The 576,716-nt window shown below is 40.7% G+C and overlaps 6 protein-coding genes, 1 long non-coding RNA gene and 2 pseudogenes across 14 annotated transcripts; 4 read left to right on the forward strand and 5 right to left on the reverse strand.

Moving 5' to 3' along the window:
- Positions 1-1,572: 1,572 nt before the first annotated feature.
- On the reverse strand, positions 1,573-37,153 carry EOGT (EGF domain specific O-linked N-acetylglucosamine transferase). Of its 2 annotated transcripts, XR_014297329.1 has the most exons (18): positions 37,074-37,153; positions 35,381-35,436; positions 33,276-33,499; positions 31,768-31,868; positions 31,055-31,163; positions 28,917-29,011; positions 28,454-28,558; positions 24,354-24,460; positions 21,395-21,498; positions 15,818-15,910; positions 15,398-15,469; positions 15,169-15,255; positions 14,584-14,652; positions 11,962-12,023; positions 9,552-9,671; positions 4,644-4,746; positions 3,839-4,058; positions 1,573-1,623 (listed from the first exon to the last, which is right to left on the reverse strand). XR_014297329.1 is itself a non-coding variant. In XM_082664005.1 (17 exons), the coding sequence occupies exons 3-17, from the start codon at positions 33,483-33,485 to the stop codon at positions 3,912-3,914; spliced, it is 1,584 nt and encodes a 527-aa protein (XP_082520131.1). In that variant the 5' UTR covers positions 33,486-33,499; positions 35,381-35,436; positions 37,074-37,153; the 3' UTR covers positions 1,921-3,911. The 2 variants fall into 2 exon arrangements, 1 of the variants encoding a protein (XP_082520131.1); XM_082664005.1 differs by lacking the exon at positions 1,573-1,623 and having other exon boundaries at positions 1,921-4,058.
- Positions 37,154-41,855: 4,702 nt separating this feature from the next.
- On the reverse strand, positions 41,856-71,920 carry TMF1 (TATA element modulatory factor 1). 2 transcript variants are annotated; one of them, XM_082663868.1, is made up of 17 exons: positions 71,566-71,920; positions 67,892-69,096; positions 66,055-66,158; positions 65,270-65,396; positions 62,901-63,006; positions 58,549-58,691; positions 58,007-58,173; positions 57,553-57,709; positions 54,074-54,166; positions 53,201-53,357; positions 49,346-49,538; positions 48,339-48,408; positions 48,012-48,104; positions 47,047-47,148; positions 46,610-46,762; positions 45,346-45,471; positions 41,856-44,649 (listed from the first exon to the last, which is right to left on the reverse strand). In XM_082663868.1, the coding sequence occupies exons 1-17, from the start codon at positions 71,705-71,707 to the stop codon at positions 44,506-44,508; spliced, it is 3,282 nt and encodes a 1,093-aa protein (XP_082519994.1). In that variant the 5' UTR covers positions 71,708-71,920; the 3' UTR covers positions 41,856-44,505. The 2 variants fall into 2 exon arrangements, 1 of the variants encoding a protein (XP_082519994.1); XR_014297318.1 differs by lacking the exon at positions 41,856-44,649 and adding an exon at positions 46,120-46,221 and having other exon boundaries at positions 45,431-45,471.
- Positions 71,921-73,744: 1,824 nt separating this feature from the next.
- On the reverse strand, positions 73,745-97,894 carry UBA3 (ubiquitin like modifier activating enzyme 3). Of its 2 annotated transcripts, XM_082662770.1 has the most exons (18): positions 97,826-97,894; positions 97,598-97,639; positions 95,611-95,731; positions 93,956-94,036; positions 89,926-90,008; positions 87,146-87,226; positions 82,840-82,883; positions 82,423-82,487; positions 81,958-82,113; positions 80,625-80,727; positions 80,375-80,488; positions 76,992-77,045; positions 76,420-76,456; positions 76,253-76,334; positions 75,198-75,298; positions 75,019-75,082; positions 74,876-74,930; positions 73,745-74,541 (listed from the first exon to the last, which is right to left on the reverse strand). In XM_082662770.1, the coding sequence occupies exons 1-18, from the start codon at positions 97,843-97,845 to the stop codon at positions 74,453-74,455; spliced, it is 1,392 nt and encodes a 463-aa protein (XP_082518896.1). In that variant the 5' UTR covers positions 97,846-97,894; the 3' UTR covers positions 73,745-74,452. The 2 variants fall into 2 exon arrangements, with proteins under 2 accessions (XP_082518896.1, XP_082518897.1); XM_082662771.1 differs by lacking the exon at positions 97,598-97,639 and having other exon boundaries at positions 97,826-97,865.
- Positions 97,895-102,734: 4,840 nt separating this feature from the next.
- On the forward strand, positions 102,735-127,246 carry ARL6IP5 (ARF like GTPase 6 interacting protein 5). Its single transcript, XM_082663471.1, has 3 exons — positions 102,735-102,965; positions 121,519-121,736; positions 123,718-127,246. The coding sequence occupies exons 1-3, from the start codon at positions 102,790-102,792 to the stop codon at positions 123,888-123,890; spliced, it is 567 nt and encodes a 188-aa protein (XP_082519597.1). The 5' UTR covers positions 102,735-102,789; the 3' UTR covers positions 123,891-127,246.
- Positions 127,247-127,382: 136 nt separating this feature from the next.
- On the reverse strand, positions 127,383-140,318 carry LMOD3 (leiomodin 3). The gene is made up of 4 exons (XM_082663470.1): positions 140,172-140,318; positions 139,389-139,706; positions 135,547-136,986; positions 127,383-127,753 (listed from the first exon to the last, which is right to left on the reverse strand). Exons 2-4 carry the CDS (start codon positions 139,680-139,682, stop codon positions 127,727-127,729), a joined length of 1,761 nt encoding a protein of 586 aa, XP_082519596.1. The 5' UTR covers positions 139,683-139,706; positions 140,172-140,318; the 3' UTR covers positions 127,383-127,726.
- Positions 140,319-188,260: 47,942 nt separating this feature from the next.
- Positions 188,261-422,374, reverse strand: FRMD4B (FERM domain containing 4B). 3 transcript variants are annotated; one of them, XM_082664658.1, is made up of 24 exons: positions 422,254-422,374; positions 317,045-317,110; positions 314,570-314,664; positions 300,467-300,559; positions 286,971-287,055; positions 258,243-258,299; positions 257,419-257,441; positions 233,921-234,004; positions 232,312-232,377; positions 229,583-229,640; positions 228,051-228,137; positions 213,051-213,127; positions 211,378-211,516; positions 210,757-210,898; positions 209,490-209,623; positions 209,274-209,393; positions 207,883-208,111; positions 205,337-205,393; positions 203,554-203,701; positions 199,642-199,761; positions 197,654-198,465; positions 193,617-193,749; positions 191,122-191,210; positions 188,261-190,058 (listed from the first exon to the last, which is right to left on the reverse strand). In XM_082664658.1, the coding sequence occupies exons 2-24, from the start codon at positions 317,108-317,110 to the stop codon at positions 189,943-189,945; spliced, it is 3,030 nt and encodes a 1,009-aa protein (XP_082520784.1). In that variant the 5' UTR covers positions 422,254-422,374; the 3' UTR covers positions 188,261-189,942. The 3 variants fall into 3 exon arrangements, with proteins under 3 accessions (XP_082520784.1, XP_082520786.1, XP_082520785.1); XM_082664660.1 differs by lacking the exon at positions 422,254-422,374 and adding an exon at positions 343,483-343,542; XM_082664659.1 differs by lacking the exons at positions 191,122-191,210; positions 422,254-422,374 and adding an exon at positions 343,483-343,542.
- LOC309828177 (large ribosomal subunit protein eL32-like) lies at positions 237,965-238,425 on the forward strand (annotated as a pseudogene). Its single transcript has one exon. The product of its transcript is annotated as a large ribosomal subunit protein eL32-like (transcript).
- LOC309828178 lies at positions 264,701-293,207 on the forward strand. Its single transcript, XR_014297297.1, has 3 exons — positions 264,701-264,730; positions 266,119-266,220; positions 293,189-293,207. It is a non-coding gene; the product is annotated as an uncharacterized lncRNA (long non-coding RNA).
- On the forward strand, positions 372,425-445,702 carry LOC309828289 (cytochrome c-like; annotated as a pseudogene). The gene is made up of 2 exons: positions 372,425-372,682; positions 445,398-445,702. The product of its transcript is annotated as a cytochrome c-like (transcript).
- The last annotated feature ends 131,014 nt before the right edge of the window (positions 445,703-576,716 follow it).

Raw genomic sequence — 576,716 nt, forward strand, 5'->3', positions numbered from 1 at the left:
TACATTTTTTAAAAGATTGGGGGTGGGGACCAACGAATAGTAATATGGGACAGAGAACTCATATGGCCCACAAAGCCCAGTCTCGCCTTCTACCATATGAAGTACACGGGATCATCCATAAGGAGTCTTTAAAACAAATAAAATCTGAGGGCTTCCCTGGTGGCGCAGTGGTTGAGAGTCCGCCTGCCGATGCAGGGGACGCAGGTTTGTGCTCCGGTCCGGGAAGATCCCACATGCCGCGGAGCGGCTGGGCCCGTGAGCCATGGCCGCTGAGCCTGCGCGTCCGGAGCCTGTGCTCCACAACGGGAGAGGCCACAGCAGTGAGAGGCCCGCATACCGCAAAAAAAAAAAAAAAATCTGAATCGAATAAAGCCTTAGAAGCCTGCTGGCAAGCAGTAGAAGGACGAGTGGAACAAGCTGAAGGGCATCACCCTGGCCCCGTTGTGGATGCTTCAGTGGGTCTCGGAAGTCCCCCCATCGCAGTCTCCCGATTGCTGGGAATGTTGGCTACTAATGGATTACGGCCGAACTGCCCTCAGCTGAAGAGACCTGCCCTGCCTAAGGAGCCTGCGCATCGCCCCCCTGAGGCCTCTCCTGCTACTGCATTGCAGCGCCATTCCTCCCTCCACCCAAGACTGGGCCCCTTCCTCACAGGTGTTAATCATGAGCCTCTTCCCCAATGACCCACCTGTGTATGAATCTCCATCCCAGAGTCTATTTCCCAGGGAACACGACCTAAGACATCCCTCCACAGTCTATTCCCAGCATAACAGCTAGAGTTAGCCTCTTCAAAGCCTCTTCAAAGTAAGTCGGGTCATTCCTCCTGTTTGAGATCCTTTCAATGACTCCCAACTCATAAGCATCAAAGGACAAGCGCCTTGCCATCTGCACCCCAAGCCCATTGCCTCTTTGACCTCATCTCCTACTCCTCTGCCCCTCGATCACTCCAGCTACACTGGCTTCCTTGCTGTTCCTCAAACACACCAGGCATCCTCCTGCCTCAAGACCTTGGCACGCACCATCCAGTCTTCCTGGGATGCTCTTTGCTCTGCTGTCTACTTTCCTCCTCCTTTAGCTGCTTTAAATCTTGACTCAAAGGTGACCTCAGCGAGGATTTCCTTATCCTCTACCTAAGTGTGCCCAACTCCACCCCACCCCAGAGCGCCACATCCCTCGTCCCCATTTTAGTTTTGTCCATACCATGTATCAACATCCAGCACACAATATATTTCCCTTACGTAGGTTAATATCTGTCTCCTCCACCGGAACGCAAGGTCCATGAAGGCAAGGACTTTTTTCTGTTCTGCTCACTGCTGTATCCCCAGAACCTAGAGTAGAGATGGTACCCAGTAGTTGCTCCATCAATAGTAAATAATTGAGTGAATAAATGGAGAACTATGGACATGGAATCAGAAGACCTGTGATCTTTAGAGAAGTCCTTTAAACAGCATCTGACTCTTTTCACGTTAAACATGGGAACAATTCTGGGACTTCCCTGGTGGTCCAGTGGTTAAGACTCCACGCTCCCAATGCAGGGGGCGCAGGTTCAATCCCTGTTCAGGGAACTAGATCCAGCCATGAAGATCCCGCGTGCTGCAACTAAGACCTGGAGCAGCCAGATAACTAAATAAACAAACAAATAAATAAATAGAAATGGGAACAATTCTTATGTCATTTTAAAAAGATTATGCAATATAACATTTGTGAAAGCATCATATGATAAACTGCTAAATAATTGTAAGGTACAATTTTTCCTTAAGCTGAATTCTTCATCAGTGAGCTACTCAATTTGTACAATCTAGAGCTGCCAGATTGCCGAAAAAAAATGTAAGCTTCTGACATTCAGACACAGAAAACCCTGAAAATAGTCCGGTATTCAAATAAATCGTAAAACGATTTATTCCAAGGCCATACCCCACATGTACAAACAATGACGTGCACCTCTTCAAAGACGTCATAAAAAGAGCAGTCTTTACATTTTACGTTTTATAACAATTTGAAGACCTTCCTTTGCTCCCATCAAAAAAGTCTGATAAAACTCAGTTCCATAAAGTATCTAATGTATTTTCTTGTTTCTGTAAAACATATTGTCTCTTTAAATGTGAAATATGCAAATGTAACATTTTATTATGAAATTGTTCTCAACGTCTGAAATTCTTGATCATCTACAGAATCGCATTGCCACATAGTTTTTTAAATGACGTAAGAAGATAAACTGTTGAAACCTTTTTTGAGGCCATTTTTTCAGATGTTTACACCTCTCTGACTAGAAGTGCAATGTGGTCTTGACAGCTCCTTTTATGTGAGCAATCTCAGTGGTTACTCAGTATACTGGACAAAGGACGGCAGCAACACCACTCATTTCAAAATTCATATGTTGTAAGTCTTTTAAAACAATGTTAAGATCTCAAATCAAAGCTATTGCTACAGTGATTCACTAATTCCTTGACAGATATTTTAATAAATATTCCTCAGCTCTAGAAAACTGTTCGTAATCCTTTAAAGCAGGAGTCAGCAAACATGTTCTGTAAAGGTCCAGATAATAAATATTTTAGATTTCTCAGGTCACTTCTCTGCTGCATATTCTTTTTTTTTTTTTACAACTCTAAAATATTTTTTTTAAATGCTTAGCTCTGCTGTACTCTGTTAATCCCCTACTTAAAAAAATAGAAGTTGCTAGTCTCTAAATTAGACTGCTCAAGTGTTAATAAAATGTAAACTCCACATTTTACAGTAAAATAAATCCATGGTTTCTGACCACTAAATTGAAAGTTCATAGACAATAGGAAATGAAGCCCATTCAAAGAGTGGGACTGCATTTCAGATACGCTGTTTAATCAGTAGCACTTTCTTATGGCTTCTTATTCATTTTGAATTGGATAATTCATGCATGTCTTTACCTTTTGTGTGTGTGTGTCTTTACTTTTTTCATAGGGAAAAAAATCTCCCCTTGTGACTAATTTAAAGTTTGCAAAATCAAAGACTGGAATACTTCCATGCTAAAAGAGGTAGACGCATACACATAGGTCTATGCACTTACAAGCACGTGTGCAACAAAACCACTATTTGATTTATAAATGCTCTCCACGGCTAAGAAGGAACCAGTGGAAACCAGCTAGAAGGTACACAGAACAGTCCTAAAGGACGTCCTCATTTGTTTTTATCATATGTGGTTGTTACATGTGAGGAAAACATGATTAGTTCAAAATATCAACTAATGCAACAGCATGGTTAATTCAGGTTCTTGATGAAGATAACCTGGCGTTGACTAAAAAGATACAACAGAGAATTCAGCAGGAGTTAGTTTAGACTCTGATACAGTTAAACAGATCTGTTTATAATACTGTTTAATCTATAACACGGGCCTATAGCTTGGTACTGAGAACCACAACTCTGTGTGTGTGTGTGTGTGTGTGTGTGTGTGTGTGTGTGTGTGTGTTTGCATGTTTTCCTTTCCTACTACAAACTGTGCTGTGAACAAATCATGGCAAATAAATGAGTTGTGAATTTGCTCAAATATATCATTAACAAGTTGGAAGCCTCTTGAATGACGAGCTCATGGTATTCTATAAAAACATTTACAAATTCTAAAGCTAAGAAAGTTGCAAACTTTGGTATCCCTAAGAAAAAAGCTCAGTTACGGCAGTGAGCCCAGGCCCAGTTTCTGAACTAGAAAAAGTAAAGTTTTCAGTGCAAAAAGAGTATCTTGATAAATAGCAATGACACAACAATCACATGAAACGGTTAAAGACTACAAAACACATAAGTAATACCCTGAAGGCATGTTTTGGTATTAAAAAAAGGTACTTTGGGGCTAGGAGAAAACAGGCTGTTTTACCTATTTAACTGTGAGGTGAGTCTGGGCGGAGGACCGTCTAAACCCTCCCTTTTGGCAAACAGACCCCACACATTTACAGCTCATCATGTTTTTTCTTAAATGGCCACTTCGGGTGCTGCAATACGTGGTCTGCAGCCTGAAGGACAAGGTACATAAATTCTTCTACATCAAAAGAGTAGTTGGTAAACTTCGGATGTTCCCCCAGGGTTGGGTGGTGGCCCTGCACAAACGAAGCAAAAGACAAATTGGTAAGGTGTCGAGGATGTGGTTTTCTGAACAAGAAGAAAGTTATTTTACTTTGGCCGAAGGAACTATTTCAGTTTATGCTCTACATCAGAGGTAGGCAAATTTTTTCAGTAAGAGGCCAGATAACATATATTTTCAGCTCCATGGACCACAAAGTCTCCACCGCAACTATTCAACCCTGCCAATGAAGTGCTCAAGCAGCCATAGACAGACAACACATAAACAGAGGAGCAGGACCATGTCCCGATAAAACTTTATTTATAAAAACAACTGGAGGGCCAGATTTAGCCCACTGGTCTGTAGTTTCCTGATCCCGTCTCTAAATAATTTAATAGATCTCTCTAGGCCCAAATTTCATGAAGTTCTCTTTTCCACATAAAGAGAGAGAGTAATTAATTTCTCCTTTCCCCCAATTTGCAAATATAAAGCACAACAACTCACGATTCCAGAGAAGAACCATTTTATCTTTGGATTGAAGTTCAAAGATAGTTTGTCACATTAACTAGACACTTTAAGCCAATTAAAAAGAAAACAGGATGAGTTTTGTCCTGAACTTTACCTTATCTTGAGGAAAGACTTTGCTCTGCCTTCTCCAAGTGATGTAGTGGATGCCTCTCAGCCTGGCCAGGTCCAAGTAACAGCGTTCATCTCCACAGTTGTATCTAAGGACACAAAGGCATCCACACATGGGGCTTTTGCCTGGGATTGCTGGCCAATTTGCAATTCTCTGGGGAAAAAATTCACCTCCCAAATATGTGCTTACAAAAGGTTTTATAAACGGTAAACAAGAGTGAGAGAGATTCGTGTTCATAGCAGCAGTGTTCACAATAGCCGAAAGGTGCAAACGATCTGAATGTCTACCAACTGATGAATGGATAAACAAAATGTGGTATATCCATACAAGGAATAATTATTGACAATAAAAAGGAATGAGTATTGATCCATGCTACAACATGGATGAACCTTGAAAACATGATGCTAAGTGAAAGAAGCCAGTCAGAAAAGCCCACATATGGTATGATTCCACTTATATGAAATGTCCATAATAGACAAATCTATAGAGACAGAAAGTAGATTCGTGGTTTCCAGGGGCTGGAAGGAGGATGGAATGAGAGTAACTGCTGACAAGTACTGAGTTTATTTGGGGGGATAATGAAAATTTTATAAAATTATGGTGGTGACAGCAATCAGAGAAGAAAAAGAAATAAAAGGAATCCAAATCGGAAAAGAAGTAAATCTGTCACTGTTTGCAGATGACATGATACTATACATAGAGAATCCTAAAGATGCTACCAGAAAACTACTAGAGCTAATCAATGAATTTGGTAAAGTAGCAGGATCCAAAATTAATGCACAGAAATCTCTTGCATTCCCATACACTAATGATGAAAAATCTGAAAGTGAAATTAAGAAAAGACTCCCATTTACTATTGCAACAAAAAGAATAAAATATCTAGGAATAAACCTACCTAAGGAGACAAAAGACCTATATGCAGAAAATTATAAGACAATGATGAAAGAAATTAAAGATGATACAAATAGATGGAGAGATATACCATGTTCTTGGATTGGAAGACTCAACAATGTGAAAATGACTCTACTACCCAAAGCAATCTACAGATGCAGTGCAATCCCTATCAAACTACCAATGGCATTTTTCACAGAACCGGAACAAAAAATTTCACAATTTGTATGGAAACACAAAAGACCACGAAGAGCCAAAGCGATCTTGAGAATGAAAAATGGAGCTGGAGGAATCAGGCTCCCTGACTTCAGACTATACTACAAAGCTACGGTAATCAAGACAGTATGGTACTGGCACAAAAACAGAAATATAGATCAATGGAACAGGATAGAAAGCCCAGAGATAAACCCACACACATATGGTCACCTTATCTTTGATAAAGGAGGCAAGAATATACAATGGAGAAAAGACAGCCTCTTCAATAAGTGGTGCTGGGAAAACTGGACAGTTACATGTAAAAGTATGAGATTAGAACACTCCCTAACACCATATACAAAAATAATCTCAAAATAGATTAAAGACCCAAATGTAAGGCCAGAAACTATCAAACTCTTAGAGGAAAACATAGGCAGAACACTCTATGACATAAATCACAGCAAGATCCTTTTTGACCCACCTCCTAGAGAAATGGAAATAAAAACAAAAATAAACACATGGGACCTAATGAAACTTCAAATCTTTTGCACAGCAAAGGAAATCATAAACAAGACCAAAAGATAACCCTCAGAATGGGAGAAAATATTTGCAAATGAAGCAACTGACAAAGGATTAATCTCCAAAATTTACAAGCAGCTCATGCAGCTCAATAACAAAAAAACAAACAACCCAATCCAAAAATGGGCAGAAGACCTAAATAGACATTTCTCCAGAGAAGATATACAGATTGCCAACAAACACATGAAAAAATGCTCAACATCATTAATCATTAGAGAAATGCAAATCAAAACTACGAGAAAATTTTTTTTTAAATAAAAAAATTTAAAAAAAACTACAATGAGATATCATCTCACACCAGTCAGAATGGCCATCATCAAAAAATCTACAAACAATAAATGCTGGAGAGGGTGTGGAGAAAAGGGAACACTCTTGCACTGCCGGTGGGAATGTAAATTGATACAGCCACTATGGAGAACAGTATGGAGTTTCCTTAAAAAAACAAATAGAATTACCATACAACCCAGCAATCCCACTACTGGGCATATACCCTGAGAAAACCATAATTCAAAAAGAGTCATGTACCAAAATGTTCATTGCAGCTCTATTTACAATAGCCAGGAGATGGAAGCAACCTAAGTGTCCATCAACAGATGAATGGATAAAGAAGATGTGACACATATATACAATGGAATATTACTCAGCCATAAAAAGAAACGAAATTGAGTTATTTGTAGTGAGGTGGATGGACCTAGAGTCTGTCATACAGAGTGAAGTAAGTCAGAAAGAGAAAAACAAATACCGTATGCTAACACATATATATGGAATCTAAGAAAAAAAAAAAAGGTCATGAAGAACCTAGGGGTAAGACAGGAATAAAGAAACAGACCTACTGGAGAATGGACTTGAGGATATGGGGAGGGGGAAGGGTAAGCTGTGACAAAGTGAGAGAGTGGCATGGACATATAGACACTTCCAAATGTAAAACAGATAGCTAGTGGGAAGCAGCCACATAGCACAGGGAGATCAGCTTGGTGCTTTGTGACCACCTAGAGGGGTGGGATAGGGAGGGTGGGAGGGAGGGAGACGCAAGAGGGAAGAGATATGGGAACATATTTATATGTATAACTGATTCACTTTGTTATAAAGCAGAAACTAACACACCATTGTAAAGCAATTATACTCCAATAAAGATGTTAAAAAAAAAAGTTATGGTGGTGGTTGCACAACTCTGTCAATATATTAAAACCATTGAATTATACGATTTAAATGAGTGAATTGTATGGCGTGTAAATTATGTCCCAATAAAACTGTTTATAGAAACACACACACACAAAAGAGTGGGAGAGATTATTTTAAAAATATTCCCATAACTAAATTATCTTAACTTTCCAAAAGCAGAATAGGATTAAAGAATGGAGGGGACCTTTATCAATAGGACTGTGAACTAGATATTAACTCCTAATACCCCCATCTTTGTACATATGAACGTGGCTTTGGGGTAGGTAACATATCCTCCAAAGCAGAAATTGATCCCAGGTCTGTTGACCTCCAAGGCCTGAGATTTCTCAATGACATTTCTTTCCTTCCCTCCCTTCCTCTCTGGAAGAAATGAAGAACTGAAATAGAATCTACAATTATCTGGCTATTTCTCTAACATATATATTTTTTTAAATGTTTTTCAGGGTGTTGGAAGTTCATGACAACTTTTTTCTAATTAGTCTCTCATTTAAATGCCAAGTCAAGGGCTTCCCTGGTGGCGCAGTTGTTGAGAGTCCGCCTGACGATGCAGGGGACGTGGGTTCATGCCCCAGTCCGGGAGGATCCCACGTGCCACGGAGCGGCTGGGCCCGTGAGCCGTGGCCGCTGAGCCTGCGCGTCCGGAGCCTATGCTCCGCAATGGGAGAGGCCACAGCAGTGAGAGGTCCACGTACCGCAAATAAAAAAAAAAGAAAAAAAGAAATGCCAAGTCATTTTTAAAATGCAACCATAAAATAAAAATATTTAGATGCAAGGAGGGGAAATCAGGTAACAGTAATCACTATTGGTATCCAGAGTAGAATTATTAAAGGAGAGAAGTCCATGTCTCCATAACCAACCACCGAGTTAAAGGAACACTCTGGGAAGATTACTTTCCCCTTGAGGCCTCAGTCTCCCTGTGTATGGAATCAGTGAGCACTAGGCAAAGTGGTGGGCTTGTGTTTGGAGCTGTGCTCTTCACCCAGGCATACAGGTACTCAAACTCTCTCTTTTTCTTAATTGTGGTAGAAAACTCATGACATAAAATTTACCATCTTAACCATTTATAAGTGTACAGTTCAGGGGTAAGTATACCTTATTGTTATGTGACCAATCTCCAGAATGCTTTCATTTTGCAAAAGTGAAACTCTGTCCCCATTAAACACTAAGTCCCCGTTCACCTCTCCCCCCAGTTCCTGGCAACCTCTTCTACTTTCTGTCTCTATGGATCTGACTACTCTATGTACCTCATATAAGTGAAATCATACGGTATTTGTGCTTTTGAGAGTAACTTATTTCACTTACCATAATGTCCTCAAGGTTCGTCCCTGTCATATAGCATGAGACAGGATTTCTTTATTTTTTTAAGCTGAATAATATTCTATTGGATGTGTGTGTATCACATTTTGTTTATCCATTCAACAGTCAATGGACAACTGAGTTGCCTCCACCTCTTGGCTAATGGAAAAACGCAGCTATGAACATGGGTGGGCAACACACAGGTTCTCTTTTTTTTTTGCGGTACGCGGGCTTCTCACTGTTGTGGCCTCTCCCGTTGCGGAGCACAGGCTCCAGACGCGCAGGCCCAGTGGCCACGGCTCACGGGCCCAGCCGCTCTGCGGCATGTGGGATCTTCCCGGACCGGGGCACAAACCCGTGTCCCCTGCATCGGCAGGCGGACTTTCAACCACTGCGCCACCAGGGAAGCCCCAGGTTCTCTTTTAACACAATAATTACACTGATTGCAGGGAGACGCTTTCAGTTTGACAGGAACACAGAAATGCACTCAGAGGAAGGAAACCATAGATTCACATCTCCCGAATCCTGCTGAGATGGGGAAGGAAAGAGATATTTGCTTGCTAAGGGCAATGGCAGGCTGCAGACTTCACATGTTTAGTTTTAGGTCTTTTTTTCTTTTTAGATGCCTACATGATGTGACTTCTTTGTAATGATTAAATATGAAGCCTTTTGATGCTCTGAATGAAAGCCTCAGCTGGCAGAAAAAGCATTATCAGCTGCCTCAATGTAAAAGTGTCCCCAAACACTTACAGTTCAAACACAGCAGCCCAGTCTGGAAGGAAAAGTAAATGGGTAAGACCAGCTCCATGCATTCCAATAAATATGTCCGTGTTATGCGTGATCCTTAGCTGATCTAAAAACCCAAGTTCCCTGTGAACACAAAGAACAACAAAAGAAAAAAGGGGAGGAGAGGGAAAGTATTAAGTTGCGTAAGCTCATGATTCATGGTAACAGCGTTTATACAATATCTTTCCCAATTTAAAGCACCTTCTGCCATATTTTTTTGCCAATTACAAATCTACTCCAGAAATTAACAACTTAATTACTTAATAACATTTTCTCTAAGTTAAGCTCCCTTTTTTTTAAACTTACATTTTCTTATTTTAGAAGAAAACTTTTATACCTGTCTTAAATGGAAAACCAGTAACTCATGACATGAAGAAAACTGTAAAAATAGATATAATGAAACTAAAAAGCATTATTCCAATCTAGGTAGATAACATTGCAAGGCAGAGCTCTGAGCCTGAGGCTTGCTCCCTCTTTATGAAAAATGAAATTAGCAAGCATTAAAGTGATGTTATGATATATTCGTACCAAACTGAAAACTATTTCCTTAAAATCATATAGGAATTTTTACAAAATAAAATAAATTCCTCCTTGTGTGATTTGAGTCATTCGATTACCATCTGGGTACTCCTAAGATTGTCTTGGATGCCGTGACGGCATTTTCCTGTCTTTGTGGATTTATGAGGGATAAATCCACAATTGTATGCACCTTGGGACTGTAAAAGTAGTCTTGGAATTCAAGACACTAAAAGATGTGCAAACTCTGAACCGAAAGTCAGTGAGGCTGGGAAGAATTGCTGGACAGAGGCTAACACTCTGAATAAACATAATGGAATCTGATCTCCCGGTCCCACCCACTCCAAGTGAAGAAAAATAAATAGGTCCGCTCGCATCTAAGAAGGGAAAGCAAATTTCCTCTTAATCAGCTTCACCTCTTTAAAGAGCTTCCTCTCCCAGCAGAACAGAAACCCCACACTCCGCACAAGGGAAGGGAGACAAAGCCACCAAGTGTGTCTCACACGAGGTACATGTGCCTCAGTTTCCCCAGGGATGCCAACCGATACCGAGGCAAGGAGGGGCATTTGTCCGGGGGAATATATCCGTGGAGTTATTATTTCTGGAAAAGGCCCAAAGGTCAGGACTCACAAACCTCGATGCCGTTAGGTTACTACTGTGTCCCTCAGATTGGCAAGGTCTGAATTTACTGTCACTCTTCCTTCATCGGGGAAACCCCTACGTATTCTTCAAAGCCAGTCAGTGACAGAGCCTCAGAGGTGCCCCCCCGCCCAGTTCTTTCATCCTGACCCCGGGCCCTCTTCTACCTCCACATTTTTCCTCAGGTGGCAATGAGGGGAGTCACCGTGGCGAAGTGTCACCCGTCCAATAGGAATAGCTTCGCCAACCTCACAAGACTCTCAGAAGAGGGAGATGAGACAGAGCTAGGGAAGCATAAGAGTAAGTCTCAATAAATGACAGCTGTTCTTGCAACTGCTGTTTATTCATATTCAGTGTCTGAGGTCCTCAAGACAAGAGCCATGCTTCCTTCATAACTGAATTCCTACTGCGAGGCCCATGGTAGGTACCTGATAAAGATGTGTGGTATAAATGAACAAATGTATAATGAATGAGGTGCAAAACTCCCACACTTACCAATAAGTTTAAACCTAGCTGTGTCAGGCACCCTATGCTGGTATATGTATACTTTTTTTTTTACATAGAAAAAAACTGTTTGGACAACAAGACTATGATTGTGGGTGGGCCAAGGAGGGAGAGAAAAGTTTTCACTTTCCTTTGGAACCTTTCTGACCTTTTCTACCAAGAACATGTATTATCTTTACAGTATTATTGTTTTCATGTCAACACGGGTTACCTAGACAGTAAATGATAGGCAGGTTCTGTCTTTCCAAGCTGTTTACTTGTATCAGAATTTTAAAAGAAATGTAATATTTGAAAAGATTTTTAGAAGCCTCATATTATTTGATGAACCTCAAATTATTCCCTTAATTATTCCCATATTGTAGGTCAGAAGTTGAAACCCAGCAGCTAGCAGGCAAGTGAAGTCTACAACATTTTTTTAAAATTCGGAATTAGTTGCCGACTTTTAGAAATTCAGAAATTTCAAATGAAAATCAGGATTCATCACTTCTCTTTAAAAAAGGGATGGTGCGGCAGCATCAGGCCCCTCACAGCTGAAGAGCTTCCGCCCCCTACGCCTGGGGTCCTCACCTGCCCATTTCATTCACCGATGGCGTCCGCTTGTCCCTTCCAGGTCTACATGCGCCAACAACTCCCATTTACAAAGTCCTTCCTCTCACCCATTAACTCATCAAAGTCAAAGACGACAGTGTCTGCCCAAGAGTGGGTTATTACTTACTTATACTTATAATCGACAATCTGGACCTCAAATGTAGATACCGTTTTCAGTGCATTTACAAGCTGGGAAAATAAGAGAAACCTTTAGAATTTCTTTTCCTTCCTTCTCTTCTGTTTTACTTACCTTGGAGTCCCCAAATTTTTATTTTTCATATAAAGTATTTTTCAAGCATTAAATATCCTTCAGGTCTATTGTGTTTAACCCTTAACTGAGTTCAAGTGCAGGCTCCACGCCTGCATTTTAGGGAGGATACGCTACCTCCCTAAAATTGCACTGCTCCGAGTTGCTATGAGGCTGCGGGGTGACAATTCGTAAGAGCAAAGGGCTTGACATAGACGCACATGAAGTGTTAGCTATTGTTATTGCAATAGTTAGTCCCTCAACTTTCAACATATATTCGTTGGGTACCTACTTTGTTCCAGAATTTTCTTCCTACCCATTATCTCATTTCAGACAAACCCCTAGTGCTTTGGAACCTCACCCACCGAAAATACTATATTCCGGGCAGAAAAACATTTTCAACATCTCTACGCAGGAAAACAACTATACTTTTAGCGAAGAGAAACTAAGCATGATTAATCGATCATCGAATGCATCGTCATGGTTCTCTATGTCCCTCACAATTCTAATCTTGAAGTAGGGCAGGATTGCAGGAACCATCATTTAATGAGAGCATCTGGGTTTTGCTATCTTTTCACGAGTCAAGGAAAAGAGAAAGGTGCTTTCTTCTCTGCCTGGGAGCTGCCTCTCCAAGAGATGCCAATCCTGGGAGAAAAGCAGCCAGTTGGGCGCTCTTTGGCTTGGTATTGGAGCTGAGTTACCAAATCCCACCTTCGGGCAAGAGCATCCGGGCGATCTGCGGAGCTGGATCTGAAAACGTCGATGGCTGCAGTGCAGCACCCACTGATGCTACCCTTCCACTGGATTTCTTTCCAGCAGCTGATTGCCCCTTCCCGATGGACTGGGAGGCAAGGTGGGTCGGTCTCCTCCAAGGTCAAATTGTGTTAGGGCAGTGGAACGCTCTGCTGAAGAAGCAGGCTCAGACCCTGACGAACCTGGCTCACCGCTCATTACTCTGCTCATTAGCTGGGTGACCTCGGGCATGTTTCTAAACCTATAAGCCTCAGTGTCCTTGCCCAGAATAGAGAATAATAATAAAATACCTATATTTTCTGTTTGCTGGGAAAGTTACCGTACAGGTATGGGGAGCACATAGCAATATACTTGGTACATAATTGCAGCCAATACCCGTTACCTCTATCAATACGTACTATTGATCTGCCTGCTAATGAGGCTTCTCACCTGTCTACCCCAACACTGCATTACGTGACATTTTTATTTCCAGGTGTTGAAAACACACATACGTACACTGTTCATTTCTTCCATGCACACAGCTCACAATCAATGCCTCGTTACACCATATGTTCATGTCCTCCATAATCCATGTGCATCTCAAGAAGAGATGCTAACTACATAATTTGGATGAGGCACCCAAATTAATCTGTGTGAAACATTTTCCCCATCAAAACCTGCCCCCAATTTCCCTCCCATCTCAAGCCCACTGAACTGCTTAAGCCAAAAGCCCAGGAGTTCACGCTTGATTCTCACTACCTCTCCTGGCCGTACCTGTGGCTATAACTGTACATTCCCACAACAAGTATCATAGGCTTTATCTCCAAGATACATCCTGAAACCACTTATTTTGTCATCCCTACTGTGTCACCCGCTTCATCTAAACTCTTATCGGGGCAACGGCTCTTAATCAATCTCCCCACTCCTACTCTTGCAGCCAGAGTCGTTTACAAATAAGTAAGTCAGTTTCATCTCTCTCTCTGTGTCTTCATTTTCTATTTGCTGCTGTGACAAATTACTACAAACTTATCATCTTAAAACAACACAATTTATCCTCTTATGGTTCTGTAGGATAGAAGTCCTACACAATGAGATAGAAACCTCACTGGGATGAAATCAAGGCGTAGGCAGAGCTGCACCCCTTCTGGAGTCTCTAGGGGAGAATCCTTGCCTTTTCCAGCTTCTAGAGGCCATCCACATTCGAGCAAACCTTACTATTGCAAGGACATCGTCCAGTCATGCTGTTGCAGGGAGGCTTCCATGGTGATCTCCTTAAGATTAAGTATAATTTATGAATTGATGTTGTTGAAAATGAGTCAGGGAGGCTAAGAGGTGAACAATTTCTAAGACACCCATGAAAAGGATGGAGACTTTTCCAACTTAATCTGCTGCTGGATGCCACAGTCCTGCCACAGTCCATCAGCCATCTCCCCAAAGATACTCTCCCATTGTTTTGCTGCTAGTTTGCCCAGAGACAAAAAATTTGGCAATCCATGGCCGCAAAGGCAGGACTCAGGCAGTTTTGTCTCTGTTTCCACACTGAGGTGGTGTGATGAATGTCTACAGTAAGGCAAAGCTCATTCAGCAATGGATGGTTTGATGACTTGCAGTAGAAATCCAATAAATAAACTGGGCACAGCCATCAGACTTTTCTAAAAGCTAATAATTTCAAATCAAAGCATTTAGTATGATGTGAAAAAAATAAAGCACATCAGTCATAGGAAGTGAAATTCAATATGACGCTATTAAAAATGCATCCCAAAAACTAACCTCATTTTGGTTGAGTATTTTCCGGTATTCTGTGCTCCGTGCGAGAATGGTGACTCGAATTTTTCCATCCTGTGGAAAAGGCAAAATAATGCTGTGTATGCCTGGACAGATAAATGAACAAATGAACTTAAAATGTGATTTTCACCGAGAGATGAAACTCAATAAGGACACCTTTATGAAACTTTTTTTTTTTTTAGCCTGATTTCTTCACAATTCTCTCAGGGGATAAAAATGCATCCACTTTAGCCACAGAAGGCGAAACCCGTCCATCATACTACTTCTTTTTGGTTGGGTGGGTGGATTTGGGGGCAGAGTTTATGTGGGCTGGGTAGGGGTTTGAGGAAGGATGGAGAGATACAGGGAAAAGAAAAGGAAAAGAAAAAGAGAAAAAAACACATTCTTCCACTATCTTTAGTTTATCGAAATTTTCTCGGTTGTTGACATCTGATTTCAAATCACTCCAGGTCAGAAAACAACCCAGAAAACACTGTCTGCTGATGATCTCCTTTTTCTGCAAAGCTGGTATTGATTTTTATTCGGGGTGAAAAGTCAAGACCACCTCAGAACCCATAATGTAGTCATTACCTTGGGACCCTCTTGTGTGATGTTCAGTCTGTGTAGTACATGCTGAGAAAATGCCCGGAATAATCCGGTATTTTGACAGCCAGAGATCTAAAATAAAAAAATATTTCCTATTACAATGAATAATATCTGCATTACTATTTAAGATGTTCTCAAGTTATATGTGTTATCTTAAAATCCATCAAGAATAAATTCTCTGAACAGGAATGTTAACCACAGATGACATGCTTACCAGAGGGGTATTATAGAACAGCCCGTACCTCATCCGGGGGAGTAAGGAAAAAACAGCTTCTTTAAAACATACCTAAGAATGAAGATATTTTAAAAGGTAAGAGAACACAGTTTGCACCCTTCACACCAAAACAGCACAAATAATTACAGAAAATAATTTAATTAATCTCTGTTTTGCATCAAAATATTTTGCATAGCCAATTGTTTCACTCAAGTGAAATTCATATTCCTGAAAAAGCTATGAACAAAAGGTTTTAAAAGCTACATGGTTAATAACCATGATGATTCTAGTTATTACAAAAGAAACTGAGTTAGAAATCAATGGTAATAGCTCGTAGAAACTCAGATTAAATATTTATTTGATGAGTGGGTCATCTGTAATGACAGTTATTTACAGGCATTTCAGTAAAGTTTCCAGTACCCTTTTGGAATCATAAGTTTTCAAATGTATAACATCATAATCAGTAAATGCTTTCCATGTATCGGAGAACAGGTCACCATATCCGTAGGAGCTCTGAAAATGGAAACAAAATAAGTTAGGGAATTTGGCTAAACTTGGCTTTTCAAAAATGTGAGAAAATAGCTGAATTAGCTTCTTAGTATTAAGAACCAGCAATCCGAAATAAGCTCATAAAACCCATAGAAAAAAAATGGATTTTCATCTTGGGCCTGAGCAAGTCCCTAATCTGATGTAATATCATCAGAAATAATCACCACAATTATAATCTTAGCTTTCCATCCTAGCCCTTTTTATTCTCATGTCCTTAAAATTGCAGTCATTGTGGGGGGTTTTCCCCCGTGAATTTTCTATCCAAATCACAGACACACACAACACATATGTACACCACCTTTTGTACACACTGTGATATGCTCAAGGAGCAAAACCCATCAGAGCAGACAGAATGCACTTTTGGAAAGAAATCTGAGAGCAAGAAAATGCCTTGAAAGTTTTAACATTAAAAACATAATGGGGGCTTCCCTGGTGGCGCAGTGGTTGAGAATCTGCCTGCCAATGCAGGGGACACGGGTTCGAGCCCTGGTCTGGGAAGATCCCACATGCTGCGGAGCAACTAGGCCCGTGAGCCACAACTACTGAGCCTGCGCGTCCGGAGCCTGTGCTCCGCAACAAGAGAGGCCACGATACTGAGAGGCGCGCGCACCGTGATGAAGAGTGGCCCCCGCTTGCCGCAACTAGAGAAAGCCCTCGCACAGAAACGAAGACCCAACACAGGCAGAAATAAATAAATGAATTAATTAATAGATAAAAAACAAAAAAAACTGATTAGACCCTTTGTAAGTTTATTAAAAAAGAAACATAATGAATGTAACTCTAGGAAATGATGTCCCTATTGATTAATGAATAACATAATTCCCCATTGACATTAATGAGTAGTAATAATAATAATATACTTTTAAAATTTATTTATTTATTGGCTGCGTTGGGTTTTCGTTGCTGCACATGGGCTTTCTCTAGTTGCGGCGAGCAGGGGCTACTCTTCGTTGTGGTGCACGGGCTTCTCATTGCGGTGGCTTCTCTTGTTGCCAATCACGGGCTCTAGGCACACGGGCTTCAGTAGTTGTGGCACATGGGCTCAGTAGTTGTGGCTCACGGGCTCTAGAGCGTAGGCTCAGTAGTTGTGGCACAGAGGCTTTGTAGTTCCACGGCATGTGGGATCTTCCCAGACCAGGGCTCGAACCCATGTCCCCTGAATTGGCAGGCGGATTCTTAACCACTGTGCCACCAGGGAAGTCCCAATAATAATAACATTAATAGTATCCTGCATACTTCCTACATCTCAGGCACTATTCTAAGAACTTGACGTTATTAACACATTAAACCACCCCACTAACTTAATGAGCGAGGGAATACCATTGTCCCCATTTCACAGATGAGGAAACTGAGACAAAGTTTAAGTAATTTGCCTCAACTGTAGAACTGCTGCGTTTACAGGGCTGGGATTAAATCCAGTCTCTTTGGTTCCAGACTCCATTCTTGTAACCCCTATATGGCACTTGCCTTTCGATGAGAACCAGTTTTTTCTGGCACATTTACCAAATGCATTTCATTTTTGAAAAGTAGAAATTAATTACGTGCTCCATCAGCTGAAGGACGGAGGTCCATTTATTTCGAAATGGTAGAACTTAGATGGAAAAATTCCGCCGAAAGAAGAAAGAAATACGTATTGTAGGGTTACATTCAAGGTCTACAGTTGGTTATACATGGCGTTCATTATGTCCATGTCTTTTTATCTTTACAGCATTCTTTTTTTTCAGATTTTGAAAATTTTATGTTGCACATATTAGAGTTATTTCAAAGTTACTGAGAACTGTTAGATGTGGTGATAAAAAATAAAAATTCTTTCCTTCAATGTTTCTCCAGTGCTGTTCTAATAAAGGCCCTTCTCAACACCATCAAAAATTGAATATCCCAGTTTTGGTTCAATAATAAATAAAAGACAATTAAAAGAAGTGATTCTAGACAGTTTCCTGAGAAAAAAATACTTGGGATAAAATAAGATACCTTTGAAAGGAAAATTTAATAATAAAATAAAGTAATCCTGACTGGTCCCTTTTCAGAGAAATCATGTAGTATTCAGTAATAACCACCTCTAGAAGCTTCTTCTCTAGAAGTCCCTGAAATTCAAATTATCTGCCACAGGCGAAGGAGGGGTTTTCCAGTCTTATGATGAAGAATATCTGGATATTCTTAAAGATGACATAAAATTTCCTGTTGTGTATATCTCAAACTTGAACAACCTATGACTTAGAAATTCCAGTTATAGGAATCTGCCCTGCAGAAATGCTAGGATGACTATGTAAAAACATATGTATATGAAAAGGATGTTCAGGACAGCATTTCCGTAAAGAGCAAAGAACTGGAAACAAATTAAATGTGATCAGGGTGGGGACAGAGGTAAATACACACATTAAGGCTTCCACCAGACATCCATGACGTCCAGTAAGTGGAAGAGCATGCAACCACTAAAGAAATGATAATCCTGCATGTGCTGACTTGGAAAGATGCCCGCCGTATAATATTAAGTTAGCAACATAAGAGAACACATTTTATTTTCTATAAGGATATAAACATATCCTTATACAAATTTTACATAATATATATATCCTTATATAAATCCTTACCTAAATGTTGTAAAAGGATATATTTACACTTATTAAAATAAAGTCTCCCAAGGGACTCTCACACACGTTAACCGCAGTTACCTTCAAGGGAAATGGAATTGGAGAAGACAACGGAGAATTTTTTTTTAACTTAACATACTTCTGTGTTGTTTGAACTCATTATAACCTGGTCTTACTTGCATAATTTAAAAATGGCAATAATAAAGCTATACTACTGTTTCTTGTGTGCAACCCTGCTGTGCCCAGAAATGCGTCTGCAGGAGTGTCCCTCATTGCATATGGCTCGAGGGTGGAGGCCCTGCCCAATCCCGCCGAGGAAGCCACGTGCCTGAAGGGCAGCCAGACTGCTCAGCTTTCTGTGGACGAGAGGAGGAGGCCTCAGAGGCTTCCTTGTGGGACAGTTCGTAAAATGTCACTAGGGTCTGACCTGCGGCCACTGCCACCTCCCTGTTCTTCCCCTGGGCGCACAGCTCGTCCGAGGCCTTCAGGACTGGCTCTACGGCAACACCGTCCACCGCAGGAGGTTTGAAGCTCCGTCAGCCTCGGGGAGGCAGGGTTGCTTCCTTCAGTGCCTCACCAGCCAAAGAGAACCGGTCGGCGGCCACACAACACCTCACCACCATCCCCATCCAACCTACAGGATTCTGTGGGCCTCAGTTCTGGAACAAACTGGCCTTCGCCTGTCCTGAGACCCTGACTGAGCAACTAGCAAAGGCCTCTCTGACCAAGAAAACAGGTTTAAAATGGACGCACAGAGAGGGGCAGAGGAAGGAGGTCACACCAGGCAGGCCAACCTGCTCGGCTAAAAGCATCCTGCATGTCCAGGGCAGTCGAGGTCAGGCTGCACTAACATCACACACAGTAAACTGAGCAACCAGGGAGCCCCGTGGTGGCCATGCGGTCTCTTCACTCCACCCCAGCAGGCACCAAGAAGGGGGAGTCTGTAGAAGCTGGCTCGGTTTAACTCAATCCACTAGAGGAAGCCACAGAAAAGCATGCAACAAGATACAAGGAAGCTTCTGGAAAACTTTCCATCAACTTAACAAGTTCTGCAGGGAAGGACAGGGAGGCGATAAAGCACTGTGGTTGCAGGGCACAGGTCTGGGGGCAGACTGCCTGGACGGGCACCCTTGTCTCAACCCCTGGCTGACTGTCATCCTAGAGACACGGCCTGCCACTCAGCGCCTCAGCTTCTTCATCTGTAAAATAAAGGAACAAAAACCCTAGTCCACGGAGGGTTGTGCGCCTTAAATGAGAGCTGCCCACAGCTGGTAACATGGCCTGGAAGCCACAATCTTACGCAAAAGGAGGAAAGGAAAGGAACTCCTGATCCCTTTGCTCCCTGAAACGTTGCCAAGCAATGGAACTGAGGTGGCAGCAAAACTGGAACACAAGAGGGAAACGCAAATCCGTACAAAGAAGGAGACTAAAAGGGAGCGTTAGCATGCCAGGAATATCAGAACCCGTTCCCATCAATCAGACATGAAGTCAAACTACTACCCGCCTAGGGAGCCATGGTCATGAAAACCTCTCCACACAGCTCCGCTACCAGCCTCCTATCAGCAAAACAAGCATTAGCAAAATCAGTTGCCCTTCTGTACAAGAACTTGACGTTCAGTTAATGCTCTAGCTCTGCTCTCTGGAAACAAGACAGTATGTCTCCCCTATGCTCTAGGTAGCACTGTTTATAATTCTAAAAGACACCCGATGGTTCCACTGCATGTGGACTGGGAAAGAGTACAAGGACTCCTGTAACTGGTTGTGTCTCTCAGGATCCTGGGGGCTTGGCCAACGCAGTTGTTCCAGAAGATATTGGCCCCCATGGGATCTATACCTGCCCCAGGTGGATCCCGTCTCCTTGCATCTGAACTGTGCTATGTGGGCTGCTAGGACTCCCCGGAAGCAACGCCTGATGCTGCCCTGCCAGCAAGCCATGGTTCCCATGCACTAGCCTTCCAAACAGACTCAGGACAAGAAGGGGGCCTATAAGCGCCCTGGGTGTTGGAATGTCTGGCTGACCCTGAGATGAGTTCTCCGTGGGTGTTCTCACTGCCCAGGTTAGGCAGCCTTTTTCGTGTACACTATACACCACGTGTTCTCCTGCCCACTGTCGCTGTCATGGTTCACATTCAGAGCCCATGTGCTGTGGACCAGGCATTGTGACTGTTCGCACACGGTATGCTTCATCCTCAAAATGACACTGTAATAATCCCATTTCACAGGTGAGAGCACTGGGGCAACTCCCCGAGGTTACCTGGGACGGTGGAGGGGCCAGCTATGGGGAAAAGCAGGGGAAAGGCAGGCAAAGAAAGAGAGGAAGGAAGAAAAGACTGCACTAAAAACAAATAAGCCCACAGCAGGTGGGATTCAACATGTGTATTTATGTGCAGATACACATGGCACAACCTGGCATAAAGCAGGAACGAACAAGGAAGCTGCAATTAGGCAAAACGGATGGTAATTACAAGAGGCCAAACTGTAAACAGAGGCAAGCTCTCCTCTCACGGGTCATGTGGGGAGTCACGGAGGTTAAGTGAATGACAGTCTTTTATGCCCATCTCAGAGGAAACTTGAGCTCCACCTGCCCAAAGGGGAAAGAAATCTTCTACAACCTCATTCTAAAATTCCAGGAATAAAGGTATATGCATACACCTGAATCTGCCCATATATTATACTTCCACGTAAATTCAGCCACACAGAGGCGTTCACACACAACTGCACACGCATGGATGGATGTCTGTACATGAGTATATGTAAATGTGTGTGTCTTAGAAAATTCCACTACACAGGATCAGAGTCACGCAGGTGTTAAGCAAGGCAAAGACAGCGCTGAAGCAGGGAGCCTGTTTTTACTTACTGTGTCCCACATCACAACGTGCGCATCTGTGCTGAAGGAATTATTAATGTGCTGAGTAATATAAAGATTGATGAAATCACAGAAGTGGTGATACATGTTAACACCTAGGATTGGAAAAAAGAAATCCATGTTAATTAACCCCAAAGAACAAATGGTTACACAATTCTACCCCATCTACTTACAGTATGATAGACTTGTAGCTGAAACGGGTGGGGGGGAAATTAAGACTTTTTCCAAACCTAAAATGATCAGTACACAGGTAGTTCTCAGCTGAAATATTGACTGTGTTCAAAAATTCACGTTCAAATTGGAAATTAGGAATAAAGTTTCCCATATACACTAAGAAACAAACGATCATTACGTTCCCAGAAAAAATAACAGAAGCCTATTTAACTCAATATGGGGAAGAACTATAGAACCGTGAAGACTAATCACTATGTTTATGATCATTTATTGTTTTTAAATCAATTGACACCTGGTCATCATGGAAGTATTGACAATGATGGCACTATTAGCATTTTGGTATTTTTCATTCCTGTCTCTTTTTCTCCTATTTAATCACTACTTATATTGCTTCTTGGGAAAACATTAACCAACTATCATTGAAAAGAGCTGAATGTCTCATGTCCTAATTAAAAGAGCATAAACTCTGGAGTCAGAAGAACTGAGTCGAATTATGAGCAAGTACTCAGGCAAGTTTGTAAATTCCAAAGCTTGAGCTTTCCTACCAGAAATAGGAAATCAATATACTTAGGTGCCAGCTTTTAGGTAACGTACCTAAAGTACCCAGCCCAGCGCCTGGCACAAAGTGAAAACTTAGTGAAGACCAGCTGGATCCTGCTGGGTCAGAGGAAAGGGGAGGGCAGTGATGCTATTTTTAAGTTCCTAAGTCCAGCATTCATAAGAAACTGAACATTTTCTCAATCTCTCTCTCTCTCTCTTTCTCAGTCTCTCTCTCTCTCTCTCTCTGTCTTCTGCCCTCTCTCTCTCCCCTTTCTCTTTCTCTCTCCACTTAGGTATGGAGGACCCAGTATTCAACCTGGAAATGTACAAATCTAAATGGGATAAAATTCCAAGAACTAACATTTAAAATATGCACTTTAAGGAAGGGAAAATGTTGATTAAAAGAAAAAGTGACTCTCAAAAGCAAAAGTCATGAAATATTCTGACTTCATTCCTAGAGCGAATAATAACGTTGTGTGCCAGAAAATAAGAGTAAAAAGGACTCCATTTATGAAAGTCAGGCCATTATGCTACACACCTTTAACGTATAAAGTGCTGGACGTCAATTATATCTCAACAAAGACAAGAAAAAGGAAAATAACACTCCATTCTTTGTAGACTGGTATCTTAGATGAATGTTTAGAGGGACTTTTCTCTTTCACCCAGAAAAATCTCGCCAAAGAGCATATTTTCAAATAAATAAGAAAAAGAAAGTTCTACGGCAACCCATCCCCTTTTCCCAGGTTAGCACACAGCACACGTTAGCTGTCCCATGAATCGTTCAGCAAGTTTATAACATTTATTGAGGGATGCTGAATGCACAAGATAGCACTTGGTACCAGGAGGATTTATAAAAGAGGGAGAAAACACAGGCTCTGTCCTCAAGAAATGGGCCCCAAATGAGTCTTGTTCTGCGGAATACTCATTCTCTCAAGGTAAGAGTTAATATGAAAAGGAACGCTGCATGACAGCATAAGGTAGAAGAAAAAGGCAGAGTTATGAATATAGGAAAGAAATGACACATGTCTACCCTGGCCTATTGTTCCTACTTTACATCCTTTATTGCATAAGTAGCTACATAAATTTAACTGTTCGCACATGTTCAACCCGCTTTCAGGCAGATCAGTGTTTTCTTTGCCCCACTTGAATCTGCATATTTTAAACATGAGTCAGGATCTTGAACACAGCAGTTTTACCTGCTCTCATTTCCGAAGCCTAAACTTGTCTGATTTCTGAACCTCATAGCTTGTAATATATCACTTAGGACTTCAGAAGGCAGAGCACATTCAAAATATGATCAATAAATTAGAGGAATTCTGAAATATTTGTGACAGGCGGCTCTCTATATTTCACCTTGAGCCCAGCCTCTCGTGAATTTGGATGTGCTGTGGCATAGAAACCTCCATCTCTTGTAATGAGAGAGATAACGGAGTACGATTTGTGTTGCTCCCCTCGAGGGCAATGAGTTCACAAAGCATAAGCTGTGCTTGCATGTGGAGAATTAGAAGCTATAACCTTAAGGAGGAAAATAATTTTAACTTTCTGTTTCAAGAATATATGGCAGGGCTTCCCTGGAGGTGCAGTGGTTGAGAGTCTGCCTGCCGATGCAGGGGACACGGGTTCGTGCCCCGGTCCGGGAAGATCCCACATGCCGCGGAGCGGTTGGGCCCGTGAGCCATGGTCGCTGAGCCTGCGCATCTGGAGCCTGTGCTCCGCAACGGGAGAGGCCACAACAGTGAGAGGCCCGCGTACCGCAAAAAAAAAAAAAAAAAGAATATATGGCAGAGCTAACTTCCAAAAGAATTTTAAGTTAACTTTAGTCATGGAGATGGTACCAGAAAGTTTGCCAGAAGAGGTCATGGGCCTTCCTTTCCCACCTGCACTATATACATGGCTTTTAATTTTTAAAGAGTTCTACTGAAGCACCAGCTAAATCAAGTGATTAAAGAAACCACATGAGGTAAATGTTACAAAAGGGGTACCCAGTCTTTCTCCTCTCATCTTTTGATTTTGATTGAGTCATTCCATATCAATGTGAAAGTTTCTTCTAGCATGCCAAAAATATAAAACAGTGGGAAGTTCAAATTAGTTCACTTCTTCACAAGAAGAAAGCAAAAAGCTAATCTATTGTTTAATGTCACATTGCTTGCCCCCGAATTATAGGAATATATATATCAAAAAAAGGAACAAAACCACATTAACCAATAAATAAATAACAGACAAATTAACTTCTCACCTGCATCTAATTTCATGAAGTAGGTTGGTTTCTCAATAACAATGTCACACTTAGCATCTTCTACTGGTCTGAAGTTGAGCTGAGTATAGCTTTGTAGCTCAGCAAACCTGGAATTAAGAATCAAGAGATACTTTCAAAGGGATCCTCCTGGACTTCCTACTGAAACCTTGTAAGTAAGGACCTTTTCATTAAGCAGATTTTATTTCTAGAAAACACTCTTATAAAGACATGTGGAACTTCTCAAACTTACTAACATTTATGCAACTTGATATCAATCTTAATGTTGAGACTAAAAGCAAAAACGATTTTAAATTTCAGCCTAATGTGCAAGACCAACTGGGAACTTTGCTGACAAAGAAAAAATTTACACAGAGTTGACGAAAAAACTCTACCAGTAAAGTGGGAAGATTTTAAAAGGTTTCTTGCAGTCTGATGAGGCTCAGAAGTAACACTGACCCAGAGAACCTTCTTGGATTCTGAGAAACATGGCATTCCTAGAATTACCAAGTGCCTAGAAAAAACAGCAGACAGCTCTGCTTCCCAGAGGAAAGGAAAGTCTGTTTCTCGGAAAACAACTTTGGAAGCCACTTGATACAATTTTCTTTCATACAAAAGAAGACAATCACAAGTTAAACTAAAGATTGCTGTAACTCTTCATCTTTGAGACCATGTCTGAGGTAAGACAAATATCAAATAGAGCCTTTTAAAACACACATAATGCTGAAATATTTATTGTAGTGGCTTCAAAATCAGGTCCACAAATTCTGTGATACTTCTTCCTTCAGGAGGTAGAGATGAATATCCTCCCCTGGAGGGTGAGTTGGACTTAGTGATTCACTTCTTTTTTTTTTTTTAATTTATTTATTTTTGGCTGCACTGGGTCTTTGTTGCTGCTGCTCACGGGCTTTCTCTAGTTGTGGTGAGTGGGGGCTACTCTCTGTTGCGGTGCACAGGCTTCTCATTGTGGTGGCTTCTCTTGTTGCAGAGCACAGGCTCTAGGCGCGCGGGCTTCAGTAGTCGTGGCTTGTGGGCTCAGTAGTTGTGGCTCGCAAACTCTACAGCGCAGGCTCAGTAGTTGCGGCGCATGGGCTTAGTTGCTCGGCGGCATGTGGCATCTTCCCAGACCAGGGCTTGAACCCATGTCCCCTGTATTGGCAGGCGGATTCTTAACCACTGCGCCATCAGGGCAGCCCTAGTGATTCACTTCTAATGAGCAGAATATGGCAGAAGTGATGGTGGTCACTTCCTAGATTAGGATATACAAAGATCGAGGCCTCCATCTTGGGACATGCTTGTGCTCTCTCTCTCTCTCTCTTTTTCCCTCTCGCTCTCTCTCTTTCTCAGACAACATGCTCTTGGGGAAGCTGGCTGCCATGCTGTCAGTAGCCCTACGGAGAGGCGCATATGGTAAAGAAATGACACCTCTGGCCAACAGCCAGACAAGAAAACCCACAGATGACATGCAAGCTTAGGAAGCAGATTCTGCAGGCCCAGCTGAGCCTAGAGAGGGCCACAGCCCTGGTCAACAGCTTGACTGCAGCCTCCTCGGAGACCCTGGCCAGAGCCACCCAGCTAAGCTGCCTCCAAATCCTGGCTATCAGAAACTTCATGAGATAATAAATGTTTATCGTTTTAAGCTGCTAAATGTCTGAGTAATTTATTATACAGCAATAACTAATACAAATACACCCTAGGGAACTATCATGATATCAAAAGGTAGCGGGAAGCAAATATCAAACGTTTATTTTGGATCTCAGATATCAAAGTGTGCTAGGAATCAAAATGCCCACGAGAAAACAGGAACTCCTACTGCAAAAGTCTGTTAAGTAAGATCCTGCTTTGCAGAGAGTAAAATGATAGACTGTTATCCTGAATGGTTTACTTAGCATGAATGTTTTTGTTTTGTTTTGTTTTGTTTTTGTTTTGTTTTGTTTTTTGCGGTACGCAGGCCTCTCACTGTTGTGGCCTCTCCGTTGCGGAGCACAGGCTCCGGACGCACAGGCTCAGCAGCCATGGCTCACGGGCCCAGCCGCTCCGCGGCATGTGGGATCTTCCCGGACCGGGGCACGAACCCGGGTCCCCTGCATCGGCAGGTGGACTCCCAACCACTGCGCCACCAGGGAAGTCCTAGCATGAATGTTTGACCTCAAAAATGAACTCTCTTTGACATAAATCATAGCAATATTTTTTTTGATCTGTTTCCTAAAGCAAAGGAAATAAAAGCAAAAATAAACAAATAGGACCTAACTAAACTTTTTTTTTTTTTGGCCACTCCAAGTGGTGCGGCATGTGGGAACTTAGTTCCCTGACCAGGAATCAAACCTGTGTCCCCTGCAGTGGAAGCATGGAGTCTTAACAACTGGACTACCAGGGAAGTTCCAGGACCTAAGTAAACTTAAAAGTAGTTGTAAGCAAAGGAAACAGTTGACGAAATGAAAAGACAACCTACAGAATGGGAGACTATATTTGCAAATGATATGACAGATAAGAGGTTAATATCCAAAATATGTAAAGAGCTCATACAATTCAACATCAAAAAAACAAACAACTCCATTAAAAGATGGGCAAAAGAACTGAGTAGACATTTTTCCAAAGAAGACATGCAGAGAGCCAACAGGCACATGAAAAGATGCTCAACATCGCTAATCATTAGGGAAATGCAAATCAAAACCACACCTGTCAGAATAGCTATCACCAAAAAAACACAAATAACAAATGTTGGCAAGGATGTGGAGCAAAGGGAACCCTCATACACCGTTGTCGGGAAAGTAAACTGGTGCAGCAGTTACCAATGGGGAGAGGGAATTGCGGAGGGGCAAGACAGGGGTAGGGGATTAAGAGGTTCAAACAATTAGGTATAAAATAAACAAGCTACAAGGATATATTGTACAACAGAGGGAATACAGCCTAAGAGGTTCAAACAATTAGGTATAAAATAAATAAGCTACAAGGATATATTGTACAACAGAGGGAATACAGCCAATATTTTATAGTACCTATGAATGGAGTATAACCTTTAAAAACTGCGAATCCCTATGTTACATATCTGAAACTTATATAATATTGTACATCAACAATATCTCAATAAAAAGAAAAAAATGAACATTATATGAGTGTCCTGTGTGACTGTAAAGGGGAGCATGACAATTTCTAGGATGACAGAACAGTTCTGTAGAATGATTGTAATAGTGGTTACATGTACCTAAGCATATGATATAAATTTTATAGAGCTATACATCCCCCTAAAAAATAAAGAATGCATGTAACCATTGATGAAACCCAAATGTGTTTAGTTAATAATATTGTACCAATGTCAATTTCCTGGTTTGCATCATTGTGCTATGGTTATGTAAGATGTTATCATTAGAGGAAGCTGGGGTAAGGTTACAATGGAAACTCCTTGTACTATTTTTAAATTTCTTGTACCATCTTTAAACTATTTTTAAATGTCTACAAATCTCAAGTTATCTTAAAATAAAAAGCTTTTAAAGTACCCTAACTCTTTAATATCTAAAGATGGTAAATTTCTTGACAGAACTAGTTTAGTATTCAAAATGTTTTAAATCAAAATGTGTTCTCCAATCTTTACATAAAGTTCAAAAAGCTTCTCAAAGGTGCTTAAAGTCAGGGTAGTGTTTACCTTTGGAAAGGAGGATGGAGGTTGTGTCTGGAAGGGAGTCGGGGTGGATGATGGTCTATTTTTGACCCAGGTAAGAGTTACTCAAGTGGGTTCACTTTTTCATAATCCAAATTGTATATTTCTCTATATGCTTGGTATGTACTTCAATAAATGTATATTTTTTAAAAATGTTCCCCAAAACACATGCAGAAATTATGAGTTAAAAAAATTCAGTTTTGAACTTTTTTCTTTCATTAGCAAATAGTAAGTACTACATCATACTTCCGAATATTTTATAAATATATATTTAATTCGGATACAACTGATGATTCACTCTGTAGCCACCACTCCCCAGAAGCTCAGGCCAAATTATCTACAAATAGAGTAACATTTTCCATGTGAGAATCCCTACCAAAATCTGCAAGTACCAATAATAAAGACAAATATTTCAGAAACATATTTTCCAAAAAAAAAATCTTACCAAGACTGCAAAGGGCTTTTGCGCTGGCCTTGAGACATCAACATACGAATGTCAAGTTTACAGTGTCCTCCAATTTCCCCGCTCTGGAAAAAATCTTCCTTAAATCTGGTGTACAACAAAAAATTAAGTTGAGCTTGGAAAATTTTTTCATGACTCTGACACGTGGGTTGTAACTAAAGTGGTTTGCCAATTTCCAAAATCAGTTTTTCATTAGAAGTTAACTCTTTATAATAGAATATTTCAAACATACAAAAAAGTAGCAAAACAGTATAAGGAATCTAATGTACCCATCACCCAGTTTCATAATGATCAACTCATTATGACCAATGTGGGTCATTCATCCCCTCCCCCATTCCCCAACCTCATCACCATATTATTAGGAAGCAAATCCAAGGCTTGCAAATCCTGAAACTGCAAATATTTCAGGATTTCCCTTAGATCTTAACATCTCCCACTGAAGTACCTGTCGTGGTTTCTCTTGATGTTTCTTAAATCAAGGTAGAGATTGGTCGCTCTGCAGTACTGAAGGTAACGGGAACACACTAGACTTGAGTCATTCTGAAATAAGGTTGAGAAACAAGAAAAAAATAACTGCGATTATTAACAATTCCAGGACAGACCGGACTTGTCTGACATCATGCTGACAGCATGTTGCCTTCAGGTTCCAACCACACAATGTGATGAAAAGTGCTTCCCGATGACCACTTCTGTTTTCCCCGGCAGACACTGGCCAAGCATACTTTTACCAATTTGCACACTTTTAGGTTACTACGACGCACCCTTAAATGTTCTATCACCTTCAAACTTTAGAGAGTCAGCAGCTGTATTTGTGGTTCATTTCACCCTCCTGGAAAAAAAATAATGCACTCAGAACCCTCACTAACCCCACAGCTATGTCAAAAAGCATCTTCCAAAGACCAGCCAAAGGAAACAAGGAAGAATGCACCCGTCAGAGTCATTAAAATGCAAGGCAGGAAGGGCAGTTCGCCAATTTGAATCAGAGGTACTTTCTGCAAACCTTAAAACCTTGAGAGTCTCTGTCTCCACGGCAGCGTGAGAGCCATGTTTTCTAACTCACTGAGGTAAAGGAGTTTTTGTTTGTTTTTACAATTTTATTTATTTTTATTTTGGGCTGCATTGGGTCTTCGTTCCTGCGCAGGCTTTCTCTCGTTGTGGTGAGCAGGGGCTACTCTTCGTTGCAGTGCGCAGGCTTCTCATTGCGGTGGCCTCTTCCATTAAGGAGCGCGGGCTCTAGGTGCACAGACTTCAGTAGTTGTGGCTCGCGGGCTCTACAGCGCAGGTTCAGTAGTTGTGGTGCACGGGCTTAGTTGCTCCGTGGCAATGTGGGATCTTCCCGGACCAGGGTTTGAACCCGTGTCCCCTGCATTGGCAGGCGGATTCTTAACCACTGTGCCACCAGGGAAGTCCCTGAATGGTGTTTTGGAATCTGGAGTTGCTAAGGAGTCATACCCATAGCACAAAACCTAACAAGGCAGATCTTGGTGAGGAAAGCATTCTGCAAACCGCCTTGGAAGAGGTGTGTGAGGTGGAGGTGGGGCCCTTCCCTGCCCTTTCCACATGAACAGCTAAACTCCAAACAAAGTGTAAAACGTCATCTGTTAAAGACACCCCTCAGCAGTGCAGGTTAATGCCTTGCCTCCATCTTCCGGTTCAGCCACCTTGCTAGAATCGCTTGAAGTTCTTTCACGTGACACCCTCCAAAAGCACTATACAGCATCTATTCAGTTTTGAAAGCAGTTGGAAGCCATGTCCTCCTTTCAAACATATCAGATAGTCATAGTTTGAGGCAATTAAAATATTTCTGGGTTTAGAATTATTCCCCCCAACATATACTAAAGAAGATAGGTTGATAAATTACATCTTTATAAATGCCCTTGCAAGTAGTTTGGGACACGTGATACACCCTCACCATGCTGTGTTTGTTAGCACTTTGCAGCTTGCAAAACGCTTTTCTGTATGTTTGCTGGCTTGATTCTCACAAACACTATAGCAGATAGGCAGGGCAGGTATTACCGATGCCACTGGACCAGAGAGGGAGGGATTCCTTTCATAGTGCCATCTATCTTGTCTTTATATTATGATCTAACCACTATGAGTGTAGGGGATTAAGAGATACAAATTATTACGTATAAAATAAGCTATAAGGATATCTTGTACAACACAGGGAATATAGCCAATATTTTATAATAACTAAAAATGGAATATAACTTTTAAAAGTGTGACTGTGTGGGCTTCCCTGGTGGCACAGTGGTTGAGAGTCCACCTGCTGATGCAGGGGACAGGGGTTCGTGCCCAGGTCCGGGAAGATCCCACGTGCCGCGGAGCGGCTGGGCCCGTGAGCCATGGCCGCTAGCCTGCGCGTCCGGAGCCTGTGCTCTGCAACGGGAGAGGCCACAACAGTGAGAGGCCCGCATACAGCAAAAAAAAAAGAAAAAAAGTGTGAATGTGCATCACTATATTGTATATCTGTAACTTATATAATATTGTACATCAACTATGCTTCAATAAATAAATGAATAAATAAATACTACGGGTGTTTCTGAATAAACACACTCGTTTATGAAGGGGTTAAACACCCACCATTCCCTTCGGCTGGCAGAGCACGTGGAGTTCCTCCAGCCGCTCTCCGGAATACCCAAAGTCAGCTTGCTTCCAGAATATTTCCTGGGCTGATTCAAGAGTGTCCGTCCTGTTAGAAACAAAAAATTCTGTGATATTCATCTTTTTACTTTTTCTGGACCTTAAATTTTCTTTCTAAGTGTTAAATTGCTAGAAGTCAGTCATTATTTTTTTTAAGTAAACTATCATAATTTAAAAATCTATCCCTCACCACATGATGTAAGCAAAATAAGTTATTTATAGACTTACTCCCTTATAATAAAAATACAAAACGGAAAGGTATGAAGTTAGGATCATCTGGAACTGAAGACAATGAACTGTTAATTACTGTATTTTCTTTACCCCGTAAACCTTGCGTGTGTTGGAAATACTGATTATACTTAACTCTCTTCTCCAGAGCCAAGAGAAACCATCCATTTATCTTCTTAGCATATGCTGGGGGAAATTATTTTCTGTGATCCATACTGTTTTCTCTCTCTGGCAGAGGAAATGAGAGCTATTCCTGTCCCAGTGGGAGACAGTCAAGTTGAACTCATGACTGTGTAAGCAAATTAATATCTAAAGGAATTACTATCTAATACCAAAAGAGTCTAGCTGGGGATTGGAGCCTCAGCATACACTGCAGAGAAAGTAGACAAAGTACAGGGGAAGAGGTATTCCATCCAGAAACTTACCATCCCATATCCACGTAGGTGCAAACAGGGTAACTAAACCTGAACTCTGGTCTGCAGGATTTCTCATAACCCCAGCAGTACTTTAAATTTTCTAAGTGTTTCTGGAACATAAGAGGTATATGTTTAGACTTGTCTACCTTCTTCTGACATTTAGAGAGGACTCAGATTTTTTTCCATGAGGAAAACAAATTTTTATAGAACTTTCACCTTCATGTTTTATAATACTTATTCATGTAATAGAAATAAGTAAATTCTAAAAAAAGCAGTCTCAAGTTTCTTAACAACAATTATCCTTAATCACCAACCCCTCCCCCACCAGGCCTGTCCTCCCACCAAAAATCCGGGTTTTAGCTAGACTACCACAGATCATTTGAATTGCCGTTTTTTTAACTTAATTAATTTTTAAATGAAATATAGTTGATTTACAATGTTGTGTTAATTACTGCCATACAGCAAAGTGATTCAATTATACATATATATATATATATATATATATATACACACCCACATCCTTTTTTTTATTTATTCTTTTCCATCATGATTTACCATAGGATACTGAATATAGTTCTCTGCTCTACAGTAAGACCTTATGTATCCATTCTATATATAAAAGCTTACATCTGCTGACCCCAACCTCCCACTCCATCCCTCCCCTAACCTCCTCCCCTGAATTGGAGTTTCTTGAAGTAGCTTAATGAAATCAGTGAGGAAACTGATCCTAAAATCAGTCCCTAGAGAGTCACAAAAATTGGAATTTCTATCACCAGAAGAATCACAACTAAACCGAAGGGACCAGCAGCTTTACTCATCAATCGAGATCAGCAGAGATCCCGGAAGATGTCACAGCTCTGCAGCCCTTGCGGGATACAGCAGCTGCTGCCGGCCAGGAAGCTTAGGATGCTGTTCTGCGAGGCCCCAGGAGCAGTCCTGATCTGATTCCCAGCCCTGCCTCTCCGCATGCTTCCTGTGCCAGCACCATGGGAAAGGAAATGGCTCACAATGCCCTGCTTTGATCTCTGAGGCCTCTGAGATGTCTGAATGGGCTCCAATCTGAAACCTTTCCAACAACTAAAACAGAAGGAAGGCTGCAGTAATAGTCTTCATTACTTGGAGACAGAGGTGGAGGTGTTATTACCAAAATGAAGTGCTGAGAGATCCTCTGAAGTGCAGATTAAGGAGAGGTGTGAAAAATTCTCCAGTTACTTTTAACTAGATATTCTTTTCTGCATCAAATCTAATTCACTTCATTTACAGAGTATACAAATAGTACAGGCTGCCTATTTATTTCACTAGTGATTTAGATTTAAAATCTCACCTTTGTGAGTGGGACATAATTCTTAGCAACGTTGAGTCACTAAGAAGCATTAGATGAAATACAGACACTGACTGACCCACAGTTACAACCAAGAGACTGAAGTCTACTTTCAGGTTCAAGTTACAATGAGGAACTAGTGAACCAGCCTAAATTGCTTCCTTTTAAAAATATACAAGGAGAGAATAGTATTTACCTTATAAGGACAATGCGAGTCTTTCTTACAGACCATGGCAATATGCCTATTATTGTGCAAAAAGAAGGGAATATGCTCTTCTGGCAGGCGGAGGCTGGCATAGTTGAACAGAGGAGCACCCAGAATGCCATCAGCCTGGGGAGGAACCTCGTCTTGGCCGCTCAGGGGAACTTCATGAAGCAATGCTCCAAAGACAAGCAGCATGAACATAGCAACCTCCAAACCTAAAGGTCAAATTGACAACATCCTCATTAAGGCATATCCTTTCAAAGCCAAAGGCTCAAGGGCTAAGCACAATCACAGTGAACTTCGCTATTTCACTGAATAATGTTCCTTTACTCTACAAATATTGATTGTGCACTTGTTATTTGCCAGGCACTGTGTTGGGAGCTGGGTATACAGAGGTGAACAAAGCAGGAAGGACCCCTGCTCTCACGGAGCTTACAAGCTAGTGGAGTAGACATAAACAATCAAATAAATAACTTCAGATGATGACAAAGGCTGTGAATCAAATAAACCGAGGGCTGGCAAACTTTTTCTGGAAAGGGCCAGGTAGTAAATATTTTTGGCTTTGCAGGCCAGGCAGTGTTTGAGACAACTCCTCAACAGGGCCTTTATCAGGAAAGCAGCCATAGCTATGCTAGAGGAAAGGGGGGCTGTGCTCCAATAAAACTTTATTTGCAAAGATGGGAGGAGGACCTTGACAGGACCCTGTCTGAGTAAGTAAGGTAACGTGATACACAACACAGTACGCTGGTTAAGCATATAGACTTTGAAGCTAGTCCACTGAGGTTTGAGTGTGGCTGCAGCCTAAGCTGTTTGACCTTGAGCAAGTTATTTAATCTTTCTGTGCCTCAGCATTTCCATCTGTAAAATGGAAATCAGAATAACCCTTCCTCATAGGGCTGTTGTGAGTTAAATATTGGTAACGTGTCTAGATGTACCTGGCACGTTAAATGCTATGTTAAGTGTTTATTAAATAAATGTTTAAAGCTACATGGGATGGGGTGGGGGTTGCTAAGTAACGTTTGAGCTGAGACCTGCCAGATGAGAAGCAGTGAAAACATGCCAGGAAGAGAGAAGAAAGGAAGTACAATGGTTCCAAGCAAGTGTGTACCTGCTGAATAAAAACTAACAATCACTGCAGTATGTGAGAATATGCTACTTTTCTAAGTACCAGAATGCAGCAAGGAACGTACAGTTGAAAACTAAACTCCTCAGCCCTCGTGGAGCTTACATTCTAGGGGGTATAATAGCATCTATGGGGACTTCCCTGGTGGTCCAGTGGCTAAGACTCTGTGCTGCCAATGCAGGGGGCCCAGGTTCGATCCCTGGTCACGGAACTAGATCTCACATGCCGCGACTAAGACCCAGCACAGCCAAATAAATAAATAAACAAATATTAAAAAAAATAATAACATCTACGTTATTAACAACTAAGACTAAAACTAAGAAAACTCCAGGAGTGAGTTTTCTTAGTCTGCCTCAGGGCTGTGCCCTTAAACTCTCTCTGCCCGGCCTTAGTATTGTGAAAAGAGATGATGGTCACGGACCTTACTGCATTTCTAACTCACCCTAGAAGGATTAAATCTCTTAGACTAGATTTCACTTATATTTCACAGATAATAATCGTGCCATTTTGGGTTCACTTTAGTGGTTTCTTTGCTCTATTTTTTTTTAAGTGGTCTTCCCACCAGATGATAGAGCCCTGGTACACATGAGCAGCTCCCCAGCAGGGTCTGCTGTCACTGGAGCACACTGGAAAACCCAGCGTTCAAAATCAGTCTTCACTGACTATGGGCGATGAAGATGGAGCCTTTAGTAATAGACTGCTATGTTCAATCAGGCCTCAAGTCCCAAGGCCAAGTAATCGTAACTAAACAGTTGGGACACGAAGAAGAAATCCCTTTCCCCTCTGGAGTGGGAAATACAGTGGCTCTTTTAGGCAACCCTAAAAGGAGTATATTGTTATTTGTTATAAAGCTCACCTGAATTAATATTTTTAGTTGGGACTTCTATCCAATCGTGAGTTGATAGCAATTTCACAAAATTTAAAAATACATATTAATAGCAACAGTGACTCTAATTATAATGAAAATATTTACCTCTTTAATCCTGAGAACCACCAAGAAGCTGTTGTGATGTTTCAGATATCTAAAATCTGTCAGAAATGAAACATATTATCTTAAAAGGATGTTAAAATAGACTTTCACATCCAGATGATATTTTGAATTAAAGGAAATATTAAGAGAGAAGATAATTTAACAAGATATACCTGTAAGCAGAGGGACTGGCATGTAGTGAGACACGCCTTAAGCAGAAGGCCTGGCTCAGGTGCCCTTTCCTGGCCTTAACAAATACATACTGCTAAAAGGAAGGTTGCAGGTCATAACCCTCAAGACAGCAACTTAACAGAACAGATTCTAACAGCGAGCAGGAAGGAGATGACCCACTTTCTACAGGCACCAACTGGTACAGGCCAACAGGACACTCAGCAGATAAAACATTCCTCGGAGAAAACAATCTGCCTGGTTCTCACCAAAGTAATCCGACTCACCGAATCAAACTGCTCCCTAGGCTCTACTACAAATCTGAGCTTTCAGATTCAACAGGCAGAATGGCCAATCCTTTGCTCGTCCCTCCAGGAAATAGGTCACTGCTATGACCAAGTCTTGACCTTTGGTTATCCAAATCCATTGTCCTGGACTGAGCTCTAGCCATAACTAAATCCACTGATCCATGAAGGAGTAACGCTTAGGTCAAGGGAAAAATCTAAAGACTCAGATCAGAAACCTGGCTTTTGCGGAGAGCATGCACCCGCTTGCATGAACTAGGAGTGGCTGCTAGTGCTTGAAAGCACAACCTCGGGGCCTGGCAGAGCCCTTCTGGTGTTGAGTCCTCTTGCAAGAGCCCCTGAGGGATGGGAGGGCGCACTTCCCCAGCAGATAGAAGCTTTAGCAGCTGAGCTACTTTTTCCTTCAGCACAAAACAGCTGTTTCCACAGGCCTAAGAAGGGGAAAGGAAAAAGGGAGAAGCCTGAAAGATGATGAGACATGAAAGCCCGAGGCTGATAAGGAACACAACGGGTGAGAGGGGGTGATGTTCTGTGACAGAGCTTGCAAAAGTTTAAAGAAGGCAGTGGACGGGTGAAAAGTTAAACGCATCTGAGACCCACAAGGACTCCTAAAACTGCTCGCCCCGACAAATGCTAGAAGTTTTCCACGGCAGGAAGTTAGAAAGGGCCTGTCTGAGATGCCCAGGTGAGGTCCACCAGCTGTCTGCTAGAACGTCAGTGAAACCAGGGCGGGGGTGGTCAGCGGCAAGCGCCCTTCGGCGGCCTCGATGCTGCGCTGGGGTTTGGGGCGCAGAGATCCCCAGGGACCGCCCAACACCCAACACCGCACTCCCCACCCCCGGTCCCTGGCGCGCCTGGGAGGGGCCTGGAGAGCGGCTCCGCCCCGGCCTGGGAAACCCGGTCAAGGGGGCGCCGGCCGGGGAGCCGGCATTCTTCCCCGCGTCCGGAGGGCCCCCGGGGTCCCGTGCGCCGCTGCAGGCGCCATGAAGAGACCGAGCGCTCGGAGTCGGGAGGGTCAGGATCGCCTTCCCCACGTCCGCCTCTTCGGCCCGCGGGCAATGGGAAGGCGCAGGCGGACCCGTGGAGAGGCGCCAGCCCTCCGGGAAGCCACGCAGGGAGCGGGCAGAAGCGCCCACCGCGCGCCCGGCCCCAAGAGCCGCTCAGCCTGCCGCGGCACACAGGGGGACGGGTGAAGGCTCCGCGAACCCCGGGGCGAGTCCCACCTGGAGTCGGGCGAACCGGGGCTGCGGAGAAGGCAGCGGCGGCGGCGGCTGCTCCGGAGGAGGGAGTCGTCATAACCGGCGACTGCAGCTCACCGGAAACCTCGGGCGCCGGAGCCGGGCCAGGGGGCGCCCGGGAGCCGCCGGGACACCTAGGCCGGCCTGCGCGGGGAGGCGGACCCCCGCCGCGCCGGGGGCCGCCGGGGCAGAAGCCGGGCCACGCGGGCCGGGCGGGGGCTGGGAGCGCGGGTCCCGATGGCAGGTCCGCGGGGACCGGGCTCGAGGGGTACCGTCTGCGGTTCCCTGCGTTCTCCCGCCAGGGCCAGAGAGCCAGGCTGGACTGTCCTCCTTGGGAGGAAGGGATAAGGCCCTTAAAGGACCCTGGGACGGGTTGGGTAGAAAGCCTGACTCTCCTTCCCTTCTTCCTTCTCATTGTGTTGCACTGAGGCGGAGTTATACTGTTTTCTTAATTAGAGCCGAGGTTGCCGCTCTCACTTTCATACGTGGGGCCTGCCCGTAGTTGGCAGCACTTTCTGGTGGCCAACCGGAGGATGGGAGGATTCTTTTGGAGTCCTTGAATATTATATAATAATACTCTTGCCTCTCTTCGTAACTATCCGAAAACTCACCAAGGTCAAATGCCGCTTTGTGGAGTTGTATTTTTATCGTTTTATTATTTTATAATTATTTAAATTGCAATTGCTTAATTATTTTATCATGATTATTTGAACGCCCATCTCCCATACTTCTACTCTTGGCGCCCTCGGTTCTCATAGTATGCTGCGTAGTACAGAGCACAGTTAAGGTGAGCATTATTGATTCAACTTTAACTGATCAAAGTTGGTATCATCAAAATAAACTTACGCTCAGACACATAAAATCACCCGCATTAAGTACTATGATCATAAGAAAATACAACAGTTTGTTACCAAAGGCTTACATAATCTTCAAATAATTTTTTCAGATACTGTTATGAGAACAAGTTCCATTAGTAACTTGCTAAATGAGTAACATTATCTGGATGTTTTCTTTCAAATAACAGCAATGCAAAAACACACGGTACTTGATATGTGCCAAGGATTATTCTAAAGCACTGTACAGTATTAACTCGTTTACTCTTCATGTAAAAGACTCTGCCTCTAAAGGAAGTACTGTTCTATTATTTCATACTTTGCCACCCCTTACCAATAAGCAGAGCAACTTTAAAAAGTGCTTTCTCAGCTTACTTGCCACCAATCTATTTTGTCACATACAGGAAATATAGCTTTCCTCTTAGTTGGTTCAAAATGAATAAACAAGCTGGTCTGCCCATGAGTGATATGTGATAAAGATATAGAGAAAAATACATAGATTTTTTTAAAGAACGCATGAGAACAATATACGAGAAAGGCTTCTAAAAATATGTTAGTCTCATTGCAAGAGCAGACAAACCAATCCAACTGTTGGGAGGTGCACATGGTGCTATTTTAAATGGCTAAATATTAAGTTGTGGTCATTCTGGCTCAGGGGAGACAAAATGTGATGGGGCTTTAAGAACATGAGGTTGTGTTCTATCGCACTGTAACAGCCATTCTTAACATAGAATTTCCCTCCCAAAATATTAATGTTAAAATTTAGTTTTAAACAATAAACTCAAACGTCTATTAACAGGAGACTGATGAATAAACTATGGTATATTCACACAATGTAGAGCTATGCAGGCGTAAAAGAGGATTGAGAAATATCACTATACACTGCAGGATATATTATTGAGTGGAAAAAGCACAGAAGAAGAAGAATGTGCAATATGCTATCATTTATTGAGGAAAGGGAATATATATGTATATATTTATGTATATAAATTGTTATTTACAAATAGAATAACAGCATTAAAATGATTACCTATGGGGGAAGGAGGGAGTATAGGTAAAAGGGACAAAGAAGATAAGTTCTCTGAATATACATTATATACTTGTGACTTTAGAATCATGTAAATATGTTACATTATAAACTAAAACTAGGGACTTCCCTGATGGCGCAGCGGTTAAGAATCCGCCTGCCATCGCAGAGGACACGAGTTTGAGCCCTGCTCCGGGAAGATCCCACATGCCGCAGAGCAACTAAGCCCGTGCTCCACAAATACTGAGCCCTGCGCTCTAGAGCCCGGGAGCTTGGAGCCCGTGCTCCGCAACAAGAGAAGCCACCGCAATGAGAAGCCCCCGCACCGCAACGAAATGTAGCCCCCACCAGCCGCAACTAGAGAAAGCCCACGCGCAGCAACGAAGACCCAACGCAGCCAAAAATGAATAAATTAAAAAAAAAAAAACCCAAATCTGCCCTTCATCATCCGTTGAAAAGATTTAGAAACAACCAACCATGTAGCAAGAAGCACCCCTTGTGCCCAGACTGTGATCTCGTTACACACTTTCCCATTTAAGGAACATGGGCTCCATAGAAAAATGGATTAATTTGGGGTATACATAGAAAAATGATCTTAGATATGGGGCAGGAAATGTACTAGAAGAACCTGAAAGGTTTTACAGGAGGAAGCAATCAAAGGCTATGAGGGTCATACAAAAAGGACTCAGAAACCAGTTTGAGAAGGCTCCCTCTGGCCAAAGATAGAATAATTTAAAGCATCAACAGGGTAACTGTAATGGATTGAAGCACAAATATATTTAAATATTAAATTCAAAAAGATCCAACTAATCGATCAAATACACAAGCCAAAAACCTTGCTGTTCATTTTGGATGATAGAAAGGAACCAACTTTAATTGTGAGAACTGGTAAATAAAGGAAAAGAATGAAGCAGATTTATCCTGTCTTTCCTATATGAATTATGATGCAAGTAACCAAATAGTTGATGAGGTAAAGTTACTTTTTACAGAAACATTTCAGACTTAAATATAATAATCAAGTCCTATGTCTGAAATTTGCTTCAAAATAGTCAGTATGGGTTGAGAGGAACACACGTGAAGTATAAATGAGACAAAATGGGCCATAAATTGAATGCTGTTAAGAAGTAAACGTTAGTATATGGCTTTCATTATCTGCTCTCTCTTTTATAACTTTGAAATTTTGAATAATCATAATTTTTACATTGCACTACAAGTTTGCTAAATGGGTTGTAAGTTTGCCACTGACATATTGGCATTTTGGATAGCTCACAGTGTCAGCAAAATGCTGAACTATCAGCAGAATATAGCTTATTGGTTCTCTGATATATCCAACTTCTTAAACCATAAATCAAAGGTATTAAAATTTTAAGCAAGCAAATTTTGACTAAATTTTATCTTATGCTACAGTTGATCTATATGCTTATGGTTTTACAGAAGAGCGGTAAGAGAAACAGCATTGTATAGTTAATGGTTCAGAGCATGGACTCTGGAGCCAAACTGCACAAATTAGTCTCAACTTTGCCACTTCTTTGCCATATGACCTTGAGCAATTACTTAACCTTTCTTCATTTTAAAAATGGAGATGATAATGGTATCCACTTTAAAAAGCTTATTTGAAGATAAAGTGCAGGTATACAATCCCTTTTCCAAAATCCTTGGTACCGTGTATGTTCCTGATTATTTTTTAACAGAACAGGGTTATGCACACCATCTTACTGCCTAACACCCTCATTGTGTCCTGGATCAGCACCCCATACTCTCACACAAAATGCAGCAAAATGAATGAATACTCACACTAAGTGAGATAAAGCCCGTAATAGCCTCATGTCAGTGAAGGTCAGGCTTTACTACCAAAGCAGATTTGACAACAAGCTTATTAAAGAAACATTTGGTTTTCAGAGATTTCTAGATTTCAGAACAGTGGATGAGTGATTATGATCCCATATAAGTGAACTGCTTAACAATAGCAAAGTAAGCACTGTTTCCTATTATCACCTATGACCACAGATTTTTTTTTAATATGTTTTGTAAAAATTGTCATTTCAAAAGAGACAAATGGGCATGGCATTGTCTAAAACTGAAAGGAACACCTCTATCCACCATGCTCTGCCCATCACTACCTGTCAAAGAAGAGAGTTTAACGTTAAGCAAACAGAAAAACCTCCCATGAGCCCTTGCTTAGTATTATTTGAGGACTGAAAATGAAATTTACCTTACTTGGCAGTAGGTCAATATGGGGAATAAATTCTGGACAGCACTAAGAGTAAATTCTCTGTATCACAATTGTGGATTACTGAAGCATTGTGAGGTTTTGTTTGTTGTTTTTTTTTTTAAAGTATTTAAGTATTAAGAAGAAAGATACATTTAATTTTTACTCTATCTTGTTAAAGGGTCTTGATTTGCTAAAAGTTAAATGTGTATGTGTAAAGGCAATAGCTTGAAAGGACTTTAAAGGATCAAAGTTGCAGAGGTCAACAGTACAAGCAATATGAACTCAAGGTAACTTATGAATAGAGGATAACTTATTTTATCTGTTATTATTTGAATATAGAAATGTTTCATGACTTTTAGAAGAATATCTTGATACTGTTTAAGACTCTAAAAAGACACAAATCATCGTTACAGTAATTACACCAGTTAGTTACAAGAAGTAAATTCTTAGAATTATATTTTCCAAAAACACGTCTTCATTAGAAAAACTATATTTAATTCTAATAAAACACTTAGTAATATAACTCATAAAACTTTGGGCTTATCCTTATTTTCTTAAAATAAGAATTCCAAAGTTATATCTATCTTCATAAAAGAAAACTATCTTCACTCATTGGTACTGACCACTCTAAATTATGTTAAAAATGAAATACATTATTACTATTTTAAAATCTTTATTCAAATCAGATCCATGCTTATTATTTACATTATCTTTCATTTAGGATTAAAATATTATATCCATCTGTCGTTTAAATCATATCTTTAGCCCTTTACAAAATATGAAGTTAAAGTTGTAATAGTTTAAAACTGAATAGAATTGGGGACATTAGATTTTTAAATGAAAATGAAAAATTATACATTAGAACATACATGTATACATACTAGACAAAGAGTGGTAGAACAAGATAAGATATTTATAGTAATTTTCTATTTTTTCTTGTGGCTATTTTCTATATATTATAAATCACATCCTTTAACAAGCATTTAAATAAAACTTTCAATTAATAAATCAAATGCCAAATGAAGGATTACAAGAAAAAAATTTTCCTGAACTTTTCTTTTCACTTACTTAAACCACATGTTTTCCTAGGTTAGAAATTATCCATATTTAGAATATCTTAAATCAAAGTATAGATACATTTGATACATCCCCATATGTTAAACACTGTACAAGTGGAAGTTCTCAAAAAAGAGGTAAAGAAAAAGAAAGAAATGGTACTCTCAATTCAGCTTCCCAAGAGTTAGAAGGATGCCCACAGTCTGTGCTTAGTTGTCTATATATGAAACAACAATGTTCACACCCCTCTATTCTTTGTTTATATTCTTGACATTGTTATCATTTATATTACCTATTTTCTTTCAAGAATGGAAACATCTGACTGCAATCTATTTTCTTTATTAAAATATAAATATTTTCTAGAATATGGAAAGATAAGTTTTAATGACAAACAGCAAAATACAGCAACCAATATTCAATAGGTATTCTGCCACTTAGTGGAGTTTTTCAAGAAAGCAATTCAGTACACCTTCTCAACTTACAAATGTATTGAGAAATCTAAGTGTATAATAAAATAAGGTCTGTATGAACATCAGCTATTAATTTGTGGATAAAGAACAATATACGGTAATATACAGCCCAAGACTTAAATATTAAATAGCTGTTTATCTTAAATAAACTGAGAACACTTTAAAATTTTAACTTGATTTTATTAATGTTAATATGGATTAAGAAAAGAGAATGTATAATATTATAAAATTGAAAGGTAAAGGAATTTTATTTCAATTTTTTCTCCACAACTGAAGGGTTTTTGGGGTTTTTTCCTCACTAATGGATATATTAAAAGAACAATTTCATAATTCCTAAACTTCTAGTTTCAAACACTTGACAGAATTTGCAACTTAAGTTTCCTGTATTTTCTAATTCTGTACATTTCTTATTGCTATCAGTCTTGTCATTTTCTGTCAGCCCCTGGAGAAAAAAAAAAAGCTGACAGAAAGCTACTATACTGCTTTTTACCACTAAAATATAGAAAATTAATTTTATGAATTTGGCTCACATGGAAAGAATATTTATTAATGCTACAAATCAGAGATTCACTGACAGAAATACTGTCTTGAATGCAAAAAGAACAAAAATGAGGTCACTTGAATTGCCCTGAAAGGCATTCCAAAAGCTTCAACATGGCTTACCTGTAGCTAAAGTTCTAGTGTTTAAAATGTAACTAGAAGTTAAGTGAGTGTTCCTACTTTCAAGTAAAGGCAGCTAAATGACTTTCAGTAATAAAATGTATCAAAATATTTCACAAGTCTAAAACACAGCTGAGAGGAAGGCATAGTTATTTTTTCAGCTATTTCACACTATTTTTCAGTTTAAAGGTTCAAGAAAAAAATTAAATGATAAACCACAGAAAATTGCAAAATGCCAAATTTAACTCCTATAATTTCTCTATTTTGTTATGAATATCAAACATATACTTTTAATGTGCCAAAAATATGGCTTTACAAAATGTGAACAATTAATTTTTAAAAAGAAAATTATATTAGTAATTTAATTACTTTTGATTCATTTTATAGGGTAGTAAAACAATACGTCTTCAAAACTACTAAAATGTTAATGATACCATCACAAAATGACTGTAAGTAGATTTTTCCACTATTCAATTATGCCTAGATAACTTTGAATAGCTATAGCTTTCTCCAAATGGGTACTAAAATTTGTACAGACTTAATCATGAAATCTGAGTGAAATAAAATTTGAGACCACAAAACTTTTAAAGTTTAAATTATTTACCCTTTAAACTTCAGAAGGTGTTTTTTTTCCAAAAGAAAAATATTAGTTCAAGATTTAATAACTGCAGGTTTAATAATTTTTTTACTTGAATACAATGTCCATTTTCATAAATAGTAATTAGACATACTGAAGATTTAAGTGTGAAAGATTTCAAAGTGTTAATATGTCACTATCACTCTTTAAATGTTCTCAATATATACAAAAACATATAAATTATAGATACAATTAGTTATATATCTACAATATATAACACCATTCTCCTTCCCTAACCATAATGACATGAGGATAAAGTAATAAATCTCTGTGCTATTCAAGGCAAAGAAAAAAAAAGACTGTAAAAAATAAATCTTTAAAGAATAGTTTTAAAAATAAAGTTCAAATACTGCACAAAATAATTTAACTGGAAATATTACTATATACTATAAAACAATTTTTTTCAATTTTTGAATGCTACAGTAAATTCCACTTTCTAATTCTATAAAAGAATTTATTGGATATCTGTACTTAGATATTAAATGTTTACATTCAGTTCGATGGGAATGTAATTTTCAGAAGTTAACTGAGCCTTTGTCTTAAAAGCTCATCTATTTGAGTCTTATACATATTTTTTACATCTTCAAGATCTAATCGAAGTTCTTCTGCCTCTTCTGCTTTTTCTCCATACATCTGCAGAATAGTGTTGTATCTTTGATCCAAATCCTATAAAATATATTTGTTTACAATTTTTAAATAACTACAGAAAATCTTTAATATTATATTTATATTATCATAAATGAGCCACCAGTAAAGACATTACAATCTAAATAAAAGTATATAGTCATCTCTCATAAAAATTAAACTCATACCTCGGTCTGTTGGAATAAAAGAATAAAAAAAACAAAATAAGCCAGATGGCTATTAATCTTAACATATCTTTTCACTAAATCTACAATTCTCCCCATATATAGCTTAATCTGTCTTTTCTCCCAGTAATTTCAGCACGTTAGATGAAATTTCAGTCTCTATGGTTCACTGTGGTTTAAGTATTACCTGGCATTTACCCCACAAGAAAAGTCAAAAGAAAATCTATTCTCATATATGGCTTAAGAGCAACTTCCAATACCAAATATGCTAATTGTGAGGATACATATAACATCATTCAATAAAATACTACTCAGATCATGCAAAAGTTCAGGATTATTAATGAGCCTTGGCCAAATGAAATCTAGTTATTTTCCTGTGCTGAGACTAAACATGATTGTGAACATTACTCGGAATGTGTGATGTGACAAGCAAGATAAGATTCATTTTTAAAGTTCTTCACTCAAATATTAATACTCTTCAATTATCAAAGAAAACACTAACATATACATATGCATTTTATGTAAACTAAAAATAAGAGTGAAGAATACTTACTCTTAGCTGAGTTCGAAGTTTGGGTATCTCCTTCACTTTCTCTTCAAGTTCATCATTTTGATTTGTTAATTTAACTAGCTCTTCAGCCATTATGGAGCGAGTTTTTTCTAGATTGCCAATTTCTAGCTGAGAAACATTACCAGGAAGTGATTTAAATCAAAATATATCTTGTTTAATAATCCCACTAATATAAACATATTTAATGTGCTATTTTTTAAGAAATAGATATGTGAACATGTAACCATAAGCTAGCTCCTGGTAAAAGGAAATAGAGGCACAAAAACGGTTTCAACTTTCCTCAAAGGTATACCATTTATAGGGTTTACAATGAGAGATAAAGAACTGAAGAAAATTTAATCATCTGTTTGAAACATGCAACTCTACATTTTTCTCTAAGGAAATAGCATATATTTCAGTTATGCTAAATTACTACAAAAACCCAGAGAAATAAAAACAAACCGCCAACCATGTAGGTCATATTGGTAGAATCTATCATCAACTACCAAAGAAGTTCATTTGTGCCCTTAAGCATAACAGTGGGCTACACAAACATAACAGGTAATAAGATTATTCTGATCTATTTTCTTCCAATTCAAGGACATCTTCTTTAATATAGTAATATTTTCAACTAAAATCATATAATAAAATTAGAAGAGGAAAGTTCCACTTTCGAGTGTATCAAGTTTAACAATGAAAACAGGTAAAACGTTTTAACATTTGTCACAGCATTAAGTTTCTGAAAAGCAAGATAAGATGGGAGGATGCTCCACTCACCATGTTTCCTTTCATGTCTAGGATGTTATAGTTCTAATCTCTCTCATCACCTTTACTCTTTCCTCATAGGGGGAGCTGGAGCAACTTACCTAAGCGGAAAATCTGGGAAGAATAAAATGGCTATGCTCAGCTCAGCAACTTCCCTTTTTTCGTGTTTGGAAAAAGCTGCCTGCAAGGAGCTCTCATGCTCCTAGATGCCTCTCTGTCTTATCATGGCAGGCTGTCACACATGGGGTGGCCTACTCCAGCCAAGCATTTCCTGTGACAGTCTCCCAAATTCTGGCACTCAGAAGGCCCACTGAACTTTCATCCTTGGCTAATTTCTCCAACCAGCCTTTATCGTTAATATATATGATTTACTTGGGGCTTCACGTGTCACTATTTCATTTTATTTCTCAATTTGTTCAGAATGCAGGTGGAAATGAAGGGTGCTACTCATTGGGCCTCAAAATTTCATTTACTTCTACAGCACATTTAATTTTTCTAATACCTGTAAATGAGTAATTTCTCCTTCCCTTAGCTTTAGCTGAGACTGTAGATTTTCAATAATGCTTGATCCTGCTCCCATCCTTACAGCATCATAAAGATTGCTTCCATTTGCTGACACAGACATTGGTCCAAATGAGTGATCATGAAGCTCATCCTGTGTTAATTAAAGAAAGCATATATAGTTATTCAGTTACTACAGACTGTGCATAGGTGTCAAACAAAATGGTTTGGTCAATTCTTACTTTAAAATGTCTATGACTTTCTCAAAGGCAGAAAACCATCTCTATTTCCTCAGTGCAATTAGCACTCCCTTACAAATATGCAGATAAATTGCCTATAGAATAGCAAGATCACGGTGAGAGTCGAACTGCTATCTGTACATTCTCTTTATCATTATTCAGTCTAAGAACTAAACACGTGTAAGAAATAAAACATCACCTGAGACATAAAAGATGTTTGTAGCCCTGCCATATCAACTCCACTTATCGAACTTGAGCGTGACATTGTGGGAGTGCTAGAAACAGAAAATGGCTTCCGTTCCTTAAGGTGTAAAGAAAAAAAAATTCAGTTCAGATTAAAGAGTAAAATGATAAATAAAAAAGCAAGAAAGTTTTCTAGGATCAATGACAACAAAGATTCATTCTAATTTCCTCATAAAATGTTACAGATATCTTAAGTCTTATCAAAGGCACAATATTTAGTAATTTAAAGCGTAGACAAACTTGGTTAAATCATCTCATTTATATTATAACAACATAATTTGTTTTATTTTTAATGGAATGAGAATGTTTTTAATGGAACAATTATATGAACTAACTGCTTCATATTATATAACATACCACCAATTAAACCTATTCTTTAGAATAAGATTACCAATGAGATTTACAAACCATAAAGTTTCTGGCTTATCCACTTTATTTTTACTGTATTTTTTTAAACCAAATAAATTCAAAAGGTAATTTCAATCAATGCACATATAGGTAGTTTTAATGTATTATGCTTACTACCGAGTATACTCCAATCCTTTAAATACAGGAAACTCACTTCAGAAAAATTACCTTCATTAACCAGAAAGCAAGTGAACAAACCAGTTTCACTCCCAAGGTGCCTATGGGCCAAATGAGCGGCATCAGTGTCAGTGAGAGACCACAAAAATTCATTTTAAAAGGGGCAAGAGGTTCTGTCATTCAAATCCTAGAAATCACAGATATCTTTGCATAAACTCAAATTACTCTGGACCCACTCTGAGCAGAACACTGATTATACTACTAGAATTTATCACTCTATTGATTTTAGACATAAGAAATGGTATTTATAAAGTGTAGCTAAAATTACAAAACAAATAATGATTAATCACAACAGCTACTAACTGGTTACATCAAAAAGAAAACAAAATTTAATACCTTTTCTTTTATTGCTTCTTGAGTGAAAATTGCTTTCTTCCTTTCCTGTTCAACTTTCATTTTCTCCATTTCTAACTGACTATTCAACAGTGTCTAATGGAGAGAGAGATACAGTTAGATAATTTCTGTGATACTAAGTCATCATCATAAGTCAATCTCAAAGTTTAGGAACATAAGGTATACACTCCTATTGGTTTTACTACTAAAGATCAAGTTCCAAAAGCAGAAACATCACCCATTTTATCTTGTCATCTCATTAGTTCGCTACCATCCCCAACCATTCTCTAATGGAAGCCCTAAGAGGTGAGCGAACACTAATCGAAATACCTTTTCTTTCCTTGTCTCTTCAAGTGTTCTTACATATTCACCTTTTAGGTTTTCTAATTCAACCTGGTACCTATTAAGCCAAAGGGAATTAAAACAAAAAAGATGATAGTACAGACTATTAAAAACTCACTACTTTATTAACTCCAGTTATATACTTAGTAGTCATTTTTATTATCAGCTTTATTTTCCAACTGTATTTTCCAGATGACTTGGGTTTTACTCAAAAACTGAACTACTACTTCATGTTATCTTATTTATTGGTTCTCTGGATTAAGATTTCATTTAAAAAGAGACTTTTTTTCTAAAGAGAATTTTGAATACCACCATTCTACAATCTGTTCAGATTCTGAACAAATTAGGTTATTAGGGAGGTCTATGAAACAAATTATGAAACAAATAAGGTCTATGAAACAAATAAGGTCTATGAAACAAATAAGCTAACAAATTAGCTTATTAGGGAGGTCTATGAAAATGTCTGCAAAAGTTCATATATTTTACTTCATGAATCATTTTTAATTGACTACTTTTTTTTAAAGTAAAATTCCAAGGAAGAACTCAGGATAAAACCCCTAATCACAGCCTTAGTATAACTTCACATAGATGGATTTTATAGCTTATGGTTTCCAAAGAGCCCAGACATTTATTTAGAAAGATTGGAACAATGCTTAAACCCCTGTAATATAAAAACAACTCCAGTGAGTGGTCTTCAAACTATTTTGTGGTAACAGACTCCTTTAAAAAATCTAATTAAAGCAATGAATCTTTTCTCTGGAAAATGCAAATACATTCAGAACATGCCATCCAATTTCGAGAGCCTATGCAAGGTTTAATGAATCCCGGTCCTATCTTGGTATAATATCCTATTACTAATGACTCTGACTTTAAACACTAAAAATATGTATTTTCAGTTCTCAGTGCAATGAAGCTAAAATCCAACACCACATTTTTTTAAAGTGCTTTAAAATGTCATGAAACTACCAAGAATAGCACTCAAGAAACATGCTCACCTATTATTTTCATCCTCTAGTTTTCTTAGCCTATTTTTCTCTGATTCTAGCTGGGCCTGAAATCTACTATTTTCTTGTCTTAAGAGAGAATTCTGTGACTCCACGGAAGACATTTGAATTTTGTTGGCAAGAAGTTCTTCTGTGGCCGCACGTTCTCTCTCAACTGCTGCTGCCAACAAGGTCTGGGATTCACCTGATTGTAGGGTAAAAAAGAAAAATCACATATACATACATTCAAGAGGCCAAGATAACAAGTAGATTCTGACTTCAAACTTTTAATGATGCAAATAGCCACACTTAAAACTGTAAGTACTCATTGACTAAGGCAGGCCTGCCTAGAGAGACAAAAAAAGTCTTAATTTATATGTGTTTTATCACTTTTTTCACCAAAATATTTTAATTTGCAAGTGGAGTCATGTATCAACAGAGTAGTGAATCAACAAATAGTGCTGGGTCAATTGGATAGTCAAAGGAAAAAAAAAAAGAAGAACCTCAAACTAACCTTCACACAGCATATGAAAATTAACTCAAATGGATCATACACTTAATTATAAAATGAAATATAATGAGGGGAGGGGTAAAACAGGTGAAGGGGATTAACAGGTACAAACTACCAGGTATAAAATAGAAAAGTTACAAGGATGTAATGTACAGCACAGGGAATATGTCAATATTTTATCATAACTTTATATGAAGTATAATCTATAAAAATGTCAAATTACTGTTGTACACCTGGAAACTAATATAATATTTTAAGTCAACTATACTTCAACTGAAAAAAAAAAACAAACTATAAAACTTTTCGAAAAAAACAGAAGAAATGTTCAGGATCTAGGGATAGGCAAAGAGTTCTTAGGTTTGACACAAAGAGCATGAGCCATAACGAGAAAAACTGATAAACCGGACTTCTTCAAAATTTTAAACTTTTGTTCTATGTGAAAAAGATGAAAATACAAGCTACAGACTTGGAGGAAATAAATGCAAACCATGTTATCTAAGACTAGCATCTAGAATACATAAAGAAGTCTCAAAACTCACCAGTGAAAATACAAACATTCCAATTAGAAAATGGGCAAAAGACATAAACATTTCACCGAAGAGGACGTACAAATGGAAAATAAGCATATAAACTGACATTCACCATCTTTCGTGAGGAAAATGCAAATTAAAATCATAATAAGGCATCACTACACACCTGTCTGAATGACTAAAAGAAAAAATAGGGACAACACTGAAAGAAAATGCTGGCAAGGATGTAGAGAAACTGGATTATTCTCATAGATACAGTCACTTTGGAAAACAATTTGGCATTTTCTTAAAAAACTAAACATGCAACTACCCATAAAACCTGGCAAATGCACACTTGGGCATTTATCCAGAGAAATGAAAACTTAAGTTCACACTAAAACCTGTATATGAATGTTCACAGCAGCTTTATCCATACAAAGTCTAGATCCAGCCCAGACATCCTTCGTCAGGTACATGTTTAAACAAGATGTGCTACATACATGGAAAAACACTCAGCAGGGACTTCTCTGGTAGTCCAGTGGGTAAGACTCCATGCTCCCAATGCAGGGGGCACAGATTCGATTCCTAGTTGGGGAACTAGATCCCGCATGCATGCCGCAACTAAGCGTCTGCATGCCACAACTAAGTCCACATGCTGCAACTAAGAAGCCCTCATGCCGCGACTAAGACCCGGTGCAGCCAAAATAAATAAATAAATAATTTTTTTAAAAAAAGAAAAACACTCAGCAATAAAGACTAAATCATTGATACACATAAGAACTTGTATGAATCTCCAAGAAATTACACTAAGCAAAAAAAGCCAATCCCCAAAATGTCACATGTTATACAATTCTATTTACATAATTTTTTTTTTTTTTGGCAGTGCCATGCGGCATGTGGGATCTTAGTTCCCCAATCAGGGATCAAACCCATGCCCCCTGCAATGGAAACACGGAGTCTTAACCACTGGACTGCAAGGGAAGTTCCACATTTACATAACATTTTGAAATTCCAGAATTTTAGAAGTGGAGGATTAGTGGCTGCCAGGGATTGGAGACAGGGAGGGAGGGCCATGAGGGTGCTAAGTATGATTTTAAAGGGCAAAATGAGGGATCTTTGTGGTGTTAAAACTATTCAATATCTTGACTGTAGTGATGGATACATGAACCTACACAAGTGGTAAACTTGTATAAAACTTAATACACACATAGACACATATACATACATATACACAAATAAGTACCAGTAAAACTGGGGAAATCAGAATAAAATCAGAAGGTCGTTTCAAAGTTAATACCTTGATTGTGATATTCTACTATAGTTTTGCAAAGTGTTAACATATGGATATTGGGGAAAGCATGCAAGGGACCATTCTATATCATTTCTTATAACTGCATATGAATCTACAGTTAGCTCAATTGACAATTACAATTTAAAAAAAAGGACTAGTGGATAAAATTCTGAGATTTAACAAAGGCAAGAATTTTCATATTTTTTCCCCACCAAAGTAGACCTAATAATATCTCTACTTTACATTATAAATTCTGTTCTATACTGTATCTATGCTCTTATTTATAGCATTATATGGTACGTTTGTCCTGTGGCTCTGCCTACATTCCAGCACAATACCACATATCCCTGAGGCTGTGTAGGCTCCAGTTTAGAAGCCACAAAAATAATGGCTTCTTGCTTTCATTTTATTGCTAAATAAATATTTGTTTCAGAAGGTGTCATTTTCAGATATGTCATATTTCATAACAAATGGGTCTCAAAAAGTGGTCCAAGATAAATAATAGACCTAAAATTAATACCTAGAAATTAAACAATATATGAAGGTTCATCTGTTCAGTGATTTTTCTTTTTGAGCAGATAAATCTATTTCCAGACAAAATCTTACATGGAGCTACAAGGACCAAAAAAAAAAAAAGATAAAGGAGGCACTACTTTCATTAAAGCAGCCTGGAGGGAGCCCAGCAGCTTACTTATCAAGCTTCCCCCTCACCATGACAGCCAGCCCTAAGACATACACATACAAGGGATCTACTGAATAATGTTTGAAAGCGACTAATCTAGTTCACCCCTCATGATTTTCAGGGTGTAGTCCAGAGAAGGTAAGTGTCTTGCTCCAGACTGTCTGACTGGGTGATTCAAAACAAAACATAAAAACCCTGAGTCCAAGTCTCCTGACACCCATTCACGTCTGCTTTTATCACTACACCATGATGTCTCTCAAATTACAGTTAATTTTAGGCGTAGAATGGACACAGGAATTTTTCACCATTTGCTAGCTTCTGGGATATCTAATATGTACATATTCTGTACTTGAATAAGTATCTTAGAAGAATAATTTTCTTTTTATTAACAGCACAGAAGGGCAACCTAGAGCATTTCTGTAAAGAAGCAAAATATGGAACCTTAAGACTCCACAGCATCTGTCTACTAGAATTTGACCTTAATCTAACTTAGACCTATCTCTGCTCTTGGAATTCTACCACTGACTAGAATCATATCTGATCTCTACTTCCTACACTACTACAGACAAGCTAGAATGAGGTCAGACTTAGCAATGGACAAGAAAACAGTTGAGCACAACAGTTTGTAAAAATGAATGTAAGAATGACATGGAAGTATTTTAGACAGTACCAGACACATCGTGTAAGGAATGTTTTGAAAGAGTCAATTAAGGTATTAGAAAATAAATGTAAAAGAGGAGAAGAGGTAAAAATCTACAAGTTAGACACAAAATGAAATCATGAGATCAAGTGGATTTCAATTTCATACCATTACCCTAATTCTAAAACAAGATGGAAGGGCTTCTACATTGAGCTTAAGAACTAAAGCAGTTACCAAGTCTATCAGAAAGATTCTTCTCTAACTTCTCCCATGATGACGTCTGGGACCCTAGAGTTGCTTGCAAATTTTCTATCTGTCGAAGCAACGGTCTTGTTGTTGATGAAACACTTTGACTCAGTTCTTGGTTTCGATTCTCTGCTTCCTGGAGTCTCTGAATCATGACATTCTTAAGTCATTACTACTGACAGCAGTAAAAACACTAAAAATGCTAGCAAAGAAACTTTATGAGAGATTTCTGGGAAAAACTACTTCTCCAAGATAAAATGATTTTTTATTAAATTATTTTCTAACTATTCAATCCTTAAGTTACAGTTAAGTTGTGCAACAGAGTAACTAAATAAGTGCTTCTTTACAGAGCATTTCTAAGATAAAGACAGCCTTTGAATACCTTAAGATTATAAAGAGTACCATCCAAACCTCCCAGTAGTTGCCTCCTCATCCAAATATTTCTAAGTATTTATAAAAACAGAAGATCAACCTGAGGGGCATTTTCCCCCCCTTTTCCTGTACATGTTCATTGACTGAAATTAACAGAGCAGTAGCATAAAAACTAGGCATTGCTCATCTGCCCCACAGTAATCAGAGACTGATAATAATTAATAAATCGGCCACTACAAATGAAAAAACAACACTGAATATATTACATATCTATCATGATAAAATTATTTTCTAGAAAACAAAATTAGGGCTTTTCTTATACATTATTAAGGTGCCCACTCTGGTTTTATTCACATAAGCCACAAAAATACAGCAAATGATAAGTATGGGAGAAATCTTCTCAACTCTAAGAACATTACCCCACTGAGTCATTTTGTATTTCTCGAAAAACGCATCTCAGATTTGTGTTTAGGGAAACTCTGACAGTACCTGCTGGAGTTCACTGATCTCATGACGTAAATAATCCTCTTTTCTGGCAGCTGCTTGTTCTGCACGTTGCAGTGCCAGCCTAAGGTCCCCCACCTGTATCAGGAGAACCAACAACACTATCACAACCAATATCACAATATTATCTATAACTTTCTGCTAACTACATATTTTGTCTTGTGTTGACTTACTGTCCATGTATAATACTCTTCACTATCCAATGAGCTTTTACGTATGATTACCACATCCCATTCTTCAGGCAATCCCCGAGCCATATGTATTCAATATGTACTTAGGAAAGCTTGATAAGGCACACACACACACACACACACACACACACACACACAAAGCATGTAAGTATGTACAAGGCCCAGCCACTGCCATACAATATAGGAGGAAAGACAATGCATCCATAAACGTTCGCAGTGTAATGCAGAATGTGATAGGAGCTATATGAGCTATAAAAACTAGCTGCTATATTCATACACAGCTGCACAGGTTGTAAACTGCTACAGCCTTTTTGGAAAGCGTTATGGCAACATAATCATCAAACTTCTTACATTCTTTCATCTGATCGTCCTAGTCCTGAGAATTTATTCTATGGAAGCAGATCTGTAAACATACAAAGATGTTCTCTACACTGTGAGCTAGACTAACAAAAACAAACGAAACAAGAAATATCGTTAATATCTATTAGCAGTCATTTATTTTTGTAAATGTGGATACATTAATAAAATACCCAATAAAAATTAAAATGAACATAAAAAACATGTAGAAATGTACAACTTAATCTTAAATGAAAAAACTATAAAATTATATATATATATATCAATTATAAAAAATATGTACATGAAGATAAGGACAAGAAGTTAATACACAAAACTGGCAGGACTTGTAAAAGGTGATGATTTTTTGAATGGTAACCCCATATACTCTCTATCTCCCATTCCCCCAATTTTTGTTACTACGTTCGAGTACTTTTAATTTAAAATATTAATATTTTTATCTATCCCAGTGAGGGAGTGGCAGAAGCACAAGGACCATGGTGTAATTTACAACAGCAAAACATCGGAAACAACCCAAACATCCATTAATAGGAACTGACTGAATGGTATATTCACACAATGATATACTATAGAACTATAAAAAGGAATTTTTTAAAAAGCTCTATGCTCTACCATGGAATGATCACTAGGATGTTTTATTAGGTAAGTAAAGCAAGCTGTAAAACAGTATCAATAGTAAACTATATTTTATGTAGGAAGGATGAGAGAGATACAAACAAATGTGTGTATACGTGTAGGTGTGTATATATATGTGGGGGGTATATAAGTAAATGTAATTATGTATGTTTTCTTGCATTTACAAATAGAAACACTAATAAAATGGTTATTTACAGGCAAAGAAAGGGAATAGGGAGGGGCTAAGTTGGAAGTAAATGTTATCTTAATATATTTTGTTATACAGCTTTCACACTTTGGCATCATGTAAATGTTTTACATATCGCTGTGAAATTAAATCAAAAGTGCATTGAGGTCAATGAGGGAAGAATAGTCTTTTCAACAAGTAGTGCTGGAACAATTTGATATTCACATGTAAAAGGTCTAAATGTGAGAACTAAGACTATAAAAACTGTAGAAAGAAACACGTGAAAACCTGCATGATGTTGAATTAGGCAACAGTTTCTTAAATGTGATGCCCAAAGCACAAGCAACGAAAGAAAAAATAGGTAAGCTGGACTTCATCAAAATTTATTGAACTTTTGTGTATCAAAGGACACTATGAAGAAAGTGAAAGACAACCTACAGAATGGGAGAAAATATTTGCAAATCCTACTTTTGATAAGGGTCTAATATGCAGAATATATAAAGAACTCTTACAAATGAACAATAAAAAGGTAATATAAAAAATGGGCAAAGGATTTAAACATTTAAATAAATATCTCCAAAGGAGATACATAAATAGTCAATAAGCACATAAAAAGGTGCTCAACATCATTAATCATTAAGGGAATGTAAATCAATACCACACTCAGATACCATTTTACACCCCTAAAAGGGCTATAATAAAAAAAAAAAAGACAATGACAAATACTGGCAAGAATGTAGAGAAACTGAAACCCTCATACATGGTTGGTGGGAACATAAAATGGTTCAGCAGCTGTGGAAAAGTTTGATAGTTCCCGAAAAAGTTAAACAAAGGATTACCATACGACCCAAGGGTATATATCTAAGAGAATTTAAAATATGTGTTCACACAAAAATTTGTAAATTAATGTTTATAGCAGCATTATCCATAATAACCAAAAAGTGTAAAGACTTCTGGGTATATATCCAAAGGAAATGAAAACACTAATTTGAAAAGATACAGGCACCTCAATGTACATAGCAGCATTATTTACAATAGCCAAGATATGGAAGCAACCTAAGTGTCCATCAACAGATGAACAGAGATATACACATACATATACATATACATATATATATACATATATATATATATATATGGTGTGTGTGTGTATACGCACATAGTATGTGGTATATATATAGTGGAATATTACTCAGCCATAAAAAAGACTCAAATTTTTGCCATGTGCAACCACATGGATGATTAGTAACATAAGTCAGAACAACAAATACTGTATAATATCATTTATATATGGAATCTAAAAAATAAAACAAACTAGTAAATATAACAAAAAAGAAACAGACTCAGATTTAAAGAACTAGTGGTTATCAGAGGGAAGAGAGAAGTGGGGAGGAGAAAATTAGAAATAGGGGACTAAGAGGTACAAACTGCTATGTATAAAATAAATAAGCTACAAGGATATATTGTACAACACAGGGAATATAGCCAATATTTGATAATAACTAAAAATGGAGTATAACCTTTAAAAATTGTGAATTACTATGTTGTACACCTGAAATTTACATAATATTGTACATCAATCAACTACACCTCAATAAAAATAAATAAGTAAAATTTAAAAGTGTAAATAACCCAAATATCTATCAAATGATGATTTTATAAGACAAAGCCTGACAAATGTTGGTTTTCTTCCTTCATTTGAGGTCCATGGACTCCCACAGATGCTATGAATGAGCTCAGGAGTTAAACAGATTCTCCTGAAATTATATGCAATGTTTAGTATTTATCTGCATTCGTGCATTTCCCTGGTAAGAACATCCCTAGATTTCATAGTGTTCTCAAATAAGTCTGAAATTCCCCCCAAAACGTAAGCAATACTGGTATAATGTAAGCATCACTTTAACAACAGTTTAAAAAAACACACAATTGATTAAGCTTGGCACAATCCAGTACTCTTAGAAAATGAGCCCAACAGGATTTATAAGCCCAACAGGATTATAAAGAAAATGTAACACATGTGCCACTACATAAGGTTTGATTCAAATTAACAGATTCTTTATTTTGCAGAAGCACAAACAAAGATTTTAAAGACTAATTTTTCATCTAATGCTTACTTGAATCACTAATGTTTCTTGCTGCTGACGGGCTTCTTCTTGGGCCTTCTCCAGTGCTGCAGAAAGTTCTTCTTTAGCTCTCATTTCACGACTTAGAGCAGCTTCCTGGGCCTCACTATCCTTTGCAGCATTGGCTTTGTGGAGATCAGTAAGTTCTCTTAAAAAATTAAATAGATGATTTTTAAGTTAAAATAATATAGTTAATTACATGGCCATATTAATGAAGTTTCCAGGTGGATTTCCATGAGATCTACAGAATGAGGAAGAGTTCACCACACAATAAGCAGTGACTACAGTGAGGACTCTCTGTCGAATTTGCTTTAACCAGTCACAAGTTCATATATAGGTAAGTTTATAAACGTTACTAGTGATCAGATAATGGAAAAAGTGTTTCTTCAACATCCTGCTCTGATAACTGATTTTAAACGAGTTGCACATTTGTTCATTTTCTTACTTGTATGCACTATCAAGAGCAGCTTGAATACTTCGGTTCTTTTCTTCAAGTTCATTCATGTCTACTTGAAGTCGGCCAAGATCCTTCTCTTGGCGTTCTACCACAGAATTTAGTTTCTTAATATTTTCTCTATGTTGTTTCTCAACCTCTTCTTTGCCATCAAGGACCTATATTATAAAAACAAAGGTATTTTTCAATAAAAAAACACCACAGGAAATAACTGTATTCCACGAATCTCAAGTATTATAATAACGAAGAAGAATCTTCACATTCACTTCTTTTTTTTTTTTGGCCACGCCGCAGGGTATGTGATATCTTAGTTCCCTGACCGGGGACCAAACTGGCGCCCCCTGCAGTGGAAGCGTGGCAGCTTAACCACTGGATTGCCAGGGAAGTCCCAACATTCACTATTAAATTGCTTGGAAAATTCTTCCCAAACGATATACCTCAATAAATCATCCCAAATGTTTTATAAACCCTGGCCATATGTTCATATTGGAAGCAATAACAATATATATATGCAGAGAATGGTTAATATTCACCTGTTTTAAATGTTGTAACTCTTCTTCTAGGTCTTTAACTTTTTTGTTCAGCTTTGCAATAATATTTTCATTTTCTCTGTCTTTAGCTCTTAATTTCTTAATGATGTTAGAATTATGCAGCTGCTGTTTTGAAAGTTTTTCTCCTGGCAATGGCAAAAAGTATAAATTCAAATAATGATGATTCTCTAAGAATACGAATAGAATGTTTTAACTAACCAGTGACATAAAATGACAGAATATTTGAAACATCACAATGCTGTAACAGTCAATGTTAAACTGATTTGGACAGCATAAGCCATGAATGCTAAAATTACTAGGTAGAAGGATGGTGTGGGAACAGGATATTTACAGTCTTAAAGAATCACTCCCACATATTATAAATTACAAAGGGAAAAAAATGTGCTCTTACAATAGAGAAACCTGGTCACCATCTTAACCAAACATTCAGTTTTGATATCACTAATTGTGCTACAGCCTGACATTATGAGTCCACTGATGTGATGGAGTGGTAGGTGCACAATATCACCTATTATATTTCTTACTAGAAATCTGATCTGAATCTAATCATGAAGAAAGTGACAAATTCCTGAACATGGGGCATTCCATGGGACAACTGGACTCTACAAAATCTTTGATATCATGAAAAAGATATCCTAGATTGCTGGAAGACTAAAAGAACATAATGGCCAAATGCAATGAACAAACTTTGATTGGATTTTGGGGCAGAACAAATAACCAGGTATGAGAGTTATTTTTAGAGACAATTGAGATAAATGATGCAATACATGCTGGAATACACTTCTGAATTAATGCTGATTTTCTTAGGTGTGAATATGATGTTGTGCTCGTCAAGAAAAAAGTGTACTTGTCCTTGAGAGATGCAGACTGAAGAACTAAGGAGTAGACTACAGATTCAATGCAATTCCTATCAAAATTCCAACAGCATTTTTCACAAAAATAGAAACAACAACCCTAAAAGTCAAATGGAACTGCAAAAGACCTCAAATAGCTGAAGTAAACCTGAGCAAGAACAAAGCTGGAGGTATCATATTTCCTTATTTCAAAACATATTACTAAGCTATAGTAATCAACAGTATGGTACTGGCATAAAAACAAACATATAGGCCAATGGAACAAAATGGAGAGCCCAGAAATAATCCACGTATTTACAGACCAGTGATCTTCAACAAGGATGCCAAGAACACACAATGAGGAAAGGACAGTCTCATCAATAAACGGTATTGGGATATGCATATTCAGAAAAATGAAATGGTACCCCATCACACATCGTATACAAAAATCAACTCAAAATAGATTAAAGACTTAAATGTAAGATCTGAAACGGTAAAACTATTAGAAGAAAACATAAGGGAAAAGCTTTCTGACATAAGGCTTGGGAATTATTTTTTGGATATGATTCCAAAAGCATAGGCTACAAAAGCAAAAACAGACATATGAGATTGCATCAAACTAAAAAACTACTGCACAGCAAAGGAAACAACAAAGTGAAGAGACAGTATGAAGAATGGAAGAAAATATGTGCAAACTACACACTAATAAGGGATTCATAACCAAAATATGTAAGAAATCACAGAACTTGATAGCAAAAAAAACAATTAAGCCAATTTTGAAAATGGGCTAAAGACATGAATAGGCATTTCTCAAAAAAGGCATACAAATGGGCAACAGGTATACAAAAAGGTGCTCAACACCACTAACCATCAGGGAAATGCAAATCAACACTAAAATGAGATGTCACCTCACACCTATTGGGACAGCCATTATCAAAAAGACAAAAGATAAATACTGGAGAGGATGTGAAGAGAACCCTTGTGTACTAGTGGTGGCAATGTAAATTGGTACAGCCACTATGGATAACAGTATGAAGACTCCTCAAAAAATTAAAAATAGAACTATCATATGATCCACTGATCCCACTTCTGAATATATATATCCAAAAGTAATGAAATCAGTATCTCAAAGAGATATCTGCACCCCTGTTCACTGCAGCCTTATTTACAATAGCCCAGGTATGGAAACAATCTAAGTTGCCGTCGATGGATAAATGGATAAAGAAAATGCGATACAGATAGATAGATCTATATAGATAGATAGATAGATAGATAGATAGATAGATAGATAGGTTAAGATATAAATATAGATATAGATATAAATAAAATATTATTTAGCTTAAAAAAAAATCTTGCCATTTGTGAAAACATGGATGAACCTAGAGGATGAAATAAACCAGACACAAACATGGCATGATCTCATTTATGTGGAATATAAAATTGAATTTGTAGAAGCAGAGAACAGAATGGTGGTTACCAAGGGCCAGTGGGTGGCGGAAATGGGGAGATGTTGGTCAAGGAGTACAAAGTTTCAATTATGTAAGATGAATATGTTCTACAGATCTAATTTACAGCATAATGGCTAAAGTTAGTAACACTGTATGGTACACCTATAACTTGCTAAGAAGAGTAGATCTTAAAAGTGTTCTCATCACAGACACAAAGTGTGTGAAGTGACTGATACATTAATTAGCTTGATTGTGGTAATCATTTCATAATATATACATATATAAAAAATCACATTGTACTCCTTAAATACATACAACTTTTATTTCTCAATTATACCTCAATAAAGCTGGATAAAAAAAGAATTTAGGAGTGGAATGATATCTGTCACCTACTTTCAAGTGGTTTGGCAAAAGGGTAGTATATGCGTGTGCAGAGAGATACGGAGGAGGTGTGGCTAGATGTTAACAGTTGATGACTCTAGGTAATGAAGTAATCAGTTACTCACTGTAACGCACTCTCAGCTTTGAGACTTTCAGCTCTTCAGCTCTGAGTTAAAAAATACTTTTAGGGTATACAGAAGCAGTATGTGAATATACCCATAGATGAAATCATTCTATTTTCTCTATAAAGAAGTTCATTAAGCAAAAGAAAACATCAGCTCACTCTCTGATTAAATTAGTAAATTCCAATGAAGTGAAATTTGATATTAATATTCTTAATAATTTTTTTTTAATTATGAAACCATGTACTTAGCCGTCCCTTCAGTCTCTAATGTTGTAACACAAGACAGTATCTGACTGCAAGATGTCTTGAGATACAATTATGTGTTTCATGTATTTTAGTGCTAAGATTGCTTTATAATTATCTGTGTACCTATATTTCCCTCTCATTAAACTATAAGTTCCTAAAGGACAGGGAATGTGTCATATATATTACTATATCAAACACAATATCTGACATATTAACTGTTAAATATTAGCTGAATAAATGAAAAAGAAAAATTGGGTAAGACTAACTTTTTCAAATGAAGTGATTATTTCCAATTGTCCTCAAACACTTACTCTGGAAATTCACTTAAGTGCAGTGATTTAAGTACAGAAATGTTCATCCCACTACTATTTGTAATATTAACATTTTAGAAATAAATGTATAACCTCAGGAAGAGTAAAACAAATTATAATATATCCATATAATGGACTTTAACACAGCCATTAATAATGGTATCAAAACATCTAACAGCATAGGGAAATGTAAAAGAAAGAACACTGCAAATTAGATGTATGATCTTAATTATGTTTAAAAATGTAATAAAATGCATTAAAAAGGAACTAGAAGAAATTAATATTTCCTTATAAAACTGAATTATGATCTATTTTTTCTCGTTCTTCATATACTTCCTATAACTTCAAAATTTTCTGCAAGTAGCAAGCATTACTCTTATAACTAAAAAACTTTAAGAAAAAGAAAAATTTATTTAACCATCCTTTCCAAAACTACCTTCTTTCCTATGACATTACAGAAAAAAATTAATTCAATGTCCAACTGTAATGTTTTATCTCATGAAGAATCTTTAATTTTCATAACCCTGTTAATTATGAATCTTTTCATAGAGAAAGTACTTAATAACTAAAAAATTAAAACATGAATGTGAGAAAAAATTCACTATCAAATGCCAGAACAATAAAATGATAGCACATAGTACCCAAGCTAGAGATTCAGATACTATATAAACTCCAGAATTATAACTTTCAAATATCTTGGTTTAAATGAGGGCTCTAAAACCTGTTAGAAGCTTTCTTAAGGAAGCACAAAATTCTATTTCTCAAGGAGTTATTTTTTTACCTCCCTAGAAACAAAAAGCTACATACATTATACCTCTACCTCTCTACATCTTGCTCCCCATTCTTCCATGAATTGTTGCCTACCATTTCTGAGGTTTAAGTCCAAACCGTTCTTGCTTCCAATATTTTTTCATTAGGAAGCAGCAGCTAGTCACGTGGTATCTTCCTGTTCTCACAATATTTTTCATAACCAACTAAATATTTTACGTACCTTCTTCCATTAACCCACGGATCTGCTCATCTTTCTCTTTCAAAAGGTCTGCCGTTTCACTACTATTTAATCTAGTAGCAAGTTCTTCTTTTATACTTTTGATTTCCTAATTAAAAAAGAAAGAATATGAGTAACATAAAGCATTACTCTCATTCTGGGCATATTTTTCAATTTTTTTCCATATCCAAATACTCACATTCTCAATAAGAATCCATAAGTTTTGTACTGTTAACCTGAGTTTATATTACCTTGGTTAATTAAGAGTAAGTGAACAACTTTGAAAATGACATAAACCTGAATTCAGACATAAACAGGTTTTAATATGGAAATGGAAATGAGAAGAAGTTAACTTACAATACTCTTTTTGAGTATCTCTACACATATTTTCTACAGGTTAAGCATTATTTTTGAAACATTCAATTATATATCTCCATTTTTCACTGTATTCCTTTTCCTCATCTGAAACTCACTGCACTTACAAACATGTTGTGAACTGAGAGAAAAAACATAATTTCATAAGGTTCGATCTACTTTAATAAAGCAGAGATTCAGCAGAAACATGTTAAGATATTTTATCTTTTAAAACTACAATGGAGAAGTATGGTGATATGAAAAGTGTCCTATGATTTTAAACTTGGTTTTTATGATGCTCTGAAACTAAAAATAGCTAAAATAAACTAACATTTATTAGGTATTTAAACCATGCTTTGTATCCGTTATCATTTAATCCTTACAACAATCCTGGGAGGGAGGCACTTGTACTATTCAACTACACAAATAAGAAAATTAAGACTAAGAAACCTTGAGTAAACTCTGAAGGTCAGAGAGCTATAAAGTCGTAGAGTTGTAACTTAAACCCAGGTCTGTGAATCTTTAAAGCCCATGCTCTGAACTATCCACAACATTGAGGTCCATTTCCAACTGTCAAAATTTCATCCATCAAGGTCCAGTTAAGAATGTCATGTCTTCCATGAAATCTTCCTCAGTTCCTCTGATCAGAATTCATCCTCCATGATACCATTTCAAAGTGCTTATTCAACTGCCTACTACTATACATTTGTTGACATTATTTGCCTCCCAACAGTAGAAAAGCAAACTCTTCACTTAAGGTAATTAAATTCACCTTTGAATTTCCTATGGATCCTAAGCAGGGGGTTCATACATGGCAGTACACATAAAATGTGTTAAAACATAGGACCCAAGTTTTTTCCAGCTATAATTAATGGTTTAGATCTATTTTAGATCTATAATTCAAAGTGCACTACAGAAGACAAACATTACTTAAAATCTACTTTTTGTACTATATTCAGATGGAATAGAGCAAGAACACGAAGAGTTAAGTTGGTTAGATAGTCTCAGGTTATTATCAGTGTCTAAAATGATACTAATTAAAGTTGCTAATTAAAGCAACCAAGCAGATAGAAGTATATCATATTTCTTTTCTGTAAGAATATATAGAGAAAAATTATAAATATTAACATTGACATTCATCAAGAAGGGGGAAAACAACCTCAGAAGGGGAAATACTGAGAAATGCTATAATACTTGGGATACAAGCAATAATTACTAACCTTAATTGGTTACCAATATCTGAAACAGCCAACTGTTCCAAATTACAAGAATTAGAACAAATAGTTCTCAATCCGGAGCAATTTTGCTCCCAAGGGGACATCTGGCAATGTGTGGCAACATTTTCAATTATCACAACTGAGGGGGGATTAGGTTGGGGTTGAGGAGGGAAGGGTGATACTGGCATCTTGTAGGTAGGGGTCTGGGATGCTGGTAAATACCCGACAATGCACAGGACAGTCCTATACAATATAAAATTATCCAGCCCAAAATGGCAGTAGTGCTGAGGTTGAGAAATCCTACATTAGAATAAATCAACACTTTATTCTAATATTCAATGTCACTAATCATTAGGAATTTTTATTTTAAAATTACTTTGACTTGAAGGAGTATAGATATGTGTGTGTGTGTGTATATATATATATATATTTAAAGCAGAAGGGAAAAATAACAAATGAGAGTAATGGTAATTTTTAAAATGTATAGAATGCCATTTAGATTTAAGTGTTATTTATTTTTATTTTGATGGACTTATCATTTATAAAAATTACTCTAAAGATCCTTGCTATATATCTTGCAAGGACTTACACATAAATTATACAAATACTGGCTTAGATTTTTTTCAAAGTATCAAAAGTCTGTAATCCTAGAGGTGCGAAAAATCTAAAATTTAAGTGTTAATATACTACATGGTATCCTTTTTAATCTTACTTCTTTTTTCCCATACCAAAATAATAATGCATTCCTCAAAAAATATGTCTCTGTAGAGTTTATTTAATATTATTTTAAACTTCCATTACCTTTTTAGCAGCATCTCTCTCTTTGCAGGCTAGCTGAACTTTCTTTTCTGCTTCTGCAATTCTTTGAGTAAACTCATCTTTCAAGGAAGAAATGCTGCTGCTCTCTTCTTTCACTCTGATCATTTCACTAAATTTAAAATAATACTGAGACTGAAAATACTTGTTTATATATTCTAAAGTTAACAGATGAGTTCAGTTTGCAAAAAAAAAAAAAAAACTAACATTCTCTTCAACATACACTTTACTAAAATAGATTAATTTTAGGCCTGTTAACTTTTAAGAGAAAAATTACCTGCTTAATTTATTTTAAAACACTTCAAAGAAAACCCATTAGAAATTGAAAATGTCACCAATACATGATGTGTAAAAATTACAAAAAGGTAACTAAAACTTTTCACTGTTAAATCTTAATTGTGTCACATTTTACTAATCAGCTCCTTAAAGCAAACTAGTACTCAGTAATTTTTTAAACTATAATCTCAGTTTTCTCTAAATATACCTTTTAAATCTCTAATACTAATAGATTATTAATAACAAAAGGGAAGAGGTTTTTTTTTGTTTTTGTTTTGCAAAACACCTCTCTTCAGTGCCAGTGGTAAAAGAGTAAGATAATTTGAGGAGAAAAGTAATCTCTAAGGGTGGAATGGTAATACCATTCAATTCTCAATAATTATAAACAAGTTAAAATATAAAACATTTTAACTTAAAAAACATTCTTAAGTAATAACCAAGTGTATGGACCACTACAAAATGTGTAAAATTACTCACATTTGTAAAGTACTTACTCTTTCAGATTATCATAAGCTTCTTCTAGAAGTGCTTTTTCTTTACTAAGAGATAATAACTGAGCTTCCCTTTTATCCAGTTTCTCATTCAGAAATTCAACTGTCTGGATAAGAAGAATACACAAAAGTCCAACATTTAACTTTAAAAGACCATTTTTACATGCAGGTGAAAAAGTAAAGGCCGCCGAATCACTGTAATTAATAAAACAGCATTATCTCATAAAAAGAATTAAAAACAAAACTGGGAACACAGCAGACATAGAACAGCAAGAACTCACACAGAGTGGGTAGGAGGGTATAAATTAGTACTACAACCACCTAGTTGGTAGTTTGGTAAAACGCTTTGGAAAACAGTTAAGCAATATCTAGTTAAAGATCTACATACCCCTTCATGTAGAAAATTCTACTTTTAGGTGTACCTCAGAGGAGAAAACATTTACAGCAATTCGTTTGCAATAGCAAAAATGTGGGAAGAGTGTACATAACCACTAAAAAAGGAAGGGAGATGAGATGCAATCAAAAAGATCAAAGAGGGGCTTCAAAGCTTCTACTAATGTTCTCTATCTTACTGGGTACTGGATATACAAGTGTTTGTTTCTCCATATTATTCTTCAACCCAAACATGTAACATGCAACATTTTTAGCATGATACATTGCATTTAAAAAATGAAATTAACTTTAGAAAATCGATAGGCATATAATTTTTAAATCTCCAGAATATATTAGTATAAAGCTAAGCAAAAAGGAATGGTTAGACTATCTTATTCCTTAGGTTCTGCTGAAGCAGTGATACACTTGTGCATGAGGGGAGGAATGGTGCCTTTTGTACTAAAAAATAAATAAATAAAGTCTTACCTGATTTAGGTCTAGATTAACTTAGAAATCACTTACCTTCTAACAATGGTTCAAAAATATATTATTAATAATAAATAGTGTTGGTTTCTAGGAATTCAAACTGCTATTATAGCTAGAGCATGGCATTTTGTTTGTGAATAATATTAAACCTAGGTAACAGAATCTGGCACTTTTTTTACTTTAAATAATTCAATACATGACACTTAGAGGACATTTCTTCAAGATATCCTGTATCTCAGAAGAGTCTATTAAAGATGCCAGATCCAACTCAATTTCTACACCTAAAATTCATAGGGAAAACGAAAACTGTGATTTAATGTTAAAGAATTTACACCACTCTCCTTTTTTACATATTAGGTGAAAGCAATTTGTCATTCCTAAACAACACTTTTGATCCTTGGACATTTCCCTTTCTTATTCATTTAAGATAGCTATCAGTAGGAAATATCAAAAACAACATAAAAAACAAACAAGCAATTAATAACAACAGAAAAACATCAATGATCTGAGACCAAATTTTTCATTCAAGATTTGCTACAAATAATGTGAACATGCAAAATATTTTCGATATAAGAAAAATCATATAATATTTAGATTTGTTTGAGCATTATCTGCAAAGGAGGTGACGGTATCTGTTTACATAAGAAGACAGTCCCTTGCAAACTAATAAATTAATGAGTCCAGCAAAAGAGAATATTAAGGTGATAAGGACTCAACAGTAAAGGCCTAAGATGGAAACTTTTTTATGCTTGGTTATACTGAAATATCAACTTATGCTACCATACTTGTCTTCGAGAAATTTCAAATAATTTAGCATCAATAATTCTTCAAGTTTAAGATCCTTAACACCACACTTAAATGCAAAATGCCTGTCTTTTTTAATCAGTACAAACCATTAGGCATCACGGAATATTAAAAATAAACCAATGATTTAATCTCTGAAAAGCATATCAAAAAATCCCCTTCCACTTCCTATAGTTACCTTGAATACATCTTCCTTCTCAGAAAGTGCTTCTGGCTCACTTTCAGGAACTTCGGGCTGCTCAGCCACCTTGTCTAGGACACTATGTCCTTCATTTACTGGTGTAGAAGAAATCAAGATATCAGGCTGTTCACAGTTAACAGGAGTTGCACTTCGTCCACTTTCTTCCATTTCTGTTTCTTCAGTGGGCATAATTAATGTTTCATTTGCTTCTTCAGGTTTTCCTTCAACAGATTCAACTGTTTTAGCCTTTGGAGTTGAAGAATTAACTATAATAGGTACTAAAGCATACCCCTTGCCTGACAATTCATCATCTGAATTGATTTCGCTTACACTACGGCTATCTAATGACTGTACACTAAATGAGTCTATTCTTTCAAAAGCATCAGATGAGCAGCAACTCTCAGTGAGTTTTTGGAAATCATCTAAACGATTATATTCAGGACAAGCAGATGCTGAGAGAAGCTGAAAGGATGTCTGCATCAAGTGCAGACTTGATTTTGAATCTGTAGTCTCTTGTCTCGAGCTTGCTGAGCTCTCACTTATTACACTTTCATGATCTAAAACTTCAATATCACTAGTGGTAGAAGTACCTGATGAGAAGGTACTAACAGGAGGAGAAGGTGTATTGCTCTGTCTGTCTTCATGTTTTTGCTCCTTAGGTTCCAAAGCCATGTCCTTTGTTTCCGCTGTGAGAGGCTGTGTAGGCATATTAGATACATTTTCCCTAGTTGTTTTCACGTGAATTATACTTTCAGATACTTTCAAATGTACTGCTGACACCTTTGTATCAGATTCTTTATTAAGAGTTTCTTCATGCTTGCCCTCAGTTTTAGGAGACAGAGTACTGGCTGCCAGAGTTTCCCCCGATACAAATGGAGGAGAGTCTTCTACTTTCGACTCAGCGGCTTCAGTTGTTCTTGACTGTCCAGCGTGCAAGGACTCCTGTAAGGTGCTTTTCACTTCTTCTTCTGGTCTCTGTGATTTAGCTGGTGGTTTCGATACCACTGGACTCTTCTGAATGGTCTGGACATCGGTGGGAGAGAGAAAGGCACTGAAGAAATTTTCAGATTCATCTACCACAGTTCTCCGAACTGGCTTTGTAATTGCTTTAGGAGAGGCTACCGGTTGATTCTGAGGTTCAGTGTTGGATTTTAACCCCCAGGTTGAAGTATCCCATCCTCCACTGACAGGGGGACTTATTCCTTTGACAAAAAATATATATATATTAAAAAAGAAAAAAATATACCTATATATAAAGCATTTAAATTACAATCATTACTATAAGTCAATATAAATATGTTTTTTTAAAACCCTACAGAATACAACCCGTAATTTGGACATGTTGAAGTCCTTGCTTACTACGTAATTAATTAGTTCATCGTTTAACTTTGGGCCTTAAAAAGGAAAACTGATGTGCATCTGCCAGGAGGACCTAGGAGCAAAGCTGAAAGACTAGATTGAAGCTGGCCTACCAGAAGCAAGTATGTTATTCCCTCCTACAACAAATTAATAAAGAAATGGTATGTGTTAATAACCAATGCTAAGTCCAAGATACATATGATGCATCTCATAATAACGGGCAGTATCTTCACTTACAGGTCATGTGTAGTCATGGCAAATAGAATCTACCTTCTATACAATTAGTTCCATATTAATTTTATTCTTGTAATATCAATGATAAAACATAGTTATCAGCTAGACAGATGGCAACCCTCAAAAACTGAACCCAAAATACTGGTGACAAATGTCCTTTTTCAAAGATCAAAGTAAACTGATGGGAACAGTAACTTCTAAAGGGCAAATTCATTTTCATCCACTTAATGACAAGCCCATTCTCCAAGTCCCACTCTCCAAACCTACTCTGAGAAAGTTTTGTTCTCTCGCTAAATTCCAAATTATGTTAGCAATTATAGAAGGTCATATGAATTTCAAAAATGCACATTTTTTAAAAATTATTGCTTTTTGACAAAGATAGCAGTTTACACTAGGATTTTTTTTTTAAACACTAGAGAGAAAATAACCATCTTCTGAGCAAAAAAGGTAATTCTATCAGTCATACAAATAATATGTTACTGAAAAACCCGATGATAAACAAAAAATGGCATATTTGCTAAAATACTTAAAGCATTTCTTTAAAAAAATTTCTTCCATTTCTAAATTCAAAAGTGGCTGAGCAGAATCATCACAAACCCCAAACACTTAAAAGCTGGTGGGCAGAGCACAAGTACCTAAAAGCTCCTAAAAGCTAACAAGCCCAACACTAAATTCTATCCTTTAATATGACTTCGGAGATAACTAGGCAATTTTAGCTTGGGGATACAGTTTTACATCCATTTGTTCAGTATATCAGAACGGTGGAAAAAGGGAGAAAAACAAAATAAGACACAAAGGAACAAGCAAAATAAAATCTGCTCATTAATTATTGTCATGGCAACGAATGACAGAAGTCAAATTTGCCTGTTGGAGAAAGTTTTATATAAATCGCAGGGTTATGTGATATCCACTTAAATCACTCCATTATGAAGAGTGGTCATCTCTGAGTGACGGCGACGTAAAACATAGGTGATCAGTCAACATTTATGGCATTTCACTAAAACCTAAGTCTATTCTGGATAACTTATTTAAAAAAAAAAAAAAGAATTATAGAGCAGGATTCCAGCCCCGGATTTCATAAAAGGAGTATCCTTACATTTACAACTTATATTCTGTCTCTTTTACAGTTAAGACATTCAAAACGTGGGGTAGCCTGAAAAAAGGAAGTGGAGCTCCTTCCACCAAGATCCTATAACATCTTGGAAAAAGTAACAGGATGGTGACATAAACACATGAGCCAAAATATCTTAAAACGATGCACCTCAAATTTAGGTCCTGACTTCTCAAAGACGTAAAATGAGGAAAAGAAACCAGAAAGGAGTAGTCAGGAATAACTTATTCTTTCTCCCAGAGGTTCACAACCCCGAAGTCGGGCCAATCTGCACCCCACACACCAAAAAGGAGAAACTGTTGCTTAGACTTAGAGCTAAAAGCAGCTGAAGATCCCTGAAAAGTGAAGCCCAGGGACTCTTGAGAAAGAAAGACGAGACGATTGGAGGCTAGACCGCGACGCGACCCGAAATCGCGGGCCGCGCCCCCCCCCCCGACCCTCCCGCGGGCGGAGTGGCCCAGAGGAACGGGCCGCGCCGTCTCTGCACCACGGAGGGCAGCGCCAGAACTCGAGGAGCTGTTTCAGGAGAGACGGCCATACAGAGCCCAGGAGGCGCGCAGCACCCGCTAAGTGTTCGCGACTGTTCTTCCCGTCCCCGCGGACTGATTCCGATACTGGGCTCGGACAGCGTCCCGAGCGCGCAGCCGGCCCGGGTTCGAGGGCCTGTGATGCGGCCGACGTGCAGGGAGGGCGCGGGGCCACGACCACCGAATCAGGTCCCCGTCAGCTCCCACCTGGGGCCACGGGCAAGGAAGGACCCAGGGCTGGGTTCTCCCTCGGGACTAGAGCAAAGACCAACTGAGAGGCCAGGGCAGGGTTTGGGGCCGGGCTGGGGACCAGGACTTGATCATTAAGTCCGTCGCTCAGCGAGGCGGGAGCCCCCACTCCCCCACCCTCGCCGCTTCACCTGCCGGTCTCGGAAAAGAAGCCCGCGGGAGCGCAGTGATGCCGCCGCTCGCGCCCTTACCCGGCTCTCCGTACGGAATGGTCTCGGCCCAGGCGCTCGGCTCCTCTTCCTGGATGTCCAGGACCCTGTCGATGGACTTCTGGGCCTGAGACAGGGCCTGCTTGGCGAAGCTGGAGAGCTGGGAGGCGTTGAACCAGCTCATATCCCCTCCTCAGCCGCCAGCGGCGGCGGCGGCGGCGGCGCCGGCAGCACCGAACTGTAAGACCGAGGGACAAGTCGACTGCCGCGGACCCGGCGGAGGGTCCACGGAGAGCCTCGCCCCCTTCTCCACTCGGCGGGCCCTGTCAGCGGGGAGCCATGACCCCGCAGGTCTCCCCCGAGCCGGAGACGTTATCCTCAGCGCTTTCCTCACAGATGAGACGAAAGGCTCACACTGCGCAGGCGCTGGCTGCTTCCACGTACACAACCGGCAAGCCCCGGAGCCCAAAGTTCCGCCGGTAGACGGAAGAACCGAAGAACGTTGACGTCACTTCCTGGGGTCCAGGATTGCCCGTAGTTATGGAGGAACGCGGAACGGTTCCTATCGAAACTGATTCCAGACGTAGTGCGGCGATTGTCAGCCCTGGGAGGAATTCTGTGGCTATATCAGCAGGGGCTGATTCCTCCGGAAGGAATATGCGAGTGGTGAAATGAGTTCCTTCCTGGAAAATAGCTCTTGTATTAAGAGCTAGAGCCTTGCCAGCAATAATTGAACAGGGAAGTTTGGGTCTTGCGTTTCTCTTACTTAGGGTCTCCTCTGTTAATCAGTTCTGTGTCAACTTGGCCTTAGGAAGGAACTCTGGGTTTGGGTCTGTCTAAAACTACCGGGCATCGTATGAAAGGACCTGATCCAGCCCATCTGATGCAAGCAAGTAAAAAGCCGTCTTCCACAATAAGTAACGAGAAATCAGAACAAGGGCACAATCTCCCCTTTAAGATACAGGTCCACTGTTGGCCTCAGTCAAAACAAACCTGGGAAGCATTAAAACTATTACTCTTAATATGTACTGTGCATATTATTTAAAATACAACTTTTTTGCATGTGCTCTTCAAACAAATCAAATTGGTGGCCTTCCTAATCTAGTCAGCAGCTGTTTGGTTTGGCCCCCATAATATTAAAATTCTACCAACATTTAAAAGCCAGATTTCACAGAAAAATCCAGACATCCAGCTGATTTTGAAAAATATGTACACCAACATGCAACAGTCAGCTGCAGCAGTTGCCACTTTTGACTAATAATTTTCACTTCAATATGTCACAGATCCCACTATTCTAAATACACTCTTCATAATGTGGTTATTTACCTCACCTGTTTCCCCTACACTTAAGTATTTTACCACACTGCAAGGAACCATGCCATAAAGGAATTATTTTTAGTCAGATTTAAACTCTGCCCTTGAGAAGTTATGATCTACTGATGATTTTATCTAACTTCTGCAAAAATTTGCATATTGAAACGTTTACAATTTAATAATGTACACAGTAGTACTAAGTAACTCAGGTAATTTCAAACAGCTTAGCTAAGTAGCCTGAAGAGGAGGTCAGGTTAGGCTTGGAATCCCTCCCTGTTCCAAGACTTCTAATTGGACAGCTTGAGGTAAATGACCTAAACTTTCTAAAACTATTCAGCTCTCAGATGAAGATATTATCACCTTCTCACAAGGCTACTTTGAGAATTGTAGCACCTGTATATAGCACCTGTAAACTGAATCTGTAACTTTTAAGGAAAGCATATACATTTATGCCATATGATTTTATAACGAAAAATTATTTGTCAATATAGAGCTAGAAATAAAAATAAATGAAAATTTAACCCACTGACATGTAATCATAAAGCTTTTAAATAGAAAACTGCCATCCAAGTCAAAAACAGAGAACATGTACGACATGTTCCCACACTAAGATACTAAAACTCATTTTCAGTATTTATGCTTAATTTTGTTTTAAGCCTTAGTCCTTTAGGAGGGGGAAAAAAGCATTTTAAGAGGCGTTAATATAAAAATAGAGTCATTCCATTTCATTACCTTATTATGTTAGAGAAAATTAAATCAGTAGATACTTATTGTGGCTAAAATATTAATTCAAGTACCATAAAATTTTCCTATTAGTAAATCTGCTACATATTTAAAAATTATTTCTACCTTACTACAGAACTACTTACTATCCTTAATATACTTTAAAAAATTTCAGTGAGAAAAAGACAATATATGATTTTATTAATAAATAGTGTGAAAGCATCAGTGATAACTGTTTAAACATTAAACTCTTTTAACATCCATGTCTTGGCTTTAATGTTGGGCATACTGGCCTCTATGGCACTGCAAGTAAACACACGAAAATACTTCCCATTTCCATGCACAGGTATTCAGCTATAACACCATTTACAAATTATTACGGACAAGATAACTTTTGCAATAGTATTCATTTGGACAGCCACAATTAAGTGAATATTAGATCAAGCAAGAAGTAGGCTATGTTCAATATGCTCTAGACGTCAGGCTGTAGTATTTAATGTTATTTAAAACTTAATTTTCTTATTTTTTAAAAGGGACATATTTTGTATATGTGGGTGCTCAAATGAAAACTGAAGAATGCATTCTTTGACCATAACAAAATTCATATACAAGAGGGCGTTTGCCTCCTCCTCTAAAAGAAGCAATACATTTGCTCATAGTCTCTCTCTCCAGGCACCATTTTCCATATTACTAATGAAAATGCTGATAAGCACCAACCCCGAAATTCTGTCTTCAAGGGAAAGTTACAAAGTTAAAAAACAGTGGCTCATTATAAAAAAAAAAAATCAAATTCCAGCAACACTAATGCTAAAAATGACATCTATTAAATTTCTTAGCATCCAAGAAGTATAATATTTTCATGAGTTTTCTATTATGTGCAGATTTCCTTTCCTTAAGAAGTAAAATGAAGTTTGAACAGTACAGTCTGTGGTGTAGTGACATCAGCAACTGCCAGTTCTTGCCCATCAACGAGTCCCAATTCTAAAAGAAAAAATATACAATTAACCGAAGCAAAAAAACTCAACAAAATAGGTAATACACACATATACAAACTATAAAGAATCCTGGGCTAGATAAAGATCAAAATCCAGTTCTCTTTATTTAATCAAGGTAGTATTATATGTGATTTCCTAGAGATTTTTTAATATTCTACTAAAAGAGCAATAAACTCTATTAATGTTGCTAAAGATATAAGTAGGATGGTAGCACCATTTAAAAGCATTAAAAGTAAATCTAGAAGAGGCATTTATTACTTTTACTGGAAAAGAAAAAGAAGAAATTGATTAGTATTAGTAAATATACTCATTTAAAATACCTTTCAATGTCTTGGAGAGATTTGGCCTTGTTCGTTCTTCAATAGAGGTTACTGACTAGAAAACAATAATGTAAAGCACATTAAGTGAAATTAAACTTTTAATATAATTTTGTGGAAAAAAATAAAAACTGAACACTGCTCACCTGTAAGTAAAGTGTTCTATTTTTTCCCTCTAATGTGGCTGTGATAGCTGGAGATTTCATCTGCCTAAATTATAAGGAAAACAAAGTCAAAGATCACTTTTTAAAAAACAATCCTAGTTTTTAAAGCTTTAAAGTCACAAAAATTCTTCTACAACATAACAAAAGTCTTGAACACTTACAGAGAAGCACTATTGGTTAGATAATCCAAAACCTCCTGCAGTTTAGCTGATGGAGAAAACTGAATGTTTTGAGGAAGCTGGCTACAAGCTGGGCAGTTTTCCTAGATATAAAATAACACACAAATCACAGTGGCACATGTACCAATAACAGTCTCTTTATAATGAGGAAACGAAAATCAAGTTGTTTTAATAATCATGCATATTCCCTATGAACAAATTTTTATGTTTTAAAACCTGCTTTTCCTAAAGGGCCATTTTTCCTAAATTATTTTGCTATACAGTATTTATCTCAGGATACAGTATTACAAAAGATATATCAGTAAGTAGGGTTCTGGAAGTTAGAAAATACTTAGAAAGGGTGTGGGCAATTTCATTCACATTTCCAGCCAGTAATTAATATTTAAAAATCAGGGACTTCCCTGGTGGCACAGTGGTTAAGAACCCGCCTGCCAATGCAGGGGACATGGTTTTGAGCCCTCGTCCGGGAAGTCTCACATGTCACGGAGCGGAGCAACTAAGCCCGTGCGCCACAACTACTGAGCGTGCGCTCTAGAGCCCGTGAGCCACAACTACTGAGCCCACGCGCCACAACTACTGAAGCCCACGTGCCTAGAACCTGTGCTCTGCAACAAGAGAAGCCAGCGCAATGAGAGGCCCACACACCGCAACGAAGAGTACCTCCCGCTTGTGGCAACTAGAGAAGGCCCGCGCACAGCAGTGAAGACCCAACACAGCCAAAGATAAATAAATTTTTTAAAATAATAAATAAATAAATAAAAATAAAAATATGCATGATCAAAAAAGTTTTCACGGGCTTCCCTGGCGGCGCAGTGGTTGAGAGTCCGCCTGCCGATGCAGGGGACACGGGTTTGTGCCCCAGTCCGGGAAGATCCCACATGCTGTGAAGCGGCTATGCCCGTGAGCCATGGCCACTGAGCCTGCACGTCCGGAGCCTGTGCTCCGCAACAGGAGAGGCCACAACAGTGAGAGGCCCGCGTATCGCAAAAAAAAAAAAAAAAAAAAAAAAAAGTTTTCATTAGTATACTATTACTAACCTTTCTCTCTGCTTCAAATGTGTACGTGTACAGTCCATCTACATCATTGAATACCAAGTAATTATTAAGGGGAATATATGCACTGTAATGAAAAAATGTTCATTCTTATGTAATTGAGCCAGATCAAAACACAGATTTACAAATATATTAAAAATGAAATCCATTACCTTGTGGCTATTTTAAAAACCTCAGTGGCACACACAGCTACAGTGGAGAGAAAATAAAGGTGCTTTAACTCAATGAAAATTAGACATTTAAAATTAGAAGTTTTTAAAAAGTCAGTTATAAATCAGTACAGATAAATTTACAAGGTTATTGATTACAAAGTAGATAGAAAAATACATACATAAACACTCTTATTTGTAAAAACTGAGAAAGTAACATTTTATATTTGTTTTATATACTCCAAATGATAGAGTACCACCTCATGTTTTTCTCCCTCTTCTTCAGATTACTGTGCAGCCTGTTACACTGATTACAAAGAAATGGCACTAAAATGTCCCCTTATTACAGAGCACTTTATCTATGATATAATGTAAGAAAAATATATAAAGGGTCCAATAGCTTGTTTTGTGGTTTTGGGGGCAGCTTGATTATACCACCATCCACCCAAGAAGATAATCAAATTCCCAGAACACCAGTTTTCTGAGATCAAGTAGCTGAAGAAATATCAATTTAGGTATTGAATCAAAACCTGAAGGAAAGAAAACAAAATTAAGTAGTGGCCATTTTTCCTCACCTGCAATGACTGCATTTGTGGAAGCTACTGCAGGAATGATTCGTTTTACTACCCCTGAAAAAATATACTGATTAAAATGTGGTCATTTCTTTTAAAAAGTAGGTATCTTAAATTAGACAATATGATGATTTAATATCATTTTCCATAACTTGATTTTTCGGGCTTTCAGGTCAGAAAATAGACTTAAGCTTAACAATGAAACAACCTTCTTTCACATTCACATTATTTTCTGTCACGTTCAGAATCTTAAGCAAGTTACAGGAGGAAAGAATAGTAAATTCTTCACACTGTTTCATATAAAGATGAGACAATAATATATTAATAACTGCTAAAAATTAGAGTGTTTATTTTGTTCCAGGAGCAGTATGAAGATTAAATAAAATATTACGGAATTTTCATAACATCATGTTAGTCTTATCACTCTGATTTTTAAAATAAGGAAAATGAGGTTGAGAGAAATTAACAACATCCACAGCTATACACCTCATAAGTGATAGGGGTGGTATATGAACCCAGCTCTGCCCTAAAGTGCATAACTTTAACCGATACAATATACTATACTATACTCAGTAAGCTTTGAGTAAAATAAAGTAGGAGAATAACAGTTACCTAATTTTTCCTCATCTAATAGTTTTAGCTGTTCTATTCACAAAAATTTAAAACAAACAAAAACTGTGCCTAATCATTTTGTTTCACTCTACAATATGGACTACACAAAATATTAAACGTAGTTCTCTATTTCTACCCCACTTTTTTCATATCAGTATCCACAAATTAGGAATGAACGAAGTCCCACCTTAAACCATTTTTTTAAGTACAAAATAAACATTCTGTAACTATATTTGTACTGTTCATTTTAGAAAAGCAAAAATTCAGAGAAAAGTAGCCATATTATCTTAGAGTGTGAGACAGCCCTGAAAGATGTGTTCCCAAGACTTCAGGTGTAGGCAGGTTTTAAAAACTTCAAAAAAAGGGAAATATCTAAGAAGGCGCGAAAGGAAGGCAGTTAAGTTTCGAAAGCTGTTTTAAAAAGTTAATTCTGAAAGAAGAAATAGGGAGGAGCTAACCTCATGATTACTGGAAGCTCTCCAGTGAAACACATAGAGCAGGACATACTAGAAGGAGGAACAGGTAGTCACAAACAGGGAGGAGTTGAAGAGACGCTGTCCAATAAAAGCAATGTGAAAATGATAAAGATACGCCCCTGTCCCCCACCCCTTTTCAAAAAATCTGGACTTCACTTCCAATTTGGCTTCTGTACTCCCTGTCAAGGCCCTCCATCCTCAGGCTGAGAAGTACACGCCAAGCCTTGCTAAAAGGTATGGAAGGATAATTGAGACTACATATTGAAATGAGTTTATATAGTTCCTGATCAGGACAAAGAGAATTCATTTTTTAATTCAAACAATTAGCAAATAAATGTACACTATATGCCAGACACTGTTCTAGGTGTTGAACAGAGGAGCAGTAAAAAAAAAAATTATCTGCTCTTACAGTGATGGAGGAGTCCATTAGACTGGATGGTCAGGGAAGACCTCCTTGGGGAGGTGATAATGTGGGCTGAAATCTAAACCATGAGAAAGACCCAGCCATGCAATGACCTGGGGAAAGAGCAATTCTGTAGAGTAAACACCAAGGGCAAAGGTCCCCAGAACAGGGATGTATTAGAGTGTTAAGTATGAAATATTCTTCGCATAGAAAAACAAGGCTACCATTAGTTCTGAGCAATTATGAAAAGGTAAAATAGCGAATGGCTTACAAGTCATTTTCAGTTGAATGATCAGGAAATGGTGCAGTTCATACCTGAGGGATAAGCAGCCAACCCTAAGGGGAATCCAAGGAAGAGCATTCCAGGTGTTAGGATCAGGAGTATTAAAGCTCTAAGGTGGGATCAGGCTTGGGATCAAAGCAGGTCAGAGGAGGGGAACAAGGAGTGTATAAGAGCAACAAGGAGTGTATAAGAATGGAATTTTCAAATGACAAACCAGAACATTAGTAAACATAAGGAAATAATCACAGGAGAGAAATGGCATATTTTCACAAACACAAAGCTCTTTCTGGTGAACTTGATGATCTTGGACAAAATTCTAGGAAGGGTGAACTGAGAGTATCTACATTAGGAAACAGTGATCACTAAAACTGAGCATTATAATTGTTCATTGAGACAAGTCACAGGACTTAGTTACTGTGACTAGCTTTGCAACCCAAGGAAATGTGGAGGATAGGCTTCTGGAGAGCATCTGGAAAGGCCTTTCATGACATCCTTGTGAACAAGACAAAGAAACGTGAGGTACTCAAGAAGCTATGATCAACAGAAGGAGATAAATCTAAAAGGGCCTGACCAGAAGTATGATTCAGATGTCTGTTCTCAGCTAGTTTAGTCTTGTTAAAATTTTTAATTAATTATTTGGAAAAGAGATAAAGGATATGATTATCAAAACAACAAGTGATATGAAGCTAAAAATACACAAGTTGGAAGGCATAAAAGAATATACATATATAAAGAGAGAAAAGCCAGTTGAATTTAAGAATAAACTTATAAGGACCTATACTTGAGTATAAAAGAAAAAACTACCACCCCCCATAACTGCCAAATCTGTAATAGGGAGATGTGGCTTAGCAATTGTATATGTGGAGAAAACTTCCAGCTTTTAACAGGCAGTAACCTGAAAGAATCAAAAGTAGAGCAACAATGTAAACAACAACAAAAACTAAAAAAGTCTGCTCTCCTCTAAGATTGCATCAATGATCAGAAGTTTATCATACGACCCATCCTAGAGCACTGCATTCTCACCTGGATAGTTAAGAGAAGTATGGATGACTAAAATATGGTTAGAAAAAAACATGATGGGAACTTGAGTCATGAAACTTGTCAAAGGGTTAAAGGAACTAGGAAGGTTGATGGGAGTGATAATGATTTGGAGGGTTCAATACGTTAAGGGCTATTACTTAAAAGAGAATTAAATGTATATGTGGCATACTCTGGGACAATACTCAGACCACACTAGAGATGGAGATTTCTGCTCAATGTACAGAAGAACTGTCTTAACAACACTGTCCAAATGTGAAATAGACTGCCCCAGGAAGGGATAAATTGCTCTTCAGCAAAAGATGAAGTGAATAAATGGCTCGACCTGGACGACTTAGGGCCTCTTCCAACCCTAAGTAAATAAGATTCAATAATTTTATTAAATTCCTTCTAGTTAAGAAGTAGTATGGATTCTAGTAAACTCAGTTCCCTCCTACCAAATTTGGGGCACCTTTACTGAATCCCAAATGGATAGTACTATCTGAAATCACATCAATTATTTCCCCCAAGGCATCCCACCTCCTGAAAAAGGGATCATCCTAAGATCATAATATACGACCATTCACTAACTTACCTTGAGTGAGTCTATACGTAATACCCCTAATGTTATATTGTGATGCTCTCTCCAGGGATTTTTGGAAAATCCACTGAATATGATCAGGATCATCGCCGTCTAATGGAACCCCTTCTGTCAGAGGAGAAAAAAAGGAAGGGAAGACAGAAACATGTAAACATAAATCAACTTATTTTTAATATAATTATCCAAATAAATAATATAGACAAACATTTTATGTAATTCTAGATTATGAAATTAGGTTTATTACCTCCAAAAGGCTGCTCCTTAGGCCACTGCAATATCCTTACATATTCAATACAGTGTTCTGGTAGCCTGGGCATCGATGCAATGGTGCACATAGGAAAATTAACCTAAAACCACAGTTTGCCTTTTTTAGTGGATTTTAAACAAGAAATTACTTTAAAATGTAACTTCTAGTTATGATCTAGTTTGTAACACTTTCTTATAATTCATCCTAGCCATCCTAGCCTTACAGAAAGAAAACATTTTATATCATTAAGAATGCTTCTGAAACTAACACAGAGGATCTGAGTCACTTCACTTAAGTTGATCTGCCTAAAAAAATAGGTTTGCCCTATATTTACAAAGTATATAAATTTAAGCTTTGTTAGAACATGGGAAGGAAGGGCTGAATAAATTCTCAAATATGAGTACTCTATTATGTTTACCTAATACTCATATCTGAAGATATAAAATTAGCCAAAATAAAAATAAATTCACAGTTAAATCAATTCCAAGTAGATACTAATAAAGTTATTTATATTTATAAATCAAAATTCTAAATGCCTTTTAAAGTGGGTATGTAAATTAAAGAGCCCCATCTTTAGAAATATCATTCTTATCCCTGGTATCTTTATCTCCCTGAAACAATACAGGCAAAGACCAAAGAAAATAGATTACAGCTCTATCCCAACATATAACTTTGTAATTGATCTCTTGATCTCTACTCTCCAAATAAAAAAATAATACAAATGAGTTATGAGAACAGTATCAAAATGATGATATTCAGTCTATATTGTATCTTTCCTCAGAGCAAAATTTCATATTTTATCATCTTTCTTCTTAGCATGATTTTTAAAATATGGTTATCCCTAATTAAAAATCCTAGGGCTTCCCTGGTGGCACCGTGGACCCCTAATTAAAAATCTTAGGGCTTCCCTGGTGGCACAGTGGTTAAGAATCCACCTTCCAATGCAGAGGACACGGGTTCGAGCCCTGGTCTGGTAAGATCCCAAGTGCCGCAGAGCAACTAAGCCCGTGCGCCGCAACTACTGAGCCCGTGCTCTAGAGCCCACGAGCCACAACTACTGAGCCCACGTGCCACAACTACTGAAGCCTGCGCACCTAGAGCCCGTGCTCCTCAACAAGAGAAGCCACCACACTGAGAAGCCCGTGCACCGCACGAAGAGTAGCCCCCACTCAGGACAAGTAGAGAAAGCCCTCACGCAGCAACAAAGACCAAATGCAGCTAAAAATAAATAAATTTTTTAAAGAATCCTAAATATTGACTAGTCTTAATAATTCAATCCTTATTCTACCCCAAGATACTATAAAACAGATGTGGGTGCTTTTGTGATTACCTGTGGTGGGTACAGTTCCAGTGTGCATTCAACACAAGCAGTCATTCCAGGCAGAATCACCCGGGCATTTCCTTTAAAACCTTCTGTCCCCCCATCTATCAAAGGGACAATGGAGCTTGGATCTAATACACCATCTTCATAATTTAGAAGAGATATCTAGGAAAATTATTTGAAGGGCTTATAAGGAGAGGGGGATAAGAATTCAAAAAAAGGGAAATGCTATCTAGTAATTCTGTAAATCAATCACATTATTGAGTAATAATATAACAAACCAAGGGATTACATTAGTAGCAATTTACATCCTCACCTGAAAATTAATGACTGGCAATAAACAGTGAACTACACCTATTACTGAAAATTGAATAAACTCTGATTTTTCAAAAATATGACACAAAAGTCTCATTTTTAGTACGTTAAGAGCAGCAGGAAGAACTTCAGAGAACTGTAAAAACACTAAGTCTTTACCAGCATGCCATTTATCCATCTTCTGGCTATGACAGAATCCAGTCCACATACAATTATATGAAATTCTACGAGAAAAAAAATGCAAGTTAAGTTTTTTAAAATGCTGCTGCACGAAATAAGTCACAATTTCTAAGAAACAAACAAAAAACCATTTTTCATTATAAAACAAACACACACAGCTTCTACTCCTTGAGTAATCCTTACTCAAGAGAGCAGATAAAAATGCACCTAATGGTGCCAACTAAGAATTAAAACAGTGCCATTCTCTTTTCAGTCAACAACATTCCTGAAAAGCCAACACCAAGAAATGAAAGCAAATAAAGAAACAGGCTTCAAATAGCTAGCAATCTTCAAACAGACAGCAACTAAAAAATAATAAGAATTTAGTGAGAATTTAATTTCAAGTGGAAAACTTACGTCGATAGAAAGTGTCGTTAAAATCCTGAATCTTGTTGAAATGTCTGAACATAAGTAAAGGAACTTAAGCTGCTAAATTTTTAACTTGCAAAATGAATTCAACAATTCCATAAGGATCAAATTATAAATGTATATTTAAAACAAGACATAAGTCATCAGTGTTCAAAGCAGGGGAATTCAAGGAATCTGATAAAATGAACACAATCCCACCCCATGAAAAACCTTTTTTCTAAAAACTACTCTGCCGTAACCACATAGAGTAGTTTCTCTCATCTCCAAACCTCCATATCATTATAACTGTGTCTCTGTTACACTTTCTGCTCTGCTTCAGTTCTTATATAAAACCATAAGCCCTGGGAAAACAGAATGTGTACCTTCAACCACCAGCACCAAGCAGAGAGGCAATAAACATTTGTTTAGTGAAGGGAACAGGCACATTATAGTTCCCATTTAGAAAGGGGATTTTAGAAGTTAATTTACTGCACAAATTAACACATTGTACACCTTAAGTTTATACAGTGTTGTATGTCAGATATGGTCAATTAAAAAAAAAGTTACTGCAAAGCTAATTTTTAGAAAACATGTTTCCAATAGCTTTTTCAGGTGCTAATGATTTGTTATTGGTTTTTTTCCCTTGGAGAGGGGGAGAGATGAATTTTCTTCCTCATTTAACTCAGTTTTCCAAGACTCTCTTTTTACCCAACCCACACCATATCTGCAGGCTTCCCCAGCCTGGAGGGTGCCAAGGGAACCCCATTCAAAATTGGCTGTGGGTGTGAATCACAGTAGTTAACATCTGAACAGCATATATATGCTAAAAAAATTTTTTTAATTTTTCAAATGAAGCAAATTTGTTTAGTAACATATAAATTACACTCCCCTAAAACAAATCATGCATTACATATTTTAGAAAGCAAAATGGAGAAAAGAGGGACAATACATATGTTTGCCCTAGATTTTTTTATTCTGGCCTACAAATAAAGTTATAAAAAATACATTCGATTCTAGCCTTCACCCACTCAGACCTCTATTCCTTTTGAATGCCAGGCAAACAAGAGGCATAAGCTGCAGCTAGAACAGCTAGAAAAGGTCAAAAGAGAACCAGAGCAAACACTGGAAGAACAAAAATTGGAGACGCAGGAGCCAGACCAAGAAATCCCACCTCCTGGATTTCTACAAAATACCCAAAGTTTCCCAGATCTTAATAATGGGGGTAGACAAAGAGTGTGCACACTTTTTTTACCCCCCTCTTTCTCCCTATATGGACCTGAATTTGTGTTTTAAACTTTTTATTTTTGCAAAGATAGTACACAGGTGTCCCATATTTCTTTCACCTGGTTTCCCCCAACAGTTACATCGTATATAACTATAGTACAATATCAAAACCACAAATGTAACACAGGTACAACGTGTGTGTAAAGTTGTCATTTAAACACATGTAGATATGTGTAGCCACCACAATTAAGATAAACAACTATACCATCACCAAAAATATCTCCGTCCTGCTACCTCTTTATAGTCACACCTATCCCTTCCACCCACGCCTAATCCCTGGCAATCACTAATTTGTTCTCCATCTCCATAATTTTGTCATTTGAAGAAGGCTATAAAAATGCAAACACACAATATATGGTGTTTTAAGATTGGCATTTTTCATTCAGCATAATGCTCTTGATATCCAACCAAGTTGTATTTCATTAGTTAGTTCTTTTACTGCTCAGTATTATTGTACTGAGTACAATAATTGTGTATTGTATATACGGTATTAACTGTACCACAGTTTAACAATTCACCTACTGACAGATGTTTGGGTTGTTACCAGTTTTTGGCTACTGCAAATATAGCTGCTATGAACATCTGAGAACAAGTTTTTATGTAGACATAGTACTCATTTCTCTAGGGTAAATGCCCAGGAATGAAAGTGTTGAGTCGTATGTAAAGTACATATTCAAATTTTTAAGAAATAGCCAAACTATTTTCCAGACGGCTATACCATTTTATATTTCCCACCTGCAATGTACAAGTAATCCAGTTTTTCTGTATCTTTGCCAGCATTTATTATTATTTTTCATTTCAGCTACCCTAATAGGTGTGTAGTAATATCTCATTGTGATCATAATTTGGATTTCTTATAGCCAGTGATACTGAACATATTTCATGTGCTTTTTGTTATCTTTTTTAGCAAAATATCTCATATTTTTTGTCCATTTTCTATTTGCACTGTTTATTTTTTACTTTTGAGTTATGAAAGTTCTTTATACATTCTTGATGAGTCCTTCGTCAGATAACTACTTCCTAAGTATTTCCCAGTGTGTAGTTTATCTGTTCATCCTCTTAACAAGATCCTTCACAGAGTAAAAGTTCTTAATTTTGATGACGTTCAATTTACCACTTTTTTTCTTTTATGGATCATGTTTTAATGTGGTCTAAGGACTCTTCATCAAGCCCTACGTCCCAAAGATTTTTCTCCTACATTATCTTCCAAAGTTCTGCAGTTTTACATTTTATACTTAAATCTATGATCCATTTTGAGTTTATTTTTGTAATTTTGATGTTTGAGATTCATTTTTTTGCCACCAGAATTTAGCGAAGAGATTATCCTTCCTCCAGTGAATTGTTTTTGCACCTTTGTGGAGTATAAATCGGCCATATTAGCACATGGCTATTTCTGGTTTCTCTATTCTGTTCCGTTGATCTGTGCCAATCTCTCTGGCAATACTACACACTCTTGATTATTGTAGTTATATAATAACTCTTGAAATTGGCTAGTGATTCCTCCAACTTTATTCTTTCTCAGTATTATCTTAGGCGTTCCTTAGCCCTTCTCTATGAATTTTAGAATAATTCCATCTGGAGAAGCAAAAAAAATTGCAGGAATTTTGATAGAAATTATGTTAAACTTGCATACAAATCTGGGGAGAAGTGACATCTTTAGTATGCTGAAGCATCCAATTCCTGAACACAGAGTATCTTTCCATTATTTAGATCTCCTTTGATTTCTTTCATTAGCATTTTGCAGTATTCAGCATACAAGACCCATACTTATTTTGTTAAGTTTACACCTAAGTATTTCTCCTTTTTTTGAGTGGTTGTAGATGGCACTGTATTTTAAATTTCACTTTCCATGTGTTCACTGCTAGTACAGAGAAATACAATTGATTTTTGTATGTTGATTTTTGTATCCTGTGGTATTTCCAACATAACAAATCCCATTTCCTAAATTTCTATAAAATACTAAAAGTTCCGGGCTTCCCTGGTGGCGCAGTGGTTGAGAGTCCGCAGGCCGATGCAGGGAACACGGGTTCATGCCCCGCTCCGGGAAGATCCCACATGCCGCGGAGCGGCTGGGCCCGTGAGCCATGGCCGCTGAGCCTGCGCGTCCGGAGCCTGTGCTCCGCGACGGGAGAGGCCACAACTGTGAGAGGCCCGCGTACCGCAAAAAAAAAAATAATTAAAATAATAATTAAAAAAATACTAAAAGTTCCCTGGATCTAAAGGTATGGGGATCAACAAAGTGTGAACAGTCCTTTTTTAAAATATATTTCTTATAAAAATATATTTACTCTGACACACCTTCCATTTAACTAATAATATACTGACTCTTTACTTTGCCTGCTATGGTAAGGCGACACGAAGATTAATGGGGGGCTTCCCTGGTGATGCAGTGGTTAAGAATCCGCCTGCTGATGCAGGGGATACAGGTTCGAGCCCTGGTCCGGGAAGATCCCACGTGCTGCAGAGCAGCTGGGCCCATGTGCCACAACCGCCGAGCCTGTGCTCTACAGCGCGTGAGCCACAACTACTGAAGCCCACGAGCCTAGAGCCCGTGCTCTGCAATGGGAGAGGCCACCGCAATGAGAAGCCAGCGCACCACGGCGAGGAGTGGCCCCCCGCTCACAACTAGAGAAAGCCCACGCGCAGCAACGAAGACCCAATGCGGCCAAAAATAAATAATAAAATCAAATAAATAGTTATTTAAAAAAAAGATTAATGGGATCCAACCTACGAACTCAGAGTCTAGTAGAGGAGATATGCAACTGAAACTGAAATTAAGGGCAATAAGGCAAAATAAATGATGGCACTGGCTACATTTATAAAATTTATATAACCTTAAAAAGAAAAGATTGGTAGGACATTAAACTAAGTGTTACCAGCAGGTATCACAGTAATAAGCTTACTGCTGCTGCTTATTTTCCTTTTGCTTATCTATATTCTCTATGTTAAACATCTCCTGTATAATGATAATAATAATAATAAAAAGCTTCAAAAAGTTACGTATTAAGTAATTTATTTGTCAAAAGGATACGGAACTACATTGCAATTAGGAACTCTGTCATTTAGAAATTCTGCAGCAACTTCAGCCTTAGGTCTTCCAACATCTTTAGGCCTACAGGAAAAATTATATTTAAATTATCATTCACGATATAAATCTAGATTATCTATATAATCTACTTTCACACATAAAAATATCCACGGTGAGTTTATTTGGAGGCTATTTAGAGGAATATTTTTACCTAAGTATTTCTGATGAAAAATTAGTCATTCAACACTAAATGTCAACCCTTGTTGATATTCCAAATTAAGTATTTACAAGTACTGACAAGTCTAATTAAGTATTTAAGTAAAAATATAAACAGTGTTTTTTTTTTTTAAGGTAAAGCATAATAACAGCATGTTTCCTAGCCACTTCTCACTGTTGTGTTTCCCAATGCAAAAAATTATCCCAGATCCAGAGATTTCCAAGTATTTGCCCAAAACCCCAGAACTTCAAGGTGTTACTATGCAGGTCTTGGCTGAAATAAATTCGAGAGGTCCTAGGGATGCAAGAACGTTCACTTATCTTCCCATGTGTGCTGATTAAGTAGTAACTTTTGTGCCCCATAAGAAGCCATAACCATGTTTTTGAAGGAATAATTCGAAAGGCATTATCTAAAATTGCAAACGTTACCAATATTTTCAAGAAGGTAAAACTTAAAAGACCTCAAAAGGTCACTCCTAGATAATAACCACAGCTACAGACAGGAAAGGACAGGAATTCTCTCTTCTAACCTCAGTACAAATGGTATTTTCTTTCCTAATATTTCCACATTCTCCTCACAGAAACAAATCACTCCCTCATGTATACATAACAAGTTCTTCATTACTACTTTTTCACAACGTATTTTTGGTTATATACATAGGTCTATCATACTAGACTATGAACAACTGGAAGAAAGTTACCATATTCTTACCTCTTTGTACTCCTTCCTACTAAGCACAGAATAAACACTTTAAAAATAAATGAATATTAAAAAATCAATGTGCCTAATAAAATCATATTTTATTTAAAATTGGAATTAAAAAAAAAATGCTTTACCAGGTCAATTTTCTCCTAATACAGCAGTATGCTTTTTTGACTCAAAACTTCTGATAAGAGTTTTTTTTTTTCTGATGAGAGTTTTATTCTGACTTTGTCCTAACTTGCAATAGAAGAGGCTCTAGCATAAGTCAAGCACCTTGATTTCAGTACTGCATTCAACTACTCTGGACAGAGCTGTTTAGGTATGTAAAGATGATAAAATAGAGTTTCAAGAATCTTTTAGGTTGTGCATTGTATGTGCTTTCATAATAGATCCCAAATAAAAGAACTCCTAGATGGTTTCTGTGGGAGCTGCAACTTTATCATTCCAGAATTAGGGGATTAGATTGCTCCACCTAAAAACTGCACTTTGAGCAAAATGGCCTTTTATATACATCATCCTTGCAGGACACTGTGGCCTAATTACCTAACCTGGAAAACAAGTACCTACCCTGGGGTTTGCTCTGAGATTAAAAGAGGTACTATAGATAAAGAGCTTAGAAAGTACTTAATATATCCTAAGCACTCCACAAATGTTAACTGTCATTATGATCTTCAATTATTATTTCAGCCCAAAATTAAAGGGCATGGCCTATTATCAATAACCAATCAATTTGGTAGTGCCTTTTTTTTCCTTTTTCTTTTGAATTTTATTTTATTTATTTTTTTATACAGCAGGTTCTTATTAGGTATCCATTTTATACATATTAGTGTATATATGTCAATCCCAATCTCCCAATCAGTGGTGTCTTTTTTAGAGCAGTCATACACTAAAAATTTGTCAGACTGGAAAGGGCCCACAAACTTTTTCTATCAAGAGAAGAGAAATTTCGATGTTTAAAAAAATAAACAAATGAAAACCTTAAAAGTTAAATGTAGGGTTCACACAATTACAATACTTTATTAACCTGACTTAGTTTAACCCACCCTTCAATCTCTTTAAGATTTTCCACAAACTTAATTTTATCTTTTCTGCTAACCTAACCTCATCCTGCATACCTAGAACTATTTGAGTGCTTTCTGTCAGTACTCTATAAGCATCAGAGAGAGAGAAAAAAGTCCTTATCTCTCTGTATCTATAATTCTTTGATTAACAAATAGATACATTTATCTAAGCCATTCAAGCCCCTAAATGCTACATACTAAAATTTATTAATGAACTTTTCCTCATATCTGCATATAAGGCCTACTTCCAGTTTTTAAAGTCACTTCAAACAAGCTGCTCTTAGATTACCTTCTCTATGTCATGTATGCCTAAGGTAATTATCCCTCTTTGTTCCATTTCACTTGCTCCTGGGTTTCCTCTCCTTAACTCACCATTTTCTTTCACCTTCTATAAAAAGTTCAAACTCTGTCACAACTTCATTGCCCCAGAGTCACCACTCAAATCTTGGCTCGTAAGTCCCCACCACTATATCTCACGAGGGCCTAATACATAGTTATGGTTCTCTTATGAAATCAACAGAAAGAAAAGAGCTGCACTCATTGTCTTCAGGGCACAATCATCCCAAAATCACATACACCTTTTGTAGATTTCCTAAAAAACAACAAAAACATATATTTGCTTACAAAACTTCTTTCACCAGAATGCCCAAAATTTTGCTGCAAAATTTTACCTAAGATGGGAGAGTAGTTATTTTCTTAATAAAATTAGTGTTATCCTCTCAGTGGTTTTTAAAATTATTAAACTGCAGTGTACTCAAGTTCAAATGATTATCACAATTTTAAAATAAGATATTAAAACTTACCTAAATAAAAATTGCCTATTTAGATTGGAAACATCTATAGTGTCCATGTCTATAACATGAATCTGTCTAAAACCAGACAAGGCCTGTGGGAATAAAAAAAATCCAATTAAGCAGAAGTTTCCTCACATCTGAAATTTTAAAATTTCTTTTCAATGGTCTTAAATCTACAAATTCTCAATAATAAATTCTGCACAATCGTTTTCAACGGTTAAAGAGTCTTACAAGATATATAAAATTCAGGGTTCTTGTAAAAGGTCAAAAAAGTATAACTACTCAGTTTTAAACAGTCCATATCCAAAACAGAATAACTCAAAATTTCTATAGTTGTTTCATAATCCCATAAACACGTCTGTAAAGTTTGTTGCTTTCCTGCTGTTGCTGCTGCTAGATATTTTAATTTTACTAGTCTTACTACTTAACTGTATTGGCTATTCTTTTTCAGAATATTGTTAAAAGTAATTCCTACAAGCTTTATCTTAGTTTACATAAGCATGCCGCCATTCAGGACTATAAGATTATATTATAAACACACACACATATGTATATACACTGCACATGTAAAAGAAATATCTTAAAAGTAGAGTCAAGAGCAAGCAATCAAACAGCTAGAGAAAAGCAACGAACTCTTGTGTTTCAGTGATAATGCCACATATTTTAACAGTACAACCACTGTTCAAATTTACCAGCAGAAGCAAAAGATTAAAAAAAATAGATCTCAATAATCAATTATGCTTTTCTGGTCTTGGTCAGTTTACTTATGTAATCAAATTGAATCACTTGGCAATAATTTCCCCATTTTTCTGCCCCTCTTTATAGCAAGAAACTCTCAAAAGAGTTGTCCGTACTTTCTTTCTCAAAGTCCACTCTTGCACTTGCTGTAAACAAGCTTTCACTCCCATCACTCCACCGAAAACCACACTTGTCAGGTCATCAGTGACCTCCACGTTGCCACCTCCAACGACCAGCTCTCAGTCTCTCTGACATGACCCATCTCAAGTGTTTGCCAGGGTGTGGATCAATTCCCCTCCTGAAAACATGTTCTTCACCTGGTCACCCCACTCATGAGAATATGAACACTTTTTAAAAATTGGTTTCCCATTCACCACACTCATGAATTTTACTCCTAATTTACTGGCCAGAATTTGGAGTGCCCTTGCGCTTATTAGCTCTGGTGATTTCAGACAATCTTATAACATAAAGCATCATCTAACAGGTATCTCAAACTTTACAGTTTCCAGAACCAAAGCCAATCATTCTTGCTCACCAGAATCAGCAAATCTGTTTTTTGCCCAGCCCCCCTCACTTCAGTGAATGCCAACTCCATCTTTCCAGTTGCTCAGGGCAAAAACCTTATCATGTCATCCTTGACTCCTCTCCTTCTCTTATGTCCCACACCAATCCATCAGCAAATCCTGCTGACTCCATCTTCAAAACATATCCATAACCCGACCACCTCTCACCACCTGCAGTACTACCATCCTGTTCCAAGTCACTCTCACCTCTTGCCTAGATGACTGCACCTTCTAACCAGCCTCTCAGCTTCCTTCTCTGTTCTCAACACATCAGCCACAGTGAGCCAAGTTAAAGCCAGATCGAGTCAACTCATCTGCTTAAATCTCTCCAATGACTTCCTGACTCAGAGTAAAAGGCAAACTTCTTACAGCAGCACCTCAAGCCTTTTGGGATACTCCAAGCCCCTCCCATTATCTCTGATATCCTCCTAGAAAATGCCCCTCCTTCCTCACTTCTGCTTTAGCTATAATGACCTCCTTGCCCTCCTGGAACATAAACAGTTATGCTCCCACTTCACAGCTTTTGCACCTGATATTCCCTCTGCCTAGAATGTTCTTGCTCACCTTTTTGCTCAAGTAGCACCTTTTTGTGAACCCTTTCCCTTCCCGCCAGGCTATATATTGATATCTTCCATCCTTCCTTTCTCCATAGCATTTATTACCATCCGACATACTACATAGTTTACTTGTCTTTTCCCTTCCATTAAAACATAAGCCCCACAAATACAAACACCTGTCTTGTTTGATGCTGTAACTTTAGCATCTAAAACAGTACCTGGTATACAGAGAAAGAGGCTGAATAAATATTTGCTCAATCAATAATATTAATGTTATACCCTTTTTTTTAGAATGAGCCTTTGGGGGCTTACAATCAATTGAAAAAACATGTATGTATATCTCTTTTGTACTTATGTGTGAAACAAGCAAAGTAACAAGTGGTAAAACCGAAAACGCTTAGTTTTCTTCTTTTTTGGAGTAAGAGGTTATTACAATGCAGTAAATAACAAGGCCACTCCTAAAGTTGCTGGATGACTACTCCTCAGATCTAATCTCCAATTACTTTACATTTAAAATTGGTATCTATCACATTTGCAAATAACAGCTTTGGAAAAAGTTAACTATTTAGGGGATTTGTGCATACAATTTGTGCATACAAAACCACTGCCCATCCTCCATAAATCCTTTGGTTCTCATGCTGCAAGGGTATTTATGCCTGATACGGTACTGTCATTTTGGCACCCTATCACAGAGTATATCATACATGCTGCTGTTTGTGAGAGACTTGTCTTCCCAATGATATTTCAAATTAAGGACACAGATCGTGATGGCTTACAATGCCCACAGAACCCAGCATAGCCGACTACCATGAAGCGTATTAAGTTTTTGCAGTCTCACTAGGAGCGATGTTAGTGTTTCCTAGCAAAATTAATGTGGCTGTTTATATTTAAACTTTGCTCCCAAGGCTGACTTTTTAGGTCCTTCATCTGGCTGTTATCTGCTTCATTTTCCAAGAAGCCTACTCTAGCATTTCCACTTTCCCACATACTAACCATAAGGCTGGCATACAACAGCTGCACATCAATTCTTCCCTTATCCATTTTTGCTAAATAAACTGATAAAGTCTTATAAAGAGCTACTACTGTAGTTATCAGAAGTCAATGAAATGGAACTTCCCTGGTGACGCAGTGGTTAAGAATCCGCCTGCCAACGCAGGGGACAGGGGTTTAAGCTCTGGTCCGGGAAGATCCCACATGCCGCAGAGCAACTAAGCTGGTGTGCCACAACTACTGAGACTGCATTCTAGAGCACGCAAGCCACAACTACTGAGCCCACGCACCAAAACTACTGAATCCCGCATGCCTAGAGCCTGTGCTCTGCAACAAGAGAAGCCACTGCTATGAGAAGCCCGCACACCGCAACAAAGAGTAGCCCCCGCTCGCCGCAACTAGAGAAAGCCCGCGCACAGTAACGGAGACCCAATGCTGCCAAAAATAAAGAATAAATTAATTAATTTTTAAAAGTCAGTGAAACTAATTAAGTCACAAAGTATGTATTTCCAACCAGTATACAGAAACAGCTTCACTAAATAGTACCCTCTCTTAAGACAACAGTCATTTAAAACAGACTGACCAAAAAAAAGGCTTAGCTCCCCCAAATTTTATGGGTATACTACCATATGGTCTTAAAAAAGTTACTATATGATTAGATCATGTAATGACCTAATGGTTCAGTGAAACACCTAAGAACTGACGGCCTGGATTGGATTCCAGGTACATCACCATAATCCAGAAAAAACTTGTCATTTAACATCCCTGAACCTGTGTCTCCCCTCTATATAAAACGAGACAGTGTCCTATCCACCTAAGTGGGTTATTTTGAGGGACAAAAGAAATAATAAATTCTTTGAAATTACATGTTAAATATGAGTTACCAGTTTTGTTATTTACTTCACTGAATTAATGAGCTCTCTGCAAGAGGAAGCACAAAGATTTGTTGGATAAAAAGCAGAGAAGAAAAGAGAAGTAAGAATTTCTATCAACAACTTTATAGCCGAGGACTTCAGGGCTTAAAAAGTTAAGTTACGTGATTGTTTTAATTGCTATCTGGAATTTGACCTGCTAAACTTATCTAACAAAGGCTCAGGAGAAACGGTTAACAATCATAACAAAGAAATGACAGAAAAGGAAAAAGGTTTAATTATCATAAAGAAAAAACTTCATATTATATAGTTGTATTACCAGATTTTTCAGGAGCTCACATCCTAAGCCGCCAGCTCCAATGACTAGAACTTTACACGTATCTAACAAAAACTGGAGAGACTGTAAAGAACGAAAAGGCGTATTAAAATTTAGTTGATAAAAACCTTAAGTAGCATCAATAAAGCAACAAACCATAAAATAGCTTCTGAGGTTTCCATGAAAAATGCAACTGACGATAAAGAACAGCCTCTGTAGTTAGTAAATTATATTAAATTTATGAACAAGGTAGAACCAGAAATTCTATAACCCTAACGATTTCAGAGTTCCAACTTTAACGTTTTTAAACTGACTTTTATTGTATGAAATTAAAACGGTATTTCTAACAAGAAAAACTAAGCCTAGTTAAGAGTAGTCTTTTTTTTTTTTAACTTTGAAAGGGATGGAAAGCATCAAACTCATTTAACTGACTTCTTACAAATAGAAAAGTGTAAAAATTGTAAGAACTGAAGATCAAGCACTGCATAAGGTGTTTAGAGGTCTTTAAAAAACATAAGGCAAGGGTTTCCCTGGTGGCGCAGTGGTTGAGGGTCTGCCTGCAGATGCAGGGGACACGGTTTCCTGCCCCGGTCCGGGAAGATCCCACATGCCGCAGAGCGGCTGGGCCCGTGAGCCATGGCCGCTGAGCCTGCGCGTCCAGAGCCTGTGCTCCACAACAGGAGAGGCCACAACAGTGAGAGATCCGCGTACCGCAAAAAAAAAAAAAAAAAAAAGGCAAGAACAATAATAGCTGCTTTTGAATACAGTGGGTTAAACTTACAAAACATGAGATGACAGGAAGAAAAACAGACAAAGCTCTCAGAATATTGCCTATCAGCAGAAACAACCACTTAACAGAAGTATCTTAAGTTATTAGGCTAAAAAAAAATTTTTAGAAGCACAAGAAAATATGTTGGATTATCCAAAGAAATGGAAAATACTGTCAATTCTGTCCAAGATTCAAGGAAAGAAGAGTTATTCAGATAAGACACCGAGTCAAACCCAAGAGTCTGAACCTTAATTTTAGGAGCAGCACAATACTTCTATTTCAAAACATCTCTTCATCAATACAAAAGGACATAAAATTTTACTGTAAAATTTACTGTAAAGGAATATTTCCTACCTTGTAATAAAAAACAAGTTGTTTCTAACTAACATTTGCTTTAGGTCAGACACTACCAGTTCCAAATTCTATTCCTCTATTATACAGAAGTCACATATTTTTTATACTTTTTAACATGCAATTAATTATATTCAATTCTAAGCAAAGATGCTCATTTCAAATAAACTTCAAAATTTAAACAAGCACATCTATATTCCTGTGAAAATTAAATTTCTCATAGCAGGGCTAAAAAGGTGTGTCTCAAAATTAATTTTAAACTGGAATTTTAAGTGAAGTATAACTTAGAATTTTAAATGAGGTTATGAAGTCATTTTACTCTTGAAAATTTTCAACATGTTACATGAGAAATGTGAAAACAACTCAAATATTAGTCATTCAAATAAAATCAGTTGCAAATATTCCATTTAGTATTTCAAGATAACTTACACAATTTTATTAGTATTTTTATTATAAGAGTAAATTAAAAAGGAAGCATTTTATTGCTTTTGAAACATAAAACTATTAGAGGAGTTATTTAAAAATAAACGTTTCTCACTTCAGTGCTCGGTTCGAAATCAGGGTGTGTGAAGGGTCCAGATCGCTCGAGGAACTTCTTTACATGGTTCCAGCGACCTTCCCAGTCTCCAGTGTCCCCACACCCACCATCAACAGCCATTCTGCACAGAACACAGTAAATTCAGCTGCAAAGATCAGTATGAAAAAGCCACACCTACAACTATTATGGTTTCCCCAAATGAAAAGGTAACGACACCAGACCTGCTCAAATAAAAAGGGTAATATTCCATGTGGTTATGCTTATGCTTTTACTGTCTTTTCTTGCTATTATACAGTTTATTTAAAGGTAAGAACTGCACATGTTTGAGGAAATAAGTCAGTCGACATGTTTCTGGGTTCCTAAAACAACCTAAGATCAAACTTGGGATATTGGTCAATCAGTGAGAAATGGGCTTTCTAAACATTTGGAATTTACTAAAGATCACTGCAAACTGCCCAATCTGTTCTATGAACACACTTGGAACAGGAAATATAACCTACAAGGAAAAACAAAATCCATAAAAGCCCTCCACTTCCAGAATCCTAATGCTTGACATCTAACACAATTCATGTGTCCTTTCCAAGTCTGAAAGGTGAGACTTGAAGATTATTTTTCATGAGAGGAACTTTAAAACATTTTTCTCTGAGAGGTCCTAATTTTCAAAAAAGAAGCTCTTAGGACTATGAAGTGGTTTCTGTTGCCACTAAACACAAAGAATGTTTTAGGTTATAATTATGCCACAGATGGGCATTACCATCTAGAAATCTTTTAGAACATACAATTGAGTAACGAGGGACTCCTCTAACAAAATACATGTATTTTCTACTCATTGCAAGATCATGTTTCGTTGTGATTATTTTTAATTTTTCAAATTTCCTATAATCCCACAATTTCTACCTTCAAACATATTAGTATATCCAATTTTTACAAAAGGGACCGAGTATTGCCTAGCAATAAAGACCATAGGTTTTGATGTCACAGCTGGGTTTGGTTCCACAATTAATAGCATTGTGACCTTGAGCAGATTACTCAACAGTCATAAACCTCATCTGTAGCTTGTTTGTACCTACTTCTTAAGGTCAGAATGAGGATAAAGCGATAATCCACATAGACGCCTTAGTACAATACTTGGTATATAGTAAATATTCAAATTGTGGCTGTCATTTTAAAGTGGAGAGGAAATGAAAGGTGGAAAGAAATGTGAAATTAAACTTGTTCCAAGTCCTCTTGCAATTGAAATTCAACTTTCTGAGTAAGATACCTAAAGACTCTAAGGCCCTGCTACTGGGAATTGGCCCAGAAATTAATACTAACTCACCACGCCCACTGCAAGAGTACTTTCTTCCCCTCTCACATAAGGAGGAAGAAAAAATATGTGGTGTTGCCCAGGGTGGAAAACACTTCGTTTAAACCTGTCTCACCTGCACAAAACTAAGCATCTGATATGAAATAAGGTGTGTAATTAAAGGAGAAAATAAGCTCTTTGGAGTCAACACTCTCCTTTAAGAGCCAATGATTTTGCACAAATGATTGAAGTGCTTAGTACAATACCTGACATAAAGTTCTCATAAAAAGTTTGCAATTAATACTATTGTCTCAGTGTTTACGAAAGGCCCAAAACGGCCTAGTGTCCGTTTCATGTGTTTTAGTAAGATTCCCTTCTCACAAGGTCACTGCTCTGACAATTTGGGATGGAGGAAGACGGGGTCGCAAGGGTCCGTCCGCAAGACCTTTAAGTCAAGACCCCGGCGGGCCAGCGCGGGATCTGTGCGCGCTACTCGGGCCCGGCGCCCGCCCGAGACAGAGACCAGGAGGGCCCGCCGGGCCCCTGGGGCTGCGGGCGGGGCTCGGGGGATGAGGCGGCGCAGCCTGCGCTCCGGGTGCCCCCCTCCCAGCCCCCCGGGCCCGCTGCGGCTGGTCCCCTAGGCCTGGGGTGGGGGGAGGCGGGGGTCCCCGGAGAGGGCCCCGGCCTCCCGGCAGCACTAACTTCTCAGCCAGCAGCTCCTCTATTCTCCTTCTTTTCTTCTCCCTAAAAGAAAGAGAGAATAAAAGAAGGGTCAGCATCACGCTACACACTGGGCGCCGCGAGGGGATGAGGGGCGAGGGGACGGGGCGGAGGGTGGGGGGGACCCCGGGTGGAGGCGACGACCGCCCACCGCCGCGCTCTCTCACAACCCAGCCCGGCCCGGGGCGCCTGCAGAACCCGGGTACTTACGGTTCCTCGCCATCCGCCATATTGTTCTCCGCCTCTTCCCAGGAACCCCCACGGCGGGAGGAGCGAAGGGGCGGGGCGAGGCCGGGAGGGAGAAGGCGGGACCGGCAAAGGAGGCGGGGGCCGGAGACGGGGGCGGGGCCGGAGAAGGGGCGGGGACGACAAAGAGGGACGGGGAAGGCGGGGAGGAGGCGGGGCTAATGGGGCTGCCTGTGCCAGGCTCCCGTAGCTTCAAAGACTTCTTTGTAATTAAAATCTTGATTAAATACACTTAATTGGAGAAAACTAGTGTATAATGTTATGCTGTGTGAGAATACAGACGTAATACATTGTTTATACAATTTATGTATATGCAAAGCATCTCATCACCTAAAGATAAATGGTGATAGAATTTTGGAATACTTTCTTCCAGAGTCAGAGATAGATAGGTAGATATGTAGGTAGATAGATAGGTGTGTGTGTGTGTGTGTGTGTGTGTCTGTGTGTGTGTCTGTGTCTGTGCGTGTCTCTGTGTCTGTGTGTGTGTGTCTGTGTGTGTGTGTGTGTGTCTGTGTGTGTGTCTGTCCCCGTGCGCACATGCATGTGCTTGTTTGGATGGCTGGATACAGAAAAACAACCATGTTCAAAAATATTTGTGTGCGTACATATATATGTATATCCTTTCTTGGAGTGCGACAAGAATGAGATTTAGAGTCAGAAGAAACAGTTTAAATCCTTAACTCTCCACTGATTATGAGACCTTGGGCACTTCTGTCTTCATTTGTAAACTGGGGATGATAATGTTTACCTTGTAAGACTGGAATTAAATGAAATCCATAGTGTTTTCAAAATATAAACCCTGATCAGTCACATCAGCATCATTAGAGAACTTGTTACAAATGCAAATTTTCAGGCTCCACCCTCAACCTTCTACTAAGCTTTGGATGATTCTGTGCAAAACAAAGCTTCAGAATCACTGAAGTGGAATGAATGCATAAAGCCTGATAGGCACTCAGTAAATGTAGCTGCTATTAATAAATTATGATATTTAATCTCCTCTTTGTCCTTTATTATCCCCCAATCAGTTTTAAGTCAATAGCATTCATTGAGCTGAAAGTCAGTGCCAGGCAGTAAATGGAGGGATAGAGTTCACAGTCCACAGTACTTAACAGGAAACACCAGCCTCTCTCCAGGTCACATGTCTCAACATCAACTAAGAAACCTTTTTTTTTGCCTAGACTCCTCCGCAGATGGAAACAACTAAGGTTCTTTTTCAAAACAGGCTCATGTGTGCTGGGTCCCCAGCAATGCTACTTTTAGGAGACCTTTCCATTAGTGGCAGTGAGCATCACAACTCCCTCAAATGGTGAAAACCAAAGGGTGCCTTGGAGATCACGTAGTCCAAACCCACATACTTCGTGAGGAGGAAGCTGAGGCCCACCATGAACAGAAAGGGGCTGGCCCAGGAAGAGGTCTGCAAAGGCATCTGGCCCTGCTTGTGCCTTGGGACTAATGCCCTGACTCACTGTGGTGGTATTTTGATAGATGACACCAGGCACTCCCACAGGCTCAGAGAGACAGATAAGAAATAGCCACCTGTCCTTGCCACTAATGAAAGTAACATGCAAGCAAAACCTTGCAACAGACTTCATTTTAAATGGGCTATAGCACAAACTGTTAGATTATCCACTATGGTTTATATACAGACAGATAAATATCCTGGGTGGTCATATCTAGAAGCACAGATTTGGACAGAAGAGCCTCAGAAAGGCTTTATGTTGAAGCCAATCCCCCTGAATGAACAATGAACAGTGACAAAGAGCTGTGACTAAAAGCATTTCAAACAGAGCCTGAAATAAAGTAAGGATTCCACATGTGTTCATTTTTATTTTAAATAATTTTATGATAAAGGTCGAAATGTGTAGTGGAAAAAAAAGTCTCTCATGGTTAAACCAGAGAGAGAAGGATGGTTAATATCTTAGGAGACAGGAAGAAAGGGATCATGTTATATACAGCTATATCCAGATTTTTTTCATTTCTTTGTTTTTAAACCTCTTTGGAGGTTTAAACAAATAAATTAAAAAACACTGAACAAATGTTTACTGGATATCATTTGCCTATAATCAGTGAGTAATGCTATTATTACTAACACACACTTGACAACTTATGGTCATGTGGTCCTGAGCAATTGGAAGGTAAAAGTTCTTGGTCACAGCTCCTAATGAGGTCCTACTGGGGCTCCCACACTGGTCTGGACCAAGATGGTTTACTCAGCTTGCCCACAGCACAGCTTCTTGAAATTCTTAAGCCCCAAGGAATTCTTCACCACCCTCTGACTTCCTGTAACTAAGCACCAAGCCCTGGCACACCTCTATTTACTACTCCTCTCACTGTCTTGTATTTAAGTTTAGGTTTCTACTGCATTGCAAGATCCTTGAAGGCACAACAAGACTGCATTCTTTTCACCTTTTTCACCTGGAAAGGACTCAAAATATGTGTTGGCGTCCTAGTGATATTTTTCAACATTTTGTTTTGCTATCAAGTCTATCCGGATACAATCATAGCAATAAAATTGCAACTAGATAGAGAAAGGTCAGTGAATGTTCACTATAGCAGCGTAGAAAACAACTCAGGTTAAAGCAGTGTTAATACCATACAGATGAATCAAGTCCTGTATTATGATTATGATTAATAACAGTAACAGTAGTATCTAACAATGTGCAATTACTATACTCTAAACACTTCCCATCCAGTATTTTATTTATCTTCACCTGTATGACAGATGTTCCTATTACACCCACTTTACACATGAAGAAACTGAGGCTGGAGGAGATTAAGTAATTTCTCCAAAGTCATTCACCAGCAACCAGGGAGCTAGGACTCTAATTTTGCTCTCTCTGAGTTTAAACCTTCCTGTTTTTCCAGAATCAAGAAAATGTGAGAGCTCAGGAACATTTTCACATTTTAAACTTTATTTTAAAAGCGTCATCTAGTGGCCACGGACCACTACAGGGCGTGAGTGGCGGGTGACCAGAGCGGGCAAAGCTTCATCTGTATTTATAGCCGCTCCCCATCGCTCACACTATTGTCTGAGCTCCGCCTCCTGTCAGCATTATGGTGAGCTGTATAATTATTTCATTACATATTACAAGGTAATAATAATAGAAATAAAGTGCAAAATAAATGTCATGCGCTTGAATCATCCTGAAACCATCCCCCCACTCCATCGTGGAAAAACTGTCTTCCACAAAACCAGTCCTTGGTGCCAAAAGGGTTGGAGACCGCTGATCTAGGCTATATCTTAGTGATTGGATTCAATCACCAAACTTTCCTAAACACCAGTGGCAGGAGTAATTTCTTAGAGTCATTGAAATTTTCTTAACTGGCTTCTGAATCATCAAGGGAAATCAAATTGTCGTCTAGACTTTGCATTACGTATATTTTATGGCTTTCCAATTTTTTGAAAATTGGTAGTCTGAGGAAAGTGAATTCAGTTTTTAAAAACAGCACCACTTGAAGGTTTAAAGACTTCGTTATCTTACATGCTAGCATCTTAGAAATCTGCCTACCACACAATTAACCAAAATACTTTATTCTTATGCATCTTGATAAAAGGAGGTTTACTTTATCAACCAGCCCCTTAACTGAAAAAAAGATGACTCTTCAGAACCCCTAGAAGGAAATTGACAACTAACACATCTCTTGGCAGTTCTTTGGGCTGGGATACAAAGCTATCACGTAGATATTAAAATACTGTGCTCCCTTACAGATGTTCACAGATATTAGGATAAAACTAAGAAAGCAGGACTTCCCTGGTGGTGCAATGGTTAAGAATCCGCCTGCCATTGCAGGGGACACGGGTTCAATCCCTGGTCTGGGAGGATCCCACATGCCGCAGAGCAACTAAGCCTGTGCGCCACAACTACTGAGCCTGCGCTCTAGAGCCAGCTAGCCACAACTACTGAGCCCATGGGCCACAACTACTGAAGCCCGCCCAACTAGAACCCGTGCTCTGCAACGAGACAAGCCACCACAATGAGAAGCCCGTGCACCGCATGGAATAGTAGCCCCAACTTGCTGCAACTGGAGAAAGCCCGTGTGCAGCAATGAAGACGGAATGCAGCCAAAAAAGAAAGAAAGAAAGAAAAAAACTTAGCTTTTTCTGGAGTCGAATCCACGTTTCTGCCCAGAAAATACTGGGTGCAGAACAATTAGTTCACTGCAGACCATTGTTTAGTTTCAAACGTAAACAACATGCTCAGCTCAGGGCTGAAGTGACCAGAGTGCCCACTTCATCAGATCAGCACAGTAGTTGTATAATTTTGCCCCCACAGAACAGAGATAGAGAACAAAGAAGAAAAGTGAAAGAACAAACCAGCCCTTCCGTTCTACACGTCCTTCTTTCCCATTTTGCCAGTCTCATTTCACTCATAGTGACTCATGGTGAAACAGAGAAATATGTGAATTGCATTCGGATGTGCAAAGGTTAGTAACTACTTAATTTTCAAAACCAGCTCATCCTCCAGAAACACTATAGTTGCCTTCCACTCCATTTCACTTAGATTGTCTTCTGAACAGCTGCAAAAATTGTCCTTAAGGTCCAGACGACATTCGTAGATTAGACCCTCAAAAGGGGAATTTTAAAGCACGTTGTATTCGGACTGCCCGGGAAGGCATTGCCACTTCTCTTCAGACGGGGGATTTCCGCCGATTTCTTTCTGTTATTTCACCTCTGTTTTGCACTCTGCTCCTTGCTCTGTGGCGGGCCCCCAGTTTTCCTGTAACCAACCACTTAGAACCAATCAAGAAGTAAAGAAGAGAAGAAACGCCCGCCCGCTCCCAATTTCTTTTGTTTCTCTGCCCGCCAACCGCAGAGCCGACCGAGCCAGAGCCACTGTCATCTTTCACCCCGCTCAGCTGATCGGTTGCCGCCGCCGCCGCCGCCGCCAGATTCCAGAAGCAAAGAACAAGAAGCTGGGAAGCGAGACATGGACGTGAATATCGCTCCGCTCCGCGCCTGGGACGATTTCTTCCCAGGCTCTGACCGCTTCGCCCGGCCGGACTTCAGGGACATTTCCAAATGGAACAACCGCGTGGTGAGCAACCTGCTCTATTATCAGACCAACTACCTGGTGGTGGCTGCCATGATGATTTCCGTCGTGGGGTAAGTGGGGTCCCCCTCCCGGGTACTGATCGGGGTCAGCACCGAGTGGGATCTTGGTGCAAGATCCCGGGATGTGTAAACGCTCTCCAAGACCAGCTCCTGTCCTGACAAACTGCACGCGGCCAAACCAGTGGAAACTTGTTCGCAGGGCGAGGCCGCAGCAATCTGGGGGCCCTTTTTTTTTTTTTCCGCGCCTCGGGCTGAAGAGTGATGGGGGGTCCTGGGGTGAGGAAATGTTGCCAACCTCAGGCAAGAAAAAAATGACTTCTTTCCCGCGTACCCCAATTACGCTTTTGCTGGGGGTGATATTTGTAGCGCCCCAGTCTCTTAAAAATAAGGAGAAAGAGGAAAGTGGCGTAACCTTATGCTGGAGCTGGCTGGGGCGGACGCCGCCCTGGAAGGCTTGGGGCGCCAGGGTGTGGATCCGGACTCTGCCTTCTGGGGTGTTAGTGTAGAAGGGGCATCAGAGAGGCGACTCTCTTTATAGGTTTCTCTGCCTAATGCCTACCACATTGTACGGGAAAGCTGAGCTTGGGAGCAAAAGGGTGGGTGTAGCCTGGTGGCGCATCTCCCAGTGTGGGGTGAAGTCTGCCATGACTTTAGAAACGGTGTCCTTTTGCTCTTTTTTCTTCCAGTAGTTGCCAGGCATGGTCACTTTATCTTCACACCCGATCTTAAAATTGTGTCCTCTGTTATATGCGATTTCACACAACACCTGTTCTTCTAGAAACCACTTTTTCTGGTAGTTCACCCTTTAAGAAATGCTTCACTCACTTTTGCAAGATGGGGTGGTGATATTCTAGATCTTGCTGATCCCATGCACCTTTAAAGAAAAAAGCACCCTCAGACTTTATAAAGAAACCCACTTGCCATTAAAGAAGTGTCTGGCATTTCTATTTGAAAGCAAACACAGAGGGAAAGCAAGCTGGCCTGGGAGAAAGGAAAAATCTAAACTTGTAAAGGGTGGGAAAGGGCAAATAGGATGGTTTCTGTAGTTGGTTTGCCGTTCTTTGGCGTATTTATTGAGTCACTTCTCTGTGCCAAGCTTGGGCACACCAAGATCAATCACACATGAATCCTGACCAAAGGGCACGTGACAGTTGTTGAGAAGATGTAGGACCAAATACCCAGCACAGGGGGGGAGAGGGAGAGTTCACAGTTTCTGGGTGTGGTTCAGAATATCTGCCCCCATGCAGAAGTGAACTCTCATTTGTGTGACTGAATAGACAATTACACAGATCCTCATGATGTGTTGCTTAAGGAATTTCCAACTCAGAATGGCTTGGTGTGTGGACAGCATGGGCTCTGAACCGACTCGGAATTATACAGCAGCCAAGTTAAAATTAGTTGGAGTCAGACAGGCCTGGAGCAGCTGCCTTCTGAACCTTCCCCTAGCTTTATGCTTAAGGCTTATTTCTCCGAACAATAAAAAAATTTCTTTAAAACAAAATCTCTGGTAAATAGGATTGCCTCTGTTGTTTTGCTTTTTCTTTTCTCTTTCTTTGTAAAGGCATCTTACCTGGTCGTCTAGCTATGGGGTCTTTTTTTTTTTTGAGGTACACTCCCCCAAATCTAGATATAGGGCAAGATTTGACACAGACCAATCAAATGTATAGAAAAAAAAACAAAAACAAACAAAAAACCTTGCTTTTCAAAAAGATGTACTGCCCAGATCAGACACAAGCTCCAGCAGCATTGCTACCTTGATGGAATTCATTTTTCACTATGAATGCGCTGACTAAATATAGCTCCTTCATTGTGGTGTCTTAGCCTACTAACTCAGGCAGTTTGGGGTGTTGGCCCTTCCTATTTCCCTTTTCAAATAGGAGATGGGGATTGGCAGTCACATTTTTGAAAGTGAAAGTGAAAAGTAGCCATTTCATTTTTGTAAAATGTCTTTATTGGAGTATAATTGCTTTACAATGGTGTGTTACTTTCTGCTGTATAACAAAGTGAATCAGCTATACGTATACATATATCCCCATATCCCCTCCCTCTTGCGTCTCCCTCTCACCCTCCCTATCCCACCCGCCATTTCATCTTTTAATTAATCTTATCTTTAAAAACTTACAAAAGATACAGGCTAGTAAGTTGTTCTGAAAATTGTGTGCCAAGTGTGGGATTCCCTTTGTACCCCAGTAAAACCTGGTGTGACATCTTCAACTGTTTCCTATGCATCTACAAATGCACAGCCTGTAGTTCTTTCCAGATTGCACTTTTCTTCCTTTATAATTTAATAATAATAAAAGCTAACATTTATTGAGCGCTCTGTGTGCCAGGTACTTTGGTAAGTAATTTAGCAAATTCCCTCATACAACCCGATGTGATGAGACATTATTATTGCATTATTATTGTTGTTATTATTAGACCTGAGGCTCTGAAAGTTTAAACGACCTGCTCAAAGTCACAACCCCAGACTCTTAACTACTATGCCATCTTCCTATGAGTCATGAGGTTTGGAATTGTAGTATCTTAAAGCTGGAAGAAACTAAATGTCTTCAGGGTCAGGGAGGCTTAGTTGATGCCAGAACGTTTCTGATTCTAAACAGGACTCTCCTCTTTTGGTGATATCAGTAGATGGGAGGGTCAGAACAGAGCTGGAGGCTGTTTGACTGGATTCTCTACTGGCATCTGATGGTTTCTCATGATATCTTGGTAGAGTGTGTGTGAAAATGTGGCCTGGGTGTTTCCCGGGGAAAGGACTGTGTTGGAAGTGTCTTCTTCAATGGTACCATCCCCTGCTGGACAGAAGGGACCGCCAGGTCATTGTTGGAGGGCTCTAGCCTCAGGTCTAAAGACTTCTGGGAAGTGGATATTATCTAGCTCCAAAACACCCGGAAGGGCTGCCCAGACCAAGATGGAGATTAAGAGGGATTAGGATAGAGACAGATCAGGCCTGAGGGCCTGATCAGTCAGGGCCTGGTAATCCATGGTTAGAAGTTTGGTCTTCATCCTAAAAGCATGGTTTCCCAGGCATATGACTTCCACTCAGGAGATCTATTCTGCCTCTTAGATTAAGTCTAAGTCTCTTAGCTAATAGTCCTTGTGGGGGACAGTTGTCATACCTTCTGGCTCTTCACAGAGTAGAAAGTAGTGGTTAAGAATTTCAGCACCAGAGCCTGGTTAAGTAAATTTTGAATCCCAACTACCAGTCACTAGCCATGTGACCTTGGGTAGGTCCCTTGAACCACCCTTTGCCTCAGGTTCCTCATCTGTAAAATGAGACTAATGATAGTACCTGCATTGTAGGGCTTTTCTGAGGATTATCTGAGTTAATATAGGCAAGTTTCTTAGAACAGTGTCCAGCTCCTACTTTTTGCTTCACGAAATTTATTTTGGAGTTTTCATTATTATTTGCATCATTGTTGGTGTTATCATTGACTTAAGGAGAAACACAGATAGCATCTGTATCCCAGCAGCTCCATCCACCCAAACACCAGTCCCCAACTTACTCATCTCCTCCTGCTTCTCCTACAGGATTTTGCCCCTCACTCCCCACACGTGTGCACACATCTTGTCTGGTATTTACCCCACAGGCTTTTAATTTGTCTCTTCACTTGTCTTCACTCTGCACTGTTGAGTCCTTGAGGCCAGAGACTGCGGGTTTTTTAATTAATTAATTAGTTAATCAATCAATTTGACTGCACCAGCTCTTAGTTGCAGCACGCAGGATCTTCGTTGCGGTATGCCGACTTCTTAGTTGCGGCATGCATGCGGGATCTAGTTCCCTGACCAGGGATGGAACCCGGGCCTGCTGCATTGGGAGCGCAGAGTCTTACCACTGGACCACCAGGGAGTTCCCTGTGGGTTTTGTTTGTGATTATTTTTTTCTTTTTCTTGTTGTTGTGGTTAGCATTATTTTTATTCCCTGGATCCCCAAGGCCTACAATACAGCAGATGTTTAGCTGGCGAATGCAAAGAATAAATAAATGAACGTAAAGTTTCAACGCGATCACGGGGGCAACTTTTAACGGAATAAACTATTTTGAAGCACATAGCAGCATGCCAGCACATAACAGCAACATGCTCCTGGAGTGATTCTAACTGGGTCATTGCTGACAGTGCTTACTACGTATTGGTTAGGATTACTATGGTGTAAAAATTCAATTTTAAAAAGTTTAGAATTCAGAACCTTTGCTAATTCATATTGCCCTTGCAAATTTGGTGAAATACCCTTCTGTAGTGTTTCTCCACCTGGGTTCTGCTGACCTTGTGGATCGTAGAATTCTTTGTTGTAGGGGGCTGTCCTGTGTATTGTAGGATGTTTAGCACCATCTCTGCTCTCTACTATGTGAAGATTGATAAATCAGTTTTTACTTGTTTTATTAGTAAAACGTAATTTGGAAAAAAAAAAGTGCCCTCCCCTTCAGTTGTGACAATCGAGAAATTGTCACTTATTGTTTGTAGATTTTTTTGATGACGGCCATTCTGACCGGTGTGAGGTGATACCTCATTGTAGTTTTGATTTGCATTTCTCTAACGATTAGTTATGTTGAGCATCCTTTCATGTGTTTGTTGGCAATCTGTATATCTTCTTTGGAGAAATGTCTGTTTAGATCTTCTGCCCATTTTTGGATTGGGTTGTTTGTTTTTTGATATTGAGCTGCATGAGCTGCTTGTAAATTTTGGAGATTAATCCTTTGTCGGTTGCTTCATTTGCAAATATTTTCTCCCATCCTGAGGGTTGTCTTTTGGTCTTGTTTATGGTTTCCTTTGCTGTGCAAAAGCTTTTAAGTTTCATTACATCCCATTTATTTATTTTTGTTTGTATTTCCATTTCTCTAGGAAGTGGGTCAAAAAGGATCTTGCTATGATTTATGTCATAGAGTGTTCTGCCTATGTTTTCCTCTACGAGTTTCACAGTGTCTGTCCTTACATTTAGGTCTTTAATCCATTTTGAGTTTATTTTTGTGTATGGTGTTAGGGAGTGTTCTAATTTCATTCTTTACATGTAACTGTCCAGTTTTCCCAGCACCACTTATTGAAGAGGCAGTCTTTTCTCCATTGTATATTCTTGCCTCCTTTATCAAAAATAAGGTGACCATATGTGCGTGGGGTTATCTCTCGGCTTTCTATCCTGTTCCATTGATCTGTATTTCTGTTTTTGTGCCAGTACCATGCTGTCTTGATTCCTGAAGTCAGTATAGTCTGAAGTCTGGGAGCCTGATTCCTCCAGCTTTTCTTTCTCAAGATTGCTTTGGCTATTTGGGGTCTTTTGTGTTTCCATACAAATTGTGAAATTTTTTGTTCTAATTCTGTGAAAAATGCCATTGGTAGTTTGATAGGGATGGCCTTGAATCTGTAGATTGCTTTGGGTAGTATAGTCATTTTCATGATACTGATTCTTCCAATCTAAGAACATGGTAGATCTCTCCATCTGTTTGTATCATCTTTAATTCCTTTCATCAGTGTCTTATAGTTTTCTGCATACAGGTCTTTTGTCTCCTTAGGTAGGTTTATTCCTAGGTATTTTATTATTTTTGTTGCAATGGTAAATGGGAGTGTTTCCTTGATTTCTCATTCAGGTTTTTCATCTCTAGTGTATAGGAATGCAAGAGATTTTTGTGCATTCATTTTGTATCCTGCAACTTTACCAAATTCATTGACTAGCTCTAGTAGTTTTCTGGTAGCATCTTTAGGATTCTCTGTGTATAGTATCATGTCATCTGCAAACAGTGACAGCTTTACTTCTTCTTTTCCAATTTGGATTCCTTTTATTTCTTTTTCTTCTGTGGTTGCTGTGGCTACAACTCCCAAAACTATGTCGAATAATACTGGTGAGAGTGGACAACCTTGGAGCTCGTCTCTGGAGCTCCCATAGGTTTTGGGTCGTCGTGTTTTCATTGTCATTTGTTTCTAGATATTTTTGGATTTCCTCTTTGATTTCTTCAGTGATCTCTGGTTATTTAGTATTGTTTAGCCTCCATGTGTTTGTATTTTTTACAGATTTTTTCCTGTAAATGATATCTAGTCTCATAGCGCTGTGGTCGGAAAAGATACTTGATATGATTTCAATTTTCTTAAATTTACCAAGCCTTGATTTGTGACCCAAGATATGATCTATTCTGGAGAATGTTCCATGAACACTTGAGAAGAAAGTGTATTCTGTTGTTTGTGGATGGTATGTCCTATAAATATCAATTAAGTCCATCTTGTTTAATGTATCATTTAAAGCTTGTGTTTCCTTATTTATTTTCATTTTGGTTGATCTGTCCATTAGTGAAAGTGGGGTGTTAAAGTCACCTACTATGATTGTGTTACTGTTGATTTCCCCTTTTGTGGCTGTTAGCATTTGACTTATATATCGAGGTGCTCCTATACTGGGTGCATAAATATTTACAACTGTTATATCTTCTTCTTGGATTGATCCTGTGATCATTATGTAGTGTCCTTCTTGTCTCTTGTAATAGTCTTTATTTTAAAGTCTATTTTGTCTGGTATGAGAATTGCTACTCCAGCTTTCTTTTGATTTCCATTTGAGTGGAATATCTTTTTCCATCCCCTCACTTTCAGTGTGTATGTGTCCCGAGGTCTGAAGTGGGTCTATTGTAGACAGCATATATACGGGTCTTGTTTTTGTATCCATTCAGCCTATGTCTTTTGGTTGGAGCATTTAATCCATTTACATTTAAGGTAGTTATCAATATGTATGTTCCTATTACCATTTTCTTATTTGATTTGGGTTTGTTATTGTAGGTCTTTTCCTTCTCTTGTGTTTCCTGCCTAGAGGATTTCCTTTAGAATTTATTGTAAAGCTGCTTTGCTGGTGCTGAATTCTCTTAATTTTTGCTTGTCTATAAAGGTTTTAATTTATCCGTCAAATCTAAATGAGATCCTTGCTGGGTAGAGTAATCTTGGTGGTGGATTTTTCCCTTTCATCACTTTAAATATGTCCTGCCACTCCCTTCTGGCTTGCAGAGTTTCTGCTGAAAGATCAGCTGTTAACCTTATGGGGATTCCCTTGTATATTTGTTGTTTTTCCCTTGCTGCTTTTAATATTTTTTCTTTGTATTTAATTTTTGATAGTTTGATTAATATGTGTCTTGGCGTGTTTCTCCTTGGATTTATCCTGTATGGGACTCTCTGTCCTTCCTGGACTTGATTAACTATTTCCTTTCCCATATTAGGGAAGTTTTCAACTATAATCTCTTCAAATATTTTCTCAGTCCCTTTCTTTTTCTCTTCTTCTTCTGGGACCCCTATAATTTGAATGTTGGTGTGTTTAATGTTGTCCCAGAGGTCTTTGAGACTGTCCTCAATTCTTTTCATTCTTTTTTCTTTATTCTGCTCTGCAGTAGTTATTTCCACTATTTTATCTTCCAGGTCATTTATCCATTCTTCTGCCTCAGTTATTCTGCTATTGATTCCTTCTAGAGAATTTTTAATTTCATTTATTGTGTTGTTCATTGTTGTTTGTTTGCTCTTTAATTCTTCTAGGTCCTTGTTAAACGTTTCTTGTATTGTCTCCATTCTATTTCCAAGATTTTGGATCATCTTTACTATCATTACTCTGAATTCTTTTTCAGGTAGACTGCCTATTTTCTCTTCATTTATTTGGTCTGGTGGGGTTTTACCTTGCTCCTTCATCTGCTGTGTGTTTCTGTGTCTTCTCATTTTGCTTAACTTACCGTGTTTGGGCTCTCCTTTTCACGGGCTGCATGTTCGTAGTTCCCGTTGTTTTTGGTGTGTGCCTCCACTGGGTAATGTTGGTTCAGGGAGCTGTGTAGGCTTCCTGGTGGAGGGCACTGGTGCCTGTGTTCTGGTGGATGAGGCGGGATCTTGTCTTTCTGGTGGGCAGGACCACATCCAGTGGTGTGTTTTTGGGTGTCTGTGACCTTATTATGATTTTAGGCAGCTTCTCTGCTAATGGATGGGGTTGTGTTTCTGTCTTGCTAGTTGTTTGGCATAGGGTGTCCAGCACTGTAGTTTGCTGGACGGTGAGTGGAGCTCGGTCTTAGCGTTGAGATGGACATCTCTGGGAGAGCTTTCGCTGTTTGATATTATGTAGAGCCGGGAGGTCTCTGGTGGACCAATGTCCTGAACTTGGCTCTCCCACCTCACAGGCACAGGCCTGACACCTGGCTGGAGCATGAAGACCCTGTCAGCCACATGGCTCAGAAGAAAAGGGAGAAAAAAAAGGAAAGAAAGAAAAAAATTAACGTTATTAAAATAAAAAAATAAATTATTAAAAAAGTAATTAAGAAAAGAAAAAAGAAAGAAGAGAGCAACCAAACCAAAAAACAAATCCACCAATGAAAACAAGCGCTAAAAACTATTCAAAAACAAACAACAAAAAAACCAAAAACGGACAGACAGAACCCTAGGACAAATGGTAAAAACAAAGCTATACAGACAAAAATCACACAGAGAAGCACACATACACACACTCAAAAAATGAAAAAAAGAAAAAATATATATCTATAAATATTAAAAAAAAAAGGAAGAGAGCAACCAAATCAATAAACAAATCTACCAATGATAATAAATACTAAACTAAGATAAACATAAAACCAGAAACAAATTAGATGCAGAAAGCTAGCCCCAAGTCTACAGATGCTCCCAAAGTCCACCACCTCACTTTTGGGATGATACATTGTCTGTTCAGGTATTCCAGAGACGCAGGGTACATCAAGTTGATTGTGGAGATTTAATCCACTGCTCCTGATGCTGCTGGGAGAGATTTCCCTTTCTCTTCTTTGTTCGCACAGCTCCTGGGGTTCAGCTTTGGATCTGGACCTGCCTCTGCGTGTAGGTCACCTGAGGGTGTCTCTTCCCGCCCAGACAGGACAGGGTTAAAGGAGCAGCTGATTAGGGGGCTCTGACTCACTCAGGACGGGAGGAGGGAGGGGTACAGATGCGGGGCGAGCCTGCGGTGGCAGAGGCCAGCATGACGTTGCAGCAGCCTGAGGTGCGCCGTGCGTTCTCCCGGGGAAGTTGTCCCTGGATCGCGGGACCCTGGCAGTGGCAGGCTGCACAGGCTCCCCGGAAGGGAGGTGTGGAGAGTGACCTGGGCTTCCTCACAGGCTTCCTGGTGGCGGCAGTAGCAGCCTTCGCGTCTCATGCCCGTCTCTGGGGTCCACGCTGATAGCTGCTGCTCACGCCCATCTCTGGAGCTCCTATAAGCAGCGCTCTGAATCCCCTCTCCTCGAGCACCCCAAAACAATGGTCCCTTGCCTCTTAAGCAGGTCCAGGCTTTTTCCCAGACTCTCTCCCAGCTAGCTGTGGTGCACTAGCCCCTTCAGGCTGTGTTCCTCAGCCAACCCCAGTCCTCTCCCTGGGATCTGACCTCCGAAGCCCGAGCCTCAGCTCCGAACACCGCCCCCCACCGCCCCGGTGGGTGAGCAGACAAGCCTCTTGGGCTGGTGAGTGCCGGTCGGCACCAATCCTCTGTGTGGGAATCTCTTCGCTTTGCCCCCCGCACCCCTGTTGCTGTGCTCTCCTCCGTGGCTCCGAAGCTTCCCCCCTCCGCCACCCACAGTCTCCGCCCGTGAAGGGGCTTCCTAGTGTGTGGAAACCTTTCCTCCTGCACAGTTCCCTCCCACTGGTGCAGGTCCCATCCCTATTCTTTTGTCTCTGTCTTTTCTTTTTTCTTTTACCCTACCCAGGTACGTGGGGAGTTTCTTGCCTTTTGGGAGGTCTGAGGTCTTCTGCCAGCGTTCAATAGGTGTTCTGTAGGAGTTGTTCCACATGTAGATGTATTTCTAATGTATTTGTGGGGAGGAAGGTGATCTCTACGTCTTACTCCTCCACCGTCTTGAACGTCTCTCCTTAGCTAAAGTATTGATACTTTATCTCCATGTGGCCCATGTTGGTGCTACCACTGGGTGGAAACTAGAGTTACCACTTTTTGCTTTTAGTCGCTTAAGATGGTAAGGAGTTTCTTCTATCTGAAAAGAGTATTACTGTAATCTTTTCAAAATGAGTGTGGTCCCGGGACTTCCCTGGTGGTCCAGTAGTTAAGAATCCATCTTGCAAGGCGGGGGACGCCAGTTTCATCCCTGTTCGGGAGACTAAGATCCCACATGCCACAGGGCAACTAAGCCCACATGCCACAACTACTGACCCCACGTGCCACAGGAAAGATGCTGCGTGCAACAACTAAGACCTGACGCAGCCAAAAAATAAAAATAATTTTTTAAAAAAATGAGTGTGGTCCCATAATATGTTCTAGACTGGTAGCCATCAGCATCTGGCTTTAAGAAATGGGCAGACTGTTTGCCCCTTTTACTGCAAAAAGGAAGAAAAACCAAGTTTCTAGCTGGTAGAGGAAGAAAAGAAAGAGCCCTTGGGTGGATGGGTATGTATTAAAACCTTTGCAGATGAAATCAATTGCATAAACAGGCTGAAACCTAGTGGAAATGTTTCTGAGATTCCTCAGCCAATTCTACAATATTACTCTATTTGTGTTGTTTCATTTGTTCACTCCACAAAGAATATGAGGCACTTACCGATTTCTCAGGCACCGTGCTGGGAGATACAGTGGAGAATGAGACAGCTGTGGTTCCTGCCTTCACCATGTTTCTAGAGGCACCAAGAGGATGCTGAACACATAAGAATTAATTTTTATATAAGTGCACAGAAACATACACATATATAAACACATCATTTTCAACCTGACTTACCTGATCTCCCCTATACGTTATGATGCCAAATCGCAAAACTCTCCGGCGTCAGAAATGGGAGAGGCATTGAGTATATGGACGGGGAAAGGATTATTAAACGGAACCATCCTCACCTGCAGCACAGATGCCTTCTACTCAGTTGGACAAGTATTTGCTGAGCACCTGCTACTTGCCAGATACTGTTGGTGCTCTGAGGATACCAGCAGGAGTACAAGTCCACCCAGCCATCCCAAATCCTCCCAGAATTAATCTCTTCCTGCCCTTCCACGCACTTTTATTTGCACTTGAGGCACTGCACATGGCATGCTGGCACATGTTCTGGGGCGGGTCATGTGTTTCTTCTGAGTACAAAACTTTAAGAGGTCTGTCAACACTCAGTGAAATTTTAATCTCAAAATTCTTCCTCAAGTAAGAATTCTTCTGTTAAATCATCTTCTGACACTATGTATATAACCTTGTTCTTCTCAACACCTCCCCATACACACTTTATTTTTTAAAATATTTCCTGCGGTTGGTAGTTTCTATCCCCTTTCCCTATATAAGGATTTATAATGATTCTGGGTAAATGTTCAAGTAAATAGGCAGATTTGGGGCTTCTTTTTTACCCCTTTCTAAGAGGGCAAAAGCTCTCGATCAACTTACTAGGGGCAGAGAGCTCAGTACAGGAAATGCAGTTCTAAAAGATGAACTGGACCTATACCAAATTGAACAGCACCCTTGGAGATTTTTTATTTTCCTTTTGGACAAGTGAATCACTCAGCTTCAGAATACTTATAACATCCTCCCCTGGCTCTTGTAATGAGCTTGGCTTCTTGTTCCAGGGAACACTTCCGTGCCCGTGATCTTAAGAAAAAACCTGTAGGCTGCATCTCCGCTCTGCAAGCATTTACCATAAATAGATAGGATTTCCTGGCCTTTTCTCCCAGGGGGCATTCATGAAATGGAGACACCTGGAAGACAGAAAGCCCATCTGAAGTGGAAAACCGGGGCTCTGGCTTCTGCTTCTTCTAATCTGCTTTGTAGCCCATCAGTGAAGTCTTCGTCTGCAGGAAACAAAAAGGAATGCAGAAATTGGGGTTAGTGGGAGGTAAATAGACAGGAACTGCTTGTAGGAAGGGAGTTTATGTGTCACCAGGCTCATTAGCATTTGTCCAAACCCCTGTCCTCTCTCCACAGTGCTGTAAGAACTTGCCATGTGACAACCATTTAATCAACTCCACTAAAAGCATTCAGAAAGAACAGTTTGTAAACAAATATCTTTCCACTTGAGTTCTAAAGCATTATTGTGAGATTAACTGTGGGTTCCTAATTGTTGAAGGCAGTGATCAGTGTACCTGAGGGTTCATTATACCATTCTCTCTACCTTTAGAAATTTGCTGTAAAAAAAGTTTAAAAGGGATCTGTTGCAGTCTAATTAGTCCCTTGTATAGTGACTATTTGAAGCTCCATGGCTAGGGGAGGGGTGAGGCTCATGGCTTCTAACCCAGGTCCAAGCTGTTGTTAATAAAAAATAAAACCAGCAATGAGCTTGATAAATACGAAAGAAAACACGGAGGTTCATATGTCTTAGAATGGATACTTTTTACATGCCACCTGCTGCCAAGACAGCGGATCATTTGGATGTGTTTAGTTTGATGGGACCAGTACACACGGTGTGGTAAGTATTCAGTACACAGCGAGTATGCAATAAATACTATGAGCTGAGCTGATTCCGTTGGTTAGGAAAATCTCAAGGTTAGGTTACTTTAACCTTTCTGTGACAAAGGAGTCTGATCCCTGCCCCACCTTAACTGCCTGTGATCATTAGACCCAGGAGACACCGATCACGTTTACTCAAAACTGATTTGTACATTTACGTTTGTCCTTTATAGTCAGAGACAGTTCTTGCCAGGAAGGAAGCCGTGTTGGGATACCAAAATAACCACAGAAGAAGGTTGGGATTATCTGAGGAATCCAAGGGCAAGAGGGCCTATATAGACAGGTCTGCAGGTGGATGAATCTCTCTCTGTCCCACCCACTCTCCCTCCTGGCCCCCAGCCAGCACTAGTGACAGAACTTACAAAGATTCCTCCTTCCAGCGAGCCCAAGGGCCCTGCGATTTCATCTGATTATCTCCTATGTTTGCATAGGAGTTTTTCCTACTTTCGGTTTTTGTTTTGTTCCTTTCATCGCAACTCTGTGAAGGTACAAAGACGGGGACCATTTCTACAGTAATACTTAGTGTACAGTGAGAATAATCGCGATTTGTCCAAGATAAATCTCTTGTCACTTAATTCCTGGCCATAGAAAGTTGCTGAGCTTACTTTAAATAACATGAAAATGTGCTAGATTCTCACTTCCCCTTTTTCTTTCTTTCTACAAATATTTACTGAACTCCTGCTCTGTGCCAGCCACTGCGCCAAGTGCTGGGGAGAAAATGTCACGGTCCCTGCCCTCATAGCGCTTGGTCTCTAGTGGGAGACAGAGACATTCATCCAATATTCATTCAAGTAAATATCAAACTGCCACTGGGTTCAGAGCTATGAAGAAGAGGCAGACGGTGCCAGGATGTGGTCAGAGAGACTGAGAAAAAGCTGATTAAGCTGAGATTCGAAGAAGATAGGAGTGAATCAGGCAGAAAGAACGGCTTGTGCTCAGGCCTGTGATGGCCAGGGGCAGGGTAAGTTCTAGAGACAGATAAGAATGCCAGCAGATGGCTTGCAGAATCAGGAGGCGGCGGTATGAAAAAGCTGACAGGCAGAGATGGTGTACCCCTTAGCCATCCCTCATACTGATGATTCAGATTGTCCCTTCGTCCTGAGAGATGCAGCTTAAGCCAAATTGCAGACTTGGTGGGTGAAGTGTGACCTGAATTTCCGGCCACATTTACGCCCTCAGCTCAGCCCCATTGTCCCAGGTACAAACTACATACCCTGGCTGCAGAGGCAAGCAGGGGCCAGACACTGAGGGGCCTTGTAGAATGTGGAAAGAATCCTGTTTTTATCCTAAGAGTGATGAGAAGCAAGAAAATGGATGGGTGGATTCATACTGGCAGTGACCCCTCTGGTTGTTTAAGAACCTCAGAAAAACATCACCAATTTAGAGAAGTGCACTGTGAGTAAATTGTTCCCCGCTTTCTTGGTGAGTCAGGCTTCCTCAGGAACCAAACTGACAAAATAGCTTTTTTGGGTTAGAAAATTGGAACTCAGTGCAAAGCTGCTTCTGCTGCTCAGAAAATATTTCACCACCTCTTTGGCTCTTGCTGGCATCACGGCATGGCAGGCATTACCAAACGTGCACTTGAGTCGATCTGAAGATCTCTGTTCGGGTAAACTTTTATCACCAGCACTGCAATTGGTGGCCTTGGGACAAATTTATTAACTTATCTATTCCTTACCTTGCTTCTATGTAGAATGAGGTGTGTTTTCAAGATCCATCCTAGCTCTAAAATTCTACTGTTGGCCGAGATTTTTTTTTTTTTTTTTTAGCAACTTGTGCTGAAACTATAGCTATAGCTAGCTGAGTCATGTTGGCAAGTTTAGGACCTGTGTCCACAGCCACTCATAGCTGCCTTCCTTTAGAGAGAAATGAGAATGCTGAGGGATTTCCCAGAATGATCCTTAGTTGCTTACCCCAACTGGAAGGACAGGGTTCTAAAACGGTTGAGGGGAGAAATCTCTGAAGCTGGTTAACAACACAGAATGGGTTATATTATGAATTGCTGTCACAATTACATCAACTGGCACTGTTTTTCTCCCCCTGGATCCCTTTGACTATGTTCCTTCACTGCCCTGGGCCTCAGTTTATGCATCTGTTTAATGGGACTGGGGTGATTCCTCTTTGACGAGGCTGCTGGGATTCTAAACTTTTATACAACTGTCAGTGATTCCACCAGAATTTTTAACTATTACATTTATCTATCAACTTTTTAATTGGATAGGATACATATGTATGTAAGTATATATTTTTAACTCACAATAGAAAAAGTTATTGTTTTTGATTTGTAAAACTAGGTCCTATTTTCAACAAAGATAGAAAATCACGATCTCGCTCTCTTTTCTCTCCCTCCTCTCTCCCTCTCTCCTTTGCTTCCCTCTATCTTCCTTCCTCCCTTCCCCCCTCTCTCTCATTCACAGACTACCAAAAAATGAAATAGCACCCATCGAGCCCAATGGCAATTGTCCACATGAAAGCTGGGGTGGCACATTTATGGAAGTTTTGTCCTAAAGGTCCCTGGGCTTCATTGTGACTGATGTCACTAAGAACCCAACTGTTGAGTAAAACAGCTTTACTCATCTCAGTCGACAACTGGTTCCCAAACTCCTACACTCACTGGAAAATGAAATTAATCTCTGGAGGGTGGTCTATTTTGCTCCAAGTAGAGGGAGGTGCCAGGGCAGTGGGAGTAGTGTGCATTTTACCCTTTCTTAGAATGGAATTGCCCTTAAGCGGAGTAAGGAAGAAAATCATTTCTGCTCCAAGTAACTTTGTTCATTTTTTTCCAGCTTGGAACTTTGGTTTAATTACAGATCATGGCTGGGCACGTGGTAAGCTAAAACCACTTCTGTAGGACTCTGCTCTGTTCTTTTCCCTTGAACATGAGCAACAGGAACAGGTGAAAAGCAAATCTGGAATTGCTTGAGTCAGGCCTGGATTTTTCATTGTTCTTTGTCCTGGGCTTTATTTAGACATTCAGCCTAGGTATCTACCTCACTTGTCCCGAGAAAAATAGAAACAGTTTGGCATGCATTTTAGTATATGCTACACCTCGTGAATTGTTATTTTAACAGATATTCTAGGAAGAACTGCGCCGGAGACCTTTGACACTTTGCCACCAACCAGCCATCTCCTATTTGCAGCTTATGCAAAGGAGTTTCCTAAACTTGAACCCTCTGCTCTGCTTCTTTGAGTTGATGTTGATTTTGTCAACATCAAGGCTATGTAAAAGGGTTTGTCTCTTTCAGGCACCTTTCCCCCATTTCTTTTATTTTTAAATATCAATTTTTTTTTTATTTTCAAGTAATACATGGCTATTGAAAAAATATGAAAATAGAGATAAGCAAATGGGAATATATTACTAATGATCCTATTACCCAGTATAACTACTGGAGTCTTTTGGTATCATTTCTCTCAGAATCTTTTTGGTGCTAGAAATGAAATTTATTAATCTGTGAGAGTTTCTGAGCCTCTCTACCCAGTCTCCCTACCACTAGCTAAAGAGGATTTTGTTTTGGCCCTGTCCCAGTCTTCCCTTCCCCAGACCTATAAGGAAATTTTTGTCTTTCCCAAACCAATTCCAGGGTCAAAGCTGGAGACACGGTATAAGCCAGATAAAACTGTGAAAAAGAAAAGAAAAAAGAACAAAGAGACGAAGAGACCTAAATAATAAAAAACTGACGGAGGAGGACAGATAGACTAGCACGTGTGCTGGAAGGTGGGAAAGCTTGCAGGGCGGGTGGTGGATTGGTTACAAGAGGATCTAGAGAGTGGGCAGGACACCAAAGTTTGGATGGGAGAAGGAAGAGCTTGGCTGTGCGTATGAATTGAAATTGCATTAATGTAATTGGAGAGATGAGGCAAGGTAAGATTGGACTGTTGTAGTTGGCCTGTCCCAAGCCGGCGTTGTGGGGCTGAGGAGCAGTTACTTTTATATCTTTTTTTTTTTTTGAATTAACCATCCCATAGTCTTTTTTCTTTTTCTTTTCTTTTTTTTTAAAGATCAGGTTTTAGTTTTTATTTTATCTTTTTTTTTTAATTTATTTTTATTGGCTGTACTGGGTCTTAGCTGTGGCACGCAGGATCTTTTCGTTGCAGCGGGCGGGCTCCAGAGCATGTGGGCTCTGTAGCTTGCAGCGTGCAGGCTCTCTCGTTGAGGTGCGCGGGCTCAGTAGTTGCGGTACGCGGGCTTAGTTGCCCCACCGCATGTGGGATCTTAGTTCCCTGACCAGGGCTCGAACCCGTGTCCCCTGCATTGCAAGACGGATTCTTAACCACTGGACCACCAGGGAGGTCCCCTTTTACATCTTTATATTTCATTTTTTATATGTTCATTTTATTTCTGATTACAAAATAATTTACGAATTGCAAAAATTTCTACTTCTGAGTTATATAACATAGGCGCTAAATCCACCTACCAGAGAGAATTGTCACTTTTACGCAATCAATATATTATTGTCTTCCCACATTATTAAGTATACTTTGACTTTTTGAAAACAGTTGTATATGCCACCAGTTAGTAAATTGTTGGCCACATAGGTTGTTTCTAAAGGTTATAAATCATAAATACCACTTGTGTGAATACTGTTACAGTTCAGTCTTTGCATTTTTATTCTCTTCCTTAGACTATTCTAAAGAGGCGATTTTTGCCTTGAAGGGTATAAGTATTTGCAAGAGTTCTGAATGAAATAAGCAACTTATTATTGTAGGGGTTAATTTTAAATTACGTGCTACTACTTTTACCACTGTTTAACTCCGTGCATTTTGGTAGAAATTTTTTACTTTTTCAAAGGAGTTGGACACAACTTATGTCCCTGATTTCACCCATTAAGATATGCAATACTTTCACTCCTATTTGAAACTATTTAAAACAGGTTTTGTGTTTTAGGAGGCAGAATCAGAGCTAAAATTTAAAGGGATTTTTTTTAAAAAAGAATCTTAATTGTCCTAAATATGCATCCCAATATGAATATGACTCCTTCATCTGTTCTATTTCAGAGAAAGTAAGCTCTGGGCATCACCTTTCCTTATCCTGTCTTCCAAATCAGTGATGTTAATATTCAGAGCATGATGGTAACACACTGACCCTCCTTGTCCTTCCCAAGCAAAATGCTCATTAGCCTCTTAGAAGGGTAAAAAGTTAGCAATTCATCATACGTGCTGACCACAAATGTCTTGTTAAGGATTCTGTACACGTAGTGGGGTGGGAGGGTTGGGCTGAGTGGGGCTACAATGCCCAGTCATTCTCACTTATGAAATACTTGATCTAAATTTCCTCTTTATAATGTGTTTCCCCCATTATCAACAGTAGAGTAACCTTTGCTTCATGTAACAATGAAACTGGAGGTTCTATGCTTGGAAATCTCAGTTGATGACCCATCTCCTAATGATACTCTGGGCCTTTTAAAGAATTATAATGGCCTCTCCGTGCCAGGAGTCATAAACCCAAATGCCTCCATGGGCCAGGCAGCTTATGTGAGAGAGCAGTGCAGGGGAGCTGTTAGAAAAACAATATTAATGGCAGCTCACTGGGGGCCTCTGTGTCAGAGATGCCATAGATACTGGGGGTGGGGGGTGAGGGCTGAGGCTAAAGGGAGAGCATTTATTCTATCTAAGTGAGAAGGCACTCCAGCCAGTGGCTGACATGGGAAACTGGGCCCAGTTTTGTGAGATTTTCTTGTTTCCAGGAGAAGCAAGAAATCCCAAGATTTATGGATTTAAAAAAAAAAAAACACATTGGGATTCAAGTAAAAGTTTTAAAAATTATTGCACAGTCCAAACACAAGTGTGACTGCAGACCGGATCGGGCTCATGGAGCCCACTGTGTGACCTGTACTCCACATTCATCTAGCATGGCAGCTTCTAGGAGGATTTAAATAAGCCCTTGGAGCTCAGAAAATACAATCAACGTGTACTAGAGCCCAGGATGTATAAAAGCTAAAGACAGCCCGTCCAAAAGAGGGGCTCTAGTCTTTTAAAATGCTGGGCCTCTATTGAGACGGGCTATTTGATGGGAGTCACACTGCCTCAGTGGGAAATCTTTGCTCCACTATTTTCTAACCTCTGTGCCTAAGTTTCTTCCTTTGAGAAGTAAATTGATAGCGTCTACCTCATCAAGATATGATTAAATGAGACAACTTATATAAAAGGCTTAAGTAAGTACTTTGTTGTTACTCTTCCTCCTCTTCCTCCTTTTCTTCCTCCTGACCTGGGCTCCCTCTTTTTTCATATCCCAGGTTCCTGAGCCCCTTCAACATGATTCTTGGAGGCATCGTGGTGGTGCTGGTGTTCACGGGCTTTGTGTGGGCAGCCCACAATAAAGACATCCTCCGCCGGATGAAGAAGCAGTACCCTACAACGTTTGTCATGGTGGTCATGCTAGCCAGCTACTTCCTCATATCCATGTTTGGGGGAGTCATGGTGTTTGTGTTTGGCATCACTTTTCCTTTGCTGTGTAAGTGAACCTGGGCCTTCCTTTCCTTATATCATAAAGAAATGTAGGCGCGATCATTCAGTGGGAATAACCTAACCTGTTTCTGAGGTGTGTTGGCAGGTCTACAAAATTATCAGAATTTTCTGAAACAGCAGATCAAGGCCTAATAGTCCATTAATTGCACAAATACAGTAAACAAAACAAATACGGATCGCAAGTCATACAGCAGAAAAGTGGTATAGCCTGCACTGGAATCCAGATGTGTCTGATATCAGAGTCTGTTCTCAGGCGTTCAGTGCCAGGCATCCTGTGGTGACAGAGAAATTGATGTTTACTCTCTACTTACTCAGAAGCTCATACTTAGTGTTGAAAGTTTTGTAAGTTGGCCCAGAATATAGATACCAAGTACTCCAATTCTGGTGAAGAGAAATAGACATTTTCTAAAGTCTATATGTATTGTTTACCGAGATTCCCAAGCACTTGAAGCCTGAAATAGAGAACAGATAAAATTCCAGTCTCATCAAGAGAAATCTGATTAAAATTATAGTGTATTAAGTGACAGGAATATCCCTTTAACTTTTAATGGCATTTCACGTGTGCCGCTATACCATTAAATAAAATCAATTGCTTGTTTGAGGTTTGTTAGATTAAGCCCAGAATATTTATATGTGAATCTCATACCTTATTGGATAAAATAATTGAATCAGGAAATTCAGACTTTTTGAAATACTCTTCAGGTTTTCTTTATGTGCTACAGGCTTAGTACTTCAGTGATTCTGCTGAAATGCAGCTTGTAGAAACACAAGCCAGGGTAATGAAATGTATCAGAAGCCAAGAGTCAAGGGTCCAGGTTTCTATTCCTAGACCTGCTGGACACCAGCCATGGGATCTGGACCAGTTATCCTCTATGGGCTGTAGTTCACTCATCTATAACAGAAGGAAATTAGACAATATCAGTGATTCCCAAACTTTGATGATTGGGAGAATCATCCAGGATGATTTTTAAAAATATAAATTTGCCAGCTCCATCCCTTGGAGATTTTGATTCTTTGGGTCCACAGTGGTGCCCAAAGACCCTGTATTTTTAGAAAGTTTCTCAAATGTTTCTAATGGCCGCTCTAGATTAGGAGCCTCCAGAGAGAACACACATCAGTGCGTCTCAAAATGAAGGTCCGAAATCGCCTACGTCAGAAGCATCCACAATTAGAAGCATCCACAATGATTACTGAAATGTTACATTCTGGCATCCTACCTCAGTCTTAACAGGCTGAATTTTAGGTGATGAAGACTGGGAATTTGCCTACTTAACCGTCTGTCCAGGTGATCTGTATGTACACAGAAGTTTGAAAACTGCTGGTGCAGATCACCCAGTGTGTCTGTTTAAAATACAGACTCCCAGGACCGTCCCTTTAAGATTCTGGTTCAGAAGGTCTAGGGGAGAGGCCAGAGAATCTTTATAAACAAACTCAGGTAATACTTAATAGTCAGGCAAATCTGGGGAACACCAGGTTACATAAGGCCCATAAGACCCTTAGCTTTTTATCTAGACATCTATACCCAACACTATGGAAAACTGCCCCATAGCAGACATTTTCTAAGAGGACTTCACCTGCATGCCTCCTGCAGGGACAAAATACAGGTAATCCCTGAACTGAGCATGAGCTCTTTTCTGAAATGCTTGGTGTTCAGTTGCTTTTTAGTGAAGTTGGAATCGCATGGATTCACTTTGAATTTCAGGGCATTTAAGTAGCATCTGAAAGGTAATGATATCCATGTGTGAAGGGAAGAGAGTGGCAGCCAGATTATGGTCCTTGCTGCTGAACACAACATTTTCCTGCACACACAAAGAATACTTTATATAAAGTCCAAGGATCCATGTGGGGACTTGGATCAATGAGAGAACCAGACGGGACTGTAGCTAACAGAGAAAGTTTCTGCTACAAGTGTGAAGGGAAACAGAGAACCGTTGCTTTGATGCTAACCACGTTTCACTTCCCTGTAGTGATGTTTATCCACGCATCGCTGAGACTCCGGAACCTCAAGAACAAACTGGAGAATAAAATGGAGGGGATCGGTCTGAAGAGGACGCCCATGGGCATTGTCCTGGATGCCCTAGAACAGCAGGAAGAGAGCATCAGCAAGTTCACTGACTATATCAGTAAAGTGAAGGAGTAAATAGAGCTGACCTGCTGATAGGGTTGCCGCAGAAATCGGGTTGCAGTTTGTCCTTGTCCAGACCTACTTTCCGTTTGTGTTTTTGAAATACGAGGTGCACAAACCATCCAGCTATCCATGGCAGCACGCACGGAGAGGCCACCCTGTTCTCCTCTCTGCTGTTACGGAGAAAAGGCCTCAAACTCAAAGAAACCACCCTCCTATTATGTCTGAAGTTTCAAGTGTGTTTATGAAAGCTGATAGGAAATGGGTCGCACTTATTTCTTAAGGGGAATAAAAGAAAAGAATTACGGATTGTACTGCAACAGTATGGTTATCTTGTAGGAAAAAAGTAATTGTAAAGGATCAAGGCAATATGAGTAAATGAAAAGACTACTGAAGGAGAGGATGTCATGCATTAGCCTGTTTTAATCCCCCTCAGCATCCTTCAAAAATATTCCTTCCTTAGGATTATAATATGTGGAGTATAAGTAGTTTTTATTTTTCTTTAAAATCAAAGGTGATCTCGATCACTTTGCCTCCTGTTTGATGTGCAGTGGATAAACCAGTTGTTTCTATTTTGTTTATAAATATAAAGCTAGCTATTTAGGAGAATATTTTGTCAACCTTTTGTAAATTTTTGAAGTGCTAGTAATATGTTCTCACTAGAAGGCATTTGTTGCAAACTAAATATCCTCTTCTTTAAGGAGGTTACAGCTCTGTAACCTGTATTATTCTTGACGGTCTTGTTAAAAAACAAACAAAAAAATCAGAATAAAACTTGAGTTTCTATTGCACAGTTTTTGTTGTTATAATGACAAAAAGGTGTCCAAGATAATGTTTCCCTTTTTTCTTCACTGTTTAATTTTTAACTGGAACATTTAGAAAGAAGGAAATGAACGTGCATTTTACTAATTCCTTAGGGACGGAAAGAGGACAATAATAGCTGATCTTTTGAAATCTGAAAAGCATCTTTAGATGACCAAGCAAAAAGACCTTCAAAAATGGGAGTGATCAACAGCTTCTGCAGTTCATAAAAATATTAGATAGCACTTGGTACAATTATATGTTTTTATAGCTAGACATTAGAATTAAGATAGCATGAGTTTATATTTTCTATTACTTTCTTCCTTTCACTTCCCATGTATTCAGAAATAGATGATACAACATGTTTTCCTTGCCAATTGCGTGATTTCATAGATGAATAGAAAATATTTAGCTCTCCCTAGCATGGAATTAGGAAAACATTTGGAGCAGTACTTATTGAAGAGACCCTGTATGTCCTAGAATAAGAAGCAATGCATAAGCTGCTCCTGCTTTTTTCTTGCATTTAAATTTCTTAGCCGACCTGCAGCCCTTCTCTCTAGCAAAGCGATATCACCATGACTTCACATACATGGCCTAGAGTTTGTACCCATAGCCAAATATGAATAAAATTTATCAAAGATTTTTTTTTTGGGGGGGGTGAGACTTTATTTACTGTGCATCTGTGTTAAATGTCTGAGAAACTCAGTGACAGCCCTATAAACACGCAAATATTCTCTCTGCAGCAAAAAGACAGCTTGTGTTTCAAATACTGTTAATAAAACTGTAATACTTTATTAATTTCCAGCCAGAATAAAACCGAATGCTAATGGAATCCTTTTTTAAACCTGGCATGGGCTTATACATATTTTAGACCCATTTTCTACATGGTGAAATCTGTGGACTAAATGCAGTAAATTTGGAGAAAGTGACGTGTATGAAAAAAATATACTCATTACAATTACTAATGGTTGGTGGTCAGAATATAATAGAAAACTCTAACATGGAAATGCTATAAATTATTTCACTTTAAAAACAAGTTAAAATTTTCAGTTAAGATTTTTAAGGTGGGAGTGAGTGAATAGAAAAAAAAAGCATAATATGAATGGCTTCACCTGTTTCTTGACAAAACCTGTGTAATGAGGCAGTAAATTTGAATTTGGATCATCTTTCCTTTTTGCACATCTAAGAGTAACGTCCTCTTTCAGGACTATTCACACTTTTTGAAATTCCTGGCTTATTTATTAGTACTGTTGCTGTATAAGCAAACACATAAGAGCTTCCAGAGCTTCAACCACTGATACACATTAAGCTTAAAGCTGTTCAGAGTGCTTTGTCCCATCAGAGTTTAGCCTCTTAAATGCAGAATATGCTAGGTACTTTAAAAGTTTTATTTATCGCAGCGTTTTTTAAACCATCTGGCTTTGTATGCAAGGATGCTTTACAGAAATGGTAAAGTAAGAGAAAACAAAACTCTCAGCCTTGGGGCATTCTAAAATTAGTTACTTGATTGAAAACTATATCTATTTAAATTTGGATACTTTTGTACCCACTAAATTATCTTTAAAAAATGGAAACATCATATTTCTTTCCCATGGCTTGTCCTTCGAAATAATGTATTGTTTGTCCCCATTAAGTCCATGCTCTCCTAGCCTGTTTTGCCTGTGATGTACCACCTAGGATTATATAAAAAGAGAAAGAAGGCGAGTGCCAATTATTTGCTCAGGTGACGAAGACAGAAAAAGCGTGATTTCCTGATTTCTAAGGTTCATGCCACTTCAGTACAAAACTTCAGATTCTATGCACGCAGAGACTTGAATGGATAATTATGGGCTCTAGGAACTTGGAAAAAGAAAGGACACTGGGGATGGAGCTGTCTGGGAGATTTTTGTGGAGTCTCTCAGGATACTCCATAGAAGGGTCAATGGAAGCAAAAGCATGAGGATGTTTTATCAAGCATAGTATCTATACAACATTGTAAATCAACTATACTTCAATAAAATTAAAAAACAAAACAAAGGTGAAAGAATAGTATAAAGAATCTGTGGCAGATAAGACTGAATTACTAAATTGAAAAGAGGCAATGGAGGGCCTTGAATGATAGGATAAGGAATTCAAGGTTAATCCTAGAGCAAGTTTCCTTAGATTTTTGACAAGAACAAGATCAAGATCATTCACAGACTAAACTTAAAAATATATCTATGTGTGTATATATATATACATACTTAGCTAAAACCTAAAGCTTCTCAGTAAATATATTATTCATAATTTCTTTCTTTTGCTTTTTTTTTTTTTTAACAAAACTAGCATGCTGTCTCCCATTGTCTCTATATGTGTGGAAACAGGGAAGTTTTTATACATAAGCAGCATTTGTTTTCCCTGTTAGTTTTTCTGGAAACACTGTTTTCTCCATGTCCCATGGCTTAAGAGTTCTGCTCTTCACAGATACCCCTATCAGAAGTATATCCCAACACACAGGAAAATGGCCAAGAGAGAAACCTAGGCAGGGCTGGAAACCGGAAATCGCAACTGATTCTCCAGAGAAGAGGAGGCAATTAACATTTCTTCCATTTCAAAGCATCTGGAGGGCCTGGAGTTCAATTCACCCTTCACATTTCCACAGAGTGAAACATGTTCTGTTTGCTTTAAGCTACTGTGTGTTGAATTACAGCAGAGCAGACGGAAGGAGGAAAAAATGGGAATATAATAGTTAACACCGCTACAGTATTTATTGTTATGTACCAGAAGAAAGCAATAATAAAGCAAATGTTTACGAAAAAATTCACTTCTGCTAGAAGACTCAGTTTCACCTAAGTCACTCCAACTGATTGGAAGTAGAAAATCTTGCCCTGACTATTCATATTTTATCTCCTTCCCCCTGCCTTTTCAGCCCCTGTTTTGTCACGGGCCAAAGCCTTTTACAAAATACGCGTATCAGTTAGCAATGTTCCCAGTTCCACCACCTGGATCCAGAAGTGTGCTGCTGAAACAGTCTCCGAATTAATCCAAGAGTCATTATGTCAATTCCTTCTCCGAGATTATTCTGTTGCCTCTTATTCCAGCTCTTTTGGCAGCTGCACCTGTGATTTAAGCATTTGAAAAGAGGAGAAAAATTAATCCTAGATATGCAAGTGTTTTACAGCAAAAATGACAAAATGTACATGCCTCAAAGGGTGTAAAGCGGATTAGAAATTCTGGCCAGAGAGACCCCTTAGATCATGATAATAGCCACAATGGTAGCCACAGCCACCATGAAGTGGGCATTTACTGATGACGGGACAGCTCCAGGGGTTCTGAGCACGTGGTGAAGCTTATCACATACACAAGAGGGTGGGTGCTGGACTCCGCCTGTTTCAAATCCTGGAACTAGCACTTACTAGTTGCATGGTATTGGGCATCAATTTTCTCCGCTATAAAATGACAGTGTCTTGTTCACAAGGCTACCATAAGGATTAAGTAATACAAGTTAGTGATCAACATTAACACTTCTTTTGAAAGCATTGCCTCATTTCATCTTACAACCACCTTGGAAAGAGGGAACAGGCTCAGAGAGATTAAGCAATTTGCTTCAGGTCACAGGGCTAGGAAGTGGCAGAGCTGGATTTGAACCTAGATCTGCCTGATTTCAATGCCTTCCTGAGTATTGAAATACTCACCAAACAAATACCACCATAAGAATATAAAATGTATGTTCTTTTAAGAACTGGTCTTTCCTCTTTAAAGCACATTCCTGATGTGATACTCACCAAATATTACAACAGTACTTGGAGAATGCCCAAGGGCAAAAAAATTGCAAAAGAGTAGCATAAGTCTGACTGCAAATCAACTTTGAGCTTTGATTCACAGGAACAACTTAAAGATAAGGTAAGTTCTTAACCGGTTTCAAGTGCTGTTATATTTTAGGAGAATGACTCATCCATCATGGATGTGCCTTTCAGAGAACACTGACAGAGTCCAAAGGACACTCAGAGTTTGTATAATAATGACTTTAAAATGTCTCTCCTTCTATGGCCCGTGTCCACCTGCCAACGTGAGGAACCATTTTGGCCATCTACCATGGACCCTCTTAGCCAGTTCTCTGCCCACAACCTTTGCGTCAAAAGGTTTCCCAACATCCTGCCCATTGGAGAGAACTTGGGATGTGTTGCTGCTACCTGCACAGCCTTCAAACCAAAGGGTCCTCCATGTGCTCTGACTCTCTCCCTCCCTAGTGTCAGACTTTCAGGAGAGGAGGGGTGTGACTACAGATTGGTAAGGGCCATCCAAGGAGAACACCAACAGTGAACACCACCAATAAACAAAATATATAATGCCAGTTATTTAAAATAACTGCAGAGCTGTAACAAATAGTCAAAACTGTGTTCTTTGTATTATTGAATGGAAAAAATATTTTTATAGTATGTTATTCCTGATATATGTTTATATGCATAGAAGGGTTCCAAATTAATAAAAATACTTTGAAAAGTGAAACGTGGCAATGCCCAAACATAGTAAACCCAGAGACATATTAACTAATTTAAAATATGCCCAAACTGGCAGTTCAGATCACTGGAGAAAAGAATGGGTCACTAAATGATCAGTGGTTAGCTATTTGGCAAAGAAATAAAATAGCAGACTTCTTGCTTCCTACTTACTTCTAACATCTAACCCTTTAATTCATCTATAATATGGAATATTTTTAAAAAACCAAAAGTTCTAAAAGCAGCAAGAAAGATAGGCAAATATTTTAATAAGGTTCAAAAAAGCCATTTCTAAGCAGAACACAAAAGACAGAAACCATAAAGGAAAAGATAGCTAGATCTGATGTTACAAAAATAGAAAACTTCCAACAAACAAGAATCAATTCGCATTATTGTTAGGGGGCCTTGTTCCCCCTTCACCTGTTGCTTAAAATTAGTTTCTTTAAAAAGTGCGTGTGTATAGCGTTACACAGTGCACACACACACACATACATACACCCACAGAGACTGGGAGCAATTGGGAAGGATGGGAAGACCCATTTCAGCAGGGGTTGTTTAATTCAGCACACGGGACTGCAGTTCCTGCTCTGGACCAACACCTCAATGGGTGTCCAGGACATAGATGAGGAAGACCTACCTTGAGGAACTCAGAATCCACTAGGAGACCTACAGTGTGCCTGTAAGAGCTGTCAACTTAAGGCACTATGTGGAAGATGCTGAAAGCGAGGTACAAGTGAGGGGCAGTGGAAAGAGACAGGAAGGGTATTCCCCACTGATGTTTGGTTTCATTTCTTTTGTTGTAAGTGTTGAGTCGAGTCTGTTGGATATATTTTGAAAGACAGAGATAGAAAATAAGTAACTGAGCAAAGTGTTGTGGGGAGAGAGGAAAAGAAGGTCCTTCAGGGGAAAAATTCAGGAGGTATGGTTTGCCATAGATGTTACTGAAGCGTGGTTGTCCAAGTGTAGTCTCCAAGCGAGCAGCATCAGCATTGCCAAGGAACTTGTCAGAAATGCAAATTCTCAGGCCCCATCCAAGACCTACTGAATCAGAAACTCTAGAGATGGGCTCAGTAATCTGTATTCAGCCTTCCAGGTGCTTTTGATGCATGCTAAAATTTAGGAATCACTATCACAGACTTTAGAAAAGTTGTCCATCAAAAACTCTTTCTTCCACTAGGTATTAGGGAAGGGCAGTTCCTGGTCTGTATAATTCTAGTCCACTTTTGCTCTTTTGAGATGAGTTTGAAACGTTACATTGCTTTCTTCTGTGGAGACTCCCTCTGTCAAGAGTATAACACTTCTAAAGCTCTGATCTAGATTTGGCCTTGGCTCTTGGAGATTCTGGTAGGTTTGGGTTCTTGGGTTTTGGGGTATTTTTAAGGAAAAAAAAGGGACGGAAAAAAGGAAGGAACTGAAGGGAACTCTGAGGCTTCAGACTTGAATGTGTGAGAGAATGGAGACAGCATGGGAAATTGGGAACCAGAAACAACAACTAAATCTAGAAAGGAAAAGCTTGGTTTGGGGACAGATTGAATGAAGGTACTGAGAAAACCCTGAGTGATCTAAAGGGAAAGGGAAATTTGGGGATTGTCCTAGATTATGTGATAATCGAAACAAAGGGAGAAGCTAAGATGGGAAAAAGGAGAAAACTGCAAAAGGACAGAATCTAGAGATCCTACTTCAAAAGAAATAGGATATTTTATAAATGAGGCAAAGAAAAAAATGGCCAGAGATGAAGACTCAGGAGTCTATGTTCTTACATTTTTGTAATCGTAACAACTGCTAATGTGTCACGGAGTCTTTTGGCCAATTAAGGCTGCTCGGGAAATTATTATACTGAAATCTTTCTGAAGGAGACATTTAGTCATGTCTTTAGGCACCTAGGTGAAACCAGTCCAGACACACATAGGTGAGCCCAAAGTAAAATTAACTGAATGTTAAAAGTTACCGTGTTTGGCACCGAAACTTGCATATGATATAAACGCAGTTGACCTCAGTAAATTGAATAGTTGCTGCAGATGAGATTTTTATCTCAATGAAAAGTACAGATACTCATCTGGGATGGTAGGCAGTGAGCGGACCACCAAATTTTTAAAGAGGAAAGGAAATCATACATTTACCAGGGAGGGATAAGCCCATACAAGCCTAACGTCTTTGTTTTGGGCTGGCATCACATTGACTCAGAGTTATCAACTCAGAGGGAAATAAATGAGCGATTAGTAAATTCAGTTAGACAAGACAAAGGCTTTTAAAACATAGCTTAAAACAATAAGAACAACGTGACAAACCAAAAAATTCTACAGCAGTCAAATAAGTAATGTAAATGAGTGAAAAAGGCCAGATATTAGGCAGTAGGGCATGGTGGAGACTGAGGAAAAACTGGAGAGTCCATTACCTATCTCAAGGGAGAAGTCAACACAGATCCAGCTTATTTGTGCCATGCACATGCAGGCCCCGTGTGGCTGGATCTGATGTTTCAAATGCTCCCAGGTATCTGCATATTATCATGTGATATTTTATAACTCGTACAACAAGACCCAAGCCAAACAAAACAGGCCTGCAAATCGGGCTTACAGTCCACTAGTTTTCAATACCTGGCCCCCAGAATACATCTCTCTTAAACTGAATTAAATGGGAAGCTTTTTGGAAGAGGTAGCATTTGAGCCAAGCAAGTATACAGACTTCCCTTCATTCTCTGCTAGAAACTTCATTTCAGGGATCCCAAGCCAGAAGCATGAGATGGGGAGAGAATAACCACTAAAAGGAAAAAATACAAATTTAAAATATAAACTACCTCATGAGCTATGCTCTAGAAAACAGAAAAATAATATTTCCAAGTCCATGAGAGAAAAAATAATCATTTTTCCTTTAAAAATAAATAATTTCTATGTATGTTTATGGACATTCAATGTTTTAGTTAGGAGCATCAGTAAAAACAATTATAAGATTTCCAAATTGGGTTTTAACTTCATATGTGAAAATCCAGGGATTTAGAGAGCATCTCTATCCTCCAACACAAGTGGGGGGGGGAAAACCCATAACCTTTAGTTTCACCTCCTTCAAGTGAGTGTGGATGTGTCTCATTTGACCAGCCAAAAATAGCCCTTTCTGCTGGGATCTTGTGGTATCACCACTGATGGCATTTACAGCATTTTACTGAGTCTAAGATGCACATTTTTCGCTGTTTCCGTATCCCTGACATCAGAAAGCATCTTACAGTCAACGGTGTTTTACAATAGTCGGTTGCAGGTGGGAGCACAAACACAGTATAGGTTTTCATACCATCAGCACTTCCACTGGGCTCTGTGCCCTGCTGGAATTGCACACGTGCAAATGTACTGCCATTTAAACTATCCTTTAAAGAATGACAAAGCAAATATGACAAAATGTGTTGGGCTTGTAAGAATTCTACTATTTTGAACTTCCACATGTCTCAAATGATTTCAAATTAAAAGATAAAAAATGTCTTTTAAGAGAGATTACACTGTGAGTCGGCATTAAAGCAGACATTTATTATGTATGCAGCAAGGCGCAAAAACACAGCAGGAGGGAGCGAACTGATGTCAGTCAAGTGAATTTTTGTCAGTTGGACAATGCATTTTCACATTTTTCTTGCAGAGCATTTTAAAGGACCACGTTGATGAAGTTGCATGACATTTTGTATCTGAGATACATATCAAGGGATGTCTATTGCAAGCCAAGCCAGGCAAATGAAAGCAGAAGATGCCAGTCCCTTGCATAGATAAAAGACATTGCAAAGCAAAGGCTGATATGCAAGACCACCATTCACAAACCGTGTCAGAGTTCACTTTGCTGCATATTTTTCTTCCTTAGCGGACATTAAAAACAAACAAAACACAACTCAAAACTGATAGCACTTGGGACTTCCCTGGTGGCACAGTGGTTAAGAATCTGCTTGCCAGTACAGGGGACACGGGTTCGAGCTCTGGTCCGAGAAGATCCCACATGCCAGGGAGCAACTAAGCCCGTGAGCCACAACTACTGAGCCTGAGCTCTAGAGCCCACGAGCCACAACTACTGAAGCCCGCGCGCCTAGAGCCCTTGCTGTGCAACAAGAGAAACCACCGCAGTGAGAAGCCCGCGCACCACAACAAAGAGTAGCCCCCGCTCGCTGCAACTAGAGAAAGATGGCGCGCAGCAACGAAGACGCAATGCAGCCAGAGATAAATAAATAAATAATTTTTAAAAAAACCTGATAGCACTTTAGAATTTATTGAAAATGAAAAACGTACTACTTAGTAGGGTGTGGCATTTTGGTAATGATTATCATGCATTTACCTTAATGCCTTTTGCTCTAGAATCTAGACCCCAAGCTGAAGTGTTCTCACTCGACTAAAAGGCAGTGTCTTGACTGTAAAAATGATAAAACCAACACTGTAAGCTCCATGAAGTTAAGACTATACCTGTCCTATTCCCTGCTGATGGTGCCTGATACATGGCAGCGCTATACCAATATTTATTGCAATAATGGGTAAGCAGATGGATGAAATGCAGCCAACTCCGGGGAAAGCCGATTTGCTCAGCAGAACATTCCCTGAGAAGGCAGGGAGTGGGGTCAGATGATCATTTAAACTTCATTCTCTTGTCTACTCTGAATCCACGTGCCACCTTTAATGCAGATTTTAAAAAGATTTCTCTTGGGCTTCCCTGGTGGCGCAGTGGTTGAGAGTCCACCTGTCGATGCAGGGGACATGGGTTCGTGCCCCGGTCCGGGAATATCCCACATGCCACGGAGCAGCTGGGCCCATGAGCCATGGCCGCTGAGCCTGTGCATCTGGAGCCTGTGCTCCGCAACGGGAGAGGCCACAACAGTGAGAGGCCCGCGTACCGCAAAAAAAAAAAAAAAAAAAAAAAGATTCCTCTTAATGTCATTTTCTGATTGTCTAGCCACCAAGGCATCTTGGATTTGCCTTGACAACTGGTTACAGAGTGAGAGCACTAGCCTCTCTCAGAACAACACCCTGATCCATCCCCTACAGAGGTCTGGCTGCCTGGAGAAGAGCAGGTACAAAAAGTGTTGATGTTGTGCCCAAGGGCAGGCAAAGGCCTCTTGCCTGATCTCATGGGACCTCTAGTGCTGTCACCTTGCCCCCTGCCCCAAGAAGAATCAGAGACCCTCTAAATCACAGTTGAAAGTCATCTTTGATTCAGAAGAATAAAATGCTGTCAATTGTGCATTACTAGGAGATGGGAATAAGGAACATACATGTGTATATATAAGAACCAATTATATTGGGTTGTTTGGGTTTTTTTTTCTTTTTTTGTGGCCACACCACGCGGCTTGCAGCATCTTAGTTCCCGGACCACGGACTGAATCTGGGCCCTCGGCAGTGAAAGTGCTGCGTCCTAACCACTGGACCGCCAGGGAATTCCCTGTATTGTTTGAGAATATAAAACTCTTTAAAAGCAGAAAAAGGACAAGCTTACATGGAAACCTGTTTAAAACATCTTGACAAAAACTGACTCTCTATGATGAAATAATATATTGACTATTTTGTCAATGTAATATCTTGGCTAAATTACATACTAGATTTTAAAACAATAGTTAATTATCAACCACCTGTGGTCTTTGGACACGCACCTTTCAGCCTCCATAAATGCCGCCATAGTAATGACTATAAAAACATTTGTTTCTATAACTTAAGCTGCAAGGAATAGAACATTTTCGCCTATCAGCATGAGTAATAGTGAATCATAGTATAGTAAATATGAAAACTGAAATAATAGTAAAATATTTTAAAGCTCCATTTATTCATAGAGATATTAATCTGAAGTTTATTATTTTCCGCCCACCTAAAAAATAAAGAGTATAATTGCAATTGCAGGTAGTCTCCATTCATCTACTAAAAAAGAACTGTTTTTTCAAGCACTATGGAAGCACTCATCTACAAACATTGGCCTAATTAGGCCTCACTCTTATTTATTCCTGCAGCAGGTCCCTGGGGATCTCTGCTTGTGTCAGCTCTGTGTGGCTGGAGGGAATAAAAGCTTGACCCTGGACTCAGAACTGGATTTCAAAGTCAACTCTACCACTTCTGAGCTGTTTCTCCTAGACATGTTTTTTAACATCCCTAATCCTCAGTTTCCTTTTTATAAAACAGGGAGAACAATAATACGGGCCTTATAGGGTTGTTAAAGTGACTGTAAAAGTTAATTCATATAATGAATCTGGCCCATAGTAAGTGCTCAATAGATGTTAGCTATTAGTATCATCGTTACAGAAGTTATATAGATGTGTGTCTTTGAGGATAACCAATCATTTAGATCTACCAGTAATGCTGACGGATTTCCCTCAGTTAATGACAATCTCCTGGTGTCCAAATGAGCAGGGAAGAGAGTTGGGAGACATCTATCGTGGTGTGTGTTCACCATTTCTCCCACCTCCTACTTACAGGTTTAAGATAGGCGATGTTACTGTGACGAATGTCGTTCAGGAGCTGATCTCTGGGGGTGATTTCCACCAGCGGGGGTGGCCTATTTCTCGGCACTGGTTTGAGCGTTTTGATCACGTCTTTGAGGTTGGTTTTCTCGGCTGATTCTCTGGCTTCCGGCATCCGGGATTTGCGCTGGATCCTCTTTAGCTTTACCATGCGGAAGGTGTCAGTGTCCGGCCTGTACTTCGGAGCGTGCGACGGCTTTTTCGTCGTTTCATTTTGTCGACTGAAGGGGACTGCGTGGGAGCTGGGAGGTCGAGGAGGAAGAGGAAGAGGAGGCTGGAGGAACTCCTGCGTCCCAGAATCGGGCACTGGTCCCCGCAGCGTCTCCCACATCCCAGGTGGCAGCCCCAACCCGTTCTCCAACATGGCTATTAACTTCCTCTGCTCTTTGAGTTGCTGCTGTTTCTGTTCTTCTTGTCTTTTCTGCCTTTGTCTATCCTGATTCCTGGTGAGCAGGTTGGTTACCACCATTCTGGGACCTGGAAGCTCAAAATGGTAGCCCATCTTCAGGAGAGTGTCATTTGCCTTCAGAAGCCTGGCTATCTCCATTTCAGCATGGTGGCCCAACATATGCCTCTGATTGTGGAACCGAAGTTCGGTTAGTGTCTCATTAAACTGGAGACACCTCATGATGGCCACGATTCCCTTGCCTGTGATGAAATTGGACTCGACGTTAAGAGTGGTAATGCTCCTGTTTTCACGCAACATGTTGGCCAGGGCGAATGCTAGGTTCTCATCCGCACCCACGTTGGCTAAACTGAAGGTTTTGATGTGTTTGTTTTTCTTCATCGCGTTGACAAAGTCCAGCAACATTTCTTTGGGGATGTTTTCAATGTTGTTCAGGTTGAGTTCCTTCATGTCAGGGTCATTTTGTCTCACTCGCCTTAAGCTCCCATCTAGGTCCGTTTGGTTTCCGGAAGGCCTTGCGCTTACCTTCAAAAAACTGGTATCTAGAGCTAGCTTTTTGGGATCTAATTTTGATATTTTTTTCTCACTTTTTTCTTGGGCCTCTGGTCTGTCTTTCTGTTCTTCGGTTACTTTATCAGTTACCTGTTGGCTGTTGTTCTCACCATTTCTGATTTGCTCCTTTACCTCACCTTCCTCTTCTCTTTTTGTTTTCTCATCACTCTCTTCACTGTCTTCTTTTCCCTCATCTTCTTCATCTTCTGCATCATCTTCTTCATCTTCTGCATCATCTTCTTCATCATCTTCTGCATCATCTTCTTCATCTTCCACATCACCTTCGTTATCTTCACTATTTGTTTCTTGGACATTGTCACTGCCCTGTGATTCTGTTTTATGTGCAGTGATTTCATTATTAAGCTTTTCTTTTAAATACTGGGACACATTTTTATTACTTGTGTCTATTTCTTCATGCTGTTCTTGAGTTTTTCCCTAAAAGAGAAGTTTATGAGGGTTAGAACACATAGCAGGGTTTATGAGGGTTAGAATACATGTCATGAGGGTTTCTTCACATAGAAATATGAAGAGCAGCGCTAGTTACTGGAGAGAATAAGAAGATTTATTACTAAGTGAAAGAAGGAAGCAAATAAGCTGTAGGCATAGTATTCCATTTGTTTACGTATTTATGTGTATACATATATACACACAATATATATCAAAGTTAATAAATGTGTAGAAAAAACAGACTTGTAATGCTTACCAAGTAAGTACTTGTCTCTGAGGAAGAGAGGTAACCATTGAGATAACTGAGAAAACGAAGGATCGAGGGGATCTTCACTTTTTACGTTATATAATTCTAGACTAAGTTTTTTTAAAACCAAGTACACATATTAGTTTTTCAACTAAAATAAAGATAAATTTTTATAGGCACACACAGGCACGAACACAGTTTTTGGCTGTGTTTTTCTCATCCCCTGTGTTAAAATTAAGCCTAGTTAATTTTGTTTTCAGACCCTCTATTGTTTTTAAAGATGGGGTTCGGTTCCCGAAGCAGTTAAAAATTATTTGTTTTGAAAACCTTATGGATTTATCCATTCATTGAAATCTTTGTTTTGTATATAGCTGAATAGGCATCTTTGTATTCAATAGCTCTGTGTTACACAATAATTTCCTTATTGCCCTAACCAAAATTTACATAATATGTTTGCCAATCTAATGTAATGTGTACAACAAGTTTCCCTGAAAATAAGACACTGTGGGGAAAATGAGAGCAGTTTGATATTTGGAACATAACAAAACCCTTAAACTTTGATTTTTGTTTGCTCAGCTCTGGGAAAACTATCCTGGATACTCCAGGGACAGGCTTTATAGTCCAGTTCCTTTGGAAGGAAAGTGTCTAGGAGGCAAAGCCAGCTACAAAAGCGGACAGGATTAGTAGAGATTTAGAAACAACTGCTTAGTCTGGGAAGGAAAATGACAGTCATATCAATAATGTTTATTAAATGTTTGCACATCAATTAGCACATTTTCCCAAAATGTATGTGTACCTCATAGGTGTCATTTTGAAAGCTGATGTAGCAGTTTGACACACAGGCTCATCTGAGTAAGAACTTGATCTTGGGAGGACGAAATGGGTAAAGGGGATCAACTGTATGGTGACGGATGGAAACTAAATTTTTGGTGGTGAGCATACTGTAGGGTATATAGAAGTAGAAATATAATGTTGTACACATGAAACTTACATAGTGTTATCAATCAATGTTATCTCAATAAAAAATAAACCTGTAATTAAAAAAATAAGAACTTGATTTTACTGCTTATAACATTATAGGCTGGAATTGACAATTGACACCTTAACTCTGAAGCCTTCACCTTTGCATTTCTCATTTGTCTCAGCAGGGGGAGCCAACTATCAAGCTGTTTAAATTATACCAAAGGAAGAAAAAGTGTTAAAAGTACCCAATTTGTTTTTTCCTCTGAAATTGGTGTTCATATAGAACTGGCTTTTACTCTAGTTGTAAAACGTCTGCAAATTGTACCTTACACTCTAACCTGATCAAGCCAGCAACTCATTTTCTTGAGTGCAGTACATGTTTAAATTCCCCTGGCCATGAAATCAGTTTATAACTTTCCTAAAATTATAGCCAGCGTGATGGTAATGTGACAAGATATATCAATATTAGCAGGCATAACTACAAGAGACTTTACCTGTGGGGATCTCTGTCTTATTTTTGCCAAGTCATTTTTAAGTGAAACATTTAAAACAATGTGCTGATACACAAGTCCAGAGTGGACCACAATTCTACTTTTCATATAAGGAACATATTTAAAGAATGAACTATCTTTAAAACAGCTTAACATCATCAACTTCTAAATTCACCACTGATATCCAATGTACTGTGGTATTACTGGATTTTTTGGTTATTTGACTTGGTTTAATTGCAGAGCCTGTGGCTGGACTTCAGGGGGACTGTGACACCCTTGAGATTGTATGTGAAACATTGTATGTGTATGCATGTGATGGAAGGAGAGAACGGAGAGCCTTCTTCAGCTTCTTAAAGGGTTCTGTGAGCCAAAAAAAGCATAAAGGACAAATGCTTCTGGGTTATGAGTTAATTCATTAAGTATCATGCCTACAGAATATAGGCTTTCCTGCACAAGAAACCCCGTGGCAATTTTTTTAAAGAGATATTTACAAGAAATTACCACTTTTTCCTCCCAGTTATACCATGTAAGTGTTAAAGAAAGTTCCCATCTGGCGTAGGATGAAATATTCTGATTTATCTATAAGTGTCGACAAAACATAGAGTCTTGAGAAATGACAGTTACCACAGGGACACGTGCCAGCCCAGCCCAGGCAGCCATTTCTCTGTTGTATACAAATCCCCAGTTACCTTGGATGACACAAAGGTAACAGGAACACGTTCGTCTTCCAGCATGCGTCTGGATGCCTTTTGCCAATACATATAATCAACGAGAGATTTATGGTCGAAGTTCCCTGTTGGTGGCTTGTCAGTCTGATCCTTCTGAATCATTCCCACGGGAAGCCTGGGGTCAGGGGCCATCACCTCCATTTCCAACTGCAGTTCCTTAAGCTCTTCTGGGGACAAGTTGGCCAAGATTTCATCTTCATCAATCTCCCCATCAAAGAGTTCTTCTTGATCTGAATTCCTGCTGTGTTCCGACATGATTCTTTTCTATACTTTTCTATACTTTATTAGAAAAGGAGAAATAATCAGAGAAGATATAAAAAAAGAAAAAACTCTCAAGAAGTTCCCCCAGTTACCAAGCGTCCCAGTTCAATACCACCTTGAGAGATTTTTTTTCCCCCCAAGAACCCCAGTGGTGTTTGCTGAGCCTCTAGGAGTGACTGCCGCTAAGCTCAAGCCGTAACTATATTAAGCAGGGCTTGGCTGGAGAGGGTCAATTTATGGAATTACTATGCTCCTCTCTTTTCGGCAACTTGAGTCAGCTGTGCAAATCCATCTGACATTTCAGTACAGCTGCTTAGGTTTGCCAGCGAGTAACAGGTCTCCAGACTCCCTGTAGGAGTAAAATTAGTTCTCTTCCTATGTGCTCTCACATTGTCCTACACTAAGTCATGCAGCCCATACACACATACCCCAGTCCTGCAGGGGAGTCCACTTCTTTTTATTTAAATGATGAAAGCAACTTACAATATTTCAGGAGGAAAATCCAAACAGCGACCTCAGTTCTACTGAAGTGAAAAATTCATATGCAGGTGGAAATCAAGCTCTCAGGGCTTGATTCTTCACTACCATGAGACTCTGGAAGGAAATAAACCTGCACACAGCTGAGCAGAGGTCTGGCTATGTTACCCGCTGCGTAAACTGAACCTTTGCAAGATGTCCTTATTTGCATCTAGATCCTGTGATCTAACAGATGGGGACAACGAGCCCTTGAATTTCCACTATGAGTGAGGAGTTTAATGTTTTAAATAATTTGTTTTTCTTATTAAGTATCCATTAAGCCAGGATAAAAATTTAAAGGGATCTAAATTGAAATGTTAAAAAAAAAACCCAAACCATTAAAGTACTGGCAGAAATCATGAAAAGATTTTTTCATAACTTCAGAGGACGATATGGCAATATTTATCCAAATGACAAATGTACATTTTCTTTGACCAGCCATTCCACTTTTAGGAATGTATCCTACAGATACACTCCCACATGGGTGAAATAATACGTGCTCAAGATTATTCAATGTAGCAAACTACAAAACAGTGTATTGTATGTTCTTTGTGTGATAAAGGGTAAAAAGAATATATGTATATATACAGATTTTATCAACAGATCCTTGGAAAGATACACAAGAAACCAATAACAATGGATGCTACTGGAGAAAGAAATGGGTTGTCTGGGAGACAGGACTAGCAAAAAAGACTTTGTTACTGTATACCCTTTTATAATTGCCAGATTTTGAAACTTATGAACATAATGCTTATTCAAAAATATATATTTATTGTACAAAACTTAGGATAACACAGGGAAGCATAAAGAAATTTAAAATTTCCTCTTATTGCACCATTAAGAGCTACCGTCATTAACATTTTGGTTCATCACTCCAGTCAGTCCCTTCTTACAGTCATATGAGCTCAATAATCTTTTGTCATCTGTTTTCTGACTTACAAAATCATGGTTTTTTTCTAGGTTATAGTATATTCTACTTCTACATAATTTTTTTAAATTTTTTAATTTATTTATTTTTGGCTGCATTGGGTCTTCATTGCTGCACGCAGGCTTTTTCTAGTTGCGGCAAGCGGGGGCTACTCTTTATTGCGGTGCATGGGCTTCTCATTCCGGTGGCTTCTCTTGTTGCAGAGCACGGGCTTGAGGCACGCGAGCTTCAGTAGTTGTGGCACACAGGCTCAGTAGTTGTGGCTTGCTGGCTCTAGAGCACAAGCTCAGTAGTTGTGGAGCACAGCTTAGTTGCTGCACAGCATGTGGGATCTTCCCGGACCGGGGATCAAACCTGTATCCCCTGCATTGGCAGGCAGATTCTTATCCACTGCGCCACCAGGGAAGCCCTACTACTACATAATTTTTAATAACTCCCTGTTAAGATTCTTTATATGGAAGTACCATAATTTATGTAACCAATCTCCAATTATTGGATATTTGGACTGCTTTCAATGCTCACAAGCACTTCTTCAATAAATATCCCCTGTAGTTAAATATTAATACACATGCAAAGTTATTTCTTTAGGATAAATTGAATATATTCCAAGAAGTGAAATTGCTGGGTCAAAGAATATGAGGAAATTAAGGGCTTTTTATATGTATGGGTAAGTGATCCCCTCAATATTATTATTACCCATCCCTAATACATATATATTAAGTTATTTGCAAATTATATATATGTTACTATTCCAATATTACACATAATTTATAATTATATTTATACATAAATATAAAATACACATTGTCAACTTATTCTTCAATATATGTCAACTTATTCTTCAATATATGTCAACTTATTCTTCAATATAAATTTATAACATTTATAAATATAAATGAATTTAAATTTATATATACACCTATATAACAAAACATATGCAAAAAAATTAAATGTGAGAAGTTTTAAGTGGACGTGCTATTATTTTCTTCCTACCCTGGGGTTTTTTTTGAACACCCCAAGATTGAGAGACTTTTCATATATATGGCTAAACTATTCACCAGAAAGATATTATCAACTTACTTGAATGATCATTTTAAAATAAAGAACACAGATGCATAGTGACAGCTTACTATTGACCTCTCTCCTGTGAGGATTCCTTTCATCCTGGTCCTGTAACAGGGAAATAAAAGCCTGGCCTCAGCAGGCAGCGAGGTAGACCACTTTACACAACTGATTTGCAGACCATCATTTCAGAGACGGAGCTTGCAAACAGTGGTCTAAAGAGACTGTACCAAAAAGAGTTTTGTGTACAAGGAGGTTTGGAAATGTTATATTCTGCAGTTGTCTTTTAGAGATTTGTAAAACACATGAGCTTTTAGAGACTCTGAGAAATCATATGTGAAAGAAATCCATTTATTTAGCTCAATATTTCCCAAACTTATTTACTGAATTCATGGGTGTTTTCTTTTAAAAACCACTAATGGGCTTCCCTGGTGGTGCAGTGGTTGAGAGTTCGCCTGCCGATGCAGTGGACACGGGTTCGTGCCCCAGTCCGGGAAGATCCCACATGCCGCGGAGCAGCTGGGCCCGTGAGCCATGGCCGCTGAGCCTGCGCGTCCGGAGCCTGTGCTCTGCAACGGGAGAGGCCACAACAGTGAGAGGCCCGCATATCGCAAAAAAATCACTAATATCCTGTGTAATTACTTTCCAAAATTCATACTTTGGGAAATACTGATATAAATATAAAAGCAGGGGCTTCCCTGGTGGCGCAGTGGTTGAGAGTCCGCCTGCCGATGCAGGGGATGCGGGTTCGTGCCCCGGTCCTGGAAGATCCCACATGCCGCGGAGCGGCTGGGCCCGTGAGCCATGGCCGCTGAGCCTGCGCGTCCGGAGCCTGTGCTCCGCAACGGGAGAGGCCACAACAGTGAGAGGCCCGCGTACCACAAAAAAAAAGTAAAAATAAATAAATAAATAAATATAAAAGCAGAAGCTCTGGAATTAGTCTGCCAGATTCAAACCCCAGTTCCACTCCTTAGTAACTATGTGATACTGGGCAACTTAACCCAAATTGCTCATCATATAAAAGAGATCTGACAGTAATATTTATCATATTCAATTAATGAGGGAACTAAATGAGGATACAGATAGATACTGAACTAGATATAGATATGGAAATTAAGTAGGATGGTGCATGGCACAGAGTAAAACCCTCAATAGATGTTATATATTACTAGTCTCATATTTCATGGGTAACCACAGAAACATGTAAAGAAAAACAAAGGCAGTTGTAAAATGTAATACATTTAATAAACCACTTCCATGATAGAAACCATTATATTAACAGGAAAAAACAAAAGCGCTTTAAAAAATCTTGCTGTTCTTACAGAGAGCAACTCAGAGGCTTTTAGATGGAAATGTGTATAAATAGAAAACCCACCATTTGCATGTAAGTGTGAAGCTATCCTCAGAAAGTGATCGGAATTGTTGCTTGTAAGCTTTCAGATTCAAATTCTATTCTGGTGACCAAATGTTTTTGATGATCACACACATTTAGACATTTCTGTAAGGGGTGCCGCTTCAGCTAACTTCCATCTTGCTGAATGAGTTGGGAAAGTGGGTACATCTCTCCCAGCTGCTTCCACTATGCATTTCATCCATATGCTGACAGGGCAGGTTTTGCTGGTGTAATTAGCCTCATTTGACACACAGATGATTTAGTTGTGCTTTCTCTTAATGATGTTCCCCTGCCACCTCAGCAGCTTCTCACATCAGAATCCAGCTATGATGTCAAGAGAAAGTAACAAGCTGTAGGATAATCGACTGACTTTTTTACAGCCAGATAGGGCATCACAGATCAGAATCTCTTGCAGAGGTTTTTAAGTGCATGGATGCCCTGGGACCCCCAACCCCCAGAAACTACTAAATCAGAATTCTCAAGTTTGGATCCAGGAATCTGTATTTTTGGAAAACTCTCTAGGTGATTTTGATTTATAAATGAGTATGAGAATCACAGCACTATTGCAAGCCACTCATTTTACAGATCAGGCTCAGAGACCTTAGGAAACTGCATTTGATGACGTTCAGAACATGCTACCCCAAATATAGCACCTTGACATACTGAATATTTTAAGCTGAAGGAATTTGAGAACGAGCATGTGCAGGAAGGACTCTTTGACCTTCCTCTTCACCCCTGAAGCAGGTCATAAGACCCTCCTGTGATAGGAGCATCCTCACCTCTGAAAACAGAGGGACCAAGATGAATCCAAAGAAACAGGCCTTGCTCAGCTTCCCCTAGTTTACTGTCTTTGTTTATACCCTTCTGTCCTGTCACACTTCCCCATGACTTTCCACTTCTCTTCAAACCTAGTAATAAAAACACTTGAGCAGAAGCAAGAAGAACTACAATCCTGCAGCCTGTGGAACAAAAACCACATTCACAGAAAGATAGACAAGATGAAAAGGCAGACGGCTATGTACCAGATGAAGAAACAAGATAAAACCCCAGAAAAACAACTAAATGAAGTAGAGATAGGCAACCTTCCAGAAAAAGAATTCAGAATAATGATAGTGAAGATGATCCAGGACCTCAGAAAAAGAATGGAGGCAAAGATCGAGAAGATGCAAGAAATGTTTAACAAAAACCTAGAAGAATTAAAGAACCATCAAACAGAGATGAACAATACAATAACTGAAATGAAAACTACACTAGAAGGAATCAATAGCAGAATACCTGAGGCAGAAGAATGGATAAGTGACCTGGAAGACAGAATGGTGGAATTCACTGCTGCAGAAAAGAATAAAGAAAAAAGGATGAAAAGAAATGAGGACAGCCTAAGAGACCTCTGGGACAACATTAAACGCAACAACATTCGCATTATAGGGGTCCCAGAAGGAGAAGAGAGAGCGAAAGGATGCAATAAAATATTTGAAGAGATTATAGCTGGAAACTTCCCTAACATGGGAAAGGAAATAGCCACCCAAGTCCAGGAAGTGCAGAGAGTCCCATACAGGAGAAACCCAAGGAGAAACATGCCGAGACACATAGTAATCAAATTAGCAAAAACTAAAGACGAAGAAAAATTATTAAAAGCAGCAAGGGAAAAATGACAAATAACATACAAGGGAACTCACATAAGGTTAACAGCTGATTTCTCAGTAGAAACTCTACAAGCCAGAAGGGAGTGGCATGGTATACTTAAAGTGATGAAAGGGAAGAACGTACAACCAAGATTACTCTACCTGGCAAGGATCTCATTTAGATTCAATGGAGAAATCAAAACCTTTACGGAGAAGCAAAAGCTAAGAGAATTCAGCACCACCAAACCAGCTCTACAACAAATGCTAAAGGAACCTCTCTAAGTGGGAAACACAAGAGAAGGAAAGAACCTACAAAAACAAACCCAAAACAATTAAGAAAATGGTAATAGGAACATACATATCGATAATTACCTTAAATGTGAATGGATTAAATGCTCCAACCAAGACACAGGCTTGCTGAATGGATACAAAAACAAGACCCATATATATGCTGTCTACAAGAGACCCATTTCAGACCTAGGGACACATTCAGACTTAAAGTGAGGGGATGGAAAAAGATATTCCATGCAAATGGAAATCAAAAGAAAGCTGGAGTAGCAATACTCATATCAGATAAAATAGACTTTAAAATAAAGAATGCTACAAGAGACAAGGAAGGACACTACAGAATGATCAGGGGATCAATCCAAGAAGAAGATATAACAATTATAAATATATATGCACCCAACATAGGAGCACCTCAATACATAAGGCAACTGCTAACAGCTATAAAAGAGGAAATCGACAGTAACACAATAAGAGTGGGGGACTTTAACACCTCACTTACACCAATGGACAGATCATCCAAAATGAAAATAAATAAGGAAACAGAAGCTTTAAATGACACAATAGACCAGATAGCTTTAATTGATATTTATAGGACATTCCATCCAAAAACAGCAGATTACACTTTCTTCTCAAGTGCACATGGAACATTCTCCAGGATAGATCACATCTTGGGTCACAAATCAAGCCTCAGTAAATTTAAGAAAATTGAAATCATATCAAGCATCTTTTCTGACCACAGTACTATGAGATTAGAAATAAATTACAGGGAAAAAAACATAAAATACACAAACACATGGAGGCTAAACAATACATTACTAAATAACCAAGAGATCACTGAATAAATCAAAGAGGAAATCAAAAAATACCTAGACACAAATGACAATGAAAACACGATGATCCAAAACCTATGGGATGCAGCAAAAGCAGTTCTAAGAGGGAAGTTTATAGCAATACACGCCTACCTCAAGAAACAAGAAGAATCTCCAATAAACAATCTAACCTTACACCTGAAGGAACTAGAGAAAGAAGAAAACACAAAACCCAAAGTTAGCAGAAGAAATCATAAAATTCAGAGCAGAAATAAGTGAAACAGAAACAAACAAAACAATAGCAAAGATCAATAAAACTCAAAGCTGGTTCTTTGGGCTTCCCTGGTGGCACACTGGTTGAGAATCTGTCTGCTAATGCAGGGGACACGGGTTCGAGCCCTGGTCTGGGAAGATCCCACATGCCGTGGAGCAACTAGGCCCGTAAGCCACAACTACTGAGCCTGCACATCTGCCGCCTGTGCTCCGCAACGAGAGGCCGTGATAGTGAGAGGCCCACACACCACGATGAAGAGTGGCCCCACTTGCCACAACTAGAGAAAGCCCTCCCACAGAAATGAAGACCCAACACAGCCAAAAGTAAATAAATTAATTAATTAAATAAATAAATTGAAAAGTAACTGTAGCATTAATAAATAAATAAATAAATAAAAGCTGGTTCTTTGAGAAGATAAACAAAATTGACAAACCATTAGCCAGACTCATCAAGAGGAAGAGGACTCAAATCAATAAGATTAGAAATGAAAAAGGAGAAGTTACAACAGACACTGCAGAAATACAAAGCATCCTAAGAGACTACTACAAGCAACTCTATGCCAATAAAATGGACAACCTGGAAGACAAGGACAAATTCTTAGAAAGGTATAACCTTCCAAGACTGAACCAGGAAGAAATAGAAAATATGAACAGACCAATCACAAGCACTGAAATTGAAACTGTGATTAAACATCTTCCAACAAACAAAAGTCCAGGACCAGATGGCTTCACAGGTGAATTCTATGAAACATTTAGAGAAGAGCTAACACCTATCCTTCTCAAACTCTTCCAAAAAATAGCAGAGGAAGGAACACTCCCAAACTCATTCTAAGAGGCCACCAACGCCTTGATACCAAAACCAGACAAAGATACTACAAAAAAAGAAAATTACAGACCAATATCACTGATGAATATAGATGCAAAAATCCTCAAAAAAATACTAGCGAACAGAATCCAACAACACATTAAAAAGATCGTACACCATGATCAAGTGGGATTTATCCCAGGGATGCAAGGATTCTTCAATATACACAAATGAATCAATGTGATACACCATATTAACAAACTGAAGAATAAAAACCATATGATCACCTCAATAGATGCAGAAAAAGCTTTTGACAAAATTCAACACCAATTTTTGATAAAAACTCTCCAGAAAGTGGGCATAGAGGGAAACTACCTCAACGTAATAAAGGCCATATACGACAAACCCACAGCAAACATCATTCTCAATGGTTAAAAACTGAAAGCATTTCCTCTAAGATCAGGAACAAGACAAGGATGTCCACTCTTACCACTATTATTCAACATAGCTTTGGAAGTCCTAGCCATGGCAATCAGAGAAGAAAAAGAAATAAAAGGAATACAAATTGGAAAAGAAGAAGTAAAACTGTCACTGTTTGCAGATGACATGACACTATACATAGAGAATCCTAAAAATGCCATCAGACAACTACTAGAGCTGATCAGTGAATTTGGTAAAGTTGCAGGATACAAAATTAATGCACAGAAATCTCTTGCATTCCTATACACTAATATGAAAAATCTGAAAGAGAAATTAAGGAAACACTCCCATTTACCATTGCAACAAAAAGAATAAAATACCTAGGAATAAACCTACCTAGGGAGACAAAAGACCTGTATGCAGAAAACTATAAGACACTGATGAAAGAAATTAAAGATGATACCAACAGATGGAGAGATATACCATGTTCTTGGATTGGAAGAATCAGTAGTGTGAAAATGACTATACTACCCAAAGCCATCTACAGATTCAGTGCAATCCCTATCAAATTACCAATGGCATTTTTTACAGAACTTGAACAAATCATCTTAAAATTTGTATGGAGATACAAAAGACCCCAAATAGCCAAAGCAGTCTTGAGGGAAAAAAACGGAGCTGGAGGAATCAGACTCCCTGACTTCAGACTATACTACAAAGCTACAGTAATCAAGACAATATGATACTGGCACAATAACAGAAACATAGACCAATGCAACAAGATAGAAACCCCAGAGATAAACCCACGCACCTATGGTCAACTAATCTGGGACAAAGGAGGCAAGGATATACAATGGAGAAAAGACAGTCTCTTCAATAAGTGGTGCTGGGAATACTGGACAGTTACATGTAAAAGAATGAAATTAGAACACTCCCTAAGACCATACACAAAAATAAACTCAAAATGGATTAGAGACCTAAATATAATACTGGACACTATAAAACTCTTAGAGGAAAATATAGGAAGAAAACTCTCTGATATAAATCACAGCAAGATCTCTTTTGATCCACCTCCTAGAATAGTGGAAATAAAAACAAAAATAAACAAATGGGACCTAATGAAACTTCAAAGCTTTTGCACAGCAAAGGAAACCTTAAACAAGACAAAAAGACAACCCTCAGAATGGGAGAAAATATTTGCAAATGAATCAATGGACAAAGGATTAATCTCCAAAATATATAAACAGCTCACGCAGCTCAATATTAAAAAAACAAACAACCCAATCCAAAAATGGGCAGAAGACCTAAATAGATATTTCTCCAAAGAAGACATACAGATGGCCAAGAAGCACATGGAAAGCTGCTCAACATCACTAATTATTAGAGAAATGCAGATCAAAACTACAATGAGGTATCACCTCACACCAGTCAGAATGGGCATCATCAGAAAATCTACAAACAACAAATGCTGGAGAGGGTGTGGAGAAAAGGGAACCCTCTTGAACTGTTGGTGGGAATGTAGATTGGTACAGCCACTGTGGAGAACAGTATGGAGGTTCCTTAAAAAACTAAAAATAGAATTACTATATGATCCAGCAATCCCACTACTGGGCATATACCCAGAGAAAACCATAATTCAAAAAGACACATGCACCCCCAATGTTCACTGCAGTACTATTTACAATAGCCAGGTCATGGAAGCAACCTAAATGCCCATCGACAGATGAATGGATAAAGAAGATGTGATACATATATACAATGGAATATTACTCAGCCATAAAAACGAACAAACTTGGGTCATTTGTTGAGACGTGGATGGATCTAGAGACTGTCATACAGAGTGAAGTAAGTCAGAAAGAGAAAAACGAATATCGTATATTAACGCATATATGTGGAACCTAGAAAATGGTACAGATGAACCGGTTTGCAGGGCAGAAATGAGACACAGATGTAGAGAACAAACGTATGGACACCAAGGGGGGAAAGCGATGGGCGGGGGTGGTGGTGGTGTGATGAATTGGGCGATTGGGATTGACATGTATACACTGATGTGTATAAAATGGATGACTAATAAGAAACTGCTGTATATAAAAAAAAAAAGCTCAAGTTTACCATTTCTTGGGGTCTTCATTTCCTTATGAAGATGTCTGTGTCATGCAAAACTTAAGTAAATTTGTATGTGTTTCTCTTGTGAAACTGTCTTCTGTCAGTCCAATTTCCAGGGGCAGAGTTAGAGAATCTAGGAAGGTAGCAGGAAAAAGAAATTTTCCTCCCCTGCCCTGGGCAAGTCAACCTCTGGGCCTCATTACTTCATCTGTAAAAGTGGGACGGTAAATGTAAATACATACTTTACAGGATTTTTGGGAAAAAAAAAAAAAAAACCTAAATGACATAATCCATGTTAAATGCTGATTAAATATTAATCTTATATTTTCACAAAGAAATTGTGTGACTCTTTTCTGCCTGATACCTGGCAAATACTGTTCAAGACAAAAATAAATCGCTCTTCAATTTATTCTTTCCAAAACAGCATGTAAGATACATGTAGAAGAAATGTTTAAATCTTGATACATTTAGGAAAATCCTAATGGTAAGAAGAAGCACTTTTTTCTTGGATCTATTCATTTTTCCATCCTACCTTCATTCAGGAGAGGGAAGATAGTGGATAAGCCATCTCTTTCATCAGCCCCAACCACTAGCTATAAGTGGACACAACTTCTATAAATGGTTCCCAAATGTTACTAAATAAATCAGTTCTGTCCTGTTTGTGGCATGCTATTCTCTTATGCAATTCCATTTGGGTCACCACAACTCTGCTCACTGGCTGCAGATTGCCTGAAGATTTTGTGAGTGTGAAATAAATGCCTCTCTCTCTCCTCAAATTTCCCTGACCCACAGCTACATTGCGTCAGGATGGGCTCTTACATTTACAAGGCAAGTGCTTCCCTAGAGGCAAAACACCCAGCCTGCCTTGCTCTTGCCATACCCCAGAGTAGCGTGAATTACAAGTGGATATTTACTGTTTTGTTTTCATTGTTTTAACAAGCCATCTCAAAATTCTTAAATTAAATTGATTTGATTTTGGCTTAATTTCAAAGGTAAATTAATTCTATAACTTCTGAAGGTGTGAGGATGTTATTACACTATTACTAATACTGCTACTACTGGTACTACCATTACTGCTATTACCATTAGAACAACTACTACTATGGTTACTACTATTACTACTGCTGCTGCTACAACTACTAGTGCTGTTGTTACTATTATTACTATTAATATTGACAGTCTACTGCTATTACTGCTGCTATTAATTTTACAGCCACAGTGCTAACATATTTGAGTACTTAATGTCCCTAAGCATGCGTTAAGTGATATATGTATGATACGGCAGTTTCTTCTTAATCTTGGAGAGTCGGTACTTTTATTAACCTCCTCTGACAGATATTAAAACGAAACATAGGCATTTGAGTTAAGGACTGCCTCTAAATTTGGGGCTCTTAATCCACGTCCTCTATTAGCTTTCTATCATCCAGCAGAAATGGCTTCTCACATACCTACAAGACTGGCATCACATAGCACAGAAAGCAACTGCTCTGAGACCTGAGCCTCCCTGTTTCCACGATAAACTTTCCCACTTCCCTGCCTGCCTTTAAGTGTCTGCCAAATGCCAGTGATGGTGACTGACTCCCTTGCCAAAGCAAGCTCTGTATAAATAGCCTCTGTTTGTTCTTATTTGGGTGATCTTCATTTATTTCCACAATTTCAGTGCATTCTCCTCTGGCCATAGAGTATAACATAAGAAATAATAGTCATGGGCTTCTCTGGTGGCACAGCGGTTAAGAATCCGCCTGCCAACGCAGGGAACACGGGTTCGAGCCCTGGTCCGGGAAGATCCTACATGCTGCGGAGCAACTAAGCCCGTGCACCACAACTACTGAGCCTGCGCTCTAGAGCCCACAAGCCACAACTACTGAGCCCGCGTGCCACAACTACTGAAGCTCACGCTCGTAGAGCCCCGTGCTCTGCAACAAGAGAAGCCACCACAAAGGGAAGCCTGCACACTGCACTGAAGAGTAGCCCCGGCTCGCCACGACTAGAGAAAGCCCATGCGCAGCAACGAAGATGCAACGCAGCCAAAAAATAAATTAATTAATCAATTTAAACAAAAAAAAAGAAAGAAATAGTCATATCTAGGAAGGCATGAAGACAAGAAGCTCTAGATCCTGACCCAGAAAAGCTCAATAGGTAAAGATCAGTCCCGACCTAAATAAGCAGAACAGGCCAAAATAGTGTTTTTATTTTTATTTATTTATTTATTTTAAAAAGAAAGGACCTTGACTAGTCCAATCCCTTGGCTTTTTTTTTTTAAATAAATCTATTTATTTATTTACTTATTTATTTATTTTGGCTGCCTTGGGTCTTCGTTGCTGCACGTGGGCTTTCTCTAGTTGCGGCGAGCAGGGTCTACTCTTCAGTGTGGTGTGTGGGCTTCTCATTGCAGTGGCTTCTCTTGTTCCATAGCACGGGCTCTAGGCACCCTGTGGGCTTCAGTAGTTGTGGCACGTGGGCTCAGTAGTTGTGGCTCTGGGCTCTAGAGTGCAGGCTCAGTAGCTGTGGTGCACGGGCTTAGTTGCTTTGTGGCATGTGGGATCTTCCTGGACCGGGGCTCAAACCTGTGCCCCCTGAATTGGCAAGCAGATTCTTAACCACTGCGCCACCAGGGTAGCCCCCCAAAATAGTGTTTCTAGAAGGGAGTTCTCAGCCTGTAGTTGCCAAGCAGGAGGGAAGGTGGGGAAGGGATGGACTGGAGTTTGGGATTAACAAATGCAAACTATTATGTGAAGAATGGATAAACAGCAAAGTCCTACTGTATAGCACAAAGAACTATACTCAATATCCTGTGATAAACCATAACAGAAAAGAATATGAAAAAGAAAGTATATATATGTATAACTGAATCACTTTGCTGTACAGTAGAAATTAATACATTGTAAATCAACTATATTTCAATAAAATAAATTTTAAAGAGAAAAGAAAGAAAGCAACTGCTCTGCTTGTTGGTACAAATAAGAAATGATGAGGGCTTCCCTGGTGGTGCAGTGGTTGGGAGTCTGCCTGCTGATGCAGGGGACACGGGTTCGTGCCCCGGTTCGGGAAGATCCCACATGCCGCGGAGCGGCTGGGCCCGTGAGCCATGGCCGCTGAGCCTGCGCGTCCGGAGCCTGTGCTCCACAGCGGGAGAGGCCACAGCAGTGAGAGGCCCGCTTATCGCAAAAAAAAAAAAAAAAAAAGAAATGATGAAAATTGGCAGATTGCAAGGAATGTAATCATCAACAGCTGTGCTAATATCACCAAACAGCTACTGATAATGTTGAGACGCTGTAAGAAAGATTCTTGGATCTAATTGGTCTGGAGAATGCCAGGTTAAAGAAATGTAGAGGTATTTCTTAAACAGAAAGCTTTGAACATGCCAACGAGAATTGTGAATTTGTAAATCGAGAAAACAGTCTTCTGAACTGATAAGCACAAAAAGCTTTTTACCACAGAGCATGTGTTTCTCAGAACACATTTTGTGAAATGATGATCTAAGTGAGTCAAAGAAAGAAAATAATCTATTTTATGGGTTTACATGGGGAAAAGACTGGAAGGAAATACTCTAAAATGTTACAACTCCAAGGCTCCCCTGGCGGTGCAGTGGTTAACAATCCGCCTGCCAATGCATGGGACACGGGTTCAAGCCCTGGTCCAGGAAGATCCCATGTGCCGCGGAGCAACTAAGCCCGTGTTCCACAGCTACTGAGCCTGCGCTCCAGAGCCCGTGAGCCACAACTCCTGAAGCCCAGGCACCTAGAGTCCGTGCTCTGCAACAAGAGAAGCCACCACAATGAGAAGCCCACGCACCACAAGGAAGAGTAGTCCCCGCTCGCCGCAACTAGAGAAAGCCCGCATGCAGCAACAAAGACCCAACGCAGCCAAAAATAAATAATAATTAAAAACTTTTAAAGCAATCCATTTGTAGTTTTTTATGACATTTGTAAACACAGCAGGCAAGTCTTAAGTCTTTCTTTTTGGATACCTCATGGGTATGACATTTCCCTACTACTCTGATGAAAATCCACATTATCAAAGACAGAGATATCAAAACACTTAAAAACTGAAAGCAAGCCTAGTATATCTTGAGGGTTATCTGCAACATATTTTGTCATAAGGAGATTTCTTCAACTGAGCTGTGAATTCAACCCACAGCTTCATGAAAGAAAGAACGCTTGCACAACAATGTGAATATACTTAATGCCACTGAACTATACACTTAAAAATAGTTCATCTGGTAAATTTTATGTGATGCATTACCATAATAACAAAAAGCAAGGGTAATGAAATATATTTAGGTGCCATATTTTATTCTGAAAGGTCCTCACAACTTCAGATATTTAAAAGTGTGTTCACGGTATTGTTTATTACAGTGACCTAGAAACAACCTAAATGCCCAACAACGGGGGACTGATCAAACCAACCATACCCTATTTCTACCTCTACTACCACAAAACCTGTTTTAAAAAACTGATGAAGTTTTATATTTATTATTATGGAATGATATCTACAATTCATTAAGTGAAAAATGTGTTATTAAATGGCCTATTCTGTTAAAAAATTTTAAAACATTTAAATACATTATATTTATTTTGTTTGAGAGAATCTTTATCGATATGAAACAATCTTTGTTTTCTGCTTTAAACATTTCCAAACATTTGAATATTTTACAAATGCATATATGATTTTAATATCAGAAAAACCTGACATCATGTTTTAAGTGTGTCAATATTTAGATAATATCCTGTAGGGGTCATTTTACATCAATAAAATATAGGCCACTGTGTACTGGCAGTATCATGGAGAGGCTAGCATGGCCTTCTGTTTTATTATCTTGAAATGAAGACTTAAGAATGAAGACAATTTTTTTAAGTAGAACACAGTAAGTAAATGTGTCATGGGCCAAATCATGTGGGAGCGGGGGAAACATAACCAGCAAAATCAGTATTTCAACATTTGTTCCCTCCAGATTAACCCAGTTTATATATTTTGACAGACTTTAAAACAATCATACTTAAAATGTTCACAGAAATAAAGTAAAACTTCTGTTTCAGAAACAATTATAGATTATTATATACTAGGTGAATGTGAAAAATTAATTTAAAATCTTGGAAATAAACAATATAATTATTGAAATAAACCATGCGATGAATGGGATAAACTCCAGCTGAATGCAGGGTGCGTTTTCTTAACTGCAACATAGAACTGAGATGTTCAAAACGTGATGGCGGGGGCCAAAAGGATGAAAACTTAATCGTAGTATGGAGAATGTGTCTAAGGCTCCCACGTTTGTTTAACAGGAATTCTAAAATAAGAGAGTGGAGAGAATAGTGAAGAAGCAATATCTGAAGATAAATTAAGGCTAATTTTCCAGAACTGAAGAAAGACCTAGGTCCTCAGAGTGAAAGCACTGTCTGAATAGCAAGCAAAACAAATTCTAAAACATTTTCGGCCCTCGGCAATTTAAAAAATCCTGCTCCTGGCCATACTCAGACAACTTGCAATAAAACTGCAGAACTTCAAAAGGAATTACCAGAGAGAATAAGAAATTATCTACGAATAACAAAAATCAGAGTGACAACAGATACCTTATCCACAGTAATAGAGGCCCAAATTCAATTGAGCAATATAAAAACATGCATTGGCAACAGAAGTACCAAATTCAGGACAGTGACTCTCTCTGGGGAGAGAAGGAAGAGCGTGAAAGGAAAAGGTAGCCTAGGACCTCGGTTCTAACTACAATATTTGAAGCACTGTTGGTGGGAACGTAAAATGGTGCACCCCCCCCCAAAAAAAAGGTGCAGCCACTATGGAAAACAGGATGGCAGTTTTCCCCAACATTAAAAATAGAACTACCATATATATCCAAAAGAATCGAAAGCAGGGTCTCAAAGAGTTATTTCTCTTAAGAAAGAGACATATTCATCTCAGCATTATTCACAATAGCCAAGAGGTAGAAACAACCCAAATGTCCATCAACGGATGAATGGATAAGCAAGATGTGGTATATATACTCTATGCAACAATTTTTTTTTTTAGAGATTAACAAAAACTAAAATTTAATTATTTAAAAAGCTTATAAATTTGGCATACCACTCCCAAATCTGTTTAAGAATGTCAAAAGTGAGGGAAGACACAAACCAAAGGAGAAATAACTCTAGATACAAAATATCATAAATGCCAATAAACTTGAAAACTCAGATGAAGTGTAAAATTTCTGGGAAACCATCAAATACCAAAATTAGCCTGAGAAAAAAATAGAAAACTTGAATAAGCTAATAAACATTCAAAAAATTGAAATGGCAATTTCCCATATATACTAAAAAAGAGAGTCTAGATGATTTTAGAGGTAACATTTTACCAAATCTTTAAAGAAAAGATTAATATTATCTCATACAGGTTTTTGCAGAGCATAGAAAAAGAGGAAAACACTCCAACTCACTTATAAGACTAGAATAACCTTGATTGATACCACACTGGATAGGAGGTGTAAGTAAAGAAAATCACATGTATGAATAAGGCAAACATCCTATGTGAAATAGGATGAATCCGACATTGTATTAGAAAAAAAAATTTTTGTACAGGTAGGGTTTTCCTAAAAATACAAAGATAATTCAACATTAGAAAATCAACCAATGGAATTCATATTCGCGGACTTAAAGGAGAAAACCCACATGTTTATCTCAATAGCTATAGAAAATGTCATTGCTAATGTTTAATACCTACTTACAATAAAAAGTCTTAAAAAACTAAGAAAAGTGCTAAAGGCTACTTATCAAAACCTACAGAAAATATACTTAATGGGGGAAACTTCGGGAGTCTTACATCTAAGGCTAGGAACAAAAAAAAGAATGCCTGCTAAAGCTATTTCTACTCCTTATAGCAGTGGAAGTGCTGACAAATTTGATGATAAGAAAAAAGAGCCATTTGGACTCGCAGATGGGAAGTAAAGAGACAAATATATAATTTATGGCAGATTATATGGTTATTTACATTAAAAATTAAGCAAAGACAGCTATTAGAACTAAAAAGATTAAAACCCAAACAACATTATTTCTGTATACAAAATCCACGTTTCAAAACTCAGAAGTTTTCCTATACATGCAGTAGCCAATTAGAAAATAAGATAGCATGTCAAAGCAACCAAAACTGTAAGGAATCTAGGAATTGACTTAACAAAAGCTGCACACAACCTTTATGGAAAAAAATTCAAAGAACATTAAAAGAGACCTAAGTAACTGGAGAAATATATCATGTTGACAAAAGAGAAGATTTAACATTGTAAAGATGTTGATTCCCTCAAAAATTATCATAACTACAATGCAATTCCAGCAAGACTTAAATGGAATTGGAACTAATTCTAAATTTACATGGAAGAAGAAAAAGTCTACCAATAACTAAAACAGTTCTCAAAAGAAGAGCAGAGGACTTCCCTGGTGGCTCAGAGATTAAGAATCCGCCTGCCAATTCAGGGGAAGAGGGTTTGAGGCCTGGTCCGGGAAGATCCCACATGCTGTGGAGCAACTAAGCCCATGCGCCACAACTACTAAGGCTGTGTGCCGCAACTACTGAAGCTCACGCACCTAGAGCCCGTGCTCCGCAACAAGAGAAGCCACCACAATGAGAAGCCCACGCTGCAATGAAGAGTAGTCCCTGCTCGCAGCAACTAGAGAAAGCCCACGCACAGCAACAAAGACCCAACGCAGCCATAAACGAATGAATGAATGAATGAAGAGCAGAGAGAATAAATTCACACTACCTGATATTAAGACATACTGGAAAGCTATAATGTTTAAAGCAACTGTTAAAACATGTGATTCTATGGCAGGAACAAACAGGAATATAATGAGCACAGACACAGATCCATATGCCAATTATGCCCATGGGGAAGTGGATATATGATCAAGTTGGTATCATGAATCACTGGGGGAAGCTGCATTATTTAACTAATAGTATTGACGAAATCGACTCTCTTGAATGAACAAAAATAAAACTTGAATCATTCTTACACACAAAGAGACTCAGACCTAAGCACAAAAGGTACAACCAGAATATTACTAGGAGAAAATGTAGGAAAATAGTTTGTTAACAAGATGTAGAAAGCACAACCTGTGAGGTAAAATGTGATGGATCTATCTACATTAGATCTTTCCCCCCTCCCTTCCTCCCTCCCTCCCTCTCTCTCTCTCTCTCTCTCTCTCTCTCTCTCTCTTTCTCTCTCTCTCTCTCTCTTCTCTTTCTTTCTCTCTTTCTTTCCTTCCTTCCTTCCTTCCTCACCATGCAGCATGTGGGATCTTAGTTCCCCGACCAGGGATTGAACCTGTGCCCCCTGCATTGACAGCATGGAGTCCTAACCATTGGACCGCCACAGAAGTCTCAATGTAAAGATTTCTGTTCAACAAAAGACATAAGTAACAGATGGATGGCAATCTGGGAATCTATTTTTTGCTGTGTATATCATCAACTAAGGACCAATATTTAAAAATTTTAAAGAACTTCTGAAAATTAACCAGAAAACCCAATAGAAAAGTGAACAAAGGGGAATTCCTTGGCGGTCCAGCAGTTAGGACTCAGCACTCTCACCGCCGTGGCCCGGGTCCAATCCCTATTTGGCAAACCAAGATCCCGCAAGCTATGCAGAGGCACTTCACAAAATGAGAAACCAAAATGTCTCATAAGCATATTAAGATATTTTCAATCTTGTTAGTAATCAAATAATGCAAATTCAAACAATAGTAACATACTACTTCATGCCCCTCACATTTACCAAAATTAAAAAGCTGTATAAAACTGTCAAGGATGTAGGGAAACATGATCAGCTGACGGGCGTGTGAACTTGAGCCATTCTGGATAATATTTTGGAGGTATTCAATCGCAAACATACAAAAAATTATATACACAAAGTCCACCCCTCCCTCAGAAAAAAGAGAATAAAACCCCAGAACACCTTAATACATACAAGAATGTTTACGGTAGCGTTATCTACAAAGTGAATACTTAGAAACACAGAAGGCACTCAGCTTGATATTTAACTGAATTCGAGTTCAGAAAGGTGACAGACAAGAGTTTCCTGCCCTACATGGTAAATTTCTTTGAGGACAAGAACCATAGTTTATCTTTCTTTCCCTGTGCATATGGCTTGATAGGGGATATTCCATAGCTGTTTGTTAAATGGACTAGTAGTGAAATAGAAGTTTTTAAGGAGCTGCAAGAAAAATTTGGTAACATTACATCCACTGTCCTCGGTTAGTCACACAATTTATGGTTAGCAAACAGGGACTAGAAAACAAAGTCACATGCCATGGTCCAGTACTCTCTATTACATTATTTTCTCTCTTCAATTGTCTGGTATGACATTCCACGGAAAAAATAGGGCACATTTTCACTTTTTCTAAAGAAAATTCTTTGAAGAGTGGTAGAGCGTTATAACTCCTGTTTATTCTAGCTTAAAAAGCATTTGTCTAATGAAGTTAGAGAACCATTTTTCGAAGCTATGAACAAGAAATTTAGGTCAGAATTTTGTATTATCAAACTTCAGTCATTCATGTTTCACCTGCCCAATTTTTTCCATGTCCATGTATCATTATTTACTTCATGCTTTTTCTTAACTGTTTGCTTTAAAAAAAAAAAAAAAAGTTCTGTCCTAAGTAAAAATATTCATGAATCCGATTTGATGTTATGTTTTACAACATATAAGTTACAACCCTGAAAATAAAACTATGTACTATGTATAATTATTTGTATATGTTGTGCTCTTTATGAGTCTGGATTAGATGATTTCTGAGGTTGCTCCTGAACTAACATTCTGTCATTTTGTGTTAGTTTCTCTACTTCAGCAATTTAGTTGCTCACTAAAGAACACTGTATCAGTGCCACGAGGCACTTATCTTGTAACCATGAAGAAAGAAGTGCCATGAGGGAATTCCCTGGTGGTCCAGTGGTTAGAACTCGGCGCTTTTACTCCATGGCCTGGGTTCAATCCCTGGTTGGGGAACCAAGACTCCTCAAGAGCTGTGCAGCTTCCTTCCCGCCCCCCGCAAAAAGTGTCATGATATTCTGCTTCTTAAAAATCCAAAATAGACACATTAAAATTTCTAAATTCAGCACCGATGTTAGACAGGAATTTATAAAATATTTACAGGGTATAGAAGTGAGTGATGTGGTGGGTATATGGTATCAAAGGATTAAGTTATTTTAACACCGTTTGGAGAATACAGAGAAGGAAGCATTAAAGAAAACAAATTCACTCTCACCTTGCTAATTGGGAAAATTTTAATCTTTTGAGACTATCTGAAAATCCAAATGAGGTGAGGAAGAGCTGCACAGAGGAAGGTAAGCAGTCATAGAGCATAGTTTGGGCAATATGTTTTTAAAAAAACATAATGCTATAGCAGAGAAGTGGTAACCCTAAATAAAATGTGCAGGGTAGGCAAGAAAAGAGAAAAGGTTATGCTTCTGCAGTTGAATTCTCTTTTCAATGCAATATTATTCAGCCTTAACAAAGAAGAAAATCCTGACACATGCTAGAACATGGACGGACCTAGAAGACGTTATGCTAAATGAAATAAGCCAGTTCACAAAATGACAAAAACTGTGTGATTCCAGTTATGTAAGATATTTACAGTAGTTAAATTCATACAGTTAGAAAATAGAACAGTGGTTGCCAGGGGTTGGAAAGAGGGGCAGTGAGGAGTTGTATAAACGGGTATAGAGTTTCAGTTTTGTAAGATGAAGAAGTTCTGAAGATCTATTGCACAACAATGTTAATATAGTAATACTACTGAATTGTACACCGAAAATGGTTAGGATGATAAATTTTATGTTATATGCTTTTTTACCACAATTTAAAAAAATACTTGAAAAATTATTGAATAAAAATATTTCAAGCAAATAGATGATAAAGCTGAATGTGTCCACTAGTATTTATTATATAAGATCCTATTCATTTTTTTCTGAATTATTTCACAATATAAAAAGCCATTTTAAAAAAATAGTTGATAGTATTAAGTCCATCAACAAAAGAATGGGTAGACAAATTGTGGTACAGGAATACAGAAAAGACTACTCAATAAAAATGAGCTATTGGGCTTCCCTGGTGGCACAGTGGTTGAGAGTCCGCCTGCCGATGCAGGGGACACGGGTTCGTGCCCCGGTCTGGGAAGATCCCACATGCCGCGGAGCGGCTGGGCCCGTGAGCCATGGCCGCTGAGCCTGCGCGTCCGGAGCCTGTGCTCCGCCACGGGAGAGGCCACAACAGTGAGAGGCCCGCGTACCACAAAAAAAAAAAAAAAAAAAAAAATGAGCTATTGATGTACACAGTAACATGGTTGAATTTCAGGAGCATTTGGTTGAGTGAAAGAAGCCAGACACCAAAGAATACATGCAGTAAAATTCCATTTATATGAAGATCAAGAACAGGCAAAGCAAAACTATGGAGATAGAAATCAAAAGAGCAGTTGCTTATGGAGGGTGGGGATTGACTGGAAAGTTGGCACTAGGGAATTTTCTGGGGTGACGGCTATATCTTGACCGGGGTGTTGGTTACATAGGTGAATACATTTGTTTCAACTCATCTATTTGTGCCCCTAAGATCTAGGCATTTTACTCGGTGCACATTTTACCTCAAAGCAGAAATAAAATTTTAAACAAAAGGTGAAATTTAAAAAAAAAAATGTAGGCCATTCACAAGTGGAGACAAGAACCATGACACTGGTGGTACCACACACTTGAGGAGACAAGGCAAAGGGCACTTCAGCTGACTGAAATGCAAGGAGAAATTTAGATATCACAATTCTGTTACTCAAGAAGCATTCAGGACATTGGAGAAAAGGCCAGAGCTTCGAGAAACTGGAGAAGCATAACCTGAAACCATGTTCACTGTCTCAAGAAATTTATCAAATCTTACTAAGGTACAAACAAGCCTCTTCTTTGGTCCCTTTCCAAAGAAAGAGCTGGAAAATTTGGTCATTGGAAATAACTTAATGCCTTCTCTTTGTTTCAGATAACTTGATTTCAATTATGTACATATGTAGAAATGTATGTTTCTATGTTCATTATAGAAAAATGAATACATGTTCATTATAGAAAAAAATAGAAGCTATAGGTAAGCAGAAAGAAAAAAATCCAAATCACCAGTTAACATATAACTGCTCTTAACATGGGGTTTGTTTTCTTCCAGGCTCTTTTTTTCAAAAAATGCTGTACCTTTTTAAAAAATCGTTTCTAATCTTTTCAGTTGTGTAAGTGAGAGTCTGCACATATCACTGCAGAAACCTGTGGCTGTCTTTGTTAGGGAAGAGCCAACAGATACATAACGTAATTAATCATATTTGTCTCTCAACTCGTGATGTGATCTTAAAATGCTTTCTTCGGTTACTCTTTTTCTAAAGGTGGGTCTATTGTCGTCTAAGACAAAACCAATTTGTCTTTCAAATGTTACCATTTATGACTTGGAATGTGTTCTATAATATCAAGTTAGTAATATTTCTTCAGGAATGATTTCTTCGCACAAATATAAAAGCACCATTACTTATGCTTGTGCACGAAACATGACTACAGATGGCTGTAAAACATGATTTTTTAAAATGAATACACTAGAGTTTACCAATCTACGTGAGTTCCTTTTTGTAGTCTTTTTGGTAGGATGTGCACTTATATGGCAAATATTTCTGCCATCCATGAAAACATCTTTGCGATGTCTCTGAGAGCTGCCTTTAGCCTATGCAGGATTCTGTTAAATATTCTCAATTTGACTATTCTCCATTAGAATACAAGCGGTGTCAGATCAGAGACTTTGTCTTGTCTTGTTTGCTTTGTTATCCTCAGTGCCCAGAAGACATAAAGAGAGACTCAAAACTAATATGTTGGGACTTCCCTGGTGGCGCAGTGGTTAAGAATCCGGCTGCCAATGCAGGGGACACGGGTTCGAGCCCTGGTCCGGGAAGATCCCACATGCTGCAGAGCAACTAAGCCCGTGTGCCACAGCTACTGAGCCTGTGCTCTAGAGCCCACGTGCCACAACTACTGAACCCCGCGCGCCTAGAGCCCGTGCTCTGCAACAAGAGAAGCCACTGCAATGAGAAGCCCGCGCACCATAACAAAGAGCCCCGCTCACCGCAACTAGAGAAAGCCTGCATGAAGGAACGAAGACCCAACGCAGCCAAAAATAAATAAATAAAATAAATAATAAAATAAATAAAAAATAATAAAATAAATAAAATTTATTTTAAAAACACCTAATATGTTGAATGAATGGTAATAAATTTTCATGTATTGAGGGTCAATTGATTGCTGAAATAATTTACAGTGTTCAAGAAGACTATTCCTCTCCCTTCCACCTCCTTTCTTTCTAGTGTGGCTGGGGGTTAATGAGTGAAGGATGAGAGAGCAGGCTGACTACAGTGATTATGAAGAAGAGCTGGGCATGCTGCTGGACAGGATATGCCAGTAGTTTGTCCTCCAAATGGTAATGTTTTCAATTAACATATTTTTCCCCTTTCTTCACAGTGTAAAAAGGGAGGAGAGATGACATTCTAAGACACAAAAATATAAAAGATAACTATCAGTAAACCGATTGAAAGTTGACTTGGTTATTCCTTGGCAAATCTTTTGTTGTAAAGAATGCAATGTCTCCAGTATTGGAAAGCTTTATAAGGACAAGGGCTGTAGCGCCTGTTCTTTGTGTCTTCGCCTGGTTTGATGTACACAGTGGGTTGTCAAGTATTTGGGCTGAGCGAATGAATGAGCCACTTAAGGTGACTGGGGGGAAAAGGAGGGTATGTGGGGGACTTATCAAAAGCATCCAAAGTTCTTATCAAAAATAATCTGATAAACGTATGAGGACAACAGGAACATAAAGAAAGCCCAGGCTCAGGTGTCCCCACTTCTGCCCTGACATGTGGAACCAGGGCTTTGCATCGGTCTCTACTGTGCAACAGAGCTCACACTAGGGGATTTCACCTCCCACTCCATCAGGACACAGATATCACCACCTTGTAATTGTATGCAGCCTGGAGACTAACCAGAGTGTCAGCTTACACAGCGAGGCTGTCGGAGGTTGTGTGACAACCATTTAAAACAACTTGAACCCAAAATAACCAGTTGTAGTCCAGTATAGCCAACCATACTGTAGCTGGTATTTGAGTTGCAACTGAAAGTCACAATCAGTTCACCTTGTGAGCTTTTGATGTTCTAGATAAAACTGTGGAGTTAGAGGTGAAAAAATGCCACAGATCACCAGCAGCGAGTCAGAGTCATTGTTTCTCAAGTTTTTAAGGCACTGTGCCTTAAATGGATTCAACCCATTCAGAAGCGAGAAACCACGACAAAACTATTAGGGGAATTACAACTGGAAATTGATTTGTGGCCACCCTATCACCACCATTTTGTTTTTATTTTTTTAGTCACAGTGAGGTTGTCTCCCTAATCCTTTGACCAGCGTCATTCTTTACATACTTCACATATTTCTTGGGTCCTATTTTTAAATTAATGACGGTGTCATATGCTAAATGTTTCAAAACAAATTTCACACTACTTGGCTTCAAATTTTCCCCCCTGATATCACAAAGTGATTGATTTAAGCATTGCTCACTGTCTTTGGTTGCCAGACCTTCCCTGACTTTGCTCAGCAAACGTTTCCATGTAACACAAACTAGCATCACTTTAAAAAATACTTGTAGGTATGATGGGAGCTTCTAAAATTGAAAAAAAATTTATCTGTCTGCCCAACTGCAATCCACTGAAATGCAATCTGGGGATTATAGAGGGTCAGATGGTGCCTTTACAATAACAACCACTCAGCAACAGGGGGAATACAAGTGCAAGGCTCTGGGTAAGATGCAGGACTATGAGAACACGGTATTTGCATGTTTAACAGTCAGTGTAGGCACTAATTTGGGGGGAGAACTTAGTCTGCTGTGGTTTTTAATAAAATTATTTGGAGGATTTTTATATGTCACAGCACTTATAATTTCTTTTAACATGGTCGTCCCCATTTTTTCAAAATATTTGTTTCAAGAACAAAGAGAAATAACATTCCAAAGTTTCATGAAAATATAAAAACAAGGTATTCACTAGCACATTCTGATCTAAAGTAAATTTATTTCTTGCATTCATCCTAATAGATTTTCCATCTTTCTTGGCATCCGAACATATTTTAAAAGCTTAAACATTTCTTGAGAGCTCAAACATATATGCATACTATGTTGTCAGTCAGTTACTAAAATTAAAATACAATTTTAATTAGCGCAAAAGTAAATTCTTACTTTAGGCAAGATAAGTAAACAGCAAATTACCCAGTTGCTACCAAGGCATCTGAATACCTTGCCAAGGCCAAGTCAGGGCATGACCCAGCAGAAAATTACAACTACCACCACTGGCTGAGGTTCATATTACAGATCAGGAATGACAAATACATGGCACTTGTATCGGCACTCCCCTAAGTCATGTCCACGGCAGACATTACTAACCGCTGATGGCGTTCTCTAAGCCCAGGAGCAACCTCAGAATCTTTCACAGAGCCCCACACCAGGCAGCTACTATCCACCAAGTCAGTGTCTGAGATGAAACCTATATTCAGTCCCTAATTAAAACCATTTATCAAATGATATGGCTGAACAAGATGTTCCTCACTTGTGTCCCCCTTCAACAATAATTTGGTATCTATTCACAGACAAAAGTGTCTTTGTGGGAGCTTTGGGGTCGAAGTAGAAAATTGTAAAACCCCCTTTCAGTCAAAGACGGAGGAGAGATGTTGTGAGAAGGCAGGCTTAAACCCAGGTGGCGGATTCATGGACCACGGTCTTGGTTACAGACCCAGAAACAGCTCCATACCCCTGAGAACTTAGCTATGACCCCATGTGGCTTTTGTTCCATCATCAGCACCAAATGCCAAGGTTACCCAAGAGGAGTAATACACACTTGTATGTTGAGCAGTAGTCATACAGATCTCAGTACTGACTGGATCATGAACCAGCTCCAGCCCTTCTTGGCCATGGTCTGGGAGCTTGTGGAGTTAAGCCTGTCCAGCTCAGTTTGTAGATTCTGAAAGGGCCCTGAAATGGGGTTCCAACTTGCTCCAGCCACAGTCCACGAGCACGCCTGCTGGCCCAGGGGCCCAGCAGGAGACACTCTTATCTGTGCTACTAGCAGTCCTGAAAGACCCCTATATTCAGCTCCAGCCCCCTCACAGCTACACTCTGCAAGCAGTCAACATTGGTCACAAGAAATAAAGAAGGTCACTATATAGTGAAAAACAGGTTAATTTATCAAGAGGATATAACAATTATAAATATAAATGCACCAAACATTGGAGCAGCTAAATATTTAGAGCATATTTTAAGATACCCAAAGGGAGAAAGAGATGGCAATACGGTAATAGCAGGGACTTCAATACCACACTTCCAATACTTAATAGATCATCCAGAGAGAAAATTAATAAGGAAACAGCAGACCTGAAAAACACTATAGACCAACCGGGCCTAAAAGACACATAGAACATTCTGCTCAACAGCACCAGAATACACATTTTTCTCAAGTAAACATAGAACATTCTTCAGGAAAGATGATAATGTTGGGCCACAAAGTAATTCTTAACACATTTAAGAAGACTGAAATTTTATCAAACATCTTTTCCGACCACGTGGTATAAAATTAGAAATCAATAACAGGAGGAAAACTGAAAAATTCACAAATACCTGCAAATTAAACAACACACACCTGAACAACCAATGGGTTAAAGAAATCAAAAGGGAAATCAAAGTATCATGAGACAAATGAAAATGAAAACACAATATATTAAAATTTACGGAATGCAGCAAAAACAGTTCTAAGAGGGAAGTTGACTGCAACAAATACCTTTATTAAGAAAGAAGAAGAGGGGCTTCCCTGGTGGCGCAGTGGTTGAGAGTCCGCCTGCCGATGCAGGGGACACGGGTTCGTGCCCCGGTCCGCGAAGATCCCACATGCCGCAGAGTGGCTGGGCCCCGTGAGCCATGGCCGCTGAGCCTGCGCGTCCGGAGCCTGTGCTTCGCAACGGGAGAGGCTACGACAGTGAGAGGCCGGCGTACTGCAAAGAAAAAAAGAAGAAGAATCTCAAATAAACACCTAACTTTATACCTCAAGGAATTAGAAAAATAAGAACAAGCTAATCCCAAAGTTATCAGAGGGAAGGAAATAATAAAGATTAGAGCAGAAATCAATGAAATAAAGACTAGAAAGACAATATAAAAAAAATCAATGAAACTAAAGGTTGGTGTTTTGAGAAAGTAAAAAATTGACAAACCTTTAGCTAGACTCACTAAGAAAAAAGAAGACTCACACTAAATTATAAATGAAAGAGGAGACATTATAACTGATACCACAGAAATACAAGGAATCATAGAAACTACTATGAGTAATTATATACCAAAAAACTGCCTAACCTAGAAGAAATGGATACATTCCTAGAAACATACAACCTACTAAGAATGAGTCATGAAGAAATAGAAAATCTGAACACAAACTTACAGTTACCAAAGGGGAAGGAGGGGTGGGGGGAGAGATAAATTAGGAATTTGGGATTAACATACACACACTATTATATATGAAATAGATAACAACAAGTACATATTATATAGCACACAGAACTATTCTCAGTATCTTGTAATAATCTATGATGGAAAAGAATCTGAAAAGGAATATATATATACATATATCTTTATACACAAACACACACACACACCATGTATAACTGAATCACTTTGCTGTATACCTGAAACTAACACAACATTGTAAATCAACGATACGTCAATAAATAAATAAATAAAATTTCAAAAAAAGGTAAAGAAAATCTGAACAGACCAATAATGACTAACAAGTATGAAGTAGTAATCAAAAACCTCCTAACAAAGAAAAGTCCAGGATCACACGACTTCACTGGTGAATTCCATGAAACATTTAAAGAACTAATAACAATCCTTCTCAAACTCTTCAAAAAATTGAAGAGGAGGGAATCCTCCCCAACTCATTTTATGAAGCTTGCATTACCCTGTTACCAAAGGCAGATAAGGATAAGGATCCCTAATGAATATAGATGGAAAAATTCTCAACAAAATATTAGCAAACTGAATTTAACAGCACATTAAAAGAATCATACACCATGATCAAGTGGGGTTTACCCCTGGGATGCAAAGATGGTTCAGCATACACAAATCAATAAGTGTGATACACCCATTAATAGAATGAAGGATTAAAATCATATGATCCTCTCAGTCAATGCAGAAAAAGCATTTGACAAAATTCAACACACTTTCATGATAAAAGCTCTCGGCAAAGTGGAGATTATATATATATATATATATGTATATGTATATTGAACACACACAACTCAATAGCAAAAAAATCCCCCAAATAATCCAATAAAAAAATTGGCAGGCAATCTGAATACACATCTTCCCAAAGAAGACATATAAATGGCCAACACGTACTTTAAAAGATTCTCAGCATCACTAATCATCAGAGAAATGCAAATTAAAACCACAGTGAAATATCACCTCAGACCTCTTAGGACAGCTATTATCAAAAGGACACACAATAATTACTCTCTTTGTGAGGATTTGGAGAAAAGGGAACACTTGTGCACTGTTGGTGTGAATGTAAATTGGTACAGCCACGATGAAAAACAGTACAGAGGTTCCTCAAAAAAATTAAAAATAGAATTACTGTATGATCCAGCAATCTCACTTCTGGGCATATATTCAGAAGAATTTAAATCAGATCTCAAAGAGATCGGTCACGTTCATTTCAGCACATTCACCACAGCCAAGACATGGAAACAACCTAAGTGACCATTCACAGATGAATGAATAAAGAAAATGTGATCTATCTATCTATCTATATACACAAATACAATGGAATATTAATATTATTTGGCCATAAAAAAGAAGGAAATCCTGCCTTTTTTGACAACATAAACGGACCTTAAGGACATTATGCTAAGTGAAGTAAGTCAGATGGTGAAAGACAAATACTATATGATCTCACTTATATCTAGAATCTAAGGCCAAACTCATAGAAACAAATAGAATGGTGGTTCCAGGGACTTGGGGGTGTTGGTCAAAGGGTACCAACTTCCAGTGATAAGATGCATAAATTCTGGGGATTTAATGTACAGCATGATGACTATAGTTAACAATACTGTATTATATACTTGAAAGTTGGTAAGAGAGGAGCTCTGAAGTGTTCTCACAAAAAAATTATGTGAGGTGACAGATGTGTTAATCAAGCTTATTGTGCTAATCATTTCACAATATGTATGTGTATCAATCAACATGTTGTACACCTTAAACTTATGCAATGTTATATGTCAACTATAACTCAATAAACCTGAAGAAATTCTATTTAACAAGTAGTCAGGCTTTGTTCCTTGCAACTTTTGTTAGGGATTGGGGGTACTCTTCAGTTCTTTTCCCTTTTAAGGCTCTGATCCATGGAATATATATACAAGGATCAACTGCAGAAAGAAAGGCAAAATAGAAAATTGTTCGATGCTTGGTAAGAGCTCTGGACCTTGCCTAAGGCAAGGCTTTGGACCTGGCTCAGGTTCAAGGACAAAGGGAGACTCCCTCTTATTCTCTTTGCAGTATCTCAATCTTGGGACTTGCACACTTGGGACCTGTCTAGATTGGGGGTGGGGGAGGAGAGAGAGAGGGAGGGGCAGGGGTAAAGGTCTGTCAGAGACAAGTAAAGAATGAATAAGGGAGGTCAAGCTCTAAGAGGATTTCTGATTTGGCTTACCGACTTTACCATGTTTCCTTACAAACAATATTACAGTCCTCCCTCGGTATCCACAGGCAGTTGGTTCCAGGAGCCCCCGCATATATCAACATCTGAAGATGCTCAAGTAAGTCCCTTAAATAAAATGGAATAGTACAGTCGGTCCTCCCATTCCGCAGGTTTCCCTTCCACAGATTTAACTAACTGCACATGGAAATTCTGATCCACAGTTGATTGGATCCAGGTTGCCAAACCAGTGAAAGCAGAGAACCAACTGTGTATTTGTTGAAAAAGATCTGCATATAAGTGGACTCTTGCATTTCCAACGCCTGTTGCTCAAAGGTCAACTGTGGGCTTCCCTGGTAGCGCAGTGGTTAGGAACCAGCCTGCCAGTGCAGGGGACATGGGTTCGAGCCCTGGTCCGGGAATATCCCACATGCCACAGAGCAACTAAGCCCACGAGCCACAGCTACTGAGCCCGCGTGGCACAACTACTGAAGCCCGCTCGCTTAGAGCCCGTGCTGTGCAACAAGAGAAGTCACCGCAATGAGAAGCCCGCGCATCACAACGACGAGTAGCCCCCGCTCGCCGCAACGAGAGAAAGCCCGCGCTCAGCAACAAAGATCCAAAGAAGCCAAAGATAAATAAAATAAATAAATAAATTTATTTTAAAAAAAAGGTCAACTGTACATTTCCTGAGCACTTGCTATGACAGGCACCTGCTAAGTTTGACATCATCACCTCAGTTGATAATCCCAATACCCCTCAGAAGTTTATCTGTTAGAAATTGTGTGGGTGACACTGTACTCATCTGAGTACCCCTGGGAAATGGGTGGTACCCTCAAGCCAGAGGTGGGGTCAGAAATAGGGGAAACTGCCAGGAGATACAGTGGGCGGGCATGGACATGTTCTTCCACCTCTAGACCTGAAGGGTGGGAAGACCAAGGTCAGTGGGATCTCAAGAAGGAGCTGTAGCCATCAGGCAGGAGGTGTGGCCTTTCAGGGAGGAATGCAGTCACTGCCCCAAAGCTGCAGGGGTGGGGGAAGAGCTTGGGGAATAAATACTCCAACCTCTCTCTTTCCCTCTTTCTCTCCGATTTCCTGATAGTGCCTCCCATTGACTGAACCCCTTTGGAAGCTGGAGGTCACTGGTGCTTTGAGATAGTCCATTAATGTCAGCCTCCTCTGGGAACAGAGCACAGGGTAGAGCTAGGTCTGGAGAGGCAAACAGAATATGCAGCCCAGGCATGTGTCTAACAAATATATTTCTAGTAAATGGGACACATTTTTACAAAAAAATATCCATCCTTTATCTAAAATTAAAATTCAACTGAACATCCTATATTTTTATTTGCTAAATCTGACAATCCTACCCTGGGCACAATGTTGCCCAAACAAAATTGAGGATTTTCGTATCAAAGAAAGGTGGTATAAATAAATACTGCATACAGGATGAGCTGCAGCTGCCAGAGATGAGCATTACTGTTGTTCCTATTTTACAGATTCTGAAGCTAAGCCTTAGAGAAAGGGGGAAATAAGGCTAAATAGCTAATAAGTGCTACATCTGCATTAAATTCCATTTAGGCTGAACCCGGGGTCTTTCAGCTCTTATGCTATGGGCCCTCATGACTGAAGAAGCTTCAGAAAGCAAAACAGAGGTCAGGTTAAGGGCTTTTTAACACACAGCCACCTCACCAGTGAACTGTGGCCCAAAGGAGGTCAGATTGTCACCAAACAGATTAGTAACTCCTCCTTTTAGAGCGGAGGTTCTTTATTGGGGTGGGAGGCTGTCCCCTCGAGGGATATTCTGCAATGTTTAGAGACATTTTCAGTTGTCACAGCTGGGGAGAGCGTGCTCCTGGCATCTAGAGGGTAGAGGCTAGGGAGGCTGCCAACATCCTACATTGCACAACACAGTGCTCTACAACGGAAGTATCTGGCCCAAAAGGTCCACAGTGCAGAGGTTGGGAAATCCTGTCCTAGAGGAAAGAATAAGTAGAGAAATATAGAATGAATCCCCCCAGTACATAACTGCCATATACAAAGAGGGAGCTTGGACCAAGAGCCATGCATGAGATATCCCCTAGCACCTATGTCTTAGAGCACAACCGATCACATGCCATTTGCCTTCTTAGATTTGTACATTTAACTTTGCCTACAACACAGGAGTGAATGTGAATATGCCAGGAAATGTTCTATAGCCAGAGAGACCGGAACCCTACCAAGAGATTTTTAGAATTTACAGTTTGAGAACAGTTATGAGCACCATTATGAAACTATTTGTTTAAAGCAAATTGCAGTATGTACACAAGGAACTTAGCATCAATTAATTCTTTGTAAAGCCAAGCGTAAGTAGAAGTAAATATGCTATTTAAAATCCTATTTATAGAACCAAATTGAGATTCTATTTAGGTTATTTGGGATCAGCTGTCCTCTATATCAGGAGGGAATTTAGAAGATAAGAGTGGACACAAATTTGATCTTCCCAGATTGGCTCTGTTTTTGATTTAAGGACAGTCTGTGACAAAGAATGGTTACTGATGTGACGGTTCATAAATCAGTCACTTTAAATTGACATAAATCTCCCTTCTCACATATTATCTTCAAAGAAGGGATAACACTTGCTTTATTAATGTCACTAATTGATTGAAAGGAGAACCCTAGATTTGGGCCACTGTTCTACTTGTTAAAAATATATTGTTGATCAGAATCTAGGGACTTTGAGTTTGGAACTATTTTCTTTCTCCCGCAGGGTTTATCTGATTACCTTGCTAGTCTTATGGCATGGTAACTTCTGACAATACCCCAACATAGACACTGGGCTCAAGATGTCTATATCCCTTGAGATCCTTGGTAGATCTCCAGACCAAACCTTCTGCTCTGCTGAGACTGTGCCAGACCTACAGTGTATGTCAACCCAACAGCTTCTGAAGGGTAGATGGGACCTGCATTGCTAGTCTAGTATTATTTATGCATCAAATCTATGCATCACTATTTAATTATCAAGATGCTTGTGTTAACTGGAACCAGAATTTGAAACTTATTAAAGACATGAATTCCATGAGACTTTTCCAAATGGAACTCTAGCCAGAAGGTATTGGTTACTTAAGTAACCAAAGGGGATAGTTACAGTGAGGGCTCATTTCTAAAGTGGTCCAATGGCATTAATCCCAGGTAGAGGAACCAGAGTGCGTAGATCTTCTCCTGTGTTAGATACTGTACGTGGGTATTTCCTATCCACTTCTAACAACAACAAATCAGCCTCTTCATTCCCATCTGAGGGATGAGGAAAATGACCTTGGGCATGTGCCCTAATAAAGCATCAGGTTGTTTATCTATAAAATGGGAGTGAGTCCCCGGGTGGTCTAGTGGTTAGGATTTGGCGCTTTCACTGCCATGACCTGGGTTCAGTCCCTGAGATGAACTGAGATCCCACAGCTAAGCTCCCGTAAGCCACGCAGTGCAGTCAAAATTAGAACAAGCAAAACTGTAGCTTCTTCAGAGAACTTTAAAAAATAATAATAAAAATAAATAAAATGGGAGTAATGATAGTACTTGCTTCATGGGTATACTATGAGGATTAAGTGGGACAACACATGCAGAACCTAACTATATGACGAGATGATTAGGTCTTCTCATTATTTCTACTACGAAGACAACCATGTGAGAAAGTGACCCCACTATACCACTTGACATCCAAATAACACGAGCCACAATTTTTTCAGTTATTTACACGTGATCTCAGCGATGGCTCAGACGCGTCATACACATTGACCTTTTTCTTTCTTTCTTTCTTTTTCGGTCGCACCACCCTGCTTGCAGGATCTTAGTTCCCCGACCAGGATTGAATCCCCGATCCCTGCAGTGGAAGCCCGGCGTCCTAACCATTGGACCACCAGGAAATTCCCCACATTGACCTTTTTCGATCTCCCAAGTTTAACATGTTATTTAATTTCCAGAACCCATCCCCTTAACCCCCAAAAAAGGAGGAGGAGAAAAAAAATCTATAGACCCAGCATTTTATATATGCTGTTCCCTGGTCTGAAGGTATCCTTTCCTTCAGATTTGAAGAAAATCATGATTATTTTAGTCTGGTGTGCTTGGATTACAGCAAGATAAAGGATCCATTAGAGTCAGGATGGTGCTGTAGCTATAGTTCCTGGACAGGAACCCATTAATTGACTCTTACCCGGCAATGTTAACACCACAAACTGCTTGCTGCTGACTCTGCTCTTGGATGGCGACTATCCAATACTGCCCGATACTTGATGATTATGAAAAAAAAGTCTGTTTTTTTTTTATTTAACAAGATAACAGCAATCTCGTATATAAATGCACACACATACACACACAGAATCAGAGGTTACTTCCCTCAGGAAGCCTTCCTTGACTGCACCCTGCCCCCAGCTGGGTTGGTTGCCTACTCTCTCCATTCTCTGTGTCCCTGATCATATCACTTTGCAATAGATTCCAATGACCTATTAACTTGACTGACTCCCTGATTAGACTGTAAACTTCTAAGGGGTGGAGCCCATGTAGGAGACTGCAGTATAAATCATTATTTATTATTTATAAATAATTCTAGAGCATGTGAAAAACCAAGGAAATAAGAGTACATCCAGGGACTTCCCTGGTGTTAAGAATCCGCCTGCCAATGCACGGGACATGGGTTTGAGTCCTGGTCTGGGAAGAGCCCACATGTTGCAGAACAACTAAGCCTGTGCACCACAACTACTGAGCCTGAGCGACTAGAGCCTGTGCTCTGCAACAAGAGAAGCCACCACAATGAGAAGCCTGCACACTGCAATGAAGAGTAGCCCTGCTCACTGCAACTAGAGAAAACCCATGCACAGCAAGAAGACCCAATGCAGCCATAAATAAACAAATAAACAAACAAACAAATAAATAAATAAAATGAATACATCCAGAGTGTGTCTGCACACACTTGCATGGTGGCATTTCAGAGAATGAGGAGAGAATGGGGAAAGTTTTGAATGGCGTGGATGGTGGTCCCTGGAGATGAATTAAAGCAATAGGTGAACTAGAATATGGGGATCTTAAGTGTTCAGACCTGGCGATCTGGACAGTAGAGAACGATTTTCCCCACTTTTTTTTAAATTGTAGGAAAATGTATTACATAAAATTTGCCATTAAGTATACAGTTCAGTGGCAGTAATTACATTTACAATGCAGTGCAACCATCACCACTATTTCCAAAACTTTTCATCATAGAAACTCTGCAACCATTGAGCAGAAACTCTCCTTCTTCTCTTCACCCAGCCCCTGGAAACCTGGAATTTATGTTCTGCTTCTATGCCTATTCTGGACATCTCATATAAGTGGAATCATATAGTATTTGTCGTTTTTTGCCTGGCTTATTTCATTTAGCATAACGTTTTCAAGGTCCATCCACGTGGCAGCAGGAGGACTGTTACGCGGAGCAGTGGACTAGAGACAGCGGTATCTTGTAAAGATGGTGTTTGGAGGTGCGTATTAGTGAGGTGTGGACTTGTCTGTTATTGTGGAGAGGTTTAATATTTTCTAGCAGCTAGAAACCTAAACATTCACAGTGTGCCAACCAAATTTTGATCAATATATAAAACTTATATCTGTTAGGACTGAGGGCACACATGGTTGATGAAACTTGTCAGACAGTGGCACCTGTTACAGTGACACGGCCAAATGTGGGATAAAACTGCCGGGAGAAAGTGGAGGAGAAGTGAAGGTCAAGTTGGAAGGCAGGTGAAGTGTGTGGTGACTGTGAATGTTTTTAAAGACGAGCATCCTTTTGTGGCAGTACTGCTCATGTGGCAATGATTGCTGGCTTGTTTACTATCTCGTAGAGCCTTTAATGCCTTCTAGTGGCTGTCAGAAACACTCGAACTGTAGAGTGTGCGATGTATGCAAAAGATTTGAGAACCAACACACTTAGGGTCCTAACACGCTCACATTTAATTTGTGAACAGTCAACTCTACGTGCCAGAGAGAGACAGAGATAGGAGAATGGAAGAGACAGAAAAAGAAAGGAAAAAATAAGTTGTGCAGGTGATTCTGACTGCCATTTCATTCAATGAGCTTATGTCCCAGAGTGGATATAAGCTGGGAAATATGCATCTGTTTTCTCAGCTTCCAAAGTGTGATCTTTTTAAGCAGAAATGTGCATCTAGGGTTTAAAAATAAGTACCATGTGGTCGTGAAAGAGAAGCTACTTCCGCTGGGGCTCAAGTGAAGAAGACGTATTAATGTATTCCAAAATCAGCCAGGTTGCATTGGCTGAAAGATGATGTACATCTCTAACACATCTTCTGGCATCATTTTGACCAGACATAATTCTCACCTTATGGGCTGACTTTAGAAGCTAAATCCCTCCTCTGATTCTACAATCATCTTTGTGATAGGATACGGTGGAAAATCTATAGCATCCTGCAAGCTTTCTTAAATACAGTCGGCAGTGCTATTGAGATTCTGGGGTTGCAAGTAGCAGAAAGTACCTAGAGCTAGCTCAAGCTTGCAAAAAGATAAGGCATTAGCTGAGAGTATTTGATAAAAATCTGCATTTGTATCTGTAGGTTTGAAGAAACAAAGATCACAATGGATGACTTTCAAGAAGATAGTAGACTTTGCTCTTAATGTGTCTCAAGCAGTGATGTTCATCTTATTAAAAATGCAGCTGTATTCAGGAGGTCTGGGAGGGAGCCTGAGAGTGCGTATCATGTAATAAGCTCCCAGGCGTTATTGATGCTGCAGCTCCTCTGACAAACATGTGAGCGGAAAAGTTCAAATGCTGCAATTTTGACAGCATTCATTCTCTGAGGCTTTCACCTTCCAATTCCAAATTCCTCAGAGGGGATGTGATTGCTCTAGCCTGGGTCAGGCACCCTCTACCCCCCGCTGCATCCATCAACTATACCTAAGGGGTCAGGTCAGGAAATGGCAAAGTCACCCCCACCACTAGCATGCAATGAGTGCTTGCTCTAGGCCTGTCGCTGTCTATGCATTTTATAAATTTTATCTCCTTTAATCGAGAGGTCAGCCCTTTGAAGTGAGGGGAAAAAATGAAGGCTTAGAGAAACCAAGTGACTTTCTCAAGGTCACACGGCTAGTAGGCATCAGAGCCAGGCTTTGAACACACACTGCCTGGCTCTAGAGCGCCTGTGTTCTATCGACTTTAAGATTTGGCCATGGGGGCTGGAGTGCCTTGTGAATGTGGGGAGTAGTTCCAAGAGAAAGAAGAATCACTGTCACCTGGGCAGTTAACGCTCAGAAGATTCACTAGAGGGACTTCCCTGGTGGTCCAGTGGTTAAGACTCCGCGCTCCCAATGCAGGCGGCCCGGGGTTTGATCCCAGTCAGGGAACTAGATCCCGCATGCCGCAACTAAGACCTGGCGTTGCCAAATACATAAATAAATATATATTTAAAAAAAAATAAGATTCACTACATAGGCACTACATTAGTGTTTGTGAATCACTATAAAGAGACCAGTTAGGTTACCGAAGTCCTACAGTTTCTTCAGTAAATGATAAATCCAAGTTCAGAAAAAGAACACAGGTGTTATATCAGAGACCAAAGTACATATACAGCTGACCCTTGAACAAACATGGGTTTGAACTGCGTGCGTCCACTTACATGTGGATTCTTTTTCAATAGTAAATACTACAATACTACATGATCCATGGTTAGTTGAATTTTTGGATGCAAAACCATAGATACAGAGGAACTGCAGAAATGGAGGAACCACATATATAGAGGAAGACCGACTATAAGTTACATGAAGATTTTCAGCTGTGCGAAGCTTGGCGCCCCTCCCCGCCACGTTGTTCAAGGGTCAAATGTAGAACGAATAGCAGATAAAAGCCCAGTCAGAAGGAATGGTTTACTAAGTGTCCATGGACAGATGAATGGATAAAGAAGATGTGGCACACATATACAATGGACTATTAGCCCTAAAAAGGAATGAAATTGAGTTATTTGTAGCGAGGTGAACGGACCTAGAGTCTGTCATACAGTGAAGTCAGAAAAAGAAAAACAAATACCGTATGCTAACACATATATATGGAATCTAAAAAAAAATGGTTCTAGGCTTCCCTGGTGGTGCAGTGGTTCAGAGTCCACCTGCCGATGCGGGGGACACGAGTTCGTGCCCCGGTCTGGGAAGATCCCACATGCCGCGGCGCGGCTGGGCCCGTGAGCCATGGCCGCTGAGCCTGCGCGTCCGGAGCCTGTGCTCCGCAACGGGAGAGGCCACAACAGTGAGAGGCCCGCGTACCGACCCCGCCCCCCCAAAAAAAGTGGTTCTGAAGAACCTAGGCGCAGGAGAGGAATAAAGACGCAGACGTAGAGAATGGACTTGAGGACACGGGGAGGGGGAAGGGTAAGCTGGGACGAAGTGAGAGAGTGGCATGGACATATATACACAACCAAACGTAAAATAGATAGCTAGTGGGAAGCAGCCGCATAGCACAGGGAGATCAGCTCGGTGCTTTGTGACCACCTAGAGGGGTGGGATAGGGAGGGTGGGACACAAGAGGGAGGGGACATGGGGATATATGTATACATATAGCTGATTGACTTTGTTATACAGCAGAAACTAACACACCATTGAAAGCAATTATACTCTAATAAAGATGTTAAAAAAAAAAAGGGATGGTTTAGTTGTCGGCTCTGTTACTTAGTGTGAGCCGTGGACAAGAAACACAGGCATGCCCTGGAAAAACGTTAGAAATGCAGGTTCCCAAATCTCAAGCCCGACCTCCTGCATCAGAGCCTGCATGTTAGCAAGGTTCCCAGTGATGCGCAGGGTTTGGGTTCGTCAGTACTACCTGGAATTCCACAAGCAGCTCGGGACCATCGTAGGACTCTCTCTCGGCACACTTGCTTGCAGAAACTACCGTGACAAGTCTATCCCAGGGCCAGGGAGCTGACAAAAGGGCTCCCTCTCTGCAGGCAGGCAGGCAGACTGAGAAAGGGGGAAGAGGATTGCGTGAAGCGGAAGGAGCGGTGGAGAGGCCAGGTGCAGCTCATTGGTCCTCACGCCCCACGCTGCTTGTTAGTATCACCTGAGGACCCTTTAAAAATCAGTGATTGGGTTCACGCTCAGATATAATGATTTAGTTGGTCCATTGTAGGACTGGAGCATCACTACATCTTTGTTTAAAGTTTCCTGGGTGGATGTACCATACAGGGGTCTAGCTGAAGTCGCTGTACAGAAACCCAAGGAGTGGGGAGTGAGTGTACCTTCTCAACAATCACTTTACTTTCAGGTGTGAAATGAGGAGACATTAGCAGAACAGCATAGCCCTTGAATGTGCTTAAGCTGAGGAGCTGGTACAGATGCAGATTCTGACTCAGTAGATCCAGGCTGAACAATGTTCTGTTTTCTCACATGTCAATATCCTGATCTGATTACAGTATCTTCGATGTCATGATTCAGAGTAACTTTGAATCAGAATTAACCACGCCCCCAATCCTTCCCTCAAGCATCTCTGCTGAGTAGAGAGTTATTAATCAGGTAGAACCTGTTAACCTACAATTTTATGTTATTTGAACCTCAAAAATACATCTTTCGGATTCGGGTGATTTTTCTTCTTCATTTGGTATGCGTTATGCATTGAATTGAGCCTCCTAAAAAAACGCATGTTGGAGTCCAAACCCCCAATAAGTACCTCAGAATGCAACCTTCCTTGGAAATCGGGTCTTTACAGATGTAGTCAAGGTGAGGTGGGACCTAAAAAAGGGAAATTTGGACGCTGGGACATGCACACAGGGAGAATGTCACGTGAAGATGGAGGCAAGATCAGGGTGACGCTTCTATTGGTACAAGCAAAGGTATGCCCAAGATTGCCAGCAAACCTCCAGAAGCCAGTTGAGATACATGAAAGAGACTGTCCCTCACGTACCTCAGAGGAAAGCAGTCCTGCCCACACATGATCTCAGACTCCACAATTGGGAGCCAATACATTTCTGGTAAGTTCCATAGTTTGTGGTTCTTTGTTTATGGCAGCCCTGGCAAACTAATATAGTATGTAAATACTACACAATTCCACAACTACTTGCTGGACAAGGAATTGGTTTTACAGTCTAAATGGAACACATATTTAAATAAAATATGCCCCTCGATTTCTAAGAGCTCATAGACTAGTAGGGGAGGGGGGTAAGCATAAGTATCCCTGGGAGCGTACACGCACGTACAAACCAGTAACCTGGAAATTGGTGGGTTGTGTGAAGTGTTAGGTATTGCTCTGGGAAGGATCCATTTACCTGGGAGAGATCTAGAAAATTTTCACTGGGTAGGTAGGGTGTGAATTAGAAATTGAAATGGTTGTTCAAGTCATGCAATTTCCTAAAAATCCATTGGCATATTTTAACAATTCACTCTTACATAATTAAAAACCTAATTCCTCAAATACTACTTAAAGTTCAGGTTGGCCTTGAAATATTTTCCCCTTCTCCTTCTGCATGCAGCAACATTATAAGAAGAAATAATTTCTGACAATATATTCAGTTTACTGAGCTCCAAGGAGCTGAAATTTGCTAACGTTTTGGCTCCAGGTGGGCATGATTACCACTGTTTTTAAAGAACAAATTTCTTACGTTCTCAATCATTTTCATTGCACTGTGAATGGAAGCAAATCACTGGGGTTCAGCCTATTGTCCTGCCAAAGGAATAATTTATGTCGCCCAGAACTGGAGATCTCAAAATAACAAATAACATTTGTACGACACGCAACACAGAACATCTAAAGCATTTTCTTTATTTTATTTCAACTCAGGCTTGTAATTTCTTATCCCAGAGCATCTCATTAAAGGCTAAAAAAGGGCTTTGGTAGAGCCAGATGAAGCTCAAACCGTCCCTTTGCCTTTAAGCCTAAGAGTTTTAGTCAATTTCCTCTATTTTTTATTTTGTTTTTGGCCCTCATTACTCTATTACAGACATTTACTCTTCCTGGTCTGTGCTCAGGTACAGACATGGCAGGCTTAATCCAGCAGCTCTATTGCATTTTGAAATTCTGTATTAAAATGTCTGGTTGCCTTGGTGATGGGGCAGGGAGGAGGGTTGTCAGATAAAATAAAGGACGTGTATGAGACATACACATACTAAAATTTGTTTTTCTCAACTTCTAATTTCACTGGGCATCCTTTACTTTTATTCGGTAAATCTGGCGATTCTACACACAGGACCCTGGGGTAGAAAAATGTTAGCCTGCATCCCTTTGTGAAAGGGAACAGAGAAAGAGCAAGGCGTGAGCTTTACAATCGTTCCAATCTGGGGTAGATTTCTGGCCCTATATCAATACTTGGTTATGTGGCCCTGGGCAGTGTATCTGAGCAGTTCCTCTGGGTTTCCTTTCTCTCTTCTGTAAAATGGATATATTTAACACTTGCCTTCTCTGGTTTTTAGGATGACGTATGAGCACATAGCTAAGCTATGTTAGAGCCTGAGGCAAAAGGAATAATCAGTAATACTGATTATTATACTTATTTAAAATTTCGATATTTTGTTCATCATGGATTTTTTTTTTGCCTACGTTTTGATTATTTTTAAAAGACTTCATTAAAATGTTATTTATCTTGTCAACTGGGTTTTCTGGTGCCCCCTTACATTTTGCACCTGAGCAAGTACCTCACTCACTTCACTCTAATCCCATGGCACTCACTGAATGTTAAATATTATTGATATTTACTATTTTAATTTTATTAATAAAGTTTATAGTAATATTAAATATTATTAATAACAACTCTCTTGTATTCCACTTCTTTGCAGTGTCCCATTAGAAACAATAATGACAACAAACATTGATAAGGGCTAACTGTGCCCAGGCACCGTGCTAGCCTCCCTATGTTCATGGTTTTACTGAATCCTTAAAATTCTGTGAGATTGGTGCAATTATTATTTCTATTTTATAGAAAAATGATATTTTAAAAAACGTACACAGCTTCCCCAAGAAGACACAGCTAATAAATCAAATTGTTGGGCATTTGAAATTGAGTGTTTTTTTTTGAAGAGCCTCTGAAACTTGTTTGTACTTCCATGTTTGAATTCAGCATCCCGAGGTGGCGGATCAAAAACCTCCTGGCTGCAATAACCTAAGCAGAGCTTTAGGTGTCCTCATTGACCCATTTTGTAAGCACTTGTTTTCTAGGCCAGAGAAAACTGAGGAAAGGTTTTCTCAGGGGTGCCCTTCCAGAAGAGCTTCAACACATCCTGTGCATGTTTACAGACCAAACTGGGCTAACCTGGAAGGTTTCTGATCTGAAGAAAGGCTCTGGATTGAGCAGGGCCAACCTCTGCCAGCCCGGGAAGGGTGTAAGACCTATCTCCCTAGCATACCATCTCCAAAAGCTTCCTAAGCGTCTCTTATAGTCCCACCTGCCCTTGGACAGAGGCCTGGCAAGTAAGGTTGCCAGGTGCAGGTGTCCTGTATCTATGGGACAATGGTTTTGTTTGGTGTCTCTCACTGATTTTTTTCCAGGATGCCCCGAATGTCCTGTATCCAGCTTTTTTTTTGTTTTTTTCCCCAATAAATTACAAAAATTTAACATTAGAGCTATTTTACAAATTTAACTGGGCATCCTGCACTTTCATTTGCTAAATCTGGCCACCCTACTGTCTGGCTTGTTTGCATTCTCATGCATATGAAAAGGGCCAAGCCCAGGTGAAGCAGCCAGGGCACCCAATTTCAGAAGGCGATCAGTCTCAGTCTCTTGTAAGCGCACGCTGCCCGAGTCCTGGCCTTGCAGGAGAGCTCTGGTTGAAAGGTCAGGAAAACACCTTAATACGTTTGATTTCTCGGGTTAATATTGGTGCAGCCTCCCTCCATGGTGGACTCCAGAGGGGCACGAATTGATCACTTACAAAACTTCTCTTGAATGCATTTGTTAATTGCTATCCAGGTCTGGGTACTTGCTTGGTACGTGACTTGGTCAAACTACTCAACTTCCTCGAGCTTTTGTTTGGGATTAATAATTGCAAACTTGCTGTGAGGATTAAATAAGAAAAAGAAACATTCCAAAAGCCCACGACAGTACCTGAGACATATGATGAGTTGTTTCAATAATGTTGTCATTGCAGGGGCTAAACTAAAGCAGTGCAAATCCTCAGAACCCCAACTTTCTAGATCTCCTTTAATGCTCAACGTCACTTACCACCTTCTTAGGGAATAATTTATATTGTGAAGGATCTGCTGGGGATCACATGCTGTGCCCAGCTGTTTAAGTGCATTATTTTGTTCAGCATACAAAATACCCTGGTGTGATGTGTCCTAAAGAGGAAACTGAGGCCCAGGGAGGTTAGGAAACTTACCCTAGTTCATACAACCAGAGAGCCGTGGGGCTGGGATTGACTCCAAGCCTGGCGGCCTGTCTCCAGATCTGCCTGATTTTAAAGCCCACACATTTAACCACTGCTTTATGAAGATGGTGATGTCTGCCCAGACACACACTAGCAACTCCCAGAAAGGCTCCTTCCGTGGTAATTGAAGGGCTGCTGGGAATGTCCTTCTCAGTTTGGGGCTGCCAGTCTCCCTGATGAGATCTTTCTCACTCTGGCTTCCCAATCTTTGATCTCCTTATGCAACCATTTTCTCCTGAAATTGAGGAGAGGACAGCATAAAGAATGGTTTTCCAGGAAAAGTTCTGTGTTTGTGTTGGGAGAGAACAACGGTCGGGAGGCTACAAAGCTAGTCTAATTCATAGGACTTTCCAGGGCATCCCTCAAATGCTTTTGCTCTTTTCTGCCACCTTTTTGCAAAGGTAATTCCTGCCCAGTTTGCTATTAACTAGACCTTCATTAGGAATATCTTCACGCCACACCCTGATCAGAAGTCTCTGAATTGCACATCTTGAAAACTCACGAACTGCAGACTGTCCTGGACTGTTCTTTGCCCTGTTTATTTTAACCATGCCAATCTGATTTCCATCCCTCCCATTGGCCTTTCCTCTTTCTCCTCCCCAGGCTGACTCCTGTTTGCTCCTTCTCTTACCTTTTCATTTCCTTTGGTTTCCATTGAAGGGAGGTGCTTGGTGAGCAATTGCTGTTTATGATATCCTGGTAATGGATAGCATGAGATTTGGAGTCAGACAGACATAGGTTTGAATTTTAGCTTTACAGCTTACTTGCTGCATGGTCATGCCACCAAGGCCACAGTAACCATCCTGAGCCTCTTTATATCCTTTTTTTCTTTTTTTTGTGGGGGAGGGGGCAATGCCGCGAGGCTTGCGGGATTCTTAGTTCCCTGACCAGGGGTTGAACCCACGCCCTTGGCAGTGAAAGTGCGGAGTCCTAACCACTGGACTACCAGGGAACTCCTTTATATCCTTTTCTGGGATAAGACCACCTCTGTCACACAGTTGAAGGATTAAATGAAGTAATCTATGTTTAGCACTTAGCCCATTGTTGCAACTATAACGAGAGCTCAAAAATGACAGCTTTCTTTATTACTTATATTTCCTTAATTCTGGAATAATCTGTCCTCCTATTGTTTCAGTTTCTAAAACTGGCTAAGCTTCTCTTGGCTTTTAGGGCCACGGCAAATGCCATAATGCCATTCTCTAAGCCCTAGGAGAGCTGCTTTTCCTTCTTGCTTAACTGGATCTTTTCTTACCAATCCCTGAGTCAGCCTTCGGCATCACTGCCAGAAAGGTCCCACTGTGTCCCACAAACCTAAGGTATTATCCACGTCCCCTTTCTTCTCACCACTCTTGGCCCCCATAGGACTAATGATCATTTTAAGTTACTCCAATTGCTCACTTCTGTTTCTCCCTCATTGCACTGTAAGCTTCAGGAAGACATTGTATTTTCACTGCCTAGAGCAGCGACTGACACACAGTTGGTGTCTTAATAGTTGTTGGATATGTGGTTTTTCAAGTTACATAAATCTCTCCCCCACCCTCAGAAAACAATTATCTCCTTCACTTCCCCCTTCCTCCCTCCAAAATTGAGACATCTCTGCTTTAAATACCGGAAAGCAGCCCACACAAGCATCAAGCCCATAGGGGTTGTCATAACACCTTTTCCTAGATACGTCACCCGGGGCCTCTCAGTGGGGTATTTTGGGCAGGTTGGATAAAACAACTGTTTGTGGTGTTGGATCATCCCATGCCTTTGCAGTACGTTTAATGTCCCTGGTTTCTAAATGCCAGCAGTACTTCCAAATCATCAGGAGATTCCAAAACACAGCAACACATTTCCAAATGCCTCAGTTGGAAATCACAAAACTTCTAAGCCTTGGGCACTTCATGAATATTATAAGTATTCAAGAAAAGATCATTATCGGAAACTCATAAGTTAGGTCGACTCCCAACCCCTCCCAGGTCCCAGGATACGGTCCTTGTCAAGGCTGCTGCTATCCGAAAGCAAAAGGAAATGGCGAGAATGTGTTTGTACGTGTGTTAGTTAAGAACAGCACTCAGGTAAGTATCACCATCACAGAGCTCATGCATATTTCCTATTTTCTTTTGCAGGGAAGACAGACTCGCTCAATGAATCACACAAGGTAGAAGAGGATGGAAGTGTACTAATGACATTCTGGAAGCGGTCTCAGGTTCTAACAGAGTATTATTCTAAAGAGTAATACTCTTTAGAGATTACTCTAAAGAGAAATACTCTTTAGAGATTACTCTAAAGAGTAATCTCAGATTTACTCTTTCCAAAGAGAATCAAAGCGCTTAGGCCACAAGCACAGACATCTCATAGAGCTGAATCCTGACAGGCGTCCTCAGGGCATGGGTGGAATAGCATATAAACTTCATGTCATCATATTGCCCCGAGCAATCAGAAATGGGGAAGGGTCAATAGATATTTTCAGTACTCCTGATCAATATTTAGTTCATTATCATTATCTGTGATGGTAACAAGTCTGTTCGCTGGCATGGGACATTTCATTGACTAGAAAACAATTTAAGAAATGTACTTGGTCTACTGATGAGCTCATAGAGCAATAAATAATGGAACCTCGTGGGCAACCATGTAAGACTACGTGGTACCCTAAATAAGGGTTATCTTGACCTGTGTTTGGACTGAAGCCTGCTTCTCTGCCTTTCTGCCACAGGTAAATGAAAGAAAACCGGGCCTATTATCTTTAATAAGTTATGAACAAGGGAATCTGAGCTTAGCATATATCCACTCAATTTTCATTAACGTATTTTTTAAAAATCCTGTTTGCTCCCCTTACTGTGGAGACACTGTTCATGGAACAACAAGGTGGTAGCAGTTTATGAGTTGCAGTGTGACAAGTCAGGATCTATTTCCTGCTTTTCTCTCAATAGCTATAGGACTTGGCAAATTACTTGAGTTTTCTAATTCTCAGATTCTGTAAAATGGAGATATAATAGCACTATGTACCTCACTGGGCTGTTGTGAGGATGACATGAGCAAACATATTTTTGCAGAGGGACGTACCTTTCTTTTTCCTGCTCCATGTGGCACAAGGAAGAGGAGGCAGAGGAGTAGAAAAGACCTATGGAAATCCAGAGGAGGGCATAGGAATGGAGTTAGAAACATGGGGGATGAAGGGCCCAATAAACTTTGTGCCGAAAGGTGAGTTAAGTTTTGCATCATCTTCCGGACTCCATATATGTGTTAAAAGACTTTTCTCTCTGGAAATGGACTGCATTTTGTGAGATCATAGAGCACTATGATGACTTGCCTTATTTTTTAAAATTAATTAATTTTATTTTATTTATTCTTGGCTGCATTGGGTCTTCATTGCTGCGTGCCGGCTTTCTCCACCTGCGTGGAGCAGAGGCTACCCTTTGTTGCGGTGTGTGGGCTCCTCATTGCGGTGGCTTCTCTTGTTGTGGAGAGCGGGCTCTAGGTGCGCGGGCTTCCGTAGTTGTGGCGTGCGGGCTCAGTAGTTGTGGCTCGTGGGTTCTAGAGCACAGGCTCAGCAGTTGTGGCACATGGGCTTAGTTGCTCCTCGGCATGTAGGATCTTCCCGGACCAGGGCTCGAACCGGTGTCCCCCACATTGGTAGGCGGATTCTTAACCACTGCACCACCAGGGAAGCCTGACTTGCCTTATTAGTAAGTGTGGAGGTAGGACTTCCTTTGATAGAACTCCAGATCAGTGTTACTCAAGGGGTAATCTAGAAACTCTGTTACTAGAACTTGGGACAAGCTAAGAACAGAAATTTTAAGTCAGTGTTTAAAAACTTGGATTGAAACGTGACAGAGTAGTTTTATGTCTGATGAATCTAATAATAAATACGAATGTATACTTTTGTATCTCTTATTTCATCTCTCTAGTAATAGATATTCTCTAAATTTTTTTCCCTTAGTAATTCACTTTATTTCACTTTACAGAATATAGGCCCACAATGACTGAAATTTTTAAAAACAGGATTTTCTCCACTGACAGTTTAGAAAAAACATCAAAACTTTTCTACACTACCAAAGAAGGTCGTTATTCTAATTCTGAAAGCTCTTAAAGACTGGTGTTTGAAGCTTTGTTCCTAAGAACAGTCTTTAATAGTTCAAAACAATTCTGGAATCTTTAGTGCTTAACATTAAGCTTTTATGAATACAAGGAAGAATCTTGAATAATTTTCTCAAATATAGAAAAAAAATTAAACATCCAGGAAGGTGAGGCAATTTTTTCAATCCACCTTGTAAAACATACATCTTTATGAGGTAGATCAATATACACTGCATGGTCATGCCATGACAAAGGGTGAGGCCCAAGAGGTTTTGGTGAGAAAATAAGTTGTAAAACTGTACTTGTAATATGATGCTGTTTTTTAAAAAATTACTATAGGCATAGGAAAAAATCTGAACTGTTATACAATAAATTAACAATTTATCTGGTAATGTTAGGCTTATAGGGCACAACTATGTTTTTATGTTGTATATTTTCTTCATGTTTGAAATTAAAATGAGTATATGATATTTTGTAATACAAAATTAAAATGAGTATATGATATTTTGTAATAAAAACATCAATTTGACATGTTAAAAAATTTATCTCTGTCACTTTATAGTCATTAATAAGCATATCAATAATGTGGTTGAGAAATGTTTTCCAAAAAAGGTGAGGGGAAAATCATTTAGCAGCCCCACTGTGCTTCCATTTCTATACCTTCTTTTTCCATTTGGGAGCCAAGTTTTGTCTGTTTTTTTCAAGGTACACCTGCAATTCTGAGCATACCATTTCTTGAACAGGAAAAGGTTATTTCCACGTAAGGTACTTGCACAGAAATACTAATCTCCCTATATTTCACTTCCCACTCACCTCTCCCCGCTGTCTGGGATTAAAAGATGTCAGATGAAATATATCCTTGAATTTAAAAGACCTGTTTGCCAGTCTGAAAAACTAGAATGAATGACTTGTTACAAATAAACAACGTTAGTAAGATTAGGAAGCCTACATTGGTTATCCTCCATGAGGTAATAAACTACCGTATTTCACCAATTCTAAGACAATTTTATTCTAAGACACAGCGTTACGTTATGTCTCACTAAGAAAAAAAACCCGAAAACACTGCCAATTCAACTATAACACGTCAGCAATCAAAAGATGCATCCTGATTTCAGGGATGTAAGTATGAAAAAGTGGGCATCTTGGAATCAATAAAATATGGCAATACCATAACTAAAAATCTACAATCTTGTCCAACCTGGTTACTTGAAGTAGAGTACCTTCAGCTGGTTTGTATGAACCCTGGACATAAATGGAAGGAAGGATACATAAACATTTTCAGTAGCACACCTTTCATTTATTGACCTATGAAAAAAAATAATAGGTCTAAAAAAGTCAGAACAGTAAAAGAATATGCAAAAGGATATATCTGTTTCTAGAAGGCTATACAAATACGCAAAAAGGAATAAGTTATTTTTTTGCATGTCTTTTTGTTTTCCAAATTATTTTCCCCCAAACTTCATTTTCAATGATACAAATGACTAAGGACCAGTTTAACAAATCAACTTTATGTATATATTACATGCTTTGGAATATAGATAGAAAATGTTCCCCAAAAGTTGTTCAGAAACTTCTCTATTCACAATATGAACAAGAAAACTGTATAAAAGAGGGGGAAGGAGCACCTTTTATGGAATTCTGAAGCAGAGTAAAGATGAAAAAAGAAGATCCATTTAGAATATGGAAATATTTGTTAAAAAAAAAAACAACAAACTAACCCAAAACATCCAACGATATACCATAGCGAATTATTTCTTCCAAGGAAGTATGAGGTAGTTTTAGCCTCATAATTAAATTTACGGCAGCTTGGAAGGTTTTCGTTTTTGTTTTTAATGACTAATTTTGCTTTTGTCACTTGGTGACTTAGAACTACCTGGGGAATCCAGACAATATGCTTACTCTTCAAATGTTCACAATTTTAAGGCACGCAATTCATCTAAAATGATGTGGTGTTCGTGGTTTTTTTTCTTTATATTGTGTTGGGTTCTTGCTGTATCACCCTAAAATACTTTTTCAAACTCTTGGTTATAAAAACTTTCCATATCAAGTCTGCCATTGCAATGACAGCTGCGTTGGAGAGTTACCAGCCTGAACAATAGCTCATCATGCCATTGGAGTAGAAAGAAAAAAGGAACTCAATGATAGTGTACCTTAGAAAATTCTCCAAGCAGAGTTTGTCAGTTACGTGGTGGGCTGCTTCATTTTTCCCCAATCTGCTACCATGAAGTTATATTACAGGATGCTACAGCCATAAGTCTTTCCAGAACCCATTTTATGGTGCTTATGAAAACCATCACTCTTGATAATAGCCTAAAAACACTTACACTCATTCAGGAATTCATGAAACATCCAGCTTCTCTTCAAGTAATTTTCTAATACTGTCTAAATTGTTCATGTCCGGGTAGACATAGTATGTAATTCTTCACCAGCTCACGAATTCAAACTTTCCGATGGTGAGCAGTGACGAGCTTCTGGCTTCCCTTCTCTCATCATTCTGAATTGTGCTCTGAAATTTCCCCTGTCCTTCTTTCCGGTTGGAGACCCTGAACGCACTTTTCACAGTTTTGAGGTCTGCCTTCAACAACTTTTGTTCTCTTAAAAAGTGCTTGCTCTTGGTAAAGGCTGAGTCCTCCTTGGCAATGGTTCACATGTGGTCTTGACCTTGCTGTTAGGTTAGCACCTAGACTTGGAAAGGTGGGTTGTTGTTCAGGGGTTTTGTGTGGCTTAGTGTGTGATTCACTTCCGGGGTCACGGGAGTCCTCTCTTCCACCTTGGATGCCTTTAGGTTTCTATAGCCAACAGCCTTCTGGGAAGACGAACACATTTTGCAAGGCACACTAGTGTGAGAATGCAGTGCTCGGTCAAGAGGCTCAACTGCAGTTCAGACTAATGTTCCAGGCTTTGAGTCTTCGTGCCAAAAGAGCCTCTGCTCACTATTCTCCAGGCTGTCTTCCAGCAGGTTTCCCTCTGTATTGTCCAGTTGACCGGTCTCTGTGTATGGTCTATAAAAGGAAACCAGAAAATTTACAACTTGTTGTCATTTTTGTTCCCAGGGTACAAAGATTACTACACTCAAAGAAGTTAGTAGAAAACACCGTTAAGAAAAGTATCCAAAACTTGGAAATAAAGGCAAGGGATGGCTGTGTGTTTTTTCAAGGTCATACTGGAACATGGTCTAACAGGCCCATGCAAGGAGTATTTACTTCTCCTGAGAGATAGACTTTTGTCTAAGTTACATTTACCATGGATGAGGACCCAGACTGTGTTAAGTTACATGTTAACTTGGGGGTTTTTGTTTGGAAGAAATACAAACAACTTCTGTCTAGTAGAAAGATTACGGTCATAGTTTTATTGCCCTGTAGGATATTAACTGGTTTTGTATTGAATTGAGTAGTCTCATCTCAGTACTCTCCCTTTCAGTGTGTGGGATTCAGTCTCTTGAATTATCTGGGAACCAGCTTTAGCATTCTGTTAGTTCTCTCATGAATGAGTTAACTAAATCTTCGACATATGCTCATTTTAGGTTTGTGTGAGAGTTGTATTTTTGACTTTTGAAGTGTTTTTGACAGCTAGACGTTAAGCAGTCTTCAACTTAAGGGAAATATACTAGATGTTTTTCTTTGAAACAAAGGAATATACTTAAAGGGAGGCGAGGGTACCTTGGGACATATTTTACATCCTTAGGGTATATGGGTCAAGTGTAAACTGGAAACAGCATCACATAAAACAATCACAGGCCCATTTGGAAAGTACATCCAAAAGAAGGCATCGTGTTATACAGACCACTCCAATAAGCAAAACCTCATTCCTGTAATAGTAGGTTAGAATAGGTTAGATAGTTAGTAGCTTTCTTTTTATTTTAAACTCCAATGTCTTTTAGTACAGGTGAATAAAAAGTCCTCCGGAAAAGAGCTTTGGAAGTAAACACTACGCAAAACCAGATATTTAGTGTTTTTTTCTAATATAAAAACAAAAGCAGATTTCTGTAACTTCACACATCAGTCAGAACAAGCAAAGCTGCTGCTAGGCAAGAAGCGACACACCGATCCGAGGGACTGTACTTACTACAGCTGGCTACACTTAAAAGAGAATTGAAAACTGATCTCATTTCTGGAGACACAACCATTCTCCGAGACAGAAGCCCTTGGTTCTGCCTAGTAACAAGGAGTGTTCAATAAGGAAGAGGATAGGAAATGGAAAACAGGAAGTAAAAGAAAAAAAGTTATTTGAAAACACAGTTTGCAGCAGCAGAGCCAGGAATTTGACTATATTACATACGAGGTAGCAGAAGAGACTTCAACATTTCTAATTTTAGAAAGTTTATGCTGCTAACAGTTATACTACATCATACAAGGAAAAAAATTTTATTGGTATAAATTTGTAGCTTTCTGTAATATTAAGACCTGGACACTCCGAGGTAAGAATCTCTAAATAACATGCACTTCATTTTTAAAAACATACTGATCTACGGCTAAGCATTTCAAATCTTCAATTTAAGGGCAGATCTAAAGTTTTTTATCTTTATCTTGAAACCCAATTTTTCTCTTAGTTTAATAATTACATTTTCATAAAAAATAACACGCAGTTTTAGAACAAATTTCTAAAGCTTTATGGAGTATTGTTATACTTGCCTTATTAATAGGTCAAGTTAAATTGATCAGACTGTACATGATAAAAATAAAATCCGAAACGGACAAATGGGTAGAAATAAGCATTCCCATAATTCTCTGGGATAGGAGGGTACGTTGGCAAATCTTTCTAGTAAGCAGGAGCTTAAAAAATATGCTTTTCAATTTAATCCATTAAACCAACTTATTGGAATGTGTCCTAAGGAAATAATCTAGAATTCAGACAAATATTTTGCACAAAGTATTGTATTTTATTTACAATAAAAAAAGAAAGAAAATTTAAAAGCCATTTAAAATCAAACTATGGGGAACTGTTAATAAAGTACGGCATATTTATTGAGTGGAATATCATATTGGTTGCATAAAATAAGGTTTAAAGAGTTTTGTAAAAAAAAATGGGAACACATTTTCTACAGTGCGCTCATATTATGTGCACACGTACACATACACAATAGGGGTCTTTAAATAGTTTCTAATTTCCTGTATATCATGCCCCTTCTGACTCTGCTATCAAGCCATGTTGGCCTGGCTGTAATAGAGGGACAGACTTTGTAAAAACAGATTGTCTCTAAAAATGTTGAACACTTCCTGAGTCCTATGAAAGTGGTGTTAAGGATATGAGAACCGTCTTATGCCCTGAATGGTCTGTTTTATATCATTTCTAACTCAGTCAACAAAAACAAAAGTGAAAGTATACAAACAGGAAAATTATTTGCAAATGTATTATACAAAATGATTAGAACTGAATTGAAAAAGTTCAGCTCAAATTTTGGGCCAAAGTCTTCCTGCTCTTAACTCATTTGCAAGCATTATTTACAGAAGTCCAAGCTATCTGACGTCCTCTGAAGTATATTTTCATTAAAATTCTATTTTGAGCATGCCCTTTGTTGAGTTGAGACAATTGGCCTAATATTTCAAGCCAAGAAAAACTTTTGCTAAATATGGAAAAGAAAAACAAGCTTTTGGGGTTGAATTATCTCCAATTTGCTTAAAACATTCAGTGCTTTAGTAAGAAACTAACCTCAAATTCACCAGTATTCACCTTTAAAAGTTATTGTCTATGTAATAAGCCTCCTATGCCTGACGCAATCTGACTTAAAGAAAGCAAAATTAAATTTTCTTAAACAAAAACAAAAAGAAACAGAAAATGCTTTACTTCTTGGCACCAGGGGTACAGATTATATTCTGTGAGAAGGTGATGGAGAAAAATGACCGCTTCAAGTTTAACTCCTCCCATGTATGCAAAGAATTGAAAAACCAGAGTTTGCAATCTTTTTAATAGTCACATTTTAACAAAGTGACCTTGTCTATTTCCTCTAAATGTTTACAAAGAACTACTATGACAGACACACAGGACAGCTGGCTGCGTCTGTTGCTTCTTAATGAACATAGGGTTAGACACAAAAAGGCAGCAAATGTTTGAAATCAAGCCCACCAACTGTCTATGAGGAATCTTGGTATGAACAGCTTTTTCTGGGATAGAGATATTTTTCCTGCAAGGTTCCAGAAAAGTCTTAACTGGGTATATCAATAGTACAGTTTCAAGTATAGCAATTAAAAAGAACCCTTCAGACACAAAATTTAATGTACGGGACTCTAAGAAGACGGTCAGATTTGAATGAGCTAGATTGAGCACCAGTGAGCTTTTTCTTAAAGGGCCAGATATTTTTGGCTTCGTCGGCCATAAGATCTCTGTTGCAACTACTCCACTCTGCCCTCATAGTACAAAAACAGCCATAGGTAACATGTAAATGAATGAGCATGGCTGTTTTCCAATAAAAATTTATTTATAAACATAGGTGGCAGCCGGTTTTAGACTATAATTTGCCAACCCTTGAGCTAGATTACTTAGCGTTCATAAAATAAAACTGGATTCCTGAATTCTTTAGACCAGGAACAGGGTACTGAAAGTTTTACGCATGCCTTTCTCACCTGCCTGGAGAGGGCAAAGGATTATAGACGTTGCCATAGCAGCTGGTGTAGGAAGAATGTGCCGGGGTCTCGTATTCAGATAGCCCTATAGTTAGCTGGGTCCTCCAGTTCCCGGAAGCATTTGTAGAAGACACTAGAAAGAAAAATGAAAAAAGACAAATTTAGTGGGACTGTTCAAAGTGAGAATTGTTTAGGCCATTTAGATGTACATTAATCAGCTGTGTGCAGAGTAGAGCTTACAAGCCAATGTTGGGAACCAACAGAGTTCCTATTCCAATTTGGTTACTTACTGGCCGTGTGACATTGGGCAAATAGCTTATGCTCTGTAAGCCTTAGTTTCTTTGTCTGTAAAGTGGAGATAATAATATAAATATATTCTGTATAGGGATGATACCAGGATTAAATAACCTAATTTGTGCAAATATTTAGCACTGTGCCTAGCAATAAATGATAACATTATTGTTATAAATGTGAATAAAGTTAATTGAAAGACATACTATAAAAAAATAACCCAAAAGACAAGCCAGAAAAAAAAATCTCATATATTGAAAGAATCTTCCCAGTGTCCCAGTCAGGCTATGGTGGCTGGACAGCTTCATAGGCTCAATTGTAAAGGTAAGATGACAAGTTTGAGTTTTTGGAGACCTTTAGAGGAAAAGCATTCCATACGTTGCCTTGTTGAGACTTGCCCGTTCCCCAGCCAAAGGCAATATCGGGTCACTAGCAGCGTCAAGGCACATTTTTGCCTTTTAAAAAGAAGTTTTGGGGGTGGGGTAGGGAGGGAAACTAGTATAGGAAAGATTTCAGGAAGAAGAGATTTAGTTCTTCTGCGGGACTAATCTGTAACAAGACAAGGGTATACACAAAAAGGAATGAAATAATGCCATTTGCAGCAACATGGATGGACCTAGAGATTACCATACTAAGTGAAGTCAGTCAGACAGAGAAAGACAAATATCATATGATATCACTTCTATGTGGAATCTAAAAAGTGATACAAATGAACTTATTTACAAAACAGAAACAGACTCACAGACTTCGAAAACAAACCTGGTTACCAAGGGGAAAGGTGTGCGGAGGATAAATTAGGGATTTCGGAGTTAACAGATACACACTACTGTATATAAAATAGATAAACAACAAGGACCTACTGTACAGCACAGGGAACTCTACTCAATATTTTGTAATAACATCTATGGGAAAAGCATCTGAATATATAGATACACACATATACATGTAAAAGTAAATATATATAGGCATGTATAACTGAATCACTTTGCTTTATACCTGAAACTAACACAACATTGTAAATCAATTATACTTCAACTAAAAAAAATTTTTTTTTAATGGTTAAAAAAAAAATAGACATGGGCATCATTTGGGAGCAAAACCCAGTGAATGCCTCATCGCTGGGCGTTTGCTGTCCTGTCTCTAAAACCAGTCCTGCCCCATGCCTGGGCTGCATAACGCCAGGCCAGTCATCCACGACTCAAAAACCCCACACTGTTCCTGGAGCCTCTTCCAGCTCTTTCCATTTCCTGCTCCTGGAGGCCAACCTCTTCCTCTTCTCTCTCACACCCACAAAGCACATGTGACAGTGTGAGACAAACACATTTCAAAACTCATCTGTGGTCCTGCATGCCACAAGGCTTTGACTCAAAGATGTAACATTCCCACTTTAAGCTTCCAGGAAGGTTTCATAACTCAGAGGCGTGGTGGTTAGGATGTCTGAGCTGTGACCGAATTCCTACTCTGCCACTTAACTAGCTTGGGAGCTCGGGCAGGGTCATTTAAACGCTCTGAGTCAGAACTGCCTCAGCTGCAAGAGTAGAATAATAATAATACACATAACAACAGCACTCGTTATGTAGAACTGCTGCATACATTAAGTGGGAGAGTACACATAAAGCGCTGAGCAGGTCGGGTGGCACAGGGTTAAGTTGCCAATAAATGGTGACTGTCCTTACTAGTAAAACTGAATCACCCAGAGAGCCTTTAGGTGGCTGGAAGAGATTACAAAACCCCTGACTAACCGGCAAATAATCGGAAACTTATCTCTCTATGAGAATGATGCGTGCCTGTTATAAAACATTTCTGTAGCTATAAACTGTAGACAGGAATGAGGAAAATTCCAAAAGGGAATTCTGGGAGCACTGATTCCATCCGTCTTATTCCTTAAAATGTGATGCCTTTTGGCCTATGGGGCCAAATCCTGCTGGTATCAGCAAGGTTCACACTCTCACACTGGGTCCTGGAAGTGTTATCTCCCTTCTCACCTTTGCCCCAGTCCTGAGCCACCGGCCAGGAATGTTGAAGTTTCTGAGTTACACCTGCTTCTCCCTGGCCTCGCTGTTTAAAGAGGCATCACCCCAGTGCTGTGCCCTGATGACCATCCACATGCACCCCAGCCCTCTTCCTTTGGTTTCTGCACGTTTCTCATGCAACACCCAGAACTTGAGGGGGAAGAAAGGCATTCTCTAATCAGAGCCACAGATAAGAAATAACTACAGGAGGCTTTTCATATGTTAGATGTGGTAATAAATGGGAAGTCCAAAGCAGAAGTCCAAAGTCCTGGACAAATACGAGAACACTAGAACCCAAACAGAAATCTCCATGGAGATGCCTCTTGTCAACAACATTAGGAAACTTTTAAAGGAATACTTTTCACCGAAGATCACACAATGATTCAGGGATCCCTGAGCTATGTCTCACTAAGGTGTCGTGCTTGAAAGAGGGGGCAAGACTCATGACCTCGGTTTTTCACGTGGTTTGAGAATTCAACCATTTCTTAGAGTTTTAATGTTGCTTAATTTTCATATATTCCTCTGGCTGCTAAGTAGACTGTGAATTCATCCAGGCCAGGAACTGGCTTGAAACTGGATGCTCAGTATCTACGCCTGCTTGTTTGCTGAATAAATGAAACCCCGGGCAGACTCTCCATTTAGGCCCCCATTTCTCTCCTTAAAGTATGCCTAGCACAGCTGGAGGTACGCAGTAAATCCTCCAGGAACAGTAGTGGAGTTAGGGACCAAAGACAACACGTGAAGAGAACACCTCTAATCCAAATTATCTTTGAAAGTCCCTTAAATCAACCATAAAGTGGAATACATATGATTACTGAATTAAGACCTGCAAAGTACTTAGAACACTGCCAGGAACAGTGGTTAGTAAATGCCACCTCCTATCAGACTCATTAGAAGCCTTACACAGAGACCTGAGCATTTGGAATGAACAGCCTTTAGATAATCCAATTCCTAGTTGTGAACAGGGAAAGATGTATAATATTGAAGTATAGTTGATTTACAATGTTCTGTTAGTTTCAGGTGTACAGCACAGTGATTCAGTTTACGTATACATATATATATATAGGTATGTCTGTGTGTATGTGTATATATATATGTATATATATGTAAAATGTTCATTTTCAGATTCTTTTTTTTTTTTTTTTTTTTTTTGCGGTACGCAGGCCTCTCACTGCTGTGGCCTCTCCCGTTGCAGAGCACAGGCCCCGGACGCACAGGCTCAGCGGCCATGGCTCACGGGCCCAGCCGCTCCGCGGCATGTGGGATCCTCCCAGACCGGGGCACGAACCCGTGTCCCCTGCATCGGCAGGTGGACTCTCAACCACGGCGCCACCAGCGAAGCCCCATTTTCAGATTCTTTTCCCTTATAGGTTTATTACAAAATATTGAGTATAGTTCCCTGTGCTATACAGTAGGTCCTTGTTGGATATCTCTTTTATATATAGTAGTGTGTATCTGTTCATCCCAAAGCCCGGAACACTTTAAAGAGATGTGATTGTCAACGGAAGACCTAGAAAAGATAAAAATGTATGAAAGCCCCTAACCCAGGGCAGCACAGAGAGTAGGTGCTCAATAAATGTTTGTTGGACTTGAATCTGTGGCTCTACCCAATGGCTACCACTCTCCTGACCTTGGGTCCTGGTCTCGTGACCCTTGAGGGGAGTTGGTTTGGAGTAGGTGGGGAACATGAGGTAAATGAAATCTGGATATCAAGTGCCTCTGCAGTATTCTTACCTGAAGAGTAGGAAGACGCTCGGCTGCTTGGAGAACAGGGTACCTGTAGCCCGGCAAAGCCCAGGCTTCTCTGCGATCCCCTGTCCGAATCAAAGCTAGTCTGTGTGCTGTGGCCCTGCTCCTTTTGCCCAGAGGCCCGCTGGTACCAGCCACGCAGGTGCTCTGCCACTAAGGCCTTGTGGATGTTTTTGGTGATGTGCTCTGACTTGGCAGCAGCCTTCCTCGGCAGCCGGAGAGTTGCATACGGGTTATGGGGCACCTGGTCGACCTCGTCTTCATGAAACGACCTGCTGTAGTCCCTTGGGTGGTCATATCCATAGTGGGCGGAGGACCGGTAGGAAGGATTGACACTGTACTGTCCTTCAGTGTCGTTCTCGTAGACGTAGCCACCACTGTAATACAAATCACACTCTGCATATGGCGTGTACCCGGCAGTGTAGTAACTGGAAGAAGGCTGCTCCTGACTCTTTGAGTAGACGCCATTCTTCAGACTATCCTTTTGTGCTAGGTTGGGCATGCTTCCTGAATTTGAAGTGGAAACGTTCTGTTTCTTGGACCTTCTCCGACCCCTGGAGCGAGTGTCCAGAGTTTGGGTGGTGTAACAGGGTCCGGCCACGGGTGTCACGCAGTAATACTCTGTGCTCGACTGGCTGGTATAGGAAGACCCGTCATCCAGGATTTCTGTGCTGCTGCTTCTTTGGGATTTGGAGAGGGAGAGAAATGGCTTATCGTGGTCCATCTCAGAGAGCAGATGAGACTGGGACTCAAGGCTTCCACTCCGCTGGCGGCAGTGCTGAGATGAAGATTCGGGTCTGAAAGAGGAGGAAGCAAACTTGTAAAAGACAAACAGGGAAAGGAGGACCGAGGGAAGGGAAAAGGACACCACGTCGAACGATTTAATAGCTCCTGAACTGCACTAGGATTTTTAAGGTTTCCAAAGCTGAACACACAACAGAAACCACTGGGTTCACATGGTCAAAATGAGAAAAGAAATCAATTCTGTCAATTGGGCAATCCACATCCTTCCTTGACAATAGGGAAGATAAACTGATGCTGTATAACCTACATCAAAGCCTAAGAAAAATCCCACATGTCTTTGGAGGGTTCTTTCTTCCAACAGGATAGCAGGATACATAGACTAGGGCGAACACAGCATTTGTTGGGGAACAGAGTCTGGCTTTGACATTGGAGGCATCTGGGTTGAGTTACGGCCCCATCATTTCCCAGCCGTATGAATGTGGACAAGATATTTAACTAATCTCCCTCCCTCCTCTGTAAAATGAGGAAAAAAACAGTATCTAGTAACTCCAGTCAGACTTGTTGCGGGGACTAAATAATATAGTGCATATAAAATAGCACCGCCTTCGGTAAACACTTCAAAATGTTGCTACTGTCATTATCTTCATCCTCACCATTGAATAACAAATGGTAATGTCCAGCTGGAAAAATTAAGGCACAAAAAATCCAGTATCTACCCAAACCATGTACATTTTCAAGCACATTTTCTTGGCTCACATATTTGATCTGTTAAGTGCATAGAAAGTGTAGAGCCATAAAATAAAGTCCCACTGCAGAAAGTGATTAAAAACACAGTGAAGGGACTTCCCTGGTGGCGCAGTGGTTAAGAATCCGCCTGCCAATGCAGGGCACACGGGTTCGAGCCCTGGTCCGGGAAGATCCCACATGCCGTGGAGCAACTAAGCCCGTGCGCCACAACTACTGAGCCTGTGCTCTAGAGCCCGTGAGCCACAACTACTGAGCCCGCGCGCCTAGAGCCCGTGCTCCACAACAAGAGAAGCCACCGCAATGAGAAGCCCGCGCACCGTAACGAAGGGTAGCCCCTGCTCGCTGTAACTAGAGAAAAACCGCGCACAGCAATGAAGACCCAACATAGCCAAATTAAAAAACAAACAAACCACAGTGAAGTAAAACAAAACCTTAAAGCAAAAGTCAACAGAGAGAAAGCGACTGGAATGAAGCCCTCTTACTGCAAGTGGCTGCTGCTGTAAGCGTTCCGGGTGAGAACAGGTGTGGTGGGCACGCTTCGCCCTCCCTGGGGCCGCCTCTCCAGAGTTCTGTAAGGACTGCTGTGCGTCGACAGCATTTCTCTGTGACGGTAAAAAAAAAAAAAAAAAGAATTCAGGAAATGAGGAGCCGCCTAACATTTCTGGCAAGCTTGTTATAAGCTGATTAGAAACTTATTGGAGCGGGGAGGGATAAATTAGAAGCTTGGGATTAACAATACACATGACTATATATAAAATAGATCATCAACAAGGACCTACTGTCGAGCACAGGGAGCTCTACCCAATATTCTGTAATAACCTATAGGGGAAAAGCATCTGAAAAGCAAGAGATATATGTATATGTATAACTGAATCACTTTGCTGTACACCTGAAACTAATACAACATTGTAAATCAAATTTCTCCAATATAAAACAAAATAAAAAGAGCCTGCTGTATAAAAAGATAAATAACATTCCAAAAAAAATAATAAAATAGAATTAAAAATAAAATAGCTAACCAACAAGAACCTACTGTATAGCACAGGGAACTATACTCAATATTTTTTTTGCGGTATGTGGGCCTCTCACTGTTGTGGCCTCTCCCGTTGCAGAGCACAGGCTCCGGACGCGCAGGCTCAACGGGCATGGCTTACGGGCCCAGCCGCTCCGCGGCATGTGGGATCCTCCCGGACCGGGGCACGAACCTGTGTCCCCTCCAACGGCAGGCAGACTCTCAACCACTGCGCCACCAGGGAAGCCCTACACTCAATATTTTGTAATAACCTATAAGGCAACAGAATCTGAAAAAATTACATCTAGGTATAACTGAATCACTTTGCTGTACACGCGAAACTAACACAACATTGTAAATCAACTATACTTCAATTAAAAAAAAAAGGAAGGAAACTTACTGGAAACTGAAGGAATGGGAACATAAAGAGATAACTGGGAAAACTGTCTTTGTGGCTTAGTATCCTGGTGCATCACAGATGAGTCTTAGGGGAAGCACAAGTGATGTGATTCTGAGTCATAAATATGAAGGAAAAAACTAAAAGACTTTTAAAAAAGGGTGTATTGAATAAAATAGATTGGAAGCAACGAGAGCAGGAAATCCTTTCTCTGTAAAGAGCCTCACAGCAAATATTCTTGGCTTTGTGGGCCAGATGATCTCTGTCGCAATGACTCAACTCTGCCCTTGAAGTAAGAGACCAGTGTAGACAATATGTATGTGAATGGAGGTGACTGCGTGCCAATCAAATTTGACCGTGGACACGTAAATTAAAATTTCATACAGTTTTTATGTCACAAAATATTACTGCTTTTGATTTCTGTTCCAGTATTCAAAAATCTAAAACCATGCTTAGCTCATGGACCATACAAAAATACTCTGCAGCATGAATTTGGGTAGTGGACTGTCATTCACAGCATCCTTAAATCACTTTGTCCACTTTCCAGCACAGTGAGAACACAATTTGAAGCTAATTTTTTAATTAAAAATGACTTTGATTATACCTCACTTGTTACAAAAGCATGTCAAGTTCATTGCAAAAAAGTTTAAAAATACAGATAAACATTTAAATGTCCATAATCTGGTGCCTCAGATAAGTCAGAACACTAAACATTTTCAGATATTTTTACTAAGCATATATACTTATAAGCATTTATACTTTTATTGGGATTAACACACACACACTATTATATATAAAATAAATAACCAACAAGGACCTACTGTATAGCACAGGAAACTATACCCCATATTTTGTAATAACCTATAAGGGAAAAGAATCTGAAAAAGAATACACACACACACACACACACACACACACACACGTATGTATAACTGAATCACTTTCCTGTATGCCTGAAACTAACACATTGTAATACAACTATACTTCAATTTAAAAAAAGCATTTATACTTTTAACAACAAAAAATGAGATCTTACTGTATACTCTCTTTCAAAACCCACTTAAAAAAATTTCATTTAACATTTTATGTCACTTAATATTCACCTACACTGTTATTTTAATGAGTTTATAGTATTCCAGTGTAAAGACTGACCATAATTAAACAATCCACTAGTTGAGCATTTGGGCTGTTTTCATTTGTTACTAGTATAAACAATGCTAGTTTAAACAAAGCATCCTGTAGTTAATTCAAGGAGAAAAATTCCTAAAAGCGAAATTGCTGGATCAAAGAGCAAACCCATCTTAAGCTCTTGGGGATGAAGGCATAATAATTTTTAAGATAATGATTTTCCCAGTTATAACTCCTCTTGCTGAAATAGCTTTGTTTTCCCTAATATAATAAACACACTTGTCCAGTGTTATCTGATAGGACTTTCTTCAATTATGGAAATGTGCTATATCTGTGGTACCCAATATCAGCCATCAGCCACATGTGCCTATTAGGACTTGAAATGTGGCTGGTAGGACTGAGGAACCGAATTTTAAATTTTATTTACTTTTTTTTTTTTTTTTTTTTTTGGCGGTACGCGGGCCTCTCACTGTTGTGGCCTCTCCCGTTGCGGAGCACAGGCTCCGGATGCGCAGGCTCAGCAGCCATGGCTCACGGGCCCAGCCGCTCCGCGGCATGTGGGATCTTCCCGGAACGGGGCACGAACCCGTGTCCCCTGCATCGGCAGGCGGACTCTCAACCACTGCGCCACCAGGGAAGCCCTAAATTTTATTTACTTTTAATTAAATTGGACAGCACAGCTCTAGACACCTGGATCTCTTTTGTTTAAGGCAACAGTTTTTAGATGCTAATCTAAAAACTTGGGCCAATATGAGATGAAAGTTTTCACTGGTCTTTGACAAATTAGAAATATAACAAAATGTGGGTTTTCTTTTCATAAGAGAAAAATTATTTAATCTAAATAATCTTCCTTTATTTTGAGACTAATTTCCATCTTCCCTGAGATGCAATATAATATTGGCTAAAATCACATCACAGGCTTTGGAGTCAGGCTACCTAGGTTCAAATCCCAATTCTGACATTTACTAGTTGACAAACCCAACAAGTGATTCATGCTTTCTCGTCCTTGGTGTACTTATCTATAATTGGTAAGGATGGTAGTAATACAGTCAGGATTGTTGTGAGGATTAAATTTATTAATACATATTAAAACACTTCAAGCAGTGTCTGGCACATAGTAAGTGCTCAATAAATGTTAACTTCAAATTATTGTTATTATTATTATTACAACGATGACTGTATTTTGGATATGTAAAGGTCATTTTTTTTTTTTCATGAAATCGTAGTGCTGTTTGTTTGAACATTCTGATTAGGCAAAGTAAAAAGTTGGTAATCCTATCTTGAGCCCTATGTAGAAAGAAAAATAAATAAAACTAGTATTGATCCCTGCAGCCAAATTCTGGAAACCATTGATTGGTCTGTCATCTTTTAAAAAGTTATTGCCCTGTTGTTATTGCCCTGATAATATTTACTTGAGACACTTGAGAAGTTGTATTAATCTACTTTACAGACTAAAAATGTACTGAAGTCCCATTTTCCTTTGAAAGTTCAGAAGTCAGTTCTCTCACTTGGTTTGGAAGAGTGGTATTTAATGACAGTTTCCTGAAACGGTGGGTGATGAAACAGAACTTTGGACACTATACCCAAATTCAGATTATAATCAATGTTCCTATAATTTAATATAAATCAAGTAGACTTTAAAATCAAGGAAACACCAAATACTTTTCAAAAGATCTCTTTAAAAACACTTCCACTTGCTACCAACAATAAATAAGTGGGTTAGTTTGTATGCTTTGGTTTTACAAGATAACACTTTCTGAAAGAATAAAAAGGATAACGCAAAAATGGGTTGACTATTTTGGAGAAAAGATCTCATAGTGGCAAGGCATTCACCTCACTGATAATGTGACTTCTTACCTGGACTGTCTGGTATCCACAAACTGTTCATTCATGGACGACTTTCTGAAATGGATTCTCTCAATCCCGAGAGACTTGGGAGGAAGAATTCTTGGAGAATGAGGTACTGAACTTGATCGCTGCCCAGCAAGAGTACAGGTGTCACTGGCTATAATAAGTAAATTGAATGAAAGAATAAGTAGATAAATAAAAAAGTAAACAAATACCATGCCAAAACCTCCCAAAAAAGAAAGTGGAAGATTTGTCTGGTGAGCAAAGTGGTCTTCCAAAGATGATATTTTTAAAAGTACCTACGTTTCAGGAAATTAATTTTTATATTTTATACAATAGAAAAAAAATTACTGAATGTTCTTGTGGGGCCTGACCCAACTTATGCCAACTCAATAGGTGGCATGCTGAGCAAATAAATCTCTCAGGTGGAATGGGTGATACTATACTATACTTTTCTAGAATTATATTACAGAAAAACCTCAGTGTGTAAGGGGCCAAGAGGAAGCTGGTCTGTAAAGTGGGCCTGGATGAGTTTTGTTCAGCTTTACTTGTAAATTTGTCTTATTTATTTATTTTTTTATTTTTCGCTGTGTTCGGTCTTCATTGCCGCATTCAGGCTTTCTCTAGTTGCAGCGAGCTACTCTTCATTGCAGTGCACGAGCTTCTCATTGCAGTGGTTTCTCTTGTTGCAGAGCACAGTCTCTAGGTGCACCGGCTCAGTAGTTGTGGCACACAGGCTCAGTTGCTCCGTGGCATGTGGGATCTTCCCGGACCAGGGCTCGAACCCGTGTCCCCTGCATTAGCAGGCGGATTCTTAACCACTGAGACACCAAGGAAGCCCTGTTCAGCTTTACTTTTAATGTTCTTAGGCCTCCTCGGCTGACCAAAGGCTCATCCTATCATTAAAAGTGATGAATCTGATTTATGGTGAGTCACTAGGGAATTGTTGTGTCTCCCACTGGTATTTGTATTTCCAAAGAAGAATGGCAAACATGATCAAACCTCAGCTCAAAGGAAGAATTCTGAAATGGCAGACTTTCATGAACGATTCCATTTGGGGGAAGATAAAGCAGTAGGGGTTAGTGGTTCCCCCAAATTCTTTAAATCACATCAAATAGATAGCGAGCTCCTCTGCTTAAGCACAAGGAATGGATTACAAGGAAATACTCTATCACTTGAAATGAAATCCATTCCATCATGAAATATGTTGACCACAGGTCATTACAATAGATACAGTCTACCTCTAGGAAACCAACATAATGACAGGTAACCCAATTTCTAAAATGTGTGTTTCTTCCTAAGAAAAATAAACTCCAACTTAACTGGAATAAGTAGACAGTGATAAACTCTTCATTATTTCCTGGTAGTGTAGTGTACCCTACACAACACTAATTTCCTGGTTTTGGTATTGGACACTATCTATATAAAATGTCACCAGTAGACAAAGCTGGGTGAAGGACTCTGTATTACTTACACAACTTCTCTATAGTTACTTCAAACGTTAAAAAAAAAATCCTACAGAGCCTTACAAATCCTTATCAAGATACCTATTCACTCCAGTTATGGTACTCTGATTCCCTGAAGTCATGTGATTTGTACGGTACTGTATTTAATGCTGAGCTAACCTGTGTAGACGTTAATCCTAATCCCCCGTTCCCAGCCATTCTGCATAAATGTAAGTTAGCTATCTACTTTTCCCAGAAGAATAATAAACAGACTTTACTTAACTCAAAAATATTCTTAATATTTCAGAATATATAACATTTTAAACTGAAAAGGGGGAGCTACTTACAATCATCATAGGTGGTAGTGTCAGACAAGGAGCTACCTTCTGATGGGATTATGTCTTCTGTGAATAAAATAAACTGCCTTTAGTACAATGGTACATTTGCACACCCTTAATAGTTCAATAAAACCCTTTGCAATGGAGTGCATCTTATTTTTATTTAGATAAACACAACTAATTGCAGTGCATTAGGAAGTTAACTATTGTAAGAATGAACTCATTGACTACTGAAGGTATAAACATCTTATATACTGTACAAATATTACATTGGATTATTTATTAAAGTGGAACAGAGTTTGAGAACAGTCCTTTGAGAATCTACTATACTGTTAGGATCATTTATTTTTTTGAGCCCTCCCCTGAAGAGAAGGGCTTTTTCTTGATAGAGTGTGGTGGTCACTTGCGCTGCATAAGCTTCTCAATCAGACCAGGGTTTCTTAACAGTGGGTGGCACTACTGACATTTTGGACTGGATGATTCTTTGTTGCGGGGGGTGGGGTGGTGGTGGTGGAGGAGGGTGGGTGCTGCCCTTTGTACTGTAGGATCTCCAGCCTCCACCACTGGATGCCGGCACCACCCCACCCTCAGTTTTGACAATCAAACACGTCTGCAGACATTGCCAAATGCTCCCTGGGGCGTGAAACTGCCCCTGAGTGAGAACTACTGAAATAGACAGACCTGGGTTCACATCCTGGTTTTGTCACTTACTGGCTGTGAGACCCAGGGCAAATTACTTAATCTCTCCAAGCATCATTTGGCTCATCTCTACAATAAGGATAAGAATAGTACCTAGTGTTTAGTGCTTTGGTGAACATTAAATGACGTAATAGATGTAAAGCCCTTAGCCCAGCTCCTGGCACAGGACAAATGCTCAATAAATGTTAGCTATACTTACTACTTTGGTTCCCTAAACACAGCATGCTGGTGAAAGAACTCTGGTGGTTGAAAATGCCCATAATGATCTGATTACTACTGGTGCCCATCAAATGTTACAAAATGGGTTTAGCAAAAAGCGATATCTCAGATGTTGATGTACTCTGGCAAGTCATTCCATACTCAGCGTCAACGATGGGCAAAGTTACAGGCAAACACGACACCTCAGTGTAAGCTTCAAAGCCATTATGAAGTGAATCTCCACATCCAGTCTCAAATGTTAATCTCTATCAGAGCCAGGAGGACTGTCTCTTAATTGGACACACAGTAGAGCTTGAAGGCGAAATGCCAGTAGAGTCAGCTGTCAGGCAGGCTTTAAAAAAATCCACCCGATATATGCTCAACCATTGGCACCAGCGCTGCCCAAATGTCAGTTACTGAAAAGGATAACATTTGAATCTTCCACAGCTGGGGATGAACGGGCCACAACAAATGGCTATGGAAGTCAAGTGCACGGCTAATCATCCGTCTCTGTAGGTCCAGAGGTGGCCAGTGACTAGGCCAACTGGATTTCACATTCAGGGTCAAAGCCATCCTAAATTCCCCAGCTGTAGTTGACACACACTTGTGTGTTGATGTCTGTGCATTCACTTTCCTAAAAGCCGTATCTCTGCTTTGCAAATCATATGCTCTGAAGCTGAGTACACTTTAAACCTGATTACCATATTTTGTCAAATCTAAGATGTATCATTACTTGATGTCCCAGTAAAAAAAGAAAAAAGCACTGCCGATCATAACTGTAACACTCCATCTAGTATAAGAATTATAACAATTTCACAGATGTTTAAATGGGAAAAAAAAAAAAGTCTTGGAATCAAAGAAATAGAATCGTATTTCAACCAGTGATCAAGGCTAAAAGTCGTGCTAATAAATATGGAAGGCCAATTGGACTTGAAATCGACCTAAATGAGATGTTTTTCAGTTTACTTTTTTCCTGAATATTAAAGTTTTAGATATATAATGTTGAGAATTTTGAAAATATGGAAGATAATTAGGAAGAAAATTAAGTGACATGAAATTCTACAGCTATTAATATTCTGAACTCTTTCCCAATTAGTCTTTGTGTGTATATAATTATACAATGTCAGGACCATGTTATGGTTACAATTTTGTATTCTGCCTTCTGCCTTCCATAATATAACATGAACATATGCCCATATCTTTAAATAGCCTCCATAAATGATAATAACTGTAAGAGCTCTTTTCTATCCATATATGTTGGATAGGTCCTTAAGAAAATGTATGGTCTGCTGCATTAAAAACCTTTGAGAAACTACTAGGTAGGGCCCAGCTCTCTTAATATCCTGTGTTTTCAAATGTATTTCTTGCAGTGACATCAGGCCAGTTAAAGGTGAATCCGTCCTATTAGGAACCAACATTGCTATGAAAGCTGAAAATTAAAGCAATGCAATAGTATAGTATTACAATAGTAAGAAGGTCACTAAAAACCAAGTTAACGTACTTGTAAGACTGAAATTCCAAACCATTTTTATCCTAAGAAACTCATAATTAATCCTGTTCTTTCTTTTGTCTCTTACCAAAGGAACTGGTCTGGAAATGGTACATTCCATCAAGAGGATTGACTTATGTGACTCTAAAAAACCTTACTAATTACTAACCTGGTAAGATAACTGATGCTTTCTGGCTGGGTTTCTTTCCACATCTAATTCGGTATTCATTTATTGCATTTTCGATCTCCTGAAGCTTTTTCACTGCATCCGTGTAATCTTGCTTTCGTTTTTTCTTCACAGTTTTACAAAGATCTGGCTCGTTGGCAAGTTTCTTTGCAGCTTCAACCAGCTTTTGCTGTATTAGGAAATTGCTCTCCAGTTCTTGCAAAGCAGGGTCCTGCATTTACATGATGATACTGTTTTATTTTTATGGACACACACAGTCACTGTGATATGTACTAGATAATAACATTTCTCTTTCTCATGCGCTCTCAAATCAGATGCTCTCTGAGAACAAAATCCTAAGTTTTACTGCTTAGGTATTCTCAAACACTTTCCTAGAAAACAAGACCTCCCTCCTCCATTTACTTTAACTGAATAGTCCAACTCTCTGTCCTTTTCAAAGAAGGGAATGGCCTTCCATTCATTCAGTTGGTTGGATGAAGATCGTATTTTTCAAGAAGGGATACTTCACCCAAGATTCATAGCCAGAGAATGCTATATTCACATGCACAGCTTTAGAAACAGATAAATTGAGGTTTGATTCCTCTTTCTGGGTGATTCCTGGTTGCATGACCCTGGACATATTGCTTAATTTTTAATGCTTCGATTTTTTTTTCATTTTTAAAAGGGAGATAACACCCACCTTATGAAAGTATGGTGAAGATTAAAGGAAATAATGTATGTGCATTGCTTAGTCAGAGCTGGGTATACAGTGAACACTCAATAAATAGCAATGCTCACTTTATTATTAATGGAAACTGCTATCATTTTCTAAAGCCAAGATGGCTAAACTTCTGCAAGAAACACGAGTAGGGTCATAGTGTCTGATGTCATGCAGATGAGAAAGTACCCTCTATATTGGCTAACCAATATTTTAACTTTATTATACCCAAGTGCTATACATGTGTTATCTCACTGAATACTCCTTGCATCTCTCAGAGGGAAGAACAATCATTACCCCCATTTTATTGATGAGAAAACCCAAGAATTGAGACTTCACAGAGAGTCAACGATCTGCCAAAGGCTACTTGGTTTTAAGTGGGAGACTCTAGTGCTGGAAGTCTTAATTCTTATAATAATATTTCTCAATTTATAAACATTTAGAGTTCATTTAGTGCTCTTTCTGTCTGGCGGGGGTAAAGTCATGAGAGAGAACTCAATTTTAACTAGACTGTGCATGAAAGAAAGAATTCAACTTGGTCTCCATGATCACTTTTAACTGGTGAGATAAAAATGTACAGCAGTAACTCAAAAACCAAAGGAACAAGTCAGCCACACCGAACTGACAGCATTTCTGTCTCATTGTTGATAGACACGCTCAGAGCTGGTGTTCATACCTCTTCACTCGGCAGCAAGTTGTCATCTAATTTGAATGCGGTACCTACACGCCTTCTGACGTGAGGAGGTTTCTCACCTATGTTCAGTGGATACTCCTTTGGCATTTTGCCTGTGAGCTCCTGTAAAACAGGACAGAACCGAGAGGGAGATCACTGACCCTGGCTGGAACTGTCAAACACGATGTGAAGTGCTCCCCAAGAGCAGAAGACACTTACAGCCTCCCGCAAACAAATCTTCTTAAGCTCTTCAACTTTTTTCAGAAGTTTTTCTTGCAACAGCTTTTCTTTCTTCTTGAGTTCAAGGATTTTCTCTCTCTTTTGCTCCTCACTGACTTCTGAGTCTTGAGAACCTGGTGGGGATTGGGAGGGAGGGCAGAGAAGGTTTACGCACGGCATGTTTCCTTCCTTTTTTTTTTTTTTTTGCAGTACGCGGGCCTCTCACTGTTGTGGCCTCTCCCGTTGCAGAGCACAGGCTCCGGACGCGTAGGCTCAGCAGCCATGGCTCACGGGCCCAGCCGCTCCGCGGCATGTGGGATCTTCCCGGGCCGGGGCACGAACCCGTGTCCCCTGCATCGGCAGGCGGACTCTCAACCACTGTACCACCAGGGAAGCCTGTTTCCTTCCTTTTTAAAGGACAAGGGATTTTTAAGCCAAACCTGCTGTTTAATAATAGTTTATTTCTTTTCTCCTTGTTTCTGAACATAATAAAAGGAAACTGGAGAACATTTTCTCATGCTTCTGGGCATTAAACAGAGCCTGGTAATAAGATATGCCTTTTGCATTTTGGCTCAGTCATTTTAGAAGCAATGATAAAATGCTTAGTGTTTCAGACACACCCAAGGAAGAAATTCATTTTTCTGAGCAGGAGAGAAGGTAAGATGTTCCTTGAGATAGTTGTTTAGAATGTTCTTTTAGAATGTAAGCAAGGCAAAGGAATATACTATGCTTCAGGTTCACAAGCTGACAATGGGATTTAGATGAGAAATTATTTTTAGTGAAGTTATGTATACTTAGTGAGACTCTTGTCCAAAATTTCTACAGAGGAAGGGTTTAGGGGCAAAAATCACTTTGGGGGTGAGGTGGGTTTGAAGGCTGTAGTCATGGTTCACTTTATGTTAAATGGAGAATTAGATAACTGTTTGTATCAAAAACTACATATTGGGGAAAGAAAAAGCTTATGAACCTTTTGGGGAGAAAATATTCTTGCAAGCTACCCTGAGGCACTCACTACCTTAGTATCTATTGTTAATTATACAAACTGACTTTACTATTTAACTTGCTTCATACTCTTTTTTTTTTCTCTTCATACTCTTTTAAAAATTAATTTCAAAATTTATTCAAAACCGCAATATACTGTAGGTTCCATATGCTTATTTATTCCCAAAATCATGGGTTAAAAGATACATTTGAAAGTGGTTTACAACGAAAAATATGTGAAATAACATAAAGATCGCTTGCACGCTCTCTAATCCAAAAATATTACCTGAGGAGATTAAACTGCCGTTGCTTGCCATGATGAACTGACTTTTTGCCTCTAGTGTCACCATTTTGGAGACCCTTGGTGTTCCCGTCTCAGTCAAATCCATTGCAATATCGTCTAAACTCCTGGCTGAAGGAATTTTTGCCTAATATAACATTGAAATGGAATTCATTCAGTTAAACCTATTTCAAATTAATAAAGCAATTCAGTTACTATGGAATAAAAATGTCAACACGGAGGAGAATATAAAATTTTTATATACAAAAGTGATATTTTTCAGAACAAAAATATAAGATTTCAGTTTTGCAGTTAAAATGTTTAGTAACTAGGCATGATTCTTTCTCATGGTATAGTTCAATCATTAACATTAAAACATCCTGAGTGTACACACATACATGCATGCCACAAAGTTGGCAAATCTTACAGTTTTCAGATCAGGTTATACGTTGCCCGCTTCCTTAAATGTAAGAAAAATTAAAACAATTGGTAGTAAAGCTTAAAAAAACAAAACTCAAGGAACAAAAACCCACGTGCTTGCATCTTTTCTGAGAAAGCTTATCTTGAGAACACAAAGCCAATGAGGGACAGGACTCTGTCCTTATAGAAATGCTTCTAGTTACTTACTTTGCTTTGCTTCCGGTCCAAGTAAAACTGATGCTGACTAATCGCCATTACCCAGATGGACTTGATGAGAGAAGAGTTCGCATACCACGTTTGCACAAAGAGGCCACTTTGCCCAAAGGTCCTTCTGGATACTGAAATTCTGAAAGAGTAAGGAAAGCACTCAAACAATCTGTCTCGGGCCCAGCATAACATAAAATGTACCCAGTGGGTAATGTAACAAAGCTTCCCCTTAATTGTTTGGGCTCTGCCAAAACTCTTTTGCTCTCAGGGGCCAAGCTTCTGATTTTCTCCTTTTATGAGAAAACCAACCCCACCTGGGTAATAGCTCTCTGTCAAAGCAGCATATTAAACAACACATTCACACACTCAAAAGCAGATGACAAAATGGGAAGAGAATTTGAAAAAGAACAGATACATGTATATGTATAACTGAATCACTCTGCTGTACACCTGAAACTCATACAACATTGTTAATCAACTATGCTCCAATATAAAATTTAAAAATACATTAATTTAAAAAGGAAAATGATTACTAATATACCAACCGTATAATATTTTAGAAGAACCTAAGTCTAGTATGGTCACGTGCATAAATACACACATTCTGCATTCTGTATAGAAGCATGATATTGGAAATAGAAATTAAATATTTAAAAAAAACAGCAGATGAGAATTAGCCACATTAGAGGCTGTAATAAAAACATTTAGTTAAAGACCATAGGATGTGCGATCATCACAAGAAGGCGGGAATAAATGTGATAATATTTTAAAGACAAAGCAACCAGGATCTGCGGGATCAGCACCTTCCTTAAGGTAAGAGAGCATCTCAGGTCTAGGTAGAATTGTCTGGCTCTGGCACTGTCAGAGGATGAACATAATAATATGATGCATGTCCAGAACTGGTCCAGAGTACTGCTTATGCACCAGATAAAAAGAGGAGAGAGGGTCAGAGTCAGGAGAGAGCAAGAGAGAGAAAGATGGGGCGGAGGGGGAAGCAGACACTGAGTAGGGGTGGGGGTAGGAGAAGGGCACCAATGTGCTTTGTAGGAATTTGCCTTATCTCTTTGGGTCATCTTTTTGTCACAGCTGTTTCCTCCATCCCTCAGACCTCCAAATATCCATAAACTTATCTGAAAAGCAACCGCTGAGGGCTGATAAGGGATTCCTCCGAAGAACTTGGAGAGCCTACATCCTGACTTCAACTCACGTAGATAATTTAGCAACTTTTTATTTAAGTGACCAAGAATACCAAACTTGAAAATGAGGAAAGGATCCGAATAGACATTTCTCTAAAGTAGATGTACAAGCGGCCAATGAGCCCGTGAAAAGATGCTCAGCGTGCAAATTCAAAGCAGTATGAGCTTATCACTGCACACCACCGGGATGGCTATTCTCACACACACACACACACACACCCCTAAAAATAACAAGTGTTAGGGAGAATGCGGAGAAAATGAAACCACGCACATGGCTGGTGGGAATGTAAAAGGGTGTGTAGCCTCTTTGGAAAACAGTCTGGTAGTTCCTCAAAAGGTTAAAGAGTTACCATTTGATCAAGCGATTACAATCGTACATATATGCCCAAGAGAAATGACAACACGCGCACGTGAATTTGAGAGCAGCATATCTGGATGGTCACCAGGCTCATACAGGAAACAGTCTGTGATCCTCACCTCCGTGGATCGTGAACTTCAACAGCAAACTTTTTCTCACGGAAATATAAGTTCTCCAGCTGTTTCCACTGGAATAACTAAGAAATGAAGAAAACAGAAAAGCCACACAGCTTTGATTAAGGTTAACTTTTACTAAATCTAGAAATCAGCTTAATAATGAAAAAATCAAGGATTAAGACTAGAATTAAGATTAAGAATTAAGCACTAAGATTAGGCACGAATATGTAATGCAGTCTTTTTACAAACCAACTATAACCTGAAATCTTTTTCTGATGGTAATCTTCACCTCCTCAATCTTTCCTGAACAATAAAACCAAGCAACTGTGGGGAACATGCATACTATTTTTCCTCTGACTCAACTAAATAAAAGGGTAAGGAAATCGTCGATTCCAGTAAGCCCATATGCCTTCTGTTCAAAGACGTTGACTTCATATTTAAATGGAAAGAAATTCAAAGGGTTGTCTCAATAAGACCACAGATTAAATTCAAAAGAATGCGAAGTGAAAGTAAAATGGAACCCCAAGCAGGGGTGAGTCTCCGAGATACCAGTTTCCCGCCTACAAGAGTTCCTCTAAATGGGACAGAAAGCGAGCATTTGGAATTGGAGGCAGGGTAGGGTGGCACTGAACACTGACACTGACCTCTTGGTTTCTGAGCTAGAGCCTCCAGCTTTTGTAAATAGAACCCATTTCTACTGCTGACATTCTAATGCTACACTGGGTGTTATCTGCCAGTTGGTTGGGAGAAAGAGAACTTACTTACTGGCAGTGGGCATCTGAAATCTAATAAATAACTTGTGAAAAGCAGCTCATTCACAGAACTGAGTGTGCCCTGCTGCACTTTCTGGGTTCATTCCCAACCCCTCACGTTAACCTGAGCCCTTGCTTGTCCTTTTAACTTTGACGTCATAGTTGAATTTCTTTTCTCCATCCCAGTCTTGATGATGAGAGAAATACTAGCACAGTGATTTCATTCCATTATTAGACTTCGGCTGGATTTTAAAATTATGTCCAGACAATCTTCAAAAAGCATTTTAATCATCAAGATAGTAACTTCTCTGCAATGCATGATCAGCAAAACCATTTCCTGGGGTCCGGGAACCAAGACTTTTCACCGACATGTAAACCTCACGAAGAGCAACAGCACGAGCTAAAGGTTCCTGTGCACATATAGCTGGAAGACAGACGTTTTCAAACTGGACCCCCAGTCCCAAACGGAGTAAAATAAACCAGCACCCACTAAGAACACAGCCCTTCATGGTCTGAACACGTAGTGTCTGTAACTACAACCATCACCCAGGTAGAAAGAAGGATTTGTGAGAGTTTAAAGCTACATACCGATTTTCTAAAATGTCCATAGGTTTGAGGCTTTCATTTCTTTTAATCCCAAGGTTCCAAAAGTGGGACAGAAATGGGAAGGAAAAGTCCGAGGTGCTCTCTCCCTCCCCGCCCCGTCCTGGCGGGGCAGCTCCGGTGAGTTCTGAATGGAGTTTCCTAAGACACTTAGGTGTAACTCAGTTTCACAAACCGAACCTCCCACGGCTGACACCCTACTGACATCAGTAACTCCACCGAGTGACATCACCCCAGTTCCACTCCTTCTTTGATCAGGAAGAGGACAGCCAAGTTCTCTCTAGCAGATTTTCCCAGGACAGAGACACATTTTTCAAATCCTGTACGGGGTAGATTCAGATGGTTGTTTCCTGGGAAGTAAGCTGCTTTGAATCCAGGCATAAACTTCACTAGAGGCTGGGTGAGGGAGACATTGCTCCCCCGCTTAACTCACCCTGGACACGAACAGGTTTGACAGGAAGAGCCACAATACAGCTCAGCTGTGTTTTCCTTTGCGTCCATTCCCACACACATAAAACCAGGGCCAGACTTGAAACCTGATCTCTGAAAGCCGCCACCTCTCCCTCTTATCACTTACAAACGTGAAATACTAGCGCTTTTGCCAGCAGATGGACAGCAGACGGTCCCCCTGCAAGCAAAAACCCTACTTAAAAGGTGAAGGGTTTCAGCTAATTTAAAGAGTGAAATAATTAGATGGCAACTGGTTTGCAAACGAAGTTATGGGAATGAGACTGCATTTTTAAGTCTGAAAGGCAAAGCCATTTCCCCACCTGAAATCTTAAGTTTTTGCAGGGAATTCCCTGGAGATCCAGTGGGTTAGGACTTGGTGCTTTCACTGCTATTGCCCAGGTTCGATCCCTGGAAAGCTTTTGCAAAATGTAATTTCATATATGTGCCTGTAAGAGTATAAAAGTGAAGAGGAATGGCACAAGCTTCCTTCGTGATAGCGGTTGGGGACGGTAGAATGTATGAGGCGTAAGTGGCACAGAAAACTTCAATGTTACCAGTCATGTTTGATTTACTTTATTAATAAAAACAAGTTGAGGGCTTCCCTGGTGGCGCAGTGGTTGAGAGTCCGCCTGCCGACGCAGGGGACACGGGTTCGTGCCCCGGTCCGGGAAGATCCCACATGCCGCGGAGCGGCTGGGCCCGTGAGCCATGGCCACTGAGCCTGCGCGTCCGGAGCCTGTGCTCCGCAACGGGAGAGGCCACAACAGTGAGAGGCCCGCGTACCGCAAAAAAAAAAAAAAAGATGAAGTAAATATAACAAAATATCAGTAATCGTCAATTTAAGTGGTTATGCAGGTATAGTCACATTCTTGGTATTCCTGTACTTTTTTAATTTCTAAAAATTAAAATAATAGAAGTTTGTATAAAATGACCAAAGGTTGGTCTGTTTCACACAAGAGTGAGATTTCCACTCCCTAACCATTTGGGAGGCCTCTATTTTATGCATGTATTACCTCTGTGATTCTTATCAATGTTTGAAGTTGCTAGGAAAACACTTCTAATTGCAGTTGCTCTTGATCTAGCTGGCAGCTGAAAATAAGCTAGTTTTTCTTTTGAAATTTCTGAAATCATTCTTCTATTGTGCTTTTAAATTACCTTGGAGTTCTCCATCTCAGAGAGCAGGTTAAGGCTCTGAAAATGGCAATGGAGCCGAGGTTAAAGCGGATTCCATTGCTCATGCAACACGCCTAGGACAGCACCTGGCACATAGCAGGCAGCTGCCCGATCTTCATTCCTGTCCTTTTTGTCCTTAAGTGTTTTCCTTAAAGGGTAAATAAAAGGCCCCCCTCTGGTCAAAATCACTCAAGACTTTGGACCAATGGAAGGATAATAGGAAAATGCCAAAGAAATAGCCACCAGGCTGACCTGACTTGTTGGGGCCTCTGTATTACAGAAATGGCCTGATAGGGAATTCCCTGGCCGTCTAGTGGTTAGCATTCAGCGCTTTCACTGCCGTTGGCCCGGGGTTCAATCCCTGGTCGGGGAACTAAGATCCCTGCAAGCTAAGCCATGCAGCAGAGCCAAAAAAAGAAAAGAAAAGAAAAGAAAAGAAAAGAAAAGAAAGGAGAGAAATGGCCTGACGTATAAGGAATACTCTAAATCACCTGAAAGATGAAGAACGGTTACAAGAAACCATTTAAGAAAAAAGAACAAAATTCAAAGGAAGGTAGAAGGGAGCAAAGTATGCTTCACATTCTCCACTGCTTGGAGAACACTGGTGCTCATACAGAGTACGACTATTATAGGGTACGATGTCTTACAGGATAGAACAAGACTATTATATATATTATATTATATGAATGTGTATGTATAAACAAAATTTGTAATTTTCATATTAAAACAGAAAAACAAAAATTTGCCCAAGACAAAATTCCCACTCTTGGAGATTTGGGGGTGGGGGGTAGGAGAAGAGGACTTTTATTTGCTTTGCAACACAGAGTTACGAGCATGAAACTGGACTGTTTTCTAAAGTGATCATTAAAAAGCATAATGACATTCATTAATTAGTATTTATTGTTGTTTATGTAGCACTCACTAGGAGGGATGAGTTTGAAATTGTGTTGTGTTTAGAATTCATGGTGTTAGTAATGAAAGGAAATACTCGCATGGCGGCAATAAAACCATAAATTAGGTCTTAAGGACTTCTTTCTACTCTACTCTCATCTAGAATGATTAGTTGTGCCCTTTAGCATCAAAAGAAGGAAGTAGATAGCAAGAGATGAAATAATAGCATGGATTACTTTGAGATTACAAAATAAATAAACAAAGATAAAACAAAAAAGTCAAAGAGGAGCAATGTGAACAACGATAGTAACAAAGAGATAATCAAAAAACTACAACAGGAAGAGAATGTTTCCTTAGGTCACAGATCACCTTGTCTTAAAAAAAGAAAGTGTCAAAAATTTAAAAACTGACACAGAAAACCAAAGCTGCATCAAATCTTATATTAAAAGTGAACGTGTGTAAAATGCCATAGTCTTTATCCTTAGGTGTAAAGGAAGTTGACGGTTTTAGAATAATTTGCCACACGTTATTACACTTTATTTAATGAGATGCATGGGTTGAATATTTAAGCCATTTTGTGGAAAACTAAATAAACCTCAATATTTAGTTACTGATAGCCACCCACTATTACAGCCTTAAAGAACTGGAAGAAATCACCTCTTTCCCCTTCCTATGCTACAGTCACACTGGTTCCTAAACATCTGAGGCCATTGTCAAACTTCAGGAAAAAAGACTGTAAGGAAAAGCAGAGGGACTTTTAGGAAACCGGGAGTCACACACTTAAGTAGCTCTTGGAGTCCTTTACACATTCCTCTTCAATTAACAAATATTTCTTGTCCACCTTCTATGCGTGAGGTCCTGTTCTTGTTGGCAAATAACAGCCAGGTCCCCTTCCTTGTGATGCTTACCTGAACCGATTGGACCACATCAGATTGCTTGGTTTACATGCTGATTTCACCACATGCGCTTTATTTGGCAAGTTGCTTAACTTTCTTGAGTCTCAGTTTCCTCATCTGTAAAATGGGACCAACAATGCCTGCCTCAGAGGACTGCTGGAAGGGTTTAGTGAGATTATGTTTATGAAGCACTTAGCACAGTGCCTGGCTCAGAGAATCAACATTTAGTAAGCGATAAAGCTAGCTGCATCTGTTAGGAAGGACCCTCAGTCCAATTCCCTTATTTTATCATCTCTTCTGAAGATGGAGGAGAGCCACTTAACAGCAGAAAGAGAACTAGAAACTGCTGTCTGGATCCCATATCTGTCTTTCCACTGATGAGAAATAGTCAAGTTATCCTGTTGACACTTCTGTGTCCCTCAGATTTCCAATTCTATGAGCTTCAGCCTCTGTAAAAACGGCTGTATCTCTGTTGATTTCATTGGTGGCTTCCTGATACACCCTCTAGGTAGGGAATTTGTTCACTGTTCCTGTATCACAGAGATCATAGAGGAGGGGCAAGGGAATGTGTCAAAGGCACGTCCACAGGGAGACGCAACGGCAGCAAGCTAGCAAGCTCCCTCCTGACTGGAGCACCCAGAAGAGACATGCCCTAGCATGTACAAAAATGCTGAGGAGTGTGACCCACTACCAGCAAGGGGGACCTTTGGGGTAGCGAAAGACAAGGAAAAGTCTTGGGCAGAAAGGATGCACTGTCTCTTTGAATCTTGATGGATTGAAAGTAGACAGCACCCAAATGTTTAACACTAGGCAATGATAGGAAAGACATCATCAGAGGCTTGGTTTTTTTTGTAATAGAACTTATAATACAGGTTAATCATTTAACTGCGAATTCACTTGGAAATGACTAAATTTGGAATAGTAGCAGCGTGGTGTATGACTGTATATCAAATAATGACTCACATGGGGTGATTCCCCTGCTGTAACGTGATGCAAAACAAGATCACTGTATTATTGATTTATTCTTTTTTCATTTAAAAAAAGTTACACTTGATGAGTGTACTGTTAGTACCCACAAGCCAGCTAGCAGATCTGTTTGGCCTCCTGGAGTACCAGAAAATGAGAATTTTGCAGGATGATGAGCTTTGAGAAAGCCAAATTGACCTACCTTCTATCCAGCTATCCATTTCGACCAAATATTTATGTGACTGAGAATGAGTCTTCCCAACAACCTTATGGGGAGGTACTACATTTAGCCCCATTTCACAGAAGAGAAAACTGAGGCTCAGAGAGGTTTAATTGGCCAAGGTCCCAAAGTTAAATAGGGGCAGATCTGGGATTCACACCCAAGCACAACCATGGCTCCAAATTCCCCAGTTACCAGAGCACACTATCCTGCCTTTCTTACTTGGGAGGAGTATTCTACAGAGATTTGTTATGTTAACCAAAAAAGAAAGAAAAAAAGAGTAATTCCCAGTTCAACCTCATAGGAAGAAAACGGCAGCAATTATGGCAGCCATTTGCAGAAAAGAACTCAGTCTCTCATATTTTACTGAGACTAGTGGTTCTCCAGCAATGATGATTTCTCTTCACTTCCCACCCTCACCCACAACTCCCAGAACATCTGGCCATGTCTGGAGACATTTCTCGTTTATCACACTGGAGGGGAGGCTGCTACTAGCATCTTGTGGTTAGAGGCCAGGGACGCTGCTGAATATGAGACCATGCTCAGGACAAAATGATCTGGCCCAAAACATAAATAGCGCAGAGAATGAGAACACCTGACTCAGACGATAATTTCTGGTGACATAACTATGCTTTGGTGGGTGAAGTGTGTTGATGAAGAAGATAAAATTTTTGCTATAAAATAATGAATTTTGGATTTCTCTTTATCTCAACTAGGTATGTCTTTAGGAACAAATAGATGTCTGGATTGTTTTCTTTTCTTTTTTTTTTTTTTGCGGTACGCGGGCCTCTCACTGCTGCGGCCTCTCCCGCTGTGGAGCACAGGCTCCGGACGCACAGGCTCAGCGGCCACGGCTCACGGGCCCAGCCGCTCCGGGATCCTCCCGGACCAGGGCACGAACCCGTGTCCCCTGCATCGGCAGGCGGACTCTCAACCACTGCGCCACCAGGGAAGCCCTGGATTGTTTTCTAAATGCAAATGTTCCCTCCCAGGAGGACTTTGAACAACTGATCAGACTACAAGAGGCCATGCTCTCAATGCCCGGGAACACACCAAATGGTACACACTCAGGTAGAGAAAATTACTTTTTCAGATGTGATGTGATAACCCTTCACACATAAAACATCAGGTCTTAAACACAAGGAGTGAAACATTCTGAGTATTTTTGGAAACGTTTATTTAGACAAAGAAGTCCTGGGTATCAGAAAATGCATGATATAAAAATCTGACCATCTAAGAGGATGCCACCTCATATGAATTCCCTCTGTGGCCAAATCTCTAACCTCTGAGAGCTGATCTAATGACTTCTGTTAGTACTTGCAATAGAGCGCTCACTGCACGTATCTGGTATAACCAGGGCTGACCTGTCGCTCAGAGACACCTGCATGGCTCTTCTGGATGTTTACAGCTGGCATCCCTCCTCACAGGTTGGTACCTAGTCTGCTTATTAAATATTTTCAATAAAAATCTCTAATTTTTGAACATGATTTTGTCTTTCCAGATGGGTTGTCAGGTCCTTGACGACTGGGACTGGGCTTTTTCCTTAAACGAGATAAAGAATATAAAGTAGGGGACTTCCCCAGTGGTCCAGTGGTTAACCACCTTCCAATGCAGGGGACTTGGGTTCGATCCCTGGTCGGGGAACTAAGATCCCACATGCCGCGGGGCAACTAAGCCCACGGGCCACAACTACTGCGCTGGCACGCCTCAGCTAGAGCCCGTGTGCCGCAAACTACAGAGCCCACGTGCTCTGGAGCCTGGGCGCCACAACTAGAGAAGAGAAAATCTGCACGCCACAACTATAGAGAAGCCCATGTGCCACAACGAAAGATCCCGCACGCCTCAACGAAGACCCTGCATGCGGCAACTAAGACCCAACGCAGCCAAAGATAAGTTAAATAAATAATTAATAAATCTTAAAAAATATATATAAGGTACTATAGGGCCCTTCCAGACAGAATGGGCTCATTATTTTTTTTTTGGAAAAATATCAGAGTACATTGCACTTTGTTAGAGATTTGCTCCTGAAGGATGAATGAATTAAAACCAAACCCATCTTTGGTTATAAGTACAGAATGAAGAAAACTTTACTGTTTATGCCCCGTGATAGAAAAAATTTTCACCATGCTTTATGTACTAACTGGCTTTCTCTGCATTTGGACTGGTCAATCCTATTAGAGAGCTACCTTTCATTTTTCTGCATGTGCCAACAATTCAGCCATTTGGTAAATGCCTAGAAACACAGAGTAGCAGATGAAATAATGAAATCGAATGGTTTTGCCTGTCCAGCAGCCCTTTCCTCTTTTTCAACCATCACCTTCAGTTTCTACAGGGGACACACTCACTCTTTAAGCTCTAGCTGTAGGGGTCTCTCAGTTTCTAGAACGCGCCCACCTCCCTCCCATCAGCATACACTGTTCTCTGACATGAACGTGCCAACCCATTCTTTGTTTTAAGCCTGGCTCCTTCTCACACTTCAGGTCTCAGTTTAAATGTCACCTTTCTCAGAGAGGCCTGAAACATCCCTACCCATCCCATTTTTGTCCCTCCGTCTCATTTGTTTCCATCAGAGACTATTCAAAATGTATACTTATGTCTTCATTCTCTGCTCACTTGTTTATTTACCATCCCCCGGAAGACTTCCAAGGAAACAAACACAGAGTGACAGGAACTACTTATCACCCTCAGGATCTATTTTTCCTTCTAAAAAAACACCTTGAGTGATGGCTTTGTCCATGAACACCCACCTAGAGTATACACTGCCCAGCCTCCTTTTTAGTTAGACTTGGTGATTTTTTTCTTTAAAGCTTTTTTTAAAAAATATTTTATTTATTTATTTATTTGGCTGTGTCGGGTCTTAGTTGCGGCACGCGGGATCTTTCGTTTCGGCACGTGGGATCTTCTGTTGCGGCGAACGGGCTCTCTAGTTGTGACGTGTGGGCTTAGTTGCCCCGAGGCATGTGGGATCTTAGTTCCCCGACGAGGAATTGAACCTGCGTCCCCTGCATTGGAAGGCAGATTCTTAACCACTGGACCACCACGGGAGTCCCTAAACTTGGTGATTTTATGAATAAGGCTGCTTGCCTTGGCTTCTTTCCATCCGCCTACCGGTCGTGAGATGGAAATGGAGACTTACCAATGCCCATCCAATTCTCTGAGAGTACCCTGTTTTAGAAGAGCTGCTTCAAATTCCAATAGTGATTAACTATAGGAGGAAAAGACAAATGCCTATGCTGCCCAGTAAACTTTCTATAAATTAGAGTATGGTGTGAGGGAAAAATAATTAACCATAAGCTTGTTTTCTATATCTATGGAAAAGAGGCAGGGGGAGGGGTAAATTAGGAGTTTGGGATTAACATATACACACTACTATATATAAAATAGATAACCAACAAGGACCTACTGGATAGCACAGAGAACTGTACTCAATATTTTGAAAAGAATCTGAAAAGATTCTGAAAAAATATATATATACACATGTGTGTGACTGAATCACTTTGCTGTAAACATGAAAATAACACAACATTGTAAATCAACTATACTTCAAAAAAATAAATTTAAAACAAGAAAAGAAAAATATATAGTCAGTGAAAGAATTCACTAACTCATTGGGTGTACATAATGACCTGTGAGGTAGGTAGACAGAATTCTTTGATTTTGATAGTTGAGAAAATAAAGACCCAGAAGGTTGAGTGACAGCTCCAGGTCAGCCAACCAGTAAGTGGAGTGCCAGACTGGTTCTTATTTCAAATCCACGCTATAGGGTTGGAGTTCTCCTCCCACTGACTCTGTAGAAGGTTTTAACGATCAAATTGATTCCTGGTGTGGCGGGAGCTTAATTGTATACTTTACAAAGTATAGACCGGATGGACTGGTCTCCGGGTGACATTTTGTAATTGTTTTTCTCCCTGCACATCATACTTCATTTTGTATTGATGTAGAAAGTATAATACAACTGGATGGCACACATCCTCTTGTCTCTCCTATAGTTAACCTCACCTAGAATTTAAGCAGCTTTAGAAGCAGCATCCTAATGGAGGTCCATGGTGATGGGGTAGTGTTGGAGGAAGCCAGGTGGGTTTAGAAATGATCAAGATGGCCGTGCTTAGAGAAATAAGCAAGCCACTGAGTTTAAAGGAAACAGGAAGACTTTTGGGCTGGTTACTTAATTCTGCTCTAGGCAATTGGGAATTCCAATTAATTTAAAAAACTCAGTTAACTGATGGCTAAAGACCTTTTCCCCACCCTGAAATGCCCTGGGGTAATGACATGTATCACAAGACTTTATTAGTCTTATAATGCCAAAGATACTAATCTTGAAAATCATTTTATCCTACTATGGTCTACCTGTAACACCTTGACTAGCATGTCATTTTTTTTCCTCCCACCTCTGACAGGTTCTGGTTTTCCCCAGGGAAATAACTTGCTAGAGGGGTACAAATCAGTCATGACATATATTAATACTTTACTCAGCCACAGACCCATTGTCTACTTCTTTGTGAAGAACAGACATTTTTCCTTGAAATACCGAATGAACAATAAAAACCTAGAAGGCACGTGTTTGAATTTTTCTTTTTAAAATAAAGCTTCATCGTTTTTAAGTTTGAACATCCTACGATTTGAAGTTGAGTTCTGGGATGTTTCACCTTCCCTGAGAGTTTGCAATGACACATTTCATGCACAAAGGAAGGATTTAAAAGAAAAACTGCTTATGACCTGATTTTTTAATACCGTAATTTTTGTGGATTGTAACTCAGAAGTTAAAAAATTTCTCTTAATTTGCATCATACCTTAGGGCATTGTGGTTAATGAATTGGGAGGGGCAGAATGCTTACCAGTCTCTGAAAATAGTAACTGTGAGTGTGGACTCTTATGTGGGACACTAGGGCTCTGGGTTTGTAGCAATGTTGGGTCCTTCCTTAACCAGTGATCCAAGAATATTTCTCATACCCTTCTTTATCGTCTCTCTCCCTCACTACAAATGAGTAATTACCAGTTATGGAGTTATGACTGTGCATCCGGCACGACACTAAATATAATCGCATTAATTCTTACAACCACCCTAGTAGTTGGTGGTATTACCATTGTACAGAGGAGGAAACTAAAGTTAAAGAGAGGTTAAGCAACATGTCCAAGGTCACACAGCAAATGACATCAGAGACAGTCTTTGGATTGCTTCCCAAACCCTTGCCCTGTTGCATCATACTACGTGGATTGCAAACAAATCGAAGCCCCTGACTGGCAACAGCTTTATAGACAGGACACATGAAGAGCCTGTGCTGGGTGTTTTGGGAGGTAACACAAACACAGTCCCCAGTATTCAGACCCTATAACTGAGAGACATTATGTGGAAAGGACAGAAGCCTCAGCCTGGGGACCTCGGACCAACCCTTTTTCAAAACGGACTTTCGCCATCTTATCATGGGTAATTCTTCCTCCTCCTGGCCTGTTTTTAAGCCATGTAATTATAATGCAGCAGGCATGTGATTCAAGAGGCTGAGCATCTACGCAACCTCCCATTCCAGCCTTTGTTTCATTCCAATTTGGCAATAGGACCTTCATTCCTGCCCGGCCATTGGTAACTTGCTGGAACATAGGTCCATGCAGACAGCTGAAGCGTAAGCCTCCTTCTACATGTCAGTGCTCACGTCCCTTTAAGTTAGGCATTCCCTTATTTGTGCAACTAAGCCAAGACAGGGACGTTAGAACGTCCTCCTGCCAATGAAACTCTTAAGTTGTCTAGACAGGAAAAAATAAAGATACGGAAGCAAAACCCATTGTCAGGTTTAACAGAAGCAGCAAGGAGAAAGCAAGCAGTGGTACAAAGTGGACACCTGCTAAAATAACCAAGAAAGAGAAAGCAAGACAGTGATGACGCCAGATGGCCTGTTTATGGTCCTTTTCCACCTGAATGACATGTCTTGAAAATGAAATAGGAAAACTCTTGCACACTGAAAAAAGGAAGTGGCTTCTGATCATTGTCTACAGACTCTGAAATGAACAAGCAAACCTGATTATGATCAGTGTCAAACAATATTTACCAATTTCTATGGAACTGTGAATGTAAAGAAAGGCCTGTGAGTCATGAGCAACTGAGAGGAAATTAACAGCAATATTTACTGTGTAGATTCTGATTCACCATTATTTTGGAAGAAAGCCTGGTTGTTTTTAGTAGATGCATTTGGAGTCTGTGAGAATCTCAATTTTCTCAAGCCACAACAGCTAAGAAATTACTTGTGAGTCGATTTAAGTTATATTTTACATGCAAGATAGAGAAAAACCAAAGAAATGTTATTTCTTAAAGTAAAATTCAGGGAAGAAATAAATTGCCAAAAAAAAAATGTTAACATGGATGAGGTCTACCTTAAGAAAACATGATCTTACAAAATAGATAATAGGGGCTAGTTATTTGCCTTAGCTGAAATTCATTATCCTCCAACCCACTCTTCCCACAATGGAAACAACCCAAACGTCCATCAAGAGAGGACTGGTTAAATAAATTACGTATTTCAGCACCATGGAATCCTAGTCAGCTTTAAAAAGAGTAAAAAGACATCTGTTTTAGAAGTGATTTGGAGAAATATGACATAGTATGGAATAGTAAGATTTCTTTCTCTCTGTAAAAACTTAGTATACATGCTGACAAAGTCTAAATGAAGCAGTGTCAACAGCCACTATGAAAAACAGTATGGAGGTTCCTCAGAAAACTAAAAATACAATTATCATATGATCCAGCAATCCCACTCCTGGGCGTATATCCAGACAAAACTACACAGCAAAGTGATACACGCACCTCCAGGTTCACAGCACCACTATTCACAACAGCCAAGACATGGAAGCAACCTAAATGTCCATGACAGATGAATGGATAAAGAAGATGTCATACATACATACAATGGAATGCTACTCAGCCATAAAGAAGAATGAAATAATGCCATTTGTAGCAACATGGATGCAACTAGAGATTATCATACTAAGTGAAGTAAGTCAGAAAGACAAATATCATATGATATCACTTATATGTGGCATCTAAAATATGACACAAACGAACCTATCTACAAAAAAGAAACAGACTCACAGACATAGAGAACAGACTTGTGGTTGCCAACGGCGGGGGACGGGGGGAGGGATGGAGTGGGAGTTTGGAGTTAGTAGATGCAAACTATTATATATAGAACGGACAGACAACAAGATCTTACTGTATAGCATGGGGAACTATATTCAATATCCTGTGATAAACCGTAACGGACAAGGATATGAAAAAGAATTTATGTATACGTATAACTGAATCACTTTGCTGTACAGGAGAAATAACACAATATTGTAAATCAACTCTACTTCAATTAAAAAAAAATAAAACAAAATAAAATTCATAAACAAACAAACCAACCAGTATCATTCTCTTGACAGTGATTATCACAGGGGAGGGATGGGGGCTGCTGAAGAACTTCCTGCCCCAATTGATGTTTCTGTAGTGTGTGCTTTTTTTTGTTGTTGTTGGTTTCTTTTACAATGACTATTTAAAACTTTTGGTAAAAACACTAAAATATATGACTGTAAAGAAAAACTGTAGGCCCATATCATTTCTAACATTATTAGAAATTTGGTCTTAGAAACAAGTTTTCAAATATAACCAAAATTACTCGTATTCCTCCTGGAAATCAAGTATTCCTTACTTCAACTGATCTGGGTCACTGGGCCAAAATTATACAGATCAAGTTCTAATTGTATGATTACACAAATGCTTACTTACCATGCCTCACACAGATGGATCTTTTGTTACAAATAATGCCTTCCTATTTTTACTCATAATTCTCAATAAGAAGCCACAGTGCCCAGCTAGTCTGATCCAGGAGAGCTGGATGGGCATTCAACGGGGGCTGTGGTTTGTCCTGGGCAACACCCTTTCATGTTTTCTGTGCCAGTTTCACAACCATAAAATGGGAAGAAAAGGGTAACTTATTCTCTAAACTCAAAGGAAGATTGTAAGTACTGATTGAAGCTAAAAGGACACTTAGAAGATGAAAAGCTTGTGGTATTATGACCAGGGCCTGACTTTATGAAAAATATGGCTGTTTTTCTAGTACAAATTAAAGCAAGAGACAGATGGAAGTGATAAGAGCTATTTAAGGCGGTGATGTCGGGGTGTGATAGAGCAGGCAGCCTAACCACCGTCTGTTATTATAGGTCATTGTTTCACAGCTGTGATTCCCAGGGCTGGCAGCAGAGGACACGGAGCGCGGCAAAACCTAACAGCACGGGTAAGCCTTTATGTCATTATAATACTGAGTAGGCCAGAGCAGCAGGATGGATGTCTACACGAACTCATCACTTCTTATATAGGCAAAAAAGTATTGTACACTTGTGCTTGGTCAAGAGGAACAACTTCATAATCAAATTGCCAAGAATGTAACTTATTAGCTCTGGAAAATCCAAACCTGATAGTGTGACCCTTTAATAAATAGCATGTAACTTACTTTCCTCTACAAAAAAGTAGACATGTTAAATGTGGAAAATTGTGAAACAAAGATAAGCAAAACTAGCAGCAGTAGTAGAAAGAAGGTTACTTATAACTGTATCACTGAGAGGTAACTAGCACCAAAAATTCTGACTTAATGTCTTTACAATTCACCCATTTGTTTATCCATCCAATGTACATATGTATGTGTGTGCATATGTGTGTGGATGCATGTACATATTTTTATATATGTAAAATTCATTAAACAAATGACATCATCATGTTCATACTAACTTAAATAGAAACCTAATTGTATGCACTTGTAAACTACGTTGTGATCAACATCCTTGTAGTTAAATCTGTGTGTGTAATTTTACTTCCTTAGGATAAATGATCAGACGTGGAACTGCTGTATAAATGGGGCATGAATGAATTATAAAAAGTATTTCACATTTAACTTGAGTCTTCTCTAAACCTAGGACTTCACTAATCAAAAATTCTTTACCCAAGACTGCTTGTTGCCCCATAAAGTGATGTTTCTAGCTCTAGAACAGCTCAACGTTCTCATAAGTGTCTGAAATGATTCACACTTACTTTCCGAGGTTTCACCTTATCTTGCAAATCATACTGGCCAATTCCTTTATAGCTGATTCCAAGCCACCAAGGAAGTCCTTGTTTATCCTGGAAGATGGAAAACCATGAGAACCAAGACCTAATTGTTAAGGCTTACAGAGATGAAGTAACATCTACCAATTTCATCCTTTAACAAGTATCAGCAAGTTAAAATAACTTTGTCTTGGAAAGCAAAACACTATTTAAAATCCTGACTTGTTATTAAAATGCTTGCTTAGAGCTTCTTCAAATAAGATCTATAAGTCAAAGCACACCAATACTATTAACACCATCAAAAAGAAAGTAGCATTATTGTTAGGATTAAACAGTTGGAGAGAAGAAATAAAATGTAAGTAATTCAACCAGGAATTAATCCAGAGTACAAAGCCAGTTAACCACTGGAAAAAAAAAAAAAAAGAAGAGAAAGAAAAAAAGCTCTTTGTTCTCTTGATTAGTAACCAGCTATAAAGGTCAGAGAAGTTTCCAAAGAATTACAACGATGAGAAAAGTGGTTCCAAATCCTAATGTTTATAATATACTTAACAAATGAACATGGGAATACTAAAAAATTCTTTGGGTGAATTATATGATTCAAAGATGAGATGCTTGAATAATGACTTCGAGGTACATATGGGGAGGGGAGGAATACATTTTTTTTCATAAATTTATCTTTTAGGTCTTGCCAAAGAAAGGGATATATACTGACATAGGGAAAGAAAAACTTGGGCTTAAACATATACTCATATGCAAACCAATTAAGAATCAGTAGAAATTAAAGTGGAATTGGTACGTATTTTTAGTACAAGGTGTCCTCATTATACAGGTATTATCCAATTCCCCACCATTTTGAATTGCAAACACTGTCAGAACTTGAAAGTCACTCAAGATTGATCAAGTATAAAATTATTCCTCTTTCAAACAAGACTCTCTTCTTAACAATATGCTTTATCCTCTATCATCTCAAAATATTTCTTAGTTAATCTCTCCCTGTGTATAAACAACTGAAAGTACTACACAAATATAAAACATACCAATTGAAAATGGGTACTGCAAATCTTGTAAAAACTTGAGGATTTTGTGAAGCTGCTGAAATGATACTGGATGATTCTTCAATGATTCTCATACAAAGGCACTATCAAATGAACATCTAGTAGCATTAGAAAGGTGCACAATTGGAAAAGAGAAAAATCAGCAAAAGTAGCTAAAAGATTAGGTGTGCCAAAAGAGAATGACCTGAATACTTCAGGGCTAATAGAGGCTTCGGGAACACATCTGAACGCAGCTAGTATTTTGCAAAAATAATGTGCTTTATGATTTGCTAAAAATGACAAGATACAATCAGGCTTTTATTTTTTTAAGAAAATCAATCCTATTCTAAATGCTGAAATTTCTAGAGATAATTTACATATATATATGCATATTGATTTATGTGATTTTAGAAAGCTGGTGTTGTTCACTAACTCTCATAAAATAACACAGGCATGATGAAAGGTTTGTCATATAAAAGTATTTACCTTTACTGCATAATAATGGACTCCATAGGTCGGTAGAGCTTCTACTATTTTCATATACCTATGGAAAATGAATATATATTATAACCTCTTATTAAATTAGTTGGAGGGTCCTTTTGGGAAAAGTGATCTAAAGAAACACAATTTGTATCTACTTTCCTCATTATAACTTTGCCTTTGACTAAAGTAGAAATAGAATAAACCACTCCAGGGAGTAATATATTTTACTTTATCCAAATGTTGGGAGGTTGTTAACAAAAATTCAATTTCAAAAAGCTATAAGAAATGTTATTTTCTGCATATTAAAATTTCTATGGCTTAGAAACATATTGTACTTTATTATAAACCCAAACTTCAAGTATTTTTAAACTAGCACCTAATGATGCAAGTCATGAGAATCAACTTTTGGGTCATGCTCATAATAAGTAAAAAATAAAGCTTATTTTCTGCTTGCTGTAAATTAAGCAAACATGCTATAATAAAAACACGGTGGTTTTTATCACTGATGGTGGTACACTTTTAGAAATTTATACTTAACTTTTAAGTCAAACCTCTTAGAAATATATGCTTTAAAACAGTGAATTTTATTATATGCAAACCTGATTTTTAAAAATATGCACCCCCCCAAAAAAATTAAAGTGATGATATACCTCTTGTTATTTTTAATTCAACAAGTATTTATTGTATAACTTTAAGACTTTATGGAGTGGACTAAATTGTGTTAAGATTTCCTCTCTGCCCACACAGAATTGAGGTTCCTGTATGATACAAGTGGACTCTAATAACATTTTGGAGATCAATGGCTCTGGACCTTGTAATCAATAATGTGATAACTTTTTAAAGTAAAAGGTCTACATGTTAGTGAATATAAAAAGTTAGGGGGACTTCCCTGGTGGCGCAGTGGTTAAGAATCTGTCTGCCAATGCAGGGGACAAGGGTTTGACCCCTGGTCCAGGAAGATCCCACATGCCACGGAGCAATTAAGCCCGTTGCTACAACTACTGAGCCTGTGCTCTAGGGCCTGTGAGCCACAACTACTGAAGCCCGTGCGCCTAGAGCCCGTGCTCCACAACAAGAGAAGCCACTGCAATGAGAAGCCCACACACCGCAACAAAGAGTAGCCCCCGCTCGCTGCAACTAGAGAAAGCCCGCATGCAGCAATGAAGACCCAACGTAGCCAAAAGTAAATAAATAAAATAAATAAATTTATTTTTATTTTATTTTATTTTTTTGCGGTACGCGGGCCTCTCACTGTTGTAGCCTCTCCCGTTGCGGAGCACAGGCTCCGAACGCGCAGGCTCAGCGGCCATGGCTCACGGGCCCAGCCGCTCTGCGGCATGTGGGATCTTCCCGGACCGGGGCACGAACCCGTGTCCCCTGCATCAGCAGGCGGACTCTCAGCCACTGCGCCACCAGGGAAGCCCAATAAATTTATTTTTTTTAAAAAAAGGTAGATGTGCCAAGGCCAGGCAGCAATTACACTGCACAGCCAGGATTCCAACAAAGTGAGTCGGATTCCACAGTCTAGAGCCTTAACTACCAAGTTAGACAATTTCTTATTTGCAGCCACAATGATAATGATCAAAGGAAGTAAGAGGATGCTGCATTTCAACAAGGACAGTTCGTAATACATTCATTAACCTAACCTAAAATCCTTCATGGAAATTGTTATTCCTTTTTGTTTTCCAGTTCACAAAACAGGCACAAGTCAGGGATTCAACTTCAGGCTGTTAACTTCTCATTTCTGTCTTGAGGATCACAGCAGGTGCACTATGATAAAAAGGAGATGAGCGCAAGAGCAGGGATGTGGGGGAAATCTATACACTGACCAGGGGAATAGTGATCGCTAAGTCCTTATTTCACTTCTCACATGCTCTGAGCTATATTCAGCAGATTTTTTGTTAAAACTTCTATGGCCATAACAGTTATTCTACTGTACAATTACTATAGCAATAATGCTATATTCGTTTTTACAATTCAAAAATTTTTTAATTATAAATTTACTTTTTACAATTTAAAAACTTCAGTGTAGCCTGTGAACTGTTCTTAATAAATAATGGTAACTCTATAGGTCTAAAATGCAGAAATCTATCATTATGGTCTGCTATTGGTACCATAAAGAAACAGATTATCCAACACTGACACTGCATGCTCCACCCAAAACAGAGTCACAAACCAGGTAACAAAACACGGCCTCCAGACAGATGTTGTTTGGCTCGTGTTGTACTAAAATCTTCTTAAAATTACTTTGCAATGTTTAAAATTAGGATTTAAAGAATTGTAATTTCCAGCTTTTCTTGAAAAATATCAGATGATCCGGCAACATTATGCCTGAATGCTGAAGCTGAGTAGTCTTGTCTCTAGCCAGGGCAAAAGCTCTCTAGTTCACCACAGTCCCCACCACTCCCTATTGCCTACACTTGGCCTATGAGTTCTCATAGTTGTTACCTGTCTGACACTGGGAGGCATCTGAATTGATGACACCAAAGTATGGAATGACCCAAGACACTTTATAATTCAAATAATTATAAATATAAATATATTATAAAAATATAATTATAAATATTATATTTATAATATCATAAATTATAAATATAAATTATAATTCAATAAGATACTTCTAACCAGGTGATTACTATATGCACACAAACTACACAATAGAAATCATTTCAGATGACTTTCTCAAACGGAAGACATTACGACTATATCTAAGCAAAAAGAAAGATACTTACTGAACCACAGCTTGACCCCGAGTCAGACCTTTGATTTTCAAATAATGCTCAATTACCCTGTCCTCACTGTAAAACAAGGAAACGAAAAGTAGAGCAATGCATGACTGTATGAGGTACAGATCCAGTTTCAAGATTCTCAGGTGGCCTACTTGAAACACTTGAGAAAGAAGGCCTAGACCAACTTGTTTGGGAGATAGAAGCTAGTTGACTTTTGTTTTTGTAGGATATGGACATATGGACTCCTGAACCTCAGACATTTAACTACCTTGTCTCGATTTTATATAATTTTTTTTATATAATTTTATATAATATACTTATATAATATGTAAATTTTTAAAAACTTAAGTTGTTAGAAAAGGAAACATAATATCAATTCATCAAATAAAAAACTAATATTCTCTCTCATAACTGAATGGAATATAATAAATACAAAATAATGTTATTAAATGCTAGTGAGAGAGCCTTGCTGGGGAAATTAAAAGGGTTTTTTAGAGAGATCAGCAAGTGTAAGGTATTATAGACATTTTCCTTAAATTGTTCAGAAAGATTTAGAAAGAATTAAAAATGCTTCTGAGTGAGTGTTCAATCTAAAATATTCTACTGTCACTACTTGTGGACATAATACTTTAGAAGAAAACCCTTCATTATTGTCTTAGAATAAAACTTTTTGACTAGAAAGGAGAAACAGGCTGAAGTCTGGTCACCCTTGACATCATTCAGTTATTTACCCTCCTTTCAGACTGGCAGCTCATTAGTCATATCTCAAGTATAACTGAGAAGAATAAACGTTTTTATCTCTATACAACAAATAAGCAACAGTAATTGGTCTTTGCTTTTTATCCTTAAGAAACTATCACTTAACAATGATTTACTTAGAAGGTTCCAGACTCAGGATGCAATGTAGCCTCACTACCTACTCTCACTATTGACTTGGGAAATATTCCAACTTTCATATTACAGCTATTCATGTTGAATATTTATTTTGTAACCAGTTTTTTTAGTGGAAAGGAAAACCATCTTCAGGATTCACAGCCTTAAATCGAGGAAAATATATTTAAAGGGAATGTAAGTAATTCAAGGGGAGAAAACGTACTTTTCTAGGAAAAATGTTGCATGGGAAATGGGGACTATGGATTCATTAAAATACAGGCAAATAAAACAACTCAAAATAGACAATGACTTCTGGCTGTAGAGGAAACCTGATCATTCAGGTTGTTTCTGTTTATTATGAATGCCTCTGTTCAAGGAAATCTGTATTTTATACCACTTGTATTGCACTCTGCCACATTAAGCCTGCATTATACAGTGACTGCACATCTACTGAGCAGGATTCACTTAAAAGCACACTCTACAAATGTATCATGCACTTGAACGAGAAGGCACATGGCCACTCTTCACACATGACTACAGTCTTGGGACAATGATCTCCAGAGAGATTTCATAAGACCTTTTCACTGGAAGGATCAAGGTCTACTTATGATTAGACAGACACGTATGATGGGCAGTTTGATATTTTCCGCACTTATATTTCTTTTAGTTCCCTGAAGAGCATGCCGTTCTCCGTGGAGGTTACTGTAACAGGGTCACTGGCAATCTTGGCGTGGCTTACCAGTAGGCAAGGGAGGGGTGCTCCTGCAGAGTTTTGGTTGGAAAGGCTGGTAATGTCTTTAAATCTTTCCTGGCATTTTCATCACTAAAAGGAAAAGTAATACAGTATGTCAGTCGTTGTTACCGAAAAGATTACCCAAGCTGGTCACCACATGAAATCTGTAAAGTAACAACAGCACACTGGGCTCTGTCAAATGTTATTGTCAGCATACATAAAGGCAGCCCCCAAATGGACAACCAACCTGATGAGATTTTGAAGTTTTTAAAAGACAAAAAAAAAATTTTAAATACTATTAAATTGCCATAATTCCATTTTCCTTACTTATAAACTCCATTTTCATTGTATATTTCCTATATGTATCTATTTTATTATTGATATATAATTATTACTACAGTTGTGCACATTTTATATTCTATTTTTATGCAGCATTCTTCAAATTTCATTATACACTTTCTCCACACTCCTGTAGTACCCTCATTATTATTTTTAGTGGTTATATAATATTCACAATGTTGGAACACTGGTTATTCTAAAACCATTCACATAGAATCACCATTCTTCATAATATCTATCATTGCAATAAAAACGTTTGAGTGTAGACCTTTCTATTACTCGTCTGTTACTTCCTTATCACTCTCTGAAATAAAATGGACCAAGTCAGCCATCTGCGGAAATCACTTGGATAGGAGATGACTTGAGGGACTTCCCTGGTGGCACAGTGGTTAAGAATCCGCCTGCCAATGCAGGGGACACGGGTTCGAGCCCTGGTCCAGGAAGATCCCACATGCCACGGAGCAACTAAGCCCGTGCGCCACAACTACCGAGCCTGTGCCCTAGAGCATGTGAGCCACAACTACTGACCTCACGCGCCTAGAGCCCGTGCTCTGCAACAAGAGAAGTCACCGCAATGAGAAGCCCACGCACCACAACAAAGAGTAGCCCCCGCTCGCCGCAACTAGAGAAAGCCTGCGTGCAGCAACAAAGACCCAACGCAGCCAAAATTAAATAAATAAAAATTAAATTAAAATAAAAAATTTTAAAAAAAGATGACTTGAAAATGTGTTTCTAATGAAATCCAAGGAAGTTATCCCTCAAATTGCAACAAGTGAACTAAAATTTACCTCATGAAACATCAGCTAATTTTAAAATGGCAAAATTCTGGGAATACAGGTAATATTTTATAATAACTATGAATGGAGTTCAATCTTTAAAACCTGTGAATCTCTATGTCATACACTTGAAACATATAATATTGTAAATCAACTATATCTCAGTTAAAAACAATAATACAATGAAAACAAAACAGAACCAAAAAAGAAGGCAAAATTCTGGTTGTGAAAAGAGAAGGGTGTGGGTGGGATAGGGAGGGTGGGAGGGAGACGCAAGAGGGAGGGGATATGGGGATATATGTATACATATAGCTGATTCACTTTGTTACACAGCAGAAAGTAACACACCACTGTAAAGAAATTATACTACAAAAAAGATGTTAAAAAAAAAGAGAGAGAGAGAAGGGTGTGGTCTTTAAGGAACTTAACAGAAGGGAGAACAGGTAATATGACCCAGTCAGGTTTGTCCTGCACAGTGTGAGAACAGTCCCAAGTATTTAAGAAGGCAGTCTCTGATGAAACAGATATGACTTTCTGGGGTTCATCAGAGCCTAGGATAAGCACATTAAAGAGTTACTCAAAATCATGATTACCCTGGTGTTCATCAAACAGCATACTGGTAACTTTTTCCCACTTACTTGCCACCTCTTCATATCTTTGCCATTATCATCTCTTTGTTGAGGTTACCAAGAGCAGCATGAAATGCACTTCTAGGGCACTGTTCCCCTCATGGAAGTCCCATCACAACTCTTCCCACGTGGTAGGTACTATTATTACCCAGACTACTTCACAGGTAAGAGTCTGAGGTTTAGAGAAGCTAAGCCTCTTGTTCAACGTCTCTCAGCTACTATGTGGAGAAGCCAGAAGGCTTCAAAGGCCAAGACCATAACCACTGCATTCTATTACCTGATTCCCTGAAAGACTCCCAGAGCAGTGTCCTGGGACATTCTCATCTCTGGCAAGGCAGAGCTCCCCTTCACCCTCACCCCTACTTATAAATGAAAACTCTGAACTGATTAGTTGCAAAATCCATCACTCAAGCATTTTTACATTAGCTTCCCCAGGGTTTGCCCCAATGTGAATCGTGATACTGAAAGAGATGAACCCCCAACTGTAGGACTAAATGCTGAACTCAAGGTCAATCTCCTCCCAAAGCATTCACTCAATTACCTAGATCAAATGTTATAGGTCAAACTAGGGAACCAAGTATGGCCTGCAGACAGGCTTTGTTTGGTCTATGTTGCACTGTGCTGGATTAGAAATTGCTCTCTCCTGTCACTTGATCATGCCTGGTGTAACTGGTTCTCCTTCAATGTCTACAGAAGGTTTGTTTACTGGTTCTATCACCAAGTTTCCCCACCAGGCCACAGGACAATCAGGTGAACCCACGAGCAACCTGTACATAAACTTACTTTCAGTAGGAACAGATAGAGTTGAGTGTCGCCTAGCTTAGAGACGGTATGATTTGTACCTGTCAATGCTATATTTCAAAACTAGGCTTGGGGCCTTTCCTAAAGGTGAGAGATCTGACTTTACAAATTACTCCAGGAAAGGAAAAGTCACTTGGCTCCCATTCTTATATAAGGATAAATCTCTCTATTCATTTGAAATCTGAGCAGTATGGCTTAACCACATTGACAATCTCGGGAAACTGGTTTGGGCTTCCTGAAAACCAAAATATATACCACAATCGTATTTAACCACAGTAAAGGTCACCTGTCGACTCCCAGTAATGATATTTATTTCTCTTAATGATTTCTTTTATGCTCTGTCCTTCAAATCCCATTTCCTTTTCAAAGAGGTTGGCTTATGAATTTTTTGTGAAGGGCAAATACCTGTACATGTTCTAAAGTGACAGACTAAGGATAACACTTTTTGTTATTAATCATCACCACCAACCACATGTGTGTTATCTCCTGGGTTCATGTGAACTGTGTTCCAAGAACTCAGCCTCACATTCACTTATTTCTTTGGATTATAGTTAATTTTGTGGCAATCAAGACCTACTAGAGTAGAAGAGAAGCTGCTATTTACCATAAATTCACTTATTCATTTAGCAAATACGTATAAAGTGTAGACTGCATGCTGAGCACGTAGAAACAAGTGTCATATGACGAAGTTGCTTTTAACTTATACCAATGTAGTCAGCCAAAGGAGAGAGGAGAGGGGGGAATGAAATAAGAGGGAAATTTTATCCATTATTTTATTCAACAAGCTCATGGTTGAGAATAAGTGTGAAACGGGAGACTTGAAGTTGCTGTCCTTTAAGACAATTTTAGTTCCTGTGTCCTTAAAGCACCAGTCTCTCAATATACTGAGATTTTTCTAGTATTAAAGCATTTAACACATGTCTGCTAAACACAACTTGTATATCTAGTGACTAACTTAAGAAACAGCTACATGTTACAACTGGAGAAAAATACTACCTGTGTTGGATATACTGAAAGATGAACTTTGGCCTTCGAGATGTCACCCTCCCAAGGAGTTTTTCATTTTAACTATGCACCATTAGAACCTACCCTAGTCCTAAGATGCGATAAGACATTATACATCTGGAAATGGTGACTAAATAAATCAATAAATTACCAAACGTTAATCACAAGGCATCATCCTAAATAACAATGAATATTTATTCATTAAGACTTTTTTGGGATACTAGTCAATCACTGGGAAGCAACTAAAATGTGCATTAATAGGCAAGTGGCTTAGGGATCATTTTAAGGAAAGTTTAGACGACTTTAAAAGGAATATAATTGAATAGGTGGAGCAAAGGGATTTGGGGGGGTGTGAAACTATTGTGAATAATACTGTAATCATGGATGCATTTGTCAAAAGCTATAGAACACAGAGTAAACCATGATTTGACTATGGACTTTAGCTAATAATAATCTGTCGTCTTCTTTTCCTCGGCGCTGCCTACGGAGGTGGCCGCCATCTCCTACTCGGCATCATGGCTGCCCTCAGACCCCTCATGAAGCATAAGATCGTCAAAAAGAGGACCAAGAAGTTCATCCGGCACCAGTCAGACCGGTAAGTCAAAATTAAGCGGAACTGGCAGAAACCCAGAGGCATTGACAACAGGGTGCGCAGGAGATTCAAGGGCCAGATCTTGATGCCCAACATCGGTTACGGGAGCAACAAGAAAACAAAGCACATGCTGCCCAGCAGCTTTGCCCAGTTCCTGGTCCAGTTCCTGGTCCACAACGTCAAGGAGCTTGAAGTGTTGCTGATGTGCAACAAGTCTTACTGTGCTGAGATTGCGCACAACGTCTCCTCCAAGAACTGCAAAGCCATTGTGGAGAGAGCAGCCCAGCTGGCCCTCAGAGTCACCAATCCCAACGCCAGGCTGCGCGGCGAAGAAAATGAATAGACAGCTCGTGTGCACGTTTTGTTTAATAAAACCGTAAAACGGCAAAAAAAAAAAAAATCTGTCAGTATTGATTCATCACTTGTAACAAATGTACTACACTAATGCAAGGTGTTACTGATAGGGGAAACTGTGAAGAGAGGGGGAAGGGGAAGGAGAGAGGATATAGAACTCTCCATACTTTCTGCTCAATTTTTGTGTAAACCTAAAACTGCTCTAAAAACTGAAGTCTATTAATTTTTTTAAAAAAGGTAAAAAAATAAAGAAATATACTTTAAATTAGTGGTTCTTAACTGGGGCAATTTTGCCCCTCGGGGGATATTTAGCAATGTCTTAAGACATTTTTTGACAGTCACAACTGGGGAAGGAGGTGTTACTGGCATCTACTGAGCTGAGGCCAGGATGCTACTATACATCCTACAATACACAAGATGGGCCCCCAGCAACAAAGAATTATCTTGCCCCAAATGTTAATAGTGCTGAGGGTTGAGAAACCCTAATTTGGATTATTATAAAACTCCTGGTAATTCAACCCTAAAACTTCTAACTGTACTGTATCTTTCAGACTTAAGAATTTTTCTTTTGTGTCACTCTTAGACTATTAAATATTAGAATATAAATATATCTTAGATGCAACTCTCTAACAGGAGCCAAGTGAGAGAAGTATTAGAAATCCAACTGTCTAAGCCAGCTGAGAAAGGCAAGTCAAGCTGGGCAGCAGACACAGGGACTCGGTGGGGACCATGAGGAAGAGGAGAGAACATTACCCACTTGAAGTTACTTAGGATATAGATTTGACTGTGCGTGACAGAGATCAACACTTTAATTTCTCCTTACCTACAAGTTAGAGCTAGAACAGCATGAAGTGTTCAGGGACTGAGACTCTTGTTGCTTCACCGTTCGTGGGGTTCTGCTGTCCTTCACATGGTCTGAGATAGCTCACCACCATGTCCACCTTTTAGCCATCACGTAGGGGAAAAAGAATAAAGGAGGACATAGCCACTCCTTTAGGGGCAGAACCTGAAAGCTGCCCACATCCCCTAATCCCACTGGCCAGAAAAATCACAAGGCTCTTGATAATTGCAAGGGACACTGAGATATGTAGTCTTTATTTGGGGCAGCCACATGCCTTGCTACTAATATTATTACTAATATGGAGAAAAGGGAGATTGGATACTGAGGAAACAACCAGATGCCACTGCTGATGGGGAACCACCACTCAGATCAATGTAATTTCTGCCACGTGAGAATGTGGATCCACTATTGCCTAATGATGGCACTTTCTTCAAAAATAAGGCAAAATCTCAGAGTTTCACCTAGAATGTCTGAATTTTAAAATATTGCCTCAACCAAAAAACAAAAAAGGAAAGCCAAAAATAAAAAGTAAAGCATTGTGCAGGCTATATCAAACATACCTGCAGACCATCACTATCGCTTTGCAATTTCTGACAAACTAAGAGTAAAGAATGTATAGGGAGGCCCTTCCCAGTTCAGCTTGGTTTCTAGTTTCAGATAATTTACTTACAGTGCAAAACATCAGTAGGGCATGAGTAAATGAGACACATAAATAATGCTGACAAATGTGGAATCTGGACCATCCCAAAAGATTACTTTCTCAGGAAAAAACACAGCCTTAATTTCTTTGTGTTAGAAAAGGTTCCTATTAATCCTCCAAATCTGTTCACTTGTGCTATTGCAAAATATCCTTTCTTGTGAATACACAACATCACTTTCTATAAGGACCTATTCACACAGGAAACTTCTAACAAGCCACCACCAATAAGGAGGTGATTGAGCTGGGGACCTGTCTATGACACTAAAAGAGGACGAAAAAGATGGCTGAGACAGATGACCTGGCAGCAAAATGGGTTAAATCGTTCAACAAGCAGTGCACAAGTAGAAACCCAAATGGCCAACAGGCAGAAGCAAGGGTTCAGCTTTATAAGTACTCAGGGAAATGCAAATTAAACCTTCAATGAATTACCACTTTGCACCCGACTGCACTGAGGTTACATGAAGATGAAGGGTGATAGGAACTCCCATCCATTGCTGTAGAATGCCCATTGACATGATCTTTTTGGAAATCTGCATACCCCATGACCCAGAGATCCTTTCCTAGGTATACCTCTAGAGAAACTTATGCAAAAGAAAAGGGTTTATAGCAGCATTGTTCACAGTAAGACAAATAAAGAAAACAGCCCAAATATCCCATAACAGTAGAAATGATAAAATTACAGTATTCATACAATGGAATACCATGCAGCAAACAAAATACAGACTAGCTTCACACAACATGATGAATCTCACGATATTTAGCAAAGAAGCAAGACCCAAAATAATATATACATCACCATCCCATGTATATAAGTTCGAAAGCAAACAAAATGAAACTACAGAGAATCATACGTAGGTGATAACAGTATAAAGCAAAACAAGAAAATATGTTCTATACAGCCCAAGCACCTCTGGGGAAAAGGGGGGATTTTTACTGGGAAAGGGGGGTCCACTACACAATGGGGGTGGGGTGGGATCCTGGCAACATTCTTCATCGGGTGCGGTTACGTGGCTGTGTAATTTCTAATTTGTTATTTAAACCATTCATACATGTTTTACACATCCTTCCGGGTGATAGAATTCACCTAAAACTAAGTCAAATCTGGTTAGTGGGTGTAAGGGAGGGTACTGATGAGCAAGCCCGTTGCCATTTAGGAGGCAAGTGTTTCAAACACTGGTGCATTATTCTTAAGTTAACCCTGATCATTTTCAGAGTTTAGAACCTGAAGGATTTCACGTTTGAGCGGACTGACAGTAGCTGAGTGCTTATTTGTTCACCCTCCGAAGAACCCCTGCGGGGGAATTTGCCTGGGAGCCAAGGCCACGTGGATCCACTGAGCTGGCGGAGGCAGCCAGGTCTGGCTTGGGCAGAGAAGGCCCCTCCTGGGGCTGACAGGCAGGCAGCATGGGAGGCTAGGTTTATATGAATGAGGATCAACCTCAGAATCCCAAGGGAGGGCCTCTAAACAGCCGGGAGGTGAGCAAGCCTGGACGGAGATGTCTCTGCCTCGTCCCAGCAGGAAACGCACTCACCCTGTCTGGACGTTCTTTTTTTTTTTTTTAATTTATTTATTTTTGGCTGCGTTGGGTCTTCCTTGCTGCGGGTGGGCTTTCTCTAGTTGTGGCTAGCGGGCTCTGGAGCGCAGGCTCAGTGGTTGTGGCGCACAGGCTTAGTTGCTCCGCGGCATGTGGGATCTTCCTGGACCAGGGATCGAACCCGTGTCCCTTGCGTTTGCAGGCGGATTCTTAATCACTGCGCCACCAGGAAAGTCCTGTCTGGACGTTCTTGACCCGAATGCAACGGAAGTGTTATTTTAAAGACGAACTTGACCAGAACTGCCAAGAGGGACTGCTTTCTCCAGGTCCTAGCCAAAGACAATGCCCATAAATCTACAAGACTAGCTCCTTCTCAGTAACAAACCAGAAACTGCTATTCTTCATCCTTTCAGCAGGAATTCAGATGCCACAATGAAGAACACTGCGTTTTATCTAATTATCTAGGCTGATAATTAGATTAAATACCTGGTAATACCTCCTTTAGGTATTCCAAGTTCCTATTCTGACAGCTTTCTAGAAGGAAGCGGCCCATGACCCACCATTTAGCCACCGCAGCTCTTTTTCCCGTGATGATTCCTTTTGGCATTCCCAAGCCCCTTTCACAGGCTCTTGTTTTTCTTTACTGACCGCAAAAACCCTGTAGGAATGTGCCAACCTCACTCATTTTTGAGAGAGCCACATGGCTGGCAGAGCTGAGGCCACCCTTTGTGTGCGCTGGAGCAGTTGTGTGGAAACAGCCACCCCCAGCAGATGTGTGCACCTGTTTGTGCCTAATTGGGAACTTGCCCACAGTGACAAGCAGCCACCTGCCATTCTCAGGCTGGAGGACGAGGGAGTGCGTGCAATTAGCAAACTGTGGTGCTGGCACTTGTGGAGCAAACGGATCACTGAATGAGATCCTCAAAGATGGCAGCTGTCAATGCTTGGTGTGGAAGCACCCTTCGGTTTCTAGGACAGTTTAAAAAAAAAAAAAGCCCAAGCCCCAAACTTCCCTTTTCTTTTTGATGCTAACGCTCTTCCTTAACTGAAATTGCAAGCAAAGGTGCCTACAAAGCACGTTACATATAATGACCCAATGGAAATGAGCGTAGAAACATCACCAAGACATAAATTAAGCTCTTTAAAAAGTAACTTGGGACTGGAGTCTTGCATGAGTATAACTCATGCATATGCAAATGTAAAAAAGCTATAGTTAATGCCTGTTGAACACTCAAGATAAAGTCTACCATGTAGCCTAAGGGGCCTCCAAGACCGCAAGCAAGTTGTCACAGCTGGGAGCTCTATTTAATACTGTGCTATGTGCAAGCTAAAGATTTACTGTCTTTAGGAACTGGTGTAAATTAGAAACGTTTGCCAGTCTTCTGGAGTTGCCTGTACAGAGGCTGGTGACAAGTCACTTCCTTATCTATGCTTGCTAGAGAGCTGGGGTGGCCGTCAAAGTTTTGCACTATACTGAAGGAATGGTCCATGGCAATGATCATAACGGCCAGAAAAACTGTATTTAATGTCTGTTAAATGGTGTAACAGGTGTCAACTCAATTACTAAAGCATTCCAGCTGGATCCAGTGTTTAAGGAGGACAGCTTGCTTAAACATGCTATTATTAGAAGGATCTTGGATACTGAATAGAAACACTAATTTCCTCAACTAATCTACCAGCATTGATCAACACCTTGGTCGTTAGCAGTTTAAGGTATGTTCTCAGTTTACTTAGAGCATTTGCTCACTGGCCAGATTACCTTCACATCACCCATTTTTAATTTTAAAAAAAAATCATGTTTCTTTCAGTTATCTGGGAACTTGGCCTTCAGTGATGAATCTAGTTTATTATCTCCTTGACTTAATAACTAGGGAGTTCTAACAGTAAATTTGTCTCCACTAATTCCTAGGTAAAGGGATATTAAAGGTTGACAAGCATGAGAAAACACAGGAGTTCTTTTACAATCCCCTGACTAGCAGCATCCCTATTATCTGAGAACTTGTTAGAAATGCAAATTCTCGAGCCCACCCCAGACCTACAGAATCAGGAGGGCAGAAGCTGGGACCCAGCGATCCGTTTAATAAATGACTTGAGAACCACAGGAACAGAATAACAGAACAAACACATCATAAAACAAAGGGAGATTTTCAAGCAAGAGATAGCAATCTACAGTTTAAAACAGGAAAGGAGGTCAAAGAGGCTGAGGACAGCCCAGGAGGTTAGTTTCACAAGACTCTTCGAGGCTGAGCCAGCAGTTATACAGAGTGGATACCTTCATTCAGTCCCTAAAAAAGAAAGGCTTTGAACGACAGCTCACACTCACTGAGCATTACTAGGTTTCAGAGACTGGACAAAAACCTCTCTCTACAGGTTATGCTATTATCACCAGCATCCCCATTACATAGATGTGAAAACTGAGATTTAAGAGAGATTTAAACTCAAACGGCAAGAATGTAGCAAATATGGGGCTTCCCTGGTGGCACAGTGGTTGAGAGTCTGCCTGCCGATGCAGGGGACACGGGTTCGTGCCCCGGTCCAGGAGGATCCCACATGCCACAGAGCGGCTGGGCCCGTGAGCCATGGCCGCTGGGCCTGCGGGTCCGGAGCCTGTGCTCCACCACAACGGGAGAGGCTGCAACAGTGAGAGGCCTGCGTACCGCAAAAAAAAAAAAAAAAAAAAAGAAAGTAGCAAATATGACTCCAAGCCTGTGCTTGAACCACTCTGTCTAACTCCTCTAATTCCAAAAAGAGACAGAAAATGGGGGGAGGAGGAGGTGAGGAGATGGAAGGCTTCTGCCAGCTTAACTCGAGGCTTCAGAATTTATAATTATAGTGGCCTCTCATCGATTCTACTAAAGTTAGTTTCTGGGACTTCCCTGGCGGTCCAGTGGTTAGGACTCCGCGCTTCCACTGCAGGGGGGCATGATTCCTGGTGGGGGAACTAAGATCCCGCATGACGCACGGTGTGGCCAAGAAATAAAATTTAAAAAATAAATAAATAAAAATAAAGTTAGTTTCTTCGGTGAGGATAGGCTGCATTTTTTCAACCAGATAATCTGGATTAGCCAAAAACTGGATTAAACCACAAAGATCTGAACACGGATAAGAAGATTGAATATGTGTTATCACTCAATGTTTCTTAAACCCAACCAAAACCACTACAGGCTATAGTTGTCCCCTGATAGCAAAGATACCAAATTTAGTTTTAAACAATTTAAGAGCCACAAAATCAGACCCGTCATTTTCAGCAGAATTTTAAAACAGGGCACCCAAATCCGCCTGAGAAGCCCAACACCCAACAAAGTTTCCTTAAAACACACGAGGTGTTCCTGATGCCCGATTTTTTAATCTTGACTAAAAAAATTCACAGTAAAATATCTACCCCTGTCGAGTTCTCTCTTTTAGAGAACAGAGGGCTTGGGAGGTGCTGCAGAAAGTTGGAAACAAATTGTCATCATTCATAGTCAATCATACACCAAGGCAGAAAGCTAGGGCTCAAATCCACCCCATTCTAAAGCCACCACTGGTTGTTGCAGTTTAGTCAAACTGCTCACAGACTGAGACGATTTCATAATAGCTAAAATAAAGTGCCCGCCTCACTTTCCACCCCTCCACACCAAACCCTGCCAGCTGATTTAGGCAAGCTGATTTGGTGTGTCCGACCCTGAGTTCTCAGGGGGAAACAGGGCCCGCTGATGTTAAAGACTTACCCAGGGGCCCCTCGGAGAGGTGGCGCTAGATCGAGAGGACCAGTGGCTGCTTGTCTGGTTCTCTGGACTCCAGGTCAAAGTGGAGCAGCCGGGGAGGAGAAGGAAGCAGAGGAGGGAACTGGAAAGGCAGGAGGCGGCCGGGGGGAGGGGCCGGAAAAGCCAGGCGGGCTGGGCCAGACCTTGCCCCCTCTCCTCCCAAGTCACAGGGTCTTTCCAATCTTGGAATTTTCTTCCCACCGCGTTTGAACAGCTCTTGATCACGCCTCAAGCCAAATCAGGTGGTCACCATTTGCAGAGCGGAAAGTGAGACCTGAAAGGAGCCCTTCTCCTGGCCTCCCCCTTAAGCTAGGGATGCTCCCCCAGCACTTCTGGGAGAAGGAGGGATGCCCTCCATTCATCTTAACCCATTGAAGCTCCTTCCCTGGGGATCAGGCGTGAGCACACGTTTCTAGGCTGCCTCTGGTTTGCAGCTCCCTCTGACCACTCAGCCCCTTCACAGGACAATAAATGAAACTCTTGTGGCTTTAAAGGAGACTGTCCTGGGCATGTGCTGTGTGGCAGACAAGTGCTCAGCATTTTACTTATACAAAATACAAAAAAAGAACTCATTTAATTCTTATGGCGAACGTAGATGTAGGTGCTATTTCTAACTTACAGATAAGGAAACTGAGGCTTAGAGAGGTCACCTGGCTGCCCACTGTCCCACCAGAGCTGGCACATGGGCAGCCAGGGTTGGGACACAGGCTACTGCAAAGCTGCCACATACTTAGAAACAAATCAACAGAGCAGCCTACCAGCTGGCCCTAGACTTGTAATGTGCAGTAATAAGGTAAGGACTTCGAACTGGATACAGTCCCAGGTCTCCATGTTTGTAGGACGTTTGTGGTCTTAGATAAACTAACCTTTGTGAGCCTCGGTTCCTCATTATAAAGACAGGGATAGTGACCTGTCTTATAGGGTTCTTGGGAAGATGCTACGAAGCTATGTTGCTATGAAGGCACCTGCCTATGTTCAATAAATGTGTTCCTTCATTTCTGATCACAGCCCATGAAACCAACAATTATAAACACTTTATTTCTACCATTCTCAGAACAGGCTGCGGGTGGATTACTACCACTGAGAAGAATCCCCAGTGGGCGATCTTAGATTAGAGTTGCCAGATTAAATATTTAGAACACACACTCAAAAAGTTATTCGTTGTTTGTTTTATTTGCTCAATCTGGCAACCCTAAGGGCTGGTAATAAGCCACATGGGAAAAGAACTTTGGAAGGGACTTGGCAAGTCCCAGGTTGTAAGTGGCTTTAGGATTGGTTCAACAGAACCCACAATAACTGGTGGAATTTCAGCCTTGAAACTTGCTCCTCCAACATCATGACCAATCCATGGAATTTGTGTCAGATCCCTCTCACCTCAGCACTCTACCAAAGAGACAAGAAACCGGTGTGCGTTCTGGGGAACACAGCGTCCACTCAGCTAGAATTCCGTTGCTGTTAAATTTCTGTCTGTGGCCTAACTTGTAACAAAGGACGAATTACTCTGTCCATCTGCGGGCTTGATAGGGATCAACTGTCAAACTACATTTTTTTTTTAAGTCTAAAGAATTTCTAATAATAATGAAAATGTGATGAGAGATTTTTCTAAACATTAGTCAGCTTGCCAAGGACTCTGATCCTGTCTACTTTGAAACTTCAACTCTTTTAGAAGAAATGTAATCCATAAGGATGACTTTCGCTGAGAATTAGGTTAACATGAAAATTTGTAAATATTTAAAATAAAAACATTTTAGAAATTCAGAGAGACAGAGGGTAGAATGGTGGTTGCCAGGAGTTGGGGGGAACCCAGTGAGATTCCAAGGTCTGAGCCAGCGCTGATGACATTCCATTGCTGCCAGAAACAAGCTATGAAGAACTGTCTGGCATGTGGGTCCAGGAGTTCGCCAAAGTCTAACTGCATTTGCATTATCAGCCCAAAGCAGTAGATACTGTTAAACATCTTTTGGATTCACTCTTGAGGAATTATCAAGTGGAAAGGCTGAGGAGAAATTCAGAGGATGGGGGTTAAAATCCAAGTACCACCATATGTGGAACAGATATGTGACCGTGATCACTACGTCTGTCTCCACATCTGCAGAATGAGGATCTCAATGGCTATAATTTGAGAAGCAGATGATAAAAGTACACAGGAATACCTGGCACCTAATAGATGATGATGAAAGCAGGGTGCACAATGGTGGAGTGAAAAAAGCATGACCTCTGCCATCAGATGGCTTGAGTTCAAACCCTAACTCCATATGGTAACCAGCTGTATGACTTGGGCAAGCTACTCAACTTCTCTGAACCTCAGTATCTTCATCTATAAAATGAGGCTAGGGACTTCCCTGGTGGTCCAGCAGTTAAGACTCCACGCTTCCACTGCAGAGTGCATGGGTTCGATTCCTGGTCAGGGAACTAAGATTCTGCATGCCGCAGGGTGTGGCCAAAAACAAATAAATAAATAAATGAAGTACAAAATGTAAACATCAGGAAAAATATTTAAAAAATAAAATGAGCATAATGATACTACCTAGCTCATATTGTTGATACCAGGGTAGCAACTGAGTATTTAGGAAGCTTTTAAAAATGAGTATTCCAGGTGCCAGGCACCGTTGTAACCCTTTCACGTGCATTTTCTCTCTCGATTTTCACAGTGCCCTTATGAAGTCAAGGTTGTTACTCCCCGTGCTTCAGACCTGGGAGATCAAACATAGTGAAATCAGAAAAGGGTAAGAGGTTCCCAGACATATATGCAAAAAGGCTGTTTTGCAGAATTCTGTGTGGTTCCAGCTTCCTCAATGGAGTACCCATTTAGACACCTACAAGAGGACCCCTTCTTTAACAATCCATTCAACACCCGGGCCTTCCCAATGCTTTACAGTTTTCAACAGCCAGGACCAAGCTACAATTTGCAAGGCCCAGTGAAAAATCAAAATGTGGAGCTTCTTTGGGAAAAAATCATGGAGAATTTCAAGATTTCGAGACAGAAGAGCATCAAACCAAGAGTGGGGTCCTTCCGAGCAGGGGGCCCTGTGTGACTGCACAGATCACACACCCATGAAGTCTGCCCTGCCAACAGCTTTTTCCCTGGTAGGTTTCCACTGTCTTAATTGCTTCCTTTCTGCTTGCCCAGCCTCAGGCGCCTGTGCTGAGAACTGAACGAGCCTGTTCACAGAGGCGCGCAGGCCCCTGGGGGCCAGCAGGTTCTGGGCAGGGCCTCCCATATATGGGGGGGGAATCACAGGCTTGCTGCTCTGGGGTGGCAGGGAAGGGCTTTAAGCCTTGGTTTGGGAAGTTTCCGTTAGGCCAAGTGGGTAGTGTTCCATGAATCTTACATTCATTTTGAAAAAGGATGCAGTGCAGGAGATCTCTAGGTCACTGTGCTAAGCTCTGAGGTTTTAACAAGACAAAATAACATTTAAAAAAATTCTGACATAAGCACTATATCTTCATTTTCAATAAATGAAAACACACTGACATGCAAAGAAGGAAAACTGTAAACATTTCTATCCCCACCATCCCGAGACAACTGTTAGTCATGACAATAGTACCAGCTTAATTTTTTTTACCCCTACCATAAACCAGGCAGGGCACAATGCACTATTAACACTGTATTGCACATCTGAACGCTGCTAAGAGAGTAGATCTTAAACGTCCTCATCACAAGGAAAAAAAAAGTTTTGTAGCTATGTATGGTGTTGGATGTTAACCAGACTTATTGCGGTGATCATTTTGCAATATATACAAATACTGAATCATTATGCTCTATACCTGAAACTAATATAATATTACATACCTCAAAAAAAAACATATCTCAATAAAAAAAAATTTTTTATAAAAGAACTGTAATTATTCCCACTTACAGATGGGAAACTGCAGCTTGGAGATGTTCAGTAACTCAGCTAAGATTATTCACCAGTGAGAAGTGGGCTCTGGAATCCAGTTCAGCTTTGCCTAACTTCAGAATCTACTCTACAACAGTCTATGTGGTAGAGAGATCTGTAGGTGTGCAGAAAGAATATACTAGAACTTCTTTCTTTTTTTTTTTTTGGCTGTACCACGTGGCTTGCAGGATCTTAGTTCCCCGACCAGGGATGGAACCCTGGCCCTAGCAGTGAAAGCGCTGAGTCCTAACCACTGGACTGCCAGGGAACTCCCAATACTAGAACTTCTAATGATATTTATTTTTATTCATTCTTGGAACATGTTACTCTATCTCTTTCCTTTTGATACATTACTCTTTTGACAATAGTTTATAATGTATGTGATGTCAATATAGTTCTACATGTACATAACTATATAATTAAGTAAATAATTAAAAGTATATGCATATTGAGAATGAAAGGGGCTGTATGAACAAAAAAATTGAGGGGCTCCTGCACGATGCTACAACTTAAGGACCAGTTTTTATATCTGTATCATGTATTTGAACATATTGGTATATATAATTTTTTTATAAAAATGGATAATATATATATGCTTTTTTCCTACTTCCTATATTGTAATCATTTTTCCATGTCAATAAATATTCACCTACAACAATATTTTAATGTAAGTATTGGGCTCCTCAAGGATTAATTTTGGTAAGTAAGATCTGATGATGTAGAACAAGGATCTGATATCCATCCTCAAGTCCTATGCCTTCACCCCACCCCCACTCCAATGAACAGTAGAATATACTTAACTATCTGGAAGCCAGGGATTCTTCTTAAAAATGCATCTCTCTTCCCAAAAGAACTGAAATCAGGGTCTCAAAGAGATGTTTACCTATTTTTGTTCATATCAGCATTACTCATAAGAGTACAAAAGTGGAAGTACCCCAAGTATCCATCCATGGATGAATGGCTAAACGAAGTGGTATATACATACAATGGAATATTAGCCTTCAAATACAGGCAATTCTGACACACACTACAACATGGATGAACCCTGAGGACACCATGCTGAGTGAAAGAAGCCAGTGACAAAAAAACAACTACTGGGGCTTCCCTGGTGGCGCAGTGGGTGACAGTCCACCTGCCGATGCGGGGGACACGGGTTCGTGCCCCGGTCTGGGAGGATCCCACGTGCCGCGGAGCGGCTGGGCCCGTGAGCCATGGCCGCTGAGCCTGCGCGTCCGGAGCCTGTGCTCCGCAACGGGAGAGGCCACAAGAGGGAGAGGCCCGCGTACCGCAAAAAAAAAAAAAACAAATACTGCATGATTTCACTTCCATAAGGCACCCAGAAAAGGCAGATTCATAGAGACGGAAAGTAGAATGGCGGCTGTTAGAGGCTGGGGGCGGAGGGAGAGGGGTTATCACTCAATGGGCACAGAGTTTCCATTTTGCAAGATGACAGATCTTGGAGATGGATGCGGTGATGGTTGCACAGCAATGTGGATGTACTTAATGCCACTGAACTGTACACTTAAAAATGGCTAAGATGGTAAAACAACAACAGCAACATCATCTCAAATGCATCTCAGTATACTAGATGGGACTTAGTGGAACCAGACTCCCAAGTACTAAGTCTCCATTCTGTACCGGGCACCCTGCAAGGTGCTTGATCTCACTCAATCCTCACAACGAATCTCCGAAAGAAAAGGGACCTTAGGTTCAGATGGCTTTAAAACTGCCTCAAGGTCGCACCACTAGCAGATGAGGAGGGCTTGTTTCACTCAACCTCATGCCTGCCTGTCTGAGTCCAGGGCCCAGGCCTTTCTCCAGTGTCTCTTATAAAGGATGTAGAAGGATCGTGGCTCAGGAATAAAAGGAAGGCCGGAAACTCAGTCTGCCTCCATCACAGCCCTCGCTTGGTCCAATGCCTCTCACGTTGTAGGTATTAGGTGTTCAATCTACAGGAGTGAATAAGGTCGAGCAATGAGAAGAAGACAAGGTATTCCAAAGGCACTGCTGACTGCGTGCTCATTTCCGGCCTTCTCCCTCTTAAGCTATGTCCTCAAGTGACTAATATTAGCCTCGGGGCCACTCCAGTGATAACACCACTTACCATGGTAGAGTCCACTGCCTGCTGTCCTCACTGCCTTCTATCAGGGACAGCAAGGATCCATGGAGGCCTCCTGATACAAGTGTAAGACAAAATGGTAAATCTGAGATGGTCAGGGAGACCTGGGGACTGTAGGTCTGGTCCTGTCAACCTGAATTGTCATGGATATGTCACTTGTTAGTTCATCAGCTATGAAATGAGGGTTCCAATTCATAGTATTGGGCAGCCCTAACATTCTCTGCACAGAGCAGATGAAAAAGCACCCACTGTATGGGATGGATGATTCCTTCCAAATTCAGGGCTCTTCAGAAAAAGCAAGTTCAGAACTTGATGAATATTTACCCCAAGAGTTACTGGAATTAAAATCGAGGGATGCAATAATCTGGCAAGGAGTACCAAGAAAAGGTCTGCCAAAACTGCTTATCTTGTAAAGGCATTTTAATACTGAGCTTTCAGCAAATAAATAATCCCCTGCTTCACAAAGTGAAGTCCATAGAACACTGCTCTGGCAGGAGACTCACACATCAGGGACAAATAAGTGTTGGAAACACTGTTTATGTGTCTACTTCTGGGAGACCCGCCACGCACATGAGCAGATTCGAACTTCATCGGAAAGAACTCTGTTTAGCTTTTAACCACGTATTTCCCACACTTATTTGTCTGTGGTTCCCTATGTGTTCTTATCTTGTTTGTTTATTCAACATAGCAACTCTACACATCTGGCCAAGCCATGGGGAAATGTTAAACCATAATATGGTAATATAAACATAATCCACACACAATCGCTTAATCTCACTTGTAACATGGGAATAATATTCCACCAACCTCATGGATGGAGACAATGAGTTAATGTTTGTAAAACAGGTTAAACAGCCTGACACGTAGAATTATTTACCAATCATTAAAAATAAATGAAATATTAATGTGCTGAACTGATTAATAAAAGAACCTATGTGTATCTTTAAGTCAAACCTTAAAATAGAGTCATGACACCAGGAGAGAGAAAAGCCATTTCTTAATAGGTTTTTCACAAAAGTGTTTTGCTGATTCATTACAGCCCTGGCCTGAAATCAGACAGAAACGTTAAATTTCTGTCAAGTCAGCCTTCTTTATTCTGCCAGCAAGGAAGGTAATGATTCTTACATTAAATACAAAAAAAGGAGATACAAAAAAGGAGACTCCTGACAAAGGTGGAGAGCATGAGGCGTGGAGTCCTAATTGGGCCACTCTCTAAGCCATGTGACCTAGACAGTCAACTACTTACTCCCTCCAAAGCTGATTCCCTCTCTGTAAAATGGGGATACCAGTAGCGCCTGTCATCACGGGATTGGTGGAAAGGTTAAACATATTAACAATAATAATAGTAATACCAAGTAATAGAGACAAAGAAACTGAGTTCCAGAGAGGTTAGTTACCCACAGTAATACAGCAAGTGCCTGGGCAATTAAATTCCAAAGCTCTTGTCTTCACTCCTGCCTCCCCATTGATGTGAATAAGGACATACTCAGCACAGCACCTAGCCCACGGGAGCTGCTATTTTTATCATTGTAACTGATTTTAAAGGTCCCGGAAATGGAATGATATTTTAGAGCTTCAAGTGCTCTAGAGGTGTAAGAGTAGAAGTTCTTTAAAGTCTTTGCTTGTTCCCCCCTCCCTTCATTAACTACTCTCAAGGCATCCAGAGAAGTTCCTCTCCCATGGGAAAACAGCTGTTCCCAGTAGCACAGCTGTAAATTGTGAATTATTCCTTCCCATTTGAAGCTAGGTGACAATATGCCTTCATGGTGACCCAGTACTGAATTGTAAATTGTAGTCACTCACTCTTTCTTATAAGCAAAAAGTGCCCTAGTCACATAGTTCCCTTAGTAATTTCCACCTTTCAGGATCTTAAAAAGAAAAGAAAATGCTTTGCTTTTACAAACTCATTTGCGGCTGGCTCAGTGATGAAACCTTGCCTCCTTGCCGTGTCAGCTTTCAGGAATCCTGTGTTTGTCTGTGTTGTGTTACCCGAGTAGCTTGTTATCTTTGCAGCTTAAGGGCTGACTTGGAAATTCAGGCTGTCAACTATTTAAAGAAAAAAGTCCCCATGCCACTATTTTAATTAACTTTCAGAGAGCAAGGTTTCCTACTGGTCATGATAATGTTAACTTAAAATACTCAAGGAAACAGGGCAGGAAACAAAATAGGGGAGGACTGTTGTTTTTAAAGGCATTCTAGGAAGAAGAGTTTGAGCAAAGCCATAAAGGCGAAATAGTGAAAGCATGTGAAGAAAAGAGAAGAGAGGCAGGAACAGATATTAAGGTGTATGAGCAGTAGAGTGTGGGAGGTTAAAATGTATAATGCAGATTATGGGGGACCTTGAATGCCAAGTTAGGGTTTTGGAAGATGGGTGTCTGTGCAATGAGAAACTGTAAGAGGTGTCTGGAAGTCAACAACAATGATCGCATTTATCTCTTAGTAAGATACCAGGGGGTTATGTGCAGGTGGTAGTATACAACGGAATCAGAACAGATCTGGGAACTTACTGGCTATGTGACATAGTCTCTTTGGCCCTAAAATTTCCATCTATTAATTTGTTAAATGGTGATGATAACAACTGTGGTGGGAATTGAATGAAATCAGGCATTGACTTTTAAAATAATGTCACAGAAAGCAGGCAAAGAAACAACACACACACACACACACACACACACACACACACACACATCCTTTTACAGTCAGGCTGAGTGGAGGAGACTAAGGGCTGAGAAAGCCAGCGTTCTGATAAAGACAAGGAAAGAAGGGAGGTGTCTGACAGATGGACAAGAAGGTGGGAGGGAAAAGAGAAAATCCTTAGAGATGATTCAAGAGAGAATGGTGGTTACTCAAGGGGAGACATTGGAGGAGGAGTTGGTCTGGGGGCTGGGATGGTGGCGGGTTCAGCTTTGGAAATTCTAAATTTGAGAAAGAAGACCATATTCACGAGGAGTGGGTGGACCACAGCAGCCTCAAGAATTAGGTGTTCAATCACTGTTTTAATTGAAAAAGCCACATTGCCCTGGTCTAGGAGGGTAATAATTGGGGACTTTTTCTGATCCACAATCAAACCTCAGTGACGTTCTAAAAGCTAAGAGCTGCAGCCACTGACATGTAAACAAACAGAGAAGTGGAATTCAGAACTGCCACGGAGGTAGCTCTTGATAGAAAGTCAAATTTCTCTGGAAGGAAGGCCCCTGCCTAAGTACCTCTGCATCCTAGTTGCCTAGATGGGTGCGGACCCATTTCAGGCATTTAGGAGACGTCACTGGATAAAGCTATGAAGTTTGTATAATTTTAGTTTAGTGGTATCAAGAATGCATAAATTCCATTTCAGCGCTTCATACTTTGCCTCCTTTGAGGAATTTCCCTTTGCTTGTTCGCCACCTGAGAAACATCACTTAAGAAAATAATCACAGGGACTTCCCTGGAGGTCCAGTGGTTGAGACTTCACCTTCCAATGCAGGGGGTGCGGGTTCGATCCCTGGTTGGGGAGCTAAGATCCCACATGCCTCAGGGTCAAAAAACCAAAACATAAAACAGAAGCAATATTGTAACAAGCTCAAAAGGGACTTTAACAAATGGTCCAAATCAAAAACTCTTTAAAAAAAAAAAATCACAGACAACCCCAATCCCAACTACACAAAGATGTTCATCAAAGCATTATTTATATCAGCAAAAAATGGGAAACAATTCATATTTAAGACAACAGGGGAGTGATAAATTATGTCCATCAATTTGATGGAATATGAAAGTGGAGACTGCAGGAACCGTTCTAAGTACTTTGTATATATTAATTCATTTGGTCATCATAGCAATTCTGTGGGGTGTATACTGTTAGTATAAGTCCCATTTTACAGATGAGGAAACTGAGGCTTGGTGAGTTTAAATAACTTGTTCAAGATTATATAGGTAATAAGTGGCAGACCTGGGATTTGGGTGAGGCTTTCTGGTTCTAGCGTCTTTACTCTGATCACTACACCACACCGCTGCATGGTATTTTTAAATTTTTGGCCTGATTTTCTTAAATTAGTTTTATAATAGAACTTTGGAGGAAAAATATACCCTCTCCATTCAGGGGAGGAGGAGATCAGATAGGGAAGGGGTGGTGACAGTCAACCAGAATTCTGCTTCATTATATACCCAATGACAAAAGTTCACATTTCCTATTCTTTCTTTCACCCTCATCAGTAATAACTAATGCTCGTAAAACAAACTGTCATCTACAAAGTCCTTAAACATCATTCGTAGCCTCAAAACTACCCTGCCAAGTCCCATTTTCCTTAATCCCAATTTACAGATGAGAAAACCGAGGCTGAGAACGGACAGAGGGCATTCAGGGTCACGGTGCTAGTTTCTTGATTCCTAGTCCCAAGCTCCTTCTACTACTCAGTGTGGTTTAGACAATTCCAGAACAGTGTCCTCCATTTCTTTAGTCTAGTAATCACTCAGGAAACCACCAGGAACACACTGAAATTAAGGAAAAGGATTGGTTTGTGCTTGGCCAGACTGACTCACCAACCTTGAAATCCTAGGGCTAAAACGTCTGTACTACCCAAGGACCGTTCCTTCTAAGCCTTCTCCTGCCATAGGCAAGCGATCTTCCCTAAGGAAGGTTTGTGGAATCAATCTTTCTCTTTGATTCTTTCCCCTGACACGTGATTACAGCTTCTTCAGACCCTACTACATCTCAAAAGCCTCTTCAGAGGTTGCCAAGAGATGGGACAGGATGATAATGATGAGGGCAATAATGATACTATAATAGTTAATAATAATAGCCAAAGCGTATAGAGAGCTTGCTACATGCCAGATACCGCCCTGGGCAATGTTTACATACAATTAATCTCACAACAGACCTACGAAGGAGGTACCATTTTCCTGATGAGGAAATGAAGCTCAGAGGGTGTCCATCACACGCTTGACCGGGAGAAAGTGGGGGAGGAAGGGTTAGCGGTTCACAGACCGCAGAGGCTGAGCTGTTGGCTCAGAAGCCCTCATTTATAAATCAACTTCAGACTCACCCCCTACACGATGGAATTCCTCACATATCTGATCTTCCTAGGAAACATGGCTCCTCCAGGGAAGACAACAGTGGAGAACACAGCCGCTCTTGATGTTAATGACCTAGAGACTAATTTATCCTCTTTTCATGCTCTGACATTTTCTTTTAATTAAAACAAGTTCGGTGTTCATTGATCTTTATGAGTCCTTCAAAGCATATTTCCTAACCTAAAATTTTTTAAAAAATAATATAGCACAAAACAGAGCTAAAAGGAGAGTGTGGTGAGTGGATCATGGCGTGCTAAGTGGAAGCCTCAGTCATTCTACCGCATTAAATGGGCAGATGTGGAAAGTGCTTGGAGTTTCTGAGGTGAAGCATGACTCCATGAGTGGACGTTTTCAAGCTTGGAAGGCATTACTTGGTTATCAGCCTGTTCAGCACACTAGTCAAAGCCTTGGCTGGGAATGAGTACTAGTTGATCTGTAAATAATCTACAGGTAAAGGTTAACCAGCAGTGGAACATTAACACTGTAGAGGCGAGGCTTTGTGGGTCATTGGCCTGTGAGCTGCTTCGAATTGGAGGTCTTGCCTCCACCTTTAACCCTTTCTACTACCCCCACGCAACTATTGCATTAAAAGAACAGAATGGAGCAGATAGAGGGTGAATTCAAATATAAACACTCTCTGACGATTTGGCCAGTTAGGCAGTTAGAACCAGTAAGTGCCTCGGTGGCAACAATACAACTGTTAGGTCAAATATATGAAGGGTGAGGCCCCTTTAGGGCAGCTGCAAAAAGAAAGCCCCTATTAATCCCTTAACTAAGCAGCTGATGGATTTAATCTTTTTGTGCTTACGGTATAATTCTTTAAACACAGGATTATTATAAATTTAAAGAATCAGCACGGGCTACCCAAGTTTTTTATAGATTTCTTCGTCTTTCTCACAGATGATGGAAAATAGAACTTTGGAGGACTTCTGAGTACAATCTGCTGTCACTCTGGCTTGCAAAGCTTCATTCCCGGATTCATTCACAAAAAGAATAGGTCTCTATTTGAAGAGGAAAGAGACCTCAGTCTCTCGCCTGGGGATCTACTTTCTTTTGCTTTGCATCCATTGTTATTTAAAATAGCATTAAAAGATTCAGCTAGGGTTATTTTGCATAGTAATATTCGAAAAGGAACCATACCTGGTGTAATCCCCTTTGGCTTCCTGAAATAAAAAACAAATATAGATGATCAATTTGTATTGATGGTGATTAAGCTAAAAGAATTGTACTCCTGATCATTTTCCCCTCTTAAAATGCCTGAGTTTTGTTTTGAAAACTTTTTCACAAGGAACACCTTCCCTACATATGACCCTGGAGAAGAATGTGGCATTTAAGAAATCGTTATTACCCAATAATTATTTCTTGTTTTTAACAGAAGAGACAAATCTATCTGAAAAAGCATAGATGATTATTTCTCCTTTAATGTTCTGAAGATCACGAGATAAAGGCCTGTCCTTCGGAGCAGCACACTTTTTAGTCTGGCCTCAGACTGTTTAAACCATGACACAGGTAAATCAACACATGCCATTTGTTTTCTTTTTCTAAACCAGCATGGAACACACTGCTTTTTCAGCTACATGTGCCTTTAAGAATTAAAGGGCTCTTTAACTCCACCTCAAGAAAAAGTATACAAAAGTTACTAAATTTAAATGCAAATTACAGCTGTTGTAACAACTGCAGCCTCCCAAATTCAAGCCACCGGGAGCTCTTTGCCAGCAATACGGTCTTAACTCTTCTTCCTCAGTGAAGTCTAAGTTTCATTTTCTTCTGAGACATATCACACTCTCGCTCATGCAATCCACACTAAAACAGAAAACAGTGGCTCACATCTTATACTGGCAAACAACCATAAGGCTTTAAAAAGCCGTCAGCCACTGGCCCATGCAAAAGATTCAGAAGGGCAGGCAGTTCACAAAACCCAACAAACAAAAGAAGCGGGTAAGAGGCAGTTTGTCAGTTCTTACCTGTAAAATAAGCGCCGCTAACCTGAAGATAGTTTCGCTGTCTACTTCGATTTGCCCCTGTCGGTGGAAAAGGAAAGCATCACTGAACACAGGCTGCCCTAGGTCGTAGCAAATGGCTGTGGAGTTGGGGAAGCTGTCACAGCTTGGTACCTTCAGTTTAGGATTGAACGCAGATCATACCATTGCAGGGGGAAGGGAGGGGGGCGTGGAGAGACGTATCCAGGGTTAAGGGGAAGCCACATTGTGTGTGTGTGTGTGTGTGAGAGAGAGAGAGAGAGAGAGAGAGAGAGAGGGCGCGCGCGCCAGCACTTTAATTAGCTGTGGGAAATTGTGTTTTGAGAGCAGTATTCTGGAAGGAACACACATGACTTTGAAACTGAAAATTCAGACAGCTTCTAAATGAATAATTTTTACCTCTCTAAGTTCATTTTGAAGCTCTGCTTTTCTTAGATTAGTTTGCTCAGTGTTTTCCTGTGTCATAGCAGTTATTTTGGTACACACACAATGCAAATATTATAAAAAATGTAAGTTCTACTTCTGTGTCAATGAGACATTATTGAATTAATATTTATACTCTTGTAGAGAAAATGTAAGCCTTAAGAACAGGTTACAAGGCTTCCCTGGCGCAGTGGATAAGAATCTGCCTGTCAATGCAGGGGACACGGGTTCGATCCCTGGTCCGGGAAGATCCCGCATGCCACGGAGCAACTAAGCCCGTGCGCCAAAACTACTGAGCCCGTGTGCCTAGAGCCCGTGCTCCTCAACAAGAGAAGCCACCGCAATGAGAAGCCTGTGCACCGCAACGAAGAGTAGCCCCCTGCTCGCTGCAACTAGAGAAAGCCCACGCACATCAATGAAGACCCAATGCAGCCAAAAACAAATAAATTACTTAAAAATTAAAAAAAGAACCAGTTACAGAAAATGCTTGAGATAAAAATTCTGTTGCTTTATACTGAAGTTTGATGAACCCTAATTTATCATTTTTCCATGATTTTATTTTATTTTTTCTATTTTTTAACATTTTCATTCCCAGAAGGAAATCTGGTACTCACTCGACCCTCCCCACCACCACTTTATTTATTTATTTATTTATTTTTAATATTTTATTTATTTATTTTTGGCTGCGTTGGGTCTTCGTTGCTGTGCACAGGCTTTCTCTAGTTGCGGCGAGCGGAGGCTACTCTTCATTGCGGTGCGCAGGCTTCTCATTGTGGTGGCTTCTCTTGTTGCGGAGCACGGGCTCTAGGCGCACGGGCTTCAGTAGTTGTGGCTCACGGGCTCTAGAGCACAGGCTCAGTAGTTGTGGTGCACAGGCTTAGTTGCTCCACGTAATGTGGGATCTTCCCGGACCAGGGACGGAAACCCATGTCCCCTGCATTGGCAGATGGATTCTTAACCATTGCACCACCAGGGAAGCCCTCCACTATTTTATTTTTTCAGCCTTTAAGATCCCAAAGAAAAATAGGAGTTTGAGGCTGTAACTAACAGGAATACTTCTTCAGGTGCCTGGTACGGATGCATAACTGTGTCGGGGTATTGCCTCTATCAATAACACTCACATGCACCTTCATTTATTTTGTTAAATGTGATGACATATGTAAATACCATTATTGCATTATGTGATAAATTACAACATTGAGTAGTAGAGCAGGGTCTTTATTAAAAAAATTTTTTTTTGGTGAGATGCTAGCTTATAAGCATTAACACATGCTAAAACAATTCCATATAACCCCCTCCTTGCATAAATCCTATATAATTAGTACTTGAAAGTGCATAGTGTTTAAGAACATGGGTCTGGAAATTGCCCTACACTTTTTTTTCTTTCTTCTTTCTACCTGTTGAATCTGAGCTAGAGAGTTTTCTAATTATACCAAGTGCATCAGTGGTGAGTAATTAAGCAGTTTTAAAGTAAATGCACACTATGTAGGTTTATAGAAGCAGTTAGCTCAGTGAGAATTTCTGGAAGGTTTATGCTTTTCTCTCAAGTGGCCAAGTGATTTGATCGGGCTTCTCAAAAAAACAACAAGAACAACAAAAAAAAAAAACCCAAAACTAATAACAATAATTCTTTTAGAAGCCATAAAATAAAATAAACAAACCCCAAACCTGGGATATTACAATGTCAACAGTGATAATTACCTGTTTCCCTTATATTTCATCCTCCAACAACTAAGTATCCCTTCTGAAACCTGAGGCAGTGGATCTGCTTCAAAGTTTTTCGCTTCAAAAGCTGACAGGCCCAGAGCCTTGGAATTCAAAGCTCGCCTATAATCTCTAGAAACAGATTATAAAATCAAAGAGAAGCCAGGTTGATTGCAGAAATCAATTGCCCTCTGTCTTTCAGGCAAGAGACAGTCGTTTTCTAATCTGGTGAAAGATGATGAAGCAGTTAATCCAACAGGTGAGGTGGGTGTTGATCGAGATTAAATTTTAGAAAAGCTAAATTCCTTATCTTCAAAGAAACAGAAACTCATGTGGGGCATGGGGGTGAGGGCTTCACAGGGGAACTCAAGAACATGTTTGAGTTTAAATTAGACCTGAACTCGTTAAAGTCAAATCTGTCTTAAAATCAGAGAGAAGAGGGGAAGTGCGTTAGTTCAAATATTTTTTTAAAAAAACTGAAGATGAATAAAGTATATTGAAAATTATTGCCAACTCCTCTGACACCCTGGGACCCCTTTGCGTCCTCAGAACCTTAGATGAGTCACTGGAACAATATTTTAGACACCAACTTTTCAGTTTAGTAAATTAAAAGACCTCAAACAGATACTCTTAAGGAAGTTGCCAAATATTTCTCTACATTGGAAGGGTCATCAAATATTAAAAATGCTGAAATGAGGAGCTAAAGCATGCAAAGTACCAGGCTCAGACAGCTCCAGGGGAGAGGGCAGGCAAATACGAAGCTTGCCTGTGGACTTTTTCACCTACACCAGTGGCCCCGACACAATTCTGGTGGAGGAAGGCCATGGTGGGACGGAACAGTAGGGCCTTTGAGAAATCTCGTTCCAGGAAGAGAGGAAAATGAGTGGTTTGGCAAAGCCCCACATTCTTTTACACATCTTAGGCCCCACCTCACCTTTCAGTTAACCACTCTTCTGGAAATACAAGGCAACATATTTTAAGTTCTAAAACTGACTGTCAAGGTTACCTGACTTGTGCGTGGAGTTCACCAAACAATGGATTCATCAAGAAAATACTGTTTTGCCTGGTTCTCAGCGATTTCATATGGTGAAATTTAATTAAGACTTGTACAGAACTCTGGAGTTTCATGTCTGAAGGGTAAAACTTCTTTAGAAACTGCAGTCTGCTCTTGGATAGAACATTTCCTTTACTTACAACCATGGCAACCGAGGTAACCTTATAGGTACTGGGAAAGCTAACACTTGAGAAAGGGATCACCTCAAAGGCAGAGGTAATGGGATCCTTCAGTGGGTTTCCATGATTGTCAAGGATAAACAAAGAGAAGCAGAGGAGTGAAGCAGGGGATGTGGTTGAATGCACAGAGGTAACGTGAAACAGTATCAAGTGCTGGTGCTATACTCCCAAAGCTCATTTAACAGGATTATGGATCCAATCACGAGGTCACTGGGTTCAGGCTCCACCTTCGACATCTCACTTTTGGTCCTTGACTTGTTGGCTCAGTTGGCCAAGACATCATGCTAATGAGGTGACCTCTAGGTTTTGACTCCCAAGTAGGAAAGCAGAATAAAAGAAAGTTTTAGAACTTGAAAGGGACTTTTGTGAAAATATGACTCCTATGATTTTACAGATGATGGCACTGAGGGCCAGGGGCAAGAAGTGAACTACTCAATCCTGCAGCACATGTTGACTCTGGACTCTTTCGACTTTACCGTGCTTTAGTTAACGCCAGTGCAAATCTCACCAGGAATGTCCTAAAGGCATGCTTTTGGTAAAAATTGGAATCAGGTTAAGATCAGAAAAATGACTCCAAATGCCACCTCCACTCTTGGTAGGATAGTATGTCACCATCAAACATACACACTCACATAGAATGGGAAAACTATTTCTGAAGACCCATTCTGCATTTTCTGTATTGATGTATTGATAGTACTCCTATTCTGCACTATAGCAATGAACATTCATAACTTGGTCATAAATACTTCAGATGGAGAACTACTTGACAAAACGTTGAGAAACCTCCATTTGTTTCCAAGTCTACTACTAATCATCTATTTAAGAGTTAAGTCTACCAAAAAACAAAACAAAAACAACCTGTAGAACACCAACAAATAAATGTAGAAGAAATGAAAGAGATAAAAAGAATTACAATTTGCAACAGTCATAGTACTAATTGATTCAGGCAGTACTTTTCAATAAGTAAAAGCTATTGGGTGAAAGTTAGATGAGAAACAGAATATTTACATAATCACAAAGGATCTCTCCACAGGGGAGAATTAATTACAAAGGGGAAATGGTAACTTTTCAATGGTGAAACCCGACAGATACCATCTTAACCAAGGGATGAGATATCACCAACAACTGGGAAGACCAGCATCATGTGCCTTCTGATACGTTCTGAGAAGGATATAACTTCACCTACATACAGTGCTGTGCTGCTAAATGTAAATGTTTCACAACCAGAAATGCGGGAGGGGGTACAAGCTCTGATGTGTAGCATTTGTTGATTTCCATGGTGTGAACATTCCCACCATGGCTGATTTCAAGCTACCAGTATGACATTACAGAACATGGAGCTGGGAAGAGATGTGACAACTGGCTCTCATAGATGGTACTAACTGGTTCTAGCACACCGCTGGGTAGTATTCCTGCCAAAAATACACCACTAGATCTAATCATGAGAAACCTTGAGACAAAAATCTGGCCCATACTCTTCAAAAATGTCTGTGATGAATGCCAGAGGAAGGCTGAGGAACTGTTTGAAAGCAAAGGAGACTAAAGAGTTATAACAACTAAATGCAGTCTGTTATCCTGGATCAAGAGGAAAAGTTGTTATAAAGGCACTACTGATACAACTGGATTGCATATTAGGCAACAGTATAGGTTCAATGTTAAATGTTCTGAATGTGATCATTGTTATATGGGTCTGTAAGAGATGTCCGTTATCCTAAGAAAGATACCGTGAAACATTTAGGGGTAAACAGTGTAACTTACTCTCAAATGGTTCAGAAAAAAATTACACACATTTGGAGGTGGGGGAGATAGAGAGAGCACCAGTACAAGTGTGGAAAATGTCAACAACTGGTGAAGTTGGTTTGATAGACATACATTTTGTGTGTGTCTGTGTGTGTGCTATTCTTGCAACTCTTTTGTAAGTTTGAAATTATTTCAAAATAAAAAGCTTGTTAAAAAATTGATGTATTTTCCGGGAGGGTTGGATATCTATTTGTCTCGACTGCCTCGTACCCCAACCCCCTTTCTGAACAGAATATCCCATTCTTTTGGAGAATTGCTTCTCTCCTTACTGGATCTAATGGAAATACAATCATCCTTCTGTGGGCAAGTGATGGAAGAGGGTTCAAAGACCTTCCTAGGGATTTTCCAAATTAGAACTAAGGGAAGAAAGCGCTCTCCCTCTGGAGGTGACATTGGGAAGATGTGAACCAGAGACAATCAGTGACTACAGATGGACAGAAAGGGGCTTCTTAACATTGGTGGTCAACTGTGTCCACTGCTGAGCTGGGCCAGACTTCAAAGTCTGGTTAAAGTTCAAAAATTGTCGAGAACGATGCCTTGGATGCTGCTTCTATGCTCTCACCTCAGTTTACCAGTAAGCCTGCAAACAGTGCAAAGAACCAATGGGATAAGGACACAAATGAGTGAGTTGATACAGCTCCTGGGAGCCTCTCTAACACCTTCTGTGGACACATCTACATGGAAGGAAGACTCTGCCAGGCCAGAGAAGCCCAGAGCGATGGGCTGACTAGTTTTTATACAATTTGGCTGGGGGAGAGGCCGCATCAACACTTAATACCTACCTACCGTCTAACAAGGCAGCTCTTGCTAGGCCATAGAAACATACTTCCCTGGGCAATTTCCTATTTTCTAGGGGTTATCATGCCCCTAGAAGGCCAGGCCATAATTACTACACCTGCACTCCCTCCTCCCCCTAGGTAAATAAGCCAGTACTTTCTCCTTTTCCATCCAAGCTAGCTGTGAGAGGCAATGTTTATGGAGGATGGTCTCAGTGAATACTACACGTTCGTTCTTTCAGAGCAGCATTTTGCAACCTCACTACAGTTGACATTTTGAGTTAGATAATTCCTTACTGGGGGGAGGGGCTGTCCTGTGCACTATAGGGTAGTAAACAGCATTCCTGGCCTCTGCTCACTAGAGTCTAGTAGCAGCCTCCTCACCAGCTGTGACAACCAAAAATGTCTCCAGAGATGGCCAAAGGGTTCCTTTTGGCACCCCAATTGAGAACCATTGCTCTAGATTCACTAAGTTTATTCTTGGATTAAGCTAGAATCATCAGAAACCTACAAAACTGAGCCATAAGGTTTCCCGAGGTAAAACTCCTTTTTTGGTATGATTTATTTATTTTATTTTTAAATTTATTTTTGGCTGCTTTGGGTCTTCGTTGCTGCACGCAGGCTTTCTCTAGTTGCGGCAAGCGGGGGCTACTCTTCATTGCAGTGTGCAGGCTTCTCATTGTGGTGGCTTCTCTTGTTGCAGAGCACAGGCTCTAGGCACATGAGCTTTAGTAGTTGTGGCTCGTGGGCTCAGTAGTTGTGGCTCGTGGGCTCTAGAGCACAGGCTCAGTAGTTGTGGCGCATGGGCTTAGCTGCTCCACGGCATGTGGGATCTTCCTAGACCAGGGATTGAACCCGTGTCCTCCGCATTGGCAGGCGGATTCTTAACCACTGTGCCACCAGGGAAGCCCAAAACTGCCTTTTAGAAACTGTGTTCTGGCATCACTCCCCTGGCTTATGTTGAGAAACAACATAAGAAACAACCCTCAGAAACTCATTATTTTAATAACTTTAGGTGTGTTGTTCAGGACATAGTTCATTACCTCATATAATATCGCTTTACAAGGACACATGGGAGCAGTTTCTGATTTTTAGGACCAGTGATGACTGTTCCTTCCAGCAGCTGCTTTGTTTTTACCTTAATGACCACTGTGCGTTATGTAAGTGATCATAACTTCCTCTGAGCTTTGGCTCTTAAGAGAAGTTGAATTTCAAATTTGTGGGCTAAATGCTTTATACTCACCATGCTTAATTTTTTTAAAAAATATTTATTTATTTATTTGGCTGTGTCGGGTCTTAGTTGCGGCACGCGGGCTTAGTTGCCTCACGGCATGTGGGATCTTAGATCCCAGACCAAGGATCGAACCTGCATCCCCTGCATTGGAAGGAAGATTCCTAATCACTGGACCACCAGGGGAGTTCCATGCTGAATGTTTTATACTAAGCTTAACCTTGGCAGCATCTAATTATTTCCGCCTTTATTTTCTCACAAATAATTCTGATTTCATCAGTTAACATATTTTAGTGTTTTTTTCCCTTTTTATTGACGTATATACAGTAAAATGCACAACTCTTACTGTGCAGCTCGATGACTTTGATGTGTGTATATACTCATATAACCATCACCTGAATCAAGATATCAAATATGCTTACTAATTTTTCATCTTAGGGAAAGGTATATATGTTTATAAACCACATCATATCAAAAAAATTATTTTTGCTAATAAGAAAGGTACAAAATAATACTGCAAAATTGTTTCAGTTTGCCGTTTTTTGATTACTAACCAACTTGAGTATTTCCCTTGCAATTGCCTATTATTTGCTATTGCCTATCTGTGAAATGACCCTTTGTTCACTTATCTACTTGAGAGTTTATGTTCAACTTGAGTTACCAGTATTAATGCTTTGTCTTGTTTATGGGGCAGAAATTGTGTCCTTCAATCTCATCCCCTCTGATGTGCTCTCTCCTCCTGTGAAGTCAGATTGGACTTGGCCCTCCCACACTGGAAGAATCTATGGGGCCCTGAGTAAGTAATTTTTTCTGAAACTCACTCAGTTCCTCCTCTGCAAAATGGGGAATGATAATATTGAATTTACTGAGTTGTTTAGAGCATAAAGTATAAAATATAAAGCACCTACCATGAAGGGTAGCCCCCAAAGGCTCTCAATGTTATTCTCTCTGCACTGTTTACCATGCTGCTTCTTACATCCTTATATATCATTATATATATGGTTCTCTACTTTGTTCTGGGACACGGTTCAATTTTTGTGTAGTTCCATAACATTTAATCATTCTTCCTTTGTAATATGTCTCAGTATCTGATATGACAAAGGCTTTAACTTTCCATAATAATATTTGCCATTCTTTTCCATTTATGTTTTTAAAGAAATTTTAAAAATAATCTTGTCAAGTTTTTAAAAAGATATAGTAATTTGCCTTCCTCTTTGGAACCATAATAAGTATCTACTGAAATTGCTCTACAGTGATCATAAAGTTTTATGATATACCATGAAGATCACACACATTCTGGTTTAGGATTAATAATTTTTTTTTGTATTTTCCAACATAAATAGGTCACTTTTTTCATTCTGTTAATCTGGTTATCATTGTGTAGGATATTATTTTTAGTGTATTTAACTTGTATTCAACTTCTTCACCAAAGCCAATAATGCCAATAAACTTTAGTTAGTTTATTTCCATTTCCTAGGCATCTAGCGAAATTGTCTCCAAATAATATTTTGGTGCAGTTCTTTTCAATGTATGGCGGTATAACTGATTGCACTGAATAAAGTAGACATTTTACTTAACACATCAAAACAGCACTCCTCCCATACACTGCTGGTGGACCAACTTAAGTTACTTCTGGACTAACTTTTTGGCAAGGTCCACTAAAGTGTAACATACACATGCACTATGACCCAGCAATTTTGCTCCTAGGTATACACCTAATAGATATGTTTACAGATGTCCACTAAAGGGCAGGCACTTGGATCCTCATGGCAGCACGACTTATAATAACCAAATACTGCAAAGCTACCCAAATGCCCATTTATGTAAATGAACTGTGGTATACTCATACTCTGGACTACTATTCAGCAGGGAAAATGAATAAGCTGGCTGTAACGACACACAACATGAATGAATCTCAAAAACATAATTTGAGCAAAAGAAGCCATATATTAAAAAAGCATATACTGTATAACTTCAGTTCTATAAAATACAAAGTCAGCCCAAACTAATAAATACTATTAAAAGTCATGGTAGTGGGGGGATTAATGACTGGAAGAACATGCTAGGGGCTTCTCAGGTGCTGGTAATGTTTTGTTTCCTTGATAGTGGTACTAGCTGCACAGATGTGTTCAATCTGTGAAAGTTCATTGAGCTGCACAATTACATTATATACACTTTTCCATGTGTATACTTCAATATAAAGTTAAGAAAAAAAAACAAAACACAGAACCACTGATCTTCCCTCAGCCTTTCCCATCTTACTTAATGTCAGTTTCATCCTAAGTTGCTTAGGTCCAAGATCTCCATGGTACCACTGGGCACAGAGTCGGGCAGTGCGCAACCTGTGCAACTGTATTTGGTGACCCTGTTTGCACCTTCTAATGCAGTATAACCTTATTTATCTTCTTTATTGTCTTTATCCCTATCTACCATCACCTCTGCCTAATAGGTAAGCTCCTTAGGGCATGGGTTTTTACCTATTTTGACCCTAGCTATATCTCCAGGACCACTTGGCACACAGCAGGTACTCAAAACATTTGTAGAATATCAACTAAAAGAGTAGTGAAGGAAAATGTCGATGGGTGTATTATTATCTTTCCTTTTTAAAAAGGGAATGCTTCTTATGTTTCTCGATTCACTATACGGTTGATTTGCCTTGATTTTCAACTCAGAATAAGGAATCCTAGCTTTCTGAACTATGAGAACATAGCTCAGGCTTTATCAGCTATGGGAACTGTTAGCATAGTACCTAGTTATCAAGGATATATATATATATATGCAAGAATATATATATATATGCAAACTTATCAAAAAATCTTTTACTTTTCTGGCATCACTTTCTAAAAATGTAAAAGGAAAATAATATATCTGTCCCCCAACTTCACAGAGTTTTGAGAAAAAAAAAGAAAAATGAGCTATAAAGATGCTTTCAGGGCTTCCCTGGTGGCGCAGTGGTTCAGAGTCCGCCTGCCGATGCAGGGGACACGGGTTCTTGCCCCGGTCGCGGAAGATCCCACATGCCGCAGAGCGGCTGGGCCCATGAGCCATGGCCGCTGAGCCTGTGCTTCCGGGGCCTGTGCTCCGGAACGGGAGGGGCCACAACAGTGAGAGGCCCGCGTACCACAAAAAAAAAAAAAAAAAAAAAAAAAAGATGCTTTCAAAAACTAAAAAGCATTACAAGAAGAGCAAACAAGTACAGGTGTTTTGTGGGTGTGTATCACAGTTTCAAAGATATAAGCAGTAGGATCAAAGTATCTGGACAGACTGCTTCTCAGAAACTTGATCACAATGAACATGGGAACAAAGAGAAAGTTTATGAATTAGTGTTTGGTTGTGGGAGAATAATACAAGTGAATATACAGACATGGAAATGAGAAAGAAGGGAAAATGAATCAGATCATCTTTTCTCAAGGTGGAGCCCAGGTATGGTTTGTGCAATGCATGTTTCTTTTTGGTGGACAGGTGGTGCATATTTTTGTTCTTGAGATGAGGTTCCAACTAGTTTACATAGAAACCAGACCTTGGTTTCTAGATAGCATTCTCCACTGAAAGGAAAAACGGCTGATTCCAAGGCGATGGTAGTGGGAGCCTTTAGAGCATCAAAATGAATGAGAGAAGGGATTATAATATATTGAATAAAAAGAAATCCATGAGTCCATGTTGATAATAAAAACCATTTTTTTAAAAAGATGGAGAAGAAGGGAAAATTATTCTTTACCCATGAATGCTAAGAAATGTTGAAGGTGATAGAATTAGCAAATCACCATTTACAATCACCATATACCACAGTACTAACTGGCTTAGCCAAGATCACCACTGGAGACCAAGACCATTGGATCAAAGACTGTTGGGAAACAGGATGGTCAAACAGTCTCAAAGCGTTGACTCCAGACAAGTTGTTAATTACAAAGTGGAAAAGATGAAGAGAAATCTGGTAGATACCACCTTAACCAAAAACAAAGCTTACTAACGTTGCAAGCCTCCCTGTGAGACACACTGAGGAGGACCCAACATCACTTATGTAGTATTCTTGCCACAAGGAAATTATATTAGACTAGTGGCTCTGAAACGTCTGTGTATAGCAGAGTTACCCGAAAGCCACTGAAGAATAGAGAGACCCAGACTCACTGAAGTGGTACAGGGTGAAACGGGGCAGGTTGTGGGTCTCTGTGGTTTCACCAAGTTCCCTAACGATTCTAAGATGTGGCCAACACAATACATGTCTGGAATCACTGAATTAGACAAATCCATATTTCACAAATTGAGAGACCTTCTACAAGGCAAATGGCCTATACTCTTGAAAAATACCAATGTAAGAAAAGCCAAGGAAAGACTGGACATCTGTTTCCCATTATGGAGACTATAGAGTCATGACAACTAAAACCAATGTGTGATCCTAAATGGATCCTGGCCCAGAAAAGGAAAACAAACAAACAAACAAATACCAAACTAACTCAAAAGCTAATTATTGAGACAATATGATATTAATCTCATAAAACTCTAAACTGCACATGGGCAGAGATCCAAGTCACCACTGTGCACACAGCACACTAGTGTAGCACATAGTGGACATTCAATAAATATTTTTAAATGAATTAGTCTATACTTTAAAAAAAATACCAAACCTTTTGATAACAAGGTTCTACCAGACGATGCTACAAAAATACCATCAGAACTGTGAGTCTTCCTCCACCCAATTCTTTTTACTTCGCCCCTATTCTGAGATCTGGAGGCTCGGCTTTATTTCTTTTGATCCCAGGAAGAATGGTATTGTCACGTGGCCAAATATCAGTGACACTGGCTCCACCATTCTGCCAGTATCTGAAACCTTGTAATAAACTCTTGCACCAACATGGTTGCAAAGCAAGGGGCTGAATGTTTATGAGACTGCTCTGAAAATGAGAGGTGTGGTGATCTACAGCCAAGTCGTTAAGCGATGCAAGACGGGGAGCCTAAATAGGTCAGGTTCCACTAATAAGCAAGGAGGTTCCAAGGCACCCACATCTGATAAATAGGAGGTGAGACAATTGGAGAACAGATGAATAACTGTCAGTAGACACTGAGAACCCAGCTCTCTCCTTTTGTACTTACCTGTATGCATTATTAGATTACATACACAGCAGAATTTAATGACAGCATTCTAATTGCTTAAATGTACCCTGGCACTAATTTACGATTATAATTTGAATTTGTAGCAGTGGAGTGTCCTGAAGAAAAACTAGTCATATTAAAAAAAACCAAAAAGTGCAAGGGGCTTGCAAGATAATCAAGGATGATTAGAGGGAGAAAAGGATGAATCATGAGAAAGAAGAGAAAGTTACGGTCATGATGTTAAAATGAATCTTCTGAATAAAGAAGCACTGCTAAAGTTAGTATCCTAGCCTAACATCCGAGATGCTTTTTGCATCTAGGAGTAAATATGCAATGATACTTTTATTTTTAGGACTATTGTACATCCATTTGATTGGGCCTCCTGTTTTTCATTTTTTTCCAATAGGGTATATACCACATTTAAAATGTTTTCACCAACATTCTCCTTTTATGCCATAATGGTGGTTATTTATGCCCAAGTACTTCTTACAAATGAGAACATCGTATAATAGTCCTCTTGGGAATTTTGGAAGAATATTATCAATAACAACAGCAATAAAAACGAGAACATTTAAGTGCTAACTATCTGTTCCAAGAGGCTGACATATATTAATTCATTGAATCCTCAGGACAACCTTATGAGGAGGTATTATTACCTCACTTCACAGGTGAGGACTGAAATTAGGAGATTACAGTAGATTACTGCTTAAGGCCACCTACCCTCTTAGTGGTGCTACCAGGAATCAAGCTGGGACCACCTCTCCATAGTGCCCCAACTCTTTGCCATGTCATGCACTGAGCCATATTTTGGTCTCTCCAAGGAGTGAACAAAACAATCTTGGTTGGTGTCCAACACCCATGAAATACTTACTGACTTCACTTCAGCTGGGAGGTAAACTGTACTCTTATAGCATATATTTTCAATGTGTTCTTAGTAAATTTAAATTGTAACTATTTGTGGCCAATTCAACAGGTTTAGCTGAAATGGGTAACTTGGTCTATTTCCCAATGAATCTATATTGTAAAACATTAATATTAGGCCTCCTTAATTACGAAATGGCAGTCTTCCATTCAATTTCTTCTTTCTGAAAAATATAAAGGTAGCTTTTCAAACCTCCTCCTTAGGCCTCTTAAGCATGTGTAACACGCCAGAAAGGCAAATGACATGTGCTTCTAGTATGGGTTGAAAAAACAGATGACAAATAGATGGTAGATGATAGATGGACAGGTAAATGGATGGATGTACAGAGAGAGAGAGTGGGTGTGGGTAAATTAGTTTTTAAAAGTTTCTTTGCCATGTTCCTTTTGAAATATAAGATTTGAATCTTCAAGGATGTCCACTTAAGCATTTTCAAAAGCAGAAAACATACGAAGAAATTTGATTTCTATAATAAATTGAGAAAATATCTTCCAGAGTTTTCTCATCCTTTCCTAGATTTTAAAATATTGTATTTTCAGCTGAATTGACCATCTACCTCGTCCTCCCTCCATCCAAGCATTTATCATACTATGTTTATGACTTTTTTTGGAGTGACAATTTAGCTGTAACGATATTCCGATAGCCTCTTTCTGAGATGATGGTCTACCAAAAGTATCAGCACTGGGTTTAAATGTTTTAAGGTAATTCATGTTAAATGGCACCAGTATGAAATACAAATATTCCAGTTGGGTGTTTAGTGGCTCTGTTCAACGTATTCAACAAATATTTGAGTGCCTTCTTGTGCTGGCAATACATCAATGAACAAATAATTCATTCTTTGTAAATTTACTCCGGGTAGTGCCAACTAGAGTGCATTTTCCTTGTTCTCTAAGACCATGTCCTTTTGCCCTTCGGTGGGCCTTGATTTTTTCATCTGAAGACCCAACAACTTCCCCTTTAGCACCTCAGGGAGGTGGTAAAGGCAACCGAAACAGCACAGGGGACAGGTCCCTGAGGATTACAACTGGCATGTGTTATAAGCTATTATTATGAAAACTCTGATTCTCACACATGCACAAGGCAGCACAGATCTAAATGCTCATGGTTTAAGACACACATCATTTCAATATCAGGAAAACATAGAAGGAAAACCACATGACACAGGGAAAGGTGAAGTACTGATTATGAAACTCTCAATAGCCCTTTAAAACATGGCATTCGATTTCTTTGTTCCACATGGATTGGCTAGTCTTCAAACCAACTCTGATGTTCAGCTTAGTGACTTCACTGTGTAAATATCTATGGCTACTTATTACCAGAAAGCACGCTCACCTCTGTATAGACAGAACTTACAGCCTGCAAAATTCAATTTCTGTTACTGGCCCTTTAAATAATTTCAGCATCTTGAAATGAGTTTGAGGATTAAAATACACACACATACACACACATTCACGTAGACGAACACTCTCAAATCCCCACTACTAAACCTCTGCCAGGTTAGCAGATATACTGAATGTATTTTATCCTTGGTAAGCATTCAAACTGTCGGTTGTTGCACTACATGGAATAATTCCAGGACAAGAACCATGAATGTGGTGCTGACAGTAATGGATTGGTTACAGAGGAATATGCTTCATGTTGTATTAGTTTAAATCGAGCTGAGACTAATTCCTCTCTTTTAAGGCACTGTAAACAGGGATAATAATAGGTCTTACCATGAACGTGTACTTTTATAAAGTCTCTTTGTCATGAATAGGCAGCTGGAACAGTATTAAATTAGCAAATACCTTTCTAGATTTTAGGAGAATGTTTCCCTCTCACAAAAGTCACATGATTGTTTCAGGACCTCATTATTGACTTTTGGGATGATTCATTTCTCCAATTTTTCTTCCACTCCTGCTTCGTTGCTGCCTATATGGTAACTCTGGCTTTAGTAAGAAGGAAAAGGGAAAGCCAATGATGTTCAGATAGTTTGGCTGAATCGTTGGGGTAAAAGAATATATTGGAAGATTTGGCTAAAATGAGGTTTTAAGATTAAGTGGACTCCCTCTGCATACACTTGCCATGCCTTTCCATACTAAAGGCAATCGAATGTTGATGACTTATTTCCTTGAAATTCCAAGAAAAGCTGTTTGAATCTAAGAGCAGAGAAGTATGCCAAACTACCCTTGTAGCCGATTTTACAGCAATTCTCCTAAACGTCTCCAAAAAGTATTTACGGTGAATAAAGCAGCAAAGGTTACAGTACATATGCTGAGACTCCTGTGCTTTAAAATCCGATCATGCGATGCCCCAAATGGTATTCCAACGGGTTCAGTATATGAAATTTCAAGGTTACAAGTACAATATCAACTCTGGAAAATTGAACGTAGAAACACTAGCTCCATCTTAGGTAATGAAAACAAAATAAGACTGAAAGCTGAAAGAGTCTAATTTTAAGGTTGTTACGCAGATCTTATTTTCAATTTGGCTCAATCTTTTCACAAGCCCATTCTGCAAAATTTGATCAATGTAGTTGTGCGTGTAAGCTACATTTACTTTGCTCATTTGACAAATATTTACCGAGGGCCTAGAGTGTATGCCTGTCTCTGTGCCAGTGGCTGGGACGTAAAGCTGACCCTGATCCCAAGGAATCAGTCCAGTTGCGGGGTGGCAGGTATATAAACAAGCAAGTCAATGCTATGGGAAGAGAGCTAGAGAAGTATCTAGAGGATACTTTCGGGATTGGAGGAACTTAATTTCTTTAGGATATGGTTGGTGGTGGTACACAGGGAAGGAAAGAATTGGTTAAGGGCAGGGGACTTCGGAGCTGAGTTCAGAAGGATGAGTGGAAATTTACCAGAGGGAAATGAAGGGAGAGAGAAAAGCATTCAGCAGACAAAGAACATGAAAAAGAGAAAGACATTCAGCACAGGGATAAATATATTAAAAGGCATGGAAGCTTGAGAAAGCTGGTATTAATCAGGGAATGAGGAATTATTTCAGTATGAACATGGTGAGTGCGGAGGAGGCTAGAGTGACGAGCTGGGGTTTGTGTGTCCTATGAGGGAGCGTCATATGTCAGAGTAGTAGTAATAATAGTAAAAACATTAATAGCAAAACAGTGTCTGCCCATGGAAAAGACTCTGACAAGTACAGGTTTCTGGCAACTGACTATACTGCTGAACTGAATGAATAAGCATTTTCAGAACTCTAATGGAAAATTGATGAACTCATAAAAGTGCTAACAAAAGATCAAGATGAAAAAAAATTAATTACATGGGACTGAGTGAACTGATGAGGATGATTATAATTTTGGTGACTTTCTGTTTGAATAAAAAAAAAATCTCACAAGGACTGAGAGGCAAAAAATATACAAATCAATTTTCACTGCAAAGTAAAGGAGCTGTTACAGTGGAGGATTACTGGACTGAATGTCAATATTATGACACAGTATGAGTGTGTTTTGTGTTTGGTAATTGCAATCGTTGTTGCTTTTGTTGTGGTCATCCATTTACAATGCTTGGTGTCAGTTTATCTCTTGTGAAAATAAAGTACAGTGTGTGTGTGTGTGGAAAAAAAAAAAGAGGTCACCCAGAATTGGCCTAAATAAATAAATAAAACAAAACAAAAAAAACAGTGTCTGCTTCAGACACTCTTCTGTCTACCTGGTATATATTAACTCATCCATTGTAGTAGGAACTATGATCCCCACTTTACAGTCGATAAAACTGAGGCTTAAAGATGTAAGTAACATGCCCAGGTTAGAGCCAAAGCCATGTGTTTGAACCCAGACCGCCTGATTTCAGTCGAACCTTTCCCCCACTGCACTATACTGCCTCTGCAGGTAGCAGGGGCTAAGACGTTAAACATGGGGGATACAAGGTCTTGTTGATTTTACGTTCTAAAATGCCTCAATCCTGCCATCCCTTCGTTCATTCTTTAATTATTCGCTCGTTCACTTAAGCAACCTTTTACGTAACATCTAGGCCCTAGAGACTCCAACATATAAAAAACCTGGTCCCTACTCTCAATGTGCGAGTTTATCTTTAATGAAATAAAAATGTGAATGTTCAAAGCAATCCTGCAATCCTTCCCCATCTTGCATCCTGGTTCTTGCAAGAACACATAGAAAATAGGAAGAAAAGTGGATGGATGAGGTCAACGTAGCCAGAATACCTAAAAAGTTAAAAGTCTAACACAATATAAAATGCAGGCAGCAACTGATCTCAGCCAACAAAAATACATACTTCAAAGAAAGAAACAGGTCAAACTAATACAATTAACGCATCAGCAGTAGGATTATGGATCAATTCCTTTTTTTGATTTTTTTGTCCTTTTCTGTATTTTCTAAATGTTCAACAATCAAGTATTATTTTTACAATCAGAAAAAAAATTCTGTCAGTTGTCATTAAGAGTAGACCTTTTGTGGGCTTCCGTGGTGGCACAGTGATTGAGAGTCCGCCTGCCGATGCAGGAGACACGGGTTCGTGCCCCAGTCCGGGAAGGTCCCACATGCCGCGGAGCGGCTGGGCCCGTGAGCCATGGCCGCTGAGCCTGCACGTCCGGAGCCTGTGCTCCGCAACGGGAGAGGCCACAGCAGTGAGAGGGACGCGTACCGCAAAAAAAAAAAAAAAAAAAAAGAGTAGACCTTTTCTTTTTAGATAAAGCAACTAGGAATTTTCAGCTTCCACGTAGCTTTGTCCAGTGAGAAAGACGACTATTTTTCTAATGGAGGGAGAGTGATCAACACAATGTTTTTATTCTCTTCATACAGCTTCAAAGAGGTAAAGTTTAATGAATACACTGATTATTTTTGTCTCTATTTTTCTGATATAAAATGAATCCAAGTATCCTATTTAAAAAATTTTAGAAAAGCATTACTTAGAAAGCAAAAGTCCATAATCTCACTCTCAGAGATAATAAAAATTTATACTATGCAATATATTTTTCTATTTTTCCTATAAGTACATTTTATACACACACACACACACACACACACACACACACACACACACACACACATACAAGCAAATAAAGTTAAAGACAATTATACTATATTTACTGTTCTGTAGCTTGGTTCTTTTTAAACTTAACAATGCAATTTCGGGACTTCCCTGGCAGTCCAGTGGCTAAGACACAGCCCTTCCAATGCAGGGAGTGTGGGTTTGAACCCTGGCCGGGGAACTAAGATCCCATATGCTGTGCAGTGCGGAGAAAAAAAAATGGATGAAAGAAAAAAAAAAAACAATGCAGTTTGGACATGCTTCCACACCAGCCGAGAAGGGCTGTTCTATTTTTTTAATGGCTGCCCAGTATTCTTATCACATGAATGATTGGTCACTTGTTTAACTAATCCTTATTCAATCACATTTAGGCAGTTTTCAGTTTCCTGCTGTTAGAAATAATAATCTAAGATCTTTTGATATTCATCTTTTCATATTTCAGTAGTATCTTCCACACGCTAATTCCTAAAGTTGGTGGAGCACTGGGTGAAAAGATAGACTCTTCATTGTCACCGACGTGGCCAAATTGCCTTGTGAAGGGGTTTTTAAGAGAGCTTTGGTGCCTCCAGGTTCACACACTTAAATGCAAATGGCATTAACAGTCTGAGGACATTATGCAACATATTCTATCACTGCAAGTGTGGCAAGAGCGTGTTTGTGGGTGACAGGCTGAGACTCTCCCCAAGTCTCCTGATGAAAGGGCACACCTAATAAGGCCTCAGTCCAGAAATCAGGGAGGATAAAAATAAACATGATTGGATAGTCTTGCAATGACTTTGTTTTTTAATAGGATTATTAATGTTTGGCTCACTAATATTTCCACATTTATTCAAAGTACAAAGAGATGAGTGCTTATGAAAGCAGGGGGCACAGTAAATCTCTGAAGGCATCACTGAGCCATTTTCTCCTGCATCTTGATATGGTACCTGCTCCTGTTAAAGCCTGGAGCAGAGGAGATCCTAACTGCCTTGTACTCAGGTTAACATCTCTTGACTGAGTCCTAAGATGTTTTATTTAAAGAATCAGAATAAGGAATTCCCTGGTGGTCCTGTGGTTAGGACTCTGTTCTCTCCCTGCTGAGGGCCCGTGTTCCATCTCTAGTCAGGGAACTAAGATTCCACAAGCCGTGAGGCACGGCCAAAAAACAGAATCAGAATAGACCTAGGTTTTATCTTGTGGCCAGATCTAACCTAAGGTAAAACCGAGGAAGCTTACAGTTGTCTTGCTTTATTATTTAACGGTATAGGATATATCTAGAACATCACTTTCAAAAGCGTGGTCAACAGTTCACTGGTAAGCACTGCTTGAAAGAAGAATTACATCTGCAAGTAAGTTTGGAAAACATTGGGTTAAACAAAATCACACACCTGTACACTGAAGGACTTCTTGAAGCCTCTGTCAAATTCACTTCTTGAATTTCCAAGAATGTGGTCTAATATTCAAAAATTTTTTAACTTTTTCATATGAAAATAGCTTATGATCATGAGGTAGATTCTTGAGCTGCAGATTTAAAGTACGATATTAGTGTGTGTGTGTGTGTGATTACAAAATCCTAATTCTGTTCGTGCACTGCAGAACTAGGAAAATGTTTCAAATGGCTTTCTATGTGATTTTTGGAAGGAGTAACACATAACATCATGGAATTCTGGGTATGTTCAGTCCCTCCAAGGTCCCTGGTATCTTTCAGAAATATTATGTTAGAAAGTACCATCATGTACCTTGCCTTTAAAATAAACACAACACACACCCATACACAAATGAGAGAATCCTTAAGACTTAGGATGGGCCACAGGAAGGTAGCAGTGCTAAATATTACACTGATAATGCAGCACTCTTCAGAAATCCTAGCCCTTAATTGGAATGCAGTAATTTTTTATTGAATGAATAAAGACAAATACTATGGTTTCTGTAGCCAGACTGCCTAGTGATTACTTCACTACTAATGAGCTATTTACCCAGGGCCAAATTATTTACCTTATTTATGCCTCCATTTGCTCATTTGTTAAAGTAACAATAAATAACATTATCGGCTGTTGCGAGGCTTAGATGAGTCAATACATGAAAAAATCAGTATCGGCTGTTTGCTGAGCTCTCAGTAAGTCGAGCTACCGTCCTCTTCTTCCCCACCCACCCCCATGCACGGTCTCTACCACAGAGCACCTCTTGAACCCCACTTGCTTTTCCACATTTTCTGTCATCTCACTATTATAATAATTCTATACACTCCTAAAGAGACAAGGTAGCCAATACTATTTTAATTTTCCAAGCATGTCTTCAAACCGCTGATTTTAAAAATGGCGTGGTAGTGATAAATGTTGTTTGATTACTAAAATCACACGTATGGTTGAGGAGGCCTCCAAAAACCATCACTGCAGGCAAACCCGCAGTGGGTTTCTCATGCATTTAAGGCTTTTCCAAGCAGGCTGCAGGTTGTCTAAGGTGGACCACAGCCCACATGTTGAGGGCTCCCAGGGTTCCCCAGCATCAGTTTGGGCATTTCCCCATCATCACCACCTGGCACAGGTTATGGCTGTGTGCAGGCAAAGTGTGCCCTCTGCATTCTCACCAAACAGGTTCGGGAGCCTTCACTTGAAAGACAACTCAGACCACAGCTCTCTTCTGGGGAACTCTTGAACCGTATAGGCAGTTTCTAACATTCTGGTAGGTTTTGTACCAACAAGGGCACTAGTGCACTTCTGAAGCTTAAATTCAGATGCCACAAATATGCCACGTGCAGTGGGCAGACAGCCCTTATCCATCAAGAGCTAGGATGTGTCATGGTTAAACTCGTGGACTCTGGCATTATACTGCCTGGGATGAACATTGGCTCCTCCACTTATTAACTATGTGAGGTTTGTGTATGTTACTTAACCTCTGTACCTCAATATTCCCATCTATAAAATGGGAGATAATAATAATAGAACTTACCAAATAGGTAAGTTACCTGACTTATCTAATAGGGTTGGAATGAAAACTAAATGCATGAATACATATAGTGCCTGGTAAATTATTCATATTTAATATTTGTTAGTGCTATGACCTGCCAACTCTGTAACAATAGCCCCTGAGTTCTAAGTTATTGAGGACACTTTTATTTCCCCAGAGCAGTGACTAAAAGGAAGCTGAGGTAAATGGGGGGTGTTTTTAAGACCCAGGGTGTCCTGCTGGTATAATTTGCCAAGGACACTTTTCCCACATAATAGCTCTGTGACGTTAAGAAAACGACTTAAACTCTCTGTGCCTCAGTTCTTTTATTTGTAAAAGGGGTCACAAGTTTCCTTCTTCATGGGCTACAGTGAGGATCAAATGCAGTTAACCGTATACCACTTAGCACAGTGCTGGCACACTTTTGTGGGCTTCCCTGGTGGCACAGTGGTTGAGAGTCCACCTGCCGATGCAGGGGACGCGGGTTCGTGCCCCGGTCCGGGAAGATCCCACATGCCACGGAGCGGCTGGGCCCGTGAGCCATGGCTGCTGAGCCTGCGCGTCCGGAGCCTGTGCTCCACAACGGGAGAGGCCACAGCAGTGAGAGGCCACAGCAGTGAGAGGCCTGCGTACCGCAAAAAAAAAAAAAAAAAAAGAGTAGACCTTTTCTTTTTAGATAAAGCAACTAGGAATTTTCAGCTTCCACTTAGCTTTGTCCAGTAAGAAAGACGACTGAGTATTTTTCTAATGGAGGGATTACGTTATAGCCATCTACATATTACCTAGAAAATACCAAACTGTAAATTCCTACAGATGAATTTTTAAAAATTATCCCAATAACCTAAGTCATAGTGCCTGACAACATTATGCTTTGTAAAAGTTCTGAATCCTTTGACAAGTCATGGAATACTCTCATTTAGAAAGGAGCTCCTAGGACCTGACATATGACGGAGAATAATTTAAAAGAACTCTGCTTCTTCAAGACCAACAGAAATAGCATACAAAACTACAAGAGAAATACTACGAGCCAAAATTTGCATCCTATTTTTCTTTCTATTAGCAACAGAGCAAACAAGTCATCAAGGAGGCTATTTCTTTGGACCCTGGCCAGCTAGGCAGTGAGAAATATCACAAGGGGTAACTGTACTTCTTCACATAAGACATGATCACCAACTGTTGTTTACGAAATATTTTCCTGACTCAGTAAATGCTGCATTGGCTATACAGGTGTCTACTTATTACTCAAACCATGGTGTTCTTAAGGAAACCCACATCTCACAAAAAGAGGCTCTCACAAAGTCTCTGGTGCTGGAGACATTTCCCTTTCCTCATAGAAGTAGCCAAAAACTCTGGTTTGAGTACTTTTGCTTCTGGCTAAGATGGAGTAACAGGGGCTGGATTTACCCTGTTTCCTGAAAAAAAGTAAAAAACTAGACAATAAATATGAAACAACAGTTTTCAAAACACGGAACATCAGGCAGCAATGGACAGTGAACCTTGAATGTGGTAAACCCTGACTGTCCCTACTTGCTGCCATGAGAAGGTTTCCAGGCTGTGAAGGGGAAACCCAGATGGCGCAAGGTGGACTTTTGGAGTTGTGCAGCTGGAGCTGAGAGAATGGGGAAACCGAAATGGATGGAATTTGTAGAACAGAGTGCTAGACAAAAGAGAGCTGCACCAAGAGAGACTCTTGAAGCTATACAGTGGGTCTTTTTTGAGTATTTAGCTGAGTACTGATCACTGCATGCGTGGAAGGAGACTACCCAAGGCTGGGGAAAGAACTAGCCAAAATGAAAGGGAAGGCTGCCTGGTCCTCACACAGGGCTGAAAATGGTGCCTGTTCCCACCAGTCAGACTGAAAAAACTCATAATTCATGGGGCATTGAGTAGAGTACTGAGGAAGGTCTTGCCTCAGTCATGGGCCCTCTAGAATGAGTACTGCTCTGGTCCAGCCTAACAAATCTTAAAAGTGAGACCTTGAAAAATCGAACTGCATCCAAGTAACTAAACTGTATCCCCAAACACATGTCAAGAATATTTAAGGAATATGAAAATACGTGGCACCCCAAAAGGTACAATTAAAAATGTCCAGCATCCAATCAAAAATTATCAGGCATGCAAATAGGTAGGAAAATATAACCCATAATGAGGAGAAAAATCAATCAATCAGAACCACCCAAACTGACACAAATATTAGAATAAGCAGATGAAGGGACTTCCCTGGCTGTCCAGTGGTTAGGACTCCACGCTCTCACTGCCAGGGCCCAGGTTCAATTCCTGGTCAGGGAACTAAGATCCCGCAAGCCGCACAGTGCGGCCAAAAAAATAATAGAGAGTAAGCAGATGAAGACCTTAAAACAATTATTATAACTGTAGCCCATATGTTTAAAAAGTTAAGTAGCCACAGGCAAGATTTTAAAAAGATCCAAATCTCAAACTTCTAAAGATAAAAACTTCAATATACAGGGTGGGATAAATGGCAGAATAAATTCTAAGAGAAAAGATGAATAAAATTGAAGATACTGCAGTAGAAATTATCAAAATAAAACACAAAAAGAAAGAAAGAAAGAAAGAAAAAGAAAAGAGCATCATTTAGCTGTGGGATAACTTTAGGTGGCCTACTATATGTGCAATTGGAGTTTGCAAAGGAGGCATGGATGGGGACAGAAAAAAATAGTTGAAGAAATTATGGCTGAAATATTCCCAAATTTGATAAAAACTATAAACCCACAAGTCCAAGATGCTCAATAAACACCAATCACAAGAACCATGAAAGAGAAAGCTATATCAAATTGTTCAAAGCAGTGATAAAGAGAAAATTTTAAAAGCAGACAGAGATGACCAAATGTTTACACAAAAACAATAACTGTGTCATGTGCATCTATAACACATCTAAAAATAAAACATATGACACTGACAGCATAAAGGCTGAGAATGAAGAAATAGAAATATACTATTATAAGATTCTTGTACTACATGTGAAATCGTACAAGATCACTTGAAGGTAGACTTGATGAGTTAAAGATGTATACTATAAACCCTAAAGCAATCACAGAAAAAATAAAACAAAGAGTTACAGCTAGTAATCCAACAGAGATAAAATGAAATCATAAAATACTCAATAAATCCAAAAGAAGGCAGAAAAAAGGAACAAAGAACAGATGGGACAAATAGAAAACAAAGAGCAAGACAGACAAACTTAACCATGTCAATAGTCACATTAAATGTAAATAACGTAAACAACCAGTTAAAAGACCGAGATGGATAAACAGATAAATAAAATGGGTAAAAATATCAAGATGCAATTATATGTTGTCTGTAAGAAATTCACGTTAAATACACAGACACAAACAGTTTACAATTAAAAGGATGGGAAAAGACTTACCATGTTAACACTGATCAAAAGAAATGTGAAGTGGTTATATTAATATCAAAGCAGACTTCAGAATAAAGAATATTACCAGGATAAAGAGGATCAGTCTATAAACACAGTCAAGAGGATATAGCATTTCTAATTATACTCTAATAACAAAACTTCAAAATACATGAAACGAAAACTGATAGAACTTACAAAGAGAAACAGAAAAATCCACAATCATAGCTAGAGATTTCAGTACCTCTCTGTCAATAACTGATACAGGAAGTAGACACCCAATCAGCAAGAGTAGTAGACTTAAACAATACTATTAAATTGACTTGGTTAACATCTATAGAACATCTACCCAACGATAGCAGAATACACATTCTTCCCAAGTGCACATGGACCACTTACCAAGACGAAGCATATTCTGGGCCATAAATAAGTCACATTAAATTTAAAAGAATTTAATTTACACAAAGTGTGTTTTCTGACCACCGTAAGATTTAATTAGAGGTAAATAAAAGATCCCTAAAAGTCCCCAAATTTCTGGAAACCAAACTATACTCTTCTAAATAACAATGAGTCAATGAAGATATATCAAGAAGGAAATTTAAAAATATTTACAAATGAATGAAAATGAAAACACAACATATCAGTATTTGTGGAATACAAAATCAGTACTTAGAAAATGTTACCGTAATAAATGCATATATTAGAAAAGAAACATCTTTAATCAGTGATCTCAGCTTTCATCTTAAGAGACTGGTATATGAAGAGCAAATTAAACCCAAAGGAAGAAGAAAGGCAATAATAATGATAAAATATAAACTAATAAAGATCATAGCAGAAATCAATAAAGTAGAAAAAAATTTCAAATCATTGAAACCAAAAGCTGATTCTTTGAGAGGCTCAATACAGATAAACGTCTGGCCAGAATGGTAAGAAATAAAAAAGAGAGAAGACACTATTTATTAATATCAGGATCGAGAGAGGCAATACCAATGTAGACTGCACATATTAAAAGGATAATAAGAAAATATGAACTATGGCTATAAATTGGACAACTAATAAAAAGGCACACAGATTGAAAAGGAAGAAGTAAAGCTATCTTTATTAGCAGATGATCTATAAAGTAAACCTGATGAAATCTACAAAAAAGTTACCAAAAGTTATAAATGAGGTTAGCAGGATTCAATATCAATACACAAAAATCAATTCGATTTCTATATACTGATAATGAACATTCAGAAATTGAAATAAAAAGGTATCATTTACAATTGTATCAAATAATATGTAAGACATAGGGACATATCTAACAAAAGACCTGTATACTGAAAACTACTGAGAGAAATTAAATATCATCTAAATAAATGGATATATATATATATATATATATATATATATATATATATATATATATCTTGTTCATGGGTCTGATGACTCAATGTTGTTAAACTGTCAATTCTTCCCACCTTGGTCTATGAATTCATGCAATCCTAATAAAAGTATCAGTAGGGTTGTTTGTTTTGGGTAGAAATTGACAAGCTGATTCTGAAATTTATATGGAAATGCAAAAAACTTAGAATAAATAAGACAACTTTTAAAAAGAACAAAGTTAAGGTTTGTTCTGATTTCAATACACAATTCAAAGCTGCAGTAATCAAAACAGTATATTATTGCCATAAAGGCTGACAAATAGGTCAATGGAACAGAATAGAGTCCAAAAGTAAACCCACACATATATGGACAACTAATTTTTCTTAAAGGTGCAAAGGCAACATAATAGAGAAATGACAGCCTTTTCAACAAATGGCACTGGAGCCACTGAATAGCCATATGCAAAAAAAAAAAAAGAAAGAAAGAAAGAAAGAACTTCAATCTGAACTTTGTGTCATATATAAAAATTAATTCAAAACGGATAATAGACCTAATGCAATACCTAAAATTCTAAAACTTCTAGAAGAAAACACAGGAGAAAATCTTTGTGACCCTGGGTTAGGCAAAGTTTACTGAGATACAATAACACAACCCATAAAGGAACAAATTGATAAAATAGACTTCAACCAAATAAAAGCCTTTTAGTCTTTGAAAGACATGAAGAGAATGAACAGCAAGGCACAGACTGGGAGAAAATATTTGTAATCCATATAACCAATAAAGTACTTATATCCAGAATATATACACTCTGAACACTCATGAGAAGAAAACAGCAACCCAAAGAAATTGGGCAAAAGATTCAAACATAAAGAAGATATAATGATGGTAAAATAAGCACATAAGAGACACTCAAACATCATATGTCATCAGGGAAATGGAAATGAAAACTGCAATGAGATGCTGCTACACTCCTATTAGAATGGCTAAAATGGAAGAGATGTTGATGCCATGTGTTGACGAGGATATGAAGGAACTAGAAATCTCAGAACTGCTGGTGGGAATTTAAAATAGCACAACCACTTTGGAAAACAGTTTGGCAGAACCTTAAAAAGTTAAATCTATCTACCATGTGACCTAGCCATTCTACTCCCAGGTATTTGCCCAAGAAGAAAAGAAAGTATATGTGTATACAATGACTTGTACATGGATGTTTATAGCAGTTTTATTTGTAACAGTCCCCAAACTTGCATAATCTATATGTTCATCAACAGGTGAATGGATCATTCTGAAATATGTGCACATATCAAATCATCATACTGTACACCTTAAACTTACACAATATTATATGTCAATTATATCCCAGTAAAACTGGGAGAAAAAGGAAAAAAAAACGCACAGGTGAATGCATAAACAATGTAAGGTATAGGGACTTCCCTGTGGTTCGGTGGGTAAGACTCCGCGCTGCCACTGCAGGGGGCACGGGTTCAATCCCTGGTCGTGGAACTAAGATCCCGCGATCCTGCATGCCATGCAGTGCGGCCAAAAATACAAAAACAAAAGCAAGAACAAAACAATGTAAGGTATAGCCATACAGTGGAATATTACTTAGCCATAAAAAGCAAAGTGCTATCGATACATGCAGCAACATGGATGAATCTCGAAACAATTATGCTCACTGAAAAAAGACAAAAAGATTATCTACTGTATGATTCCACTTACATTAAACTCTAGAAAATGTAATCTACTGTGAGAAAAAGCAGATCTGTAGTTGCTGGCTATATTCACTATCTTGATTGTAGTGATCATTTCAAGGGTATTACTTCTAATAAGACGTAGAAAATTATGTAGTCAATTACATCTCAATAAAGCTATAAAAACAACAACAGCTCTTTGCTGAGTCTTACACTAATTAAAGCTGCAAGTGTGCAGTGGGCCACCCTTAACACTTTGGGGGCTGAGGGAGGAGTACCAGTACAGGTGTCCTAACCCACAGTCTGACCCCTTGTCCTTCCAGGCCAGCTGTCTCTGACCACCCCTCAGATTTAGGGTGATATGTATGGGCAGAAGGGGTTCCCACCGGCCCTGGAAGCAGGCGTGGGATCTGAGATTCTGAACACTGAGAACATAACCTTGAAGGGAGGAGCTGGGCTCCAGCTGAGCCTATCTTGGCCCACAGACTCCCTGTCGTTGCGCAGGGTATGGTTTGAGGAGGCCAGACTAGAGGCCTTTAAAGCAACGCTTATCTGCAAGGAGCTAAGATAAAAATGGAGAGTGTCTAAAACTGCTACAGCAATCTGACGGACATGGCTGCAACATCCAGGCATGGGATAATTTTTCTAGCAATTCATGTGTATTGAACTTTACAAAAGCTAAGTATCCTCCATGGACTGGATGGAAACAACAAACCAATACACAGGTCCCTTGACCACAGGTAACTGAGACTCTGCCTTAAAACACATGGCTTTGAGCAGAAGCCCCTAAAGAAGACTGGTTTTGAATTACGATCAATGTAGGCCGTATTCTGTTAAAAAGGATTTCTGGCCTGACTTTTGTGAGGCTTCGATCACAGTCTGCTTGATCCATCTTTGTGTCCTGCTGGGTCATCCCGTGTGGAGTATGAACTGCATTTAAGGCCGTGGTAATTCTGTGTGAGCACAATGCCTCTGTACATGGCTGTCTTCCCAACTCAGAATTTGAGAAGAACTGCCTTTCTTTCTTTCTTTTCTTTTTTTTTTGGTTTATTTGTTTGGTGGGGAAGGATATGTCAAGGAAAAAGATTATGTCCTTTTTTTCTCCATTTGAACATGAAAACAAAGGCCCTGCCATTGCTCCCTCCTTCTCCAGTCCCTCTGGAGTCTGCCACTGACCATAACAAATGGGGCCCTTACCTTGTGCACACAGGCCTTTGCATTCAGGAAAAACAGCTCCACGGTGGTTTTATCCTTCAGGAACGATATGCTCTCAATGTAAAACCTGAAAAACAGTACAGAAGTTTGTTCCTTCAGATTCCTTCCCTTCTCTCTGCAATGATTTCATTTCCTCACGTAGTTTCCTGCAGAGAATTTTCAGAAACTAGGGGATGGTTGTGCTTTATTTCCCTCTTAAAAGCTATCTGCGACACATATGTACAGCTGTGTGTATGTATGAATCTATGTGGATATGCAGATAACATCTTCTACAGAAGGCTTTTGTGTGTTGGAAGGTGAATTAAAGAAAAATCCGAAATGGTCACCAACTGCAAAGCCAACTTGACTCTTGGTCGCCCATTCTTCGACACACATTCTGGGAGCTCAGAATACCTGAGACAGCTTCGAAACAAAGCCCAGTTGAGCTCTGAGGGCTGAAAACAGAAGTCTGCTGAGTAAGCACTACTAAATAATTGAATCTGGAGGCCTGTGGCTCTGTCGTTTTCAGACCCAGGGTGGGTGTGAGAGCCCCACGTTTACCTCGCCCCCATCCACCAGGAGAGTTTCAATCGCACCCTCCCTCCTTTCCTCTCATCCTTCCAGGCTCCAGGCTTTCCCTCTGGCTGGAAGCTGAGCCCTCGTACTACTTAATATTGGTCTTTCTCATGCAAATCAGGGCATTCTGGGCCTTGCTCCCTCCACTGCCTTTTCTGGGCCTTTGCTCGTTCAGTCTATGAGGCCAGGTCCCTCTTTTAGGAGAGAGCTGACTACCAGGAGGTGCAGAGGGGAGGAGAGTCTTGTGTTTTCCTCATCCCGTCCTGTGGAAGCTGGCTGGTGAAGGCTGGCGCTCTGGCATGGGTGAGTGCGCCAGCTGCGGCCTAGAAGGTTTTCTCTACTGTTGGAGCCCCACTGATGAATAATGCATGAAGAGACTTAATACCCAAAGAGAGCTCACAGCTAGGGTCCTGGAAGAGAACTTGCTCTCAACTTGGTGAGAGGCAAGATAAACCCGGACTGAAGTGGCACGGGGGGTAGTCTTGTCCTTAGCCCCGCAAAATCCTGACAGGCATTGGGCATCTGCTTTTTTAATTTTTTCCTCCCTTTCCACAATAAGGAAACGTTTGAGAAATAAATCCAGCAGCTTAAAAAGGCCGTGAAAGATTTTACCACTGAGACAGTAAAATCATTTGAAAAATTCCACTCTTAATGCTGAATCATCAAGGGAAGTTCCAGAAAGAATAAATCCTTTATATTTTCACTTACAAGGGTTTATCTCACCTATGAGTGAGCTTAATGAAGATTCATGAATGTTAGGTGTGTGAGAAGGGAAAGTTAAGGATTAAGGCAGGAGGGGGAGAGGAAGAGTTGGAGGGAAAAGCAGGCTTGGGAATATGAAACATATAGAATATGTAGTCCCAGCTCCATCATTTATTAGCTGTGTAGCCTTGGGCAAGATCGTTAGCTTCTCTGTGTCTTTTCTAAAATGGGTGTTATGACTGCACTTACCTCACAGGGTTTTGGAAGGAGTAAATGAGATAATAGAAAAGGATGTAAAACAATAAAAACTAACAGTTGTTAATAAAAATCCATTTTCTGGAATTTAATGCTGTGTGGCCTGGGGGTTGTGGCTTAAGCTTTGAGTCTAAGATCCTTTGTCTATAAAGGGGGGATGACGATGGCCCTAGGAGGGCAGTTATGAAGTGCCCACGACAGTGCCTGGCACGTGGTAGGAATTCAAGAAATCCTAACTAGTGTGGCTTGGCAAACCTTGCGTCATGTTTAAAAAAAAAAAAAAAGCTGATAGGACACGGTGGGATTTGAACTATATCTGAAGGCTAGGAAAAACAACAGGATTCTATAGGATAAAAAGAAATCCAGGTGGAGAAAATACAATAGGTAAATAGCATCTCTGTGGTAATGTGATAAACATTCATAATTTGGCTTTCGCCAAGAGTTAGTTATAATCTGAATATTCTCCCATCAGTTTCGGCCTCCTGGCCATGGCCAGACAGACCAAGGACAGTCACCTGACTCAAAGGCAACCAGTCCGTAAGCTGGTGAGCATCCTATGAGGTGGGCTGGGGAGAAGAGAGATCAGCCCATCAGAGGCTCCTTATACGGGGTAAGGAACGGACAAACCCATCAGGTACGGTCTCTTAGAGAGGCTGAGAGATGAGAGAGACAGGTCAAGAGGGAAACAGTGGAGGCAGAGAAAGGCACCAAGAGTAGCGAGTCCCTGCGATGGCGGATTCAAGGCCTGCTGCTGCCATAGGACTGAGATGACCTGTGCAGCTAAGTTTCCTGAAGGACCTTCTGTTTCAACTAGGTGCTGATGGTTTTGCCCTGCTTCCTTTGCTTTTACAAGTATTTTTATCTCTGTCAACTGAGATAAGATGGGCAGGTTTTCGGTGGGCAGCCTGAAAGTGCAGCAGCAGGATCACAGCTAATGTTTCTTGAGCTCTTACTTATGGGCCGGGTCGCATGCTGAGTGCTTTCCACGCGTTGTTTCATTTAATTCTCACAACAGCCCTGGGAAGGAGATACCTATCATTATTCCCATTGTACAGATGCAGAAACTGAATTCAGAGATCCGCCTACATGCACAGGCAGGAGGAGGTCTTGATCTGGGTCCCTTTGACTCCTGTAGACAACGTTTTTCAGTGGAACCTCCTCCTGACTGCCTCTCTTGTTCACTCAACTAGAGTTTATAAGGAAAGCTAAGCCCTAAATAATTGTGTGCAGAAACAAGTAAAATAGAAGTACGTTTGTTCTCTATTGTTTCAAAAGTCAGAACCAGGGCTTCCCTGGCTGGTGGCGCAGTGGTTAAGAATCCACCTGCCAATGCAGGGGACACGGGTTCAAGTCCTGGTCTGGGAAGATTCCACATGTCACGGAGCAACTAAGCCCGTGCAGTGAGCCTGAGCTCTAGAGCCCACGAGCCACAGCTACTGAGCCCGCGCGCCTAGAGCCCGTGCTCCACAACAAGAGAAGCTACTGCAATGAGAAGCCTGCGTACTGCAACGAAGAGTAGGCCCCGCTCGCCGCAACGAGAGAAAGCCTGCACACAGCAATGAAGCCCTAACACAGCCAAAAATAAATAAATAAAATAATAAAAATAAAGAAAAAGTCAGAACCAGATCAGTGGACCAAAAAAATACAAGGTGATAGATTTTGGATCAACCTATGAAACACCTTTTAGAAAGTTAAAATAGTCTTGGAAGGGTCTTCCTGCCCTATAAGAGTCCCAGGTCAGATTAGGAGAACTCAGGGTCTGTTATCTATGCCAAGATTCGGTGATTCTTTCATTTTTACTTATTTCAATATATATCTCTAACAGAGAGGGATCGTATTAAAAGCATAACCTATGGGGAGGGGGAAGGGTAAGCTGTGACAAAGTGAGAGAGAGGCATGGACATATATACACTACCAAATGTAAGGTAGATAGCTAGTGGGAAGCAGCCGCATAGCACAGAGAGATCAGCTTGGAGCTTTGTGACCACCTAGAGGGGTGGGATAGGGAGGGTGGGAGGGAGGGAGACGCAAGAGGGAGGAGATACAGGGATATATGTATATGTATAACTGATTCACTTTTTTATAAAGCAGAGACTAACACACCATTGTAAAGCAATTATACTCTAATAAAGATGTAAAAAAAAAAGCATAACCTCAATGAATTTTCACACTAGCAAAGTTCATAATTCCTTAATGTTTAAGATTCTGATCTTCATTCACATTTTGCCACTGTCTTCAAAACTTTTTTTTTTTTAAACCCTGTGCTTATGTTATTAAATAAATAAATCTGCAATGGTCTTTAGTGGGAGTTACATATGCAAAAGCCTTAAGGATCACCAGCTGGATATAAAACAGCTGAGCACATTCCTTTTACTCAGCTGGAACTCCTTCTCCAAGGTATGAGCATGTGACCCAAGCTAGACCAGTCAGATTCTTTCACACTGGAATAGAAATATGATTACAATGACCTATCAATCAAAGATTGTTGGAGCCTATTGTTCTGCCAGTGGTACTCAGACGAAACTGTCCATTGGTTTCTGCTCCCTAGATCCCTGCAGAGCCTGGATTCCTATCTTTTCTGAGGCTTTGTTAGTCCAGTTTTCCTTCAATTCTGTTAGCCACAATTGGTTTCTTTTGCTGGAAACCAAAGAATCCAAATTACTGGATACTAGAGGGCTTCCCACGTGCTAGGGAAATACAAAGGGCTCTACACGCATCCTTTCATTTAACTTCAGTATAAGCAGATGCCAGAGGTAGCAAGTTATGAACCTATCTTACAGATAAGAAAACTGAGAAATAGAGATGTAAAGTCAACTTCCCCAAGCCACACAGGTAGAAAGTGGTGGAGCCATGATTCAAACTAAGGCTTTCCAGACTTCAAAGTTCATATTTCAAACCAATATGATAGGATGCTTTCCTACAGTAACAATCACAATGAAGTATAAAATGTACACAATGCCATGGGGCCCGAGGGAGGAACGCCATTAAATCAGCTTATGAATCAAGAGGAAGAAGGCTGCCAAACTGAAATCCAGAGAACTAAGTGTCACAGGACACGGTGTACCCTCAGACAATTGAGCCGAGTCTTAAAGAATGCATGAGTTCACCAGGTAACGAAGGTTGGAAGGGCATTCCAGGGAGAGGGCATATTAGCCAGGCCTCCTGCTAGTCTGCAAGAATTTAACAAACCATATGCAGGGAGTTGGGTGGCTTAGCACCAAATCAACCTGTGGCTTGTCCAATTCTGCACAGGTACCTTTGTACTAGAAATTGGGTTCCTCTTGTTTCTGAAGCTCAGGTCCCTGACTATATCCTAGTTCCAGTAAACAGGTCCCTATCTTGTTTCCCGCTACTTTCTGGCGATCCGCCCTGTTGCCGTCTACCTTTCTGCCTAGGCATCCGATTACCGGCTCTCTGAATCCATGATCCCATCTCTCCCTCAAGGGAGCCACTGTAATGACTTTATATTTACCGAGGGTATGAACAGTACGTATGTATGGTCCTCCGGGAGAATGGCTCCCCAGGAGCACCTATCAACACGTACCATGAACTGAAAACAAAATCTAGGGCTTCTTAATGAAATGAAACGGACTATGCCAGACATAAAATAAAGACCTTTTGTTTCAGCCCCTTTTTGGCAAAAGGATATTGTTTCCCTTCTGCGTGCTTACTGTGAGTGATTTCACTAAGATTTTGTGAAGTCAAAGCCCACGGTTCAATTTTCAGTCTCTAAACAAACCCAGGCTTTTGGGGGCTAGGCATATGTTTTGGAGACAGACCTCAAGCAGTTCAACAAGTGTAATTTCTTGAGAATCTGCCTTCTTGAGAAGAGGTTTTGTCTCTGCTTTTCGGGTTCCTCCCGTTAGCATTTTCCCCCCCCTTTCTTGATGGGACAGGTGTTCACCCAACCAATCATCAGTCATAACAGAACATCAGCCTCAACGATATGACATAATTGGCTTGGAGGAGGGGCAGGCCTGTCAGCGAGATGACAACACACGTGTGTCGAAAAGCAGCAGACTCTGGTTGTTTGGGATGGGCTGTCCTTTAATGGTCACTGCCATGTAGTGGCCCATGTTTTCCTCCCATGGCATTTATTCATCATGGTCAAAAGTCAACACCACAGGGAATTCCCTGGTGCTCCAGTGGTTAGGACTCTGAACTTTCACTGCCACAGCCTGGGTTCAATCCCTGGTCAGGGAACTAAGATCCCGTGAGCTGCATGGTGTGGCCAAAAAAAAAAAAAAAGAAAAGGAAAAAAAAAAAGTCAACACCACAGAGTTGGGGAGATAACTAGGTTAAGTCCAGCCCTAACACTGATCCAGCTGCTCGGCTTCTCCGTGCTTCCCTTTCCTTACCTGCCTCCACACCAGAGACATGAGAGATATTTTCAACTTAGCTTAGTGGGTGGCATGTATTTCAGCGGTCAATGAGCAGAGGTGATTATTACTATGTTATTATTATCTGCCTACCAGGGGGGCTATAACAAAAGGTGCACACTTAGCTGGGAACCTGCTTAAAAGTAACAACAAGAATGGAAATTCCAGTTACCTTTCCTAAGCTCTTTCTCTCAAGGAAGCAACATGCTACAAAGGTGTCCATTTTGACAGAATGGGAAACCACTCTGAAACGCATACTCTTCTGACCACTTTATCTCCCCAACTGAGCATATTTTCTTTGTTTTCCAGAATCTTTGCTGTGTCTGAGCGATAGCATCAAAGAAGGCGAATTGGGCAAGAATGACTCAATTATTTCGCATTCTGAACAATGCTGACTTGGTGACTGGCGTCCTGCAAGGGCTGCATTCAAACGCCTCGTTCCAGGTTGCGTTCAGTTATTGTGGGTAATTTTAGGCACTCACTGCAGCCACCTGCCTAAGTAGATTTCTTTCAGGTCCTAATCCACACCCCGAGCAGGGAGATCTGTATTTATTGCTTGTAATGACCCTGCAACCTCACAGTCCTGCTTTATAATGCACGCTGAAAACAGCGCTATAATTTAAGTGTATTTCATTTTCTCCAAATGACGATGCACAACTTCTGAGAGTCCCATATGTTCCCGTTCATCTCTGGGAGGGGTGCACTCTTGGAAGATTCCCCAAGGGAAGAATTATTTGCTTCTACAATGTGCTCCCCTGCCAGGAAAACTCTGCCTCACTTCCGAATTTCCAGGCTTCCCAAGGAGAACTAGAGAGGGCCCTCCAGGTGTGAGCCTGTGGAAACCTGCCCTGGCGCTCCTCTCCCACATTGTGACTCTTTGAGTTCTCCAGGGAACAGCTGGAGGCCTAGGAGGGTAAGGGCCTTGCTGTGACCTGTCTGAACGGGGAGGGAGTCTTCTGCCCCAGGCAATGTGAAATGTTAGGGTCCCGTGGTGAATTCCAAGTGCTTGCTTCAAACTGCAAAACAGCCGGCTCCCGTCCACCATGAGCAAAGTAGGGACAGATGCTCTGAGAAGGAGACAGGAAGAGGCAGGAGAGGTTAACTTTGCAGGGAGGGGATGGCTGGGACTAGTGAATGATGGAGACAAGTGATGAAATCTTCCACCCAGTGCAAAAGTGAGTGGGTCAGACCCAAGCCAGACAGTCTCCGAACTTCCATATTCAGTAGCCATATATCACATTAAGGAATTTTTTACCCATTGAACATGTGGTTGAGGCAGCCTCTCTTAATTATATCATAAAAATAGTTAACATTTATTGAGGGTCTTCGTTACATGTTAACATGCACAATTCTCCAACAACCCTGTGTATTACCACAAGCTCCTATTCCATTTTCTAGGTGAGGAAAGAGGCCCACAGAGGGTGCCAAAGGCCACACAGGTAATACACGGGAGAGTTAGGGTTAGAACCCAAGAGCAATGCTAAAGCATTCGTTCTTAAGGGATGGAGTGAAGTGCATCTGGCCATGTCGAAGACATTTTTCGGATTGTCCTGACCTGGAGAGTGTTCCTGGCATCTCATGGGTAGAGGACAGGGGTGCTGCAAACATCCTACAGCACAGCATGGCTCCCTTCAGTGAAGAATTCCTTGGCCCCAGAATTCCCTGGCAGTCCAGTGGTTAGGACTCTGCACTTCCACTGCAGGGGACACGGGTTCTATCCCTGGTCAGGGAACTAAGATTCCGCATGCTACACAGTGTGGCCAAAAAAAAAAAAAAAAAAAAAAAAGAATTACTTGGCCCCAAATGTCAATAGTACTGCTACTGAGAAAGCGTGCATTAAAGGCCAAGCATTGAACTTCTGTACCCTACGGCCTTTTCACCCATCATAATACTAATGCTTCCCTTCTGTCCTTTCAATGTCACCCTGAGGACAGATTACAGAGAAGACTGAGCAGATTCCCATAAACACTGTCTGATATGTGATTGCGGAGCACACAGAAATATAATCCTGTAAGAAACTGGAATTGGGGGCTTCCCTGGTGGCACAGTGGTTAAGAATCTGCCTGCCAATGCAGGGGACACGGGTTCGAGCCCTGGTCTGGGAAGATCCCACATGCTGTGGAGCAACTAAGCCCGTGCGCCACAACTACTGAGCCTGTGGTCTAGAGCCTGTGAGCCACAACTACTGAGACTGCATGCCACAACTACTGAAGCCCACGTGCCTAGAGCCCATGCTCCACAACAAGAGAAGCCACCACAATGAGAAGCCCACGCACCGCAACGAAGAGTAGCCCCTGCTCACCACAACTAGAGAAAGCCCGTGTGCAGCAACGAAGACCCAACACAGCTAAATAAAATAAAATAAAATAAAATAAAATAAAATAAAATAAATAAATTAGAAACTGGAATCAGGATTGAGTTTTGAAGGATTCTGTGTCTTTCTGGAACTCTCATATGAATCAGGATGGTGACTCCTCAAAGTCAAAGGCCCCTTACCAACTGCCTGGAAGTTCAAGAATGGGTTAGGCCAGGAGGTCATGGTCAATATTAAGGCAACTAACAGACTTTTTCCCCAGGTTCTGGGATATCGTTCAGATGGAAGTGTGGTGATGTGCAAAGAGCTCTGGCTAACTCACACATCTGCCTCAGATCCCTCTGCTGGGCCTAAAGTAGGAGAAATCTGTTATTTCTTGGTGCTTTTTAATCACATTCCTCTGCGAAGAGGTGAACTTTCCTGTCCTCTCCTTATTGTAAATCACCTACTCTTTGACAGCTCTAAAATAACTCACGGCTACCCAGTCACAAACATTTTACCTTTTCTTCATTTATCACTCTTCACACTTGCATTTTTTAAAAACTGCTTAATACATTCATTGTAGGAAAAAACATATATAGACAAGCAAAAGTCATTCCCACAATCATTCTACTCAGAGGTAAATTACTGTTAACATTTTACACTTTTCCCTACTCCTATCTTTTACTTCAGTGCCATCCTGTGGTCTGCTTCTTTCCCCTAGAATATACTGGGAACTTCTTTCCCCTAGAATATACTGGGAACTTCTTTCCCCTAGAATATACTGGGAACTTCTTTCTTTTTGTATCAATAAATCTATTTCTTCACCAGAATCTTTACCTGTTGGGCTGTATTTCATATATTTGTCTTTCTTAAAAAAATCAGGTGGAATGATGTGGACCCACGAGTTGCAGTCATAATGCTTCCTTGAGTTAAAGGCCGAACGTTCCAGAACCAGGCCAAGGGGTGCTTTTAAGACAGAAAAAAGTCTTTCAAAGGCTGTGTGTTTGCAGCAACTTTGACGGAAAGTTAGTAGTCTTTCCCCACATCTCCTACTAGGACTCTCCACACGCGGCGAATTCTCACCCCCAAGCGTCACAGACAGACAATACTTAGGGTACCTCTGAGTGGCCACTTACAGTCTTAGTGCATAGCAATGGAGATTTGGAAATAGGAGGAAGAAGAGAGGGGAAGAGGAGAGGGAGAACCAGAAAGGAAAAAAAAGCAAGAGGTAGTCCGATGAATAAGAGGGGTAAAAGACCAAGATCCTGGCGTTTTGTGGAGCTGGGTGGTACCAGCCAGAGCCACCTCGGCTTGCCCCCCCACCCCGCCCCCGAGGGGATGGGAGCTTTTCCAATGAGGTCACACGCAGTTCCCCTGCCACCCCTGAGAATTAAATGCCTGTTTGCTCACTATCAAGCTCTTCAAATGCTTACATCTGGGCTGCATTACCACAGAGGCCCATGTGTTTGTGGATGATAATTTACAGAGCAGATAACAACCCTGGGGCTGGAGGAGTCCCCCAGCAGCCTGGAGGAGTTTGGATTCACAGGGAAACAGAGGATGGGTTAAATGAATTATGGTGCATAAATAAGTTATGGGGCGTCTATACACATATGTGTTACACACATAGCACACATCATTGAGATTTTATAACTAAAGCACAGACAAAGGTTTAATCCTGAAGCTCATAAAGAGAGAACTAAGTGCATTCACCTTAAATGTTTTCTTCCTTCCATGCAGAAGCGGCATGTGTTTCTGAGCTGCTCCCTGCATCCCGGGGGATATGAACTGGGAGAAAAGTCTTTCCCTGCAAATCTGTGGGACCCCAGTGTTTAGCTCAGGAATCAATGAGACAATACAGGTCAAATATCTAACCCAGTGCCTGCCACAGGGTTAATGCTACATTTCAGTAGAGAGGAAATTTCTGGAGAGCAAAACTGTATGGTATTTTTCTTTTTCATAAACGCTACAATTAAAAAAATGACATTTTCTTATATTTGTATAATATTCTGCCAAGTTATTTTGTATCCCCTGATCCCTTTTTAATTCACAACCAACTTGCCCAAGATCCCATTTACCGTCTCCAGCGCACGGTATCAGAATCTGGGCCAGGAATGCAGAGGTTTTGGGGGTTGGAGGGGTGACTGTTTAAAAATTTTCCTACAGTGATTCAGATATGCAACCCCTCTCCTTCTGGGGGAGCTCTGAAATGCAATGTCCCTTTTCATCTGATGTCTTTTATTACAGCGATCAATTGTTCACTGTAAAAATGCCATCACTTCCTGAAACCATCTTCATCGTTGGCATTTGGATATTTTAATCTTTATTTATTTATTTATTTAGGCCTTGCCTCGTGGCTTGCGAGATCTCAGTTTGCCAACCAGGGATTGAACCCCGGGCCCCGGCAGTGAAAGCACTGAGTCTTAACCACTGGACCGCCAGGGAATTCCCCTACATTTGGATATTTTTAATTGTTAGCAATGAAAATAAGAGCGATGCACACCCACATCATGCATTACTTCTGTGGGGAATCCTTCCTCCTTGTGTGCGAACTACTCAGCACGCACACACCTTGGCGTCCACGAGCGAGCGACTCCGAATTCCAGGGCGTGCAGCAGTACTTGCTGATGGGAAAGGCAATGACCCCGATATCAAAAGAGACCATGTGTCTTTCTAGAGGCTTCTGTGGTGACCCCGTGTCCAAATACAATCAAATGCTCTTTAGTTCTAGTCTTCAATGACTCAAAAGTGTTGTCACTCCAGGCAACCTAGGGGTGGTGGGGTGGTGGTGGTGATGTCTGCTATGATGTAAGTATGAGCGGCAGTCCTGTTTTCTTAAAAGAGAAGGCTGGAGACCCTCTGAGAGGCCACTGACGTCACTGCGGTGGCTACAGTCCCATTTGTGAGACCTCCAACCCACTCGCTGACCTCTATCAGTTCACTTAATTCCCTGGTGTGTGCTTTTGCTCTATCATTTCCGTAATTAAATTGGAGTAACAACAAGTCCTTGATTGGAATAATAACAAAGACTATTAAGACCCCAGGGTACTGTTGGGAAGAAGAATTAAGTGAATAATTAAAAACTTGATAAGGGCTTTTAAACATGCAAGTAGTTCAGGGAAAGTAAAGCTAAGTGATTACGGGACACTCGTGAGATAAGCGCTGAAACTCACAAACAGGCAGCAGGCAACTCCGGAATCCCAGGAACTCGCTTTGGAATGACAGGGCCGCCTTATGAGTGACTGTACAGAAGGAAAGACACAGCTTTCTCCCCTGGCATTCTGAGACCAAAAATAGACCAGATAGTAGTGGTCAAAGAACTAGAACACAAACCTGGTGACTAAATAAATGGCACTGAGTAGTTAGGCTACAGAAGCACTACCTATGTGCCCAAAGATGAAAGTATAAGGATGTTAACTGCAAGCTACATCTTAATAAAGTCACTGGAAACAGCCTAAACACTTAACAGCAGCGTGGATAGCTAAATTACGAAAGTGAAAAGAAATAAAGTGATTTTCATATACCGAAGGAAAGATCTCCAGGTTAAAAAAAAAAAAAAGTAAGTCACCAAACAACTCATCAGCCTTATTTTTCTCTAAGAAGGGGAGTGAACTGGGGATACGGTGAGGAAGCAGCCTGATGGAGAGTAATTCTTCCTTTTCACTCTATACTTCCATAAAGTTTGAAATGTTTACAGCGATAATATAATTTTTTGTGAAAAAAGATTGATTTATGTTGAGCCATTTTCCCTACATAATACGAGATGAAAGCTTCTCTATTCTCTGACCCCTGCTTAATTACTAATATACATTTTTTGTTATTGCTGCTGGTCTGTGTTTGTCTTTTTCTCCATTTCCATGCACACAAGCACTCATATCACACTCTTTCCAGGAAACTCCTATGTTTTTCTGTAGGATTTCTGTGTACTTTTCCATACATGCTACGCTCCTGGACAAATCACCATTATGCCACCTCCTTCCTGGGTTTTAAAAATGTGAAAAAAATTCTAAACAAGATTTCAGAGCAAAAAGCAAAAAAACAAATTGGGGGCTGTCAGCGCTTTATTTACTTCATAAGGAGCAGCTTCTATCCACAATGACCATCAATTCATGTTAAACAGAGACTTAAAAAGAAAAGGAAAATCCGGACATCTTATCACACTTTTGGATTTCAAGGAGCATAAAGAAGTAAAAAAAAAAGGAACAAGGGTTTGTGGAAATTGACATGATTTTGTCAGGTAAACATACTATAACCAAACCCCACCCCGCCCCAAAGAAAGACAAAAAGCCTCCACCGTCATGTCATAAAACAAAGCATAGTTCAACATCCAAAAAATAACATAAGCTCAGAATTTAGGGTCCATTCTTTAGGTTAATCCAGCTTTATGAAAACATATTTAGATGTATGGGAAATCTCCTACCTTAGCTTATTTTATCATATTTGGCTTCAGACCAGGAAGACAAAATTTATCATGAAAATATATCAAATTCAGGATAGTGGGGAGAGGGGCTACTACATAGGAAGGGGCTTTCAGCAAAATTGGTGCCTTTTTATTTCTTAAGCTAGGTAAGGAACATGGGCGTTACTCTTTATAACATTTTATTATCTGACAGTGTGAATAATTAATGTGAAAAAATATTTCCATCATCGGCTGGCTTTAAGAAATCACTCATTTAGTTGAATATATCCATTGCAGGAGGAAATGACTGAGGCCAATATGTATGGTTAAGTGACTTGCCCAAGCAGAGCTCAGAGGACAAATCAAGTATTCCTTCCCAGCAGTCTCTTCAGGAAAGCAGAATTCAGATTTCTGTACTGTTAATTCTTTCCATGAGCATTTGTTTGCATTTTATTGTCTATTCCAATTAAGGTGTGAGATTGTATAAAATTCAATTATTTCCATAGTCTCTAGAAAACATTCCTACATAAAATGTAAGAGTAAGTGTTTGCTATATTTCAAATTATAAAAATCTAGAAGTATGTTGAGTCAGAAACAGGTTTATGTATTAAAATATATTACTTACGTTTTTCAGCTTTAAATGGATTCAAGGGGCTTTGAGAACTAAAGGAAGGTGATTCTATACTTCATCTTCAAAGGAAACAGTTCTACACAGTATCTATGTTAACTTGTTCCCCAGACTAAGACAGCAAAGAATCTCTTTCACGTAATAATTTTTTGATCTGTCCCTTCTTTTTTAAAATTCTCTCTGATCACCAAGAATTTTTTTTTTCTAAAAAAAAAAAAAAAAAAGAGGCAGGTGGTGATGGTAGATGTGTCTCTGGTTACATACCTCACAGAAAAGTACAAAACGGTTGGGCCTGGTTTCTTGGGCAAATCGTGGTCAAGAACTCGGTGGTCTAACTGTAGCCAGTTCTGCTGACCTCTGTAAGAGTAAAACAAAACAAAACAAGAAAGATTAAACAGAAACCCAGAGAAAGGTTTAATAAACACTGTGTTGGCAGAGCTGTGCGGTAACAGTTATTCTCACACATTAATGGTTGGAGTATAACCTGTTACAACCAGTGATGAGGCCAATTTGGCAATTTCTATCAAAATTACAAAAGCACCTGCCTCTGAACCAGCATTGTCATTTCTGGGAGTTAATCAGGATAAACCTGCACATGTGGAAAATAGCCTATGTATAAAGCCACTCACTGTAGCATTGTTTGTAGCAGCAAACAGGCTCACAACAACCTAAAAAAATGAATTTAAACAGCAATGAAATACTATGCAGCCATACCAAAGATCAAGGGTATCTTTACAAACTTATTGTGAAAAATTTTCAAAATATGGTGTTAAATGAAAAAGCCAGATGCATGACAGTGAGTATAATATATTGCCATTTTTTAAGTTAAAAAAAAGAATAGCTAGACATATGTGCATTTATATGTACAAAAATATCTCAGAGAGGATACATCATGAAATGAACAAGAAACTGAAAACACTGGCTGACTTTGGAGATAAAAACCTAGGTGATATTAAACATATTACTCCTTAAATCCTTATTAAATATAAAATCTGAAATATTTTAGATAGTCAAGAAGGGAAACTTTTCTTTTAATGAAAACAGACAGACACAGATAGCTTTTATAAAAATATGGGGTCGACACACTACTATGTATAGAACAGATAACTAATAAGAACCTACTGAATAGCACAGAGAACTCTTCAATACTCTGTAATGACCCATATGGGAATAGAATCTAAAAAAGAGTGGATATATGTGTATGTATAACTGACTCACTTTGTTGTACAGTAGAAACTAAAACAACATTGTAAATTAACTAGACTCCAATAAAAAAATTAATTAAAAGATAAAAATAAAAATATGGGGTCAGGGCTTCCCTGGTGGCACAGTGGTTGAGAGTCCACCTGCTAATGCAGGGGACACGGGTTCATGCCCCGGTTCCGGAAGATCCCACATGCCGCGGAGCGGCTGGGCCCGTGAGCCATGGCCGCTGAGCCTGCGCGTCTGGAGCCTGTGCTCCGCAACGGGAGAGGCCACAGCAGTGAGAGGCCCGCGTACGGCAAAAAAAAAAAAATGGGGTCTAATACTTCCTGGGGGCTGTTTTTGGATATATATTATGGAATTCCTAACATTTAAGCACGTATCTGTTGATTCATTCAAGTGCTTCATTAAATTCATGGGTATAAACATTCTCCTGAAATTGTGACCTGAGGGATAGAAGAATTGAGACACTGTGGCTGGGGATTGTTTATGTGACTTTTCCAAGATGGTCCCACTAGTTGATCCATTTTAGATTGTAAATTCCAAGAAGGCAGAGACTACATTCGCTTGCTTACACAAAACTTAAGAACATGCTGATAGTGGTGCGATGTCAAATTATACCAAAACCTATAATGGTTCAGAAGACATATTCCAACCTATTTTGGTCTTTGAGTACATAATTTTTTTAAAAATCAGAAAACTCTAAGCTGTATTTATTATAAGTAGATAGGAAATATGAGTAATAATAATAGCAGCTAATCTTTATGGAGCAACTACTTAGTGCCAACCAAGCTGGTACTTTTAAAAATATATTAATACTATATTTTACAGTAAATCTGCAAAGAAAAGTGGCAGAGCTGGGATTTGAACCCAAGACTTAGGATACAGGAGAAAATGAGATTAGAGGGTTGAATCAGCTTTTTTTTTTTAATTTTTGTTTTCTTGTAGTAAGAACTCTTACTACAGATTTACCCGCTTAATAATTTTTTTAACATCTTTATTGGAGTATAATTGCTTTACAATGGTGTGTTAGTTTCTGCTTTATAACAAAGCGAATCAGTTTCTGCTTTATAACAAAGTGAATCAGCTATACATATACATATATCCCCATATCTCTTCCCTCTTTCGTCTCCCTCCCTCTCAACCTCCCTATCCCACCCCTCTAGGTGTCACAAAGCACTGACCTGATCTCCCTGTGCATGCAGCTGCTTCCCACTAGCTATCTATCTTACATTTGGTAGTGTATATATATCCATGCCACTCTCTCACTTTGTCCCAGCTTACCTCCCCATCCCCGTGTCCTCAAGTCCATTCTCTAGTAGGTCTCTGTCTTTATTCCTGTCCTGCCCCTAGGTTCTTCAGAACCTTTTTTTTTTTTAGATTCCATATACATGTGTTAGCATACGGTATTTGGTTTTCTCTTTCTGACTTACTTCACTCTGTATAACAGACTCTAGGTCCATCCACCTCACTACAAATAACTCAATTTCGTTTCTTTTTATGGCTGAGTAATATTCCATTGTATATATGTGCCACATCTTCTTCATCCATTCATCTGTCGATGGACATTTAGGTTGCGTCTATGTCCTGGCTATTGTAAACAGAGCTGCAATGAACATTGTGGTACATGACTTTTTGAATTATGGTTTTCTCAGGGTATATGCCCAGTAGTGGGATTGCTGGGTCATACGGTAGTTCTATTTGTAGTTTTTTAAGGACCCTCCATACTGTTCTCCATAGTGGCTGTATCAATTTACATTCCCACCAACAGTGCAAGAGGGTTCCCTTTTCTCCACACCCTCTCCAGCATTTATTGTTGGTACATTTTTTGATGATGGCCATTCTGACTGGTGTGAGGTGATACCTCACTGTAGTTTTGATTTGCATTTCTCTAATGATTAGTGATGCTGAGCATCCTTTCATGTGTTTGTTGGCAATATGTATATCTTCTTTGGAGAAACGTCTGTTTACATCTTCTACCCATTTTGGGATTGGGTTGTTTGTGTTTTCGATATTGAGCTGCGTGAGCTGCTTGTAAATTTTGGAGACTAATCCTCTGTCAGTTGCTTCATTTGCAAATATTTTCTCCCATTCTGAGGGTTGTCTTTTCATTTTGTTTATGGTTTCCTTTGCTGTGCAAAAGCCTTTAAGTTTCATTAGGTACCATTTATTTATTTCTGTTTTTATTTCCATTTCTCTAGGAGGTGAGTCAAAAAGGATCTTGCTGTGATTTATGTCAAAGTGTTCTGCCTACGTTTTCCTCTAAGAATTTGATAGTGTCTAGCCTTACATTACATATATATATATATATATATAATTTTTTTGTGTGTGTGTGGTACGCCGGCCTCTCACTGTTGTGGGCTCTCCCGTTGTGGAGCACAGGCTCTGGACGCACAGGCTCAGCGGCCATGGCTCACGGGCCTAGCCACTGTGTGGCATGTGGGATCTTCCTGGACCGGGGCATGAACCCATGTCCCCTGCATCGGCAGGAGGACTCTCAACCACTGCACCACCAGGGAAGCCCAAGCCTTACAGTTTAGTCTTTAATCCATTTGAGTTTATTTTTGTGTATGGTCTTAGGGAGTGTTCTAATTTCATACTTTTACATGTACCTGTCCAGTTTTCCCAGCACCACTTATTGAAGAGGCTGTCTTTTCTCCATTGTATATTCTTGCCTCCTTTATCAAAAATAAGGCAACCATATGTGCGTGGGTTTATCTCTGGGCTTTCTATCCTGTTCCATTGATCTATATTTCTGTTTTTGTGCCAGTACCATACTGTCTTACTTACTGTAGCTTTGTAGTATAGTCTGAAGTCAGGGAGCCTGATTCCTCCAGCTCCATTTTTCTTTCTCAAGATTGCACTGGCCATTTGGGGTCTTTTGCGTTTCCATACAAATTGTGAAATTTTTTGTTCTAGCTCTGTGAAAAATGCCATTGGTAGTTTGATAGGGATGGCCTCGAATCTGTAGATTGCTTTGAGTAGTATAGTCATTTTCACAATATTGACTCTTCTAATCCAAGAACATGGTATATCTCTCCATCTATTTGTATCATCTTTAATTCTTTTCATTAGTGTCTTATAGTTTTCTGAATACAGGTCTTTTGTCTCCTTAGGTAGGTTAATTCCTAGGTGTTTTATTCTTTTTGTTGCAATGGTAAATAGGAGTGTTTCCTTGATTTTACTTTCAGATTTTTCATCATTAGTGTATAGAAATGCCAGAGATTTCTGTGCATTACTTTTTATATTCTGCTACTTTACCAAATTCATTGATTAGCTCTAGTAGTTTTCTGGTAGCATCTTTAGGATTCTCTGTGTATAATATCATGTCATCTGCAAACAGTGACAGCTTTACTTCTTCTTTTCCGATTTGGATTCCTTTTATTTCCTTTTCTTCTCTGATTGCTGTGACTAAAACTTCCAAAACAATGTTGAATAATAGTGGTGAGAGTGGGCAACCTTGTCTTGTTCCTGATCTTAGTGGAAATGGTTTCAGTTTTTCACCACTGAGGACGATGTTGGCTGTGGCTTTGTCATATATGGCCTTTATTGAGTTGAGGTAAGTTCCCTCTATGCCTACTTTCTGGACGGTTTTTATCATAAATGGGTGTTGAATATTGTCAAAAGCTTTTTCTGCATCTATTGAAATGATCATATGGTTTTTATTCTTCAATTTATTAATATGGTGTATCACATTGACTGATTTGCGTATATTGAAGAATCCTTGCATTCCTGGGATAAACCCCACTTGACCATGGTGTATGATCCTTTTAATGTGCTGTTGGATTCTGTTTGCTAGTATTTTGTTGAGGATTTTTGCATCTATGTTCATCAGTGATATTGGCCTATAGTTTTCTTTCTTTGTGACATCTTTGTCCGGTTTTGGTATCAGGGTGATGGTGGCCTCGTAGAATGAGTTTGGGAGTGTTTCTCCCTCTGCTATATTTTGGAAGAGTTTGAGGACAGCTGTTAGCTCTTCTCTAAATGTTTGATAGAATTCACCTGTGAAGCCATCTGGTCCTGGACTTTTGTTTGTTGGGAGATATTTAATCACAGTCTCAATTTCAGTGCTTGTGATTGGTCTGTTCATACTTTCTTTTTCTTCCTGTTCAGTCTTGGAAGGTTGTGCTTTTCTAAGAATTTGTCCATTTCTTCAAGGTTGTCCATTTTATTGGCACAGAGTTGCTTGTAGTAATCTCTCATGATCCTTGTATTTCTGCAGTGTCAATTGTTACTTCTCCTTTTTCATTTCTAATTCTATTGATTTGAGTCTTCTCCCTTTTTTTCTTGATGGGTCTGGCTAATGGTTTATCAATTTTGTTTACCTTCTCAAAGAAGCAGCTGTTAGTTTTATTGATATTTGCTATTGTTTCCTTCATTTCTTTTTCATTTATTTCTGATCTGATCTTTATGATTTCTTTCCTTCTGCTAACTTAGGGGTTTTTTTGTTCTTCGTTCTCTAATTGCTTTAGGTGTAACGTTAGGTTGTTTATTTGAGATGTTTCTTGTTTCTTAAGGTAGGACTGTATTGCTATAAACTTCCCTCTTAGAACTGCTTTCACTGCAATGCATAGATTTTGGGTGATCGTGTTTTCATTGTCATTTGTTCCTAGGATTTTTTTGATTTCCTCTTTGATTTCTTCAGTGATCTCTTGGTTATTAAGTAGTGTATTGTTTAGCCTCCATGTGTTTGTATTTTTTACAGATTTTTTTCCTGTGATTGATATCTAGTCTCATAGCGCTGTGGTCAGAAAAGGTACTTGATACAATTTCAATTTTCTTACATTTACCAAGGCTTGACTTGTGACCCCAGATATGATTTATCTTGGAGAATGTTCCATGAGCACTTGAGAAGAAAGTGTATTCTGTTGTTTTTGGATGGAATGTCCTAAATATCAATTAAGTCCATCTTGTTTAATGTATCATTTAAAGCTTGTGTTTCCTTATTTATTTTCATTTTGGATGATCTGTCCATTAGTGAAAGTGGGGTGTTAAAGTCCCCTACTATGATTGTGTTACTGTTGATTTCCCCTTTTATGTCTGTAAGCATTTGCCTTATGTATCGAGGTGCTCCTATGTTGGGGGCATAAATATTTACAATTGTTATATCTTCTTCTTGGATCGATCCCTTGATCATTATGCAGTGTCCTTCTTTGTCTCTTGTAATAGTCTTTATTTTAAAGTCTATTTTGTCTGATACGAGAATTGCTACTCCAGCTTTCTTTTGGTTTCCATTTGCATGGAATATCTTTTTCCATCCCATCACTTTCCGTCTGTATGTGTCCCTAGGTCTGAAGTGGGTCTATTGTAGACAGCATATATACGGGTCTTGTTTTTGTATCCATTCAGCCAGTCTACATCTTTTGGTTGGAGCATTTAATCCATTTATATTTAAGGTAATTTTCGATATGTATATTCCTATTGCCATTTTCTTAATTGTTTTGGGTTTGTTATTGTAGGTCTTTTCCTTCTCTGTGTTTCCTGCCTAGAGGAGTTCCTTTAGCATTTGTTGTAAAGCTGGTTTGGTGGTGCTGAATTCTCTTAGCTTTTGCTTGTCTGTAAAGGTTTTAATTTCTCTGTCAAATCTGAATGAGATCCTTGCTGGGTAGAGTAATCTTGGTTGTAGGTTTTTCCCTTTCATCACTTTAAATATGTCCTGCCATTCCCTTCTGGGGTGCAGAGTTTCTGCTGAAAGATCAGGTATTAACCTTATGGGGATTCCCTTGTATGTTATTTGTTGTTTTTCCCTTGCTGCTTTTAATATTTTTTCTTTGTATTTAATTTTTGATAGTTTGATTAATATGTGTCTTGGCGTGTTTCTCCTTAGATTTATCCTGTATGGGACTCTCTTCACTTCCTGGACTTGATTAACTATTTCCTTTCCCATATTCGGGAAGTTTTCAACTATAATCTCTTCAAATATTTTCTCAGTCCCTTTCTTTTCCTCTTCTTCTTCTGGGACCCCTGTAATTTGAATTTTGGTGCATTTAATGTTGTCCCAGAGGTCTCTGAGACTGTCCTCAGTTCTTTTCATTCTTTCTTTATTCTGCTCTGCAGTAGTTATTTCCATTATTTTATCTTCTAGGTCACTTATCCGTTCTTCTCCCTCAGTTATTCTGCTATTCATTCCTTCTACAGAATTTTAAATTTCATTTATTGTGTTGTTCATCATTGCTTGTTTGCTCTTTAGTTCTTCTAGGTCCTTGTTAAACGTTTCTTGTATTTTCTCCATTCTACTTCCAAGCTTTTGGATCATCTTTACTATCATTATTCTGAATTCCTTTTCAGGTAGACTGCCTATTTCCTCTTCATTTGCTTGGTCTGGTGGGTTTCTACCTTGCACCTTCATCTGCTGTGTGTTTCTTTGTCTTCTCATTTTACTTAAGTTGCTGTGTTTGGGCTCTCCTTTTCGCAGGCTGCAGGTTCGTAGTTCCCGTTGTTTTTGGTGTCTGTCCCCAGTGTCTAAGGTTGGTTCAGTGTGTTGTGTAGGCTTCTTCGTGGAGGGGACTGGTACCTGTGTTCTGGTGGATGAGGCTGGATCTTGTCTTTCTGGTGGCCAGGTCCATGTCTGGTGGTGTGTTTTGGGGTGTATGTGGCCTTATGATTTTAGGCAGCCTCTCTGCTAATGGATGGGGTTGTGTTCCTTTCTTGCTAGTTGTTTGGCATAGGGCGTCCAGCAGTGTAGCTTGCTGGTCATTGAGTGGAGCTGGGTCTTGGGGTTGAGATGGAGATCTCTGGGAGATTTTCGCCGTTTGATATTACGTGGAGCTGGAAGGTCTCTTGTGGACCAGTGTCCTGAACTTGGCTCTCCCACCTCAGTGGCACAGCACTGACTCCTGGCTGGAGCACCAAGAGCCTTTCATCCACACGGCTCAGAATAAAAGGGAGAAAGAAAAGAAAAAAAGAAAAGAGAAGGGAAGGGAAGGGAAGGAAGGAGATAAAATAAAATAAAGTTATTAAATTATTAAGAAAAAAAATTTTAAGTAATAAAAAAAAAACGGACAGACAGAAACCTAGGACAAATGGTAAAAGCAAAGCTATACAGACAAAATCACGCACAGAAGCATATACATACACACTCACAAAAAGAGAAAAAGGGAATAATATATATATATCGTTGCTCCCAAAGTCCACCTCCTCAATCTGGGATGATTTGTTGTCTATTCAGGTATTCCACAGATGCAGGGTACAGCAAGTTGATTGTGGAGATTTAATCTGCTGCTTCTGAGGCTGCTGGGAGAGATCTCCCTTTCTCTTCTTTGTTCGCACAGCTCCTGGGGTTCAGCTTTGGATTTGGCCCCGCCTCTGCGTGTAGGTTGCCTGAGGGCGTCTGTTCTTCGCTCGGACAGCACGGGGTTAAAGGAGCAGCTGCTTCGGGGGCTCTGGCTCACTCAGGCCGGGTGGAGGGAGGGGCGCGGATGCGGGGCGAGCCTGCGGCGGCAGAGGCCAGCGTGACGTTACACCAGCCTGAGGCGCGCGGTGCGTTCTCCCAGGGAAGTTGTCCCTGGATCACGGGACCCTGGCGGTGGTGGGCTGCACAGGCTTCCCGGAAGGGGGGTGTGGATAGTGACCTGTGCTCGCACACAGGCTTCTTGGTGGCGGCAGCAGCACCCTTAGCGTCTCATGCCCGTTTCTGGGGTCCGCGCTCATAGCCGCGGCTCGCGCCCGTCTCTGGAGCTCCTTTAAGCGGCGCTCTGAATCCTCTCTCCTCGCGCACCAGGAAACGAAGAGGCAAGAAAAAGTCTCTTGCCTCTTCGGCAGCTCCAGACGTTTTCCCGGACTCCCTCCCGGCTACCTGTGGCGCACTAGCCCCTTCAGGCTGTGTTCACGCCGCCAACCCCAGCCCTCTCCCTGGGATCCGACCTCCGAAGCCCGAGCCTCAGCTCGCAGCCCCGCCCGCCCCGGCGGGTGAGCAGACAAGCCTCTCCGGCTGGTGAGTGGTGGCCGGCCCCAATCCTCTGTGAGGGAATCTCTCCGTTTTGCCCTCCGCACCCCTGTAGCCGCGCTCTCCGCGGCTTCGAAGCCTTCCCCCCTCTGCCACCCGCAGTCTCCGCCCACGAAGGGGCTCCTAGCGTGTGGAAACCCTTCCTCCTTCACAGCTCCCTCCCACTGGTGCGGGTCCCGTCCCTATTCTTTGGTCTCTGCTTTTTCTTTTGCCCTACCCAGGTACGTGGGGAGTTTCTTGCCTTTTGGGAGGTCTGGGGTCTTCTGCCAGCGTTCAGTAGGTGTTCCGTAGGAGGTGTTTCACATGTAGCCGGATTTCTGATGTATTTATGGGGAGGAAGGTGATCTCCGCGTGTTACTCTTCCGCCATCTTGAGGCTCCTCCCCTATTCCTGTTTTTTGTCACTTACTAGTTTTAACATAGGAAAAAAGTGTGTCTCTATTTCTGTAATTATTAGATGAGACTTCCAATAACTGTCTCTAGCTTTCCTTGGAGGAATATTATCAAGATAAGTTGATATAAGTGACATAAGGAAAGGTTCATAGAATTACTGCTTTTGTGGGTAAAAAATATATAAGGATAGGGGACTGGAAGTTAAAAGATTCTTACACTGTATTTGATCAAGTTTAGGATGGCACTGATTTGAAGACATACCCCAATTTCACAGATGCTCAAATGTATGTCTGAAATACATAAAGTATTGTATAGTATTTAAAAGTTTTCTTAGAGAAAATGAGAGTAATTTTGAATTGTCTTTTTTGCTTTTACTTAGGAAGATGTGGCATCATTTAAGAAGCATAATGTATATTTACATGAACTTGTGTGAAATGATGTCCAAGAATGCAGCAAGTTGTATAATAACATATAGAGCATAAATCAATTATATTAACCACAGAAGACACTCAAATACTATTATATATTGACGAAAATTCTTAGAATTCTTAGATACACTTCTGGAGAGATACAGAGCAAATTGCTACATCAAAAGACAGCAGCCTCAACTATGATATTAAATGTTTTTATAAGAAGATATTCATGTAAAAGTAATACAAAAATAAGTTTTTAGAAAAAAAATCTACCCATAATTTCACCAACAGGATGAAGTTAGAAGAACAAAAAAGTGAAAATTACCCTTAACTCTATCATTGAGATATATTCCAGGTTAACATGCTCTTTTCTAGCCTTTGAGAGTAAAATGAGATCAAAAAGCACTTATTCCTTATAACCTACTTTTCTCAAGTTTTTCCATCAGCAAATGGGACAGATCTAATCAATACCTCAAAAAGACATGAATTTACACATTCACCTCTATCAGCTGTGTTAGCCCACTATGAAGCAAGCGTCCCTTTTGGCTAGAATTGTATCAGTCAAAGGTCGATCATCTCAGGCCCACCGGATGGAACGGTGATCAAAAATCCCAATTGTGTTGTGAAACCTATTTGTTATTTCTTAATAAACAAAGCTCATCCAGCAAATCCTTTCAAAACAAGGAAAGGAAAAAAATGTCAAGTGGGTTGAAGGGGATGGGAACCATTATGGGGAACAGAGTGCTGCCTTAGGAGGGTCGTGACTGCCCTCTAGGGGTAAAGACTCGCCCTGCACACAGAACACCAGAAGGCACTAACCCGCGTGAGCTTAGGAATTCTATCCCCTCCCTCCAATAGGACCACGAATTGGTTTTTGTTGGTCACCATCACTACTTTTATCATGTAACCGCGTGATTCCATTTTTCCATTCCTCTTCTTGGCCCGTGGAGTAGGATACAGACAGTGGCTAGTTTCATTGACAAAATGTCCCCTCCGCTTTGCCTTACTCTATTTGAAGTTCACCAAAGGCAAAGAACTGATGTGGCATCTGGGCTGGAAAATGCAATTCACACAGCATCCTGGGAGGGATCCGACTAAGTGGTTTTATGCGGGCGAGGGAAGGGGAGTGCTGAAAGAAAATACTTTCCAAAAATATTTACCAGACAAGAAAAAGAACTAAGCCTGTGACCAAGACATTCCAAGGAGACACCCTTTGACAGAAGCAATTTTCCAGACCTGTTCCCCAGAAAGGTGGAAATGGCCAATTCCCACTCCCCCAAGAGCCCAGCTCATACTTCTTCTAAAAATAAACACAGCTAGAGCCAGAAGACACCTTCTAAACTGATCATAATTCAGAAACAGACTCTGCTGTCATTTGCAGGGGAGTGCACGAAGGACACTTTGGAGCCAGGCTTCTTGGAAAGACTATAAGCATTGACTGATGTCACTAAAGAAAATAGCTAGAGGAGGGACTTAAGTGAGACATTCTTCTTCCAATAGAGTATTTAGAAAGAAATCATCCCCAGGCACACGATGGGGAGAGTGGCCCAAGGCAGAAAAGGAAATCATTCATATTATGTATTCCTTACTTTCTGAAGAGAAGGTGCTACAGTCTGAACACTTGATGTATGCCCCCTCTGGTTATGTTCACCTGAGTCTGGAGCTTTCCCAAAAGCCAGCCATGTGGCCAGGACGCTTTTCCAGCCCACCATGAACCTTACAGCCTGGGACATTTGCAAGACCACAGTCATTAATCATGTCACTCCCCTGCAGAACATCCTTCAGGGGCCTTGGTGTGCCTTCTGCATCTCCATGACTCTGTGGGCTCACCTGTGTGTTTGTCCTTCTTATATCTTAATCCACGCTCAGGCCAGTTTCCTAGCCACTGGGCAGATGTACCATGTTCATGACCATGTCCATGCACTGGTGCACCAAATGACTTTTCCCTGAATGCCGGCTCCTCTCCCCACTACCTAAGGTCTAAGTGCCCTCCCAGTTACCCTCCTGTGTGGCTTCCCACCCAAGTCCTCCTTCAGAGCACACCTTCCTGCCATGACTACGAACGATAGGATGTTGTGTGCGTGGGCTCTGCATAGTATTATACCTGTTTAATAGTATAATACTATGACCCTATCATATGTACCTTATATAGTACTTATTACTTTGGTGCTATTATTATGCCCATTGTACAGATGAGAAAACTTGAGTGTCAGAGGTATTAAGTCTAAGATCTCATAGCTACCAAGCTTCTCTGATGTCCACCCTGCCTCCCTCTCAACCATTATCTTGTACCACTTTTCCTCTTACTCTCTCTATTCAAGGCATACTGGCTTTTTTTTTTCGTTCTCAAAAATAAAAAAACAAAGTCAAGCTTATTCTCACCTGAGAGTATTTCCACCCGCTTTAGTTAAGAAAGGCACCCCTACTTTTGCAGAACTGGTTCTTGCTTTCTATTACACATCACCTTTTATAAGCCGTCCTGGTCCACCCTGTCTAAAACTGCACCACCCCACCCCCATTTTTCTTGATCATGGCCTCTTGTTTCATGTTCTTCAAAGCACTTGTCATTGCTGGTATCTTCTCATTTATCTTTTTTTTTTAAATATTTATTTATTTTGGCTACACTGGGTCTTAGTTGCAGCATGCAGGACCGTTTAGTTGCAGCATGCAGACTCTTAGTTGTGGCATGTGGACTCTTTAGTTGCGGCATGCATGTGGGATCTAGTTCCCCAGCCAGGGATCAAACCCGGGCCCCCTGCATTGGGAGCGCAGAGTCTTACCCACTGGACCACCAGGGAAGTCCCTCATTTATCTATTTATTTACTTGTTCTACTGGACCATACTAGTGCAACATAAGCTCCATGAGAGGAAGAACCTGGTCTGTGTTGTTCACAGCTGAATCCCTGGAAGCTAGAACAAATGCCTGGCATTTAGTGGCACTCAAGAAATAACTGTTGAATGGATAAATTACTCCAACATTCATGATTTTAGCCTCTATTTTACGTGACCTTTCCCCAAATTGTAGTGTTTGTGTATTTATGGTTTTTACCATATAACTTAGCCATCATGTATTTATGGTTTTAAGTCAATGCTGTTTGCTATGATTTCAGTCACATCCAGATTCAACCTGTATGTGTGTGTTTGATCACTGATTCTCATGAACTGGTTTTGTCTTTCCAGCTAGCGCCTGTGCTCAATGGACGTCTGCATTTCCTATTTCATCCAGCAGAGGACTGATCAGACAAGGTCTCAAACTGCTGTTGAGTGAACAGATAATTTTGTGATTCGGGATGAAGTGGGTGAGGTGGAGTGCACTTTTTTCCTGCTTTGTTGAACTACATTCAGGAAACATCTTGAGTCTGAAATCAAAGTTTTCAGGTTTTTCTATGTCTCCTGACAACTCAGCTGTCTGGGGTTTTTTTGTTTGTTTTTTTTGCCCAGCCCAAGTCCTGAGCCCACTGGCATTTCCAGGAGGTCCTAAGCTTGCAGCCCACCAAGGCTGGAAGTAATCAGTACATACAAAGTGTTAAAAACAAATTAACCCCTTCCTGAGGTAATTTTCTGCCTGGTTAACATGAAGAATGGAAAAACATTTAAACTGAGAGTTACGGAAAGAATGCTGGCTGGGTGGTTGGCCAATAGATTTTGTGTCTGGAACACGTTTTCTTGAATTTTAATATTTGAAGAGCTCTTTGCAAATTATCCCATAAGGGAGAAGAAATCATTTACTATATCAAGCTGCATATAACGTAGGCAAGTCAGGCTGCCATAAAGCACACACACACACATACACACATGCAGAAAAGAGCTGGTAAGACTAAACACCTTAGCTTCCACGGAGCTTTAAATTCTTGTGAATTCACTGTTATATACCAAAATATACACAATATCCACGTTAGCATTAAAAATGTAAGTAAAAGGAAAAAAATGAGGGTTACGTAAAATGGGCCTGCCTAAGTGGAAGTTAGAAATTTCGTCCATCATTCAAGTATATACATATTTATCAGGTGGGCACCAAAATCGCCTTTAAACTTTCTGGCCACCACATCCAAACATTAATTCGGTTTCAAGATATGAGTAGATGACACTAGCGTTTCTATCCCCGGTACATAAGCTAAATAAGCAAGCACAACTGCATTCAAAGAAATGTGACGACAGACTATCATCTAGAATAACAAACTCACTGCAACAAATTGCTAAGGCACTTGGGACAATGTTCTGAGTTCTTAGAATGATCAATATTCCCTTTCTTCTCCTTTTACCAGAGTTCTAAAGAAAAACCTGTATTAAGAAATCTTTAGCTAAGCAGGACGTATTCTAATTCTTGCAGCGCTCCCCCTGCCCCTGCTTTTGCCAGTTGAGAGTTACGCACATAGGTAACCCAGACAAAAGGTAAAAATAGGAAAACTCTTACGTGTCATCTGTAAACGTGATTCCAAAATACTCCTTTTCTTTCAGGCTGAAATGCGAAGCCACGAGGTCCAGCAACTCTCTTGATAAAAGTTTGGGCTGTTAAGATAAAAATAGGATTAGGAACAATTTGGTCCCCTCTCTCTCTTACTGCTACCACTTTCCTCTGTCCCAAACAGTTTAAAGCAGCCTTTGTTTGTTTGTTTTCGGATGCCCGTGCCCTTTTGTTGCTTAATCTACTATAGACCATTCTCTAAGGGTTCGGGAAGGGGGGGAAATGGGAACAGGAACACCGCTGAGATCATCATTTTGATATATTTGCAATTCCGTCCAGCACCTTATTTTTTCCTCTAAAGTAAAAGTGTATGCACCAATGCATTGGTGTTTTGGAAAAAATGCTCTTTTATATATAGTATGGTTTAGTGATCAAGACAAAGAATATGAAACACCGCCTAGACTGTAGGAATAACTTGGCTTGGTCAACTGAGGAGGGTCAAGACCCAAAGGCTCAAGACCCAGAGAGAACTAACAACAACAACAACACCACAATAATAATAATAGTGACTGTCTACTGTGCTGGACTCCTTCTACCCATTATTTCATTTTAATCCTTACAAAGAGTCTATGAAGTAGGGGTTCCTGCCATTTTATAGATGAGCCAACAAAGGCCAAGAGCCGTCAAGCATCTTGCTTGATGTTCCAGTTAGTTAAGGACCTGATTTGAACCCAGTTCTGTCTGAATCCAAAGACTAAGCTTTGCACTTCTCTCCTGGGATGGAGTAACTGTATCCATCGTGCAGATCATCATCACCAGTACTTACTGGGCACCTCATTAGAGGAAGGATCTAGTCTATAAGCTTTTGGGAAGCACTGGCTCTGGTGGGAAGAAGCATGGTTTGTAATCAGCCAGTGTCCAGAGTGAGAGCAGATGGTGGATTTGCAGAGACTGGGGAAGGAAAGGGGGATTGCAGGGAGGCATTCTAGGTGGACTTCTTTTGACCTTTGAGCCACACGTTTTAGGGCTCATTATGGTAGTTTGAGGGTTGGATGTTTGTTGTTGGGGAAGAAAGAACAGTCATGATAAAAAAAGAAGAAAGAAAAAAAGTTAAAGGAAAAGAAAAAAGAAAAGAATAGAAATCTAGACCAAAAGGTCTACTCTGGTGAAACTATGATTGATGTGCTATTTTCATTCTAATTGAAGCCTGTACAGAGTGGGCTCGACACAGCCTCAGAAAGGAGAATTTAGGTTTGGTGAAGGGAGGGAATTCTAGCCACAGCTTTAGGTGTGGCTGTCATCAGGCACTTCCACGGTCTTTTAAGATTCTGGGTCCAGAGTGTTGGGTGAATAAAGACAGAAGCATCAATAATTAAGATATCATCACTCATATAGTCCCATGTGTTTTACAGAGATTTTGTTCACATATATAATGCAGTTTGATGTTTTTTTAATTATACTGAAGTACAGCTGATTTACAATGTTGTGTTAATTTCTACTGTATGGCAAATTGACTCAGTTATACATATATATATATATATATATATACACACACACACATATATATATATATATATATATGCTTTTTTAATATTCTTTTCCACTATGGTTTATCACAGGATATTGAATATAGTTCCCTGTGCCTATACAGTAGGACCTTGTTTATCCATACTGTATCTACAAGTTTGTATCTGCTAATCCCAAGCTCCCAAGCTCCCAAGCTCCCAAGCTGACTTGCAGACATAGAGAACAGACTTGTGGCTGTCAAGGGGGAGGGTGGGGGAGGGAAGGATTGGGAGCTTGGGATTAATCTAGTATGATTTTAACCATAATTTCTGAGAGGAATATTAGGCAATCTTAATCCCAGTTCACAGCTGTTGAAACTGGGTATTTAACTTGGACCATGCCATGTGACAGGAAAGTGGCAGAATGACGAGTCTCAGCTCACAAAAACCCTTTCAGGGAAGCATTATGGTCTCCAGTTTACCAACAAGAGGTGATTCAGAGAAGTCAAGTCACTTGCCCAGGGTCACACAGCTACTGAGTGTCAAAGCTCAGACTGCAATCCAAGCATCTCTGAATCCTGTCACCAGTCTCTAGTTACTCTTTTTTTTTTTTTTTTGTGGTACACGGGCCTCTCACTGTTGTGGCCTCTCCCGCTGGGGAGCACAGGCTCCGGACACGCAGGCCGTGGCTGCGTGGCTCACGGGCCCAGCCGCTCCGCGGCATGTGGGATCCTCCCGGACTGGGGCACGAACCTGTGTCCCCTGCAGCAGTGGCAGGCGGACTCTCAACCACTGCGCCACCAGGGAAGCCCTCTAGTTACTCTTAAATACAGCTACGTTTCCTTGCTTTGAAGCTTTATCCCCCATAAACAATCCTGTGTCACTGGCTCTGAGGCACAGATAAGCAAGCAGGCTGAACATAGGCCACAAGGCCTACAGAGGGAACCAGGATGGCTTGTCTCTATGTGGCATCACCTACCTGAACCAGCAGCTCCAATCTCCTGTCATCCAGGAGGTGCACCTGGCAGTGCCTGCCTTCTGTCATCTGTGGAGACAAGACAGCAAGAGTGGCATCAGGCTGGGGCTGGCAGGCAAACCCTTCAACTTGATTTACCATTTCTTTTACGGGTGATGTGCTCAGCCTAAAAATGCCATCAGTTGAGTTAATCAACAGGTTTGGTCATAAACAGATTTATTATACGGCATCAGCTCTTGCACTTATTTTTATTTATTTATTTATTTTTATTGTATATTTTTTGGCTGCGTTGGGTCTTTGTTGCTGTGTGTAGGCTTTCTCTAGTTGTGGCGAGAGGGGGCTACTCTTCATTGTGGTGCGCGGGCTTCTCATTGCCGTGGCTTCTCTTGTTGCAGAGCACCGGCTCTAGGTGCGTGGGCTTCAGTAGTTGCGGCGCGTGGGCTCAGTAGTTGTGGCTCGCGGGCTTAGTTGCTCCGCGGCATGTGGGATCTTCCCGGACCAGGGCTTGAAGCCGTGTCCCCTGCATTGGCAGGTGGATTCTTAACCACTGTGCCACCAGAGAAGTCCCTATTTTTATTTTTTTAGCTCTTAGATTTAAAAGAAAAAAGAATGAAAAGCAAAGACCACTCAATATATTGAAAAAACAATACCTATACAACACACAAAATTATACTATGAAAAGCAGGTTTCCTTCCCAGAGGAAACTACTATACTTTTCCTTGAATCAATATTTTATTTTCCAAATGAAGATGGTTTTATTCATTGTTGTGTTTTAATAAACACAATACATGCATAATTATAGGATGAAAAACAAATGATACTAAAGTTAAAATGTAAAGTCTCCATTTTTGAAACTTTGGCCCTCCTTTGTAGTATTCATATCACTACCATAATTAGCAGTTAAGAATAGTTAAGACAGGGAGTTCCCTCGTGGTCCAGTGGTTAAGAACCGATCCTGCGATGCAGCGACACCGGTTCGATCCCTGGTCGGGGAACTAAGGTCTCACATGCCGCAGGGCAACTAAGCCCGCGCACCACAACTAGAGCAACTAGAGAGCCCACGCGCCACAACTACTGAGCCCATGTGCTCTGGAGCCCGCGTGCCACAACTAATGAGCCCATGTGCCCGCATGCCACAACTAGAGAGAAGCCCACGCACTGCAACAAAAGATCTCGTGTGCCACAACTAAAAAATAACAACGCAGCTAAGAAATACTTTTAAAAAAAGAAGAGTTAAGACAGTTAAGAACAATTTGATGTATAAATTAGTAATTATATTTAATTTTTTATCACCTATAACTGCAATACTGGGAAATTACTCCTTGTAAAATATTTAAACAATGCATAAAATGCAAAGATCAACTTTGAGTAACTCATGCTCCAAACCTTTCTACCTGCAGAAATTACCACTCTGTCAGATTGAGGAGAATCCTCACAGACCATCTTTAGATGGATTTTCAGATATATACATGTACATGTTAAAAAAACATATTCTCATGTTAAATGTTTTACTTTAATATTATATTGAACATATTTTGAAATGAAGCAGGTACTCTTTTTTTTAACTTTTTTTAAATAATTAATTTATTTTTATTTAGTTTTGGCTGCATTGGATCTTCATTGCTGCGTGTGGACTTTCTCTAGTTGCGGCGAGCAGGGGCTACTCTTTGTTGTGGTGCGTGGGCTTCTCACCGTGGTGGCTTCTCTTGTTGCAGAGCACAGGCTCTAGGCACACGGGCATTAGTTGTTGAGGCTCGCGGGCTCTAGAGCGCAGGCTCAGTAGTTGTGGCACACGGGCTTAGTTGCTCCCTGGCATGTGGGATCTTCCCGGACCAGGGCTCGAACCCATGTTCCCTGCATTGGCAGGCAGATTCTTAACCACTGGACCACCAGGGAAGTCCCGAAGCAGGTGCTCTTAATATTTGTGTGTGTGTGTGTGTGTGACTGCAGTGTCTGTGTATATGCATATTTATATGTGTATGGTTTTTTTCAATTGAAGTGGAACTATGCTATACTTACTGTTTTGCCCCTTGCTTTTTTAATTCAATATTTCTTGGAAATCTTTCCAATGTCAACACATATAGACCGACCTCATTCTTTATAAAGGTTCTATAGCATCAAATCATTGTGCAGACGTAGTTAATGAGTCTCCTGCTGAGAAACACTTAGACTGTTTCTAGCCTTTTGCTGTCATAAGCAATGTCACAATAAATTTTGCACATCCAGCTTTGTCCATGCATGTGGAATTGCTGGGTTACTTCTGAAAAGCATCGGCAGCACTTTGTCTCTTAGGTGTTGTACAAAACTATAAGACCTTGGGAATTCCCTGGCAGTCCAGTGGTTAGGACTCAGCACTTGCATTGCCAGGGGCCCAGGTTCAATCCCTGGTCGTAGAACTAAGATCCTGCAAGTCACCATGACTTGGCAAAAAACTGAACAAAACAAAACAAAACAAAACTATAAGACATGGAAACTCAGATACATATAATCCCAATTTAAAAAGAAAATTTCTTCTATTACTGAGAACCAACTACATACTTAGCATTGCCCTAGGTGTTTATAATCTTATCTCTGAGCTGCATAGTCACCTCCTGGGATTGGGGTTGTTATCCCCAATTCAACAGATGAGAAAATTGAGTCTCAGAGTGGGATAAGCAATCTGTTTTTAATGTGAAAAATACTAATTACAATATCTTACTTACATGTTTGATTGAGCTCTGCTCTAAAAGCCTAGAAAGTAGCTCAGTTGATTAGAACGGAGATGTGGCCCATAGCAACCTCGGAAGTAGTGCTAAGAGGTAAGTGGGAAGCTTTACGTTGCCCCATGGCCACTGATTATGCCCTCAAACTCTGTAAAGCCAGGTAGGTCACATACACATCTCTGGTGGCAAGAGGAAAGGGAACCAATCTTTGTTTCAGGCACAAAACTGGGAACTTTATGGAAATTATCTCATTAAAGCTCCACAAAACTCTACAATATGGCAACATCCCCATTTTACAGACAAGGAAGTCAAGGTACAGAGTTTAAGGTTAATCATTCAAGTTTGCCTGGGCAAGAAAAAAGCAAGGTAAAATTTGAATTAATGTCTAACTGAAAAAAAAAGTCATCTTTTTTCTACTCTTCTATACTACAGGAGGAAATCAATCGATGTGTCAGTTTAAATCATTTAATCTCTTTTGTAAAACCCACACAAGCAAACCCTAAGTACATGCCCTACAGAACAATCAAATAATACTCAGAAGATCCACGGAAACAATATGAATCCATTAAGGGATATGTCAAAACTCATAAAACATTGCAAGGTATTCTGCTGTTGCATAACCCAAATGAATTTATTTCCTGATTTAAAAAAACATCCTTTCTCCTTTCTGGTTTTCTTTGGATCTCCCTTGATCTAGTCAATGTGCCTTTTGTCAACACACAATTTTATCCTAGAGAGTTTAATAGTAAATTTTTTTTTTAGGTGTATCTGTCCACCTCATGACAACCATGGGCAGTGGTGCCCATGTCTGTACAACTTGATTCTACTCCTTTGGCCTCAGTCGATTGGATGAGGGGAAAGACACCTGACCTAAGCTGGGCCAGTCAGAACCTCAGTCCAGGGAATCTGGAATTGAGTCTGAGTGGATGAAAATATGGTGGTTGTGGGGCAGCCACTGTCTGCTGCATGTGGAGAGAAAGGAAAACCATCTGCAGAGAGAATGAAGAAGACAGGGAGCTAGAAGGAGGCCAGAGAAATAACGCAGCCTAAGAGGAAAAGCTTCAGAATTGCTGTCAGGGTCCCTACGTCTTTCCAGTCACTTCTAGCCCGTTCCACTGGTCTGGGTGAATCCTGTTCTTTTTTTTTTAATTTATTTTTTAATTGACGTATAGTTGATTTGCAATGTTGTGTTAAGTTCTGCTGTACAGCAAAGTGACTCAGTTACACACATGAGTACATTCTTTTTAATACTCTTTTCCATTACGGTTTATCCAGAATCCTTGTTCTTGAGTTCCATAAAACATCCCTGTATTCCTTCAATGAATCCACTTTTTCCCTGCCTCCCTCTCTTAAGCTAACTTGAGTTGGAGTCTGCTTATTGCAACTAAAAGCATCTTCATACGACACCACAGGTATCTATACCTAAACCAAGGCAAAAGATCCCAGAAGACACACTCCCCGGATGATGTCATTAATATGGTAAAATCATCTGCTCAGAATCACTGATACTCCCATCACGGACAATACATCAGCCAAGAGAGAGGCTGACATCTGGGGTGGGGGGCCCGGGGAAGGGACTAAACAAACACCCCACCATGTGATGTGATGATACACACACACAAACTGGAGAAGGGCAGTGCAGATGAACTGGGGAGAAACTGCTACAGTTTTATGCCCACACTGGCACACTTGAATCCTGGCATATCTGAGCCCACAGTCCTCACCAAGCCCTTTCCTTCGTGGGAGGATGGCTCCTCCGGGAGCTCAAAGGGCTAATTTGATCATTAATAACCACAGAAAAACCTGCCCTTGTCACTTAAATCAAAAGTTGAAAGGTGGTGGATGTATCTTGTTGGTCAAAACAATGCTTATGAATAAATTTCAGTTGCTGCTATTAGAAATCAGGAGATGCCATTTTAAAAAAATTTAGATGGTAAGGTCTAGAAACACTGGGCTGGATTTCCTTCATGGCCACATGTGGCCAGGGCAGGGCAGAACAGCCCCCTCTGTAGGTAGTGCTGGTGGTCTCTGGCTCACACATGTGTATTATCTGCCAGGTTCCTGGGAGTCCTTCTATGTGAATAAGAAAACTACATTCAAGTTCACTCTGTACCAGGGAAGAGACACAACCAAACGTCAAAGGAAGGCCTGCTGTGCACCAGGCAAAGGATTTGACACCTGACCCTCATTAACATAAAGTATTCCAAAATAACTGACCAAAAGTCAGGTAGTCCTAATCCAGACCTTCCAGTGTAACAGGGTTTCTAACAAAGTTTACGGGGATAAAATTTCAAATCCAAGCTACGTGTGAACCAATGCATTTATGTGATGGCAAGAGAAAAACAAGAGACTTCAGAATAAAAATACCATTCATGTTCTCTTCTTTTAAAAAAATACTATTTCAATCTCTACACAAGCCTATGAAAGGAGGCATCCTCATTTCAAGCACCAGGAAACTGAGGCCTGAGAAATGATGGAACTTGTACAAGCGTTCTAAGCCAGACTTGGGCTCACAATCATATTTTATCTCTTACTACCTCTGTTACCTTAAAAAAGTTACTCAGTCTTTCCAAACCTCATAAGCAACGTCCTGACAGCTTTTAATCTGACACTCTTGAGAGTGAAATATACCGCTTCTGAGGACCACATTTATTATAGTCCCCACGTGCTTGAAAATTAACAAGCAAACAGCTAAACTTTTCTGTAATCCATTTATCCTCCCATTTAAAAAAAAAAAAGCTTTTTAATAGGAGGAATATTACTAACCCATTTAAAAGAATATAAATGACAGGTAAAGTTAAAAAGTACATGGTGGAAACATTCTCCAGAGATGATGGAGCAGAAATAAAAAGAGAGAGGGGAACACTAGTTCCTGTGTCCTTCTGTGACCCTGCCACCTGGCTAGGCATTTCATTTATTTATGTATTTTTGGCTGCACCACATGGCATGCGGGATCTTAGTTCCCTAATCAGGGATCGAACCCATGCCCCCTGCAGTAGAAGCACGGATTCTTAACCACTGGACTGCCAGGGAAGTCCCTGGCTAGGTATTTTAATAATAGCACTAGCAACACAACCAGCAGACGCTTTCTACATTCCAGGCACTGCACTAATCACTTTATGTGTATTAACATATGCAAGCCCTTGTGATACTCACATGAGACAGGTAATCTTATCTCCCACTAACACAGGAGAAGGAGGTTACTAGAGAGATTATAAATAACAAGATACATAAATGGCAGAACTAGACCCAAACTCAAAGTCCAAGCTCTTAACCACTTAGCTACCCATTAGGTACTCCCTACACTATAAAGTGACAAATTGTGGGAAAGCCTTCCCACGGAGCCCATTTTCAGGAGAGGAGATGAGTGGGTAGAAAGGGAAAAACAATGCGTCATAAAGCAGGTGTGAAAAGTCATCTCAGTACCAGGGCAAAATCATTTGACTAGAATTAGTTAGAATTGTAGAAGTTAGAGTCTTAGAAGGGATCTAATCACCGCCACTTATTTGGAACGTGGGGAAATTAAGGAAAGATGTGCCTGGTGCCACACAGCAAGTCAATGTGAGCCCCAGGATTAAAACTCAGGACTCTGGAACTTAAAAAATAAAACCAACTAGTGAATATAAGAAAAAAGGAACAGACTCACAGATATAGAGAACAAATTAGTGGTTACCAGTGGGGAGAGGAAAAGGGGGAGGGGCAAGATAGGGTAGGGGATTCACCGGTACAAACTACTATGTATAAAATGAATAGGGGGCTTCCCTGGTTGCGGAGTGGTTGAGAGTCCACCTGCCGGTGCAGGGGACACAGGTTCGTGCCCCGGTCTGGGAAGATCCCACATGCCGCGGAGCGACTGGGCCCGTGAGCCATGGCCGCTGAACCTGCGCGTCCGGAGCCTGTGCTCCGCAACGGGAGAGGCCACAACAGTGAGAGGCCCGCATATCGGGAAAAAAAAAAAGTCTACAAGGATATATTGTACAGCACAGGGAATATAGCCAATATTTTATAATAACTTTAAATGCAACATAATCTTTAAAAATTGTGAATCACTATGTTGTACACATGAAACTTACAAAATAAAACTCAGGACTCTGTCTTCCAGGCCCGACATGAGGTAAGCATGAGGTTACTCAGCTGCTAAATACCACCTTATGCAAATGCACTTCTTTTCCCAACAAATGGATTTGTTTCTTTTAATTTTTTAAAAATACCGTAAACATAAAAAGAAAAAAAAACTGGGCATTTCTTACTTATTTTCAAACATGACTCCCACTGAAGCTTTCTCTTCTAATTTCATCCACAGGAGTTATATTTGAAGGGAGCTGTTCATGGATCACAATGATTATACCTACACATTCAAAATCACCTTTGAGCCCCACAGAGACCATCAGAGCAGTTTCGGATTTGGCCCCTACCCAGTGACAGCTAATAGCAGCAATGCCTCGCGTGGAATAGAAAAACATGTAAGAAATTGATCTCTTTGGAAAGTTTCGCTTGACACCCACCCAGACTTGATACCCTTCCCACCACCCTCTCCCGTCTTCAACCTCCGGAAATCGGAGGTTAAAATTGTGCATGTTGGATTAAAACTCCCACCTCAGTGGCTGCCCTGCGTTTGCTCCCCAGATGACAGAGCAGGTCCTCAGAGGCTAAGCGCTGAGTGCTGGTGGAAGGACCTTCTCCATCTGGTCAGTGGTTAAATGAGGAAGATCAGAAGGGAAGTGAGAACTGGCGAGAACTCTGGCTTCATGGGGTGCGCTGATGTGCAGCCTATAGTGGGGTTCAAGTCTGTGTGAACTTCACCCTCACGCCCCACCAAATCCCAATCCCACTACCTGATTCAGGAAAGCAGAGAATCGGTAAAACAAACAAAAAACAAACGAAATAAAACCCCAAAAACCCCTAAGGCAAGTCAAGATAGGGCAGGGTGGGATCATTCCTAATGACCGGGAGCAGCTTAGAAAGCAACAGGAAATACCAAAAAAGGACCAGAAGCCCAGCCTACTTCGGTTTTGCTTTAGTAGCTCTTTGGAACACGGAAATATGAAAGCTTGGTAAGGAAGCAGCGAGCTTCATTTCCTCTCTCTCATTCCCTTTTGACCTTTTCTGAAAGTTCAGCAAAAGAGGACCTGTCTCATTAAAATGACTCCCCAAGATTTTTTGTGGGATGACCTATCCACCATCATCATTAGAGTCTAATCTTGCCTGGATGTGTGCAAAATCAGCTACCTAACCGGGCTTGGTGCTTCTGAGTCCAATTTCCGTATGGCCCTGTGAATGATTTCTTCAAAATACAGATCCAATCCCTTCACTTCTCTGCTTAAAAACGCCCAGGGGCTTCTCAAGCAATACAATGGAGAATCCGACTCCTTGCCTCGCTCACAGTGTCCATGTAACCTGACTCACCACCCTCTCTAACTTAATGTCCAACCCATCTGCCTTGCCTGGACACACCAGCCATACTGACCTTTTCTTTTTTCTTATCTTTATCTATTTATTTATTTGGCCACGCAGCATGTGGGATGTTAGTTCCCGGACCAGGAATCGAACCCACACCCCATGTAATGGAAGCGCAGAGTATTAACCACTGGATGGCCAGGGAACTCCCGACCTTCTTTTCTTCCTCAGAATAAAGGCTTGTTCCTACTTTGAGACTTTGCATATGCTGTTCCCTCTGTCTGGAATGCTCTTTTCCCAGATCACGGCACGACTGGGTGCTTTTGCATCTTTTAGATGTTAAATCAAATGTCACCATCCCCAAAAGGCCTTCCCTATCCTCAGTGTAAAGTACAGCCTGGACACTGTCTCTCATACCACACTGCTTTATTTTCTTTGTAGCTAGTATTTCTTTTTGGTTGTTGTTTGTTTATCCTCTATCTTTCACCACCAGAATGTAAACTCCACGGGAGAGGCCTTGGTTGATTTGTTTGCCATTGTATCCCCAGGGCCTGGAACAGGGCCTGGTACATAGTAAGAATGTGGGCAATAAATCTCTGCTCAGGGGAGGAATACTTTAACTGGTCAGAGTCTAGACACAGGTACCAATGAAATATTCACAAGTGATTTAAACATGTAGAGCATAATGTAAAGTGAGGATGTTCCAAAAACACCTCTCAAGCCTTGACCCAGACAGACTTACACATTTAAAAAACAAGCTTTCCACCCAGAGAACAAGGTGAGCTATTAATTCCTCACCGGATGAGACATCCTGGAGGAATTGGAGAGAGGGACGTATCTAGGACGTTCTTACTTTGGGATCTATTGAGTGGACAGGGTTTTAGATTTCACCCACATGATGTCAACTCCAGCTGAACAGGGTCCCTTTATATCATCTCTGGGTGCTGAGTGAATATGAGCTATTGACACTCTCGTTCAGAGAATGGCCTAGACTGACACAGATGTCTCCAATCCCAGTCAGCTGCGATTTCCCCTCAAGGTCTTTCAAGACGGTGCCTGCCCTCCCAGTGTGCAATCACTGGGAACTTCTTTTTTCACTATCAACCAACCATTCTCCTAGCTTCTAGGAAGCATGTAGGACATGTCACACGAGTGCTAAGCACTTCATGTGGGTAGTATCTTCCTTCATGCTGTGAACAACCCTAGGAGGAAGAAGTTTTATTGTTGAGATTTTATAGGTGGCAAAACTACTGAAGGGCAGAGAGGTTCAGTAACTTATCTAGGGTCATGTTGCTGTGACCTGGGGTAGAATCTCAGGACCATTAGTCGTATCAAAGTAGGACTCTTGGGCGTCCCTTGCAGGTTCACTGGGACTGGAGTAGGAAAACGAGAGACAGTAAGTAAGGAAAAAGCACCCGTGGCATAAAAGAAGCAGAAGAGGAAAGGAAAATGGGCCGGGGTGGGGAGAGTGATAAAGAAGGGGAGAATTCAGTTAACCAAATATGAAATTGAGTAGCTGAGTAATCTGCCTTAGAAAAAATGTTAGTAAGTAACTGTTGCGGTGGGCTGGCTCTTTCCAGAGACCTTTCTTTTATTTACATGGGCCTTTTAAATTCTCTCATGACAACCCTGTGAGGTAGATTCCAATCCTGCTTCACTGTGTAGGTGAGAAAATTGAGGTTCAGAGAAGGTAACTGATGGACCCCAGCCCACAGGTCTCCACTAGGTCGAAGAGCTAGAAGGAAGCAGAGTAGGACTTAAATTCAGGCATCTGATTCGCAGTTTGCCCTGCATGGCCGTGTTACACGACTTGTTACAACGTTATTTCCCACCCATTAGTCTTTTGTTTTTTCAGTATTTATTTATTTATTTATTTATCTATCTATTTATTTATTTTTGGCTGCATTGGGTCTTCATTGCTGTGTGTGGGCTCTCTCTAGTTGTGGTGAGCAGGGGCTACTCTTCATTGCAGTGCGCGGGCTTCTCATTGTGGTGGCTTCTCTTGTTGCAGAGCACCGGCTCTAGGCGCACAGGCTTCAGTAGTTGTGGCTCGCAGGCTCAGTAGTTGTGGCTCACGGGCTGTAGAGCTCAGGCTTCAGTAGTTGTGGCTCGCAGGCTCAGTAGTTGTGGCTCACGGGCTGTAGAGCTCAGGCTCAGTAGTTGTGGCACACGGGCTTCAGTAGTTGTGGCTTGTGGGCTCTAGAGCGCAGGCTCAGTAGTTGTGGCTCACGGGCTTCAGTAGTTGTGGCTCGCAGGCTCTAGAGCGCAGGCTCAGTGGTTGTGGCACATGGGCTTAATTGCTCCCTGGCATGTGGGATCTTCCCGGACCAGGGCTCGAACCCGTGTCCCCTGCATTGGCAGGCGGATTCTTAACCACTGCGCCACCAAGGAAGCCCCCACCTATTAGTCTTATATATTAAATCACACATAGCTTAGGCATTTTACATGTCATCTTGATCACCAAGCATGTTCTGGAAAAGCTTGATCTAGATTCACCAAACCACAGCTGCTTGGTTCCTGCCACTATCTGAAAGCAAGGTCAGAGGTTTGCAAAGGTTTTCGTAATCACCTTTCCTCGGCTATCTCCTGGCCATACACTGAAGAAATATGGGCGGCTGCTAAAAACGCTGTCTATGTGTTTGTTAATGATTTTCAGTGAGTATCAGGATGGAATTAACCCCTGCCTCTTGTGCTGCCAGCCCTGTCCTGCTTATGTGAACACTCTGGGTGTAGGATGATTACCTATCGGTTAGGTGGCTGCCTGGGCCTAACTCTGTTATTCTAGTCTTAAGATGCAGTCTAGCACACAGTGCAATTAGTTCAATGTGGAGAAGCTCTGGATCGTGTGTTCATTCTTTCACTCGACCAATATTTACCGAGCACCTCCTACATGCGAGCACTGTACTCGATACTAATATATATTTGCAAACGAGATCCACAGGGCACTGTCTCTGGAGCTTGTCCTACAGTGGGATTTCTCAACGTTGGCACTACTGACATTTGAGGCCAGATAATTCTTTGCTTGGGGGGGTGCCCTTGTGCATTGTAGGATGTTTAGCAGCACCCCTGCCTCTACCCAACAGATGCCAGTACTCCCTCCCTCCTCGTGACAACCAATGTCTCCAGACCCTGCCGAATGTCTCCCGGAGGACAAAATCATCCCTGCTTGAGAACAACCGCTCTAGAGATAAGGAGAAGAAAAGAACAGTGGTGGTAGGGTAGGGATAGATTAGAAGTTTGGGAATGACATGTACACAAGGCTATATTTAAAACAGATAACCAACAAGGACCTACTGTATAGCACAGGGAATTCTGCTCAATATTCTGTAATAACCTAAATAGGAAAAGAATCTGAAAAAGACTAGATACATGTATATGTATAACTGAATCACTTTGCCGTACACCTGAGACTAATACAACATTGTTTGTTGTTTTTTGGTGTTTTAAAAAATATTTATTTATTTAGGCTGCACCACGTCGTAGTTGCCGTACGTGGGATCCTCGTTGTGGCATGCAGGATCTCCAGTTGCCATGCAGGATCTTTTATTGCGGCATGCGGACTTCCTAGTTGCGGCATGCGAACTCTTGGTTGTGGCACACACGCGGGATCTAGTTCCCCGATCGAACCTGGGCCCCCTGCACTGGGAGCGCATAGTCCTACCCACTGGACCACCAGGGAAGTCTCTAACACAACACTGTTAATCAATTATACTCCAATATAAAATTTAAAAAAAAAACAATTAAACAAGGTATTTTCAGGTAAGAATAGGGCTCTCAAATAGCTCAACTGGCAATGCAGTTAAGTTCTGAGCACGTGCAAAATGCACTTCGAAACTCACTTCTTACCCAGGAAGCACGAGACTTCAGGAAGTGGATGAGGAGAACTTAAATTGGACCACTGCTCTTGACGGGTGGCTCCCAGGAGAGATTGGAGGGATAACCCTGTTTTCTGGATGTTAGCATACAACTGCTAGCCCCCTTTCTGCCTGGCAGAGGCTGGAGAAAAGCAAACAAGAAAAGCTATTTCTGTGGCTTCAGTATCAACCTGGCAAGCAATTTCAGTCAACTTTAGCAGACATTCCCCGGGGAAGGCATTCTCATAAAAGACAATCCCTTATCAGATCATCTCCTGATCTCATAAGGCTGGTGAAAAGAAAAGCCAGGTTTGAAAGAGAGAGAGAGAGGACGAGAGAGAGAGAGAGAGAGAGAGAGAGAGAGAGAGAGAGAGAGAGAGAGAGAGAGAGAAAGGGAACAACTTATTAAGTCTGGAATGGAAGGCCATCAGGAGAAACCAGCCTGGTGTCAATGAGGTGCACACAGGATTTAGAATCAGGAGGCCTGGGTTTGTGTCCCAGCTTTGCCATGTAACTAAGAGTATGGCCTGAAAATCAGAGTCTCTCTCTAAACCTCCATTTCTGTCCCTGTAAAATGGGTAAGAATCAATCTCATTTAGCTTTGTTTGTCTCTTGTATTAATGCAGGTTGAACCTAAAGTTTACTTCAGAAGACAGTCATATCACCTGTCATACGCTCAAGTTAATCGGCACAGATTATGCGTTAGGGTCTGTGCTAAGCCTGACATGCTTTATCAGCCCTACCGTACTGCAGTGAGTCTTATAATTAGTGGAAATGATTTGTAAGCTGTTGAGTGCTATTATGTTAACTGTACATGGTTATTTTAAGCTGGTTCAACGGTTGTTTTTCTTAAGGAAAAAGTTCTGCTGGGTTATTAAGAGGTCAAACTGTCACACTAGAGTTGAAGACTCAAACTGCCAGTTAAACCCTGGAGAGAGCAGGCAACCCAATAGCTGGGGATTAATTCCATTCTGATTTCTCAGTGATAATCAACAGATTAACTCAAATCCACCATTTGGAGCTGCCTGTGTGCACAAAGCTGGGGAAACTCTTGCAAACTCTTGCTCTGTACCTGATTGCCACCAAATGGTGTCCTGGACTAGCTACTCTTGTTTTCACCAACACAAGACGGAAACGAATATATGTTGACTGCCTTGTCTATGTCCTGTGCTTTGGCATACATTTTATCCATTGAATTCTCACAACCATCCTGCCACGTAGACATTTTTGGCCCTTTGTTTTACGCCAAAGAATCTGAGACCCCAAGAGGTTGAGAGCGACTTGCCCAAGGGTCCCAGCTAACAAGGGGCTGAGCCAGGTTCAAGAAGGAGCTCACCAAAGAACAAGGGGAAAAACAGGTGACATAGCTTCATGAAAACAGGGTTCTCTGTATAAATTCATACTCTGCCTCGTTTTCCAATTAGAAACTCGGATGAGGCACTGATGAGAGACTGCCAAATGTTTATTTTCAGAAAACCATGCAGGATATTTCTGTTTTTTTTTTTTTTTTCCAGAAAGAAACATCCTCTTTACTTAAAACCAGTCGTTAGGCTGTATTTTTAGGTATCGTGGTACAGTATCGATGAGTCAAAAAAGAAAAGAAAAAATGGGAGGGCACAGACACTGTAAACAGGAAAAGTCACAAAGTGGAACCAAGAAAAGCTGAGAACACAGCCCGTGGGCCATGAGGGATTTTCGTTCTTGTCTGCATTTCAGGTTGACCAGAAAAGAAGTTCTCCGGTCGCCGGGTAGAAAATGGAAATTTTAGCTTCAGTGATTATGCAAGTAGCAGACACCCTGTGGTTTGGAAACTTTTTGCTTTGCCAACTCAGTTTTCTCTTTTCCCGTGAAAAAACAGCCTGTAGGAAGGAGCGAAAGTACTGCGTCTTTCAAAAACTTGAAGATAAAAACTTCAAGACAAGCACAGCTCGGGTGGAGGGATTTTAAAAATAAACTACCATACTTGTAATTTAAAGATACTCTGGGTACTGTTTATTCAGTGAAGCACATTTGGAAATCTGGACTCAATATAAGCCATCCACAGAGCAAACAAATCACATATATTGCCCTGAAAACCTAAACGTGTGCAAAAATTAACTAGAAAACCTAAATCAACTTTACCCTAATTTTAGAGGACACGCTTACTGTCAGAGTTTTCATGTTTCAGTTTTTTCATCAGCTTGTTAGAATGTCTCTGCTTTATGCTTTTCAAAATCTCTTCGTTCTTTGGGGTTCACGTATATAAGGAGAGGCTGAAATAAGTCCTTAGGGAGGTTTATAATGAATACAAATGGATTCTACTAGGTCCAGAGTCCTAGCTTGGTGGATAGAAATGTCATATTTGGGTAGGGGATTTAGAAAAGCATTACCAACTAATGAAAACAAAAAAGTCAAACTCATTTGGGCCAATATAGAAAAATTCTTAATGTCCAAGACCCATTTTACCATCACAGAACAAACCTTCCCCCACTCAACCCAGATGCTTCTAATACTCGGTGATGAAACTTTAATGTCGCCTAATGCAGGTTGTGTTTTCAAAGAGGATTCAGTCTTTTTTTGAGGCTAACATGGGATTCAAAGATTAAAACAGAGCAAATCATAAACTGGAAGGCCACAGGTCAAGATGAGAGAAATTTGAAATAGGAACCCAAGAAGACTTCTGCGTGAGCACCAGGAAACAGAATGAGGAGAAAAGAATCCTTTGAGGGAGAGAATGGTGATGTGGAGCCGTCTCCTAACAGCTCATGAGCATCTACTGTCCCATTTTCAAGCTGGTTTTTAAGTACAACCAATATTAAAAATTAAAGTATGTCAACTTAAATCGAAATAAATTACATTAAAAACAAGGGTAATAAATGCTCACTAAATTGGAAATTCATCACTTTCCAATTATTTTACTCCCTTTTACTATTCTCTTTGCTCTTGAGGTTTTCAATGTCTAGTGAATCAGTGAAAGCAATGCTCTTTAATGGTACCTAATGCTCATCTTTCCCCAACTCAGTGTGGTGACCTTGGTAACATGAAGTCGGTCAAGGTGAGAGTATTTACACCATGGAAATTGGCAAATACAACCAATCGGTGCCCTTTTCCCCAGAGAGCTGGTTGTTAACTACTTACCAGCACACCACTGGGGAAGTTCGATGGGAGAAGGAGGTCTGGGGGCAGGGTGCTGCTCTGAGCTCTAGGTCAAGATGTTGAGGCCACTGAGAGACCACATGACAAAGAGGAAAGAACAGAGGCTTTGGATTCCGACACAACTGTTCAAAGCTCAGCTGACTTAACTTTCCTAGAACTTATTTATTACATCTCTAAAATGGGGCTAATAATGCCTACCAACAGAGCACAGAGCTTGACAGAGGCCAACATAACCGGGGCTTGTTATACTTTATTATTGTACTTGAAAAATCCCCAGGGGACAAGCTCATTGCTGAGGTTCTCCTGACCCAGGACTACAACTCGCATATCAAATGTTCAGTGTCATTTGCTTTCCCTGTTCTTTTGCTACTGGAATGCAAGTTTCATTTGCTGCTGCTTTCCTAGCCCCTAAGACGGTGCCTAGCCCATTGTAGAGCTAAATAAATATGTGTGGAATAAATGAATATCCCTTCATTTCCAGCTCCTGATCCCCCCCCCCTTTTTTTTTTTTTTTTTTTTTTGCGATACGCGGCCCTCTCACTGTTGTGGCCTCTCCCGTTGCGGAGCACAGGCTCTGGACGCGCAGGCTCAGCGGCCATGGCTCACGGGCCCAGCCGCTCCGTGGCATGCGCGATCTTCCTGGACCGGGGCACGAACCCGCGTCCCCTGCATTGGCAGGTGGACTCTCAACCTCTGCACCACCAAGGTAAGCCCCTGATCCACTTTTGAGTTTTCTGCCTATTTCTACTGTTAAGGTCTCATCGGCAAGTGAGGGACTCCTCGGCTTCTTAATGGCCAATTCCAACCAGCTGTGTTGCTGCTTATCCTTCTGGAATCTATCAGACCATTGGAACCCTTCTGCTAAAGCACGCCACCGTGACCTTAAAACCTCGATGAAAGACGTTTCCACCTTTTTCATCACAAGCAGAATTGAGCCTGTGTCATTATGCTCTGTCGGCAAGTTTCTCCCCATTTCTATTCCTGCTCTGAAATAATCTCAGTTCCGTTCTGCCCCCGTCAGAAGGGACCAGCCTTGTGAGAGGAAATCTCACCCGACACTTGGGGCTGTAACCAGGGAACCAAATATTTCCCCCTGCGGCCCTGCCTCGGTGTTGTTTCTTACATGTGCTCTCATAGAGCAGCATTCCTGAAGGTTGGGGGTGGTGGTGGTGTGCTCCTTTAAAGAAGGATGGCTGCCTCTCGTAAGAGTGGCGTGGGTGGTGGATTATGCAAAGTCATTGGAAAGTCATCAATTTCCAGAATTTCTAGTGCTTTTCTGATCACACTTGCTCTTGTCAGGGGGGGTAAATCAGGTTGGAGCCGCCCACTCAGCTACTTGGTTCAGGGCAGTGCTTAGGCGCAGCCCCTCACAAGTCCAGTGGGCATGATGCCTGTTCCTGGTGCTGCCTCGAACTAGCTGGACACTTCAGGGAAGCCACTTACCTTCTTTGAGTAGCTGCTGTAAAATGGGGATAATTTTGCCTAAGTGCAATATAAGCGTCCCATAAGAAGCAGCCCTTACTACCTTTTAAAGTATAGTATATTATTTAAGAAGTGTAATGGTCAAGACCATAGGTTCTGGTGTTAGTCAGACTTGGGTTTAAATCCCAGCTCTCCTCTGTAGCACCTGTTGGTCTTACACAGATACTTCACTTCTCTTGAGCCTTGGTTTCCTCACCTGAAAACAGGGATAATAATAGCACCCCCCTGCCCAGGGCTGGGAGGGTCACATGAGATAATATACATAAAATGCTTAGCAGAGTGTACACTTTACAAATGGTAATAACATGTAATATTATTATACTTTTCACTAATAAAAACCAGGTAATTGCTACAGGCCCCTTCAGTGTGGGTGTTCTCAAAGGCCATGTTCAGGTACTGAGCAGGTGGTGGGCAGGTTCTTTTCTGTCCCTGAACTCTACAGAAGAGAAGGAAGCAAGAAGCTCCGGCCATGTATAAACTTGTTCTGAACGTTTCAATTAGTAATAATATCACCTTGGCTGTCTGGAGTGCTTTAAACTTTCAAAGTGCCTTGGCCTCTATTTCTCCTTTGAAACTTTACAGCAAGTTTTGATGTGGCAGAAGTGTCATATCCCTATTTTTCTCTGTTAATTCATATCCTTTTCATACTTCAATTGAAGTATATTTGATTTATAATATTATGTTAGTTTCAGATGCATGGCACAGTGAGTCATTATTTTTGCAGATTATCCTCCATTTGTCATATCCATATTTTACAGATGAGGCCATGAAGGCTCAAAGAAGGGAAGTGACTTGTCTGTGGTCACACAGCTAGACAGAGCCAGATGTAGAGTTCCTTCTTTGTACTGCCCCACACCATCTCCTGGCCCTTATAAGAGTATTCACGAAAAAAGTAAAGTTAAAAGAAAAAACAAAACTAAAATATAAGCCAGCTCCTGCCTGCAATGCTTCCTCCTGTGCATTTTACAGTGGTAAGGCTCCCAGGACATTCAATTAGAATTGTAAGAGAGGATGCAGTGCTCCCAACCCAGGGGTGCTCTGGGGAATCTGCAGTGCTCCATCAGCAGGGTCCTGCTGCCTTGAGCAGTCACCTTGTCAGTCCCTGAAGCTTTTTTTTTTTTTTTTCGGTACATGGGCCTCTCACTGTTGTGGCCTCTCGCGTTGCGGAGCACAGGTTCCGGACGCGCAGGCTCAGCGGCCATGGCTCACGGGCCCAGCCGCTCCGCGGCATGTGGGATCTTCCCGGACCGGGGCACGAACCCGTGTCCCCTGCATCAGCAGGCGGACTCTGAACCACTGCGCCACCAGGGAAGCCCCTGAAGCCTTTTATTAGACTGAAATCAGTGAAGAGAAAAGCACTTTTAAAGAATTGGAGAATTTTACAATAGCCCTGCAGATAAAAGTCTGAGGGGAATGATGAGGAGTCAGACTTGGGAAGATCTGGAAAAAGAACATTCCAGACAGAGGCCCAAGAAGTGCAAAGGCCCTGTGGCAGGAATAGGCTTCATTTGTCACACAACTTTTTTTTTCATGATTACACTCTTAAGGAGCTTCTCTGGACATTTATTTTTCCCCTTATGCCCTCCTCCCTCATGAAATTTTAATATCACAGATATATTGTATATCTATTGGGTAGAGTTGAGCTTTTGAAGTCCACAAACTACTGTAATATCAGAGGTTTTAATGTTTGCCCCCAAGAACCAATTTTCATCCTCCTTGGAGAAAAGCTGTCCCACTGAGAATGCGCAGTTTAAGAAAAAAGTAGCAGCAAACGTGGCTGGAGCTTGGCACCAAAAGGGAGACTACAGTAGACAAGGTCAGGGGATCAATGAGGGGCTCATGAGTGGTCCTCAAAGTGTGGTTCCTGGACTCACAGTGTCACTATTAACTGCAGCTCGCTAGGAATGTGGAGTGGCGACCAACCATCTGTGTTTTAGCAAGCCGTCCAGGTCACTCTGCTGCATGCTGAAGTCTGAAAACCCCTAGGCTATATCAGGAGTTAGGAGTATGGGTCCTATTGCAAAGGCAGTGGGAGGCCATTGGAGGCTTTTAGGCAAGGGGGAAACAAGATCGGGGGACATTTGTAAAGGATAACTCTGGTTCCTATCAGGAGATGAGACTGGGAGTGGGGTGGCAAAAATCAAAGAGAGAGAGAGAGAATGACAAGACTGTTGCATTGGTCCTCATCCATAAAATGGACATACACATATGACCAACTTTATCAGCTTGTTGTGAGGGTTAAATGAGTGAGTACTTGTCAAGAACTTGGCACAGTGCTTGGCACTGAGTGACTATTACTTATAAAAAATACCAAAACTATTCTGTTTTACTCTTAATTCTCTCTTCCAAACTCCTACTGGTTAATATCCAGATTCCCCCACTCCCTTCAGATCCCTCTATTTTTGCCCGTGTTACCAATTTAGCTGGCGGGCGGGTAACATATCTCTGTGGGCTGGTAAATCTGTAACATGTTTACAAGGCTACTCCAGGTCATGGTGAAGGTCCACAGTGTTCTATTCAGTTTCCTTTCTTTTTCATTTTTCCTATGAGATTTAATGTTGGCCTAGAAAATGAAACTTCACGTAAAATCTGAGTTTTAGAATCACTTCTATCATTAACTTTGGACAGTTTTTGCATCTGTAAAACAGGAAGTGAGATCCGCAGGGTTAAGCACGCACTTTGGCATCAGGCAACCCAGGATGCAAGACCTGACTCTGACAATTAGCTGGTGGGACTCTGGGCCCGTCACTTAACCCCTGTAAATCGGTTTCTTTATCTGAAAAATATCAATAGTAACAGTGTCTAACTCATGGAGTTGGGGCTGAAACATTAGAACAGGTAGAAAGAGCCCAACACAGCACCTGTCATTCTGTTAGCCACGATGAATGATGATGACAGTTGGACCTGCTACAGGCGCAGTGTGGCTACATGGACCACTAAGAAAAATGTAATTCTGTAGCTCCCAGAAAAGGCAGAAAACGTATGGGCCTGGAAAAGACATCAGTGGGACAGACTGATGACACAGATAAAACATCCTCGAGCAGGATGCTTTGTGCATACACAAAGGTAAATGGATCTGGAATAATCTAGCCAGATCAGGAGAACTTCCCTCCATGTGTCCATCTCACAGGAATGGGAGGTTCCCGAGAGGGTCTTCTTGACCGAGGGGGTCTAGCTTTGGAGCTGACCCGATTCAGTTGGAAGAAAAGCTTCCATCACCCATGCGGCCCACCTCGTCCTGCACCGCCTGCTCCCTGCCCACCCTTCCCCTGGTCTTGCACTCCTTTCCCTTTTGCTCTCTGGGCTCCAGCCACACTGGTCTTCTTCTAGTTCTTCTTCGTATGATCTTCTTCCCACCTCAAAGCATGAGGGCATTTGGAAAGTGCCTGGCTAAACCAATTTACCCTTAAAAACACAGATTAAAAGTGAGTCTCTCATAGAAGCCATTGTGTAGTGGTTAGGAGTGAAGACTCCGAACTCAGATCACCCAGAGTTCAAATCCTGACTTAGACGGTTTGCTAGTGGCACCACGTGGCCAAATGACCTCATCTCTTTGTTACTCTGTTACCTGATCTGCATAATGGAAACAGTACTGGTGCCTTGCTACGAGCTTTGAATAAGCTGATGCAGAGTGTGTGGAATAGCCATGGGCTCCATCACTCTTACTCTGAGTGTTACGTGTTCTTTTAGCTCTCTAAACTGCTCTTCCGCAGCACTTCACACAACTGTAATTAAAGAATGATGTACTTTGTTATATAATATCTGCCTCCAGGGACCCTATCTGTCTTCTTAATCCCTGGACCCCCGAGCTTATAGCTGGCACCTTGCAAAAGCAGCTGCTCAATAAATGTCTATTGGATGAAAAAATGGAGTTGCTTATTCATTTTTTAAAAACTGAGACCACAACGGAGACTTCTTGTTTCATATAAAACATTTAAAAGCTATCACGAGTTGATGCGTAGTTTCCTTTAAAAACAAGGAAAAAGGAATAATGCAAAGTAAGAGCTGTGGCATGTTGGACCTCAGCCCTTGTTCTAATGAAGAGGGGTGCCTGCACTTGAGGGGAGCGCTTGGTGACGTGCGTGGTTACTACGAACAAGCTCCCAGTGCTGCAACTGAAATATAGTGGTTACTGCGAAACCTCTGCAGATTTTCAGGTGACTCCCTAAAGCCAGGTGACTGTTCTAATGGTGAACAGAGCAATTACTTACAGGTCCCACTAGAGTCACCTTACTCTCAACACAAGGCCAAGTACCAAGAGGGTGCCTGCCTCACCCACACCCCCATTGTTGGTAGAGGTATAACTCCTCTCCGACGAGCAGTATAAACAGCTACGGAGGAGAAGGTGGCAGGACTTGCTCTTACGTTCTAAATACCTTCTATGGAGCCCGTGTCAGTTCCAGGATCACACACTTCTAGAGGGTTCAAATAAGGTTAAGTGCTAAGGAGTTCCAAAAAGCTCATTTCTCGGTGTCACGCACAGAGGCCAGCTAGTTTCTCACCATTTCTCTGAAAGATACATACATTTATTCCATTTCCTCAGCTGGGATACAGGAGCTCTTACAAGTCTATTAGTGCTGGTAGAGGAGTTTGCAAATACCTTCCTCCAAAGTATAAACAAAATGTGCGTGTGAGAATCTTTCCAGGAAGACTTTCTATAACTTCTGTCAGATTTATATTCTGGGTCCACGTCCTTAAAATGGTTTAGAGGGCTTCCCTGATGGCGCAATGGTTGGGAGTCTGCCTGCCGATGCAGGGGGCACGGGTTCGTGCCCTGGTCCGGGAGAATCCCACATGCCGCGGAGCGGCTGGGCCCGTGAGCCATGGCCACTAAGCCTGCGCGTCCTAAGCCTGCGCTCCGCAACGGGAGAGGCCACAGCAGTGAGAGGCCCGCGTACCGCAAAAAAAAAAAAAAAGTTTAGAACTAGATCCTTAAAATGATAAACACTTGGCCTCAAACCCAAGACGGAAGTCTGCAAGAGACATACTGCAGTTGATTACTTATTTGTGAACTTGTGCCCAGTGAAATACAGACAAATGTCTGCAGGGTCAAGAGATCTCATGTGTCCAAAAGGACGGAAGGCTGATGGATACCCTGACAGTGACAAGATGTGGGGTAATGAATAACTGATTCACATTGATGCTATCATGAGCATGAAGGGCCCTGAAAAAAATTACCCATTCATTACTTTGAATACTCAGTCTTCTGGTGGTGTTTACATATTTTCATATGTATGTACCCTTGTTTTTATTTGCTGTACTTGGGATAGACGTATAATAATGTTACTTAATAATATTAATTGCCCAGGCTTCCCTCGTGGCGCAGTGGTTAAGAATCCGCCTGCCAACGCAGGGGTCACAGGTTCGCGCCCTGGTCTGGGAAGATCCCACATGCCGCGGAGCAACTAAGCCCGTGTGCCACAACTACTGAGCCTGCGCTCTACAGCCCGTGAGCCACAACGACTGAGCCTGCGCTCTAGAGCCTGCAAGCCACAACTACTGAAGCCCACGTGCCTAGAGCCCGTGCTCCGCAGGAAGAGAAGCCACTGCAATGAGAAGCCCACGCACCACAGCTAGAGAAAGCCCGCACACAGCAACAAAGACCCAACGCAGCCAAAAATAAACTAATTAATTTTAAAAATATATATTAATTGCCATTTACTATGTGCGTCTTCAGTGCCAGAGGCCAGCTCTAATCCCCTCAACAATGTAATAAGGTCATTTCAACTGTGCCTGTCATAAGGCCAGAGGGGGTCACTCAGTTCATAAGTGGCCAAGCAAGATTTATGTGCTAAGACTCCTGCCACTTCCTCTCCCCCTTTCATTTGGATAGAGCCTACCAAAAACAGAACCTTTACCAGTGGACTCCTGAATGCTTTACAGTGTCACTGTTCGCTGGAATTGACACTGTTCCATTTCTACCTAAGAACACCCGTCAGTTTAATCCTTTGACCTCAAATCATATTCATGACATTCCACTACTCACAGCCATTTTATGTCAACAGCTTTTCCACTCCCCAAGAGTGAACAGTAGATGAACTAAAAGTCAAGCTTGGAAGAGCTACTGAGACTCACTGGAGAGTTCCAGTTTGCACTCCCCCACTGGACGGAGCTTCATATAGTGGCTGCATCTCATTCACCTTTGTAAGCCTGAGCCTGGCACACCGGGTGGCACAAGACACACCCAGGAAGTATGTGTTGACTTCTAAGGAATTTGGAATCCAAGGAGCAGTGTCAAATTTCAATACAAGAGGTGTATCCATGACCCACAAAGTCTGGATTTCTTCCTGGATAGCATCTCCATGTCTGATTTCAGTTTGCAGTTTGGGGAATTTCTCCATTTCCAACTTTGCCTTCTTCCCATTGCTGCTACTCACAGGCTGTCCCTGGCTCTACAGGCATCTGAGTCATATAGTCCATGCCCTGAATCCCTTTTTGTGAAAAGGAAAATATCAGTGGAAAGGAAGAAAGAGGGGAGAGAAGAAGGAAAAGGGGAGGAAAAGAGGAAAGAAGAGAGGGAGCGGGTGGCTAGCAGAGAGGGAGAGACAGCTGCAACTGATCTGTAAAGAACCTGTAGTGACTTCAATTAAAGTTAGAGCATTTTGAAACTGAAAAGGGGCCTCAGCACGAGACTAACTTCTTCACCCACAAATGTGGGTTCGGAGGCCTGGATAGGAAAAATCAGCTCTCCAAGGCCATAGAGCTTATCAGTAAGGGGCAGACTTAGACCCGGAATCCAGTTCTCTCTCTCACACTGCTCTTCAGATAAAGATTTCCTATTGTGGAAGGTCAGCTTCTGGACTAACCTCATTCCTGACTGGAAAAACTGAATATAAATACCTCTAATAGAAAGGGTGGTATACAGTCAACTCTTGAAAAAACGGGTACAAACTCTGCTGACTTGTTCATTCTAACTTGCAAGGATAGAAGAAAACCAAAAGAGGAAATAAACCAAGACAAGAGGACAGAAGTGAACATGTACTTTACAGCCCTACCTACAATGGCTTCTTTAAGGAAAAAAAACACATCTAAAATAAACAGAGAATGTGCCCAATATCACCCTTTGCTTTCACTGCTTTTATTGGAAGGATAAACTGTTTGCCTAAACTTGGCAGATTATACTAACATATGTTAATGTATATTTTACCTGTACTCAGCTTTATCTTTCCAGTTTAGAAAAAGTCTTCCATTTAAAAATTTTCATAATTTTCCAGCATTAAGCAGGAAAAAGTCTTAACTGGAGCTTCATGGAATTCAGATCAGGGACAAACAAATGTGTCTCATACTTGAATTATGATGTTGGAACAGGCCTCTACAAAGAGCTAACTAAATATATTCAGGTTCTGACAATATTTTCAAAGCAAAGAGAAAGTGTTTTAGTACGTTTTTACCAAGTACTACAGCTTGTTATGACTAGTGACAAGGCTGCTGGTTCTTTTTCTCGGGGTCCTTCGTGTACCTGCCCACTGGTTTCTGCCAGCAGTTGGAAGCAGTCCATAATAAGAAGCAGAGCCTCCTTTGGGATACAACTTCCACCTTTCTATTCCAAGACAGAAATGAGTGCATGAGAAGAAACTCATGCTGCATGAACCGCAGAGATGCTGGAAATTAGACAAAGCCATCAGCTGGTCCTAGAGACAGCATTGTAGTGGACACAGCACAGACTCAGGACCCAGGAGAGAGGACTCTAGCCTGTGCCCTGCCCCTAATGGGATAGGAGAGCTTAGGAAAATTCCTCCACTACTCTGGATTTTCATCTACTCACTAACAGCATAAGGGGACTGGATGACTCCAAAGTGACTTAAAAGGTTTTTTCCAGCTCAAATATTCCACGGCATGAATATATTTAACAATTCTATTCAGGACTTCCCTGGTGGCACAGTGGTTAAGAATCCGCCTGCCAATATAGGGGACACGGGTTCGAGCCCTGGTCCGGGAAGATCCCACATGCCACAGAGCAGCTAAGCCCGTGTGCCACAAGTACTGAGCCTGTGCTTTAGAGCCCGCGAGCCACAACTACTGAGCCTGCGAGCCACAACTACTGAAGCCCGCGCGCCTGGAGCCCGCGCTCCACAACAAGAGAAGCCACCGCAATGAGAAGCCCGCGTACCTCAACGAAGGGTAGCCCCTGGTCGCCGCAACTAGAGAAAGCCCGTGTGCAGCCATGAAGACCCAATGCAGCCAAAAATAAAAGTTAATTAATTTTAAAAAATTCTACTCAAATAGTGTTATTAATCCACCACTCATCCCCCACCCTCCGCATAGTTATTGAGCACTCTCTCCATGGTGGCGGGGGGCGGTATACTTGACCATAAGAACCTCCTTTCCAGTAGTTACCACTTTTCCATGTACTACAAATGAAGGATGAAAATAAATGATGCACTGGAACACAGAGAATGTGCCCTGGAGTGGAATTTGGTATGTCTGGGAATATCTTAGATCCTCTGCTAAGAGATGTACTTTTTGATTCCTGAAGGGGCTGCATTACAGAATGGTCTTACTTCTAGCGGGGTTCTATGGCCTGAGTCTAAGAATAGGATCATCTAACACGAGGCTCTGGGTGACCATAATGCCGCTCTGAGAATCCAGGTCAAAGGGCTGCATTTTGGATACGATCACGTTCCTTTCTACTCCTTCAGATCATTAGATACCTTTAGACAGGACTGATTTAGAAACAATCGATTCATTTCTAAGGACATGCTATTGTGTTAGATCATGACAAGAGGGTCCGATCCCAGACCCTATTGTGATATGTTTGTTTCCCTGACGTTTCTCTTCTCTACCTAATCCTGCCCACTTCCTCCACAGACTTCCTCCTATACCCAAGAGCTTTGCAGCCTCCTGGATGAGACAATTTCCTTTGTTTTCTGAAGTCTACCCAGCTTTTCCTCCCCTCCTCCATCTCCAACATCTACCCATGAGGGGAAAAAAATGGACACATAGAATTGGACATTATGAGTTTAGCATAACCACATCAGAAGGGAGAAAGAAAAAAAAAGCTTCCCTTTTAATTAGATTGTAGGACTTCCTTTGACAAATCATAAAGGTTTTATGAATTAATTGATAGCCATCCCCAAAGATGGCATTTCTGAGGTCTCTACCTTGAGCCATTGAATTCTGGTCACATAAAGTCCTCATAAACTAGACTGAGGGACGGAATTCAATTTCCCTGCTTCTGTCTCGAGGCAAGACAGGGACGTACATTAAAAGGTCCTTTTAGAAAAGTTACTAATGAGTTCTAGTCCCCCACAGGATCTTTCCTGCCAAATGCTCACAGAAATAGAGATGGCTCCAAAACCACTGTGCTGACGAGATGATTAACAACTGCAAATCGCAAAGCATTTTCATGCTGCTTACTGACACCGTTCCTGCCCTTGCCCTGTCCTTTCCACATCCATAAAAGGGCTCAAGTCTTTAAAATTAAAAAAAAAAGAAAAGAAAGAGAATGGTAGTGGGATGGCATTAGGGGGAAGCGGTGAGGTGGAATTATACACCGCAACAAGAATTACCAAAGTTCTGAAATAAAAAAACAAGAAATGAGCCTTTTAGGACTTTTAGGGGAACAGAGATAACAGTTCAAACAATGACAGGAAAACCCTCCGAAAGATGAGCGTTAAGGACGATCTTCACTGTGGTATCAAACTGGAGGAGATTCAACTCTTTTGGAGAAGGAATAACTCTTTGAAAAGACAAACATTTCTTGGAGTTTCCTTTTTTGCAAGTTGGGTTCTGAAATATTAGTACGTAAGTTCGTCCACCCCACGTATAACATTAAAATCTGCCCTCAATTCACTAAGAAATGCCAAGAAGAGCTCAAGAAGCACCATTATAGTGTCTGTAGTCAAAAAATTATACGAGAAATTGTTCTTACCTCCGAACCATGGTCTCGGCTCATTTAAAGGGACCGGAGAGAACGGGCAGGACAAAGGACACATATATTAAGCACTTGTGATGTGTGTGTGTGTGTGTTTTCTCCAAATATAAGCTGGTGGAAGTAGGGACCTAAAAACCCCGACGCCTTCCGCTGCCATATAATCACAAGGAAATGACCTTACCGTTTGTTGCTTTGATTAGAAACAAAAGGCTTTCAACATGAGTCAGGAGAGCACTGGGAGAAAAAAAAACCAACAACCCAAAATTTCTGCTATTTTTTTTTTTTGCCACCTAAAGCTTTCCTTCATAACATGTTTAAAACATATGATGAAATGTTGTTTACTGATAATGCATGATCTGCACTGGATAATAATTCAGAGATGGGCTATGCCATCTAAGAATCCAAACTTCAAGTTTGGCTCTTCAATCTTTACACATTCTGAATTTAATGAATACAAACAGAAATGACACTTAACTGTGCCACCCACAGCCATTTTACACCAATAGCTTTTACACTGAGAAGGAAACTCAGAATTCCACGGGACAAACTTCATAAGATCAGTCAGCATCAGTGATGCCAGCCACAAACAGAAAATCCTGGTAAGATGCCTTTGGTCTCGAGAAAGGATTTATTTCATCATTTGCATTTAACTAAATCATTACTACTGAAATTGCTCAATGGATAGGGAATAATCAAAATCCATTATACTTCAAAGTAAAGCAGAGAGAAAAATATATAAAATCCAGCAAAAATAATAAAACCACTTATTAGTTTTAGAATGGCTAAGTAAGAGCCTGTGACATGGTACCATGTTTTTCCCACCTGAAAAAACAATCTTCTGGATTTTTGTGCAAGTGAGTGGTATGGTTAAGAACATGTGTTCTAGAGCCAGACAAACCTGGCATTTTGTAGCTGTATGTTCTTGGGAAAGTTACTTGACCTCTCTGAGAATCCATTGCCTCCTTAGTATATAGGGATAAAAATCCCTATCTTATTAGGGGTGTTGGAGGAATTAAATGAGATCGTGCATACAAAGCACAAAGAATGTGCCTGGCAGACAGACATATATCATGTATTTAAATAAAAGGTGAGGTGCCCTCCCCCTACCAAAATCCCTTATCTCTCAAAAGTGAGAGAGTAGCTTTATCTTCAAGTCCTTTCAAAGACTCCAGTTCCTTTGAACTACAACATACTGTCGGGGGAAGACACAATACTTTGAAACAGCCTCATTCAATAACAAGTTTGTATGCTTATAAAGATTACTTGATGAAATCAGTAGAAAAGGTGGCAAAGAAGTTAATACAGATCAGGTAGTTATTATAGGCATGTGACTTCACAAGTGGAGGGGCTGAATGTCAAAGCAAACAAGTTACTTAAATATTACTTTAGTTTTTGTAATTTTTATTTATTTATTTGGTTGCACCGGGTCTTAGTTGCGGCACATGGGCTCCTTAGTTGCAGCAAGCGGGCTCCTTATTTGTGGCACTCGGGCTCCTTAGTTGTGGCATGCGAGCTCTTAGTTGCAGCACGCATGGGGGATCTAGTTCCCCGACCAGGGATAAAACCTGGGCCCTCTGCATTGGGAATGCAGAGTCTTAACACCTGCGCCACCAGGGAAGTTCCAAACATTACTTTAAAAGGCCACACGATAGGTGGTTATGCTGGAAGACCATACGTATACACCTCTAGGATGAATGAAAAAGGGGGGAAAAAAAGTCATGCAATAATACTCCCAGTGAAGTATCATATATGGAGATTGAAAAGTGCTGTACTATTTACAAGAGCCAAACTAAATGTCCATGGACATATGAATGGATAAAGATGTGGTACATATATAAAATGCAATATTACTCAGCCGTAAAAAAGAATGAAATAATGCCACTTGCAGCTACATGGATGGACCAAGAGATTATTATACTGAGCAAAGTAAGTCAGAAAGAGAAAGACAAATATCATATGATATCACTTATATGTGGAATTTAAAATATGACACAAATGAACTTATCTACGAAATAGAAACAGACTCACAGACATAGAGAACACACTTGTGGTTGCCAAGGTTGGGGGGGGGATTGGGAAGGATGGATTGGGAGTTTGGGATTAGCAGATGCAAACTATTATATACGGAATGGATAAACAACCCAAGGTCCTATTGTATAGCACAGGGAACTATATTCAATATCCTGTAATAAACCATAATGGAAAAGAATACGAAAAAAAATACGTATATTTATAACTGAATCACTTTGCTGTATGCCAGAAACGAACACAACATTGTAAATCAACTATACTTCAATAAAAAAAAAAAAAAAGAACAAGTTCTGTAGCTCAAACAACTTAGGCAGAAGCAAAGATGCTGTGCTTGGGTAAGCCAGAAGGATGATTTAAAGAGGGCCTTTTGTTTCAGGGCCAACACACAGATGCATGTGGAGAGGCTGAAAAAAATTACTTCATAAAGAGGGAAAGTGCAAGACAGGAATCACCCAAATTATGAATCCACAGGACAAATGATCTTAAATATTAGAAGTAAATACTGGACTACTTCATCTACATTGCTAAATTTTTATACGTTCAGGTTGGCCTAAAACACTGGTTTTGAATCTTCTTAGTGGGAAGATGAGTGACTTTATATTTGAGGGAACCTTCTATTTAGGCATATATAGCAGGAAAAACTCAAGAAATGGTCACTTTTCTCACCAGGTTGAATAGCCTCCTGAGAAAACTAGTGTGACATTTCCAATTTTAAGGTAAGAATTTTTCCCTGTCGAAGGACATCAGAATTTTGATAAATAGTTTCAGAATCGAGGCAACAGAATGGGCTAAAACTAGGAGATCAAGGCCAACATGAAGAACCAGGTGAAGTGACTTGACAGACCAAATACAGGGCTGGGGCAAGGTCAGGGTATGGTTGTGGGAGCACCGGGAGGATTAAAACTAGATGATCAGAGTAAGTATCTGTTGTTTTTGCCCATCCAAAGTCTGTTTCACTTTTTCTAATCACAGATCCCCGCTTTTCTATGACAGCACCATCCAAATCATTAGGGTGACCTAACCTCAGGCCCCTATATCAAGGGATAATTAACATGCGATTCAGGAATAACCAATAAAAATACCCGGCCCCAATATTCCCTAGTTATAGGGATGAGGGAAGAAGGGTATTTGTCTTTGTTCTGGAGTTAAAAAGCTGTTGGGATGAGAGCCTGGGGTACCAGAGTACTTCAGGCCAGACAGAAGTGCTGGAGAGAGACAGACTCCAATGACTGTCTGAATCACTATAATTTCTATTTCTACTTAAGCTAATTTAATTTTTTTTAAAATTGGTTTGCAAACAGAAAGGTCCTATCTAATACAGCAGTTCATGGGAGACAGGATAACTGGAATCAGATATCCTTCATCAGCTGACCAATACTGTTTAACAAGTTGAATGATTATCGACACAGAATTGGGGACCTGGGTGGGAGGCCAAGGTACCGGGGATTCAGCCTTGGGTAAAAGGCTAGTTCCTGCAGCACTGGGGCATCAGATAGGAGCTCTGTGGTCAGTGCATTAGTTAGGAAGAGGTCCTTTAGAAATGGCATAGAGAGGCCCACACAGGAATAGCAGAAAGTCTCACTCTACATCCAACCTGAAACCACTGCTCTTCCAAATGGCTCTTGCCGGGCAGTCAGACACGGGGCAGGGCTGAACCTGGGATCCAAGAACGCAGACTCAGGGAGCCCTGTTACGGAGTCCCATTGAAAATGAAAAAACAACACCCCCCCCCGAAATTAACACAACATTGTAAATCAACTATACTTCAATGAAATACATTTTTTTAAAAAAAGGGGGGAAAAAAGAAAATGAAATTATATCTCCGGAATAGGTCCAAATGAATGATGGGCATATGTGAAATAATGCCTATAAAGTGCCAATTGTGACACAATTCGCTGATCACTAACTGGTGAGTCTGGATAAGTATATGGTGACTTTGTGGAGGCTTTCACCATCCTGGAAGTGGGACAAGGGGAATAGGTCCATCATTTGGGGGGAAAATATGTGAAAGTGTAGACCAGATTTTTAAAGAAATACAGTCTTAGGAATCTTTACGAGAAGCTTTGCATTTATCACAAAACTATCACTTTCATCATAGAACACTTCATATACCAAATTAATGCCAGACACACCATAAAATCCCAACAATGTATTGCAGTTTTCCAAAACTCTGATGGCTGAGCACAGCTCTGAACCACTTGTCATAAACTAAAAGGACAAACTTAAAGACCAGCTCATCTCCTCCTAAATTTAGTGAGGTTTGCATTAAAGAAAAGAATATTTCTGGGCTTCCCTGGTGGCGCAGTGGTTGAGAGTCTGCCTGCCGATGCAGGGGACACGGGTTCGTGCCCCGGTCCGGGAAGATCCCACAAGCCGCAGAGCAGCTGGGCCCGTGAGCCGTGGCCGCTGAGCCTGCGCGTCCGGAGCCTGTGCTCCGCAACGGGAGAGGCCACAACAGTGAGAGGCCCGCGTACCGCGAAAAAGAAAAAAGAATATTTCTTTCATAACTCCTCATCCTTCTCTAATTCTACTTCTAGAACCAATTCGGTTCTTCCCAAATATTCATGGAGCACCACGGACATGCAGAAGCCCTGCAATGGAAATCAAAGGTGAAAACACTACAGTCCTGACCCTCGAGGGATTTACAGCCCAGACTCGGTGTTTCTCAAGGTGAGCAGAGTGATTATCTTACTTTTCACCTCACAGTCAACCCTACAGTTGAGGAATCATGCATCCCTTTTACACACATGCTGGTTCCTGTTTTCAATCTTTTATCAATCTGGATGCCAGTGCTCCTTGGGTCCCTGATGGTTCTTCTTAGATCTGCATTCATTCCAGTAACTATTTTGGGGGTGCCTAATAATAATGGCTGTAAGACCAGCAGAGTCCCACAGGATCCCACGCTCAGAAGGGTACCAACCTTGTTTAATGCTCTGCTGTCTTGTAATTCTTCATACATTTTGAACAAGGGCTCCCACATTTTCAGTCTGCACTGGGTCCTACCAATTATGTAGCTGGTTCTGCTGGGTACCAGGCTAGGTGGTGGGGAAACAGTGATGAAAAGGAGAGACTCCAGAGGGGGGCAAGAAATAAAAAATAAATTAATTAATAAATAAGGTAATTCCAGGTGAGGGTTAAGACCTGTGAAGAAACTAAAGCAGGAGGATGTGATGAAGAGGATGGAGGGACTGGAGACTAAGAAGGAGTCAGACAGGGGAGCTCCCTGGTGGTCTAGTGGTTAGGATTTGGTACTTTCACTGCCATAGCCTGGGTTCAATCCCTGGTCATGGCCAAAAAAAAAAGGAGCCAGCCATGTGGATATCTGGGGGACGAGTTCAGGACCACTTCTGCCTTGTTTGGGGCTATAACACGTGGCACATGGAAATCTCTCAACTCATATTCTGAATGAATAGAACTTCTGTTCAAAAAGGAAGAACACCAAATACAGAAAACAAATTCATAATTTACTAGAATTGGGGCAGCACTGCTGAGCGGTAAGAAACATTTGAAGTTTATTTAAGGTCTCCTTCAGGATCACATGTTTCAGCAGTTGGAGGGGGCACACCATGTCCAGGAAAAACAACCCTGATGGAAAAGTCCGTTATTCACATTCCCCTTCAGGCAGAAAAAGAGGGAAGTTTCTTGTTCTAGGCGGATTCTCTTGCTTTCCTAACCCAAAACAGAGAAACAGAGGTGAAAAAGTTAAGGAGAAAAGGAGACATTGTAGGGGCTCCTTTCTGTTTCACAAGATGAGTGCCATGAGTTTTGACTTGGTTTTTACATAAGGCACGCACAGGTTTTCAGGCGATGGACATTGTAAAATCTAATCTCACCCCTGTGTTTGGAGATATGAACAGAAAAAGGCTTTGGAAGTTCAGAAGTCATCAAAAATGTTCCAACATTCACTGTAAAGTGCATATATTCATTGTTTTATCTTCTGTTTTAAATGTCACATGCAATAAACTAACACTCAACAGCCCAAATTTATCGAGTGCTGACTGGTACCAGGTACTACGCCCCGTGCTTTACACAGATTCTTCTTTTATCCTGACAGCAACCCTATGAAGAGGGTACTTGTTCATCTCTATTTTACAGATGAGAGACAGAGGCTCAAAAGATCTGGTAACAGAAGTCCCCCCAACTGGGTGCAGAAGAACAGGATTCGAACCCGGGGCTTTCAGGCTTAAACTGCCTTCTTATTCGGCTTTTGCAGACAATGAGAAATGCATCCAGGGGTTAACAACATGCTGTTAGGTTTCCTTCCTGTATTTCTGCAGAATCTGTTTTTTGTATTTTTTTTTTTTTTTTGGTTTGGTTTGGTTTTCCCCCTTTTCTCTCCCGTTGTGTTTCTTTGAAATCGAAACAGAACTTTTTATGGTGGAAAATTTCAAGCCCTTACAAAAAGTGACAGATGGGTATAATGAACTTCCGTGTATCCATCACCCAATTTCAACAGTTATGACACACGGCTAATCTTGTTTCATTAATATTCTCATCCACTTTCTGTCCTTCTGTACGTATTACTTTGGAGACAATTAAGACTTCAAATAATTTCATCTGTAAATATTTCAATATAACAGCTAAGGACTCTTTTAAAAGACAACTCCAATTACCTAAAACAATATTCATTAATATCAGCAGATATGCAGTTAGTGTTCAAATTTCCAATTGTCTTATGAATGTGTTTTTTTCAAGTTTGTTTGAATCAAGATCCAAAAATGTCTACATTTTGCAATTTGTTGTTATTTCTCTTAGGTCTCTGTTAATCTGTAAGTTCCCCTTCCATTCATCTTCTCCCTCTCTTTTCTTCTCCTCTCTCTCTTTTTCTCTCTCTCTTTGCAATTTATTTGTTGAAGAAGCAGGGCTGTTTATCCTGCCATTTCTCCTGCCCATCTGAGTTCTGCTGATTACATCTCTCTGGCATCATTTAATATGGTCCTTTGTCCACCATATTTCCTGTAGGTTGATTGAGTCTGAAGGCTTGATCAGATTCCAGTTAGATCTTTTTGGGCAAGATTGTCTCACTGGTCACCAATCTGTGTTTTCTCATTAGGGCTGTCTCTTTTTGTAATGTTAGTTCAATAGCTAGATCATTTAATTGACTAAGGGTTGCAATATGATGACCTTCCAATTCTATCACCCTTTCCTTTGAGCCAGAATAGTTCTGTAGTGTGAAATTTCCTCTCATCTACTAATGGGTTACCTAGTGGTACAATTCATAAAGAAAAGGCAACAAATGCTTGATTCTTCACCTTTATTTACTAGTTTCAAAATAGTGAGTTGGCACTTCCAATGGTGGCCAAATTGGTTTTTAAAGCATTTATAAACTCATGAATTTAAATATATTATATGTGTTTCAATCTATTAACATTGTTGTCCTTTGTGATGTTCAAATTGTCCCATACTAGCCAATGCGAAATTCTTCCAGTCAACTCCTACGTCCTTCTGATATGACTCTCACAGTTTTTGCTATCTTTCTTGCTACATGGGATGAAAAGATGCTCATCTTGTATGTTTATTGATACTTTCCAAGACCTACACAGCTACTGCTATTGCTACACAGTCTGTTATTGCTTTTTGTTTCATTTTAAAAATAGAGTTATAAACAGTAAAATATATATCCTTTAAGTATTACAATTTGACGAATTTTGACAAATGTGTACACCTATATTACCACACCCCTACCAAGATAAAAAATATTTCCAGAATATTCTGCCAATTGCCTCTGCCAATGTTTCCCCATCCTCCATAAGCAACCACTAACCTATTATCATAGGTTAGTTTTTCCTGTTCTAGAACATCATACGAATTGAATTATATAGACTATGAATTCTTTGATGAATGTTCTTTCACTGAGCAAAATGTTTCTGAAATTCATTCAGGATGCTGGATATATTTGTTAATTCATTTTTTATTGCTGAGTAGGTATTCCACTGCATGAATATACTACAAGTTATTTATCTACTCTCCTGTTAATGGAAATCTGAGCTATTTCCGGTTTGCGGGTATCATAAAGAAATATGCTATGAACATTCGCTTACAAGGTTTGTGTGTGTGTGTTTATCTGTGTGTTTGTATGTGAGTACGTATGTATGTACATAAGTTTTCATTTCTCTGGAATAAATACATAGGAGTGGAGCTAACAGATCATGGGGTGGAAGCATGTTTCATTTTTTAAGAAACTGCCAGTTTCCCAAAAGACTACACAATTTTACACTCCCATCAGTAATGTAGGAGAGGTCTTTGCCAACACTTGGTATTATAGAGCTTCTTAATTTAGCCACTTTAGTGACTGTGTAGTGCTAGAAGCACCCATGTTTAAGTGACTTTTTTTTTTACATGTGTATAGGTTTGGATGATAATTGCAAATTAATAAGAGCAAACACTTACACAGTACTTAAGATACACCAGATGCTGTTCCTATACTTTATAAAGATATATCCAATAATACCTTTGAGGTAGGGACTATTATTATCTTTATTTTACAGATGATGAGAAAAATGAAGCACAGAGAGGTTAAGTAACTTACAGGAAGTCACAGCTAGGAAGCAGCAGATGCAGGATCTGAAACTGGACAGTCTAGCTCCAGGGTTCAGGGCTTCTGACTTGTAAGCTCTTCTGCCTCTTGCAATTGTTAATTAAAATCTTTTTCCTTTCTCTAATGTTTCACAGAGATGCTGGCAAATATTTCTGGTCAATACTACTAATTAATAAAGAAACACTGTACTTTTTAATGTAAAGCATTTTTTTTAAAAAAGAGTTTCCTTCTACTTTTATCCAACTTACTCTAAACTTAGACATTTTCCTTTTACCAGCACATCTCCAGTTCTTGTTCCATTCTTTTCCCAAAGTTTCTTACTTTGAGCACTTTATTTTTTTTTTTTGCCGTACGCAGGCCTCTCACTATTGTGGCCTCTCCCATTGCGGAGCACAGGCTCCAGACGCGCAGGCTCAGCGGCCATGGCTCACGGGCCCAGCCGCTCCGTGACATGTGGGATCTTCCCGGACCGGGGCATGAACCCGTGTCCCCTGCATCAGCAGGCAGACTCTCAAACACTGCACCACCAGGGAAGCCCTTGAGCACCTTTTTTGTTAGACAACTCTTCTCTAAGTCGTGATCTTCAAGTCCTGAGCAGATCTTATATCAGAGTGCTTTTTGCAGTAAGTAACAAACAAACAAAAAGTAAAAATAACTTTAATGATATGAATCGATTATCTCACTATCTAAAGGGAGGGTAGTTCCAAGGTTGGTGAAGTCCACAGATTAGTACTGCCATCAAAGTTCCAAGTTCCTTCTATTTTTCCACTCAGCATGCTCTCCTGAAACTAATATTCCCTCATGGTTACAGTATAGCTGCCACTCTTCCAGGCATCACATCCCTACTCCAAAAGAAGGATCATCTCTTTCTTCTATGTCTCTTTTTAAGAATAAAGAGAGTTTTTCAAGAAATGCATCAGGGCTTCCCTGATGGCACAGTGATTAAGAATCCACCTGTCAATGCAGGTGACACGGGTTCAAGCCCTGGTCCAGGAAGATCCCACATGCCGCAGAGCAACTAAGCCCCTGTGCCACTACTACTGAAGCCCATGTACCTAGAGCCCGTGCTCCACAACCAGAGAAGCCACCGCAATGAGAAACCCACACACAGCAACGAAGAGTAGCTCCCGCTCCCTGCAACTAGAGAAAGCCCGCGTGCAGCAACGAAGACCCAATGCAGCCAAAAATAAATTAAAAAAAAAGAGAAATGCATCAGCAACTTGCACCCCATTGACCAGAGCTAGGTCATATGTTTACCCTAAACCAATCACTGGCAAGAGGAATAAGACCACATGATTAACTTTGACCTCAGCTTCACAACCAATGTGTGGATATAACAGGCAATAGAGTATCCTGAACTATTGGTCCTCTCAGCCCTCAAGGCAGCCTAAGATCCTGCAAATGGTCACCTCAGGCTCTGAGCGGCCTCATATACATTTACCCTGTGTACCACACAGGTACTAGCATCTCGTATGTACGCTACGACATGAAAAATGTTGGGAAGCACTGGCTTAGAGACCTACCAGGATATTCCTAAGTCACATGGGAGGTGATATTGATCCCTGAGCCAAATAAAGCCTCTCAGGACGGAAGAAGGAAAAAAATGGCTCCTGGAAGCAGGCTTAGAAAATGAACAGGAAACAAGAGAACCCACCCATAACGGAGCAGACACAGCTGACACCATGTCATACAACGACTGTCTTGTCTGTGTCCCGCCCCCTCTGCTGCTTTGATGGTTCTTACTTGCAAACGTTCCCTCTAGCTCAAAACTCGGAGTGCAGGAGCACAGAGGTATCATAAGCCTGGTTGAGACCTCAAGCCTGCCCCCTAGATGAACAGGGGCAGACAGGAAGATCTGGCTCTCTTGGTGGCCACGGTAGGAAGCCTGCACGGGGACCTGCCTTTTTGCCATCTGCCTGGTGGGCACCGCCAGAAGGGAGTCGGGGAGCTAACAGAACACCAGTGGCGAGTGCTGGCCAGCCCACACATGACAAAAGCCCTCTTTGAGGGGTTTCCTGTAGCAACTCCAATTTAACTCTAAGATAGGCTGGCCCTGGTGAAAGTCTATACACAAACAAATCTGCAGGTCAACCCATCCTCACCCTCAAGGTGCAATCTCTCAAATAACCATGACATTAACAGGACTTGCAGTTTCAATCATCTCCCAAGTAATCAGTTCTGGTGCCTCCCGAAATGAGACAAATGACAGTTTCATAGTCGCTTGTGGCTATGAAATCTCACTGAAACAATTCAACTCTGGCTAAATTATATTTAACTTAATAAATATGGATTTAGAGGGCCAAATAAGCTTGAAGTCCTCGGGCATTCAAAAGAGAAAAGGTGAAAAAGAGAAAATAAACGGTGCATCGTTCTGTTCTCCTGCCCTAAGCTTTATCCCTTGTTTAAAAAAATAATAAAGCCTTGGTGATCACTTTCAAGCTTATCTAAATGAAGCTGAGAATGTTTACAGACAAGATAAAACAAGATTTTTGAAATCTACTAAATAGTACTTGGGGACACCATAGTTTGAAACCAAAGAGTATAATGAATGCAAAAAAGAACTAACTATTCGGAGCTATTTGTAAATCTTAAGACTTTAGTACATGGCAGAGAGACTATATGAAAATATATCTTTATGATACTTGGATTTCAACCAGCAATGCTCTACATAAACTTGCTTTAACTATACAAGGAAATTCCATATCACTGTGAGAGGACAAACATTTTCTAAGAGACTAAAATGTGCTCTAAAGCATGCAAACTAATTTATACTGTGATGAAATGCAAAATATGCTTTTCCTGATGCTCGGGCAAGTACAGTTCCAGTGTTCCAAGCATCAGGGCCCTTAAGAAGGTTATGAAAAGCAGACAGCTCCACTAACTAAGGAGATAAAATGAAAACAGATATAAAATATAAATTTTTTGCTAGCACCATGGTATAAATCAAAAGTTGTTGGCCATGGTATGGAAAAGAAGGATTCTTGTTCACTCAATGGCATCAGAAATTGGTACAACCTTTTTGGAAATCCAAATTCCTTCCAAATGAGGTATGTATCTTACAGAAATTCTCCCACAAATGTTTTGCATATGACGATGTTCATGGTAACATTTGTCTTAGTAAAATTTTGGAAACAACTTAAATGTCTATTAATAGGGGATTACCAAAATTAATTGATACATTCATACCACTGAATACACAGCAGTTATGAAAAACAGAGATAGATCACCATCTAAGATGTGTAAGTAAATACATTTCAAACTAAGATGTATAGAATGATTTCACCTCCGTAAAAATTTATATTAATGTAATATGTAAGTCACTATATGTTTAGAAAGTATTCGGTGAATATATACCGTTGATAAAAGACTCACTTTTAAGCCATGCATTTCTATAACAATTAAATTTATGGACTTATGTTATTTTAATGATAAAAAACTCTATGGCTCTCCAAGGAACACAAATATTTTTATTTAATAGTAATCACATCAATAATAACTAATGGTCATTATTAAATAGACACACTAGATAAACACGTGGAGAGACACTGCTACATGCCAGGTGCTGGGACACAAGGTTACATTGGACAGATCCCTGTTCTCCAGAAATACTCTACACAACAGCCTGGATCAAATGTTTTTGTTTTAAATAAATTTATTTATTTATTTATTTTTGGCTGCATTGGGTCTTCATTGCTGCGCACGGGCTTTCTCTTGTTGCGGTGAGTGAGGGCTACTCTTCATTGCAGTGCACGGGCTTCTCATTGTGGTGGCTTCTCTTGTTGCGGAGCACGGGCTCTAGGCATGTGGGCTTCAGGAGTTGTGGCACGCAGGCTCAGTAGTTGTGGCGCATGGGCTTAGCTGCTCTGCGGCATGTGGGAACTTCCTGGACCAGGGCTTGAACCTGTGTCCCCTGCATTGGCAGGCAGATTCTTAACCACTGCACCACCAGGGAAGCCCCAGATCAAATGTTTTGAATAGGAAGTTTTACAAAATTATAAAAGTTACGTATATCCTTGCCATAAACGATTTAAATTCAGAATTATTAAAGTAAAAGAAGTAGAAACCTTTCTCTTTGTCCACTTACATATCCCAGGGGTAAACATTATTAATGGCTTGGTATATGTATTTCCAATGCTGTTCTCCCATGTACAGGAACATATACACGCACTTCTTGCATTTATTTGTGCCTTTTTGTCTCTATAGACATACACACACATATATACACACACACATCCTGTATATTGTTCTGTCTTTTGTGTTTATTTTTACCCCAAAATCGGTCAATGACAATTCTGGGGGGGCTGTGATGTATAGGTCTACTTCACTTTTCCTACTGATGTCATAGAATCCCATGCTTTGGAGGGACTATCATTTAATTAATCATTCTCTTATTCATGTCTTCACTGGCTTGCTATTTCAAATTATGCTGCTGTGAAAATCCTTACACATATACCATCGTGTCCTTAAGATGACTTCCTGAAAATGGAAATGTCTGGTCAACGAGGGCACATATCTTACATTTTGATTGGATACAACTAAACTCTCCTACGGAAAGGTTGTAACAATTTACCAGGTTATAATTTAATTCTTCTGCTTCAAAATGTCCATCTCTTCTCTTATCCTTATTTTACGTAACTTCCTGTAGACGCGAGAGGAAGTGAGCCTCCCATTTCTAAGATTTTTCCTTTTCTTTTTTGGCCTATTTTAGTAACCAGGGCCTTTTCCTTAAACTACAGTGTATCGAATTCTTGTCATGTCCCAGACACCATTCTGAGAAGTCACAGGGCATCGTTTCACTTAAACCTGGCAGCAGTATGATATTATGTTCCCATTTCATAGCTGAGAAAACGAGGCTCAAAGGAATGAGGCATCGCGCGCTGGGTCACACAACCAGTGAGGGATGAGGCACACAGGATTAGAGTTCATATCCATCTGGCTCCAACATCCTTAGCTCCCAAAGATTATGTGCAAATCACACAAAAGAAAGTAGACAAAGCTGTTCATCTCATTACAAGTTCCATTAAAACAGACCGGGCTTCCCTGGTGGCGCAGTGGTTGAGAGTCCGCCTGCCGATGCAGGGGTTGCGGGTTCGTGCCCCGGTCCGGGAAGATCCCACGTGCTGCGGAGCGGCTGGGCCCGTGAGCCATGGCCGCTGAGCCTGCGCATCTGGAGCCTGTGCTCCACAACGGGAGAGGCCACAACAGTGCGAGGCCCGCGTACGGCAAAAAAAAAAAAAAAGAAAAAAAAAAAAAGACCGATGGCGTTAATATTTGTAAATAATGAATGAAGCTGCTTGGGCTGAGGAAGGCAGCTGTTTCCCAGGCTGCTCCCTCCATCTTTTTCCTCACAGGTCCCTCAATTCCTTAACCAGCCGCCTCGTCCTCCTTTTTGGACGTAGTTGCTGGGGAAGAGGAGGGGGCAAGAGCTCCATTTTGAGTAATTTGCTCTACTGCTGTCTACTTAACACCCAGTACCCTCCAGTGTGACAGCGCATGCCATGACCCCATTTCACAGACCAGTGAGCTGAGCCGAGCCAGGAGGTGACCAGGAGCTTCTACACATGACCAGGTCTCTGGTTTTCTATTTTCTTCTTTTTTAAACTAAGGGTAACAGATGAAGTTGTTGACCAAGCTTTCATTTGCTGAACTTCATCAAAATTGATAGTAACCTGAAAAATACAATCTACTACAGAACCTAACATATTATTGGTACTGGCTAATTACTTCAGGGTCATAATATAACTTTAGAAGTGATGTTGAAGATTGGGGAAAAAAAGCGATGTTTGGTAAATATGTTGGCTAATCGTATTATTTTCTGGAAAAACTTCAGATACAGTGATATACATATATACACATACATACATAGACACACATGCACATATATGTATGCATATTTATACATTCTCATATATACATATATATGCACACACATATATATGTCTATATGTAATTTATTTATACATTTAAATGTGACCTATTTAGCTCAGAGAAAATACACCAAAAAAAAAAAAAAAGGGAGGAAAAAAGAAAAGGATATAATTAAATTTGATGTACTTATAACACACAATATACAGCATAAAGGTGTGGCAAACTTTTGCTATATTTGTAACCTAATGTAATGTTTGAGCCTGAAAAAAAAATTAAACTGATGCAACTTGGTGGTGAATAAATGGCACCGTTCAGACTCTGGCACTGATATCTCAAAAAAAATTTTTTTGAAACTCAGAGTTGGCTTCTGAAGTTTATTAAAGGAAAAACACATTCACTAAAAAAATCTCATTTCCAAAAAGAATTTGAGAGCAAAAATCTTATGAGCTCGGCTAGAACTATATCTGGCATCAATACCTAGAAATATTAATATATAAAAATCTTAAGGAAGGAAAAAACCCCAAAATCTAAATACTGTGAGCGGATGCTTAGGATTCTTCATATCCTGAACCAAACTGTTTCAAACTTAAACATTAATTTCACTGAAAAACTGGCATTGGACTATTTATTGAAAGTAAATGTACTTTGTCTTCAGGAAATATTTGAAAAATGCCTCGTATTCCTTTTTGTTCTAGAAGATTCTGATTCTGTCATCATTTGAGGTTGATAATTAGACACAATAACCAGCTCTTGTAACTCAAAGGGTCAAACTCTCTTTATATTGTCTGTGCTTGCACAATTTTAAAAAGCCTGGACACAGCCAAAGACTTAGGGAAAGCAAGCTTTTAATTAAACACTAATGAAGACCAGAGAGAAAAAAAATATTTTCCCCCTAGAATGCAGGCAAATCCAAAGGGTTCTTCCATCCTTAGCTCCAGGGGATGGGAATGACCTGAGACAGGGTCAGAATGAAAATCGACATCCACAGAGTGCCACGAAGAGAAAGCCAGAGGTCTGAAACGTCTGTCAGCATCAGTCAGGCCAAAGAGGGCACCTTCCAGACCTTAACCACAGGGATGGGCACAGGAAACAGTGATCACTTGACAGTAAGAGCTAACAAGAACTACAGAAACTGCCAACTTCCCCACCCTGGGCTGGGCACGGGCAGGGACCTGCAGATGGCTGTACACAGAAGCTGGGGTCCCTGACTGAGCCCGTTTTACAGGAACTGGAGGAAATAATCTGTTCTGCTCTCTGCAATGCTACTTCCTTAATGAAATGGCTGTCAGAGAACACAGACCAATGTAGTCTCAGTCAACGTACACTGGCTTGTGGCTATTTTCCCTAATGAAAAAGAATACACACATACACACAAATACATTTCAGCACACATGGCTTTGTCCTGGATGTTTCCAAAACTACATAGACTGTAAACATTCTCTTTGGACACAGTCTCCTTCCTGCTGCTTCCCCCTCCTCCAAATTCTTCGTGTCTTCCTACAGCATATGTGGCCACCACTCCAGCCCAGGTCTCCCATCGTCCCACAACTGGTCACGAGAAACAGCCTAACTGCTCTTACCCCTTCCGAAGCACCAGTCCCTTCACAGTGGCTAGAGCGAGTGTCTTAAAATGTAAAGCAGATCCCTTTGTTCATTTGGTCAAGAACTATTTCCAAAGGAGTATTAGGTTCCGGCACTGAGGATACCACAGTGAACAAAGCAAAGTTTCTGCATGCCTTCAGCTAACCTTCTGGTCGGGGAAACACAATAAGCACATAAGCAAATAAATTCCTAACGTCAGGTGGTGACGGGGTTACAGCGAAGAATAAAGCAGGATACGAGAGCAGTCAGGGGTGGCCTCTCTGTTTGGATGGTATCTGAAGAAGGACCTGCAGGCAGTGAGGGGGGGAAGCACGCCACAGGAACCTCTGGGTGACAAAGTTATAGGCAGAGAAAACGCCAAGGGCAAAGGCTCTGAGCTTGGAATGTGCTTGGCGGGGTTGAAGGGACAGCAAAGAGGTCAGCGCTGCTGGAGGACACTTAGAGAGAAAAAGAAAGCTGGAAGTTGAGACCAGAGGTTGACGCAGCTCACAGACACAAAAACAGATTAGTGGTTGCCAGGGCGGGGTTGGAGGGTGGGAGAAATGGGTGAAGGGGATCAAAAGGTACCAACTTCCTGTTATAAAATAAATAAGTCACGGGGATGTAATGTAGCACATGGCAACTATAGTTAATAATACCGTATTGTATATTTGAAAGTTGCTAAGAGAGTAGATCTTAAAAGCTCTCATCACAAGAAAAGAATATTTGTAACGACGTGAGGTGATGGATGTTAACTAGACATGTTGTGATCATTGCACAATATATACAAATATCGAATCATTATGCTGTACATTTGAAACCAATATAATGTTACATGTCAATTGCACCACAGTAACCAAATAAATAAATACAGTGAATATAATGCTAATACTAATACTATTAATAATAAAAAGACCAGAGGGCTTCCCTGGTGGCTCAGTGGTTGAGAGTCCGCCTGCTGATGCAGGGGACATGGGTTTGTGCCCCGGTCCGGGAAGATCCCACATGCCGCAGAGCGGCTGGGCCTGTGAGCCATGGCCGCTGAGCCTGTGCATCCGGAGCCTGTGTTCTGCAACGGGAGACGCCACAGCAGTGAGAGGCCCGCGTACCGCAAAAAAAAAAAAAAAAAAAAGATCAGAAGTTGAGCATGTTTACTGTGGGTAGGTGGTGGAGGAACGCAGAGAAGGGGATGTCAATTACACAGCGTCTTGTAGGTTCGGTGAGACTGGCTTTTTCTGAGTTGGGAAGTCATTAGAGGCTTCTGAACGGGACAATGACACGATCTGACTTATTTTTAACAAAATTGCTCTGGAGGCTGGGTTGGGAATAGACTATAGAGGGAAAATGGCACTAGTTATTCAGTCTCAATGAGTTTATTAATACCTGATCTAGTTATTCAGTCTCAGTGAGTTTATTAATACCTGCTCTGGCTACCGGTTTTGGTAGAGGCAGAGATTAGAGACTGGGAAAGTCCTAGGAAGGACTCCATGAAGGCAAATGTAGAAAAGGAAGAGGCTGAATGGTTTGCAAACTAAGCCCATTCCATGCAACGGCTGAGGGAATGGAACTTGGATTTACACAGATCTGAGCTCCCCCTCTTTGCACTCGGCTAAGTGACTTGACAGCGCTAAACAATTTCCACATCTGCCACATGGGTTTCATAGTACCTATTTCATGTCGTTGTTAGGAGAACTAAGTGAAATGGTGAAAATGAAATGCTTAGGGAATAGGGAATTCAGTGGTTAGGATGCAGCGCTTTCACTGCTAAGGGGCCGGGTTCGATCCCTGGTCAGGGAACTAAGATCCCGCAAGCCGTGCAGCACGGCCGAAAAAAATGCTTCGCACTATGTTTGACAACATAGAAAATGTTCATTAAGTAGAAATGACACTTCTTAACTGCTGACTGTGAGCCAGGCACCCTAGCGAGACCTTTATTACATGATCTTGTGTTGCCCTCTCAACAACCCTGAGCGGCAGGCACTATTACCATCCCCATCACATATGTGAGAAAAGGAGGCATCAAGAGATCATGTAACTTGCCCACGTCACACAGCTAGTAAATGTGGGTGTTTGGGCTTAATTCCTGGTCACAGTTTGCACTTATCACAACTAGCATGACAACTTTAGGCTTAGGATCAACTCTGTGAAGGGATCCAAATGTTTACCTTTTCTCAATCCATGTCATTTCTAACTTTTACACCAAACTTAAAATGTAGATCTTATTTTATCTTTCGTATAAGAAACAAGCTCAGAGCAATTAAGTAGCGTGGCTCAAGGTCACACAGCTGGTAAGTGATGAAGCCTTGATTTGTTACCCAGGTCCAACTGACTAAAGCCCATTCTATTGCCCTATTTTGTCAAGGCTCTTTTCTTTCTTAGCTAATAAGCATCTAATCAAAGTTTAATGAGACTGACTAATTCCTGTAAAAATATTTGCTGGCTACACTACCCAAGGGTAGCACGATGCCTATAATAACAGGGACTCCTTGGCCGTTGCAAATTCAAGAGTCATATCAGAAGAAAGCTTATACAGATGAGAAAGACAGCAGTCAGTGGGGACCCAGGGCCTTTATGCATGAGAGTGTAGGGCTCTTAAGGAGTGGGGCTCAGGGTAGAGAGGGAGAAAGTTTAATGGCTTTCTGTTGGAGAGACAGAAATAAAACAACGAAACAGTTGTGAGAATCTTTGCTTTCGTAGAATAAACCAAAAAGACAACAGCATTAGCATGCCAGGGTCTCCTGATAAAATGCTGTGCCATGAAACCATGTGAGCGCAACGTCTCTGTGCCGTGGTCAGTGGGCCCCTTTCCTGCTTGCTACATTAGACTATAGTTTTTAATCCAGAGGGGAGGGGAGGAAGGAGGAGACAAGGCTTCTGCAGATTTTAGAAGCTCCAAAGGTTATGCATATGCATAAGTGGTAGAGCACTGCACAGATGAAGATAATTATTCATGAGGGATTCATCCATCCATCCAACCATCAATCCACCCATTAATCTATCCATCCAACCATCTGCCCATCTGTCCATCCATCCACACCTTTGTCCATCCACCCATCCATCCAAGCATCCACACATATATCTAACACTGTTTCCAGTGCTTTTAAATATTAGTGCACTTGATTTTTATAACAATCCCAGAAGCATAACTCTTTAAGGGAGGTCCATAATTAACTATTTTATGGCAAAAAAAATTTAATGAGAAAAATCTCAGAGAACTCACATGGCTAACAAAAGGTGAGTTAGGATTTGAATTCAGGAAGTTTATAGACTTCATTTTTAAGCACTCAGCTATGTTTTCACCCAATGTTGATTGAGCAAATAAGTAAATAAATGAGATACTATCTTTATGTATCTCTCTAATAAATAAAGCAGCAAGTCAGTGGCAAGAGGCTAAGCACTGGAGTCAGCTAGAGCTCTGTTCAAATTCCAGCATCATGTTTTATTAGCTAATAAGTATATAAAACCAATAAAGTGGGATTTATGATATCATTTTGAAGTGTTATTATAAGGACAGAAATAAGGCACAACATCTAATAAAGCTAAAAACCTAGCAAGTCTCCCTTTTCGTATATACCCTAGAGCAGGGGTCCTCAACCCCCGGGACTGCTACCAGTCCGTGGCCTGTTAGGAACCGGGCCGCACAGCAGGAGGTGAGTGGCGGGTGAGCAAGCGAAGCTTCATCTGTATTTACAGCTGCTCCCCATCGCTCGCATTACCACCTGAGCTCCGCCTCCTGTCAGATCAGCATAGGCATTAGATTCTCGTAGGAGCGTGAACCCTACTGCGAACTGCGCATGCCAGGGATGTAGGTTGCGTACTCCTTATGAGAATCTAATGCCTGATGATCTGAGGTGGAGCTGAGGCAGTGATGCTAGCGCTGGGGAGCGGCTGCAAATACAGGTTATCATTAGCAGAGAGGTTTGACTGTGCAGAGACCGTAATAAATCAATTGCTTGCAGACTCATATCAAAACCCTATCAGTAAGTGGCAAGTGAAAACAACCTCAGGGCTCCCACTGATTCTGCATTACGGTGAGTTGTATAATTATTTCATTATATATTACAATGTAATAGTAATAGAAATAAAGTGCACAATAAATGTAATGGGCTTGAGTCATCCCGAAACGATCCACCCTGCCCCGGTCCATGGAAAAATTGTCTTCCATGAAACCGGTCCCTGGTGCCAGAAAGGTTGGGGACCGCTGCCCTAGAGAAGCTCTTGCTCACAAGCACAAAGAGACAATACAAAAATTTCAGTGTAGTATCTTGGGACACTGAAAATTTGTAAGCAACCTAAATGCCCATCAACAAGAGATTGGTATGTTTAATGCAATGGAATATAAGGGTTAAAATGACTTTAGAGATAAATTCCAAAAGCCTATTGAGAGAAAAATAAGGTAGCAGAATGACACATCCTTAAATAAATTTTACAGACATGAAGATAATATATATTGTTTATAGATACAAACACATGTGGCAAAATGATGAAAATATGCCTGGGAATGAAAAACACGAATTTCAGAACAGGACTATTTTTAGGGAGAAAGGAAGGGTATAAAGGTGGTTTCAACTGATTCTGTAAAATTTTATTATATTACAAAAAAAGTATCTGGAGCAAACATGGAAAAATGTTGAGATGCCTTAAAACTGAGTGGTGGGTGCATGGGTTTTTACCTATATTATCCTTTATGTTTTTGTATATTGAAATTTTCCCCAAATGATATCTTTCTTAAAAAAAGATAATACATGTAAAGTGCCAAGCACAAGGCACAGCACAAAGCAGTTACTTAATAATTAGCAGCTATTAGTCAAGACACTAAGACTGTATAAAAGCCCTAGTTAAGGAGAAAATAGTTATTTAAGCAATGCGCTTTGCCCAAACACAAAATTCAAGAAACTAAAAACGATCAGGACATTAGGGGAAAACGGTACTGTTTAATTTACCATAGTTACCAGCCTCTTTCATGGCAAAAGTTTATTTCAAGGATGCCAGAATTTTTATCTTTTCTGTATGTACATATACACACACATGTATGTCATTACTTCTGGATATTAATTTCAATTTTTTTATCCCATTTGATCATTCACACTTTTCCATAACAACCAAATTGGACATCACAAATATAACATTCAGAATAAACGTAAGTAGGGGACGAACAGGAAGTTATTTCACGCTGCAGCTCCACCAAGAAAAGACAGAAAGAGGAAAACAAACACCAACTTGACAAGGCAGGAGAGTCTATTCTTAACTTGGTGTTTTCCAAGCTGTACAACAAAGGTTCAAAAATGCTTTTTAGAGATCCTGAGACTGATCTGTTGATCTTAAATCATACAGTCTTTTAGAAATTTATTGATGCCAAGTGATGGACTCAAACATTTAGACAGTTTTCTTTCTCACTTTGGGGTATCTGAGCATCCCAATTTCCTGCCATAAAATCCTAGTCTTTGGTTACCTGAAAATGTAGAAGATGAATTTCCTCAGTGATAAGTGGACTCATATGTCATTTATCAACCAAGTCTTTGCTTCTTTCTGTATGTGTTGCTACTATGAACTGACTCTGTGGTTGCCCAACTCCTTCAACAGAATGTAGGATCTAGCTGGGAGACCGCCCTGATTGTCAGGCCATGTTTTAAACCTAGATCCTACATCCTTCACATCAATGCAATCCTTACTCTACTTCCTTCCCGCTGGCCCTGCTGCAGTCCAGGCTTTGATGTGAATACCTGTTGGGCAGACATTTGTAGAAGATGCAGTGTGATGAGCTGCCCAGACTTATTGCATCAGCTGTCTGGATTTTTTTGAGCTCTTAGCCCCTCTGGGAACTGCTGTTCCTTAAAGAGAGCTGCCTACTTCAAGGTCACACCGCTTATACAAGGGCAGCCCATCTCTAATGAGGCTTGATGAAGGTTGGGGGGAAATCCAGCCCTCTTGTTCCAACTGGGGACAACTCTCAGCTTCAGGGCTACCTGTGAGGTCAGCTGAGGTCTTTGTTGAGCCTGAACTGTCACCCAATTTCTCCCTCTGCTCAGTCCTACTTCTTTCTATTCCCTTCTACACTGTTGATCCTCAGAGCACTCTCCAGTAAACTTCCTGCTTGTTAACCTCTGTTTCAGAGTCTGCTTCCTAAGGAACCAAATCTGCACCAGCATTCACGCTGTTCCATGGAAGGACTGCTTTTCCTGGATCCTGTGGTTGAGTGAGTGACGTGACCAGCTCTGACCAATGTCCTGAGACAAGTGACATGAGCTACTTAGAGGCCAAGCATTGCATTGCCAATGCAAAGCCCTGAAAAGCTCTTCACTCCCTATCATGGCAACTGGCAATGTTCCGGAACATTCTGTGAGCCTGAGTGACAGTGATGAGCAGAGCTTCCAGCCAACCTGTGAATGGACAGGTAGTGTAAACCAAAAATAAACCTTTATTTCTTTAACCCGTTAGGATCCTGGGGCTGTTTGCTGCCGCAGTAAAATCTATCCTATCCTGAGTAACACACTGACATCACCACAGGCCTCCTAACTTCCTCCCCTGTCCTGCCTCCACTATGCCACCCTCTTCCAAATCTATCAGCCTCACCATTACCAGGGACAGTTCTAACTTAACCTGTCCCCCACCCCCAAAGTTCTGAAGAAAAACATCAAATCCTAATCTTAAAATAAAAGATCATTCAAGTTGAATGTTATTCTCAATTAAAATCTGCCTGTCTGGGCTTTCTTGGTGGCGCAGTGGTTGGGAGTCCACCTGCCGAAGCAGGGGACACGGGTTCGTGCCCCGGTCCGGGAAGATCCCACATGCCGCTGAGCTTGCGCGTCCGGAGCCTGTGCTCCACGACGGGAGAGGCCACAACAGTGAGGGGCCCACGTACCGCAAAAAAAAATAAATAAATCTGCCTGTCTGTCTATGACTTTGACTCCGTCTGTCTCTTTCTTTCCTCATCAGCCTTAAAAAACTCTTTATAACACGCACCCCCACCGACCAGAGCCTTGTTTCCTCATGCCTGAAATGCACGTCTGCCTTTCTTAGTCTATCTAACTCTTACTTGTCCTTCCGACTTCTGCCTGAGAATCACCCCTGTAGGAAGCTTCCTTGGCTTCCACGCCCTCCCCTTTTGCTTCACTCCTGTCTGACGGAAACTCCCTTCACTGTGCACCTAGAGGACCCAGGTAAAGCCCTTGCACAGAGGTTATTTTCTTAACTGTCTCCCTACTTGACAACAGATTCCTTGAGGGCAGGAAATAATCTATTTGACTTTGTGTTGCTAACACCTTGGCATAACAACTGGGACACGGTAAGCACCTGATAATTATTTTATGTATGAATAAACGAACAAATGAATCAATCGATCTATAACTCCAATCATGTTCTACAATGCAGGACCTAGTAAAGGTAAACTGAACACTGATCCTGAATATTTGTTTATTAATTTCCTAGTGACTGGGTTTTTTAAGAGAAAATTCTTCCATATTCTACTTCAAGTTCTATTTTTCCATGACTGAATTCTAAACTTTCCTTCTTCTAGCATTCTCTGCCCAACATATTGTTTTTGTCTAGTCTGGAGATTGGCAAACTTTCTCTGTAAAGAGCCCGATAGTAAATATTTTCGGCTGTGTGGCCAATACAGTCTTTGTATCAACTATTCAACTCTAAGTAGCTGAGTGACAACTACTCAATTCTGCCATTGTAGTTTGAAAGCAGCCATGGACAACGTGTAAATGAATGAGCAGGGCTGCATGCCAATAAAACTTTATTTACAAAACCAGGAGGTAGGCCAGTTTTCTCCTGTGCATTGTATTGGGTTGGCCGAAAAACCCAAACAAACTTTATGGCCAACCCAATAACTTGTCAGCCTCCCTTCTAGTCTGTATAATTCAGGAGGCTGTGGAGAGTGGAGGGCGGGGGCAAGCAAAGGATATACGGTTTGAAATGTACACAGGTCACTGAAGGCTCAATAAAGGATTGCCATTTGGGGGACTTGGTCTTTCATAACCAATGCAGTGGGATGAAAAGTTCAGGTGTTACCAATTTATGAATCATCAGAGTCTTGGAATATAAAGAGATTATCTCCTTAGAGACCCTACTGCTAGCTCCTGTGACCTCCTAGATTTTTTGTATGGGCCTTAAAAAAATTGTGGGTTTACTGCGTAGAACACAAGCTCAGATACCCAAGGTCCACCCTACATCCACTGCTGTGGGAGATTCCACAGTCTCTCTCACGGAACATCTTTGCGTGCAAAGATGGAAATTCAGTTTCCACAGAACTAGTCTCACTTATAAAAACAACAGTAAAACCCTAAGCTACTCTTTATCGAGTACCTTCTATGGGTCTGGTGTTAAGCCCTTTGCATATCCAAGAGCTAACATTTACTGAGTACTCGCTTGTGCCACGCAGAGCACTCAGTATTATACACACAATCTCATGAATTTTTTACACTACCCATAATGCCAGGACTACAGTTCTCCCCTCTTACCCAGGAGGGAATGGGGTTCAGAGAGAAAAAGCAATTTGCTCAAGGTCAGATTTGCTCAATTTTGAGCAAACAGCCTCTGCTGTGATCTGCCCGGCATGCCACCCCTCACTGCCAGCTACCTGTGCAGTGGAACTGACCCAGCCTCTTTTGGTCCCTTAAGTACCCTAGATTCTGTTCAAGTTGCCCCTACTGGGGGCGATTACTCCATTCAGGGTTTGCAAGAAATTCTACCTTTGAGACGTTGGAGATGAACGGAAAACTTAATTCCAAGTAACAAACTGAGGGCTTCATTCGACCGTGTCACACTTGATAGAAAGCAAAGGGTGTTGATCCTTTTTCAACAACATTCTTCCATCATTTTCCACCTCAACTGTTTGTTAAATCTATTTAATTGTGATAACGCAACCCATCTGGGCAAGATAAAAGCAGGAGAGATATATCAGCTTTTAATATTCAGCCCTAAGTGGAAGGTGAATGTCCCATGTCTGCTACTCCAACCACATTCAAACCTTCACTCATCAAGTGAGTCTTTGTTAGAAGGCAGCCTCAGTGCAGCCTCAGTCTGCTTTTTATTTAGTCACATGACTACAGAAATGCCTTATAGCTAGTATCTTAATTATTCATGGTTTCTGGCAAATTAAGTCTCTTGCCTCTCCAATATCTAGAAATGGAGGAAGTGTTCAATTCCAAAGAACTTATGTCTTCCCGGCCGTGCCGGCGAGGCAATAATGTGGTTGTCAAGTTCCTTATGAATAGGCAGAGATCTTATTTCACTTATAGTATATGAATAAACAAAACACCCCCGGGGACTGTCAGGTATTTCGTGTAATGGATATCTCCCACCCCACCCTTTCTCTCTAGAGTGATTGAATCCTGGGTTTTTTTTTTACAAACAAGACTATTCAGACTAGAAGCAAGAAATTGACACCTTTTTATCATCAAGATGATAAAAAATTGGGTTCCATAAAATATGTAACCCTGTGGTGTTTCCAATTCACATGCCAGAAACTTGAGCAGTATAATGGAACATTCCTCTCTGTTTTAGAATTCATAATTATGGGATAGCAATGCTGGTATTCTAATGATGGGCCCCCTAACCCCGTAACTCAAATAAATTACTGTTGCAAAATACTTACAAATGTATTTGTGCATCAATCTTTGTACTTATCTTGAAAAATAATCATTTTATTTAAACAGCATAAGAATCTCATTATCTGAGATTCTAATAATGCAGATACAGTGGACACTGCATCCCTCCCCCCATTGCCTGGCAGCCATGTGGTCTGGGCGGGGCCCACCTCACTGCCGGCTTCAGAAATGGGTCTGCACTGGCCTAAGCCAATCAATGTAATTCAGGGTCTCTCAACCTTTGTATTCGTTATCACTCCCTTAAGGAGCCTCTGAAGATATTTTTTTGTTTGCTAGCCACCTCACTCCCCCCAAAATTCTAACGCCATAAGTACACTGTAGATCTGTTTATGTATACCTGTGCTTTGTACATAAAGACTAAGATTTTTTTTTGCCCCCCCTCCCATCCTTACGAAATGATTTTTGCCTGTTGGGGGCCATATCATTCCCTTTGAGAATGCATGAATTACAATCCCATTCCCTGTGCCAATCAGTGCATGGCATTGCCGGTGGGCACATACCCTAAACTGACCCATCAGAGGGCAAACCGGGGAATTTTTTTTGAGAGTTGGTGGCTTTGAAACATTCTCTTTCTTTCTATATGGGTTGATACATGGGTCTAAGCCCCAGAACTGCTTTAGCTGTCTGCTATCATGAGGAAAGAAACCAGCTGAAGATACATGAACAAGACAGGATTGACAGAATCATGGGGAACAACTATAGTGCCCTGATCCTACTGCTAGATTTTTCAGTTGCATCCAAAGTCCCTACTTTTTATTCTGTAGGTTAATTTGAGTTCATTTTCCTATTACAATAAAAATACCCCAACTGATAGAGCAGATAACATTTACTGAATGTTTCCTAAGCTCTTGGTACTGTCAATTAATTTTAATATCAACCTCTGTGGTTAGTACTATTGTATTTCTCATTTTATAAACAATGAAACTAAAGCACAGTAAAATTAAGTAACTCATCCATGATCATACACAGGCAGAGGTAGGATTTATCCTATCCTCTGTCTATTTAACTTGGAGTATAAGGTATTAACCACTTTATTTTACTGCCATTCTGTTCTATACAATTTACGTTAGTACCTTCTTGTTGAAATTTGAAAGGCATTAAAGGAAACGGTATTTCTTTGCTAACAACTATGTTGTACAATTTAAAAATCTAGAGTTCTCTCAAGTTTTAAAATATTTTCAAGTTTTCTCCAAAGACACAAACCTTGGAGATCATTTTCTGCTTAAGACTCAATACTCATAAAATGGCCATGGTTGTTTTAGATGTTCCCTCTTATCATTATGAGAGGGTACTGGCTCAGCCACTATCCATTTTACGGAAGAGAAAACCTGTCGTTCAGTAGGTTAGTCCTTCAAGTTGCTGTTCTGCTTAAAAATAATTATTGATCAACCTTGTAAAGATCTCGTGGGGTCTCAGGTTTCTGGAAGCGTCATTTTTGAATTGGTCACTACCAGTAGAAGAGGTAAGCCATAAGTCCCCTGAGCCTTTGGGGAGAGCGGCATGAAGGCTGAATGGTTGGCCACAGTGCTTGTGCTCTCCTTTTGAAAGTTTCTCAAATGTTAAAAAGTGAAAACAAAAGTGTATCAGGGCCACTTCTCCTACAGACCAAACTGAACAATGATTTCCCAAAAAAGAAAAAGGCTGAGAGGCAGACACACCTCTGGCTCCAAAAAGCTAGGTGATCTGGGTAATGTGGCCAGATGGGCTATATCCACAGCTCCATAATCCTCTCAAACCACCACATGCTGCCCCGGTTCTCAACCTGGCTTTTGGATTCTTTCAAAACGCAAGACATCTCAGACATGTTATCCAAAGCAGGAGTCGGGAAAGCACAAAGTATAATGTTCCTCACATTTTAACAAGGATGATACGGATGTCAGGGATGACAAGGGGACGCTGATTTTTTAAATGCCCACAGTTTAACCGCAGGTGCCGGTCTTTTAATTTTGCCTGATTGATGGAAGACAATGGCTTATCAACACCAGAAGCTTGATCACATATGGGACTCAATACAATGCGATATGAATCATAGCCATATGGAGAATGTGGTCAGAGTAGGGAGAATCCAAGAACTGCAACAAAGCTAATTCTACATCACAGGAAAGAAAACGTGCCACTATATTCTATAGTAAACACCGGGTGTAATCTTCCTAAAGGCAATGTAGATTATTTTTTAAACCTGAAAAATATTAACAACCAAAGCACAGGACCTTTAAATCCACAAACGACTGTTTAAAAAATATGAAGGGAAGCTGTAGCCCCAGAGAGACTGAGCAAAGTTGCTGCATTTTTTGCCTGCAGGATGGGACCTAGCAGAGAAATAAAGAGGCTGTGTTATACCACAGGGAGTAAATCCAAACGTAAGCATTCCAACGCTCAGCCAGGCCACCCCTCCCTTCCCCAGCCCGTCATCCTCCTGCAAAGTGTTCACAATTTGCTGTCCTTCCTTCCAAAAGCCAGTAGACACAATCAGCTTTTCCTGGCTCTGCCTTGCAAGTTGGGGCTGCCCGAAGGAAAGCTGAAATAAAATCAAAGGGAAGAATGCAAATCCATTCAGACCCTTCTGACCATAAACTGGTGTGAAATCCTTGCTCTGTGAAATGCCTACCTTCACCCCAATGAAATGAAAAAGAAGGAATCATGTGAATGTCAAGAGTTGCTCCCTGCAGACGCTCTGCTGCTAAGATACACCATCACTCGCTAATAGATGTCTGCAAAGCCAGGGACTAATTCACAAGTGCCCCCATGCCCGATGGGGAAAATTCACAAGCTCTGTCAGGCAACGGTTACCCACAGCTGCTGAGCTTTTGACCCAAGAGGCGAGCAGCCCGATAGGAGTTGAAAAAGAGAGCGGTGGAAGGAGAGGGACAATGAAATCATACAGGTGGAACCAACCGGCTTCCCACGAGCGCCAGGCATCCCGCTAGGGCCCTCAGGCGCCGCGGTCCCCGGCTCACCTGGTACACGTCCCGCAGTCCGCACCACGTCCGCAGCACCTGGTGGCAAGCCCGCAGCCTCTCTGTGTACCATCTCCGCAGCGTGGACACGGTCAAGTTCCACACGAAGCGGCTGCCGCTGAAGAGCAGGTCCTCCACTCCGCACATGAACACCGAGGCCATGCCTCCTCAGTCCCTCTGAACCCAGGCAGGGGGTGGGGTGCCGGCGGCTCCCGCAGCTGCAGCGCTGCGAGCCCGATCGCAGCGGCCCCACCGCCTGGGCTCCCGACGCCGGCTTCTGTGGACCGCCGGGAGTCAAGCCTTCCCCCAAACTGGTCTTTCACGGTGCGTGCTGGCCTGGCTCCGGCGGCATGCCCCGAGATTGGGCGCCCGCCAACCAACGGCTGCGGCGGGCACACAGAAGCCCAGTGTCCACCCCGCCCTCTCGCTGGCGGCGCCGAGCGAGCTGCGCTAAGCTCCGCCAGGCGAGCCCTCGGCGCTCCCGGGTCGCTGGAAGCCCGGGCCGGCGAGGACTCCCCCTGGCGCTCCCCGAGTGCGCTGGGCAGCGGGGGGAGTGGAGCAACTCTTTGCAGGCAGACGAGAGCACTGCATTTCAGCGCACTGGGCTTGCACGTCCTGCACACACCACACACGCGCGCGCGCACACACACCAGCCCCAATCTCCGAATCCGCTTTGGGAAGCACCTTACTTTACACTACAGGGTCTTTGCTTGGCCTCTGTTCACATGATAAATATCTCTGGGCAGCCACAGATACAGGAGGAAAAAAAAAAATCCTCCGAAGCAGCCCTTTGGACCCCACTCGGGGGAACAGCCCTGAGTGTTTCCTTGTGCTTCACCAAGAGGTGAAGATAACAGTCTCTGAGCAACAGCGTGTGCGTGACTGCAGAACCTGCCTTCGCTCCTAACTTGAGGGTCTCAGAGAAAATGACAACCTGCCTACTGTTGCCAGCCGGAAAGCAGGATCGCACACCCCGCACACTGTGCTAATTCCAACGCAGCAGTCAGTTCATGAGAAACACAAAGAGCGTTCTTGGTCTCTGGCAAATAGCTTCCAGTTAGTATCTGCTGGGAAACAGAAGCTCACAAGAGATTCCTTGGTTTGGTTCTGGAAAATTCAGCTTCTGGACATGTGTAGCAGCAGCTACTAGCACAAACCTGCACAGATAGTTTATTCTCGACTCAAAACCAAAGGAAGGTGTTCCACCACTCACAGTCACCAAATAATTAATGTTTTGTTTTTTTAAAGTTCTCCCCCAGGAACTGATATTGCCAAAGGCATGTGCAAAAAAGAGCCCAAGGAGTCCCACATGCCACCAGGCTCTATTTTCCTTTGGAATATGTGTAGATTTCAGTCCCAAATAATTGTAAAACATTGCTCACAGCAAAAGTACTGCAGCAAATTTCAGGATGTTGTTTTTTCCTGAATCCATCTGTAGGACAATCATCTGTATTTTACTGGCAGTTTCACACCTAGGCTGTTATCTGTGCTATTAAGTGGCAGAAAGGTAAAAGTGCCAAAGCTTTTCTCCCGAACTAGCTCAGAAGGCTTCAGAAGAGATTATCGACAAGTAAATCAGCTTTATTTCAGGTTTCAAATGTGCCTTTGGAATCTTAATTCAGGTGAAAGTCACCCAGTGAAAAGAGAACACAAAAATCTGTCCTCAAAGCGCCTAGTGTTTTCAAAGTGACCATAATTGGGAAACTCTTAAAAGATGTTTCTTTTCTTACTTTTTACTTCTTTTATTACTAATGAAATTGCCTAAGAGTTTTTTTGTTGAATTAGTTAATAGGACAAAAGACCCGATCCAAGATTTGCAAACCTTTCTTCACAGTAAATCTGCTCCATGTGTTCCTTAGTATTAGCACTCTGATATTTTCCAAGATAATGGTCACAGTGTTTACACAGAATCAGAAAATACTAGGTCCCACTGAATCAAAAGACAATGAACCAAGTACACTTTGAAAATGAAATGTCATCCTTCTAATGGAAAACTACCGAACTTCAAAACTGGCTTACGAGTACGCGTGGATGATGGTGGTACATTTACTATTCTTTTTAATGATGCAGTGAGACCGTGTTCTCGGAAATCGGCAGCCAAGGGAATACCGAATAAAACCTACAACAGGTCATTTATCTCCGTCTCATGACACTATTCTCTCACAAGAGATGCTCTAGAAACACCATGGCTATTATCTGTGCATAGGCCTAATGTCAGTGGTCAATTCCAGCTTCAGTGGTTTGCATTCAAGGTTTTCAAAGTCAGTGCTTACACTATTTTCTAGAAAAATTGGATGTGGCAGAACAGGGGTCCTCAAAGCGTAGTCCCTGAACTGGCAGCATCAACATCACCTGGGAACTTGTTAGAGATACAAGTTCTTGGGCCCCCCTCCAGAATCAGGGTGCAGTCAGGGATATGAGGTTTCACTTGGCCTCTGGGGGATTCTGACTCTAAAGATGGAGAAGCGCTACTGCAGGGCACGGGCATTAGGTGCTAAGTGTCCTAAAAGACTTAACTCCCTGCTCCTTAAAATAAATAAATAAGTAAATAAATTTACTTATTTATTTTTTTTAAAAGACCTGTGGCACTTTGTACAAGCTCCTTAAAGCCACAAAGCCTCAGTGTACTCATCTATAAAACAGGGATAATACCAGAATCTACTACATAGCAACTGGGGAAAGGTTAAGTAAAATATGCTGTATGAAGTGTTTAGTATATGGCTGGCAAAAAGTGAGCGCCCAAAGAAAACAATGATCACCACCACCAAAATCAGGAATTGTTTCATTTTTTTGGTACCTAGATAAAACAGTATTCATAAAATGTGTTTTAAAAAAAATTTCAACAATTATCTACATCTGTTTTCCTATCCCTTTCTGTGTGTTGGAGGTTAAAGTTGACTTGTTTTTGAAGGAGCAGTTCTTTCACTTTCTTCAAGTTCCCCCCAAAATTCTTTGGAGCTAGCTCTTCTCCATCACACAGCCAGCCTTTCTTGAGGACCCAGAGAAGCAGGAGATGCTCCAAGCTAGATGCAAGATAAGAAAAGACATTTTCTTCCCACCAATATAAACATGGACGCTTCTTCTTATCCAAACAGCTTTCTTCTCCTGCAGCAGGAGAAGTTCAAAGCTCTAGGCAGAGATAGCTTTTAGAGGGAAGGAAAAGTAAGTTCTTCACACCAGGGGCCGACAGTGCGTGGCAACTGAACCCAGGCGTGGAGCAGTGGAGAAAAGAGCCACCCAATTGCGGCATCTTTCTGAAAATGGACAAGCCACGTGGCACAAACCAGATCCCACACACACACCCTTGAAGCTGGTCTAAAATTTCCTGTGGAAAGGGAGATAAATCAAGCTGTCTTCAAAATAATCTTGCTTTTTCTTTTTCTTTTTTTTTTTTTTTAATTTAAGTAGAGGATTTTTTTTTTCCTCTACAGCATCAGAGTTCCCTGCAATACACTGTAATTTCCTGCAGCTCTCTCTGGAGGCTTAAAAAGATGCTTCAGGTGACAGCATGGCTCATACTCCTGGGAGTTCTGCTGCAGACGTAAAAGAGAAATTGTCATTATCCCCGAGGCTCCCGTAGGTTCTCCTCTGAGCAATCCGCAGGAAGAAGAGCACAGTGCTAAGAAGACAGCACAAAATGCTAACCCCTGTCTCTAGAAAGAGATAAGCAGTTCTATCGCAGCGGCTTCCAGGGGTCCCCTCTGCCCATCAAAAAGACAGAGTCCATCGAATGCCTGTGGATATTTTTAAAACTCTCCTCTCTCCATAGCTGAAGAGCCAGTGTGGCTAAATTCTGACAGGCCACGTCTGACACAGGGCTTGAGGGGGACGAAAACAAGGTCTGGTTCGGTGTCTCTCAATCAGGGGCAATTTTGCAACCCTGTCTACAAAGGCATTTTTGGTTGTCACACCTCGGGGATGCTAGTGGCGTCTAGTGGGTAGAGGGATGCTGGTAAACATCCTACAGTGCCCAGGGCAGCCTCCACGACAAAGAACTCTCCTGCCCCAAATGTCAGTGGTGTGGAGACTGAGGAACCTTGGTCTAGTTCAACCCCACAGCCTGCTCTTCCTCTCAGAGGACTGGTGGGGAAACATTCTTCCCTCCTGATGTTTTCTCCCAAAAGGCAGACTGGAGATGCAACAATCACTCTATAATGGTATTCACACACTCACCAAGAGCTGTAATGGACTCAAAGCCCATCGAGAAGGAACTGGAATGACATTTCCTATCATTTACACCTACCTTTTTTTTTTTGGATATTTATCATAAAAATAAGAAATAGTCATTTTCACCATAAGCTATGTATCTTTTGGCACTTTAATTTTTGGCCTTATCATTTCCTTTAAATCACAGGCTGCTTAGTAGGGTTGAAGGCTTTCTTTGGCACAAAACAATTGAGGAAAACAATTCCCCCTATATCAACCCCAAGGTGGAATGCTGATGCCTCCAGTGGGCCTTGAGTTGCTACAGAAGTCTCTCATCGTCTCAAAAGGGGCAAAGGTGCCCCCTTTGGTCCACTTTTCACTGCTAGACTGTCAACTTTTTTCTTTAATATACAATACTCTTTATTGTAAATTCCATATAGCCAATTAATCAGTAAGTCAAAGAAGGCTTTCACTGATTTTTTAAAATATTTATTTATTTTGCTGTGTTGGGTCTTAGTGGCGGCACGCGGGGTATTTTGTTTTGGCACGCAGGCTCAGTAGTTGCGGCACGCAGGCTTTGTTGCCCCGTGTCACGTGGGATCTTAGTTCCCCGACCAGAGGTCGAACCTGCATCCCCTGCATTGGAAGGCGGATTCTTAACGACTGGACCACCAAGGAAGTCCCCAGACTGTCAGTTTTCTGAGGAGTGCCTACAGGTGAGTGGAGGCGGATGGTCCCTCCTTGTGCAGGAGTGTACCCCACGCACTGGAAAATGTTTAGTGACCTTGGGCTCTGCTCACTACACGCCAGTAGTGTCCCCAGTCATTATGACATCAACAACAAAAAGCACCTCCACACACTTCCAATTACTCCAGGTGGGGTGGTAGCCAAGTCCACTCAGAAACCACTGGCAGAAGTAGGGAAAACGCCTTATTCATATTTGTTCCCCCAGTGGCTGGCACATAACAGGCCATCAATCAATAGTTCTTGACCTGACAAATGAATGACTCTTTGTCTCAAGCGTGAATATAGAAAGAAGTTCATCCATTCCCAAAACACACTCTTGTTCATTAAAAAATTACGTATTGAGTTTGCAGTACGTGTCAGGCAGGGAACTGAGTACTTAGAACACACCAGGCAAAACAGAGAGGATTTCTGTCTAAGTGGGTCTTAGAGAAGGGAGAGAAAGGCAGACATCTGAACAAGTAATATAGAAGAAGCAGGCAGAGCCTCACAGGGTTATAAAAGAGACATGTGATGGAAGCTGGGGGCGGGGGAGGACCAGGGAAGGCCTCGCAGAGGACGTGACACCGTGACACCGCAGCTGAGACCTGAAGGCTGAGGAGGGCGGAGCCAGGTGACAGGAGAGGGGGGGACACAAATAGTGGTCCAAGGCGGCATGAGCTGTAAGAATGAGGGCTCCATGGCTCTATAGCAAGAGGGATCTCAGACTTGTGGGACTTGAGGGGAAGGGTGAGAGAGAGCGCTTGAGAAGCAGAAGAGCACGGAAGCCCAGCTGCAAGGCAGCTGCAAAATTCCAAGGGTGACAAGGAAGGGCTTACCTAGGAATGGCTACATAATAAAGTCAACAGGTCCCCCAGAACAGGGCTGCAATATGCACATGGGGTGAGAGTTTGGTGGGCAAAGGTGCCCTTTTCAACGCAAGCACCTCTTGTGGCCTCTGGGAGGACTGCCCAGCTGTGCAGAGGCAGTCTACCCCAACAGGGGGTCTGCATGCCCCTCCCCGCTTCTACATCTTGCCCCAAGGAGAAGGCAGGAGGGCCAGTGGGACACAAGTTCTGCTTCAATCTCACTTGAGCCAAAGGCAAAGTGTTCTTGTTCCTCCCTCCTCTCCTGCTTTTTTCTCTCTTCCCTTCCTCGGGCTGAGCGAGCCAGGAGCATCCTTCGGTCTTGGCCTCCAGCGGCAGGAGGTGGACGGGAGCATGCAGAAGTCATGGAATCCTGAAGGGTAGGGTACCTGTCATTATCACCATCACCCAAGGCTGACCAGTAGGTTGGCTAAGTTCTGCAGCTGCCTTTGGGACTTTGAATGGCTTTTTGGCATCATAAAGGGCTAAAACCACTACAAACTAAACAATATCCAGCACCAAGGCATCTATCCATCTTCTTTTCCTCGGCAAACTCATTCCACTCATAGAAGGAAAACAACAAAACAAAACTTTCTCATCTTTCCTCAAAAACCTCACCTGTTCTTTTATTAAATCAAATTCTCCTTGCTCAAAGGAAAGAGGAGGATGCTATCTCCACTGCATGAAAAAGTACAAAACAGGGAGCAACATATCAGATCCTGCATTGTATCCATTTTTACTAGTCAATCCACTAAGAGATACTGGAGATTTTTGCCAGATCAGATTTTAGAATTCATCAGTGTAGATGAGAAAGCACTTGAAGGACCATGAAGGTTCCAAGGAAGCCCACGTAGATCAGAGGGAAAGGGCTGACCTTCCTCTCCTTCTTTTTTGTTTTGTTTATAACTTTTCTATTTATTATATATTTAAAGCATTTTCAAATACTTTGTTTTTCTTTTTTTTGCATTTTATTTTTATTAAAAAAATTTTTTAATTTTAAAAAAAGTTTTATTGGAGTATAGTTGCTTTACAATGTCGTGTTCGTTTCTGCTGTACGGCATAGTGAATCAGTTATACGTATACACATATCCACTTTTTTTTAGATTCTTTTCCATATAGGTCATTACAAAGTATTAAGTAGCATTCCCTGTGCTATACAGTAGGTTCTTATTAGTTATCTATTTTATATATAGTAGTGTGTATATGGGCTGACCTTCTTCAAAGAAGAAATAGTATCAATCTTGTGACTTATCTCCACCCCCATAATTTATCACCTTTTATTTATACTTAATTTACATGCACACCAACAATGACAAAAATAAAATAGTAATAAATTGGTCTATATAGCACCCTTTTCTAAATAAATAAAGGCAGCCCCACACATATTATCAGTTGATTTGCACAATATTCTCCCAAGGTCAAATGGAGAAAGGTATTGCTGGCCCCATTTCATGGATAAAGAAACTGAGACACAGAAAATCTGGGTGATTTGCTGAAGATCTGTGGAAAAAAGCATTTAAAAGCATCTTAAATGGCACAGCTGCTAATTTTTCAGTCTTTCTACTTTAATTGAGAAATAAAAGGACTTTTTGGTATTTATAAGTTTTCATTTGTTTTGGCCTCACACTAAAATTTATAGGGTACAGAGGGCTCTAGGACTTACTTATTATCCAGGAACTTAATGTGACAAAATGTCCACCCTTTGGGTTTACCCAATTTAAATAAGAATAAAACAATGAGAAGGAAAACAAAATCTATAAAGAAAAGTAACTGAATTTTTTATGGGAGATAAGAAAGCAGTGACTTAAAACCTAATGACCGGAACTTCCCTGGTGGCGCAATGGTTAAGAATTCACCTGCTAATGCAAGGGACACAGGTTCAAGCCCTGGTCTGGGAAGATCCCATATGCCACAGAGCAACTAAGCCCGTGTGCCACAACTACTGAGCCTGCACTCTAGAGCCCGCGAGCCACAACTACTGAAGCCCGCGTGCCTAGAGCCCGTGCTCCGCAACAAGAGAAGCCACCGCAATGAGAAGCCCGCGCACCGCAACGAAGAGTAGCCCCCGCTCACCACAGCTAGAGAAAGCCTGCGTACATCAACGAAGACCCAATGCAGCCAAAAATAAATAAATAAATTTATTAAAGAAAAAAACAACAATGACCTTCACTCCTATACAATAAATGGTAGAAGGAAAAAAAGGATAAATGAAAAATCTTGACTTTCCAAAGATTAACAGATAATTGTAGTAAAATGAAAAACAGAAATCAGCCAAGATCAATGGCCTTCAAAGTAGTAAAAACTCTCAAAGCCAGGAATACTCTGGCTAGCAAACAAACATGGGCAACAGGTTATAAATATAGATCATTTCTCCATTATTACTAAAAACTACAGAATAATTTGGTAGGATTATTGTTAGGAACTTCAACTATTTGGCCCGTTAGCAGTAAGAGCAAAATAAAAGCAAAGTTTAGCATCCAAAAAAAAAAAAAAGATATAAGAGTATTTCTTGTGTCTTGCCATCCTAAAGTTAATTTGAAGTGGGTAGTAGCAACATACTGTTTTCAACTATAAAATGAATTGTCTACAAGAAGCTAAAGAGGCCAAAAGCAGTAAGCTACACACCTGAAGGATTGTGAATATTGTATAAAGTTGAGAAAGCACTTGTGTATTTTTTAGACCAAGAGTTCAGGGAGCTCCAGGCAGTATTCGACAGGAATGAAGAGAAGAACTACACGATCTGGTCTTGAGTCAATAACAGAGGAAGAAAATCGGTTTTATTTCTGAAGGACCTAGCACCAAAGAAATTTAAGGTAGACCTCCTTACCCTAAAAAGATCCATTATTATTTCAGTCTGGTAGACTTAACAGATAATCTTGGTTTATTCTTTATATGTTTATGTATTTTGGCAAATAGTGTTGGTCGTCTATCCATTAGCCATTTACCCCCTTTTCAGAGACTCTGATTTTGTGGGTGGCCATTTTCTACGCCCCTGGGATGAAATATGATTGGTCTAAGGGAAGGCATGACACCCCATTCAAGCAATAAGCTATAAAGTGAAGATTTCTAAAGTGTTCTGGAAAAGATTTTCCTCTTCAAAGAGCTGGAACAACACAAGAATTTTTTGAGCACATTCCCTGATTCCTGTTTGGGACACTGTCATATGAAGACACAATGCTTTGAGCTACAGCAGCCATCTTGTGACCAAGAGGACAGGTGTTAACAGCAAATATAGTAGAAAAGAGGGTGGTAAAAGCCCAGGTCCTTGATGACATTGTTTAGATATCAAACCAACTCAGCAGCAGTCTATTTTCAGATGACTTGTAATGAGATGTAAACAACAAATGACCTTACATAGTTTAAGCTACTTTCAGTTGGGTGTTTTGTTACTTTTCAATAGATCACATTTTAAAACTTACTACAAAGCTACAGTAATCAAGACAGTGTGGTACTGGCATAAGGGTAGACAAACAGATCAATGAAATAGAATCAAGAATCCAGAAACAAACCCTCACATTTATGGTCAACTGATTTTTGACAAAAGTTGCAATATCATTCAATGGGAAAGCACAGTCTTTTCAACAAGTGGTGCTGGGACAACTGGAGAGCCACATGCAAAAGAATGTATCTGAACCCCTACCTCACACCCTGTACAAAAATTAACACAGACCGAAGAACTAAAAGTAAGAGCTAAATCTATAAAATTCTTCGAAGAAAACATAACTGTATACCTTTGTGATACTGAATTTGGCTGTGGTTTCTTAGCTATGCCAGGAAGAGCATAAGTAACATAAAAATAAACTGGATTTCATCAAAATTTAAAACTTTTGTGTTTCAAAGAATTCTATGAAAAAAAAATGAAAAGACAAGCCACTGACTGGGAGAAAATACTTGTAGATCTTATATCTGAAAAGGAACTTATATCCTGAATATAGAAGGAACTACAACTCAATCACAAAAAGACAAATAGCCCAATTTAAAAATGGGCAAAAGATTTGAATATACATTCCTTTAAAACAGATCTACGAATGCCTAGTAAGCACATGAAAAGGCACTCAACATCATTAATCATTAGGGAACTGCAAATCAAAACCACAATAATATACCCACTTCATATCTACTAGAATGGCTATGATCAAAACACGGACAGTAAAAAGTGTTGGTGAGGCTATGGAAAAACTGGGACCCTCATATACTACTGGTGGTAATGTAAAATTGTGCAGCTGCTGTGGAAACGACTGCCGATTTCTCAAAAGGTTGAACAGAATTTCCATGTGTCCCAGCAATTCCATTCCTAGGTATACACCTGAAAGAGGTGAAAACAGGTGTTTAAAAAAAGCCTTAAACACAAATGTTCATAGCACTGCTATTCAGAATAACCGAAAGGTGTAAACAAGCCACATGTCTATCAGCAGATGAACAGATTAAAAAAACCCCAGTATATCCATATAATGTAATAACTATTTAGCAATAAAAAGGAATGAAGCATATACGCAAGGGAATTGAAAATATTTGCTCACATAAAAACTTGGACATAAACGTTCATAGCAACATTATTCCTAAGAGCCAAAAAGTGGAAACAACTCAAATGTCACTTGATTAGTGGATACATAACACGTGGTATAGCTATATAACGGAATATTATCAGCCATAAAAAGGAATTAAGTATTGACACATGCTACACCATGGATGAGTCTTGAAAACATGAGAATTAAAAAAAGTTAGACAAAGAGGGCATATACCCATAAAGACAGAAGGTAGATTAGTGGTTGCCAAGGGACTGAGGGGATAGAATGAGAGGGACTGCCAGTGGGTATGGAGTTTCTTTGGGGGATAATGAAAATGATCTAGAATTGAATAGTGGTGATAGTTGCACAACCTTGTGAATATACTAAAAACCACTGAACTGTACCTTTAAAAGGGTAGATTTTGTGGTGTGCGAATAAATAAAAATCAATCAAGAATAAATAATCAAGCAATCAGTAAAAAGTAAATAACTAAAAAAAAAGATACATGCTACGACATGGATGAATCTCAAAATCACTATGCTAAGTGCAAGAAGCCAGTCATAAAAGACCACACATTTTATGATTCCATTTATATAAAATCTCCAGATTAGGCAAATCTATAGAGATAGAAAGTAGATTAGTGGTTGCCTAGGGCTAAGGGAGTTTGGAGGGAGGGGTGGAGGAAATGAGTCGACTGCTAATGAACACGGGGTTTTTTTTTTTTTTTTTTAAGACAATGAAAATATTCTAAAGTTCGAGTACAGTGATGGTTGCCTAACTTCATAAATACACTAAAAGCCATTGAACTGTACACTTTAAACAGGTGAGTTTTATGGTATGTGAATTATGTCTCAAAAAGAAGTAAAAAAAAACCTTAAGCCTTTATCGATGTTTGCTAAATATCCTACTATGAGCATGCGACACTTACATCTTCAGAAAAAGGGGTGAACAATTTTCTTGACTGGAAAAAAACACCTATTATACAAAACAAAGTAAAAATGAGGGCAGGAGAAAAGTACTGCATATGAACTCCATTTTGAAACTGACTGTATGCATATAGAAAAAAACTAGAGAAAAATAGATCAAATTATTGATAGTAGTGATTTCTGAGTTGGCATCACTGGATGATTTTAATTTATTTTGGGCGAGGCTTTCTTTTCCTGGTTTTCTATATCAGCACATACTACTTTTCAATTTCTAATTTTGAATTGCACATGTAATCATATAAAAGCTATTCAGTGAATGAAACATAAGCCTCTCTCTCATCCTTGTTCACCAGCTCCTCATTTCCAGAGCTGCCATGTAAGACTGCTCAAGTTGTTTACTGCACAAGGACATCTGGCTGAGGCAGTGAGTGGAGGTTATAATCTAGCCTGGGCTCCGCTGGATAAGCCATAACTCATGGCTCTGAGGAAAGAGTCCTTTTCATCTTAACCACATGAAAAATGCTATGTAGATGGCAGCCCTGCCCTTCTCCTTCCCCCAAGGGCTACCACCATGCCTAGTTCCTCGTATACCCCTCCAGACATAGTCTATGCTATTTAAACATAGACTGTAGTATGTAGGTAAAAATTATTCCAAAAGAATTTTAAAATAGCAGGAAAAGGCAATATAATATAATCAGAATTCAAGTACTTCTAGAGAAGTCTTTCAAGGTAGCATGGTAAAATTGGATGTAAGGGAAGAAAAGCATATTTTGAACAAACAAGTCTTAAAGAAAGAATTCTAAGTGCGACAATCGTTGGGTTGTTTTCCATCTTAACAGTCCACAATTCACACACATTGTTTAAGCAGCACATGAGACTGGTCGTACCCATTGCCAAGCGGGTTGATATTTGGTACTTCACTCACCACACTCGCCACGGCTTAGAAGGGCATGGTGGTGTGCCTGTGGTCCAGCTTCTACCGGGGAAAGCTTTAGGATCTGAGTCTGCTGAGAAACCTGAGAGTGAGTGTCCCCACGTGAAAGCTGGTACTTCCATTTCATTCACTCTCCTGTCCTTCAAAACAGAGAGCATTGCTCGAACAGAAATCCTAAGGCACTCTATTAATTTGTACTCTAACATCTGTATATTCATTCAATTTGGGCTGAAATTTCTACTTGAGGGAAGTGATGGTTACATTAGTAAATAATTCAAATGACCAGATCTGATTACAAGACTTTCCCTGTCACTCTCAATAACCTTTTCAGCTATTGTCTTCTGTTTCAGGTTTCGCCTCATTACAGAAGGCCATTCTGGTCTTCTTTGGGGTTCCAACTCTTTTGCCTCGGGCTTTTCATGTTTGCTGTTCCTTCATTCCTGAACATTCTTTTCCACCCCAGGATTTCATCCAATAAACCCCTCATTTATCTTTCAAGACTTAGCTTGAATGTTGGTCTCCTGAAGCAGGTGCAGGTTCCATCACAGGAGCTTAATCCTTCCCTCTCATAATATCCATCATGTTTACAATCACCTGCTTATGCCTGATTTCACCACCAGACCACACCCTCCACGAGTTCAGGAACTATGCCCGTCTAGACAGAAATGTAACAGCTATCCATGGTCCTACAAAAGGAGAGCCTTTCCTCATTTAAAAAAAAAACTGGGGGACTTCCCTGGTGGCGCAGTGGTTAAAACTCTGCGCTCCCAATGCAGGGGCCCCAGGTTCGAGCCCTGGTCAGGGAACTAGATCTCACACGCATGCCACAACTAAGGAGCCCACCTGCCTCAACTAAGACCTGGTGCAACCAAATAAATAAATAAAATAAGTAAAATGAAAACAAAAATTAAAGCACTGTGATTAAAAAAAAAATTGGATGTAATTTAAAAGAGAGCTTAGGACTGACTGTTTGAGAGCCAAGAATAATAAGGCTTGGAACCTACTCCCTAGGTCTAGAAGCATTTTCCAAGGAAGAAACATGGGGCTGATACTGGATTAGGGCAAATCACTGGATAAGAACCAACAATGGGGTAAAATAGTTGAGATCCAGGAAGGTGTTCAGATGGCTTAAGTGTGAGATAGTTCTAACAGAGTTGGGGACACTATTTGCTAAGAAAGAAAGTGATGTGTGAGACCTCTGGTGCTGAACCATCTTAATTTTAATTTGACCTGATTCAAATGAGTCTTGACAGTAGCAGCAGGGATTATCTGAGACATATTTGTCCTCCTAAGTGGCTTAGTTCTCTAAACCTTTTCAAGAGTGCTTTGGGACATTAGGAAACTAGTTCACCTTCTCTAACTTGAAGTTATGCTAGGAGCAGGATGAGAAGACTTGAACTCATTAGCCTCGTGGATTTGTCCTCTGTGTCTATTTCTAAAACAGAATAACTGATTAGCTACAAGAGTGCAGAGAATGTCAACAGTTACTGGCATTCTTTACTCTGTTTTGAATGCCATTTTCTGTACGCACTACTATACAGTTTTAGGGAGGGTAAAGAATTAAAGTAAATAATTTAAGCTATGCAACATAGAAATATATAAAATGCAAACATTATATTTACATGATAAAGTACAACTACCATAAACATCAGATTATGATCAAGCTGGAGGAGATGTTTCAAAAGCCCACAATCATTGAAACACAGTTGTGTGGAAAGAAATGCATCCAGATTAACTAAACTTCTTTCCAAAACAATGAAAGCTTGGGGAAACTGACCCTCTTCTACTATTCCATCCAAGTAAACTACACGGCAAAGGGGAGGGAAGATAGACCATCAGGGGCCAGGGGTAGGTTCCCAAAGAAATTTTACCAATCAGAAGTTGAATATACCTTTTGTATCTAAAAGATTCATGTACATTTTGTACTCTTCATTATGTATTTTATTATTATTAATTATTATATATATATTATATATATATTTAGACTTTCTTTCTAGAAACAAAGTAAGTAAAACTGATTCTCCAGGAAGATGCACATATTTATTTTTGGTTTCCCATAATCTCTTAGGACACCCCCCAGTACCCTGATAAAGAGAATGCATTACTCCAGTGTAAGAGGTAGACATTAGGGGAAACAATCATTATAATCTCTACAGACTTCAGAAAAGCTTTTACCTTAACAAAAAAAACGTTTCACCAGTAAGTGATTAAATACGGTAGTCTATGTAGAGACACTTGTTCTGGAATCTCAGAGACTCCTATCACAGGACATGCCGCATTATAGTAAATTTCTAATTTCTCATGTCTATCCAACTGTTATGGTAATGGGTCTGTTACCCAAGATCCGTTCTACCCAAAATGATTAGCCTAAACCAGTTATGGTAATCCCACTCTCCTCGCTGTGTGATTATGAGCCAGTCTTGGCTATTAAGACCCAAGGAAAAGTCTACTGAGGGGGGCTTCTGAAAACCTTGCATGGGAACTGGTAGAGCCCTCTTGCTGCCATCTTGAAAATGAAGCCAATACAGAGATTTAACTTAAGCAAGACAATTACCAAGAAGAAACACTGGAGCTTTCAAGTATTGTGTGTGTGCTGCAGGATGTCTCAGGATGCCTGCTTATATGTTTTCTTTTTAATTAAGCCAACTAATATGTGTGCTTCTCTGTTACTTTAGGAGATGTTTGACAATACACTCTACGCTGGACTGGAAGCTTTGTCAAGGGCAAGATGTATGATTTACGTATCTTTGTATCCCAGAGGCTAACGTAATATCCCATGTATAGTAGAGGCTTAATTAATATATGTAGGACTAAATTGAACCAATTTTCAAACTTACAACATACAAAGTGAATTTGTCAGTCAACCCTAGGTCTCCTGGACATCTAATACCCAAATGAGCAACCCAGATGATAGATACTATGACATGAAGCTAGCTGACGGTTGTTGGTATCAGGAGATAGTACAATTGACCTCAATATATTATTTATATCATACATGACAAACAGCAATCAAAAGGGATAAGGAACCAATGAGATATAAGTATGGAAATGGCTGGTTGAAGAACAGCTGAAGAAGATCCAAAGTGATTATTTTATTTCACAAATCCTGGAATGTCTGGATTATAGGACATTCAAGTACAGAATGCAGGAGAGGAACAGCGCTGTGTATCTGTGGAACATTCCAGAGGACATGCCAGTAGCAGCTAGATGTGTAGATAATTCAGATGATACTGTGTATACAACTGAAAGGCTAGGTAAGATCCCCACCGCTTCATTTGTATGAACTGCTCAGATCACAGAGGTGCTCTGAGGTCTAGCATGAATTCAGGGGCCTCAAATGGGCTTCCTTCTTGGAAAAGGAAGATTTACTCCTTCATGATATTCTTAAGAAAAGAAGCTGTGTTGACATTGCCACAGTGGATTTCACAACCACCAAACCACCCTAATGTCTTCAACAACACAGAAAGGACTGTCACCATCCCCACTTAAAAACTGGCTTAACTGAGCAATTAATTACATTAACCAAGGGATGAATTCATGTAATGCAACAGGGGATGCCATGTAAGGCAGCATTCTACCAGAGGTCCTTTTCTAGCAAAGTAAAAGCGTTCAGTGACAAGGATTTCAACAAGAAACAAGAGAACCCTTTCTCATTAGATAAGTGGAGAAGTAGATCTCATTCCTGCCATTACTGCTACCCCCTGAGACTATGAAATACTGGGCACTAAACAAAGACAGTCACAGGACCCTTCACAGAGAAAAGGAACGGGCTCAACAAGTTTTGAAGTGTAGAAACCTTAAATATGCATCTAATGTGATCAGCTGGAAAATAAAGGCGGCTTAAGGACACGGTCAGACCTTACAAGTTCAAATGTACTCATTTTCCCTCTCTATTAGACGTGTGTGCAGGCACACACACACACACACATCTGTACACACATACACACACATACTGGTCTCCCTTTGCACATTTTATTCTACCTAGAATCAGTGACAAGTCTATTCCTAAGGGTATCTTCTTCTGGATTCTCCTTTTTTAAAAAAAAAATGTCAAATAGGAAATACAGGGCAAATGTATTTCTTCCCCTGAGATTTCTGCCCAATAACAGAACTCTGAAAAATTAAAATTAAAAAATGCATAGCCTTTCTCATCTAGAAGATCTTTTTATAGTATTATTTTCTCGCATACTAAAGATGAAAAGAATGTGATTCTCCATTTAAATCTGTTTATTAGAGTTAGAAGTATCAGATAATCATTCCTACTACTGTATGCTGACTTCTTGTTATGAAGCACGCATTAAGCATTTGATCTCCACCACAACCTATGGAACAGGTATTATTGCTACCTCTATTCTACAGATGGCAAATCTGAGGCTTAGAGAGGTTAGAGAGCGACAGCTTAGATTCAGAGACTGGGAAAAGCCACCCAAAGGCCAACAGTCAAGGCAGAGCAATGAATTTAGTGCTTTGTACTGAGTAAATTTGTGCACAAAGTAGGTCAAGAAAGACAAAAAGCCAAGTTCACGTGAGCAATTGGAATGAGGACATCAACAAAGGAGGACGAGGCACAGGGAAAGGTGAGTCCACGGTTCAGAACCCAAAACTCCACAGGAAAGGAAGAAGGTGCAAGAGGTCTTGTTATACCCATACATGTCCCAAGAGGGCAGGGACCACAACTATCTGCCTAAGCATCGTATCCTCAGGGCCTATCACAGTGCTGGCACAGTAACAGGCAACTACAGAAAGCTTGCTGAAGCAGGCAGGAATGAAAGGGGTTAGAAATGTGGTCTAGCAGCCTAGGAGAGAAATGTGGGGTGCCAGCTTTATTTGTTAAAGCTGTTTGCTTGCAAACGACAGAAACATAATTCTAACTAAAGTAAGCAAAACAGGACATTTACGGGCTTCTGTGGTGAAACTGGGGAACAGGCAGGGTCGAACAGGCCTCGTGGATGCCAAGAACTTTCTCTTTCTTTCTCCTTGCCCTTGTCACTGCTTCCTTTGCATGGTTCATTCGTTCTTTTGGGTGTGCTACCTCAGCAGGGTATAAAACTACAACCAAAGGCAGCTCCAGGTGCATATCCTTATAGCCTACTAATCAGAAAGGAAAGAGAGCTCTCCCTTGCCAGTTCTAGCAGGTTAAGTCATGGCAAAGGATGTTGACTATCATAAGGATGGTGGTCAGGGTGCAGGTATGGGGTGTATGTGCAGTGATTGGCTCAGCCAGAAGCAGGAGCCATCCCAGGGTCCAGGAGGGCAGGGTATCATGATCGGCAGCCCCCTACTGAAAAACTTGGTTGGGAGTGTGGAAAGAACGTTTCCCCCAGTGAAGGGAGTTCTTGTACCAGAGGAAGGGGATAAAGGGATGCTAGGCAGCAGAAACAACATACTTTCTTTACCAATTCTCTTGCCCATGAGGCAAACCAACCCCCAAGCTCAGGTAGAACCATGGCTAAGCCATGGCATCCTTGCTCTGGAACACACCATGACATCTAGCTTACTCCAATATCTTATTTCCCAGTCCTGCTCTCATTTGTGCCAGAAATTAAATAATCCATGGCAATCAGCTTTCTGGTCTGCAGAAAGGGCCTTCTAGTTCCATGACAGCCCATCCAACTGAAATTTAAATTGAACTTTGTTCCTCTCAGTGAAAGAGTACCCCTGATATGCACAATAGGAATAGTAACAGCCTTTACATTCATGTGATTTTAAATAATACTATCTTATGTTTTCAATGTTTGGTTATATGACACCTTGGGTATAATACTTACTAAATTCTTTATCTGTTCCAGGAAGGGATGCATTGCTTTTTTCACTCAAAGAATATCAATAACTCCACATTATTAATTTTACTGCGATCCCATAAACCTAAAAGCTTAAAACATTATTAAGAAGGCCCTCATCATTGCCATCTGGGAGGACACATCTCATACTGCTTCCATAAATCCAACACAAAAAGACACAAGGTGCCAAATGCTAAAACCTTTTGCCAAGGTTGGCTTAATGTTTTGAAACGGCCAAAGGGCACGCTCATACTCTCACCGGCTCAACTTTGAAAGCTCCAACTTTGATGAACAACGGATCTTGGAAAAACTTGGCTGGACTCCAGTTGACACTCTAACGTGGTGCATGCAACTTTGCTGTCAAGATGCCAACTGTGCAAGGCTCAAATCAAGTTTCCCAGGGCGTCTGGATCCTTCCAGTGAATAGTTATCATTCCTACAGGCTCAGATGCTCCCTAGCCAGTAAGAAGAAGCATGTCTCTCCAGCCAACTGCCCCCTTAAACCACATTTCCTTTGTAAAATAGTCCCTTTCCTTCCAGTCCTCTTCTCCAACTTCTGAAGGAAAAAACCTGGGAGAAACTGCTAAGTGATCCACTTCCTCATTTGCAACTTACCTATCACCTCCTCAGGAGCTGGTCCAGTCAGTTTTATGGCAGCAAATGTGGTCTTTTGGGCAGGTCCCCACAGCTGTCAATGGATACGTATCTTTAGCCAATTCTTACCTATTACGGTTAATGTCAGGTTGTTGAACAAGTATCCGCTCCAGCATTTGAAAAGAGGGTCTTTTAAGAGCTTCCTGAAACGTGGCTTGGTTTAAGAAACATGTAGTGGTACAGATGCCCCCACTTCAGCCCCTGGCAACACTGTGTATGTGCTTCTACCTAATATGAATTCAACAACAGGAGCTCGGCTAAAAGAGAATGGATTAGCCGAGACAGAGAAAGAGCATAAACAGTGTCAGATTCCACCTATGAAGCCACTCAATGAGGGTGACATTGACATGCGACTCGAGAATATTCTCAGTGGGCCTCAGTTCCTAGGTGCCTCTCACGGTGCGATCACTGCACAGTATAACAGATCTCTTATTTAAAAGGAGACGGAGGGGCTTCCCTGGTGGCGCAGTGGTTGAGAGTCCGCCTGCCGATGCAGGGGACACGGGTTCTTGCCCCGGTCCGGGAAGCTAGATCCCACATGCCGCGGAGCGGCTGGGCCCGTGAGCCATGGCTGCTGAGCCTACGCGTCCGGAGCCTGTGCTCCGCAACGGGAGAGGCCACAGCAGTGAGAGGCCCGCGTACCGCAAAAATAATAATAATAATAAAATAAAATAAAAGGAAACGGAGGCATTTTTCATATAACACGGTCCCCTATTGCAAGCCAACGACTTCATCTATCTGGTGCTTAATCAAAGAAACAGAAAACAGTGGATTAAGTTCCAACTCTGGACTTAATGAGAGACAGTATGTCTGTCTCTGACACGGCAACCCAAAGGATGTTCAAGGATTATTCATTAAACGTGATTTTTGTCTTAGGTGATTCTCTGATCCGATAGTGGCCGCTGGACCAGAGATGGAAAATAGTTTCTACTTCAATGTCAAATTTGATTGATTACAAGTGGCTGCCCAGGCATTGCTTTGAAGAAACTGAGGCTCCATAGGAAAGAGTGCAATAACTGATTAGCAATGTCTGCCAGGGGCCCAGAAATTGGAAGGGGATGCAGAAGTGTCAGCACAAGCTTTCCTTGGGACTGGGCTGACAGTGAGATTGTGTTTTCCTTTCCAGACATTAGGCATTTGATTTTTTTTTTTCTTGTTAGAGTCCAGGCTTTGAGAGGTTTCTGTTCCTGGCTGTGTGAAGGAGAAAGGAATTAGGGGTTTGTGGAGGAGTATACATGGAGGTTTCTGACCTAGATCAGAGATAGATAGCAAATATTTTAGCTTTGGCTGGACATACAGTCTCAGTTGTGACCGCTCAACTCTGCCACTGTAATGGGAAGGCAGCCAGAGACAATCCATACACGAACAGTGTGGCTGTGTGCCAATAAAACTTTATTCACAAAAACAAGCCATGGCCGGCTGACCCCGGATGAAGATAATGAGAGATACGGGTAGGACATAATGCACAGATGAAATGGGAAGGTGGTATCAGGAGGAAATGCATGTCTGGAAAGGAAATAAGGGGCAAACCTGAAAAAAATCTCCCTGGAAATGATGGAGGATCCTGCATTTCTGGGACATGAAACATTCCTTTCAATTAATAATCAGCAATGCTAACATGGACTCCATCACGTGCAAGCAAGATATTGCTACCCCTACCAGTGTGGGTCAAGAACCACGTGACCCTAAAGGCACTATCTTTTTTTTGGTTTTGGGGTGGTTTTTTTTGCAGTACGTGGGCCTCTCACTGTTGTGGCCTCTCCCGTTGCAGAGCACAGCCTCCGGGCGTGCAGGCTCAGCGGCCATGGCTCGCGGGCCCAGCCGTTCTGCAGCACGTGGGATCCTCCCAGGCTGGGGCACGAACCCGTGTCCCCTGCATCAGCAGGCGGACTCTCAACCACTGCGCCACCAGGGAAGCCCTAAAGGCACTATCTTGCTAGTCTGGAGTTTCTACCTAGTGAGCACACACTCTTTCCAGAATTTACTCATTGAAAAGTCAACCTGTCTCCATGGAACACTTAATACAACCACCTACCAGCTTTGGGGGAGCATCTTAGCTAATAGCACAGCTGTGATGGAAGGGGACAGGGGACATGTACGTTTTGAATGGAAAATGCTGTAAAATGGGGAAATGAAATCGAGTCAGGGCTCATTGCACTAGCTGGACAGGGTAGGTCTGGGTGCGGCAGGAAACAAGACCAGTTCTCCTGAGGTGGAGGACACCAGCGTTTGGAGATACTGCATGGATACTGGCAGAGAGGCAGGGTCACTCTTAGAGCAAGGACGGCCATGGGTGGGGAGAGTTTCAAGCAGGGAGGGGCACAAGACGGGGCAGCTCGCCCCCAAGGTCCACCTGAGGACCGATGTTCAGAGTCTGTTTATACACAGAGAGGCGGGTGAAAAGCTGAGGTTTTACCCCAACGTGAGGTAAAAATCCCAGCTCTGCCCTACCTGCTCTATGGCCTTTGAGGAATTATTTAATCCCTCAAAGGCTCTGGTTTGTCATCTGTTAAACAGAGAGAAAACCACCTCCTTCCTAAGGTTATTAATGAGGAATATGTATGCAGTGTCTATAGGGACAGTCCCTGGCCCCTAGTGGGTTTTCGGTAGTGTCTAGTCCTCTACCACCCAATCTCAGCAGGACACTGGCTTTCACTGGGTTCAGCACTTCTTCGTAAAGCAGAGGCCACAAAAGGAAGGAGTAGGTTACCAGCAAACTCTGGCTTAATCACTACCCTGGAGCTAGATATCTGAACTTCTCTCCTGAAGTTGGAAGAGCAAATCTACTGTGCTGTGGAGAGATTTCAAAAACGATTTCATGAAAAAGGAAAGTAACACAACCTTGGAGATTTTTACTTAGCAGGGCTCCATTTCTCCGTGTCTAGAACAGAAAGCTTATGATGATTTGCGAGCAGGAGAAGTAGTGAGTCACCAATCGCTCCCAAGAAGGCCAGAGGAACATGATGAGCCCCTGCCCAGGGCCACTAGCATCCATTCTCCTTCTTGGTGTTAAATCCCAATTTTTACACATTATCCATTGCCACACAACCCATGTATGGCCCCAGTCTTCACGTTGGCGGGAAAACCTAGTTGGCATAAATAGCACGTGAGTGGACCTGGGATGTAAGCCGGTCCATTAGGGAGAGTCTCAGGACTATTGCTTGGAATGTTGGATAAAGCTACCCTCTCTTCTCTGGATACATGAGGCCCAGATGGAAGGACTAAACTGCTACAGCCAGTCTCGCTACTATAAAGGAAGAAAATGTGATCATAAAGCCCACAGGTGGGGAGGGAGAACAGAGAGAATTCAGAGCACTGTCAGCCTCTTGATCAAACCTCACCTGAAATGATCTCTTTGGATTTCTCAGTTACACCAGCCAATCAACAGTCCTTTTTCTTTATGCCACTTCACACTGGGGCGTCTACCGCTCACACGCATTCTTCTACCTCCAGGATCCCCAGACCCACCAGCAATGCCAACAAGAACTCCACCCTTTCCTCAAGTGGACCAGATTTCCTGACAACACACGCAATTTCCTAGTACATGGAACAGACCCTGGCTTGCTGCCCTCAGGCTGTGCAGCAAAAGCACAAAGCGATAAAGTTTAACTTTGGCAGCATCCGCCCTTCCTCTCTGAGCCCATCTCTTGTTCCTGACTGTTCTCTCTGTCCTGACATTCCTTTTGGAGTGATCTGCCATCAACCAAGTCTGACCAGCTTCAAGTTCCGAAAGCAAGGTCTGATACCAGCTCTGAAATTCTCATAATTCTACCAGCATTCTTGTGCCAAAGAGTGGATGTGTGTCTGTGTATGAATGTGAGTGTTCGTAAGTGCAAGTGGGTGCACACAAGTGTGTATGCATGAGTGTATGAATGTGTATGTATGTGCAAGTTAGTGTGAGTGCAAGTGTGTGAGTGTATGCAGTGTGCATGCAGGCCGTTTCTGGATGAGCACTCCCCCTAGGGGTGGACCGTCAAGATGCTCTCTGATGACACGGGAGGTAGGTATGACTCAGGACTGGCCACGAGACGAAGGGAAGTGGCATGACGATAGGCAGAAGACACAGCTTTCTCTTTCAATAAGAGTAAATAAGAGAAAGGTTGTGGAACAAAGAAAAAAGGGAAGAATATTTTTTATTTTAATAGAAAACTCTACCCAAGCCTAGTGTTTGAAAATCTGTACATGGCCCATGGAACAGGGGTTGCAAGCCTTAGAGGGTCAGCCAGGTTAAATCTATGAGTCCTGCGGGTGGTGTTCTCCTGTGACAAAGTGGACCTGGCATGCCTGATCGAAGGGGGACATTGCCACTTAGCTCTGATGGTTGACAAGTGGTCATGGTGGCCCAGTGGTGCCAGGACTCTGGCTTTGAAACAGAGCACAGCAGAACAAGTTATCCAGGTTTATACATGAACCATCCCAGTTTCCTGTATGGTGGTGATTAATTCACATGGTAATCAAACTAAGACGCCAGTGTACAACCTACACTTAAATTCTCAGTTGCTTCTTTAGATTCAAGAAGGTTTAACTTGGGAGTCCTTTAAATTCTTCTTGCCCTGAAAGTACTTACAACTATGACTCAACTCACAAAAAGTACAATTGCCCTCCCCCCCTGCCGCCCCACCTCAGTCTGAAGCAAGGGACACTTGGATGATTATAAATGCATCTGAGCAACACCGTTCAAACCTAGGAAGAGAGGGAGGAGTTGACAGCACTGGGTTTCTGAGTTCTGTTTTTCAGCCCACAGGATATGAATCATGCAGGGCCCAATCCCTCAGCAGGGTAATCTCTTTGTCAGAAGCATGAGGCATTAGAAATGTTCTGTCTCCATTTCGTAAAAACACTCGCCTACCGAACAAAGTCTTTAGCTCCAAGGCTGACTTTCCACTCCTTTCTAGGGGAACTCTGAAGAAGTCTATCACATAAAGTACACAGTGAGTAATCTGCAATATCCTGGACAACCATCTTGGGATGTCGTGGTAATGTAACTCACATTGAAATTCCAGTTAGTGATATACTAGCCTCAAATCCTGGTTTCACCAGACACTCCTTTAAGCGGAAGATGTCCAAGGGCCATGCTCCTGAACACTTATCTATATCAAATCCGAACAAACCCCTGAGTGATTTCTAAATGTGATTGTCTTTCCGCCGAGTTGTAGAAGCAAGTGGTTGAGTGCTCAGAAAGACAGGAGGGATATTCCCCACCTGCTGATCCAGCTAGACATTTCATTTCTCTAGATGCCAGTAACAAACGTTTACTGAGCGTTTACTATGTGCCAAGCACTACTTTAAGCACTGTGCATCCATCAACTTATTTAATGAGCTCAACAACCCTACGAGGGGGTCTATCGTTATCCCCATTTTTCTCATATGAGGCAAAAGAGGGCTAAGAAAATTACACAAGGTTTTCCAGCCAGTGGGTCGTGGAGTCAGGTTTCAAAACCCAGGCCAACTGCCTCAGTGGATTAAAATGCAGATTCAAAAGATCTTTTGAATGATAACAAAGGAAGGATAAACTGAAGATACTGATGGATACTGCTGTCACGGGAAAAGGACACCTGAACAACAAGGACCGACTATATAGCACAGGGAACTATACTCAATATTTTTTAATAACCTACATGAGAAAAGAATTTGAAAAAGCATACACACACACACACACACACATATATATATATATACACATGAATCACTTTGCTGTACACCTGAAACTAACACAACATTGTAAATCAACTGTAGTTAAATAAATTTTAAAAAATAATTTTAAAAAATTAAAAAAAAAATAAAAGGACACCTGGAAATAGAAGAGCTTGTCATTGGAGTTAGACAATATGGTGGATGGGCCAACTATCAGTAGGCTGATTTTACTTTACTGACTCCTTCGTTTTTCATAACCAAAAGTCAGAGCACAGGGGAGTGAAAGTTGGTAGAAGTGGGAGGAGGAAGAGATAAGGGTGGAATGTGGGAGGTCTAAAGTAAGCAAGAGCAGTAAGACAGCCCCTGTTTCAAAGTTCTCCATCTTGAGGCCAAAGAGGAATTCATGTCGCTGACTTTAAAGCACAAATGGCTGTAAAGTAATGTAAGCTTCTCCAGTGTTCCTACCTTCCTAACCATGAATTTGCTTCCTAACCATGAATCCAAGATTCAGAACTTGACACGAGTCTTTTCAATCATTTAAGTTTTACTGTACGAGAGGGTTAACTTGAGTCAAATGCTTACGTTGGGGGTTTGAGCAGCAGGGACTGAGATGAGAGCCTTGGGGTGGGGGGTGGATGGAGGGCAGTCAGAGGATACCTGAGAGAATGCCAAGGACCAACTCCGGTTTCTTTGCAGAGCCGCCAAGTTCAGTGGGAAGCTTCATACCCACCGGGCACTAAAACCTTCTTTGTGGTCCCCTATAGCACAGGTGGGTCTCAGAGCTATGATCTCCTCTTTGATTCCACTACAGTAGTCTACTCATATCCCTAGTACAGTAATTCTCAGGGTCCATGGTAAGAGTTTATTACTACATTCTTTTTTTTTTTTCAGTACGCAGGCCTCTCACTGTTGTGGCCTCTCCCATTGCGGAGCACAGGCTCCGGACGCGCAGGCTCAGTGGCCATGGCTCACAGGCCCAGCCGCTCTGTGGCATGTGGGACCTTCCCGGACCGGGGCACGAACCCGTGTCCCCTACATCGGCAGGCGGACTCTCAACCACTGCGCCACCAGGGAAGCCCTTACTACATTCTTAACAGCTGGCACAATGCCTGCTGTATACTGGGCACAAGTCATGTTTGTTGAGCTAATGGATTAAAGACATTGAACTAGACTAACATATGAAACTAGTCAACAGTATCAATAAAAGCAACAGCTAATATTCATTGAGTACTAATGAGCTAAGTACATACACATTATAAATTTCATTTAATCTCCCAACTACTCTATAATAGAGACATCACTCTGATTATCTCCATTTTACAGTTAAGGAAACCGAGTCACAGAGAAGAGAAGGAACCTACTCAAGGTCACTTAGTTGACTTGGCCAGGTGGTGCCTGGACTTGCCCTGAGGGAATCTGATGTTAGAGTCACATCCTTAACCTCACACCATATCTCCCCTGCCGTCCTGTGTAAAGGCAGTGAGGCATCCCATGTTTGCTCACCAATTCTCAAATACTGCCCCTCTCAAAACTGCACCTGTGCCTGGTCACAAATCACCATAACCTCACTTCATAGCCAGGCTTCCCCAAGTCATCTAATCCCAACAATGGCTTTAAGATGGAGACCAACATGCAAGATGCTTGAAATATCGTTTCCCCTTTTCTTCTCTTTCACTAGCTTTAGAGCTTGACTTGATTACCTCATTAATCCCAAGGGCATGAGATGAATCCACCATGCATCCCAAAGATGTGCAGCATTTGGAGAAGCAGCAGAACGAAGACAAAAACCCCTGCTGGTCATACACTGTGTACTGCAAGGGAAAGGACTAGAAGAAGAAACAGAGCAAGCTTCTCCTAGTTATTTCTCAGAGAGGCAAGGGAGAAGTGGAGAACCATTTCTACTTGCTTAATTTCTTTTGTTTACACTGATTTCATTCTCCTCCCCCGGGAATTTCTGATTCTGGAATTTCTTAATTCCGGTGGTTGGGTTGGGAGTTTCATGACACTGAATTTGTTTCTCTTCCACAAGGATGACGTTGGCCTGGGGAAGATGTAGACACATGGAATAGTTTCAACTGTTCCTCATGACATGTATGCTCCTTTATCCAAAGGGAGCCTAGAAGTTATCACACAGTGATATTTCATTCACACAGAGAGGGAATCCAAAGGAGAAAGATGGCTACGGGTAATAGATGAGTATCTTAATAGAACCACAAGATCTTGTATAAAATACACAACACTCTCCTCAAAAGACCTCATTCAGGAGGAAATAATGCACTGCTTTCACAATGGAGAGATACTCACTAGGATAAAACTGAGCAGATGAACAGCACAAGCCAGATCTGCATTAAAAGGATGCTCCCTCCCCTCTAACAAATTTCTATTCTGTGTCTGAGAAGCATGCATCTTAGAAAATGAATGGCTCTTCCTTTCAGCAAGTGAGAATAATGCTTCCCTTTTAATTAGAAGGTGTTCCTTCAATCGGAGTCTAGTGGTCCATGGGCAGAAAAAGTCAATGGTAATCTTAGATCTCTAACTTGGGTGAATCAATAGACATTGTTTGTTGCTGCCGGTCAGCACTGCCATGCCATTGGGTTTGATGTGGAGCACATTTCAAGGGGCTGTATTTTAACACCATTACAGGTGTTCACGTGAGGTAGAGGGTGTGCCTCGGACGCAGGTCCAGCCGGTCTTCTGCAGGAGGCTGTGTTCTCCTCCAGGTATGGACATACGGACCACTCTTTCTAATCTTTGCTTCTAATCGAGGCTGAGATCCACAGCTCAGTGACAGGAGAGGAATATTAGACATGTGTACTTTGGGAACCGGCAATGATATGAGTGAATCACTCAGACACGGAGAAGGCCCCATAATGGCTTCTCGAGGCTGCGTGATTGCTTCCAAAAGAAAGCAAGGTCTCACGTGGTGAATCGGGGAGTAGATTTACAATCCCACTTGTTTTTATTTAACCATATGTGCTTGACCTTCAAGAGGCTTCTGTCTTTGTGTGTTCATGGCCAGGCCCTGCTCACCCCTCCAGCTCCCCCTTGCCCCACTGCCCCACTTCTTTCCTCTTGGTCCTCAAACGCATCATGTCACCTGGTCACACGGCCACTGTGCATGTTGTTGCCTCCACATTGTACCCTTAACCTTTTCCTGGTTGAGTCCTACTCAATTTCAGCTCTCAGCTGACAACTCACGCCCAGGAGAAAACCAGCCACGATTCTCCTAGCCTAGGAAAGTTCTTTTTGCTAAATAACCTCCTCAAAACTTGTTTCTTTTCTCCAGATCACCTCAGTCTGCAATTACACATTTATTCATGGAACTATTTCATTTTTCTCTTCTCCAGCATGCTGTGGGTTTTTTGAGAGCAGGAAACATTGTGTGTTTTGCTCTTTATTATGTCTCCATCCCTCACAGCAAGTTGCAGGGGCTCAAGACATGTTTACTGAATGTATCAAAGTACCTGGTTGACATCTTAAGTTCAGATACAAGATAGCAGTGCTTGTGGGATCAACTGTTTATCTAAGAGGAAAACTAGATGTCCCCGCTGAATAAAGTACCTCCCCTCCCAGTTAGAAAGATTAAATATGGAAAGTTATATATTGGGGGACCACTTTTTGCTTTGGCCACTAGGTAGCACCAAGTAGCTTGAAGCCAAATTTCTGGTCTGCCCTTCATAACTGGCACTGTTTAGCAAGTGGCTGCGAGTAACCCATTCCTAGCAAGCGTCACAAAAGACACAAAGCAGGTGCTCCAAGGTCCTTGCTGGGAGAAATATTATTTTATAAGTTAGACTGAAATCTGGCTGATCAAATTGTCTTCAGGCTCAAAAAATCTCAAATGCACACCTGATTCTTAATCAGACAGTATGGCCATTGTATTCGTTTCCTGTGGCTGCCATAACAAATTATCACAAAATGAGTGGCTTAACACAGCAGAAATGTGTTTTCTCACAGTTCTGGAAGTCGGAAGTCCAAAATCAGCTTCTATGGGCTGAAATCAAAGCATTAGCAGGGTCACACTCCTTCTGGAGGCTCTGGGGGAGAATCCATCCTTGCACCTTCCAGTTTCTGCTGGCTGCCAGCATTCCTCGACTTGTGGCCCCATAGATCCAGCCTCTACTTCCAACTTCACATCACCTTCTCCTCTGTGTGTCTCCCTAATCTCCCTCTGCCTCTCGCTTCTAAGGATACTTGTCATGGCATGTCAGGCCCAACCAGGTAATCTAGGATAATTTCCCATTCTCAAGAACTTTAATGTAATCACACCTGCAAAGTCTTTGCCATATAAATGTACCATTTACAGATTAGGACCTGATTTCTTTGGGGGGCATTATTCAGCTGACTGCAGTTATCTTTTTCAAATCTAAGAAGCGCGCACACACACACATTATAACTGATAACATTTTTACTAAAATTTTACTTTATGAATGCAGAACAACTTTACTAACCAATACGTATCACTACTCTGAATTAGGTTTAGATCATATGGTGGGAGGTTAACTTGAAGTGACAGGCAGAATTCTAATATGGCCCCATGATTTCTATGCCCTGGAGTTATGTCACGTGTGGTCTTCTCATTTTGAGTGTAGCCGGGGCTTGTAACTTGCTTCTAGTCAAGAGAACATGGCAAAAATGATGTCCTTCAGGGATGTCACTCCCCTGATTGGATTATGGCTATGTCAAAGGGGATGGGCTGTCACCCCCATGACTACTCCATCTTAGCAGACTGGAGAGAAATACACTCTCCTGCTGTCTCTGAAGAAGCAAACTGCCATGCTGTGGAGTGGCCACCTGGCAGGGGAACTGAGTACAGGTGTCCTCTAGGAGCGGTCGGACTCAGTCCTCCAAATGTAATGAACTGAACTGAGCCAACGTCAGTCACGTCGGAAGAGGATCCCGAGTTCCAGACAAGATCACAGACCCAGCCGACACCTTAATTTCAGTCTGGTGAGACCCCGAGTAGAAAGCCCAGTTAAGCTGTGTCTAGACTTCTAGGCCACAGAAATTGTGAGATAATATGCGTTGTTGAAGTCACTAACTTTGTGGTAATTGTTATGTAGCAATCGAAAATGAATACACTTGGGTTACAAAGTGTTTCTTATCCACATCTGAGGTAGAGATTGAATAATCATAGATGGCCCAAATGAAAAGCACCAGTTGCACCAAATGCCCAGATAGGAAATCACCCTGGGAAGAAAAGGTCCACCGCAAACATGAGATGGCTTAGAGCCAGCAAATAGATTTGCGTTAGCTGGGAAATATACTGGGAGACAGATTTGGGGAAATTTAGACATGGAAAAGGGAGAGTTTTAACAGAACACTTTCAGTTACAGGAACAGAAATCCACCATAGACTGGCCAAAGCAAACATGAATGAATAAATCCTATAAAGGTGGATGTGGAGAGTTTATGGGCTCAGATAACTGACACATCCAGAGGTGCCTGGCTTCATGCACGATGCTCTGGACTCTCTCAGTTCTCGTTCCTCGGTGTTGATCTCACTCTCAGTTCCCAGTGGAGCCAGAGGTGACCACTGGTGGGTCCAAGCTTACATCCAGCTGGTTTAGCAACCCTTGTGGAAAGAGAGATTCTCTTTCCTAATAATCCCAATAAGAGTCCTTCCATTATCCTTTACTAGCTCTGACTGGTTAGACTTGAGTCACATGTACAACCTTGACACCAGCAAAGGCTGGTGGAGCAGCCTCACCTAAGCCTAAAGGAAACTTGGGTGGGTTCTCTCATCAGAAGAAGGGGGACTGAATACCAAGCAGGCAAAAACCACAGGTGCCCAATCTCCAGTATGCATCATGGCAGAAGTACATGGACGCCAGTTCCACATTTGGGACAAGAAGGGAAGGGGCCTTTGTAAGTCAAGAATCAAGTAGTGAATGGAAGTGTCTATGCAGAATACACGGAACTTGCAGATTGAGATGTATGAAGAGACGTCTGGGGTTAAAATGGGTCAGGGTGGTTGATCTGCTGTTTTATGAACAAGGCAACCCCAGGGAAGGACTTCAGAAAAATGTGGCCTGATTAAACTAACAGATCCCTCTCTGGCAAAAGCCTGTAAGACGTATGAAAAAGGACACGGTATCAAGGTTTTTACCTTATATTCATCATCTGATTTATTCCTCACCCACAGCCCTATGAAGTAGCTCTTTGATACTTAAGGAAATTCAGTCTCAGGATGTTAAGGGATTTTCTTTGAGGTCATTGACCTGGGAACTAGCAGAGCAAGGGCTCAAATCCAGGTGAGTACAGCCCCCTTAGTCACTGAGTTAAACCTCCTCTTTCTGAATTAGCCTTGACCTGAACAGGATAAGAGACTGGAGAAATGCCCAGTAAAATTTAACTCTCATAGTATGAAAGACTATTTCAAAGCTTTCTTTGTGGATTTCAGTAAGTATTTTGGCCCAAGATTGAATTGACTAGGACTTCAGAAGTCAGTCAAAAACCCTTTGGAAAAAGAAAAGTAGACCACAGGAGCAGAAGATCTGCGTGAAGCAGAGGTACCAGGGAGGGTGATCGGCCAACAAAGGGTTATCAGATGCACCATCACTGAGAACTGTCAGAGGTAAACAATGAGGGAGGAAGCCAGAGAGGGAAACGGCCAGGGAAAGTTCAGGCCCCTCTCCCTCCCACGCCCTCACTGCCCATTGTGGCTCCCAGTGACTCAGCCCAGAGGGGAGGAAGCAGAGCCCTCACTCACCCAATGTCCAACCTACACAGGGCCTGGAAGCAGGGGAGGAGGCGGCTTGTGAGTGCAGCTCAGACACACCCAGGTACCACCCAGGAGTACCCGCCACCGCCCATACACACCCAAAGATTTCAATCAGGCCCTGGAGTAGAGAGAGCATGGCCAGGGGATTCTGGTGTGGGGCCAAGCATTAATTACTGGACGACTTTGAGTAAGGTACTCATTGTCTCTGGGCTTTAGTTCCCCATATGAAAACTGTGGGGTGGAATTAGATTAGGGATTGCATATTCAAATGCCAACAGAGACGAAGCAAGGTAACGAAAATGATGCGGCAGGATGAGTGGAAGCCGACAGGGAGCAGTGGGGACTAGAGACCACATGTCTTGCCAAGAAAGAGCATCCCCAGTGTTTCCAGATGCTCCAATTTTCCACAAGAAGTCAGAGGAACCTGCCACACTTGATAGGAATGTAAATTGGTGTAGCCACTATGGAGAATAGCATGGAGGCTCCTTAAAAAACTAAAAATACAGCTGCCACATGATCCAGCAATCCCACTACTGGGCATATATCCGGAGAAAACTCTAATTCGAAAAGATACATGCACCTCAATGTTCATAGCAGCACTATTTACAATAGCCAAGACATGGAAGCTACCTAAGTGTCCATCAACAGATGAATGGATAAAGAAGATGTGGTACATATATACAATGGAATACTACTCAGCGATAAAAAAGAATGACATAATGCCATTTGCAGCAACATGGATGCAAATCCATTAGAGATTATCATACTAAGTGAAGTAAGCCACACAGAGAAACAGAAATATATGATATCACTTATATGTGGAATCTTAAAAAAATGATACAAATGAGCTTCTACACAAAACAGAAATAGACCCACAGACAAAGAAAGCAAACTCATGGCTACCAAAGGGGAAAGGGAGGGGAGGAATAAATTAGGAGTTTGGAATTAACATATACACACTACTATATATAAAATAGATAACCGACAAGGACCTACTGTATAGCACAGGGAACTATACTCAATATTTTGTAATAACGTATAAGGGAAAAGAATCTGAAAAAGTGTATATATACATGTATATATATACATAACTGAATCACTTTGCTGTACACCTGAAACTAACAGGACATTGTAAATTAACTATACTTCAATTTAAAAAATCATTAAAATTGAAGAAACTTAAAAATTCAGCTCCTCAGTCGCACTAGCCACATTTCAAATGCCCAAGAGCCATAGGAGCCACTTGTAAATATTTCAAATGCATAAGAGCCACTTGTAAATATCATTGGCTACCATATTGCATAACACAGAGAACATGCCCAACTCGACAGAAAATTCTCTTGGACAGCCTTGATCTAAATGACCTGTAAGATAACTTTCAGCTATTAAAACTCCAAATAAAAACAAACTGAAATGAACTTTACTTTCTTCATTGGTAGGAAACAAAGCTACTGGAATTTCACTGCCTAACTTCAACACAAAAATGTTCATGTCATCATGTTTTATTCACCCTGCTGAGTTCCCTTCAGTTGCATTTAAATTGGGTTCAACAGATTTGTTCATAGAAACAGCCTGATACTTTCTTATCTGCTTCAACATGCAGACTAAATTCTTGAGTTATTTATAGGGATTTGAAATCTAAACTTGTATTTTAGAAAGGGAGGTAGGAGTGGGGAAAAGTAAAGCCCTATTTTATGTTGCCTAAAACTTACCCTTCCCTGCTAGAGAAGTTTCACTGTCATATAAAGCTTTTAATTATCTGTGCACAACTGTCCAGGGTGACAATCAGCAATGTTTTATATCACGGATCATCTAACTTTCCTATAAAGAACCAGCTAGTAAATATTTTCAGCTTTGTAGGCTATACAGTTTCTGTGGCAACTACTCATCTCTGCCTCATTACAGGAAAGCAGTGATTGACACTATGTCAACAAATGGGCATGGCTGTGTTCCAATAACACGTTACCTATGGACACCAACACTTCAATTCCATATAATTTTCAAGTGCCATGAAATAGTCTTTGTTTGCTTTGTTTCCCCCTATCCATTCAAAAGTGAAAAAATCCTTTCTTAGCTTGGGACCGTAGCAAAACAGGCAGCGTGCGGGATTTGGCCCACAGACTGGGGTTTGCTGACTCCTAAGTGCTGCAAACTCTCTGATGGAGAGACTGGTGGGCTCCGAGCCAGGGAGGGCTGAGCTCTGGCACATGCATACGATTCACTGGGCATTTATCCAATGTAAGTTCTGTGCTTTGCTAATGCTGTTCAGGAAGGGAGGGCTGGACCACACAGGCCCTTTCTTGTGAGACCACCTTATTTATAGAGTCAACCCTCATTATTCACAGATTCCATATGGGCAACTTTGTCTACTTGCTAAGATTCACTTGGGCCCCCAAATCAATACTTGTGGTGCATTTGCAGTCGTTCTCAGACGTGGGCAGAGGGGCAAAAAATTTGAGTTACCCCTTAAGCAAGACTGTAGCTAAGATCAAATAAGGCAACTCTGCCTTCTTGTTTCAGCTCTCATACCCTAAACCAAGTGTCCTGTTCATAGACTTCGTAGAGGTCTTTGTAGGTCTTTAAACTTTGCTGTTTAATATGTCCCCCTAGCATAGTGGGGAAATGCTGGTTAGTGTGCCTAAGCGTAAGAAGGCTGTGATGTGCCTTACGGAGAAAATCTGCGTGTTGGAAAGTTCCGTTCAGGCATGAGTTACAGTGCTGTTGGCCGTGAATTCAACGTTAATGGATCCACACTGTGTAGTAAACTGTCGTTAAACAGAAACACACATAAAACAAGGTTATGTATTGATCAATTGATGACAATATTGTGAGTAGAGATTCACAGGAACCCTGTATTTCCCCTAGAAGTGATGGTTCAGAATTCACTAATTCAGTGTCCGTGGCGACTTTATAGGACATAACTCCTGCAAATAACAGAACTGACTATGTATATATATATTTTTAGTGACACTAAAAAGGAGTTGCTGTGATATCCCATAGGTTCCCTCCTCTGCCTTATAAACTGGATTTAAGGTTGACTGAGGAAGGTTGAAACTATTTTAAATGACGTTTTGGGGTTATTTCATGACTTCAGGTTTCCATGATTCCCTGTTTTCTGATTCTCCAGATAAGTGGGCTCTTGCCTGGTAAATGGCATAGAAAGTTATTTTCAATAAATTCTTTACCTGTAGGCAATTTGCAAGCGCACAAACTGTGCTCCAACTAATGAAACACCTCAGGCCTAAAATCTCAGCAGGACTCTGCTGGAAACTTGGCTGGTGTACCTTGTGCCACATTGTAAATATTCAACAGTTCTGTAGACTCCCTACACATGGTACTAAATATCAATCATAGTTAATAACCCAACCTAAGTGTTCCTTGTGTAAGTCAACCAGGGTTTTACAGGAGACTTGTCACCTTTATTATATGTCCTTGGGTATGATTTTCATTTGCAAATGTTGCATAAAATGCACTGGCTTTGCCCTTTGGAAATATATCACGTGAGGTGGTCCAGCAGGGGAGGTTATTTGAAAACGGAAGAGGATGTTGGAAGCTGATACATCTGAGAACTGAGGTTCAGGCAGAGTAAAAAAAAAAAAAAAAAGATATTTCAAATACTTTTAGGAGAATATCAACAAGCAAGTTGATATGTCTTAGGGACACATATACACATACTTTTTTTGTTAGTGACTGACTTCCCTTGACCAAATACAACCTTTCTGTGATTACTGATGTAATCACTGGCATTGACTGAGCTCTTCATAGTGACCCTCGCCGCTCACCAAAGCATTTCTAAATATTAGATGACAACATAGCTCTTACTATATGCTAGGCACTATTCTAAGCACTCAATATTAATCCACTAAATCCTCAAAAAATCTTACGAGGTAGGCACAGTTATTATCACCTTCATTTTACAGATGATGAAACTTAGACACAGAGATGTCATGTAACTTGCCCTGGGTCACACAGCAAATAATTGGCAGAGTCAGGATCTGAACTCAGGGAGTTTCATTCCAGAAAGCACTGGATAACTGTGGAAGAAACCCAGCTCCAATACAAAGGGATTTTTAGTGTCTGCTTTTATTAGCAGCAATACACGTCTTTCTCTCTCTCTCCATCTCTTTCTCTTCCTCCCTTCTTCCATTCTTTTCTTTTTCTCTCTCTAATTTACATACCATAAAATTCTCCATTTTTGACAGACATATACAGTCATTTAAGCACCATCACAATCAAGATTGAATAGCTCTAACTATCTCAAAAAATGCCCCCAGGCTCCTCTGTAATCACCCCTTCCCCTACCCCAGCCCAGAAACCAAGGGATTTTAGTCAGGGGTCCATGATCCCCAGCGGATCCTGGCACAGAATTTAAGGATAGAACCTGAATTAGTATAAAAATTACACACTTAAAAATTATCACTAACTTCTAGTTAAAATTTAGCATTCCTTCAGTTGCGAATATAAGTAACAACCTACAGAAATATTAGCAGTAACATCACTTGGTCTCCAAGAGAAATCACAGATACTCTTACATCACATTAGTCTTTGTCTATATCACAAAATACTGTTTACACTTCTGATTCCTTTGAAATTACGGTACACTAGATCTTGTTATTTATTGCATTATAAGCACCTCTGTTATTATATCACAGTGTATAATAAGTGTATTAATAAGTGTATTTAAAAATAATTTAATTTAAATTTCTTTTTGAACATTATTTTTTCCTCTGAGAAGGAATTCAGTTTATGGAAGGGGTCCCCTTTCCTAGAGTGTGGTGCTAAGAGAAACCATATTTGGGGCAAACGGAGTCACTTATCATTTATTCTACCATCATCCCAACTAACGTTGGCCCAGAGAGTAAGATATAGAAATGAATAAGATGCAATCACCAACCCAGGCTGGAGGAGGAATCGTGCATCTCCTTTCCTTAAAACTGATGGCGGGCGTGGAGCTGTGCACCTTCGCAGGCAAATGTTGCCGCTGCCTTCCGTTGAGGACGGTGGTCACACAGCCCCACCTGCCTCCTGTCTGGGACTCCGCCGGGACGGCAAAGATGCTGCCCTCCCGCCCCATGCAACTGGCCCATGGCTCACAGAGACCACGCACACCTAATCAGAAAGGGGAAACAGCCATCTGTGGGCTCAAGACTGTCTCCAAGAAAAAGGGACACCCCGAGGCATCAACTATAAAGATTAGGCAGAAGCTGAGAATTCACATTCTCCGATTATTTGCAATCTTTTTGTGATCGGGACTGTGTTATTAGGACACACGGCTTATACCTCGGTGTGTCACCTTCGAATCAATTATTTCTTAATTTATTAATGTAATCAACAAATCAATACAAAAAGAAGGATGGGAACAGGCAATTTTCATAAGAAATACAAATGGCCAATAAATATAAGAAGAAATCCTTGTCTTGACTGACAATCAAAAATAAATATTCAACAGGGACTTCCCTGGTGGTCCAGTGGTAAAGAATCCACCTTCCAATGCAGGGGGTGCAGGTTCGATCACTGGTCAGGGAACTAAGATCCCACATGCCACGGGGCAACTAAGCCCGCGCGCCACAACTACTGAGCTCAACCGCCTCAAGGAGAGAGCCCCGCGTGCCGCAAACTAGAGCCCACACACCACAACCAGGGAGAGAAAAAACCCACACGCCACAGGTAGAGAAAAGCCCACACGCAGCAACAAAGAGACCACGAGCCGCAAGGAAGATCCCACGTGATGCAACTAAGACCCAACGCAGCCTAAATGAATAAATGAATAAATAAATAAATAAATAAATAAATATTAAACGAATGAGATACAAAGTTTCTCTTCAATTATCAAAAGCCAAATTATTGGTTTATTGGTTTACGACACATGAATTAATGTAAGATCATTTCAGGGCTAGATGAATTAATTGCCCGATTCCATTCAGTCCTCCCAAAGATGTTTAATACTTGGTACAAAGCAGAAGCACAGTAACATTTATTTTATAAATAAACCATAACAAGACAGGTGTTGTTACTATCTTTATTTCTCATAAGGGGTTAAGTAGTAGTTAATCAAAGGCTCCAAAGCAAGTAAGTGGCGGAGCAGAGAATTGAACCCCGTCTAACTCCAAAGGTTACCCTTAATGATGACCTCCTACTGCTCTCTTTATTAAATATTATGTTTACATAAATATAAATTAAATATAATGACATAATCAGTATAAATATTATGTTTGTTAAAATAAATTCTCAGCATTAAAAAAAAACACCTGTCAGAAGATAGTTTCAAAGCCTATCAAAATATTAATAGGTTAGGCTTTTGCTAAAGTTTGACACAGCACAGGGTGTTTGCTGAGCAGCTCATACTAAGGCAACTCCAAGGACATGTTAATTAAAATGGGACATAGGTCACATGATATCAATTACAATCAGAAGTTAAACAACAGAATGGGCTCAGTCTGAAGCCTCTGGCACATCCTGGATGTAACAACCCTCCTCTTCCAATTAAGTGCAGCACCTACACAGTGTGCTACAGATAAGGTACGGACAAGGATGTGATGGGGCTGGAGTGGAGACTTTGATTTTTGTGGATCTAAAATAGAGTTTTTAAAACCTGTGTGTGTGTGTGTGTGTGTGTGTGTGTGTGTGTGTGTGTGTGTTTGCATACAGAATTAGGGAGATTACATTCATCTGAGAATCACTACAGAAAGTTCCAGAGATGGGTGGCATTTATATCCTAGGTTTGGATGAGAGAATTTTCCCAATTACATTAACAGCACTCTACTGGTAATACCTGTCTGGAGCCCAGGGTCAGGAAGGATTGTGAGACTGAGTTCTACAGAGAAAGCATGCTGAGATGATTAATAATGTCTGCCCTGGCATGAGACCTGAGAGGCACATTTACTGCGAATTTAATCAGGATTAGACCATTCATGGGACTGCCATGTCTATTCATCACCACAGAGGTACCTCAGAGCTTCCAACCAGGACTGAGAAGAAAGATCACAGGGCAGACCTGAGAAATTTAAATCAGAAAAGAATTTGAGCTGTGAAGACACAAAGGTCTGTGGGATTTATCCTCAGCTGTGATAACATAAGGCCACAGATGCTCTTGGGAGCCAGGATGATAGAAAGGCCACTTGGCTGAGAAACAGGAGGGAAAAAGGCAAGCAATATGGCTGAGAACTCGTATTCCATACTGGCCCAGGAGAACTCGGCAGATACGCTATTTCTTTAGCTCAGCCTCATGGATTTGGGAAATATGACTATAGGACTTCTTACTTTTTAAAATTTCTTTCCTTCATCCCTTGAAAGTTTTTAGCAAAGTCTGCTTGGAAATGTCAGCCTGTCTCAGGTGTGCTGAGGGAAAATAAAGTTTTGGTCAATGTTTAAATCAGAATATAAAAGGGGGGACAACTGCCCCCTGGTGGTAGATTTGGAAAATCCCTAGAACGTTATTCCCAAAAGTGTTCCTGGAAGCATGTCTTTCCACAGGGGAAGTACTCTGCGGTAAAATGACTGTGGGAAACAATTTTTAAATTATATAATATATATTCATATATTATTTAATGTACTATACATGTTATATCTCTTTCTGGCAATTCACAGTATGTATTAGCATGCTAAATTCCTAAGAAGTCCAGCACTCAAGAAATTCTAACTCCTTTTAATTCAGCATTATTTGAACATAGACATGAAGTCTTTTTTTTCTTTTTTTAATTAACCTAACATTTTCGGAGACGTCAATCTTAGCGCAAAGGAAAGAACATGAGGTCGTGTCTTCCTCTTCCAATATAAAGATTTCCTTTCCAGAGCCTTTCCTTGATAAAATCTAGAAAACTTTCATTTTTATAGCATTCTCCTGGGTCTCCTTCACGATTGGCATTAATAAAAAGCTGGGCAAATGTTAATTTCCAGCTGGAGACAAATCATTTACAGGTATCAGGTCACAGTCTTCTACAGAAGAAAAACTAATAGCATATCAATACACTCAAGCTTTTCAGGTATAACTACCCAGAAGAAATCCTAGACATGATCACACCGTGTATAGACAGCTCTCCTGATAATAAAGCTCTTCGTAGTTGGGAGGTGGGAAAACAGAGTGGCTCAGAGCGCTGTGGGCTCTGAAGCCACACTTCTAGTGTTTGACAGCCAGCTGTATCTCTCACTAGCGGTGTAACTTCGGGAATCGTTCATAACCTCTCTGTTCTTATAGTCTTCATGTGTGAAATGGAAATAACAGTATCTCCTAGTTCTGTTGAGGATTAAATGAGTTAACAAACGTAAAGTCTTCAAAGAGTGCCCAGTAGTTGGCTAGTAATTTCTTGCTTCTGAATTTGCACCACTAAAGTCAGGAGTATGAAGCATCATTTAAATGGAAAACAGTATTTTTTTCCCTTTAAAAATATTGTACTTTTGTTTTAGGTCATGAGACCATTAAGAAATGTTGGCGAACTATCACTAACATGTATTTTAAGCTAGTAACTTTTAAAATTTGAAAAACACTTGGAAATTTTCCTCTTCTTAACATTTTTTAAAATTGCGGTAAACTATATATCAGATAAAACCTACCATTTTTTAAGTGTACAGTTCTGTAGTATTAAGTACATTTATACTATTGGGCAATCATCACCACAATCCTTCTCCAGAACTTTTTCATCATCCAAAAATGACACTCTGTATCCACTAAACAGTAACTCCCTACTTCCCCGTCCCTCCTCTAGCAATCACCCTTCTGCTTTGTAAGAATTTGACTACTCTAGGTACTGCATAAGAATGGAATCCTACAATATTTGTCCTATTGTGTCTGCCTTACTTCATTTAGCATAATGTCTTCATGGTTCATCCATATTGTGCCATGTGTCAGAATTTCCTTCCTTTTTACGGCTGAACAATATTCCATTGTAAAGAACCTCTGTACTGTTTTCCACAATGGCTGCATCATTTAACATTCCCACAGGATTCCAATTTCTCCATAGCTTCACCAACTCTTTTTTATATATACATATGTTAGAGCCATCCTACTTGATGTTAACTGGTACCTCATTGTGGTTCTGATTTGCATTTCCTTAATGATTGGTGATGTTGAGCGTTTAACATTTTTAAATGATTTTCAAGCACACTTCCATAGGAAGAGCACATATTTCAACCACTAGCACTCATCTGACATTTAGATTTTCCTATATACATATGCACCTTTGATGACTTTGAAGTTATTTCTTCCAATCCAAGAACACGGTATATCTCTCCATCTATTTGTATCATCTTTAATTGCTTTCACCAGTGTCTTATAATTTTCTGCATACAGGTCTTTTGTCTCCTTAGGTAGGTTTATTCCTAGATATTTTATTCTTTTTGTTGCAATGGTAAATGGAAGTGTTTTCTTGATTTCACTTTCAGATTTTTCATCATTAGTGTATAGGAATGCCAGAGATTTCTGTGCATTCATTTTGTATCCTGCTACTTTACCAAATTCATTGATTAGCTCTAGTAGTTTTCTGGTAGCATCTTTAGGATTCTCTATGTAGAGTATCATGTCATCTGCAAACAGTGACAGCTTTACTTCTTCTTTTCCGATTTAGATTCCTTTTCTTTTTCTTCTCTGATTGTTGTGGCTAAAAATTCCAAAACTATGTTGAATAACAGTGGTGAGAGTGGGCAACCTTGTCTTGTTCCTGATCTTAGTGGAAATGGTTTCAGTTTTCCACCGCTGAGGACGATGTTGGCTGTGGCTTTGTCATACATGGCCTTTATTATGTTCAGGAAAGTTCCCTCTATGCCTACTTTCTGCAGGGTTTTTATCATAAATCGGTGTTGAATTTTGTCGATAGCTTTCTCTGCATCTTTTGAGATGATCGTATGGTTTTTCTCCTTCAATTTGTTAATATGGTGTATCACATTGATTGATTTGCGTATACTGAAGAATCCTTGCATTCCTGGAATAAACCCCACTTGATCATGGTGTATGATCCTTTTAATGTGCTGTTGGATTCTGTTTGCTAGTATTTTGTTGAGGATTTTTGCATCTATGTTCATCAGTGATATTGGCCTGTAGTTTTCTTTCTTTGTGACATTTTTGTCTGGTTTTGGTATCAGGGTGATGGTGCCTTGTAGAATGAGTTTGGGAGTGTTCCTCCCTCTGCTATATGTTGGAAGAGTTTGAGAAGGATCAACATTGTGAAAATGACTCTACTACCCAAAGCAATCTACAGATTCAATGCAATCCCTATCAAACTACCAATGGCATATTTCACAGAACTAGAACAAAAAATTTCACAATTTATATGGAAGCACAAAAGACCCCAAATAGCCAAAGCAATCTTGAGAACGAAAAATGGAGCTGGAAGAATCAGGCTCCCTGACTTCAGACTATACTACAAAGCTACAGTAATCAAGACAGTACGGTATTGGCAGAAAAACAGAAATATAGATCAATGGAACAGGATAGAAAGCCCAGAGATAAACCCATGCACATATGGTCACCTTACCTTTGATAAAGGAGGCAAGAATATACACTGGAGAAAAGACAGCCTCTTCAATAAGTGGTGCTGGGAAAACTGGACAGGTACATGTAAAAGTATTAAATTAGAACACTCCCTAACACCATACAAAAAAATAAACTCAAAATGGATTAAAGACCTAAATGTAAGGCCAGACACTATCAAACTCTTAGAGGAAAACATAGGCAGAACACTCTATGACATAAATCACAGCAAGATCCTTTTTGACCCACCTCCCAGAGAAATGGAAATAAAAATAAACAAATGGGACCTAATGAAACTTTAAAGCTTTTGCACAGCAAAGGAAACCATAAACAAGACCAAAAGACAACCCTCAGAATGGGAGAAAATATTTGCAAATGAAGCAACTGACAAAGGATTAATCTCCAAGATTTACAAGCAGCTCGTGCAGCTCAATAACAAAAAAACAAACAACCCAATCCAAAAATGGGCAGAAGACCTAAATAGACATTTCTCCAAAGAAGATATACAGATTGCCAACAAACACATGAAAGAATGCTCAACATCATTAATCATTAGAGAAATGCAAATCAAAACTACAATGAGATATCATCTCACACCGGTCAGAATGGCCATCATCAAAAAACCTACAAACGATAAATGCTGGAGAGGGTGTGGAGAAAAGGAACACTCTTGCACTGTTGGTGGGAATTTAAATTGATACAGCCACTATGGAGAACAGTATGGAGGTTCCTTAAAAAACTAAATATAGAACTACCACACGACCCAGCAATCCCACTACTGGGCATATACCCTGAGAAAACCATAATTCAAAAAGAGTCATGTACCAAAATGTTCATTGCAGCTTTATTTACACAGCCAGGACATGGAAGGAACCTAAGTGTCCATCATCAGATGAATGGATAAAGAAGATGTGGCACATATATACAATGGAATATTACTCAACCATAAAAAGAAACGAAATTGAGATATCTGTAGTGAGGTGGATGGACCTAGAGTCTGTCATACAGATTGAAGTAAGTCAGAAAGAGAAAGACAAATACCATATGCTAACACATATATATGGAATCTAAGAAGAAAAAAAAAAAGGTCATGAAGAACCTAGGGGTAAGATGGGAATAAAGACACAGACCTACTAGAGAATTGACTTGAGGATATGGGGAGGCGGAAGGGTAAGCTGTGACAAAGCAAGAGAGAGGCATGGACATATACACACTACCAAACGTAAGGTAGATAGCTAGTGGGAAGCAGCCGCATAGCACAGGGAGATCAGCTCGGTGGTTTGTGACCACCTAGAGGGGTGGGATAGGGAGGGTGGGAGGGAGGGAGACGCAAGAGGGAAGAGATATGGGAACATATGTATATGTATAACTGATTCACTTTGTTATAAAGCAGAAACTAACATACCATTGTAAAGCAATTATACTCCAATAAAGATATTAAAAAAAAAAGTTATTTCTTGCTTTGAAGAGGAAAAAAGTACATATGTCTGGTGTCTATTCATTTTAATTTAAAAAAATATTTAACAGTTAAGTTTGAGGTGTGGATGGTGAGAATTTTTAATTTTCAACATCACAAAATACTTTTACTCTTTGCATATTTTTACAAAAATCAGACATTAATTTTAAAACAAAAAGTAAATTTTAAAAATAAGAAAATTAAAAAAAATAAAAGCCATCATTTTGTGAGACGTCAGAGCCTAAGGAGAGTCTCTTTGTTTGTTTTAATCAAACTTCAGCAGGAAATTCAGGTACCAGAAGAAATACATCAAATTCCTCAATGTTTAGTGCTCTAAATGACAGTCAGTCTCCAAGTACCTGTTTCAAATCCTGTTACTTACATCTAATGACTGTCTATTCATGATTGTGAAAATGTTTAAATTATTTGTACCTCTTTTTAAATTTATTATTCTATTTTTCTTCAAATGTATTTTAACAAGACTATTTTATACAAAGTCTAGAAACTACACATTTTCCAGGGACCTAGAAAAAGTATTCTAGACCTAAAAAACAAGGAAACAAACTTACTGACTTTTAAATATGAAAAGAAAACTACACAATCTAAAGTAATAAATATTTAAGTTAGTATCTATACAAGTTAATATGCTGTCCACTTCATTAGTTGATAAATCATCATATTCACAAATTGCATTATTTTTAAAAATAATTTTTAGGTTTGATTTTTTTATTTGGTATGGATCAACTAAAATGCATGATGAATCCTGGAAAATTATAGCCAATAGTAAATGAGTTTATTGTAATAAACAGTTTCAAAAGCAAAATTATAGGGTTTTTAAACAACATATAGAGTAAGAAATTATTTTTAATGTGGGGTATCTGTGCATTTTATTTTTTTTTAAGATTTTTTTTTGATGTGGACCATTTTTAAAGTCTTTATTGAATTTGTTACAGTATTGCTTCTGTTTTATGCTTTGGATTTTTGGCCACGAGGCATGTGGGATCTTAGCTCCCCAACCAGGGATCGAACCCGCACCCCCTGCATTGGAAGGTGAAGTCTCAACCACTGGACCGCCAGGGACGTCCCTGTGCATTTTAATATGCTTATTATCATGTGGGGTAGGTAACTAAAGGTAAAAATTTCTAGGGCTGACAAGTATCTTTAAATGTCCCTCACTATAATAATTCATCAAATCAAATCAAACACACTTAAAATTTCTGCTTTTGGGACTTCCCTGGTGGCACAGTGGTTAAGAATCCACCTGCCAATGCAGGGGACACAGGTTCGAGCCCTGGGCTGGGAAGATCCCACATGCCGCGGAGCAACTAAGCCCATGCACCACAACTACTGAGCCTGCGCTCTAAAGCCCGTGAGCCACAACTACTGAGCCCACATGCCACAACTACTGAAGATATACAGATGGCAAGTAAGAGCATGAAAAGACAGTCAACATCATTTGCCATTAAGGAACGGCAAGTTGACACCACGATGAGTTACTACTTACATACTTATTAGAATGGATAAAATGGAAAACGACTGATCATACCAAGTACTGACAAGGATCTGGAGCAACTGAACTCTCATTCAGTGCAGATAGGGATGTAAAATGGTACAACCACTTTGGAAAATTTGTTAAAAAGTTAAACATACACCTACCATATGATCCAGGCATTCCACTCTTAGGTATTTACCCAAGAGAAATGAAAGCATATGTCCATATGAAGACTTGTACATGAATGCTCACTGTAGCATTATTCATAATAGTGGAAATCTGGAAACAACTCAAATGTCTGTCAATGGTGAATAAATAAACAAACGGGGGTTTATTTATATAATGGAATACAACTCAACAATATGGAGTTGAATGAAATACCCATACACATTATAGCATGGATGAATCTCAAAATAATTATGCTGAGTGAAAGAGGCCAGACAAAAAGATATATACTGTATGATTTCATTTATATGGGTTTGTAGGATATGCAAACTATTGTACAGTGATAAAAACAAGATCAGTGGTTGCCTGGGGCAAGACAGGGGCTGGGTAGGGTAGGTAGGTAGGATTACAAAGGGGCATAAAGAAACCTTGTGGAATGACAGAAGTTTTCATTATCTTGATAATGGTGACACTTTCATGGGTATATGCGTAGGTCAAAACATCAAATTGTACACTTAATTTTTTATTTTTGGGGTTTCTCAGCTCTGAGCTGCTGCTTTATTTTATTGCCTAAGTGGTGCTGAACATTCAATACCAAGCAAGACACACAGTTCTCCGAGGATCCTGTCTTAAATATATTTGATCTCAAATTTTACACTTTAAATATGTGCAGTTTATTATATGTCAGTTATAGCTTAATAAAGCGATTAAGAAAAGGTCCTAATTGTAACAATTTAACAATACACAAGTGTATAAAGAAAAATAAATAATCTTTCATCCGATACCATCCATCAGATAACCTCCTTGAGGTTACCAACACGAGTAGCCTGGTGAGTGCATCCTTCCATATCTTCTCTTTACTTGCACAAATTTATGATCTCATTATAGGGTTTAAACCTTTTATATAATGGATGACCCATTAAAGTGGTATTTTCTGCAACAATTTATTAGGGTTTTAGAAAATCTCTTATTATGCAAAAACTTTTCGGTGTTCTGAGATTGAGGCTCATTTTTTTTTAACAGCCAACATGCCTTAAATGCCAAAGAAAGGGATGTAAAACTACAAACAGAAGCATCGTGCTTTACAGTAAATTACTAGACAGAAGAGTTGGTCCTCACTGAGGGAGTCAGAAGACCAAATGCCGTCTATATTAAGAGCCTGTTTTTCCACAAGAAATAATTTAACCTAGAAATGGAAAACCACTCAGTGTTTTAAACTATAATTAAATTCTCACTCTAGGTTAAACATTGCATAGGGATGTGAGGCACAAGCAAATTCAACTGCAAGCAGATTTGCAGGATTGTTTTGGTTGTACAAGCTAGAAAATTGTACCAACTCCAAGATTTTACCACAGGTCAACTTTAAAGAAAAACCTTCAATTAAAAAATTATAAAATACATGTTCACTGTGAAAAGTGCCAAAAATACACAAGTATACAGGACAATATTTTCTTCTGTTCTTCCCTAATTCCCTCTGTTAGACATAACCACCATTAACAATACAAACACATCTTTCCAGATTATATAGTGTGCGTGGGCATGCATGCATGCGTGCATGTGTTTTTCTTTTATTTTTTGACTGTTCGTTTGCTTTTTCTTTAAAGTTTTTTAAATTGTGGTAAAATATATATGACATAAAACCTGCCACTTCATTTTTTTTTAATACTTTCGTTCCAGAATCATCAGAACATGCAGATTATTTTTCTTTTTAATTTTTTTTGGCCGTGCTGCATTGGCAGGCAGGGTCATAGTTCCCTGACCAGGGATTGAACCCATGCCCCCTGCAGTGGAAGCGTAGAGTCCTAACCACTGGACCGCCAGGGAAGTCCCTCAGTCATTTTTAACTGTACAATTTAGTGGTATTAATTACATTCACACTGTTGTACAACAATCACCACCATCTATTTCCAAAACTTTTTCATCACTCCAAACAGTACCCATTAATCATCAACCCCCCATCTTCCCTCACCCCAGCTCCAGGTAATGTCTAATCTACTTCCTGTCTCTACGAATTTCCCCATTCTCGATGTTTCATATAAGTGGAATCATACAATATTTGTCCCTTTGTGTCACCCAGCATAATGTTTTCAGGGTTTATCCACGTTGCAGCCTGTATCAGAACTTTATTCCTTTTAATGGCTGAATAATATTCCATTGCATACAAAATTTTTCTCATCCATTCATCTGCTGAGGGACACTTGGGCTGTGTTCATTTGCTGTTAACAAACATGATCATGGTATACACAATTCTGGCAGCTTTTTTCCCTTTTACTTAATACATTTCAGCTATCTATCCTAAATTTTTAAAAGCCACATTATTCTAGTAGATGGAAGTACCGTCATTTATTTACTACTCTTCTAACAACAGATGTATAAACTGCTGTCATATTTCGGCCAGTAAAACAGTGCTAGAGTGAACATACTAGTACATACATCATTTTGCATTTCTACCAGGTTTCCTGGAAGATGAACTCCTAAAAGTGCTATTAGCTGGTCAACAAGAATATGCATTTAACATTTTGATAGATACTGCTGAGTTAGCTTCCAGAAATATCACCCCTATTGACATTCTTATCAACAGAGACCATGAGAGCTTTTTTGTCCATATCTTTCCCACAAGAATTACTTGGAATTTCTTTCATCCTTGCCAGTCTGACAGGTGATGAGTTTGCTAATTTAAAGTAGGTATAAGGAAGGATGTACAGGTGTGCCATGAGAGCAGAGGGTGCTCAGGGGTGAAGTTTGAGGGTGTCAGAGTCCTCTAGACCAAAGCAGAGAACAGAATTCCAGGACCAGAAGGGGTTCTGCTTGTTTCTGTAATCAGGGCTGATTTCAGTAGAAATACACACATGCAGCTGCACTTAATGCTAAAATACTGAAAACTCCTCCATAGTGGTTGGCAATAGATCACTGTCCTGAGCTCCACCCTTGAATCCCAACCCACCTTCCCACAATCCAGCAGCTGAAGGGTAAAAACCCTGCCCAGCACCGTTGCTGATGCCAGCTCAACTTGATCTTTATTTGTGCTGACTGGTTGTTAATACTCAGAATATCGCTCCTGCCTACATGAGTCTAATTTTTTGTGAGACCCACTGATTCCCTCCTCACTCTATTTCTGAACCCCTAACACTGTAGAACAATCGTCTATTTCATTTACGAGACCTGTGCTCCTGAGGGCAGGAAGCCTGTCTCTCTCATTCATTCTTTCTCTCCCAAAATGTTTTTCGAGCACTTTGTACATTGCAGTTGCTGAACCCGGATCCCAGAATATCACTGTGAAAAGGCAAACACCATCTTGGGCCTCACAGAATTTACGTACTTTTTTACTTACCAGTAAAAAGGGCAGGTGAAAAATAACTGAACAGCCAAATAAAGAAAATAACTCCCAATAATCATGAGTGCTATAAAGGAAACAAGTTTTTCTTTTTTTTTTTTAATTGAAGTATAGTTGATTTACAATGTTGTGCTAAAAAAAAAAAAAGGAAACAGCCTCCAAAGATGAGTTAATGAATGATTAACCTCGGCCCTCACTGCACACCTTCACATCCTCCCTTATACCAACTTTAAATAACCCAAGCTCATCACCTGTCGGACTGGCAAGGATGAAAAAAATTTGAATACACCTTGTTGCAAGGATATGGACAATACAGCACTCATAGTCACTGTTGACGAGGATGTCACTAGGGATGATATTTTTGGAAGATAACATCACAAAGGGGTCCTTCTGAGTAGAGAAGCCAGAGGAAATCCAGTCTGAGATTAAAGGAAAAGGCCAGGAGTTAGGTGCCAAAACAGAAAGCACCCAGGCTGCATTGAGTGTGTGCAAACGCTCCAAGTGCAAAAGAGCTGGTGTGATTTAGAGGGTGAGGAAGGAGGTAAGAGTGAGCATAAGGAACTAAGGGGGTGAGGCTGGGAGAATGGCCACAGCTGGGTCACACCAAGCCTTACAGATGACAGCAAACAGCCTGATTTGTGACTTAAGAATATCCTACATCGTTTAAGTCTATATTCACTAATACTTCTCAAAGTACATAAATCAGTAAGAATCTGAGAAATGCCCTGAGCTCCCCTCTAATTTTCTTACATCTCTGCCTGGTGCCCGGCAGCCCCGATGATAGTCTCTCGGAAAGTGCGCACACGCCCAGGGTTAGAATTATCGCCCTTCACTTCCCTGACATGTTTTGGGCTTTTCCATGTCTCTACTGCCCAAAAAACAGACAACTGAAATGTCCATCCCCGAAGTACACTTCACTCAACGAAAAAAAATCAGTTAACAGTTACTGAGCACTCTTTATACGCTTGGCCTTTGCCCAAGTGCCTTGCATGCATTAACTCGTTTCATCTACTCATCCTTCTCTAATCCAGGAAACTGAGGCAAAGGAAGATTCATCATTTTCACTGCAGTCACACAAGAGGTAAGTGGTAGAGTCCATGTCCTGGACCACTACACTGTAGTCCTCGCCACCAGGGGCCAGCGTGCAGAAATTGCAATCCTATCATTAATTTCACTAGAGGCAGCATTTTTTTTTTAAGATTTATTTATTATTTATTTATTTATTTAATTTATTTTTGGCTGCGTTAGGTCTTAGTTGAGGCGCGTGGGATCTTCATTGAGCTATGCAGGATCTATCGTTGCGGTGTGCGGGCTCTTTTGTGGTGCACAGGCTTCTCTCTAGTTGTGGCGTGCGGGTTTTTCTCTTCTCTACTTGTGGCGTGTGGGCTCTGTAGTTTGCGGCACGCGGACTCTAGTTGAGGCGCATGAGCTCAGTAGTTGTGGCACGAGGGCTTAGTTGCCCCGCAGCATGTGGGATCTTAGTTCCCTGACCAGGGATTGTACCCGCATCCCCTGCATTGCAGGATGGATTCTCTACCACTGGACCACCAAGCAAGTCCCTAGAGGCAGCATTTTGAGAAGACTGGGAAAACGCTGTCTTTAACTGTTGTACATTCTATTCGTGCACAAGTCATACTTTTTGCACATTAGACATCAGCACACTTCAAACCACCTTTGCCTTTCAAATATGAACTACTGAGATCAACTAACGCAGAAAAATCTTGAGAGAGCACATGGACGTGCTACCTACACACCCACATTTGGTCTCTATCGCATTGTCATCACTATGGCAGGCTTAGGCAACCATTGGAATATTTCATTCCCCCCCTCACTGTATTCTAAAAAGCAGTGAAAAATGGAAAAACAAACCCAAAGTATTGATATAAAAGATATAAAGCACACCTTCACTACAACTAAGCTAAGGAAGAAAATCATTGCATATATAAAAATAATCATTAGTGTTGCTCAATTGTCCAGTGGACTTAAACTGGTCAAATGTTCAACTGCGAATAAAAAGACAATTTTACAAACGTGCAAATAGAATATTGGAAATATATTGTAGGAAATGTGTCTCTGGCACAGTAGAGTTAGAGCATTGTTCATTATTTTTTGTTTGTTTGTTTTCCTTTCTGACAAGAGAACCCCTTTTTAAAATGTAATCTATCATTTAACTTTTGGGCACTTAGCTTTTATGTAAGAGTAGCAGACTAACTATTTACTGATTTTCTTCCTCATTGCTCATAGCACAGATGTTTAGATGGTAGATCATATCATATATCCTATCCCCATTTGACAACTCAACGCACACTCACAAACATTCATAAAACCACTTACCTGTTCTATCAGAGTTCAGCATTTACAGAGATGTCTGCTTACCTTGAACTAGTAAGTACTGTCTTGCTTTCCTTTTGTTTTCACTGTAATAATCTTTGGATTTTGTTTGCCAGGCACAGATGTCATCTTTTTCCTTCACATATTCTTTCTTCCGGATTTCTCATCAAAACCTGAAACACAGAAGGGAGCAGCTCCTTGACTTCTGTAGGCATATAGGAAAGAACCAGACATCTCAAATCAGGGACTTCTAATTTATTTCTAATTTTCCTTTGATTGGCTATAGTTTAATCACAGTTTTAGAAATTCACCTAATTAGGTGAGATTTAGAATAGAGCTATCTCAAAATACAGACGAAAAGAGGCTCTCCTCCTTAACAACTAAAGATCTGATACTGATTTGGCTTCTCACGTAAGGCCTTTCATTGAATATAGAATGCTAGCCTCTGTCTCTGTAGGAGACGCTAAAGCACTATAAGTTAGCTACAGTCAGTTGTAAAATCAAGGCTGTGAGAGTGGGAGAACTCAATACAATATTTCGGAATTGCTGAAACCAGGATGGTTTACTCCTGAACCTAGTTTTAACAGATGTCAGTGGTGGAGAGAATGAGGCACGTGTCATGAATACTGATGAAATTTAGCGTGTGTACTGCGCCATAAGATACACTCATTTATATGGATTTGTCATTCTCCCTATAAAAGAAAACAGCTTTTCCCCAGAAGCTCTCCTTCAGTCGGGAAGGACAATTCTCACTCGTCAACTGTGGGCCCAAACTGTTTCACACACAGCAGGGTGTGAAAACTGGACGAGAAGAGGAGGGCAGAGGCAGCAGATGTGGTATTCATCATTGTGCCACGTGGTTCAATGCAACTCCACTGTTGCACCATCCTCAGCGGACCCCACAGCCCAGCCCATCTGACCCTCAACTCCTCTAGATGTGACACAGGTATGAGGTGGAAGGTGGCAACAGGAAGCAGAAAGAACTCAGTATGATTCCTTCACAAGCACCTTTAACGGCTCTCTCCTTACTGCTGCCATAGGACAAATCCATCTTTTCTAACAGGAACTGTAAGAGAGAAGAACAAACCTGACTCCATGTTGGGTTTATTCCTTTAGCTCTAACCCTTGTGCTTCGTTGCTTGTGCTTAGTCACGCTGTCTCTGTAAAAGACTGTTGCCTATAGCCTGAAATATACATTATAGCCCATTCTCAAGGCTCTTCCTTTTAAAGGTATAACACTTTTCCATTCATATAAAGATAAAAAATTGCAGAACAAAGAACAACATTGGTTGTGGAGGTTTATAGGAACATTACGACCAGATCTATGTGGACAGCTGCAATAACAAAGGATTCTGGCATCGAGAAGTATGTGACCACCAACCACATCCGCTCCCTCTTTTATATCAAAGTAGCCTGAATTCTAACTGGGGTAAGAAGGTTCTTTGGGACACTAGTCCACCATCTTCGCAAACTGCTGGCTTTCTGAATAAAGTCTCTATTCCTTGCCCCAATGGCTTGTCTCTCGATTTATTGGTCTGTAGTGCAGCAAGCAGTATGAGCTTGGACCTGGTAACTAGATATTCTAAGAACTCATCTACAACGAGAGCATAGTGTAGGTTGGGAGTTTCTTGTAGGCAATCTTCTTCAATATCCTTTTAGGAGAAAAGTAGCTCTTAAAGCTAGTAAGAGGCTAATTTTATGTTAGGTGTTTAAAATTAAACATTAAAATATGAACTATGTGAAATCTACATAGTGAAATCTGATGTTGACAGAGTGTAATGTAGGTAGAGAGTGAGGGGATGGGGTAGTGGTTTGGGTCGTACTAAATCAGAATGAAGACCTCCCACACCCAGTCATCCCCCTGGTCCCCAAGACTATTAGGTAAAATACTGGGCTTAGAAAGAATATACTGGGCATGTGTTAAGAGTCCAAGCCCCTACTTTACAGATTAATTAGACTCAGAGAGAGAGAGTGATTTGCAAAAGATTACGCACATAGGGAAAACTGGTGCTGGAACGACTCCGTGTATTTTCTGCTTTATTGAACCATCTCTCCACAACTGTCATGTGTCCACTAGATGACAAAAGTTCCTAGTAAATAATGATATAACAAGCAGCATCTAGCATCATGTACAAAGAACTGCCTAAGTACCTTATTTTAGTTGCGTTAACAAAGACTGAACAGCTTCTGTCAGCTCGGATCACAAGGACAGACAAAAGAGATATGAACAGATACCTCCCAATTGCCTAGAAAACTACCATTTATCGAGCACCCACCATAAGCCAGAGTTGGGTACACCACTTATGTGGCCTCTGATGTATCTAGAAACTCCGAAAATAATATAGGTTTTATTAAATGGTGCAGATGAGGAAACTGAGTCGGGGAAATATAATCTCTTGTATGAAGTTACACACAGCTAGTAAGTTCTTTGATTCCATGGCCCCATGCACAATGACTGCTGCCTGTGACAAACAGCACTATACACGAAGTAAATATGCATCAATTTGAAAACCCCAAAGCCTATGAATAGAAACAGAGTGGATGGTATTTGGAAGGAGATTAAAGAAAGGAAGGGAGAAAAGGCAAGCTAAGAGAGTTATGTAAATATATTCTGCCATGACTCTTAACACCAGTGAGGGCTGTGTGTTAAGATCTTCGGACGTACCAAATACACAAATGCAATTAGCGCATATAATTTCACCCATAAAATTTAGGGAAAGATATTTGTGCTATTAGGTATCTGAGGATGAGCAAAGAACTGCAAGTCTGAATGAATTAGGATGGATGAGTTACAGTAACCCCAATATTTTTAAATAACAGAATCACTCTGGGAATGGTGACATACCTGAAGGAACTGTGACCAACCAGGAAATGGGAGATTCGGGACAGCATCTCATGCCCCCTTCTTTAATTTGCCAAAGTTAACAGTGCACTCGATCCCCAAAAAATTCAACATAGAATTACTATGATTCAGCAATTCCACTTCTGGGTATGTTACCAGAAAGTACTGAAAGCAGGGACTCAAACAGATATTTGTACACCATGTTCATAGCTGCACTATCTGTTATATTGTTCACAACAGCAGAAAGGCAGAAACAACCCAAGTGTCCATAAACGAATGAATGGGTTAACAAAATGTGGTATATACATACAATGGAATAGTATCCATTCTTTAAAAGAATGAAATTCTGATACACGCTGCAATGTGACTGAATCTTTAAAACATTATGGTGAAAAAAAAAACCATTATGGTGAGTGGAATAAGCCAGATGCAAAAGGATAAATATTGTTTGATTCCACTTGTAAGAGGTTCCTAGAGTCAAATTCATAGAGAAAGTAGAACAGAGGTCATCGGGGGATGAGGGGACTGAGGAATGGGAAGTTACTGTTTGATGGTCATAGAGTTTCAGTATGAGCTGATGAAAAAGATTCTAGAGACAGAGGTGGTGACGGCTGTACAACATTGTGAGTGTACTTAATGCCACTGAATCGTACATTTAAAAATAATTACAATGGAGCTTCCCTGGTGGCGCAGTGGTTGAAAGTCCGCCTGCCGATGCAGGGGACACGGGTTCGTGCCCCGGTCTGGGAGGATCCCACGTGCCGCAGAACAGCTGGGCCCGTGAGCCATGGCCGCTGAGCCTGCGCGTCCGGAGCCTGTGCTCCGCAATGGGAGAGGCCACAACAGTGAGAGGCCCGCGTACCACAAAAAAATAATAATAATAATAATAATAATTACAATGGTAAATTTTACGTTAAGTATATTTTATCACAATAATCAAAATGCTCAGAAAAAGAAAGGTGTGGGAGCATAACTGGAGGGATGGGGATAAAGAGGACTGAAATTGTTTAGACATCAGTTGAGCATCTCATTTTGCTAAAAGTGTGAGCAGCTGACAAATTCCTGGCTTCTTTAGATGACAATTTCATAACTTGGAAGACAAAGGAAGCAACAGGGGCAAGTGTTATACTAGGAAGAACTTTTGGGCAGTAGAGAAATGAAGCAAAAAAAAGTGGTCACATCTTCTTGGAGTTCAAAGTAGTACCAGCAGCATCTACCCAACAACAGGTGAATGGACAAAGAAGATGTGGTGTGTGTATATATATACACACACACAATGGAATCCTACTCAGCCATAAAAAATGAATAAAATGTTGCCATTTGCAACAACATGGATGGACTTGGAGGGAATTATGTAAAGTAAAGTAAGTCAGACAGAGAATGACAAATACCATATATCACATGTGGAATCTAAAAAATATACAACTAGTGAATAAAACAAAAAAGTAACAGACTCACAGAAAAAAAAATATCATTTTTTTCGTATGGAAAACCAATTGTTCCAACACCCTTTACTCTTGATTCTCTATGTTTCCCACTGGGACGTCCAAGTCCTCCTGTATCATACAGAAACATCCATTTTGTTCAGCTCATCACTGGGCTCTCTATTCTGCACCACTCATCTATTTTTCTGTACACTTTCACCAAAAACACAGTATCTTAATTACTAAGAGTTTATAATAGATTTTGATAGTTAGTGGAGTCCTAACTCTTTTTTTCTCCTTTAGCAAAACTCCCTTGTTAATAAATTCGTGAATTTTTACACTGCCACTCAAATTTTAGAATGCTGTTGGGATTTTGCTTAGAACTGCAATGAATTTATAAATACTTTGTTGTAAACATCGACATTTTATGATATTGATCTTCCCCTTCCATGTATATGGTATATCTTACCATTTCTTTAATGATTTCCAAGTATTTGCACATCTATTTACAATTTACTGTACGTTTCTACATAATTTTCAGTGCTGCAGTGATTTTAAAAAAAACCCAAATCCAAAGATATCAACTCATCCCTCTCTCAGTGTAGCTCTGCTAGGACTTTCTATTACACTTAGAATGAAATTCAAATTCTTTACTCTGGCATGATTATAATACATGGCTTGGTGCTGTTTTCCTCTTAAACTGTATCTTGTATCTTCTGTTATTCATTAAGCTTTAGCCACACAAGTTTTCTTAATGTACCCCAAACTCAACAAGCTAATCCACCTTGGGACCTTTGTCCATGCAGCTTCCCTTTTCTGGAACGCTTATTCCCCAGGTATGCCCCTGGCTGGTTTCTTCTTACCGTTAGGGTCTCAGTTGAGATGTCATCTCTGAGGGACCATCCCTGTCCACAAGAGAATGGCCCTCTGATCATTCATAATGGTACAGCTCCTTTATTTCTTCACAGCATTTGTCCCCATTTGAAGTTATCTTGTTTAACTCTTTATTGGTGTTTCCCATAGTAGACTAGAAGTGCTACATGATCAGGGACCCTGCTGACTTGTTCTCTCCTGTGTCCTCAGCACCTCAAACAGTTTCTGGCACACACTAGGTGTTTTTCAATGAATATTTGCTGAATAAATGAGTAAGTGAATAAATGAACTAACTCTGATCTCCCCTGAGCCCCCTGGTTGTTCCTTCTGTGTCCTCTTATATCAGCTATGGAGTATTCCCTTTCTTCCACTGGCCATACACACACTAGCAAATTAAATAATATTACATAGATATTTCTAGTCTCTCAAAGAAATAGCTTAACTGCACAAATACTTATAATGTGTTTAGGAATTCTAAACACATCTATGGTCTGTGTATCCAGGTTTCTAAGTGTCTTAGAACAGAGAAAGCCCCACTCTCCCATTCACCCCATTTTTATACCTAAAAGATAACCATTAAGAGTTTCTCTGCATGGAAACAGAAACATTTTATCCATTTACAAACACCTATACATCTATCCATCAATATATCTACTTATCTATCCATCTCTCTATTTATCCAACATAGAGAAGACAATTTGAATGATAAAATATAAAAAGTTTTATTCCTCTTGATAAAGTATTATTTTTCAGTGGATCTGAGTTTAAGAAGTCAGATTCCCAGTCCCACCCCTAGAGATTGTGATTCCACAAGCCTGGGTAGAGGCACAGGAGTCTTCATTTTCAACAAGTACCCTAGATAATTCTGATGCGGTAGTCCAAAAACCATTCTTTAGGAACTACTCACCTAGATCAAGGCCATTTAATGCCATCCTTACTTAAGAACCACGGGGAAGAAGCGAAAAGAAGAAAAGACCATTCAGCCTCCCGAACACCAGGGGGCAGATGGAGCCACGCGTATGCTCAGTGACAAGACGTGTCACAGGCCCTTAACTCAAGAAGGGGGGGGGGCGCTTCCCTGGTGGCTCAGTGGTTAAGAATCTGCCTGCCAATGAAGGACACAAGGGTTCAAGCCCTGGTCCGGGAAGATCCCACATGTGCGGAGCAACTAAGCCCGAGTACCACAACTACTGAGCCTGAACTCCAAAGCCGGCGATCCACAACTACTAAGGCTGCGTGCCACAACTACTGAAGCCCACGCGCCTAGAGGCCATGCTCTGCAACAAGAGAAGCCACCGCAGTGAGAAGCCTGCGCACCGCAAGGAAGAGCAGCCCCCCGCAGGCGGCAACTGGAGAAAGCCAGCGTGCAGCAATGAAGACCCAGTGCAACCCAAAATAAATAAATAATTTTTTTTTTTTTTAAAAAGGGGGTAGCAGATCCTTGTGCCTCCAGTGAGAATCCAAGAATGTGAAGTACTTATGAAGCCATATAAACAATCAGGGAAGCAGTTCAAAACTGGTAGTGAGGAAACCTGGGTTCTCGACTCATTGCTGCCCTGGGCCTCAGTTTCTTCATAGGCAAAATGAGGAGATGGTGCAGATCAATGAACAAGCTCGTTCCAGCCCTTCCAGTTTATGAGAAACTTCAACATCTCATGGAGTTCTTCACGATTGGGCTATGGCTGAGTTTTACTTTGTACCTTCCAAAATTTTTAGGATGAGCATATATTATTTTTATAATGGAAAAGAAAATAATTCAGAACATTTTAAAAGATAACATTTCTCACTGTTACTCAGACGTTATTTTCACAAGCTAAGATGCTTGTATTCCAGTGCTAAGCTCACTACTTTACTGCCCATGAATAGAGAACAAACAACAAGGTCTCAACACATGCTTATCCAACAGATTGTTTGAAACAAACTTAAAATTTGCTTTAATAGGCAGAACTGGACCTGTGACTCTCTACAAGATGATAAACATGGAACTAAACAGCCCAAAGATCCAATCGCAGCCAAAATCTCATACCACATAGAGAAATTAGCAATATTTAATAATACCTCATAATTTTTTTAGACTTCTGGGTTTCAAAATTTCTGACAAAGTAATTCACGAGCCATAATTAACAAAAATAGGCAACCTTCTCAAAAGTCTCCCAGAGCGAATGTCAATTCATCAGAGCCCTCTCCCTGCAGTGAGCATGTAGTGAACAGTGACATACCAGCAATAAACTACAGAAGCCAGAGAGGTTTGGATCTTGCCCTGAACTGGTGTCTGCTGAAAACGGCTTTAGCAAAAGAAGGTTGTGACTAGAAGTTAACGTTTCCAGCGCCCACTTATTAGCATGTCTAGCGAATCAGAGAAGGGAGATGATATAGTCTTTACAACCAGAGTTCACGTCACAGGATATTTACAAATACTTACTGCTGTTTCAGTCTTCAGAGTAATTCGGTCACTGCTCTAACGGCAGACAAAGGATGCAGACACTGTAAGCAGTCAACCTAGGTGGTCTCCTAAGAAAGACTCCCATCACCTCCTGGTTGCTCCAGCCATAAAACTATGCATGCTCTTTCTTCATCACCCCTCTTCCCATTCATCAAATCCTAGCAGCACTACCTCTCAAACACGTTCCCTCTATTTGTTCCTCTCTCCTTATTTCCAATACCATTCCTAGTCCAAGCCACCGTCATGTCTCCCTTAGACTACTTCCACAGCCTTCATGCTAACTGCCCCCCTTGACCTGGGCCCGAGTCAATTCCTTCTTCTCACGGTGGCCATATTTATATAGTAGATCATTTCCCTCCCCCACTTAAAACTCTTCAGTGTCTCCTGATTTTCACAGAAAACAAACTCCATCCCCTCTTCACCTCTCAAACCTTATGTCACGACAATCTTCCCTTCACCCTCAGTACTTCTCGCATTGGCCTCCTTTTCCTTCCTTCCTTTGCCAAGCCCGTTCTAACTTGCCGTCCCCACTGCTTCCTTAGATCACTGTTTCTCCAGCTTGTCCCACAGCTGGCTCCATCTCATCGTTCCAACCCAACACACGAGACCTTCCCTGACCACTGTATCCTAAATATCATCAACCTATATTTGTGTTTTCTCTCCCCCTATTTATATCCTGTAGGATCCTTAAGTCTCATTGTTTGACTGCTCGTTTCCTCCCCGCAAAGAGAAGGTAAGCTCTGTGAGGAAGAAGATCTTGCTTTTCCTATTCAGTGCTAAAGCCCCAGGGCCTAGAACACAGCACATAGTAGATACTGAGTGACTTTTTGTCAATCGAATGCCTGTGTTGCTTCAGATTAAATCAGGGCCCAACTTTTCAATGTTCCTTGTCCATTCAAAGTCAACTCGTTGCCCAGAAGACAAGTTGTTAATTTGCAGAAGGGACATCTCTCTCTATATATAAATATCTTCGTTGTTACCCACAACTAGGTTAGCCTCCGACACAGAGTTCATTGCTCTGGAAACAGAAGATTCTTCGAAGATGTCAAATGAAACTTAAACCTAGTTGACAAGCTAAGATGACTCATACAGTGTGTCTTGACTCGGGGGAACAATTGTGTAGGTTGTCACCGCTGGAAGTGAAAGGCTCAGAGCCTGAGTGGGTTGATCGCTATGTCACACGGACTGAGGCAGGCGGATATTTTAAAAGTGCTAAGAAAATCTGCTAGGATTCTCTGGCTCTGGCCTGGCATTCAGTATGGGGAGAGTTCATTTGGGGCCCAGGTAAGAGGATCAACTGTCTGAAATTTTAGATGGGGCACCATTTCAAGGTAATTTCACTCTGACTTGCAGAGTGAACTACAAAGTGGGAGTGACAGCCAATTTTCTGCAGAGTATCATGATTCAAAAATCACTTTTACACATTCACCATCTCTTCTGTTCCTCAGGGCAACTCCAAAAGCTTGGCCAAATGTAGTAATTATACCTATTTTATATATGGAGTATGAGAGCCACGATCCCACAATGAGTAAATACGGAAACTTGATTTAGAATCAAGATCTTAGGTCGTTTAGAGATGTTGATGAACCAGCAAGAGAGATACTGCAAAAGCCATTTTCAAAATCAACTTTTCTGAGGTATAATTTACATATAATAAAATACTCCCATTTTAAGTGTTCAGTTCATTGGATTTTGACAAATACATATATACTCCTGTACCTACCACCACAATTAAGATAGAGCACGTTTCATCCCGAGAAGTTCCTTCATGTCCCTCCATACTCCATTCCCCCCTTTACACCTCCTACCTCTGCCCCAGGAAGGCACTGATCTGCTTCCTGTCACTATATTTGGACGTGCTTTTTCTAGAATCTCATACGAATGAAATTAGACAGTCTGAATTTTTTTTGCATCTGGCTTCTTTCACTCAGCATATTTCTGAGATATAGTCACGTTGTTACACATATCAGTAGTTTGTTCGTTTTTATTGTTTTGTCTTATGTTACAGTATTCTATCGTATGACTATACCCCAATTTGTTTAGCCATTCATCTACTGATGGACATTTGTCAGGTTTTCCTTTTTAATTGAGGTATAGTTGATGTACACCATGATATAAGTTTCAGGTGTATGTACATCGTAGTGATTCACAATTTTTAAAAGTTATATTTCATTTATACTTATTACAAAATATTGACTATAGTCCCTGTGTGTACAATATATCCTTGCAGCTTATTTTATACACAATAGTTTGTACCTCTAAAACCCCTACCCCTATCCTGCCCCTCTCCCTCTCCCCTCTGGTAAGCACTGGTTTGCTCTGTTTATCTGCGAGTCTGTTTCCTTTTTGTTATATTCAACTAGTTTGTTGTATTTTTTAGATTCCACATATAAATGATATCATACAGTACTTGTATTTCTCTGTCTGGCTTATTTCACTTAGCATAATACCCTCCAAGTCTATCCATGTTGTTGCAAATGGCAAAATTTCATTCTTTGCATGGCCAAGTAACATTCCATTGTGTCTGTGTGTCTCACATCTTTTTTTTCTGTGAATACTTTGGAGTGGAACGGCCAGGTCCTATGGTAAGGGTATTTTTAATCTTATAAAAACTGAAAACGGTGATCCAACGTGGTTTTACAATTTTACATTCCTCCCAGCAGTGTATGAGAGTTCCAGTTGCCCCATGTCCTCACCAACACTTGGTATTGTCAGTCTTTTAATTTTATCCATTTTGATAGGTATGAGGTGGTATTTCATTGTGGTTTGAATGTGGGTTTCCTTGAGGCGAATAATGTTGAGCATCTTTTAACATGCTTATTGCCCATCTATATAACTTCTGCAAAGGGCAATTTGAGAGGTAAGAGATATAAGTAATTTCATCTCTCACGTGCAAGAACTTGCTTTATTTTAGAAACAATTTTTGAAAAATATAACCTGGAAAAAGATTTATAAAAAGACTTATAAAATATTCAGATGATAAAAATCAAATATATTTAGAGGCTAAACTAAAAATAATGAAAGCAGTAATATGGTAGAAAATATCCACATTGTATTTGCTTTGTATTTTTTACTATACATTCGTCTAATACTCTAAGAACCTAGGGGACCTGAATTGGCAGGAACGGGCTGAGATTGAATTAACTTGATCTCAGCAAAGGGAAAAGCTTTGCTCTTTTCACTTCCAATTACTCTTTCTTCCCTAGACTTCATTTTATAAATCATGGGCTCAATTATTCATGGTATCTTTTTATATCTAGTCTCATAAAACTGTAAGGTGAATCATTACAAAATTAATATTCAACAGGCTTTATATAACTCTGCTTAATGCAATGTATAACTCAGATTTTTATCACTGCAGGCCTCTCAAGATCTATAAACGCGACTAAATTAATAAAACATCATGTATTTAACTCTAACAATCCCATCACAACCTCAACACCGCAAAACCACTAAATTTAAACTAGACAACCAGACAGGCATTGATGACAGACATGGACTATATAGTAAAGGCCAGACCCAGCAACCCCACTACTGGGCATATACCCTGAGAAAACCATAATTCAAAAAGAGTCATGTACCAAAATGTTCATTGCAGCTCTATTTACAATAGCCAGGACATGGAAGCAACCTAAGTGTCCATCATCGGATGAATGAATAAAGAAGATGTGGCACATATATACAATGGAATATTACTCAGCCATAAAAAGAAATGAAATTGAGCTATTTGTAATGAGGTGGATAGACCTAGAGTCTGTCATACAGAGTGAAGTAAGTCAGAAAGAGAAAGACAAATACCGTATGCTAACACATAGATATGGAATTTAAGGGAAAAAAATGTCATGAAGAACCTAGAGGCAAGACGGGAATAAAGACGCAGACCTACTAGAGAATGGACTTGAGGATATGGGGAGGCGGAAGGGTAAGCTGTGACAAAGCAAGAGAGAGGCATGGACATATACACACTACCAAACGTAAGGTAGATAGCTAGTGGGAAGCAGCCGCATAGCACAGGGAGATCAGCTCGGTGGTTTGTGACCACCTAGAGGGGTGGGATAGGGAGGGTGGGAGGGAGGGAGACGCAAGAGGGAAGAGATATGGGAACATATGTATATGTATAACTGATTCACTTTGTTATAAAGCAGAAACTAACACACCATTGTAAAGCAATTATACTCCAATAAAGATGTAAAAAAAAAAAAAAAAGAAAAGGCCAAGCTCTGTATGAAGAGTCCCATGATGACAACCAAGGTCATGTTCTAACACATTTGTTTTGAGAAACTCATAGTTGTAATAAAATTGAGCTATTGTGCTTCTAGAGCACTCACACAGAAACCGCTCTGAATTTTTTATACCATATGGTCCCAAAAGAGTTTCTCACTCTTATATAATCATCACCTCCCAGGTGGAAAAAAAAAAGCTGATGAATTCATCTACTAGATACTACCTCCTAACCCCTGCCCAAATACATGTATATAATTTCCAGCCCAGAAGGAATCTTACAGATCTTTCAGTCCAATGATCACATTTTATAGAAAAGGAAACCAAGACTGAGACAAGGGAAATTACCAGCTTAAGGTTAGACAATCTGTTAAAAACAGCTGGGTATTAAATTCAGATCTTCTAACTCTGACTCCAGATTCATTGTCTTGTGAGTTGTTTCTTTTTAAGACTTTTCCCTCTGTTTTCTATAGTTATATAGGTTCAATGTAGAAAATTTTGAAAACTCAGAAAAGCACAAAAAAAAAAAAAAAACGCTGAATCGCCTCTAATCTCAAGACTCTGAGACAAATCACTTTCAAACTCTGGGTGGGGCAGTATAATGCAGAAGCTAAGAGGGCTGCTTTTGGAGTCACACACTTGGCTTCATATCCTTGCTTATTTGTTTAACAAGCTTGTGACCATGGAGAAGTTACTACACCCTCCTCAGCTTCAGTGCCCTTGTCAGCAAAATGGGGCTGACAGGGACACTCATCTCTTAGTGCTGTTGTGAGAATGAGGTGGGATGGAATTTGAAAAGCATTTCACACACTGCCTGGCAGTTAGCAGACACTCAATAAACATTAGCCATCATGTAAAGATGTGGCACATATATACAATGGAATATTACTCAGCCATAAGAAAGAATGAAATAATGGCATTTGCAGCAACATGGATGGACCTAGAGATGATCATACTAAGTAAGTCAGACAGAGAAAGATAAATATATGATATCACTTATAAGTGACATCTAAAAAAATGATACAAATGAACTTATTTACAAAACAGAAAGAGACTCACAGACTTAGAAAACGAACCTAGGCTTACCAAAGGGGAAAGGTGGGGAGGGAAGGATAAATAAGGAGGTTGGGATTAACATATACACACTACTATATATAAAACAGATCATCAACAAGATCTTCTGTATAGCACAGGAAACTCTACTCAATACTCGTAATAACCTATATGGGAAAAGAATCTGAAAAAGAATAAATATATGTATATGTATAACTGAATCACTTTGCTGTACAGCTGAAACTAACACAACACTGTAAATCAACTATACTCCAATATAAAATTTTAAAAAAAAGAAAGGCAAAAAAAAACACATTAGCCATCATGATTTTATCCTTTTGGACACTGATCTATGCATATGTTCTTATTCTTTAAAAAGAGTCAATAAAGTCTGTGGCTTTATTTCACCTAATAGTACTCTGCCAGGAAAAGTCATTCCCCAGTTGCCTTTTCCACTACACGAAACTAGCCCAAAGAAATCCAAATGTAAACAGCTGTCTGGAGAGCCAGATACTGATGTTCTAACCACTAGGAAGAAGTTCCCACAATCCAGCAAATATCTCAGAGTTTTGGGTATTGTCCCAAGAAACAAGGCTGCAGCCCCCTTCCCTACCAAGTCCTGATGATGACCCACTAGTGGAGCTTCAGAAAGAATACGGTCCCTGGCCAATTCCCTCAAAGTCTCAGCCCATTCAGAGCTCTGCCACCTCAGTGTTGCCAGGAACCAGAAGGGCTCAATGACCTTTCCACACCAGGGTCATCTCAGAGGATTGTTTGCGATATCATCATGACCACGCTGGTGACTTCCAGCTAACGCAGGGAAGGTTTTTAAGAATAAAAGCTATCCTACTATGATTTCTTCTCTTCTCCCTACCCTGCACAAAAAGAGAAAAAGGACTGTTTGCCTGGCAATGGTCAGTGACTGATGAGTGACAGTGTAAGCAGTGCTGTGATAAGGTTTATGAAGCTGTACCCTGGATCAATGGAAAGTAAATTGTGATTGATTAGCAATGTCTGCAATGGAAGACAGCAACAGCAGGGTGGTACGTATGCCATGTTGCTGTCCTTTCTGATCTATTTCAATGTCCTCAATTTTATAGATATGAGAACTAGGTTCATGACAATGAGGAAGCATGGCTCATTCAAGGTTACAGAGATAGTAATGACAAAGCTGAGACCAGTAACCACTTCTAATGCTTTGTAGCTCAGTGTTCTTCTCTCCATGTCTGGCTACCTTTCTTTCCTGGTGGGCAGGATGGTTTCCGGTCTTATAACCATTAGGTGGTCCTGGCATGTTACAATCCATTCAGATACTCTATGGCAAATAAGTTATGCCAAGATAATTTTAAAAACCCATCAGTCCCGGGTTTGCACCAAGGCCCTGGCAGCAGCTAGCACGCAGCTGTTATGAGGATGCATAGTGTATTTTGACAAAAGACAGGTGGTTGGTTTTGTCATGTAGGTGAGATAAGATAAAAGCAGAACCGGCAGGGAAAGAGAGACTTCTTCCCCAGACTCTAAATGGATTTCTTTTTTGCATTGTAGAGCTCTAAATAAATAAAATACAAAATGAATGTTTACAATATTTCAGTTGTTGAGAAAGCAGCTATAGAGCTTTATTCCAATTTGTATCCTCTCCAGGAAAATGGAATTCAACATGAATTTTATAACGGTGGGAGGGAGAAGGCACACTCGTTTATTACTAAATATCTTCAACAGACATTTACTAAGTGCTTACGAGGTGCCAGGCATGTGCGAGGCCCCAGGGACGCAACAGGGATCAGCAGAGACATAGTTCCTGTCCTCCCATTCAGAGTCTATCGGGAAAGATGGACGATTAGAGAGCGTTGTAATAAGTGCACATATACAAACAAGAAGACAGGATTTAGGGTGCACCTGGGCTGGGGTGAAGGATTCTCAACAGGATCAGCATGCTGGACATGATTTGGAGCCACACAAAAAAAGAGTTCTGGAATCCTGTTTCCTGCCCCTCACCTAGTGGGTCACCTTGAGCAAATCACTTAAACTTTTTACCCCAATTTCCTTATCTTGCAAAATAAAGTTGATAATTCCTACATTCTTTTTCCCTACGCCAGGTTTTGAGTTAAAGTTTATTAAGTTCCCAGGGGAACCTGGCACAGAGTCTGAGTTCAACAAATATTTGTCAAATGAATGAAAGAATTGTTATCAAACACACATTGGATCTTTAATAGCAAAAGGGGCACTTTGGCAGGGCAGAGAGTGAGGAAACACAGAGGAACGAGACGAGACATTAGTCCTGTCTTCTACCTACTTAGAGAGACTGAGAATATATACTATACTTACACGCACGCACGCACACACACATGTATATATATGTATATGTAACAAATACACGGCGAAGTCATAGAGAACCATATTTGATGTGGCTGAGTCAGGGAGGGCTCTACAGCGGGACTCTCCCTTGAGCCACAAATGAGATGTCCATATGTAGTTTTCAAATTTCTAATAGCCATATTAATAAAAGTAAAAAGACAGAATAATATATTTAATCCAATATAGCCAAATAATGTCATTTCGATGTGTAAGCAATATGCGTTTATTAACGTGATATCTTACATTCTATCTTTGTGTGTGTCCTAAGCCTTCAAACCCCACGTGTAGTTTATATTTACATTACATCTCAACTTAGCCTGGTCACACTGCAGATATCGGCAGCCACGGGTGGCTAATGGCTTCTGTACTGGACAGAAGTTTGGAGACAGAAGAGTTCGTTGAAGACAGAGGCACTCAGGTGGGCTTAAGGAGGAAGTGGGGCTTGAACAGGATGGACATTAAAAGCCCTGACTTTGGGTGTTTTTAAGAGCTCTCTCCTGGCGTGAAGGCTTTGGTTGCAGCACCTTCCAGAAGTCTCCCTGACCTGGTGCGTTCTGCCGCGAGGAGTTTCTGAATCTACTCCCTGCTGGTGCAGATGCCACACTTGATCTGGTTCATACCCTCTGCTGGCACCTCTGACGCCCTCACTGCCCTCTCCTTCCTGGTACCCCTCACCTGGCACAGTGGCTGGTGTATGGGAAGCGCACATACGTAAAGGTGACTTCTTCGCTGCGCTCTGTGGCTCTAAATAAACAAAACACAAAATGAAGACGAGATAGCCAAGCTCTGGCTTCCAAAGCCACTAGGTCTGACAGAGCCCCCGTGTGCCCTCCAGCCACAGAGAGTTAGGAGGTGAACAAATGCCACAGCCACTCCTAGCAGAAAACCAATGGGTGCACACGCGCCAAGCGGGCAACAGATGGGCACACGGCCAGGCTGTGGGGCAAGCATTTGGCAGAGACGTACTAAGAAAAGAAGACAACAGTCTGAAAATGGCCAAGTCCACTACTTCCTAAGGCGAGATAGAGTAGGGAGACCCACATGGCCAGGAAGCGTGTGGTGACGTGTACTAGAAAAGAATTTAGGTGGTGAATAACACAGGAAATGAGAAAGATGGATGTAAGAGGAGGAGGGCAGACACCCAGAAACCAAGACTCATTTTACAGGCTGTCCCCCCAACAGCTTGGGACACCCTCACCTAAGTGAGCCTCTGCAGCGTCCCCTCCTCTAGAGCCTAGGCTGGGTCATGGTGATGGCTGGACCCACATCTGCCCTCCTTCTGCTCAGTCCTGTCTTGTCCCAAAGTTAACATCCAGGCAACAAACTCCGGCAAGTAAATAAGTAAGGAAGTGGCTTGGAGAAGGAGGGGCATCATGCATTCTCCCCACAGCTCCCCGCCGTGTCCCAAGCACAGAGTTACTATCGGTTTGAAGGAGGAATTCCTTAGTGGCCGCTAGTCTTAGCTCAATAGTATCATCATCAGAACACACGTCCCTTGTGTAGAAGCCCCCCACGACACACCCACTGTCAGCAAGTGGGAGTATGACCCCAGTGTGCCCAGGTCTTGCAATTTTTCCAAAGTTTTAAAGACAGATTTTCTGTGACATTTTCCAGTTTTAAAATGTTTGGAACTATGTCGATAAATGTTTAAATGCTGTGCCGGGCCACACTGTGTGAGCCAAAGAAATCAGACCGCGGGGCTCCCAGCTTGACATTTCTACTCTAGTTCAAAGAGACCCGGTCGTGGTCCGGCTCCACCATCATCAGGCCGTTCTGAGGCTTAATTCAGATCACGCACGTGAAGGGCTTACCAGAGCTTCTGGCACGTGGTGAAGGCAGTAAATAACTGGTGTCAGCTCGCACTACAGAACTTGTGAGATTTATTCCTAACTATTACATAGGGAGCAGATCACAGGAAACCCCTGAAGACAAAACATCTGAAACTGGGCTCCTCTCCCACCAATGATTCCCTATCTCTTTCTTTCTATTTCCCAGCTTAGATTTATGCCACTTTCATTTTACTTTCTCAATTCATGAAACTCAGTCTGGCTGCACAAAGGAAGCAAAGGGGGGAAAAAAAAGGTCAGGTGAAAGTGTAAGTTGGTATAAGTTTTCTAGAAAGTACTTTGGTAATGCTTAGCAAAAGACCAAAAAAATTTGTATTCCTTTTGACTCAGGGATTCCACTTTAAGGAATTTGAGTCCAAGTAAAAAATGACGGTTTTTCATAAAGACTTAATCCTAAAATGTTTACGACAGGGAAGTCTACAATAGAAACAATTAAGGAAATTAAATGCCCCTGAATAGGGGATTGGTTGCAAAAGTTATGATACACTAGAATGCTGACTTTTGTCTATCACATCCCCCCATGACTTTCAGAGCACTTATGATTTTCACTGTGTCCCTGGCAGTACACACCACGGGAGCAGACAGCCCGTCAGTCTTGTTCAACATTGTATACACCACTATATATGAGCTGGCACGTAACAGACACTAATAAATATTTAAATACATCCAAGACAGCTTATGTAGTATGATTCCATTTTTGTGGGAAATAAATAGGTATGTGTTTCTGGAAGTTAAATAATTAGTGCTTTTCATAATACCTGGATCAAGTGCCAAAAGAAAATATACAAAAAGGTGAGCTTGGCTGTATCTAAGTAAGGAAAATATAAATGACTATTATTTCTTTCTTTGATCTTTCTTGTATTTTCTAAAATTTCCAGAATAAAAATGCATTGCTTACATAATAAGAAAAAGAGAAATAAGTGATCTTGAACAGAAAGACAGAGAAAAGAATATACGAATCTACATAAAAAACAGGAATCTTTCTACCAGGATTTGGCAAGTAAGGGAGGGAACTCAGGGTGGGTCACAGGGGCATTTGCTTCTTCACTGCACGAGGATCAGTGCTACACTCCAGTAAAATGAAAACATGGCAAAGGCAGAGGGGTTCATACCCAGGGCCAATTTTTTGTTTCCAAAAAACATTAAAGTCGGCACCCAATTTGCACTGACGTTTTCTCTTTACATTAAAAAAAAAATTTTTTAATACACTTCCAGAGGACAGCTTCCCATTTCTACCTAGATTAGAAAATCAGTTTAGAAAAGACGGCCATTTGCAGAAAAATGGATGGAACTAGAGTTTATCATACGAAGTGAAGTCAGACAGACAAAAAAAAAATACAATAGCACTTAAATGAGGAACCTAAAAAGATGACACACATGCACTCCCTAGCAAGACAGAAAAAGACTCAAAGACTTAGAAAATGAACTTATGGCTACCAAAGGGGCAAGACGGGGATGGGGAGGGATAAATTAGGAGGGTGGGATTAACATATCCACAGTAATATATATGTAAGCGATAATCAAAGGACCTACTGTCGAGCACAGGGAAACCTACTCAACACTCTGTAATACCTTATATGGGAAAAGAATCCTAAAAACAATAGATATACCTATCTGTATAACTGAATCAGGTTGCAGTACACCCAAAACAAACACAACACTGTAAATCAACTATATTCCAATATAAAATAAAAATTAAATTTCAAAAGAAAAGGAAAGAGAAGAAAGGCCACCGATATTCCCTTCAGGGCTCGGTGACCTGGGCTGGTGTCACATCCCTGGAGGCAGAGCAGCCTTGGGTCCCAAGTCTAGACGTGGTGGAGGTGAGGGAACTGGGAAGCAGGTGCCAGCAAATGAGCCTCTCTTGGACCTGACAGGCGGACGACAACCTCCAGATGCAGGCGGGCCCTCCTACAGCTCAACCAAGCCTAGTGCACCCAAAGGTCGGTGGACCCTCACGCTGCATGAGCTTTGAAAAATCACCTGGTCTCCAAGTCTCCTGGTGGTGGGGTTCCCATGGGCAGCGTCCTTCCTCGGAGTCTCCCCACCTCCGCACGACAGCAAGCTCAGCATAGCGTTTTTGGCAGGGCTTGGGAATTGTCGTGGGGGGAGCGGGGAGCGAAGGGTAAGGAGGAAGAAGTAAGGAAACACGAGCTCTGGGGTGTTTCTTCTGCCACAGTCCACTCGAATCTACGACCCAGTAACAGGACTTTCTCTAAGGCTCTGGTTGCCGGTAACCCGAGTGGGGCATGAAAAAATGCTGCCACCTTGTGGCCATTTCCCGTAACAACAACTTTAAAACCGGTCCTAGGTATCCCCCTAAGGGACACTTCATAACAAGGCCTGCGGGGCTCTAAAGCAGGGGTCCCCAGCCTTTTCGGCACCAGGGCCTGGTTTCATGGAAGACAATTTTATGGACAGGGGCAGGGATGGTCCCGGAAGTAATGCAAGCGATGGGGTGGATGGTTCCAGCGGCAATAGGAGAGATGGGGGGATCGTTTAGTCGGTAATGCGAGCAAAGGTTCAGGTGGCAATGGGAGTGACGGGGAGCGCTGGGGAGTCACAGATGAAGCTGCGCTAGCTCTCCCGTGTTCACCTCCTGCTGTGAGGCCTGGCTCCTAACAAGTCGAGGCCCGAGGGTTGGGGACCCCTGCTCTAAAGGACACCTGCCCTCAAGAAATGTCCTGGGGTACCTGATCGAAAAAGAATTCAAATCAGGGCGGACTTTTAAGAAACCAATTTCAAGAGGTAAATTTAATGCACACTGTTTTGTTTTTGATTTTTTTTTTTAATGCACATGAAAAGATGCTCCACATGGCTATTAGAAAACCGCAAATCAAAACTAGAACAAGGAATCACCTCACACCAGTCTAAATGGCTATCATCAAAATCTACATACAAAATATGCAGGAGAGAGCATGGAGAAAAGGCAACCCTCCTAAGCTGTTTTTGGAAATGTACGTTGGTAACGGCCACAGTGGAGTACACTATGGAAGTTCCTTACAAAACGAAAGCATCATGGCCGCTGAGCCTGCGCATCCGGAGCCTGTGCTCCGCCACGGGAGAGGCCACAACAGTGAGAGGCCCGCGTACCACAAAACAAACAAACAAAAAAACCGAAAGCATTATCCGCAATCCCATTCATGGGCCTATATGTGGAGCAAAAAACATAATTCGAAAAGATACACGCACCCTGACGTTCACTGCAGCACTATTTATAAGGACCAAGACATGGAAGCAACCTAAATGTCCATCGACAGATTAAAGAAGATGTGGTGTAAATCCTTGTAAGTTGTAAATTATTGTAAACTATACTTCAACAATAAGAAATGAAAGAGAAAACATTTTCTGGTCAAGCAGCCGGACATTTTCATGATTTCAGTCTCAGCCAAGGTGGGTTTTTGGCAAATTTGACGGCTCCCATTAACACTTCCACTGTCCTTCTCTGCTTCTGTAGAGGCAGGGAAGGTAAGAACCCTGTGGCAACCCTCCACAACGAGGGAGCTGTGGACAAATGCCCCGGCCTCTGGGCCTCAGTCAGGGTCCTTGCAGAAATGAGCACCAGTTGCCCACAGACATGTCTTTCTTGGCTTTTTCTCCTTCCTGCTCTCACAGCTGCCCCCACTCCTCCCTCCTGCTTCCTGGAAATCTCACAAATTATCCTCCTGCACCCAAGATCCTGCTTTAGGTTCTGTTTTGGAGGAACTCAAACTAAGAGAGTTCATGAGGATTTTTTTTTTTTTTTTTTTTTTTTTTTTGCGGTACGCGGGCCTCTCACTGTTGTGGCCTCTCCCGTTGCGTAGCACAGGCTCTGGACGCACAGGCTCAGCGGCCATGGCTCACGGGCCCAGCCACTCCGCGGCACGTGGGATCTTCCCGGACTGGGGCACGAACCCGTGTCCCCTGCATCGGCAGGTGGACTCTCAACCACTGCGCCACCAGGGAAGCCCCATGAGGAAATATTAAACCAGTAATAAGAATTACACCACAGAGCTTCAGAAAGCTCCCACAGATGGTGTGAAATAGAACTCATTAGTTTCCAGGACATATTCCTCCACTGTAAGCTACTTATTAGACTTCTACAATGGGCCACACACGCGCGGGGTATGTAATTGTAGTAGGGAAGAACAAATCTGACTCCATATTACACCTATTTCTTTCACTTTAACCTTTGTATTCTAGTGCTTTTGCTACAAGTTAAGAATGTTGCTTGAAATATACAGGGTAGCCCATTCTCAAGGCTCTGACCTTTAAAGGTATGACACTTTTCCATTCCGATAGAGATAAAAAGTTGCAGAACAGAGAATTAAGATTTGTTGCAAGTAGGGCTTCCCTGGTGGCACAGTGGTTGAGAGTCCGCCTGCCGATGCAGGGGACACGAGTTCGTGCCCAGGTCTGGGAGGATCCCGCATGCCGCAGAGCGGCTGGGCGGGTGAGCCATGGCCGCTGGGCCTGTGCGTCCGGCGCCTGTGCTCCGCAACTGGAGAGGCCACAACAGTGAGAGGCCCGCGTACCGCAAAAAATATATATATATATATTTGTTGCAGGTATACTGAAACATTGTGACCTGACCTCTGGGCAGCTGCAAGAACAAAGGATTCCGATACCAAGAAGTTTGCAACAACCAACCACACGACCTTCCCTTTTAGTATAAAAGAAGCCTGAATTCTAACTTGGGTAAGACAGTTCTTTGGGAAACTATTCATTATCCTCTCCATCTGCTGGCTTTCTGAATAAAGTTGCTATTCCTTGCCCCAACAATTCATCTCTCAATTTTTTGGCCTGCTGTGTGGCAAGCAGTACGAGCCTGGACTTGGTAACATAATGGTGAACTAGTAAATACAGTCTATACTTACGGACATTAAACAAGCACTATGTAAATTGCATTATGGAAGTATAGGAAAATATAGGAAAGTTAGTGTCTAGGAGAAAAAATGTTTTTTCCTCTACTCTTGCGAGTTTTTCGCTGAGACACCTGTAATAAAGGATTAATAAGAGAAAAACAAGCAGAAGGTTATAAACATTTGGCTCATGTATATATGGGAGATACCCAGGGAAAAATAAATAAGTACTCAAAGAGGTGGCTTGAGAATTCAGGATTAAATACCATCTTTACAGGGAAAGGGAAGGGGGCATGTAGGCCTCTTAGGGGAGAGTAAATGATTTTCAAAAAAGATGAATGGCGCCGTAAAAGAACAGATGAGAGGTATGATTGTTTGTGACAAGGTTTTTGACTGGGTGTGGTGTGGACTTGTAGTTTTCTCTCCTGTGATGAATCAACCTTCCCTGGAGTTTCCTGGGGAGGAGATTTATGACAATTGAGCTCCTTCTGAAGGATGTGTTTCTAGGCAGATAAGGGCAGTTCAGAGACTACCATATTAAGTGAAATAAGCCAGGCAGAGAAAAACAATATCATATGATATCAGTTATATGTGGAATCTAAAAAAAAAAAAAAAAAAGATACAAATGAACTTATTTACAAATCAGAAATAGACCCACAGACATAGAAAATAAACGTATGGGGGCTTCCCTGGTAGCGCAGGGGTTAATAATCCGCCTGCCAATGCAGGGAACACGGGTTTGAGCCCTGGTCCGGGAAGATCCCACATGCCACGGAGCAACTAAGCCCGTGAGCCACAACTACTGAGCCTGAGCTCTAGAGCCCACGAGCCGCAACTACTGGAGCCCACGAGCCACAACTACTGAAGCCCGTGAGCCTAGAGCCCGTGCTCCACAACAAGAGAAGCCACCGCAATGAGGAGTAGCCCCCGCTCGCCGCAACTAGAGAAAGCCCGCGCACACAGCTACGAAGACCCAACGCAGTCAAAAATAAAATAAATAGATTAGAGAGGGGGACGTTCAGCTTGCGAGCGGGAACGTCTTAGTCGTACACGGAGAAAGAATGATTTAAAAATGGGTGATGGTGGGCTTCCCTGGTGGCGCAGTGGTTGAGAGTCCGCCTGCCGATGCAGGGGACACAGGTTCGTGCCCCGGTCCGGGAGGATCCCGCATGCCGCGGAGCGGCTAGGCCCGTGAGTCATGGCCGCTGAGCCTGCGCGTCCGGAGCCTGTGCTCCGCAACGGGAGAGGCCACGGCAGTGAGAGGCCCACATACCACACACAAAAAAAAAGGGTGATGTTGAGAAGGGAAAGAAGATTTTTGTTCATAAGTGTCAGACTGTGGAAAAGGGAGGCAAGCACAGACTGGGCCAAATCTCCATGGCCTGTTTGGGCGAAAGACAGGTCAGACTGTCAGATTCTCTTACACAGATGCCAACAAGAACAAAGGCATCACCTGGGGAGAAGAGACACTGATGGAGTATTTGGAGAATCCCAAGAAGTACATCCCTGGAACAAAAATGATCTTCGCTGGCATTAAGAAGAAGGGAGAAAGGGCAGACTTGATAGCTTATCTCGAAAAAGCTACTAATGAGTAATAGTTGGCCACTGCCTTATTTATTATGAAACAAATGTCTCATGACTTTTTATGTGTACCGTATTTAAATAGATCTCATACACTAGAATTCAGATCATGAATGGCTGATGTAATATTTCTGTCCTGATTTAAATAAGATTGTCTCGTGGCTAAATGAATATGGTCAGCTTTTTGAATTTTGATAGTAATTCTGGTTCAGCAAGTACTATCACTATTTTCCCCTTCTAAAGAGGTGATTAAACTTGAATAAGGAATGTTACACTTTTCAGGGATATGGTGAATGCCTTCTCAAACCCTATCGGAGATTGGTTTTATATTTAGATTTCTATAACTGGTTATATTAATATACTTAAATATTGAGAAGCTCCCTTCACTGTCTCATAGACCAGCAAGATTCACCTGCGTTTCAGGTTGTGTTCATTCACCTGTTAAGGCAAGGGCTGAAGATACACTGACAATGTCCACTTTACCTTTTTTGGTCTTAACTATGCCAATTTAATTAAAATTCTCCATCTAAAAAAATAATAATAATAAAATAAATTATTTAAGAAAATAAACTTATGGTTACCAAAGGGGAAAAGGGTGAGGGAGGGATAAATTACGAGTTTGGGATACATACTGCAATATATAAGACAGATAACCAGGGCTTCCCTGGTGGCGCAGTGATTAAGAATCCGCCTGCCAATGCAGGAGACAGGGGTTCGAGGCCTGGTCCAGGAGGATCCCATGTGCCGCAGAGCAAGTAAGCCTGTGAGTCTGAGAGCCACAACTGCTGAGCCCGTGTGCCTAGAGCCCATGCTCCACAAGAGAGGCCACAGCAAGGGGAAGCCTGCGCACCCAACGAAGAGTAGCCCCCACTCACCGCAACTAGAGAAAGCCTGTGTGCAGCAACGAAGACCCAATGCAACCAAAAATAAAAAAAATTAAAAAAAAAAAAACCAACAGATAACCAACAAGAATCTACGGTAAAGCACAAGGAACTATACTCAATATTTTGTAATAACCCATAAGGGAAAAGAATCTGAAAAATAAATATATATATATATATGTATATATATAAATAAATAAAACTGAATCACAGTGCTACACACCTGAAACTAATACAACATTGTAAATTAACTATACTTCAATAAAATATATATATACATTTTTAAAGTGTCTATATCTCAAAATAATCAATATACCAACAAAGCAGCATATTTTGTGTGGCACATCCAGAACTCCTAAAGTTGTAACTTTCACTAAATGCTGTCTTCTCAAAAAACTCGTGCTGAATCATTTCAGACTAGGTTCAACTGGGCCTTCAAGTAGGAGTTAGCCCAAGAGTAGGCAAGGGCTATTTCCTCCATGTACAAGGACTGAACAAGGAAGGTGGACATCTGAGCTAACCAACCATGTTAAAGGTTTAAGGACTTCAAAAATTATACAGTCACCAAACATTCCCCCCTTTCATTTCACATGGGTTAAATATCCCAAGAGCTGAACAAATGCTTGGACACTTTCAGGGTATTAATTCCCAAGAGGATCAACGTGCTGTTAAGATTGAAACATGGCCTGGAAAAGCACCCTTGCAGTCAGACCATGCACCTGGTGGATTCTCTTCTTGTTTGACTGGGGACAGCAGAGAGCGTGGCTCTTCTACCAGGTGGCCAAAGGCACTCTAACTTGTTTCAAAGACCCACAGCGTCAGGTTCACAAAGATGTCACTTTAAACTGGTTTGAAGGGCGCCTGCTTGCTGAATCCCTCAAGCAGCCTCAGAAGAATCTGATCCTTACAAACCTTTAGTGCACACACACTCCCTGAGAATGTGAATCAGCTGAATTCTTTCTGAACACGTGCACTTGCGCACAGTGCTTTCTATGCTAAGGAAAGGCAATAAATACGTCTTTGGTGCTTCTGTGTTTATGATCGATGGGCTTTTTTCTTAGAGCAGTCTTGTAAGAGTCTGCCTGATTATTCTCGCTGCATACTAATACTTGAAACATTTTAGGAAATCATGGTTCTCTGGTTCCTACTTCAGGATCATTGAACTGATTTAATGAGCTCTGTCTAATTATCGCATTTCACCTTTCACATGAGAGTGCAGCAATGTTTTGGCTGAAATAGGTGGTAATAGCTCAAACACTCAGAAAGGAAAAAAAATGAGGATGGGTAATGCAGGACTCCCAACAGTTCATTTTATGCCAGATAGAATTCTTAAAGATATACGTACATAGCTGTACTATGTACACGTTCATTCATTCATTCATTCATACATTCACTCTGTACTCGTTATGTGTGCTCCAGGCATCACAAAAGACACCAGATCAGCTTCCGCGGCTCTTTCTTAGGTCTGCGTCCATTTTGAGGGGCATAAAACACGATGGTTTATAACTCTTAAGCTAGACTGTGTAGATTTACATCCCAGCCTCACTATTTCTTAGCCATATGACCTCGAGCAAGCCAATTAACCAACCTGTTTCCCCATCTGTAAAATGGGGGTTATTATCGTAGCTACCATCACAGGACTATTGGGAACATTAAATGTCAGTACATACAAAGCATGTAAAAAAAAGTGCCTGGAGCATAACAGGCATTTTGTAATTGTTGCCTCTTGTGTTTCTAGTCATATTGTGTCTTGTCTGTGTCGCACATGGCAATTGCAATTGCCTATCTACTTATCTATTTTTTTACTAGTTATCTATTACGTATTGTTTGTTTGCCTCCTTCATCAAACCATAGGATCCATAAAGACAGAGACTAAACTCCCTGAGCCTGGCATTGTGCTTGGCTTATAGTAAAACACCCAAAGTTTGCTGAATCAGTGAACCAATCAATGAATGATTCTTTTTTGGGATGTGTAACCCCCTCACTCTTTTTTTTTTTTTTTTTTTTTTTTTGCAGTACGCGGGCCTCTCACTGCTGTGGCCTCTCCTGTTGCGGAGCACAGGCTCCAGATGTGCAGGCTCAGCGGCCATGGCTCACGGGCCCAGCCGCTCCGTGGCATGTGGGATCTTCCCGGACTGGGGCACGAACCCGCATCCCCTGCATCGGCAGATGGACTCTCAACCACTGCGCCACCAGGGAAGCCCATCCCCCTCTCACTCTTGACAAGTTTTTCACTTAAGAGATTTCTGTGGCACATGTCTATCAAATGCCATTTGCTGGAAAATCCACATGGTTTTCTATCCAGATGGTGCCCATGACAAAGCGAAGGCGTTCTGGCATGCAGGAAAGTTAGGGTGATGGACGCCAAGCCAAGTCACTGTATTATTCATCATCAAATGTTGTTGGCCAGGGAGCTGACTGCTGCCAGCTGAGCCCCACAGTGGTCCAGTGAAGAGGCTGGTTTCTAACAGTAGCTAGGAACATCATTAGGGAGGGAGGGTGCGGCGGGAGGAAGACGGGGGTTAAAAAGGGAGAAGTTTCTCAGACTTGTCTTGGCTTTGCAACCTTGGGCAAGTCACTTCACCTCTCTGGGCCTCTCAGCTTAGTGTTTTTATAAACGCAAGGCGCAAATTGTCATCAGTACTTCCCAAACCTGGCTGTGCACCAGAATCCACGGGGAAGCTTTTTTTTTTTTTGCGGTACGCGGGCCTCTCACTGCTGTGGCCTCTCCCGTTGAGGGGCACAGGCTCCGGACGCGCAGGCTCAGCGGCCATGGCTCACGGGCCCAGTCGCTCCACGGCATGTGGGATCCTCCCGGACCGGGGTACGAACCCGTGTCCCCTGCATTGGCAGGCGGGCTCTCAACCACTGCGCCACCAGGGAAGCCCCGGGAAGCTTTTTAAAATACTGATTCCTCTAGGCCAGCAGTCAGCAGAATTTTTCTATAAAGGGCCAGATAGGAAATAGTTTAGACTTTGTAGCTTGTATGATGTCTGTTGCAACTGCCATGCTCAAGTCTCCCACTGTGTCATCAAAGCAGCCCAGGATGAAATGTACACAAATGAATGTGGCTGGGTTTGGCCAGCTTCCCTGGGGACCATGGTTTGCTGACCCCTGCTCTAGGCCAGGTGTGGCCTCCCTGGATAAGGACCAATTTTCTGTTTATTTACAAAAGCTCCTCCAGATGATCTGGAGAGGCAGCTGCACTTGGGATCCACCAGATGAGACGCTATAAGGCTTCTTCCAGCCTTCACTGGAGCTTTGATTCTCTATTTTCACTGTGAGAAGTGGCCACTCTCAGTCAACACTATTTAGACAGTGATCTTAATATTCTTTCAAATGCATACCACTTGGGTATTAACTTTCTACATCTGAAGTTTTTACTCTCTCAAAATTCAATTCTCTATTCTACCAGGAGAAGTTTGAACAGTCCTTTTCACTATGTTTAGACCTAAAGCACTTCTGTGTGTGATATGCCTTGTCAGTTCTTTGTAAGTGACAACTGCACTGCTAACTTACAAATGAGAAGTTTAATATTATCCTGTCTAGGCCCTAAATGGCTACAATAAGGTGAGCCTCCACTTAAGAAAGGATAATACATAAAAATATGAAATTATGAAACAGTTACGGGTGTTTAGAGTGTTGGGGTAGAACTTCCTTTGTATGGAGAATTCCCTTTCTACTAAAGTCATGACTGTTGGGTGACAATACATCCTGGTTTCCTACAGACAGTCCTAGTTTTCACCTGTATTCCCTGAGCAATTAACATAGCGCCCCCTTTCATTCTCAAAAATGTCCAAATTGGATGATAAATTACATGGTTGCATGGGCGACCTTGAGGGAAAACAGTCAAAACGACTGTTCCATTCATTTTGCACTTTCTAAGAGACAGGCACTGCTCTGAGGGTTTTAATGATACTATCCCACTTAATCATTACAGTATTTTGCTGATGGCTGATGTCTCTAGGTTGGGTTTCCTCAAAAGCAGGCCATGAGGCAAGGATTTGGGGACAAGTAGTTTTGGGAGAAATGCTCTTAGGAAGCACAGGTAGGGGAATAAGGATGCAAGGCAGGGAAAGGAAGGAAGCCAGTACACAGTACATTTTTGAGTAAGTTATGGCCCTGAAGAAGCGGGGCTCAATTTCCTTGGGAACCCTCTAAGAGATAAGGTCAGCATGCCCTCAGGAGGGGCAGGGAACCAACAGTTTTATTCCACAGTTCCCATCTCTCGCTGGTTGAGGGTCATGCCTGGAGATGTTCACTCACCCTCCTGCATGTGTGGCCTGTCCCATAGTTAGAAGGACCCCACTCCTGTGGCTAGAGAATGAATGGGCTCAGGTGAATGACACAAAGAACCCTGTCAGTGTGTAGAACTGTCTGCAGACCACTTCCAGGGTAGGCCCAGGGCACCAATAGCTTCCTGTGTTTGGATCCTAGTTCTACCATCATCATCTACATGCTCATGGGCAACTCACTTAAGCTCTTAAGTCTCCGTTTTTCCACCTGTAAAATGGGGTAAAAACAGTATGTGCCCAGAGTTTTTATGAGGCCTAAATGAGATCATATAAGCACAATGGTCATCTGTCACTTCTCTCTGTCCAATATCCACGTCGTTTTCCCTTGGCACACTCCCTGGACCCTCTTTAGAAGAATCAGCCTCTCTAAGTCCCTGGTGTTTGAGAGGGAGGGAGACTACTCTCAGCTCCAGGGGTAGAATGTGACTGGTCCCTCTGAGCATCACATTCTCCTGTCCATCACTGATTTAGATCCAGGTACAGAATCCATGCTGGATCAATGGGATCTCACTGTGGGACTTCCTGCTGCAACTAATAAAACGGAGAGTTCCATTCACAATAGCCAAGACATGGAAACAACCTAACGTCCATCAACAGAGGAATGGATAAAGAAGATGTGGTACATATATACAATGGAATACTACTCAGCCATAAAAAAGAACAAAATAATGCCATTTGCATCAACATGGATGCAACTAGAGATTATCACACTAAGTGAAGTAAGAAAGAGAAATACCATATGATATCACTTATATGTAGAATCTAAAATATGACACAAATGAACCTATCTATGAAACAGAAGCAGACTCACGGACATAGAGAACAGACTTGTGGTTGCCAAGGGGGAGGGGGTTGAGGGAGGGATAGATTGGGAGGTTGGGGTTAGCAGACGCAAACTATTATAAATGGAATGGATAAACAGCAAGGTCCTACTGTATAACACAGGAAACTATATTCAATATCCTGGGATAAACCATAATGGAAAAGAATATTAAAAAACGAATGTATAGGGCTTCCCTGGTGGCGCAGTGGTTGAGAATCTGCCTGCCAATGCAGGGGACACAGGTTCGAGCCCTGGTCTGGGAAGATCCCACATGCCATGGGGCAACTAGGCCCGTGAACCACAACTACTGAGCCTGCGCGTCTGGAGCCTGTGCTCCGCAAGAAGAGAGGCCGCGACAGTGAGAGGCCCATGCACCGCGATGAAGAGTGGCCCCCGCTTGCCACAAGTAGAGAAAGCCCTCGCACAGAAACAAAGACCCAACACAGCCAAAAATAAATAAATTAATAAAAATAATAATAATGTATCTATATGTATAACTGAGTCACTTTGCTGTACAGCAGAAATTAACACAACATTGTGTATCAACTATACTTCATTTAAAAAATAAATAGAAATTTTAAAAATTAAAAGGAGAGTTCCCTTTCCTCTGGGGTGTTGAAGAAATGGGAGCCAGCCAGGAGCTGCTAGGCAACGGCCCAGAGAGAGCCCCAATGAGGAAGAAAGCACAACCAAAAGATGCGCTTAACTGGGCCTGAAGCTACCTCTGAAAATGCCAGTCAGACCAGTGAATAAATTCTCTTGTTGGCCTAAGCCATTCTCAGCTGATAGCTATTGCTCCTAGCAAAGAGCAAATGCTCCAGAAATGTTAGCTACCATTACTAATAACACGAAAACAGATCAAATTTCTCCTGCTACTTTTTCTTCCCCTGTTTTGCCTGGATTATTTATTTGTTTTAAGGTTTTGGGGGTTGTTTTTAAATCACAGATAATTTCAAACAGATGCAAAAGCTTAAAGTATAATGAACCCCCATGAACTCCAACAATGATTAACTCATGGGTAGCCTTGCTTTGTCTGTGCTCTACCCATTTCTCCTCTCCCATGGTATTTTGAAGCAAATCCCCAACACATACCTTTTCATTCATATTTTTTTCAGATCCTTTTATAGTGTTTCCTTTTGTAGTAGGCACTATCAGTGTTCTACCCATCATCCCTGTCTTCAATGAGTCCATCCAAGATTGTTCCTTTTCTTTCAAATCTTCCCCTACTCAGCCAGAGATGCAGATGTCACTCAAGCCCCTGCGGCGCACCTGTTTGGTCCAGGGTTAGTTCCATTCTAACTAACAGGAATGGGGTCAGGAATGTGCCTCAATATCAGCTGTTAACATACGAATGGGACACTGCTGGGAAATTTTTTGCTTCTGGGAACATTTCTGCTCTCCTAAGAAGCAGCCACAAATAAAATAGTCTCTCTTTCTTCTATGAATGTTGTCCAGCCTGGATGTGATGCTCAGAACTGGAATATTAACATTTGCCACTGGCTTGAAGATGAAGCTAATATTAAGTATGGCAATAAATGCTGCGGAGGGTGTAGAGAAAAGGGAACTCTCCTATACAGTTGGTGGGAATGTAAATTGGTGCAGCCACTATGGAGAATAGCATGGAAGGTTCTTAAAAAACTAAAAATAGAGCTACCATTTGATCCAGCAATCCCACTCCTGGGCATATATCTGGAGAAAACCATAATCCAAAAGGATACATGCACTGGAAGTTCACTGCAGCACTACTTACAATAGCCAGGACATGGAAGCAACCTAAATGTCCATCGACAGAGGAATGGATACAGAAGATGTGGTACATATATACAGTGGAATATTACTCAGCCATAAAAAAGAATGAAATAATGCCATTTGCAGCAACATGGATGGACCTAGAGATTATCGTATTAAGTGAAGTAAATCAGACAGATTAAGACAAATCTCATATGATATCACTCACATGTGGGATCTAATTTTTAAAAAACATATAAATGCACTTACTTACAATACAGAAACAGACTTAGAGATATCGAAAACAAACTTATGGTTACCAAAGGGGAAATGTGCGGGCGGGGGGGGTTATAAATCAGGAGGTTGGAATGAACATACCCACACTACTATATAAAAGATAGACTACCAACAAGGACCTACTACATAGCAAGGGAACTCTACTCAATATTCTGTTATAACCTATATGAAAAAAGAATTTTAAAAATATATGTATATGTATAACTGAATCACTTTGCTGTACACCTGAAACTAACAGATCATTGTAAATCAACTATACTCCAATAAAATTAAATTTAAAAAAAAAAATGAATGGCAGAGGACTGGGAGAAGGAAGTTGAGCCCTGAATGATACGATTTAGCGGCTAAATCAAACAACCTGAAAGCTTGCCCCGTCTCTGCACTTGCTGTTCTGAGAGTTAAAATTCTGCTTCACTGTTTAAGCCTGTGTGAATCCAGAAATCTGCTATTTGCTGCTGAAAGCACCCAATTTTGCCATCAATACAGACCCATACAGTTTGGGTTTAAAATTCCAGAGTGAGGAATCAGATTAGGATGATATAACAAAGATGCCCTAAAAGCAAGTCCCTTAACCCAGAAAAAAGTTCATTTCTTTCTCATAGAAGAGTTTGCAGAGGTGGTCCTGGACAGGTTAAGGTGGCTCTACAATCATCAGGACCAAGTTTCACCTGCATCCTTCTCAGGCCTCTTCCATCTTCTCATCTCCGCCAGCTGCTCTGCCTCCCACCAGCACATACACCCTCCAGCCAACAGGGAGAGACAGAGATAATGTGGATACCCAGTGCCTGCAAGGGTACAACCCAGAAATTAATCGCACACATCACAGCTCATTGGCTGGAGGTAACAACCAACTGCAACAGAAGGCTGAGAAATGTGGTTATTATTCTGGGTGGTCATATGTCCAGTTCTATTTCTACTAGAAAAAAAGGAAAAATAAATACAGGGGCACAGCTAGCAGTCTCCACTAGGGAAATAGCAGGGAGGGTTAACTGGACTCGTTTCAACGGACAACTTTTAATTAAAAAGACTTGAGAATGTAAACAAGATGTTCTTCAGCACTCTCCTGAAGACTGAACTGAGCCTATTTACTCAGAAATAGGTAAAATGATACATCCCTTTATTTTTTTTTGCAGTACGCGGGCCTCTCACTGTTGTGGCCTCTCCCGTTGCAGAGCACAGGCTCCTGGCGCGCAGGCTCAGCGGCCATGGCTCACGGGCCTAGCCGCCCCGCGGCATGTGGGATCTTCCCGGACCGGGACACGAACCCGTGTCCCCTACATCGGCAGGCGGACTCTCAACCACTGCGCCACCAGGGAAGCCCGATACATGCCTTTTATCTCTCCTTTTTAGGTAGATCTCAGAAGGATTCCAACAGTCAGTAATCCCATATTAGCCCATGTACCTTGTGTACATGAAATTAACAACTGAATTTCACCGATTTCCCTTAATTCCAAATCTCTTTTCCTCAATTAGGCTGCATAACTATGGTTTAATTATATTCTGTTTGATAGTCACCAGAATCCCATAACAAGCTCCTCTTTCGCAATCCTATTATTAGTCTGGGTAATCCAATTTATGGAAAAATACAGACAAATAGAGAAAAATGACAGAGGTGGCAAGAAGCACAGCATTCTGCAGCCCAGCTGAAGTGGCTCTCAATGGAAGGTTTACAGAGTTAAGAAGCAGACTCTGATTCAGCGGCAGCAGGTTTTAAATGATGCCTGAGGAGCCACCAAAGCAAATCCCTTTCTCCATGGTCCCCTCAGGGTCAAGTACCATGTTTCAATTATAATTTCACCAAATTGACGTGATGCGGCGAATGTTCCAGATTAATAGTGGTACAGCACTGTTCTCCACGGGACAGAATCAAAAAATCTAGTTCAGAGGTTTGTTGAAATATACCCCAAGACACTCAGCTGCAAAACCCATTAAAGACTCCAAGATGATGGGAACATTTCTGATCTGTATTCCCCAAAGAGGTTACTTTGCAGAAAGCAAGTTTATTATTTATGGTAGCAAATAAAATCTCTCAGTGCAGCCAAGGAGGCTTCTGCAATTACATCAGGAAGGCACCATCATGCAGTCCATTATGGAAATCGTATCTACGTGAATAGGGAAGGCTATTGTTTTGCCAAAGACGCATATTTCTTTGCAGAGCATGCTCATGATGGGCTTGCGTGGAGATGATAAATTGTTTGGTTTGACTTTTCATTTCAAATGGCTCTATTCCTTGGAAGAGGACTTTGTACAGAAAGGCATTATCTTGCAAATTCTGCTTCAAATTATCAGTGGAGTTTTAAGAGAACATCTCATAGAGGCTTGCCATGGATCAGATGGCGACCGCCATACTGGGCATATGAGGATTAGAGAGCTCCAAAGGACTGTGAGTTTTATCCATCCTGGTGGCTCTGTTAGCATTTTCAAGCCTTGAAGTGAGTCTCCGGGGAATTGTATTCTTAGCTAATTCCCTCCGCATATATTACCCTCAAGAAGTAAGTGTAATTTGGGATCTAACCTCCACATTTGAGGGGTAGCGCTCACTAATCCCTTATGATTCTAAGTAGAGGAGAAAGAACCTTCCCTAAAAGAGATGAAGGTTGGAGGAAAAACCTTTGGACCCTCTCTCCAGGGGTAATTTACCTAACAGGAATGGGAGAAGACCAATGATTAATACATGCATCTGCTTTCTTTGGCCTTTCCTCTTCCTAAACTGCATCCCTAAAGCAAGCCTGCACAATGCTACCTGCCCTGCTCCTGGGCTTCACAGGGGTGAGGCATGAGGGGTGAGGGGTGAGAAGTTGGAACCTTCTCTACAACTGGTGTGTAAGTGTCCACTCTACCCCGTCAACTCTTTCCAAGTTTGGGCTCCAAAGTCTAGACATGGGGATGGAAAATATCATAACAAAGACCATTTCGGCTTCAAGCCCACAATGTGGCCTCATCAGCAGCAGGGCTCCTATCTTGATCCCCATCTCACTCTTCACTCTGAACGTGTTGGGAATATGATTCACTTTCACAAACCCCAACGCCTGGCATGGCTTTCATGGAGTCATCTTGCCTTTGAGCCTGATTTGCCTCTCCAGCCACCTCTGTCTTCTTTCCTAGAGTCATCTAAGCACATATATTTCCATTTCTCCAACATCCTCATGTTTTTGTGTCTGTTGAGAATTCAGCTGGTGGTTTATAATCCATCTGCACAAGCATGGGTTTTTTAATAGTGAGCTTCACACAACTAGCGTAATTTATGAAATTTTGTCATTGCTGAATGTAACATGAAAATTTAGGTGGATGAAACAAATCAGCTTTAGGCAAGAGGCTTGAAGGAGTGATCCTACACAATGTTTAGTCAAGAGGGAGACGGCCTATCGAGTTCAATAAGAGAAGGCTGGTCTTACTCCTGTCACCCTCAGCAAAATATCATTGATCTTTCAAGCCTCAGCTGTTAGGCCACCTTTTCTCCCTAGCCTTCTACCACGTAACTTCTCTTCTCCTTCTTTTCCAACCTCCCCTACACAATTCAAAAGTTAGAGATTCACTTGAGTCTCTGAAATGCAAATGCCCAAAGGATGGTAGAGCTCACCAGTCATTTATCCAATCGTCTCAATTACTTGCTGTCCTCTTGCTTCCTCATCTTGAGTCTGGTCTTAGCTCACGTACCTGCTAGGAACTACTAAGTACAAGTGACAGAAACCTGTTCTAGCAAATCGAAGTTAAGAAGAAAGGAAGAAACGTGGTTCCCGGTACTGCTGTGAGCACTTCTGTCCCCAAAGCTATAAGTTTAAATACTACCTGTATAACAATGGCAAATGTTCAACATGGCAAAAACCAAAGAATTACAACTGGAATATATGTTCCAATACTATATAGCTCAACTGCCTTAAACTTCAGACCATTGTTGCACATCCTTGCGCTATTTTATTCATGTATTCTAGTCACCATTTAAGCATATTAAGCATATGCCATGTGAGGGGCAATAATGAACAAGAGAGACAGGGTTCCTGCCTTCACAGAGGCTACTGATTGATGGGGCAGATGGACGGTTGAACAAGCACTTAAAACAGGAATTAAATGCTATGAATAGAGAAAGGGAGGGTGGGAGGAAAGCCTATATAGCAAGAGCAATTCATCAATCTAGAGACTTTGTGGAGAAAGTCGCTTTTAAGCCTAGACCAAAAGGGTGTGTTAGAAGGAAAAAACAAATGTGTTGGTGTTAGGAGACAAATTCAAGTTACAGGACTGCCGTACAATAGCTATGTGACCCTGGGCATGTAACCTTGCCTCTTAGAGCCACAGTTCCTTCTCTGTAAAACAAGGGTTTGGAGAACTTAACCTGTAGGGCTCCTTCCATCTTTACAAGTCCCAAAATCCTGGAAGAGGTTGCTAATCAGTTTAGTGAGTCTTTAGTTGATCCTTTCTGACAAAAGGCAACTAACACAAGTAAGAGAAAATCAAAGAAATATCAGTTGGGAGGTTACAATGGTAAAATTGGTCAAACAAATAAACTCTGCAGTCAGACCATCATAGGTTCACGTCCAGTTCTGCCCCTTACTGGCTGGGTAACTCTGGGAATACTTCTTAACTTCTCAGTGTCAATTTCCTAGTCTGTGAAAGGAGGAAAAGCTATTACTTACCCCATAGTGTTGTCGTAGGGTCTGGAGTCTGAGATATTGTATGTTAATTTCCTGGCCCATAATTTCCTGGTCTATATTATTTTTTCTGCTCATAATAGTGTTGGTTCCTGCATGAGACTCAGACTGTGTAACGATCACTTGTCACCTATTAGGCCTTTTTTTGTGGCTACAGACGAATAAACTCCAATGTGAAACACCTGAAGCAAAAAAGGAAATTTAGGTGTATTCTGAGACTTTACATATCAGGGAAGCAGTAAGAAAGACAGGGAGGAAGCTGTGTCTCAAGAAGGATATAATCAGGGGCTCAAATGCCATGAGAAGTCTAACTCTCCCTCTGCATTGTCTTTTCTTTTTTTTTTTGGCCGCATTGGGTCTTTATGGCTGAGCGCGGGCTTTCCCTACTTGTGGCGAGTGGGGGTACTCTTTGCAGTGCACGGGCTTCTCATTGTGGTGGCTTCTCTTGTTGCGGAGCACGGGCTTCAGCAGTTGTGGCCATGAGCTCAGTAGTTATGGCTTGCAGGCGCAGGGTCAGTAGTTGTGGCGCACGGGCTTAGTTGCTCCGCGGCATGTGGGATCTTCCCGGACCAGGTCTCGAACCCGTGTCCCCTGCATTGGCAGGAGGATTCTTAACAACTGTGCCACCAGGGAAGTCCTTCCCTCTGCATTTCAACTTCAATCTTCTGGTTCACTGACCTTTTTTATACAGAGGAAAACTTGGCCACCGCAGCTCCCAAGCTTTACCTTTTACAATTTCAGTCCCCAGATAGAGAAAACCTCTACCTTCAAGGTCCCAAGTTCAAGGATCCCAGGGAAGAGCTCCAGTTGGCCCAGTTGAAGTCAGATCCCTGACCCTGGACAAACCAGCCCTCAACAGAGGACAGGGTACTGGTATATCAAATGACTGCTCCTACAGAAACCAGGGAAATAGGGCTTTTTGGGGCAATTCCCAAAAGATTGAGCAGAAAATCCCACAAATACTGACTAGATTTTTTAATGCAAACTGCTTCCATAAAGTGACGCCAAAGACACAAAAAAACTCAATAAACAAAACAAATTCTTTTAAAAGCTGAAATTCTTTTGGGGAGAAATATCATGAACTAGGTTTCAAAAATGTATATTCATTTGATTTGCTCATACCAAAATGTTCTTATGGGCCTGTAGTTCAACGCCCAAGTTCAAGTTCCTTAGACTTTCGTTTGCTTTCTTAGGGGATGAAGGGTAAAAGCTGCAGTGAGACAAAGCACTTTAAGAATACTCTAAGCAAGCACTGTTGCTGAGAGCTTTTCTGCAGCCCTAAGAATATCACAGAAATGAGTACGCTGGGAATTACAGGTCATACCCTGGAGACACGTGAAGTGTGTCTGCTCCTGTACTTAATGATGAAAAACACACTCCCACAGGTGACTGGTCCTGTGAGGATGACAAATAAAGAGTGAGAACGAGAAGGAAGGAGAAGCAAGAGAAAGAGAGAGACGAGGAAGAGGGGAGGCATGCGAGGCAGAGGGGGAAAAAATGAAGGAGCAAGATAGGAAAGTTAAGCCAGTCTGAGCTGGGGCACTGCTGTAACATCTTTCTTAAAAAAGCAAGTTTCACGCAAACATTTCATAGTGGAGGTTTTTCTAGATGCTCACACCAATTCTCCTCTGACTTAAGGATCAAAGCTTTCACCAACATCTTCTGAAGTACGTTGGAGGAGGCAGGAATTGCCGAATCGGTCCAGGGATTGCCAAAGTGTGGGCTTATGCTATTGCTTGAGATCACCTCGTGGGATCGCCAGCAGGGGTGCCTCAATAACACTACATTCCAGAGTAAAAAGTTAGCCCTTTTTGCTTCTCTTTCAATCCCTCTGAGTAGTCCTCAAAGAGTCTCAGTTAGGTGCTATTACATATTCAGCACTTCCCTAAAACCAAGTCTATCCCCTGTTGTACAGAGAAAAAGCAGAGCCTCTGGTGGCTAGGAGGACCTCAGTAAAACTGAATAACAAAGGTGTGTTTTCATTGCATTTAATATTCCAATAACCTTCCATTTTGGGCTAGAATTATTGGTCTTCCTTTTATAGTAGGCATGTAAAGTTACCTTTTAAGATTATTTTTGAGTTTTAAAAAAGGCAGCAAATTTAAAGAAAAGTATCAGGAGTGGTGGTACCATATGTAGCACAGAGACAGGAAATACTCTTTTAGTCACTGAGCATGTATGATTGTGAGATTCCTGGGTCAAAAGAAGACCCCATGTTCCCAACCCGTGCCGATATGGGAGTTAATAGTCAAATAGTTTATGTGGGAAAGAGTGCCGATGTATTCTGAAACCTTTTCCAGAGCTTCACGTGTTTTACGAGTCTTCAGAGCTGCTTCCTTCCTTCATTGCAGCATTTTCCCTTACACAGTGCTTACACTGGTGACAATAATGATTACAACAACTTAGAGTCCTAAAGATATTTCCTCTTAAAATCTTAAGTCTACAAAGATACTGTGGAATCCCTGACAGAAGGGAAGTGTGCCAAGGTGCAGTGTTTGACTAATGCAAAGCAGAAAATGGACTGAAGAACTGCCTCCCTTCATGTCAATGATAAAACACTGGAAAATATGGGACTGTCTTGGGAACTGGCCACCAGTGGGCCATCTCCCTACATTTCATGCTGGGAAACTTCACGAGGAGGAGAAGACACAAAACCCTGAAAACTGCTGGTGGAAAAACAGTGACCTATCTCTTGGCCAAATCCTAAAAATAAAAGCAGTAAATGGTAACCAACTGTGGACCCGTGAAGTTATTTTTAAAATCAACCAAAATAAAACAGAAGATTTAGTTTCCATTATGATGACCTTATCAAACGCCCTGAATTGATTACCTTATTTGAAATAAAATGTCATTTAAAAATAAAATCCAGTTACAGCCAACAAATAAATAATGTAACCAGAACACTGATTAGTGAGGCTTTCCTGGGTTCGGCTTACAGATTTGGTTTTCCTTGAAATAAAATATATCTTACCTTTCTTTTCCCTTTATATATGAAATCTTGACAATCACCTTTATTACATGCTCCTGTTTCTTTGGTCTGGTTCTTTATTTGAATTTCTCTTCTATTTCCTTATGGAACAGGTCTTTTAAAAATACTACCTGAAAAAAAAAAATACTACCTGAAATCCTTTTAAGCAAGAGGTGGCATTATTTTACGCAAGAAGTGGGAGGTTAAAATCACCTTAAGGCATTTATTTAGTACATTATACACACGAGCTCTCATGGGAGGTAGCATAGAAGGAATATTTTAATTTAATGATCTAACATTCAAGATAACAAGAAGAGGTAGTCATAAGGCCTTACAGAATTAACTGTCCAGGCAGATGTTCACAGGTGCTGGATGGGGGATATACATGAGTGATGGGGGAGACCCAGTACCAGGCATAGCTCAGTGCTGCTGTGCAAACACACACATCTTGGCCAAATGGGGGCAGCTTAAGGGAGCAATCACACATAGTTACCACCTGGGAATACACAGCCCTGCTTTGAATTTTTCCAAGTTGGCTGGAAATCTGATTCTTTAAATGTGATATATCAGAATTTTAACTGTTGGCACTAACTGAAAAATTTATTTAAACAAAACACAATGTGGATGAAAGAAAACATATCTGTAAACTGAATTTGGCCCATGGATTGACAGTTTGCAATCTCCACCATGGAACTAAGCCGTTAAGGATCTCGACTTGGACCTATCACTCACTGGGGAGTAACCAGAAGAAATAGGATTCATACTGAGTCTTGAAAGAAAGGGAGATTTATATAAGAAGAAGGGAGGGAGAGCGGCAGATATACTACATGGGCAGCAAAAGGTAAAGGAAGCCCCAAAGCAGAAAGGCTCAAGGTCTGTTCGGGAAACACTGAACAGCGTGGTTTGGAAGAAGAAAAACTCGGAGGAAGTCAGAAAAAAGGCTTGGAAAGCAAGTGAAAGACAGATTGGACAAGGATTTTGAATATTAAGCAAAGAAGTTTAAGTTTTATCTTACAGGCAATGAAGATTTAGGGCTCTAGAGATCGATGTCATCGATGAGGTTTTCCAACAAAGTGAACCCAATCTATCTGGAAGAGAAAGAGACTGCAGGGGAAGAGACTGGTCAGAAGTTTAGTGCACTACTTCAGGAGAATCACGTAGAGGCAAGAGGAACGGAAATCTAGTAGATGAGACAGACCCATGGCAATGGATAAATTCACAGGACTGATAAATTGTTTGGTCTTTTATTATTTTTTTATGGATATACTATCTTATAAATATTTAATTTTCAAACAATGAGCAAGCATATACTGGCCCTAAGTTCAGATTTGATATAAACACAAATGGACAGACAACTTTTAAGGGTGTGATGTATTCAACAATTAGAGACAATCTAGTCGGTGGTATAATTTATCCATTTAAGACTGAATAGAGTTCCTTGGTTGTTCACAGAACCTCCCCTTGACTTCAGACTTGAGACAAACCGAGAGTGTCTGTCAGTATGCAAAACCACTGAATTCAGGACAAACAGTAACAGGATGGGTTGGCAACAGCCAATTCGGATTGTGTGGGCCAGTCTGAAGCAGCAGGGTTGGCTGGAGGCTGAAAATGTTGCAGCTGAAGTCCAGGATCTGTAGATTAGAGCAGCTGTTCTTGTTTCCAAACAAGTTCATAAGATGCTTTTCCCAAACAGGTGTATGCTCTTTTAAAATGTCAAAAATAATTCTTCTGTTTGTGACCTTTGACACCTAGTAGGTGTCCTGGTGAAAATATCCAGTAGGACATTTAGGGCCTGAGTTTAGGACACTGTCCAGGGATGCTGATTCAGTTTGGAGCATTAGCCACATAAAGATGGTCCAGGGAGAAACTTCCCAAGTGAAAAGTGTTAGAAAGAAGCATAAATCTTGGGAGGATGAGTGCTCAATATGTATGTTTCTTATAATTTACTTCAAAAACTTTGCTGAATTCAGAAGTCATTAGCCTGAGTTTGTGTGATTACATGATCTCAAATATCCATATATTCTAATCTATTCACATCATTGTATGCATCACCTAATTTAAATGTTCCCTTGTATCATGACTGTAAATCTCATCTCTTCAACCTAGGTTATGTTTTAAAGGAAGAAATGAAAGAACTAAAGAAAGGAAGGGGAAGGAGAGAGAGAGAGAGAGAGAGAGGAGGAGAGGCAGGAAGGAAAGAAGGAAGGGAGGGAGGGAGGGAGGGAGGGGAAAGGAAAAGAAATGAAAGAAAAAGGGAACTTCAGAAGAGATATTGCCCTGTCAGTGATGGTTAAGATGAAGCCCTATTAAATGTCTGAAAATGGCCTGAAGGATCTTTTCAGTACTATAAGGAAATAATACAAGAATCTTCATCCATAAATTTACTGCGGAGAAAATGAAGCCTCTTCAATCCAGAATTTACCTGACAGCTGCTTTACTACCCAACCAGAGCGCGGATCTCTGAAGCCTTCACACCATGTTAGAAAGATGCCGTAATTAAAAATGCATCCTCCTTAGGGCCCAGAAATAAACTCTAATGTTCATGGTAAATTGATTTTCTACAAAGGAGCCAACATAATTCAATAAGAATATTTTTTTCAACAAATTGTACTAGGACACCTAGATAAGTACATGAAAAATAATGAAGTTGGACACCTACGTCATAACATAAATAAAAACTAACGAAAAGTGTATCACAGACCTATATAAGAGATAAAACTCTTTGAAAAAACACACTATGAAATCTTTGTGACCTTGGGATTTCTTACATATGACACCAAAAGCACAAGCAAAAAAAGAGATTAACAAATTAGACTTCATCAAAACTAAAAAATGTTGTGCCTCAAAGAACACCATCAAGAAAGCAAAAAGATAACCCACTGTCTGGTGGGAATATCTGCAAATCATATATCTAATAAGGAACTTACCTCCAGAATACTAAATAAAACTTCTATGACTGAAAAATAAAAAGGCAAGTAGCTCATCTAAAATATAGACCAAGGATCTGAATGGACATTTCTCCAAAGAAAACATATGAATGGCTAATAAGCACATATGAAAATGTTTCAACATTATTAGTCATTAGGGAAACACAGATCAAAACCACAATGAGACACCACTTCACAACCACTAGAATGGCTATGATCAAAAAGACAGACAATAACAAGTATTAGCAAGGATGTGGAAAAATTGTCACCCTCACACATAGCTTGTGTAAACTGCTCGTGCAGCCACTGTGGAAAACAATTCAGTAGTTCCTCAAAATGTTAAACAGAGAGTTGCCGTATGACCCAGAAATTCTACTCTTAGGTAACTACCCAAGAGAAATGAAAACAAAATGTCTACACCAAAACTTGTACACAAATGTTCATAGCACCATTACTCATAAGAGCCAAAAAGTGGAAACAGCCCAAATGTTCATCAACTGATGAATGGACAGATACAATGGAATATTATTTAGCAATTATAAGGAATGAAATACTGATGGTGTCATAACATAGAAGAACTTCAAAAACATTCTAGGGCCATCAGACAAAACCACATATTGTATGATCCTATGTATATGAAATGTCCAGAATGAGCAAATCTGCAGAGACACGAAGTAGATCAGGGGTTGCCTAGGGCTGGGGTGACTGGAAGAATGGGAAGGGACCGCTGGTGGGTACAGGATTTCTTCTGGGGGGTGATGAAAATGTTCTAAAGTAAGATTATGGTGATAGTTGCCCAACTCTGTAAACATACTAAGAGCCAGTGAACTATATATTTTAAACCGGTAACATTTCAAACGGATAAACACATCTCATGGGATGTTACCTCTCACTAAGGCTATTTAAAACGTACCTTCACACCATATACTGCATGACGTTTTCAGCACTAGCCAGACAGCCCCTGCTATTCTTCTTAGTCTCCTTTCATAAGGACCTTTGCCCCGGTTCTTCCCTTTCTCGGGAATGCCTTGATTCCGTTCAGTACAATCTGGTTCCTCTCATCTTTCAGAAGAGCTTAAACGCTCCTGTCTCTCAAACGTGCCAGGCTTGTTCCCGTCTCAGGCATCTGCAACTGTGCTTCTTCCTTCTACTCTGAAAACTTTTCTCCCAGACCTTTGCCATGACTGCCTTCTTTGCAACCTTTTGGTCAATGCAAAAGAGAAGCCTTCTGTAGCTCAAGCAGCCCATAGTCACTACTTACCACTCATTGTTTTGTTTCTGGAATGCGTTTCTATTAGGTTTGTTTCCATATTCGCATTTGTATCAGCTTATGGCTTTACTGTGTTACACACTAGAGCACACACTCCCTGAGGGCCACAACGCTGCCACAGCTGTCTCCACCACACCAGGCCTAAAATTAAGAGTGGTTGGCCGACCACCTTTTAGGCTGAACGGAACACAAGATAAGATTGCCTGCTTCAAGCCCTGTAATAGGGTGGGAAAAAAAAGAGAGCCTTACTCCCTCTCCAAAACCACCCTCATTCACCCTCAACCCCCACCAGAAAAAGAAGAGCAAGAATTTCCTCAACATTTTACATGGAAAACCTCCCCATAAAAGACTAATTTCAGGAAACTAGAGTCCTCTTCATTTGAAGGGCCAGCACTGGCTTGACGAAAAATATGTTTCAGGAAAACTAGTCTCAAGCAAGACCCACGAGACGAAAGGGAGAAAGGGAGGCTTGCGTACCTCCCCGATCCACAAGCCTCAGGGAGAAATGACAGAGGCCAGCTTGCCCTTCTAATGAAAGGAAAAGCAAAGCCGAGCTCAAACAATAGGTGTCAGGAAGCCAGGCGGTGTTGTACTCAGTTTTTCCTTTCATTGAGGCGGTCTCCAGTTAGCGACCCCCTTGACAAAATGATGATCACTCAGGAAACAAAGAGGTGAATGAAGCAGGGCTTATTGTGGAGTTCTCGAATGTAGAGCTGCCTTTGTGTAGCTAGTTGCAAAGCATCAAGCTCTTCAATATTTAAAAAAGAAAGAAGGACAGAAAGGGAGGGAGGAAGGGAAGGAAAGAAGGAGAGGGAAAGGGACAGAGAGAGAGAGAGAGAGCGCGCAGACCAGAAAAAAAAGGAAAAGAAATAAAAGCAAGAGTATACTCCCATCTAATACTTTCAGATAAGAAAATCAAAAGAAAGAAAATGCCACCTATTTAGAATTGAAGAAACTTTGTGTAACAGCACCAGTTTTTTCTTTCAGCTTTTTATGTATTTTTTTCCATCTGAATCTTTAATCCATTAAGAATTAATTTGGTATATGTTGTATGGGGAGATGCTATTTTTTCCCAGCTTGTCAATTCTCCCAGCACTAGTTTTGAACAATGTATCCTTTCCTGGATAATTTCACCTTTATCACATGTTACAATTTTATAAACATAACAAGAAGAATTTACTGTATAGCACAGGAAACTATATTCAATATCTTATAATAACCTATAATGGAAAAGAATCTGAAGCTGTACACCTGAAACTAACACAATATTGTAAATCAACTGTCGTCAAATTTTTTCAAAGCGCCCTTTTTTCATCTCCTGAACTATTTATTTCTCTTCTGCAAAAAAGAAAAGAAACAGCTAAAGTTAAGAAAACAAAGCCATTCAAATGATGCTCCATTCCTTTTTAACCTAAGACAGTGTTAGTGAACAGCACAGTCAGTAAGAAAAATGTCAGAAGTCCTTCGCAATTTACCTGTTACACCAGGAGAGACGTCACATCCAAATACCTCACTGATACACAAGCCTCAGGCCAGATGCGCAAGAGACAGGAAGAGGGAGTTTGGATACAGCAAAACTGTATCCATGTCTCGGGCATGAACGTTTGCAGACTAGTCTTACATCTGAATGACCACTAAATATTTAAGACCAGCATTCAGGAAATGTTCTCAGGCTCAAACAAGAGGAGACCAGAGATTACAAAAGGATCCTTGCACCTAAGCTCCCACTTCCCCCTCCTCCACCCTTCCCCCACACGTCCCAAGACAGTCTGCCAAGAACAAATTTAGTATCAGCTTATCATAGGCTCTAGACAGCCCTGCAATTACATCCTGCCCTGGCAGGAAACTGAACCTGGCAATCAAGACTCCCTTTTGTCTCTGATTTCTACATCTTGCCTGTTTGGGGAAGCGGCAGAGCATGTGGAATGACCACATGCAGAAGTGACAGTTTCCAAGACCTAGTTTGAGCATGCAAGCTTGGGCAGCTGGCTGTTAGTAAGGATACAAAGCATCTAACAGTCCCTGGCACCCGGTAACAACTCAGTAGGGGTTAGTTCCCTTTATATAAGGTTTCTGAGATTTTCAGCCAGTAGATGGGTTTATAATGCCCTAGAGGACAAATGCAAATGGCCAGGTGCCCACAGCACAGCAGTGGTTAAGAGCACAGGATTAGAATTCAAGATCTGCATTTCTGGGACTCCTCTGGTCAAATTCCTCTTCATGACCTGAAAACGCCTTAATACTCAGGTTTCACATAATGACTCTCTTCCAGCCCCTTGACACAAAGGGGAAACTGAAAACTTGTCACACTGGGTTCCATGCGTCCCCGACCACCATTTCTACATATTACAACATAGGGATCGAATGCTAATGTCTGTAAAGATTTCTAAGGGAAAATTTGGGCAAACGTTTCCTTAAGAACATGGTGGAAGCCCTGGCCATTTGGTTGGCTTCAAGTGAGGACAAAGAGTTAAGACTAGACATCACTGCAGGTGATCACTTGTGTCGTGATCATTTGTGTCCCAGGGGAGGTAATAAAAGGGTCAGAGCATCTCCTTCCAAGAAAGTCACACGTGTCATTACACTTGTTCCATCCTCTGGCCTGGAGAGCCACACCAGCTCTGGAGCCAGGACCGCTCAGACGTAGAAAAACAAATCCCCCCATTGCCAGGAGCTGTGAACAATGGAGACCATTCACATGTTGCTGGCATAACTAGGTTAGAGCAGTGACAAATCTTTGTTTTCTTATTGTTGATTACATGACTTTGAGTTTAAAAGAATTCAAGACCTACTCCTCTAGAGAATAAACCCATCTCTAATTCGGGCAAGACTTTAAAACAATAGGTTCAAATTCCAGCTCTATAACATCCTAGCTGGGTGGCCTCGAGGGAGTTTTTTGGTTGTCCTGTGCCTCAGTTTCTCTATCTATAAAATGGGGATAAGAGCAGTTCCCACCTAATAGTACAGGATCGAGTGATACTATACACACTGTATAAATGATGAGACACTGCATGCAAAGTGCCTGGCCCAGAGTGATGGCACCTTATGATGGATGGTGGCTACAGCATCTTAGGCACTCTCCCAAAGAAGGACCAGACAGTGAAAATACACTTAAATTACCTGATGTCCCAGTAGTAATTTGGCCTCAAGGAAACTTGCCCAGCCTGCTCTGAGACTGAGCCCCATTGATCAGATCGATTAAAAACAATAAGAGAGACATTATCAAAAAATAACAAATATGGAAGGACTTCTATCAAGTTCTATAGCTGAATTCCAACTAGACGACAACATCTGTTTTAAAAAGAAAGGTTTTATTTCCTGTTCCATAAAGTTACCTTATATTATTTTTCTACTTCGTTCACAAAAGAGAAAAGGGAGAAATATGCTGACGAGAGAAAACAATCTTTAAAGTCTTTGAGTCAGTCAAACGCTATCTGGCAGAAATCAAATGCAGTACAAGATAGTGAGGAAGCAAAACCATTGTTTCTGAACCAGGGTAAATAAAGCAGTTTGCTCCGAGTTTTGAATTAAGAATCAAAGGTAATCCACGTGGGAAATCCCAGTTTTAAAGATTTCATGCCTTGAGTTTCATTTTGCCATGAGCTGGAACACATGTACAATTACTGTATCAACTCCAAACCTCTTTATTTCCTAAGAGAAATATGATTTTTCACAAACTAATTTTTCTTATCTCTGAAAAATAATCTATACATGTTCCCACTATTTTAAACAAGTTCTGATAATATAGTTTTAGGACTTGGATCTATAGTTCTCTAAATTCTCTAAATTATCGAAATATCTCTGGATCAAGCCAGACCATCAGAAGGCTATGAACCTGGGTTATTCTTGACTTCACAGAATCATATTTTATCTTTACACCCCTGGCTTTTATCAAAGGCTGATACATGAAACACCATGATGACAAAGACAAATGTACAAGGGTACCCACTGAAGCACTGTTCACAGTAGGAAAAGGTTAGAAATATTCTAAATCAATAGGGTACTGGTTAAACGGATTAAGATACATCCATACAATAGAATACCATGCGGATATTAGACGAAATGACACAGCTTTATAAGTACTGATATGGAATGACTTCTAATATATATTGAGTAAAAAGATAATGTGCAGAACAACATATATAGTGTGCTCAAAATTGAAATACACACACACTTACACACGTATGCGCTTACATACAAACATGATTGCACATCTTGAAATCAATGCTTGTCTCTCAAGAGAGAATCTCAGAGACAGTGATTAAAAGCAGACAGACAGACCTTTTCACTGAATACCTTTGCATACTCTGAGTTTACCACATGTGTCTTTTACCTACAAAAAAAAGTAAACCAAAAAAGAATGGCTGTTATGAAGTTCATTCTGGCGGTGTGTGTCACACACACCAGCTCTTTAAAACGCTAATAGGTGTCCCACAAAAAAAGATTTATGCTCTACCCATCTTGGGGTTTCACAGTGCATATTCCAATAGTAGAGTCTCTGAGAAGGTCCGCAGTCTACAGTGTGTGTGACTTAATATAACCCAACATTTCCCAAATTTCTTAATCATAGAAACTCTCCCTCCCCGTTTTTTTGAAGGGCATTTTCTCTGAACACCACACCTTGGCGAATATAACACTGCAGCATTTATTTTTTAAAGGCTTTGGTCACCAAGGTATGCACCATCTCTGATAGGTAAGAATTTAGCAGTAGGGTTACCTTTGTTTACTCTTAGGAATGACTGTATTTCCTATGCTGTAATCTGAAGAAGTCTGTATTGAATTGGAATTTTTTTACACCTTGTCTGCCAGGAGGCACAGAGCAATGATGTCTCAACTTTCTCATCCTTAGGATGGGCATATCAGCACCAACTTTGTGGGTAGTCACGAGATTGAAATTGGATATCTTATATAAAAACGTCTCTCATAAGAGAGATCCAGCACTTACGAGCCCCTGCCAGACTTCTTCTCATCTAGGCAACAGTCTCATAAATGCACGTTGTTATTCTCAAGAGGCAGTGAAGTAAAGATCAAGGCAAATCCATTAGCATCACTGATGACAACACCGGAGAGCCTCAGGGGGTGCGGTGGACGGTCTTTGTACGAAGAGCGGAGTATTTTAATCAGCTCTGTTGCTTGTGACCAGAAAGGTCAGTGGAGGAAGAATATCTGGGGGTGAGGGCAAGGGCAAAATCAGCTGTCCTAACCACCATGATTCAACGAATATTTTTCAGGCTTTGGAAAGATTAAACGCAGTGGTAAAGGAGGAAGCTCTCTTACCTGCAGAGACCATTCTATTTGTAAACATTATCCAGGATTCACAAGGACAAAGGCTTAAGCTTGGTGTATATCCACCAGCTGCCTTCTCTGCAGGATCCTTTCATATAATAAAGAAAAAGGGTGAGTAGATTTTCCCGAAGAGGCCACCGCAAGAGTTTAACAGCTATGTTGGATTAAAAACCACAGCATGTAGAAAACAAACTTTCAAGTACTTCCAAATTTTTTTTTTTTTTTTTTTGCGGTACGCGGGCCTCTCACTGTAGCGGCCTCTCCCGTTGCGGAGCACAGGCTCCGGACGCGCAGGCTCAGCGGCCATGGCTCACAGGCCCAGCCGCTCCGCGGCATGTGGGATCCTCCCGTACCGGGGCATGAACTCGTGTCCCCTGCATCGGCAGGCGGACTCTCAACCACTGCGCCACCAGGGAAGCCCCCAAATTTTTAAAGAAGGGGGAAAGTCAGTTTGGCAATAACATATTTTAAATAAATAAGATTATGAGCCTAATGATACTTAGCTGCCTATAGGCTGTGAAACCTTGGGTCTAAATTCCACTGACACAAGACATTATTTTTCTGGTTGTCAACCACTTCTAGGAGGCTGGTAGGGAATACATATACTTAAAAGGACAAAGTGAGACAATTTAAAGAGACGATCTACCACTTACAAGTCTCTGCCAATTTTCCTTAATGCCAGACGGCAGGGAGGTTTCTAGTTGAAAATGATAAAGACTGATATAAGTAAACACAATGTGTTCCCTTTAGGAATATCACTGTCCATCAGAGCCTCTGACACCCAACATAGGATAGAATTCCCGAGAATGGTTCTCTAGAATATTAGAAATTGTAAATACCTCCAGGTGTCACAAGGAATACAAAAGTTTTGTAGTTCATACGATGAGGAAGAAGGAAGTCATTAATGTGCTCAAATGAGAGAGAAAGTCTGGATTAGAAGCGCTTGATAGTCAAAAGTCTGGAAATTATATGACCCAGAATTTTCAAGTCTAGGAATGCATTCAAAGGAAATAGTTAAGATTAATCTATAAGATTATTCATCATGGAAACAACTCAAATGTTCATCACTGATGAAAAGATGAATAAAACGTGATATAGCCACACCATGGGATGTTTGGCAACAAAAAGGAATAATGACCTGATAGTGCTACAATGTGGGTAAACCTCAAAAAACACTATGTAAAGTAAAAGAAACCAGTCTTCAAATACAACAGACTGTATGATCCCATTTGTAGGAAATGTCCAGAATAGACAAATCTACAGAGATAGAACGTAGATTAATGGTTGCCTGGCCTGGGAGGGTTGAGGATGGCGGTGACTACCATGGGTGCAGGGTTTTTTTCTTTTTAAAACATTTGTTATTTATTTATTTATTTGTTTATTTATTTATTTATTTATTTATTTTGTCTGCATTGGGTCTTCGCTGCTGCGTGCGGGCTCTCTCTAGCTGCGGTGAACAGGGGCTGCTCTTTGTTGTGGTGCAAGGGCTTCTCATTGCGGTGGCCAAGCTAAGCTCTTGTTGTAGAGCACGGGCTTCAGTAGTTGCAGCACGTGAGCTCAATAGTTGTGGCTTGCAGACTTAGCTGCTCTGCAGCATGTGAGATCTTCCCGGAAGAGGGATCAAACCCATGTCCCCAAATTGGCAGGCGGATTTTTAACTACTGAGCCACCAGGGGAGTCCCAGGTGCAGGTTTCTTTGTGTAGCAACAATCATGTTCTAAAATTAGATTCTGGTGATGGTCACACAACTCTAAACACACTAAAAATCACTGAATTGCACACTTTAAGTGTGTGATTTGATGGTACATAAACTACATCCCAATAAGCCTGTTAAAAAAGACTTTTCATCACAGTGTTATTTAAAACAGAAAAACCAAATGATCAACAATTAATCTGAGCCTGTTATACTCTACAGCCACTAAGAATGGGTCCACAAGAGAACACACAATATGATTCCAATTATGCAAAATACGTATGTGTGTATACAGAAGCTTTAGGAAAAGGTCTAAAAATAGGCCAACAAGTTCCTTTACAGCGATAATATATGATCCTGTAGGATTATGAAAGATCTTTTTTCTCTTTGCTGATTTAAAGACAATGACCGTTACTTTTGTGACAATAATCACATGTAACATGTTACTGAGTCCTGAGGGCACGCCAGGCAGAGCCTGGGTTAAGTGGATGTAGTGCATTTAATCCTCCAACAGCCCTATAATGCAGGCGCTATTAACTGCTGTCATCCCACAGAAGCGGATACTGAGGCTGGAAAAAGTGAATTTACTCAAGGTAGCGCAGTCTGCGTGGCAGCAAATACTAAGTCTTAACTGGTGGTCTCCAAAGTGGGGAGTGTACACCCCCAAGAAGGTGTGCAAGATGGGGTATGGAAATATATATTCTTATACACTTAAAATATATATAAAAACTTCTATTTATATATTTTGATCTCACCCTTAAAAAACTTGTGTTTAGGGTACATTTCATACCACAATGTAACCCATATTCTGCTGATTTCACGTCAGGCATTGTACTAAGGGCTTTGCAGGTAATCGTTTCTCACAACAAACCTACAAAGAAACTGAGGTACAGATCCATGCTCTTACCCACTATACCTCACAGTGCTCAGTATGTCCATATGGTAATATGCATAGACGAGAGGCAATTTATAAATAAATATGCAAATATTGGTTTGCCTGAACATACACAACACTGGACTTCCCTGGTGGCGCAGTGATTAAGAATTCGCCCGCCAATGCAGCGGACGCGGGTTCAAGCCCTTGTCCAGGAAGATCCCACAGGCCACAGAGCGATTAAGCCCGTGCACCACAGCTACTAAGCCAGCGCTCTAGAGCCCGCGAGCCACGACTACTGAGTTCGAGTGCCTAGAGCCCATGCTCGAGCAACAAGAGAAGCCATAGCAATGAGAAACCCGCACACCACAACGAAGAGTAGGCCCCGCTCGCCGCAACTAGAGAAAGCCCGCGCGCAGCAACGAAGAACCTAATGCAGCCAAAAATAAATAAATACGCTTTAAAAAAAAAAAAAAAAACATACACAGCACTACCTCCCAAATCATAATAAAAAATACAGAGCTACACTTGGAAAGCTTCTGCTGCGATACCTTCTCCCAAGACGCTGGCCTCCAGCTCATCCAGGGCCCTCTTCCAGTTCTCGCTACTCTGAGTGAAATTAAAAGAGCATCACTGTCTCCCCTTCCCCCTTCCTTGACTGCCAAACCAAATATCTTTGCTGTAATTTTCTGCAATGCCTCTCCCTGAAAGGTGAGCTGCCGTTTTTAGGAAACTGGACCAGACACCAACTTGGGGGCTTTAAATCAAACCACCTCAAACCCGTACCTTCCCGTGTAGGAACACGCGTCTTTGAAGCTCTGACTGCCAGCCTTAGTCTTCATGAAACATGTACTGTGACCCCCTTCTACCCCCAAAATGCCATTGTCTTTTGGGGTGAGAAGTTTCCTCATTCACTCTGAGCCCCTCTCCCGCTCTGCAAGTCAACCCCTAACCAGCAATAAGGGTCCAGGCCAGGACCCCATGCACACTCCCTACTTCCATCCCATGGTGCCCCTCGGGGATACCTGGATGCACTCAAGCCCCACATACCACAGCAGTCACACTCCATCTCCCGTCCCTGCAGTGGTTTCTGGGTGTCGTGGGGTTTGAAGACTATTATAAATGAGTAAAAAGAGAGGAGGAGGTGGGGTGTGTATGTGTTTAAAGACAATGCCGATGCTATGATTTGGAGCGAAGGACGACATCCCTCTTGGGTCTCTGGTCCTTCATTTGCCCTTCCGCATCCGTCTTCCTTCCTGTCCGCCCTCTCCTCTCCCCAGCAGACGATAGGACAGGGCGGGTGGAGAAGCTTCCTCGCTCCCTCCCGCTTCTGGGCGACCTCTCTGGTAGCAGATGCTTCCTCCAGGTCTCCAGCTGCTGCTCGTGGCCCCTCCTTTATGGCACCAGGTCTCACCTGGCTCAGGTAACTACAGTTCTGTCCTTTCTCTTCTTTGGCCCTTGGAGTGGTAACAGTTTGCCCTGCTCTTAGCCTCTTGGTGACTCCCCTGCCCTTTCAGTGTCCCCTCAGCCCCGCCCACACCTCTGCAAATAGTTCCTTCATTCAGTCTCTTCATTTGAACCATCAGAGGTGAATCCTGTTTCCTGCCAGGATCCTGACTGATGGCTACTCTCCTGTAGGCCCACTCAGGAGACTTTCAAAAAAGGATAAGCCACTCACTGTCAGAATTCAGATTTCCGTCTGCAGTAAGAATTGATCTTAGGGACCCTCCACGCAACTTCAACCAAGAAATGATCATTGCCAAGTACAGCTGAAGTTATAAAATCTATTTTCATAAATCCTGACGTGAATGCTGCCAGGAACACATGTGTAATTTCAACCACATGCCTGACCTTAGTCTCTTGTCTGAAGCCAACTCCGGAGCAGCCGGGGGACAGCTTGCCCCACCCTGCTCTCTGTCCAAACCACAGGGGTGACCCAGCTCCACCACACCATGGAGTTCTGGAACCCGCTCTGCTTACAGAAAGCAGGGAGCCAAAGAGGCCAGGCTGTCATACTCGAGCCTCTGGGGACCATCAGATGCCCCTGACCATGGTCCAGATTCCCTCCTGCAACCCCATCTGTCATCCCATGCTGGGATGTAAACAGTCTTCTTGAGTAAGTCATGACACCAGGTCCAAGAAGTAGGCTGCAGACAAAGGGCAGCGCTAGGCAACAAGAAGGCCAGTCAGGTCGACATGGTCAGCCTTTGTCTTCTTTTAGATTGAAGGAACTGGACACCGAGGCATACATCCTCACTGGCAGAGCCAATGCGCCACAGCTATTACTAACCTAGTCAGAAGGCTTGCAGCAGACATCTGGGGCGGGCAATCTGAATTCTAATGCAACCTATAAATATCAATCTCTCTCCGTGCTTCCTGTAGACAGAATAATAAGGTGACACTTCAAAAGGAAAAATTCCACACTAGAACAGGCAATTAGACCCTTGCCTTTCAAAAGAGATTGCTGGAGTGTTAAGGAGATCTGGGTTGAATCTTCGGTATTATAGAGAGTCATGATTTAATTGCTTTGGTCAAAACCATAGAAGTTGCCCTTGTTTCTGTTTTGTATTTTTTTTTTATCTCCTATCACTAGTCCAGCAGCAAACCCTGCCACCTGATATCCAAAGGTATCATAGATTCACCCACTTCTCTGTATCTCTGCTCCTACAACGATGGTCCAAACTACCAGCTTTCTCCTCAGCTGACTTTCTTCTCACATTCTGCTGTACCCACTTTGTCCATTCTACCCAGGAGCTAGAAGGATCTTCTTAAATCCTACTCAGATCATGTGACTTTAGTGTTTAAAACCCTCTAATGACTTCCCACTGCCCTTAGATAAAATCCAAGCTCTCTACTGTAGCCCTAAAGAGTCTCTAATATCTTGGCCCCCAAATAAACTTTTCTTTCCTGGGTTCACCATATTCCCACCATGTGGCTTTCTCTTTACTGTTGTCAAATCTGCTAAGTTGTTTCCTGCCTCAGGACCTTTGCACCTGCTGTCTCCCCACGTAGAATGTTTTTTGCCCCCAGAATTCCTTCTCATCAATCCTGTCTCAGCTCAGATATCTTCCCTTCACAAAGGACTTCTTTGACAAAGGTCCCTTTTTAATGCACTTAATTACATTCTACCCCTTGCTCTGTTTTATTCTTCATGGTATTATATGAAATTATACTATTTGGGTTTTTTTTTTTTTTTTTTTTGCTTATTTATCTTTCCAAATAGAGCATGAGCTCTATGAGGACAGACAATTTATTAGATGGCATTGCTTACTTGGAAATAGTCCTAGCATACGGTACTCAATAAATATTTGTTGAAGGAATAAGTCCTGATATAAATATAAGCTTTGAACAATAATGAGCACCCGTGAGTCAAAAGCAAGTTGGTTAATATTTGCAGGTCTCAGTCTTCGCATTTATAAGTAACATTAATCGATGCCCACTGTGTCTCCTTTTTTTTTTTAATTTATTTATTTTTGGCTGCGTTGGGTCTTCATTGCTGTGCGCGGGCTTTCTCAAGTTGCGGCGAGCAGGGGCTACTCTTCATTGCGGTGCGCTGGCTTCTCATTACAGTGGCTTCTCTTGTTGTGGAGCACGGGCTCTTGGCACGTGGGCTTCAGTAGTTGTGGCACATGGGCTCAGTAGTTGTGGCTCACGGGCTCTGGAGCGCAGGCTCGGTAGTTGTGGTCCACGGGCTTAGCTGCTCCATGGCATGTGGGATCCTTCTGGACCAGGGCTCAAACCCGTGTCCCCTGCACTGGCAGGTGGATTTTTAACCACTGCACCACCAGGGAAATCCCCACTGTGTCTACTTTTATAACTCTTATGAGAGTTACATATTATATATTCTACAGCTATTAGTTATATAACTTATATTAGTATACGTGTATGCTTTTATAACTACACCATGCAAGAGCACAGTCTGAGAAATAATAAACACTGAGCACAGCTGAAGTCATGAAAGTTTCTCTTCCCTAAGTTGCAAAGCTAATTCCTTGAAGAGCATGCTGTTACGCAATATCCCTCAGGCTCTTCAAACAGCTCTGACAAGAGCAGAGCATCAAGCACTTGGGGTGGGGGGAAGTTGGAGAAGATTACAGGACCACACAACAGCTAGACTTCACCGTTTGGCCTGGGGGTTGGAATATTCGAACCGTGTCCTTGAGCAGTACATTATAGTCTGGGTACTTGTGCTGACTTTGGCTACGGACCACCAACAAATACATTATACTCTAATCTTCTTTAAACACTGGGCCCTCAGGGAAGTGAGCTCAAGGGTCAGTGATGGGACATTTTATCAAGTCCCAATTATCTGTGCCGTAACTTTGCTTATACTGGGGCAAATACTTCACTTTATTTTTCATGGTGCATTTATGAGGTCCTAGAGAGAGAAGCTTAAAACCCAGAAGTCAGTGCTTCCCTGGTGGCGCAGTGGTTGAGAGTCCACCTGCCGATGCAGGGGACACGGGTTCGTGCCCCGGTCCGGGAAGATCCCACATGCCACGGAGCGGCTGGGCCCGTGAGCCATGGCCGCTGAGCCTGAGCGTCCGGAGCCTGTGCTCCACAACGGGAGAAGCCACAATGGTGAGAGGCCTGCGTACCGCAAAAAAAAAAAAAACAAACCCAGAAGTCATTCTTGACATCACTCCCCTCTTCTCTCTCATCCAATTTTTCACCAAGTTCAATTGAGTTTACCTCCTGAAGATTTCTGAAATTGGTCCACTTCTGTCTCCATTATCACCTCCTTGTTCTAAGCCAGCCACATTTCTTCCTGGGATCCCCGCAGTAGCCTTCTAACTGATTCTTTGTACCCACTATTGAATCTTCATTTCAACAATGAAGGCAGAATAATTTTTTTGAAAGACAAATCTGACCATATTGTCTCCCTGACACTACCAGACAAAGGACATATCCTTCTAGTAAATATCCTCCTGGTTCTTGTAACTCTCCTTCCTTGTACTTAACCACATTGTAACTTCATAGTTATTTATGTTATGATTTAATCACCCCTGTTCCTTCTTAGACTCTAGGTTCCATGAAGGTTACAGATGATACCTGATTGTACTCACTACTGTGTTCCCAGGTGCCTAGCACAGTGCCTGGCACATTGTAGGTGCTCGGTAAATATTTGCTGAATGAATGAGAGAATAAATTTCTATCTTTAGTCCCTAACACAATACGTGAACACAATACCTGAGAGAGGAATCTTTATTGAAAAAAGGAAGACTGGAACTATTCCCAATTCCCAGGTAATATTTCTAAGCCCAATGTTTCCTTTCCCTCTACTAGCTCACATTCTGAACCGTTCCATGTCCCCCAAACGTACACATGCGCGCGCGCGCACACACACACACACACACACACAGCTATCAGTCCATATCAATCAAAAGACTTACTCTTCATTATTCAGAGATATTTGTCTTAAGAAGTATTCCTGTCATAAAAACCTCCTTATCCCCTTTTCCAAGGTTATAAAATAATTAGTTAAACCAATATAACCTTTGCCCTCTAACAAAACAAATTTTCCAAAAGGCCCTTGTAAATGAAGAATGTACAAGAACCGCCATGAGATGCTGGTGTCCTTCTCAGATCTGGTTTGAGGACCAACTCTGCAGGCACTGTTATCTTTTCATTTACTTTCAAGTACAAAGAAATTCAGAGAATAAATGGCTCTCCTAATTCTCAGTATATTCCCTCAACTCTCATCCAACTTTCCCGGCAGCGTTCTCCCCAGTTACTGTTTCCTGAAATGATATAGATGCAATTTTAAAAGTACTGTCTTGGGAGCCTCCCCAGAATGCCATCCATTACAGAGTGGTGCTTAATATTGGTTAGGCTTACCTTGGATTTCACCCAAGGGGGTTTGTTACTGGAAGCATCAAAAAGAGTTTATTAGGGCACTGTCTTCTGTAATGGTAAAAATTATAGTTACTATTTACTGAGTGTTTTACTATGTGCCTTGCACTGTGTTTAACTCTGTATTCACAAAAATCCTAGGAGGAAAGTATTATTATTATTATTTTTGCAATACGCGGGCCTCTCACCGTTGTGGCCTCTCCCGTTGTGGAGCACAGGCTCCGGACGTGCAGGCTCAGCGGCCATGGCTCACGGGCCCAGCCGCTCCGCAGCATGTGGGATCTTCCCGGACCGGGGCACGAACCCGTGTCCCCTGCATCGGCAGGCGGACTCTCAACCACTGTGCCACCAGGGAAGCCTAGTATTATTATTATAAGGAGGACACTGAGAATCTAAGAAGTTCGGTAGCTTACTAGTTATTAAACCACAGAGATAAAACCCATGTTCTCAGTCACAACTGCATATAACAGGGCTACAAACACCAAAAAAATAAGAAGCAACCAGTCATCCCAAATTCATATTTGGTAACTTGCAGGATATAATCAAAGATTATAGGTGCTCTAGGTTTATACTCAATTATAAATTTTGCAAGCATTCCAAAGACAGCAAGTATATTAGTCAACTCTTGCTGGGTTATGCTTCATTAACAACACCACCAAAATATCAATAGTTTACAACAAAATACATTTATTTCTTGTTCACGTTACTTGTCATCTGTGGATCCACTGAGGCTCTGCCCCAAATATCTTCTCCATTCTGGGATTCATGGCCACTTGGCAAATTAAAAGAGAGAGAGAGAGAGAAAATGGCAGAACCATGTGATTGCCCTTAAAGCTTCTGCATGGATATGCATATTCATTTCTTCCCACATCCTATTGACCAAAGCAAGTCACATGACCAGACTTGACATTATGGTTTAGAGAAGTATTCTCCTTCCACACGCTAGGTAATGCCACTCACATGCAAATGGATGGACATGGAAGCTCACAGGAGAGGAGCAAATAATCAGTAATAATAATGTAATCTACCATAACAAATAAAGACACAATCAACGTATTTCACCACGTCAGGCATAATCAACATATCTCACTTATGTTACGTGAAAGTAGATATAAGTGACAGAAAACTCAAGCCAATTGGCTTAAGCAAAAAGCATGACTTTACTAACATGGGTCAATGAAAAGTCTGTGAAACTCTAGGTATGACTTGATAACTTGGCCCAGACATTCAAATGATGTCATTAGAACTCAATCTCTCTCTCTCTTTCTATCTCCATCTCCATCTCATCTATGTTGTTCTTTATGCTGGCTTCATTCTTAAGTAAATTGGCTGCCCACAGCTCTTGGCTTATAGCCTTATAGCTCCAAACCAGCAAAAAATAAAGCATGTTTCTTCTGATAGATGCTGAACAAGTCCCAAGATTAACCCTAATCTAGCCCATCTCTAATTGTATCAATATAGCCAAAGAGTTCAGTGTCTTAATTATCCAGCCCCGGGTGACTCTAGAGGAAGACGTGGGTCCTCCTAGATGCCATGCACTGAAAGAATTGATTCATTTTCTCTAAAATTTTTCTCTAAAATTCCTGAAAAAACACAACCCCTACAGAGTTTCAATCTTAACCAATTTCAAGGATTAACATACATAGTCAAACAGATTTAAGAGTCTGGCATTTTTACAATATTTACTAAAGCTACCATCTGTAACAATTTTTCTTCTCTTACTTTACAAATCTAACCTATCTGCTTTTCTTTTTTTTAACCTATCTTCTTTACAAACAGTAACTAATAAGATGATGTGAAAGATTAACTTTACATTTACTGAATAAAACAGATGAAATCCTAAATAAAACAAATTTTGACTTGAAACACAACCTAACCTACTTATTAAGGTCAGACGCCAATATTTTTCATCCAGGATACAAACCAAATACTCAAAATCCATTCCCATGCCATAAAATCACTGAATACTGATTTGGATGATTTTAATTAGGGAAATCTGTGCTGTGAATTACTGATCAATTTTAAGTAAAACAATGGCCCACAATTTAACCTAGGTAGAAGGCAATAAAATATATTGCACGTCTATTTCGTAAGCTAACTAATCACAATTCCTTCAGCACGTTTCTCTTCTTGTATTACTTAAGGCAATGCTAGCTGCTATCACAAAGAGACCCCAACTTTCAATGATTTAACACATTAGAGGATTGTTTTCCATTCAGATGACTCTCCAAGGTAGGTGCTCCAGGTCGACAGGCAACTTTCCTTGATGCAGTGATTCAGGCACCAGGCCTCTTCCATCTCTCAGTCTTGTGGCTCTCCATCCTCTAGGGCAGGGTTTATAACTCTTGACACAATTCAGACCAGATAATTCTTTGCTGTGGGGGGATGTTTTGTGCATTGTAAGATGTTTAGCAACATCCCTGGCCTCTGCTTATTAGATTCCAATAACTCCTCCACCCAAGGGTGACAACCAAAGATATCCTCAGATTTTGCCAAATGCCCATTAGGGGGCAAAAATACCCCCTGGTTAAGAACCACGGGTCTAATACAGGCCTGGCATCAGTTTTGTTAAGATAACCAAGTGATTCCAATGTGTAAGGAGCATTGAGATCAAGGTCCTCATCGCTAACTATAACCAGGAGAAAGTACGGAGAAAACAAGAGCACCTCTTAAAAGCCTTGGCTTGGAAGGGCTTCCCTGGTGGCGCAGTGGTTGAGAGTCCGCCTGCCGATGCATGGGGCACGGGTTCGTGCCCCGGTCCGGGAAGATCCCACATGCCGTGGAGCGGCTGGGCCCGTGAGCCATGGCCGCTGAGTCTGCATGTCCGGAGCCTGTGCTCCGCAGCTGGAGAGGCCACAGCAGTGAATGGCCCGCGTACCGCAAAAAAAATAAATAATAAAATAAAAGCCTTGGCTTGGAAGGATCACACATCACTTCACTTCAACCCCACGACATGAGTAAGAACTAATCACATGTATGCCCTCTAACTCCTCCATCTCCCATGCAGGGGAGGAAGAATGCTAGGAAATACAGACCCTAGCTGGGCAGCTACTTCCTAGCAACAATTCTATATGGAAGGGGAATATAAAATGTGGTGGACAGAGGCATCTCTGCCTCATTGCTCAAGTCTCCCTTTTTTTGCGGTATGCGGGCCTCTCACTGTCGCGGCTTCTCCCATTGCGGAGCACAGACTCCGGACGCGCAGACTCAGTGGCCATGGCTCACGGGCCCAGCCGCTCCGCGGCATGTGGGATCTTCCCAGACCGGGGCACGAACCCGCGTCCCCTGCATCGGCAGGCGGACTCTCAACCACTGCGCCACCAGGGAAGCCCAATTCTCCCCCTTTTGAACGAGATCCCACACCTCACATGGACAATAACTGTCCCAGTTTCAGCTAATAAGAGTCATCCTAGACAACTGTCTTTAACTAGTACGGCAGGGTGAATCATTCTCCATCCTCTGGTAACAGAACTGTTGGGCTATAAGCCAGAGCTCCTGGAAGCCAATAATAACACAGTACTTTATATGTACCAGGCACGATTGTAAGGGTTTTACATTTATGTGCTCATTTAATCTTTGCAAACAATCTATGACATAGGTGCTATTAATTATGCCCATGTTATAGATGAAGAATTTGTCTAAGGGCAAAGGGGAGTGGTGGCCTTCACAGCCAGGCTGTAGGACTGCCCAAGTTCATGACCACCAGGTTACACCGTTCTCTGCAGGGAAATCTCTCCAACAGAGGAGAGAGTGAAGCCACAGCAGAGAGAGCATAAAACCCAAAGCCAGCTCTGCTCTGCTCTCACATGCTGTGTTGATATGAGCCAATAGCTTCCTCTTTGTCACTTAAGTTAATATGAAGGATCTTTCTGTTCCATATAACCAAAGAGTCCTGATTGCTAAATATGTGAAAGCATTAACCCACATGGGTTCTCCTGTTCTAAAAATTGAACATCCTAGGTTCATACTCACTTAGGACAAAGGACTGGAAGCTCTTCTCCCTAGAGCCAAGGGTACTGGTGTTAGCCCTTCAGTTACTGGCACTAATGTGCTCTTAGTTGGGGTGGAATTTATTAGAGAACTCGACACCAAACAACACTAATGCTGGTGTGGGCCTGATCTGGGCTCCCGCAATCATTCTGTCTGGACGTTGAGGCCAAGTCTACGCTTTGCGATCATTTCTGGAATTTTAGAATTCTAAACCCGTACTGGATGCCCAGATGGTTTCCTGGTGCCTTATCTCCTGTTGGGCCTTTCTCTTACCATTCCTCTTCTTACCACGTGTGGGAACTCAACATTCAGCTCCTGTGGATTTAGTTCTAGCATCTGCTGGCTCACCCGAGGCGGACTGCATACCTTTATCTGGGAACAGTGACCCCTTCTGGATTTCCTGTTTTTATCCATCATCAGACGTCACTGATGCCAGCAACTTGCTCTGATTACTAGTCATGCCTAATTAGTATCCATAAAGCTTGACATTTTCTGTCTTACCGAACTGCCTGGCAGAGCGGAGGCCAGTGCCCAAGTTTCTCCCCAGTCTGCTGACCACATCTATTTCGAGACTTTGCCCTTCACCCAGTGTAAGCTAGTTCGATGTGGTTAACCATCTGCGGCGGACCATCATCACCAACAACTGCATCCAACGAATACTTACTGCATCACCACAACTGCACTAAGCGCTGGGCGTGCCAGGATTAAAAAGATATGTCGCATGTTGATAAGATGTATCGTACTCTTTGCTTCATCCCCTCAACAGTTTTTATGAGGACCAATTATGTATCTGACCCTGGGTAGTGTTGGTAATCACAGAGATGAGCAAGAAAAATGCAGTCACTGCCTTCATAAAGCTTAAAGTTGAGAGAAAGAGATTATAAACAAGTAAACAAATTAAAAACGGAAGCTAATTATACAGACTGTGATAAGTGCTAGAAAGGGGAATAAAAAGAGGGATCTACTTGGATACAATGGTCAAACTTATGAGACCTTAATATATTTCCCTATCTTGTACTAATCTGTTCCAGAAACTAGAAAACTTCCAACAGCAGCCAGTTCTGGTTTAGATGCAGCTCTCAGTATGTTCTGTTTGGGCAGCATAATACTTCAAAAAAAACACAAAATTCAGCTGGGGCATGGTTCCCCAGTTTGTCCCAGGCCTCACCTTCCCTTATTGCTTTACTCAGCCTTAATTACGCACTTAGGTAATCTGTCTCATTGGCCCTTTCCAGTACTTTGAGTTTGTAACTCTTGACTCCATCTTTAAAATTCTTGAGGCAATAGGTTAACTTTCCATCCACTCCTCATCCCCTATAATTTGATAAATTCCCAAGTTTATCTGGCCAACACTCCTCTTCTTCTACCTGTTGAACTGGAAATGAAGCTGAAAACCATGTGTGTGAATGTGAGTTTGTGCTTTTGAGTGTGTATAAAAGGAAGCATATTGTTGGCTGCTTGCAAGATACAAGAATTAAGTTTGCCAACACTTGAAGTAATAGCTCTTGCCTCGATAATGACTTCAGCCAGTCACTTAAGAATCATAATGGAGCATCTGAGACTGAAGATACAGAAGTGGTCACTCACAAACACCTCTCTCCGTGGCCACTGAGCCTGCACGTCCGGAGCCTGTGCTCCGCAATGGGAGAGGCCACAACAGTAAGAAGCCCGCGTACTGCAAAAAAAAAAAAAAAAAGAAACACCTCTCATCTTTGAAACATTCATCCATAAAACAGAATTAATGTCACATGTAGAAGATCAAGAGCACTAAAATGTATCTGAGAATATTGACCAGCCATGAAGTGACGAAGGTCTACTCTGAAAGGTTATAAGGAACTTAGTAGACACACAAGACATTCCAGACACGCTAGAAGATTAGGTAGCCAAACATTTATCAAAAATCATGACAGTCTAAATGGAGCACTTGGTGTAATTACATTTGAACCCTCACTTTATGGAACCCTGAAATTATAAGTCAAGTAAATTAGGAGAGTGGTTCCTTGATAAAATAGTTTCTTTCAAGGTCACAGAAGGGCAGACCACATGTTTATTCATATAGGAAAGTCTCTGGGTCCCTTCAAAATTAGATTTATCTCATGCCTTAATCCAGAAGGATTTACAAATACCTATAATAACCCATAAAATACTGTCAGACGATGTAAAATGAAGTACTTCTCCCTTCTCAAATCAGAGAGAAGCTACCCAGGTTAGAATGTCAGTTTTATCTTTAGCTAATATTTATACCTCCAAGGTCTTTGTTTCCTTTTACATAAAAAGAGCAGAATAATTTTGCCTACATCAAGGGTCGTTGGGATTAAATTATACAATCCTCATAAAGCATTTAGTACATAGTAAACTGATTATAATACATATTTTTGTTATTAGAATGGAATTCCTAAACAATTAGATAGATGATAATATCCTAACTTAAAACGATAGTGTCAGAATCCACGACCAAATGAAGATCAGAAATGAAGTCAGTCCAGCACAGCAAAGGAAACCATAAACAAAACAAAAAGACAACCTACAGAATGGAAGAAACTATTTGCAAATGATGCGACCGACAAGGGCTTAATTTCGAAAATATACAAACAGCTCATACAACTCGACAACAAATAAACAAACAATCCAATCAAAAAATGGGCAGAAGACCTAAAGAGACATTTCTCCAAAGAAGAAATACAGACGGCCTATTGGCCATCATATGAAAAGATGCTCAACATTTCTAATTATTAGAGAAATGCAAATCAAAACTACAATGAGGCACCACCTCACACCGGTCAGAATGGCCATCATTAAAAAGTCTACAAGTAACAAATGCTGGAGAGAGTGTGGAGAAAAGGGAGACCTCCTAAACTGTTGGTGGGAATCTAAGTTGGTGCAGCCACTATGGAAAATAGTATGGAGGTTCCTCAAGAAACTAAAAATAGAACTACAGTATGACCCAGCAATCCCACTTATGGGCATATATCCAGACAAGACTATAATTCAAAAAGATACATGTACCCCTGTGTTCATGGCAGCACTATTTACAATAGCCAAGACGTAGGGAAACAACCTAAATGTCCATCGACAGATGATGGATAAAGAAGATGTAGAACATATATACAGTGGAATACTACTCAGCCATAAAAAAGAACAAAATAATGCCATTTGCAGCAACATGGATGCACCTAGAGATTATCACAATAAGTGAAGTAAGTCAGAAAGACAAATCCCTATTTGTGCTATTCCCTACTGTATAGCACAGGGAACTATATTCAATATCCTGGGATAAACCATAATGGAAAAGAATATGAAAAAGAATATATATATCTGTACAATTTTGCTGTACAGCAGTAATTAACACAACGTTGTAATTCAACTATACTTCATTAAAAAATAAATTAAAAAAAGAAATGAATTCAGTCCAGAATTCTTTACACAAAATGTTGAGCAGTTTCTTTCATGGGACGAAATTACAGATGTTTTATTTTCCCCCTTGATATTGAATTGCTTTAATAATACTTTTATTATTAGATAAAACAATAAGGCAATTTGCATTTGGAGTGAGGAAACTTAAATGAATTCAAGGCATAGCTGAAAGTACAAATCAAGGGTAGAACTGGATTCTACTTCCAAACACCTGATTTCATGCACCCTCAGAGGAAACAAATCCAGCACCATGAGCACACTTTTAAATTACAGATCTAAATTTACACATGGAGGGCTACCAAAAGGCAACAGGAAAGCAAATGGTGTTGATGACGGCAGCAGGCAGGCTCACACTTAGTAATGCCACTTGGGATCCTAAACTCCCACACATTACACTATAAGCAAAGAACTTTCCAGACCACCCACATTTACACTAGCAAGTCGACAAACTGAGTAAGACAAGAATTCTCATACAGTCCTGTCACAGTGCCCAGATTTCATGCCTGCCTTTTTCTGACGCTTCCTTTTTGCCTAACTTCAAAGCAGTGAGCATGGAAGAATCATCTACATTTTTATAGTTGACCAATAAATCTGACCATTTATCTGACCCCTGCAGACCAATAAAGCATTTTATTTACATGTGGGGTCATTTATAAATACTTTATTAAACTCATAAAGATATCTCAGAACAAACACTGTCTTTCTAAGCACAATGAATAGAAAATTGGGTTTAAGATTTTCTTGGAATTAGGTATTTCCAGCATTTCGCCTGATCAACTGCCACAAGGACATTAATTTCATTAAATTTCATCTAATAGAGATTTTCAGGTTAATGCTTTCAGTTGTTTACAACCATTATTGCAGATTCTATTTATTTTGAACCTCCCCCCAGGGCACATTTTTCTTTAAACCAAGTTGAAAAAATTTTTTTTAATTAATAAAAATCTTTTTAAAATTTAAAAGAATTTTAAATTGATTTTTGGAAAGTTCTGGTTGCCTTTGTTTTAAAATCTGCTAGGCCCTAGGGATCATGCAAAACACACACAGTCCTTTCCCTCGTGGAGCAGAGTGGTACAAAGAGGGAAGAGCATAAGAATATAATGCCTATACAGTCACACACTTGTATAATCAGACACGGGGCTTAGAGAGCAGATGAGGTGGCTATTAAAATGCACCACTCACATGTCTGACTGCAGGCAGCACAGCTCACTGACAGCCCAGCTGACGCTCTTCTTGATTCTTTGGGCTCCTTCCAGCCAAGAGCCGGGCCCAGCAGGGACCCATCCTGTGAGAGGCAGGACTCCTTCAGTGGGCTACTTGCGCTTGAGGACGCCCCATCAACCTCAGCGAAATGTTCTCAGAGGTGCCCAGAGTCTAAGGCTCTTCCTACCCACTCCTCCTTCCTTCCCCTCCCCCCTCTCCCAGGGGCCATACCCGCATCATGGTCTGAAGGCTCTCCCTGTCTACTCCTGCTTCTTGCACTCCCAACTTTTAAACTGAAAAATCATTTTCCCTAAAAAAATTCTTTGCACATCGAATCCCTTTTTGGTGTCTGTCTCTCAGAGGCGGTGAACTAATACAGCACGTAAGAGAGGAACACAACCTACTCTGAGGGGTCAGGGAAGGCTTTTGGGGGAGGTGATAACTGAGCTGAGCTATGAGTACAAGTAGAAGGCAATGAAGCCAGAAAGAAGAGAAGAACATTCCAGATAAATGTTAGCGTGGGCAAGGAGCCTCCGGTCACGAGAGAGTATATCCACTTGGAGAGAAAAGAAAAGGGAAATAACAAGCTTTATGTACTCTGCCTAGAATAGAAAGCAGAGAGAGAGAGAGAAAGGGAGACGGAGGAAGGGAGAGGGAGAGACGGGGAGAGAGCACAAGAAGTGTAAGGTACAGAGATACGCAAGGACCAAATAAAAAGGAAAATAATAAAAATATCATTCCTGCTCACCATAGTGAGATACTATGTTGTTCTGGAGTTAAAAGGAAAGACCCTGTATAGGTTGGAGACCCACTTAATTTTTCATAAGAATTTATTTACTAATTTAGTTTTAATGTCTTTTTTTTTGAACCTCTAAAAGACATGTAGAATTTTCATGCCTACAGATAAAATGATTTAGTATTGACAGTAGTTACCCACAGCTTATACAGCTGTAAAACAGCTTTCTTAGAATCAGATAATACAAGGGGTGTCAACGGGATGGAATCTAGACTATGTACTGAAGCACATTTTTCCTCACATATATACACATCGTTTCATATATTAGCCATACACGCTCACCTAAATGCTCCCTCCCCCTGTCAAACTTACTGAAATAATAGTCTGTTATCACAATTTCCTCCCTTCTTATTTATCCAACCCACAGTATGCTTGTTTCAAACACCTATACTGTTACATCTATTTACAGCCTGATCATATCCATTCTCTACTCTTTGTCATTTTCTTAAATATGGCAGACAAGGTGTACATGTCTTAAAAACTCAAGAAACGCCTGAAGAAAATCAGGTGATATAGATAAAAGTCTAATTTCTAAGCTGGCTGCAGCTATCTTGTACAATAAATGAAGGCACAGGCTTATTTCTTTTATATACCTATATGTTAGCTTTAATCTTCCACAGCTACAGACATCACAGAACTCCTTTCTAAACACTTTTATGCAGCCCAAGAATAAAATCGGACAGAACTGCAAGAAAGAAAAGCTAATTTCCACTTGGTGACAGAGCACCTAAAGCCTCAATTCTAGTCTTAATGTCTTAATAAGGAAGGCCAACAAAGAAGAAAGCCGATATTTGGATCACTGTAGCACTCTGGTATGGTTAAAGCATTAATATGGTTCATGCTAAGCTGCTATCACAAAGAGACTCCAAAGTATAAGGATTTTATTGAGACAAGCATGTATTTCTCTTTCACATAATAGTCCAAATAGAAGCAGGTAGTCTAGGGCAGGTAGAGCATCTGATCTGTAGGATCACATAGGGATCCATGATCATGGATTGACTCTGCCATCTTTCAACATGGCCGCTCCAGGTGTTGCCATTTTCCTAGTTCTCCACCAGTGAGAACATTCCCACCCAACAGTGCATAAGGGTTCTCTTTTCTCCATATGCTTGCCAACACTTGTTGTCTTTCATACTTTTAATAATAGCCATTCTAACTGGTATGAGGTGATATCTCATTGTGGCATTCACTTGCATTTCTCTGATGATTTAGTGACCAAGAACATCTTTTCTATGTACCTGTTGGCCATTTGGATGTCTTCTTTGGAAAAAATGTCTCTTCAGGTTCCTTTGCCCACTTTTAAATCAGATTGTTTGTTTTTTGCTATTGAGTTGTATGAGTTCCTTAAATATTTTGGATATCAGCCCCTTATCAGATATATGATCGGCAAATATTTTCTCCCATTTCATAGGTTGCCTTTTAATTTTGTTGATCAGCTCTTCTGCTGTGCAGAAAGAAGATTTTCAGTTAGATGTAGTCCCACTTGATTTATTTTTGTTTTTGTTGCTTTTGCTTTTAGTGTCATATCCAAAAAATTGTTGCCAAGAGCAAGGTCATAAAGTTTTTTTGTCGACATTTTCTTCTAGGAATTTTATGGTTTCAGGTCTTACATTTAAATCTTTAATCCATTTCAAGTTAATTTTGGTGAGTGGAAGACAGACCTGTTAGTATGTGCTTAATATATTTAGGTGCTCAATGTTGAGTGCATGTATATTTACAATTGTTATATTCCCTTAATGAACTGACCCCTTTATCATTGTGCACGTGTATTTACAATTGTTATATTCCCTTAATGAAATGACCCCTTTATCATTGTATAACGATCTTCTTTGTCTCTTGTTACTATTCTTTGCTTCGACTCTATTTTGTCTGATATAAGTATAGCTACCCCCACTTTTTTTGGTTTCCACTTGCATGGAACATCCTTTTCCATCTCTTCATTTGAGCCTATGTGTCCTTGAAGCTGAAGTGAGTCTCCTGTAGGCAGCAGATAGTTGGGTCTTGTTTTCTATCCCATCGGCTACACTATGACTTCTGACTGAAGAATTTAATCCTTTGACATTGAGTAATTATTGATAGGTAAGGACTTACTAGTGCCGTCGTATTCTTTGTTTTCACGTTCCTTGAAGTCTTGCACTGCTGTCTTCGCATTTGTAGTGGCAGTCAACTCCTTCCATCTTTACTAACGGACTTTGGAAGAGAAATACCTGTGATCAGCTCTGTTAGGGATCCTGAGGCTTTTCAGATTTTCTATGGATACGCCTATTCCATGCTTCTTATTCCTTCTCGTGATGGAATTCTTGAGCTTGGGTGCCTTCTCTTGATCCTGCCACCCTCTGAGCCAGGTGCTGACAGCCTCTCTTTTGCTTTCCTGAGGGCAGAGTCAAAGCTCAAGTTTGCGGTTTCTCTCTCTGGCCTGCAGACTTGGCCTGGCTTTCTGTCTGTGCTCACTAGCCATCTGCCAAAGCTCACTCTCTCTTGCTGCCATTGGGAGTATGCAAACAGTGCCAGACACACGGTAGGGGTGTGTGTGGGGGAGGTGCACAGAGTGGTGGGGGTGCCTGCGGGTCACTGGGGGGGATCAGCTGGTGAGGAATTACCAATGGTTTGTGGACAGACTACTTGATAGAGTTTTTAATGCGGTTAGTAGGATGTGTTCCTTTTTTTTTTTTTATAAACATCATAACCAAGTCGAGTTTATTCCAAGACTGTAAGATTGATTAAATATTAGAATATCTATTAATTTATTACAGTAATAATTTAAAGGAGAAATCATACAATTATGTCAATAGATGCAGAAAAATCATTTAATAAAATTCAATACTCATTCATGTTCAAACTAAGAAACAGAAGGATCTGTATCCCTTTAATGCCATCCTAAAGTCCTACCCACTGCTCTCCCAGCCTCTTCCAGCCCCAAAGTCATGCAGCTCATGATTCAGTGCTCTAGGTGGGGTGAGAGAGAAATGGGCCTCCCTGTCAATGTCCAGCAGACCTGAGAAGCCAGGTGCTCATGCACACGCTCTCACTTTCCCCTGGAGGAGAAAGCACAGGCCCAGAAGATCTCGCTTAGCACTGCGCTGTGTCACCTTGGAGGAGGGGTGGTGTGAGTAAAGTGAAACTGTTCTTCTCACCCTCTCCAATGTGACCAAACTTGTACTTTTTTGCTCCAACAGTGTGCTGGGAATTCTCTGCTGGAAATCTGGAGTTCATTAAAGGCTCTCTCATTCGTGAGTGATTGTCTAATACCGTGTTTTTCAGGGGCTCCCACACTGCAGCTGAGAAGGGCTGGAGCCAGTTCATGGGCCACTGCAGGATCCACAGCCAGGAGCGAGGTCTGTATGTCTGTTACCCAACATGCGAGTAGGCGAGACTCCTCCTGGGTCCCTGGCACAGGTGCTGGATCCCACAGCTCCCTCAAAGGCAGGTTTGTCTGTGGACAAATGCTGAACTGTTGTTGCTAAGGGCATTTTATGACAAGGGACCTCTTACTGAGTCATGTCGGTGATGTCACCACCTCAGGGGTATTTTATACCTTGGGTTACATCCAGTGTTACTTATTTTGTTACACAAACTGTTGCAGCTTTGGCCACTGGGAGTTCTTTCAGCTGGCTCCTCTGTCCCTTTTACATAGTCCCATCACCATGGTCAAGTATAATTTTCAAAATATTAAAACTATCATTCCCTTACAATTATAAAGAGAACATAAACAATCAAAATATTGAATTCATTAATGAGGGAACCAGAGGATGATAAAGCTTGTTCAAAGGAGAATGCAAAAACCTGATGCACATACACATGTACACATACACACACACACACCTGACTCTGACCCTACCGCCTTCATCATGTGTAAAGTATATACAATACATATATATACACATAGATACTATACACATACGTACATACATACGCAAACATAGCGTTATATATTTAAAGTAGAAAAAATAATGCTGAAATGATGGTGATATTCAGTACAAAACTGGTTAGTGTCATACAGTGCATTAAACCATAATTTCGGGGGTCAACTTCTCTCACAAACAAAATCATCTGTATCTTTGCAGTAAGCAGAATAATGGTCCCCTAAAGATGTGTATGTCCTTATCCCTAGAATCTGTGAATATATTACTTCACACAGCAAAAGGGGCTTTACAGATGTAATTAAGTTAAGAATCGTGACATGGAGAGATTATCCTGGATAATCCAGATGGGCCCAATGCAGACATAAAGATTCTTATAAGAGAAAAGAAGGCAATGCAGTGAGAGTCAGAGAGAGACTGGAAGATGCTACACTGCTGAATTTGAAGATGCAGAAAGGGACCAAGAGCCAAGGAATTCAGGTAGCTTCTAGAAGCTGAAAAACACAAAGGAACAGATTCTCCCCTAGAACCTCCACCAGGAATACAGCCTTCCAATATCTTGATTTTAGCCCCAAGAAACCCATTTAGGACTTCTGACCTCTGTAATTATAGAGCAAATCATAATTCAAAAAGACATATGCACCCCAATGTTCACTGGAGCACTATGTACAATAGCCAGGACACGGAAGCTACCTAAATATCCATTGACAGATGAATGGATAAAGAAGATGTGGTACATATATACAATGGAATATTACTCAGCCATAAAAAAGAACAAAATAATCAACAAAAACCACATTCACAGAAAGACAGACAAGATGAAAAGGCAGAGGGCTATGTACCAGATAAAGGAACAAGACAAAACCCCAGAAAAACACCTAAATGAAGGGAGATAGGCAACCTTCCAGAAAAAGAATTCAGAATAATGATAGTGACGATGATCCAGGACCTCAGAAAAAGAATGGAGGCAAAGATCGAGAAGATGCAAGAAATGTTTAACAAAGACCTAGAAGAATTAAAGAACAAACAAACAGAGAGGAACGACACAATAACTGAAATGAAAACTACACTAGAAGGAATCAATAAAATAACTGAGGCAGAAAAACAGATAAGTGACCTAGAATATAGAATGGTGGAATTCACAGCTGTGGAACAGAGTAAAGAATAAAGAATGAAAAGAAATGAAGACAGCCTAAGAGACCTCTGGGACAACATTAAACGCAACAATATTCGCATTATAGGGGTCCCAGAAGGAGAAGAGAGAGAGAAAGGACCCGAGAAAATATTTGAAGAGACTATAGTCGAAAACTTCCCTAACATGGGAAAGGAAATAGCCAGCCAAGTCCAGAAAGCACAGAGAATCCCAAGCAGGATAAACCCAAGGAGAAACACACCAAGACACATAGTAATCAAATTGACAAAACTTAAAGACAAAGAAAAGTTACTGAAAACAGCAAGGGAAAAATGACAAATCACATACAAGGGAACTCCCATAAGGTTAACAGCTGATTTCTCAGCAGAAACTCTACAAGCCAGAAGGGAGTGGCATGATATACTTAAAGTAATGAAAGGGAAGACCGTACAACCAAGATTACTCTACCCAGCAAGGATCTCATTCAGATTCGATGGAGAAATCAAAAGCTTTACAGACAAGCAAAAGCTAAGAGAATTCAGCACCACCAAACCAGCTCTTCAACAAATGCTAAAGGAGCTTCTCTAAGTGGGAAACACAAGAGAAGAAAAGGACCTACAAAAACAAACCCAAAACAATTAAGAAAATGGTCATAGGAACATACTTACGATAATTACCTTAAATGTGAATGGATTAAATGCTCCAACCAAAAGGCACAGGCTTGCTGAATGGATACAAAAACAAGAGCCATATATATGCTGTCTACAGGAGACCCACTTCAGACCTAGGGACACAAACAGACTGAAAGTGAGGGGATGGAAAAAGATATTCCATGCAAATGGAAATCAACAGAAAGCTGAAGCAGCAATACTCATATCAGATAAAATAGACTTTAAAATAAAGAATGCTACAAGAGACAAGGAAGGACACTACATAATGATCAAGGGATCAATCCAAGAAGAAGATATAACAATTATAAACATACATGCAGCCAACATAGGAGCACCTCAATACATAAGGCAACTGCTAACAGCTATAAAAGAGGAAATCAACAGTAATGCAAAAATAGTGGGGGACTTTAACACCTCACTTACACCAAAGGACAGATCATCCAAAATGAAAATAAATAAGGAAACGGAAGCTTTAACTGATACAATAGACCAGATAGATTTAATTGATATTTATAGGACATTCCATCCAAAAACAGCAGATTACACTTTCTTCACAAGTGCGCACGGAATATTCTCCAAGATAGATCACATCTTGGGTCACAAATCAAGCCTCAGTAAATTTAAGAAAATTGAAATCATATCAAACATCTTTTCTGACCACAGTGCTATGAGATTATAAATGAATTACACGGAAAAAAACGTAAAAAACACAAACACATGGGGCTAAACAATACGTTACTAAATAACCAAGAGATCACTGAAGAAATCAAAGAGGAAATCAAAAAATACCTAGAGACAAATGACAATAAAAACACGACTATCCAAAACCTATGGGGTGCAGCAAAAGCAGTTCTAGGAGAGAAGTTTATAGCTATACAAGCCTACCTCAAGAAACAAGAAAAATCTCAAATAAACAATCTAACCTTACACCCAAAGGAACTAGAGAAAGAAGAACAAACAAAACCCAAAGTTAGCAGAAAGAAAGAAATCATAAAGATTAGAGCAGAAATAAATGAAACAGAAACAAAGAAAACAATAGCAAAGATCAATAAAACTAAAAGCTGGTTCTTTGAGAAAATAAACAAAATTGATAAACCATTAGCCAGACTCATCAAGAAAAAGAGGGAGAGAACTCAAATCAATAAAATTAGAAATGAAAAAGGAGAAGTTACAACAGACACCACAGAAATACAAAGCATCCTAAGAGACTACTACAAGCAACTCTATGCCAATAAAATGGACAACCTGGAAGAAACGGACCAATTCTTAGAAAGGTATAACCTTCCAAGACTGAATCAGGAAGAACTAGAAAATATGAACAGATCAATCACAAGTAATGAAATTGAAACTGTGATTAAACATCTTCCAACAAACAAAAGTCCAGGACCAGATGGCTTCACAGGTGAATTCTATCAAACATTTAGAGAAGAGCTAACACGCATCCTTCTCAAACTCTTCCAAAAAATTGTGGAGGAAGGAGCATTCCCAAACTCTATGAGGCCACAAAAGACCCCAAATAGCCAAAGCAGTCTTGAAGGAAAAAAACGAAGCTGGAAGAATCAGACTCCCTGACTTCAGACTATACTACAAAGTTACAGTAATCAAGACAATATGGTACTGGCACAAAAACAGAAACATAGATGAATGGAACAAGATAGAAAGCCCAGAGATAAATCCACACACTTATGGTCAACTAATCTATGACAAAGGAGGCAAGGATATACTATGGAGAAAAGACAGTCTCTTCAATAAGTGGTGCTGGGAAAACTGGATAGCTACATGTAAAAGAATAAAATTAGAACACTCCCTAACACCATATACAAAAATAAACTCAAAATGGATTAGAGACCTAAATGTAAGACCGCACACTATAAAACTCTTAGGGGAAAACATAGGAAGAACACTCTTTGACATAAATCACAGCAAGATCTTTTTTGATCCACCTCCTAGAGTAATGGAAATAAAAACAAAAATAAACAAATGGGGCCTAATGAAACTTCAAAGCTTTCACACAGCAAAGGAAACCATAAACAAAACGAAAAGACAGCCCTCAGAATGGGAGAAAATATTTGCAAACGAATCAACAGACAAAGGATTAATCTCCAAAATATATAAATAGCTCATGCAGCTCAATATTAAAAAAACAAACAACCCAATCCAAAAATGTGCAGAAGGCCTAAATAGACATTTCTCCAAAGACATACAGATAGCCAAGCAGCACATGGAAAGCTGCTCAACATCACTAATTATTAGAGAAATGCAAATCAAAACTACAATGAGGTATCACCTCACACCAGTTAGAATGGGCATCATCAGAAAATCTACAAACAACAAATGCTGGAGAGGGTGTGGAGAAAAGGGAACCCTCTTGCACTGTTGGTGGGAATGTAAATTGATACAGCCACTATGCAGGACAGTATGGAGGTTCCTTAAAAAACTAAAAATGTAATTACCATATGATCCAGCAATCCCACTACTGGGCATATACCCAGAGAAAACCATAATTCAAAAAGACACATGCACCCCCAATGTTCAATGCAGCACTATTTACAATAGCCAGGTCATAGAAGCAACCTAAATGCCCATCAACAGCTGAATGCATAAAGAAGATGTGGTACATATATACAATGGAATATTACTCAGCGATAAAAAGGAAGGAAATTGGGTCATTTGTTGAGACGTGGATGGATCTAGAGACTGTCATACAGAGTGAAGTAAGTCAGAAAGAGAAAAACAAATACCATATATTAACGCATGTATGTGGAACCTAAAAAATGGTACAGATGAACTAGTTTGCAGGGCAGAAGTTGAGACACAGATGTAGAGAACAAATGTATGGACACCAATCGGGGAAAGCGGCCGGGGGGTGGTGGGCATGGTGGGATGAATTGGGCGACTGGGATTGACATGTATACACTGATGTGTATAAAATGGATAACTAATAAGAACCTGCCGTATAAAAAAATTAATAAAATTAAATTTAAAAATTTAAAAAAAAATAATGCCATTTGCAGCGACATGGATGGACCTAGAGATTGTCATACTGAGTGAAATATCAGACAGAAAACGACAAATATCTTATGATATTGCTTATACGTGGAATCTAAAAAAATGGTAAAAATGAACTTACAAAACAGAAATAGCGTCACAGATGTAGAGAACAAATTTATGGTTACCAAGGGGGATACTGGAAGATTGGGATTAACATATATACAGACTACTATATATAAAAAGAGATAACTAATAAGAACCTACTGTACAGCACAGGGAACTCTACTCAGTACTCCGTAATGATATGGGAAAAGAATTTTAAAAAGAGTGGATATATGTATAACTGTTTCACTTTGTTGTACAGCAGAAACTAATACATCGTAAATCAACTATACACCAATAAAAATTAATTTTAAAAAATAAGTTTGTGCTGTGTTAAGGCACTAAATTTGTGGTCATTTGCTGACAGCAGCAATCAGAAACTAATACAATGTCTACTAGACAGAACTCATTTGGATATTACCAGTTTTCAACAAGTTAACATTTAATTTTACATAATCTGGGCTCTAATCACTAGTTAATCATGAATTAAGGTTACCTTCATCTGGAGAGTTGGATGACCCCTGGGAGTACTTGATTGAACAGTGCTCTGGTATCGTGTTGAAAAGACATACAGTGATCTTTTTGCTATATTTCCAAGTTTCAAATAAGCTTTTTTAGCATCCATTCGCTCTGCCCATATTTTTTTCCAAAGCAATCACATACTTCCTTTCCTCTTCTCCCTAAAAATCTATTGACCGACCAAGTCTGCACATCAGCTGACATTGTTCCTGAAGCTAGAATCTGTGTGTATTTCTTGTCTTTCCAAGTAGCATACAATCCGTACAATAAACTCCCTTTGTTCCATTTTCCTCTGTGATGACTTAGCCAGCCACTATACCCTGTAACAGGTTGATTTTTTCAGCCTAGCAACCTTGTGGGAAAAAAAGCAACAAATCACACACATAAATTTAAAAATGGACATCATAAAGGCAGAGTTGAATAGAGGAAAAAAATTCTAATGAAAATAGCATCAGGATCAGACATATGACCTGAATCCTTTCAAAGGGGAGGAAAACTACCTAACCACCAAATCTCATCCTAAGATAATGTTGTTTCAAACGCCTCATTGCATGAAGACTCCAAAACTACCAAAGACCTCAAGTAATGGAGCAATGTACTCCTATATATTTTCAGTAACAATGGGCCTTCCAGAGCCTGCTGTAAAAGGAACTGGTCCTCCTGACTCCAACCTTCTGCTTTCAAATCCATCCTGCAGGCCCCACCTAGCCTTTTCTTCAGAAAACACTTTATCAGCTTCCTTTTGATTCCAGGGCAGGCTCTCAAACACTTCCATGACCCATCTGGCTCCACTCCAGTTGCCCATTTTAAAGAAACCTCAGTTGATCTAGTGCAATGGTTTTCATACTTAAGCTTTCACCAACAACACACAGATTGTGGGGTCCCAACCCTAGAGTTTCAGATTCTGCAGGTCAGGGGTTGGGCCCAAAGATTTGCATTTCTAGCAAGTTTCCAGTAAAGGCTGGTGCTCCTACTTGAGAGAGCACACTTTGAGAACCATCTCCTGACTCTGAGCTTGGACTGCTCCTTTCTGAAGCAAATTGAGAAGGATTAAGAAGCGGCCCCTTGCGAGAGGGGACTTTTGGGGTGATGAAAGTGTTCCATATCTTGATTGACACATGGTTACACTGATGCATACACTTGTCAAACTCATCAAACTATCCACTGTCCACTTAAAATGGGTGTATTTCATTGTATGTAAACGATGCCTTAATAAAACTGATTTAAAACTTTTAAAAAATTGTGGAATCATGGGCTCCTGTACATTCGCAGCAACATCAAACTGTCCACTTAAAATGGGTACATTTTACTGTATGTAAATGATGCCTTAATAAAATTGATTTAAAACTTTTAAAATTAGTGGAATCATGTGCTCCTGTACATTTGCACTGACATCATCCAGTAACTATTTATTGCGTCCCTTCTTGGTGATAAGAATTCTGCTAAGTTTTAGGGATATAAGAGTCCTTAAGATGGGGATCTTGCCCTCAGATTTTTGTCAGTCTGATGGTGGATACTAGGAAGTATACTGCCAATTACAAGATTAGACAATAAATGCTATAATAGGAGAAAGTCAAAGCCCCATGGAATGTTGCACTAGAAATGACAATTTCTATTCTTTTACTTAAAAAACCGCCTGGTCTATAGTCATTGCAGAGAACGTACCATGAGGTGCCGTCTACCCTTCCATCCCCTGGGCCACAGGTGGCTGGAGCAAGGATGACCCTTGGTCCAAGCTGGATCAATCCACGATTGGGGATGGGGATTCTGAGGATAACCCAGTTGGCTGTTGGAAGAGTCAAGTTTAGGATTGAGGGAGCCATGTGTAAGCAAAGGAGGGCAACTAAGGAGACTGGTGGGGAAACAAGAAATCAAACTTCTACAGATCTAGGAGGATGCTTGACAAGGCTCTGGTTCCTCTCAGACCTGGCTGTATGTACTCTTTGCAAAGAGCAATGGGAGACTCTCCTGGAGCAGTGGTTCTTAAAAATGGATGTGCACCAGAACCATCCAGGCAGCTTGTTTATGTGCCAAGTCCTCAGACTTCCGGTTGAGCAGGTGTAAGCAGGGTGCAGGGGTGTGTGCTTAGAACCAGCACCCTAGGGATCCGGAGGTAAGTAGTCTGCGGATTACATGCTGAGAAACACTACCCTACATTCATTTGTTTGGCTGGTTGTTTTTAACTTGAACTCTTTGAGTGGGGGTCTGGTTCTTAGAATCAAAAAGCTCTAAGACAGTGTGTATTATTACCAGGTTTAGAAAGTTAAGGAAAGCCATCAAAGGGAGATCAGGGTCTTCAGGGATAAATGAGAATCAGTCAGGCTAAGTGTGTATGTGTGTATGGCTGGGACGGACAAAGGAAGGCGTTGTACAAAGGACGTAAGTCAAAAGAGTGGCATATTTGGGGATCCAAAAGTCCCTCCATATGGCTTGTACTGTGTGTATGTGTGTGTGTGTGTGTGTGTGTGTGTGAGAGAGAGAGAGAGACAGACGGACAGACAGACAGAGAACACACTGCCCAACAACCAAAATTCTCTGTTGAGAAAGAGTTACCTCTTATTTCTTCCCACATGAAACCTTCTATTCCTTCCCATGCCTCAGGGCTCTTGTTGGCTTTTTGGCTGCCATCTTCTATATATTTTCCTTACCCAGACCCTTTTTCTCTCTGGTTAGCTTCTCTGACATCTGTAGAATCAAAACCCAACATTTTAAAAGAGCATTTAATGCTAAAGCCTACAGGGAAAGATCTTGGGGCTTCCTACCCTAGGGCTTGGCGTAAGAGCCCGGCAGAAGCACTCAGTGTGAGGCCTGAGTGAACCTGGAAATATGAGGCAGCTTACACCCACAAAGCAACCTTGCTCAAGGAGGGCAAGACCCGATGGAAAAATACTCTTTTCCTCCCACCAGGTAGAAAATTCTAAAGCGCATTTTGTATGGCATCTCAGAGAGTATCCCCAAGTGGGACTGAGGTGCAGTTGCCCGCTGGTGATGATGTGTCTTCGTCCTGGTGTGGACAAAGAATGTCACGTGCCATCTCAGCAGACAAAGGATGTTGCAGCCATCAAGACACAAGTCACTGAAGCCGCCCCCGACTGTGCACCCTGAGCAGATTCAGGATGGAGAAAAACAGGACACTAGCCCTAGATAGTCAAGGTGCACGTCAATAAGCCCAGACGCTTGCATCTTCCCATACAAAGAAAAGTACCAAAGTCATTAACCTGAGATGTTTGTTTTTTTCTTTAATTAACAGTAATCTTTTGATGTTCTGACTACCTGGTTTTTGTTGCAAAAACTCCTATATATTCTGGCCCCTCTCTTAGCTCTTTGGAATAGTCCCTCAGTGCTATCTGAGAGGCTGTCTCCCAGGATTCAAGCCCTCAGCAAATCCACCAATTCTCAACTTGTACGTTGTGTGTTTTTTTTCAGTCGACACTTGTTTAGAAAACCCCTGCCCCTTCTCCCTGAGATCTCCTCCAGGCACCCAAGTACTCATCTCCAGCTGTACTTTAGGGAGGATAAACTACAGGCACCCAAGTACTCATCTCCAGCTGTACTTTAGGGAGAAGCTCAATAATAATGATGAAAGAGAAAAATGAAAGGCAGAAAAATATAGAAAGGCTTATCAATCTCTCCTGGCCTTCCCTGGAATGTAAATGGTGCTTGTTTAGGCTTCCAGCACTCTCCTGTTTTCACATTGTTCTAGGTATTCCCAGGAGAACACCCTTAGTTCTGTCTGGAGTGAGTGTCTATTTTATCCTGGGGAATCAGCACTTCCATGCTGTTGTGACTCAGATCACGTCACCTCTCTGCTTAACACTCCATTGGCTTCCCATTGTACTCAGAATAAAATACAAACGCTCAACCAACGTGGTGTACGAGGCCCTCCATGATTTAATCTCGCCTCACCACCCTCTCCCCTGCTCACTCTGCTCCAGCCATTTTCTATTCCTAAAACCTACCAGGCACGTTCCTACTCCCGGGCCTTTGCACTAGCCACACCCTCTGCTAGGAATGCTCACCCCCCAGGTGTTCACATAACGGCTTCCTTCTCAGCCTTCTGGCTCAGATGAAACACAGACTCCAGAGACAGGCTTCCCTTCATTGCTAATTCGAAGGTACACTTCTTCCCCAAGTTGCACTCCCTCAGTCTTTATGGTCCCTCACACAATCACTGTAGGCACTCACTCAGTAAGTGTTTCCTGAATGAATGAATGATGAACCCTTTAGCAAGCTGTGAAGTCTGAACATGCTTAGTGGTACTTTAATTAATTCACTTATTAGCACATTAAAGGTTGCCTTCTCATCGTGTCATGATCCAGTGCAGGACAGCTAGGGGGAAGAAAGGAATTCTGTTTCCCGAAGTTGTCTGGGCATCGCAGGCTCCTTCCTTCCAGTGAGTCTGTCAACCCCAAGGACCTTAAGTTGGGCACCAGATCTTCTGCATCCAGAAAGCAAATGAGGGCAGGGGAGGTCGGGAAAGTAGTGGAGGCAGTTTTGTTTTGTGTTTTTTTGCGGTACGCGGGCCTCTCACTGTTGCGGCCTCTCCCGTTGCGGAGCACAGGCTCCGGACGCGCAGGCTCAGCGGCCATGGCTCACGGGCCCAGCCGCTCCGCGGCACGTGGGATCTTCCCGGACCGGGGCACAAACCCGTGTCCCCTGCATCGGCAGGCGGACTCTCAACCACTGCGCCACCAGGGAAGCCCCTGGAGGCAGTTTTTATGGACCAGACACAGTAACAGCATATAACACTTCTACCCTCATTGTACTGGTCAGAAATCAGCCTCCTCCTCTCCTCCACCCTGATACTCCAGCTGGAGAGGCCGAGCAGTGTAATTTCTCTGTGTGCCACCCAGGAGGTAAAAGAAATGGGGTTTGGTGAAAACTGTCCATCAGCCCTCAGATGACATTGTTTGTAAATATGGGACTGGGTCAGTCTTCCCACTCAAGTACACATTTCCCAGCTGAAGCACCATGATGTCTACAGCTGCTGCGAAGATGCCAACTTGAGATGAAAACAGAAATAATTCCCTTCTCCCATCCTCATCTGTGGTCAACAACTCCACTCACAGAGCCTAACCAGAAGCCAGCTAATAATGGGCTGTGGCAAAGGTACAGCTTGTAGACGTCTACCCTGCATCACAGTTCAGAGGAGAGCAGGATACCCCATCGGATATTTTTCTAAGGCCTTTTCCAAGGACCCTTCCTCTGAGGGAACAATCATTGGGAACCCATCCACGTATTCAGAAAAGCAAATATAAGAAGTGTTACAGTATTTGGAAAAAAAACTTTCTGACCATCCTGAAAGGCCATTAAACAAGTCAAAACAATCAGAGAGCAGTTAAGCACCCAAATGTTCAGCCCTAAGTGCAGAGGACAGAACGGTGGTATCATATGCTTATTTAGCTGGGAAGCTGGACTGTAGGCGTTTGCAAGAAGGATAAAGAAATTAATCCAGCCCCACAGGAAGATAAGAGAAGTAGCTATGCAGTTCTTTAGAATGGGGCTTTTAGTCTTGAAGGCTTTTGAAGTACGTAATGTAAAATGAGACCAAGGCTCATTCATACACATAAAGCCAGAATGGTGGGAAGGAGCTTTGGGCAGCACTCAGATATTCGGGCAGGGGAGCCATTTCTGGCAGAAAGCAGTCCCCTCCATCTTCGACTGCCTTCCTGAACCAATGGCTTCTGCCTTCAAAGTCACAAAACAGTTGCTGACGCTCCAGCCATCATTTCTATGTTCTAGGCAGCAGGAGGGGGAGGAGGATGGAAAGGCAAAAGAGCAAGTCTCCCACCTGAGTCAGTTCCCACCTGGAGCTGAACATCCCACAGAACACTACTTAAACCTCACCGGCCAGCACTTGGTAACCCGGCCATATTTAATAGTGTGGGAAGCAGGGAAATGTAGTCTAATTTTATACCAAAGCACGCTACCACCTCAAATAAGACTGGGGTTCTTTACCCCGAGTGGAGGAAGTGGGTATCAGGTAGGCCACCAGCAGTTGGCGGGCACTGAAGATGTGGCTTCCCAGGTTAAAAGGTGAAAGATTCAGTTCTCTCCTGACCAGCTGGTTCCCCACCCTTACCTCCTCCCTCACCCTTTGTGAGGGATCAGAAGGCACCACCCCAGGAAGCCTGTCCACTTCATCATAAGACATATCCTTTACCCAAGTTAAGTAAATGCCACCCACAAGGGCTTGACGGAACATATGGTTTCTGCTGACCTGCTCATTTGCCATGGTCACCCAGCCCCTTCAGAAATTGGCAAAACTAAGTCCAGACCTGAGAGCCAGCAGGTATAAAGTTACCAGTACTGCTTGAGTTGGTCAGCAACCACTCAGCATTGTGAATAATTAACAGTGATATGAATAACATCAAGAACTAACTTTCACTGATTGTTGACTATGTGCCAAGCACTGGGCCAGGCTTTTTACCCCAAGAGGCTCTCTGCAGAGAATTAAATCTGGTAATGCATGCCACAGTCGCAGAGGAGCTGTAGGCTAGTCTCTTACTCAACACCATCCCAGTAGGACGTGGCAGAGCTAAGATTAAACCCAGGTCTTCTGGCTCCAACCCTCATGATCTCTCCAGTAACTCTCAGCTAGCTGAGGCTAAGTCAGGTGTCAATACTTTAATATCAGTCACAACATAGGTTCTTGGTTAGAGCAGAGACCAAGCAAGAGTGGTATAGATTTGTTCTCTTTTGAGTCCAAGTCCAAGGAGAGAGTGGTCTAGCAGAGGGCAGGGGCTGGCAGCAGAGCTCTGCCCCACACAGAGGTAGAGGGACCCAAACCCCTTCCACCTTGATGTTCTACCCTGTCCTGGCATTGGAGCAGGTCATCGAGAGGGCACGCTTGCTGGGTGACCCATGAGCTGGGCCCAGACAATGGGAGGCTCCTCAACACCCCTTCCATCCTTGGAATGTATATTCCACCCACCATTCCTGCACTCAGCCATTTCAAGGATGCAGGCTTGAAAGAATAATGTAAAAAAGGAAAGTAAGAAAAGATATCTTTACTCAAAGTTCTCACCAAGAGTTAATAATAACTGGGGCTTCCCTGGTGGCGCAGTGTTAAGAATCCACCTGCCAATGCAGGGGACACAAGTTCGAGCCCTGGTCCGGGAAGATCCCACATGCCGCGGAGCAACTAAGCCCATTCACCACAACTACGGAGTCTGTGCTCTAGAGCCCGCGAGCCACAACTACAGAGCCTGTGAGCCACAACTACTGAAGCCCTCAGGCCTAGAGCCCGTGCTCCCCAACAAGAGAAGCCACCTCAGTGAGAAGCCTACACACTGGGACAAAGAGCAGCCCCCGCTTGATGCAACTAGAGGAAGCCCACGTGCAGCAACAAAGACTCAACACAGCCAAAAATAAATAAATAAAATAAATTTACAAAAAAAAAGAGCTAATAATAATTTTTTTGGGTCTGACAATGACCCATCAAGAAGTGAACTTTAAGAATGAAGTCTGTCGCTATCTTAACCTATTGTTTTACACACACTGAAGAGCCGGGAACGACCTCCCTCTCACCCTCCCTCAGAGCCCAAGTATGACTCTCTTTCCAGACCTTTTTCCAGGGATGGGACAGCAGAGATCAGAAAGGAGTACAGAGGCTATGTAGCCAGGGGCAAGGATGGTTGGAAGGGAAAAGGAGCAAGGATAAAGTGGGGATGTGCGTATGCAGGGAGAGAGTGGGTGGAGGAAAAAAATAATATTTATTTGCTATATAAAAAAAGTCCCATTGCCGGTTTGGGATACATACAGATATATAGATATACAGATACATAGATATAGATATATATACATGTGTGTAAAGATATATAGGTAGTATCACAAAATCTTCTGCACAAGGTCACAAAGCAAAATTGGCCACACCCTTGTCGTACCTTCATTTACAAAAATCTGACGCGTCTTCCTGGGTTTTTCTTTTTAAAAGATAAAGAAAGAGAAGGAGGACCATGGAAACTATTAGAACTGCCACCTACCAGTCTGGAGTCATCTGCCTCTTTCTTCCGTCTCTCCTTGCCCTCCGCGTACAAAGGCCAGTTTCGGGTTTCACCTGGGGACCCCCCGAGGTTGTAAATCAACACCTGGAATACTGCCCTCACCCCCATTATTGACAAGGGCTCACCACTGCCTCCTTGTTCCAGCTCAAGGGAAGGAGGCAAGAACAAGAAGGTGTTTCCTTCCATTGGGAACAACTCATAAGCTTGCATAAATCACTTCCTCTCCCATTCATGTAGGCGGAGCTTGGTCACGTGGCCACACCAGACACAAGGGAAGCTGGGAAATGTAGTCCCTGTCTTGGCAGCCATGTGCCCAGAGAAAACCCAAAGGATGGGGGTTATTACTTAAAAAAAGGAAGGGAAATGGGCTTGGGGGACGAAAAGCAGTCTCTGCCACATTTCATGACTGCATCACATGAAGAGAGGAACAATCTGGTTTCTTTGGTTCAGATGGAAAGGTGGGCACTACCCCACCAAGACCACACAAAATGGAGAACTTCCATAATGGGTGGGTAGGAAGGAAGAGAGACACTGGAAACTATAACTGCTATAGTACTCAATAGTTATATCCTGGAAGAAAAAGTGACCGTAAGATGTGGCAGGAAAACGAGCTGTTATCTTCTTTAGAAAAACAAAAAAGTTCTTGCTAATCATGTCAGCCCAGCTACATTTATCCCTCCTTGCTCTTAGCTCACAATCCTTTTTGGAACTCCCTTCCCCTGAGCACAAAGGGTGGGTAAACTTTGGGTTCTGGACACAGAGAGGAGGTTTCTCGGTCTTCGTGCCAAAGCACCCAGTCTGGCTCCTCCCTCTGCACCCAGACTCCAAGGCGGCAAGTGTTTCGATGGACCTCAGGTGGAGGGACCCACTTCTGAAAGGGTCCAAAGTGGAGGGCTGGGCAGGCCTGGAATTTATTAGAAGTTCATGATTAATACACGCAGGCTGACCCCATGCAGGTCTTAATATGGGTTCCTGGGAACAATTCTAGGTCAAGCAATGATTCACAAGACTCATGCTAAGCCTTCAAAAGTCCCTTTACTGTCAATTTACGTAATCATGGTAAACCCTCCATAAATGGTGGCCCTAAGCCTGCCACTGTGCATACTGTCTCCATTTCTAATAACCACTGTAGTAGGTGCTGTATGTGCTGCTTCCACAGCCCCTTCTCTTTACCATTTCAAGACACACTGGCCTTTTCCAACTGCCAGACCTTCATTTCTTTGCCAAGAGCTTTCCTGGACTCACAGTCCTCCTTTGCCAAGCACAGGATACCAGGGAAACACCTAGGAATAAATACTTCACCTCCCAGAAGGAGCCCTCAATTAATGACTCTTAGGAGCTGGAGTATAAATACCCCAGCTCCCTCACCCCTCAGATGGGATCATTCTAAGGCACATGCACTATGCTGGTTCCTGAGTCTCTCCAGTGGGATGGCGCACTACGGGCCCACTGTGGTAGTTAAACTGCTAACACTTGTTTTGGGCAGCCTTCCACTCCTTATCTCATTTCCTGATTTCTCTACTGGTGTTTCCTGCACTTCCCAAATAAACTACTTGCAGTCTATCTTAGGATATGCTTCTGGATGAACCCAAATAAGACCACCAGCATGAGGAGTAAGTTATGATCCCCATGGGGAGAACAGGTTGGCAGAGGCTCAGGAGACAGCCTGAACCAGATGTGAATTTTGGCTTCATCCCTGAGCAGCTGAGTAATGCTGGGAAAATTATTTGACTGTTTGGTGCCTCCATTTCCTCATCTGTAAAACGGGGCAACCTCGCAGGACCATAAACTTTCAAATGAAACAATTCCTCTAATGCCTACAATGACCCTAATATATAGCAAACACTCAACAAAAGTAAGCTTTCCTTCCTTCTTATCTCCATTTTATAAGTGAGAAAACGGAGGCTCAGTAAGGTTTCCTGACCTTCACAAGGTAATCATGCAGTTAGGTGACAGATCCTGGATTCAAACACGTATCTTTCTGCCTCCAGATCTACTTAGAACTTTCCCACTAACCCTCACATATCAACTTCACCGTCAAAGTTACCTCATTTGATACATAAAATCATTTTAACCTTCAAATTCCCAGATCTTCCTTTCACTTTGTGTTGTGCAGACAACACATCTGGATTCTGATTTACAGAGATTCCCAGATCTTGGTGCATTCACTCTCTCTGCTGTTTATGTCCTCAGACTGGGGCATGACTCTCCCTCTCTCTCATTCAGCTGTGACACACTCGTCTAATTTGGGTGCAAAGATCTTCACAAGTTCATCTCTGATTAAAACACAATGTTACTAGGGGCTTCCCTGGTGGCACAGTGGTTGAGAGTCCGCCTGCCGATGCAGGGGACACAGGTTCGTGCCCTGGTCCGGGAAGATCCCACATGCCGCGGAGTGAACCATGGCCGCTGAGCCTGCGCGTCCGCAGCCTGTGCTCCACAACAGGAGAGGCCACGAGCAGTGAGAGGCCCACCTACTGCAAAAAAAAAAAAAAAAAAAGCACACAATGTTACTAAAAATAGATGAACACCCAGGAGAGGAAAGATGAGAGAGAACCCAGGGCAGAGCAAAATGCACATGTAAGTGGTTTCCCCTTAGACACAGGTGAGGTGACTGTTCCAGGTGCCCTTTCACCCCCGAAGAGAGAACCCAGAGCTTCAAATGTGGGGAGCACGCCTGCTGAGCCCCTGCTTGACTGACTGAGTAGAGGCTGTGAAAAGGAAGAGGTACAGAATGTTTCCAAACCCATTCCCTTAACTAACAGTGTTCTGTGACCCCACAGCCAGCCAAGTCCAAACGGCAAGCAGAGGTACAGACAAAAAGCAAAACCAAAGTCACGCTCTTAAACTCACTCCAATTTTTAGTTAGAAATCTAGACACAGCTGTTTTATTTTAGCATACATTTAAGTTTGGAGTCATTTTTAAAATATAATTTTCTTTTGAAATATATATGTACTGGAGGGACATCATCTTTCAGAGGTTGGACTTTGAAAGGTCCTGTGTGTGACCTGCATCTAAAATAGGGTGACCAACTCATCTCAGTTTGCCCAGGACCTTCCCAGTTTTAGTACAAAGAGTCCCTCATCCCACGAAATTTCGCAGCCCTGGGCAAACGGGGATGGTTGGTCACCCAATAAGAAAACAAATTTGACTCTCAAATTGCCTCTTTTAAAATACAAGTCTCCTCAGGCAGGTTAAAACAACTCACCAATCACAATCTAGAGATGTGGATTGCTTCTCACAAAATACCCCATCAAATAGTCCCATTTTAAGGATCCTCTATTGCAGGAATCACAAATTCAGATACCCATAGAGGCAAGGCTGAAACTATGGGTAATCATGAGTCAAATCCATCTCACTAATCAAGGTCGTTATAGTTGTTGCTAGCAAAGACTTGCATGTCTTCCTAGCAGTATGTAACCTAAACAATAAGATGTTTGCCAGGGCTGTTTTCCAGGAACTTGGAGTCACCTGTGTCTAGTTTAAGGTGAGCCAGTTAAGACTGGATTAGGACCACATACCCTCCAATTAGGCATGTGCTAGTGTCCTTTTGGTGACCCTTTGTTTTTCCAATCACCTTCTCCCACACTCCCCGCACCTCAGACTGCCCTGCCCTGCCATTTTATTCTTTTTTTTTTTTTTTTTTTTGCGGTACGCGGGCCTCTCACTGTTGTGGCCTCTCCCGTTGCGGAGCACAGGCTCCGTACGCGCAGGCTCAGTGCCCATGGCTCACGGGCCCAGCCGCTCCGCGGCACGTGGGATCTTCCCGGACCTGGGCACGAACCCGTGTCCCCTGCATCGGCAGGCAGACTCTCAACCACTGCGCCACCAGGGAAGCCCTGCCACTTTATTCTTCATCCCATAAATACCCTGAGCCCCCTGCCTTCGGGGAGGCGGATCTGACATTTGTTCTCCTATCTTCCCGTTTGGCTGCCTTAGAATAAACTCTCTTTGCTGCAAGGTGTCTCAGAGTTTTGGCTTGCTGAGAATTGGGCAAAAAAACCTGGTTTGGTAACAAGACTTCAATAAGTAAAGATCACTTGCATAAAAACTTTCTGTCTATTCTTTACTTACACAAGGAAATAAACTCCCCTTCTTCTAGAAATCCTCAGCCCATTCACTCCTTTACCTTCCCTCTTTTGAAGGACATGGGATGGACAACTGTTTCTCTACCCAAGAAAAACTGCCCAAGCCTGATGAAAAACAAGGGCAATTCTCATTTGGCCTCAGTGGCAGGGACTATGGTTTTCTTAGTCTGATTTCCTCTGGAAGCTGACCCTGGACAAGGGGTCAAATGTGGGGTGATTATCTGAGGTTTATCTGAGAGTTCATCCCTGGGAACAGCAGTGGGAGACTAGGGGAAATGAAACAAGAAAGGAAAGGTCATCAAAACAAAGTGTCCTATTAGATGTCGTATATATATTTACCATGGAATATTACTCAGCCATAAAAAAAGAATGAAATAATGCAGCAACATGGATGGACCTAGAGATTATCACACTAAGTGAAGTCAGACAGAGAAGCACAAATATATGACTTAGCTGTGGAATCTTAAAAAATGATACAAATGAACTTATTTACAAAGCAGAAATAGACTAAAGGACACAGAAAACAAACTAATGGTCACCAAAGAAGAAAGGCAGGGAGGGATAAATTAGGAGTTTGGGATTAACAGATATACACTACTATATATAAAACAGATAGATAGAAAGGACCTACTGTACAGCACAGGGAACTATACTCAGTATCTTGTAATAACCCATACTGGAAAAGAATCTGAAAAAGAATATATACATACATATATATGTAAGTATAAAGATAATCTGGAAAAGAATATATATATTTATAACTGAATCACTTTGCTATATACCTGAAACACTTAGATCAGCTCTACTTCAATTTTAAAATTAATTAATTAAAAGGTCCTATTAAATCAACTATCACCATGAGTGACCAGGGTTTAATGCCATGGGGAAACTCTAGGAAATGGTGCAGAATATTCATCTTAGTTATCCTACCAGATGGGCAAGGGAGCTGGAATGTCCAGATGCTAAACCCTTCATCACTGGAGAGACGGGTCTTAATTCCCCAGCACTTCCAAACCATCACTTCCACAGTCAGAGAAAGTCCTCAGACAAATGAATGCAGGCAGAGGTGGTGGGAAGTCAAGCTGGCTTGACCGAGAGGCCAAGGCCAGGGCCAGGGTACAGACTGGGCACATACACCCTCTGCTACGGCAGTCCATAATAGAGCCCATGGGCCGCCATGCCCCAGCACCGGTCCACAGCTGTCAGGCAGGAATGCAACCAGTGTTGTTAGAGCTTCTGAATTTTTAACAAAAACCAGGAATCCTGAATTTTTGTGGAATCTCCTGATTCATAGTTGCTGATGATGATTTCAAATGTTTAAAAAACACTCTAGGAACTAATCAAATTCTCTGTAGGCAGAATGCAACCTGTGAGCAGCCAGCCTATATCCACTAATCAAGGTGAACCCCATTATTTCATGCATGCAGAAACCAAGGCCCTAAAGGGAAGTGACTTGTAAGTCAAAGACTGTCTGTGGTGTGGAGCCCACTTCCCGTAACTCCCGGGCCACAGCCTTGTCTGACCCATTGAGCTGCCCTCACTAAGGCTTCACAAAGCCATCCTCTCCTGCCACACATCCATCCACCCGACGGGAACTATCACTGCCCTCCACTTCACTCAGAGCAAAGGAAGTCTCCGTTCTTTCCATCAACGTGTTATGGTATTTTAGCTCACTAGAAATTGGATTCATTGCGATTCTTAATTTCACAAAAAGTTATGTAGTGCTTCTCTTGTCCTGCGCATGGCTCTCAGTACCTTACAAACAATTCTCAAAGCAACCCTGAGAGGGAAGACTATTATTTTCCCAATCTTAAAGACAGAAAACTGAGAGGTTAAGATATTTGTTACACTAAGTTACAGTAGTTAGTGGTGAAGCCAGGAGACAAATCTAGGCATTGTCTCCAGAGTCCCTGGGCGAAGTCACTACTCTACATGGCCTCTGAACTCTCTACCTACTTTGGCTTTTAAAATACCCTGAGTGGTTCTTTCATCCATTATAACAGGAGTTGGCAAACGACAAGCCTGTGGGCCAACTCCTGCCCACAGCTTGTTTCTGTAAATAAAGTTTTATTGGAATAGAGCTTCATGCATCATTTTATGTTTTATCTGTGGCTATTCTTGCCCTGCAAAGACAGATTTGGGTAGCTGCAACCCAAATGGCCTGCAAAGCCTTATATATTTAGTACCTGGCCCTTCACAGAAAAAGTGTGCTGACCCCTGAGTTATAGACTTGCCAGGCATTCCTCTGATTGCAGGTTTCTTGGTTATGTCACTAAACCATAATGCAGCAAATCCTATAATCAATCTACCCAAAGCCTTAGCCCACATAGTAATGAATTCACAGGTTTGACTTCCCGAAACTGCACCTGTGCAGAAGATGCCTGGGAACCTCGCAATCAGCAGAAATATTCTCATAACCACACTCAAGGAAGAAGATACCAATAAATGCCCTGTAAAAGAGGCACACACCTCATCTTGGGCTCTTACCTGGGTGAAGGTTTTAAAAGCAGAAAGAGAGACAGAAATATGCAGAGAAGCGAAACAGAGGCAACTCTTGTATTACCTATCAACAGGCATCTCTCACTGAGAGATCCAGGTTCAAATCCCCACTCCACAACTCACTACTAGCTTCTTAAATCTCAATTTTCTCACCCATAAAATAGAAGGAATAATCCCATTTCTCAGGGGCGGGAGTGTTTGGCAGATTAGCCAAGACTATACTGCAGATGACATTCTTAGCACCCTGCCTGGGATTTGCTAACTACTCAAAGGAACCCTATTATTGGGAATAATGGCACCTACAAAAGAATAGAAATACGATATTATTTATGCAGAGGCTCTCAGCCCCACACAAGTCAGCTGTCAAAGAGTAACAGGATGATGGCAAGGAATGAAAAGTGATGTTCCAGGCAAAAAAGTAAAGAAGCAGGTGCCATGTTTCCATCAGAAACAGTTCAAGCAAAAAAATAATGTAGGTGGGCAGAGGTAAGCTTTAGTCACCTGGAGAAATCACTTTAGTGAAACAAATTTCTTATTCCTTGACAATACTATACAAATGAAACTGTAGGAGAAGTGGCGGAGGGGGGAGGAGGGAGGGGGGAGTTTGCATTGTATACTCTGAAAGAAGGCAAAGTTACATTTTCCCCTCTTATTATAGAGTGAAAGAATCTATCCAATAGCATGAACACTTGCTGACAAACTGTCAATTTTTAAATACCCTTTATCATTTTCACAGCTTTTCTCTGAAATCTAAAAAGGACCGATGATAGTTTTCCAGTACGCTTTTCCAAGTGTAATTAAGCTCAGTGCTAGAAAGTACATCAAGAACCACTCAAGACTTGAACTGTTCAAAGCAGCTGAATCATTGCAAAAGTGCTTTCTTACTCTTAATTTGTTTGAATCAAACTTTTGACCTCTAGTAAACTGGACAGCCCATTCTTTAGGAAGTGAAAGTACAGCTAGACTGGGCACAGGGAGGTATATAAAATAACACGCTTCTTTTTTTCTCTTCAAAATACAAATTGAATTAATTTAACACAGTTGGAGCAAATTACCATGATATGTCCTCAATTTGAGTCTTACGGCCCCGCTGGGACTGGGCTCTCTGTTCCCAGTCTAAGGGCACATGGTTTTCATTACCTAATCAGGAGCCTGCATTTCAAGTTGCATGTTTAAATGGATGCAATCAGTTCATTTGTGATTGCCTCAAATACCCTTAACCTTCCTGATTTATCAAAGAAGTCACACTATCTTAATGTTTTGAGATTTCTTTAAATACTGAAAGGTTACTTGATAGAACAAGTTACACCAAGGCTCATTTTTACTACACAGCAAGTAATTTTACTGAAATGTTCCACCAACACGCTACTGATAAAGAACCTCTTTTAAATGCATTTATTTATCTGAGACTTTTTAAAAATTATAGCTAATTTACAATATTACATTAGTTTCAGGTGTACAACATAGTAATTCAATATTTTTATAGATTATACTCCATTTAAAGTTATTATAAAATATTGACTAGGGAATTCCCTGGCAGTCCAGCAGTTAGAACTCCATGCTTTCATTGCCTAAGGCCCAGGTTCAATCCCTGGTGGGGGAACTAAGAACGTGCAAGCCGTGCGGGTGTCACCAAAAATAAAAAACAGGACTTCCCTGGTGGCCCAGTGGTTAAGAATCCGCCTGCCAATGCAGGGGACATGGGTTCGGGCCCTGGTCCAGGAAGATCCCACGTGCCACAGAGCAAATAAGCCCGTGCACCACAACTACTGAGCCTGCGCTCTACAGCCCGGGAGCCACAACTACTGAGCCCGCGTGCCTAGAGCCCGTGCTCCTTAATAAAAGAAGCCACCGCCATGAGAAGCCCGCGCACAGCAGCGAAGAGTATCCCCTGCTCAACGCAACTAGAGAAAGCCCGCGCGCAGCAACGAAGACCCGGCCGCGATGAATCAATCAATCCATTTTAAGTTTTAGACATTTCTTTAAATAAATAAATAAAAACACAGTCCAAAAAAATATTGGCTATATTCCCTGGGCTGTACAATATATCTTTGTAGCTTATTTATTTTATACATAGCAGTTTTTATCTCTTAATCCCCTATGCCTATCTCGCCCCTCCCCCATCCTCTGCACATTAGTAATCACTAGTGTGTTCTCTGAGCCCTTTTTAAAAAAAGTTAAAGTGAGAACAGTGCAACGGCTGTGAATAAACTGCAAATCTTTCATACGATTTGAAGGTCTGGGTGCACTTCTGGTGGTTCAGAGTGTAAAGATCACCCCCACTTGATAAATCCAGCGAGGTAATTAACACTGGCTAAGGTCAGTCTGCTGTTGAGTTGCGATCAGAACTCAGCTTTTCTGACTCTCCACCCAGGGTCACCGCACCCCTTTCTCCCCAGCTCCTCCTTCATCCGGCAGAACCCTGCCGGAGTAGTACACTTGGATGAACCAGGGCCAGAGCTGGCTCTGTGATTCGTGCCTCCCATTCAGGTCACGTATGGTCCCCCTGCTCTTTTTCGAGGACTGAATTGATGGGATGGGCTCAGTCAGGTGCAACAAGGGAAGCCGGAAAACAATCCTCAGTCCTCATCCACTGTTGGGTTCCCTACCGCCGCTGTCGGCTGTCATAAGCTCCAGCTGGAACGTGGATGCTGGTATTCCAGAAAGACCTTTTGAATCAGGAAGGGCAGTGATGGGCCCTATGCTGTGGCAGAGGCATAATTATTTCCAATAACTGTCTCTCTAGGCTACCTGGTGATTTCCAAAGCGCCTTCTCATTGCAACAAAACATTCAGTGTTTATTTGCAGGAGCGAGGCGGGGGCGAGGGGGTTTTGAACTTATTTCTCATGGAAGGTCACAATGCTAAAAACTCCAGTCTGGTCATAGTTTATTCAGCACGGCAGAAAGGAATATAATCAACTTTGGCTGAGGGTTCCGGATCTGTTTTACAGGGCAATATTCTTACCTGAAACAAGATAAGCCATTAGAATCTCCGGTGAGCTATGCTCTCTCTTGAGAGCTGAGCCTCTCACGCAGGCTGTGACTGTCGGGGATAACACAAAGCAGAGCCACTTGCAGTGTGATGTCCAAGAGCCACTTGCAGTGTGATGTCCAAGAGCACAGACTCGGTTGACTTTGAATTCCAGGTCTATCACTAACCAGATGTGTGATTTTGAATAGTGATGCAGCCTCTCCAAGCCTCCGTTTTCACCTCTATAAAGTGTGAGCTACGGTGGTTCATGGTGGAAATGGAATGAAATACATACTGTCTGGAAAGCACTTGGCAAGTAGCTGGAACTCACAGGGACTCAACAAATGGGGACTATTACGACTGGGCAATGGGGCTTGTTCTTTAAAAAGGGAGGTTATCCTAAGGGAACGTTTCAGTGTACTGATCAGATTGTTCCTGAAATCTCCACTTTGCTGGCGAAGGCATTTTTTGGAGTCTTCCGTGGCCTGCTCATCAAGCCTGTCTGGGAACTCCCCACTTGCTGCTACAAATCTTTCAGGTCAAAGTGAAACCCTACCCGCTTCTGCCACCCCACTGCAGCAACTCTGGGGCAGATCACCATCCCTGTACCTCTCTTTTGGTGTCGCACTTTCTCTGGATGGGGGAGTTTACACTTTCTCTGGATGGGGGAGTTTACCACCCATGTTCATTCACATCTTCTCTCCCCAACTAGCTTAAGCTTCTGGACAACGGGATTCCCTTACATTTCTTTGTGGGTTTTTTTGTTGTTTTTTTTTTTGTTTTGTAGTATAGTTGATGTAGAATATGTTACAGGTTTACAATATAGTGATCAACAATTTTTAAAAGTTATGCTCCATTTACAGTTACTATAAAATATTGGCTATATTCCCTGTGTCGTGCAATATATCCTTGTAGCTTATTTATTTTACACCTAATAGTTTGTACCTCTTAATCCTCTCCCCTGTTTTGCCCTTTCATCCTTCTCTCTCCCCACTGGTAACCACTAATGTGTTCTCTATATCTGTGAGTCTGTTTCTTTTTTGTTATATTCACCAGTTTGTTTTATTTTTTTAGATTCTACGTATAAGTTATACAGTATTTGTCTTTCTCTCTCTGACTTATTTCATTTAGCATAATACCCTCCAAGTCCATCCGTGTTGTTGGAAATAGCAAAATTTCACTTTTTATGACTGAGTAGTATTCCATTTTGTGTGTGTGTGTGTGTGTGTGTGTGTGTGTGTGTGTGTGGTCACATCTTTTTCCATTCATCTACTGATGGACATTTAGGTCACTTCCATATCTTGGCAATTGTAAATAATGCTGCTATGAACATTGGGATGCATGCATCTTTTCACATTAGTGTTTTTGTTTTTTCAGATATATACCCAGGAGTAGAATTGCTGGGTCATATGGTAGTTTTATTTTTAGCTTTTTGAGAAACCTCCGTACTATTTTCCACGGTAGCTGCACCAATTTACACTCCCACCAACAGTGTAGGAGCGTTCCCTTTTCTCCACATCCTTGCCAACCTTTGTCATTTGAAGAGTTTTTGATGATAGCCACTCTGACAGGTGTGAGGTGATATCTCATTGTACCTTACATTTCTTTGAATCCTCCATGGCACCCAGCACATGTCCAAGAATCTTCTAGATTCTCTGATCCCTTCCTAGGCAAACTGGTCCATAGACCAGCACCATCAGCATCATCTGGGAGCTTGTTAGAAATGCAGAATCTCAGGCTCTGCCCCAGATTTACTGAATCAGTATCTGATTCCCAACTGATTCCTGTGCACAGAGTTGGACAGACATTGCTCTAGCCCACTATTTCCTGGACTTCAGTCATTCACATCTTCCCCTTCGTAGCTTTTGTCATTTTTCAATACTACCCACCTTATGTTTTACCTAATATATATTTTTAAGTGATTTTACATTGACACTGTGTCTTGCTAGCCTCATCTTAAGCAATAATATTGTCTGTTAATAGTTATTTGGCAAGGCCGAAAGAAATCTACTATTTAATAAAGTTTGAAGGTCTGAGGGAAAAAAAATTGGGGAGGGGGGTACACATTAAAATAAATAAATAATCACCAAAGTAAAATGATTCTCCATCTACCATCTAAAATTAACTCATATTCACCAGGGGTTCACCTCCGCCAGTAACACAGCACTAGACTTTTCGTAGCTGGATTAGAAGACATCTCCCCAACACCAGATCTAGCATTCCTGGTCCATGCCTGCTCCCACTCAGCGCGGTTGCTCTGTGAGATGGATGCATGTATCCTCAAAATATAGATGGTCGTGGGAGGCAGAAAACCTCGGTTCTGGCCCTACACCATCCCTAAATAACTTGCCAAGTCACACTGCATCTTTGGGGCTCATTTTTGAAGGTTAGTTGATCTCAAAGCTCCCTTCCAAGTCTAACAATATGACACTATAAATGAAAGCAGAGGCTCTGGGGTCAAAATGACTTGGGGTTGCAATTAAGCCTCTATTCCTTGCTAATTTCATTAAGTCTCAGTTTTCCTCATCTGTAAAATGGGAGTAATAACAACAAATGGCCTTAACACCCAGATCACAGGATTCGTAAGAATAAAGAAAACAATAGCTGAAAAATGCTTAGACTGAGATGTGGTACATAGTGTTCGATAAAAAATATAGCTATTTCTACTTCCTAGCCTCCACAAAGCTAGGAAAAAGTTAACATTTACGGAATATTTAATATGTCGCAGGCACTGCATGAAACACTTATTTTATCCTCATAATCACCCAATGAGGTAGGAAATCTTATTCTCCCCAGTTTAGAGATGAGGAAACTGAGGCACAAAAAAGGTTAAGCCACTTGTTCAAAGTCACACATTTAGTAAGTGGTGCAGTTGGATTTGAGGGCAGGTCACCTGACATGAGAGCCAACGTTTATAACCACAACCTATCCTGCTCTTCTGTAAAAGACTGGTCAACACACAGACTTTGCCAATTTGACAAATATTACATAATCTTGGCAGTGTAATTCCCAGCACAGGTAAGCAGCTCTTATTATCATTAGTTCTACTATTATTACTTTACATCGGAACAAGTTGCTACCAGGCATCAGGAGTTTCACCCTTCAATTATGGTAAGAACTTTATTTTTTTAACGCTTTAAAAATTTTTAAGTATAACATACATAAAAAGGTGAACAAAATATAAGTATACAGCTCCATAATTATCTCCAAGTGAAAAGCCATGTATCCATCACTGTGCTGCCCCAGAAACTCCTAAACACTTTCCCTCTCTCCCCTCCAAATGTAACCACTGTCCAGGGGTTTCTCAACCTCAGCACTACCTACATTTGGGGCTGGATAATTCTTTGTCGTGGGGACCATCCTGTGCATGGTTAAGATGTTTACCAGCAACCCTGGTCTCCACCCACTAGATTCCTTTAGCATCCTCCCGCAAGTGGCAACAACTAACAATTCCTCTTTACACTGACAAATGTGCCCAGAGGGTCAAAATCACCCCTGGTTGAGACCCACCACACTCATGATTTTTCGGCATTCACTTTTTTGCTTTCCTTTATAATATTTCTACCACTTGAGCACACATCCTTAGCTACCATTTAATCTTGTCTGGTGAGAGGAGTTCTTTATAATTTAATCTATTAAAAAGACCCCTCATCATGGCCCCCTAAAATAGCCTTTATAGGTGAAGTGACCATGTAATTTATTGTTCAAACTGGAGGTTCAGACATTAACCAGGACTGACTGGGGCAAGCCAGCATGATCACCTGACTTCCGGGGATCCCCTGCTGGGAGTAAACATTATCCTCACAGCCCCATACAATAGGGTCCCCTTCCCACTGGAAAATTGTACCTAAAGTGACAGAGCACAATTAAAAGCAGCACATCCCCAGGGGCGAAGCAACACAGACACAGATAAATATCTCCAAGATGAAGAGCTGCAGAGCAGAGAACTCAATTCGCCTTGGCCCATAAGGAGGTGTACTCTTCAAATAATTTGCCTAAGACACTACTCTAAAGAACTACTTTCACCACATTTGCACAACACATTGATTAAAATAAGTGCCTTCCAAGATTTGCACATAGATGCAAAAAAGAGACTTAGGGTCTACAGTGGGTTTTAAATCAATATTTCTCCCTTTTTCCCTCAGTGTCACTGGAAGGTACAAAAACCACCATTAATTTGACCTGCTCTGCACTGTGATCTCCAAGTCCTGATATTGACCGTGGTAAAAGTGACAGCTAAGGCTTTCCTTACACACATGAGAAATATTGATAACCTATGTGCCTGAATATAATTCAGTTCGTCCTCCATCATTTGGGGCATCAAAGAGAACAGAAATCAGCCTACACTGAGTTAGGCACTTGAAAATTGTGGTGAACTCTATTCAACTTCCCGGCATCCATTTGCCCCTTTTCCAGCAACTGTATTCATCTGGAGGTCCAGGCCTCCAGCGTCCATGGTCCATATGGCCTGGATAGGACTCCACCACTAGGGTGATGGGGTTTCCTCCAGTCAAGCCAATTGGGCTAATCAGAACTGGTGTTGAGACGTTTTGCTCAACAACTGGGGAAGGAGGGTTTATGCTTTTTCTGTTAGACTTGAACCTGGAATTGTGTAAACGGGCAACTGCTACAGTCATCTTGCCACCCAACAAGGAACCAAAAGGAAGGAAGAGAAAGGCAGAGCTTAAGATGAAAAGAATCAGGGCTTCCCTGGTGGCGCGGTGGTTGAGAGTCCGCCTGCCCATGCAGAGGACACGGGTTCGTGCCCCGGTCCGGGAAGATCCCACATGCCGCGGAGCGGCTGGGCCCGTGAGCCCTGGCCGCTGAGCCTGCGCGTCCGGAGCCTATGCTCCGCAACGGGAGAGGCCACAACTGTGAGAGGCCCGCGTACCGCAAAAAAAAAAAAAAGATGAAAAGAATCAGATCCTGAAGTAACTGTTCAGCCCCGAGCAAGATGCTCTTGAAGTCAGTCTTACCTATGTACCTTTTAGAAAATCAAACCTGTATATATGGAATATATATATCCTAATTCCCTTTAAATTGGGTATTTGTCACTTATTATACAAACACACCCTGTGGCAGTGACTTTCAAACTTTTTGACAGCAACTCACAGTATGAATTACATTTAATCCTGCAACCCAGAGTTTGCACACAGCCCCGGATACAGGACTGACCCAAAGTTTCATGAAACTACAGAACCTTTACTAACATATGACGATGCTGATACTTCCTGTCCTGTAATACTTTAAAAAAAATACTGGTGCGACCCACTAAATTTCATGACCTTCATTTTGAAAAACACTGTTTTATGAGATTAGGTTAAAAATTGATTTCACCAGGAAGAATGAGATTTTTTTTAATGACACGATAACTTTAATCAGGTTATTGAGGAAAACAGGAGGTTTGGCCCCTAAATTAAGCATCTAGCAATAGAAAATTGCTATCTCACCAGTTCTCTCTGACCGCACAGGACACACATTTTACCAGGAGAAAAAAATCTTAATGACCTAAATATAAATAAATTACAAAAAAAAAAGATAAGTGGAGTTCTAAAACAAAACAAAAACCATGTCTAAAAAGAGAGAGAAGAGAGATAGCTAAGTAAGGAAATAGACACCCAAGTTTTGCTGATGAGCTGAGTTACGTGATTTATTTATCTACAGGTTAAAGATAATAATTTCAGTGAACCTCAGCAAGCACTGAATATGTAAAAATAGTGCCTTCATAATAAGATCAAATCTCTGGGGCAGATTTAGGGAGAGGGAGGGAGAGAGGGAAGGACAGAGGGAGGGATGGACGGAGGGAGGGAGAGAGAAGGAGTAAGTGGGGGAGGGAAGAAGAGAGGGACAGAGAGACAGAGAAATCCCTTGCAGTATAATAAGCCTGATGCCTTCACTTACGTGTGTAAAATAACTATGAAGAGTTCCTGAAATTTCAGACAATGACTGCAGGCTGGACAAGACAGGGTATTTTTAACTGTTTTCCATGTACCTTATTTGTATTGTCAGTTAGCCAAAACTTCCTTTTTGTCTGCTCAGAAGCACTGCAGAGTCTTAATTAAATCTGTGGAATCAAACGGAGAGCTCGGATTCTCAGGCTTGCTGGAAATAGAGGCCAGTCAAATAAACAGTCCTGAGAAAACTCTGCATTTCCACTCTGGAGTGGCTGTAAAGTTAACTCCTCCCACACTGTTCCAGCCTGTCAGGCTCAAACACATTTGTCTGCCTGTTTGAGAAGCCCATTAACTTTCCCGCGGCGAAAATGGAAATTCAAAACCATTATTCATTTCAAAACCAAGTGAAGTTTAAGACAATCACTTGCACACCCAGGAGAGGTGACTTCTGAGAACTCTCCAGGTGATCATGAAAATCAGACCTCACTATAATGGTATTTTAGGTAGATTCCTTCATTTTCCATCACCATAGTGTTCAAATGCATCCCACCTGCGTTACTGAATTGAAGCAAATGAAGTGTTTAATTAATACCTGCAGATGTCATGAGGAAATGATAAACCTCTTCTGTTCAAGAAGTTCTGGGAATTGCGTGAATTCTTCTGACCCTCTTTTAGGAAGTGTAACAAGCACTGTTCAAAAGGTAGAGGTGAATGTGTGTGGTGTGCGCGAGTGCACATACATTTACTCTTTATTTCCAATTTTTCAGATATACAAAAAAGAAGGAAGACTCACAGAATCATCAGTATACCCATCACCTAGTTTATGACATTTAGAGACCAAAATATACATTAAGTGCTCACCTTGGTTCAGGCACTCTTTTAAACATCATCTGATTTAATCTTATGAAAAACACAGGAGGTATTTATGGTTGTTGTGATTGTAATTATTTTTGTTTCATCATCATCAATGCCACCACGGCACAGCCTTTTTAGAGGCACTGTTACAGTTAAGACCCTGGCATCTGGAAACAGACCTCATGTAAACCAAAAATCACCAGTGTAACTTATGGCAGGTTACTTAACCTCGCTCTAGGGCTTAGTTTACCACTCTGTGGACTATTTACGATGCCCCAAAACTGCCTATTGGGGTGCCTGTCCCATAGTAAGCTCTCTTAAGCGCCATTCGTAACAGTATGTGTGTGGGAGATCAAAGAGCAAGCAGCTTGGTGAGGTTAAGTAAGGCGAAGCTGCTTCTCTTCCCCTGCAGACGTTTGATATGGAAGCTCCACAGACCCATTCTCTTTAGGACAGGAAACAGCAAGCCAGGAATTGCGCTAAAATCTTGTACCCAACCTCCAACTGAGTTGACAAGTTTCTGGGGTATCCAGAAACTAGCTAACCTTGAAGGATCAACCACCTTTCTGGAAAGACTGCGGCTGTCAGCACTCCAGGGTCTTTTTCCCCACCAAGGGGCCACCTTCCAGACGCAGCCGTCTGGGTACCAGCAAGTAGACCAAGTCGGTTCGCAAAGTTCAGAGGAGTTGGCTCTGGTATGTTTACAAGTCCTAGCAGATCGCAGGAATGTTCAAGATAATTATTACCCCACCCAGGAGCGCCTAGCCCAACCCTCTCACATCTGGAAGGAAGCGGCCACACAAAGGAGAACGAGAGACCTCCTCCTGCTGCAGCTTTCTCAGGCCCGGGGAAGGTTTAGTACGAGCTCTCGCCCCTTTTGTGAACAAGACCAGGCACTGCTCAGCAGTATCGTTCGGAACACAAGTCATTCAACGCAAAGGAAGAGTTCATCCCCTAGTCCAAATCGAATGGCATTTCCCAAAATATCATCTTTGTTTTTCCCTCACCAGATGAAAGTAAAAAGTGAAATACTCCAGAAAATAGATAGGGAGCGATCCACACGCATACAGCCACTTCAGCATAGGAGCGGCAAGGATCAGACACACCTATTTGAAAAGGGCAGCCAAACCAAACCCTTAGTATCCTCTGCAAACGCAAGGGATTTCCCCCCTCCACTCCTCTCGCCGCGTTTTGAAAGTACCTCTGGGAAGCCCGACCTGGGATTCATCAGCATTTCTCTTCACCTCCCACGAACGCGCGGCAACCAAAGCACATGGTCCCTGGAGGCGCGCCTGCAAGCCCCACCAGCGCCAACGCCCCGAAACCGCCAAACTTCCTGTCTCCAAACCACCAAAGCGACCAAAGCGCCGCACCAAGTGCCCAAGGGACTCCGGCGGAGGCGGCAGGCAGCAGCGGAGCGGTGGGGCGGGGTTTCCTGCCCGCGGGAGCGCCCGGGACCCGCACCTCCACTGGGGGTCTCCAAACGCGCGCGCTGCGCCCCGGGCGCACTGCAAGCGCCGCTGTGGCCGCGTGGCACGGTCGCCCCTAGCTGTGCGCTCGGGGCACCCGGGGCAGTCGCCCACCTACCTGCTCTGCTGCTTCCAGCCTCCGGCGCTCGGGGGGGCTGTCGTCCGCTACTTTATTGTCTCGGCTGCTCACCGCGCGGGACCTGAGGACCCGGCTCTGCGCCAGCCCCGCAACTCCGCTCTGCACAGAGCCTTCCCCGGCGTCTGCCTTCCTCCTTCTCCTCCTCTTCTCTGCCCAAGCTCCTGCTCTGCACGTGAGCCGCGCAGCCCGACTCCCGGGCTCGCAGGGCAGCCAGCTCCCGCCGCATCCCCCAGCCCGGGGCTGCTCGTCGCCCCCGCCGTCGCTCGCCGCGCGTCCTCGCTTTGATCCACACTTAAAGCAGCGCCCCGGGCCGCCTTCCTCGCGTCCTGCAGTCCTTCCGTCCTGCCTGCCTCCTCTCGCTGTCAGCCCCAGCTCTGGGCTCCTCTCTCCCCAGCTGCCCCCGCCCGCCGCCTCTCCCGAGGCTGGGGCGGCCGCTGCCAATGAGACTCCTCTGATGCGCTGTTCCGGCCCAGTCATTGTATCGGGAGGGGAGGAAGGGGAGGGGGAGCGAGAGGAAGGGAGGGGGCGCTCTCGGCCCCCGCCGCGCCGCTGCGGGCCGGGCTTGCCTTCCCTACAGAGAAAAGGTACTGGTGCCAAAGGGCGCGGAGCGGCTGGCGCTCCCAAGAGTGGGGGAAATGGAGGGGGTCACCAGCCCGCGCCTGTCATCTCTCCCTCCGACTCAAAAGCGCTGGGAGGGACTTGATTCCGCCTCCGTGGCTTCAAGCATCCCAACACTCGACTGCCCTTAGAATAAAGGGAATGAATGAGACACCGGCGGCTGCGGGAAGCACAGCTAATGACTTAATTTGAGATTCCCGCAAACTGGCGTTTCTGCTCCTGAAAGAAAGAAATAGGAAGGGAGGGAGGGAAGGTATAGAGAAAGAAAAGAGACAGAGAGACAAAGACAGAGAAAGACAGAGAGAGGCAGAGACAGATAGAGAAGAGGGAAGAAGAGAAAGCCTATCCAATGCCAGGCAGAACAGTTCTGTGATTCAGCAGTGTTTTGTTGTGCTTTCTTTACAGATGAAGAAAGGGAAGAGAGGGGTTAACTCAAAATCGCTACTAAGTGACGGGACAGAGCTTCCAACTTGATCTGATGCTGAGTGTACTATAGCAAAGGAGAGAAGGGGTGGAAAAAGGGAGGACCGTTGGTGAAGGAGCCATTGAGGTTTTCCTATTATCTCCAAATGGGTTGGCAAGTAGAGACCCAGAGGTACACTGACAGGGCAGAGAGAAAATATTTCCCAGACAGCTTTAAATGTGTGTCCCATGACCACACCCACTACTCTATACAGTATGAGTGAATTCATTTTTTAAACTAAATCCATTTTGAGAAATAATTATCTTGTGACTACACAATTATACAGCTCTGTATTTTGGTGAATGTTTAGTTGATTCATCTAATGTCAGTATTTGGAAGAGACTATAATTTCTGTAACCCTGGTGTTGGCATTTCTCCTTCTCCTTCTCCTCCTCTTCCTTTTCTTCTTCTCCTCCTTCTTCTCCTTCTCCTTCTTCTGACTGATCACTAGCCTACAGAAAAAGATGGGAACGCGGGGGCGAGAGGGCTGTCTTGGTTTCCCAGGTCCTGGAGTAACCGCTACTGACATGAAACAGACAGCAAAATCAGTAAAGCCTCGAGATGGAGTGATGTATAATATTGTATTTGTGCAGTGTGAGGTTTAATTAACTTTTCTTCTGGTGTCAAATGGACTGCTTGCTTTTCATTAAATAGAAGATATTGACTGAATAGGTAACATTTATTGAGTGTCTATTACATGCCCCTCTGACCTGAGCTAAGGAAGAGCTTCATTTGCTATCATCTCATTTTGTTCTCCTGGGAGAAAGAGGTTGGCCTGGAAGCCTGGTGAGGCCAGCGTCTGTGTTTACCTAGTTCAGCCCCTGGCACATCGCAACAGATCATTCACTGTCAGCTGAGTGAAAGGGTCCCCGTTTTACAGAGGAGGAACCTGAGGCTCAGGGAGGTTAATTGATCTGCCCAAGAATATGAAACTAGAAAGTGGTCATGCCTATCTTTAAACTCAGGTCTGACGACACCCTAACCACCACGCAATACTGTCTATTCACCACGAACCCCAGATAAGGGGGCAGTGCAGAAAGTAATGCTTGCTGGGCCCGCATAACTGCACATAATTTCTTCGGAGAGGAAGCCAGTACATGTGAAACAGTCACTAAAGAACCACACAGAGGGTGGAGGGCAAAGCAGAGCCCCGCAGGGGAGATGAAGAGCGTAAGGCTGAGCGTCCAAAAAGTGCTCTGTATATGTTTGGGGGAAAAAACTGGACACAGAGTAGAACATGAAAAATGCAATATAAAATATGTCAGTAAGGTTGATCTGGGTCAGAGAAGTCCTGAAGAATTTTCTGGAAGATGTGGGACATTTACTGGATTTTCTTGGTGCAGAGGGGCTCTGGCTTGACAATAGGAGCTCCAGCGCTGTTCTCTCTGGGTTCAAAGCCCAGCTTTTCTAATTACTCAACCTAAAACAGGGATAATAATAATGCCGACTTTATAAAGTTGTTTTAAGGACTGAATTAGTTAATACATAGAAGGCATTTTTAATAGTGCCTAACCCACGGCAAATGTTTAATAAATATTAGCTCATATTGTTAAAGTGGGGGTGACTTTCTTTTCAACTTTAATCTTCTGATAAATCAATATTTATAAAATACCAAAAACAGCTAAATAAAAGACACACAATAGAACAAAGAAAACTTTTTAAATGTATTCTTACCCTAATAAAGAATTATCAACTCTGGCTACATATTAGAGTGGAAGGGTTTTGGTTTTGTTTTTAATACTCAAGACAGTTATATACATTAGAATCTCTGAAAGTGGAGTTAGGCTCCAAAGGTGAAATTAATTAATTCACAATTGAGAACTACTGTGAAGCTGGTATGCCTGGGAACTACCTGCATAGCTTGACCAAACCTCAGACTCCTAGACCTCAGCTCCAGAAGGCTCACGGACCAGAAATGTGTATTTTTAAGAAGCTTTTCTGTTATTCTTATTGAATGAGAAACACTGCTTTATCCTTCCCCCACAACCTTTGTTGCCCATCCAACCTCACTGGCTCACAGATTTTTTTGCATCCTAATTTATTAAATTCTTGTTATGAATCCAACTCTCTGTGTGCATTTCTATTTAATTCAATGCACATTTATTAAACACCAATTTTGTACAGATCACTCATTGGGGTCTAAAGATGAGTAAAACCCTTCACGCAAGCAAGGAGTTTACAATCTGGAAGAAAAGATGCAAACATGAATAGCTGTAATAATAAGGCTACAATGTTTTGAGTGCTTACTCTGGACAAGTGCTTCCTTTACCTGTAGGCAAGGTGAAAAGTGATATTTATTGGAGAAATTCAAAGGGTGCCATTGGGTCAGGAAAACCAGAAATGGCTTCATGAAGGAGGCAGCACTTCCAAACTGCTTTCCTGAAAGAAATTGTTCCAGTTCTGGGAGACCATGATCAGAAGCCTGAACAGAATATGGACAAAGCAGTAAAGCCCCAGAGACTCTAAGTGTGAAAAATCAACCAGAGAACTTCTCAGAAGTGACGAATTCAGGGTCCCAGTAAGTAACAAATCAGTGAACTAGACAGGTGTGTGGCAATGGGGAATGGTGGGAACTGTGGCAAACTGGAGAATGCATTCTCCCCTTCTAAAGGATGCAGCCACTGTCATTCCCGGCACAGTGCTGCCATGTGGGAATGTTGATCTAATTGATCCGATGTTTTGATTTTTCAGCCAATGCTGGAAATCTGGATTTGGGCATGAAATCTCCCAATGTTTAAAAAATCTTGACACCAACTAAAAATTTCAAAATATTCTGTACACAAAATGAAACCTATCTGCAGGCTAAATCTATTTGTGGAGAGCCCATTTACAATCTCTATCATGGGCTTGGCTGGAACAACCACACCCAGAGAAAGAACAACTAACAACTCCTGAACTTTTCGAATGACTAGTGAATATTTAATGCTGCATGGGGCACTATGTAGAAATACTGCAACAATTGAGATAAAACAAATGGGTCTTGACTTTCAAAAACTCAAAATTTAGTTGATGAGATGAGACAAATACATATGAACAAAATGACAGCAATAAGCAACAAGAGGAAACAATTCTGTCTTGAAATGGAGACTTTTCAGGTGAAAATGAGGGCCTCACCTATTGCCCTGTACATAATAGAATGTTGCAGGTTGAGCTTTTTGATGCAAGATGGTGCTAGAAATTCCCTGGACTCCCTCTTTCAAGCCCTTTATCTCTGTTCTGTGCAGTATAAAGGAATGTGTTTTGGTATGTGTATCATGAATTTCAGCCTCTGAATTAATAAGAACATGCTTCATAAATATTTTATTTCCAAATTAAAACAGGCTTACGTATGTATGTATGTATGCATTTGTTTGTGACAGAAGTAGATATATACTTATTGGGCAAGTTTTCGACAATACAAAAAATACACTATCCCGACAGTACTCAGTCCTCTTAACTTCAGCAGCTTTGTGCTTTCCAAAGATTTCCTGCTGATAACCCAGATTTGGGAAAAGAACATATATACTGCTTGCATATTTTGTGGCTAAAAGCTTGTGAGTGGGCAAATGTTTATTAATTTATAATAAGAAAAACACGTGTTCATGTTTGTTAAGCACATTATATGTGTGGTCTCCTTTAGATAGTAACCCTACGAAGTCAGTATCCAGTTCTCTCCATTCTACACACGAGGGAACTGAGACCCAGAGAGGTGAAAGGATTTGCTGAAGATCCCAGGAGTCAGGAGCTAAGGTTTAATCCCAGGTCTTTCTGACACTGAGAGTGGAGGTCTTGCCTACCACGATAGGAGATCCAGCCTTTTGTGATAATTTTATTATTAATGTAATGACTTTGGTAAATGGCAGTCTTTTGAGGATTCTCCATAGGGACTTAAAAAATTAAATCTCAGAAATATTATCCACATCAACAACCATACTTGTACAGAAGTCTGTTGTTTAAGGACAATTGCCGTGCACTCACTAGACAACCAAGATCCCCATTAATGAGAATAACAGCCATCTCTTGATACATTCCAAGTTACTTTGCCCCTTTTTGAAAGGTACCGTGTGTCATGCATTTCCGTGTAAGTCCTGGACACACTCTGCCCCTGAAGGCACTTAACACACACATAAATAACAAAAGGATGATCTGTACTTCACGCCTCTGTGGGGAGTGCTTATTGTAATTGATGCCTCATCTTTCCATTTAACCTCAGGGCCTTTTCACATACACTGAGATGAAATGAAAGCCTCTCCTTTCACTAACCTAAGGCTGCTGTGTTTTTACAGTCAAATGTAGCACAAACATATGAAGTCACTCTGTCCAATCTTTGAAGACCTCACATGATGTAAATCAACATAAGCACTTTGTTTTAAATGTGCTAATTATGATGCCCTGAGACTAAAAAACAAGAAAACTTAAATGGTTATATTTAAACACAGGATAATATTAGGTTAAATCATAGGAAATTGCCTTGCTGTGGTTAAAGGTCAAGTATCAGCAATTTCATAGGGTTCAACCTAGTATGAAGCTGTTGCTGATTATTAGTTGTGAATATGAACTTGTGTCATTAGGCTAACTCTACCTGCCCTCGCTTCCGGATTATACAAGTGATATGCTCGAATAAGAACCTCACAATGTTGCATGCATAACTGTCTTTTGAGTGTATATCACTAAGCCCTTTTATATGTGAAAATGCTTTTAAATAATGTTTTTTAGGCATTTCACTGGCTGAAATACCTTGGAGAGAGGCCAGCCCTGCAGTCCAGCTCCTTAGTGAACAGTGTGAGCACTGGGGTCCAGGGGAAGCTTAAATCAGATTGTTCACAGAATATCATGTTTCCTGCCAGAGGGCAAGGACAGTCCTTGGGAAATAAAACAAGTGTTCTTTAGCAATTTTGCAGCCATGTTACCTAATCACAAAAATCCCAATCTTGTTAGAGTAGATCATTTGGTAATGACTTTGGAAATAGCTCTTTTTCACTGGAGAGGTTGCAAACTGGCATGTGTTTTGGCCTGTATGGTGTTTCTAAGTTGCTGGTGGTTAAAACTTGGATATTTTAACATAAGCATCTGTATTCGTATGTGGAGGTACCTGAGTGTACTTGGAAGCAAGATTAAAAGTCTAGGCTATACAATTTGATGTTGTTCCATTATTTCTAAAAAGGAATTTTAAAAACGTTATTCTGAACATGCTAATTTTGTATAAACTGTCCACTCTTTAATAATTAGGCTTCCTTTTCATACTGCTAGAATTATGTCATCAAAGATTCATGATTTCCTTCAAAAATAAATAAAACAGGGAAATAAAATTTCCATTAGCTCAGCATGGTTTTCCTCCCCACTCCAGAAATGAATAGAAGGGCTCTTTCAGTTTGGTGGTGGCATTATTTAAGTTTTCCTTATGTCTGTGTCAGTTTGCTGATCCTGTTTCTTGCTGCAACCCCCTTTTTTTCCTTAGCATCCAGAAATGATAAGATATGAAGGAATTTAGAGAACTTTTGGTCCATAGGTTACAAATCCAAAGCTTTGAGGGGCCAGGCAAGAACATAAATGAGTACAGTGGGTCAAGTGTATGACAATAGGGAATAGTGGAGACTGTGGCAAATTGGAAAGTGTATACCCTGTTGACAAACACCCTCACTCCTCAGTAAAAATCCATTGTTGAGAAATTGTGTTGCCAGATTTGCTTTCCAAGAGAAGCCAGAATTCTGGATTTTTATTAAAATTTCTCAATTACTAAATGTTGACTACTAGCTTGAAACCATTTTAAACACTTTGCCAAACAAAGACATATCTGCAGGCCTGATGTGACTCAAGGGCCTCCAGTTTGTGACTGTTGATCCATTCCAACCCCCTCATTTTGCAGATCAGGAAACTGAGGCTCAGAGAGTGAAGCTGACTTGCCCAAGAACACGTGGCTATTAACAGTGGAACAGGCAGTAGAATCTTGGCTGCTTCTAGCCTAGGTCCCTTCCATTACAAACATCTGCTTCTATTTTCTTGCTAAGATTTAAATGATGTTCCTAATTACGTGATTTCAAATGTACATTGTTAAAAAAAATGATGATGATGATATTCCCTGCCTTTGGAGCATATAATTAGCAATAAATGGTTTTTCAGTCACATGATCACATAATCTAATTGGTTCTAACATTTATGAGACCAGTATAAATCTACTTCCAGTCACGTACTAAGAAAACTTTCTGCCTCTCTGCTTTCCTACGTGTTCTCTCCTTTTATCTCTTTACTAAACCTGTCCAAATGTAGTGAAAAACTAAAATATGTAAGAGGATCCATGTTGACTTCTCTACCATGAATAAGAACTAGGTGGGCAGGAAAAGAAAAATACACTTGTGAATCAGTGACTGTATAAACGAAGCCATGCATGCAAAGCATTTCAGGGGAGTTTGCTTGTTTTGCCAAAGCAAACATAATGCACAGTAAACCTGTAAGGAGCCCAGTATAATTTGAAGAACTGGGGTAATTTTTCCAAGTGTTTCAGTAACTGCAAACCTCCATTATACACCTGAGAGGTTTTTTCCTCTTTTAGAAAATTTTTAAAAATACAGAATAGTTCAGAATATAATATAACAAACATCCCTGCAGCTACCCATCAGGATTGGACACTACCATTTTTTTGCCCACTGTCTTTTTTTTAAAAAATTAATTTATTTTATTTTATTTATTTTAGGCTGTGTTGGGTCTTCCAGGCTTTCTCTAGTTGCGGCGAGCAGGGGCTACTCTTCATTGCGGTGCGCGGGCTTCTCATTGCGGTGGCTTCTCTTGTTGCGGAGCACGGGCTATAGGCGCACAGGCTTCAGTAGTTGTGGCGCACGGGCTTAGGTGCTCCGTGGCATGTGGGATCTTCCCAGACAAGGGATTGAACCTGTGTCCCCTGCATTGGCAGGCGGATTCTTAACCACTGTGCAACCAGGGAAGTCCCTGTCCTCTGTTTTTAATCAGAAGAAATAAGCCTTTCCAGAAAAGTTGATGTTCCCCTTGCCTCTTCTTCCCAGTCTTATTCTGTCTCTAACTCCCCAGAAGCAACTACCATTCTGAATTTTGTATGAATCCTTCCAAATTTCCATTCAGATATATGTTTCTATGAACATTATGTAGTACTATTTTATCTGTGTTACCTGTGTTTTTAAATTTATGTACATGATATCACACCATGTGAAAGGTACCATAGCCTGTGTGTTTCATTTAATAAGAAGCTTTTTTTAAAAAAAAGGTGATCCAAGTTGATGGATATGGACCCAGTTCATTTTTTAGAACACTGTATGATATTCTACATTTTACTTGTTCATCTCATTTCATGGCTCTGTAGGCTATTTCCAATATTTGAATCATTGTATTTTAAAATATTTAAAGTTGGAACCAATTTTCTTGGAAAAAAAGGCAACCAGTATTGAACCAGTAGTTTACTGTACTATCCAGACAGCAATGAAGAGTAGAAAATATTCTACATGTTTTTCTAGATCCAGAACCCTTGACCTCTCTAGTATATCATTGGCCCTATTGTATGGAAAATGTGTTATGAGTGGTATTTTTAGGAAGAAAGCATCCAAAACTCTCGTGAGATTATCAAGGGTTATCTGCACTCCCAAAATTATCAAGAACCATTATTTTAAAATGTCTCCAACTTACTGTCGGAAGTAATCATTGGCCTGCAGTTCTTCTGCTTCTCATTGCCACTTTTTGAAGGAATTTTCATCTCTCATTGTCGCTTACAATTAAATTAAATTCAACAATTAAGTATTGAGAATGCACTGAACACCAGTAGCCTGGATAAGAGTAAGTCAGGAAAGTCCCAGCTCTCACTGATGTGGAAATCTAGTTAGGAAGACAACACCAAAGCCCAGGACAGAGCTTCTCAGATGTGGCACTACTGATGTTCTGGTTGGATGATTCTGTGCTGTGGGAATTTTCCTGCACATTGTAGGATGTTTAGCAGCATCCCTGGCCTCTACCCCCTAGATGCCCAGTAGAGCAATCACCACAGGTTGGGATAACCAAAATGTCTCCAGACATCGCCAAATGTCTCTTGGGGGGCAAAGTCTACCCAGATAAATAGCACTGCTTTAATGTGATGAGCAGTGCTGAAGGGCAGTATGGATTTAAGTTCTCAAGATGCTTCCTTGAATGAGCAATCTGTGCAAAATGGAGGCGTGAGCTCATGAAAAGCAAGAAACATTGACTGGAATTCTCAGAGAAGGGTGTTCTTGTCTTGGCAATGCTACAAATTATTTTATGATCTTGGGCAAGTCATTCAACTTTCCTGAGCCTCAGATCCTTTCTTTGTAAACTAGGGTGGTTGGGATACCACTACCTCTAAAATTCAACAGCAACCTTGACATTTGAATCCTAGGGAAATTATCCAGATTGGGGTAGGGAACTAGCATTTGGAAGCTGCTGCAATTTGGGGAAAAATAAACACAGAGAAAGTGCTCTGCTAAATATTACATGTCATCAAAGCAACCTTTTTATTAGAAAACATAGCCTCTGTATGCATTTGCCAATTTACTTTGCTGTACGCGGGCCTTTCACTGTTGTGGCCTCTCTCGCTGCGGAACACAAGTTCCGGACGCGCAGGCTCAGCCGCCATGGCTCACAGGCCTAGTTGCTACCAGGCATGTGGGATCTTCCCAGACTGGGGCACGAACCGTGTCCACTGCATCAGCAGGCTGACTCTCAACCACTGCGCCACCAGGGAAGCCCCCACTTTACTTATTTTTAAATCATCTTGTCAATTGCCTTCCTCATTATAAAGCAATCTTTAGACTCTATTAACAGAAATTGCAGGCTGTTTATCTCTCTTGTAAATTTCACCTTCAGGCTAGGGGGCCAGATTTATAGCCAATGACATTTTAAGAGTTCTTTCTCTTAGCCACAGAATAGATACAATCAATGAAAGCTGCTTGCAGACCACTCAAACAATGGGATCTTGGATGAATTGTCCTGAATACAGTAGTATCAGTTCCACTAACAATATATCTTTGATTTCTACTATGCCAATGGTGATATGGGCACAAGTCTATTTGAATCTAAATGGACACCAGAAATAGGTATCATTAAAGCAACTTATTAGCCATTGAACAGCTCTGGCTTCCAGTTTCTTAATCTTACCCTCAGAATTCAAAATGGATGTAAAGGAAATTTGGTACTGGGTATTCTCAAACCCTCCCCTATAGTAACTCTGTGCATGCTTCTATCCTTGCCTGGAATTAATTTCCCCCCAGGGTTTTGCTCGTCTGGCTCCTTCTCATTATTCAGGCACCAGTAAAAAGGTCACCTCCTCAGAGAGTATTTCCTTGCCCACTCTAGATAAAGTAGTCTTCTACACTCTATATTATTTGTTCACCTGTTTATTAACTGTCTTCTTTACTATAAGGGAATCTCCATAAGCATAGGAGTTATTTGACTTACTTGTTGCTGTATCACCAGCACCTAGAATAGAACTGGCACATAGCTGGCATTCACTAAGTACTTCTTTTTTAAAAAAATCATGCTTTTGGTGTAATGTTTAAAATCTCTTTGCCCGACTCCAGGTCATGAAGATTGGACTCCATGTTTTCTTTATTTTTTTAAATTTTTTTTTAAATCGAAGTATAGCTGATTTGTAATGTTGTGCCCATCTCTGCTGTACAGCAAAGTGAATCAGTTATACACATATAGGCATTCTTTTTTTTACATCTTCTTTTCCATTATGGTTTATCACAGGATATTGAATATAGTTCCCTGTGCTATACAGTAGGACCTTGTTGTTTATCCATCCTATGTATACTAGTTTATCTCTGCTGATCTCAAACTCCCAGTCCTTCCCTCCCCTCCCCCCTCCCCCTTGGTAACCATAAGTCTGTTCTCTATGTCTATGTGACTCCATATTGTATTTTAAGTGTTTTATGCTTTTCTACTTAACATTTAGATCCATGATACATTTTGAGTTAATTATTGTATTAAGTACGAGGTTTGGGTAAGATTCATTTTTTTAGCATATGGATATCTAATCGTTCCCATACCACTTATTGAGAAGGCAAACATTTGTCAATTGAATTGCCTTAGTCCTTTGTAAAAGCTACGTGGGTCATTTTTTAATATTTCTAAACTCTCCATTTGGTTCTATTGATCTATGTATATATCACTTAGTCAATACCACACTATCTTGATTACTGTAGCTTTATAGTAAATGTTAAAATCAAGTAGTTCCTCCAACTTTGTTTTACTTTTTTAAGACTGAATACTTCTTGAATGAATGAAAGAATGAATGATGAGTGAATTAAATGTTCTGCCCTCTTTCTTTGATTGTTAGCTCCTACTAATCCCTGAAATCTTAACCCAGACACCATAGCCTCAGGTAAATCTCTCCAGGGTGATCCAGGCTGTGTCACATCACCAATTTTATCCTAGGGATAATACCATGAATCTCTCTCCTCTTGGCAGCCTCTTGGTTCTCATTCAGGGGTGACTGTGCCCCCCAGAGGACATTTGGCGATGTCTGGAGACATTTGTGGTGGTCACAACTGAAGAGGAGGGGCATGGAGGTCTCTTAGTGTGTGGAAGCCAGGGACACTACTACACATCCTACAGTGCACAGGTCAGCCCCTGGACAAGGAATGACCCAGCCCAAAATGCCAATAGTACTGAGACTGAGAACCCCTGCTCTAAGCAGATTGGTAATTTTACATTTATTTGTGTAATTCTTTTTTTTAATAAATTTTATTTATTTATTTGGCTGCATTGGGTCTTTGCTGCTGTGCGTGGGCTTTCTCTAGTTGCAGCGAGCAGGGGCTAATCTTCACTGCGGTACGCTGGCTTCTCATTGCAGTGGCTTCTCCTGCTGTGGAGCACGGGATCTAGGCACACAGGCTTCAGTAGTTGTGGCTCGCGGGCTCTAGAGCACAGGCTCAGTAGTTGTGGTGCATGGGCTTAGTTGCTCTGTGGCATGTGGGATCTTCCCAGACCAGGGCTCAAACCCATGTCCCCTGCATTGGCAGGCGGATTCTTAACCACTGCCCCACCAGGGAAGCCCTGTATAATTCTTTGCTTAATGTCTGTCTCTCCTACTAGACTATAAAACAATGACTAGAACTTGGGATTTAAAACCCATGAAACCTTATCCAGCCACTTTACAATTAGGACCACCAGGCAGCTCACTTAGTTGTTGACTTTGCCAGTCTCTAGATGGAGTTGATAATGGTTTATATTAAAAACAAGCCAAACATTAGTTCTACTTGGTAGGAACAAAGTAGAGTAGATATTTAACCATTCAACAATGCATAACAGAACCTGAGAAGCAAACCCCAAAATACAAAGAGCTGAACACTGGAGAGTATTCAAATATTAATATATAAAATGGTCAACAACAGAAACACATGAAAGAATTTTGCTGTGGCCTTATAATAAGATGTGCCAGACCTATGGCTTTGGGTATTGATGGGGGAATAAGTCAATTGACTTCAAAAGGACCTGAGGCATAATATATATAAAAACAGTATCCTCTCCATTTCAGAGAGGGAAACCTAGGCATCACCTCCATTTGAGAAAAGAATAGAGCTCATCAAAGTAGGAGAATGAACGCTCACATCCACCTACGATGAAGAAAAGACAGAGTGAAGTGTTAGGTGGTGGTCAAAAGACAGCCTTGTTAGAAATTGGAGATTTTTAAATTTTATTTGTTTATTTTTTTGGCTGCACTGAGTCTTTGTTGCTGCACGCGGGCTTTCTCTAGTTGCGGCGAGCGGGGGCTACTATTTGGTCCGGTGCACGGGGTTCTCATTGAGGTGGCTTCTTTTATTGTGGAGCACAGGATCTAGTTGCGCGGGCTTCAGTAGTTGTGGCTCGCGGGCTCTAGAGCACAGGCTCAGTAGCTGTGGCGCACGGGCTTAGTTGCACTGCGGCATGTGGGATCTTCCTGGACCAGGGCTTGAACCTGTGTCCCCTGCATTGGCAGGTGGATTCCCAACCACTGTGCCACCAGGGAAGCCCGAAATTGGAGATTTTTGATACCTGTAATGAAGAGCAAAGGCCTCATTCCTCCTCTTTAACTAATTTTTGATGAATGAGTCCAAAGAGGATAACTTAGTTTATTTCGTTATACCATTAAATAGATCAAAATAAAATAAGAAAAGTTCATGTGTCCTTCAGATGGTTTTCTAAAATTTTTAATAAGAATCCAAGATATCCAAGGATGCACTGTTGGATTCTATAGTTTTCACTAACAGATTCTATCTAAGTTGATGGAGGCCTGAGGTAGCATAGACTGTTTGGCACACAATGTACTTTACTCAAATATATACATCCCCAAGAGACTGGAAATACACGCTTTGAATTGGATTTAAAACAAAAAAAGATTTAGCATAATCCTCACTGCCTTTAAAGTTATCCGCAAAGCCCTCTTTACTGGTTTACTTTAGGGATTCAAAAGACTTAAAATTTCTGCCCTTCTCTACAACTGCAATGATTTGAAGTGAGAGACCATTAGGAAACAGATGGTAAAAGAACCTTTGTTTATTTCCTTCTTATTTTTGATTTTAATCTTTTCAAGTTTCCCAGGACTCAAAACAGATGTTTGTGACCTGCTTTTTCTTAAGGCAGTCAAGAGAAGCTGGCCCAAAAGTGTTAGGGAGAAATCTGTCTAATCAGTAGTTAGATTCGATCTACAAAGTTCCCAGATAGTCTTTTAATCATTCAGGACAAATCATGACACACATTTTAAAACAGTCTTCTTTACTATGTGAATCTCTTACTAAAGAAGAACACTGTGTAAAAGTGCTCTGTACTGGTCAGGAAGTAGATCTGAACTATTCACTTTGGTGCCAATTTATAGAGAGTGTTCTATTTATAATCTCCAGAATCCAGATGACATATTTTATCCTTTACAATTACACTGAAGGGGCCAGAAATAAGAGTTTTCTGACACCCACTCTACCACTCCTGAACCTCAAATCTTTGACTTTTAATTTCCCTGGAATATACCATCTATGATCAATGGTTCTCACCCCGATACAATTTTGCCCCCAGGGAACATTCAACAATGCCTAGAGATATTTTTGGTTATCACAACTGGCGGGGCGGTGTTGGAGGGTGTGCTTCCCACATCTAATGGGTAGAGGCCAAGGATGCTGCTAAATAGCCTACAATGCACAGAACAGTCCTCACAACAGAAAATTATCTGGCCCCAAATGCCAATAATGCCGAGGTTGAGAAACCCTGATCTACGATTTTTCATCACTAGCGTTAATGGAATCAAATGTATGCATATTTGACAGACCATTTTTAGTAGAGTATTTTTAAAACAAGATTAGCTTTTACTTTCTTATCTTTCATGCAGGTTAAAATATTAATGGGGAAATCAATGATTTCCTCAATTAAGACCTCCGACATAATGACTCCATTACTGAGCTTTCAAAATAACTCCTCTATTTTGGTACCTGGGAAAACCATGTAATTATAGCTAGTGAAAGTTCCGCGGGAAGAGTCATCCAAGGAAATCCACAGTTGGCACATTCTCTAGGAATTCAGAGGAAAGGCTATTGATTTTTTTGAACGCTTTTTTTTTTTTTTTAAATTGGGCTACACAGTTGTGGTAAGTTTTGACTCTAAAAATGTCAAAATAAGTAAGGGCTAGCTCAAATGGCATCATTAAGGGTCCAATATTTTTAGAACTGCCCTGTCCCTAAAGATGGGGGCCAAAGGGAATCAAGCATAAGCCAACCTACTTTTTGGTGTTACCTGATAATGATGCTCTGTCTATAGGCAGTGCTCCATAAGTGCTCACCTGCCAATTCTTCTTAGAATGTATTCTCCCAAAAGCAGACCCTGGGCCAAGAATTGGGTTCTCCCACTGATGAGGGAGTGGGGTAAGGATGGGGGACAGGAAGGGAACAAGGGCAGGTAAGGGAGAGATCTCAGGTCCAGTCCCAGGCTCAGGGCAGAAACTACCCCTCAGACCTTATGCCACCTGCAGGAAAAAGAGGGGGGTTTTATATTGGGTTGGCCAAAAAGTTCGTTCAGGTTTTTCCATAAGGTGTTACAGAAAAACCCGAATGAACTTTTTGACCAACGCAGTATTCCAACACCAGTCGGCCCTTGGCTTCTCTGGATGAAGGGAGGAAACTGCCAGGCACTTTAACTTTCTATCCAGGGCAAGGGCTGCAGTTCCCAAAGGCAATCCTCTGGAGAAGGTCCCATGTGGGAAGAGTTCAGAGTCAAGCAACGGTGCTGGTAGTAACAGGAGTCGGAGGGGATCAGTGACTGCCACTGCTTCATGGTCTTGTTGTGTGATAGCTCATGCAGATTATGGAATCTGAAACCTTCTTTCATTCAATCTACCATCATTCAATGAATACTTTTTGACTTTCCACTGTGTGCCATGAACTGTGCTATGAGCTGAAGATAAATGGTATATATGAAGTGGGTGCATCAAACAAACAAAGCAACGTAGTGCTGAGTAGGGAGTGAGCTCATCAGCTTGGTAGAAATGATCCTAGAGGAGACAAGATTGAGTTTGAGACTTGAAAGGTAAGAAGGAGTTAAGTCTGGTGAAAATGTGTAGAGTTCAAGGTTGGACAGCAGAGTCATGGAGGTGCTCCTAGGCACAGGGACCCTGGTGGATGACATCCTGAATGACACTTCGGGAAAAGAAAATAGTGGAAGAATAGGAAGCAAAATAGAAACATATGTTTAAATTGTGAGTCTTTAAGTTAATACTCATAGTCTTTTTTCTCCCTGAAGCCAGAAACATCTCTGCAATATTTCCTAAGGACGCCATCTTTTGAGGAGGCGTTCATACTTTTCCCAGCATGTGTACCAATGACGACCAGGAGGCTCGGGGGGCTGGGACCGGCTGGGGCACCGTGGGTTTCATTATCAGTGTGGAGTATTGCCAGGGGTGAGAAGTCTTAGGCAGAAATAAATTTTGTTTTGTTTTTTAGATAAAAAGTATTTTTAGGGACTTCCCTGGTGGTGCAATGGTTGGGAATCCGCCCGCCAATGCAGGGGACACGGGTTCGAGCCCTGGGCCGGGAAGATCCCACATGCCGTGGAGCAACTAAGCCCGTGCGACACAACTACTGAGCCTGCGCTCTAGAGCCCGCGAGCCACAACTATTGAAGCCCGCGCACCTAGAGCCCGTGCTCCGCAACAAGAGAAGCCACCGCAATAAGAAGCCCGTGCACTGCAACGAAGAGTAGCCCCCGCTCGCCGCAACTAGAGGAAGCCTGCAAGCAGCAACGAAGACCCAAGGCAGCCAAAGATAGATAAATTTTTCTACAAAAAGTACTTTTAAAATTTTATCAAATCGATCTGTACAAAAGTTAGCGCTGCTTGGTCAGAAAGTTGCGAAACACAGCAGGTAATAGATTGCATAAACGTGCCACTCTCAACCTAGCAGACGAATGGTGTTTGTGGGCATCCAGCATGTCTGCTGGGCTGGTATCAACCCTCAATCACTGGGTCCCAGGGGAGCGGCTGCAGTGGTTGTGGGCAGCGGAGGACACAGAGGGGATAGGGACAGTGGCTTTTTACCAACTAGTATAAAAACTATTTTTAAAACTATTTTTTTATTTTGAAAGCTAGTAGTGCCCCATGGATGTGTATCAGCTGAACATTATGTGAGTGGAGAGAGATATACAGTATTAAAAAGTCTTAAATCACATAGTCATTTCTATTCTCTGGTTTGGGTAGAAACATAGGTACAAGGAACATATTATTTTTCTCTTTAAGAAAAGTCATACTATGGAAATATAACAATAGTGTACATAGCACGAGTGTAACAAAGAGAAGAAAAGGGAGGGCTAGGGATGGAGGAAACTGGAGAAATGTACCTGATCCAGTGGAGCCATTGCCATTCAGCTGAAGATAGTTGGGAACCATGTGAGCATGCAGACCCAGTACTGCCAACACTTCTGATTTTTCAAGGGAGGCCAGAAACTACAAAATTTAACAGATATCTCCTGATTTTTAAATGCTGGCAGCCAATTAAAAAAATTTTTTGACACTGTGTGAACCAAACAAAATATGTCTGTGGGTTGGATGTGGCCTATGAGCCACCATTGTGCATGACTCTGGTTCTCCAAGGAACCCAAGTCCCTGCCGGTCTCACTGCCTTTCGTCTTCTTTCTCACCACACCTTCCTTCAATACCTAGAATTCCGGAGGGTTAATGGACTAGAATAGCCAGTTCCCTGTACTTGAGACAATCCATTGTTTTTTACAGTGGTGGTCATAGCTAACAACAGGTACCAGGGGACATTTTAGGTATGTTATTTGGATGGTGGAGATGATTAGGTCTGCTCACCTTGACATTCTTGAGAGGGAAATGGCCAGGGCTGGGAGAGATTTCACAGCTGAGCTTAAGACAAGGACAGTCAACCATGATTACTTCACAAAACTGGAAAATCTGTCCTTTGAAGTTCTTGGGAAGGGTAACAAAGTGACTCAAGTAACCTATAAATGGCCATGTATTTTCCTACCTACGTTGATTCATCAGCCTTCTCTGTGAGATACTAGCTTCCTCTATGAGCCGTCGCTGCTCTACGTGTGGTGACCACAACTGGCTTCAAAGTCAGCATTCAAAGAAGCAAGAGCTATGAAACAGGGCTTCCCTGGTGGCACAGTGGTTAAGAATCTGCCTATCAAGGCAGGGGACACAGGTTCGAGCCCTGGTCCAGGAAGATCCCACAGACGACAGAACAACTAAGTCCGTGCGCCACAACTACTGAGCCTGCGCTCTACAGCCTGCGAGTCACAACTACTGAGGCCACGTGCCACAATTACTGAAGCCCGTGCGCCTAGAGCCCGTGCTCTGCAACAAGAGAAACCACTGCAATGAGAAGCCCGCGCACCGCAGTGAAGAGTAGCCCCTGTTCACCGCAACTACAGAAAGCCCGCACGCAGCAACAAAGACCCAACGTAGCCAAAAATAAATAAATTTATTTAAAAAAAAAGAGCTACGAAACAGTGGAATCATACCACACATGTGCTCAACTTATTCAAATTCAGTGATGTGGCCCAAAGAAAACCATCCTTTAGTTTACTCCTTCTCCCTTCTACCCTTCAAAGTAGGCTCTGGCCTCTGCTACTTTGGGAAGAGAGAAGTCACAGCAAAAATGCAAAGAAACAAAAAGTTAATTCTTGGCTTTTGATCTTCCTGGAGTGTGAGCTCTATTGATTTAAGGACAATTAATGGATCTTCAAGGGAAATATTAATATATATGACTTTTTTGCTTACTTCCTGACTTTCAAAACTTATCTTTTCATAAGATGAAACTTCTTAGCAATTATCATCATAATCATAACAATAGTAATAATAGTTGTCATGTATTGAGTGCCTTCTATGTGCCAGCTTAACACATTACATTATAAAACTCATGTAAATTACCTATTTAATCTTCCCAGCAACTCTATAGTGCCAGGGACTATAATTATTCCTACTTTACAGATGAGGAAATGGAGGTCCATATGCATATATAGCAATCAGCCCTATGTCACATGGCTGTAAGTGAAACAGAACCAAAAATCAAACTCATCCATCTGACTTAAAAGCATACATTCTTTGGAGGAAATATTAATAGTTATTCCCTTATCCATGATGGTAAAGATTCATTCTTTGTTAAATAATAATCATGATAACAAGCTTTTACTAAGAGTAATATTCCTGGCAGTGAACTAAGCAGTAAAGTACAGTCTTGCCACTTTGGAGTCTTAAGGCTGGTTGAAAAAAGAGAGATAAGTAATTAAAGTACAAGAAGAGAGCTATAATAGAAGTCTCCCCAGAATAATAATTTTTGTGTTTCTTTTCCATGTGTAATGTCATCAGTCCCAGTTAGCCCAGTTGGAAACTCCTAGGTTACTCCTCAAATCTCTGGGTAAAGGATCTTCATTGGCAAGTTATACCTCTGAGCAAGCCAGGTAGCATCTACTCACCCTTCTTAATTAGTTTTCCTGAGCTTGTTAATAATTGTGGAGTCTGCAACCTTTAGTATCTAATTGTTCTGACATCATCTGCAGAGATTTCCTCCTGGGGCATGATTTCCTAATGTCCTCATTGTTCACTTTATACTTTTGTTACTGAGAAGCCTGCCAAGCATGAGGCAATAGTGAGACCGCTAAGAGGATACAATACAGTGGATCTCCTTTCCCTCTGGAGTCTGGCTAATAGTCCATCACAATGGAACAGGCCTGGAAGGAATGTACCATCAAAACCACTACAAAAGTATGAAGCCAAGTAGAGGAACCCTCTCATACACTTCAGGGCTTTGGGGCATAGATTTTATTAAGCTAAGAAGATAAAGATTGACTTTTGGCTGCAAAGCAAGAGTATGTTACTGACCAAAGATAAATTTAAGCAAAGATGATTATTTTTTCTGACATACTGGCTTGGAGTACTTTTTTTTCCCCTTGAATTTTACAAATATGCTGAATGTTGCAAAGAAGAACAGCAATGTTGCTAATATTCTTTACAGAACATGGTTTCCTGGGAAATGATATCTCCGGAGGGATTGCTAGAGAGTTTCTGATCTGTTGTAAGATTGCCTTCATAAAGATCTGGGAGCACAGCAATGAAACACAGAAAGTAGGTGTGTCTCTGAACATCTCATGACACTCAGTACTCCGAAGAATCATCCTGTTAAATCTCCATGTACGCTATTGACATTGGTCGTAATACCCATAATTTATTGTGCATATACATTGTCTCAGGCATTGAACAATAAGGTTTGTATCCATTATCTCTAATTCCAAAGTGAGGAAAAAGTTTGGAGCTCAATCTGTATTGTGGGTCTTTTTAAAATATGCATTTTCATTAAGATTAATATCATACCCAAAGAGGTGAAAACTGGTTTTGGGGTGGGGGAAACAACTCCTATGTTTTTGCTGTTCTGTTTTGTTTTTCTAGCTTTATCCAGATATAATTGACATATAACATTGTATTAGTTTTAGGTGTACAACATGATTATTTATATAAGTATATATTGTAAAATGATTACTACAATAAGGCTAGTTAGCACACCCATCACCTCACACAGTTACCATTTTTCTGTGTGTGCTGAGAACTTTTAAGATCCATTTTCTTAGCAACTTTCAAGTATGCAATATAATATTGTTAACTATAACTACTATGCTGTGCATTAGGTCCCCAGAACTTATTCATATTATAACTGAACATTTTTATCGTTTTCCCCAATCCTACTGCCCTGGTAATCACCAATCTACTCTGTTTCTATCAGTTTGGTATTTTTAATATTCCACTTATAAGTGAAATTATGCAGTATTTGTCTTTTTCTGACTGACTTATTTCTCTTAGCATAATGTCCTCCAGGTCCATCCATGTTGTTGAAAATGGCAGGACTTCATTCTTTTTCGTGGCTGAATAATATTCCATTTCCCACATATATATCACATTTTCTTTATTCATCCATCAGTGGACAATTAAGTTGTTTCCATGTCTTGGCTATTATAAATAAATAATGCTGCAATGAATGTAGGGGGTGCAGATATCTCTTCAAGGTAGTTATTTCTTTTCCTTCAGATATATACTGAGATGTGGGATTGCTGGGTTGTATGGTAGTTCCATTTTTAATTTTTTAAGGCACCTGCATACTGTTTTCCATAGTGGTTGTACCGATTCGTTTTCCCACCAACAGTGTGCAAGTATTCCCCTTTCTCCACATCCTGGCCAACATCTCTTACCACTTGTCTTTTTGATAATGGTCATTGTAAAAGTGTGAGGCGGTATCTCATTGTGGTTTGGATTTGCATTTCCATGATGGTTAGTGATGTTGGGCACCTTTTTATGTGCCTGTTGGCAGGTTGCATGTCTTCTTTGGAAAAATGGCTATTCAGGTCCTTTGCCCATTTTTAAATTGGATTATTCATTTTTTCCTACTGAGTTATATGAGTTGTATATTTTGGATACTAACCCCTTATCAGATATAAGATCTAAAACTATTTTCTCCCATTCTACAGGTTGCCTTTTCATTTTGTTGATTGTTTCTTTTGCTGTGCAGAAAGGAGCTTCTTAGTGTGATGTAGTCCCACTTATTTATTTTTGCTCTTGTTGCTTGTGCCTTTGGTGTCATATCCAAACAATCATTGCCAAGCCCAATGTCAAGGAGATTTTCCCCTACGTTCTCTTCTAGGAGTTTTACAATTTCAGCTCTTACAGTAACTTCTTTAACTCATTTCAAGGTACTTTTTGTGAGTGGTGTCACATAGGGGACCAGTTTCATTCTTTTGCATGTGGATATCCAACATCATTTATTAAAGAGATTGTCTTTCCTCTACGGAGTATTCTTGGCTCCCTTGTCAAATATTAGTTGACCGAAAATGCATGGATTTATTTCTGACCTCTTGATTCTGTTCCATTGGTCTATGTGTCTGTTTTTATGTCAGTACCATACAGTTTTCATGACTGTAGCTTTGCAGCTATAGGTATTGCAGGTTTGAAATCAGGAAGTGTAATAACTCCAGCTTTGTTCTTCTTTCTCAATATGCTTTGGCTATTTGGGGTCTTTTGTGATTCCATACAAATTTTAGGTTTGTTTTTGCTATTTCTGTGAAAAAAATTGCCAATGGGAAAATGCCATCTATACATGGCTTTGGATAGTACGGATATTTTAACAATATTAACTCCTCCAATCCATTAAGAAACTTGCTCTTTTTGTATATACAGCATAGATATAATACAGGACATAAACAGATATGCAGTGTATCTGTGGTATTAAATTTTTATGGGGTGGTGATTAGGAAAAAAGTGTCTAAAAAGGCTCATTTAGGGGGGCAATTATGAAAAAAAAGGTTGAGAAACAGCACTTTAAGAGATAGCTAACTCCCAGTTTTGTTTTGTTTTGGTGGAGAGGTGAATTTTGTTGTTTTTACATTCTAATGTAACAAAGTTTTGGAGTTATTTTTGTCATTACCCAGGAATCATGACTCAAAATTTCCCGTTTGTACATTTCATATACTCTCATGTTTTGAACTTTTAGAAGAGCATTCCTTTCCTTGGATTCATAAGCTTTTACCATGGATTGGGGGCATGTGATAACACATATGGGGTGACACACCCTCCTCCTTCTCTGTCTTGTAATCCATGTTCCTTGGTGCTGTGCTCCTGCATAATTCTCACAACAAACAAAGAAGAAAGATGTTATCATTCTCATTTTACAGATAAGGCAACTAATATTGCAAAAGGTTTAAGTCATTCTTTTCCCCATGGTCTCACAGCTGGTTTGTGGTGGATGGGATTAAAACTCAGTTCTGTAAGGGTCCAGCGCCTATGTATATTTGATCCAGACCCCAGAATTCTCAAAATGGTAGTCCATGGGCCAGATCCAACCTACTGACATGTTTGATTTGGTTAATTTAGTGCACTTAAAATATTTGAATTTGTTTTCAACATTTAAAAATTCGGAGTCTTTTACATGAAAAAAGCCTGGATTTCCAACTTCTTTTTAAAAGATGAGAAAGAATGTATATACGTGTAAAAGAGTGTAGATATGTGTATAACTGAGTCACTTTGCTGTACAGCAGAGACTGGCACAACATTGTAAATCAACTCTACTTCAATAAAAAAAAAGAAAAAAGAAACATTACAGGCTGTGGCCTTATATTCTACATGGCAACATGACTAAAAGTAGGTGGTGGATACTTTTAAAAATATGGAATGCACACTCCTGTTTGCCTAAGTCCACAGCCTACCCTGTTATCTTACACCCAAGCCCCTTGATTCAAAGGCCCTGTAGACATTTGACTCTGTGACCCTCGATATGTTGTATGTCTAACTCCTTTTACTCCCAATGTTTTCTAACATCCTTGCATGTTTTTTCAGGACCTCTCTTTTTCACTAATACATGCAATAATTTTAAAGAGTGATTTATGAATTCAGTTTAATAGACTACATTATTTTTTTCTTATTTTTTAGATCTGTCTGGAAGACTAACTTACCTTCAATAAAAATGAAACCAGTTTTCTTTTTCTTCTTCTAATAGCTATGTTGTATTTTATCTGAAAATCCTTTTAATTCATTGCTTATTTCCTTAGGGTCTCCATTTCTGAAACTCATATGCAGCTAAGCCATAAAATATTCAGTCTCTCCCAGCCTGTAGTTTTGAGCTACACTGCTAGGGCATATCAGCTGTACCTCACAGTAATTATCTGAGGACTTTTTTCTCTCCTGACCTTTTATGGGTTAAACTGGGCCATTGAGTCTATATAAAGCTCTTTCCTTTTTTAATTCTTTCCTTACAAGTATCTTTATTTTGACTTGTGGCACTTGGTACATTAAGTGCTTGAAAAAGAAGTGGTCTTCATGCCAATTTTAAATGAAACTCAATAGCTCAAGAACCTGATCAGGGAACACTCAGGGAATATAGTTGGTTGGGGCGCTCCAGTCTGTCAACTGCTCCATCCCTATGAAGGCATGAGAAACCAAGAAGCAAATACAAAGCAAATGCAAAGCAAAGACGGCAACAGGTAAGCAGAGGCACTTCCAACCTGGAAGCAAATACCTGTGTTCTCACAGAGCAGTTTTATACCATTCCATTTGTTACTGTGGTAATGCACTTTTCACCAAAAACATCTGGCTTTCTAACAATGACCTCACTGAAGAAAACATAAACACTACCAGAAAACAAGTGCTATATTTTAATACATCCAACATAACTCTTCTGTGTGATTGCTTTATTTGTAATTCTAGTTTTGAAACAGAAATCTACTTTTAAAACAAAAATCAGAGTACAGAATTTAACATGTTTGCCCCCAATTTATTACAAATTCAATGTATTCATTGTAGGGTTATCACTTATTCGTTTGTTTGTTCATTCATTTACACACTTATTCATTCATTTTACAAACATTTAATGAGTTTTTTTATCTTCTCCTGTGGAGCTTTTAAAAATACAGATGCCAGGGTCCCAGGCTCAGAGATTCTGATTCAGTTGGTGTACAGTGGGACCCAGGCATTGGTATTTCTAAAAAGATCTCCAGGTATTTCTATTGGTTAAGAACCAGTGTTTAAAGAAAACCTTTTGTCATAGGGCTTTGTCCAACAGACATGGTCATGTGAAACATTATCGTGGAAGATTTTTCAGATTAAGGGTGGACATATCTTGGAGATAATAAAAATAATAATCTGCCTTAATAACTAATAATGATGACAGTTAAAATTTACTGGGCTTCCCTGGTAGCGCAGTAGTTGAGGGTCTGCCTGCCGATGCAGGGGACACGGGTTCGTGCCCCGGTCCGGGAAGATCCCAAGTGCCATGGAGCAGCTGGGCCCGTGAGCCATGGCCACTGAGCCTGCGCATCCGGAGCCTGTGCTCCGCAACAGGAGAGGCCACAACAGTGAGAGGCCTGTGTACTGCCAAAAAAAAAAAAAAAAAATTTACTGAGTGCCATAGGTACTAGACTAGGTAATTCATATCTGGGGATACTTTATTTAATCTTTACATTGGCCTTATAAGCTAGATATTATTATCCTTATTTTGTGTTGAGGAAAAGATATTCAGAGAGCATGCCTAAGGTCATACCACTAGAAGTGGTTTAGCTGTTGGGATTTAAAGTCCATATGTCTGATTCCAAAGTTATGTTCTTTCTACTCTGTGCACTCATTCAGAACTTTTGTTTTGACATACCTATATTCATAAGAATAACTGACTTTTTTTCCATAGAGCATTTTCAGACACATGATCTCATTCGTTGATGCTGATTGCAAGGAGAGATTAAGTGTGGCAGAGCAGAGGCATCAGGGCACCTAGAAGTAAAGTGAACCACTGAAAACTACTCAGCCAGGTCTGCCCAGAGTTACAAATGTGGGCCTTTCCCACTTTGCCGCTGTGCTTCCTCGTGTCTTTTTCATTTTCCAATTCTGTAGGTTTAGGTGATAATAACTGCTTTGACCCTCTGGGCAATAGAGCCAGTAATACTGCCCTCTGGTTCCAGCTGATTGGATTAAAGGTGGACACCTATACCCAGTTAGACTAGTCAAATTCGTTCTCTATTTTTCACTGCCCTAACCCCCTGGCCCCCCACTCTCCCTGCCGCCATCCCAGGTACTTAGAGGTGGTACTTGAAAAGACTGTCGGTTACCTGCCGATGTTGAACTGATCTATATATATTAATAAATGAAATCACATTAAGATGGTTTCTTAGGGGCCAGGTAAATGAGAATGGAACAGATGTTTGTGGAGCAATAGGGATATTTTGTGAACCCTGAAAGAGAGAGAAGTGGAGGGAGTAGCTCTCTTGGCTCCTGGTGACTTTCTAGATGTCATTTATTCTCTATTGTGATGCCTGACCTTACTTCCTGCCCTTGGATTTTGTGAGCGACCCTAGACTTGATATAATAAACACCTTTCATTTGAGCAAGTTGACTGTTTTCCCTGCTGTAAACCAAATCACCCTTGACTAAATTAATGACCATATTTTGGAGCACATCTAACATTTATGATGTGGGGCTACCTTAGAGTGAGTTCCTTCCATTCCTAAATATCCCTAGATTGGTCTATTAATCTGGACTATTTTGATTTCAAATAGCAGAAACTGAAATCAAACCGGATTAAGGGGAAAAGGCTAATTGCTTTGGCCGTTGTATTTGAAAGTTCCAGGTCTTGCTTGCAAGACAGGATCCCATGACCTAAATGATGTCATTAGGACAATTCCTCTCTACTTCTCTTGGTTTCATTTCCTCTCTGAAAGCTTCATTCTCAGGTAGCTACGGAGTGGCAAATTCAGTGACCAGAGGCTCCACGCATGCAGCCTATTGGTTTCGCAATCCCAGGAGAAAGAGGATGGCTCTTTCCAGCCAGTGTTAGGGAAACACCCAACCCTGATTCTCATTGGCTCAGGTTGGATCCGGAGCCCATCTTGAACCAATCATTGTGGAGCAGGAGATGAGGGCACTGTGAGTCCAGCAGGTCTCCACCTATAGCTGTGAAGGGCATTTCTTTCTCCGGAACCACAAGGACTGAAAGAAGCATAGCTCCCCAGTGGGAAGGTTTGGGATTTATGCCTGGTGGGGATTCTGGGCAAACAAAAGAAAGACTGTTCATAAACTCACTTACTTTCTAATATTCCAACCTCTTTCTTTATCAGTACCTTGCTTTCTTAATAATTTTTCCAACCTTATTCATGATTGCATTCTTAATTTTGGTTGAATCCTTGTTCTTCTCCAGGAATTCACTGCTGGTAGCACATAGATAGGTTCATTGTTAGCCTTCTTGTTTATACCATCTGCTCCTTTTACTTTAAAGTAGTATTTTTATTTTAAATTATGCCTTTGGCAATTCATATTTCTTTGTGTGAGCTATTACAAATACTGAGACAAGAATTTTAACACTAATCCAAATATAATGATTCAAGTCCTTGATCCATGTTGTTTTAATACGCTTTGTGGTGCTCTTTGAACATTTCTTACAGATGGCAATGAATACCCCATGACACTATAAACCTCAAGGTAACTTCAGGAATCTAGACAGAAATTATGGAGGAAAGGTTCATCCAACCTTTCCTCTAAGAAAATCCAATCTTCCCTCTGTGGAAAACTCTGTAACTTTACCAAAGCTCCTAATTGCCAAATCCAAAGGACATTTGTTCAGTTCGTAATGCTTTGGAAGTCTTTGCTGCTTTGGAAATATTTTTTGATCTTCCTTTCCTTCTTGAAATTATTTACCTCTTTGGCTTCCATGAAAACATATGCCTGATTCTCCTTCCACCTCTATGCCCACTCATTCTCTTCTCCCTTATGATTTTCCCATCCTTCTTCAGCACTTTGAATATTGTGGTCCCCAAGATTCCGCCCATGGCCCTCTGGCCCTCTCACTTCACCGACATACTTAATCCAGATGATCTCATCCAGTTGCATATTTCCCGTCCCCACCTATTTACTGATGCCTCTTAAGACCGGAGCTCAGCCCTGACCTCTCTTCAGAGCACTTCAGCTTTCTTTATGCAACAGCTGGGGGACTTCTCCATGCCTGTGTCCCCAGGGTAACACATGCAAAAGTGAACTCAAGACCCTTCTTGGAAATACATTTCTCTCTTCTTTCTCTGTATCATTGCCTTAATAAAGACGTCCCATCTCTCACCTCAGCAGCTTCCAGCTACCTCCCTGACTCCTGTCCTGCTTCCCAAGCTCATTCCCAAGCCCATGTGTTCCTCTGTGGCTTCCTGTCACTTTCAGGGTATATTCTCATCCAAGAAACGTTTTCCTAAAGGCCAGATTAAATACATAATTTAGGCTTTGTGGGCCAGGGCAAAATTGAGGTTATTATGTAGGCAGTTATATAAATATTTGAAAGATAGTTATTTAAGACAGTTAAAAACATTTTGTTTGTTTTTTTTGCGGTACGCGGGCCTCTCATTGCTGTGGCCTCTCCCGTCGCGGAGCACAGGCTCCGGATGCGTAGGTTCAGCGGCCATGGCTCACGGGCCCAGCCGCTCTGCGGCACATGCGATCTTCCCGGACCGGGGCACGAACCCGTGTCCCCTGCATCGGCAGGCGGACCCCCAACCACTGCGCCACCAGGGAAGCCCATACATTTTTGCCTTATGGTTTGTACAAAACCCAATGATGGGCCGATTTGGCCAACAGGCCCTAGCTTGCCATCCCTTGGTCTAATCTATTCCCCTCACAGAAGAAGACCTCACGGTCCTGCTTGATCCTCTGTTCCTCTCTATTCTCATTGCTCCCCAGGCTCTGGCTGTCAGTTCCCACCTCAGCAAAGCAGCATGGCTTGTAGGGTCATGCTCCATGCTGTTTCCTGCCTTCTGGCTTTGCTTATGCTGTTCCCTCTGTGTGGCGTGTTTTCTCTCTCCTCAACACTGCTGCCAGACCAATCCCTTGTTGCTACCCAGTTCAAGGACCTTTGTCGCCTCTAGGAAGAGTCCTCGTACTCTCCCCCAGCTCTTGATTAACTTAGAGCTTCCCTTCTGAGCAGCCACAATTCCCTGCGCCTGTTCCCATCACCACTCTCATCTCATGGCAGCACACTTTAGTTTTATGTCTGCATCAAGTACTAGACTATGAGTTCCTTGGTGAGCAGAACTGGATCTTATTCATCCTATATCCCCGATGTTTAGCACAAGGCTGGGCACAAGGCATACATTCAATAAAAGCCTATTGGCACTTAATTCTGGCACTGTCTAGTCTTTAGTAGAGGAAGACTTTGTATCACAAGTAAGTTCTTTGAAACTCCTGTGTTACAGCCTAACCACCTACAGTGTCAATGGCCTATTTCTAGCTCAGGGAAATCTATTCAATTTCAATAGTTTGAAAGTCGTTTATGGATGGCTGGTTCCTCTGAGTGGTGCATGACCCTAATAACACCAAAAGCCAGGGATTCAGTAGCTATTTAGTTGAGAGTGCTTTGCTCTGCCGAGTGACCACAGGCTCTATCTCCAACCCAGCTGGCTGTTTTTCAGATTCCTGCCATTTGTCACAAGGAACTGTAGACTCCAGACATAGAAATCCATCACCCATGGCTAGGGAAAACTGTTCAAAGCCCACGTCTCTGACTAGAAAATGGAACATGCTCATTTTAGGAAATGAACAGTGTATGAAAAGAATATGTACTATACAGAATAGTATGGAAAAGGAATAAACATAGGGAAATAGAGAAAATGGTTCAGACGTATTTCTGCCAGCAGGAGTCAACCACTGTTAAAATGTGGGCACTGATCTTCTTCTAAAATTTTCATCGTTGCTGTGATTCTGTTTATGCCATTTACTTTCCGGATTTTTTTTTTTTTTTTTTTTTGTCTATTTAACGTTATATCTAGAGCACTCTGCCAGGCCCCTAAAACTTTGTGAATATTCTTTTTAATTATTGCTTAATGTCTCTTCATACAACTATACTATGATAATCATAACTGCTCATTTGTTGGAGATATCCATGGCCTCTAAAATAAAAGAATGTAACATAAAACTCTTCCAGTGTTCTAGCCCTCCAATTCAGGTTCAAAGGTGTTTCCAAGAAGTGTGGTTCAAGGCCATGCTGGTTCGGAGAGAAATGAAGCTACCGAGATGGAGATGACTTTCCTTTTCAGCATGACAGCGTCTGGTGTGTGTTGCTTATTCCTCTTATTGCAGAGGGTAGGTCCCTCAGGTTCAATGGCATTTCTTATGTTCTCTTCTCCCTGCAATCTGCCACCCTCTCCCCTTCCCCATCATAAACACTTATATTCAGTGTACAAAAAGGTGAAAACAAACATGTATGCAACATATTTTATTTATCCCACTCATTCTATGGGAACAGAAATACCGCCATTAAATCCAGCTCATTCATACGTGGATTTGGTCATAGTTTATCTATGAATGAAAATCAGATATGCTTCCCATGGTCTTTTCTGTGAAGAATTTTCCAAGAGGGAAGAGCATGAATGAGAAATAAAGACTCAGATAAGAAAAAAGGTTCGCATGGGCTGGGGCGCTTGTGAGCAAAAATACAGGATCAGAGCATTCATATTCTATTTGCGAATCATAAGCATGGAAAGAATGAAAAATAACAGCCCTTATATATTACTTGCAGACATAGTGTTCACATTTGTTTGTCTTGGCCGTCAGGTTTTTCAGAGTGGGAATGTGACCATATGCTTCCCTTTCTAGGAACACAACCATCCCTAGTCAATATGCTAGCTCGGGAGCACAAGATGGCTTTACAGCATATTTAATTCCATCCTTCACTTTGAAATGAAAATTGATGTCAGTTCCCCCCACCCCTTCAAGCTGTTTTCCAAATGCTCAACTCCTCTGTCTTTCATCAAACTTCTCCCTAACTCATTTGTCAATGTCCTTTTACCTTCACAAATATTTTCTACTAAACTTAAGATTCAAACGAACTCCTTTCTGTCTTACCTGCTGACCCCCCATAGTAATACTTTCATAGTTATTAGGAATCTAGGAATAGAAGGCGTCCGAAGAATTCCCAAGGAATACAGTGTGAAGCCCATGGTCCAAGGGAGGCTCCATGAAAAGACAGAGAGATATGTCCCCCTTACCTTCTATCAGCATCTCTCCAGGAAGGGAGAATATGAGTTATTCATCTTAACTGGACCTTTTGGCATTTCGAGTTCAACAGACTTACTTTCCATGATTTCTAATGTAATTTCCTTGTACAGTGGCCAGCAAGAGGATGAAGCAGGAGTGAAGCATTCAAGAATCAAGCCAGGACAAACCTGACTCAACAGTCCTGATTTATTGAGCATTTACTATATGCTACTCACTGGCTGAATTCTTCACATACATTATCTTACTTGGATCTTCATAAAATTCCTTAGAGTTAAAGCTATTAGAATTATCTTCCTTTAGATGAGAAGGCTGAAGTTGAGAGGCTAAAATGCTTGTCCATGCTCACCTAGGTAGTAAGTGGCACACCCAGGATTCAAATCCAGATTTCATTTGATCTCAGTGCTTTTAACTACCAAGCAACGTGCCTTTCTCGTGAAGCATCCACAGAAGAGGCTGAGCTGAGAAGTGGCAACCAGGTTGAAGGATACAAGGTAGGAACTTGAGACAAAAGGAAACTTCAGAGATTACGTGGGGTGAGTGGAAAGTGGTTGCCTCACCTTGGGTGGGTGGAAGGTTCAGAAACATACACGAGACAGAATTCTCCTGGCAGAAGGTCAGTCCCCACCCCTTCAGCCTTAACTTGGCTCCCCTCTCGCTGAGTACTTGCTCTTTCTAGACTCTATCCTTTGTCATCTCTGCCCAGATTCGCTCCACAGCCTCTTATCACGTTCTCTCTCCCACTCTAACTCGAAATGTGTTGAACTTTGGGTTCCTCCAATGTGCCATGTGTTCTCTCCTCTCCAGAGCTTTACCAGTGCTGTTCCCTCTGATTAGAACCCTCTTTGTCTCTCCTTCCTTAGCCCAATTAACTTCATCTGGGAGGCTATATTGCATCCTGGTGACAAGTGTATACTCTAGAACCAAGTTACTTAGACTCAGCCTCTAAGTCTACTTCTTATTGTGTTTGTGACCTTGGCCAAGGGATTTAACTTCTCTGTTTCTGTAGCTAAAGAGTTGTTGTGAGGATTAATGAGTTCAAACATGGAAAGTGTTTAGTGCAGTGCCTGGCACAGAGTAAGAGCTTACTATCAATACATGTTAGCTGTAGTTTCTTTGAGGGATACTCAAACTTTAGTTTTCTCTCCTCTGGGCCAAAGCTAAGAGCCCTGTCTGGGGCACTCTGACTTCCTACTTCCTTCCCTGTACTGTAACGATCTGATCTTCGTGCATCTCTTCAGATGGACCGTAAGCTCCTTGATGCTAGGAACCACATTTGTCCTGTTTTTGACAGTACCTCTAGCACTTAGGTAAGTGCTTAGAACATAGTAGGACTTGATAAATACATTAGGAATTGCAGCTTCGTCTGACTCCTCAAGTTCTGATATTTGATTGTTGGTTCCTGACTTTAGCTCGGATTCCAAGATCATTTCATCTAATCATGTATCATGCCCCAAGAAGTACATCCACCATTTTTGTTTGGGAGAAGCTGCCTTGGGGTCCTTGAATGCTAATTTGTAAGTCTGGTCATCTGGTTTAGCATTATTATGACCAGGATCCTCTCCAACAACACGATTTAAAATCACCTGTTCTAAAAATAGGCAAAGGAAATCAGCATACATTGTTTTTACTTAAAACTTCGTATTATGGAGAATTTCAATCATATTTCAAAGTAGACTATATCCTGAACGCTTGTGCACCCATCACCCAGCTTCAACAATGACCGACTCATGCCCAATTTTGTTTTCTCTATATCTTCATCTACTTTTTCCCTTCTATTATTTTGAAGCAAACTGTATTTATTGTATCATTTATTTATCTGATAATTGATGAAACTGCAGTTTGGAAAGGTTAAGTAATTTCAGGCGAAGTTAAGGTGTTCAATCATTTTCATCCATCTATTCATTCAAACTAACGTATGTTTATTGAGTATCTACTGTCTGGCAGGAACTGGCAGGTGATAAGTGCTGAATAGGACATAGAGAGTTCCAACTTTCACAGAGCTTACCTTGTGGGGGGTAGAGAGGAGAAGGAACCAGACAAAAAATAATCAACCAGATACATGAAGGAGAAAACTTTAGATAATTAGTAAGTATGAGAGGACAACAAAAAAGAGGAATAGAGATTTGGGATGAGGCTGGAAAAGGAAGATCCCTCTGAGGAGGTGATGTCTGAGTTGAACCCTGAATAAAGAGAAGTCAGCCATGGGAAGATCTTAGAGCAGGGAATTTTGGAACAAGGAAACAACAAGTACAGAGATTCCAAGGTGGGAATAAGCTAGAATATTTGAGAAAAAAGGAGAACCAAGGGGTTGGAATGGAACGTTAAAAGATAGTTTTCAAAAAAGTGTAAAATTGTTCAGATATAAAATAAACACTTGGTAAGGATTTTATTTAATTTATTAATACATGATGGAATGTGGCAAAGGTAATGGTTCAAAGAAGACGTCACGATAGCACGAATTTTTATGGAATAAAGAAATATTGAAATAAACGTATACAGAGAGGCAAAACTCGCTTCTCTCACAGGTGAGAGGGGAGTCAATTGAATTTCCAAATAGAACAGATTTGCATGTCTAGAGACAAAGATTATTTTTGCATTGCCAAATTACAGAGTTGTGAAATAACTTCCATAGAATCAAAATCAGAGAGCCTGGAGGGGTGTCACCTAGAGTCTGGATAATGTATAGCTTCCCATGGATGCACAGATTTTTGTCCTATGGTCTGATAGAGGGGGATAATAGTAGAAGAGAAGATAGTCAGGACCTGCATGGTCTCCAGACCACCTGGTTACTTTAGGTTTTATTTTAAGGGAAACAAGAAACTTTGAGAGAGTCTTAAAGCCAGGGAGAGGCCTATGCTCTGTTTACCCATTTGATAAGGACCACTTTGGCTGCCGGGTGAAGAATGAACTGCTATGGGGTGTGGAAACAACTAAGTGGCCACAATGCAGTGTTAAAAAATAACTTTCCAAGAAAAGGAACATCATGACTCTCATACAGCTATAAAATTAACACCTGTTAAAGATTTTATTTAATCAGTGAGGGAACCCAGCAGTTTACCCAATGAGAGACGGTGGTGGCTTGCTCTAGGAGGTGGCAGTGAAGACAGAGAGAAGTGAATGGATTCAGGGTGAGCTGGAACTAGAAGAACTGGCTCTTGTTTGTACATGGAGTCCTGTGGCTAAGTGATACTCAAAGAGAAAAGGGCCTTGAATGCCCAGGGCTTGGAAAGGAGAGTAAGGAAGAGAGGACCTTAGCCTTGGGCAGAAGGTCAGGTGAATCAGCAAGAAAGAGTAGAGCTGGAGGCTGGAGGCACAAGTTTTTCAATAAGAGTGAAACAGAAGCTCAACGCTGAGCCCTGAAACTGTTCCCTGTACCACGTGGGATTGTGGTTGATATCTTTGTCCACACTGAAGCGCTAGCCTGGAAATTCCCTACACTTAGCCAAAATCGTGGTGAATCCAGATCTGCAGGGGATATGGGACAAGAAGGTACCCACCAAAAGAGAAAAGGAGCTAAGGTTACAATCCTCAAGGGTTCATCTGTAGAGTGGAAATCCACCCCTTGCCCCTTTCCTCATCACTACATGCTCTGTGATCCAGGAATCTACTCAATACAAGTGGCAGCAGGAGGCCAATTACTGGAGGGGGGTGGGGGGCTGCCTGAGGAGACTTACTCCGTGACAATTACCATGCCCTTGTTTGACAGATGTGAAAATCAAGTCCTGAAAAGACTAAAAGATCTGCCTAATGTCACAAAGGTGTGGTGCTGTCACTGGAAAACGGAGCCTGTGGACACTCCACAGCGCTGTGCTCCACCACACCACACAGCCATCTCTTTCTGGTGCTGATTAATTCAGAACACCACCAGGCTCACTTCTCTGTATCAGTGCTGTCCGAAAGCACTTTTCGCAATAATGGAAGTGTTGAGTAACTACAATGTCCAGTGCGTTAGCCGCCTACCACACGTGGCAATGGACCCTGTGAAATGTGTTCGTGAGATGGAGGAACTGAATTTTTAATTACACTTAATTTAAACTAAATTTAAGTAGCCACAGGTGGCCATTGGCTGCTGTCTTGGAGCACACAGGTCTATGTCACAGCAAACTGTACTTTTCTGAACAGAGCCTTGCTGTGGATATTCGTCAATTGCTTTTTGCCACTCCTCATGTTTGAACACTTTTCCTGTGTTTGAGGAATGTTCTACTTTATGAGTTTGCATCTCCCCAAAGTAGAAGAAGCCAGACATACACTTTCTCAGCCTCCCTTGTATCTAAACACAGGCACGTGATGTAAGCTCTGCCAACTGGATGCCGATACCTGATAGCCTCTATTCTGGTGTGATGGTGGTAGATACTTCCAGCTACTAGAAGCAGGAATGATAGAGGGTCCAGTCAAAGGATTCAGATCAGGGTCAAACACAGGCAGTGCCAATTACAAAGCCCCTTTCCGGGGCCATCAGCCGTGTTGTCTCCACTGAAGAGGACATGCAAACTAGCCTGGTCGTTGTTCCTGGCTGAGTAGACCCAGCTTTATTACTGGGCCATCCAGAGATGCAGTGCGCTACCTAACATCCTTCACCGAACTACATCTCTGCTTAAACTAAGTAGACAGAGATCTAATATTTAAAGCTGAGAAATCTAACTGCTAATAACAAAAAAACCTGCCCAAGAATTTTCAGCCAAAAGGGAAGGTGTATGTATCAGTCAGGTAGGCTAGGTTGAGTTGCGGTAACAAGCAATCTGAAATCTCAGTGACTTACACCATTGACGTCGATTTCTCACTCATGCTAGACATCACGGCTGTCGTGGATTGGCAGCATGTTCCATGTTGGCTTCCACTCCCAGATTCAGGCTTTTGGCACAGCCCTTCTCTGAAACATGCCTGGTGCCATGGGAGAGACAAAAGACAACACTGTAAATCATGAATTGACTCTTAATGCATCTTCTTGGAAGTGATAGTTCTACCTGTTAGATAGATAGTTCTTCTTCACCAGCAAGTCATTTGTCCACTCTTGAATTGAACAGGGCTGGGCTATATAAACCTCCCAAGGAAGGTACTGCTATATGGGCTATGTTGAAGGGTAATATATTCTACAAAACCTACAAAGAGCTAACATTTATTGCATGCTTATTTTATACCAGCCAATAGGTTAAGCCTGTCATAAACATTATCTTAAGTTTTACAATGATCCGGTTTTGCTATTTCCCCCATTTTACAGGTGAGAAAACAGAAGCTTAGTAAGACTATGCCGCTCTGAGTCACACAGTTAATAAGTAAGGGAGGCAGGATTTGAGGATAGTTCTCTTTGACTCCAAACCCCATGCACGCTTCCTTCTAAACCACTGCCCTGCTTTTGATGTAAGAGGAATATTTCTGAGAGAGGTGGGGAAAATAAACTAGATTTCAGAAAAAATAAACTTTTCTTCAAATCTGCAGTTTAATATTCTTGCTACTAAAGAGCTTCATCTTTTTAAGATTCTTTGAAAATTATGAAATCAAAATCAATTTTCTCTATAATTCCTTTGCTGTAAAATGTTTTAGGACTCTGTCACGACTGAATTTTTGCAATAATAAAATTCTTCAGCTAATTTTAAAAAATGTATTCTTCTCCAATTTATTTTGAAATGTGTGCTGTAACGTAACAAATAAAAGCTAACCCTCCCCTTTCCTAACAGCAATTGCTTCTCCCAGAGGAGACACCAAAATAACTGGTTGTGTTACCCTGCAGGTATTATTTGATACATTCATAAACAGACGTACACGCTATATAAAGTTTTTAATAATTTGATTTTACACAGATGGGATTATATTATGGCTATTACTCTGTTTCTTGTTTGTTCTTTTATCATATTCTGGGTATCTTTCCATGGTGGTATATATAGAACTACTTCATTGTTTTTAACAATCCACTTTATTTTGCAAAGCCGAGTTTAAATTGTGATTATAACACGTCATACTTTCCTCTTCTCCCTGCCAACCAAACTCTTGTGTAGAGACTCATAAAAAGAATGCTGGGTCTGAATTTCTTTAAAATGAGCATTGGTCTATTTCCCCTCCCGGTATAAATCTAGTGGAAGTCATTTTCCTCTTGCATATACTTTATTGCCTGAAGCGCTTCTTTTCCTCCTGCCTGGAGCTGGTCTTCATTGTGAAGGGAGCTTTTTGCTACCAATTGTTCTGTTAAAAAAAAAAAAAAGTGAGGTCCCAGATGGACAGACCAGTAATGTCTTCCAGTAAACTCTTTCAAAATGACCATCGAGGTGATGCCTTCTGTCCATGAGTATTCTATGAGGAACAGATCCTGCCTCCCAGTTTTGCGCTTGTAGGAGGCTGTAATGAACTAATCTGTACCACGCTCTCCTCAATAGAGCTTTAATTATTTAGATGGTCTTGAAGGCAGCTAACGTGCTTAATACACTGTGCAGCGCAATGCACAAATCACCAGAGCAAGGGAAATTACAAGTCAAAGGAAAATGAATGGTCAGCTCACAGAGCGCACCAGGTCCTCCACAATGCCACTTGATTACAAGCTGAATAATTTCACTGGGCAGTGACACTGAAGCTTTTAGCTCGTATGTGCAAGGGGCTTTTAAAAACCATGTACATCCTTAACATTTAATTGTAAAGGTCCCCATGGGGGGTGGCCTCTGTGAGTTTGTCTAAACCGAAATGTTCTGGCTCAAGAAGGAAGAGAGACACGGGGGAGGGGCAGCAAACCAAGCTCCTGGAAAGCTCCTGGGATTGTGTCTTCAGAGACCAAAGCGGCTGAGGCTTTCTGTCACGGTTCCAGAATGAATAACTCACACAACTAATTAAGAGTAGTCTCGAATAATTAACATCTGTGCAACCAGACAGTTTTGCCTCGGGACCATTAAGAAGCAAATCCAAAAGTGAATGGTACACAATGAGCAACGGATGCCTCGGGAGAAATACATCCTCCTTGGTCCCCCACAACAGACGGTTATGGAAGGCATTTCAGAAAGCTCTTCTGAAGGTCCCAGCAGACCCTGCAATGGTCACCAGCAGCAGCGGCTTTACACTGTTCCAACTACTCCGTGTCACTCCTGGGCTCTCACTCCCGCTCCCTGGGGTCACTTCCCACATAAACTACTTCTGCGCGTGCGCACGCGGACACACGCGCACGCGCACACGCACACGCGAGTAATGGCGTGGTTTGGGGGCGCAGACGATGCTTGGGAGGAGGTAAGGGAGAGGCAGCGGCGTCAAGAACAGAAAAGGCCTCTGTAATCGATATCTTGAAAGTTGAAGTTAAGTTGGGAATATATCAAAATTGAATGAATTCAGGCTAAGAGAGCCACTGTGATCTATAAATCCTATACTACTCAGGCTAGAGTAATTAGAATGATTTACAATTCAACACATAAATAATTTTCTTTCCTGTTTTCTTTCCTTTTTTCCAAAATTAACCATCTTTTCTGTATATGTGGAAATAAACATATAAAATATGGCCATCATCAAAAAATCTAGAACCAATAAAATAAATGTATAAATATATGTAACATACGAAAATAATATTGTTATATATGTATGCATATACGTACATAACAGCTTAAGTCTGAAAAGATACACAGAATGCTGCTAACAGTGGTTTCCTCGGAGGTCCAGTTCAGCAAGTGGGTCCCCTACAGACAGGAGAGTCTCATTTCTCATTACAAACCCTGTTATATCTTTTGAGATTTGTACCATGTGCATTTATTACCTAAGCAAAAAATTTAACGTAAAAAACATGCTTTTTGTGACATCAGTGCAGAACTATATAGTGATAGAAGTTGGTTAAACATTCCTCCTCACCAGGCACCGTCCCCTGCCCCACAGAAGTAAATTCTGCCAATGTTTTGGTGTGGTTTCGATGTTTGGTGCCAATGTTTCGATCAGTGGTTCTCAACCTGGCTGTGTATTTGAACTAAAATCTCAATAAATATTCGCAGACCATTTTATTGGTCATCTAGGTTGCCTTTTTTTTTTTTTTTTTTTTTTTTGCGGTACGCGGGCCTCTCACCGTTGTGGCCTCTCCCGTTGCGGAAAGCAGGCTCCGGACGCACAGGCTCAGCGGCCATGGCTCACGGGCCTAGCCGCTCCGCGGCATGTGGAATCTTCCCGGACCGGGGCACGAGCCCGTATCCCCTGCATCGGCAGGCAGACTCTCCACCACTCAGCCACCAGGGAAGCCCTAGGTTGCCTTTTTTTACTTCTTTTGGTTACGGTGTTAATAGATTTTACATTTGACTCTTGATGAGTGAGTATCCCTGGTTTTAAATCTTGCCCTTCCCATAATAATGCTCAACAGGTATATATTGTGCTGGCCAAAAAGTTCGTTCGGGTTTTTCCATAAGATGTTATGAGAAAACCTGAAGGAACTTTTTGGCCAACCCAGTATTTCTGTCTTCTCTAGATATAGATATAGATTGGTTCTAGTACTCCCACGGATACCAAAATCCATCGATGCAAAAGTCCTTTATACAAAACGGCATAATATTTGCATATAACCTACCCATAACCTCCCATATACTTTTAAAAAATTATTTATTTATTTTATTTGGTTGTGCTGGGTCTCTTTGGTTGCTCTGGGTCTTAGTTGCAGCGGGTCGGGCTCCTTAGTTGTGGCATGTGAACTGTTCGTTGCGGCATGCATGTGAGATCTAGTTCCCAGACCAGGGATCGAACCCAGGCCCCCTGCATTGGGAGCACGGAGTCTTAACCACTGCGTGACCAGGGAAATCCCATATCCTCCCATATACTTTAAATCATCTCTAGATTACTTATAATACCTAATACAATGTAAATGCTATGTAAATAGTTGCTGGTGTGTGACAAATTTAAGCTTTACTTTTTGAACCTTTCTGGAAACTTTTTCCAAATATATATATTTTTTTGCGGTACGCGGGCCTCCCACCGTTGTGGCCTCTCCTGCCGCAGAGCACAGGCTCCGGACGCGCAGGCTCAGCGGCCATGGCTCACGCGCCCAGCCGCTTCGCGGCATGTGGGATCTTCCCGGACCAGGGCATGAACCCGAGTCCCCTGCATCGGCAGGTGGACTCTCAACCACTGCGCCACCAGGGAAGCCCCCAAATATTTTTGATCCAAGTTTGGTTGAATCTGCAGATGCAGAACCCATGATATGGTGGACCAACTGTATATATATTTTTCATTTGTTTAATTGTAAGTTTCTTCTAAATCAGTGGTGTAAATTACAAAGCTTTAACCCATTTTTAGTAGCTATCTTGGTCAAGGCTATTTTGGTAGTAAATAATTGAAATATGCTTCAAATTAATATAAGCCAAAGAAAGGTATTTTATATGAAAATAGTGACACGTTTCATGGATGTTAAAGTTAGCTGCTAAGGTGAACACGAAACGCTCAATGGCTTAACAGAGTAAAGGTTTGTTTCTTACCAAGAAACAAGCCAAATGGGGCTTCGCTGGATGGCCTTCCACAAAATGATTCAAGAATGTGGGCTCCGGGATTTCCCTGGCGGTCCAGTGGTTAAGACTTCGCCTTCCAATGCAGAGGGTGTGGGTTTGATCCCTGATCAGGGAGCTAAGATCCCACATGCCTCAGGGCTGAAAAACCAAAACATAAAACAGAAACAATATTGAACAAATTCAATAAAGACTTTAAAAAAAAATGTCCACATCAAAAAATAAAGAAATAAATAAATTTCTAAAAAAAAAAAAAAATGAATGTGGGCTCCTTCTAGTTAATGGCTCTACTAGGTCCTGAATCCTCTGCTGCATCCTGTTAGTGGGCCAGTCAATGAGCAAAGAAAGAGAGAAACTGGAAAGGCCCAGGGGAGAATTGGGAAACCATGTCTGGAAGTGGTGTACATCCTTTTTGTCCATATTCCATTGGCTGAGACTCAGTCCCATGGTAAGACTCAAGTGCAGGGGAGTCTGGGAAAAGTAGCCTGACTGTGTGACCAGGAGTAAGAGGAGAACGTAGATACTGGTGAGCACTAACAGCCTCTGCCATAAGCAGAAAATGTGGTTGGACTAAACAAAAAACTGGGTGGTTTTCATGGACTCTGGCACCTATGCTTGCTCTCTCTCTCTCTCTCTCTCTCTCTGGGGCTACATCATCAGTCTTTGCTTCTCCCTGCACGACTATATAGTTCTTCTCTCCCCTCCCTTTTTCTCTCTCTCCCTGTATCTCTCTGTCTGTCTTTCTCTCCCCCTCTCCTTCTCTCCCCTCTTTCCAGGTAGACTTGAGAGAACATCTCTTGTTTTGTCTGCCAGACAGACAAGTGCCTGATCTCCAAATAAATAAAATATCTAATTCTAGTCATAAGTGCTACCAAATATGATTTCATTTTGCAATGAGACTCTATGATGGAGGTACTGAGTTAGTTGGCTTCTCTGAGGGAGTAACACGTCAGGTGAGATTTGAGGAATGAGGAGGGATAATGGGTGGCCCGCAGGAGAATGGTGGAGAGCCCCAGGCAGAGGAAACCGCATTCTTTCCCCAAGTGGTCAAAGAGAGGCAAATGGTGCTGCCGAGGCTAGTCTAGAGCAAGTAGGAACTTTTAGACCATGTTAAAAATTTTGGATTTTCTGAAACTCATATAATATTGTACATCAACTATACTTCAGTTTTTAAAATTGGATTTTTTTCCCTCACAACATGGAAAGTCATTCCCTGCTCTTTAAATGTTTGTTCTTTAATATCGGGACCGCTTTAACTCTTAGGCATTTTCTTTAAAAATTAGCAAGAGTGGCATATCTGATGGGGCAGAGTGGTTCTGACCACATGCTGAACATAGCCGTAGGGGGTGGAAACCCGCTCATGACCAAGCTCTGTGTTAATGCACACTAACCACACAGCCCCCTCTTCTTCCGATTAGCTAATCCAGGACGGCAGGAATGTGAAACAAAGTCGTTAAGAGTTAAAGTCCTGGAAATGGTTTCTTATAATGTATAATTGCCTGAAAATTGATAAATGCAACAATTATCAGGCCAAAATGGAGCTGAAACATGCCTGTTCCATTTATGCTAAGCTTTTGTTTATAGTGTGTTTTATAAAGCTACTCACTGGTTGAAACATTAGTGACATTGATTCTCTCTGTAGAGTAATCACCACAACACATATTTCCTTGTTCTGGATGGAAAGTCAGTGGGCAGAAATGTGCTGTTAATGATGTGTTAGTATGGCATTTCCTGTATTACAAAACATAGCCTGAAACATTAAAATATCCTCTTATCAAGCACAAAGTGAAATTAAACAAAGCTGTTACACTAAATGAGTATAAATTTCTTAATGCTTATAGTGATATTACAAACGTATTAAGGGGACTGACTATATAAATACTGACAAACGATACCATTTTAAAAGTATTCAGTGAGAAAAAGAAACTCTCAATATTTTTACAGACTAAAGACTGAATTAAATATAAATATCTTACAAAATAAAAAGAGCTTTAAATTATCGTGAAAATTATACTGTTCTTAGTTCTCAAAACAATCATTTTTCTTATGCAATCCCAGCTCTAGTATTTACTAGGTATATGATCTTAGGCAATTTATTTAATCTTTCTGAGCCCCAGTTTTCTCATCTGTAAAATGAGTGTATTAATTAGATTACAGTCTGTAAATTTGCATTGAGGAATGAGATATTCTATCTTTGAGGATTTAGATACTCTAGCAGAATTCCTAGCACTTAATAAAAGTCAGCACTCCATAAAAGATAGTTCTTATCTATAAAAGAATTTTATAACTACTCTTTGAAATCAAAGCTTCCATGTTCTCCCAATAAAAGACAGTTTTGAGAAACTAGTAGATATTTGGAGGTAGATACACACAGAAAAAACTAACCTCATTGTCACTACCTTTGAAGAATTTATAGTACTTTTGTGGGGCACATCACTAAAGAGGTTAAATATGCTTCCAAGAAATATGTGATTAAATGATAAATTGACCTAAATTTCCTGCAACTTAAGACCTCTTTTAGAGAAAAGTGTTCTCTCAGACTTGCAGGGTTGCCTTGAATTATTTTTACCATAATGCTCTTTAAATATGTACAAACATAAAAGCATGTTATAAACTCCTTATTGCTCTTAGGTAACTATAAAACAAAAGCAAATAAGCAAACTAAAGGCAAACTACAGGATCAATAAAATCCGAATAACAGCATTTACTGTATGCAATAATATTTGCTAAAACCAAATGTGTTTTAGAAGTTTTGGTTCAGGAAGGTAGGGAGGGAGCAGGTGTTGGGCAAGGCATTCCGGTAAAGGTAGAGTTTGAGATAGCAAAAAAAAAAAAAAAAGAAGGTAAAGAGGAATAGTATTTGCAAGGTCTCTTTACAGAGTAAGTCAGTTGCCTGGGAACCTGAAGAGATGGTTTACTAGAAAATTCTATGAAAGAAAGGAAAAAAAATTAGGTGAGAAGTGAAGGTTATAAAGTTAAATTTTTCTTTCAAGCTGGGAGATATCTGTGCTTGTTTGAAGACATAAAGAAGGAACCAGGTGAAAGGGAGGCACTGATGATGTGGAGAAACAAACGGGAGACAATTGCAGAAAAGCCAGGAGGGAAAGATGTGCCAGTAGCTCTGCAGTACTGCTCTCATCCAGCACATTGTTCCAGTAACAGACAACCACCCTCCTCCTGCTCCACTGTGATTGGTCTGTGGAGGGGCCTGTGAACCGACTTTAGCCAATCAGCTTAGTTCTTCTGAGATTTTTGACCCATGAGCAGAGACTCAGAGGGTTGAGTCTGCTATCATTTTATGGCACCATTCCAGAGGAAAGAACCAGAGCCTCTACTGCCAAGGTCCTTACGAAGTCTTGTTTTAATTTTCTTGGATAAATCAGTCTTTGCCTAAACTACCCAGAAACACATTAATTTAAATGCAACCAAAAGAACATTAACTGTTATATCAGTGGGGACTCTAATTATTGAGGTAGAGACTCACTCTTCTTTCTTTGGGACCTAAGGGAAGCATAATGGATAGGTGTTAATCATAGGTTGACAGGTTCAAGCTTCTTAACAAAGAAAGTGTAAGGCGGTAGAATGTGATTATAAAAAGAGCTTAACATTCAAAGACATTTTTTATCTCCTTAGCTTGTGGTACATAATCTTTGTAGAGAGAGACCCAACATTGGAAGAAGTTTTGACGAAACCAATTGCAGGTCTTTGGGATCTAGGTTTAGAGTTTGAGTCCAGTTTTCACAAGGGAAAGGGAAGCTATTCTGCATAACCAAGGGAAGAAAGAAATTGGATCTGGAGTGTGCTGGGGGATGAGTAGAGATGAGTGGTAACAGAACAAAGCACGATTTAGAGGAAAGGTGAAGGCAGAAGACCTCCCCGCAGCTGTGCAATCAAAATGGGAATCTGCTGAGATTAGAAATGCCTAGTGAATGGGGATTCATCATGTTTTGTTTTGTTTTTTTCCTGAATGGTGTGTGATTTAAAAAATATATATATATATATATCCTCTCCACAATCTTTCCTAAGAAAGCTTCCATAAATGTTCTGTCACTCTTTTGTGCTTTGGGGACAGTAGACATTTGTGCAGGGGCAACAGGGAATTTTCTTATATTTTCCTCCTGTTTTTGTGGTAAATCATTTTCAGAGGCTAGTTCTTCTGAATCTTCAGGGTAATGATTCCTTTCCCTTTTCTGCCATTTCTTTTTTTTTTTTTTTTTTTTTTTTGTGTTACGCGGGCCTCTCACTGTTGTGGCCTCTCCCGTTGCAGAGCACAGGCTCCAGACGCGCAGGCTCAGCAGCCATGGCTCATGGGCCCAGTCGCTCCATGGCATGTGGGATCTTCCCGGACCGGGGCACGAACCCGTGTCCCCTGCATTGGCAGGTGGACTCTCAACTACTGCGCCACCAGGGAAGGCCTCTGCCATTTCTTTTTCATAGATTCCTACTGGGTCTTTTTTTTCCCACTTATTCATTTAGAGGAATGACAGAGTCCACTGATCTCTTGTTTGTTTATAGAGGATTGCCAATGAATCTATACTTTGTCCTCTTGGTTGTATATATTATTAACTTATGAGAGTCTTAAAAGAGGCTCTTTATTTTGGGGAAAGCTGCCTCCAAAAAGGACTAAGATATAACCTTGGAAAATTAACTCATGTTTACAGCCCTCATCTCCATTCTCAATGTCTTTGCATGGATTCATCAAGCACATCTCTGTTGGCCTGATATAATCTTATCCTGTTACCACTACCTAGTGTTTGATGAATAAATAAAAAATGGCAATTCCCAGCTAGTAGCAGGGACATTTCCTATGACTTCTATTGTCATTTTTCTCAACTTCCTGTCCATTTGATTTCTGGGAGCTGTGGTCTCTTAGTAGATGTAAAAGAGAGAGATCTTACTTGAGAAGGAAGGGATCAAGGATGAAAGGAAAGAAAACAACACCAATATGACTGCTTAAAAAAAAGAAAAAACACACCTGTAGGGTAGGGGGCACATAGTTTACTAGTAAGTCTAATCTGGTATTTCGGAGATGTCAGACAGATAAAGATCTACTTCCTAGTAACAGTCATTATATTAAGTAAGTGGAAATGTATACAATATATTGGTCTAGATTGATCATCAGACCTACTTTGGATTATTGCTCTGATTTTCACCTCGCTCCAAATCTTTTTTTTTTTTTCGGTATGCAGGCCTCTCACTGTTGTGGTCTCTCCCGCTGCGGAGCACAGGCTCTGAACGCGCAGGCTCAGCGGCCATGGCTCACTCCGCGGCATGTGGGATCTTCCCGGACCGGGGCACGAACCTGTGTCCCCTGCATCGGCAGGCAGACTCTCAACCACTGCGCCACCAGGGAAGCCCACTCCAAATCTTTACATGTATTTTAATGGGAAGTTGTGAGTGTGAATCAGGGTCTGCTAATCAGATGCTGTTCTAAATCTAAAGCCACAAGGGAGAACTTTAACTGAGCATTTACCCAAATGATGATGAATGACAAGTCAGTAGAGTCTGAAATAAGGAAATCTTACTGTATGAGAGCAGAAAAATCATCTTTTCTAATTAAACAAGGGTCTCATCTCGGCTTCACTGCATTTATTGTTTTCCTTTTGTTGGAGAAAAAAAATAAAATTTTGTCTATTACGGATCCAGTAGTACTTTTAAAGTGAAAGAGACTTCATTTTTGTTTTGTATTTTATTACACTGCAGCTCTTCTATAAATCAGAAATGATCATGACACTATGAGAATTTATTGACATCATAAATGAGATTACTTTATAATAGTGTTACTCATTTCTCTTCTATAAATGCTTATCTTCCATATTTCTGGTTCCCTAGAGGAGCCAAAGGATGACTCTAGCACCTCACATTTTAATAAATTTATTAAATTTATTAGTACATATTTTAAGAAAAATGGTCAACATTTCTTTCTTCTCCCCATAAAATCAAATGATAAACTTGTTGACTATTCTTTTTTTTTTTTTTTTTCGCAGTACGCGGGCCTCTCACTGTCGTGGCCTCTCCCGTTGCGGAGCACAGGCTCTGGACGCGCAGGCTCATCAGCCAAGGCTCACGGGCCCAGCCGCTCCGCAGCATGTGGGATCTTCCCGGACCGGGGCACGAACCCGTGTCCCCTGCATCAGCAGGCGGACTCTCAACCACTGCGCCACCAGGGAAGCCCTGTTGACTATTCTTAATCACAGACTCTCTTTTTATATTGTTGAATGTTGCATTTCACAGAGTAGAATCCAATTTTGTTTGAGCGTATCATGATTTTAATGAAAACACCATTTCTAAACGGTTATTTTAAAGTCGGGAGCAAACAAATAGTGCTTGTATAGGCAAAACAGGCTTTTTTCTGGTTTTGTATGAAAGATACCTGGATCGCACATGTTATTAATGTAAGCACTTCTTAAAGGAGGCTTTTTTCGTGGAACAAGCCATCTCAAAAAAGTATTCAGTGCCATTGTTAAAATAGCAGCCTTTGCACTCGTCAAGGGGAATAAAGAGGCATCAGGCTGCTATCTTTCAAATTATGCAGCATCAATTTCATGTAGACCGCCATGGAACATTCTTCATATGCTTGCTATGTAAAAATGTGAATTCTTAATTCAATAACTTTTCTCCAGGTTCCTCCCACCCTCGCTTTGTCTTCATTTCTCCAATTCTTTGTAGGAAATTAGGGGGCTCATTATTCATGGATCGGAAAGAATTCAATGAATCGTGGAGAAAAGGTAATTTATGAAGGCAAGTCACTCTCTCATCTTCATTGTGCATAAATAATAATAATTTATTGTCATGATACAATGACCTGTTTTCTATTTATAGTTTTGGCCCTGAGAAAAATTAAATGCAACATAATTTCCATGTAAAAAGATCAATTTATTAGCCACCTGCCTATCAAAGGGGAGCATCTTTTGGAAGCAACTGAGTATGCCCAGTGAATTGCATTGTTTCTTTTGGAAATGATACAAGCTCAAAGTTATGGCATCCACTTATGCTCTTTGACAAAGAAAATGATTTCAAGAGTGAACACTAAATTATATCAGAGCAGAGTCCTTTTTGGTTACTGTGTATTGGTTTGACTCTGTAACGTTCCTGAAAAGGTATTCATATATTTTTTCCCAAAAGGTGTGTATCTAAATTATGGGATGCATGTACTGATACCTTCCTACCAGGAATGTTACTGATGACATGGGTTTTAGTTCAAGTTTGATAAAGCAATTTGCTTCTTGATACTATTAGAAGCTATAGCATCCATTTAGTCTGGTCAACAATTTTGTTCAAATCTTCTTTTGTCAACTTAGCTAAAGAATATATTTTTAATTGATACAAAAAATGCTCACAGCAATATGTGTACAGCTTGTTGATTATTTATATATGTCTACTCTCGTGTAATCACTATCCAGATCAAGATTTAGACCATTTCCAGCCACCCAGTTGTAACCAATATTTTTATCTCTTTCACCCTTAGTTTTTCCTGGTTGTGAACTCTTAGAAATAGAATCCATAGCATGGACTCTTACGTCTACCTTGCCAAAGGAGCCAATATAAGATTGATTTCTTTTCAGTCAATTATTCTTTCGTGGAATTGGGCTAAATTGCTAATTTCTCTAATGTTTTTAGAGACCCAAGAGCAGTCTTATTTTTGAAAACAATAACATGCCTTTTCCTCATTAGGTTTTGGGTGGAGTTTTGTCCTCTTTGGAGAAAGGAGGATTCATTCACTCATTTACTGATTCATTCCCATATATGTATTAAGCATCTACCACGTGCCAGGGGCTGCGCTTATGTAGTTGGGAGAATGAAGAATAAAATGGACATGGTGACCACCCTTAGGAGTTCACAGTTTAGTGGGGGAGAGAGACAAAAACGAAGTACATGTACAAATGTCGGTAAGTGCTATGAAGGAGAAGTAAAGGAGATGATGAAAGAATAACAGGGGAGTCAGCCTTCTGAAGGGTTGGACAGGGTGGGCCTCTGAGGAAGGGATATGTAAGCCGCCTGAAACCCGGAGGCTGAGAAGAAGCCAGCCAGATGGTGGGTCAGGGGAAGAACAATCTAAACCAAAGGAACAGCATATGTAAAGTCCTGAGGTGGGAGAGCAGAGTGCACAGAAAAACCAAAAGAAGGCCAAGGTGCTCACAGTGAATTGAGGGAGGGGGGACAGAGTGTGAGCTGAGATGGGAGAGCGGGTAAAGGTAATACGCTAGAAGATTCTCTGCAGTTTGCACCTGTAAACTTGACATTGATTTCAATTCTGAGCATCTTGTGATCTGGAGATCCCACTGGATTTTTGGTTACAGGGAGTAAGCATATCAAGGGTGTCTTGAGGCCATCAGAGGAGGGTGGACCCTGAGGAACAGAGAAGGTCCTGAGTTGAGGTAGAGATGCTATACAAGTATTGAGTATTTTTTAATCATTATTTTGAGTTTATAAGGGAAGAACTGAAGGAAGTGATTTCATATCCAAGTCAGGGGGATCACGGTGGGATGGAATTCAGTTCTGATACCAAACTCTAGGATATCAATTGAGGTCCAAGTATCTTTTATTTTGAAGTAGTGATCAGAGGAGTATTTTATTACTGACATGGTTTAGGATTGTCAGAGCGTATTTCTAATAAAAAGTAGACAGACTTTTCATTGATTTTACTATGGTTTTATTTTTATTTTTTTACTATTGTTTTAAAATCCTCTACAGAAAATCCACCCCTTTATTGCCTATATCCAGGCTTAATGCACCCACTCTGATACACCTCTGTTTGAAAACATTGATTTGGGGAAATTTTTATTTCAGCCATGAAGGCAGTTTAAATTTAGAGCCTGAGAAGAAGCTCAGAAGGGGCCCTCAATTCTCTAAAATTCACAAAATCTAGAATTTCCCAAGAAAAATGTATAATTAAATACAAAGAAAAATTATAAATTCTCACTAAAATCTAATGGAACACTCATTCCATTTTTCATCAGATGGTAATAAGGTGATATCTTATTTATGTAAAATAGTGATAAAAATGATTTGTGCTAGATAAAATGTATCACTGTAAATGCTTTGAGCATTTTGAATCCTACTTGGAGCTTGGAGCACTGATTCTCAAACTTTTTAATCTCAAGACCTCTTTATACTCTAATATTGAGATCCCCAAAGAGCCTGCAGTAGAAAATTCTAGAAAACACTAGAACAGAGAAACACATATTCTATTTGCCACCAGGGAAATGACATCATCACAAGTCATGAAGCCCCTGGAAAACTCCACTGTGTTCTCATAAGATAATCGTTGTAGAAAAGACAAATAGTATCTTAGTATTATAATAAAAGTAGTTTTGACTTTATAAATCCCTAGAAAGAGTCTTGGGCATCCCCTTCTGAAGTTCTCAGACCACACTTTGAGGAATGTTGGCATAGAGGTTAATAATATGGGCTTTAGACAACTTAAGTTCACCTCCTAGCTGTACCATCACTGGGATTCTCTCTCTGAGAGTTGCTATCTTCAGCTGTAAAATGGGTACCATAATACTTACCTCGCAAACATATGGTGAGGGAAATATGTAAATTATAGACAATATACTGGCTAGGAATCTTGGGTGACAAACAACAGGAAACTCAATCCAACTTAGCTTAAGAAAAACAGGCATATTTAATCGCTCACTTAGCTTAAAACGTCTGGAGGAGTTTTGGTGCTCCAGCTACTGTTTGGTCCAGAGTTCATGGGATCATGAGGGATGTAGCTCTGTGTCTCAGCCCTCCTTTGTGTTGGCTTTGTCCCCAGAATGACTCACCTCATCATGAAACAATGGCTGCAGAAGTTCCAGGCCACACAGCCTTGTACCACACTCTCTACTTAAAGGTAAATTTTCTCTTCTGGTGATTTCTGTGGAAGAGGGAGACAGCTTCTTTCTTCAGTACCTAGAATTGGTGTGTTTTATTTACATGCCCATTCCCAAATCAATCACTGTAGTCGGAAGAAAGAAATACATTTATTTGAAAGTGATGGGAGCCCATGCCCAGAAGGGTAAAGTCAATCCTACCTAAACGTCATGGCTACAAATATGGAGCATTGATTCCTCAGTGGAAAACTAGATGCTTTCAGTGGTAGAAGAGAGAGAGAGAGATGCTGGGAGAAAACAAATGGCCAAATAGTAAGTAAAGTCGAGGATATAGTAGCTCTTCAGAAATATTGATATCTTTGTCTATCTAATTCGAGAAGTTCTTTCATGGTCCTCACTTCTGGGATCACCACACTGGTGAACAGCATGAAACATCTCTGACCATGTAATTGTGCGTGGTGACAGTCACAGAAGAGGAGGTACTTGACTCAGTCAAACCAACAGGAAAGCCTGATTCCCATAGACTATCAATCTCAATAAACATCATTTTAGGCTGTGAGGCATTTTTCAGTCTAATAGTGCTGAAAGGGCCAAAGAGAATGTCTCTAAAGGGAAACGAAAACTGCACTAAAGAAGAACAGATAGCCTGTCGGGGGTGGGGGAGGGAGTGTGAGTTCAGGTGTTTTCGTATGCCAGGCTGAGATTCTGGCAATCCGATGCTAAAGATGAAAATGCAAGAATTCAGCTTCCCTTAAATAAGCTGTGGCTCCAGGGCAAACCTGGATGCCTGAATCAAAGGAGGCCATATTTTCTAATCAGCATTGTTCTTACGTCAAAATTCCTAGCTGAGTTGTTTTTTTATAAAATGTTCATCTTGGTGAAAAGGTTCGAACACTTACAAGGCACACATTGGTAAATGGCACTATTTGGAGCACGTTGATTGATTCAGTATGTGAAAGGATAGGATTTTGACACAAGCACCTGAACATCAGCACAAGTTGTGAAAACATTAGAGAGATCAGAGTTAATATGATATCTCTAAATATCATTATTTATCAGCAAGTAGAAAGAGGAGCATAAGGCCTTTTACCTGCTGGATTTTTTGTCAAGTTTTTATTTTAGGACTTTTTGGTAGCAATCCCCAATATTTTCTTCTTGCCAGTAGTTTTATTCCTAGTCTAGGCCATTCTGTTTCACTTCTTCATAAAAGATCTTAGGGCCTAAAGAAAGAAAGTGTATTAGACCTGAGAGACTCAAAAGCTGGCTCAATTGAAACTCCACCTTCTCTCTGTCTAATGTCTTCTATCCTCCTTTACAATGTGTACAGTAGATATCTGTGAATAACTGTGGAAACGAGAAATCTAAAAAAGAATTAATCCAGCTATCCATTGATTAGGTCAGCAAATTTATGACTTTTTTTCGGCACAAATTTTGTAAGTATTGCATCCTCATTGTAGAAACTTGGAAAATATAGCAAAATGTAGTTTCAGTAAAAACTATCCATAATCCCACGAAACAGAGACAAACAATGCTCTTGCTAACTATAGTTTTGTTCTTGTTTTGTTCACTTAACAAAGCTTGTGAGCATTTTTTCCAAGGCGATAAAAACTCTTCAAAAAATTATTGAGTTTTTAACTTATTGGCTGTTTAAGAGAATGATTTACAGATTTTTCCTGTTTCCTGTATAAACTGTATTTCAGGGTAAACCAATAGCCATGATCAACATGTGAAGGTTGTTGCCTATAAAAGAATTCTAGTTAAAAACGTGGAAAGAATGACAGAATTTTTTTTGAATTACCATTTTGTATTCCCTGATGAAATAACTGATTCATTCAAAGACCATTAGGAGATGAACCAACTGATGAAACTTTGGACAGATCAGGCTTTTGCCACCCGAACTTGCCGATCACCCTTAGCCTATTAAGAATGGAACAACCAGACATCGTGTGCAAATATGTGAGGCAATATGAAGAACACAGTAATGCCCATAAAATATTCTTGCTTTAAAAAAACAAGTCCATAACCACTAGAGTGGCTAAAAATTAAAAGACTGACAATACAAAGTATTGCTGAAGGCAAAGAGCAACTTCAGCTCTCATACCTTGCTAGTGGAAATGTAAATTAGTCAAATATTTTGGAAAACAGTTTGGTAGTTTCTTATAAAGTGTATTGTATACTTATTGTCCAATCTAGCAATTTCATTCTTAGGTATTTACCTAAAAGAAATAAAACATGTCCATACTATGTTTAAGAATATTCATAACAGCCTTGTTTCTAATAGCCCCAAACTGGAAACAATCCAAATGTCTATCAACAAATCGATGAATATACAATTTGTGGCACGTTCATACAATGGAAGTTTACTTGGCATTTAAAAAGTAAGGAGTACTGTTGTATACCATAATATGGATAAATCTCAAAAACATTAAACATTAAAAAATATAAGAAGCCAGATATAAAAGAGAATATACTATATGATTCCATTAAGAGAAATTCTAGAATTTCCAGAAAATTTGCAACAATCTGCACAGCCATCAGCAACGTTTGAAAGTCCCCATTGCAGTGTGCCCACATGATTCATTGAGGCTTACTAGTTTCTGAAATCTATTAATTAGATAGGTAACAGTGGCATCTTCATTTTAAATTTTCCCTTTATTTCCTAGTAAAATTCAGTCTTTTTCATTTTCATGGGTTTTTGTTTGTTTGTTTTGGCCATTGATTTTTCTTCTTGGAAATTATTGCACACCTATTTTTTTTCTCTTTCGTAATTACTACCATGCTGTTTTACTTATTGACCTGCAACAGTTCTTCATATATTCAGGATATAAACACTGTAATATCTGTGGCAAGTATTTTTTCTCAGTTTGTTCACCTTTTCATTTTATTCATTTTGAGTTACAGAGCCTTTTTCTGTTATAATAGTCAAATTTATTGCTATTTTTTATTTATTCCATGCTTTTATTTCTACAGGCAAAAATACAAAAATAATTTTTAAATTTAATTTTCATATAAACATTTATATTCATTTGGATTTACTTTGGTATTAGGTGTCAAATATAACCTTCTTCATCCCTTTTTGCATAGATGATTATACAACACCTTTTGGATAATCTGTTCTCTATTTATTATATGGCCATCATGTTTTAAGAACTTATAGATAGGGCTTCCCTGGTGCCACAGTGGTTAAGAATCCGCCTACCAATGCAGGGAACACGGGTTCCAGCCCTGGTCCGGGAAGATCCCACATGCCACGGAGCAACTAAGCCCGTGTGCCACAGCTACTGAGCCTGCGCTCTAGAGCCCTCGAGCCACAACTACTGAAGCCTGCCCACCTAGAGCCTGTGCTCTGCAACAAGAGAAGTCGCGGCAATGAGAAGCCCGTGCACCGCAATGAAGAGTAGCCCCCGCTTGCCACAAATAGAGAAAGCCAGCGTGCAGCAATGAAGACCCAACGCAGCCAAAAATAAATTTTAAAATAAATTAAAAAAAAGGACTTATAGATAGTAGGGTTTATTATGGACTACTTATTACATTCAGCTGTGTGTCTATTATTATGAGAACCAT

Source organism: Grampus griseus (genome assembly GCF_964374135.1).
Source record: "Grampus griseus genome assembly, chromosome: 10".
NCBI lineage: Eukaryota > Metazoa > Chordata > Mammalia > Artiodactyla > Delphinidae > Grampus > Grampus griseus.

Coding starts and splice junctions, on each gene's coding strand:
- ARL6IP5 (XM_082663471.1), top strand. CDS start 102,790: ATGGACGTGAATATCGCTCCGCTCCGCGCCTGGGACGATTTCTTCCCA. Junction 102,966..121,518: donor ATGATGATTTCCGTCGTGGG/GTAAGTGGGGTC, acceptor TTCATATCCCAG/GTTCCTGAGCCCCTTCAACA. Junction 121,737..123,717: donor CATCACTTTTCCTTTGCTGT/GTAAGTGAACCT, acceptor ACTTCCCTGTAG/TGATGTTTATCCACGCATCG.
- EOGT (XM_082664005.1), bottom strand. CDS start 33,485: ATGTTCATGCTGCTTGTCTTTGGAGCATTGCTTCATGAAGTTCCCCTG. Junction 12,024..14,583: donor AAATACTCAACCAAAATGAG/GTTAGTTTTTGG, acceptor TTATTTTCCCAG/CTTGTAAATGCACTGAAAAC. Junction 9,672..11,961: donor ATTGTCGATTATAAGTATAA/GTAAGTAATAAC, acceptor TTGTGTTCACAG/GGAACTTGGGTTTTTAGATC.
- TMF1 (XM_082663868.1), bottom strand. CDS start 71,707: ATGAGCTGGTTCAACGCCTCCCAGCTCTCCAGCTTCGCCAAGCAGGCC. Junction 65,397..66,054: donor GCTTATGATAATCTGAAAGA/GTAAGTACTTTA, acceptor TTTTAAATTTAG/TGAAATGATCAGAGTGAAAG. Junction 46,763..47,046: donor AAACATCTTTTATGTCTCAG/GTGATGTTTTAT, acceptor TAATTAACACAG/GATGAGCTTCATGATCACTC.
- LMOD3 (XM_082663470.1), bottom strand. CDS start 139,682: ATGTCGGAACACAGCAGGAATTCAGATCAAGAAGAACTCTTTGATGGG. Junction 136,987..139,388: donor TTACCTTTGTGTCATCCAAG/GTAACTGGGGAT, acceptor CTTCTCTTTTAG/GGAAAAACTCAAGAACAGCA. Junction 127,754..135,546: donor ACATCGCCTATCTTAAACCT/GTAAGTAGGAGG, acceptor CTTAAATCACAG/GTGCAGCTGCCAAAAGAGCT.
- UBA3 (XM_082662770.1), bottom strand. CDS start 97,845: ATGGCGGATGGCGAGGAACC. Junction 95,732..97,597: donor GAGGAGCTGCTGGCTGAGAA/GTTAGTGCTGCC, acceptor TGTTCTGTGCAG/AATGGCTGTTGATGGTGGGT. Junction 76,335..76,419: donor GTTTTTAAAATAGCCACAAG/GTAATGGATTTC, acceptor TTTTCATTACAG/TGCATATATTCCCCTTAATA.
- FRMD4B (XM_082664660.1), bottom strand. CDS start 343,506: ATGAGCCGAGACCATGGTTCGGAG. Junction 287,056..300,466: donor GTTTTGTACTTTTCTGTGAG/GTATGTAACCAG, acceptor ACTGTTTTTCAG/GTTTTACATTGAGAGCATAT. Junction 257,442..258,242: donor TAGCGGCGCTTATTTTACAG/GTAAGAACTGAC, acceptor TTTTTATTTCAG/GAAGCCAAAGGGGATTACAC.